Source organism: Argopecten irradians, chromosome 10 (assembly GCF_041381155.1).
Source record: "Argopecten irradians isolate NY chromosome 10, Ai_NY, whole genome shotgun sequence".
In the NCBI taxonomy this organism is placed as follows: Eukaryota; Metazoa; Mollusca; class Bivalvia; order Pectinida; family Pectinidae; genus Argopecten; species Argopecten irradians.
The window spans coordinates 17,869,860-18,384,821 of record NC_091143.1 but is presented as its reverse complement, the minus strand read 5'-3'; the positions used below and the strand labels follow the sequence as shown (position 1 = coordinate 18,384,821).

At 34.9% G+C, this 514,962-nt stretch overlaps 14 protein-coding genes and 1 long non-coding RNA gene across 24 annotated transcripts; 7 read left to right on the top strand and 8 right to left on the bottom strand.

Annotated features, from left to right (window-relative positions):
- Window positions 1-20,562: 20,562 nt before the first annotated feature.
- LOC138333313 (WD repeat-containing protein 41-like) lies at window positions 20,563-32,399 on the bottom strand. Its single transcript, XM_069281609.1, has 14 exons — window positions 32,263-32,399; window positions 31,458-31,570; window positions 30,656-30,704; window positions 30,058-30,189; window positions 29,635-29,697; window positions 28,418-28,532; window positions 27,879-27,947; window positions 27,158-27,274; window positions 26,035-26,189; window positions 24,129-24,253; window positions 22,680-22,811; window positions 22,360-22,444; window positions 21,662-21,730; window positions 20,563-21,184 (listed from the first exon to the last, which is right to left on the bottom strand). Exons 1-14 carry the CDS (start codon window positions 32,320-32,322, stop codon window positions 21,110-21,112), a joined length of 1,359 nt encoding a protein of 452 aa, XP_069137710.1. The 5' UTR covers window positions 32,323-32,399; the 3' UTR covers window positions 20,563-21,109.
- A 1,485-nt stretch (window positions 32,400-33,884) lies between these two features.
- Window positions 33,885-46,230, top strand: LOC138333312 (fructose-1,6-bisphosphatase 1-like). Of its 2 annotated transcripts, XM_069281607.1 has the most exons (8): window positions 33,885-34,201; window positions 37,480-37,642; window positions 38,580-38,672; window positions 40,216-40,230; window positions 42,249-42,392; window positions 42,908-43,045; window positions 43,397-43,513; window positions 44,089-46,230. In XM_069281607.1, exons 1-8 carry the CDS (start codon window positions 34,029-34,031, stop codon window positions 44,272-44,274), a joined length of 1,029 nt encoding a protein of 342 aa, XP_069137708.1. In that variant the 5' UTR covers window positions 33,885-34,028; the 3' UTR covers window positions 44,275-46,230. The 2 variants fall into 2 exon arrangements, with proteins under 2 accessions (XP_069137708.1, XP_069137709.1); XM_069281608.1 differs by lacking the exon at window positions 40,216-40,230.
- A 23,491-nt stretch (window positions 46,231-69,721) lies between these two features.
- LOC138333310 (uncharacterized) lies at window positions 69,722-86,654 on the bottom strand. Of its 2 annotated transcripts, none has more exons than XM_069281603.1 (10): window positions 86,347-86,654; window positions 84,510-84,578; window positions 83,894-84,028; window positions 79,953-80,116; window positions 79,503-79,599; window positions 76,618-76,750; window positions 75,801-75,892; window positions 75,395-75,466; window positions 73,968-74,167; window positions 69,722-71,204 (listed from the first exon to the last, which is right to left on the bottom strand). In XM_069281603.1, the coding sequence occupies exons 1-10, from the start codon at window positions 86,398-86,400 to the stop codon at window positions 70,916-70,918; spliced, it is 1,305 nt and encodes a 434-aa protein (XP_069137704.1). In that variant the 5' UTR covers window positions 86,401-86,654; the 3' UTR covers window positions 69,722-70,915. The 2 variants fall into 2 exon arrangements, with proteins under 2 accessions (XP_069137704.1, XP_069137705.1); XM_069281604.1 differs by lacking the exon at window positions 86,347-86,654 and adding an exon at window positions 86,156-86,254.
- Window positions 86,655-86,715: 61 nt separating this feature from the next.
- On the top strand, window positions 86,716-118,184 carry LOC138333308 (rRNA N6-adenosine-methyltransferase ZCCHC4-like). The gene is made up of 12 exons (XM_069281602.1): window positions 86,716-87,179; window positions 94,218-94,416; window positions 97,247-97,430; window positions 99,459-99,550; window positions 101,531-101,603; window positions 102,148-102,364; window positions 104,393-104,493; window positions 105,491-105,609; window positions 110,476-110,551; window positions 112,354-112,477; window positions 113,050-113,122; window positions 118,090-118,184. The coding sequence occupies exons 1-12, from the start codon at window positions 87,104-87,106 to the stop codon at window positions 118,142-118,144; spliced, it is 1,389 nt and encodes a 462-aa protein (XP_069137703.1). The 5' UTR covers window positions 86,716-87,103; the 3' UTR covers window positions 118,145-118,184.
- An 842-nt stretch (window positions 118,185-119,026) lies between these two features.
- Window positions 119,027-171,740, bottom strand: LOC138333311 (uncharacterized). The gene is given in 26 exon segments (XM_069281605.1): window positions 119,027-124,107; window positions 125,626-125,805; window positions 126,128-126,200; window positions 126,522-126,788; window positions 127,113-127,168; window positions 127,170-127,361; window positions 127,689-127,775; window positions 128,163-128,257; window positions 128,627-128,792; window positions 129,076-129,260; window positions 129,760-129,857; window positions 130,371-130,425; window positions 131,162-131,360; window positions 131,638-131,802; window positions 132,077-132,185; window positions 132,694-132,892; window positions 133,895-134,161; window positions 140,769-140,817; window positions 147,316-147,361; window positions 163,819-163,935; window positions 164,186-164,444; window positions 164,447-164,525; window positions 164,607-165,169; window positions 165,408-168,951; window positions 169,521-169,931; window positions 171,619-171,740. Coding segments are annotated over 25 exon segments (7,512 nt in total). The 5' UTR covers window positions 169,845-169,931; window positions 171,619-171,740; the 3' UTR covers window positions 119,027-123,969.
- A 400-nt stretch (window positions 171,741-172,140) lies between these two features.
- LOC138333307 (small ribosomal subunit protein mS29-like) lies at window positions 172,141-181,825 on the top strand. Its single transcript, XM_069281601.1, has 13 exons — window positions 172,141-172,323; window positions 172,859-173,118; window positions 173,560-173,661; window positions 174,019-174,127; window positions 174,804-174,896; window positions 176,935-177,071; window positions 177,508-177,582; window positions 177,826-177,905; window positions 178,445-178,529; window positions 178,947-179,006; window positions 180,290-180,382; window positions 180,789-180,903; window positions 181,569-181,825. Exons 1-13 carry the CDS (start codon window positions 172,266-172,268, stop codon window positions 181,652-181,654), a joined length of 1,353 nt encoding a protein of 450 aa, XP_069137702.1. The 5' UTR covers window positions 172,141-172,265; the 3' UTR covers window positions 181,655-181,825.
- Window positions 181,826-190,074: 8,249 nt separating this feature from the next.
- On the top strand, window positions 190,075-191,272 carry LOC138332757 (uncharacterized). Its single transcript, XR_011209864.1, has 2 exons — window positions 190,075-190,125; window positions 190,404-191,272. It is a non-coding gene; the product is annotated as an uncharacterized lncRNA (long non-coding RNA).
- Window positions 191,273-199,192: 7,920 nt separating this feature from the next.
- On the top strand, window positions 199,193-226,084 carry LOC138333305 (uncharacterized). 3 transcript variants are annotated; one of them, XM_069281598.1, is made up of 39 exons: window positions 199,193-199,378; window positions 200,368-200,552; window positions 201,330-201,461; window positions 202,141-202,233; window positions 202,987-203,047; window positions 203,460-203,494; window positions 203,854-204,225; window positions 204,665-204,817; window positions 205,232-205,362; window positions 205,920-206,094; window positions 206,397-206,633; window positions 207,114-207,204; window positions 207,523-207,665; window positions 208,032-208,148; window positions 208,407-208,526; window positions 208,920-209,066; window positions 209,556-209,734; window positions 210,145-210,299; window positions 211,977-212,101; window positions 212,511-212,588; window positions 212,853-213,077; window positions 213,206-213,310; window positions 213,450-213,587; window positions 213,921-214,082; window positions 214,515-214,535; window positions 215,136-215,300; window positions 215,960-216,091; window positions 217,146-217,319; window positions 218,510-218,608; window positions 218,808-218,942; window positions 219,408-219,571; window positions 219,868-219,961; window positions 221,273-221,408; window positions 221,846-221,937; window positions 222,183-222,251; window positions 222,538-222,740; window positions 223,870-223,948; window positions 224,401-224,471; window positions 224,518-226,084. In XM_069281598.1, the coding sequence occupies exons 2-38, from the start codon at window positions 200,481-200,483 to the stop codon at window positions 224,446-224,448; spliced, it is 4,857 nt and encodes a 1,618-aa protein (XP_069137699.1). In that variant the 5' UTR covers window positions 199,193-199,378; window positions 200,368-200,480; the 3' UTR covers window positions 224,449-224,471; window positions 224,518-226,084. The 3 variants fall into 3 exon arrangements, with proteins under 3 accessions (XP_069137699.1, XP_069137698.1, XP_069137700.1); XM_069281597.1 differs by having other exon boundaries at window positions 199,194-199,378; window positions 224,401-226,084; XM_069281599.1 differs by lacking the exons at window positions 199,193-199,378; window positions 200,368-200,552; window positions 201,330-201,461; window positions 202,141-202,233 and adding an exon at window positions 202,701-202,723 and having other exon boundaries at window positions 224,401-226,084.
- Window positions 226,085-226,632: 548 nt separating this feature from the next.
- Window positions 226,633-233,767, bottom strand: LOC138333306 (programmed cell death protein 7-like). The gene is made up of 9 exons (XM_069281600.1): window positions 232,849-233,767; window positions 232,350-232,487; window positions 231,824-231,913; window positions 230,614-230,745; window positions 229,851-229,989; window positions 228,912-229,024; window positions 228,473-228,596; window positions 228,000-228,087; window positions 226,633-226,794 (listed from the first exon to the last, which is right to left on the bottom strand). The coding sequence occupies exons 1-9, from the start codon at window positions 233,650-233,652 to the stop codon at window positions 226,671-226,673; spliced, it is 1,752 nt and encodes a 583-aa protein (XP_069137701.1). The 5' UTR covers window positions 233,653-233,767; the 3' UTR covers window positions 226,633-226,670.
- Window positions 233,768-233,932: 165 nt separating this feature from the next.
- On the top strand, window positions 233,933-243,361 carry LOC138333304 (protein prenyltransferase alpha subunit repeat-containing protein 1-like). Its single transcript, XM_069281596.1, has 7 exons — window positions 233,933-234,009; window positions 235,524-235,693; window positions 236,068-236,143; window positions 236,555-236,659; window positions 237,281-237,590; window positions 238,269-238,495; window positions 239,193-243,361. The coding sequence occupies exons 1-7, from the start codon at window positions 233,939-233,941 to the stop codon at window positions 239,452-239,454; spliced, it is 1,221 nt and encodes a 406-aa protein (XP_069137697.1). The 5' UTR covers window positions 233,933-233,938; the 3' UTR covers window positions 239,455-243,361.
- A 12,847-nt stretch (window positions 243,362-256,208) lies between these two features.
- Window positions 256,209-323,015, bottom strand: LOC138333303 (neuronal acetylcholine receptor subunit alpha-9-like). Of its 3 annotated transcripts, none has more exons than XM_069281594.1 (7): window positions 322,656-323,015; window positions 279,806-279,945; window positions 264,225-264,388; window positions 263,784-263,828; window positions 263,523-263,632; window positions 261,483-262,018; window positions 256,209-259,220 (listed from the first exon to the last, which is right to left on the bottom strand). In XM_069281594.1, exons 2-7 carry the CDS (start codon window positions 279,873-279,875, stop codon window positions 258,658-258,660), a joined length of 1,488 nt encoding a protein of 495 aa, XP_069137695.1. In that variant the 5' UTR covers window positions 279,876-279,945; window positions 322,656-323,015; the 3' UTR covers window positions 256,209-258,657. The 3 variants fall into 3 exon arrangements, with proteins under 3 accessions (XP_069137695.1, XP_069137694.1, XP_069137696.1); XM_069281593.1 differs by lacking the exon at window positions 322,656-323,015 and adding an exon at window positions 298,562-299,216; XM_069281595.1 differs by lacking the exon at window positions 322,656-323,015 and adding an exon at window positions 273,373-273,444 and having other exon boundaries at window positions 279,806-279,939.
- A 7,660-nt stretch (window positions 323,016-330,675) lies between these two features.
- Window positions 330,676-413,934, top strand: LOC138333300 (neuronal acetylcholine receptor subunit alpha-9-like). 3 transcript variants are annotated; one of them, XM_069281590.1, is made up of 7 exons: window positions 330,676-330,879; window positions 396,092-396,299; window positions 399,232-399,413; window positions 403,795-403,839; window positions 404,444-404,553; window positions 407,716-408,251; window positions 411,469-413,934. In XM_069281590.1, exons 2-7 carry the CDS (start codon window positions 396,233-396,235, stop codon window positions 412,110-412,112), a joined length of 1,584 nt encoding a protein of 527 aa, XP_069137691.1. In that variant the 5' UTR covers window positions 330,676-330,879; window positions 396,092-396,232; the 3' UTR covers window positions 412,113-413,934. The 3 variants fall into 3 exon arrangements, with proteins under 3 accessions (XP_069137691.1, XP_069137690.1, XP_069137689.1); XM_069281589.1 differs by lacking the exon at window positions 330,676-330,879 and adding an exon at window positions 362,845-363,183; XM_069281588.1 differs by lacking the exon at window positions 330,676-330,879 and adding an exon at window positions 379,675-379,841.
- A 1,873-nt stretch (window positions 413,935-415,807) lies between these two features.
- Window positions 415,808-428,537, bottom strand: LOC138333302 (uncharacterized). Of its 2 annotated transcripts, none has more exons than XM_069281592.1 (4): window positions 427,536-428,537; window positions 426,074-426,153; window positions 417,509-417,710; window positions 415,808-416,113 (listed from the first exon to the last, which is right to left on the bottom strand). In XM_069281592.1, exons 1-4 carry the CDS (start codon window positions 427,600-427,602, stop codon window positions 415,827-415,829), a joined length of 636 nt encoding a protein of 211 aa, XP_069137693.1. In that variant the 5' UTR covers window positions 427,603-428,537; the 3' UTR covers window positions 415,808-415,826. The 2 variants fall into 2 exon arrangements, with proteins under 2 accessions (XP_069137693.1, XP_069137692.1); XM_069281591.1 differs by having other exon boundaries at window positions 426,074-426,156; window positions 427,536-428,536.
- Window positions 428,538-436,485: 7,948 nt separating this feature from the next.
- Window positions 436,486-438,402, bottom strand: LOC138332577 (endoglucanase-like). The gene is made up of 3 exons (XM_069280580.1): window positions 438,088-438,402; window positions 437,222-437,419; window positions 436,486-436,580 (listed from the first exon to the last, which is right to left on the bottom strand). Exons 1-3 carry the CDS (start codon window positions 438,299-438,301, stop codon window positions 436,486-436,488), a joined length of 507 nt encoding a protein of 168 aa, XP_069136681.1. The 5' UTR covers window positions 438,302-438,402.
- Window positions 438,403-445,383: 6,981 nt separating this feature from the next.
- On the bottom strand, window positions 445,384-514,659 carry LOC138333299 (hemicentin-1-like). Its single transcript, XM_069281587.1, has 18 exons — window positions 514,429-514,659; window positions 512,278-512,387; window positions 506,098-506,311; window positions 504,177-504,305; window positions 503,594-503,728; window positions 501,864-502,151; window positions 498,327-498,452; window positions 497,609-497,731; window positions 455,537-455,634; window positions 453,623-453,827; window positions 453,144-453,302; window positions 450,878-451,006; window positions 450,324-450,620; window positions 449,955-450,089; window positions 449,361-449,480; window positions 448,705-448,971; window positions 447,844-448,035; window positions 445,384-447,280 (listed from the first exon to the last, which is right to left on the bottom strand). Exons 1-18 carry the CDS (start codon window positions 514,574-514,576, stop codon window positions 447,186-447,188), a joined length of 2,970 nt encoding a protein of 989 aa, XP_069137688.1. The 5' UTR covers window positions 514,577-514,659; the 3' UTR covers window positions 445,384-447,185.
- Between the last annotated feature and the right edge of the window lie 303 nt (window positions 514,660-514,962).

Below are 514,962 nucleotides of genomic sequence, written 5' to 3'. Positions count from 1 at the left end.
ATCGATTCATGTATGGTTGAAATTCTATCGTTATTGCAAAATGCAATATTCTCCTTTCTCTTCTCCTTTCTATATATATTTACACCTTATGCAGATAACCGAGATGTATGCAATAATAAGATGTTTGTATGAAGTTAATTCGAAAGTATTTCCAGCAAAAGCCATCTGTATTAATGTTTTTGGTTTTTTTACCGAGGCTATGGAAAAATAAAATTAAAGCTTTCGAATGAAATATGATTGTTATGGTGGCATATTTCTGCCATCGATTTGCCGACTTACGACTTAATAATGTCGACATCGTTAAGGCATTAAGTCGAAATCATATCGGAATATGTCGACATAAACAGAAGAATATGTCGACTTACCACATGTACATGCCCACATAATGAATCCAAGATATTTATGTAGACAGTCGGTAACTCGGCGATTAATGTTATGGTGGCATATTTCTGCCATCGATTTGCCGACTTACTGTACGACTTAATAATGTCGACATCGTTAAGGCATTAAGTCGAAATCATATCGGAATATGTCGACATAAACAGAAGAATATGTCGACTTACCACATGTACATGCCCACATAATGAATCCAAGATATTTATGTAGACAGTCGGTAACTCGGCGATTAATGTGTTTATGCTCGGGTGTGACACCGACTTGTCAGTTATTGATGTCGACATCTAAACTAAAAGATGTCGACATCTGGTCTTGAAAGTGGAAATCAAAGGCCACCCTTTCATAGAGCACTGTGTATATGCAGCAATCGACGTTCATTTGATTTTAAAAAAAATGTGATCCTGCACATCCCGGCCATGAAACTGTAGCCTGCGTGTACGTAGCTGTTAGCCCGAGCTAAGGAAGTGTACAACGAATTATTAATATATATAACCGTGGGTTGAAAATTCGTTTCAAAGCTGTGTGTGTGTTTTGTTGATTGGCATTCGTACCAAGTCCATGTAGTACATACCGTACTATACTATATTAAAAGAATGAATGAAAATAAAAATAAAAAAATAAAATAAAAAAAGATTTTTTTATGTTGTATTTTCTTGTGAATCCCGAAAAAACCCAGTTACGTTCATTTGATTAAAAAAAAATGTGATCCTGCACATCCCGGCCATGAAACTGTAGCCTGCGTGTACGTAGCTGTTAGCCCGAGCTAAGCAAGTGTACAACGAATTATTAATATATATAACCGTGGGTTGAAAATTCGTTTCAAAGCTGTGTGTGTGTTTTGTTGATTGGCATTCGTACCAAGTCCATGTAGTACATACCGTACTATACTATATTAAAAGAATGAATGAAAATAAAAATAAAAAAATAAAATAAAAAAAGATTTTTTTATGTTGTATTTTCTTGTGAATCCCGAATCCCGAAAAAACCCAGTTACGTAATTTAAAAGCCATAAAGGTCACAGTACAGGTACACAATACACATTGGGAAATCAGCTTTACTTGTTAGCTTGGCCTACATAAGTATTTACATCCCTCGATCAGAGATTTAAATGTAAATCTCTGCCTCGATACACTTATATAAAGGCACAACGAATTTTTGTTACGGTCTTAATGGTCAGATTCAAACTTTGGGCTAAAAATCCTCCAGGGACGCGGTTTTAAACTCCCAACTCGCGATACATCTGCATCTATTTTTCGTAGTAAAAACATGCGTTCTTTGTAGTCAAACGTAGTAAAAAAAAGTCACGTGCTTATACCTCATTCATGCCATTGGCCGTAATATAAAATTGTATTATGGGTAACTAGTGATCACGTGATTTTGTGTTTACTTCCAAATATGGTGATAGTTTGCTTGCCATTTCTTCGGAGAAATTGATTTATTTGAAAATATTTAGACTCCAAAATATTATTAATATTGCATGCTTATCATTTGACTTGCACATATGCACTGTTTTACTACAAATAATGAACTGAAATGAGTTGTAAAGCTGCCATTTTCACGTTTTGTAAATAAATGATATAATACGAATTGACCAATTCAATAGGTCTAACCGTCTAATCTAAAATCAGCGAAGATCGGCTACTCCCGGCTAAATTCGTAGAATTCTAAATTTATATTTATATATATTATTACCTGCTTTAGGGCTCAGAACATATACATATAACACAGAGAAAATAAGGACAAAGTATGTATAAATACCAGGTCAGAGAAATCACTCTATTTGGAAGTAAACACACACTCATGTGACCACTAGTTACCCACTAATACAATTCCATATTTATTTCGGCCAATGGCATGAATGAGGTATAATCACGTGACTTGTTTTACTACGTTTTACTACAAAGAACGCGTCTTTTGTACAATTATGGGGGAAATCCTCCGCGGATCGTGGTTTCATTTCCACCATTTGAAATTGTTAGCAATACTATCATATCATAGTTTATTTTCCATATTATTTCCAAACAAATAGTTATAAGCTTCCGCATAGCCCACTTAGCTTTTTGGGAATCTAATACATATGTACACATATAGTAAGAAACACGGGCTTATGTGCTTACATGGCAGGTCTCAAGGCCCTCTACCAATATTGTGAATTTCATGGCCCTGGGGTCTCGGAATTTTCCCCAGGGGATAGGGTCTTTACCATAGTTTATATAGGAGACATATTTATTTGTTTGTTTAAAAGCAAAACATTATTCATAACTGTGCATATCGGAATTCAGGTGACTGTTAGACATTCTCAACTCTCATCCATTTGTAAAAAATTCAAATTTTAACAAACTTCTTCTCCACAACACGGTTTTTCTCATTTTACAGCAAGTACAAAAACAACAACAATCAAATTACAATCATGAATATTTTGTATTGATATTATTTTTTTTGCAAATTTTCAGCAAAACAAACATGTTTCAAATTAAATTAATACACATATTTGATTAATATATTTGATCTGCATTCATTATTGAATTTAAAAAAAAAATATAAAAAAAAAATTATAACATAGCAAAGGTACATGGTTTGTCATTTTAATCAAGGGAGATAAATCCGATTTGAAGGATTTTCCACAAAGTGGAAAAGTTAAAGCCGCATAATCCGTATCTTTCAGGGTCCGTAAATCAACAAAAGAAAATTAGGGTACATATATTATAAAAAGTTATCAACTTTCCCCTAATTACATACCCAAAAAGTCCCGAGTTCAAAAGAAATTAATGATTAAAAATTCGATATCCAGAGTGTTTGAATAATTCACTTTCCATGCATTATTCAACCAAAATTTAGACTGGTTCATTTCCTGGTCAACATCAATTATAATTTCAACACAAATTTATTAGATGATGTTTCAAGTAATTGTCGAGTATATATACATGAACTTTGACATCTGCCATGGCACAACATGTAATCTTCAATTTATCAATGTTTCACAATCAAAGTCTACTCTAAGCCTTCTGTTTCAAATGGTGGAAATGAAACCACGATCCGCGGGGAATTTTCCCAATAATGGCACAAAACATGCGTTCTTTGTAGTCAAACGTAGTAAAACAAGTCACGTGATTATACCTCATTCATGCCATTGGCCGAAATAAATATGGAATTGTATTAGTGGGTAACTAGTGGTCACATGAGTGTGTGTTTACTTCCAAATAGAGTGATTTCTCTGACCTGGTATTTATACATAATTAGGCCTTTTGAAGAAGATCTTATTTTCTCTGTGTTATATGTACATGTATATGTTCTGAAACCTAAAGCAGGTAATAATATATATAAATATAAATTTAGAATTCTACGAATTTAGCCGGGAGTAGCCGATCTTCGCTGATCCTAGATTAGACGGTTAGACCTATTGAATTGGTCAATTCGCATTATATCATTTATTTACAAAACGTGAAAATGACAGTTTTATAACTCATTTCAGATCATTATTTATAGTAAAATAATACATATGTGCAAGTCAAAATGATATGCATGCAATATTAATAACATTTTGGAGTCTAAATATTTTCAAATAAATCAATTTCTCCGAAGAAATGGCAAGCAAACTATCACCATATTTGGAAGTAAACACACAATCACGTGATCACTAGTTACCCATAATACAATTGTATATTCCGGCCAATGGCATGAATGAGGTATAAGCACGTGACATTTTTTACTACGTTTTTACTACAAAAAATAGATGCAGATATATCCCGAGTTTGGGGCTAAAACCGCGTCCCGCGGGAGGATTTTTATCCCAACGGTTGAATCTGGCCATTAAGACCGTAACAAAAATTCGTTGTGCCTTTATATAAGTGTATCGAGGGATGTAAATATTTATGTATATATATGGACAGGGCAAGCTAACAAGTAAAGCTGGTTTCCAAATGGGTATTGCGTATCTTATGGTGGCATATTTCTGCCACCGTGTTATTTTAGGTCGAGTTACGTAACGTAACTTTGTCGAGATAATTATGTCGACCTGTCGAATTATCTCATGACTTGTTGAGATATCTATGTCGGCAAGTCGACTTACATCACGGAAAGTCGACTTACTTCCTGGAAAATTGACTTGCCTTATTACAACAAGATAACTCGACTTTCCAATATGATTATGTGGATTTGTCGTGTTAAAGCTCATCTTACCGACATACATATCTCAACAAGTCATGTTATAACTCGACTGGCTGACAAAACTATCTGGTAAAAGTCGAGTTACCATAAGTCGACCTGAATTAACTCGATGGCAGAAATATGCCACCATAGATTGTGTCTATGACCCACAGTCCGTTCTTAGTCTCCGTGATAAACACGTATATTTCATTGACTATATTAAAAGACTAAATGTACATCGCTAGAACCGTGACCAATTTCACGGCTATTTGCGTCCAATTTGATCATTCGTTGATCTAATAATAAAATATCAGAAACAAAAGTATCCATAATTTAACATTTATTCTGCCAAAGAAATGTTTTACAGAGGTGTATAATTTACAATGTAGTGTTGTTAGAATAAATAGTTTCCAATTTGAAAAAAATACGTTGTACAAAAGAAAGAACAAAACACAGCAGGAAAACCTATCAAAGATATTAAACACTTTCACTGTAACAAGCATTGTAGAATATCTAGGCATAAATTCTACATGTATAATGAAATGATTAGTTACAAATTAGTGCCGTCAAGGATTTATATGTCTCATATACGTCCTTGGTGCCGTGTTTCGTATTTTTCTATCATTATAATGTACAAGACAATATATAAATTCTTATAAATAAAATAAACAAAATCAACGCTGAATATAAGCTGAAATAAACATGTGTTCCTTTTTTAAACATTTTTTGTAACGGGGCCGTTTTGACTGGGGCCGTTTTAACAGTGGGGCCGTTTTAACTGGGATTCGTTCCGAATAAACGAAAACGGCCCAGCAGTAATACGACTGAAGGTAAGGCCATAAAGGGCGCAGCCAGATGTTTCAGTAACCATTAATTTATTTCGCTAAACCTGCCTATATTATTAGGCTTTTTTTATTTTTTTATTTTTTTTTCCTATTGGAAGTTAGTCTATCACTTGAACGCTTGCAAATAAAGAGAAATAGCACTGAGCTTCTGCCAGATGAAGATTACGTTTGTCGGATCATTAAAGCGTTTTAACTGCTTGATTATATAATGAGCTGACTTCAAAGCATCGCATTCACGCTGATGGGATTTTTTACAGTGGGAAAAATGGAGGCCGCAAACTGAAGTTGTCAGTGTGTAGGATTGAATTTGAAAAATTGTGTTTTTTCTTATATTTTCATGTATGTGTTACCTTAAAAGTGCTTTGCACTTCGTGCCTTTATAGGCCCCACAATGATTTTTCTAAAGGCCCGCTATCTTTCCTAAACGACTTGTAATTTTCAAATGACAATTGAAAATGAGATTGATAATTTTCCAGAATCGCAAATGTATCACCTTACAGTTATTGTTACATTTACCTTTTTAACGATTGAATGAAAATAAATTAAATTGTAATGTGTATTTGATATCGGACCAAAGGGACGTAGCTCAAATAGTAGTACTTACTTGGGCATAGGTGCCCCTTTGGGGGATCAGCGTCCATGTGCGCCTAGAGTTGTACAACTGACAACGTGAGAGTGTTTACATATTGGAGTTAGGGGTTTTATGATAAATGATTAATTAATAAGTGCTGTGTTGGTTTATTGATTATCTTGATGAATAGTGTGCCAAATTCGAATTATAGGGTACCCAAATTGTGTCAATAGCGTACCCAAAATGTGCCAACAGGGTACCCAAACTCCTTTAAATTAGGAGTTTGTTAGGGATGTTTTCTGTTTTCGCGAGAACCTTAAAATGATGAGTGGTATAAAAGAGAGTGCGTATGAGAGGCTGAAGACCGAGTCCGACGCGAAACCGAGTCTGGATGAGAGGCTGGATGTGATACCTCTGAATTCTGTACATGTTTATATTCTGTTTGGATTTTAATACTCTATTGGAACTTACAACTGTGCTGTTTCCTCACTCAAGTGGTTACCCAGCACAAGACGACCCTATGACAAGCCAAATTAACATTTATTGAAGGAGCAAGGTCTATCCCGTATTGAATCGAATTAATAATATGAGATATATTATATATATGAGATATCATATCTATATAAGATAACATAAATATATATATATCTTATAAAGTATATAAGACATCTTATATATTATAGAAGATATCTTATATAATTATATAAGATATCTCATATAGAAATTAAATAAGATATCTTATATATAGATATATGATATCTCATATAGCATATAAGATATCTTATTTCATTTTCTATATAAGATATCTTATATCGTATATAAGATATTTTATATCGTATATAAGATATCTTAATTAATATATAAGATATCTTATATAATTGAAATCTCGTGGCTACATAAGATATCTTATATATAATGAGATTTCGTAGCATTTAAAACCAGAAACTAATTTCTCCCTCGACCATCATTCGGAGCACTTCGGAACACATCTTAGAATCGTTCGCAATGACAGATATGGCAGTAAAAGGGAGAATCAACCGCTGTTTGGTTGCATTCAACGATGTATTGAAAACACAGAAGCAGTTAGTCCCCATCACTTAAGTTGTCAATTCGATATAATGGTGACTTATCTATACGTGCTTACTTTTGTCTCGTTCAACCAAACGCTTGATACTGGTGAAGCCAACAAGAGTCTGGCTGAACGAGTAGTAATATACTGTACAGTCCCTATGACTTCCGGGTAGGAGACTGGACTTTTGTTGAAATCTCGTTCCTTTATTAGATATCTTATATACGATATAAGATATCTTATATAGGATTAATTAATATATATATATGAGATATCTCATACATTATATAAGATATCTTTTATAGTATATAAGATATCTTATATATTAAATAAAATATCTTATATATTATATGAGATATCTCATAATCTCATATTCTATATGAGATATCTTATTTATCCCATAACTATGCATGTTTCATAATGGAAAAACCATGTGATAAATTCCATAGCAGTTGGTTATTATTTATGTGTAAACACCTATGGCGCCTCTGATTGGTCAATTTCAAGATCTCTCGATTCCGATTTGCTTTCAACTTCAGGCTACTTTCCATAGCACATTTTCTTTAAAATTACATTGTTTTTACTGTGTAATAGGTAGATGCTTATTCAAAGTATTAAACAATAGAATATTGGTTCTCTATTGAGGGACTATATTTTATGGCGAAAAGATATCATTACACATTGTTTTGTTTACAGTTTCCCTGAATGAAGACGAGAAAATGGTCACCACGGTATAAATATATCTTAGAGTTAAAGTTATGGGATAAATAAGTTTCCCAACGCGTGACTGTTGTTTATCATGCTTATCTAAACTCTCGTTAATTAATTTTCAAATTTTCAAATGACACTCGCTAAAGCTCGTGTCTTTTCAAAATTTGAAAATTAACTAACTCCAGTTTGCCAGATAAACATGATAAACAACAGTCACTTGTTGGGGAACCTCTATATCTCAATCAAGATATCTTATATATATGCAGTGAAATTAAGGATCGACATTGCTCTTTGAATAATGTCATGTTGGCTTGCCATACTTCCCCGATCTATTTATCCGTTTTATGTGACGTGACGGACGACAGCCATCATACTGTAGGAACTCAGTGATTTGAGAGAAAACACAAGTTAAACGGAGTCTGATCAACTTCTTGTAGTCTAATTTATCAATGTGTTGATTATCATCTTGTTTCCCGTCAGGTCGCTAGTTCCGGGCCAACAGTTTGTATTGGCATATACCATTGTAAAGTATTATTACGATCGGCAACTATCAAACGCGTACAATCGTACGGACTCACAGGGACTTGTAACGTAGGTTGTGAGAAAGTCTGCTGTGTATACATGTGTACTATATACTGTATACACAGCAGACTTTCTCACAACCTACGTTACAAGTCCCTGTGTACGGACTACACAACGAAAATCGTCGCAAAATGTTAATTTTCAAATACACGGGTCGTCTTATGTTTGGTTAAAACAATATTTTCCTATTCAATTCAATTTATTTCATAAAAGGTTGGATACAGAAACAAGTATCATGTACTTGTATTAATCCGCCTTCATATAACTATAGCAATAGGACAGTACTGATTAATTATACCGTGCTTTGGTAGGAAAAAGGAAGGGTGCAGGGACGGGTAAAGAAAAAAGTGTTTATTTTTCAACCATACAAAACCAGAGATTTGTTTAGAAATCAGTCATAGTTTGATCATAAGAAAAACTAACACGGGATAAGATTAATTTGAGATAAACAGTAAAGTAGTACTGATGGATACATGTGTATTTATATCTACTTGAAATGGTTCGAGCGACTTAAAAAAAATTTGGACTGTATCAAAATATTTACATTGAACTGATCGGGCTATCCGCTAAACGACTATATTATTAAAATTTTTTTATTTTTTTTTTGGCCTAATATATTAGGCAAAAAAAAAAAAAAAAAAAAGCCTAATAATATAGGCAGGTTTAGCGGACTAGCCCGAGATACTCTGGCCTGAATTAACCAGACTTAGACATTATGAAAGATAGATGTCTGGTGTTGTTCATTCGTTGAAAAGACTAAGTTAAGTGACGCTAGCCTTCTCTGTGGTAATGTTTTGTAAACAGTCTCAATTGGAGATGACCTGGCGCAATATAAACAGTGTCGTCGAGTTCCATCTTTTGATATAGCACTGCGCTCTGGCCCCACACCAGACATATATCTGTCATAATGTTTAAATCTGATGTCAGGGCAAGAGTTAGTCCGCTAAACCTGCCTATATTATTAGGCTTTTTCTATTTTTATTTTTTTGCCTAATATATATTAGACAAAAAAAAGCCTAATAATATAGGCAGGTTTAGCGGACTAGGCAGGAGTATCATGGACTAAGCCTCTCGCGGCCGCCATATTGGTTTTCAAAATGGTCGCAAAAACCACCTTCCTCGACCCATATCTCACGTTGTATGCCAGCTAGACCCAAACTTTAAACGTCTATACCCATAGTATTGATACTTAGGAACATTCTGGTAGTGTTAAACTTCATATTGAAGGACCGCCATTTTGTATTTCAAAATGGAATGGCTGCTAACTTTGCGAGCTTTATCTGTGTATAATACATCTAATTGGCTAAGCTGACTTTAAAGATGCTCCGACAGAGCATAAATGATATTCAACATTTGAACAATAATTGGTGTTTAATCGTGTATATGTATGTCTAATTCACACACAAAATAATTTGTATTTAATAAGAGATAAATCACAGTTTGTTCTGAGAAATCTTCTGTATAATCTAATTGGAAATAACCTATCCTGAAGGATAAAACACAATGACCTTTTAGTATACCTTACACTGTCTGCAAATACAAGATGTACTCAAACATTATAAAAGATACTCATAAATGTCATTTGGAAGAAAGGTAGGATATCGGATAAATTGTTGAGAGCAGAGGAGGTGTTTCCGAAAGATACAAATTGTAAACAAAAACCAATTTAGGATCATCTCCGTTTTGAATGTGGAATGGAAGATGATATTTGCCAGAAGAATGGGAATCTACATGACGGCTAACAATATATTTTTGCTTGAGCAAGAAGGCATTCAAGGCTTCAAATGGTTTATTATGACTGCAATAATATGGGTGTACACGTTTAAAGTTTGGGTTTAGGTGGTATAGAACGTGAGATATGGGTCACAGAAGGTGGTATTTGGCGGCCATTTTGAAAAACAATATGGCGGCCGCCAGAGGCCGTGCTTTTTTGTTGGTCAATTTTTTTCCTGAAACCTTATGTCCTAAAGAAGGCACATGCAATATTTCATGTTTTCCTCAAACTTTGAACGATTTTGTCGAAAAATCTACTTTAGCCGATCCACTATTAGGAATATCGTTGCATCCAATCAGATTAGGTAAGTTCCATCAATGGATTCGAACATGTAGCCAGATGTCCAGATGTAACAAACTGACCGGAGCATGATGAGATCATGTATTCTGATTCACAACCGCATTCCTGGAATGCTTCAGAGGCGCTTATGGTAGCTAGCGACCTGCTACTTTGATCGTCTATAAAACATATAGGAGGATGTGGCGCTCTGGAGATTCTTTGGGGGTAAACTCTGGCAAGAACGGTCTTTGCGCATAATTTTCCGTTTTTTGTTTGTTTTTTACCGCTTTTGCTTTTTTGTGCTAGTAGAGCTAGAAACGTATAGTGTAGTACAGTGCGAAGTACTTGTCTTTGCAATCTTTCGCAATATGTCTATTTGCCTTGCAACACCGAAAGCAGATACATTTTTCCTTCATAAACTGGCGCCTTTCTGCAATTGGCTTTTGTTGGAAGGCTAGAGGTATTCATTGAGGGTATGTCTGGTATTATGAAGGGGACACATGTTCTCGTGTTGAGCAGAAGGTTGTGAATTATTATCACTCTCGGAGGGAATGTCCGTTTTCCCTGCAGATATGTCAGCAATAGTCGATTTCTTGCCTTTCTCAGTGTGTACCTAAGTTTTGTTTTCATTTTTGTAGATTAGGCTGGGATCGTTGGCACGACTACTAAATTCGCGCATGAAGCTGCAGAAAACATTGAATGGCGGGAATCCCACAAGGTTGTCCTTCTTATAGCACGCCGCGCGATCTGTCCACTTGGATTGCATGTAGGGGGGGGAGAGTTTCTCAACAATAGGAATTACGCCGACTGATGAATCGTATCGTAGTATGCCATGATGGAACGGTGGTTCTCTCGCTCCTTTATTGATTCAATCTCTGATAGGATATCCACTAGGTCGTATAGGCGGTTCGTGTCTTTATTATTAAGTTTGGGAAAGTTCGTGAGCTTTTCACGCATTGAAGCCTCAACAAGTTCTGGAGCACCATATCTCTCGTCGAGTCGTTGCCAAACCCTGATGTGTCCGGCCGATGGGTTGGCGGCATTAGAAGATCTCTAAGGCTCTCAGCGTGTCGTTTTGATTCGTAACCAAGATATTTTACGAGAAGTTCTATTTCCTCAACTTGGGTCACTTCCAGGTCAGAGACAACTGATTTAAAGCCACCCTTCCATGCTGAATAGTGTTCTGGCTTATCATTATAGGCTGTTAGCCTGTGAAGGATATCATTTTTCATTATATATTTAGTGATTTCCCGCATGCAAGAGGAAGTGGCTGTATCTGTGGGGTTTGACTCCTGGGCCCGGCACCATAAAACTATTCTCAGACAGATTTTTTTACTCAAGTATATGATTTTCCATAGGCTTGAGTAAAACATTTGTCTGAGAAAGTTTTATGGTGCCGGACCCTGTTTGCGATTTAAGTCCATTCGCTCGGTCTCGACTGGCCTGGGTATATGTAGGTCGAGAGGGCCATCATGGCAGATGGTGGGCATGGTAACAACTCTTGGGTGTACGATGGGTTTTGCAGACAATGAGGTGCAATGGTAGAGGGGAGTAGTGGCGACGCATAGGTGTGAGAGGTACATGTTGGGGGATCAGCCTCGGGTTCGTGGCTCGATGCCGGAGTATAGGGAGGCAGCTCCGTTAGTTTCCAACATGGTTGCTTAGGGGGACTGAACTCCTGAGCCGTAGCGCGTAGTTCAATGATAGGGTGCGAAACGTTTTCTGGACCATTAGATTTAGGATTTGAATCAGGTATGGGCTTGATGTGTGAGGGTCGGTCCTTGTGTAAACCCACGTTACAGACAGACTGTCCATTAAAATGTTCCTGTATATGTTGTTCAGTTCGTTTTATCGAGTCACGTTCTGGCACGGAGCTCAATCTGGTACTGCTCTCGCTTTCAGAATCTTCTTCATAGGCTCTTAGTTTTACTTCGGCAGCTGCGACCTCCTTTTTTCTGATTTAAGAGATGAATGTCTGCAGTGAATTGTGCATTCTTTGTGTCAGATGTAGCTTTATGTTTTATTGTTTCCTCCTCCAGATTAGCTCCCTGAAACTTTAGCTTTTGTTTAAGTTTTTCGAAGTCTAAGCGAGATTTAGCTTCCAAGGCTTTGGCTCTGGATCTTACTTTGTATGCTGCTACCAGTATTACTACTTCTTTCAGGTGCCTCCTGTATTACACTGTGAGCTTTATGGTTGTAATTGAGGGGGTCTGTCCACTGAGCCCTTAATGCTAGAACGAATGTGATCCATCTTATCTAAAACTGTAGACACCTTAGCTTCTATACTACTGTGTATCATCTGTTGTGACGTGTATTCCAGTCTGTTTTGTTATGTAATTTTTCTCTCCATGAATTCCATAAAACAGTGTACATGAGGACTTAAGCATAGATCTTGGCTATGTGAAGAAGGTTTTTACGGTGTTGAAGCAAAAGCCTTGTGTCAGTTTTTGGGCAGGTGGCATAGTTCAGGATTACACTTTCTAAGTCATTGCGAATAGATCTTACTTTAACGGTATATTTTTTCTGTACTTCATGTTCGTATATATCTTGAGCTTTTTCTGTATGTTTAATGACTGTACGACTCTCATGGTTGACATGAGGGGGCTCAAATACCTTGCTGATTTCGTAGTTTTACTTCGTTTTATTATGTGAGGGTTCAGCACTGAGCTGGTTTTGAGAATCAGTATGATCATGTTTGGGGCAAGATTACTCGGGGGTCCTACGTTCGTAAGATTTTTTACTATGCTGACAAAGTCTGGGTTCTATGCTTTCTAATCTTTTATTCAATTTCTCTTAAATTGTCAGCAACTCTGTCTAACTCTGTCCTGAGACAAAGAAAAAAAACTTTAGACTACAAACCTGACTCCGCAATGGGTATTCCGGAATTTAAATTATCTACGTTAGGGTGAGACACGACAAGTATAGAAATAACGGTAAGCTAATAACTTTTGGTGCCCTACAAAATTATCAAATTAGTTTTAAAATTACATTTTGAAAATGAAAAGCCGTTGTTTCGGTTAAGGTACATGCATGTATCTTTAAAATGGAAAATTTTTATAGCTTGGTATACTAACAAAGAAGTGTTCCGTTGCTACCTGGACTCTCTATTTTTCAAGACACCCAAAATTGTTTTCTCGGATTTTGATTTTCGAAACTAATTTCTACTTCGACAGAAAATGAGAGTATGGTTTTTTTTGCAAACAATGCATAAAGTTCTGCATTCATCACATAATCATGAGATGTGAATATATATAAAGTACTTTCCTTACTTACCTTTCACTCTGCCATTCTTTCATACATCAGTATAATTACTCCTGAGAGTATTTTAGGATATAAAGTACATTGACTAATTTTATTGCATGAAAATATTAATAAAAAGTCGTGTGAGTGTAAATTATAGGGATTGGATTTCGTTTTTTATGTTAAACCATGCTTGTATGGAGCAATTCCTCTAAGAATATATATTCAATATGGGGGCGCTAACGCGCCCCATAGAATATATTCTTAGAGGAATTGCTCCATATAGGGATTGGATTTCGTTTTTATGTTAACCATGCTTGTATGGAGCAATTCCTTTAAGAATATATTCTATGGGGGCGCGTTAGCGCCCCATATTGAATATATTCTTAGAGGAATTGCTCCATACAAGCATGGTTAACATAAAAAAGAAATCCAATCCCTATATTTACACTCACACGACTTTTTATTTATATTTTATGCAATAAAATCGTCATTTGAAAGTGACGTAATTATTCAATAAAAGTCGGTTAAAAGTGGGAGGAGCTTACTCAATTGAACAGCGAATGATGACGCTGCACGTAAGTAGAATTATTCATCCGCGACGACAAAAAAGTTCAATATTTTAGTGTAAAATAAACATGACAAACAAAGTAAATTTCAGAGATAATTTTATTTAATCAGATCAGAACTTTAAGTAGGTATTAAATTTTGCAAAAGTTCATATATAGCGTATATAACATAAGTATTTTATTCTCGGCCACATGTGTGAACTCGGTGACCGTTATTGTGCAGCGAGGCGAGGCTGGACGCACGCTTACACACTTTTAGTTTGCCGAAGTTGGGCAAAACACCGATTTTCAAGTAGTAGCTCAATGTTTTTGAGGATGTCGTCTGACTTGACGGTATTACATCCTTGGGAGCCATGTGATTATATAATCTACGCTTAGATCCATATCGCCATCGATAGATGAAACAAATTCACTTGTGTTCGAGGGATTCAATGCCTATTTGTGTGTAGGACGCGGAACTGTCAACACGTGGATTATTAGCGGCGCATGTTTTTATAATACACATGATTAAAATACTCAAAGAACAAAGACAAGAGGATATGTTTATAACTGACCTCTATCAGAGGGTCTCACACCCGTCCACCCCAAAGGCTCGATCGTAGGACGAACATAGGCACAGAGGTAATGTTTACATTTGACACCCATCATTTTTAACAAAAATGAAAGCATGTCGCCCCGGTCGGGATATTTTTCCGTTTTTCTTTTATACAATTGTTAATTTAAAAATTGTTTGAATCATATATAAATATAAAACATGTATATATTGTTTACATTTTTCCAAAATTATATGAAAAACAACAATATACACGTAAGCCATGTGTTGCTTTTTTAAAAAAAAGTAGTCCTTTTTACGTTGCACAGAACATTTCCTTACGCAAGTTCAAAGTTCAATGTTACCATGCAGTTATGGTAAACAAAATCGGCTAGTATTAGCGTATAGTGACCAAGCCTAGCAAGTGTAAATATACAAGCATGGTTAACATAAAAACGAAATCCAAATCCCTATATGGTGCTCATTAAAAATACGTCACCATATCATTTTTCATTCTTGAACAGTTGAAGATAGTTCACTGAAATATCATAAAAAACATTTTCAGTTACTGTAAGGGTACCAGTAACATTTAACACGATTATGGATTATTCTTTCTCATGTAACCCAACATAGTTTTCCTAGTTGTTATTTGTATTCATGTTTAAACAGTTTTACACTTTTTTCGTTACTATTTTTACAAATATTTTTCTCATATATGCGATTGACTTTTCTGTATTGAAAAGATATAGAGCTTTTTGATATTCTATAATTACTGTATTATGTTTCACAGGCTTCATTAATCCGTGGCTTATTTTCAACATGCACTGATTTTTTATGGAAATAATAACTTTAAGAATTTATCGGTAATAATAGCTTAACAATAAAAGTAAATTTTTAAACATTTCAACACTCTTATCAATATTAACTTGAGTAAGTTCTTATTTGATAGAACATGAATTTAATGAATTTCCATGACTTTGGATCTAAAAAATGTTTTGTCATCTAAGCATTTTAATCTACCTTAATGATAGGAATTGTCAAACCCAAAACCATGTTTCATGCATTCAGTACACAAATTTTATTTTTCAGATATAACAAACACATGTAATTCTATTTTACTGTTGTCTATTATGGATTTGATATGGTTGAATAATATTTGTAACGTTACCTGGTCTGATAGACAAATACAAAAATCTGGAGTTATATTGAAAATAATAACATTAATACAAAGAATGTCCAAGTTTAAACGTTTTAAGTTAGAGATAAGCCTCAAACTGTACAATATGTGGAAGATCTCAGCCCTGACGGGCCTTGGTATTGTTTCTCTCTCCAATATATTGGAAAGTTTTCGGCCTAACCACGGTATTCCTGAAACCCAAAGGTAGAAGGTAAGAGTTGATAAAGTTTAGTTTGTTGTGGAGGCTTCAAGGAATCTATATGGGATGTGTGACTCATATTAGTCTTCGAGTGTTGTGCAATGTACTGCTGCTATACCAGTAATAAGTTCCATTGTATGTTATATGTGGAAAGAAGGAGTATTTATATGTGTCGTTGGTAGCAGGTATGTATCAATATGTGTGTGTGGGTGTGTGTGTTGTAGTTATGCACACAGGGTGCCAACTCAATGAAAATGGATATTGTCATACATTCTTTGTATTTGGTGGATGGGCTGATGAGTATATATGACAGTCATGTAACTTTTTTTCAAAAAAAATATGGAAAAAATATTTTAAAAATCAGGATATTTACTCTCTGTTTTAACAACATGGACATATCTTCACTTCGGGTGAAGCGTAGATCACCACACTATCATGTTATAATGGTTACTAGAAGTAGGTAGTAGAAAGATTTGTTTTACCGATTTAGCTGTTATTACAAAGTATGTTTTTATAGCTTGAATTAAACATTGAATTTTGACCCCCCTCCCATCCCACACAAGTTATCGGCAATGTCCTTTGAATGCTGAGCTGATCATTAAGTTAACATTGTATGCCACATCATTAAAGTATGTACTAGTATCGATCTAAAACGATCCTCACTGACGATCGCTTTAGCTTTACGATAGCTCCCAAAATAAATCTGCAAAAAGCTGAAGTGTCATCATTATACAGGAAAAAATGCTTAAAATATACCAAATCTATTATATATATTTATATTATTAAGCACAAATAATCTGCAGTGTGAAAGATATTTGGTATTACCTGTACCTGATATCTGACTTTGATCATTATTAAATGTTGATTAGCTTTAAGCCTTGCGTTTAATAAAGTACAAGAACACAATATTCAAACAATTTCAAAAATCTTCTTTTAAATTCACAGATTTGATGGAACCAGATATTCTTCATACATTGAAAGGTTTTTATAGGCTCTTTATAAGAAATGTGAATTTCATGGCCTTGGAATCTGAGATGTTCTCCTGGGGAGGAGGTCAAATTTACTAAGGTTCATATAGGAAAAACACATTTATGAACATTAGTTCATTAGTTTTCATATGAAGTGAGTCAAACTGGGTTAAAATTATTAGCCTGAAATAGCATTTAAACATCTTATCAATATTGGTCCAAGCTGACCCCAAGGGGCCAGAGGGGCGGGGCTAAAAGAGGTCAAAATGGCTGAAATTTCAAAAATCTTTCTTCTGAATTCACAAATTTGATGGAACCAAATAATCTTCATAGATTAAAAAGTCAAATTAATAAAATCACTGACTTGGCCAATATAAAGTGTTTATGTGTCTTTGTTTCATTCTGTATCCGAACTCAGGTGACCGTTAAGGCCCATGGGCCTCTTGTTCTAGTTTGGAGTTAACTTTTTCGAGTTTTGAGTTAAATTTTCCGAACTTTGAGTAACAAGATAGTATTTCTTAAATTTGGATCATCAACATATAATCTGTCACTCGAAATCTTGAAAATTTAACTCGAAACTCGAAAACGTTGACTCAAAAACTCGAAAAAGTTGACTCGAAACTCGACAATGTTGACTCGAAAGTCGAAAAAAGTTGACTCGAAAGTCGGAAAAGTTCACTCGAAACTCGAAAAATGTTGACTCAAAACTCGAAAAGTTTACTCGAAACTCGACAATGTTGACTCGAAACTAAAATCAATCTCTTTCTCTTTGGATCATACTCTAGACTATTATTTAGATTAAAAACATTGAATCACTCATTATTTTAACATCTGGTTTTTTTCCAGGGTTGATTTTTTTCGCAGAATATTGCTACGGTCACAAAAAAAAATTATCATTATATATCTACAATAAGATTGTAGTCAAAATAGATGGCATCCAAGATGCCATCTATTTGTACAACACCAAACGCTCTATCGATACCGCTGTGTGCAGGGCTCAATGCAGGAGAACTTCAAGATTTTTTTTAGAAACAAGTCTGACAGTTTTGAAAGGTAAGTTTTATTCCATATACTAAAGCAAGATTACTTAAATAAAATGCAATCATATGGAACACGAGTAATCATTGTGTATGAATTACGGGTATTATGAAGTACTATTTATGTTTGATTTACAGGTATTATGAAGCACTATTTGTGTATGAATTACGGGTATTATGAAGAACTATTTATGTTTGATTTACAGGTATTATGAAGCACTATTTGTGTATGAATTACGAGTTTTATGAAGCACTACACTTTATTTATGTATGAAATACGGTTTTATGAAGAACTATCTATGTATGAATTACGGGTATTATGAAGCACTATTTATGTATGAATTACAGCTATTATCTAGCACTGTTTGTGTTTGAATTAACAGATATCATTATAGCACTATTTTTGTATGAATTACAGCTATCATCTAGCACTATTTGTGTATGAATTTACAGATAGATATTATCTAGCACTATTTGTGTTTTGAATTACATATATTATCTAGCACTATTTATGTATGAATTACAAGTATTATCAAGCAATCTAGCACTATTCTCTGATTGTGCACATCCGAAGGGTATCAGTGTAGGTGCGGCCTGCCAGTCTATGGACCCCCGTTGAAAACTAACCTCGGGTCAATTTTTCAACGTTGAAAAATGACCCCGAAACCGTTGAAAACTTAACTTAAGCGCAAATTTTACACCGACCCGTTGAAAATAGATCCCGTTGAAAAAGTGATCCCATAAGAACTCGTTCATACACAACAACACAGCATCAACACAGCACATCATGCACACCAGCAACACAAGAACACAAACACAACACCCGACAACAACACAACATCACACAACATAACGCAACAACATATCACAAATAACATCACACAACAACACATTACAAAAACACGGAACAACAACACAACAACACAACACAAACACAGCCACACATCATACAACAACACACAACACAACACCACACAAATAACACACAAACACAATAACATTACACAACCACACATAACAACACAACAAAACACACAAAAAACACACATCGCAACATCACACAAACAACAACAAACAACACACAACCACAAAACAACACAACACCACAACAACCATACGCAAAACACAACAAAACTGATCCATACGCAGATACATAATACATGTATTCTTGTATTGCAGAATGAATATATATTAACAATTACTGAATACCTAACAAACGTAAAATCGTCGAAAACATAATCATAAAAAATCATTAAGAAACAAATTAATAATATTACATAATTATAGTTTTGTAACACTATCCACTGGTACTCGGAAGTGAACACCACATAGTACAAACTTTTTACTAATAAAAGACCTTCCGTTGATAGTTTGCCAAGGTCATTTTTTAACAGACCTGCTGTTGAGAATTGACCCTAGACACTGTCAATTTTCAACGTAGGTCCATTTTCAACGTTACACCGGAACGCTGTAACACTTTGATAGAAAATATTTGTCGTTATTGTATACTTTTTAAAATTTTATGGCTCCACATTAACCGTGGGAATAATGAAATTTGTATGTTTTTTCGTGACGGTTATTTAAACATTTCCGTAGCCATAATTAAAATGCGTTTAATCGTTGCCAGAAAAATCTATAGGTTGTGCATACCTCCATACAAACAATACAATGTATCGCTCACACTGGTGTAATGCCAATAATGTTTCTGAATAAGTTCATTGTTCTTTCTGATAATATTAACCTCTAAATCCCCTATGGGGCCCTCCTCCCCGCCCCCAGGGGTCATTATACAAGTGTTCCCCCAAGGATGTTTATGGACATTCCATGCAGAACTTATGAACGTTTGACACTCTATTTTTGTCTCCTAGCCCCCGGGGTCAGAGCAAATGTCGTTGCAGATGCTTGTGGCCAAAAATTATCAGAAACTGGTGTTTAAAGAGGATTTACTATACCGAAACTGGCACAAAAATTATCATTCTGTCCCCTTCCCCAAAGGATTCAATTTGATCACTGACTACAAATTTAATTAAATCTCTTGAAGCATTCATTGATTGCAGCATACACGAAACAAAATTACAAACCATCAAACGAAAAAAGGCATTAGAAATATTCACGCGAACGATGCAATATGAATATGAATTTTTTCAACTCTGTTCAACATGTATAGTAGCTAAAATGACCTTCTAGAACAAACAAATTTAACACAAGTTTACAGCTTATTCTATATTCAATGCGTATTTATTAAAAACTTGAATTATGGAAAAATTATCATATTTGTAAATAAACATCAACTAATTTTTCATTAAAGAAATTCATTATATTCATTTCGCATGCCTTGTTCAGACGACATGTATATTGCATGTCCTTAGCAATTGTAAACAAAAGGAAAAACTTAACAAAACAACAATATTTATAAAACTTAACTGGCTATGTTAATACCATGGTAACATGTACATCATCCAATAAATTGATTCAACTTGAAGCAGTGTTTTTATTTAATTTTTGATTTCGAGAAGTGACTAGATTTGAATGATATAATCAGATATTGTCATGACAACGACAGACGTTGTGGCGACATTTCTTGTTGAGGTTGTCGTTCATATGGTGATGAAATGTAAATAATTCTAACGACACTGACAAAATGACACGTCCAGATATTGTCAGATATTATAACGACATCACTGTAACATTATGTTGAGACATCATGATGACATTTTCTGACTGTTCTACTTACGTCCGGTAAACAGAGTCCTATACTTTTTCTGACACCTTGACGCTCATTGGCTCTGTAGTTTTATTTGATAATAAATCATTATGACACTTTTTAGCTTTACATTGTCAGAGATCAACAACATTATTAATTTGTTAAACGTCGTGAAGTCGTTTTCAGATATCTAAATGACATTGTCCACATCAAGTTTGTTGGATATTATGATGGCGTCGACAGATATTGTATGATATGATCTAGCCCATATGGTGTTGTCAATAACTGGTGAAGTGGTATAATCCTGTTGTTACACTATGCCACTTGGGTTTAGAAATTGTTCCTGTATCATCTGGTTCCTCTTCATTGATTGTAACTCAGCATTCTACAAAATAAAACACCACCAAATATGATCCTAAATTTCTACTTGTAGTTGAGCATTACACAAAATCTGTCTCTTAAGATCTCTGGTCAAATCTTTTATATCATACTTACCTCAAAACTTTGGACAAAGTCTCAACGGTAAGTAAAATCATTCTACATAGCAGTTATGTTCACATGTCAAAATGTCGCGAAGTTTGAAACAGAAAACAATTTTGTACAACATGTAGTCTTAAAATGACTATGAATGGTTTGGGCCCAAATCTGTTATTTAGTGATTAATTTGTTGTATTTTAAATATCTAGTACATCTCTGATTCATCTATAATGACTGTTTTCTAAGCTTGCAGCTGTAGGTTCCATGGTAACTATCGAAAAATATGCATGAATTATAAATTAACCTTGTTGACGGAAGAATATGAATATGATATAAGATAAACATTTTTACATACATAAAACTAATGCACACAGTCAGTACTGACCTTCCAGGCAATGACTAATCCATCGACACCACATGACAGCATACCCTCTAACCCACAGTCTACCACCATCTGTAACATGTATAGTAAATATCTGATGTTAAAATACTATACAAAAACAAAGGCCTAATGGGCCTGAATTGCTCATCTGCTACTTGGTTATCATGGTGAATTTTATAGGTGCAAGGCAGTAAACTTCAAGACTTTTCCATGCTTTACTAAAGTAACTTTAAATGAAGGTCAAGGTCAAGAAAGACCTTCATCCATTCCAAGCATGCCACAGTAACAATATCAGCTCCCCAGGCCTGTTTGTTATTAACAAGAAATTGCTGAAATCTTCTAGCCTATTTGAACCCTGTGACCTTGAATGAAGGTAAAGATAGCTCTATATCACTTACAGGCAGGTTAGCTGAAATGGAAAGTAAACTTCTGTTTTGTCAAAGCCTTTCTGGTAGTACCAAAAAATTGCTGATTTCATTCTCATTTCATAAACAAAACATCCAGCGCATACAAACCGAAGTCCACGGAGCCTTAGCGGCCACCTGGGTATTGACTCTTTGTATCAATTTATTCATTATGGCCCTTACCCTTGATTTCAACAAAGTATTATTATAATAAAACAGCTGTCCTGAAAATATTTATCATGAAAAAGAGTTGAGCCTTCACCAATGATGACACAGGTACAAACAGGAAATCCTTACCTGTACAGCTCCTGAGTGAGCAAGACATTCACCTATAAGGGCTGGCTCAGGTAATATATCTTTGCACTGTCTAAGTTGGTCACAGCTGCAACAGATATAGATATAACCATAAGTTACCATGGTAACTGTTTTTCAATAATATCAAGGTTTTGTTACAATAAGAATGATGAAAGTTAGCAAAATATTGTACCAAGTGACAGTCAAACACAGTTATAGAAGTAAGGGAGAGCCTGGGCAATGAGGAAACTAAAATAGAGTTGATATTGACCTCCATGTGATCATATAATAGCCAATGAGAATAGTGGAAACAGAAAGTATACCTAATATCCAGGAACCTTTCAATTGGTCGGAGATCCATGTCTGACTTATCCTCTGGACCTGAACCATTGAGGTGAGGGGAGTAGCCCCAAAGACGTATACTGCCATCTTCAGAACATGTGGCTAAATATGCCCTACCAGACAAAATAATCAAACTCAATCACCCCTGTATTGTTATAATGAACTGTTCCAGGTTTTGAATTACAGAAAATAATTCAGGGGTATTATCCTAGATATTGCAAATGTTTAGTATATTTATTTTATAAGTAATTTATTCAGCAATATCTATGTTACAGCGTTCGGAAAACAGTTCTTATATATTGAAGCTTGTACGGTGGCTGATTTGCGCCATTTTCGTTTTTTCGTCTTTTCGTCTTTTCGGGGCGAAAAGACGGGGCGAAAAGACGAGAATTAAAAAAACCTTAATTTTCGTCTTTTCGTCTTTTCGCCCCGAAAAGACGAAATTTAACAACTTTAAATTTCGTCTTTTTCGCCGCGAAAAGACGAAAAGTCAAACAACACGAAAAGACGAAAGTGATACACGCTAATTAGCGACTTTGATTCTCGTCTTTTCGCCTTCAAAATTCTCTAACCTTTAAATTTAACTAACCTTAATTTTCGTCTTTTCGTCTTTTCGCCTGGAAAAGACGAAAATTAACAAACCTTAAATTTCGTCTTTTCGTCTTTTCGCCCCGAAAAGACGAAATTTAACAAACCTTAATTTTCGTGTTTTCGTCTTTTCGCCTGGAAAAAAGACGAAAATTAACAAACCTTAAATTTCGTCTTTTTCGTCTTTTCGCCTGGAAAAGACGAAAATTAACAAACCTTAAATTTCGTCTTTTCGTCTTTTCGCCTTTCTGTCTGGTGTGGAAGTCATTTTGAAATCTTGTTATCTTAATATTGACTTAATTGTTCAATATAGAAGCATCAAAGTAGTTTATGATAACAATCGATTTATTAAATTGATAGTATTACAAGTATCTTCATCAATATAACTAAGATTAGAAGTTTTTAAAACAGAAGTCAACATGTTTGTTTTACAGTAGTTACGTAGATTTCTCACGTGGCATATGCCACGTGCACTAACAGATTTATTTCTGCAAATCCTTTGGCGTGATTGATACATTTTTTTAAAATTCATTAATATCTTATTTTTTGTGTTCTAATCGCCCTCTTTAGCAATTACGCTTATCAAAACATTGCCGTGTATATGTAAGGACCATAATGAACTTAAGATGCTAAACATAGCACTACAGGAGTTGCCTCCCCTACACAACTTGAAAAAAAAGTTGTCGCTTATGTTTATTAAATCTCATGATAAACAGTTAAAAAAGCTTTTTTGTACTTGAAGTTGAATTTTTTACGGATATATAATTTTGTAGATTTAATCGCCCCCAAAATCATGAAAATTTATTATACATGAAAACATATCATGCTTATGATATACTCACCCGTCACAAACAAAAGTCATGTGTAGGATTTTAGAGAAATGGGCGCTGACTTTCTCACATAATAGTTTCTTTGAGGAGATATCAAACAGACCAAATCCAGAGCCAATTGCTGCCAACAGGAATCGCTGAAACAAAGATTGTAAATCTGAAACCTTGGGCCTACTATTACATGTTCTTTCAAATGTGGGGAGGGGGTGGTAATGTAAGTGGTAATGAAAACTATTTCTGGAAAATCTGTGTATACCCACATCAAAATAAAGTACAGAAAAGTATACTTTTATGCTACGTTTTTTGTACTTTTTTTTGTGCTATTTACAAAAAGCTCAAAAAAAGTATACTTTTTTTTGTACTTTTCTGTAATAAAAGTATACTTTTTTGTACTTTTCTTGACTAAAAGTATACTTTTTTGTACTTTTTCTGGATTTTTAGCTTCCCTTGTCAAAACTATGCTTTTTTTGTACTTTTTCTGGACTTAGAATTTTTCAGCTATTTTTGTTGTACTTTTTTGTAATGAAATCTTTCTTTTTTCTAACTTTACCTTGCACATTTCATGTCAAATTAAGCTTTCTATATTTTTCATAATTGGGTTATATTGAAATAGTGAACTAATAAAAACAAAACCAATTTTGTCCATTTCAAGTGTTTCATTTACTACATGTATATCGTTCAGTATACCATTATGTGAAGTAAACAGACTTTTTTTTTTAAACAGTACCTCACTACTTCCCTGTGACAGATGTTGAGACATTGACAGAAGTCTCTGGTACACACACACAGCAAAAGCAATCTGCAATTCAATATTTTGGGTTCCATGAAATAATCGCCGGAGCTGTCCAATAAAGTCCTCAAATAAAAACATGATGAACACCAGAGTGGATCAAGTAGTTGGACTTTGTCTGTCAGGTGGAGGAGGAGCTGAACATTGGATGTTGAACATCTTTCATCATACATTGTTGGTAAATTTAAATCACACTCTATCAGCATGTTCTTACATCTTACAATGTCCTTGGTTGTAATTCTTTCTTTAAACAAATTGTAGATAGAATAGACAAGGAGAAACAGGTGATCATACTAGTCACTTGGTAATATACCATACACACAGGGCAAGCTGTAGTACAATAAAAAGTTCTGAAGTCCTGCAGCCTTGAAATGGTTTAAATCATTCAGTGACCTTGGCAGTCTATCAATGAAGTTTGGTGGTTAATTTGGCCATTAGACGTTTATCCACTTCAGCAAGTATGGTTGGAATACTGAATACTTCAAGTCTATGTGTTTTATCAAACCCAAAGATTTAACAATATATTCACAACACCTAGAAGTACACAGTGCATGTAGTCAATGGACACTCCTTGAACAATGTCAAAGTATGGCAAAAAGCTAAACCAGTTTAGTCCTTTAACACCAAGCATATTTGTGTTACAGGAAGCTCCATTTATCTTTCGCTGTTCAGCTTCTTCTCCATTTTTTGTCAAAGATTCAAGAGTCCGTTCTTTACCATATCCACGTGGGCCGTTCATGTTGAAAGGGTATGATAGTGTATGACCTCTGTGGGGAGGGGTTGGTAATGATCGAGTGGTAATGAAAACTATTGTTAGAAAACCTGTGTATATAGTGACCTGGTTACCATGGCAACCAAAATTTTGGCAATAATGTTCCCCATCATAGTATCCAAAGTTTCATTGACCCAGTAGTAGGATGGACAGACAGACAGAGACAAACAAATTCCATTAGACCCCCTAACTTCATTGTGTGGTGGGTGTTTATAATCAAGATGGGGTTGGTTGGTTATTATAATCATGATGGAGCTTGATGGAACAGAACGGATATGAGTGACACTACAGGCACCATATTCCATGGTGATAAAAAACTGATACTACATGTGTAGGTACCAGACTATGATACGTACCTCCTCCAGACAAAGAACATGTTGTATACTGTAGGGATAGAGGTGGTCCTTTCCCTGGTAACAGTCAACAGTGTTTAATTTACACGTCGGCAGGAACGTCTGTGATGACCATATCACTATTGTACCGTCTAGAGATCCACTTGCAAAGCACTGATCTGTCATACAAAACTTTTCATTATAATATACAGTCATGTTCAGAGATCTATAAATCGCAAAATAATGCTGATAAGTATCATTCAATTTTAATAACGACATCAACAGATGAGTAAGACCATATTTTTAAACAGATACCTGTGCTAGGAGAAACATGATACATTAAACCAGAATCTTAGTTGCATACATTAGACCCTGTTAGGATCAATACCTTCTTATAAAACTGGAATCCCAGTCATTCTTTACATACTTTAAAATTTGAATATTTGCATATCTATATATAGTCTTACTGGAAATGAGAATGGATTATTAAGTCCATGGTGGTTGTGCAATTATATAGAGCTATAACAGTCTGTGACTTTAAGCACTAGGCCCAAGTCTAGTAATTTTACGGCCAGACTAGTGCCAATTATAATGAACTAGTTTGATTGGACACTGGCTTTTTGCCCAAATAAAATCAGTATAAAATTCTGAATGCATCATTTTGTGAGAATTTGCGTTCATTAACGCATCTATTCAGACTGTAATTTGGGTCAAAACTCGTAAAGTGATGATGACTGAGTGCTGAAGCAAAATGACTGTGCACAGTCTACAGTTTTGAAAAAAAAAAAAGTTGCTTGATCCAATCAATATCATACTTATTATTCTATTCACATTACATAAGCTTACAAAGTCCATTACTTTTCCAAAAAGAACCAGATGGAATACTTTAAACAGAGTACAGTAAATACACTTATTTTAGTACAGTCAAATTTTAGCACAAACAAGGAAAACTTTAAATTATATTTTATTAGCGCAGATATGAATTAGTACAATTCGATGGTTCAATACTAGAAATACCCTTCCACAAAATTTAGTGTTGTACATGCATAAGTGTTTCGTTAACATCGAGAAAAGCATTAAAATATATCTATCACTAAAATCAGTATGCTAACAGTATATCTTAATTCACACATAGCAGAGGGCATACCTGAGAGATTGGTGAGGCTTCGGATAGCTTCTAGGTGAGATGGTAAATTCTTTAAAAATGTTACCTCTCCTGTTTCTATCACATTGTCAGCTGTTCTTGTATTCACCTGGTAAACACCTGGAACAATCAATGTGTTAAATTAAGTATATAAATAATATAATACTTTTTCATATGTGGATATGAAGGATAGAGATATTCTACCTGAGGGTCACAAAATGTAGTAAAACCCGAGGCTTGCCGATGGTTTTACAACATTTTGTGATCCCGAGGTTATAATATCCATATCCTTCATATCTATATACATGAAAAAGAATTTTTCTCTTATACCTCAACAATTTTTCACCATTTTAAAATAAATTTGAAAAAAATATGATTGCAAGTTAATTCTCCAAACATGCAAATTGCATGATATTTCAATGCAAAACCCATTGTTTGTATCTTTTAAAGTTAACCCTGTCTAGTTAATGAAAAACAAGAGGCCCAAGGGCCTTAATGGTCATCAGGGTCATTCCAGGAAAGTTTCGGCCAAATCGCACTGGTAGAACTTGTGAAGTTCAAAATGTGTTTTCGGACGAATAACAACACTTTGTTGGGACAATGTCATTTTAATTTCAGGCAAGTTCCAGCAAAATTGCCAAAGAAAGTTGCTTTACAATATATGGTATTCTATAGAAAATTATAGTACATGATATGTTATTTTCCTGTTCTTCTGACAACTTACCTAGCTGTTTCCCTGAGGCAGCCACCACTCTGTCTTTTTGTCCACATACATGGACCAGTAAGTATATATCTGACAAAATATTGCATACACTTTTCAGTTATGTCCATATTTTGTTTGCTTTTGAGTAACATCCAATCAACAGTCAGGGTAATTTACGGAAATGGATTATTTAGGAGGTGGAGGAAAGCCAGAGTAACTGGAGAAAAACCATTGGCCTACAGTGCCAATGAAATTCAAACTTGAAAGCCAGAGGTGGAGGGTCGGTAATATTGACCACAGTGATTAAACGTGTAATGTAAACCCTCATATTCTGTACAAACTGCTTTGAAAAGTGGCAAATAAAATTGACAGCATATGTAATAGAGTTCATATATGCATATAATTTCAATATATATATACTACTGTACATTAAAAAGAATTTGTTTATCTTATATCTTGAGTACATTAAGTAAGACTGGGAAATCTTACATGAAGTCTACACCTCGAACCATACTATAAGTCTCTACATTATAATAATACCTAGATAAATGTATGTATACCTTCTATTTCCTTTTCTGTACGATGATAACAGTCCAGAAGTTTTCCGGCACCAGACCACAGATGAAGACTTTGTCCCGCCGACAGGAATACATCATCATTAATCGAGAGGAGACACTGGAAATTGTAAAGGGAGACAATTCATATGGATAATGACAAATATTATACATGTAATCCATGTAAGACTTCATAATGTTCATAAGGGAAAATAACGGGTACAAAAAATGTAATCCATCCATAATATTAGCAGACCATTAACTGTACATCATTTAATGAGAAGAACTACTACAGATTGTAATGGGAGACAATTCAAATAGAAGATGGCATAAAATCATACAAGACTTCATTATACTTATAAGGGGAAATAACTTATCCAGAAAATGTAATCCATCGATGATATTACTAATAATTAGTGGACCATTAACTGTACATGTCCTTAGGGGACAAGGTTTCTCTGACTCTCGGGATGAAAGGATCTCCATATGGGGGTTTGATGAATGCATAGTCTTTCAAAATTGGTACCGGTAGACTACTGTCTTTTTTAACAAAACGATCAGGAATCAGAATGAGGAGACTGAAATTGATAACTTACCCTGGAAAGTTGGCAAGCATGCGATATGAATACTTCAAAATGTTTCTAAGGGGAGATAACTCAAACAAAAAAAGTAGAAAATCATCCAACTCAAATTAAGCATTGTTAGTAATGTAAATAACACAATCAATGATTTATCTACATGTGTCTCAGAACTAAATCAGATTACTGGAAGTATAGAGTGAGTAACCCTGTGCAATGTGAAAGGTTCCAACTCTAAACAAAACTTGGCCTAACTACTGTAATTTTGTTTTCTCATATATTACAGAAGTGCCAGATATTGTTGACTCATTTTTCAAGCATTTTGCATGCTTAGTATGAGTAAATCTAACTTGGGTTGTAAATAGTTGCAGATTTGGCATCTAAGACTTATTGGGAAAGGAGCAAGGCTCCGGGACTGGATTTTTTTTATGTTGATCATGCATCAATAACCAGGTAGGTCATTGGATAGAGTAGGTGTTATGGGGCTTTTAGAGAAACTTAGATAAATGTAGCAATTGCCATATATCTGTAAGTAATTGGGATAGGTTCATATGGTAACATGACCCAGCTAGCATGTCCCTAAAGGAGGCATACAAATTTCTGAATCTTCTTCATACATGTTGATCCACGATTAACATTACTTACCTTTACAGAGGCTCCATGCTCTGTTAGAGTTTGTAGACATTTACCTGTGTCAAGGTCCCATACCTGTTGATTAGAGTTTGAAATGAATAATGGCAGAATCCTAAAATATGTCTAACATAAAACAAAAACTCATCACAAACTCTGCTTATCAAGGGCGATAACTCTTTCAATGAAAAGGATATACCAGTAGATTATTTATACAAATTATAGCATATAACATATGTAAAGTTTTAATGAAAAAAAATAAAATAAATACCAACATCAATTCATATAGCAGCAAAGATGAAACATAATTAAGCAATATCCTCAATAGCATTAAAGATTTTAACATACTTTATATTGACATTTTTTTTCTAACACTTCAAGAAACAACAAACAGAATAACATCATCATATAAATGTCTTTTGTATCAAGTAAGTTTACCTTGAGAGATTTGTCAGATGATCCGGTCAGCAGCCAATCAGAATCACCAGAATAACTAGCACTTGACCTCAGCAGAAGCAATGATGTGATTGGTCGAGTGTGACCACTTAGCACAAATAATTTCACACAGAGCTAAAAAAAAATCAGATTTATCATTATCATTTTTTTTACACTGAATTGCATGATTTGACAAAAATATTATGATATATTTCATAATTATTTTAAGAGGTTATGCTATTGTGAGAATTTCGTAAATTGTGTGACTACGAGGAGAGTGCTATCAACTAAACTATGATCACCCTCGATACTCCAGAGGTTACTATTATTGAAATTTGGACTAGCCTTTTATACAGTTATTGTACAAAGTAAGTCATAAATCTGATAATCAATTTGAACAAATTATCAAGTCAAGTAACCTACATAAGTTTTCATATTAATGAAATTGAGGTCTCAAAACGGAGAGGGTGCTTATAGGGATGTCAAAGAAGGATGGTGTACAGCATGCAGCTGAAATTTATTTCAATCGCCACACTTTCATGATATTAGAAGCAGATTTCAGTAAATCATTGGAAATGATAAATAATAAAGGTGTGTGTACCTGTATGTCCCATACCACTGCTAAGTTGTCATCTCCTATAGATACACACCTGTCAGTAAAACAAAGATAAATCATGGCAACAAAGGTCATTTGACTATTCAAAAAATGAAGGCATATTTTCATATATCATTACAACAATGATTAGGTGATCAATAACTGTGTTGAAATAACCAAGAAAAATGATATTCTCCACTTCTACTTCATTGTAACAGGGCGAGAGAAGTGTGCCACCAGCCGGGCTCAAACCCGCAACCCTGGACTTACTGGTCCGCCACTCTACTGACTGAGCTAAAGGAAAATTCCCCCTGGCACAAAGCTAAAAGGCAACCGTATCACTATGTACATATAAACCTGCTACATAATTATTTATTGTTGACTCTGTCAATATTGACAATTACATCAAAACAAAGATCTCAACATAAATCAAATCAATTTATATTTAGTCTTTACACTGCCCAAGAATCCTAGTTGTGGCCTAATTTTCACCAGACTTTAAAAAGTCATTGTTATGTATTGTTAACATTTAAATTATACTGGTATCACTTTTTCCAAATACATTTGTGTATTGATTGTACTCCAGATTTAATTTATGGGTAATTATAAGCAAGTTCTTTTTAAAAATGGTATTTTTTCAAAAATGTGTAAAAAATACATGTATAAAAGGGTAGTACTAGTTTTGCAAGTGACAAGCTTAAGGTTTAATGTACACTTACAGTGGGTAAGTGTACTTTAAGTGTACAAGCTGCAGGTAAATTTAGGTTAACAAATAACATAGTACACTGTATAGATAAATGAGTATAACCTTTTGTCGTCTACTGGGTGAAGCTGTCGGATAATGTCACTGTGCTGCTGTAGTATTAGTACTTCTGTAAATGGATTCAGTGGCTGGTCTCCTTCTATCTCTTCTACCTTGACCTGTTCATCAAGATACAATGTACAGTATTATAGTTTTCTTGCAATTTATCAGAAACCTATATACACATATTCATGTTAATATGCATATGGTTTCTTTACATATGAAAAGCTGTCTCATCTACAAAGATTGTACAGGAATATTAATCACAACCAATATTACAAAAGGAAACAAGTCATGCATGAAATCCCAACGGGATCGTGACATCCGCCATGATCTACAGTGTCAGTCAAAGGAAAGGGGGATCTTTTCTCAAATCACTTTTTGATATTGGATACTAATGGAGACCATGCACCTGATGTATTTTAATTTCAATGGTTCCGATGTTATACCAGAGATTTAAATTAAACCATCTATGTCTCAGCTGGTTATTGCATACTGGCTGTATTTACACATGTGGCAAGATCGTCAGAAATTTCAGACTATTTTATTACAGTGCATGAGTGCATGTACATCAGTACATGCACAGGGCCATGTAGGCTATATGAAACAATAGCCAGAAATACATTTTATATGTATTTCTGGCTAATTTTTTATATATAAACTATACATGGCCCTGTGGTACATGTAACAACTACACACGAGTGTCATACTGCACAACATTACTTGGTTTTAAACAGTTAACACAACACCAGGGACTTAGATTTAACACAGATTTAAATAGTATCTAAATCTCTGATAACACATACATCACCTTTGTACTTTTTGTGGTTGATTCAATGTTTGATCGCCACAACTTCTGAAATACTGACATCCTCAGTTGTATGGTTTCATTTCCGGGAAATCCTCGGGAAACACTGCTAGAAATAAAATGACGTCATAGATCGAAAAAGAGATTTCCCGCGAAATTACGAAAAAAGTGCTTTATGGAGACACGTGCTTCGAGATTCCATGGACGTCCTTGCAGATGGCAAGGTTGGTTTTTTCTAGAAAAAATGACATTATTGGGATTTGTAAATATCTGTTAGAGTAGTTTTTGTCTTTTTTCCCCATTGAAATAGAAATTTTGGGCGTTTCCGTTAGAAACGACGCCATTGAACCTATCGTGGATGTGGCGCTGCGGGTACATGTATGTAATTTTGGTATACATTGTACACACTATTTATCGATTCTATCGCAATTGCATATCTATTTTGGGTATTTATTTGATTACACGCATTTTCGTGATTTTCACAAATTCGATATTTTTAGAAGAGAATAAAAAAACAACGGTAAGTGTGGTGTACATGTACATAGTATTCTCTGATAAAATATTACAATGTATTTCCAAGACACACTGTCAGAAATGATCGGATTAACTTGTACATGTACATTGTACCACCCTCGGATTAACGTGTACACATGTACATAATGTACATTGTACCACACTCGGATTAACACATGAGAACCGACTTGGATTACCGATTTAGTAGAGGCATATAGTGAGAAAAATACAGGTAAGTTGATTACTACCGACACAGCACATTTACGATCTCTACACCCCTGGACTATCTCATAGTAAAACTGGAGGCAACAGAACAGAACAGGTAATTTAGTCATTTAATGTACATCAAAAGAGCCGTATAACGGTACACTGTGGTTGACCGTGTGGCTTTGATGTTAGGCGTCGCTCTCTCTGTAGTCTTCATAGGAAATCTTTGCTGGCCTTTGATTGGTCAAATATTTTCCGCTGAACTGCCTTCAATTTCACTATGAGATACTGTAGTCCAGGGGTGTAGAGATCGTAAGTGATCGGAACCCCTGGAATATCGAGGATGCCGACACAGAAATGTCAGCGAAAATTGGAAAAGGAAATAATCCCATCGCCATTTTAGTGTATGACATTTAAGGATCGGTCCGAAAATAAGGAAGAAATCATTAATTAAAAATTTACACTGTACAGTAATACAAAGCCAAACCACCAAAGTTAGACCACCAGTGGGCGGAGCTTAACTGGCCATTGTGACGTCACTAATTACTGTTAATATCTTTAAAATACATTGTGTACATGAACATTGTTTTACGTGTTGCATTTTAAAGAAAGAAATCACAACGCGAGTATGACAATTTTCTACAGCTATGTATTTTTATTGATTGATTTAATTATTAATGTTTTCGAGTCTATCGGCACCAGGGCACGTCTCTAGGTCATCGCAATAGGAACTCCATCGGGCATTCTATGAAGAATACATATTTTCTCGTTTACGGAAAGTGCCGAAGGTTCCCGATTGTAGGTCATCGTAGACCTTTTCCAAAACAACTTTGTTTACAGCAAAGGTTACGCGTGAAATGCAACGTGGAGGTGTGTTTCTCTCGACCAATCAAAAACCTCCAAACAAAATATAGTTCAAGGCCGGAAGACCTCAACACGAACACGGCAACAGATAAGAGAAGCACTGACGCTGTGCATGATTATTTATCCCAAAAAGTCGGCGTAGTCCGTGAACTAGCGTTTTAAAGTTAACTTTTATAACCCGTAAAATGAGTGGAGAGGCTCCAATAGATACAGAACCGGTCACATTGACACGATATGTGCTAGCGGAACAGAAGAAACACCCTCAGGCTACCGGAGACTTCTCTCAGCTGATCAACTTTCTACAGACGGCCGTGAAAGCTGTGTCATCAGCCGTGAGGAAAGCCGGTATCCACAAACTGTAAGTGTGTCAGTGATAAACTAGAGTCAACATTAAGTATTAGTTCTCAACTAAATCGATCGTGACTTTGCAATATGTAAAGAGTTATAGCCACTGGATCAATTAATCAGTTAATTACAACTTGGCACAGGGGTTTGAGAAGTTCATAAGACATCTACAATATAATTAGGCCTAGGTCCTACTAACGTTATAGGCTACAGTATTACTATTGAACAAAAGCTTTTAAGCTCACCTGGACCGTAGGACCAAGGTGAGCTTATGCGATACCCTGGCTTCCGGCGTCCGGTGTACGTTCGTCCGTCAACAATCGACTTCTTCTCCATAACTGCTGGTTTTGGAATTCAACAAAATTTGACTGGAAGCATCCTCATGGGTTACTGACTGAAAATTGTACAAATGATGGGAATGACCCCCAGGGGACTGAGGAGCAGGGTCAAAAGGGGTCAATTTGGCTATTTCCATATTTATAAACAACTTCTCTGAAACTACAAATGTAAGCATGGATATAGCACCCATAATGCAATGGTAGCATCTCTAAAGGGTGGGGATTCAAAATTGTACAATTCAATAATAGCGCTGACCCACCGGGCCTGAGGGGCCAGGTCAAAAGGGGTCAATTTGGCTATTTCTGTATAAATGACTTCTTCTATGAAACAAGCATGGGATACATAGTACTCATAATGCAATTGTAGCAATGAATTGGTGGGGATTCATAATTGTATAAATGATGGGGCTGGACCCCCTCCGGGGGCCTGAGGGGCGGGGTCAAGAGGGGTTAATTTGGCAATTTCCATAAAAACAACTTCTTCTCACAAAATAAGCATGGGAGAGCACTCATAATTGCAATGGTAGTATCCTATAGGATGGGGATCCAAAATTGTACAAATGATGGGGATGACCACCTAGGGCTTTAGGCACGGGGCAAAAAAAGATTCAATTAGGCTACTATTTGGATAATTTTCATATAAATTACTTCCTCTCTGAAACTATGTATTGAATAGATAAATTAAACCAATTGTGGGGTCAATTTTTGCTAACTTTTCGAAATGTAAGAGTCTTTGTGATAATTACTAAAAAAACAAACCAGATGAGCAATACAGGCCCTCTGGACCTCTTGTTTAAATCAAACTTATTGAGACCAAAACAACTGGACATTCTGTCTGCAATGCACACATACAGTATATAGAAAAACTCCTGATATATGCTTTGGATCAAGACAATACACTAAACATCATTAAATTACTATTTTTCCTAGTGCATCATTTTGTAGAAATTTGCTTGAAATTATCCTGACATGGTCCAGACAAAGTACTGTTGTTTTTTGCGTCGATCAATATTGAATTTTTTTATGGCCACCACAGCTGCCATCTGGAAAACACATTTTGAACTTCTCAAGTTCTACCAATGCCATTTGGCTGAAACTTGCTTGAAATGGTCGTGATGTGGTCCCAACAAAATGTTGTTATTTTTCGGGTCGATTGAAATTCAAAATGGCCACCATAACTGCCAACTTCCTCTCAAGTTCTACCAGTGCAATTTGGCTGAAATAGGCAGAACTATATCAGTATAAACCCTTACTAAATTTTCTAATCCCTGTGTTTGATATATCTGTCAATGTACAATATATATGATATACCTAAACGTGTTGTGTGTATCACCGAACAGGATCCTATGAGTAAGTCATGCATCAAATACTGTAAGGTAAATGTACTTAGGGATGAAACCTTTAATAGGATGTGAATTAAGTACTGTAAGTGGTTTTAACTATAAATAGATTCATAAAGTGGTCAAAATAAATCCATGTACACCTATACTACAGTATCACCTATACTACAGTATACCTAATTACCTATAACCAAATAGATACAGTGTATTTAATTAATGAAATTCAATCAAAGTAAGTTAGGCAGTATCCCAATTGTGAAATCAATTTTCACTCAATTTTCAAACAATTTTAGTTAGGGGAAATACACTCCATGGAGTCAGGTTGTTCATCTGTAGACACATTCAACCGACAACTCCTCCTTAACCTGGTAACAATTTTTACAACCGACAACTCCTCCTTAACCTGGTAACAATTTTTACATAAAGGTGTGTGTATTCCCCACCCCCCTTCCTCTTTTCAGAGTACTACATGTAGTTATGCCACTTTTTTCAAAGTTATCGACCAGTTTTCTTTTGTCGTTTTGGATTAAAAATCTGAAATCATTGACATGTTTGCAGGGGTGGGGGAGGGGGGATATAATGGTGGCCTCCTGGATGACAGTTGAAGGTTGCTGCAGGTTTAAGCAAGGTGTAACATATTGACAAATGTAAAACTGATAAAACCTCTAAGCCATGCCAACTTAACCGGAGTTGTGACCTCCTTTCTGTACAAGTCGACTAGCAAATATTTAACCTCTGTCTGCTTGGTGTGGAGATAAAGATTGAATAAGAAATCTATCATAATAAAAGATTTCTTGTTCAATCTTAGTATCTATCATTTTTGACATCATTCCTATAAAAAATAAAGTTAGTAAATTAGATATTAGTGATATTAATTGACATCACATTAGTTTTACCTGGGTTATCTAATATAAGTCCACTGATGCAAACAAACATGAATTGTGGTGATCGAACTGCATCATAGTGCAACCTCACTGAAGTGTACCGTGGCTACCAAAGATACCAAGCAGCCCACCCCATCCAATCATCCAGTCTCTTTCTCTATTTGCTGAACACTATCAAGGAACAAAACATAGACTGTAGTGTACAAAAAATTGCTTATGCCTTTCCTGAAGGGCATAGACTACATACATTTGATTGCTTACACCTTTCCTGAAGGGCATAGACTACATACATTTGATTGCTTACACCCTTTCCTACAGGGCAAAGACTGTATATATAATTGCTTACGCCTTTCCTGAAGGGCATAGACTGTACATGTATATGCATTGCATGTCAATACTACATGTTATTCCATGATGCCTATGGTATACCTACCGGTATTATAATAATATTTTTTTTGTGACAAAACAAAATTAAGTGCAGCAGGACTGGACTAAAGGTTGATCATTGGAGACCAGGTAACTCAATTGGTAGATTATCTGGCTATCGTTGAAGGTCATGGGTTCAAGTGCTACATTTTCTCCTCTCCAGTTATATTATAAGCTGCAAGTTATATGTACATTAATATTCTGGAATAATTTTTTTTTCTTTTCTTCAGCTTTCTAATAAAATTTCTTCATCTCATTTAACTTTTGATGCATTTTGGATTTATTGTTTTTTGTATATGACAGATATGGAATCTCAGGAGCAACCAATGTCACAGGAGATGAGGTTAAAAAGCTGGATGTGTTGTCAAACGACTTATTTATCAACATGCTTAAATCCTCATTCCTCACATGTCTGTTGGTATCAGAGGAGAATGACAAAGCTATCATTGTGGAAACAGAAAAACAGGTACAATGTAACTGTAGTGAACTATCATGTGGCAATGTAACTGTAGTGTATCATGTGACAATGTAACTGTTGTGTATCATGTGACAATGTAACTGTTGTGTATCATGTGACAATGTAACTGTAGTGTATCATGTGACAATGTAACTGCAGTGTATCACGTGACAATGTAACTGTAGTGTATCATGTGACAATGTAACTGTAGTGTATCATGTGACAATGTAATTGTAGTGTATTATGTGACAATGTATCTAGTGTATCATGTGACAATGTAACTGTAGTGTATCATGTGACAATTAATGTAACTGCAGTGTATCATGTGACAATGTAACTGTAGTGTATCATGTGACAATGTAACTGCAGTGTATCATGTGACAATGTAACTGTAGTGTATCATGTGACAATGTAAATATAGTGTATTATGTGACAAAGTTCTTTGTTAATCAATATCATATCCTGTTTCAAAGAAATGAAAGTTCGAAATTTGGATGATACTGATAGATTAGTGTGGTCACATCATGTGGTTGGGATTCATTTCCCATCCCCAGTACAGATCTGAAAAGATTAGTAGTTACCAGCCCAATCACATGGGTTTTCTCCATTGGGATACATACTCCAGTTTCCAATGAATAAGAATCAGTTAAAAAAAACTTGTTTTGCAATCTAATTAAATAAAGTTTATATTTACTCTAGACATGCTGGCATGCTATCTGTAATTTCGACCGGATAAAATTTATTCATCGTATAACTGTACTAGCATTGCTTTTTTTCTTTCTAAGTGTTATATGAACAGTGATACATTTTGAAAGTAAGACAAAATCTGTTTGACTGTAATTCAGTGATTTTTTGTGGAAGGAAGTACATATATTCATACATGAATATTTTTTACTTTCAGTAAAGTATTACATTTATTTTTATGAAATGATTTGTCCATTTCCAGGGAAAGTATATTGTAGCCTTCGACCCCTTAGATGGCTCCTCTAACATCGACTGTTTAGTGTCCATTGGATCAATCTTCTCCATTTACAGAAAGGTAAACTTTTAAAACAACTTTTAATTCAATTAGACGAATGAAATTAAATGGTACTTGAGTCATGGTGGCTGCTGGGGTTTAGGGTTTATTTTCTACTGTAGCTACAACTGTAAATCAGCATTCTTTCACAGCTTCTAAATTACATGATTTTAATATCAAAACAAGTTTTGGAAGATTAACATACACAAATTTGATATTTTAAAGTGAACAGTTGGGCAAGGATGGCTAAAGTCGGTAAAAATGGTGTGAATGTATCCAGTAAATTTCTTATGAAATAGAAAAATAAAATTCTCGCCAAAATCTGTCTGCGTAAAGAAATTAATTTAAAGTACACCTAAAACGTCTCCCGGCTGATATTCCGTGGTTACATTTATCGCTTTCAATGCTTTCAACTTTCTTTACTTTAATGGTCCGAACTGGGAAACATAAGCAGAACTTGGCCGTCGTATTAATATGTGAGAACATTTGGAAGGCCAATGAACGCATTTAGACTGGTTTTCTTTGCCCGACTATTCACTTTAATGATATGTGTTATGTCTACATTCACATATACAGAGGTAAACTTTCGCAATTTTACTTTAATATTTTTGAAGTAAATTGCATATGAAAGAAAGTTGGTATACAGTAAACATTTCATGTTTGACAGTTGTATGGTGTATGGATGTAGGTTGATCATTTTACTCTGGGTACTTAAGTTTTTCTCTAACACCAAATTTCGAACTTAGTGAATGGATCAGACTGAGTGTTACCACATGTTTGACAACAAATTAGACCATATCAAGTTAATTACCACTGGTGTGTTGGAAACAGCCTATAAATACCTATCTACTCATGTGAATAAACCACTCAGATTTGGGGTAGTTTAATTTGTTTACTACAGATAATGGTTAATGTAATGTAATATAGAAGGAACACTAATCATACACAAGTCAGAGGCTCACGTGCTTGAGTTGTTAAATCTAGATTTGTTCATCGACCCTCGTAATTTGATATTGCAACAATATATGAGTGGGAGGAAATTACATTGTATACACGTATATATATGTGTACATGTATATATTATAAGTAAATTAGATGCATGATCTTTTAAAATGCACTGGTTTCGTATCAAAGAAAATTTTGGAAAAAAAACACATTTCATCATGATCATTTACAGTTTGTAAGGTAGTGATATTTTTACGTCAAACAAATGTTATGTGTGACGATGAAAAGACCTTATTTGACCCAATAAGCGCAGGGGCGCTAAAAAGTAAGTAATAAATCATTTTGCAAAAGAAGTCAATAAAGAAATTCAGTTTTCAAATTTTCAGCCTGAATGTAATTAATTCAAGGTAAATGAAATTGGAGCCGTAAAAAGGGGAGGGGTACTTATAGGGAGGGGGTACTTATTGGGTCGAATACGGTAATAACCTTCTACTTGATGGCAAAGTTGTAAAGTTTCTTTAAAGAAAAAAAACATGAATGAAATTTATCATTTGAAACTAAATGAAATTAATCATTTAAAACTATTAACTTGTAATATATTTTATTTCAATGTTTTCAGCCTAATAAATCTAATGTAAGTGCATGGTCTGGATAGAACCCTGAGTATTTAGTCCTTTACATACACGAGAGTGAAACCTGTCTATTCTGACTTTTGCATGGTCTGGATAGAACCCTGAGTATTTAGTCCTTTACATACACGAGAGTGAAACCTGTCTATTCTGACTTTTACATATTCTAACATCATTTTGTTTTATTTTCCTAATGAAAAACTCATTTCCTCTTTAAAAGCACCACCCCACACACCTCTTTAAAAGCACCACCCCACACACCTACACCCAAAGTCAGATGAGAGAGGGGGAAAAAACGTAGAATATGTACCTAGGATTTTTATATTTTCTTAATTATGTTAAACATTGGTAAATTGGTACTGCAGTTAGATATTTTGGTAGACCAGTTTCACTGTACTGAACATTTTGATCAGCCTTTCTTTACCTTTAAATGTTATACAAGGGTGTTCCAAAAATGTCATCTACGCTTTATTTCACTAAAATTTTGCTACTGCCTCAGGCCAATAAAATGACCATTGGAGTACAATACAATTTTGATCATATCACTTTAAAATGTAGCAATTTTCTTTGACAACAAGAGCATGGTTTGCTTTAGTAACAGTTGCCTTCCAAAAGCAGGAATGGGGTACGTCTAGCTTATGCATATCCCACCCATAAGGCACAACTTGATATATTGGAGTCAGAAAAGTTGGCAAACTTTCCTTCCCCATCCTGTGATTATTTTCCGATACTGAAATTTGAACGGTCAGAAAAATAGATAAACTAAAATTGGACTGTGTCTTTTGTGTGCCAAGGTGAAGACTATCAACAGTGCATCAGAAATTGGATTGACACTCGGAAAATACAAATAATGAGCGTTTTGAAGGGCAGAGACTGATAAACTCACTTACAATTTTGATGAAAAAAAGGCAAATGACAATATTTGTGGAACACTTGTGGTATTGTTGTTAATTTTATATTATTTTAAAAATGCAAAAATATCAACTTAAATATACACACAACATTACTTTTTAAGCTAATCACGAGTGGCTATTTTTCATCTTGGTCACTTAAATGTTTGACACTAGGTGGTGTGACTATATGTCACTAGTAGAAGTGACACATAATTACCACGCAGCCTTACAAGTCATATAATAATTGTTTTCGTTACATTTTAGTTTATATTCAATTTGATTTAATTTATTTGTTTATGGCATGTTATTTGTTTGTTTTCAGTCAAAGTGTGAAGTTGCTTCCTTTTACCATTAAAATATAGTTCTTTTACAGACAATATGCCACTGCTTTTGATTTTAAAGCTTAATTATTATAAGTATATATATGTATATGTAATGCAATATCGTGTAGCATTTGTAATAGGATTCAGTGTAGAGTATTTCAGTACTGCCAAAAAAAATGCTTTCATAAAGTGTGTGTGAATAGAATTCACCATATTTTCTTCCTCTTTTGTTATCTTGGCTTTGTTGTAAATGTTAGTCTTCATGCATGTACCATATTTTTTCCTGCAATAAGCTTTAGATATGCAAATTACTATGTATAATACAGATGTATTGATAAGGAGTTTCAACCATATTAGGTTTCTTAAAAATGTCTGTAGTTTAAAAATAAAATCATAAACATGAAAGCATTATGCACTTATATTGAGAAAGACTTTAATTAAAACATTGAATTTTGATGTAAAGGTACATTGATAAAACTGGTTAAGAAACTTTTCTTCCTATTTTATACTTTTGAACTCTATGTTCAACATACAGTTTGTTGTCATTATAGTCGATTTTAATTGTACATAGAGAGAATTCCTTTAGCTCAGTAAACCAGTCAGTCGAGAGGACACGGGTTTGAGCCCAGCTGGTGGCACACTGTTTTCACTCTGTTTCATTTAGTGTTGTGACCAGGATTCAAACCTGGGTTGTTGTGGTTGTACAATTAAAATCTGCTACATCGTAATGAAATTATCCCTACTTCATTTTGAAATTTTACACTGGAATTTGTTCTCGGTGTAATAAAAGCCTTTCATGTGTCACAGGCGGATGATTCTCCTGTAACAGAAGCCGATGCCTTACAACCAGGAAACCAACTCGTTGCCGCGGGATACGCTCTGTACGGTAGCGCCACCATGATCGTTCTCTCCATAGGAAATGACTGTGTCAATGGATTTATGTTGGATCCAGTATGTTCAAATTCTTATCTACTCTTTATCTACTTACATTTAACGTTAAACTCAAATTATGAAATCAAAGTAATTAACAGAACATAGTCAGCTGTGTTCAATATGAGAATCTATTTTTCACATAACTGTCCCGTTCAGCCATGTCATAAATATCGTAAAACATGCACGTAATAATACTATTGTGACATCACAGGTAGTATAATAATGTCTTAATCAAAATATCATGACGCATGATTGTCTCGGTTAACAAAAATATCAAATTTAGATCTGAGTCTAATTTCGCTATTCTTACATGCATTTTACATATGAAATTAAAAGTTTTGTCTCTATTCTTGTGACTACATTATGTAATTGATTAAACTTGTTGAATAAGTTGATATGCTAATCAAGGCTCATATGGCATATAAAATTATTCAACTCATTTAATAAATTTCATATTATGTATCCACTTATATACGATCATCTATATCTTACTATATAAGATGATAACAGGTAGTCATTATTTACCACTACAGGCCATAGGAGAGTTCATTCTGACCAACCCTAACATCACAATCAAGCCAAGAGGGAAGATCTTCTCCATCAATGAAGGCTATGCCAAGTTTTGGGACAAGGCTACAGCTGAGTATGTCAAGAGGAAGAAGTTTCCAGAGGTGATTTTAATTTTCTACTGATTGAGTCAAAGTAAAACTTTGTCCACTTTATTTTGTCTGTGGCCCTCATGATGTTAGCTAATTAATGAACTGTACCCTTGATGATAGGAATGGACATGTTCAGAATTTTGCCCTTGCATGGTTGAGATGAATCTTTTGAAATTAATTTGCTGATGTTACCTATGCTTTAATGGACCCTTGATGATCTTCATGGACATTTCCACAATCCTGCTCTTTGTTGAGATGTATCTTATGTGATTAATTTTCTATAAAATTTGAAAAAGAAAGATTTTCTACCTCTGTCACTGTCATACTGGTAGTTGTGATCGTTTAAGTTATTTTATGTTTCAGACTGGTAAACCTTACGGAGCCCGTTATATTGGATCTATGGTAGCCGATGTTCACAGAACACTAGTGTATGGTGGGATATTTATGTACCCAGCAACCTCTGAGGCTCCTAAGGGGAAGGTGAGGCTTTAGAAGAATTCAAAATCTGTTGGTCGTAGATCATGCAATATTGTTTTAATATTCTTATTCCTTCAAACTATTGTCCATATGTACTAATTTTTGAATTACCGTATTTGCCATAACAATTTTTATTAGTGAACCAAAATGTACCGTAAGCTTTGAAAGAAAAAAGTCAGCCATATTTTCAGCCATATGTTCAGCCATATCTTAACTCTTTCTGAACTGATGACACAGTAAACATGCATACCGTATGGCATATAACCATGAGACACATTATTATGTCGTGATTCACTATGAATCTCATGTAAAAGACTTGTAAGTGCATTTGATATGGGATACAATGCTGATGTTGCAAAACATCATTAAATTCATGGGATGAAGGCTTTTGAACAATTTCAATTCCTTCACTAAGGGGAAGGGCACTTATAAGTGGAGGGGCGCTAATTACAGCAAATATAGTAAGTATTAATACAACTTTTAAGACTTTTATCTCATTATACTTTATATAAAGACGGGGAAGTAAATTGCTACGAAAACAAGTTGGTTTACAAAACGTTTATATTTTCTATTTCCAGCTGCGTTTACTGTATGAGAGTAACCCCATGGCCTTTATCATAGAACAGGCCGGTGGAATGGCCATTACTGGAACCGAGAGGATACTGGACATCCAACCGACCTCGATTCACGTGAGATGTCCGGTATTCATGGGATCTAAGGAAGATGTCCAGGAAGTAGCTGATCTCTATAAACAATTCTCCTAAGATACCGTTAACCACGTTATTTTTGTGATATACATATTTTTGTATAATTTCGTGAGAGCTGAGTTGTATCGAGGATGTAAAAATCTTTGATCGCACATTTATACATTTGTGAATATGTTGAAATAAATGAAGATGTAAAAATTTAGCATATGTGAAAATAAAGTTGTTTTATTAGAAAAAAAAGATTATCTGAGACAAACTATAGATAAATCCTTATTACCTATTTATCTTTTTGATTTTTAAGGACACAATGGAAGTTCTGTGTAAAAAATTAATATCTTTCAAAAAAACTCATGACAATAAAATGTGGAATCAAATAATCTCATTAAAATAATTTTTTACATATTTTTATTCTCGTAAATTATTAACAACAGGGATTGGACACAAGTTTTCCCGAATTAGTGACGTCCTCTTTCTCATTAAATGTAAGCTGTGAAACCAAGAAAAATGAATTGTAAGAAAATTATGTTGACTACAATACAATTAAGTGGTCAGTCACAAGCTGTAAAATGGAACTATGATAAACTGATCATGATCATGCATACTTATTATGCAAACTTTTTCTTAGATGAAAGAAAAGGAGAGTGAAAGAGTGGGAATTGATTTAGGTGTAAGTTCAGTAGAATGGAACTTTTTTTCATGTAAACATGTCTATTGTTGACCTTAAGATCTCTTTAAAAATATTTCACTGGTTTAACAAGTGAATTGAATTATTATCATAGTTGGTGTAGTTCTGAACTTATAGTTTAGTAGCAAAATTACTTTTTGAGGGATTTTTCATTTTATAGACTAGGAAATAATGTATTAATATTAAATGCTAAAATAACATGTTTAGTTGACATCTGTAAAATGTTTATTCTGTCTTTGCATATTACAGAGTTAGCTCCCTTATGGGTAGGTATCCATGGTGACATCAGTATTTTGTAGTGAATTTTTGAGGTAAAGCAGGAAGAACTAAAAAGCAACACCATCATACACATTTGGTGAAAAAAGTTGATAAAATGTGCCATATTGTTTTGATATACAGATAATCTTTGTGTGATTGAGCCTCTTTGGTACAAAATACCAAAAGGTAGATGCACTTGACTAAATGTGTTTATTAGTGAAAAATGTATTGTATGGCTTTACAAATGACATTGTTTTGATATCCAGTGTTGTGACCACCACCTACATCAAACAGGCTTAGAGAAATTGTATGTGCATAGTGTGTGATAGCAAGAATATTTCTGGTAAGACAAGCTCACATTTCTCCTATCCTACAACGAAAGTTCTACGATCTCTGTCATTTGTTCTAAATATTGACTTTCTATCATTAAATGTTATTTGATGTAGTGTCAATTGTCTTGTTTCTGAATTAGAAAGTTTTCAGAATTTTGACAAAATGAGCATTTAAAACTTTGATATCACATCAGGCAATTACTGATTGATAAAAACATATCGATCTTTATTTCCATTATTGAGAGTTCTTCCTTGTTTATAATTGATATTGTTTTACCAAACAAAAAAGAATTATACATAGAATGTGAAATAAATACAATTTTTAATACAATACATATATAATATGTATATTGTTTACCTCGTTATGTTTTTTTGTCTTTAATGCTTATTGGTGTGTTCGAAATCCAAGTGTTCCAAATAACATTGCAATATATATTACTACAACAAAAAATTACGTGTTTACCATTTATTTTTGTATAAGTATAAGAATACTGCATAGTACTTAGCCTCTTAAGAAAGGTATTCAGGATGACTGAAAGATTATTCATTGTATATAATGGACTGTTCTCGCAATTTTTCCGCCATTTTAAGAATGTGATGCGAGAATGTTTGTAATAAAAGTGTGATAAAAGAATATATTGAGGGATTTTTATATAGGCTTTTCTAAAGGTCGCTCTTTAGATGTAATTATTCAAGACTATTTCCTTTATTTTCAATAAAAATATAGATAGAAAAAAATATCTTTCTTTGTTTTTATATCTTGATTTGTTTTCATATCAACATTAATGTATTCTTTATATTAAACAGACTTTACATACACGATGCTGAAGATAGTCTAGCATGACTATTTGTCATCATTGTAGTGTGTAGCACATTTAAAAAAAATATTTTGCTGTTTTCTTTAAGGAGCATGTTTGCAGAGATTAATTAGGGCCCCGCATCCTACATGTTTGTAGTTGAAAATTGTTATCTTTATTTCACAGAAAGTACTGAAGGAATCTGTCTCAAATTTCATAGATAGGTTTCCCCTAGGAACAAGATTGCCATCAGGCAGCCATTGGATTTTGATATTTAAAGCCTAAAAAACAAAAAAAATATCTCCTTTCCATTGTCAGACATAGAGCATTCTTTGGTGGGTGCCAAGATCCCACTAGGATCTCTTGTACTATACTGTAGTCATTTTGTAATCGTAAAGGCCCATTGAGCAGGACCATTTCTGACATGTCAGTTTTCTAGTTATGCCGCTCACTAATTCCTATTGTTCTTCAGCACATCAGTAAATTTCTGTATATTTTGCTGGTGTATAGAATTCATGGATAAACCAATTTCATTAAAAGTGCAAATCCATGTACAGCGAAAATAAACCAAAAAGTTTGATCCCTATGCAGTATAACATTATCTTTATGTAGTTTTAGAGTCACTGTTGCCATGACATATTGCTGTATCCCATGTCGAGTGTAGTTGTCGGGTACTGACCATTGGGCAGTGGGTTTTTTTCACTGAATACTCCAGCTTTCCTCCACCTCCTTAATCTGGTACTTTCTTAAATGACTCTGACTGTTAACTAGGCAAATTAATTTGCATTCCTTATAAAGGTAAATGCAATGTGTTATGGAGATTAACTTTGTAAGCCATTCTGATTTTGTCTGGATATATGTACTTCCTGACATTTTCTCTTCAGTTCAATTTGAACATTAGTAAGAGATAAGAGATGAAGACCTAATGGTTTGGTTTTATTAGTTGAATGTCCTATTAACAGCCAGGTTTGTTGGTAGAGGAAAGTCGGAGTACCCGGAGAAAAACCACTGACAAGCGGTCCATACCTGGCAACTGCCCCACTTGGGATTCGACCTCGCGACCCAGAGGTGGAGGGCTTGTGGCAATATGTCGAGACATCTTAGCCACTCGGTCCTAATGGTCTCAAGAAAATTTGATAAAAACACATCACAAAAATTGTTGGATTGTTCTTTATTAGAATCTGTATATATATACATGACATACATTTTTATTGGAATGTTTTGTAAAAGAGTTCGTAATTAATGGTTATCACAAATGTACATGTACATAATGAAATTAGAAAATAAGTAATGTGTAAGAGATGACAAATGTTTCAAAATAACATTTATGACATTTTTAAACCAACAATCATATCCAAATATGTACATCTGTTCAACACGTTATCACATCAGTTTGTTATTCACTTACAATTGTGTTAAACCCAGGGTCCAGTAATGATAGTACAAAATTCTTTTGTGGCATATGGACCAAACCGTTACACGGGAGCATAGAGGTATTGTCTGCGAGATCTGTGACCAATGGTACTATATTGATTGCCAAAACACTCACAGTAAATCATATCAAGAACTAGAAGACAGTATGATAAGTTGATATTGTCTCATATGTAATCGGCCCAATTATAGTACTGTCACATTTGACCTTCAAGGTATTAATAAGCACCTCAAATCAAAGCTTATCTCTATCTGGTCTCTGTCCAAGTGGAGACTACAACTTACTGTACCCACCACCCCAAATCAAACCAAACCTCTTCATTCATCAACACAAATACGTAGAGGAAGGTGTAGTCCAGAACCCAGAGATAAACCCCTCATAATAATAAATGTAAATATTCAATCTATGAAAAACAAAACAACATCTTGTAAACAACCTCATAGAGAGTACCCTTCCCGATATCATAATTGGAACTGACACATGGCTCAAACAAGGTATTTCCAGTAATGAAGTCCTTATCTAACTTCAAGGGCTATAGAAAAGATAGACTTACAAGTGAGGGAGGAGGTGTCATAATAGCTATCAAAGATAATTATATAAGTGACTCTGTTGACAATCTAACTCCCCCCCTGAAGATTGTGAAATTATCTGGGCAAAAATCCAAGTAGTCGGAAGCAAATTCCTTTATATCAGTTCTTACTACAATCTAACAACAGACAACGAAACTAGTGTGGAGATGTGCGATATATCCCTACGTAGAGCTAGCCAGATCCCAAACTCGTCACTTTTCATTGGAGGTGACTTTAATCTTCCAGGTTGGAACTGGGACAAAAATATAGTAAAACCACATACTACCCATTCCAAATTACACATAATGTTTGGCAAATTTCTTGATGACACTGGGATGACCCAACTTGTGAAATTCCCAACTAGAAAAAACAACACTCTAGAGCTTGTGCTCACAAACAATTCCAGCCTAGTCACCAGACTTGAGCCATTACCAGGCGTTTCGGACCATGACATTGTCTTTGAAAATTTTAATTTGTCCCACAAAAATTGACACAGAAACCCCGACTCATTTCCTTTTACAGAAATGCAAACTGGGACATTATGAGAAACGAGCTCCAGGAATTCCATCTTGAACTCTCCAGTAATAGGGTCCTAACGATAGAAGGGCTATGGGTAACCTTCAAACACTTCATCAATAATTTGGGTAGGAAACATATACCACACAAAAAGGCTAGAAAAAAGGATGGGATTCCGTGGGTAACACACGAAATTAGAAAACTAATAAACAAAAGAACCCGTCTATATAAGAAAGCTAAAAAAATTCTGGAAATCTGTCCATCAAAGAGAAATTTAGATCACTCAAACACCACATCCAAAAACTTCTGAGACAAGCCTATTGGAAATGTATTGAAGATGTGGTCACCCCAAACTCAGACACAAATCCAAATTTACAAGATTACCAACCAATGGAAAAATTTTGGACCTACATTAAACACAAAAAAATCGGATTACAATGGAATAGGCGCACATAAAAGTAATGGCAAACTACATACAGATCCTGTAGAAAAAGCTAACATCCTAAGTGAACAATTTCAATCTGTCTTCTCCAGCACTGATAGTTCAAAAGCTCTTCCTGTAAGTAACAACACTCGAAACAAATATCCTAAAATGCCCGATTTTCAAATAACATCTAATGGTATCTGTAAACTACTTCAAAATCTTGACGCATCTAAAGCTGCTGGGCCTGACCAAATCAAACCCAAAGTACTTAACGAGTTAGCTGTTGATATTTCCCCCGTTCTCTGTTTCATCTCCCAAAGATCACTAGACACAGGTCATGTACCTTCAGACTGGAGAAGAGCCTACATAGCCCCTGTATTTAAAAAAAAGTTCAGAAATTCAATGCAGAAAAATTACCGTCCAATTTCTCTCCTTGTACATGTTGCAAATTACTCGAACATGTCATAGTGAGTAACATTATGAACCACGCTGACAAAAGCAACATCTTATCTCCCTTGCAACACGGTTTTAAGCAGTCTAGATCATATGAGAGCCAGCTCATTGAATTCATAGATGATATTACAACAAATCTAGAACATAGTAAACAAACAGACATTCTAATCATGGATTTAAGTAAGGCATTTGATAAGGTGAGTCACGACCTACTTATTCATAAATTGGAAGGCTATGGTGGTACAGGAAAAATTAACACCTAGATACAAAATTTCCTTAATAATAGATCCCAACGTGTCATTGTCGAGGGGGAAATGTCCAACTCTGTCCCAGTAAGATCCGAGGTCCCCCAGGGCTCGGTCCTCGGTCCGAGTCTTTTTCTTTATTATATCAATGACATTGTAGATGGCATCTCTTCCTCCATTAGGCTCTTTGCAGATGATACCATTATGTATTTAGCAGTTGCATCCACAGAGGATGCCACATACCTGCAAAGAGACCAAGTTGGCCCAATGGGAGGAAAAATGGAAAATGGCTTTCTATCCTGGGAAATGCCAAGTCCTCACTTTCACTAAAACACCAAACCCACCATCAACCCATATGCATTTCATGGTCAAGAACTAGAACATGTGACTGAGGCGAAATACTTTGGCGTCACCATTAATTCAAATCTAAAATGGGACATCCATATTAACAACATCAGTAAAAAACCTAATTCCACCCGTGGCTTCCTGAGACGGAACCTCAAAGTATCATTGTGTTTCATCAAAGAAAAGGCCTATAAGTCCCTGGTCCGCCCTCAGGTTAAATATGCTAGCGCAGTATGGGACCCCTATTTAAAGAAATATATAGATAAGGTGGAAATGGTAGTGCGCCGAGCTGCCCGTCCACCAGAAGGTCGCTATTACAACAATGCACCTCATTCCAAGCAAAAGACCCACAAGACACAACCACCACTTATCATTCCAATTAACATAATGCAGAACAAATTCCAGAAAAGAATATTTTTTCCAAAGAACAATAAAAGAATGGAACCACCTCTCTACACAAATTATATCTTCTGAAACTGTACCCTCATTCAAATCCGCAATCTCAAAACACAAATATTAATTTCCAATTTCCAATTCCCATATTTCATGCTCCCCAACCACTCGACATAATCCTCACCATGTTGAAGTAGGTCGATAACCGGTAGAAGTAGAAGTATTTTTATAGATATTATGAAAACTAGCCTCGGGATCATGAAACAGTCTTAAAAGATTTGGCCAGTCATTTTTTAATATTACGTCAGGATATTGCTTTAGTAGAATGAAAAATCGAGGTCCCATCCAACGAATAGCCTAGCTTTTAACACTATCGGTTGATTTTGCAGTTTTAATTTTCAGTTTGACAATTTCGGAAACCCAGTGTCTAAACTCCACTACGCATAGGCTGATTAACGTAGGTAACCGACGATGGGGTAAGTGTATCTTAGACAAGATATGTTTATAATGTGTCAAGTCCCGTGCTTTATATAGGGGGTTGGCCTGTGAAGGTAACTAAGCAGAGCAAAAGCAAAATGGCTTCCACTTCCTTAGATATGAGATGTCTCAGAAACAATGTTGTGAAAAAAAAATCCTCATATTTTTTTCATTTCAAATGCATATTTTATTAACTTGCGTTGTAAGCTTGAAGTCTAAGATTCGTTTATGATAATTCCATGCAATATTCGACAAAAGGGAATTGAAAGGAATTGCCTCTATTTGATTTTGGAAATTTTGGTCCATAAAGGTCAGAATCACGAGTCATACTATCGGTATTTCATTTTGACTTTTCTCCACAGGATGATACAAAATGATTTAGTACAAATGTATTTAGTATTTATGATTAGTAGCGATTTACATGACATACGTGTACGTCGTTTTGTTTGTGACTCCGCCCCTTTTGTCCCTAGGTGTCTAGATATAGTTATATCAAACCAACCTTCATCCTCTGATTCAAAATCGTTACCTATCGTATCTGCATTGCAAATTATTTAAGATTACTATCAGATGAGTTTGTTTGTTTAATGAAACACCTTTCACTGTAAAATTTCAAGATACGATTATTACACGAAAAGCTCAGAGTGATAAACATTCCCTGTAGGCTTGATGTGTTCTCAAAAATTATCAGAAGGAATTCAGACTGGAAAAATACAGCTACTATTCCAATAATCCAACTAACACCTATCACTGAAGAAATTCTGATTGAAAGAATTAATGCTGATTTGGCATTAGAGTTGATTGATATTGAGGTAGTGCGAACATAATAAATTATTGAAATAAACAATATCACATTTCCAAACAGAAATGATGATAAAGGGAGTATAAATGTATACAACAAGACATTAACATTAGAAATGAAGCAATTGTTTCCACCATACCAGGTTTCCTCCGGTGCAAACGACCAATTCGAAATTTTCGTACTCAACAAGATACAGATGTTTGATATGAAGCCAATCAATATATATCTTACAGTGTTTGTAAGCCTTTCTGATTTGGTTTGAGTCCCGAGACTTCTGATGTCAGAGTTCAGACGGAAACAACAAAGAAACATAAAGATAAATGATCCAACCCAAGTAAAATGATGAAGCATCCCGATCCATTCACACAAATCACTTTTGATGGTAACATGAGAGAATATCAAGAAAATGGTTTCGGCTAACAGTAAATACAACATCAACACAAACAAGAGCTCTAACTTACCCTGTCGCAAAAATGGTATACCACAATATTGTACTAAAGAGTAGATCAGGGATAGAATAGATAAACATATACAGACAATATTAACAACATATCTATAGTAGGCCTTGTTCTCGTCACTATCAAAAGTGTCCTGGTACCGAGACAAAAATGTGTCAACACAAAGAAAATAGTTTCCAAATTTGAATAAAACATCTTTCGGTTCGATGACAATGTTACCTAAAAAGAAGTACCTTTCGTATGGTGTTTCATTTAGAAAACTATTATTGTTATTTGTAAATAAATTGTTCTCATTTGTGTCCAAGAAGTTGTCATGAAAGCTTACCATCACTGCCGGACATGGTAACGTCACTTCAGATAAAGCCATACTGTACACATAACGTGGACTGGTAATTCTAAAAAATGAGTGCTTACAAAAAGCATCGTTTATGTCATCTACATGTTTTACGAAGAGATCTTTCGAGATATTGTGTCGATAATTCGAAAGAAAGTTCCTGATCACAGATCTCATATAATTCAAAGTTGCAAAACTTTCAGTATTAAGCTGTACGGAATATTCCACTTTCAGGAATGTACAAGGCTGTCCGGTAGACACGTATCTTCCGGTATGAGATATTACAACATTTGCAAGCAATTCAGTGACGTCTACAATATCCAAATCGAATATACCAATTGTTTCCTTTGCTAGTCTTTCAAGCATGGTTGTAACGAAGGCAAGGTGTTTGGTTTTAATTTCAAAGTTTGCTTCAAATAAAAGATCTAACAATGCTTCTCTCATTTTGTAATTTACAGAAACACATATTTCTCCCTTGGGTTCCATTTTGACAGGACAGAACAGGGTCTTACAGCCAATCTGACAAAGAAATAAGAGTGAAAAGGACATGATCAAAATGATTATATGTTTATTATCAAAATGATTATATGTTTATTATAAAACTACACAGATTTACATGCACATTTCAACGCAAAATTAACATGGTAACATGACTGCTTTATATCGTAAATATATATCTTTGTAATATTTAAGAAAATTTAAAGCATAAATGATACGTAATAATGAATCTCATCTAAACATTTTAGATTCTTAATACATGCATGGCATCTATCTCCATGGTATGTAGAATCGTTTCTTACCTGATCAGATAGAAGGATTTCTGTTTCATTGCATCTTCCAGTACTATCGTCTTTTAGAAACAATGTTGAAAAATCTATAAGACTGCTTAGTGTCGGGACCGTCTTCGAAAAGGATAGACGATCATCGGAGGTATCAGTTAAGCATTTATATTCCCCATCATTTATGTATATGCTGTTAAATTCATCGAGCATACAATTCATATTCCTATAAAAGCCGACAAATGTGGTGCTTCGATCAATGAACAATAGCGGACTCAATATACGATTTTCACAAGGTGTATCTATCAACCCTTTCAAGTCTGTCTTTAATTTATACGTGAGCTTATTAAAACAGTACCTCGGACTGATACCTTTCGGTGCTTGAAATCTGTAGCTACAAAGAGGATGTTTTAATCTCCGCATGATGGTATCTTTAAGCGTGATAGTTTCTGAATCGTGGTTTATTCCATCCAAATCAACTTTGCATGTTACTTTTAACAGCCACGGTATATAATTCTGTACGTCATGGCAAAATGCACAATGTTTATTCTTGAAAGTTACCTGTGTGGCGAAGTTGGAAACGGGAAATAAGTCAAGGAGTTCTATGTTTGCGGCCGATTCACATTTATACTTGATATCATCGTTTCCATTGCATGACTCTGGACAAGCAGTTACCATAAATGCCCCGCGTCTTACGTCTTCAAATCCCTTAAAGGACGTAAATCCACAGGTTGTGTTCTCAAATAACGATATTTGTGACTCATCCATTTTCATATTTTCGTCACTTTTCTGGTCTGCATCAAAACAACAGTCATCGTAATGTCGGCAGAGGTAGTCACAGCGACAGATCGTATTGTCAGGAGTTGAACACGAATGGTAATAAGCATGACAGGAATCCTGGAGAGGCGAAATAGAGTTTTCACTTGAAGCTGTATGCAACATTGCTATTGCACACAACACAAAATTTAAAAACATCATCTTCTTGAGTTGTCTTCTTAGTAACATATCTTACATTATCAAATCAACAAGGTATTGTTTAATATAACAAAACGTCAGGAATCCTCGTTTATGTTTGGTGTTTTCAGAATATATATAGACGTGTCAATTATAATGAATTTGTTTATGATCTCTGAGCCTATCACATTTGGACATGTAAACTATACTATCAACAACTTGTTTTTCTGCATATTGTTTTTCATATCACGAACCCTGAAGGGTTATTCACTAACACGTGAATAATCAAATACTTTTTATTTTCGGGCAATGATTATTGTATCTATTTGTATAACGATATAGCTTTTTGATGGCTATTTATTATTAGACATTATTCACAGTAGGCGAATTCCACTGTATAAATACCGGACGTTGCTACCGCCGAAGCGAGCGATTAAAAAACACATTGGCGGTACTGATATTCAATGTGTGTTTTATTCATTCTAAGGACTTTATATATCGTTTTATATATCAAAATAGATTGAGCGATTGTTTATTGAACTTTTGCAATCGGTATAAGTATATGTACATTGATAACCACTTCAGAATCGTTCATAATCAACCATTAATCAACAACACCAGCATTCGAACCGACCTAATTTCTGCAATTCTAATAACAAATTGGACGAATTACTGAATGATTCATATTATATGATGAACAAATTTTGTATGGAGAGACATCCTAACAATGTATGTGAAAAAATATTATTTAGAATGTCCACAATCATGTCTTTAATTTATTCGGGGGCTACTATATGGCTTGTCGCTGGTCATGACGGAACTGACTGTATGGTTCGTAGTGATTATACTGTCGATTCCTAGAGATTTGCTGTATGTGTCTCTTCGAACTTTTAATCGTATTAGATACATATACCAGTGTTGTGTGTATTATATCAAGACACATTTAATTAATGAAACTATGCAATTTAGATTTGATTTCATTTTAAATCTTAATCACATGTATAACGAATACAAAATAACAACAAACGTATACACGGGAACATATCTAGAGTCTTTACGACGTTATTGATAATTATTGATGTAGGATGTGTCTCAAGGTACTAAATAATGTGTATTTAGCCATATGTTCATCATTTCAATTTTAGCTTGTATGTAATTCGAAGCTTCTACTTGTACATGTTTATATTTTAGAACTGTGGATGAATTGCAATGCCAGGGTGGTGGGTATAGTGAGTAAGATATATCTTATTATAATGTCACACATTTAAAACAAAATGCTACATTACGCCACATTTGTACATATAAAATAAATAAAAACTTCCAGCCTAAAAAGACTTACACGAAATGCTAATTTAAAATGGTACATTAAATAAGACAATATGTTATTTTCAATATTACCATGAGCATCAGTGTTATCATAAAATGGAACCGTCAGTAGAATATGGTTACATATAATCCAATATTATCATAGGATCGAATTTCAGAGTTATACTGTATACCAATTGATAAGATAATGCCTTTCTGCGACTGAACATATCAATAATAACTGAAGATAAAAGTCCTTGTCAGTTATCAGGCATCGTCGGTCCTTAAGTAATTAGCCTGGCCCTGCGTGTAGGGTGTTATAATTGCTCTTGCTCTCCCTATTGCATAATCGTAAAAGGCGACTAAATTAAGTTTCTTTTTATTTATTTCTACCTAGCCTTCTTCTTAACCGTGAGTGACTTGGTAGAATCTGCGTCGTTTTCACGACGAAAGTCTCTTCGAAAATTCCGACCAATCAGAAGAAAGCTTTCATGGCGTTTTGGGAGAAGAAACATAATCAAGGTGTTCATGAACTATGATGTTGAAACTTTCTTAAAAACTGAAGCTATTTTGTTACAATAATATACCGTATTAATATAGAAGGTACATCTAAATTAATGTTTCAGTTTTCATTTTAATTGAAACACATCGATAAAAAATGACAACAACAAAAAACTCTTTGCGCGCATCGAACAACTAATCATGGGATCATAGATACATCACTTTATCCACTACACTACTTCTATAATATCAAATAATCAAGTCAATAGAGATGCTTTTGTTGGGAATTCCTTTTTCAAGTTCTCTGGCTTCTGATTTGTCAACATTCAGATAGTGTCTGTTTTCAGTGAAAATTGCATTGGTACATTGGAGGTTTGAGGGATGCCGAACCAAGTACATGTATGTGTACACGAACACCACGGTTTTCATCATACAAGACTTTATGCTTTCCCTGAAGGCTTATTTCTTTTGGAATTATATAAAAACGCTTTTATTTTTTCACTGCTCTTCCTAAAGATGTAATTTAAAAAAATGCAATTTTAAGAACAGTACTCATGTATACAGTGGTTAATGATGTCATCAAAATCTTTGTAACTCTCTAGGCAATAACTCCGTTATCCAGGTTATCCATCAGTGTGAAAAGGGTCTTAATTCACTAACAGAAAAATTGATTAATATAACAATGCATACAGTCATATGAAACCAAAATCGCTATCAAGATACAGTCTTCTTGCTACAAACCATACAGTACCGTGTCCAAGGGTGCTGTTTGTAATCGGTGTTAAATTTATTTTCTAAATTTCGAATGCGTTCTATGCGTTAAATTAAAGCATAATCAAATGGAGAAAAAGTTCGTAAACTGTAAGTGAAAGATGATCTACGAGTTAATTATTCAAACAATTTGCGAGACTATCTGCCACAGAGAGTACTACTGGCACTGATTCGATCTATTTCAGGTAATTCTATGTGTCATTTTCGAAGAAGTACAAATTAGTATCAAAGGTTAGTGTATATATATATTACATATTTTGCGACATCCTTCGTAATCGTGCGAAAGTATCGAAAACTTGACCTTTGTCACATGCATTCTGTGTTTTCAAAACAAATCTCTCGCTTCGGCGGTCACAACATCCGGTATTCATACAGTATAGAGTTCGCCTACTGTGTTAGTTGTCGTGACTGATTCAAATGCAAAACAAAAGTATTAATTTTCGGTTAATGAATCAGTTACTTATACTTATTCTCCGATATGAATTAATAAGTTTATTTTGTTTAGAATTTTTTGAATGATATATGTTTGTGTCTGATACCTCGACCCTACCTGTATCTTAAACTTTTTATTGGAAATAAAAAGTATCAAGCAAGATTTTTAAAAACATGAAAAATTGCGCTACATACTTGAATTGGAAAGGGGAAAATAACATATGTTTTTAGAAATAAAGACAACTTATCAAACATTCTTTAAAACAAATACACTCCATTCAATTGTACTCAAATAATGAATAATATCCTATATAATTTTTAAAACATTGCAAGAAAGTTTTGAAAACATAAATCATTTGAATAATCAGGCAATATCTAAATATCACAATCATACGCCTCCATTATGTGTCCGTGTTAACAGTTGTGATATGTCAACTTATAGACATCAGTAAATTACGTCAAAGAGTAAACAGAGAGTACCTGGCAACTGCCCCACATGGGATTCGAACTCGCGACCCAGAGGTGGAGGGCATGTGGTGATATGTCGGTACATCTTAACCACTCGGCCACCGCGGCCCTTTTGTCGGACTTGTTACATTGGCTATTTTGCAAACCCTGTGTATAGGTTCTTGTCACCATATGGAAACCGTCGCACGCAAGAACACAAAATTTAAAAACGACATGTTTTATAGTTTTGTACTTTGTTACATATCTTGTATTCACAAATCAACCAGGTATTGTTTAGTATAAAACAAAACTATAACAAAACGTCAGGATTCTTTATTTTTGTTGGTGCTTTTTCAGAATATATAGACGTGGTAAAGTATGATGAATTTGATTACGATTTCTGAGCCTATCATATTTGGACATGTAAACTTTAGTATAAACACCTTGTTTTTCTGCATATTGTATTTCATATCACGAGCCCTGTTGTATTCGTATTACAAGTGAACCCTGATTTTTTTTGAATTTATTTTACGGCGGAAACAAACGAGTATAACATGACTGTTAAGTATGGTTTTATGAAGGGCTATTTACAAACAAAAAGGAGTTCATATGTGAAATAAAATACTTTTTATTTCGGCCAATGATTATTGTATCTTTTTGTATCAAGATATAGTTTTTTGATGACCATTAATTATGAGACATTATTTGTCGTGACTGATTCAAATGAAAAACAGAAGTATTAATTTTCGGTTAATGAATAAGTTATTAGATCCTTTTCCGATATGAATTAATAGGTTTATTTTGTTTAGTATTTTTAATGATATATTTTTAATGATATATGTTTGTGTCTGATCCATCGACCCTACCGGTATCTTAAATTTTTTATTTTTTATTTAAAGAGTATCGAGTATTTTTTATAAACATGGAAATTTGCAATACCTCTGAATTGGAAAGCCAAATAATGGTTATTTTTAGAAATAAGGACTAATATTTCAATCATTGTTGAGAACAAAACACACACTTAATTAAATTGTACTCAAATAATGAATAAACTTCGATATAATTTTGTAAATCATTGCAACAAAGGGTGTGATCTCCATTTGCCCACTTCTTAAAGAACAAAGAAAAGCGTTGGTATAGGAGAACAATGGAAAACCAATTATAGGACTACATGTAGTTTCTTATTACTTATTACCTATAATTTGTCAAAAGTGGGGAAATAGAGCTGTACCGATGTCCCAAAACACCCCAGTAACTAAAAAGTAACAAAAATACACATGACAGCTATTGAGAAAATCCAGTAGTTTATTTTATGGAGATAAGCCGAAAATTGTACAATAAGTGGGAGAGAGAACTGTACCGCCAGAGCCGAGATCTGTTCTCTCTCCCACATATTGTACAGTTTGAGGCTTATCTCTAACTTAAAACATATAAAGTCTTTGTGTTAATAAAGTACACTTTTATTTCTAATATAAGTCAGTTTTTTTGCCTTTGTCTATGAGCTCAAGTAATTCTACCAATGTGCATTCAACCTTGACAAATCCGATATAGACAATAGCAACATAGAATTACCTTTTTCTGTGTTATATGTAATGAATAGTATTCATGAACGGAATGTATGAAGCATGCTTTTGGGTTGGACAACTATCTGTTAATTTATTTTCACCATGTCCACCAAAAGTGATGGAGGGATATTACTTTCTCAATTTAAGCGATACATGTTGCTTTTGTGACTTTTATTACTAAAGGGACATTTATTTCAATGTCTGTAGTGGTAAAGAAATGACATATGAAACTAGACTTACAATTTAGGCGTTTGATTCAAAGCGTCTTGCTAAAATGATCGCAAATAAAAGTGATTTCCAGATAAGTTCAAAACAGTCGGTGTCCCCAGAACTTTATTGAATTAAGAGGAGTTAAAATTTCGATCTCTCTAGGGACAATCTTTGATTTATTTATACCATGTGCAATTTCATTCAACAAGCCAATGGGATTAAGGTGAAAGTTTGAAATATTGTTGAAACAATATCACAATATGTGTAAAACTACAGTGTAGATGATTTGGAAATTTAAAATCAAAAGTGGTGTAAAAAAAACAGGTTTCAGAAAGCGGGAATTGGAGTTAATGCTGTAGATAAGTGTTGAATGGTGAATTCCTAATAAGGAGGAAAACTCGATCTGAGATATTTACAGAAATAATGTGGATGTGTTTAATTCCGCATCGATAGAGGATTAAATTCTCTTCATATTCATTGTGTTGATTTTTTTCGTAATTTGGATTAAAAAATAATGGAATATTCTGGTAGGTTGTATGTTGTGTGTTCACATAACTATGGGATTATGCCCGGAGACATATTGTGACAAAATATCATTAAAGTAATGGTAATTAATATCAATTAAGTTTATTGGATGGGTGTTGGTAGATTTCTTTGTATCATGTAATACACTGTATATATAATATTCCTTAGGTTATAGTACTAGCTAGAGTTCGTGTCAGTAGAGAGAATGCATTTTATTTCAATACAACAATGTTCTAAAATGTCATCGTATTAAATTCCAATTATGGGATTTAGGAATGGGCCGCCGAGGTTCATTTATCTCAATTGATATGAGAGCTAGTTGACAGTTAATGTGTATTTAATCGTACTTCAAGTAGTCACTGGAGACAATGTAATGTTTCAAACATTGATATTGATGGAGATATTATTCATGTTTCAAGTCCATGCGAAAGTTAATAATATATAATATACAAATGTAGTTGTAATTGCGTTAATTGATCACAAATTGATCACTAAGTGAAGTACTTGCAACAATTAGCCATATGTTTCTCTCTGGTCACACAGGGGTTTAAAGTATACAGGAAGGTAGATGTAGCTACTGAGGGAGAGCGAGAACGAGACCGGGCTAGAGACACGGAGAGGCTAGAGATAGGGAGATAGACAGGATGGGGAAGGAACGTCGACAGGACTAAGATTGGATACAGAGGCTAGACCAGACTAGAGACTGGGCGAGAGAAATGGGAGATGGAACTGTGACAGAAAGTAGAGTTTGAATGCTGGCTTTGGCTAAGCACGTTACCCGAGTGACAGGGTGTGGCTGTTGTTAAAGGAATCGCCGTTGATGTACCAAGTATGAATTGGACAAAATAAAAACACTATACGATCATAAACTTTGACTTCCATGTTTATGTTATGTAACATGGACGTCTAATTGGTGCTGTGACCAGGATCCAGAACGGGATAAAACATGAAGATGTGAATGACAATGTCAAATGAAGAAACAACAAAGTTGATTGTGAAGAAGATCAGAAAAGAACAAAACAACAAGGAGAAGAATAACAGGCCACAACAAAAAAAGTTCTACTACGTACGTAGCAACATGGGTTTTTTAGCATTGTTACTATTAGTTGTAGGCTTGACCAAGGCAATAGAAATAGAAGAAAGTGTTATATTTCAAAAGATTGTTGACTTAACCACCACATGGAGCAGATGGATGGTGTCTTTTTCGATTGACCATAAACCTTACATGACCATAAACCTTATGTAAGGTTTATGTCGAGTCTAACAGATGATATTATGGCTACATGTAAGGTAGTTCGAAGAGTAAAACAACGTTACAAAGGGTCTAATAATGTAGGTTATGTTAATGTAGTTGATGGGTTGAAGCAGATGTTAAAGGATATAAAAAGAACTCATAGAACTATATTAGAAAGTTTCTTAAATTATGCATTATTAGGAGAAAACACAAGAGTGGGTAATTTTGGAATAATTAAGCAAAACGATAGGTCCAAAAGGTCATTGCTTCCATTTGTAGGATCTGCATTGTCTTTTTTTGTTTGGAACGGTTTTCGATTCAGATTTAGGGTCAATTAGACATAATGTCAATGTTATAGCGAAGAATCAAAAGGATATTACACATGTTCTAAAAGATAGTTTATCGATATTAAATGTTACAAGGGTTGAAGTGAAGGAAAATAGGAACACAATAAATGAGTTAATAAACAGTGTAGATGATTTAGAAGTAGAATACTACTGAATTAGGTGGTCAATTACAAGATATGAATGATTTCGTACAAATAATTGCACAATAAGATCGTACCGTAGATAACATTAAACTAATGTCTCAAAGAGCAATGTTCTATTTGAAAAAAATAAAGTTACAAATTAATATGTTGTCTTTAGGTCACTTATCACCCAGTACTGTTTCCCCGGACAATTTGTTGTAGTTATTGTCTGATATAGAACAATATTTACCTTACGCGGTAAGACTGCCTCATGACCCGGAAAAACATTTATGGGATTATTATAGATATTTGACTTGTACGACTGTGTTGGTTCACGAACAGATTTTGGTGGTTATTTCAATTCCACTTTTGGACGTAAATGGACGATTATACAAAATTCATAGTTTGCCAGTTCCGAGAGTCTCTCCTAATATTTCCAGTAATTTGATTGGAATGACAGCTCAATATCAAATTGAATCTAAATATATTGCAGTCAACGCAGAAAGAATACAGTATGTGTTACTGTCAGAAACGGAAGGTGAAATATGTTCTAATTCCTTTGTAAAATTGAAAATACTATTTATCCAATTAATTTAGCTAACCTTTTTGTTCATCATTGTTTTTAAAGAGACGCGATCTTATAAAAGTGAATTGTCAGGCTACTGCGAGACCACATTTAGTGTTACCAATTGTGGAATATGTTACAGATTGAAAGTGGGTAGTTGCTACCCAGCATGATTAAACATTTACGGTTGTAAATATTTGGAAACTTTTTCAATTGGTACTACCTAATTTTTCTATTTTAAACCTTATAAAAGAGCTATGTTCCGATGAATAATCTTATTGATAAATCAAATAATCTTAGCGATATCGATGCAGATGTTTAAGGGTGGGTATATATTATCATAGCGATAATTATACTGATAGTATTGGGTATAATTTTATAATGTTATTTCAAATGCAAATGTTCAAAATTAAGTTTAAAACCCTGGTCAGTCGACAAGCGAATTAGTGATGAAAATGCTAGGGCTGTTCCAAGTTATGAAATGACCTTGTTGTCTACAAACGAAAACACTCATGGTGGTGGAGAGGATGATCATTCAGCGATGACCCCAGTAATGCCGACCGCCCCATCTTCAAATGAACAACGGACAGTTGTTGGTAGTTTGTATCCAACAAGATTACAGCTAAATGCCGAGGGACTGGGTAGATTGTAACTAACTGGGAACATTTGATTGTCGGAGGCAGAGCTGTAATTGGTGGAAAGGTACTAGCGGAGATGTCTCACGGATACTCAAAACAATTCCTGTGTGATGATTGTGTCGAACGAGGCATGATTTATTGAAATGGGTACCTAAGATTCCTGTGTGGAAAGATAACTGATATAATACAATTATGCGTTAATTGTATTGGATTAAATTGCACATTTGATATTACAAATCTCATTTTGATATATTTTCTGAAATGTGCTTGGACGCTTTGCAGATTATCAACGGAATGCTGAACATTATGTTAGACATAGTTACCAGTTAATTCCTGATGGAGGTGTATATAATTGATACTATTAATATGATTTGTGACATTCTGGTGATGGTCATATGGATGTTAATACGGAACTGTGTTTCAATGTAGTGTTAACATACAAATAGGACATTTCAGTGATGGACACTTGAAATGAAATGTGACTGTGCTAAAAATAATTGTGAATTTTATATTTTATTTTCAGAATTTTGTCATTTTTGATTTAATTTTAGAAAACAGTTTGTCTTCCTAAGTGGGGAAGAAATGTGACAAAACAGCATTATATTAATGGTAATTAATATCAATTAAGCATTAATTAAGTAATTAATTGATATATTGATGAAGTATATTGGATGGGTGTTGGTAGATATATTTGTATCATGTATTCATACACTGTATATAATATTCCTTAGGTTATAGTACTAGTTATAATAGAGAGTTCGTGTGAGTAGAGAGAAGGCATTTTATTTCAATACAACAATGTTCTAAATTGTCATCGTATTAAATTCCAATTATGGGATTTAGGAATGGGCCACCGAGGTTCATTTATCTCAATTGATATGGGAGCAGGTTGACAGTTAATTCTAGCATGTGTATTTAATCGTACTTCCAGTGGTCACCGGAGACAATGTAATGATTCCAATATTGATATTGATGGATATATTATTCATGTTTCACGTCCGTGTGGAAGTTAATAATATATAATATAGTTGTAATTGCGTTTTAAAATTGATCACTAAGTGAAAAATTTACAACAATTAGCCATATGTTTCTTTAACTTAAGAGGATATGTCATAGCCCGATAGTCTGCCATGAATAACTGAAAATTCAGCTCCTGTATCTAAAAGAGCTCTTTCCACATTTTACTAGAATTAAGTTAGGGTTACCTATATTATTAATTACAAACGGTTTCTTCTTCTTTTGATTAATTACTTTACTTCTATCGTCGGTTTCTTTTCGACAGGAGTTTCTTAGTTTCCCTGATTCCCATTCTATAATTGAGGGTATTCTCACGCGCTATATGGCCCTTTCTATAACACTTAAATCAACGTTTGGATCGAAAATGATCTACGTCCATGGGCTATTCTTTTCTATCATGACCAGAACTTCCATAGGATCCTAATTTAAATGCCTTTCTTAAATTCTGTTCATCTCTAGCAACATCAATAACCCTCTCTATTGTTTTAGGTTTTTGTCTCATTATAAGTAGTCGAGATTGTCATGATAAAGTCCGTCCGAAAAATAACCAATAAGTTGCTTGTTTGCCACGCCGTCAGTTATATCCGCTTCCTCATACGCGTGTCCTGTGCCAGCTCATGGAGTCTTACTCCATATATTTCCACATTTTCATGCTGTTTTTGTCTGATTTTCCGCAACAACGATAAAGCATGTTGCTCGTCCGCAATTTCCCTAAATTTCGTAATCAATTGAGTTCTGACATCCTCCCAACCCGTATCTGGATGTTCTTTGATATAGCGTGATAGAAAATCTGCCACAACCCCCTTACTAGTAGACACGGCTACCGTTGCTAATTGTTCCCTAGGAAAGTCAAAATTAACGCAAGGATATCGTTCAATTTCTTTGATCTAAGGTTTACATTTTTTTTCATCTATTCCATCAAAAAGTGGATACATGTTGTACAATACTTTGTAAATTTAATGAGTTTGATAAAGTTTATTGCAAACCTTTCATAGGGTTATTAACCTTGGTATTAAAAACATCCAATTTCCCCGATAACCCTTGCATAATTGCGACAACAGCATTTACCATTTCTAACATACCCTCTTCAGCCATAGCGAACCAATACAAAAAATACCAAAGACTACTCACTTGTTTTGTTGTGGCCTGTTATTCTTCTCTTTGTCGTTTTCTTCTTTTCTGTTTTTCTTCACAATAAACATGGAAGTCAAAGTTTGTGATCGTATAGTGTTTTTATTTTGTCCAATTCATAATTAGTACATGAGAGGCGATTCTTTTAACAACAGTCACACCCTGTGTCACTCGGGTAACGTGCTTGGCCAAAGCCAGTATTCAAACTCTACTTCCTGTCACAGTTCCATCTCCCATTTCTCTCGCCCAGTCTCTAGTCTGGTCTAGCCTCTGTATCCAACCTTAGTCCTGTCGATGTTCTTTCCCCATTTTGTCTATCTCCCTCTCTCTAGCCTCTCCGTGTCTCTGCTTCATAGTTCTAGACTGACATGTAACACAACTTTCCACATTTTCATCAAGTTGTTTGTATAAATTTATGATCTATCTATACCCATATGACCATTATCTTCATGATACTGCTGTACCACTAAATACCTTATGTTCGGGAACATAAAGCCTTAGAGTTGGCTCATCATCAGGATTTGACACATAGTACAATACACTATAAAACAATATATAATATTTATACATTACACTTGTACCACTACCCTGAGCCAACTTAACTTTTATTTCACTCAGGTCTTTGTCTTTTGCCTGTTTTTGTACCATATGAAAACCATCTATTACAGGTTTTCTCTCTTGTCCAGATTCATCTTTTAACACATTGTCAGTTTTTTCAATATCAAATACCTTTTACGTACTCAATCTGACAATTGTACCCTTTAATACCTAATGCCTAAAGTTGATTTTTTATTTAATTTTGCATTAGTGCTTCTAACAAATATTTCAAAGGCTGGTGATCTGTTTTGATTGTAAATTGAGCATTATGCAAATAATGATCTAATTTTTACGAGCACAATGTATAGCAAATGTTTCCTTTTCAACCGTTGACCACCTTTTCTGCGTATCACTTAAAGTGTGAGACAAGAAATAAACGGGGTTTTCCTCTCCATCCACTTCCTGAGCCAGACATGCCTCAATACATGTGTCACTAGCATCAGTATGGAGAACATAAAATTTGTTAGGATCTGGGTATGAAAACATGGGCACAACGGTTAAGCTTTGTTTTAGAAAATTAAAACTGGTCTGACAATCATCTGCTACTTAAATTTTACATATTTCTTGGTCTAATTGATAAATGGTTCTGCAATCTTTCCAAAATTTGGTATAAATCTTCTGTAATAGCTTGCCATACCGATGAACCCTCTAACCTCTCGTACATTTTTTGGTGCGGGTACAGACCTCATAGCCTGAACTTTATCTTGATTCGGTTTTACACCATCTTTACTGACATTGAATCCTAGATAACCAGTTTCATCTTGCATAAAAGAACATTTCTTTAGTTTTAAGTTAAGCCCATTTTCTCTCACTCTATCAAGGACCTGCTGGATATGTAACAAGTGTTCTTCAAATGTCTCTGAGAAAATCAAACTGTCATCAATGTAAGCCAAGGAATAATCTTCCATACCTTGCAAAACTCTGCATAGTAAAGACTGAAACACTGTATGAGCATTTTGTAACCCAATTGGCATTACATTAAAGTGAATAGTCGGGCAAAGAAAACCAGTCTAAATGCGTTCATTGGCCTTCCAAAAGTTCTCACATTAAACTCAAATAATCCCTTATGACATATAAATGCCGTCTTTATCATCCATTGCTACCTGCCAATTAGCCACTCTTAAGATCAAGAGTTGAAGAATACTTTGCTTTATTAAGCACACACAGTATATCATCAATCAAAGGTAAGGGGTAATTGTTCACTTTTGTCACTTTGTTCAGACCTCTGAAATCGACACAAAATCTTTTAGTGCCATCTTTTTTATCTACAATTACTACCGGAAAACTCCACGGAGACTGATCACACCTACCTGAAGTATATCCTTAACAGCCTGATCTATCACCTTTCACTTATTCAATGGTGTTCTATAGGGTCTTATTCTAATTGGTTGATGGTTACCGGTATCGATTTTCATCGTCACCGTTTCAGTTCTTCCCAATTCATAATCAGCTTTAGTCATTAAATCCGAATTTTGCTTTACTTGGTTCGTAATAACCTCTCTACGTTCTTCAAATACTTTCATATTTTCCAAATCAGACTTATCAACACTATTGATGACTTTTAAATCTGAGTTATCTTTTATTTCCCCTGTTAATGGAGATCTAATATTTTGACCTTTGATCACTTCAACCTTACCTACAGTGCACCTTTTTCTTATCTCTATAATTTTATTGGTGTAATTAACATTCATTACTGGAGTTCATATCAGACAAGGTTGCTACTCATTTCCCCTTTTATTTCAATGTACATGTACAACCACATTCAGGCGGCGATATAAGAACGTTCCACCACATGGAAATAGCTTACATTTGGTACACATAGGAAGCAAGCAAAGTTCTATCCTAATGAGGTAAAAACGGTATAAAGCTAGTATATGAATAATCCGTAATAAAAGGCCAAACTAAATTCAAAATAAAATCAAAATCATTTCTATGGAATATATATCTTCAGCCACTATAGTGCTTTCTTCATTCCAAAAACCTCTATCCGATTTTCTGATGGAAATTTTGCATCAAAAACTATATAACGGGAGAAAATTGTAATTTCATGGCATTTCTCTTCATAATTGTGTCTTTGCAAGTGCTTTTCATCCGAGAATTTTTGTTTGTTTGTTTTATGAATTACCACGATGTTTTGGAAATATTTATCAAAAGAAATTTATACTATGTTGCTAATTACAATTTCGAGATAACCTTCTTTATTTACGACCAAATGTCTTTGATGCTCAAATTGACAACTTTATAAAAATACATTTTCACTGAAATTATGAAATCTGGGTGTCGGAAAGGTGTAAAATTATTCTTCGAAAAAGAAAAAAACTGTGGTTGAGCTAGATAAGAAATCATACGGGGGCAGGCTCCTATGGAGAATGAACATTACTGGAAACAGGCCATTTGCGTTTTCAGAATATTTGTTTCCATGTCTGAGCAGAATATTTGTTTCCATGTCTGAGCCTGTCACATTTGGACATGTACACTACTATGAGATAACTTGTTTTTCAGCATATTTTACTTCATACCATGAACTCTTTTATGTGCATTTTTTATTAGAATGGGTATAAAATGACCGTTAGGTATGCTTTTATAGCTTTTATGCTATTAACAAAAAAAAGTTCACGTGAAAAGTCAAATACACTGTAGGCCTACTTCTTATTTTCAGCCAAGGATTATTCATTTTTCTTATGATAAGTTTTGATGGTTATTAAGAACTAGATATCCTCAATCGTGACTGGCACAAATGAAATACGTGTAATTGTCAGAGAGAGTAACTATCTTAATCTCTGATATTATCCAATTATGGTCCTCTGTGAAGGGATATAATGTACATCAAGAAATTCTCCCTGGAAATTAACTACACAGCTTGTCATGTAGGGCGTTCTGCTTTAAAATACTTTGATATCCCGAATGGTATATAGCTTTCAATGTCAAAAGCACACCCTCGGAAACCCAATGTCTAAACTCCACTGCGTTCGGTTTAACTAGGGTAACCGACGATGCCGAAAGTATGGCAGCAGGATAACATTTTAATCTATATATAATAAAGAATAAAAAACCAGCGAAACTTAACCGCTGTACAGTATAATAATGTCTTTATGCAGGTTCTGGAGTCATGGTATCAATCATGTGGTTGAGATGTCCAGACCTATTCAAAAGATATTGCTGTACACTTACATGTAGACCGTTTTTGTTTCAAGTATAAATCCTGACGGCTTTGTCAAGGCTCGTCTGAAAACAATATAAAATCATCAAATCCCTCTTTTATTCATAAACGAACAACTAGGTTCAACCAGTCAGACCGTTATTCCTCTGGTGTGTTTAAATCCCAGTACTGATTACTGACCAGTGGTTTTTTCTCAGAGCACTCCAGATTTACTTCACCCCCTAAACTTATCACATCCTTAAATGACCCGTTAATGCAACATTAAACCAAACCAACTATTTGTCACAAGCCTTCCACCTCTGTGTTTCAATGTCAACTTCTGGGAGCACTTGCCAGAGACTGGCCATTGATTGGTGTTTTTTCTCCGGGTACTCCGGCTTTCATCTACCTCCTTATCCTGGCACATTTTAAACGACCCTGGCTTTAAATACCTGACAAATAAAATATGTTATGGAAGAAAACTTTGTATGCCATTCTGACGCATTGTTTCATTCAAACTGTTGTACTCTGACATCAAATTAATAGTCAGACTAATTTTTGTCTGGATATATGTACTTTGACATTTTCACTTCAGTTCAATTTGAACAAAGGTAAAAGTTGAGAGATGAAGACCTAATGGTCCCAAGAAAATATTATAAAAACACCACACACAAAATTACAAAATGTATATATATGTACATGAAATACATTTTTATTGGAATGTTATGAAAATGTAAAAAAAATATAGCAATATGTATAAAAGAGCAAAATTATGAGTATATTATGATCAGCATTTCAAAATAATATCCAATACAGTTTTAAAACAGCAATGATTTGCACCAACAAGTAATTATCACATAAGTTTGTTAAGCAATAAACTTTGTTTACAAAATCTTCATACAGGTTAAAATTATTATGTAAAAAACACCTGAATCTTCAGATATTTTCTAACTTCATTATCCACATTGGCTTTGGGAAAAACCTGATGGAATAGCCTTAGGTTGAAAACAACCAATTACAACAGGCACTCACATTTGTAATATGAAAAATATAATAAGCTCTACTTTCTAAAGTTCATTATAAAAAATGAAAGATACAAAATCCCTGTCTTATCATATGAGCAACTCACAATGAATCATATATTGACATATTGTTTGATTGTATTTTTGGTTGTTTGAAGTCTTTTTACATGCAAATGGTATGATACAAAGTGCAGTACTGACTTCAAGTCAATGCTCATAGTATGATACTATAAGTACATACAGTAATTAGGCCAAACAATTATGATGCTTGAAAATTTATACCCTCCAAGGAATTTAAAAATTAATGTCTTGCCCTTTCTAAGAAAGACAGTCTTTCAACATTACAAAATTATAATATACCCTGTATTAAAATGACAGAATTAATCTGGTAGCAAATAACTGAAAGTACCAGGTGAGCTAATACCAGAACAGATAATATTGATTAAAAAGTCCCATTATTAGTTATACAGAATTATGTTAGAAATACTTGACATTAATAAAGATACGAGGTAATGTGATAAATGATGAGGAATAGACTGTACCATAAATATATGTATGTGTATAAAATAATTAATTTAAAACATGTTTGATTGTACAGCTGTCTGTTGTAATTTGTGTAGTTACAGTAGCATTTATATTTAAATTGTTATTTTTCTAGTGATTGTCCAAAAGCATACATGAGTACTGCAATTGTTTCACATCTTTTGTGTTAACAACATCTTGAGGTAGACTGTTGCTTTTGTCATTTAGATTAAAACCATACCTTCGAAATATCTAGGCCTTGCACTCCCAATATATACCTAGGTATGATACCACTTTGAATGGTAAAATATTGGTCAGCCTGATTTCCTAACTTGCATATTATCACAATGACAGGTTATTCTGTGTTCTTGACATTTTCTTTCTCCTCTGACCCTTCTTTATTCTTCTCTTCTAGCTCTTTTTCTCCTTCCTCCTCCTTTTCTTTTCCTTTTTCTTTCTCCTCTTCCGTCTTTGTTTCATCCTCCATTCTATCTTCCTTCTTTTCTTCATCCTCCTTCTTTTCTTTTTCCTTTTCTTCCTTCTTTGTTTCTTTCTCCTTTCTTCCATCCTTCTTTTCTTCCTCCTTCTTGATCACAACATTCTTGGATACCTCCCTGGTGATCATCTTAAATTTTGAGGCAAACCTGTAAAACATTCATTGTTAATGTACTATTACCAATCTTTCTTTCTCTGATATTTTTTGTTTCATTTTGGAAAGAATTCCAAAGCAATATCAAATGATAAGCAAATAACTGACAGTGTATGAAATCATTGAGTTTATTCATTTATACTTAATAATTGTTAGTATAACCACGTGACATTTCAAACAGTATAACAACAGTAATATTACCACTCCTCTAAATTAGTTTTATCATATTTTATGAAACAGTTAGTTATTAGGTCATCTGACCAGAACTTGACCTTCATTCAAGTTCAAAGGGGTCAAAAAATGTTAAATTTTTTAAACGATTTCTTCTCAAGAACCCAAAGGCCCAGGGTACTCATTTTGTGCCTGCGGCATGCTGGGACGAAGGGTTACCAAGTTTGTTCAAATGAATGGCTTTGACCTTCATTCAAGATCACAGGTGTCAAAAAGGCTAAAATCTTAAAACGACATCATCAAGAACCAAAAGGCCCAGGGTACTCATATTGGGCCTGTGGCTACTGGGATGAATGGCTACCAAGTTTGTTCAAATGAATGACTTTGAACTTCATTCAAGGTCACAGGGGTCAAATAGGCTAAAATCTTTAAAAAAACTTCTGGTGGATAACTTAGAGGCCTATAGATACCTAATATTGGGCCTGTGGCATTCTGGGATAAAGGACTATCAAGTATGGTTCAGATGAAGGACCTTGACCTTCAATCAAGGTCACAGGGGTCAAATAGGCTAAAATCTTTAAATGACTTCTTGTAAATAGCTAAGAAGCCTATAGACTTAATATTGGGCCTGTAGCAAGGTGGGAATCAAGAGACCTTCATTGATGGTCATATTCATCAAAGATTATTAGAACCAGATATTTTTCTATTAGAAAAGTTCTTTTGTATTGCCTTGATTGCTTGTCACTACTATATTCTTTGAGGTGTTGCATTGTGCCAATAGTCAGATGACCATTATGGCCCATGGGCCTCTTGTTTTAAGATATGTTAACTTTTCTGACTAATATCTATTAGTGCTGAAAATGAATTGTTTATTGATATTGTTCCGCTCCTTTGTTGAGTTTAAATTCGCAAAATAAAAAGGGCATCAGAACGCTTGTTTTCCATGGTAATGAACACCATATTGATAAAGATCTTCCAAGTATGGCAACAGTGAATATTTACTACGGGGGAACACGGAGACGAAAGTTGATTTTCTCCAAAAATAGGTGAGTTATGATATATTAACTTTGCTGGAACACTAAAAAAAATATTCTGATTTCAGAACAGTTGGAATTATGAAGATACCTTTAACAGTATTTTTATTATCATTAATGGATATCATGTAAATGTAATATATATGTAGCAGAGTTTTAATTAAAATATTAATTAAATGTTGTTTTATTTTAACTTTGTATGCGTGTGATATAGCGCGCCACGCATGCGATGTTCTTATTCTGTGTTCGTCTATAAGTATTGTTAGCTTGTCGTATACACGTTTGTACTATGTCCGTGAGAGAGAGTTTACCTGTATAGTAACATCTGTCACGTGTTCATTATATATATTGATATGTCACGTGATATACAAGTAAGTAAGTATGGGATATGTATGGATGCCTCGTTTTTGGGTTGTGTGCTTTGTCTTTGACGTTTTACCGCCTTTTTAATATATAGCCACTAGACTTTTGACATTGACGGCGACGGACGTACTCTGTCCACTCCGTGCATATAACGAATCGTCCGGAGACTGCCTATTTGGTATGTATTATTGTACTATTATTATTTATTTACTACTGTAAGAATAACAATTCCTATCGTTATATTTATATTTACTTAAGTCGGTATAGACGCGTTTTTGTCTCTATCGTGATTCTCTTTCTACTTGTAAGATCACACTCTTACCTATTTAATCGAAACATATCTTCATTTTACAGAGTATATATCTATATTGCTACACCTGTAATGCAAGGCTGAAAGCATATAGTGCCCTTAACCCATTGTTAGGGTAGGTACAGTTGTAAATGTTTGACTTATATGCGTAATTACCATGAATCTGTTTTAATACGTATATCTTGTACATGAAGAACCATTATCTTGTAAATATAAAGCAAATTGTATCTATTATTATAGTTTGTAGTGAGATACAGTGTATATGAAGTATCTCAAAGGGATCGTATTATTATATAATGATGTATAACGCTATTGTGAGTAGTTGTCAGGGTAAAAGTCTATAAGTGTCTATGTAACGTTTGGTAGATTCTATATGTATTGTCCATATGAAGTTATCTTATATGTTATTATTTTATTGTAGGGTACAGTTAAACATGTAACTGGATGTGTATGAATTCAGAATAAAGGAATTTGAAAAGGCACAAAAACCGACTTTGTTACATATATATAATATATTACCACTTCCCAAATGGTTATTTTAAGATATGTTTTCAGCTAATCAGACGCATTGACAGTGATGAATTGCTCACCTAATACCTGACGGGAGAGGATACAATGTGTAATGGTAATCCCTTGTGGCGATATCCTGTTAACCAACTTACATCCGCGGCTATTAAATTACATGATTTCCATTTCAAAACAAGTTCATGAAGATTAACATTCACGGATTTAACAATTAACTGAATGATAATTTCTATCAATATAGTTGATGTAGATTTTAATTTGCAGAGATAAACTTTCATCAATTTACTTGGATCCCGAAATTTGGGAAAGTAAATTGCACGGAATAAAAGATGGTTTACAGTACACATGTACTTACAACAGCGCACGAATAGTGTCTTCCTGTTCAAAGTCACTCGGGGAGATGTTTGTAAAGAGAAGAGTTTTAGCATTGCCTCCGAGACAGTCCTGCAGTAAGTGGGTGAGTACATTATTTCTGTAAGGGACAAAGGTTCCTTTAGCAAGTGCAACAACCACCTCATCTAAGGCCGCCAAGGAGCTGTTGATTAACATCATCTCCTAGTCATGAACAAAACAAACAAATAGAGGCCAAAGACTAAATGACCACTTACAATAAACAGGATTTTATACAACCTATTAAAAATTTAGTAAAATCCACTTTTGAAGCTCAACCCCTCAGTCCCCAGGAGTAGAACCTGAAACATTTATATGAAACATGATTGTCCCCTCAAAATGATTTTCACACCACATTTGGTTGTAATCTATATATGCAAGCACTGAGTAGTAGGACTGTCCTCTCTAACTGATCTGTATAAGGATGAGTAGACTTAAATTACACACAAACACAGCGGACAGAAATTCAATTTGATGTTTGTAAGAGTTAAAAATATAGTCTCACTTGTACTCATGATCATACCTGGTATTCAGATTACTTATGATTGCACATACCTGGTAATTTTAAAGAACTGTCATCCAGGAGGCAAACTTATACACACTAGCCCCCCCCCCATCATCCCCCCACCCCCCACCCCCACTGCTTTGTAACAAAGAGGCACAACTCTAAGACACAAAGGTAGAGGTATTGTCTTCTGATAGAGATTTTACACATACCTGGTAACTTAAAAGAACTGTCATCTAGGAGGCAAACTTATACACACTAGCCCCCCCCATCATCCCCCCACCCCCACTGCTTTGTAACAAAGAGGCACAACTCTAAGACACAAAGGTAGAGGTATTGTCTTCTGATAGAGATTTTACACATACCTGGTAACTTAAAAGAACTGTCATCTAGGAGGCAAACTTATACACACTAGCGCCCCCCCATCCCCCCACCCCCACTGCTTTGTAACAAAGAGGCACAACTCTAAGACACAAAGGTAGAGGTATTGTCTTCTGATAGAGATTTTACACATACCTGGTAACTTAAAAGAACTGTCATCCAGTAGACCAACTTATACACCCCTCACCATCCCACACCACCATCCCCCACCCCTAGTTAATTAAGCTCACATAAGACAGAGAGCCATAGATACAGGGGGTCCCTCAGACAGTCTCACATCTACCATTGTTTGTTGTATGATCAGCGAAAGATATTTTGCTAAAAGCAATTTGAGATATTGAAAGTAGAATATTTTAACGATTATGGCATATGTACATGAAGAATACATTCATGCTTATTTATGCAAAAGAAAAGTTCTTATTTCTTATTGATTAGCTGAAGTGCAGTCATTATGTGGTAACATCATTAGTTGAAATATTTTGCAGAGAAAATTTATATAGTCTTACCCTGACTAGGTTCTGTGTGCCATCAGTTACATGCTGCATAGGATATCTGGAAGCCAAGTCCACAATGCTGAGCTATAATTCAAACATAAAATCATCTGAAATATAGGCAGTGTGATACACTTTTCATCACTACGGAAAGCAACAAATGGTTCATTATCTTATTTCACATTAGTGCAGTTTGTAAAATATATATATGTCATGGTTAAACGCATCCTCGATTGAATATAAATTGATTTGCATAAGTTGCATAAGTTGTATAACTTGTTTCGCAATCGATGTAAAACAAATAAAGTTTAATATTAACATTCAGTTAAATTTTGTTTAATGTTAATTCCTTTTTGACATCATATGACCCTTTCTTCTATACCCACCCAATGTAAGCTTGTGAAGACTTCACTGCCCTTACCTTTCCTTTGAGCACCTGTCCTGTTTCTTTACAGGTACTCTCTATCATGATTCCAATAATGAGATGGCCGCTGTATGATACACTATTCATCACTACAGAAAGGGTGTTTCATTATCTTATTTCAAATTGGTATATCATAAAATGGTTTAACACATCCTCGATTTAACATAACACTTTTTTCACAAGTGATGTGCTATAGTATTAAAGAAAATAAATTGCACTATAATTTCTCCTCGGCAAGTATATATAGAGGTTTTAAACAGATAATTATGAAATTAAATCACTGTGGAAAAGTCATTACAGTAAAGCATTTATAAACATGAAGTTAAATCACCAAGAAAATTAGTTAGTTTACAGTAAATAGCCTATCAAACAAGAATTACAGTTTTGTGTACAGATGATATTGCTGTAATTATACAATCACATCTTTGATATTCCAGGAGTTACTATCACTGTCGTCACATCCTCCCATGAATTATGTCATAGTAAAACTGAAGACTCAGTGTTCAACAACTTGTGTTTAAAATGAGGCATCATGGTTGTTTAGTCTCTTGATGTACATCAAAAGAAATCTGTTGATCAAATAACAGTACACCGTATGGATTATAAAGTTGGGCTTTAATCCAATGTAAGAAGAAGTCTCTCTAAGACTGTTATCTGGTGAATATAACAACAGTGATAGTAATCTGTGGAATATCAAGTATCTACAATCATCATTTCACTGCAACCACGAAAAATAAGGAACATTTCTACATGACAAATATTTCTTGTTAAATGGTGTAATGAAAGATGGCTAGTTTAAATTGATTCCACTTACTGGTACTGAAACTATATCTGTTTTGTTTGCCAGCATAGATTAAAGTAAAGAGGCCTTCTGCATCCTGTACATTGACCATTTCTATGCCTTCTATAAATACCATCCCATTCTCATCCTTCTTGACCTTCAGCTGCTGCTCAAGGGAAATTAAAACAATTAAGAGATGGTTAAAAAGGTCAAGGTCAATCGTAAAAGAAAAAAAAATCAGTAACAACTCTATCAAGGTCAATCACAATTAGTTCAGTTAAGGTAAAAAAGAAAGAAATCAAAAAGAAAAAATTCAGTCAAGGTCAAACAAACAATTCAGTCAAAGTCAAACAGAAACAATTCAGTCAAGGTCAAACAGAAACAGTGCTGTCAAGGTCAAACAGAAACAATTCAGTCAAGGTCATTAACAGAGAAAGAGCAAAGAGTGTGTATATGTGGGGAAGGCTAAAAGGGGAGGGGTACTTTTAGCAAAGGGTTTTATAGGGGAAGAGTGATTGTAGGGAATGATGCCTATATTGGGAGGGTTGCTCAGAGGGAAGGAATGTGTATAAAGTAGGAGGATTGCTTGTATAGGGAAATGGGGCTTATGGGGGAGTGGTAATAGTACGTAGGGGAATGAAACTTGTCAGGGAAAGAGGTGGGTATAGGGAGGAACAGTTATAGGGCGAGGGTGGCTTAAAGGAGGAGAGATGCTTAAAGTAATATTCTTATGGGGGAGGAGCACTCAAAGGAGGATAGGTGCTTAAAGTAAGATTGGGATGCTTTATGGGGGCGGGGCACTAAAGGGGAAGGTGGCTTAAAGGAGGAGAAGTGCTTATGGGAGTGTGGCTTTTAAAGGGGGAGGATGGCTAAAGGAGGAGAAGGGCACTTAAGAGGGAGGTAGCCTAACGAAGAGGGGTGCTTATAGAGGGTGATTCTGGGAGAGTGGATTAAAAGAGAAGTGCTTATAGTGAGGTACTTAAGGGAAATTGGAACTTAAATGGAGAAGATGACCTGAAGGTGGAGGAATACATCTGAGAAAGGGACACTTACAGGGTAAGGGTGGCTTAAGTTAGGAGGAGTGTTTATAGAGGGAAGCTAATAGGAGAGGGGCACTTAAAGGGAAAATATGGCAAAAATGAGGAAAAGTGCATATTGGAGAGGGGCACTTAAAGGGTAAGGATGGCTTAAGTTAGGAGGAGTGTTTATAAAGGGATGCTAATTGGAGAGGGGCACTTTTAGGGTAAGGGTGTCTTAAGTTAGGAGGGTTTTTATAGAGGGATGCAAATGGGAGAGTGGCACTTACAGGGTTAGGGTGGCTTAAGTTAGAATGAGTTTTAATAGAGGGATGCTAATGGGAGAGGGGCACTTACAGGGTAAGGGTGGCTTAAGTTAGGAGGGTGTTTATAGAGGGATGCTAATGGGAGAGGGGCACTTATATTGTAAAGGTTGCCTAAGTTAGAAGGAGTGTTTATAGAGGGATGCTAATGGGAGAGGGGCACTTATAGGGTAAGGGTGGCTTAAGTTAGGAGGGTGTTTTATAGAGGAATGCTAATGGAAGAGGGGCACTTATAGGGTAAGGTTGACTTAAGTTAGGAGGGTGTTTATAGAGGGATGCTAATGGGAGAGGGGCACTTATAGGGTAAGGGTGGCTTAAGTTAGGAGGGTGTTTATAGAGGGATGCTAATGGGAGAGGGGCACTTATAGGGTAAGGGTGGCTTAAGTTAGAAGGAGTGTTTATAGAGGGATGCTAATGGGAGAGGGGCACTTACAGGGTAAGGGTTGCCTTAGTTAGGAGGGTGTTTATAGAGGGATGCTAATGGGAGAGGGGCACTTATAGGGTAAGGGTGAGCTTAAGTTAGGAGGAGTGTTTATAGAGGGATGCTAATGGGGAGAGGGGCACTTATAAGGTGGTAAGGGAGGTTTTAATTAGTTAGGAGGGTTTGTAGTTTAGTTAGGAGTATAGAGGGATGCTAATGGGAGAGGGGAACTTATAGGGTAAGGGTGGCTTAAGTTAGGAGGGTGTTTATAGAGGGATGCTAATGGGAGAGGGGCACTTATCGGGTAAGGGTGGCTTAAGTTAGGAGGGTGTTTATAGAGGGATGCTAATGGGAGAGGGGCACTTATAGGGTAAGGGTGGTTAAGTTAGGAGGAGTGTTTATAGAGGGATGCTAATGGGAGAGGGGCACTTATAGGGTAAGGGTGGCTTAAGTTAGGAGGGTGTTTATAGAGGGATGCTAATGGGAGAGGGGCACTTATAGGGTAAGGGTGGTTAAGTTAGGAGGAGTGTTTATAGAGGGATGCTAATGGGAGAGGGGCAATTATAGGGTAAGGGTGACTTAAGTTAGGAGGAGTGTTTATAGAGGGATGCTAATGGGAGAGTGGCACTTAAAGGGGAAATATGGTGAAAAGGAGGAAAAGTGCATATTGGAGAGGGGCAATTACAGGGTAAGGGTAGCTTAAGTTAGGAGGGGTGTTTATAGAGGAATACATATGGGAAAGGGACACTTACAGGGTAAGTGTAGCTTAAGTTAGGAGGGTGTTTATAGAGGGATGCTAATGGGAGAGGGGCACTTACAGGGTAAGGGTGGCTTAAGTTAGGAGGGTGTTTATAGAGGGATGCTAATGGGAGAGGGGCACTTACAGGGTAAGTTTGGTTTAAGTTAGGAGGGTGTTTATAGAGGGATGCTAATGGGAGAGGGGCATTTATAGGGTAAGGGTGGCTTAAGTTAGAAGGAGTGTTTATAGAGGGAGACTAATGGGAGAGGGGCACTTACAGGGTAAGGGTGGCTTAAGTTAGGAGGGTGTTTATAGAGGGATGCTAATGGGAGAGGGGCACTTAAAGGGGAAGTATGGCGAAAAGGAGGAAAAGTGCATATAGGAGAAGGGTAAATAAGGGAAAAAGTATCTTTGCTTACCTTTCTGTCTTGTCCTGATGTCATAGAAAGCAAGTCAACAAGCTTGCCATAGTAAATATCTATCATATAGACAGATACAGAAATGGTGAACTTTGACCTGTATAACATGTCATAAAAAACAATTGACTACCAAGCAATCACAATTAATTATAATTACAAGACAACATACTATAGGTTGTAGGAAGTTGTGACTCAGGAATGAGGACAGAGTACAGTACACCACTTCATTCCCATGTATATCCAGTAACAAGTTCTCATCATTGTTACTTGTGAATTCATAAATTCAAGATCAATTAGGCCTCTTACTTAAAATTATACATTAATTTTACATTCTATATGATTATTTGAGATATACTTGAATTCGTTATCTCCCGCACAAAATTACGCGAAAATTTTAATCCCATGAAAATAAGACTGATTTTCTACTCTAAATGCTGTTTAAATGTTTACCTGAGTTTTTCTTCCAATTCAAATATTCTATTACATGCTCTTGGAACAATTCCTTCAAACTCTCCAGCTGGATCACCTAACAAAGTGAACGATTTTCCAGAACGAGATGTTCCAGTGGCAAAAATACACACATTAAATCCATCCACTGCAGACTGGATCAAATCCTGTAAAAATCAATTTTTTTTTCTCTTTCAAATTTTTTTATTCTCCAAAAACATCAATTTAGAAAACAATACACAAATTTAACAGTGAAGAAAACATATGATTGATTGATGGAATGTACAAACAGTCATTTCATAAAAGATATTATAATTATATATTCTTTATGAAAAAAACCCAAATTGTTGAGTTATAAAGGAGAAAATATAAAATCTGAATGTACATTATTCACTCACACTTCCACACATGAGCTGCATCGAATTAAAAGTGCTATGATAGTCATGAAATAAGTAATTTTAAGTGTTCCCACCTTTATTTGAAACATTTAGAGTTAGATTTTTTTTATTGTATACTCATCTAACCTGAAATAATATTCAAGATCTCTTTTAAAACTTATGACAGATGGGGGATCATTAGTATATTTGAGCTTATATATATGAAATTTGGCTAAAAGAACTAAAAAATTTACATTTGTAAATTTGTGACTTTGAAAACCCAATATTATTCCGATATTGGTAAGTCCTAAAGCAATTCCTGTCTTGGTCTCAACCCACAAGGAAAAATCTTCCCAAAAATTTGAGACAATACGGCATTCACAAAAAAGATGCATTAAAGTTTCAGAAATTCCTTTGCAGAAGGAACAAAGAGGAGAGTTTATTATTATTTTATTGTATATAAATATTTATTTGTAGATATTATTCTATGTACAATTCGGTATTGAAACCACCGAAGTTTAGAATCAGAGGAAGATTTAAGTAAAATGGAGCATGCCTTCTTCCACCAGGAATGATCCGCCTGAAGATCAAGATCATATGACCATTTTTCTTGATAATTCTTTTTAACAGCTAACTTTTTAATAAAAAATGTCATACACTGAAATACCACGTGTTTTATTTGTTAAAACCTTATGCATATGAGGGGGACAGTGTGGAAGAGTTATATCAGTTCTATGATTCTTAAGAAAAAACCATTTTGACAAAATAGCATTTCTTACACCATAGAAATTGGTGATCATTGGTTGAAAAGAGAATTTATCACAAAATTCCTCGTAATTTTATATCAACTCTCCTTGCTCATTACACATGTCATAAACAAAATTTAATTCCATTTTTTGACCATTGATCGAAAAAAACTGACTTGTTCTGAATTTTATATTTGGATTGAACCACAAGGGCTCATAAAAAGGATTTTCTTCTCTATTTAGATTATAGAATGAAAGAAGGTCAGCCAATACTTCTTTCCAAAACAAATTACTTATATTATTTGATTTAATTTTTAGAAAATCAGAACCAAATATGAATAGTGATGTTTTACTTTTATCCAGAATTGTTTCAAAAATAATATTGCAAGTGTTATTGTTGGTTATCAATCTCTTTATCCAGGCTATTTTCATAGACTTGATAAAAATATCAACATTTATCATCTTAAGACCACCTTCACTATAGTTTTGAACAATTTGGTTTCTAGAGACTCTGTCTCTTTTACCATTCCATATAAAATTGTACAAAAGCTGTTCTAAGGACTTTACAATTTCCTTGTTTGGTTTAGGAAGGCTGATAAATAAATGAGTTAGCTTTGATAGTATAATTGTTTTGACAACAGTAATTCTACCAATAGTACTAAGATGTCTTCTTGACCAACAATGAATAATTGCTTTGATTTCTTTCATTTTACTCTCAAAGTTAATTTTAGTAATATCACTTATGTTGAGACTGAATTTAACTCCCAGGAAAGTAAAAGGTTTATCAGTCCAATTAAGTGACCTCTCAATGCACAACCTCTCAACACTATGCCTCTTACTACCAAACCATATACATTTAGTTTTTTCGATATTGGGTTTTAGTCCAGAGTACTTAATTGGCATATTGATCAAGAAGATCAAGCGTCTTCTTTAAACTCTTTTCTGAACCATCAAGGGTAAGACTTGTATCATCTGCATATTGAGATAATTTTAATTCCTTCGACCCGATTGAAAAGCCCTTGATCTCATTATTATTTCTAATCAGTATCCCCAAAATTTCAACACAGATTATGAAAAGATAGGGCGATATTGGATCTCCCTGTCTGCAGCCTCGGCCGATATGGAAAAATTCAGAAAAAAAGCCATGTTGAGTAACAGTCAGAGAGGCATTGCTTGTTAGTGTAAATATTGCTTTTTTGATAAAATCACCAAAATTAAAAAAAGTAAGGACCTTGTCAAGGAAGCTCCAAGATATAGAATCGAAGGCCTTTTCAAAGTCAACCAGCAGAAGAAGACCAGGAGTATTTTTCTCCTCTGCAAATTGCAACAAGTCATACAGCTGTCTGATATTTTCGCCGATAAAACGGCCTTTTAAAAAACCCTTTTGATTTTTTCGTGAATTATGTTGTCAAGAACAGATTTAATACGTTTTGCAAGCACATTAGATAATATTTTATAACAGACATTCAAAAGTGAAATTGGTCTCCAGTTTTTGATAAATTCTCTAGGTCTGTCACCTTTAGGAAAAATGGATATGACACCTTGTTTCTGAGTGTGAGACAATTCACCTCTTTGTATTCCTAATAACAAGGATTTTGTTATAAAAAAGCGAAGGTCTGGCCAGAAAAATTTGAAGAATTCAACAGTGTAGCCGTCAGGACCTGGACTTTTTCCATTTTTTAGACTTTTAACAGATTTTGCAATCTCATCAAGTGTAATTTCCTGATCCAATATATTTTTACAATTATTACTTTGTTTAGGGACATCGTAAGATTTTAGTAATTCACCTAGATCAACATCTTCAATACATCATCTTTATTCTGATAAAAGATTCTGATAAAAGACCTTTATTTCATTTAATATCTCTTTTTGATCATCAATGAGCGAACCGTCCGCTTTAACAATCTTAGTAACCTTTTCTTGTTAATATAATTTCTTTTTTTCTAAGTTACAAAAAATTACTTGTTGGTTTTTCGCCTAACTCTACCCATTGGGCCCTAGATCGAGTTATTAAACCATTCATGTATTCACTTCTAAGTTCCTCTAACTCGGGACTTCAAATCAGACAGAACTTCTTCAAATACATTATTGGACTCGGAGCAATCCATAGCTACCTCACTTGCAGCTTTTTATAAGATTTTCAAGTTCGACATACCTGTCTTGTAAAAATCAATTTTGATAGTCATAATGCAAACTGAAAATTAATACAACCAATATGAAATTTTATTTCTTTTCTCTTTCACATTATGTTTGAAATTAAAGTGACATACAACAATGTGCATAAACAGACCTGTCTATAAAGACGACCTGTCTATAAAGACCACTAAAGGGACTAAGTGGGATTGATTTTAAGAATAGCCAAATGGTCTTTATACACAGGTCATATTGTGTGGAAGTTGGTCATTACCGTAAGAAAGTGGTCTTATTTAGACAGGTGGTCTCTATACAGAGGTGTTTGCTAAGACAGGTTTGGCTGTACTTTCCTTTAATCTTAAAAAAATTAGTTGACTATCAATACACTACACACAATTGATTTGGTTTGTTTAATCTAACGTCCTATCAACAGCCAAGGTCATATAAGGATGTTTCTAGTTTGATGGTGAAGGAAAACTGGAGTATCCCGAGAAAAACCACTGACCAGCGGTCAGGATCTGGCAACTGCCCACATGAAATTTGAACGGCTTGTGGTAATCTTTTGGGACATATTAACCACTCGGCCACCATGGCCCACAGGAAAGCAGAGAATTCTTGCATATCAATTAAAGATGACATGCACTGAAAGTATCCATTATTCAGATCAAACTAACAAATATCTACATACTTCAGTGTCTTTAAAGATTTCCTCCTGGGTAGCAGACTCCATATAGACCTTGTCAAATTGAAACTCCTGTGTACCATTTGGACAGTCCACAGTAATGGTGCGACCATCAGGAGAATTTAGGACCGATACATAATTCTAGATTAGAAAATAAAAATGATTATAAAAATAAAAACTTACTTGTTTTAACCATGTCATACAGCCAAGCCATAAATATTGTTAGATAAATGACTTGTGTAATTTTTGACCCTATTATGACTATGACATCACAGGTAATTGTCGTCATAAGCGAATTATGATATATAATTCAAATATTGTCTCTGTAGATGGAATTTTGTCATTCCTTTACAACAATAACTAGAAAATTTTGTCCACATATTATCATAAATATGTACTGTATGACAGTATGTGATAAATAGAATCTTACATTTGTGCCTTAGAATCTTGCACTTGTGCCTATATATGATCAAAATCAAACCTTATGCTTACTGAACTAGATTAATGTACTAAGAGCATTATATTTCTACTGTGATTTATTTTCATGATTTCTGACCATCTGCTAAATTTAGTTCCACATGATGTGAAAATAAGTTGGTGTATACATGTATAGTATACTTACTCTTTCCAACTCACTGAAGCTTAAAGGTCTAGCCCTACAGTAGACACGAATACTTCCTTTATTGGGATCCTAGAACAAAATAAATGTATCATGAAATGAGTATTAATCCTGTTATATTTCATGCTAAGATGTGCTGCATGATTTTTCTTAGGTTTCATATAAGAGCTATCTTTGATCAGAAATTGGAAAACAATTTGTAAGCTGATAAGGGTGTTTTAACTTCTATTGCTCCAAAACATTACATATGTACAGTATACCTCATATATACAAACAGATGTTTGCATGCATATTGCAAAATTATGACTTTATATACATACAGAAGAAGGTGAAAATACATATTCCAGTTGAGAACATGTACATGTCTAGATATCAAACTTAGGTATCTGATAATTAAAATGAGGCCTATAAGTGCCTTAACAGTCTTTGACTACCTTTGAAACAGTCGCATAGGAAATTAATTTGATATGGTGTCATGGCGGCCATCATAAATTTGGGATCAACCTTCAGCATTTTGTCGAGATCATGTTATAATCATTTTTAATTCTGGTAAATTTCAGCCAATTCGCACAAGTGGAACTAGAACGAATACATCCCCTGCCTATAGCTACTACATATGTATATATAACAAGCAAATTCATGGAATTTCCATCCCCCGCTTTCAGGATATATTGTCCAGGCCAGGCACTTAAGGCATATAACCTTGTTACCAAGTTTGAAGAAAATCGGTTAATATTTATTAGTTATTGTACAGAAGTGGCAGGAACAGAATTTTTTTTTATTTAAGCAAAGGGCCATAACTCCCCTAAATATGGTCCGTTGAAAGTCACGATCGAACTTGGCCGTGTCCTCAAAGCATTAAACTTTGTTACTAAGTTTGAAGAAAATCAGTTTACATTTGTTACACTTATTGCACGGAAATGTCAGAAAATGATGTTTTTAGTAATTCAAAGGGCCATAACTCCACTAAATAAGGTCAATCTACAGTCGCGATCGAACTTGGCCAAGCCCTTAAGGCATTTATATAACCTTTTGTCACCAAGTTAAAAGAAAATTGGTTTACATTTGTTACAGTTATTGCACGGAAACGAAGTGTTACAGATGGACAGACAGACGGGTGAACCCAAATTAATATCCCTCGTTTCGGAGAAAGCGGGGGATAAAAAAAACGACCCCAGTTTCTGTCTAAAAGTCTTTTGAGCTATAATATTGCAGCAATAGTGGAACTTGAGAAGAAGCTCAAAATGTGTTTTCAAGATGGTGGCAGTGGTGGCCATCTTGAACTTCGGATCAACTCGAAAAGTAACAACACTTTGTCGGGACCATGTCAGGATAATTTCAGGCAAGTTTCAGCCAAATTGCACCAATAGAACTTGAGTAACTCTTGGGTCGCGGGTTCATGTGGTATCGGTAACTAATGTGGTAGCGGAAAAGATATATACCGTATTCGACCCAATAAGCGCCCAGGGCGTATACAAATTGAAAAGAATGAAAAGGTGCTAATAGGACGAAATTGTATTGGAAATCTATACATTTTTGTGTAGTTTTCGTCTTTATTTATTCCTGGGCAATTGAAATCGAGGCCTCGAAAATGGGGAGGGGCGCTTAAAGGGACATGGGCGCTTATTAGGTCGAACACGGTATATCACCTTTATCAGTCAGATGGTGATATCTTTTCCAGTCAGTCAGATAGTGATATCTTTTCCAGTCAGCCAGAAGGTAATATCTTTTTCGCTACAACATGCTATGTTGCTACTGGATGGCGCGGCACACTACTCTTGAACTGTCAGTTTGTGTAATTCAAATCTTCACAACCTTTAACTTATCCAGTTTCCTTTACCTTGCTATCACACTCCCCGATCACAACAGCGTTGCCAGAGGCACAGTTCCCCATGACTAATGGCAATGTGATCAGTTGAAACTGGCTGAAATGCCGCTGGAAATTTTCAATAAAATTACTGGAGAAAATAACATGTCACGTAGAAACGGATTGTTATGTGCATTGTTATTACCGGAGATACAAGAAAACTTAAAATAAAAATTGAAATGGTCGTTCATATCCCAATTCACTCAAAAAAACACGGTGTTAGGCCTAATGCCTAAAAGTTTACATTTTGTTTACATTGACAATCACAATCAGATCGACGCTTGATGCGTCGTCAGCTGAACGTTTTTATTTATGGACGCGTTCGGTGAGGGTACAGAACTTCACTTGACCAAAGTTTTCCAGATGGGATTATGACTGTGTAAGAGGCCATTCTGAGACCATTTAAATTTGCTTTGCATTTAATAATTAAAACACATGCTAACTACAATGTATATCCGTATGATCATCGCCTGGACTTTAGTGTTACCATCGAAAATTGTAAACACGGTACTCGAACTCGCCGGCTGCACACACGTGTGACATGTGATAGACAGAAGTCAGAAGTTTAGAGTATTTTGGGAGAAATATAGTACCTGAATGTTTTGCACTGATAACAATGGAATACTACATAGGTATTCAGTAGATCTGTCACTATAATACGCCTTCTATTGTGATAGAAATTTCTGCCATAAACGGCAGGATCTGCAGATGCAGTGTCTACAGTAAGATTATGGCAGCCAACACTTCTGCAAATGTCGACGTGATCATCGACACTGGGGATCGAGAAATTCCCGAATGTCCACACGGTTAGTAATTCATAGTAATTAATCAGCTACATCAGCGAAGGAAGTGTAAAAGTAAAGAAGTATTTAAGTGATGAATATCAGTTAATTGACAGCGATAAAATTATGAATATCAGTAAATTAGTTAATTGACAGTGTTAAACTGATAAATGTCGGTTAATTGACAGTGTTTAACTGATAAATGTCGGTTAATTGACAGTGTTAAACTGATAAATGTCGGTTAATTGACAGTGTTAAACTGATAAATGTCAGTTAATTGACAGTGTTTATGTGATGCTTGTCGATTAATTGACAGTGTTAAGTTAATGAATGTCGGTTAATTAACAGTGTTAAAGTGATGAATGTCGATTAATGATGTTAAAGATGAATTGACAGTGTTGTCAAAGTGATGAATGTCGAGTTAATTGACAGTGTTATTATGAATGTTGGTAAATTGACAGTGTTAAAGTGATGAATGTCAGTTAATTGACAGTGTACAGTGTTTTAACTTAAAGTGAATGTTGGTTTAATTGACAGTGTTAAAGTGATGAATGTCGGTTAATTGACAGTGTTAAAGTGATGAATGTCGGTTAATTGACTAGTGTTAAAGTGATGAATGTGGTTATTGACAGTGTTAAAGTGATGAATGTCGGTTTATTGACAGTGTTAAAGTGATGAATTTATGTTGTTAAGTGATGATGTTGGTTAATTGACAGTGTTAAAAGTGATGGATGTTGGTTAATTGACAGTGTTAAAGTGATGAATGTCAGTTAATTGACAGTGTTAAAGTGATGAATGTTGGTTAATTGACAGTGTTAAAGTGATGAATGTCGGTTTATTGACGTGTTAAAGTGATGAATGTCGGTTAATTGACAGTGTTAAAGTGATGAATGTTGGTTAATTGACAGTGTTAAAGTGATGAATGTTAGTTAATTGACAGTGTTAAAGTGATGAATGTCGGTTAATTGACTAGTGTTAAAGTGATGAATGTTGGTTTAATTGACAGTGTTAAAGTGATGAATGTCGGTTTATTGACAGTGTTAAAGTGATGAATGTGTTTATTGACAGTGTTAAAGTGATGAATGTCGGTAATTGACAGTGTTAAAGTGATGATGTCGGTTTATTGACAGTGTTAAAGTGATGAATGTTGGTTAATTGACAGTGTTAAAGTGATGAATGTCGATTAATTGACAGTGTTAAAGTGATGAATGTTGGTTAATTGACAGTGTTAAAGTGATGAATGTCGGTTAATTGACAGTGTTAAAGTGATGAATGTCGGTTAATTGACAGTGTTAAAGTGATGAATGTTGGTTAATTGACAGTGTTAAAGTGATGAATGTTGGTTAATTGACAGTGTTAAAGTGATGAATGTTGGTTAATTGACAGTGTTAAAGTGATGAATGTCGGTTAATTGACAGTGTTAAAGTGATGAATGTCAGTTAATTGACTATGTTAAAGTGATGAATGTTGGTTTATTGACAGTGTTAAAGTGATGAATGTTGGTTAATTGACAGTGTTTTAAAGTGATGAATGGAATGACATTTAAAGTTAATTGACTGATGTGTCAGTTTATTGACTATGTAAAGTGATGAATGTTGGTTATTGACAGTGTTAAAGTGATGGAATGTTGGTTAATTGACAGTGTTTAAAGTGATGAATGTCGATTAAAATGACTAGTGTTAAAGTGATGAATGTTCGGTTAATTGACAGTGTTAAAGTGATGAATGTTGGTTAATTGACAGTGTTAAAGTGATGAATGTGCCTCAGTGTTTTAAAGTTCGGAATGTTGATTTGACAGTGTTAAAGTGATGAATGTCGATTAATTGACCGTGTTAAAGTGATGAATGTTGGTTAATTGACAGTGTTAAAGTGATGAATGTTGGTTAATTGACAGTGTTAAAGTGATGAATGTTGGTTAATTGACAGTGTTAAAGTGATGAATGTCGATTAATTGACAGTGTTAAAGTGATGAATGTCGATTAATTGACCGTGTTAAAGTGATGAATGTTGGTTAATTGACAGTGTTAAAGTGATGAATGTTGGTTTATTGACAGTGTTAAAGTGATGAATGTCGATTAATTGACAGTGTTAAAGTGATGAATGTTGGTTAATTGACAGTGTTTAAAAGTGATGAATGTTGGTTAATTGACCGTGTAAACTGATGACATGTACTGTTTATTGATATGTTTAAAGTGATGAATGTAAATGTCGGTTTAATTGACAGTGTTAAAGTGATGAATGTCGGTTAATTGACTGTGTTAAAGTGATGAATGTTGGTTAATTGACAGTGTTAAAGTGATGAATGTCCAGTGTTAATTGACATGTGTTAAAAAGTGATGAATGTCGGTTAATTGACAGTGTTTAAGTGATGAATGTTGGTTAATTGACAGTGTTAAAGTGATGAATGTTGGTTAATTGACAGTGTTAAAGTGATGAATGTCGATTAATTGACAGTGTTAAAGTGATGAATGTCGGTTAATTGACAGTGTTAAAGTGATGAATGTTGGTTAATTGACAGTGTTTAAAGTGATGAATGTTGGTTAATTGACAGTGTTAAAGTGATGAATGTCGGTTTATTGACAGTGTTAAAGTGATGAATGTTCGGTTAATTGACAGTGTTAAAGTGATGAATGTCGGTTTATTGACAGTCTGTGTTAAAGTGATGAATGTTGGTTAATTGACAGTGTTAAAGTGATGAATGTCGGTTAATTGACAGTGTTAAAGTGATGAATGTCGGTTTATTGACAGTGTTAAAGTGATGAATGTTGGTTAATTGACAGTGTTAAAGTGATGAATGTTGGTTAATTGACAGTGTTAAAAACTGATGTAATGTCTGTTAATTTAGACAGTGTTAATGATTGATGTCGGTTAATTGACAGAAGTTAAAAGTGATGAATGTCGGTTAATTGACAGTGTTAAAGTGATGAATGTTGGTTTATTGACAGTGTTAAAGTGATGAATGTCGGTTTATTGACAGTGTTAAAGTGATGAATGTCGGTTAATTGACAGTGTTAAAGTGATGAATGTTGGTTAATTGACAGTGTTAAAGTGATGAATGTCGGTTAATTGACAGTGTTAAAGTGATGAATGTTGGTTAATTGACAGTGTTAAAGTGATGAATGTCGGTTAATTGACAGTGTTAAAGTGATGAATGTTGGTTAATTGACAGTGTTAAAGTGATGAATGTCGATTAATTGACAGTGTTAAAGTGATGAATGTCAGGTTAATTGACAGTGTTAAAGTGATGAATGTTGGTTAATTACAGTGTTAAAGTGACTATTGGACTTTGTTAAAGTGATGAATGTTGGTTAATTGACAGTGTTAAAGTGATGAATGTTGGTTAATTGACAGTGTTAGAGTGATTCATGTTGGTTAATTTGACAGTGTTAAAGTGATGAATGTCGGTTTAATTGACTATGTTAAAGTGATGAATGTTGGTTAATTGACAGTGTTAAAGTGATGAATGTTGGTTAATTGACAGTGTTTAAGTGAGTGATGATGGATGTCGGTTAATTGACAGTGTTAAAGTGATGAATGTCGGTTAATTGACAGTGTTAAAGTGATGAATGTCGGTTAATTGACAGTGTTAAAGTGATGAATGTCGGTTAATTGACAGTGTTAAAGTGATGAATGTTGGTTAATTGACAGTGTTAAAGTGATGAATGTCGGTTAATTGACAGTGTTAAAGTGATGAATGTTGGTTAATTGACAGTGTTAAAGTGATGAATGTCGGTTAATTGACAGTGTTAAAGTGATGAATGTTATGGTTAATTAACCAGTTTAAAGTGATGAATGTTGATTAATTGACAAGTGTTAAAGTGATGTGTCGATTAATTGACAGTGTTAAGTGATGAATTTGGTTAATTGACAATGTTAAAGTGATTTGTCGGTTAATTGACAGTGTTAAAGTGATGAATGTCGGTTAATTGACAGTGTTAAAGTGATGAATGTCGAATTAATTGACCGTGTTAAAGTGATGAATGTTGGCATATTGACAGTGTTAAAGTGAGAATGTGTTGGTTAATTTGACAGTGTTAAAAAAGTGATGAATGTTGGTTAATTGACAGTGTTAAAGTGATGAATGTCGGTTAATTGACAGTGTTAAAGTGATGAATGTCGATTAATTGACAGTGTTAAAAGTGATGAATGTTGGTTAATTGACAGTGTTAAAGTGATGAATGTTGGTTAATTGACAGTGTTAAAGTGATGAATGTCGGTTAATTGACAGTGTTAAAAGTGATGAATGTCGATTAATTGACAGTGTTAAAGTGATGAATGTCGAATTAATTGACAGTGTTAAAGTGATGAATGTTGGTTTATTGACAGTGTTAAGTGATGAATGTTGGTTAATTGACAGTGTTAAAGTGATGAATGTCGGTTAATTGACAGTGTTAAAGTGATGAATTGTTGGTTTATTGACAGTGTTAAAGTGATGAATGTTGGTTAATTGACATGTGTTAAAGTTGATTGTTTGGTTAATTGACAGTGTTAAAGTGATGAATGTTGGTTAATTGACAGTGTTAAAGTGATGAATGTCCGAGGTTTATTGACTGTGTTAAAGTGATGAATGTTGGTTTATTGACAGTGTTAAAGTGATGAATGTTGGTTTATTGACAGTGTTAAAGTGATGAATGTTGGTTAATTGACAGTGTTAAAGTGATGAATGTCCGTTTTATTGACTGTGTTAAAGTGATGAATGTCGGTTAATTGACAGTGTTAAAGTGATGAATGTTGGTTAATTGACAGTGTTAAAGTGATGAATGTTGGTTAATTGACAGTGTTAAAGTGATGAATGGTCGATTAATTGACAGTGTTAAATAGTGATGAATGTTTGGTTAATTGACAGTGTTAAAGTGATGAATGTCTGTTAATAATTGACAATTGTGTTTAAAGTGATGGATGTGGGTTAATTGACAGTGTTAAAGTGATGAATGTGGTGGTTAATTGACAGTGTTTAAAGTGAGGTTACTGGGATGTTATTGACATTGATATATTGACTTGACAGTGTTAAAGTGATGAATGTTGGTTAATTTACAGTGTTTTAAGTGATGAATGTTGGTTAATTGACAGTGTTAAAGTGAATGAATGTTGATTAATTAACAGTGTTTAAAGTGATGATTTTGAATGTTGTGTTAATTGATGACAGTGTTAAAGAGATGAATGTCTGTTAATTGACTGTGTAAAGTGATGAATGTTGTTTAATTGACAGTGTTAAAGTGATGAATGTCGGTTAATTGACAGTGTTAAAGTGATGGATGTCCATTAATTGACAGTGTTCAAGTGATGAATATTGGTTAATTGACAGTGTTAAAGTGATGGATGTCGGTTAATTGACAGTGTTTAAGTGATGGATGTCGGTTAATTGACAGTGTTAAAGTGATGAATGTCAATTGAATTGAAGTGTTAAAGTGATGGATGTTCGGTTAATTGACAGTGTTAAACCTGATGAATGTCAGTTTAATTGACTAGTGTTAAAGTGATGAATGTTGGTTTATTGACAGTGTTAAAGTGATGAATGTCGTTAATGACATGTTAGTGATGACAGTGTTAAAGTGATGAATGTCAGTTTATTGACAGTGTTAAAGTGATGAATGTTGGTTTATTGACAGTGTTAAAGTGATGAATGTTGGTTAATTGACAGTGTTAAAGTGATGAATGTTGAATTAATTGACAGTGTTAAAGTGATGAATGTTGGTTAATTGACAGTGTTAAAGTGATGAAATGTTGGTTAATTGACAGTGTTAAAGTGATGAATGTCGATTAATTGACAGTGTTAAAGTGATGAATGTTGGATTATTGACAGTGTTAAAGTGATGAATGTTGGTTAATTGAAGTGTTAAAGTGATGAATGTTGGTTAATTGACAGTTGTTAAAGTGATGAATGTTGGTTAATTGACAGTGTTAAAGTGATGAATGTCGATTAATTGACAGTGTTAAAGTGATGAATGTTGGTTTATTGACAGTGTTAAAGTGATGAATGTTGGTTAATTGACAGTGTTAAAGTGATGAATGTTGGTTAAATTGACAGTGTTAAAGTGATGAATGTCGATTAATTGACAGTGTTAAAGTGATGAATGTTGGTTTATTGACAGTGTTAAAGTGATGAATGTTGGTTAATTGACAGTGTAAATGTAAAGAAGTTCATTAACAATATACCATTAGTTAATTGACATTGTAAAAGTGAAGAACTATCAGTTAAAAAGTGTAAAAGTGAAGAACACTAGTTAATTGAGTGTAAAAGTGAAAAATGTCAGTTAACTGACAGTGTGAAAATTAAGAACATCAGTTAATTGACAGTGTAAAAGTAAATTAACATCAGTAGTTGAGGTTAAAGATGCTCCACTGCTGACAAATAGTTGTTTTTTTCACTATTAAAAACAGGAGCAGACGATTTAGTGTTTTTGTTTAGTTACAAAAGTTACTTAGTTTGCACTATTACCACCATTGAAATGTTTGAACTTCTAATTTTACTTCAAGTTAAAAATATAAAAAATAATTAATTGCATCCAGAAAAAATTCTGTGGCACTATATCCCATAAATAATTTTATATTATTTTTTGTGTTAATTAGACATATATATACACGATTAAACACCAATTATTATTCTAATGATGAATTTCATTTATGCTCTGTTGGCGATAGAGTAACTTTTAATATGAAGAATGTCGGTAAATTGACAGTGTAAAAGTTCAGAAAATCAGGTGATTGACAGTATAAAAGTTAAGAACATCATTTAATTTGACAGTAATCAATATAAGAATTAACTCTGTGTATCAAGCAACAAGTTGTACTGTACAAGGAACTGAATGTATTAAATTGAAAACCACAAGTAAACTGATGGTGTAAATGCTGAGATTTCACTATTTGTTGTTTTAAACCACCAAACTTTGTTTATAGGGCAATACGTTCAAAGTTTGGCTGAGACAGCATTTTTGTGAAAATTCATGTTTTGTTGGGATTTATTAATTTGCTTATTCATTAATGTTTTCAGGTCCAACCATGTGTTTGTGCAATATGAAAGAGGGAGCAATTGCTAATTTGTTTATTCTTTAATGTTTTCAGGTCCAACCTTGTTGTTTGTGCGGTATGAAAGAGGGAGTTCTTCCAGTAAGTTCTTTGCCTGTTCAGCTTTCAGAGATAGGAAGGAGTGCAGTTTCTTCCAATGGGAAAGTGAAAAGCCTTTAGAAGAAAAAAAGAAAATTCGCCAAGATATAAATTCAAAGCAACAGTTGAAGTTTTCACATCAGGAAGCTCACAATAGGTAAATGCCGACATCTGACTGTGTCTATATACGACCCTCATTTAATTTTTGTAATGAAATTACTAAAGTATCTCTTGTGCTGTATAATTTTTCAGGGCTTCTATTATTTTCATATAAAAAAATAAAGTACCTGTAAAATTGTTTTCTACTTCTGCCATGATAATAAAACTTTATTTTGTTATTACTGCTAATTAATTTCAAAATATACACTAATTTCTAGATATAACAAAAGCTCTTTTGATTAAGACAAAGATAATTGTTACCACAACAAAATTAAATGCTGAGTTATTTTATGTAACAAACCTATATTTACACTTGCTAGGCTTGGTCACTATACGCTAATACTAGCCGATTTTGTTTACCATAACTGCATGGTAACATTGAACTTTGAACTTGCGTAAGGAAATGTTCTGTGCAACGTAAAAGGACTACTTTTTTTAAAAAGAAACACATGGCTTTGTTTACATTTTGACGCAACATTACGTGTATATTGTTGTTTTTCATAGAATTTTGGAAAAATGTAAACAATATATACATGTTTTATATTTATATATGATTCAAACAATTTTTAAATTAACAATTGTATAAAGAAACGGAAAAATATCCCGACCGGGGCGACGTGCTTTCATTTTTGTTAAAAATGATGGGTGTCAAATGTAAACATTACCTCTGTGCCTATGTTCGTCCTACGATCGAGCCTTTGGGGTGGACGGGTGTGAGACCCTCTGATAGAGGTCAGTTATAAACATATCCTCTTGTCTTTGTTCTTTGAGTATTTAATCATGTGTATTATAAAACATGCACCGCTAATAATCCACGTGTTGACAGTTCCGCGTCACCACAAATACATTGTATCCATCGAACACAAGTGAATTTGTTTCATCTATCGATGGCGATATGGATCTAAGCGTAGATTATATAATCACATGGCTCCCAAGGATGTAATACCGTCAAGTCAGACGACATATCAAACACATTGAGCTACTTGAAAATCGGTGTTTTGCCAACTTCGGCAAAATAAAGTGTGTAAGCGTGCGTCAGCTTCGCCTCGCTGCACAATAACGGTCACCGAGTTCACACATGTGGCCGTGTACAAATTCTTTGTTATTACGCTATATATTAACTTTTAGCAAAATTGAATATATATTTATTTAAAATTCTGATCTGATCTCTGAAATTTACTTTGTTTGTCATGTTTATTTTACACTAAAATATTGAACTTTTTTGTCGTTGCGGATGAATAATTCTACCTTACGTGAAGCGTCACCATTCGCTGTTCAAATGAGTAAGCTCCTCCCACTTTTGACCGACTTTTATTGAATAATTACGTCACTTTCAAATGACGATTTTATTGCATAAAATATAAATAAAAAGTCGTGTGAGTGTAAATATAGGGATTGGATTTCGTTTTTATGTTAACCATACTTGTATGGAGCAATTCCTCTAAGAATATATTCAATATGGGGCGCTAACGCCCCATAGAATATATTCTTAGAGGAATTGCTCCATACAAGCATGGTTAACATAAAAACGAAATCCAATCCCTATATATGAGGTGCATTAAAGATGCTCCACCGCCGACAGAGCATAAATGATGTTAATCATTTGAACAATAATTGGTGTTTAATCGTGTATATATATGTCTAATTAACACAAAAAATAATATAAAATAATTTATTTCGGCTTTGGTGCATGCGCAATCAGTACTTTATTCCATACAGGATATAGTGTCACGGAATTTTTTCGGGATGCAATTAATTATTTTTCATATTTTTAACTTGTAGTAAAAATTATAAGCTCAAACTTTTCAATGGTGGGAATGGTGTAAAGTAAGTAACTTTTGTAACTGGAGAAAAAATACTAAATCGTCTACTCCTGTTTTTTATAGTGAAAAAATACCATTTGTCAGCGGTGGAGCATCTTCAAATAAGAATGAAAAATTTTGAAAAGTTCTTTAACAATAAGAATAATAACAATAACAATGGTTTATTTACACAAAAAGGCCTCCAGCCCAAAGTAGCACTTAACAATAAATTGACATCAATATAAACAAATGTAAATAAGGAATGTTTATTATATATAGACATCTAGTTTGGTCTATGAACCATAATATTATGTATATAACATGATTTCTGACCTCACTTCATTTGCCTTTTTAATAAAGATTGCAATATTTTTTGTGTATTGAGATAATTAGACCTTAGGAGTCTAGCTAGCTTATCCATTGTAGGATGTGTGAAGCATCATCTAGGTAAAAAGTAAGATTTTAGAAGGAAATGGAACTCATCCTCCACCTTGTTGTAATTGCAAATTTGACATTTTGATATCGTTGTAAGGGATGTTTGTTTTACATCTAACCTCTAGCCTGTGTGTGGAGCACCAGTAGTTAAGAAAAGCAAATCTGAATGTAAACGATGTCATTTAGAAATGGCTCTGCAGTAAGACTAGACTTGATTTTGTGTAAAACACACACTTTGTAAGCTGTTAATATACTCTGACCACTTCTGTTGGTTAATATCACAGAGGCGTTGTTTAAATACCTTCATAAATACAGTAAGTTTTTTATCTCTCATGCCTTGAAATGGCTAGACGTCCTCAGAACCATTGTTTAAAAGATTAGGACTCGTTTAACTTCAGTAGACCATGTTGATTTACCATGTTGGGGCAAATTACATGCATTTTGAAGCACTGTTTCGGGAGTCGATTATCCTCCATGTAATTGAAAAGTTCTTTGGAAATCATTGAAACGTCATTGAACAGCTTTCCTATATTGAGATGTTTTACAGATATTTCTGGTTTCTATTATTATTGTGCATATGCATTTTTTCAGGTTTTCTAAATTCAAAGATCTATGCAGCTCCAATCGTCAATTCTGTCAGACATGTGGGCTGTTCTTGTTGCCAGGGGAACTAGAAGGTCACAAAGATCACAGAATCAAGTCTCCAATTACAGAAGAGATGATGGAGAGACCTACCCGATTATTTTCACCTTTAGACAATAATAAAACATTTGCGGTAAGTGGAGATAGGTTGAAATAAGGGGACTTAAAGTAAAACTTGAGTTGAAATAAGGGGACTTAAAGTAAAACTTAAATATAACTTGGCTAGAGCTAATCTTCATGTAGCAGAATATAACTCGGCTAGAGCTAATCTTCATGTATCAAAATATAACTCGGCTAGAGCTAATCTTCATGTAGCAGAATATAACTCGGCTAGAGCTAATCTTCATGTAGCAGAATAGAACTCGGCTAGAGCTAATCTTCATGTAGCAGAATATAACTCGGCTAGAGCTAATCTTCATGTATCAAAATATAACTCGGCTAGAGCTAATCTTCATGTAGCAGAATATAACTCGGCTAGAGCTAATCTTCATGTATCAGAATATAACTCGGCTAGAGCTAATCTTCATGTAGCAGAATATAACTCGGCTAGAGCTAATCTTCATGTATCAGAATATAACTCGGCTAGAGCTAATCTTCATGTAGCAGAATATAACTCGGCTAGAGCTAATCTTCATGTATCAGAATATAACTCGGCTAGAGCTAATCTTCATGTAGCAGAATATAACTCGGCTAGAGCTAATCTTCATGTAGCAGAATAGAACTCGGCTAGAGCTAATCTTCATGTAGCAGAATAGAACTGGGCTAGAGCTAATCTTCATGTAGCAGAATAGAACTCGGCTAGAGCTAATCTTCATGTAGCAGAATATAACTCGGCTAGAGCTAATCTTCATGTAGCAGAATATAACTCGGCTAGAGCTAATCTTCATGTAGCAGAATAGAACTCGGCTAGAGCTAATCTTCATGTAGCAGAATATAACTCGGCTAGAGCTAATCTTCATGTAGCAGAATAAAACCATTCCCCTACTGCAGCACTACAATTTTAGTAATTATTCTGTCTTTAGATATTACAGAGTTATCTCCCTTGTGGATATGACAATGAAAATGATTTTATTCTCATAAACGTAAAGTATGAAAAGTATAAAGTAGAGAATTACATGCAGACAGGACATACATATAAACATAGACATTTCATAAACAAGGGAAATACTTAAATGGAATTGAGCCGAATATCTATCTGTTTGATCAATAGGTTGTCTACAACAGAATTGAAAAGAGCATTGAATTTAAAAGTGCTGGGTCTTTCGTATTAGTATCGAGATAGCAATTTCTTTCTGCTAATTAATATTTGACTGTCACTACAATTGAATAAATAATGAAATTCATCTCCAATAGTCGTGGAGGGAGATACATTTCTAATATTAGGTCGTGTTTATAAATTCTGCAGTTGGTCCCTTTTGATGAGTTAAAAACATCACTTTTCCAATTATATACAAATAAGTTTTTAAGTGTATGGAAAAAGGTACTTTTCAACCATTGTGCACTAGCAAATTGTTGCATCAAAAATACTTTTTATATAATTCGACCATAGTGTATTACAGTTTCTGGATATCTGAAACAGTTTGTCACTCTTATTATTATTGTCTGATAGTACTAATTTGGCCCAGTAGCTAACCATGCACGCTTTTATATTTAGATTTAATGGAAATCTTCCAAATTCTCCATATGCATTTGTACCATAAAGTTGGGTGTGGAGTTTTTCAATATAAGAATATGTTTGCAAAATTTAAGATGGAGACGTTTTATATTTTTAATGTTAAAAAATTCTCAGACCTCACAGCCATATGAAATAATTTTGATGTCATTATTTTATTGGCAAAACTAACATTGTTTCTCTGAATAGTATGAAGTAACGCTCGTAAACACACATGGAATCACAATCAACACCTACCTGCAAGATAGATAATTTTGTAATATGCAAATACAGAATAACCATTTTTATGACAAATCTTATGTGTAAGTTTTTGTGTATAGCAAATTCATTCTTGCATCTGTTCATTTCATTTTCTTTGTGATTTTACTCTCAAATAGCAGATTGCCAATCATACATAACTATCTGAACGTTTTTAGGAAAGAGAAAGCTTGATGATGTGGCTGATACTTGTGTTACAAACTATAGTAGTATCTTTTTTGTTCTTTACAGCAATACCTGTTTTCAGCCTCTGCTGTTGATTTTACTATCAGAACCCTTGAGGATTTATCTTTTACTCATATCATTTGTGTAGGGGCACCAAGGTAAGTAAGCATTCACTTAACATATGATATTTCAGTATGGAAATAAATCTATCATATTTAAATAAACACATACAAATATATGATTACCAGTTCTTGTTTTTTTTTTTTATTTTAAAGATGCTCCACTGCCGACAGAGCATAAATGATATTCATCATTCGAACAATAATTTGTGTTTAATTGTGTATATATATGCCTAATTAACATAAAAAATAATATAAAATAATTTATTTCGCCTTTGGTGCATGCGCAATCAGTACTTCATTTCATATAGAATATAGTGCCACGGAATTTTTTCTGGATGCAATTAATTATTTTGCATATTTTTAACTTGAAGTAAAATTACCAGAAGCTCAAACTTTTCAATGGTGGTAATGGTGTCAAGTAAGTAACTTTTGTAACAGATGAAAAATACTAAATCGTCTGCTCCTGTTTTTGATAGTGAAAAAATACCATTTGTCAGCGATGGAGCATCTTTAAAGGAGGCAATATTGTGAACATTTATATATGATGATTTATAATTTTTCTGCTTGTGTGGAGCTCTCAAGTCAAACATTTATAACAATGTTTTTAAGTCAAAATATATGTTGTAGCTCATATTCAACATGACATTGTATGTTTAAAGCTTTAGTCTGTTATACATTGCACAGTAAGAACTTGTGCAATACAACACAAAGGGGGGGGTGTGTGTGTGTGTCTTTTTTTTGGCAGTTTAGACAGGTTGTTCAAAAGTCAGGCATTGTTGTTTGATCTTGACAGGTATTGAGAAAAGTTAGGTGTCACATTAGACAGGTAACACTATATATCTATTTTATTTTATTGTCGTGTCGGTCTAACCGTTGACAAAATCAATGATGTAATACCTCGGTATGTTGAGCGACAGTATTATCAACTGGTCGAGTGGTTCTGTCAATTGTCTGGAGGGGCGGAGTTTAGATAGCCTACCCGACGTCAGGCGATAGAGCGAGTGGGCGGAGTTTATCTGACAATGTTCTAGAGTTTGAAAGGCAATATGACTGCGCCTGGTAAAAAAACGTGTGTGGAAGATCTTATGCTAACGGGGTACTGACGGACGGTAAACTTCGTAGTGAATTACTTGATCTTCATTATAAACTAAAGGATTATCTTTTTCATGACATTAGTAAAAAAAACAACTGATGTTACGTACGAGAGGAGGTTGTCACAAGATTATAAAGAATGTGACTGCACGTGGGACATTTAACCCAGCTACCTGTTTATCGGAACCCAAGCAAAATTTCCAACGAAGTCTTAAGTTTATAGAATAAATAAAATCCGTAGTGAATTAAAAGTACTTTGATATTTAAGAAGTTGATTGATAAAGAAACAAACAGAGGTAAACTTACCGCGAGGCGGGCCTCACGGCAGCCATTACGTTGTTCTCGAAGTAGCCTAACAGGTTAGCTAACGTTTGTGACGCACATTCCCTACCGTGAATTATGCTAGCGATGACGCAAAAAGTTATCCAGTCTATCCCGGCTGAAACACGGACAGCAGCTCTTGAAAACCGCGTTATCGCATTTAATGCCAGAGATTTCTTTGAAGAAACGTCTGTTGTAAAAACTGCAGGTAGGCCTAATAGAAAGTATGGACACATCCTGCAGTTCTTTTGGATAGGGTAATACCCGATGAGTTCAGGATAGATCTAGTTCTTATGAGTACGGTAATACCCGATGAGTTCAGGATAGATCTATCACACGAGGGTCACACATATCACACTATATAAGCCACGCCCACCAACCAATCAACTCGCGTTTAGCATTATATTGTAACCCAGTATGCAATAGTATTGTGCAAGTTGCGCGGCGAGTACATCACTGTCATCGTCAACGGTTAGACCGACACGACAGTAAGAAATGTATACATTTGTATGTATATCAATGTTTAATGTGTCAACTAAATTTAAGACATCTCTTAAGTGTCTTGTGCTTCTATTGAAAGAATTTGTTTACTTGTTATTTCAGAATTTTTGAAGCTATAGAGTTAAAGAAAGATTCTACTGTTAAAGGGTTGCTCCTGGATCTGGATCACAGATATGTATGTTATCATTTACTCAATGTCTTATTTTCCATGGAGAAGTGGTGTAGCTGTCAGACAGTCTACCATTAAACATTTGAGACTTAAATTAGCCAATCAATGAAGATTCTGTGAAAAGTTGTTTAAAGGACATGTCAGGATTAAGTGGTGATGAAACTCTGAATTCCCAGTGAGAAATTATCTACCAATAGCTTATACCTGACACCTGCTCCATATGAAAAGTTGCTTCATTTTTGTTTGGCTGGGCAAACACTTAGGTCTATTAAGATTGTTTCATGCTCCTGGAGCCTTTTAAGGACATGACAGGATTTGGTGGCGTAGGAAAACCTGAGATCCCTGAGAAAAATCATTTACGGTACCTATGGCTAATGTTTTCCACCTACTTCAGATCTAGTCTTCAAGATTACTGCCAAATTAGCAGAATAGAAAGTCTAGTCTGATGCCTGACCCACTTTTCTACTTGAACTCTTCCATCAAATTAATCTTATTGTGCTCAGTCTCACCAGCGATCCAAACTTACCAAGTTAACCTTTCTTTACTTCAGCAACAGATATATCCACCTGATAAGTTTTGTCGCTACAACATGTTCAACCACCATTTCTTTGATGGTCACACAAGTGAGGAAGTCTTTAAACAGTTTATGTCGGAAGAGGAGGGCAAGCGCATTGCCATGGTGATGGACCCTCCGTTTGGTGGTATGGTGGAGGCACTCGCAGCAACTTATAACAAAATCAGTCAGCAGTGGAGAACACTTTCAGGCAGTAAGGAAAATATATATAGGGTCTTCAATGAGTTTTCATTTCATATGAGACTATGAAATGGGTCTAAGAAACTTTCATTTTTGCATACCTTTGTGAGTTTTATAAAATCTCATGAAATTTACACAAAGACATTTTATCACATTACTACAAGAACCTATATTTTCAAGACATTTGACGTAAAAATGTGTTTCAAAATTCAGCAGAAGCCGCCATATTATCACGACGTCCTCAAATCCAGACATCAAGACATTAGTGATGTCATGTCATGACGTTACAATAAATTTCCAGCACTTCAGATTATATTACACTAGTAACATATGCAAAAATATTACACGGGGGGAAATCACTGTATGTCGGGTGGATTTTATAATGAAACAGTATACTGTACATTATTTAAGCAATAAACTGTTACCAGATTGGACATACAGTTGATATGAAGCCCATCCGTCTGAAAGATAAATATTCATGGCGCCCTAACGGGCGCCATTCTATTTATCTTCCTTCCGGATGGGCTTCATATCAACTGTATGTCTAATCTGGTAACAGTTTATTACTTATATTTCCATTACGATCATTCGAATTCAAAACTACACACGTATATCCTTTAAATTTCCCGCTTGCGCTAGTGTTGACGTCACCAAGTTCAATAGACGGAACAGCAATATCATCAACTTCTGAATAGTGTTCAACACAAAACGGTTTGAAACAAGCGAACAAATGAAAATTATGCGATGACGTTTTTTTAATACAAGTGATTTTGTCAACACGATAATACTATTAGATTTCATAGACAACTAGTGGTGCGCGGTATTATCGGTATACCGATATATCCAGGTTCAATTTGAAAACGATACGTATCGCGGTACGATTTAGTCGTATCGGTTCACTCGGAATCATTCGGGGATTTTCCGTATATTTCCGTGAAATTTTCGTTTTTCACAGGACATATTTTTAAAATGACCATTTTTATAAAAATTAAAACTAAAATATATGTTTTAACAACATTTCAGCCAACTGTATAGGTTTAAATGGATTTTTGGGATGTTATTATACGTAGATTACGATCGATCTTGTGCTTAGTAACATTTCAAAATGGCGGCCTTCATAGGCAAGGATGATAACCTCGTAAAAAATCCCGAAGCAAAAGCGGCTGTATGACAGCATTTTGGTCTTATAGTACATAAAGGGGAACTAAATAGCGAGGAAAACATCGCTAGTGTCGTTTGTGTAGGGCAATCGTTAAATGTAGTGGCGGGACAACGAACCTGACGACTCACTTGCAGCTAGCGTCCCGTCAGGTAGTAAGTGTGTGCAAAACATCGAGCGGAAGTAACACAGACATTATCTCGCATTTTACAGATAGAAACAAGAATAAAAGTGATAAATTGACAAATTTATTCCATACTCTTTTGAGGTGATTGACAGAAAAAACCATGCAATTCTTATTGTACAAAATAATACCAAAATATCATGATACGTATCATAATACATTTATGATGTATCGTGATATATCGCGATACAAAATTTTTCGCGATACCCATCCCTATAGACAACACAACTTTAAAACCACTTTTGAAATTATTTGACCGTTATGTATAGGCGCAAGTATACATTGAATACATTGTCAGTGACGCGGCGGAAACGTTAGATATTCATACGCTTGACCAGATTGGAGTTCATAGCCAGATATTGCCCATCTGGTTTAACATAGATTAAACGGGAAACTGAAAGTAGAATGGAAATATACATATGTGGCCAAGTTTTTTTTAAAATTGTATTAGGCCAAATTTTGTGGCAAACCTTTCTGTAAACCATCAGATTCTACGACTAAGTCTTCTAGCCTTAATTTGTTGTCAATTGAAAGTATTTCTACGCAGAGTTTATAATATTTACAATGACTACCGGGTAATTAATTCGCTGGCAAATTTTTTTGTCCACATTGATATCATGCAAAATTGTGAAATTATCATCTTCATGAAAATTGACCTACTACACAGTATAATGATGCCTATGTGTATCTTTCTACAGAAACCAACACTACTGATCTGCCAATTTTGTGGTTTTTCCCGTACTTTATGGAGAAGAGGATTAAAGAATGTCTCCCTAACACACAAATGTTAGACTATAAGGTAAATCAATGGGACTAAGCCAAGTACCACGTAATACCCAATATCGTTTGTGTGGGACTAGTATCTCCCTGGTGATGAAGCCTAACTCTTTCTTATCTTCCCGCTGAAATGACGTTAGCACAGGATATCATGTTTTGGCATCATTCCATCACCAATAGAAACAATAGTCCCTCATAAACGTTATCAGGTATCGCTTAGTATGTGAATTAGTCCCATTTTTAGAACTTTTTAATTTTGAATTTCTCCAGGAGTCTCCCAGAATTTCCTACCACTCCACGGAATCTCCAACACTTGGTAAATCTCATGGAATCTTCTGTTTCTAACAGATTATCACTAGTGACCAAGTGTCTGGATAAAACTATCAAGATTCTGACTGGAGTTCAGTCTCAGTTTCAAAACTTGGTTTCTCTGCTACACACTCACCTTTCACAGCTACAAACTTTTCTTTTGTTTCTCTTTGAATTTTGATGTATACAGGTACTCCTTTAATCGTTTGTCATTTTTTAAATTGAATCCTGAGTATACATATGTATATAATGTAAATTCTAGGTCTATATATATGTTGAACCCTGTTGAAACCTGTGTTGATAATATGAGGTGGTGACCAAGTGGTTAAGCTTCCTAAAATTATAATAAAAGTTCTCCAGGTCAAGGTTATGCAATAGGGGCAGTTTCCATGTACAGATTGTAGGGTAGTGGTACTTTCTGTTGGTAGTCTTAACCATCTCTCACAGCAAAAATCTGTCTGTATATGACCCATGGTGCTAAATGATGTTTAACAGAAATATAACTCAAGCAGTTATTGTTGTTTAGTTAAAATATGTGTAACACATTTAAATATGAAATGCTTTAAAAAGAAATTAAAAAAAAGAATAGATGATTCGTCCGTAGATCACTATTATGGTTGAAAGTAGAGTAATAATGTAATAATACATATATTTATGTTTTCCATTCATACAATAGTCCTATTTTACGTCTTTAACTGTCTGGTTTGAAGGTGGATTACGATAACCATATGTTGTTCCGCGGAGATGTAAAGAAGCAGGGCTCCCCTGTAAGGATATTCACAAATTTATCTCCCGAGTCTGTGGTACTACCTTCTTCAGAAGGTTACTGGTAAGTCTAGTAATTTATCTCCTGAGTCTGTCGTACTACCTTTTTCAGAAGGTTACTGGTAAGTCTAGTAATTTATCTCCTGAGTCTGTCGTACTACCTACTTCAGAAGGTTACTTGTAAGTCTAGTAATTTATCTCCTGAGTCTGTCGTACTACCTTTTTCAGAAGGTTACTGGTAAGTTAGTAATTTATCTCCTGAGTCTGTCGTACTACCTACTTCAGAAGGTTACTGGTAAGTCTAGTAATTCATCTCCTGAGTCTGTGGTACTACCTACTCAGAAGGTTACTGGTAAGTCTAATAATTTATCTCCTGAGTCTGTCGTACTACCTTCTTCAGATGTTACTGGTAAGTCTAATAATTGATCTCCCAAGTCTGTCATACTACCTACTTCAGAAGGTTACTGGTAAGTCTAGTAATTTATCTCCTGAGTCTGTCGTACTACCTACTTCAGAAGGTTACTGGTAAGTCTAGTAATTTATCTCCCGAGTCTGTGGTACTACCTACTTCAGAAGGTTACTGGTAAGTCTAATAATTGATCTCCCAAGTCTGTCGTACTACCTACTTCAGAAGGTTACTGGTAAGTCTAATAATTTATCTCCTGAGTCTGTCGTACTACCTTCTTCAGATGTTACTGGTAAGTCTAATAATTGATCTCCCAAGTCTGTCATACTACCTACTTCAGAAGGTTACTGGTAAGTCTAATAATTGATCTCCTGAGTCTGTCGTACTACCCTTTTTCAGAAGGTTACTGGTAAGTCTAGTAATTTATCTCCTGAGTCTGTCGTACTACCTACTTCAGATGTTACTGGTAAGTCTAATTAATTTATCTCCCGAGTCTGATGTACTAACCTTTTCAGAAGGTTACTGTAAGTCTAGTAATTTATCTCCTGAGTCTGTCGTACTAACCTACTTCAGAAGGTTACTGGTAAGTCTAATAATTTATCTCCTGAGTCTGTCGTACTACCTTCTTCAGATGTTACTGGTAAGTCTAATAATTGATCTCCCAAGTCTGTCATACTACCTACTTCAGAAGGTTACTGGTAAGTCTAATAATTGATCTCCCAAGTCTGTCGTACTACCTAGGTACATCAGAAGGTTACTGGTAAGTCTAGTAATTTATCTCCCAAGTCTGTCGTACTACCTACTTCAGAAGGTTACTGGTAAGTCTAGTAATTTATCTCCTGAGTCTGTCGTACTACCTACATCAGAAGGTTACTGGTAAGTCTAGTAATTTATCTCCTGAGTCTGTCGTACTACCTACTTCAGAAGGTTACTGGTAAGTCTAGTAATTTATCTCCTGAGTCTGTCGTACTACCTACTTCAGATCGGTTACTGGTAAGTCTAGTAATTGATACTCCCTGAGTCATCGTATACTACCTACTTCAGAAGGTTACTGGTAAGTTCTAGTAATTTATCTCCTGAGTCTGTCGTACTACCTACTTCAGAAGGTTACTGGTAAGTCTAATAATTTATCTCCTGAGTCAGTCGTACTACCTACATCAGAAGGTTACTGGTAAGTCTACGTAATTGTAATTGATCTCCTAGTCAATCGTACTACCTACTTCAGAAGGTTACTGGTAAGTCTACTCCTGAGTCTGTCGTACTAGTACTTCAGATGTAATTGATTCGTAATCTACTACATCAGAAGGTCCAGTAATTGTAAGTCCTACCTACTTCAGAAGGTTACTAAGTCAGTAATTGATTTCCTAAGTCTCTACCTACTTCAGAAGGTTACTGGTAAGTCTAGTAATTTATCTCCTGAGTCTGTCGTACTACCTACATCAGAAGGTTACTGGTAAGTCTAGATAATTGATTTCCTAAGTCCATTGTACTACCTACTTCAGAAGGTTACTGTAAGTCTACTCCCAAGTCCGTACTACCTTTCAGAAGGTTACTGGTAAGTCTAGTAATTGATCTCCTAAGTCCATCGTACTACCTACTTCAGAAGGTTACTGGTAAGTCTAGTAATTTATCTCCTGAGTCTGTCGTACTACCTACTTCAGAAGGTTACTGGTAAGTCTAATAATTGATTTCCTAAGTCCATCGTACTACCTACTTCAGAAGGTTACTGGTAAGTCTAATAATTGATTTCCTAAGTCCATCGTACTACCTACTTCAGAAGGTTACTGGTAAGTCTAGTAATTTATCTCCTGAGTCTGTCGTACTACCTACATCAGAAGGTTACTGGTAAGTCTAATAATTGATTTCCTAAGTCCATCGTACTACCTACTTCAGAAGGTTACTGGTAAGTCTAGTAATTGATTTCCTAAGTCCATCGTACTACCTACTTCAGAAGGTTACTGGTAAGTCTAGTAATTGATTTCCTAAGTCCATCGTACTACCTACTTCAGAAGGTTACTGGTAAGTCTAGTAATTGATCTCCTGAGTCTGTCGTACTACCTACTTCAGAAGGTTACTGGTAAGTCTAGTAATTGATTTCCTAGTCCATCGTCCAGAGGTTACGGTAAGTCTACCTACTCGTACTAGAAGGTTACTGGTAAGTCTAGTAATTGATTTCCTAAGTCCATCGTACTACCTACTTCAGAAGGTTACTGGTAAGTCTAATAATTGATCTCCCTAAGTCTGTCGTACTACCTACTTCAGAAGGTTACTGGTAAGTTTATATAATTGATCTCCTAGTCTGTCGTACTACCTACTTCAGATTTACTGTAAGTTGAGCAGATGACTCATATTATCAAAGGGTGCAGATACTGAGTAATAAGAAGTCTGACATATTATAAGTGCTGTTGCTATAGTGTACTAGTAATAAGAGAGTTTGAAGTTAGGTACTGTTTATGGGTGTTCTGCCACCACCACTTTTTCACTGCTGTAATTTTACAATTTATCATAAGGTTTCTACTGTACCTAAGCCTGACACTTTTTCACTGCGATGTAATTTGACAATTTATCATAAGGTTCTACTGTACCTAAGCCTGACACTTTTTTCACTGCGATGTAATTTGACAATTTATCATAAGGTTCTACTGTACCTAAGCCTGACACTTTTTCACTGCTTAATTTGACAATTTATCATAAGGTTCTACTGTACCTAAGTCTGACACTTTTTCACTGCGATGTAATTTGACAATTTATCATAAGGTTCTACTGTACCTAAGCCTGACACTTTTTCACTGCGATGTAATTTGACAATTTATCATAAGGTTCTACTGTACCTAAGCCTGACACTTTTTTCACTGAGATGTAATTTGACAATTTATCATAAGGTTCTACTGTACCTAAGTCTGACACTTTTTCACTGTGATGTAATTTGACTATTTATCATAAGGTTCTACTGTACCTAAGTCTGACACTTTTTCACTGTGATGTAATTTGACAATTTATCATAAGGTTCTACTGTACCTAAGCCTGACACTTTTTCACTGCGATGTAATTTGACAATTTATCATAAGGTTCTACTGTACCTAAGCCTGACACTTTTTCACTGCGATGTAATTTGACGATTTATCATAAGGTTCTACTGTACCTAAGCCTGACACTTTTTCACTGCGATGTAATTTGACAATTTATCATAAGGTTCTACTGTACCTAAGCCTGACACTTTTTCACTGCGATGTAATTTGACAATTTATCATAAGGTTCTACTGTACCTAAGCCTGACACTTTTTTCACTGCGATGTAATTTGACGATTTATCGTAAGGTTCTACTGTACCTTAGCCTGACACTTTTTCACTGTGATGTAATTTGACAATTTATCATAAGGTTCTACTGTACCTAAGCCTGACACTTTTTCACTGTGATGTAATTTGACAATTTATCATAAGGTTCTACTGTACCTAAGCCTGACACTTTTTCACTGTGATGTAATTTGACAATTTATCATAAGGTTCTACTGTACCTTAGCCTGACACTTTTTCACTGCGATGTAATTTGACAATTTATCATAAGGTTCTACTGTACCTTAGCCTGACACTTTTTCACTGCGATGTAATTTGACGATTTATCATAAGGTTCTACTGTACCTAAGCCTGACACTTTTTCACTGCGATGTAATTTGACGATTTATCGTAAGGTTCTACTGTACCTAAGCCTGACACTTTTTCACTGTGATGTAATTTGACAATTTATCATAAGGTTCTACTGTACCTAAGACCTGTACATTTATCATAAGGTTCTACTGTACCTAAGCCTGACACTTTTTCACTGCGATGTAATTTGACAATTTATCATAAGGTTCTACTGTACCTAAGCTACACTTTTTCACTGCGATGTAATTTGACAATTTATCATAAGGTTCTACTGTACCTAAGTCTGACACTTTTTCACTGTGATGTAATTTGACAATTTATCATAAGGTTCTACTGTACCTAAGCCTGACACTTTTTCACTGTGATGTAATTTGACTATTTATCATAAGGTTCTACTGTACCTAAGCCTGACACTTTTTCACTGCGATGTAATTTGACAATTTATCATAAGGTTCTACTGTACCTAAGCCTGACACTTTTTCACTGTGATGTAATTTGACAATTTATCATAAGGTTCTACTGTACCTAAGCCTGACACTTTTTCACTGCAATTTATATTTGCGATATCTACTTTCCTTCAGAATATTGCATTAGAAAAATAAAATTGCTCATTTCTTTCTTATTTTTATGCTTGTCGCCATGAAATTGGTGAGGGAGCAAGAAATAGCATATCTGTCCTATCTTGCCCTGCTTCAATATATGAAAGAGTTACAGACAAACTAAAATTAATTAACGACTACAGCCAATGGAAGTGAAAGAAATGAGATAAATATACATATTTGGTGCATGAAGTAAGATATGTGAACTAAGTAAGGTCATAGTACATGTACAATTTATAATGATATTAGAAATTATATATTTTATGTATTTTCTTTGAAGGTTTTGTAAGGTGTGTTCGAGATATTCTGCTAAAGAAAACCTCCACTGTGATGTTTGTGACTGCTGTCCTTCAAAGGTAAATTGGCATCAAGCATCTCCCTGCCAAGAAAATAGGGAAGAGGCTTATACTGGGTACATACTGTATAGTTGTTGAATTTCACTGGTTTAAAATTTCGAAATTTACTATTTGGAACTAATTTGCGAAATCATCTTTTGAAAGTGTTTGAATTTACATGATAGGTTATGATATTGAAACCTTGATTTTGATAACTTTCACAAGGTTTTAAATTTTGAGAATTTGGATGAATCCGCGAATTTAGCGAAATCTTCACGAATATTAGCAACTATACCCATGTCAGTCTCACCCTTCCTTAATAAAATGAGATCTTACAGATATGAAAGAGGGGAGGTATATAGACACATCCTTAATTGGTAGAGTTTCAGGCTAGAGTTTGGAGGTCTCTAGTTCAAACCCCGGTGGTGCTAACTCTTATTATGTGATCCAACACATGGAGGATACTCAGTGCCTCCATAATTTTCCAGGAGAATATATGTTTGCTAAAATTAATTTTAAAACAATTCTTTAAGTTCACTTATATTTTCAAAATACGACAAAACCTGCCAAAGCTACCACCACAGTAAAAAGACTACCTGCTTTAATGATAAGACCACTTTTTCTAGGGTACTAAATGGCCTGCAATTTCAACACAATTCAACCTGTAAATTAAAACCACCTGGCTATAAAATATTTTCGCCTCTGTTGAGTGGTCTGTCATAGTGTTTTCCATTTTTAGGGCGAGCGTATTCTCGCCCTATTGTTTTCCTTGTCAGGTGTGGACATCCGCTATGCGCAGGTTCCAACTGCGCACGTGATACCGGAAGTCACTGTCTTATACCGTTTAATAGATTTCGCCGTGATTTAGTGACACCAACCTTTCAAAAATAAGAGATATCTAGCAGTGATGTTCTTCTGTAAATTAACAACAGTGAAATTAAGCAGTGCTAAACACATTCGTTTTGTGTAAACTTCAAGCGGCGTATCATACAAACTCTTGCATTGGTCACGATATTCTAAGCATCTGATCGACTTTGGAAACGTCCAGAACAATATAATGCGAATAAGGTTTATGTAGTCAATAAAAGAAAGTGACGAAAAGGATAACTTTTAGTACCGGCCAAAGACATTTACAGTGTTACTCAACAGATTATATTTAATTATTTCACATCATCCTAGGTATACATATAAGTTGTACTATCGCTTACTAACCCCAGTGACTATAGACCATATTTGTTACGGTTCTAATAAATATTTATAAAATCTGGACTGGACATGCTGTAGCAGACGACTATTTTGAACAGTGAAACAAGTCTATCGTATCAATATCAATTAGATAACAAATAAACTTCTATGTAACAAAGAACACAATTAACAAAGTTCAAAGTTATTACACATTTACAGTTTTGATAACGTAATTTGAAGAAAATTATTTATTACAATACATAAAGGACATAAACCATCTCCCAAGGATAATGAGCGATAGTGCTACGTACATACATCTGTACATCTGTTGCCGAGGATGATTTCATATAGGCTTGTGAGTATATATGTAAATCTGCAGGTTATTTATAAATTTGGTGTTACAGTTTTGTACATGCAAAATATCTCACCGCAGAAGCCTTATGCATGTAGATGCATGTCGTTCTGGAAATTAAGGTTTACGGAAGTAGTTAGCGAGCACTAAATGTCTAACAGACATATTTCTAGTTAGTTTTGGCACTAGTTAATAAATAACAACATGAGTCCTGAATTCGACAATGTGATACCAATGTGATACATACCTATGTGATACCAGTGTGATTTACATCTGTTTCCTACAGGACGGGAGGACATACAAGCACTGCTTTAAGTGCGACAGATGTGTGAAGCCGTCCAAACAACACTGTGATACATGTAAGATATGCCAGCTGCAGGACCACAGATGTGGCAAGCCTTTGTCCAATGGTTAGTTTTGTCTTTGATATTCAATGTCTTTTATACAGTTTATAATCTATGGAATATAATCAAGCGGTCATTACAATAAGTTACCATGGTATACATATCGTAAACCAACTTTATGTTGTGGCTACATAATTTCACAGGTTCCTTGCCAAAACAGGTTCACAAAGATTAAAATTTGTAGATTTCAAAAATTGAATAGTAATTTCTATCAGTGATGTAGGCATTATTGGTAGAGATAAACTTTTGTTCGATCATGAATTTTGTGAAGATTAATCAATACAAAAATATTTCATTTAGCAGCTGCCACTTAAATATATGACGGCAGTTAAATAATCTATCTAGCGGCTGAAAAATAAAATATTTTTGTTATCCTAAAAAATGTTTTCCAATGTGAGCCTAATACACTTTCGTATGAAATGGTTCCTGAGTAAGATTCTCATATGAATGACTTGTTATGATCCTCTAGACTTGTACATTGTTCTAGTGACACCTCAGTATGGACCTATGGTCTGTTGTTGATTGGATGATAATTCAAATGTTAGAGTTGTTCTACTGTACTACAATTTGTTTTACAGGATGTCACATATGTGGAGCACTAGATCACAAAAGGAGAAACTGTCCAAAACAGGGAACAAATTCAGCAAAAAGGTTGGTTAACAGAATACCTAATTCAGTTGTATTGTGTTAATTCGGATGCAGGATTCAACAAGAGCCCAATGGGCTTGAATTGCTCATCTGCTTCCTGATGTTCCTATAGTGCTTACTACAAGCCCAAGATTGAACAATCTCTCCATGTTATATCCACCCCTGCATTATAGTAAAGTGAAACTGAACGTAGTTCAGGAGAAAAGAAAACCTGACCAATCACAGGCCTGCAGCAGTTTCCTTTGAAGAGTACAGAAAGAGCAACATCCAATGCCACTGTGACTTCAAAGCCCCACAGTCGACCACAGTGTAACAATATTAAATCCTTTTGATGTAAATCAAAGGACGAAAATACCTGCTCATCTGCAGGCCTGTGATTATTTCTCCTGAACTGCCTTCATTTTCACTAGTGAAGGTAGTGCAGGGGTGGATATCACAACAGTGAAAGTAACCCCTAGAGTATAGAGGATGCTTGGTATTCAGTTAAAGTTCCTGATGCAATTAAGCACATGTACCTGATCCTGGTGACGTTGAATGAATAATATTCATTTGAATAAAGTTGGTACCTTATCCTAGTGTGGATCCAATATTTTGTTAGCTCACCATCATCAGATGGTGGGCTATTCAAATCGCCCTGCGTCCGCCGTCCGTCGTCCGTCGTCCGTCCGTAAACAATGCTTGTTATCACTATTTCTTAAAAACTACTGCAGGGATTTTGTTCAAACTTCACATGGAGGGTCCCCTTGGTCTATAGTTGTGCCATACAGATTTTGTGGCTGATCGGAAAAACAAGATGGCGCCAGCAGCCATCTTTGATTTTGGCAGTTGAAGTTTGTTATGGATCTGAAACTATGATATTTTGTTGAGAACTTCACATGGAAGGTCCCTTTTTGTGCCATAAGATTTGAGCAAACTTCACATGAAGGTGTTTCGATATTTCTTGGAATCCAGGGATATTGTTCAAACTTCACATGAAGGTCTCTGGTCCATACAGATTTTGAGGCTGATCGGAAAAACAAGATGGCCGCCATGCAGCCATCTTTGATTTTGGCAGTTGAAGTCTGTTATCGATATTTCTTGAGAACTACTGAAGGGATTTTGTTCAAACTTCACATGGAGGGTACCCTTGGTCCCTAGTTGTGCCATACAGATTTTGTGGCTGATCCGAAAAACAAGATGGCCACCAGGCAGCCATCTTTGATTTTGGCAGTTGAAGTCTGTTATCAATATTTCTTGAAAACTACTCAAGGGATTTTGTTCAAACTTCACAAAAAGAATCCCTTTGGTCCCTTGTGCTATACAGATTTTGAGATTGATCGAAAAAACAAAATGACCAACAGGCAGCCATCTTGGATTTTGGCAGATGAACTTGGTTATCACTATTTCTTAGAACTCCTGTTGGGATTTGTTTTAAACTTCACATGTAGAGTCCCTTTAGTCCCTTCTTGTGCCATACAGATTTTGAGGCTGATAGATAAAAAAGATGAGCGCTAGCCATCTTGGATTTTGGCAGTTGAAGTTTGTTATCGCTATTTCTTGAGATTTACTTAAGGGATTTTGTTCAAACTTTACATGTAGGGTCCTCTTGATCCCTAGTTGTGTAATACAGATTTTGAGGCTGATCGGAAAAACAAGACGGCCGCCATGCAGCCATCTTTGATTTTGGCTGTTGAAGTTTGTTATCGATATTTCTTGAGAATTACGGAAGGGATTTTGTTCAAATTTCACATGGAGGATCCCATTGGTCCCTAGTTGTGCCATACAAATTTTGATGCTGATCGGAAAAGCAGGATGGCTGCCAGGCAGCTATCTTGGATTTTGATAGTTAGATATTGGTACCGCTATTTCTCAGAAAGTACTGAAGGGATCTGTCTCAAATTTCATATGTAGGTTCCCCTAAGGCCCTAGTTTTGCATTTTGCATTTGGTAACTGATTAGTCAACAAGATGGCCGACCGGCCGCCATCTTGGATTTTGATAGTTATCGCTATTTGTCAGAAATTACTGAGGGGATATCTCTCGAATTCCATGCATAGTACCTTTGGCACTGATCGGTCAACAAGATGGCCAACCGGCCGCTATCTTGGATTTCACTGCTGTTTCTCAGAAAGTAATGAAGCGATCTGTCTTAAATTTTGTTTTTAGTATGTTTGAAAAAGTTTGAAAAGCAGGGATAAGACCCCTCTTTCCATTGTCAGACATAGATCATTCTTTGGTGGGCGCCAAGATCCCTCTGGTTTTTAATGCCTACTAGTATTTGACAGAAAGTGGGTTTTTTTTATTGGTGGCCTCAGTGACCTTAAACATGGGTCAAGGTCGTTCATTTGGGCAGACTCTGTACCTCAAAGATCCTCATTCCAGCATGCTACTGGTGCAATATTTGCTACCATCCCAGGATGATAGCTTTTATAATTGGTCACTTTGCCTGCTATATTGTTTGGATTTCACATGGTTATAAATAATCTGTTCACTTTGATTGGCTGGCTAAAACGATTTACATGTGTTGATTGGTTACTTGTTGTTGGAGATTTCATTTGTGTAAGGGGTACCAGTGAGGAAATTAATGCAAACAAATTATCATTAGATAAACCCAGAGAAGTCTGAATGCTTTTTCTGGTTGTCGGACATTCTTATCAGAAATCACACAAGGCACTACATGTACTGAATGGAATATAAGGGTTAAGTCTAGAGAGGTTTCAAATGTTCGATGATTTGCCATAGTATTGGGAGCGTGTGGAGCACCTATATATAGCCTAACTGGTACTGTTAGCTAAGTGATCATGACCTACTTGTAAACACTGCCCATACATGGAAGATGCTGAAACAAAATGTTAGGCTATACTTAGGGGATATTTGTGGAACTGAATGCGCTAAAGTAAAGTACAATTTTAACCAAAATTTTATGCTTGTTTATATGCTTATAGTATGTATTTTACCATTTTTTCAAGCTCATGTACATGCATATCAATCAGTAAATTGTATATTAGATGGAAAACTTGTTAGTATTAGGAAAAGGTCCACTATACACCTTCTGAACAACTTTATTAAACTAAACAAAACCGTTAACAATTCTTGTTACCACTATTTTTCAGAAATGTACTGAAGGGATGTTTCTCAAATTTCATATGTTGGTTCCCCTAGGGTCCTTAGTTGTGCATATTGTATTTTGGGACCAATCGTGAACAAAATGGCCGCAAGGCAGCCATCTTGGATTTTGAAAGTTAAAGGTTGTTACTGCTATTTCTCTCAGAATGTACTGGAAGGGATTTTTTCTCAAATTTCACATGTAAGTTCCCCTATGTGCCCTAGTTGTGCATATTGCATTTTGGGACCAATCGGTTAACAAGATGGCCGACAGGCTGCCATGGGCTAGTTACGTTAGGCTAGTTGACTATCACCGTGCCAGACTGCAAAACTTAAACTTGTTTGGTGTTTGTTACCTCATCTTTTGCCTTCGTTATCAATTATATTATTAGCTCACTGCTTATGTCATGGCGGGGCGTCTGTCGTCCATATACATTTCCTTTAAATCGCTACTAGTCATAGAGTTCTGCATGGATTGTAACCAAATTTAGCCATAAACATCCTTGGGGGAAGGGGAACAGAACTTGTACAAATTTTGGCTCTGACCCCGCGGGCAGAAGGGGCGGGGCCCAATAGGGGAAATAGAGGTAAATCCTATAAATCGCTACTTGTCCTAGAGTTCTGCATGGATTGTAACCAAATTTGGTCATAAACATCCTTGGGAGAAGGGGAACAGAACTTGTATGAATTTTAGCTCTGACTTCCCAGGGGCAGGAATGGCAGGGCCCAATATGGGAAATAGAGGTAAATCCTATAAATCGCTACTTGTCCTAGAGTTCTGCATGGATTGTGACCAAATTTGGCCACAAACCTCCTTGGGGGAAAGGGAATAGAACTTGTATAAATTTTGGCTCTGACCCCCCCCCCCGGGGGGCAGGAGGGGCGGGGCCCAATAGGGGAATTAGAGATAAATATTCAAATTCCTTCAGAACAGAAACAATGAACCTGTATTCACAACAGTACTTGGCATTACAAACCAGGTGAGCGATACAGGCCCTCTGGGCCTCTTGTGTTATAATTGTTTTATTTAAGAGACTTTTTTTTGTAAAGGTAGCCTAGTGGCCCTTTCATTAATATCATCAAGTTAATTATCTTTTACATTGAATGTGAAAGCATTTAAATTATCATTTTTCAAAAATGAATTGTCATAAGAACTATGCCAGCTAACTGTGAACAGAACAATTCGTCAAACTTTCCTATAATTGTTTCCTAATAAATAATGCTGTATGGTAGCCTTCTTAGCTTTTTGGGAAGCTAATACTTGTTGGGCCTTATTGACAAATTTTTACCCTGTTACCTTGAATGAAGTTCATTTATCTAAACAAACTTGGTAACTCCTCATTCCAGCATGATATTTGCCAATCCTTGTCTCCTAGTTATTGACAAGAATTCCATTAGGCGTTTTACTTTGTACACATTACACATTGTTGTCGGATGTCTTTGTTAACCCCTTGCCGGTGGAGTAAAGCAGTGTCTAGAACTACTCAAATCGTTCTGACAATACTGTTTACCTTATTAGGTGCATACTCTTGCAATTTTATCATCTCCCAGGTGGTAATGTATTGCCCTTGTTTAATTTACGTGACATTAGTTGGGGTATGGGCAGTGCACATATTGTACCTGCTTAGTCCTATTGCTATAATTTGAAATTTCAATGGTATCAATTAAAATACCTAACAATGTCATGAAATATGTCAATACTTTTTGTTATATACGTTTCATAAAGAACGGAGAAAAATACATTTGTCATAATTTTCTTCATGGTTATGTTGCAGAATGTTGCCTCACTGAATTGTCATTTTAAGACATTCTAAAATCTATCGACATATATTAAGGAGCAATATTCAGCTATAAAATCAGTTTATATTCTCTTTTTTCCTATTTCAGAGGAGCACCAGAGTATGGCACGTCAAACAAATGGAAACGAAAGAGAACAAAGTGATGATAGTCTCAGTATGTAGATAAATTAGTATGAAAAAGAATTAATTTTTGGTTGTCTTTTTACTCAAATATTTCCAATGGTATCCTTTTCAGATTCTCAAGTAACCTGTTGTTATCGTCTTTTGTCCATCGTTGTATACCAAGATATGTCACGAAGTTTGGGCTGGTTTATTATACTTGAGTCCTATTAACAGCCAGGGTCATTTAAGGATGGTCTCCCTTGCGTATGTGAAGTGCAAGGTGCGTGTTTTGAGAGTTTAGTATGTTTGTGTTGTTTATTGCCCACCATCTGATGATAGTGGGGTATTCAAATCACTGTTTGTCTGTGGTCCATCCATTTGTTCATAATTCTTGTTACCACGTTTTCTCAGAAAATTTTGAAGGGATCTGTCTCAAATTTCACATGCAGATTCCCCTAGGGCCCTAGTTGTGCTTAGTGCATTTTTGGACGGATCGCTGAACAAGATGGCCGGCAGGCCGCCAATTTAGAATCTTAATAAATGAAGTTTGTTTCCGCTATATCTCAGAAACTACTGAAGCGATTTGTCTCAAATTTTATATGCAAGATGTAGTCAAAGTTTGAATAGCAGAGAAATGATCTCTCTTTTCATTGGGTGCCAAGATCCCTCAGGGATCACTTGTCTTGTATAGTTGAACTCTTGCCCTTTTTAAAGTACTATATCATAGAAAAATGCCACCGAAGTCACTAAGCAACACAACCCACCTGGTCACATTATATATACTGACAATGGGCAAACTAGTCATCCCACTCCAATTATGCTGACCGCTAAGCAGGAGCAGAAGTTAAATGATTTGGTTGTTCCGATGGGTACAGCCTTGTCGCAATTAAAGAGTAAAAATAAAAGATAAAATAACAAAAGGATTAAGGTTTGATTTTTTATTGTCACATCCTTGTCAATGTTTCGGGTATGTGACTTAAATATAAGCAACAGTAACGGACCATGTGAAGTCATACTTGGGATATAACATGTAATTTTATATAACTGGGAGTACAAGTATGTGGACTCACATACAACTCTTATGTAAGTTCTGGGGACAAACAAAAATACAGATTTCATTTTCAAATATGGAACATGATCAAAAATTTGATGCTTGTACAAATTTCATTCAGAGAATTTTTCGACAAAATTTCAATATTGAAGCAAGTGATTTTTTAAATTTTGTCACAAAAAGCAAGCAAAGAACAATATTTCACGACTTAAACATGATTGGCCAAACCAAAACACACACGTTACTATTGAGAACAAGCATTAACATGACATGGATTCAATGGAGATGACAAACGCACTTTGTTCAAAAAGGGAGATAATGTAAAATGAAGAACCAGTATATAATAAAATTGATCAAATGTAAAAATATGTCGGAAACAAATGGGAAAAGACTTATAAAATGATTCTACCCAGCAAGTGGTTATAAATAGTGATCAAAACAACCTATGGTGAAAAAATGTATACGAACGACATTTGTATAATCTGACAAATGGCAGCCATATTCATACAGTTTTAATAATATTTACAGGAATACATTAAATTAGATTTATTTTCTACATGACATACACATTAGAAACACAATAAAGTACACATTGCCAATCCATTTCCTATAAATGAGAGAACCACAAATGAATGCTGCTGCAATTAGAACAAGATAATTAAACAATTAAAACCATATTTACATATATACACGGAATGGGGTCTGAATATGTACACAGAATGTCGCCCCATCAAGAGTATTTGATACTCAAACATGAATGTGAAATTTACACCAACAAAAGAGTTATTACAACATTTATACATCATAAGGATGAAACGTTTGATTCAGCAATCATGTCGCCATGGTCTGGTATATAAATAAGTATACAGATATATGCTGCCTATTTATGTACAGGGCAAAACTACAGGGATGACGTCGGTTATTATGTAACAGGTTTATACAATAACATATCTACAAACACTTGAGTACACTGACTGGTGTTATTTTAATATCCAATCTGGCGCAGTGAATAACAATATATACACATAACTATGAAGTCCAAAGCTGTATCGTCAAGGCTTCACTGATATTGATTATCACCAAGGAAACAAGAGAAACAATGATATTTGCATAGATGAACTACTGATGGTTTTGTAACTGATGTATTTTGATCAACTTTACAATTCCTATAGTTCTTTGTATAGACTTACAGCAAAACAAAATTCTAAACATTTTCTTCACCAAATTGGCAGTCTCCATAACTTTATCATCCAACATTTTTTTCTTTCGTTTTCAAAAATAACATCTTTAGAATATGTGTTCATCAGAATATACTTTATTCTGTCTTTCCATATTACAGAGTTAGCTCCCTTGCAGGTAGGTATCTATTGTGATGTCATTATCTTGTGGGCGCAATTCATCTGGTTTTCTTCGAAAAGTATGACATTACACTCGCAAACACTTGACGTCACAATCAATACCTACCCCCAAGGGCATAAACTCTGTAACATGCAAATACAGAATATTCAAATTCTGTTACTAAGCAACCAGTGAATCATTATCTTTATCAAAACTAATGATTTAGTGTAAAGATTGCTTGGGAGCAAGAAATCAATTTGTGAATAAATGTAAAAATGGACTGTATACTTTCTGCATATTATCATATTTATCCAAGATACAATGTATATTGAGATTTAAGTACACATACATGTAGTTACATACAAATGCACTTGTGTATAATTACGTAAACACTGATTTTAAGTAGAATTTATAAATTATTTTGGATCTGCTATTGTCTTAAAGACTTTACCTTACAACATAATGAAACTTTACTGTCTGAAATTAAAGTTTCATAGATTATTAACTATACACCAATTCCAAAAATAACTGTAAACAGACAAGAACGTAAATGATCTAGTTCAATCTTCATAATTGAAGTGATGGAAACTCTTAAACAAGGAAAACAAAAACATTGCATATCTTCTTACATATATCACAAATCTATCTACAGTTTTATGGGTTTTTTTCAGACATTGAATGTTACATGTAAATCTTTGAGACTTAAGTCTTGTTCCAGGAACATAGATTTTAAAAATTAAAAGTTTTTCTTTGTATGGATTTTTGTTACTACCAGGTATTTGTGGAAGTTATTATTAAACTATAATTTTAACCTCTATCATTTTATGTAAAATCTGAGAATGATTCAAGTCCTACCAATGCCAAATGCTGTTACTTTTATATCACAAAATATAAACCTGAGTATGAAATTGAAGGTTTTCGTAAAATAATATATCATCTTTGGTATGTTAGCTTTTAAATTTTAAATGCAGAAAAAAAAAGTTAAAGGTATATAATTTAGAAATGCTCAGATGACAAAGAAAACAAAGGTTTCCGATTCATTTCATACATATTCAACTTTATGAAAACTGTTGTGTCTTTACATAAAAAAGGTTTGGGCAAGAATGATATTCTACATAGCTGACTTAAATTTTATGAAATACCTACGGATCCTTTTTCTGGTAACCCCAAAGCTAAATCTATGCCATTTAAATACACGAAAAAAGTTCTCAAATCACCTGTTTATGACAAATTAATTAAAATTTCAATTAATGTCTATGTCATTACATACATTTTATCAATACTTTTTAGATAAATGAGAATCTCAAGAATAAATTTCCTATCTGTCATATTATACCTCGATCCCCATATCTTTTTCATAATGTTGTTACTTTTTATTCTATTGTAATTTGAATTCTATTGTTATCAGTTATTGCTTTTATTCTATTTTGTTCTGAGTTCTATTGTGAGCAGTTACTGTTTTGTTAGTTTGCCAGAGAAAATGACGCTATTATCTATTAGTGACATGACCCTCGCAATCAAATGGCGTAACTTCTCACAAGAGTGGATAACTCTATGAACCAAAATGGCAGGGCTACCACCAATTGTCCAAATTTAAGCTATGGTAAATAATATATGATATAGTGTATAAATGTCTGTACAAATGTCATGTACTTGATTATATTAATTAGCTGCCTCCGTTTACCACAACCGATGCCATATTTGGTTAATTAGGAAGTACCTGTATAGAGTGGGGTTACTATATTACACAGCAATTCGTTATTACAACTGGGTATGTACTATATAGTTTAAATACATTAATATGTATGTTTTAATTCTAAGTGAGATTCTTTCTTGGCCATAACTTCAAGACTACTTTATCTTGTTTTTTCCCCCCTCCATTATACGTTCTCTGAAATTGCATCAATGTTCTAAATTCAAACAAAACAAAAAAATAAGTTGATATACAATGATCTGCCATGTAGCTGATGAAAACCATTTGTTTTACAAATTTTCTGAAAGACCAGCTATTAAACAACCTTCTATTTTATAGATTTCCATTAGAAACAACAATATTGCCGGTCTTAAAAAGACAACTGTGATTTAAAATGTAAAAAACTTTTCCTTCTCAACATTGAGAATGGTGACTACAACTAAAACATGTAAGTTACTTACTTAAAAGAAATGAAAGCATGGATTACATAAAAATGATTAAAACATTAAAAGATAACACTTGACTTAAAACAAGTTTATACCCATTCAAAAAGATTTTTTGGATACAATTTTTTAAAACATTTGTTTCCGACTTACATTTCCTAACTGTAGTTGTTTTAAAAGTTATTTGGCTAAAACACATAATGTATACATGATTGTTAAAATACAGAATCAGGGATGCTATTACCTCTTTGGGATTTAAATCCAGCCATTGAAAAATCACTAAAAAGATTATGAACACATATCAACTCATTGCATACTTTCTATTCCATTTTTCTAGCAAACAAACAAATTACACTCTTTCTTAAACAGTAATACTGAAATTTGTGCCATTTTTGGAAAATTCTATATTTTCAATTTAAGAAATTGTTCAATTCCTTGTAGAGCTCAAGATCCTCCATGACCTTTAAATCATGATGACCTTGAGATCTCGGATGACCTTGGGTGAAGTCCTCAGTAACTTTGGAATCTCCTATGTCCTTTAAGACCCTGATGACCTTGACACTTCCCTAAAAACTCGAGAGTTGTTGAGATCCCTAGTTATTTTGAGATCAGCCAAACACCTCAGATCCAAATAAAATATTATGCCATAACAGAAGATGTCGACCATAGTCTCTTCATTAAATCCACCTCTATATTATCACAGTTTTCAAAATCAACGTTGATGCGTAGCTGAATATTGCATTTGTAAAGCAGAGACTTGCACGCATACTGTACTCTGCTCCAGAATCACCCTACATCTACAAGTTTATGGCACGAGTATATATATACATTGTGGTAAGCACAGCACCGCTGATGATATGGCTATAGACATTATTGCCTAATTTCAAATTACATTATTCATGTTAGAACACTTTAATTGATCAAATCTGAATAACTAATAATCTTTTCTCTTCGTGGTATTTCTCATCGTATAACGACACTGAATTTAGTCCAGTGAAAGATCTTACAACAAACAAGAACAAACCTTTCATGCTTGACATGTTCAGTCTCTTAACACTATCATCATAATCAATATGACAACAACTATGCAACTTAACTATTCATCTGAATCAATGTTTACATCAACAAATGCTGTAAAAGTTTGATTTTCAATCTAAAGTAACAATTTAACTATTTGTGTTAAATCTTACTTAAATCCTCTGACTTCAATCATAAACTGCCTCAGCTAGTTACAACCTTATTCTGAATTTAATGATATCATGCTAATCTTTGATAGGACGTTCATCTCTCCAGATGAAGTAATGTAACGTCAGGTGTAACCTAATGACATGAAGCACCTATTCACACGTCGTGCATTTGTGGTTTCTTGCGATGTCTCTTCTCCTCCAGGAGGTATGACAAGTCCAGTCGTTGTTTGGCAGGTACAGCCGACAGAAGCTTTAACATCACTTTGTTCAGTCTCTCTTTCTGTTCTTTTTTCTACAAAATTGAAGATATCTTAGAATATTTCATCAGACAACTTCTACCAAGAATTTGGGCAATTTTGTATATAAAGGATCTTACATGAGTGACCATCTGATATGAAATTTATCAAATAAGTTCAACAATTTGATATCCCATGAGCCTTTAAGCGACTGGCATATATATCAAATTATTTAACAAGTTTGATAAATTTTATATCCCATAGCCACGAGTGTAAGATTCTATTTATCACATAACTTTAAATAATACAAATATAAGTAAAACTTCAGCTTTCGTTACTATATAAAACAGTAGAAATCCGGCTCAGATATGACATTGGACATGGCTGGATAGGCTAGTTATGTGATAAAAATAGATATCATGTTTTTGCAAACTTCACTATTTTTGTTGTTGTTGTTGTTGTAATCAATTGTTGTAATTCAAAACAAAACTGCTATTAAAATTCTCAATCTGACAACTAGATGTATCTTTTACTTAATTCAAAGTGATGTTTTTACAAGCACAATTTACACCATTTGAAATATGATGCAGTTCGAATTCCCAGTAATGTTGATATGTTAGCTGTATACCTGGTTTTTTCTATTATATTTAAATATTTCCAGTAATAGCTTTCTATAGTGTATAATTGCTGTTCTGCGACAGTGTTGTTACTGCCAATCACTCCAAATTTGCAAAGAAAAGTAACCAGTGGCTCAATGAACTTAAAAAAATAATTAAAGGTATTGGCTAAATCCTTTAGAATTGGTTTCTAACAATTGGAATGTCTTGATGAAACAAAAAATCTGAAGTTAGCATGGACCCTAGATATGGCCATGAATCTTGTCATTTAATCATCTTACTATCACAAAGAAGGCTGATTGAGTAATGAAGCAATGGTGATTGAACAATGGGACTAATTCATGTACCATCTGATACCTTATAACATTTTTGCGGTACTATTGTTTCTTTTGGAGATGGAATGAAGTTAAAGATGATATCTGGCGCGGATGTCATTTCAACAGGAAAATTCCAAAGAGTTATTTCAATCACAACCGAGATACTATTCCTGCACAAATACTTTCAGGTATCACATGGTACATGAATTATTCCATAGTGATGGAGCAATGGAGTGATGATGCATAGTATCTAAAAGAACAATGAAGATGTGTGACAATAATGCAATAGTGACAGTGGTTAATGCTCTATCGCCATCGCAGTATTTTCACCAATAATCAATGTATAATCGCACCCTCCTTTCTGTATGTCCTGGTCATCTATCTTATTGTTTCCATCATTTCAATTCCACCGCCTTCAACTAACTGAACCATAGACGTTAATAATGGGACGGTGAGATACATGGCCCTAAAATGATTCCATGGTAACTCGTTAGGAAATTTACAGGAGTGATTGGCAGCGTCTGTGTGTGTGCAGTATACCTTCAGGTAACCATGCAAACGAGTCCAGACGGATCACAACTTGTCCAGATATGTTAGTCTATATTCCGGTGTTAGTGAAAAATAAAAAAGCGTTACATACATCTTTGATCTCTACCTTTTGAGCCTGGATACGGATCAGTAGCTTCTCTTCGTCATCGTCTGTCGACTTCAGGCATGGGCGTCGGGCTCGTCGTTTCTTTGGAGCCTCTGATCCATTCATATCTAGTCCTTTGTTTTCTCCAGGTCCTCGTCTTTTATAGGCCTGGGGAACCTCATGCGGCTACAGATGAAAATTAAGAAATTTTATATCATTTTAATCATGTTAGAAGTCTTCTCAACCCAAGTCTAGGCTTAATGCAGATGTCCATTATATCTAAAGACCAGAAATCTGTCTAAGCTTACATAAATGCCCCTGTGTCTAGCTTTATTCAAATCTAATTAAATGCAAAGTTATAGTCATTAAATACTAAGTTTCAGAAAAGCGCAACAGATGTAGACAATGTTGAATATCAACATTATATCACCCTTTCTCTTTTTAGCCTATTTCAGATTCTCAATTCCTACTTTTATGGGTATATATTTTCACATTAATTATCACTTACAGAATAATTCCTCTTTGGCACCAGTCTTTTCTCATACTTGTCAAAGCAATAGGATTTGGTGTTGATAGGGTACCTGTAATAGAAATGATATCAGTATTCTAAATCTGGAACAGTCCTCTATTTGAACTTAAAACTCAACTGATAAATGCAAGATAGTATCTGTAAATGAAGAAAAAACATGTTCATAACAAATCATCAATGAAATATTTTACAGCATTTTTTGGGTACATAAAAACAACAAAACCTTGAAATAGGTTTTGGAAATTGTTTCATCAATGTACTTCTAGGGCTTTCAAATATAAATGGCCCCTCATTCAGAATATTACACTGAATGAAAACAAGACATGATTCCACTATGGCCTGACATAGACAATATTTTGGGTAGTCAACTTACGGGTGTTTGGATATTTTGTAGAAAAGATGGGCGGTTTTGTCAAGTCTGTATTCACAGATGTAGATATCCTGATCACGAACGCCCTTGGGACGACCTTTACAGAAGGTGTTTAGATCCACAACACAGCAACCTCCAACAATGCTGCCAAAGGCTACAATCTCATAGATGGGCACACGGAACACCTCGTTAGAGAAGAACTTTCTTGATGGTTCATGGAATGTCTCATATGGATGGTAGTAATGGTGTCCAAAGGCAAACTTGTCACCTCTGTAAATAAAGACCAGTTCAGAGCACATTAAGATTCATCACACTCATTAGTTTGTGAGTTTTTCTTAATTTCAAACACCAGACCAACATGCACATGGTATAATGGCTCTAAGAGACATTTTACTGTATTAAGAACCAGGCACTTAATGTAGTAAAGTGTCTAGATTATTTTAGGAAATGCTAATTTCAGTACAGGAAATGAACAGAATGATATTACAGCTATGGTGCATTTTGAGAAACTAAATCTTCCATTGACAAATAATAGCTTAAACCTTTAGTTAAGCATTTACTAGAGATCACAAAGTATATTGTCTACAGTCTTACTTTTCATCTTTCCAGAGTCTTTCAATGCGGAATATATCCAGCTTGTATATCCAGCTTGTCCTTGCCGATTTCTGACACCAGTTTCTGTGAGGTTTTTACCGAGTCAATTTCTACCCCGACTTTTTCTGGCAAGTCTCGTATCACATAGACACAGTCACCTACACGGATCTGGAGCTCATCTCTCATCAGCGTCATATAATACACCCAACCTGGGGTAGCATCGTCCGGCTGGGGGTCGGCTAGGATTTCCTGTTCATACAACAAATATTATTTAGTTACATTATAATACATATCCTACAAAGTCATATAATGCAATTGTTTATAATCTATTGGTATTTTATTAATCACGCTGTACACTAGCTGAACTGTTCAATATACATATACTTCTTCAAAAGCTTTCAAAAAAGGAATTTCACTCATAATAAGATGGATTTCTGTAACACAGAATAGACACTAACATCTAAAGTGTTATATTTTTGTTATGTATTGAATAATCCAGGCAATATTTTTCCACAAGATGTTTTGAGGAGCATGTGCTATGAAGCCTGAACAGTGTCCTACTTTTGATGTTCTCACCTTTTCCACTGGCCTGACATTACAGAGTTCACACAGATAGTTTTCCACGTCTCCAGCTACCTTCATGCAGTCACAGTGTTGCCATATCTGCAATTTACCACAACCTCTTTCATTCATCACCAGACATTGGCATGGGAATTCAGAAAAGGAGACACAGCATTCAAAGTGAACTACTGACCACATAATGAAGCCTTATTTAAGTTGAAATCAAGTCAACAGCAATTTTTTTCAAAAGACTTTAAAATCTGAAACTGACGAAGGCAAGCTTTATCTAAAGATAATGGAAAATGTTGCCACACTGCAAAAATGTACAGTGAAATAAAGAATGAACTTTTGAAAAGTTAAAATAAATACCTACAAATAATTTGAGCTAGAGTAGAATTTGAGTAAGAAAATTAATTCTAAGTAAAATAAATCAATGCAACAATGATAGGATTATAAAAGAATGTGATCTTGAAAGAACTGTTCACTTACAAAGCATTTTTCACACTGGATCATGAGGCCCTCGTCTCTGTAGATTCCACAGATACATCTGATCACCTCTTCTTCTTCCTCCTCCTCCATGGAATCTGAACATTAATATTCATAAGTTTTACCCCATGGAAGATCAAGATAAATAAATCATATATTTTAAATACAATTATTTATCTTTTAAGGTTATCGTATCCTTTTCAATGTGATGCAGACAATTTCGAAACCTTTCTCATTTCTATTATTTTAAGGCAAGGAACTAGTACATATGTGAAGAATTCTAATTCAAACACTTGTTAACTTGAAATTTTGTCAAGGTCTTGTCAAGTTCGAGTGAACACATTCACCCCTGAAATTTCACAATGGACTGGTCTAGTCTGTGATTTAGAAGTGCCTATATGTGTCTTCAGGGGTGGATGAGTTAAACAAGTTCCACTGTACTTTCTTAGAAGCCATGGAGCACCTACCCATGTTGTCTGTACCCTCGGTATTCTCCGCCTCTGTTAATGCCAGGACATTGCCTTCACCCAGTACATCCTCCAGTAGGGGTAATGCCTCAGCCTTGGCCTTCAGGTACACCTTTCTTAGCTTCAGTACCAGCAAGCCCATCCACGAAGATCGGCCACAGTATCTCTGAAAACAGGATCACATATTACAAACAAACCTCAAATAGGTTTTTTTCAAGTGAAATGACTGAAAAATAAATCTATCATGTATAATGTTGCAAAATCCCATCACCATATATCTTTTCCATAGCATTTTTTTGCTATCAAATTCCAAGAAAGAAGAGTTTTGAATCTTAAAGACTTCTATCTGACATATAACAAGAAATATTAATGAACTTTTCGGCTTTCGTTTTATAAAGCACATTTATATTTCTAGGTTCCTTAGCTTTATAGATTTATATTGCCTCTACCTCAGCGTTTCTGAAGAGTCGGTTCATATCCTTATCAAAGGCCTCCAGTGAGTTGTACTGTCCACTACAGATGTTTCGTTCAATCATATGGAAGTCTATGGGGCTCTCAATGACATTGTAATATTCTGGATGTTTCTTCTTTGAAGGCAGACTCAGCTGGGCAGACAACTCTTTGGCATCTTCATCTGTAATCATCACATTAAATGTATCTTATTACACATTATCGATGATGTTATAGAAGAATTACACCAGCATCAATCTGCTGATGTCACATCTATTATGCATATTCAATTTGCAATTTAGTATTCAATAAGATTGCAATCCTGTCCCACTAAATCCATGTAATTTCATTGTGCAATTTTTGATTATAAATATTAACAAAAATTTAAATATTTGAAATATGATATTTCATCCCTTGACTATCACTGAAATTTTGTTTGAAATACTGTTTCAGATTTCACTTCGGAAATACAACGAAAGTATTAAACCTTTACTTACTGTAACCCAAATGTAATATTTTCATGGCTCTTCTACAGATGTACTTTACCTACATTTCTATAGATATCTTTTTTTTTTTATTTAATATTGCATACGGAAATTACTTGTTTTTTAGTATTAAAACATTAAATCTTTGTTTTTATTGATACACTTATGCCTAGGCTAGCCATTTTATACAATATTTACCTCGGTAACCAACGACAGCTTTCCTGATGTTGTTAAATACTTGAGCCAGTTTTGCTGTTTGGGTCAGTTCACTGTTCTCCTCTGCTAGGGCTAGACGTCTGAAATTATTGAAAATCATTTTTCTATGTTATAATGCATAAAACAGGAGATACGTATCATAACGCTTAAGAACAAATTTAATTACTTTGTGTGCAATGATTGAGAGATAATCGACAAAAATTGAGCAAATTTATGAACCTCATATATGTCCCCGCGTCCATATATCATAGCAGAATGGGTCTAGGACATGATGTGGGGCATCGCACTTTATGTCCCTGTCTTCCACATTTCATGACAGGAGCATGGTAATTGCAGAAAAATTGAAATTTGTAACCCTATCTTGTGGACCGATAAGAGGACAAAACAGTCTTGTCACCAATTTAACTCATTCATCCCTAAAATTTCATAATGGACTGGTCTTGTCTTTGATTTAACAGAACCTAAATGTGTCTGCAGGGATGAATGAGTTAAAGACAGTGCTGGAGAAGATTCTTGCTTCCTTCCAGTAAAGAGAAATTGAACTCTCTCTGTCTCCTCCTTTCCAATATTTGTCATCTCTGTGTATTACTTACCTTGTTCTTACAGACCGTGATGTCTTCAATGCCGTCAGTTGTGTTATAAAAACATCTAAAACAGAGGAAATTAATGATAACAATACAACACTAAATCTGGTAACATTCATCCTAAATTTTGACTTGATATGAAATAGATGTGTTATCAAATTGATATATGGTAGATTATCTAAATAATTAAATAGTGAGGTATTCAATGTTGTGTCCAGGCACATATCCTACAGTTGCCTTCTTTACCCTTTTTATGGTAATGTCACAAATCTCGACACAGTTACACAGGTCCTCTGATTTTATTATGATAAATCCAAATCAGGTTTCAAATCAGTCTATTTCACTGTTCTCTATAATATCTAATTCACTTTAGCATTAAATCTTTGCTAGCTGATATCCTTATTATCCAAACTTAGATAGAGAATGCGCGTCTACCTATCTTAGAGACTGGACCTAAATGTCATAAACCTCTACTTGAAAATGAGGGAGAGGGATTTAGATACAGAAGCTCGGGGGGTACTTAGATACAGTTTAGGAACTCTACAATACTTATAATTAAGGTATCAAAACTTAAATGGAGTCAGAACGAACATGATGTGATGCCTATTAAGGTTTGTGCAGGACTAATGTTTCTATGGGTGATGAAATGACGCTAAAAGATGATATCTGAAGCTAGTGGGAACATTAGGAAGATTTATGTTTCATCACCACTGGAGATACCAGTACCACACAAATGTTACTGGGTAGCACATGGTACATGAATTAGTCCCATTGTTAGAAAAGTGATAAGACATACATACCTGTCTTGCTGAAACCCACAGACTTGGTAAATTCTCCATCCTTGTTGAGAGAGCTGGACACTCTACTACGAAGCTGCCGTACCCTGTCGATATTCCGAACAAGAAAAATACTATGTTTCCGAGCTTTACACCTCTCTGCATGGGACATTGGTTTGATGGTTGGGAAGATGGTAGCACTTTGTTCCTGCGCCAGTCGTTGCTGTAATAAAACATATTGATTGTGCTATTTCTATCTACATGGTACAGACAATACTGAATGCATATATCAGCAGTATAATAGAGTATATACAGTGAAACCTGTCGTAGCGACCACCTCTGTATATAGACCACCTGCTATATAGACCATATTTCCCTTGTCCTAGGGTGGTCTTTAAAGACAGGTTTAACTGTATCATCAATTAAGATTGTCTCAACAATCTTACTTTAGAAAAATCTCCTCCTCTTACACATCATCATATTACGTATTAAGTTCTTACCTTTTCTTTAAATTTCTTGAGTCTATTTTTAGACTTGCGTTTATCTTTAGGGGGACGACCGACAGGTCGCTGGGGTGTGGCCTTTTCTTTACTTTGTCCATTGAGTCTCTGAGTTTTACCACCAATTACTCCACGGCAATTATCACTCCCACATTTACAGATTTGCTGTAAGAAGAAAAATATCCTGATTTAAGATGCTGTTTCATTTAAATAACATTTCTTTGCAATGATTTACACAGGTTATTTTTAATTAAATCTAATGTAATTTTTGACAGAAGACACCAATACCAATACCTCATACTGATTGATATTGAGCAGCAAAATTTTTAGTATATAAATATATTTTTTTCTCCTTTACAGAAATATAACAATAGAATAGAATATCTTCATAGTATTGAACTTCGAAATGAAATCCATGCTCAATAGAATCACCACTAACTTGAGAATCCATATTGAAGGAATGGAAGTTGTAGTCATAGCTGAGTTCGGTTCCATCTGGTATGTCCTTCAAGGCAAACAAAGCCATTCGATAGTACCCATTCACATTCCTGAAACAAACCAACAGTTATAAATTATCTAAACACATATTATGCTACTTCAAATTATTACTTCTGTATTACAGCTAGCAGATATATGCTATATCAATGATCAAAGACCTATCATAAAGTTTGTTGGACCTTAACATGTTGTAAGTTTAAATATCTGAAAAAACAAGTTACTTCTTGAAGACAACTCTACTTTTATTTTCCCAACACACTCTCTGGGAAGAGGTGGCTATATAATTTATCTATTTTATAATAATCTCTATTTTCTATAAACTTGATTATTTCCCCTTACTTAGAAACCTGCAACCAGAACTCACTATGTTGTGTCTAACCTGAACTAATTTTGAGTCCTCAGAACTTTAGCTTGGGCTTTTCTTCTCTTAGAATCAAAGGAATTCAAATATATAGCGAGTATGAGTGAATGAGTGCAATTCAAAATTATATCAATGTTTTCATGGAACTTTGACACCTAGGAAACCCATTCACAATACACAGACTTTGCTTCACTTACCACTTCTGCATCTCACAATTGGGTTCACAGGAGTGGTTGACGAAGCGTCCAATGTTACCCATCCTGTAACCATCAATGAGAGCTCCACTGTCGAGGTTTAGACAGTAGTGGTGGCGTTCCTGGGAGTAGTTCTCCGTCATACGGCGTCGAAACTCCTGCTCGCTCACAACCTCGCCAAGGTACTCCAGGATAAACTGACCTGTAGAAAGAATTGTAATGGTAAAATGAACAAGACTGAATGATGTACTGGTTTAATAGATAACATAGGATCACATATTATACTATGAGCTAATGTTGTTATTTTTTCTCTTAAATAATGAAACAAGTTTATAACGAACATACTTATATAAGAATTCATGGTTATGAAGTTGTAATTCTCATACCCTGTTGATGTTCCTATCAGATATCAGTATAAAATGAACTATGCTAATAGTATTTGGAAAAGTGATTTTGTTGGTCCCTAGAGGGTATGTTATAACAATGTTTATTGTATTTAGGAGAGCATATCTATTTTGATGACCTACCTGTATGTATTGTATTAGGATGACCTACATCCTTGTATTGTATTACACATCTTACCTGTATGTATTGTATTTAGGACATCTTACCTGTATGTATTGTATTTAGGAGACCTACCTCCTTGTATTGTATTTAGGACATCCTTCCTGTATGTATTGTATTTAGGACATCTTACCTGTATGTGTTGTATTTAGGAGGACCTACCTCCTTGTATTGTATTTAGGACATCCTACCTGTATGTATTGTATTTAGGACATTCTACCTGTATGTAATTTACCTGTATGTATTTTATATAGGACATCCTACCTGTACGTATTATATCAAGGACATCCTACCTGTATGTAATTTACCTGAATGTATTATATTTAGAATGACTTACTTGTATGTATTGTATTTAGTACATCCTACCTGAATGTATTATATTAAGGACGACTTAAATGTATGTACGGTATTTAGGACATCCTACCTGCAGGGGTTTCATTATCGTTCAGGAGAGGCGGTACAATTGCAATTTCAGGGGTACTTTTCTATACCATCTGTATGCTATATAATGTAATTTAACCAAAATCAGGCGGTACCACAGCCAAGTTCAACCGGCAAAAAGTACTGGGTACCGCCTGATATTGAAACCCCTGTACCTGTATGTAATTTACCTGAATGAATTATATTTAGGATGACCTACCTGTATGTATTGGTTCAACTGTCTTCACCCCACATCCCCTATCCTCCGTGGTGAATTTCTTGAGGCCAGGCACCCATTCATGTTTCTGGATCTTCTGATTGGAACATCGTTCCCCAGAGGGACAGGTGAGGGGGTTACATTCTGTGTAGATCAGTCTATTTAGGCAATCATCTCCACAGCCTAGTACCTCCTCGTCATTAGGAGGACACTTACAGTTGCATGCGTGGGTCTCATACGGGCACACCGGCTTTATGTCGTCATGTACATCTGAGGAAGACAAGACAATTGAAGTCATTAAAGATTTTAGTTTCATATTATTTTGCTGAACATTTTTTGCTGACAGTAACAGTCATGGAGGATTGCCTCCCTAGTCTGAGCCACGCAGACTCATATATGAGGTAAATGTATATACACATTTAGAAGACACAAAATACATGTATGTTAAATGCCTTATGTTTTATCTTGATAGAAATGCCAGTCTACTAAAAGTCATCTGCAAACAAAATTAATGATAGACTGAAACATGTAACTATGGCATCAACTGAATAGATAATTCATAGACAGCTGACTTATTGACAAAATATCCAAAATAAACAGGGGAGGGAAATTTGACTGTATTACATAGAAATAACAGTATTTTAAGGAAGCTACCTAGACCTTTAACCTTTGAGTTTCAAACCAAGAAAAAAGAAGCGCTTTCAACAACACAAAAAAGTTCTTGTATTTTTACTTATTTCATTTGAGGTTTTATGGGAAAATTCTAATTTTGCTTGATGAAAGTTGTATGAAGAGCATTAATTAAAGATGCAGCAGTATATCTAGTGTAGCCATACCCCAAATATTCCAAAGATTTATAAAATCTACATGATTGATGGAAGCCCCATTACTAACTTTTTTGTTCAGCCATGAGCAGCATCAACAGGATCAACACATAACATGATAAATCCTTCATGAAAGACAACTTTCAATTAGCCAATTTCTCTACACGTGCAGCAAATGTACAACTAATCTGCTAATCATTAACTTGAAGATATATCATACATTGATATAGGTGGAGAAATATGATTGAGCCAATCCAATTAGTCGAGCCTTTTTTATACAAATGTATTACAGCATCTCCACATGTACTTTCTTCCCTCAGGTCAAATACCGGGAGTCTGCAGGGAAAAGAATAAGTGTGGGGAGTGAGAGCCAAGACGGACTGGGATCGTGCCAGCTCTCCTCATTCTCACTGCATTAATTGTGAAATGTAGACACACCTCATCCACAAATGCTACTTGTATAATGGCATTTTAAATGATCTGCAAATATGATAAACTTTTTTTTGCTGCACAAAAATTTCAAGAGATGTTTTCTTTGCTGTCTAGACATGAAATGTTACTGCTATAAACAAAAGTTGAATTTTCTATTTCTTTTTTACTGTTTTGTTTCAGGTACATTAAAATAATCATTTTCCCCCATTATCAAAACTGCTATGTAAACCCATGTTACATCATTTTATATAACCAGATTCTGTAGATATAGCCCTCACCCTTAACACATTTTGCCTTAATACCCACTGGCAAAAAGTACTATTCAAAATTTATCCTAGTTTTTATGTGGTACAACCTGACAAGTTGCAAGAACAAGCTGTGTTTAAAAATGGTTTTTGTTAGCTAACTAATGGTGTCTCAGGTATTGGTATGGTTAATTTAAGGTCAAGGTCATTTAAGGACGTTTCAGGCTAAGGAGATGATTGACAAATAGAGTACCCGGAGAAAAACTACCAACCAGCAGTCAGTACCTGGAAACTGCCCCACATGGGATTCAAACTCATGACCCAGAGGTGGAGGGCTTTTGATAATATGTCATGGCATATCTTAACCACTTGGCTAGAGTGGCTTTTGTTCATAAGATTTTATTTCTCAGAAATGATTCTTTTTTAATCTTCTTTTTCTAATAAACTTTTTTTTTAATATAGAAGGATCTTCAATCACTGCCAGGAACATGTAAACACTTAAAACTGCCAGTTTACTGTATAAATGGATTTTATCAGTAATTGTGATGTTTCTGCTGCTTTGCCAAGTACACAGTATCATTATGGACCATTTCTATTTTTGATTTCTAGACCACACATGTATATTGCTGCATGTTTATGTGTTCCCATGCCTAGAGATAAGGCTAATTACCAACTGGATGAGGACGTCACATATTTCTGGATAAAAAAACGACTAACACAACTCCTTGATGTAAACCAAAACGATGTTCATTACAACTAACATACATTATTACGGACATAATGTATGAATCACAGACACCTTTTTTTTTTTTTAACAATTTTAAATGGCGACAATATATCATTAAATCTGGCAATCATCAAGCTCTACTTTATCACATCAGAATAGAAAGTCATAATGTTGAAGCATACACTGTTTGTGTATCAACATATGTTAATTGAAATTTCAACCACCAATAATAATTCAATGTATATTTACGAACTCATTCACTCCTGAACTTTCATAATGGACTGGTCTACTCTTTGATTCAGAAGAGCTTAAATGTGTCCTAGTGATGAATTGGTTAATCCAAGAATTTGGTGATACGAATATATGTCAATACATGATCATAATAGGAAGTTCTAAACATTATGTCACTGCTTTTCACAGTAAATAAAATTCAATTAGCCAACACTTTTAAGCATGTGCTACATACAAAACACTGTTCCCTGCCTTACTTTAATGACTCCTTTGCTAGACGTTCGCCCATAAAACCGTTACACACAGTGCAAAATATTCAATGTCCTGTAATATGATATTGGATGTGTTACAACTGATTATAAAGATGATTTTTTTTTCTTTCTATTTTTTCGATGATCCTATACACAGCACATATGACTCACGAGCTATAGGAATCATAATGAGTCACTTAACATGTAATGACGGTAGTAATGACCACATATAACCCATTTCAACACCTCCGCAAAAACAAATATCCTAAATTGTTATCATACATACGATCAAACACTAGGAATCTAAACCCGTGTGTGTGTATTCAAACTGACTGTTAATATAAACACGAATAGTCTTCATTTAATCTTATGTTTTAACTCGACCACAATGAAAATGATGAAAGATTTTCATTAATGTTCGGCTAAACTAAATTTAACGAAATATAAGACTGATGTGTTTGTTTGCCATTATTCCTATCTAAGAATGAGTAAACTAGAAAAAACGACTTCCTTTACTGTATGAACTAAGCTGTCTATTACATCCATAAATTATTTTAATATTTCCATCAACTTTAAACAAGCAGATCAGCTAACAAAACCATGTGGGAGGTGACATGTGATACCTATAATGGACCTAACACACTCAATGACAGGCTAACACTCAGTCATATTGTGTACACATATATATAATCAATATCATGCATGGAATTAGACACGCAGAACAAAAACCATTATGTTAACTTTTTTACTGTTTACTTTCTAGAATTATGTTATTGAACTTGTTAAACTCTAATAACTGGTGTTTTGATACTACAGCACATGAACCATTCTTCATCTTTTTCACTAGCTGTTTACTTTCTAAAATCATGTTATTGAACTTAACATATCGGAGACCAATGTCATGAAATGTATTTCTACCAGTAATTAATGTTTGAAGGCCCATTACCTTTCCGAAACGAAAATTATAAGTTTCTTAAAAACAATAGAAACGTAAGAAAATATATGATGGTCTAAGATGAATTTACAACCCCAAACAAATGCGAGATTTCCTGTGTAATATAGTTTAACAGTGATGATTCATTTCACAGTTTTGTCGTATGGTGCAGTAATAGTCAAATAATGTGCAGTATTTAGGACCACAATGGGAAACATAAGACGACCCACGTTATGAAAATTAACATTTCATTTATTTTCATTAAATTGTTATGAAGGTGTTAATAAGTGTAGACATTGACGGTAAGTTGAAAACTTTTGCAACTCTACAAAATTATCGATCTAGTTTTACCTTCCATTTTAAAAATTGAAAATATTTTTGGAAAGGTAGTGGGCCTTTAAGGTATTGTATCATAACTCTCAAACTCTAATATTATGGAAATGTATTTTTCTACCAGTGACCAATATTTAAGGAATCGTATCATAACGTATATCTTTCGAACTCTAAAAGCTGGTGTTATGATACTAACACACATGCCAATACATCATGGGACAGACATTTAGTCTTGTTTCTGTCTCTGCTGTAGTGTTTTACGTCCCAGTAATGAACACCACATGTACTGTCGTAACAATACTGGGTGTACTTTTACTATACGCCTGCTCATGGTCCCCATGGCCAATCGGTCTGCTCAAAGCTTTATGTCTAGATCTGATAATGCTGATGTCATTTCTATCCTAACTAGAACATGTAGAACGGCTGTGACTATTGCTGGTAAATGGAACCCAGGATACTTAACAATCCACCATATTTTACCCAGTAAGCATCCCCCCTCCTTCCCAACCCTCCCCACCATCCGCGTCCCCCTTTTTGTCTATCTATTTTCAGCTTCTTTCCATTTCCAATCCTTTTTGAATGCTTCTTTCCATTTCCAATCCTTTTTGAATTTACTCTTAAGCCTCCATTTCCAATCCTTTTTGAATGTCTTGACTGAGTTTACTCTAAAGTATCTTTTCAAGCTTAATTAACAAACATGAATATTCATTGGACAAATTAACTGTACATTTTAATCACCTGTCTATAAAGACGCCTCAATGGACACAGGAAAATTAACTATTATATAGCTAGGTGATATTTATACACAAGTTAAATTTTGTTAAAATCAATCAATATTGGTTCTAGAAATTAGAAAAGAGGTCTTATTAAGCAGGTGGTATTTATACAGAGGTGGTCACTACTGTGCTTAGTAAAGCATGAGATGTATCGTTTAGAATATCATCAAATCACCTATGGATTAACAGCTAGATTTATATAATCAAAGACAATTATAGAACAAAAAGGCACACCTTAACAAGAGGAAATCCTACCCATACCCATCACATTAACGCCTGCTGAAATTTACAAAATAAAAACCGATTCTGAGTAAAATGCCAATAATTCCCCTGACATAACCATTAGGTTGTAATCTTGCATTTAAATGTATCATCACACTGTACTTTTGAGTTGTCGATTTCTGGTAGGGAGTGGCAGAGTGAGTTATCATATCCTTCAGTCCTTCTACCATTTCTCAAGGGAAACATACTTACATAGTACTTACTTTTAAAGCATGCTAGTGTCAGAATATCTAAATTAATCTAGAACTTACATTTATGTAGCAAACTACAGTAGTCAGAATATCCTGTTAATCTAAATTTTATCTATACAATTGTCAAATACACTCCCCAATAGATATATTTGTAAATCAGAGGCCTCTGTACAATATAACAAGTGTACATAAACTTCATATTTGATGAAACTGATGCTTGGTAATAATTTTATTAATGACCTCCGAGTGACATTTACATTGCTGAGGGTTGTTAACAAAAAATAATTACCAAGATAGAATCAATGCTGTTCTTTGTACTACAATGTGATGATATTGACGATGTTTCCTCTAGACTTAAGTTAGCATGAACAGACTATGACCTCAAACACAAATGAACAAAGGGCCACAACTCTATTTATTCTGCAATGTAATGTGGTATCTCTACTGCAGGTTGTAAATAATAATCATCTACCACTAATATCATTTTTACATTCTTATTTTCATATTTTGATTTTTTTTCTTCTTCTGAAATTTGTTTTAAACGATGTTGATGGTAACTTGATTATAACTTGAATACTTTTGTATTAAATAATTCAAATAAAACGAATGTGGTTTTCATCTGAAATATCTGAAATTATAATTTAACCAATTCAAACTTGGCAAGGCATTTCATTATTAGGATTAGAATATACGATCGCGTTAAGAGGAAGGGATAACTGTGTGTGTGCATAAACATAATTATATAGATGTCAGTGACTAGGGCTACCTACAGCCATTCCAGAGCCATGCTGGAATGGTATTATGTAACACACACAGGAAGTGGTATATGTTCAAGATCTGGAAGCCTCGGGTGAAAACGTACTCAAGCTCTCCAAGGACACAGACAGTCAGACATAATTACCCAGTTCCCTTTCTAAGGCAGGCTCTATCTCTAAACAGGATTAATTTTTTGGGGCATTAAGTTTCAATAAACTTCCGTGTTATGTTTTGATTGAAGGTCTACCCCCACCGGTTGATGTTGAAGGTCAGTCCCGGAGGTGAAAAGGTGGGTTATTGTACAGATAAGATAGAGCACAGTATCAACACTTCAGTGTCATCACTATACTAAAATGTAAATACTACATGGTCCTATTATAGAAAATTACAACACAATCGTCACAACCTGATGCTTTTTCTGGTAACCTTCCAGTTGTTGCATCCACCAATAGCTCTATTGAAATATGATATTTTCTCATCATCAGACTATAAAATTTTTTAAGTCTTGTGGGTGGGCATATAAAACTTTTGATGTTTTACAGAAATTACTTTACATTAAATTTCAACTAGCTTCTATTAATTCAAAGATGAAAACCCTTCAATCATGCACTTCAGGACATCACTAACATATTGGTTTTAATATTCTACCTATCAAACTCACATTCAGGAAATTATCCAAGACCATACACTATCAAAAGTTTTCTTTCCTACTTCTTAAACTAACATTCAGGAAATTATTCAATCAAAATTGTACTCTAATTATGGAATATCCAATTATGGAATATCCATTAACTTGGTGAACTCATACACCCCTAAAGACACATTTAGACTCTTTTAAATCAAAGACTAGACCAGTCTATTATGAAATTTCAAGAGTGACATAATAGAAACTTACTGTTTCTGATTTTCTTGTACTTGGTCACTGGTTCTTCTTTCTTGGAAAGCTGTAAACATATAAATGATCATCTTTAACTCAGAACTCATGCATGACTAAATTTAGTAATATTAACCAATTTGATCGATTCATAATATAATACATGTACTTATTCCAGAAATGTTCTATTTAGAATTTTCAAGTAATGATTAGGTAAATATTGTACTATTTGAGGGAAACTTAAAAAGAGGAGAAAGCATTTAAAGGAAACTTATAAGAGAAAGCATTTGAGGGAAACTTAAAAAGAGGAGAAAGCATTTGAGGGAAACTTAAAAAGAGGAGAAAGCATTTAAAGGAAACTTATAAGAGAAAGCATTTGAGGGAAACTTAAAAAGAGGAGAAAGCATTTGAGGGAAACTTAAAAAGAGGAGAAAGCATTTAAAGGAAACTTATAAGAGAAAGCATTTGAGGGAAACTTAAAAGATGAGAAAGCATTTGAGGGAAACTTAAAAGATGAGAAAGCATTTGAGGGAAACTTAAAAGAGAAAGCATTTGAGGGAAACTTAAAAAGATGAGAAAGCATTTGAGGGAAACTTAAAAAGAGGAGAAAGCATTTGAAGGAAACTTATAAGAGAAAGCATTTGAGGGAAACTTAAAAGATGAGAAAGCATTTGAAGGAAACTTATAAGAGAAAGCATTTGAAGGAAACTTAAAAGAGAGAAAGCATTTGAAGGAAACTTATAAGAGAAAGCATTTGAAGGAAACTTAAAAAGAGGAGAAAGCATTTGAAGGAAACTTATAAGAGAAAGCATTTGAGGGAAACTTAAAAGATGAGAAAGCATTTGAGGGAAACTTATAAGAGAAAGCATTTGAAGGAAACTTATAAGAGAAAGCATTTGAGGGAAACTTAAAAGATGAGAAAGCATTTGAGGGAAACTTATAGGAGAAAGCATTTGAAGGAAACTTATAAGAGAAAGCATTTGAAGGAAACTTATAAGAGAAAGCATTATAGGGAAACTTAAAAGATGAGAAAGCATTTGAGGGAAACTTATAAGAGAAAGCATTATAGGGAAACTTAAAAGATGAGAAAGCATTTGAGGGAAACTTAAAAGATGAGAATGCAATCTTCTATATTACATTTACAGATCAACTCTTTGACATGAAAAGCATTTATGTTTAAGTAAAACATGACAATGATCTTGAAAACCCTTTTGCTTGTTCTTGTATAAATATAATTTGGTTTTAAGGGCTGTTAGGGGGTGTGGGGTATGGGGAAGAACGACAACCTTTGGCCAGTAACTTTGAAAGTTTGAGCTAATAAAATTTTGTTTTGCATTCAAATAAACCTAGTTACTGTATGTATCTTTCATTATTGATATGACAAAACTAATCATTGATTTTATTATCATCGAGAGCAGCTCAAACAGAATCCTAGAACAACCATCTTCATATAACAAAGAGGGTAAAATAACACTTGTATCAACCAGGTATGATTTTACCAAAGACAGACATGGCGAGGAAAGTTGTCAACGAGGTAATGGCGAGGAAAGTTGTCTATAGAGTAATGAAGACTATGAGGCCATGAATAAATGAGAGCTACAGTAGAGTTACTGAATAATGGAATATAGAGATGGAGAATCTATTTCTATACTGCTATGAATATTTTTAGCAATGAAATTAAAAATTCAAATGTCTTTTTTATCTAGGCCAATCAATACTCTGTTCTGTTCTAAGTGTACAATTTCTCTCTATATATAGGCTCCCTGTATCATTAACCATTTTATATGGGAGGTTTTCTTTCTATGCATTCTCATTGCAGATAATGGGATAATAACCCAAAGCTTATTATCAAAATGAAAGGAAGGTGCATTGTTTATTCCAGATCATTTGTTAAATTGGATATTGGACTGCAACATGCAATTTCTTTTTTTCTTTTTGACTTTTGTTTAATGTCCCCTGGCTTAATAAGCTAGCTGGGTCGTTGATGCATGTGCATGTTGCCTGCTGCGCGATCCTAAATTCAATCTTTTCGATTTAATAAAATATTTTGAAATGAAAATGAAATGTGCAGCGAGGTTTAAGAAGTCTAAATAATACTCTCTTTCTCTTTTTTTTTTAATAAAAACCTGAAAACCCTGAGAAAGATAACTGACCTGTGGTGGTCAGTATTCAGCTAATGCCCTACATGGGTTTTAAACTCACAGAAGAGATGGAGGCCATAATATGAGTGGCAGAATATCGAAACACCTCACTAGTACAATCAACGTTTGCTTAGCTCATTGGCATAATAAAACCAATATCACATTGGGTGAGCAATTATACATTTTAAGCTTGAGTTTACAGTACATGTATAATCATTCCTCTGCTTTGTACTGGTGCATGACTGCATCTTATCAAGAAAGTGTCAAAGCATTTCTGAGAAATTAAAGCAAAGGAGAGGTTAGAAGCCCCTAAAATGAGTAAAAAGCAAGTTTAATGGTGATTGTGTGCCAGCATTGTTTCATAAACCGAGGCTTTACGCCGGGAGAGGTTGAAGATTTTAGTATTAAAAGTCAATTTATGTCTTGCTATCCACTCCGCTGTCAAGTCAACCCATACAAAAACTGGTGCTTAGCAGCAGAAACTGCACATATACCGAAACAGAAGCTCCATAAACCCAACCAAGGACTTTCCCTGTGATATAGATCTAGGTTAGTTACACAGCAGTGCAATTATAAAGGATATATGCATGGAACCTGATAAACTTTTGCACTTTTCCAAAATCAATTTACGTCCCTTAAAAGCCATCCATTTGAGAACAAAGGGGCCATGATGATTTCTCATATATCTTGTTTAAAGACCAAAATTGGAAAAGGAAAAAGGTCAATATTCTTAGCTGTCAAGAAAATTACCTTCAATATGCATGGAGAAGCAAGCCCATGGGCATATAAACCCAATCTAAGGACATGTCTTTATCTCATTAACGAACAGAATCACTCATTAACATCTGATTTGTCTTACAACAGTTGATACAACGATAGCCTAACAAGACATCATTCTCAACCAATTTTCAGTCTTTTAGTAAAAACATAAACAGGGTATTAGTGAAAACAATTAAACTTCTTCTGGTACAAGAAAACTTAAGTTGCTTCCTTTTAATTTGACAAAGGGGCTGCTTTCTACCAGTTTGAAGTATGGTAGCAGATTTTTACGCAGATTACTAATCAGCTTAGTAAAGTCTAAAGTAAAGGGAATTTAGAAGGCAGTAACTTCAATCAATCCACTGTCAAGGTATGAACTTGATAATGAATTCTATGTAATAATGATAAAAATTTCATAGTATTATACAGAAGTTAAAATAAAAAAAGCTTTCGATATATAAAGTATCAAATTTTGCATGCAAAAAACGACTGGCCAAATATTTCACTTAGAAGGTTTATATAAATAAAGCTGTAACATTTTTATGTGCGACAGATTCCAATTTTTTTTGTATACATGTGGTGATAATTATCGACTGTTAACTGTTAAGGCTGTTACAGCTTATTATCAGGATATAAATCAATTTGGAGGTTTTTTTCCTGTGACATGAAACTTGCACCAGATCTATAACACTGGACATACCAGGGAAACCTGCTGAACAAACAAATTACAAACAGCTGTTACTTAGTACAAAGACATGACTATTACAACAGTCCCAACACTGTGGGGAAAAAGAGCTTCTACACTGAGACTGAAGTGAAAACAACTCAGTAGCTCTACTTGTCTTTCAGCTGGCCGACCAGGGTTCGATTCTGAGTACAACTAGTACTTGAAAAGGTCAAGGGTCACCTGTCAGATCATGTGGGTTTTCTCTGAACAGTCCGGCTTCCTCCCACTCTCAGACCCCTCGAAGACTTACATACAGGCCATCAATGTTATATAACTTGTTTTGCAATCAATGTAAACCGAATAAGTTTATAGTTTTAAAGACAAGTACAGAGCAAACCTTTCAATATCATCCTGTCAATAAGAGACAAAGAAATCTACTGTTCAACCCAATATAAGGGAGGGGTGGTGAAGTTTGTGTTGATAGATCTAGACATGGTGTCTTATACAGCTGCTGTATTCATTGTATTTGACTACTCAATTCATAAAAAATGTTTAAGGATTGCATTGATTGACAACCTACAGCCAATTTCAGGCATTTAGGGTGAAATCGTGAGTCTTTGATTATGTGATTAATGTTTAAGTATTTTTCACTTTTAGATATAATAAATCATTGACAAAAAATTATAAGTTAAGATTGAGATCATGAGCTTAAGTGAGTGAATTATAAGGGTTTTCTATATTTTGGGACAGAAACTATGTGATAGAGTGCTTACAATCTCCTACCTCAAGCACTCGACTGTTATGAAATATAACAGGTTAACAAAATTGAGGTGATAAAAGAAGTGAACATTATATCCTTGAAAATTACTGTTTACCATTTATAAGAGAAATGTATGCATATAATACACTTTAGAAATGGCTTGCCCCAGCTTGAGCAGAATCATCCAAAAACATTACATATACAACAATATGGCTCAATGGGACTTCTAAACCATTTAATTACACTTCAAGATCTCGGCCCCTACATCTATATGTATGGAAATTGATCAATGTCCTTCAAATTTTAAATCCCAAGCTACTATTGTGAAATCTTAAAGTATGCACATAACTGAATTTTAAATTCTAGCATAAAGAATTTAACACATTACAAACTCTAGCATAGAGAACTTCATATATCACAAACTGCTTACGTGAATTATAAATGGAAATTAATTCTAGCAGGGGATTTTAAATTCCAATCAATCAACAGTTTTTCACAGTGAATTAAGCTAATAGAATTTAGTTTTTTAAAACTAACCAAGCAATCAATTTAGACAACACTTCTCCTTAACTTAAGTACGATAGAGATTATGATCCAAGGTACTTAGTTTGATTACCTGTGCGGATTATATTTCTCAGACAGCTGAGAAACAGCATGGTCTTTACTGATGTAGTTGTGTCTTTAATTGTTACTTTTGGTAGATTATCATTTTTGTCTTTCATCAATTATCTATTTTATTTTGTATATGCAATATTTCTTCGAATTGATTTTGATTGAATATACAAAGTACTATATGTTAGTGAAGTAAATAAAATGGGTTACATGTTTCCTATCATGTAAACCACAAACTAATGAAAACCTGATTCCAATTACGTGAGATATGATCTACAGAGAAATTGTTACACATTATTACTGCATTTCAAGGTTTGCAATATGTGGGTTTATTTCCTGAAATAAAATATCAATCACAAGATAAAAGAATTGAAGCTTGATTTTTTTTAAATATGTAATTGCATCCCTTTTTTCTTAATTAGTTCAGATTCAAAGGAAGTGTCAAACAACATCATTAAAACTTCACTAATTAAGCTGTTTGCATTGAACTGTTACGTATCTTGTTCTGCTCTGCCACAGAAATTGAATATAAAATTGATTTTTCTGTCAGATATCACCACTTTTATGGCTACTCTTATTGTGATTAAATAACAGGTGCTTGTAATGGCAAGGTTGCAAGCTATAAGGAAATGTTGAACAGTTTCTAGGTAATGAATGTTTTTAAAGTACATGTTTTGTGATCCATGTTACATCAATTGTTAGCTATGATGAAAATGTTGCAGATTGAATGGAAAAAATTCAGAGACAAGTGTATTTATATATATTTGTTTTCAATAACAGCAGGTATTTTTCTTTAGCTCAAATGTAAAAGGACTTTGACTTTTCATCGTTCGAAGGTAGGAAAGGACAGATATGTAACACCTAAGGGTAGGACAAAGTGGCAATGGATAACACTTAACCTCCTTCATTTAATGGTAGGGCCTAACAATTACGGTAAGATGAAATGTTTCTAGTAAAGCTATTTATGTCAGGCCATACACTGCAATAAGTTTACTATTGATGCTATCAGCTTTCAGTATATATGATATTTATCCTTGAAGATCCTTCTACAAATGGATAGACCTTCTGAGCGTGGTTTTAAATCAGGATTTGTGTTAACTATGATTTTGCAAAGTTACTGGTCCATGTTTTAGACATTGGGAGGCTGGATATGATGAGATGGAAACAAATGAGCAGCAGGAGAATTTGTTTGGACAATGACTATCACGAAGAGGGAAGGTCATACTGTTGTATCCTAAGGTCATTGTCAGAAGCAAGACTGACACACAGCTACGAAACAATCAGCATTTATAAGAGTGACCAGCACATGCTTATAAATATACAGCCACCATTTTGTCTTTGTATATACACAGAGTTATCTGCCCTTGTGGGTAGGTATTGGATTGTGTTGTTATGTATTTGCAAGCATGACCTCATAATTTACTGAGAAAACGACACAAGTTTCATTCTCAAATATATACTTTGATACGTTTTGGTAAGGGAGATAACTTTGTAATATACAAAGGCAAAATATCTTGGGGGAGATACAATCAGAGAGAGTGTGTTGTAGACAATGGCCCCATGTGGAGGAGCCAATATCAGATAGGGTATATAACTCATGATCAAAGACTTTATATATATATACAACACCTTTTCTTTGGTCCTTGAGGATGGCTCCACCGCTTTCTTCTTCGGACTGAAAAATAAAAAATTGATTTTTATTAAAACCAAGATATACACAAAACATAAGTGTTAAGTCTTACAACTGTTTCTGAATTTCTTACAATTCCACTCAAGGTTTATCAAAGGCTCTGAAAATCACTTTAATTTTTAATCCCTGAAAATTTAAATATATACTCTTTATTATTTTTTCATAGGTGATAAAAGTAAAGTAACAAGTACTTTGTAAATCATTGCTAGCATTTTAAAACCTGGAAGAAACTTTTAACATATATCGCAGGTGGTTTTTCTGTACAGCTGTAACTATAACAAGATATACATGTACTCCTATAGCTACATTAAATAGCATGTAAATAGCACAGTTGGAATTCACAGGTAAAATCCAATAACACACAGGTAGATTTCAGATTCTCAAATTTATCTACCCTTTAAGAAATTATACCAGTAAACTCAAAATATTTAAATTTTCTGCTTTTCAGTGATAACAAAAGATCCTTTTTGTACATGTTTTCAGCACAAAGTCTATAGATATATAACTGCCCAAGGTGATATATGACTGTGTCAATACCACACCTGATATGAATACAAATTACCCCATATTAAATGAAAAAGGTGTAAATGTCCTGAAATCTTACTATTTATGACTCCCTATTTAGATTAAATCTTGCATTCTTTATGCATCATAATCTCTTTTACAGTAACTGTGTTCTCCGTATTAATGTGTTTAAAATATAATGATTATTTATTGAATAACTTTGCTGTGTATTAGAGAATCTTGATAAATTTATAGTACATTGTAATTTCATTGCATTATTTAATTGTAGAATACATTATGCTACTCAGAATGTTAAGACATCTACCGTAGCAGGCAAAGTCAAATTAAGTTGGGAGGATTCTTTTCAAGCAATTGATTAAATCGTGTACCTAGAATTGGTTCTACTCAAATTAATGTTTGAGTTCAAAGGGAAGAATAAAGATCTAACCCGCCCCTATTCACCACCAAACACCTAACCAACCGGATTTCTAAACATCATCGAGTAGATATCCTCCATGACCTTGGCAGCCAGAGGAGTCTATCACCTATAATCTGTAAGAGTACTTCATCTGTGACTTCAATATAACTCGTGGTAATTCACAAATGCCTTTATCAAAAGATTTCCAAACAGTAGTGTTATTGACAGACAAATAACATGAAAGTCAATAACACATTCAGAAGAGAGGAGATGAAACCTGAAACCCTCAGTAACTAAAGCAATTTAATGTAGGGTTGTGTAACTGATAACAACACATTTATACCCCTGCCAAGAACTGCAGCAATGCTATATGGCACTTAATCAAATGGCTGTTGTTTATTTACATGTGTGGACTGCACTACAATATATGCTTGTAAGAGGAAGTAATCAGAAAATATCACAGGACACCTCTCACTCTTCCTTCTTCATTATGACACTAGGAGGATTACACACTGTCCACCATTCTAATCAGTTGGAGTTCATTTCCTTGTTGAGCTAAGCTGCCTTATAGCCCTGGAGTGAAGTTAATGTTTGTATGATAACATCAAGTAATTCCTTCCACCAACAGCTTGACAGACCATTGACAATATCTTATATATATTTTCTTCTTCCTTCTTCTTCCTTTTCTATGAGTTCCCATTCAAATTTCGAAAATCCATGCTATTGATGATTTTTCAAACCAAACATATCTTAAAATTTAAGCTATTAACAGTAAATACTTTTTTAAATATTTGTTTACATTGAAAGATTGCAAGCTAACCATACTTTTATTAGTCAAGGCTATCAGGTATATACACACAGAAAGATACTTCAGCAGTTATCATTGCGCAGTACTAGAGTGTGGACAAATGTAATTTGAACCAATCAATCAATAACGATAATGTATTTACAGTGCGATCTTCCTCACTGATAAGCATCTCTGCCATAGAAATCCTCCACAATGTGATGAAAATGGGAGGAGAAAAATCAATTTGTTAATATAACTTCCCACTCGTATTTCAAACATTACGATGATCATGGTAATGACAATATCAAAATCGTTTTTCTGTCACTGCTGAAAATAGATCAGCGGATGGAGACCGACTGTCTGTTAGCGGCAGGGAAAACCATACAAACACCATCGACTTGTAATTTGACAATGATTTGTGCAGATATTTTACTCTGCAACAAGAGGTTGTAAAAAGACATGTTGGAATCAAATGAAAATAATTACAGCCGCGATACATTATCTGAAATCACAGAAAATGACAGATCCATTTCCACATGTAGCAGACTCATATTGATACCTGTAACCAGTAATGGCGTTTGATTGGTTGATTAGTATAAACGTCCTATTAACAGCTGAGGTTATGTAAGGTCAGCCTTCCCTGTATGTATGTTTTGGGAGGCTGCAGTATACTTGTGTGGTGTCTCCTGGAACTCTTTCCCTTTTTGTAGTGCTATCTCACTGAAGCATTCTACCAAGAGCACATCCCGCGTGGCAGCAGGTACAAACAAACGAGCTTGAGAGCACTGGTGCACATTTGAACCCTTAATAACCCTGTACATTGATACAAAAACTATACAAAAGGTACATTTAAGCCCAGACTTTTACAATTGAGCATTACTTGAGCCCTGACACCACCGAGTCCTTTTGGTGAGCTACTGTACCTCAACCATTACAACAGCCAGATGTATCTCATCAATTTACCAATGGACTGAATACAGCATAAAACCTGGGGTCCTAATCCTAGATTAACATGTAATTAATCATGAGAAACAATTTACAGTGATAACTGACTATACAGATACCTGTGGTCTCAAAGGAAACGGATACCAGGATGTGGTTATGGTGTACTTGTCATTTGCATGACAACATGACTGATAATTGTATGTATGACGTTGACCTTGAAAGTTAAAAACAAAAACAAAATATATTATGTGCACATGCATTATAAAGAAATCTGAGTAATCTGTGAACTCAATACAAATTTAAGTAAAAGTTAACCACTTATCATATACACTTTTTAGTCCTTTTACTGGAGTAGATTATGATTCAGCATTCCTAGTCTCATGTAGCGGTTATTTCAAAATACATTCATGCATTTATGATTTAATGACCTATCCAGAATACTAACATTTATCTGACTCAAAATAATAGACATCAGATAAAATTCACAATCACCATAGCAACAAGATTTTATTTCACTTGATTTAAAACAAAGGCTCCCATCTTTGGGACAGTTTGATGACATTATACAACTGAGAAACCTAGCAGTAGAGGTTTAAAAGAGTTCATCAGCTCTGTAATATATATATCGGTATACAAACAAGGAGCCATTACATTTATTCTACAATCAAATGGGTATACAAATGTAGTTGCTTACCAAGACACAAATTAGACTACATTTTTTATTGTCACTAACTTATAAAAGACTTGCATCTGAAATCATTCTCTAAATCCTTTCAGCATGTAAGAATCTTGACACACTTAACTGTTGTATAATTCTCATACAAGATTTCTGGCTTCAGAATAGAATGGAATTTGAATTTACATTTAATTGCATCAAGCGAGATGGATAATTCTATCTTCTTTCAACTGTTCTGTAAAACCAAGATAAAAAGGTCAAATGCCAAAAGCTGCTTACTGAATGTTAAGTGAAACAAATATCTATAGAAATAGTGGAGTGTTTTACACTATAGCAACATAAATTTGACAAACAGTAGGCAGAAAATGAGAGTAGTGAAATCTCCCGGAATTTACTGTCACCTTTAATCAAACATCAACCGCACTGTTATCTCCACCCAAGAAACAAAATCTCAGATTTACATGCAAAGCCTTTTAACTTTCATGTGCAGGAAAATAACATTAGGTTGTGCCAGAATGTAATTTGAATGAAAAATGGTCTCCCCGGGGTGATAAATGGATTAGGACCGTTTCACACTGTTAAATCAAACAGCCAGCATGTACACTTGGATAAGATAGGGAGGGTTCTGTATCTTTATAGCGGTACATGTCCCTGTTAGTGGTCCAGGCAGGGTAAACAGTTCTCTCCATACCCCCTTATCAGGCTGGTGGGATAATGATATGTCATAATAGCCTGTGTTCAGGCATACCATATCACCTAACTGTCCAATTATTTGTATTGTGGAAGCCATTAACCTCGGGTTTGCAGGGTTAGTGAGAGCCAGGCTAGAGAAATTTATGACCCAGTGGCCTGTCAAAATAGGTAAACAACATCATTCTCAATTGGTATAACTCTGTGTTAACATTCAGCAGAGAGGAACAGCAGCCTTAGTCTAGCCTGCCTACCCCTGTGTGTAGTCAGACGAGACACACATTTATATGTGGAAAACTGTTAAAGGCATTTTTGATACAGCTAACAGGCTCCCTGCCTGTTAATACAAGTGTAATGCAGCGGAGCTATGTAACCTGATCCATCTGCGATTCTTAGGAGTAGATCAACAAGTAGCAGGAACTGGCTATACTACCATTGGTATATATGTAAGGGTGATGGATTATACCTACTCGCCCACAAATGATTACAGCTTGTGTTAGTGGGACTTGTGGTTTTCTAGCCACATACCACCTCTTTTAAATTTAATTTGCCAAGTTAAATGGCTTTTTATTGCGATCATTTAAATACTTCAACTAAAATCTTAATGCTTCTAAATACACTCCCTGAAAACTTTCATAATAAGAATTTTTCCATCAATATATATAGTTCATTTAATAACACACCCTAAAGGTCCTGCTGTACAATCATCAATGAACAGGAATGTGGGCCATACACACAACATAAGCCACTGCACTTAAACTAACAAACAAAAAAACAATGTTCCTTCCCAAGTCAACTATAGCAGTGATATTTCTTTCTTTCCGTGAGAGCTTGAATGATAAAAAGATTTTATTATCTCGGGACTTGAAGCAGACAAAAGCTATAAACAGCCTGAGAACTGCTTCACTCTTCAACACCCTATAAAGGTGTTCACTCAAGCGCGGAGCTAAATGGCCCGCCTAACACCCCACACAGCCTTGCTTCTCCCATCCAAGTCACCACCTTTTCACCTGTGCTTATTGTGCTAGCTACTCTTCCAACATTTTTAACTTCTAATTAGAAACATGTAGGGCATTCACTGCTATAAATATCATATCAGTAAACACATTTAGTTGATGCGCAAGTTAGTCATCTAATTGTTGATGACTACAGCTTTTGTTCGCCTTATAAAAAATTCACAAGACTGATCCGGCTAATACTGATAAATTGGCTGTTCATATTACAATTCCCCTGCTTTTCAATACATTGATGGGCTTTTAAAGCCAAAAGTTAAAATGACTTTTTTTCTACACTTCAATTACAAGGTAAAGCACTCCTTCATGGTAAAGTCTACATCATCATTACTTACCCGTAGTTAACAAGATATAAAAAAGACATTTACATTGTCGGCTTTATCATCATTACTACAAGTGCACAATAACACCTTTAGGTGTTATAATCTTTAATATGTAAAACGATGTTCAGTGATACATTTTATCTTTTACCATAAATCAATTACATGTACATAATTGTTACTTTCAATTTTACATTATTTCCCCATTTTTCCACTTTCAAATCAGAGTTTTATCAACTGATTTATATAATTTTTGGTTGGAATAATAAGTGCAAGCATGTGAAATATGTACATTATCTTTTTGTTTATTTCAGAAAAAGAATTAAGTCTCAAACTCTGAAATCATTAATTTAATATTTTTGTTTCTTTTCAATTGATTGCCTCTAATGAAATGTACCACCGAAAACAGAATGATTGGGAATTAAAACACACCAGTTGGTAAATACTACAGCTTCTGTATTGATTAATGAATCGTGTTTAGCCAGTAAGTTGTAAATTATGCATGTATTTTGATTTCACTGTAACTATGTGGGTCAACAATAGTTTGTGTGCTTATATACAATAGGTGCTGCATTAGTATACCTACATAAGTATCACATATTATTGTCCTACATCAGAAACTTGAACAAGTCGGACATTCACCATCTTGTCAAGGTCTTACTCGGCCTGACAAAATCATTATACTGCTATAGGATCTGTTCATCTGCTGTAGTTGGAGCTTGTTTACCGATCATTTACATGGGTCATGAAAAAAGGGCACACAGCGACATGCCTACGTTATTGATAAAACATTCCCTGGTTGTCTATTAGACTGATATAGGCATTCTGTATTCCTGCTAGCAGGCCTTATTGATCTGTTAGCAGTAATAACGCGGTAGACTTTCCCCTGATGGATGCGTTCAATACAAATCAACTCGGGGCATTAAACCATATTATACCAGTAACAGATTCAAATCTCTAGACGCTGGCTACCATTTCCGACCATGTGTTTTCTCCTCTCTGTAAACGCTGTTTAGTCTATTATCTCTCTGCTAGCAATCACAATAAACATTTTTAAACCACTCTTCAGCTTGTTTATGCGAAACAGATCAATTTTGAGAGCACTGTTATTCCTGCCAAGCGTATATATACCTAGATATCAAAGAGGCGATTAGCAATGAGAACTAACATCAATCCACTGTTTCGGATTGCTGTAGCGGCATCAGTTTCTCAAGATCAGTGCCACCAAGAGGCTCAGTGAAGACACGAGCAGTAAGCACATCATTAATTATATAAGGCAGACACAACATTCGTCTACATGCACAGCTAACTTTGCAGGGAGACATAAATAACATTCATCTGTCAGAGCATCAGGTATCTTTGTAGAAATCAGAACAAGGACTTTTTTCCGATTCTCGTTGCACGTCAATCTCTTATGATTATAAAGTGGTAGTTCAGGATGAACCCATTAGATAGACTGAACAATTGTTTTATACGGCAATGTATAATAGTCACGATGTGCCATTAAACACAGGGAAAGGACACCTGCTGTTGGTGTCAAACTCTAGCACTTATAAATAAAATACATAACAACATCTCCTTCTTATTGATTTTACCACGCATGACACATTTTATTAGGCCAAGTTTGCTGGAACAATAAATAAGAAAAAAGTTTAGGGGAAGAATCCAATCTCAGACCCATGCAATTTTCATGAACCTTGTAATTTCCCGTGTACCTACAGAAGAAATTTAATTGTCTGGCTTAATAAATGTTATCTCTCTCGGAGACTTGACAACGCTGAAAAGTCATTAGTGTTTGCAGAAAATTTACACCTGAAAGGCCATTTAACAGTGTTTGCAAATCAGAAAGGGATTAGCATACGGCTACTTTGGTCGGCCATTAAATTTGGTCGATAATGAAATAATTGTTAACAGCTTAAAAGTATCAAATACATAGAACCAATCAATAGTTTAATTTATAGCATCTGATCCTGTGATGGAGTTTCAACTAATATGCCTGCGTCTATTGATCTACTGTAGTGAGCTTTCTATCTGAGATATATATATATATGTGTATGTTTCTCTTCTTCACATAATTCAATTTGAGCACTTGCTATTTTCAGTTATCTCTGTAACCTCTGGCTACTTTAATTTGAAATTATTGATTTTGACCCACTGAAGTCATCATGTGATCCTGTGAAGCTGTTAAGCATCCCATTGTGAGAGTGTACACAATCGGGATAGGCACCACTATCACAAGCAGACCTATAGCGTTAAAACCTACCAACAACACTACCACTACACATATACTGTATAAAGAGCTTTAAATTCCTGCGGTCAATATTTCACGGTTTTCTATGCATGGTAAATTCACAGGGGTTAAATTTAACGATCTACCGATTCTAGGAATACTTCTAACTATTGTTCTAATTCGGTATATCAATGAGCTTCGGAATATTTTGCTGAAGATAAAAATTCACAGAATTCCTCGAAAACAGGAATATTGCAAAAAATATTTGGTACTGGTAGAATATGGGACATATCATCCCCAGTCCATTCAACAAATTATCCAAAATTTACTATTGATTAGTTTGCAGTTGCAATTACTCCTAATCAGTTTCTACATATGTTCCCTGAGATTTAGAAAAACAGAAAAGTGTTCAACACCTCTCCTAAGAAGTACCTGGTTAATTTATTTGAAAAGTACCTGATAATAGCTCTACTATCAACTTTATCCGAATATTTTTCTATTTGCGTACAACAGGTGTAAAGTTTTCATAGGTAGCTTTGATATGCAAACTAAGAGTACAGGTGTAGCTTTCACACTGCTGCAGCCGATAGGTATAAAAATAGACTACACCTGTACAGGTAGAAAACTTCATTACCAGTAAATACCTTCAGGACAAAACTACACTGGGAGAAGGTGAAAGTATGGTTAGGCTTCATGTGTTTTCTTTGTAGGTACAAAAATTTGAATCTAATGACAAAATAATTCATCCTTAAATAAAGAGTATCAGCATCTCAACCGATAACAGTTTCATCCACTTAGTGGAGACTATCTGTCAAAGAAAATGTTTATCAACTAGGGTGTCTTACCCAAGGACAGACAATGCAATAGTCTATAGCAGTTTAACCAGTTTTAATCTTTAAATAATCATATGGTTTCTTTAATGATAGGCAATGAAATGGTTTGATTGGTTTAACATAATGCTGGAACGGTTAGTAAAAATGCCAACCTGTTAACCAGATTGGATTAACCGAAACCGTAACCGGATAACCGTACAATTTTGTAGATGTTTAAGTAAAGTTACAGTCGTACATCGATGCCATGAATTTGACATACTTAGTCTGGATTCCATATGATTGTTCATATATTTCAGGAAACACTCATTTAACACAAAGAATTATTACTTTGAATTAAATTTATTTTGTTTGTTTTTAATAAAAACATGACGATAAATGGAAATCAGTGTAAACACTTAAAATGTCAAAGTAGACCTACTTCCTGCATGCGGTTTCTTTTGCACACGGCACTTGTGCACATCACACTCAATGGAACTTTTGCATAGAAGCCAAGTGACAACTCTAAGCGTTTTAGTGACGACCTAAGTTTCCGATAACAACACTGTTGTTGAAACACTTAATTTCATTACAAAATTGCCCTTTTAAAAGCATATTTTCTTTATACTATAGGTGAAGACGATCGTTAGTACAGGAATTTCAATACTTCGAGGAGTATTTTTGCCGTACGAAATGCATATGGCGGTTATCGGATAGCTAAAATGCTAAAAGCGGAAACCGAACCGTGAACTTGTTATCCGGTTACCCGTTCTAGCACTAGTTTAACAACCTGTTAAGAACCAGGTTAATTAATAAGGACATGTTAGGTGTAAATGGTAAAGGAAATCCAGAGTTCCTAGAGAAAATCCACCGACTATGGTCAGAATCTGGCACCTGCCCCACATGGGACTCTTACTCACAACCCAGATATGGAGGGCTTGTGGTAATATGCCTGGGCATTTTCACCTCTCGACCATTGCCGTCCCTAGCCGAAATGGAGCTTAACTGTCAACTTTATTCTATAATTTAAGTATCAAGAAATGAATCACAATACAAATCATGGAATTTGAATTTTCACCATTTTATCAGAAATTGATTAAACATTTGATTAAACATTAACCAGGGAGTTTTATTACCCCACAGAAACAGGTGCCCTCTACGTAATTAACTTATGTTTTGAACTATGACTCATTACCATTAATCTGAATTAATGTAATGTCCTGTTCCGATTACCTCTCCCATGGGGGCCCTAACAACGCTAACCAGCCCCAGCCAAGCTCTCGTTTTACACCAATATATAGAATACCTGTGGAAACAACATGACCATAAAAAGTCCTCAAGCTGGCTATATTCAATGTTATAAATTAATTAGGACAAAGCTTTCGGCCGGGGCATCGCATGATGTGTATCTACTACATCCTATCTGATCAATAAATGACAGCCCACCAATCAAACGACATGTTATGACTGTGAACATGCCTACACACAGGTATATTGTGTAGCTGACAAGGCAATACAACACTCCAGTTTCCTTGTTTTGTCACCTTTCATAATCAACGCATCACATCGGATTTCAACCATTTCATGAGTTAATACTGGTAACTAACTCCCAGAAGTCTATATTGCTAATTAATTCATAAATGATCATTATCAATTTCATACAATTTGCAACAAGGCCCTGGCTTACAAATCTATATAATAAGCACCTACAAAAATCTCTTCTTTTTTTCATTTGGGAATTATTTTTATCTTTGTCCTATAATTGATGGCTTCAGCAGCCTGAGGGAAATGCATGTGTGTGTTCTAATTAAAACTGTGCAATATTCTCTTGATTATAACTCAACACTAATTTCAGATTTAATCAGACATTCCTGGACCACATGCTTTGAAAGAAATTATTTAATGTTGTCTATGTAATTGTATATCTTAATTCTTTCAACATATTTCTAACTTTTATCAAATACAATATTTTACATGCTGTTGTTGACAATATTTCCCCATTTTAGGGGCTGCAGTGGCTGAGTGGATAAAATGTTCTAACATAAATTACATAATACTACCAGTCCTACCCCTCTGGATTGTAAGTTCAAAACCCATGTGGGGAAGTTGCCAGGTACGTACTGACAGCAGGTTATTCATTTTTCTTGGAGTACTGCGACTTTCCTCCGCCTCCTAAATCTTGCAAAACCTTGCACATCCTTAAAAGACCCTGGCTGCAATTACGAAGGTTACCAAAAAAAACCTAAGGCTAATCTATAGACAGCCTTCCTAAGAGCTCATTGATCAAGGTTTTAAGCCAATGTGGTTCAGTGGTTAAGGTGTCTGGCATTATAAGTCCTCCGCTGGCTCTGAATTTTGAGGTCCTTGAAGTTGCAATATATATCAATCAACATCCACAGTTCTTTTATCCTTTTTAAAATTTCTTTCACCTCACAAACCAGCTTAGATAACCAAAAGTTAAGTTTTCTTTTAAGTCAATAACATCATATCATGTATAATAATAAAACGAAATAGGCAGAACAAATAAGTATCACCTTTGCTTGAACATTATATAACATGTAAACATATGCATCTTGGCATTTAAATTTTTTTTTTTAAATGTTCAAGGTCATATCATCAGTATCACAATAAAGATCACTTGTTGCAGCAACAAGGTGAACAGATGTTGATCTGTATCATTTTTTATGGTAATGGTAAAAGGATTTCTATTGAGAAGATTGTACCAGTTTTGTTGTACTGCCTCTGGCTGTACATGATAGCACCAGAAAACGAATGACCCTATTTCCTTGACAAGTCTCCATTGTGACTTGTGAAGTAATATAATACTAAAATGGTGAACCATCTGTCAGTGAATGCAGGTGTTTCACAAATCCTTGTGCGCAATGTATAAGTTGGAAAATTTTACATTTCTCAGAAATACATGTGATGGATTTCGTCAACAACAGCAGTCATATCCTTATGTAATCTCTAAAGAGTTTCTTCTCCAAAGTTCAAAACTTGGTTTGTGCATTTACAAGTTTTATATCATTATGACTGTTTACAAATTATTATTAAAATGATCATATGCTTTCCACTAAACCTCACAGAACATATCTTTTGTGTGTGTGCAAAATCAGTTTGTTTGTTCTTTTTTTTAGCTAAGGTGTTTACTTTTCTCATTTAATGCTCATTTTAATTGACAAACAATTTTCTTATCAAATCTGGGTGGTTTTTCATTGACTGTACATTTCAGTCAACAGAGTATCATGCTTAGAAAGGATGGACTAGCTTAGTGCATTTTAAAATCCTTATTCTGAAAATTAATCTCAGAAACCAACAAAAATGGATGCTCTGTTGTGGTTATGGTGTTGTGGTCTGTAGTGATTTGGTTAGAGCTGTCATCATTACAAACAATAACGATGTATTGACGATTATCGATTCCTATTTTCTGAAATTGATACAATGATCGAAATTGTACTCGATGACCTTCCTATGACCTAGTAACGTTGGAATTTCAAATAGACGATCGCAAATTATGTATAATTTTTCACAGTATACCAACTGTATATATTGTAAGGTTCCTTATCATTTTAACACAATGAATTTTTTCACAATTAACACAAATTACTTATGAAATACTAAGCAATAGTTCTTGAGTGACATGTGTTGTTTTTGTTGATAGAACCAATAATGAAGTACACAAAACGACAGTTTCAGATTTCATCTTTTTCTCAACAACACCATTGTTACGATATATATTGATACATTGTGATATTTTCCTTTCGATATATCGATACTTAACATTTATATGACAGCTGTGTTGTGGTGTGTACTGTTGTGGTGTGTACTGTTGTGGTGTGTACTGTTGTGGTAATGTACTGTTGTGGTGTGTACTGTTGTGGTGTGTACTGTTGTGGTGTGTGTTGTTGTGGTGTGTACTGTTGTGGTGTGTACTGTTGTGGTGTGTGTACTGTTGTGGTGTGTACTGTTGTGGTGTTGTTGGGGTACTGTTGTGTGTGTGTTGTTGTGGTGTGTACTGTTGTGGTGTGTATGTTGTGGTGTGTACTGTTGTGGTGTGTTGTTGTGGTGTGTACTGTTGTGGTGTTGTGTTGTGTGTGTTGTTGTTGTGGTGTGTTGTGGTTGTATGTTGTGGTTGTATGTGTGGTTTGTTGTTGTGGTGTGTACTGTTGTGGTGTGTATGTTGTGGTGTGTATGTTGTGTTGTGGTGTGTATGTTTGTGTTTTTTGTGTGTGTACTGTTGTGGTGTGTGTTGTTGTGGTAGTGTTGTGTGTGGTTTGTTGTTGTGGTGTGTACTGTTGTGGTTATGTTGTTGTGGTGTGTACTGTTGGGTTGTATGGTGTGTATGTGTGTGTACTGTTGTGGTGTTGTTTTGTGGTGTGTACTGTTGTGGTATGTTGTATGTGTGTGTTATTGTGTTGTGTGTTGTGTGTACTGTTGTGTGTGTGTACTGTTGTGGTGTGTACTGTTGTGGTGTATGTTGTTGTGTGTGTACTGTTGTGGTTATGTTGTTGTGGTGTGTACTGTTGTGGTGTGTGTTGTTGTGGGTGTGTACTGTTGTGGTGTGTATGTTGGTGTGTATGTTGTGGTTGTTGTTGTTGTGTTATTGTGTGGTGTGTACTGTTGTGGTTGTATGTTGTGGGTGTGTACTGTTGTGGTTGTACTGTTGTGGTGTGTACTGTTGTGGTGTGTTGTGTGTGTGTGTGTTACTGTTGTGGTGTTGTTGTGTGTGTACTGTTGTGGTGTGTATGTTGTGGTGTGTACTGTTGGTGTGTATGTGTGTGTTGTGTGTGTGTACTGTAGTGGTGTGTATGTTGTGGTGTGTACTGTTGTGGTGTTATGTTGTTGTGGTGTGTACTGTTGTGGTTTATGTTGTTGTGGTGTGTACTGTTGTGGTATGTTGTTGTGTGTGTGTACTGTTGTGGTATGTTGTTGTGGTGTGTACTGTTGTGTTGTTGTGTGTGGTGTGTGTTGTGTTGTATGTTGTGGTGTGTATGTTGTGTGTGTACTGTTTGTGGTGTGTACTGTTGTTGTGTGTGTGTGTACTGTTGGTGTATGTTGTTGTGTGGTGTGTACTGTTGTGGTTATGTTGTTGTGGTGTGTACTGTTGTGGTGTATGTTGTTGTGGTGTGTACTGTTGTGGTTATGTTGTGTGGTGTGTACTGTTGTGGTTATGTTGTTGTGGTGTGTACTGTTGTGTTATGTTGTTGTGGTGTGTATGTTGTGGTGTGTACTGTTGTGGTGTGTACTGTGTGTTATGTTGTGGTGTGTATGTGTGGTGTGTATGTGTGGTGTGTAGTATGTTGTGTGGTGTGTACTGTTGTGTGTTATGTTGTGTGTGTACTGTTGTGTTAGTTGTTGTGGTGTGTACTGTGTGGTTGTATGTTGTGTGTGTTGTATGTTGTGTTATGTGTTGTGGTGTGTACTGTTGTGGTTATGTTGTTGTGTGTGTGTACTGTTGTGGTTATGTTGTTGTGGTGTGTACTGTTGTGGTATGTTGTTGTGGTGTGTACTGTTGTGGTTAGTTGTTGTGTGTGTGTACTGTTGTGTTGTGTTGTTGTGGTGTGTACTGTTGTGGTTATGTTGTTGTGGTGTGTACTGTTGTGGTTATGTTGTTGTGGTGTGTACTGTTGTGGTTATGTTGTGTGGTATGTGTATGTTGTTGTGTGTGTATGTGGTGTGTGTACTGTTGTGGTTATGTTGTTGTGGTGTGTACTGTTGTGGTTATGTTGTTGTGGTGTGTTACTGTTGTGGTTATTGTTGTGGTGTGTACTGTTGTGGTTATGTTGTTGTGGTGTGTACTGTTGTGGTTTGTTGTTGTGGTGTGTACTGTTGTTGTGTGTGTTGTTGTGGTACTGTTGTGTGTGTTGTGTGTACTGTTGTGTGTATGTTGTTGTGTGTGTGTACTGTTGTGGTTGTATGTGTGTGTGTGTATGTTGTGTGTGTGTACTGTTGTGGTATGTTTGTTGTGGTGTGTACTGTTGTGTTGTTGTTGTGGTTGTACTGTTGTGTTATGTGTTGTGGTTGTACTGTGTGTTGTTGTTGTGGTGTGTACTGTTGTGTTGTTGTTGTGTGTGTATGTTGTATGTTGTTGTGTTGTGTACTGTTGTAGTTTGTTGTTGTGTGTGTGTGTGTTATGTTGTGTGATGTTGTATGTTGTGGTTGTACTGTTGTGTTTGTTGTTGTGGTGTGTACTGTTGTGTGTGTTTTACGTTATGTTGTGTTGGTTGTAGTGTGTTATTTGTGTGTGTTGTTGTGTTTGTTGTTGTGGTTGTACTGTTGTGTTATGTTGTTGTGTGGTGTGTACTGTTGTGGTTTTGTGTGTTGTGGTGTGTACTGTTGTAGTTTGTTGGTGGTGTGTACTGTTGTGGTTATGTTGTTGTGTTGTACTGTTGTGTATGTTGTGTGTTACTGTTGTGTTATGTTGTTGTGTTTACTGTTGTGTTGTGTTGTGTGTGTACTGTTGTGGTATGTTGTTGTGTGTACTGTTGTGGTTATGTGTTGTGGTTGTACTGTTGTTTGTGTGTGTCTGTACTGTTGTGGTTATGTTGTTGTGGTGTGTTACTGTTGTGTTATGTTGTTGTGGTGTTACTGTTGTGTTATGTTGTTGTGTGTGTACTGTTGTGTTATGTTGTTGTGGTGTGTACTGTTGTGTTATGTTGTTGTGGTTGTACTGTTGTGTTGTTGTGTGTTGACTGTTGTGGTTATGTTGTTGTGGTGTGTACTGTTGTGGTTATGTTGTTGTGGTGTGTACTGTTGTAGTTATGTTGTTGTGGTGATGTTGTGTTATGTTGTGTGTTGTACTGTTGTGTTATGTTGTTGTGTTGTACTGTTGTGTTGTTGTGTTGTACTGTTGTGGTTGTTGTTGGGTGTGTACTGTTGTGTATGTGTTGTGTGTTGTATGTTGTGTTATGTTGTTGTGGTGTGTACTGTTGTAGTTATGTTGTTGTGGTGTGTACTGTTGTGTTATGTTGTTGTGTGTGTACTGTTGTAGTTATGTTGTTGTGGTGGTGTACTGTTGTGGTTATGGTTATGTTGTGTTGTGTGTGTTGGTTATGTTGTGGTGTTATGTTGTGGTGTTATGTTGTGTTATGTTGTTGTGGTGTGTACTGTTGTGGTTATGTGTTGTTGTATGGTGTGTACTGTTGGTGTGTACTGTTGTGTTATGTTGTTGTGGTCTGTACTGTTGTAGTTATGTTGTTGTGGTCTGTACTGTTGTGTTTTGTTGTTGTGGTCTGTACTGTTGTAGTTATGTTGTTGTGTGTCTGTACTGTTTGTAGTGTGTGTTGTTGTGTTATGTTGTTGTGTTGTACTGTTGTAGTTATGTTTTGTGGTGTGGTTGTATGTTGTGTTGTGTTGTTGTGGTTGTACTGTTGTAGTTATGTTGTTGTGGTCTGTACTGTTGTGGTTATGTTGTTGTGGTCTGTACTGTTGTAGTTATGTTGTTGTGGTCTGTATTGTGGTCTGTACTGTTGTAGTTATGTTGTTGTGGTCTGTACTGTTGTAGTTATGTTGTTGTGGTCTGTACTGTTGTAGTTATGTTGTTGTGGTCTGTACTGTTGTAGTTATGTTGTTGTGGTCTGTACTGTTGTAGTTATGTTGTTGTGGTCTGTACTGTTGTAGTTATGTTGTTGTGGTCTGTACTGTTGTAGTTATGTTGTTGTGGTCTGTACTGTTGTAGTTATGTTGTTGTGGTCCGTCATGTTGTAGTTATGTTGTTGTGGTCTGAACTGTTGTAGTTATGTTGTTGTGGTCTGAACTGTTGTAGTTATGTTGTTGTGGTCTGTACTGTGTTCTTTGGTAAGAATGATAATCATTCAGTTTATCAAGGCAGCCATTGTTGAAATACCATGGTTGAAATCTCCGTTGAAAAATAAAAAGGCATGGGGCCAGTTGTGCTCATGGCACTCAAGATTTACTCATTTGATATACTCTATCCCCTCTGTTGTTGCACAGTCTCTGTACATCTCTGTAGCAGCGTAAATATACCAATTGTCAATACCCTCTCCTTTCTCTCAAAACATCTATTCCCAAACTCATCTTGTGTACTTACTCTTCTTCCTGATCAGATAACACTCCAGCTTTCTGGTATTTTTTCTTTGGCAATTGAGGACATTCTTTTTTCTTCCCTGCAGGCCCGTCCACTGGTATTTCAGAGTCAGACACATTCCTAAAATTGAAATATATAAATTTCAACATCATCGATACAAATAAATTTTAATTAAATGACTCTTTATCTAATCAATTATAATTATTAATCGGGTATCTAGAAAATGCATATGTAAACACGTTTTAAAATATCAGGTGAAAATGTACCCATCAACTGTTTTTGTCCATATTATCAATTTTGAATAAAATAACTTTTTCAATTAACAAAAATTTGAAATAAACTTTTGTTTACACTTATGAGAATGCCTTACCCAACTTCCTCTTTTTGCAATCCACGCCTCTTCTTTCCCCTTCTCTTTGGTTCCTTGAAACCTTCTGTGCTATCTGCTGCATCATCTTGAGGCTGATCGTTTTGGGAGGGTAGTGGGTCGTACTCCGAACTCACAGACTTTATCACAGAATCTATCGTAGCCTCTATAGTGTCCACAGATTTGCACCCATTGTCCTCCTGAGAATTAGCACTTCCTAACTCCTTATCCAAAAGAGAGACACTTTCACTACTATCCTTTAACGAGAATGAGATTTTTTTCTGTGTACAATTTTTGTAAAATGTCAACCACGCTTTTTCTTCTTTCCCCTTCTCTTTGGTTCCTTGAAACCTTCTGTGCTATCTGCTGCATCATCTTGAGGCTGATCGTTTTGGGAGGGTAGTGGGTCGTACTCCGAACTCACAGACTTTATCACAGAATCTATCGTAGCCTCTATAGTGTCCACAATGCGCCTGCCTTTCTGAAGTAAAATTTTCTTTATTCTTCCTGCCACAGAAGAATTAGTAGAAAACTTTGCAGTGGCAGCTGCAATACTGTTATTGGGACTAGAATTTGATTCTACACGGGCATATTTTGGTTTGCGGCCCCGTCGTTTTGGCTGCGACACAGTAGCCTGTAACTGACTACATTGGGTGCATGATGAATCCTTACCCGTATCATTATCACAACTAGACGAATCTCCAAAATGTGTAGGTTGATCTCGCGAATCAGATGGCTTTAAATTTTGTTCGGATATGTTTTTTGGTTCAACACAACTTTCCTCTGTTACCTGATTCGTAAAGCTTGTACTACAAACCTCTAAATTCACACTTGTACCACTTTGCTGTACTATAGGTGATTTTGCAGCGTTGGCAAGTCGCATGGCTTCAATTACTGCTTTTGGCTTCCTACCACGCTTTGCACCAGTTATTACACTCTGCTTGCCAGGCATTGCGCGATGATCCAGTGTTTTCTTCTGATAACCATCTGTATGATAGGAAAATAACATATCATGTATTTCATTAAATTCTTTTTTTAATTTTTTTTTTTTTTACACAACTGTAAAATGAAATGGAATTCACATATGATTTTACTTACAATAGAAAAATTTTGGTAACAAAAATATTGCAGTATGTTAACACAAATATAATTAAAATTTTAACTCATGAATTATTCAATTATTTCTCATTATCAGCCACATTTAAAAATATGTAAAATACAACACCTGTTGTTACTGGAACAGGAGGCAAAGGATTTTTTCTTGGTCTGCCTGGCTTTCGCTTTTCTGGGGGTTTAAGGGTGTTTGGGGTCTCCAAATCAACCGTCTGCTTTTGGATAGAGATTTGGTGCTGCATGATTGCACTGGTCTGAGTTGCCGAGAACAGTTTGTGTCGCTTCTTCGGAGGCAAACATTGCTGATTGTTGATGTTGATGTCTGTAGGCGATGGAAGTTTATCATCCAGTGAAAAACTTTTCTTTCTCACATTTTTCAGCTTTTCTTTAGCAAGCCATTTCTCAATGAATTCAAATTCTTTTCTGCTTTTCAGCTTTTTGGGTTTTTCACGTTCCATTTCCACTACACCTCCTAGTAATCTTTGGTCTTTTTTCTTGGGTTTAACATTAATTTTTGTGAGTTTGAATATGCTTGGTAATGGTACTTCTCCCGGTTTTACGCGGATGAAGGTTTCTTCACGATCCGATATGGCTAAGCAATGGAAATTGTTAACAACATACTCCAAATCTGACAAAAACATTGGATCGACAATATTCTTGTGTTTTGACTTGAAGAAAAGGATCTTTTTCCTTCTTTGTTTAGCTTGAAATCTGATTTTCCTCAAATAATCTCTACATGGTGATGTTGGTCCACTCTGAACACTGCCACTGGTATTGGAGTCTAGCGAACTCCTTGATGTAAACATCTGATTGCTTTTGTCTACAAAACCTAGGGCTGTCTTTGCACTGGCAAGTTTGAATTTGGAGCCTAAAGCCGAAAATCTACTACCGAAATCAGTCGCATTGTTCGGCACAACTGGTTTGTGCTTTTTCCTTCCACGTTTTTTGTGCTTCCGCATCATCACATGGAGTTTTGGTTTCCGTATTTTCGGAACAATCTTTGGAGATCGGTTTGGTACAGGTGATAATGATATAGGTGCCAGTGTTGGTTCTATCGTTTCCAAATCATCTTCGATCTTTTCTTGAATATCCTGATCAACCTGTGGTGAGAATTGTGACTTTATGGAGTCTTGAACACTTTGAATAAGCGTATCAAACTCGTAATCATCAGCTTTCCCTGTTGCAGATTTTACACTTGCTGATGGTTTTACATTTTTGTCTAAATCAAGTAAAGGACGTTTTCGAGGTCGACCTCTTGGCCGCTTCACAGATTCACTTGAGGACGACTTTGCTGGTGAGATGTCTAATAACTTTGGAGGCGACATGTCAGATAATTTGGAAGGGGACACAGCAGAAATGTCAGATAATTTACTGGGTGAAAAGTCTGAAAGTTTTGATGGTGAAATGTTGGACAAATCAAGCTCTAATGCTGCATCGGAGAGAGGGAGATCTTCAGGTATATCTAATTCAGGTAGTTTTAACCACTCTTGAGGAACAGAGTTCTGATTTGATACATTTAGTAATGAATGACTCGTAGCTGCCGATGCCTGTTGATAATTATTTTGAACTTCTGTAGACTTAAAACTCAACACATTGGTGTTGACTGCTTTTTTCTTGATGTTCTTTGAGCCCTTCGGCCGACCAGGACTTCGCTTTAGAACAAGGTGTCCATTACCATCCTTGACTTTTGGTGGTCGCCCTGGGCCACGTTTCACCTTTACAATTGGCCTTCCTGTCCCAGGGGGTCGTCCAGGACCGCGTTTTTTGATAGTTGTACTTGTTACATGCAGGTTTTTATTTAGGGGCGGTTTTCCAGGGGATCTGCCTGGTGGTCTACCTGGACCCCTTTTCTTTTTAATCTCAGTATTTGCAGGTATTGTTTCTTTGCTTGAACTTTTCTTTAATCTCTTTTTCACTAATTTTGTAGGATTGTCTAATTTGATCTTTTTCCGTGCAGAAAGACCAGGATTCTCTGGAGAAATATCCAAATTAGTCACGTCATACACAGATGCTGCCGATGAGCCCAGCCTTCCATCAAAATCTAGGATTTGTGACGAAGGACTAGAGTTCTCAATTTGAGTCGGCATTTGACCAGTTTTTAAAAGATTGCTGCTTTTGTGTTTCCTTAAAAACTCATGCTTCTTGGGAAGTCTACCTACCCTCTGCTTTTTCTTGCCAGGTGAGGGAGAAGACGAAGAATGACTGGGACTATATGTACTGAAAACATGAACATCACTAAAAACATGAGTGTCACTTGTTTCACTGTCACAGCCACTTGTGTCCATCACCTTAGTTGCATCGAACATCTGATGTGGTTGTGACGGCGACAAGGATTTATGGCTTACAGCGATACCTAATGTATTTCCTAAATTTGGGGATTTCGATTGCAATGATGAGTGTACACTTTCAGTCCTATGCAATGATAATGAGTCACTCCCGCACGTTAAACCTTTGGAAGACTGAACTTCAGATATTGTAGATGATGCGGACGACATACCCGTGGACATGATCACTGATGTTGGAATACACAAAGGTTCTTGCAACACAGGCTGGTTGTTATGGGAACCCGTATCTGATAACGTCCCTGGCGATTCATTCCCCACTGGAGATCCTGCAATGGACTGGTCATGAATTCCACTGTCTGGTGAAACATTTGACGCCATATTGTCCAGTCTTAACAAGTTATCACTGACATCTGAAGCACAAGGTCGAGATCCCACTAAATGAGATTCATAATCATCCATATTGCACCTACTTTCTTTGTCCTCAGACTCACTACAGTTTGTTTTGTCATTGTATTGAGAAGGCACAACTTGAGTAGTTCTATCATTGTTTGTTAAGGTCTGGGACTTATTTTTAGGAGGTCGACCTGGACGGCCAGGTTTGACTCTCTTTTTGATTGGCTTTGATGTTTCACTTTTGTTACCAAGGTTACCTGCCTCACTGGTGGGTAGACCTGCATATGCTGTCATTCTTTCGAATATGTTATCATGCAGTTTATTGTCAAGACCATCCCTTTCTGAGGAATCGTCAGCACTGTTAGCCACATGTACAGCTGAATTGCTTGTTTCTGATGAAGTCATGTCACTTCTGATTTCACTATTTTGAGAAACCTTATCACAGGAACTGGAATCAGCTTTTCCAGCAGATTCATTTTTGTCACAACTTTTTGTTTTTTCTACATCCGTTTCGCCCATACTTCCCTTTTCTGTTGGTGTTGACACTCTGTTTTGTATGTCTGTTTCCTTAGTCGCCATTTGCTCAGTCAAAGTTTTCTTCAACTGAGCAAAATCTGCTGTGCTACACTTCGATGATTTCTTATTCAAAGATTTTGAGTTTGATTTTTTACTCTGATCCGTCAATGAAGGTGGCTTTCCTTTGGTAGCTTTGCCACCAGGAATTACCGTTCCCTCAGCTTTGGCTGCTTGACTCAGTGAAGTACTTGGATGGTTATCTTTTTCATGGCTACTTGTTTTCTTTTTCACTCCAGAATTTGGATTTTTATCTTGAAATGACTTGGATCCTGAGATATCTATCTGCTTCCCTGGATCCTTCTTGTGGAATACATCATCATTTTCTGTGTTTGCAGACAAGGCAGAAGTCTTTGGACACCGGCTTTTCCTGACATACTGCACATTTGCGGTTCTCGACGCTTGCTGAAAATAAATTTGAAAAGAATTATTAGATACATATAATTTGCCCTTGATTAGAATAAGCAAAATTTAAGAGGCGCAATACAGAATTTGAATTGTAAATCAAATTGCCATAAAAATGTTACTAAAAGCGTGAAATAAGATCACCACAAAATGTTGATTCAAGATTTCAAGAAAAGTCCACTCCAATCAGTGATATTTTCCATGTGATCATTTCAGGAGCCTTTACCTATTAATTTGGGAAAATACTACATTTTCCTTCCTTGAAATGCATATCTTAAGCAGAGTGTCTTTCTTTATTTGGGAAAATATTTACATGAAATTATAAAAATAAAGCTAAATTTCTGTAGGGAAAGGGGCAAAAGGAATCACTGCCTACCCATTAATTATTAAATATATAGTCACTGGACCTTGATCTCCTAATTTATACCATTCTATGACATCTATTTTTTGTTTAGCCAAAACAATGGATAATGTAAGATATGTACACAACAACCTAATCTCTATTTTCTTAATTTATTAAGAACTTAAATAATGCTTCAATAGTGGTGATGGTTACTGAAAATATGCACCTCAGTATCTCGACTTGGCAACTCAGAATCCTCCTCAGAACTATCACTTAGTTCTGTTGATAGGATGTTATCTTCGTCGTCATCTGCTGACAAAGACGTAGGTGATGCTGAACTTTTCCTTCGAGTTGAAATCTTCAGCTTTAACTGTCCTTTTGTATAGTTTGTTTCCTGAATGGAGAATTCTTTATCAGATGAACTGTATTCACTGTCTGATGATCCTGACGTTGAATCAGTACTGCTTGAACTGGAGTTTGAATCAAGGGTGTGGTTGGTATCTTCCTTGGAACTTCGACCCGCACAGGCTCCTGGCCCTGCCCCATTCATGTCTTCCCCACACAACCCCAGGCCACAGCCTTAGTCTTAGTCATATGGTTGACCGACAAGACCCTCTTTTTTACAGTGTAGAACAACCTGCAAGGGAAAAAATAACCAAATTAAATTTAGAATTCATACATAGAGAGATGATTAAAGGGAGTTAACCCAAGTCGGTAAATCTTCAAGTTATTTTCATGTGATGATGCTTAACTTTTTTATACAAAATGAGGTTCCCCCTTCCCACAAAACAAGACCAATTTGCAGCCAGATAATTGAAAACCAAACTTCATAATGCATCAATCCAGTTAAAAAATGGAGATATCATTGTGTAGTTCGCTAAACGTGTACACATTTAGATTTTTCAGGTGTTTATATTATCTATAGTTATTTATTGCTAGCAATCGTCTACAAACAGCTTTCACAAGAGTAACATTAACATATGTTTTCAACCCTGTCATTATATGTACATGCTTTAATTTAATTGTGTAATGAAGATATATGCAGGTTTTTATTTTTTTCTATACTGTTTTGCAGACATTTGTGAATATAATATTGGCCTGATCTACCCATTCCTTACTTCTTACAATTACGTATACCTAGGCTGGTAGTGGTGACTATAAGAAAAGACATGCAAATTCAGCTTTTGAATTGATACATGAAAATTTCCTATTCAATTCAAACAGACTTCATTGTTTTTAACGAATTTCTAGTGTATTTTTTTTGTCTAGATAGCAAGCATATTGATTGCGCATGCGGCGTTCCTATAAAGAACAATTGTACATTCATAAAAGGATAAAGTGGACCCTTGATAATCCAAACAAATGTGTCCTCAGCCCAAACTGTGTGGACTGTGAGGCAATTATCAAATGTTTCCAGGTGTTTTATACAGATAGTGATAATGAGATAACTGTACTAACATAGCCTGGATTATCGTGGGATCATTATTGATATTATTCTGTATCATGGACAAGACTCATAATCAGTGTTATGACTATAATTATTATACAACATTAGGCTTTTATGTGTAAGAGACAATGTCGGTATATAATACATAATCAATTTAATTTTTTGAGATATAATATTGGATGTCTTAACTGATATTGAATAAGTTTAATTCATGTCCTCACTTTTCTTGCACATGTGTATCATTTATGGGTATCGCATGGTAGCCATCCAAGCACATGGTGACAAGAAAGGAGCTAGCTAAGTACAACTAATGGGACATTAACAAAAGAAATCATGTGCTACCCTCTACTACTGATAATTAGGTCAGTGCACTGTACTACACACAAACACGATTTTATATCGAAATCAACATGTAAACACTCGTTGAAGATGTATTGTAAACCCTGTGTTACAAATCCATCAATCACCAATGCTTATGAATCAATACATTGGCTGACAATAGGTAAATATGATTGGAGTTTTGTGTACTACACACACACAGTTGATTCACACAGGTAAATCACATTGACAATGTTGTTTACAAGTCCTGCAACATTACCACAGTTCGAAGATCCGTTTTACGTTTGTAATTTTCCTTTTGCGTATGTTTGTAGGTGTACGTTGATACGTTTAACACAACATATGATGTTATTGCACACAATCACACCTTTTTGCAATGGTTCACTTCAAAATCAATCACAGAAGAGAGAAGCCAAGGAAATCCAAACACGCATCCTCACTGTCTTACCCGCCAAAACCATGAGACGTTCCAACAATGGAAGACATTATCAACATTAAATTCATAAACACATATATTGGAGATCCATATAGGTCTTACCTGTTATGTATTGAAGGTGATTAGAACGCCAAACGGTATAATCACAGATTTCCAATTCAAAACACCGATCCACTACGCCATAATCTATTATGACCAATATGGCGTTTGTGGTCGGGACGCGAAGGGGCACAGATTTTCTCGTTTCCGAAAAACAATTGAATTGTTTAATTTTACAACTCTTACCACCAATTCGCGTATTTTTATGCATGAAATCAAATTAACGATAAGTTAAATTCAAATGTTTTGTTTTTGGGAATTGTTCAGATATATGAGCACTATATTTAATGTGAAGGTCGTTTTAGAAACTGTGGCGTGTCAGCCCGGATGAATTTCAGAGTTGTTTTGGTGCAATTCATATGCAAATGACTTGAAACGTTAATATACTATCCCATTATTGATCAGCATTACATATTCATTCCGTTATTAATAAATGAGAATACATAATATTACGTAATTTGCTTCACAAAGTGTATAATTTATCAAATTGTTGTCGAATGTAACGGAAAAGGACAGGTGCCCGTTTTATAACCCACAATGCATCAATGCATATGTCAGCCTACAGTTAGAAAAACATGAATGCATGCAGAAAGGTTAGAGATGAAATGGAGGGTTAATGTGAACTTGTTTTCCTGAACAATAACCTGAAAATGAATAGCAGCGTTAAAGTTGCAATAGCATCATTGCTATCTCGACGACTTTTCACTCGTAAGTGATAATTTAGCCTGCTGATAAATGAAAGTTTCTGGAACCGCATGATAACCTGAAAGACATTGACAGAGGCAAAGTAGAAGGCTTCTGTTGCCAAGAGACCTTTTACTTTGCAGGTGAAAAATTGAAATAAACATCAAATAGGGTTTCACAAGGTGTTGAAACTGATAGTTTCTAAACTACCGATAACATTAAATGGGTATAATTTTCTTTCTATTTCAAAATCCAGAAATGAGTAATTCTAGTTCCAAATGCTAAAAAGTTTAACAAAATGTAACATACAAATGGCTAATATAAGAGTCCATGCAGTGGCTATGTGCATGCATGCATTTTGTTCATCCCGATCCACACATTTACACTAATGTACAATATATGTATGTACATAATGTTCTTGTATATTGATTGAAGTGTGAAAATTAAATAAGATTTTTAAAGTGAATACTCAGGCAAAGGAAGGCTAATTACATTTAAAATGGTGTTAAGATATCTAGTTAGAAATATTTCCCATTTCTCAGATATGTTAATGTTCCAGGTCCTGTATGTTGTGTTCACAAAGTTCCAAGACTATTTTTAAGTGATGGCCCTTCTGATGCATCATCTGACTCTAAAAGACGAACAATATCATTTAGTGAAAGCTTGAGAAAAGTTAAAGACAGTGCTCCTGTAGCTTCTTCATTGTCGGACAGCTCAAGCTCCGACTCCAGCGACTCATCAGATGAAGAAATATCAAGACATAGTAAATCAAAACATGGTGACACATTGCTCGGTTATAAGACCACAGAGTCAGATCCAGTATGTATACATATATAAATTTATATACAAATGTGTCTAACCTTTATTTGTATCTATTTTCAATGCATAAATCACTTTATTAAAATAATTTAATATATATCACATGATTTATTTTAATAAGTTTTAGCCAAGACATATGATAATGTTTGGAAAGTCTTGATGAACATATTATCATTTGTACAATTTGAAAAATTTCAATTATCAGGTTTTTGCTAGATATTCATGTTAGTGATTTCATTAATGAGAGAGTATAATCCTTAATTTAGACAACTTCCTACATACATGTACATTAAAATTGATTATTATTTGAACCACAATATTGCTGTTGAATTTATATTAAGGCAAGAGGCAATTTTTCCTGTTGATTTTTGTTTAGCAAGAGTTCAAGCCATCTTTAAAGATTAAAATGCATTATGAAAATATTGCATTTGTGTTTAACAGACAAATCATACCATGGACCATGAGGGAGTATACTACACAATTAACCCTGAAGACCAAAAGTTGTACTTCCCAAATCTTATAAATCCAATGATTAAAGAACAGGTATGTAGAATTTGATGGTCATAATCAATATTAAGGTATTATATTAAATGTATTCCCCTACCAAAAAATGTCCAAAATTAACCGAAATCTGGACTAGGACGAGTGTGTATGTCTTCATATACAAGGCTTTGAAGCTTCTGTTCTTATCAAAGTTTTGAAATTAGCTCACTATTAAACCCCTTTAAATACCAGTATGACTTTCACAGAAGTTATCTCCCTTTGGTTAAATTCCTGATAGAATTATGCTCATGCATTCTTGTTTTTACTAATGATTCACATTTTTTTTAATGATATAAATGAATATCAACGAGAGTTGATTCGCATTCACACTTTAAGAATTCATTTTGATTTTCACAGGCGAATGCATTTGGAGAATTGCCTTTGATGATCCGTAAGCCAGCTTTAGAAATAATCAACGTTATGAAGAACAGCAACTACAATTGTCCTTTACCAAAATTTATTATCTGTATCCTTAACAATGAGTTTCAAAGATTACAGTTATTCATGGTGCGCATTACCTTTGTAAAAACCAAATTAGAAAATTTGATTTTCATAGTCTAGATGTTAAGGTAACTGATATTCTGCTACTATAGCTGTCATTTCAGCTTTGGGTTAAGGGTTGAAGGCAAGGATGAAGTAATGGCTAAGTCTCAGAATTTTCTCCACCACCTTAACATGGCTTGTTCATATCATTTATAAATAAAACCCAGTAACTTTAAAATAAGAGAAATAGCAAGAAGCCAAATATTTGAAAATGTGATTTTGACACAGGTGTAATGAAATAATATTCACTGATATATAATTCATCAACATTCAGTTATGGCCAGCAGTTTGATGGAATGTTCAAGTAATTTTTTTAGAATAAATTAAGTAACTGTTGTCCTAATCTCTTATTGTTAAAGAAAACTTATATATCTATCTGTGCTCTTCATTCAAGGATATTTGATTTTCTATCATCTCCTTTGATGCTACCTGTATGTATAGTCTACCTCACTTTTGACCTTTGGATGAGTGTCAGTGTTATTATCAATTAAGTGTGTTACCATTTTTGGTGTCTTGTTGGATGTGTTGACTAGTAATTCAGTGAGATAGCACTATAAGATTTCCCATGAAAACCATTTGTTACCCTTGACCTTTGATAGACGGTCAGAGAGGAGCCGGGAAAACCTGCACACTTAATCATGTGATGCATTATTGTGCCAAACAAAATCACATGCTTCTTCATATTCCGTGGGGTAAGGCTTATTGAAATAAAGCTTTCAAAGAAAACTGAATACAATTTACATGTACACCAATGTGTTCATTTTGCTTTATAACAATGAAAGTACAAAGAAGGACAGAAAAATACAGAAATCAATTAATATGTTGTGTTTTTAGGACACCTGAGACAAAGTCTCAAGGTGATCCATTCTAATCGCTTTTTGTCCGTCGTTGTCCATCGTCCGTCCTCCGTCGTGCGGCGATAAACAATTTGCATTTTCGACTTCTTCTCCAAAACCACTGAAGCAATTTCAATGAAATTTTGCATAAACCTTCTAAGGCATAAGGCCAATCAAAATTGTGAATTATGTGACCCCCACCCCTCAGGGGGCTGTACGTGTGGGAGGGGCCAAAAGGGGTAAAATTGACTAAAATTTCAAAAATTTTCTTCTCCACTCACAGATGTGGTAGAAACAAATACTCTTCATGGATAGAAAGGTCTCAAGGCCCTCTACAAAAGTTGTGAATTATATGACCCTGGGGTCTGGTGTTCCTGAGGAGGGGGTTAAGTTTACTATAGTGTATATAGGGAAAACACATTTTTGAGCATTATTTGGTCATTTTAATAGGAAATTAGTCAAACGTTGTCAGAATTATCCCTATGAAATGGCCATTGAATCCTATTAACAAATTTTCCATGACTGACCCCTAGGGGCCTTAGGGCAGGGCCAAAAGGGGTCAAATAACTAAAACTTCAAAAATCTTCTGAAATTCTGGAACAGGTAGAATCAAATACTCTTCATAGATGGAAAGTTCTTTACAAAAAGTGTGAATTATATGACCCTGGGGTCTCAAGTTTCTCCCTGGGGAGGAGGTGAAGTTTACTATAGTTTATATAAGAAAAACACATTTATGAACATTGTTTGCTTAGTTTTTCATAGGAAATTAGTGAAACTGGGTTAGAATTATTAACCTTAAATAGCATTTTAAAGTAATATCCATAATGGTCCTGGACAAGACCCAGGGGCCAGAGGGGCAGGGCCAAAAGGGGTCAAAATGGCTAAAATTTCAAAATTCTTTCTTCTGAATTCACAGATTTTAAATTTCATTTCTATCGGATCATGCATTTCATTTTTATATCCTTTTATCATTCTTACTTCTCCTTTTGGGGCTTTCTCATGCTGTGCATGTTCATTTTGGACCTTCTGCCCCAAATCATATAATCATACATCTATTATACTTAGTTCAGGACCATTTCTCGCCTGGTTCTTCAGCAGAATTCAGGGCTCGCCTGGCTATGTATTATTCATATTTGTATGTACTCTTTGCCTGGTCCTCCTTCCATCATTTTTGGCTGATATTGTCTTAAAACACAAATTTACTGGTTCTTCATGCAGCAGCTCAAACAGCCCTAAAGGCAAATTATTTTTGTTGTTTATTATGTTGTTTTTTTGTACTGATTTGCTAAGTATATTTTTTATTGAGATATCAATATTTGTTTTTGGTTGAATGTATACTGGTAAATATGTTTTTTGGTTTTCATATAATACAATTTTGCAGTTTATCAAATGTGTTTGTTGTTTATAAATTCTGAATTCACAGATTTTATGAAACCAAATTATCTTCTTAGATTAAAAAGTCAAATTTATAAAAAAAAAACCTGACTGACTTCAAGTGCCTGATGGGTCAATATGTACTGTTTATATGTCTTTGTTTCATTCTGTATCTGAACTCAGGTGACCGTTAAGGCCCATGGGCCTCTTGTTGTGTATTCAGAGTTATCTGCACTTGCAGGAAAACATAGCTTGTGTTCACAAAGTAATGGCATCACGATTGATAATTGTCCATAGGGAGATAACTTGGTAATACTCAATAACCAAATATAGCATGTGTAATTCAAATATTACTTTACAGTGTGCAGTATATTAAATAACAAAATAAAGAAATACTTTATATATATGCCAACTGTAAAAGTGTGAGATGCTGAGTGTCTTATGAGGTAAAATATATAATATTTAGGTCTATGAATGATCAGTCATTAAAATGATTTGATTCAACAATCTCTCTTTTCAGTGAATGATTGGATACGATATCACACATCCTCAACACCCTCCTTGTCTAGAGCTGGCTTTACAAACATCCCAGAACAGGCCAATACTTGGATCGCATATTTCGCTGCCATCAATGCTCCATTGATCAAAGACATGAAGGTATGAAGAAAAAGGCAATGAAAAGATTTTTCAAATGAATCATAAAAATATCACCTATTTAAGGAAAAGACAAGTTTTTGTAGAAAAAACTATCAACCCATCCACTCGCAGCCCTTAATTGTATATAAAGCATCTGCTCGACTTGGCAACCATACTTTTGAGGACTACAGCTGTAGATTGTTGAAAAACTGTGCTATTCAGTCCATAGGTGAAGAGTAAGTGGTCGAATATTGTATACTTAAACCATGTGTATAACTGTGTGTTAATCTGTATAAAGTTTTCATCATGGTTGGTAATTTTCTGCTTCAATTTTAAAAGAAGAGTTTGACCACCTGAGATAATTGCACAGGTATAAAGTAATTAGTTAAATTATGAGTAGTAATGTTACGTTGTCAATATGTATTTTTGATTCTGAAGATATTTGGTACCATTATAGGTAACAAAGGATATTGAATGGACAAAGAAAGAAGTTACTGAAGCAGGAAGTCCACTGAAGTCGTTGATAGACTTTGTAAGTACTTTGATAAATATGAAGTAATTGTGAAAAATTGCTTCTATCGGAACAAAGAATAAAGATGAGACTGTATTAACCTTTATATTATGTGAATATGAAAGATTTATCATGGCTATTCCAGTATTCCACTTGGTACATATCACATAGTAATATAATGTGTTGTGGGGTCTGTTTCTATCAAATAAAAGCATGGTTATTGAAATCAGTATACAACAAGATATTTAATATTGTCTATTACAGGGTTTGCTGAGACAGAAATATGCGGATGATGTGGTGGATGCGTTGCTGAATGAAGTGATAACACACGCTTCAAACAATAAGTGAGTCTTATTATTTAATTTAATTGTGTTCTATCAAAATGATTTTTTTTAAATATCCATTGTCAGCCTGTCTATTGGGATGTCCATTGCAGATCTACATTTGCTTTAAATTGCTCCTTGTCATAAAGCTCTGCATGGATTGTAACCAAATTTTAACAGAAATATTCTGTAAGGAAGGGAAATAAATTTTGTATAAATCTTGACTTTGTCAGCTCTGGTGCTGGATGGTTTGAACCCTATAAATGAAATTATGTAGTGGTGATTTTGTAAAATCCTTAAGGAAATAAACATTTAAGCTGTACTCGTAACATTTCTTTGCGGAACAATTCAGATGAGTGATGCAGGCCTTGTGGGCCTCTTGTTTTTGTTCTATATGAACTATTAACAGTAAACAGTACACCTTAAATAACTTTTGATAACTCAAATTTTATCTTGATCCCACAGATAAGGTATTTCATCATACACATTTGAATGGATTGTATTTATAGAAATGATTAACAAAATTGATTTCAATAATACAGAACCTTTTTCTTCCTCAGGTTTAAAGTGCTCGTTGCCATTGATGGCTTAAATGGATTTTACAGACCAACAACACTGAGAGAGCCTTTAGAAAAAAGACTATTTGTAAGCAATAATTTATGTTTTAGACTTTGTATCAAAAGTATCACCGTGTGCAAATTTTGGTTGCTATTATATCAATTTTGTAATCTTGAGTATTTTAAAATGTTTGTCTGTTTACAATCTATAAGTATTAATTGAGAACTTAAGAACTAAAGAAAGACTTAGCGGGGAAAAAAATTTAGCAGTTATAAATTTTTGCATTCTGGCTTTAGGGGTATACATGTATATGATTCATCCATTCCTTAATATTTAGTTAATCAGATTCCCTGCAAAAATACCCACTATACAGTATACCTTTCTCTTCAAATATTTCAATATTTTATAAATATTTGATAAAGCCAGATCATAATTATGTAACTTACCTCCACACTTTGATGATGATAGCTGGCATCTGATGAGGTTTATGTATTTTTCTTTCAGATCCAAGCTAAAGATTTGTGCCTGGTCGACAGCTTCAGACGTCTTCTTAGTTCTGGCAATGTAAGTTCAAGCTCTGGAAATATTATTGTGCAACCCTCTCTCATACACCCTCAAAAATAAATTAATGTACATGCATTGTCTGGAAGGTGGGGAAAAAAGAGGAAGAAATGGACTGATGGCACACTTTGATATACAAATGGGTTCCGAAGTTTGATATACAAATGGGTTCCGTCCGTCCGTCTGTCCGTCCGTCTGTCCGTCCGTACGAATGGTTTCCGGAACATAACTCTAAAACCAGTAGAGATATTTCCACGAAACTTCATACACACATTGGTCTTATGGTCTAGTAGTGCCTTTTGCTATTTTTAGGTTTTCATTTTTTGCATTTTTTCCGTAACCATGGAAACATTGCTGAAAATATCATATTTTTGTACCAGGTTCGTTTCCGCAGCATAACTGGAAAACCAGTTGAGATATATGCACGGAACTCCATAGGCACATTGGTCTTATGGTCTAGTAGTGCCTTTTGCTATTTTAAGGTTTTCACTTTTTGTACTTTTTTCTGTAACCATGGAAACATTGCTGAAAATGGCAGATTTTTGTGTAAGAATCGTTTCCGGAGCACAACTCTAAAACCAGCAGAGATATTTCCATGAAACTTCATAGACACATTTTATGTAGGACTTCTAATTTTGTATTATGCTTTACTTTTTATTTAATATGCATGCAGTAAAACTCAGATATATCAAACTCAATTACTATGAACATTCACTTAATTCCTATGTAACTCGTCGCTGTTTAAAACAAATCAAAAATCGCACTGTTAGCTGCTGAACTTTGTTAAAGCTAAGATCAATTCTGGTATTTTTCAAAGAAGCAAATGTTTTCAAAGTTGGTTTCACTTTGTTAAAAAAAACATAAATATGTTTTGTATATATTCTTCAATTGCAGTTGGGTTTTAAAATACTTTCCCTATACTCTTACTAGCATATAAAATTAATGCATTAATTGATTTAGCTCTCCATTGGCGGGGGATCTGAATGACTATGTCCTTGTTTGATATTAGTTGGTATTCATGTAGCCCAAATTCTGGTCTGGCTGTTTAGTTTTCTCCTTTTACACTATCATACAATATATTTCCAAAGTGCTTATGCTTAATGGAGAAAGGGTTAATCTTGATAAAGATTATCATAATATAATTTAATAGTATAGTAGTGTCGTTTTGCTATTATTATCTTCCGAACGATGATATGTACTTCAGGCTGTAATTGTGTGTTTGAAAAAAGATCAATCGAAAGCATGTACATGTATTATGTATTTATAAAAAAAAATTGAAATTGCAGAAAAACATTATGGCTGTTTGCACTGTATCAGAAGAGATCAACCCTAGTAATGAAAGAGAGAAATTTACACCTTTTTATTTACTTGGAAAAGAAGTGAGTAACAAACAGCAGAATATAGAGACTTAGTTAAATGATCTGTCAATAATTAATTGAAGCAGAAGCAATGAGTTCTGAAATTTAATGAAAATATATTGATTTGCGATAAATGCACAAATTGTATATTTGTTACAAGATTTCTGGTTTAATTTTTTGAATAATGCTTAAATGTCTTCTAAATAAATGACTGTGATAAAATTTCATTCTGTTTATATAATGATTACTACATTGAAAAAAAAGTCTTTAAAAGTATTATACAGAGATATCAATATAAATACCTAATTTCAAATACTTGTGTTGTCACATTCGTATGTTTTCCTGCCCTTTTAGGCTTTTCATAAATAGGAATCTATAAATCTTATTTTATCTTGCTGATTTTCATAATTTGTGAATGCTTTTTCAGGCTTTTCAAGAGCTGGAACCTTTCATCCCGATTCATGTAGATAATTACACAGAAAAAGAAGTCAATAATTGTCTACACCTGTATGAGAATAAACAATGGCTCCAGAATCCAGCAGGTAAAATTACATATGCAATGTAATTAATGTTGGTTAAGACTGTTCCAGTGGTCTTATTACCGACAGAACATAACATGTTGACACTAACTTTTCACCTCTGGGTTTAAATTTTGAATCCCATGTAGGGCAGTTTTCAGATACTTCCACCTCCTAATCTAGGTACATTTTTAGATGACCAGATTGTTACATGTAATAGGATGTAATACAACAAACAGTACAAGTTCATCCATCCTCAGTATGCATGAGGTTTAAATCACATTTTTCTCTGGGACAGCATGTGCTTTATTAATATTAGATAGGTAAAATCATCATGGATTTGGGTAGAATTAAGGTACAATAATTAATACTGTAAATGTACAAATCTTTAAGCCATTTTACATTTTTAGCACTTTTTGCACAAGAAAATATGACCTAAAATTACGATTGTGCTTTAAATTTTCTATGCTATTTATAAACCAGTAGTTAATATTAAAAATAATTGAAATTGGGCTAACATATATTGAATATTAATTTTCTACTATTAAAAGTGATTTTTCCAAAATACACAAGTTCATATTTTTTAAAGTAAAAAAACAGTGATTTATGTGAAAGCATGTGAAGTATACTGTATGTGTCTTATCATATCTTAAAAAGTATGATTTATTTTTGTTGTGATTTTATTGTAGCGAGAACAGAAGCAGGACATCAACAAATCAAATTCCTAACCAACAACAACCCGTTTGCTGTTTCCAGACTGTGTGCATCAAACTGAGGAATAGAACTTTTTATGAAATAATTTGTTAGTGCTCTCAGATGAATCATTGAGTGAACTGTTTTCATAATTTTATTCACAGGGATGTGAAACTGGTCAACAATTGAAGAGAATTTGTACAGATTTAGAGTATGAGTGTATATTAAAAGTAATAAATGCCTATAAATGTCATTTGTTTTGTTTAGGTGCATATTTAATAACTAATTGTAAATTTGAGACATGTATCTTACTCCAAGGGGGGGCGGACCCGGCGTACGCCCCCCCCTAAAATAGGAGAGAGAGAAAAAAGAAAAAGGAAAAAGAAGGGAAAAAGAAAGAGGGGAAGGAAGGAAAAGAAGGAAGAAAGAAAAAAAAAGAGGGAGAAAGGGAAAAAATTAAGGAATTAGATAAAGAGTGAGAATTAGACAGAAAGCTCCATTTCCTACCTTTACCGTTTGATGTTATCATTTTAAAATCTAAACGTATTCGACTTTGTGGTGCATACATGCATGAACATACTTGTATCCAGGCGCAATGGAATAATTATATATTTTTTTTCGTGTAAGTTAAGGTTTTATCTCCATCGCTTAAAAGGTACAATGTAAATCCCTTCAAGTATTTACTTTTTCCAAAAAAAAAAACCCGATAAAATCCCAATATATTAGATAATTTATTGTCATTAATATTCAATATTGACAGGTTATATCTCGATATCCTTAGCAATAAAAGAAAAGGGGGGGGGGGGTGGGTGGAAGGAATTGTAGCTGGCCATGAGTCTTCGCTGGTTGACTATATGTCATGCCCTTCGTTTTCTGGTTGTAAATGATATATTACACATTTTTGAATCAGCATTAAAGTCCTGTATTAAATCCGACTATCAATTCACAAATGTGTGCGTACTTTCAAAACGCCAGTTACAAGATCACTACTGACGCCGAATGCTTCTAGAAGCCTTATATTTGTCCTAAGAAAATGTGTGTAAAGAAAAAAGTGGAATGCGACAGAAAATGAGAGCTTCTAGGGTCTGGGTGCACCCCATGGCCAGATGCCTTCCTTTTTTGTTTCAATAAAAACATATCTTAACGATAATGTTATAAGATAGGCAAACGATGTTAAAAAATTAATGCACATGACAAAAGGCTCCCTATTAGAAAACAGGATGATAGCAATGATTCCTGGCACCGTATGGCCATAGACAAGACCACTAACCTTCTTTTCTTTCATTGTCCAATACACGAATTATGAAGATTGTGTAAGTTAGGGAAAATGAATTATCTAATCTGACAGATAATGTATAAAAGTAAAAGCTTATATCGTTAAAAAAGTTCACATACACTTTCATTAGTCCTATAAAAAACCTTCAATAGGCGACCCCTAGCTGCAATATTGTAGCTCAAAAGACTTTTAGACTGAAAATGGTGTCTTCTTTAGAGCTACAATTGTTCCCTATTACTTCAAAACCTTCAAAAAAGTATGAAAAACTGTGCGACAGTGCCCGAGTGATTTTCGGAGGCAGTGCTACACTACGATACATAGGGACCAATTCGTACCCGGCCTAAAGGCATAGTAGGCCGGGTACGTATATTCGTTCTAGGCGGCCCCTAGACCCCCATCCTTTTCTTTGCTTCGTGCCTCTATGAATAGATATTCAGATTTTAGGCAGTGCAATTCTGTAACTTTATATTCAAAATATGACATTAGACATCAAAAATAATAAACGAACATTTTTACATGGCTTCAATTATTTTTTGGAAAAAGTGTACATTTATTCGAGGGCTTATGGGGGGGGGGGCGGCCCCCAGACCCCCGCCCTTCTTCGCTTTATGTCCATATACATATTAAGATTTTGATATTGCAATTCTGTAAGTAAAAAAAATTAAATCAAACTTCAAATAAAAAATATGACATTTGACACGAAAACCTTAAATAAACATCCTTAAATGGCTTCAATTATTTTCTGGAAAATGTGTTCATGAAATCCTCAGAATGCAGGATTTTGCACCATTTATTCGAGAGCTTTCTGGGGGCCTAGGCGGCCCCCAGACCCCTCGCCTGATTTGCTATGTCCCACGCCCCCATATCTAACCTCAAAACCTAAATCCGCATTTGGATTTTACCTTACAGTCAAGCACAAAGACGATCCAGATCACCTGCTCGGCCCAATCGGAACACCTCGCCTTTTTTTGACAAACTGTTTTGAGATCCGCAGGACAACGGCCAAATTACCAACTACCTGTAGGACTACATGTATACATGTATCACAGGGGGTTACCTCCCTTGTAAAACAAAAAGCCTTATTCTTGTCCATTTCATAGCTCTACATTTTTTCTACATGTGCATTGTAGATCTACATGTAAGTAAATTAATGACAAGAACAACTTCCCTGTTATACTATCTAAATTTGTGTTTTAGAAGGTGTGTTTGTGATTTATTTATTTAAAGCAACACAAATGCTTGAACAAGAATCATCAGAAGATTTTTTTTTTTAGCTGTGATTTTTTTCAGAGAAATTCAATCCAACGATAACCTTTTAAGAATGGAATATATAACTTAACACATTACACATTTTTTGAAGATTGTGTATACTGTAATGTCATTGTACCCCAGTTTGTGCGTTATTAAACCGTTAATTTTTTACCAAAATATCAGTGTAATTTTGTGTGATGATCGTCCGATATTGGAACCCTTAAGGCCGGATACATATGATACATGTCGTTGTGTATACACCGGTAAGTTTTTGTTTATATAGTAAGAAAACTATATAGACGTTTATATCTAATTTGGCTTCAGTCCGTGATTTTGGTTGCGCGGCATCATCAGTTCAATCAATATATCATAGGAAATGTATTCTACAGAAAATAATTTATAAATACAATGTATATATATACATAAATATATACAATTAAGGAAACATTATCGTAAATATTACAAACGCCTCTTCTAATTATAGGTGAGGGTTGGTACCAGTTAGGTGACTTACCGGACTGGTAGATTGAATTTTTATTGATTTAATTGGCTTATAGATATAATAATATGCATTTTTATTGGTCAAACTTTCACTCCAAAATTCTATCTTTGAAGACCTTTCCTTTGTCTGTGGGCAGTTCACAGAAAGAAGAGTGAAGATATAAGATTCATGTTATAAAACGTTCATTTTCAACAAAATTGTTGATGTCATTAAAACCAAGGACGTATATTTATAAATCCTTGTTAAAACATACGGTCCATTATCGCTGTCTAAAATACCTATAAGTACAGTATCGCTTTAAAATACAAAAACTTGAGCGGGACGTGTGGCAGAACGGACTTGTAAAAAAGAAAGAAACAAACAAAAACTTAAAACATCCCTCAAGCAAAAAGGTTATTTTATGTGTTAAAGACGCACAAGGTCAATTGCATTTTTAAAAGGATTTTACAAATATACCTTTCTTATTTTGCAAGAACAGTGACAGTGGCGTAGGAAGATGAAACGTAATGGGAGAAGGTAGGGAAAGGCCCTCAATATTTTGTAACCCCCCCAAGCGCCCCGCACCCACATGGATACTTTATAAAAAAAATTTTCATATATCATTACATATAACCCTTGTACACATCTATAGACAGTAGCGTCGCTAACAGGAAATTAATGAATACACAAAGTAGCGTGCGAGCGCCAAAGTCTCGAGATTTTGAATGTTTGGGGGTCTGGGGGTATCCCCCGGAGAAAATATTAAGATTCAGAATGACTGAGATAAGTTTAAAGATGTATTTTGATGATTTTGGAGCGCTGAAGGCGCGAGATTTTGTTGTTTGGAAGGTCGAGGGGTCTCCGAAAAAAATATTACGATTTAGAATGGCTGAGATGAGTTTTACGATGATATTGCGAGCGCCGAAGGCGCGAGATTTTGTTGTTTGTGGGGTCCAGGGGTGTCCCCCGGGAAAAAAATATTACGATTTAGAATGACTGAGATGAGTTTTACAATGTATTTTGTTGATTTAAAAGCGTTCCTAACACGGTAATTTTTCGATTTAAAGTACCTGCATTTAGAAATGATAATTGTGAATGTCGTCATACCATTATGCAACCCTGCTCGATCTGAACCACAAGGACCTGGCACGAAAATTTTTAACCAATAGTATAACATATATATATTATAGTATCGATACTATAATATATATATGTATACTATTGGTTAAAAATTTTCGTGCCAGGTCCCTGTGATCTGAACATGTACATGTGTACCAAATTCACACCATCGGCACATTGTTGTGTATCTCAAAAAATAATAATGAATTAATTGTCTTGCTAAAACATATAACAAACGAATCTTTTAAGAAACATTTTTTGAAACACTATTATCTCTTGATGGACATTTTAGTCTAGTTTGAGTATATCTAGTTATCATTATTACAAGGTTTGAACATTACATGCTTGAAAGTTTTGGGAAACACGCCGCGCAGCGGAAAATTTTCTAAAAATGAAGTACGAAAAATGTGCAGGATGACACTTTTTTCTTTCAATGTGCATTCAATGTGCATTTTTTAGAACATCACATTTGGCGTAAATGGGGGGACATGTTTGCAATGTCGCCCCCGCCTCCTACGCCCCTGAGTGTTAATGACTGTATATCTGTACAGATTGAAGAACTAAAATGCCGCGGTACCACAAGAAATTTGAAGACAACAACTATCGGACATCAGTTTCATAATAGAGATACGCAATTAAAAAAACACTTTATATTTGACCCATATTTTCCACATTTTCTCTATCTACTGACTGCAAGGAAGGATTTTTTAGAGAGACGAGCGAAATTTTGGCCGAACTTGTTCACTTGATACCTTCGAATCAGCCAAAATGTGATAAATATATTTATGCTTATAATTATTACTACAGAAGCAATAAAAAATCAATTCTAGACATTAAGATAAATTAAGTATTTTAAGACAATTATATGAAAAAAAGAAAGATGAAAAACACGATAAACATTAATTGATCGTTTTACTTTCTATTGTTTTATTTACATGTACATGTACTTTCATACCACAATACTTTGAACTACAGTTGGGAGCAAACTAAACTTGGTATCTAGTGCACTTTGTAGTGCACACGTAGTGAACAACGTAGTGCACTAGACTAAACATTGTAGTGCACTAGAGTGCACTACGATGTGAACTCCAGTTCACTACAGTGTTAACTCTAGTGCACTACAATGTTAACTCTAGTGCACTACAATGTTAACTCTAGTGCACTACGTAGTGCACTTCAGTTTTACAGTGCCTGTACGTGATACACACATGTTCCAGTATAACCTTACAAATACAAGTATATATTCAAATTTGTGGTATAACTTATATTCATTTTGAAATAAATAAATGAATGAATTTTCCGGATACCATATGGATCCTTACAATTACTAACATTGAATTGTAATATGGAGGATGAAAGTAATCCCAACAGTGTGTATGGACAATTAAAATTGTCAATTAAATAACTTGTATTTTTAGATACAGTGTTCATGAAGCTACATTTGTTCTAGCTAGATTATAGGTTTTACCAGAAATTTATACAATATATTATCTAAATATCTGATTTTACACGTTCATTCACGTAATCACATCCTTTTCTTGGACTAGTATGTATGATGGTCGTATGTATACCTGAGCCAGCATGTTAGTTAAATTTCAGGTAAAACAATTCATGTCCAGAGGGCAGAATAAGTGTCAGAGTGGCGAAATACACATACAATATACATGTAGCTAGGTAGGTTTGGGGTGGGGATGGGGTATAAAGGAGCCCAAGGGGTATTGTCTCGAAGCATGTTTGGAATACACATATACCGGGGGTATATACATGTACACGTACAATTACATGTCCATGTACACATGTCCATGTGTAGTATGAATTTAACTATATAGTACATAATTAATAAACCCCTCTCCATCTCCTCAAAAAATATAAATAAAATATAAAACAAGATACAAAACAATGTGAATACATTATCTTCATTTTGAAGGGAAAAAACAATATTATAACAATTATTCTCAATTGAAAGAATAGGCGTATTTTGATAAAAAGTAGCATTAAGTTTATTATTATATGAAACAAAACCACATGGGGTCAAGTAGACAGTTGACTTTACTAAACTAATCAGGTACAGAAGCTGTCACAGCATGCTATATATCTATTGAATTGAATGCTATAATGGACCCCCTGGGGTTAAAGAAAATAGGTATACCTTACCTGTGACGCCTGACTGATCATCTCAGGTAAGGTGTCACCTCAGGTGGTGGGATGGGGAAATAGGGAGAAAAGGGTCCTACGCCTAGTGACCATAACGACAGGCCTGTGTGCCAAGAGTTTACAGTATAGGAGATTTCAGAAAAGATGGCGTGACGTCACAGAAAGTTTACATCCGGGTCCTCAAAGGTACAAACACAGTATGGCGACTAATAAAAACAATAACAGATACGTACATCGCTGCTAATAAAAACAATAACAAGATACGGTAACAATCGAATACTCGATACTTGACAAAGTATACTCATTCATACTTGCAAATTCCTCAATTTTAAAATTGTTTCTTATTGTTTCAGAGGTTACAGATCATTTATATATTTGTATTTACAATTGTTATTGCTGAATATATCTAATTTGTGTGTAGATAGAGTGTTGAAGCCAGCTTGCCAAGGCGGGATGTCGGGCCGTCACAGTACCCGTTTTTTCTTCACAGGTAGAAATCCTGTTGTGAAAAGTTATGAATAGATCATTGATTTTATTGTGTAACGTTTCTGTTATACATGAAAAACTTGTTTCACAATACTATTAAATATAACGAAATCGTGAACCACATTTGCCATGACACAGCGGCCGCTTATGGTGCATGGAGCCTTCTAGCTAGCGAAGATTTGATCACCTCAGGACAGACAGCCCATAGTTGGGAGAATTTAATAATATAAAATACGTAAGAGAGTTACACCAACATCATATCTCGAATAAGAGACTGTAAAATTATATATATTTACGTTCTTTTCCGTGTATATCTTCCTTTTAAAGGAATGCTATAAACCACTGTGTTACACTATTATATGCAAGATCTTCGCAATTGATACATGTTTACGTAAACGTAAGGCTGCCGGAGATCTCGAGAAATTAAAATGGTGAAATCGTTCAGTTTTAATGCTGTAGAGTTTATTTTTTAATGTCAGTCGCTTTTATTCCATGGACTGCTAGTGAAGTCTCAAATTGAAGTGATATTACTTTAAAATAATTTGAATGCATGTTAGATAGACTACATTTAGATTTTATGAATACAGATCGTAATACTGTAAATGCCGACCAGGACACATTGCGCACGGCTTCGAAAATCCTAAAATACTAAAAGTTTGTTTAAAAATACGATAAAAAGTAACTATAAACTGACTCATTTGTCCAAAATCCAAAATTTCTGACGAACAAATTATCTAGAATACGTAATTTTGTGACTCTAAAAAAGGGCGAAATTCGAGATCTCGGCAGTACTGTACGTAATGGCTGCCGTGCGCTTGGGGTGATCTACGAAAGCAAACTTTAATTTGGTGACAATCACACATCTTAAGGTGTTTTACAAAGTAAGACTAAGAAAACAGTGATCGCTTATTAAAATTTCAGTACTATATTTGCGGAACTTGGAATTTAATTTGTAATTTCAAGCTGATATTTGCAATATTCTGTCAAGGTTTACACATAATGGCGATCGTGTTTTTCCTCGTGGCGGCCGAAAATGGAGTATAAACATCGTAAAATATATGAATACCATATATTTATATCTGTATATTATTGTTACATATTTTTATTTACACCTTTTGAAATTAAGATAAAGTAACAATTCTCGGATGGTCGTACTATTTATTACAATAAAATGTAAACAAAAATCGAAGCGGCTGTGTTCTACGGAGCCCGCGAAGGGACATGGAAATATATTTATTAATCCGTGCAATCCGTCCGCACGGATTACTAATCCGTGCAGACGGTTTGTGAATCCGTGCAGACGGTTTGTGAATCCGTGCACACGGTTTACCAATCCGTGCACACGGTTTGTCAATCCGTTCGCACGGATTACTAATCCGTGCACACGGTTTGTCAATCTGTACACACGGTTTACCAATCCGTGCACACGGTTTGCCAATCCGTGCACACGGTTTGCCAATCCGTGCACACGGTTTGTGAATCCGTGCACACGGTTTACTAATCCGTGCACACGGTTTGTCAATCCGTGCACATGGTTTACCAATCCGTGCACACGGTTTGTCAATCGGTTCGCACGGATTACTAATCCGTGCACACGGTTTGTCAATCTGTACACACGGTTTACTAATCCGTTCGCACGGTTTGTCAATCCGTTCGCACGGTTTACTAATCCGTGCACACGGTTTGTCTATTTGATATATTATTAAACCGTGACGTGTACATTGAACATTGAACCATCGACTACCTTCGAGTCAATTGATTATAGAGGGCATGGCGGCAACATGAGGTAAGGAAATCTAGGTTTAATTAATGGATAATACAATGGAGACCTATAAACATGTATCTTACAAAACGTTTAATGTGTTTTTTTAATGGATGCCTACAGATTATTTATTATTTTCAATTTGTAAGTATGAAGTAAACGACATGTTATAAGTATGCTTAGAAGTCGATGTTAACATTTTAAATAATTAGATCACAGAGTAAAGAGTAATATTAAAAAATATACACAATGCATGTATATATGTACTTCATCTAATAGACAATTTCTTCTTTATATTCCAGTTGACGGCAATTCAAAAAACAATGACACGTGCTTCCATTACGGGAAAAGTAGTCAAATATTATTGTGTAACTCAACGGAGAGACGACATACGGTGGTAAAACGATACCAAAGTTTTTAAGAAGAATACCGGTTGCCTGTGTTTCAATGTGATGCTAAAATGGCTCTATCTAAAATCTGACATTGATTAGTTAACCATATTATTAATTGTCCTTAAAATAATGTCACGCTCGTCTGGTGATCAAGGATAAGATCAGACAGGGCTATAAAAGGACGAGTCTTATCGAGAGAAAAAATAAAGACAGAGTACGTATTGGGAGAAAACCATCGATATGTTTCAAAATCCTGACAACTGCCCCACTCCACATAGGTTTCGAACTCAAAAGTGAAAGACATCGCGCGACTGTCACTAATTTGACCAAAGACCAATAAACACTGCCATTAAAAAAAAAAGTTTCTTTAAAACTACATGTGAAGAAAATATTCATTGAGCTGTTTTTTTCGTCTGACACAGTGATAGTCAACTAACGCACGATGATTTACAACGAGGCGGAAAGCATAAGACGACCCGCGTTATGAAGGTGAACATTTTATTTAAATTGTTCAGAAGATGATGATAAGTATAGTGTTAATTAACTTTTGCAACTCTACAAAATTATCAGTCTCGTTTTATATTCCTATTTTTTAAAATAAAAGGTGTTTCGAAAAGGTACATGTTTTGGGGTTTTATGTCAAACGGGATATTTTCCATGGATTTATTGTTGACTTTAATAAAAAAAACATGTATATACGCTGACTGATACACAAATGTATCTCATTATTTTACAAATGATAGTTGATTGATTGTCACAATAAATCGATTTGTTTTGGCTACGTTTTCACATTTTTTTGTTACATGTATAATCAGTGTATGTATGCTGACCTGTACATATGAAAATATTTACATTAGCAATATTTAAATGAGTTGTAACATGGTCCGTCTTCATATAGTGGTGAAATACATGTGCAATAATCTAGTATTAAATGGACACAATATATTGTTTGTTTCTTAACATCAACCTGTACATGGATTCGTTCACTTTTAAAATTGTACAGTTGTCCTCGTCCGAATGTTGGAGCTCAAAGGCATCTGCAAATTAATTAGTTTATAGACATGTATAACCATTTTCAGTCGTTGTATAGATTTATATAATAAATCGGCTGGAATCATACTCTACATGGTGTACATGTATAAGACAAATGTAAGATTTAGACCTTTAAAACGTATTGTGGTAGACACAGGTCATACAATGTTTTCCATACTCGAGTTCAAGCTCGTAACTTTTAACAAGTAACTCACCCTGTGGAATATATTCTGTATGCAACAACAACGACGACTCTTGTAACCTGTATTTCTATAAACTGTAACTAATTATCAGATCCCTGTGTTGGGCTTACTGACGACTGGGAACCAATCTGACAATGTGACGTCTAAAGACGATATCAAGTTTGGTAATATGACCGAAGGCTTCAGTAAGCATAAATTATGCAATGTTAAAAAGTTCAATTTATGGAAATAACGGAGCCGAATTTTTTGTTTATTTTTTATCCATATATATTCACACACTATCCTTGTCCCAAAATCCCATTTGAGAAGGAAACCCAATATAAGAGAAGAAAGAAACTTTTATTTCCGTAACAGATATGCCGTTTTTGGTCAGGTGATTATATTGGACGTTAGGATATCACTTGAACGCTTGCAAATAAAGAGCAACAGCACTGAGCTTCTGTCGGATGAAGATCACGTTCGTCGGATCTTAAAAGGCTTTGAATCGCTTGATTATATAATGAGCTGACTTCAAACATCGCATTCCCGCTGATGAGATTTTTTTACAGTGGATAAAAAAATGGCGGCCGCAAATTGAAGCTGTCAGTGTGTAGGATTAAATTTTGAAGAGTGTGTTTTTTCTTTATTTTCATGTACGAAGGGCTGCGACCTTATAAAGACAGTTCGGACTAGCTTCAATGTTATTTTTGTAATATTCTTTGAACTTTTTCGGCTGAGCGTTGTAACAAATTTCGAAACATGAGGTGCGTGTACTTTCAAGTAGGAGTGGATAACATTGGCGAATACAGAGGAGATGTGGCCTGAAAATCCAAGCACTGTGTTATTCTTTATATACAGGCACATATGACTTAATTAACACAGAAAGGCACAAATATATGTGTTTTTTTTTTGTTTATTTTTTTTAAATATATACATGTACCATACACATCGTTGTGTGCAGCAATGTTTTACAGAATTTGGTAAAACACCATAGAGTATTTAGGTACACATTCCTTGTTTTGTGGAATCGCCTTGGCGTCGGCGTCAGATTTGGTTTTGGTTTGTTAGCCGTTGTAAATGACATTGCTTTCTACATTATTATATGGTCATTATTGCTGTATATGCAAAACATTTAAAGGGAGAAAATGTAAGATTTTGAGAATTCCAAGAACCTCAATTTACCTGCATGGTTCAGCGCAAAAAAAAAGGATGCCCAGTGAGGGGCGGTCATCCTTGATACTCCATGGGTTGCTATCACTGACGATATATCCACGGTCGATATAAAAACAGTCATATTAACCACTGGGTTATCGAGGATGAGTAAAGATTAATAAGTTATCTTGTAGAAATTATGATGTGCTTTGTTAAAGATAGGATATTGACTGAATAATGGGAAAACATGAAACTCGTGCTTGTATTTCGTCAATCTATAATATGAAGTGATTCTTCGCAGCCTCCTATCTATACACCACACACTACAGCGATTTCTCTTGTACACGATGTGAACCACAGTAGGGAACAACCAACAAAATGAGAAAAAGACCTTCGAAATGGCCCCTGTGTATACGAGCCCAGGATAAAATTTAACCCGGCCGCTGATTGGCTGGCTAATTATGAATTTCAAAAGTAAAAATGTTTTCTGACAGGTATTTATTCCTAGATAACCATGAATTTGGAAGTTCATATTTAGATTTAAGTTCAAAATATCAATTTTGATAATGAATAGGTAAAAATATTAGAATTTCAGGATTTTTTAGTGCAAAATGCGCCTGATTTCAATAAAGCTACCCTGGGTGGAGTTTGAGCAGAAGGACCCATTTTTGTTCTATCTAGTGTTATATGAGAACCTAGACTTTAATTATAGAACTCAATAGATAACTAATATTCCTCTGTTTTAATAATACAGTACAGTTGGTTGTTTTCTATAAGGACGCAATCCTTGATCACAGGGACTTGATGGTCCATATGTGTACTTAAACTCGTAATATTGGACATACATGTACACTGTCCTCCAAAAGTTTTGTTACACATGGATTTTTGTCAAAACTATTTTATACAGAATCTAGACACTTGTAACAGACCTTTTGGATGGCAATGCATATTATATGTTTTAAGGGTCTAGATTAAAATCGGTAAAAATCATACCTCTTTGTACTGTATACAGTTGTATACATAGGGAAGAAAGTTTTGAACTCGCGATCCAGAGGTTTGTGGTAATATGTCAGGACATCTGAACCACTTGGCAACTCTCCTTTAACTAATTCTTAGGCTTCTATATTGTGCACGCGTTTAGAAATGATATGATAGCTACGGCAACTTTAGAATTAATTATAGGTATTGATATTACATATGTAGCATTCTTGAATAATGACAACATAAAGAGTAGGGCTCCAATCGGTCAGACAACCGAGTAATGTCCCGACAAGCAAGGTAGCCCGAGTTACTAAGACACTGATACCAAACTATAGAGTATGATTTTTTACCTATTTTTTATCTAGCCTCTAAAACATCTAAAATGGTCTGTGGGCACTCTGGTGTGTCCATGGTTATATAAAGTGTAACTAATTCTCATATCCCTGTGAATCAGGCGTAAGCTGGCATGCTGCCCCTAATTATATAAATTGCCAGTTCGAAACTGTCTTTTCGATGGCTATGGCATAATAAGGCACTACTCATATATCGAAGGTACACAGTTTTCCCCGACTGTCACGTCACATTCTAAGACGTTGTTCCATCTATTTAAAACGATGTCTTATATTCACTTGAATTTACACAAAATTTCAGGATTACTTTAAATTTAAATACGTCGCATTTTAATTAATTTAAGTTTATCCGTGAAGACAGTCCCTTCATTGGTCAGGAACTAAGATCATTCATTATTTCTGACAATTATCTGCACTGTACTTAACAGTTTATTAAGCCCGTTGTATCACCGTGGATAATATCTATAGGGGTATTTTAAGCTTGCAGAAACTTTGGGTTGCTAAAAGGACTTAAAGGATTTATCCCAATGACCAATGTACATATTCCACATCAAAACTAAAGTTATGATTTTTAATCAAGCGATTCAATGGATATATTTGACGAAATATCGCTTGTCCAATGGCATACATGTACATCCGTCACCCATACCTGTAACAGAAAAAATACAATATTTTGCATAAACTTCAGACAGTACACTGTAATACCACATTTTATCATATGTATCCCAAAATCTGGATTTAATTATAAGCCATTATCTTCTAACAATATTGTATAAGAACGTCGTATAAACTCGAAGAAAAACGTGACAATTGTACACCTGGTATGTTTTCTCACATCATTTTGATGACATTAACACGAAGTAAGAAGTAGAATACAGCTATTCTCCCTAACAAAATAATACAAAGAATTGACCAAAAAGGTTAAATAAGAGAAAGTAGCATGTCCTTACCTTATATAACCGTGTAATCCTTAATACAAGTCCGTGTAAACCCTAAGTATTGAATTGAACCCTTGTCCAGTGAAGATAGTAATCCCAGTGCATAGATATAGTCTAATTATAGGCGGATTGGTAAACCGTGCGGACAGATTGTCAAACCGTGTGCACGGATTAGTAAACCGTGCGGACGGATTGACAAACCGTGTGCACGGATTGACAAACCGTGTGCACGGATTGGTAAACCGTGTGCACGGATTGACAAACCGTGTGCACGGATTGACAAACCGTGTGCACGGATTCACAAACCGTGTGCACGGATTGACAAACCGTGTGCACGGATTAGTAATCCGTGCGAACGGATTGACAAACCGTGTGCACGGAATGGCAAACCGTGTGCACGGATTAGTAAGCCGTGCGCACGGATTGACAAACCGTGCGGACAGATTGGCAAACCGTGTGCATGGATTAGTAATCCGTGCGAACGGATTGACAAACCGTGCGGACGGATTCACAAACCGTGTGCACGGATTAATAAATATATTTCCATGTCCCTTCGCGGGCTCCGTAGAATAATGTTATGCTAATAAGTCTCATCAATATTTTCCTTCTAATGTGCTTAAATAAGCCAAAATGTGTATGTTTACAGAAAATTAAGCTAGCAAAAAATTATTTGCTAGAAAATATCAATGACTTATTGTTTTCCGATTTCTTCCTAAATGTACAACTATGGACTAAGGAGATTGGTGAAAGTTGGGTAACAAACTTTAATTGTCAAAATTGCCAAAATGTCTGTGTGTCAGCCATTTTGTTTTCCAATTGCTGGCAAATGAAATATGCAATACGATGAATCAAGGGGAACCTAGCTATTTTGCAACTAACTTAAATTGTCAAAGTCAAAGATGGCTGTCTGTCAGCCATCTTGTTTTCCAATCCCCCTTATATGGAATATGAATAACAAGGTACAGACAGAAACCTACATATGGAGTTTTTAAAAGATTCCTACTTTCTGAGAAATAGTGATAACAAGAATTATTTTAAAGGACAGACAAAGGCAATTGGATAATCCATCATCTGACGCTGCATCCTGGGCTCTTGAAAAGGTGATCGGGTAAATTACATTTAAAGATAATTTTTAAACGCTTATATGACATAAAATAATTCCAATAGAAATAAGATATTTACACAGGTAATTAACTAATCACCTTTTTAATAACTGGGCATTGTTGAACATCAAATAATTTGCTGTTCAGCAATTTGTTTCATTCAATGCCAAAACAAAAGTTTGAAACTACTGTTAAAATGATAATGATTTATTTCCTCTATACATTAAATACATCTTACAGATATCAAATCTGTACATCAATACATGCAATGGAGAACCACTGAACACGAATATCTAACCTTAATCATACCACACATTCAAGCCCTTATACTTTCTCCTCCGTAAACATTGCAAGTCTGTATCTGTACCTTATAAATGTATTAACTGTTGAGACAACCCCTTCGTACATATAACATAATATCACATATTACAGTAAAACAATTGTAAGAATATAGTTCACAAGTCCTTGGTTCTAATTTCAAATCGAGAACTGAAAATACTAATTTTTATGAACATTTACAATTAACACAGAAAAGTCTATAATTTACCTTGCATACAGTAGACTGATTTATAAACATTTCTTACGGAAGGGTTTCACACCTGTAGTAGTTAAAAAGTATACAATCACTCACAATAAAAAATCATTTAAGGCCATTAGTACTTGTTTCTACAAATTTTCTTGTCTTGCTGGGCAAGTAATGCAAATTCAGTTTTTCATGATTCATACATGATTCCATCTGATTTCATTTACTGGAATTGATATCTGCTTTACAGGAGTCTCTTGTTTCTATTGAGAATACTGAATAGGACGCAAGTAAACATGTGTGCTACCCCAACTGAGAACGATTCGTGTATATAAACCCCTACCGCTCTACCGCTGACTTGTACCGATGTATCGAATGAGTGTTACTGTAGCCGTGCTATTTATAGACTCGAGTACTGTCGCCAAACCCACAGGTAAATCGCGGATTGAAACTGGCTACACTTAGCTGTACCAACCGCTTGAAGTGTCGAGCATGTGTATATTTCTAAAAAAACAATCGTAATTGTTACAAATATTTGGAATCTGTTATTCAAATAATATCTTATACATTCTAATATTGGATTTTATATATCAATATAAATACGTGTGTGTAAACCATAACCTTTTATTCGTACCTGTATATCTGAAATCAGAAGCTACACATAGCCACACAAAGTATAAAAATTTCTCAGTTCGCTCTGTGGAATATCCCCTAAAGCTGTGAGAACAGCCAATTCTGTGTAGTTCTCGGTAAATTCTGTATCGTTTCGGAGACGGTGTCGCATAGCATGAAATACACTAGTGAATATAAAACTCTGAATTTCCTCGTTTTTGGGTAGTTTTAAGCAACAACTCTGAGTTTTTCAGCGTGTCACGATTATATTCAGTGTGGTCAGGTTATATTCAGAATTAAAACCGAAAACTCAGCGTGTTACATTATATTCAGAGTGAAGACCGAAAACTCAAGAGTGTACTATTAAACTCAGCGTGTCAGATTAAACTCTGCATGTTCGGTTATATTCAGAGTGAAGACCGAAAACTCAGCATGCCCGATTATATTCAGCGTGTCAGATTAAACTCAGCATGTTCGGTTATATTCAGAGTGAAGACCGAAAACTCGGACTGGAAGATTATATTCAGCGTGTTAGATTAAACTCAGCATGTTCGGTTATATTCAGAGTGAAGACCGAAAACTCGGCATGTCCGATTATATTCAGCGTGTCAGATTAAACTCAGCATGTTCGGTTATATTCAGAGTGAAGACCGAAAACTCAGCGTGTCCGATTATATTCAGCGTGTCAGAGTAAACTCAGCATGTTCGGTTATATTCAGAGTGAAGACCGAAAACTCGGACTGGAAGATTATATTCAGCGTGTTAGATTAAACTCAGCATGTTCGGTTATTTTCAGAGTGAAGACCGAAAACTCAGCATGTCCGATTAAATTCAGCGTGTCATATTAAACTCAGCATGTTCGGTTATATTCAGAGTGAAGACCGAAAACTCAGCGTGCCCGATTATATTCAGCGTGTTCTTTTAAATTCAGAGTTTAGTGTCAATCAAACTTGCGCAGAGCGGGGACCCCTGGTCAGTCCTACCTAGCCACGGGGGGCATCACACCTCGTGTGCTACTGCGTAGTTGAGCTGTCAATCACCGGCCCGGTACAGGCACTGTTCCTCAGAAAAGATAGCGTGAGGTCAAAGAATGTTTACAACCGGGTCCTCAAATGTATACGTACTAGATATAGCCGCTAAACAATTGATGATTCTTTAATTTAATTTTATAGTGAATGTATAATTTTCAGCAACGGGATCTAGTAATCAGTCTAATATTATAGAGAACGGCCAAATGAAGAAACTTGGTTTTCATACTTAATTTGACTTTCTGAATTAGCCATATTTTTTTTCCATACCTCTATAAAAATCTCTGAGAATGGCACAGAAAACAGGCATTATTATTATGTCATAATATAGAGATATTGACTTTACAAATTGATACGGAAAATACTAACATAGTAAATCAATGTTTTTGTACAATAAAATGTATTTTATCCTGTCAAGTAGCCTGAAAAAAAATAATTATAAAACATAGATGTAATTATTTTTATTTTTCAAATTGTGAAATGCAAAAGAAAACAAAATTTGGTCTAGTGAAAATGAATACCAATTCATGTAGTTCACCAGCTTTGTAATTCTGTGTTTGTGGATAGATAATCATATTAATATTACAGTAGTCTTACAATACACATGACCATTTGTACTTCAGAAATGCACAATAATTTAGTAAATTAATATTTCCAAATTCTAATCTTCATCATTAAACTTTCTGTTTGTGTTTGATCATTTGTTCTAATTATGGTGTTTTATAAATATTTTACTTTTAACTCATTCACCCCTGTGTTAACATTTGAACTATCCTAATTCTTTGAGTGGAACAATCTATTATAAAATCTTAGGGGTGAATGAGTTCATATCTGCTTTTCAATCTTGTTGTGTACTAAATCTCTGAAGCTTTCATTCTAACATTCTGTGCTTAGTTTTCACCATTGGAGACAAGTCGACCAGTGTAGTTAATATTAAAGACCCTGGCAGGATAAACGGGGCTCATAAATCCGTGAGACCCAAAGGTATTGGTGCCTGTTCCTAGACAATGCTAGTCTATTGTAATTCACCTCATCCGGATGTAAACATATTGAAGCTGTGTATGCATGTTTTCACCATATGGAAGCTGGCTCAATCATTTCCAAGCTCACATGAACAATAAGGAGGATATATTTGATTATAAATCCTTATAGGCATCCAAGTGATAGTTGGTAGACTGTAAGCTAGTTATATTTTATTTAAGTCCCCTCTTATTATTCTCAATGTAACCATATTGTTTGCATGTTTGTTTTCACCATTTTGCAGATAGCTCAATTATTGCCAAGCTCACAATAAACTGGATATATATTAAGTAAATCCTTATAAGATCTCCAAGTGACAGTTAGTAGACTGTAAACTACCAATATCCCGAGTCCCCTCATATTATACTTTATGTAGTAACCATATTGTTTGCATGTTTTCACCACATTGAAGTTTGTGTATTGATTGTCAAGTTCACATGAACAATAAATAGGGTACAGCTAGCATATGTAACCACCATATTCACATGTAAGTACTTTGCATATTGGACCTCTGCATGTTCCCATATGAACAACCCACTTTATTACCAAAGCCTATTGGGAGGGTATATGGCTTGCTTTCAACTTAAACAGCTAGAATAATAAAAATTTTAAAAAAAATCATCACTCCATGTTGAATCTTGTCGGTGTAAGTAATTACATTTCATAATGAACCTCCATAAGCAGGTTGGTTCTAATGACTTATTGAATTTTAATGTGAAGACTCAATTGGTATTAACCTGCAATTTTGATTGTAAACAGAAATTTCAATTCAAATTTATTAAAATATTGGGATCTGGTTAAATTACATGATTTACTAATCACTTATAACAGTTTAAATTTTCGTGACCATAACAATGTACAGAAAAATTGTGAACATATACTCTTAGTAAAAATTACCAGAGTGTTGATGGTATTTTGAATCACACCACACCGCGGTATGTTTTTAATTACAGGTCTAGATAGAACCAGTTTGGGCAGTAAAGAAGAAGAAATTTCCCAGAATGCGTATATCCCGTACCTCTACGCTAGGCGGTGCATTGCTAAGGTGGTGGATGACCTTAAAAACATGAAACATAACCACATCAGGATTGTCGGGGACATACAGACCCAGTATAAAGAGATTGAAGATGAAACACAGGTACCAATTGTAAAAAGGACTTTCTTTGGGCTTTGTGGATTCAAATGGGACAACCACAATATGTTATTCATATACATTGTATCATTGTGTGAGAATCTTACAAGGGGCAATAAAACCAATAATAAAAATACAATGTTACTGACATTCTCAGAAGCATCATTCCATTAACATGCATACTTACTCAAAACTGTAAAAAGAATGTATTTGCAAAATATTATGCATATTTGAAAGTAATATAATTAAAGATGCTCCACTGCTGACAAATGGTATTTTTTCGCTTTAAAAAACAGGAGTAGACGATTTAGTATTTTTCTTCATTTGCAAAAGTTACTTTCTTTACACCATTACCACAATTGAAAAGTTTGAGCTTCTAATTTTACTTTAAGTTAAAAATATGAAAAGTAATTAATTGCATCCAGAAAAAATTCCGTGTCACTATATCCTACATGGAATGAAGAACTAATGGCGCATGCACCAATGGCGAAATAAATTATTTTATATTATTTTTTATGTTAATTAGACATATATATACACGATTAAACACCAAGTATTGTTCTAATGATGAATGCCATTTATGCTCTGTCGGCGGTGGAGCATCTTTAAGAAAAATGATAAATCAAAGAAAATCTGAACATGTAGATTAGCCATCCTTAAATGACTCTTGTCGTTAATAGAATATCAAACAACCTGCCAACCAACATTTAGATTTCACTTTCATTAGTTTTTCTTTCAAATTGATATTGTTACAATATATGACTTTTTTTCTTTTCTTTACAGTCCCAGTTCAATATCTTCGTCTTTGCACTTAGACAACAGTACTCGGACAAAGTTCATACATTCAAACACGTGATAGACATTCATCGGCATGACCTTCAGAGTAAAGAAGTCTACTGGAATGAAATGTTAGCTGTAAGTAATAAGATCTATAATAAATACCGTTAACACACAAAAAATGATTTTTGATGGTGATGAATCAATTCACGCATTTATAATCATGGCTGTATTTACGATGTGCAGAATCAGCATAATAATATTTCAGTCCAAAGTTTCTTGCGGGAAAAGAACGAAGATATGATTACCACTAAAATATGTACCTTTACAGAGGTCCTCCATCACTACTTAAGCTGCATTCTTTGAAAATAAATCTTTCAAGACACCTTGTCATAGCTCCTGTGATATGTTTTCATTTCTGTTGATATAAAAAGTAGGAACAGGAATATTCAATTTAATTGAAATTTAATAATTAGATAGAATTCACTCACTTTCAATATGTCTTTATATATGCTATACATTTACTATAGACTGTTTTTAAAAAAAGGTACCAATAGTAAATTAGGTAACCATAAAGTTTTACACACAAAAAATCTAACATATTTAACGGCGAATTATCAGATATAGCTTTTCACCTTTTAATCTCAGTTGAAGAATGCATTAATTTCTGTGTCAGAGACTATACCACTATCTCTCTGCCTGTTTTATCACGAACTCTCAATCTTCGGCATAGGTATGGATAGTTTTCTTTATAGTAGGTTTGTGATTTTTTTCTCATGACACTTTTAACCTCGGCTATGTGTTTTCTCTTTGACAGAGTTTGGCTGAAAGAAACAATAGACTTTTGAAAGACAAGAAAGTACTCCTCATACAGAACAAAGTGGAGATAGAGAGATTGGAGAAGGAAAAGGTAAGTGTCTCACAAAGGGAAAGGGATTGAGAGATTGGAAAAGGAACAGGTCAGTCTCTCACCAAGGGTAGGGGGTTGAGAGATTGGAAAAGGAACAGGTAAGTGTCTCAACAAGGGTAGGGGATTGAGAGATTGGAAAAGGAACAGGTAAGTGTCTCAACAAGGGTAGGGGATTGAGAGATTGGAAAAGGAACAGGTAAGTGTCTCAACAAGGGTAGGGGATTGAGAGATTGGAAAAGGAACAGGTAAGTGTCTCAACAAGGGTAGGGGATAGAGAGATTGGAAAAGGAACAGGTAAGTGTCTCACCAGGGGTTGGAGATTGAGAGATTGGAAAAGGAACAGATAAGTCTCTCACCAGGGGTTGGGGATAGAGAGATTGGAAAAGGAACAGGTAAGTGTCTCACCAGGGGTTGGAGATAGAGAGATTGGAGAAGGAAAAGGTAAGTCTCTCACCAGGGGTTGGAGATAGAGAGATTGGAGAAGGAAAAGGTAAGTCTTTCACCAGGGGTTGAATTAATTGTTACCATTCTAATTGTGGAATTTGTATTTCATGCATTCGATTGACACATTTTTCTACTTCTGTAAGGCCTTCTGAGCCTACCTCACGAGAGACATATACTAGTTGACATTCCGATAATAGTCTGTCCATTTTCTGATATTCTTATGTAAACAGTTATAATTTTGAGGTTAAAAATATTCCTGTCCTTCATATTATTTACTGGTAGATCATCATATTTTATTTCCATTTTTAGATGGAAATGCAAACTGAGCTTACTCAACAACTGGATAAGTCTAATGCAGCCTTGGTGGCAGGTTTGTAAACAATTGGATTGAAATTATATTAGTAATATAATTATACTATTTTTCCTTCCCCTAAAGCTGTTTGCAAAGTTCCCGCTTTGTGTAAGAACTTTGTGTCTCCTATAATAGTTTGGATATGGTAAATCAACTTTCTTTCACGTCTACAAAATTGCCTGATTTCCATCTCAAAATAAGTTTGCGAAGATTAGCATTCGCGGGTTTAAAACTTGAATAGAAACTCCTATCAAATATGTGATTTAGATATTAATTTGAGTAGATAAACTTTGAACATAAAAAAATCGCAAAAGTGAATCACACACAATAGAATCTTGGTTTACAGTATAGGTACCTTTCACTGTCCGAAGCATGTTTCCCAAATATAGAACATGTTAAACTCTAAGGTTTGAATTGTCTTTTGTTTCAGCTGAGAGAGACACTGGTACTGCTGATGAATTGAAGGTAGGCTTGAAGTTTACTGGATAAAACTTTTAAAATAGAACTCATTGGACTTCTAATACAGTGTTAGAAAATTATAAGTATCTGCCCTAAATACACACTTCCTGAAAATTGACAAAGTCATATGCCTCATCATGTAACGACCCATGCTCTTCTTGCCTTATAGCATCTGTTAAATGAATTCAGAAGAAGTTTCTGTCATGAAGAGATTCAATCTTTGTCTGCACCTTTTTCTCATTACACAAGTTATGTATGTAATGTGTATATTAAAATCTTGAAATATCATTAATCTAACAAAAATGACTGTTCTCTGTGTTAGATAAGACACTCATGTTAGATTGTATTTGTGGTGATTATTGAAGGCTGTGGTTGCCCAACTTGATGCTCAGAATGCTGAAGTTGCAAGACTTAAAGCGGAGCTGGCTGCCAGAACGACTGTGGGTGCAACTGCAGTGACTGCTGCCGCTGTCGTGGCAACCAAAGACACGGAATCTGACAAACAGGAGCAGAAGGAGGTTGCCAAGACAACGACACCATTAATGGCTGCCGCTGTGATAAGTGATAATGAGAAATCAAAGATTGCCAATGAGAGGGATCAGATGGAAGAAGAACGACAGAAATACGATGATGAAAGGAGGATGATGGAAGAAGACAGAATGGGGTTCGATCATCAGCGTCAAGAATGGCTAGCTGAAATTAAAACCTTACAACTTGCAATTGCTGTCAACGCCAAAGTAAGCAAATTTGAATATATTTATAACTTTAAAATCCTTTTCACTTCTATGATGTCAGTAATATCAACATTTGATTACATTAATTGTGTAATGGTCCATATGAAGCAGTGTGACTACATATTGACAGTTCATTCATGTGAAATTACATAATGTGAAATCATTATTTTTCATGAGGGTTTAATTTTTGTATATTTCGTTTTTTGACTAAAATTAGGTTATTTAGATATCCACGTAAACTTTTCTTTTTAATGAATATATGCAAATGCCAGGTAACTTGATGTGTTCATTTGATAATTGGTACCCTCTGCATACAAACTATTGCAAGGAGTATGTTGCAAAGAAAAGTCTTCGATACAAATTTAAAATTGTAAATTGTATTGAGCCCAACGAAAATAAATGATTTCACAGTATTTTGAATATCATCAATGATTATTTTCAGGAAAGTGCTGAATGGAAAGCCAAGTATACTGGGATGAAGGGACAGCTGGAGGACAGTGCTACATTGCATGCTAAGTACAAGGCTTTGGAGGACCAGTATAATGCTATGGCAGCTATTGTCGCAGCCTCCGATTCCTCCAAGAAACTTGCTGAGGTAACAACCTATACTCAACCTTCAATCTACAGATATTTTTATGGGACTTTTCCATCTGTATTGCCAAACACGAGGGTGTCAAAGTATTAAAGTGACCTGTTTCCAGACATTCTATGGGGTCATTTGAAAATTTTATGGGCAAAGAACTCGGGATGCATACATAGATTTATCACAGCAGTATATGTTGTTCACTGTCTCATTTCATAGAGTACTGCAAGTGAAAATTACAGAGTTATGTGTAAAAATAAAAAATCTACCAAAATGAATAATAAATTTACAGTACATTGACCTTGGGGTATCAGTATTAAATTAATAAGTCTTCAGACATCATGGAAAAAGACCTGATATTTTCTGTAATTTTCAATTTTTTCTATAAAACATAGTATAATATATATTGCCTGGTACCTGTTTTAGGAGAATGCCAAGAAGACTAAAGAAGAGAAGAACATGATGGTGGTGGAACAGGACCGGACCGATAAGGAAATTCAACAGTGGGAGGAAGAGTTCGTTCAGAAAAATGGCCGACCTGCTACAGAGGATGATAAGTAGGTGTAAAACAACTGAGAATGGCTGATATTCAAAATTAATGATTTAGGAACATTTAATGATTGAATGTGAAAAGGTTTCTAGGATGAAATTTAGTGAAAATTTGTTTCATTATGAAGGACTTTCATGAAATTAGAGGTGAGTGTACCAATAGTGTTACATTTGCCTCATCTTGTTTTGTCTCATTTCACCATTCACTTCTCAAATCCTGTCCAGATTTCATATTTCATATGGAGCCAAGGTCATTTTTGTTCTTACAATTTGAAGAAGTCGATAAAAAATTGCTTAAACTTAATTTGGTGTATTTTGCAATTGAGTTGGAATCACAAAAATTTATATCCACAAAAATGTTTCAAAAATACACACTACACAAATAAATAAGTTTCTAAAGCAAAATTTAATTGTGGTTAAAAACTTATTAGGCACAAGAACGCAAAATATTAAGTTGTAAAAACATGTTGGTTTGCAGTAATTTAGAAACAATACTTTAATACCAAGAAAGTAGTTTCTTGATGATTTCTTTGCATGTATATCTATGTTTTATGTTTTAACCCAGGCCAGATTCTGTAAAAGAGCTGTATGTACAGAAGGAAGAATTAGATACCATGGTGACATCACTCGACAAGAAGCTTGATACATTTGAGAAAGTAGAGAAGGGCAGAATTCCAGATCCACCTGATGTGCCTCCAGTCCCTGTCGTTGTCAAGGACCCAGAAGTACAGACAATTGAGGTGAGATGTCAAGGTCATTGTGGACTTGTTTTGGTTGTTTATAACTTTAATAGGATGTTATCGCAGAAATTTAATTTTGTGATCTAGACTTCTAGAGTTCTACTTAACTTGTATTTAAAACAGTTCGCAGAGATTTTTTGCTGTGATTTCTTATCACCTGAGAAATTTGACAAATTTAATCACAAATGAAAATATGTCAGTTTACAGTAATATATTATATTGTTTGTGATGGAGAAAGTATATTATATTAATGTACCTATAAATAAAATTGTTATTTGAAATATTTTATTCTTCAATAAAAGGTCAAGGTACCAGACCCAGCTATTGTAGCACAGTGTGATGCAGCATACGAGGAAATCCGAAATTTGCGAGAACAGCTCTCAGAACTTCAGCAGGAAAACCTGACACAGAGCTCTCATATTTCTCAGCAGAATGAGGAACTCTCCAAACAGAGAGACCGTATTACGGAGCTGGAACAGGAGGTCGCAGCATTGAAGGCTGCTGCTGTAGCTACAGCGGCAGCTGGGGCAAACAGCGCTGTAAGTAAATAAGTCTAAAGGTCTCATCATTGGGAATAATACATGTTATTAGCTCAAATACAGGATAACAGTTTTAGAGATGAGCACTTTTGTTGCAGAAAAAATCGATGCTCTTTCATATACTGGGAACAAACTTATTTTTGCATTCAATTAAATTGTATAGTTATTTGGAAGCAGAAATTGCAAAAATAAACCACTGTGAAAAAGCATCAAAGTGTTGGTATCATACAACAATATGACTCGAATTCAAAAAATTAAATTGTTGCATAGTTTAAAGAAGTTGTTAGAATAAAGCATGGGTTGAAAATTTTTGTATAAATTTCATGGCCTTTGTAAATATGGAAGGTTCAATTAATTATGATTTTTTAATGATTTCTTTTTATTTAATTTTCATCATAATGAAAAAACTCTAAATTAGATGCAAAAATAGAAATTACATCAAGATGATACAAGAATTGTATATTCTTATCTTATTGATAGGAATTGGATGAACTGAAGAAAGAAAACAGAGACATGAAGAAGGATATGAAAAAACTGCTTAAAAAACTGGAAAAGAGTAAACCAGAAACTGGTATGTAACATTGATGCAGTGTTTATTTTCTACTCCTGTTGGAAATATTCTTTTTAAAATACAACATAGAATTAACTCAGATTAAACTCCAGTCACACTGGTTATTTGATAAAAAAAAAACTATTAATTTCCAGCCTCTGGTTATTTCAAACTCAGGTTCCGATTCTGGTAATTTCCAACTGATAAAAAACAAATTCCAGCCTTACAAAACACTTCTATTTAAGTTGTTTAGATTTGTAATCATTTCTGAGTATTTTGTTGGGTCATGGCCAGCTTTAGAATTCACTAAAATTAATGGTGTTTTGTATTTTACACTAGACCCTGCATTAGCTGACTCCCCAGAACAGAAGATCTCGACCTTGGAGGACAAGGTCATTGACCTAGAGTCTAAGACTGAGGGTTTGATGGAGGACAAGAATAAACTGACCAACGAGAGAGATAATTTGTTAGAACAGATGACGGTCAGTTTGTGTTTGAGTTATTTTCTGACCTGCATGTAGTGTACTGATCAAATAGAAGAATATTTCAATGAATATCTTTAAATTTTAAGGCCCACTACGATTACTGAAACAAAAGTTAAACGTTTCTTAAAAACAAAAACAAAAACAAAAAAATAAACAGGAAAATGTATATTGATGGCCTCAAATCAGGTTACAACACCAAATAAATGCAAGATTCCTTTCATAATCAATGTTAACTGTAAAAATTCATCTCTCGCTGTTGTGCTGTCTGTCGCAGTGATTGAGATGATGGCGAGAAACATGACAACCCAACTTCTGTAGCAATTGAAATCATTTAAATACTCATTGTCCTTGATTTATTTCTAGGCCTTACAGCTACAGCTAGCAACGGCAGAAACGGCTGCTCATGTAGGCACAAGTGAACCAGGCGTTGTAGTACCTGTGGCAGCACCGGTACCTGTACAGTCAAGTCGTGGAGGACAGGTAAGAATTATGTAGAAAATGTAGTGAACCAGCTAGCATAGTTATTGCAGCACCTGTGCCTGTACAGACAAGTCATGAGGGGCAGGTAAGAATTATGTAGAAAATGTAGTGAACCAGCTGGCCTAGAATCTTTGGCACCGGTACAGACAGAAAAGTAGGTGACACCAGCTGTCTGTATTAAATACTAAAATGTTTAAATGTTGTAGTTTAGCATGTGAAGCCTATGTTTGGTACTTATAGCAGTGATATTATTGACAGGAGTGTTCAGTAGCTGGTCATGCTGATCTGGTGGAACAGGTAGAGAAGAAAACACAGGAGATAGCTGAGAAAGATATGAGGATTCAGGACCAGGAACAACGCATCTCAGACAAGATTCAGGTAGGGACTTAACGAAGAATTTGATATATTACAAAATATGGTTAATAATTATAAGGAATATGCCTCTGCAATTATATACAGGTATTAATTAAAATGAAAAATATAATTGTCTCTGTAATTAAAAACATAATTCAATTTGTGAAGTTTTGAATCATTAACAACTTATGAGTTGTGAAGTAAGTAAATAAAATGACAAAATTAGACAAACTGCAAGCCAACAATTTTTAAGTATGTACCAGTTCTGTAAACCAATCTTTTGTTTGTAACTTAATTTGAATTTGCATTTTTTGCAATCAATCAAAGTGCATGGTTTCATGAAATGCTGTCTTCATGAGTTATCTTAGTACATTAAATTGAAAGGTGATTCTATTGATGTTCATTTATTCATTCTAGGAAATTGAGAAGGCCAAGGATGAGCTGAAGGACATGAGGAAAGATATGCTGAAAATGGCTAAACAACACAGCAAACTCCAGCTGAAGCTCAAAGACCTGGCCGAGTTTGAGAAAACCAAGAAGCTGCTGGCAGCTGTGGCTAGATATGTACGTAATTACGCAGACTGCTTTACTGACTGTAAATGTGGGGTTTTACACAAGGGAGGAAGAAGGGGGACCGAGTTGATATTTCTTTAAAGATTCAAAATACTAGACGACCACTAAAATTTCCATCTGGCATGTTGTTTTGTTTTGCTTGCTGGAATTAAGAAATGTATACAAAACAAAGAGTGAGAAAATCCAGAAGCATGTTCATGGTGAAATATGTATCCAAAAATTGTTTATGATCTTCCTCGCAATCAGTCTTAAAATATCTCAAATATTCTTTTGATTCTAAACATGTTTTTTTCCTTGCAAATTCAAACCCTTATTTGAAAATCAATAATCAATGGGTTTTTGTTTTAGGTCATATGTTTGACTGCTAAATACAACTTGCTCATTTTCATATCATTACTATAGATATCCTAACAGATCTGATATGTTATTGTAAGAACACATCATACAAGATTTTTCAACCCATCGTACAACACATTGTAGGTACATGAGATTCACGGAGAGGTGACTGATGCTGCTAATGGTGTGGTTACTAAGCTGACTGTGGCAACTGCTGATGTAGCTACAGCCAGAACTCCCTACGATCAGAGTCAGAAAGCTGTGGATACATGGGAGGAAAAATACAAGAAAAAGAATGGCAAATCACCTAGTGAAAAAGACAGGTAATACTATCATAACCCAAATCCACTCCCCATCACCTCCTTCTGCCTCTCCATCAGATCCAGCACCATTTCATTTCTCGTCCTTTGGCCCCCTCACCAATACAACTACTCCTCCACACACCTGACACCTCTCTTCTTTCTCTCCTCAAAACCCAACACAACTCCCATCCCCTGCCCCTCATCCCTTCCCCAACACAATATAGCCTCCACACTCCTCTCCTTTCCGCTCCTCTTCTCAAAACCCAATACAACTCCCATCCCTTATCTATCTTCTTCATTCCTCCCATACCCTCCCTAAGACAACCCATACCCCCTTCTCCTACCCTTTACCTCTTATCTGACCCTTTCCATTTCTCCTCATACCAAATTGTACTGATGATAATAGTAAACAATATTCACTGATTTATCAGAGATGCAGAAGGAAAAAAGTTGTATGCTGCGATGGAGGAGAAGAAGGCAGCCCTAGACGATAACAAGATAAATGTGGAGGCCCTTCAGATAATAAGGACTGGAGACTATGTCGCTCCAGTGTCTCGTCAAGTGTCATCTGTACAGGACATCAAAGGTAGATAACTCAAATCTCTCAAAAGAATTGTTCATTTGCTTAATTCTCAACTGTTTATCAGTTTGTACTCAATCTATTTGGGATTTAGGTCTGTAAATATTAATAAAGTGGACCTGCAATAATCTGGATGCAGATAAACCAGAAATCTCCTAATCCAGACAGAAAGGCCGTGAAACAGATTTTATTATTGACTTAGTGCATTGAATTAAATTTGGCAGTCTGGAAAATTAGCGATTTTGGACAGTGTCTAGATTATCGATGGTTCGCTGTATATAGGATTGTGATGTAGAATTTAATTGACAATTTCTGAATATTTAGCTTTACATGATACACTCCAAAATAGTCCAATTAGTTTTTAGGTCATCTGACCCGAAGGTCATCATGCACCGTCTATCGTCGTGCGCCGTGCGTAAACTTTTCATTCAAATGACTTCTTCTCAATAACTGAAAGGCCCAGGGTACTGATATTTGGTCTGTACGATGCTGGGATGAAGGCCTACAAAGTTTGTTCAAATGAATGACCTTGACCTTCATTCAAGGTCACAGAGGTCAAAAAGGCTAAAATCTTTAAACGACTTCTTCTCACGACCCAGAAGGCCCAGGGTACTGATATTTGGCCTGTAGCATGCTTGGATGAAGGGCTACCAAGTGTGTTCAAAGGAATGACCTTGACCTTCATTGAAGGTCACAGGGGTCAAATAGGCTAAAAATCATTTAAACAACTTCTTGTGAGTAACTAAGAGGCCTAGAGACCTGATATTGGACCCGTAACATGGTTGGATGAAGGGCTATGAAGTTTGTTCAAATGAATTACCTTGATCTTCATTCAAGGTCACAGGGGTCAAAAAGGCTAAAATCTGTTAACAACTTCTTCTCAAGAACCAGAAGGCCTAGGGTACTGATATTGGGCTTGCAGCATGCTGGGATAAAGGGCTACCAAGTTTGTTCAAATGAATGACCTTGACCTTCATTCAAGGTCACAGGGGTCAAATTGGCTAAAATATTTCAAACGACTTCTTGAGAATAACTAGGAGGCCTAAAGACGTGATATTGGGCCTGTGACATGCTGGGATGAAGGGCATCCAAGTTTGTTCAAATGAATGACCTTGATTTTCATTCAAGGTCACAGAGGTCAAATAGGCAAAAATCTTTAAACGACTTCTTCTCAAGAACTGAAATGCCCGGGATACTCATATTGGGCCTGCAGCATGCTGAGATGAAGGGCTACCAAGTTTGTTCAAATGAATGACCTTGACCTTCATTCAAGGTAACCGGGGTCAAATAGGTTGAAATCTTTTAATGACTTCTTGAGAATAACTAGGAGGCCTAGAGACCTGATATTGTGCCTGTGACATGCTGGGATGAAGGGCTACCAAGTTTGTTCAAATGAATTACCTTGATCTTCATTCAAGGTCACAGAGGTCAAGTATGCTTAAATCTTTGAACGACTACATTGTATTGTGCTAATAGTCAGATGACTGTTAAGGCCCACGGGCCTCTTGTTTATTAAAAATCCTCTGTTTTCGTGATTTCTTGTTCTTTCATCAAACTTGATTATTTGAGTTTGTTTTATAGTGTTGGAGAAATGGAAATATAATCAATCAATGGTTAAGATTATACAAAAAGTCATGTTTTGAACTTATTTGAAGCCCTAAGATTGTAACATTTCCATAACAGAGGAGAGAGCCATGGTGGAACAAATTGAACACCAGATGTCGGCCATGGACAACAAAGTGTCTGATCTGGAGACGGAAAATGACGAACTGAAGAAAGAGCGCAGCCAAATGGCCGCCAAGTTGATGGTAAGATAACAAGGCTGCATAGATGGATATTGAGAGATTTCAATTTCAGCGCTACATTATTATAAAAAACATAATTATGAAATATCATTATAACAGTAAAACATGGTTATAGCAAACCTCTGAGGACCATGCAAATTACTTTGTTACGAGACCAGTTTGTTATACATGCTGTTCACATATAATAAACATGTTATAGGTTCCTGGACAGGGAGTGAAAAAAAAATGTGTTAAAACCATGACTTTGTTTTAAGCTTGTTCATTATTAGCATGTTTTACTGTAAAGTTTCTCTATTGAAAATGCTGATTTTTGTTTGGTCTCAAAAGCCTACAAAGAACACACATTATAATACAATGTACACATACTATTGATACTGAAGTTCATAAGTGAAATATGTTTCATTTGTAACAGGACATGGAAAACAAATTAGAGGAAGCCAAGAATCAGGCAGAACTCCAGGCCAGTCTAGCCATGGGTACCAACACTGAGGTAAGTGTTTAAAACACATAGGATGCTGATAAGGCAATTGTAACCTAATATACATAATATAAAATGTTATATTCACTGTATACAGTAAAACCTTACATAGCAACCACCTCTGTATAAAGACCACCTGTTTAATAAGGCTATTTTCTATGGGTTCAGATGACCAATTTCAACACAATTCAAATTGTGTAAAAAGATCATTTTTCATCTGTCCAGGTTTGACTACATTTCTTTGTGGCTGTATGTCTGTATTGATTTGATTGACAGGAATTATCGGAACAGATCAGTCGTCTTCAGGCCCAGGTGACAAGTTTGGACACAACCTTATCCCAGGAGAAGGCTGCTCACAGCAACACTAAAGACGAGCTGGAAAACCTTCATAAACAGATGGCCATCCTTCGAGAGGAAACCAACAATGAGAAGACAGATATTAAAGCTAAACTGGACAGTAACAACAAGACCTCCAAGGCCATCATGAAAGCCATGGAACAGGTAGGTTTGGTGATGAATAGTCGTTAGTTGAGAATGATATTTTCCAAATTCTTTTGAAAATATTTTCAAAACATTTTTGAAGCTTTTTCACTGCAGTATGAGAAATTGATGAAAATATCCTGTTTCAGGAACTAGACAAATCTAAGGGTCGCATTGATGAGTTGGAGAAAGAGAGACTTGCCAATGTTCCAATGGATACGGCTAAGGAAATAAAGAATCTACAAACCAAGATCGTAAGTTAACAACACAGTGTTTCTTTCACTTTAAAAGTCATTTCATAGGCTTTGTGTGTGAATCAAAATCCACAACCAGCATGTTTTGTTACTAACCATGTATATACCATTAATAATAAACTTCTCCATTAATTCCTAGGCCGCACTAGAGAAAGAGAAGGCTACATCTGGTACTGCGGCCGCTGGTCTGACTGGTCAGCTGTCGGAACTACAGACTAAGCTGGACAGTGCTAACAAAAACCTGGAGACTCAGCGATCAGCTAACAGGGACCTAGAGGTAAACAACTAGACTATTCCATGTTTTGATGTCCCTCTCATAAATTGTGTGAGGGGTCATTTTGTGGGATTCATGTTTGTCCTATCCCATCCGGTTGTGTCACGTGGCATTACATTCCAATTTTATGTGGAACATTTATGTCTTACAGACTGAGACATATCTAGTAGCTTATGATTCCTGAGAATTACCTTAACATGGTGAAAAATTCAGAATACTTATGTAAAATATTTACTTATGCAAATTGCGGAATTAAACACTCTAGACCACATCCACATTTACAGCCTAGGCCAGTATGTACCGAGTAAGCATGGAATTATGTTGTGTTTGATACAGGCTAAGTTCAAGGGTGCTAGAAATGAAAAAGATAAAGCGGTGAGGGATGCAGTGTCCACACAGGAGAAGAAGGATCAGGCCAGGATGAAGGATGACAAAAATAGGATAGCTGCTCTGGAGAAACGCATTAAAGAGTTAGAGTCAGCTGGCATGAAACCAGGTGTAAGTACAGGAACAACTAACTCTTCTTTTCAAACTCTTTAAAATTCTAGAAAAGACAATTTGGAAAAAAACCCAGATCTAAATGGTCATAGTCTCTTCAAAAAATGAAGTTTTTTCTACTTTCCACGAATATAATATAGCATTCTGAAGCAAGGCATTTTGAAACACATTTACTTCTCAGCATAAAAAGTGAATTTAATATTAAATATAAGAAACTCTTTAATATATAAATATATTGGTTGTATATCTGCTTAATATTTTAAAAAATTTACATATTGTATAATAAATACAAAATGTTAATAAATAGGTTTCCTACCATTGTAGAATATGTTACTAAGTAGTCATTTTGGTTACATCTGCCATATATAGGAATGTTATAGGAATATCCTATACCAGATAAGTCTAATCTAGGTTTGTTTATATGTTGAACAGGTCGCTGCTGTAGTAGCAGGGGTGAGTAAATGTTATTTTATTGTATCATTTAATTTGAAAGATATACTGCCCTCCAAAAGTTCTGTAACATGTGTTGAAATTTGCTGACAATTTGTTTATAAGAAAATTCTCAAAAATGCAATTAATATGTTAGAGAGCATACATAAGCTGATAAATAATATATACTGATACCTGTTATAACAATGTTTACATTTTTCTGTACTTAATGTATATTTTTAAAAAAGCATGTGTAACAGAACTTTTGGAGGGCAGTGTATATGCTACATTTTATTCATAGTATTATTGAGAATTATGTCCCTTGAAAAAAACACCTAAAAATTATTTGAACAAATTGCAGACTAATCATTTTTATATATGATTGTTAAGATCCAGAGCGTGAAAAACCTTCAAGACTTTTTAAATATAATCAAAAATAAACCTTCAAGATTTTTTAAACATAATTAAAGATAAACATTCAAGATTTAAAAAATAATTCAAAAAATATTATTAGTATACTTGATATCAAAACTATTATTTTTTTTAAATATTAAAACTGATTAAGTAATTGCCTTCTGGTACATAGTACATATAAACATTCTACTAAGTTTTGTGTACCTCTAGGGTAAGGGTGGTACCTCAGATGCAGCAGTAAAAACGATGCGTGAACAAATGACTAAAATCAAACAAGAGAACAATGAACTGAACACACGCCTCAAACAACTGGAGATGGATATGAAGCGTGGTGGACGTCCTGGTACTGCTGCTGCTGGAGGGACAGCAGAAGATGTGAGTGGTGTCTCTCTTATACATTTACGATAAAAATGGTAGAACACCCAAAATGGTGATTTACACATTAAGTACATGGTGCTAATGATTTACCCCACAGAGAATTAAGTAGGGTAGACTGGATTCAGGGTATCCAACACAACGTTTGACTTACTTCTCACAGGAGATTTCATTGAAACTTGATTTCAATAATCATTGTAAAAGGAGTGGGTCGGTGTGGTTTGTACATATTATTATATAGGTGTCTCTCACTCAACTGATGGAGCATGCTTCTTTGGCTCAGTCGGTAGAGCAGCAGTTTTTCACACTGGCGACCTGGATTCAATTCCTGGTCGGGGCATTTGACAATAATTATGTGTGTATTTTTCCTGTTCTTATACATTCTTATACAATGTGGTTGTGGGTGATTGATATTGCAACATGATACCGTCACCTTTTTCAGAGTTATGCCATTTGTTATAAAACAATTAAACAGCTACTCCTTAACTATTGGAGGGATTTCAGCGAAACGTGGTGGCAATAATTCTTTTACAATGGAGTTGTGTGTAAGTTTATATTGAAACTGCAGTATTTGTGTTGCTTACTGGATAGCCATTTAGACGTTGTATCTGCTTTTACTTGACGAATGAATGTTTAATGAAGGTTTTATTCTACTTCAGAAAAACGCACAAAAGAGGAATGAAAAAATCCTGAAAGAACTTGAAAAGAAAATTGAAATCGAGAAGAATAAAACGTCAAAACTGGATGAAAATCTTAAATCCACTGAAGAAGAACTGAAAGTCACAAAGAAGGTAATTATTACATACTTGATAAAATTCATTCCTGCTTATGTAAGGAATTAATTTATAAATGACAAGAAATTTTTTAGAATGACAAGGATTACTTTGAAATGGAAAAAAAAATATTGTTACTTTTTTAAAAGGCTCACTACCTTTCCGAAGCAAACATAAAGGTTTCTTATTAACCTTAATAACATCAGAAAATATATACTGATGGCCTAAGATGAGGTTAAAACACCAAACATATGCAAGATTTCCTGTGTGAAATATGATAACAGTGAGAGTCATTTTACTGTTGTGCCGTCTGATGCAATGAGACTCAACTACCGTGCAGCATTAAGGACGACAGCGGGAAACATAAGACGAGCTGCATTATGAAAATTAGTATTTTATTTATTTTAATCAAACTGTTCAGAATGTGATTAAATGTGTAGTATTAACAGTAAGTTAACAACTTTTGTGATTCTACAAAATTATCAATCTCGTTCAACATTCCGATTTTAAAAATTAAAAGCCGTTCCAGAAATGTAGTGGGCCTTTAATAAATACCTGGCTTCATGTTATACTTGTCTTATGAAGAAATATTTATCACATTCATATCTCCGATTCAGACCAAAATGAGAGAGTAATGTGTTTTACAAACTGGACCTAGGTTCATCACAAGATTAACAATTATATTCAAATCAAGATAAAATTAATTCTTTTGAAGTTAACGTGACAAAATTTGATTTAATTCTGAAGTATTCCAGTCTTTATCTACTCGCCAACTTTGGGAAAGATGTTATCACATGTTTTGCAGTAAACCAGAAATAATTTTTTTATTAATCATATGATTAAGCTAACCATCATTTGAATGACTGGGTCCTGTAGGACACATATTTGAATGGATCAGTAGTTGGAAAGAGAAAAAAACACTCTAAAGAGTAGGTGGTAGAATGGTCTTAAATCTTAAAAGTAGTAAATTGGTAGAGTTAACATGTATGAAGTAGCATGTAGGCAAAGCAGGTCCATTAGACTGTTGTGTACTGAGAGTGTTACTAGGTTACCCTATCTGTTGTTGCTATAGGAACGTGACAACAGTGTCAATGAACTGAAGAAGGTCAAGGTTGAACTGGACGCCTTAGGAATGGCTGCTAAGGAGGGTGTAGAGGCAGCTACCAAGGTCAAAAACTTGGAAAAAGAAAACAAGAAACTTGGCGAAGAAAACAAGACTCTCACAGAAAACTATAACAGTGAAAGAGTAAGTCAATTCTTACATGTGTGCACCCAACATGGGTTTCTGTCACAGAGCATCCGGAGGGTTAGAATGTCAGACACCTTAATCACTTAGCTATGGCAGTCCAGAAATAGTGAACATTTAGTAGCTATGGCAGTCCAAAGATAGTGAACATTTAGTAGCTATGGCAGCCTAGAGATAGTGAACATTTAGTAGCTATGGCAGCCTAGAGATAGTGAACATTTAGTAGCTATGGCAGCCCAGAAATAGTGAACATTTAGTAGCTATGGCAGTCCAGAAATAGTGAACATTTAGTAGCTATGGCAGTTCAGAAATAGTGAACATTTAGTAGCTATGGCAGCCCAGAAATAGTGAACATTTAGTAGCTATGGCAGCCCAGAAATAGTGAACATTTAGTAGCTATGGCAGTTCAGAAATAGTGAACATTTAGTAGCTATGGCAGTTCAGAAATAGTGAACATTTAGTAGCTATGGCAGCCCAGAGATAGTGAACATTTAGTAGCTATGGCAGCCCAGAGATAGTGAACATTTAGTAGCTATGGCAGTTCAGAAATAGTGAACATTTAGTAGCTATGGCAGTTCAGAAATAGTGAACATTTAGTAGCTATGGCAGCCCAGAGATAGTGAACATTTAGTAGCTATGGCAGCCCAGAGATAGTGAACATTTAGTAGCTATGGCAGCCCAGAAATAGTGAACATTTAGTAGCTATGGCAGCCCAGAGATAGTGAACATTTAGTAGCTATGGCAGCCCAGAGATAGTGAACATTTAGTAGCTATGGCAGCCCAGAGATAGTGAACATTTAGTAGCTATGGCAGCCCAGAGATAGGGAACATTTAGTAGCTATGGCAGCCCAGAGATAGTGAACATTTAGTAGCTATGGCAGCCCAGAGATAGGGAACATTTAGTAGCTATGGCAGTCCAGAGATAGTGAACATTTAGTAGCTATGGCAGTCCAGAGATAGTGAACATTTAGTAGCTATGGCAGCCCAGAGATAGTAGTGTAATTTTACTGGACACCAGACCATAGAAAACTTTATAATATCAGTCTGCATTTAAGCTTGGTAAATGTTAATTGTGTATATGTAGGCACCCAAGACCACTTTACTCAGTATCCGTGAAGTGACTTTCTAGTCATAAAATATTACCCATTTAGCTGTCTCTGCACCAGAAGTAATTTTTTTTATTATTCCAGGTTCTCCGCAGAAAATATTACAATATGGTTGAGGACATGAAAGGAAAGATCCGTGTCTACTGTAGGGCTAGACCATTGAGTGGAAGTGAGAAGGAGAGGGTTCGTATTTTGAAAATAGCCTCAACATGAGGATTTTGGAAATCAATCCAATTTTTATCAAAATTAAAAAAATATATACAGTCGTGTATTAGATTGTAACAAAAGGTTTTAGTCTAATACTCAAATAATTACTTCCTTTGAATTCAGAAAGAGGCTGTGAAAAGTTGTGAGGTCTCTATAAATGCTTCCTTTGTTACAGGGTAATGTGTCGGTGCTGAAGTCTCCAGATGAGTACTCTATCTCTGTGGAGTCATCTCGTGGGCCAAAGGAATTCACATTCGACCAGATCTTTATGGAGAGTTCCACACAAGAGAAAATATTTGAAGATACCAATGTTTGTATGAAAGAGGATATAGAGACAAAGTCAAGCCTGCCTTAGTGACCACTTATTTATAAAAACCACCTGCTTAATAAGACCACTTTCTCAGGGTCCCAACTGGTCCTGTGTGTAAAGAAAACTTCACTATTTGGCTTTAAAGACAATTTTTTTGTCTTTTGGGTGGTCTCTATAGACAGGTTTGACTGTAGTTCAACTGAAAGATAAGGCTAAATACTTTCAATTATTATCCAATTTTATAGAAATATTTTATATTAGATGTGATTGACACCCTCCTGATTGTAAGATATAGAAATACTACATTTAGGATGACTCGTGTAATGATGATCAATACCTCAGAAAATATACAGCTTTTGTCTATTACAAAAAATCTCAAATAAGATAGATCACCTGTATATTTTGTTTATTATTTTCATTACAAATTGCTGGCATTAATTGCTAAGGACATATTTGATTTTGCAGAATCTGATCCAGTCTGCCGTTGATGGTTTCAATGTGTGTATCTTCGCCTACGGACAAACAGGCTCTGGAAAAACTTTCACCATGATTGGTGACAAAGCCCAGCAATTCCCGGGTATTGCACCCAGAGCGTTTGAAAGGATCTTTCAATTGATACAAGAGCTCAGGTAGACTGTAGACAGTTTTCAAATTTGTTTTGTGATGATTAAGGTACTGGTTTACTCTAGACTTAATTTCAAATAAAGAAAGAATTTACCATTATCTTACTGACCAGCAATTAGTTAATAAAAAGCGATTAATAATTCCTTAGATTAGAAAGACCCTCAAACAATAATATAATATGTTTATTCAACAAAGATTATCTGCTTTTTTTTTAGAAAAATCTAAGTTGGAACAACAAGAAATATTGAAAACTTTGTTTTGACTTTTGACTCATTATTTATATAAATTATAATTGATACAGGTCAAAGTTCACCATCACCGTGACTGCCTACATGATGGAGCTGTACAATGACAAACTCATTGATCTGTTTGCCAAGCCAGGGGCATCTGATGATGTAAGTTGGTCATAGTTGATGGATTTAGCGTCTGAATGACCTAGGCCGTTTTTGTTTATTCGGAACAACCGGTTCGACCATTGGTTAAAGTCATTATTTCAAGTATAAATTTTGACGGACCTGTAGTTTTTGATACAGGCCTGTGAGGGCTTTGCTTAGGCTCGTCTGAAAACAATGTAAAATCCACAGGTCCGTCTTTAATTAATAAATGAACAACTAGGTCCAACCAGTCAAACCGTATAATCGAAAATGGCCCTTGATGTTGACCTTTTTTGAATCACCTAAACTGATTGTGTATTGATGGCTCTTTTTTGATGTAAGTGATCTTTTCTTGTTTGTTTGTGAATTATCTTCACTTATTAGCACACCTGGCCCAAAGGGCTGGTGAGCTTATGTTATGGCGCAGCGTCCGTCGTCCATCCGTCCATCAACATTTCCTTTAAATCGCTACTTGTCATAGAGTTCTGCATAGATTGTAACAAAATTTTGTCCTTGAAGGTAGGGGAACAGAGTTTGTATAAATTTTGGCTCTGACCCCCTGGGGGCAGGAGGGGTGGGGCCCAATAGGGGAAATAGGGGTAAATTCTTTAAATCGCTACTAGTCATAGAGTTTGGCATAGATTGTATCCAAATTTTACTAGAAACATCCTTGGGGGAAAGGGAACAGAGTTTGTATAAATTTTGACTCTGACCCCCTCAGCGCAGGAGGGGCGGGGTCCAATAGTGGAAATAGGGGTAAATTCTTTAAATCGCTACTAGTCATAAAGTTTTGTATGTATTGTAACCAAAATGGGTCAGAAACATCCTTGTGTGAAGGGGAACAGTGTTTATATAAATTTTGGCTCTGACCCCCTTGGGGCAGGAAGGGCAGGGTCCAATGGCGAAAATAGGTGTAAATTCTTTAAATCGCTTCTAGTCATTGAGGTCTGCATGGATTATTACCAAATTTGGTCATCCCGTTGCGAAGAGTAACAGGATTTGCATAAAGTTTGGCTTTGACCCCGTGGAGCAGAAAGAGTAGAGCCCAATAGGTATATTAGAGGTTAAATTTCTTGAGAAAAGAAAAAATGAATCTTTATTCAGAACATTACGTACTTAACATTACAAACCAGGCAAGCTATACAGGCCCTCTGGGCCTCTTGTTCTTTGTTATTGACCTAATGAGTATGACTTTGACCTGCTTGTGAATGACCTTGACTAGAGCTTGCATCAGTTTCCTTGCCTGTTTTGTGTTGGTTTTAGTTTTGAAAGTTATTTATGATGTTGATGTCGAACATCTTGCTATTGACCATATTTATTTCTACTTCACAGGACAAGATGGAGATCAAGAAGGACAAGAAGGGGATGGTCTATATACAAGGATCCTGTGTGAAGGAAGCAAACAACGCCAAAGAACTTGGTGCTCTGTTTGATGAGGGTAGCAAGAACAGACACACTGCTTCCACAAGTAAGTTAGATAATCTGAATACACGTATTGGTATCATCCACCTAGAGTTTGATAGTTATGTCTTCCATTCAAATGACAGGGAACATATTGACTCTGACTTTTGTTTTTAAATGATGTGAATGTACCTGCATGTACTTATTTTGGTGTCATCAAATTTAAGTGCAAAATAAATTTTGAACAAGTTAGTGTGATGATGAGATAGTAAAATCGCCAATAATGACTCCATGCCACAATATCCATATAAATACAAATATATATGTAGTGTATTGCTGTGGTCACCCAGTGTCCTGTGGTCACTGATCTTGACCCAGTGTCCTTGACTTCAAGGTCAAAATTTAACTAAAACATGCCGCCTTCTAGTGGATGTCATTTACACTAAAATCACAGATTTCGTTACTGATCATGTGATTTGCCATTTTTTCTTTTTTGATTAACAGAGATGAATGCTGAAAGTTCTCGCTCCCATCTCATTATTGGGATCATGATGGAGAGTACCAACAAAGCTACTGGACAAGTGCTCAAAGGAAAGGTAAGGGATCGGTTAATATAAACAGTACAAAGATGTAGGATAATGCTGTTATTCAGCTCACACCAGTCTTTAACAGTGGATCTTTTCATCATTCCTTCTGCATCTCTAATACTAATTTTGATTTTTAAACCATCCTTCAATCACACGGCAACCTAGGTAAGGTTAATGTATTATGAAAAAATGGAAAGAACTCTGTGTCGTGGTTTCTGTTTAGAAAAAAAAAATACATATACTTTATATTACAGCTGAGCTTGGTTGATTTGGCTGGTAGTGAGCGTGTGGCGAAAACTGGGGCTGGAGCAGAACAGCTCAAAGTAAGATCTTTATGTATTTCATAGGAAATAGCAGTTTCAGAATGGCCATGTGACATAACATTCTGTTTACATTTGATTTGAGACAAAAGAATTTATCTTACTGAATTCTATCACAATTAAGCATAAAAATGTAAAGCTTACAATTATCCCTTGACAGGTGGAAAAACACAAGGGTGTTATTTGTTTAAAATATCAATTGAATAAGGATTTGGTTTCAGAGATTCCAATTCTTTAATTATAAAACCCTAGCCATGACTCACTTTGCTTCCATGTTTGCCGTTTATAGGAGGCTATGTCCATCAACAAGTCCTTATCTGCCCTGGGAGATGTGATTTCGGCTCTGAGCAGCGACCAGCAGTTCATCCCCTATAGAAACAACAAACTCACCATGTTGATGCAGGACTCCCTCGGAGGAAACGCTAAAACTCTCATGTTTGTCAACATCTCACCGGCCGACTACAACCAGGATGAAACCATCATCTCTCTTATGTAAGTAATGATACTATTCACTATTCTCATGTAAGTCAGGATTCTGTCTCTTTCTTTTCAACGCTCTTATATTCAGTCTTTATTCTTCAATTCCTCTCCTTATTTTGGCATTTCAACCCCCCCCCCCCCCCAATCCATCTACTAATTAAGTCCATTCACCAAGTTAATCTGCTAGTTACAAGATCATTCTTCTACTCTCCAATATAACATTTTCCACTATTCATTCTGTGACTGATAATTGAAACTTTTCTGGTTAGTTCTCACAAATGCAGCCTTCTGCCATGTATTTGGTCACCTCACCACTTTTGGTCTTTTGGTTCTAAATGTCACATCACTGTAAAAGGTGGCAAAATCATAGCAAACAAGTGGTTTTGATAAAGGACAAGATATGGTAATGGCTCTTTTTCAAAACTTAATCATATTTTTGTTCAAATTAAGTATTTAGAAATTAAGTTGCTGCTTTTGAAAGATATGGTAATGGCTCTTTTTCAAAACTTAATCATATTTTTGTTGACAAAAAGTATGTTTATGCTATATAACCATGGTAACTTTGCATAAATTATGCTACTCTCATAAATTATGCATATTTGAAAATTTGGTCAATTTTGGCATATTTTTTGGCAGTTTTTCTTTTAAAAGCAATAGAGCACAACCTAGAACAAAAATTATATATTTCAAGGAAATTAGCAGACATGAAGAATACACTTGTACATCATTTTGAGAAATATAAAGTTTGTTCTAGAATGCTCTCTATGTTAACTAGATGAAAAACTTCATAAAAAAGGCCAATTTTGATGAAATTTTCACATTTCGCATAATTAATGAATAATAAAAAATGGTTGCCATGGCAACTAGAATTGCTATATTTCCTAATAGCACTATCAAATATGTCAGGTATGTAGTTAATATTTGAAATGCAAGATTCACATCTTAAAACAACAGACTTTGAAAAATAGCGGATTTGGGGCCACAAAAGACATTATCATACCTAGTGTTTTCCAATCAAATATTCCATCCAGTTTCTCACATAAACAGTTATTCATTGCCCTGAATGATCATTCAATAACTCTGATCGCCATGCTTGTTGTTACGAAGTTCATATATGATGTTCTTTTGTATGATTTAATAGGTATGCCTCTCGTGTTAAACTGATCACTAACGATGCATCTAAGAATGCTGACAACAAAGAAATCGCCAAGTTGAAGAACGTAAGTAAAGTAGCATACCATTGTATTGTCCTGCTCTCTGTAAATTTATATATCATATTTCCATGTGTTGATACTTTTGTTAAGTCAGCTTTTGAACTGTTGACAAGTGTGCTAATATATGCGCAATACATCTATGGTCCAAATATTTACATTTCAACATTAAAACTTGTTGATATGTTTGTGCTTGTATATATTTGTGGAGATATATTGAAAGCATAGAAAGGTAACACAATATATCTATAAAATAATGAAATACTTCAATTTCATATGCATGGTACAATTGGTTTTCTGAACTTCATATATGTAGATTATATGCAGACTTTATTTTCATTTCCTGTTGGAAATATGCAAATGAAACTTTTTAAATATTTGAGTTGGAAACTTATTCCTCAACGTTATATACTCTGTCCCTAGTTACTCTTTATTTTAAACCACGATTAATTTCTTTTTAGATCATCGCAAAGATGAAGAAAGGAGAAGAAGTCGACGACATTGAATAAAGATGTCTACATTCATGATACATATTTTTAATCAAGGACATCCAAGTATATCGGGTATGGCGGGGGCATGGTATTCAATCAGAAGTCTGTGGTCTGATTTTGCGATCAGTTTTTTCTTGTTTATTTACACTATTGCTGAAAAGACAGTCCCTGTATTTAATTTGGGACAATCATTTGTTTAACTTCAACATGCATGATATAACAATTTATATGAAACAAAGTATACTTTTATACGCTAAACAGAATTTTGTTGCTTTGATGTTTAAGGAATTAAGATTGACTGGGTTTATTTTTCAATAATATTTTGCTGAGTGACATAAGTGACGCAACAAGTATATGCTCTAAATTGATAGATGGAATTTCAGATTTTCATTGTAAAGAACATGTATTTTGAAACTAACAATATCAAATACAAGCATCTGTGATTTTTCGTTAACAAACAATTAATATATATATATTTATATTGTGATTTTATGGCTATTTTTATATACTTTAATGTTAAATGTATTCTATATATGGTTCCGTCCATTATTACATTCCATTTTTTAATTAGCTTTTATATCTGTAATAATTGTCTTGGCTGTACGTCAATGTGTCAAGCTGGACATATTTGAATTCTGTAAATAAATATGAAATGATGAAATTTCATTTTCTGAAAACGCTGACATGTACACAAGTTTACCTATTTCAATATTGATATTTCAGAAATATGATGTTTAGAATTTTCAGAAGATTAAGATAAATTCCACACTTTCTGTGTTATACCATCAAATAATGTGGTCAAAATAAATGCATTTAGATAAGACTGTTCCAGAATCATCTGTGTGGTAGAGATATGGAACTTTATGTATTGGATTTTGATAGATGATGAGTGCTTATCCACTTTTATTAGGATATTTCTATGCAAAACAATGTTAATTTCTGAGTGTTTTAAAATATTGGCTCTTACCTCACATAGATGGAGTGTTAAGAAAATGTTCCAATTCAGATGTGTTGGTTTCATTTTAGAGTAGAAAGATTTGTAGATCATTGCTTGATGATACTTATACTTGTATTTTGTGCTTTCGCATGATGAGATATATTAAAATTATGTTTATGACTTGATGTTATATTTACCCGAAGGCTGGTCCTTAATAATGATTAAGATACTTTGATTGAATTTTGTAATTAATATACACAAAAATATATAACATGTCAACTCTTCTTGTATGGTAAATATGAATTAAAACAAAACATTATTTCAGGATGGGAAAGTGAATTTGAAAATATTGATAATAATTATTGTTTACTTAAAGCTGTGAATAATAAGGGTATGTTTGGTTGTTTTTTTATGTGAGACAACCAGTTAAAGTCAATATTTCAAGCATAAATCCTGTACATTTTCATAAATACAGGTCTTTGTAAAGGTGTTTCAGATAAAAAATCACCAGTCTAACAACTACATGATGTATGGTTGAACCATATAAAGAAAACGGCCTAATATACCAGTATATATAAGAAGGGTTGACCGATATCTCCGTCCACTACTTGATAGCCAGTCCCCTGTGTGACCCATTGCTGGTCATGTGGTCAATGTTGTTTAACAAATTAATGTAGATTTTCTCTAATCTTTTCTAATAAAGTGCAATCTATAGAATTTTGAGTTTGTTCTTTTTTAAACTTCATCACCAGTTATGTAATGTCTGATGCTTTATGGTACTTCCAAATAAAGTTGACAAAATATTGAGGATATCTGAAACAACTTTACAAGAAAATGAAAGACAGCAAGGTCTATTAAGCTCTATTGCCTGAAAGGCAAGTGAACTTATGATGTTGGCCATCTGTCAATAACTAAGAAGTCTCAAGACCTAATGATGGGTTAGTAGCATAAGATAAATGACCCTGACCTTCATACAAGGTAAGAGATTTCACAAAGGCTACTAAGAACTTAACTAGTAAACGACTTCTTGGTATATGCCTAGAGACCTGGCTCGAGGATCACGAAAGAATTTTAGACTTAAGTTTGGACTTAGCCAATCATTAATGACATAACTGGTAACATTTTGTACCATATTCTTTGATTGGTCAAGTCTTAACTTTCGGACCGAAGATTGTTTCATGATCATGAGGCCAGATGTTGGGTCGAAATATTGTCGTTGGTTCTCAGACGTTTGTTATAAATTTGTTTTACTGTATAAGAGATCAACAATTTTACTAAGTTTATTCAGTTTATTTTTACATTTTTATTCGTCCTTGAGTGCAGTTGCCCATGCATCACTGGAAGGTTCCGAGGGTAGGACAAACCCATCTGGTATCCTACTGCCACCCGGGGTCCCTTCTGGTACCAAAAACATGTCCCAGTCTCTCCTGGAAAATACAACCAATGTAGTCATTTATCAGCAATGTTTATCATAATTACATTTGTGAAACATGTACAGGGTTGTCATATCTCATTAGTAATCAATTAAAATTACATTTGTGTAACATGTACAGGGTATTTAACTAATGGAATGTTTAAACAATCAGTCTATACATATGACAAGAGATCCCAGATAGATCTTGGTCCCCACCACAGAATGATCTATGAAAATTCATTTACAGAGGGATATTTTCTCTTCTAAATCTTTCTCTTATTACTTTGAAATTAAATTGAATACAAAAAAGGAAACTTCAAATTAAGTCTGCTAATTAGAGCAAACACAGCTCAATTGTCAAACACGGCCATCGTTCGTCATGTTGTGCTTTGCGATTTGTTCCAAAATAGATATGCAGAACTTAGGACCAAGATGACCCTACAAGTTTGATATGAGCTAGACCTCTTCAGTACTTTCTGAGAAAGTGACAACATCCTGACATAGCGGTTTATCATGCAGTCACATTGCTTCCTAGTTTTTATTCACAAAATGAATCCATAATCTATAGGGACAAAGAATGAAATTTCAGAGATCCCTTTAGCCGTTTCTTAGAAATAGCAGTTACAAACTTCACTATCAAAATCCAAGATAACTGCATGTTGGTCAACTTTTATCTGAGAGTTCAAATATTCAAATAAACACCTGGTCCACAAGAGACCAACAAATGAAATTTCAGACAGATCCCTCCTGGACTTTCTGAGAAATAGAGATAACAAACTTCAATTATCAAGATCCAAGATGGCGGTTTGTAGTCCATCTTGATGAACACTCCATCTCCACTTGCAAATGGCATAACTACAGCCAAAAGGGAACAAACTGGTATATATAATATGACACACATCCCTTCAGTACTTTCTGAGAATAGTGGTAATAAACTTCAATTATCAAAATCCAAGATGGCGGCTACTAGTCAGCCATCTTGCTGTTCAATTGGTGCCAAATGACAATATGAACAGCTAGGATGAAAGAGCAACCTACATATAAGAGCTTTACAGTTTATAGTATGGAAACGAACAAAACTGATGCCTTTGTTTTGTAAATAAGGAGCACAAATCCATCAAATATGCCAGTCGAATTCAATCAAGCCTTCTGACAAAGTTTCAGCAAAAAAGAAATCTAAAAACATTTTAGCCAACAATATTTACAATTGTTCAATACCTTATCTGAATGAAAGCTTCAAAAGTCTGGTTAGCTTGATCATAATACTGGAAATAAGGAAATACGGGGTCATCTTCCTCCATAGGTTCTGAAATGGAATAAATTTGAAGTTATACATTTGTATGTAAAAATCATTAATCATCTAAAGAATTTTGTTATATACAGCCCAGTGCTGCTATATTCTAAAGCTGTAGAAACTATTATTAATAGTAAACCTGAACCAACAATTCTTTCAGAGAACTATCACCATTTTGAATGCACTCAGATTGAAGCTTGGAAACAGCATCCTTCCAATTTCTGGCCAAAAGGTTACTAATACTATGATTTCATGAAAACAGCAACTGTATGTCAAATGTACAAAAATCTTACCCATTTGGGCAAGTATCTCTGCCAGTTTATATATCACTTTGGAAGACATTGATTTATAACAAAACATTAACATTTAGTGCTGAAATTTCAGATTATTTACTCACCACTTGGTCCAAACATTCTGGTATTCATTTTTCGTTCTTCCCTTTCGGCTTTTTGTTTCTTTATTTTAAGAAGAAGCTCCCTCTCTTTTTCCTTTGTCTCTTCTTGTTCCACCTCCAGCATTACCTGTAATATTTATGTACATTGAACTACAGGTATTGAATTTTTACTTAAACAGTGGGCTAGTTTCATAAACTTCAATAAACTTCCTTTAGTCACGTGAAAGTGGTTTGGTTTAGTATTATATGCATCCTATTATCAGCCAGGGCCAGTTTCATTTAAGGAAGTGCCAGGATGGAGTAACTGGAGAAACCACTGACCAGTGGTCAGTACCTGGCACTCAAATTTCCCAGAAGAGAAGGCTTTTGATAATAAGTTGGGACTTGACAATGCTTAAGTTCTTACCATGTTGGAGTTATTTTATTAATGAAACCTTTTTACCTTAAGAGTTTTTTCTTCAGCAAGATAAACTTCTTTTTGTGACTGCATTATTTTGATCTGCTCCGAAATCTGCTCCTCAAACTTTGTGTCACTACCAGTGGGAACAGTAATGCCTGTAATTTTGATGGTATCAAATAAAATTTTAGCTGACAGTTATTACTGTTTGCTATGAATAGTTGAATTCTCTATTAGCATATTACAGAGTTATCTGCCCTTGCGTGTAGATATTGATTGTGACGTCATGTGTTTGCAAACGTATACATAACGTCATACAGTCAAACCTGCAATAGCGGACACCTCAATATGGCGGACACCTGCCCAAAACGGACAATGCTAGGAATCCCCAACAAAAATCACTATATAAATGTCATGTACAGTACTTTTCGGAGAAAACAATGTGAATTGTGCCCACAAAATAATGACATCACAATGGATACCTACCCACAAGGGAGCTAACACTGTAATATAAAGATACAGAATAGTAAATGCTTATTCATGGTAATTCCCAAGTTTGTAGTCTAACATTAGTTGGAAATCAAGATTACCCTGAAAATGAATACCTATGATCAATAGTTAGACACTGCCTCATGATCACTTCCTGGAGACCCAAAGGTGGAGGTGATAAACAATTTGATGATTATAAAAGGGAAACCATAGTGACTTCCAAGACAATAAGGAATCCACAACAGAATCATGGTCAAATAGTTGAACTAGTCCAAATTATTTTTTTGTTCTATTAACTTTAAGAGGTCTGAGCCGATGAATGTCAGAACTCTGTCCCTATATAAATGATAGAACGGCAATATAGATATGAAGATATATTCTGTACTTTTCCTTTTTTAGAAAAAGAAAATAAAATGCCAAGTATAGACATGAAATGGCTTTCTCCAAATTTGGATAATACTTCTTTCTTTCCTTAGTCCCATACTTATTCATCACCTTGTCGCGACAATCTGTCCTTTCGCAGTTTTCGTAGTTTTTGTAAACTCTTCAGTAGATCTATAGCCTTAACAGCATCAGCAATTTTCTTCCTGACCTCACTTAGTATCGAGTCTGCTGCAGCTTTCAGATCTTTCTCCTGGAAGACAACAAATAGCAAATGATCACAATGGTACACAGTACACACTTTCATCTTCTATCGTCCAAGTATTACCTCAGTATGACTTCTTTTTCAACATTTTAGTGTGGTTGCAGTCTTTTCAGACCAATCAATTAGTCTAACTCTTTCGTCTTAGTCCTGGGTGTTCTGTTTTGACAATATGCAGGAATATTAGTCGACCTCATCAGACAGATTACTTTGCCATTTAACCACTGGTAATGAAAACAGTTATTTTCCCTAACCTATGAATGCACTAAGCCAGAATTTCAATAAGTCCAACAGTACAGAGATATTGGTAAATCCACAACAAGTCTATAACAGCACAGAGAAATTGGCGAGTTCATCACATTTAAATGAATCCTAACAATAAATAGCTCATTACTATACACTGATATTGCAGAGATAATGCTCCCTGGCAAATGGACCCTAACAACAGATTTCTAGGCTATGTAATTTCCTTTTAACTTTGCACCCTCATATACCCTCCGCGATCAAAAAGTAAAGTAAGACAATAAACAGCTTTGTTATCTTCCCAAAATTCCCCTGAACTTGGCAGCGGCGATATAACGAGGATGGACTGTATTGTTATTAATGCAATATCACCTGTTTTTTGTTCACTTCTTCCTTCTGTAATCTGGCCTGACAGTTGTCAATCATCTGATGAAGCTCCTCCCTTTCAGCCATCTGTCTTTGTTTGTCTTCATATCTCTCTCTCCTCATCTCTTTCTGTCTCAGCTGTTAATACATTGGCAGTAAACAAATAATATATTATACTAAAAGAATCACGCTGAAAAAAATAATTAAGGGAGGCTATATACCTACCGTAATATATCATACATGGCTTAGTGTAGACTGTAGCTTTTTCAATACCGTATTTTTGCGCGTATAGTGCGCACCCGCGTATAGTGCGCAGGTACGTTTTTGCTTTTTCAATATTTTAAAAACAATTAACATGGTAGTTATACTTCAAGTCATAATTTAGTTTAATAAATCTTTCTAGTTAAATGGAATCATTTTTTTTAACTTAATTTTTGAGAAAACCAGAGAATCCACGGAAAACAACCTTGGTCAAGTAACCATAAGGCCAAAAAGAGACACTTTGGTGAGAAAATGTGTTGAACATCACTACATCACCATATTTTGACCAATATGCATAACTCATCTTCGCTAGCAAAGGACATTCAGTACAATATTTGGTAGGGAGAATTTCATACTGAATACCCTACAAAAGTTGCATAACCCTATGCCCATAATGTTTTTTTGAAGTTTCGATAATATTTAGAAAAGACTGAGAGTTTATTTATCAACTGCACTGAATAACTTTATATTTGAAGAATTCTAAAGCATTTTTTTTCCTTCTTGAATATAGATTTGAAGAAGTTATGAAAGATTTTTTTCTTCTAATCACTAAGAAATCACACATAACAGATTGTGTATAAAGGTCACATTTTGATGCTGTGACATAAAGGATATAATATTAGGTGAACAGGATATGTCAGCTCTGGGCTGTAACAACCTCAGTCATAAAGTAGACTTTGGTCTGAAAGGCTTACTGAAAATAAGAGAAATCATGTTACTAATGTCTTTCATTTTAGTTGTTGAATTTTGACGAGAATGATTAATTCTAAAACTGTGTACGTCTATTTGACAATTTATTGCATTTTAAAGATATCTTTCTTTTTCATCTAAAATATCTAGTATTTAACAACATTTAAAATCAGATACAAAGACAATGTTATACGGTAATTGTTATACATATAAAATCAAATCATTACATCTTTATGAGAATTATCTGATGTAAAGAATAACTAACCCTTTTCTTCCTTCTTTTGGCAACTCTCCGTTGTAGGTCACTTAACAATGTTTTATCTGTCATGACCTCTTGATGCTGTTTCAATTCAATCTGAAAATATGCAAGTACCATTATTTTCAAAAATGCTCTCTTTCATTTCTTCAACTTCACTTACACAAATTCAGTTTGTATGTGTAATGTCATATACGAAATATTTCTAAGAAAGATTTTCAGTTATTTGATTTATGGAAATATCCCCCTAATTTCTTCTGGGCTTCATGATTTTATTTGATTATGTATATTTCAAATTGATTTAAAATTATAATTTGTGTGTGATAACAAAAGAATATTTTACAAAGTTAAAGTGTTCAATATATAGCTCATGCCATTTAATAAAAATATCATTTCTTCTACAGATGATACTATCAGATATTGCATCAAAGTACAAAGGATATGAAAAACAGAATTTATTAAAACTGTTGATGATGAGGAAAGAATTTTCAGACTTGTCAATAAATTTGGATGATGTGTCTCAAGAAAATATTACCTGAACTTGTTTGGCTTTCTCCGCATGTGTTTTCCATTCTTCACTACCATATGTAAGCGACTCTAAATATGCTGTTTCTTGTTTTAACTTTGCTAAAAGGAAAAACATCTGCTTGACACGTTCTTGGGCCTCACAAATCTGGAAATAGTATCAAGTCATATCATATTCTACTTAACATGGCTAGCGATTATAATGTATGTTGAATAAAATTAATCAAGAATATGGATAAAACCAGACAATATTATCAACATTTCCATAATGTTTTCCGTATTCGACCCAATCAGCGCCTTTCCCCTATTTGAGGCCTCATTTCAAAAGCCCAGGGATCAGACTAACACTATAAAAATTTATTGGTAAATGCAATGCTGGTGTAATTTCGTCTGATTAAGCCTTCTAATTTTTTGTTGTAGAATCCAGTATTTGAATTTTATGCTATAATTTCTTTTGCGCTATTATTTGATATTTATTTTCACATCTGGCGTATTGAATATAAACTAACTTTTAAAGTCCTACTAGATGCAGACACCAATGTTGATTTGGTTTGTTGCTCTGCAGGTGACTTTCCTATCTGTCTAAGCCATCTGTTGACCCATTCCTGGCTTTCATCTTTTGTTCTGTTAAGCTTTTTGCTTTGATCTTTGTTCATACCCCTGTTCATTTGGCTTTCATTAGAAGTTCCCGAGTTGAACATCGTTTGATTTTTCAAATTGTCATCAGGGTAATTGCAGGGAAACTGTATGCCGTCTTGAAATCTACTCCCTGAAAATTTTGCAGGTGGGAAGATCATTTCTGTATTTGGATGCTGCATTTCTGATTTGATTTCTTCAACAGGCTGAGTCCATTTCAAATTTCCAATCTGACTGGGTGGCATTTTCAGAAATTCAGGGGTATTCATACCTGGTGAAATATTTGGCATTCCTTGGTGCTGTAATGTGGTGTTCCCTGTATAACTGCCAGGGGCTTGTTGCATAGTATGATTTGAAGGGTGAAATTGTATATTTTCCATCATTTGTGGTGGAGGAATGTGTGGATTCATCACTGGGAAATTATAGCAGTTACTAAACTGTGGATTCTGACGATTATTATTTTGTTGCTGTTGTGTCTGGCTTCCTGAGCCCATGTTTTGAAATTGTGAGACAGTTGGGCTGAACATCCGGGACTGATCTTGTGGAAATCTTGGGGGTTCTCGGTTTCCAAACCTTGCTCTTGGTGAATTGTGAAAATCATTTTCTGGCGTCGATGGTCGCAAATCTTGATTTGGGGACCCAAATCTATTGCTATGGTGAGGGAATCTCCCGTACATCGTATACTAGTTTGTTTGGTTACTTACCAAATATCACTAAATTGCTTAACTTAAACTAAAACATCATCATTTGACAAATGAAGCTGCATGGACCATATTAGTCGGCCATGACAGATCTCACGTGAAATTGCGAGATTTGTTTTATTGATATTTTTATTAATCATATTTTAGCTATGTATTACAATAAACCACGTGTATTTCGCAAGAAAGAAATTTCAAATTCTTTTTAAATATTATTTTATTGAAGTTTAAAAATAAATAATCAAGTCACGTGATACAAACAAAGATGGCGACTGACAGCCGAGGGTCTCGTCTACTTTCGGATTTAAATTCTGCCTTTCGGCGAGATCCTGACATGTAGGTTGTTAAATGATAACTTTTAATTTGGTTCTTCGTTTAAGGAAATCAAAGTGATTATTTCTATACATTTAGATATTTGTTTGTCGTGTATTTCAATTTATTCCACACATCCATTTCAGTGATGCGTCACTTGCCTGGTTTGTACGCGTTAAAATCGATGTTACTACGTAAATATAGAAACAAAAACTAGAGTCTGTGCATTTGAAGATATGTAATAGGCCTACATCAAATATGTTGACGAGTTAATCATATTTCAGGATGATAAAGTAATGGTTTGTGAATCATGTAAAAATAAACAGCATATTTTTATATTACACAAAATTAAACAGGTGCCCTTTAACAGCTGATTGTCAAAACATAAAGGCCTAGACCAAGGTCGTTTTCGATTATACGGTTTGACTGGTTGGACCAAGTTATTGGTTTATTAATTAAAGACGGACTTGGTGATTTTATATTGTTTTCAGACGAGCCTTGACAAAGCCCTCACAGGCCTGTATAAAAAAATGCAGGTCCGTCAGTATTTATACTTGAAATAATGAGTTTAACCAACGGTCGAACTGGTTGTTCCGAATAAACGAAAACGTCCCAACACATCTATATGACTTCAAAGTGTTTTATACAAAGATCAAAAGAAATCATGACTGTTTATAATTTACATATACACATATATAGGCTGTCAGTATTGTATAATATTGGAAAAACCATGCCACAAAATTTTTACCATCAACCTAGGAACAACAGTATATTATCCACAAACCTAGGACATACTATTAAGGATTTTAAGCAATCACTTTAAGTATTTTACCATTATTGTATTCACTTTATATCTCGATCTACAAGCCTTTTTTGGCTTTCCAATGATGTTGGACTGATGAGAAACTGATGAGAAAGATATCATTAAAATATAGAAATATTTGTGTAGCAGGATTGGATTGAGTAGATCATCGGTGACCAGGTAGCTCATTCGGTGGAGCACTCGGCTAGAGTTCGGAGGGTCCTGGGTTCGAATCCTGGTCTGGCTGCTACATTTTCTCCTCTCCTGTTACAGAATTGGCGCCCAACTAAAATAACCCACGGTGGTGGTGTTTGGAAGGGTCTTTTGTATATATATATATATATGTCTTCAGGGGCAAAGACTTTGAGAAAGGAGGGAGGAGTGTAATGGGATTGGACTGGGTCGATCATCGGTGACCAGGTAGCTCAGTCGGTAGAGCACTCGGCTAGTGTTCAGAGGGTCCCGATTCGAATCTCTCTTCTGGATCTTTATACAATTTGTAAAGGATAACTATGTGACCAGGTAAGCAATAGTGATACAGGGCAACCTTCATATAGTATATTGAACCAGACTGTCAAAGTCAATGATTTGATGGTTGTTTGAGGGGAAAGAAATTATTTAACATATGCATACACATGTACATGTAGTTATGCTGGAATCCCTAACATAATTAAAAGTGACTTGTTTGGAAATTCACAACTGTTTTTGTGTTGATGATTATGCAATTATTTTTCAGAGATGAATATGATTTCCTACCAGTTCTTGAACCTAAGCACAACAGAAGTCCCCTTATTCTCCAGGAACATAAACTTGGACTTGAACTGTGGAGTGTCAAAATTCTCTATGATCATGCCTATAATACTCTTATGGCTTGGCGCCAAAAAGAAGCACATGCCAAATTTCTCGGTACATTATATATTTTCTATATACTAGTATGTCTGACATAATGATTATTGAAATAATGACATACCTTGAAGAAAGTATGTTTAAGAGGATGCATTTATTAAAAGCGCAGAAAGGTTTAATTTTGCTAGGATGTAGGCTTATCATGTAATTTGAAGCTCATTGTTTTATAGTTAAATGTATTATAATTAAGTAATGTTGATCAAAGCAAAATTGGTTTATAAGAAATGCTATGATCATCCATTGGCATAAATTTTATTATTACCAAGTACTTGTTAACAAATATTTTGGAACTTGTAATTATAATATTGCATTGATAACCAGTAATTATAATATTGCATTGATAACCATATTTATAAAACTTGTTGATTTTCCAGATCCCATTGAACTGATAAGTTTAAGCAGAGCTGTACTTTTGGTGAATGCTGATTGTCTAACAGCCTGGAATATAAGGTACAAAATCCCGTTCAATATTTCAGATAATAAAGACAATAACCCTTTTTAACACATTTGTTAGTTATGAGGATAAGAAATGTCATTTAGATGTTAAATGTTTTACTGCAACGGTTGAATTTTGTAATTACTTATTTCAACCTGTGTGTAAAGACCACCTAGCTCTAAAGACTATTTTTCCTTTGTCTCTTGAGTGGGCTTTATCTTTAAACAGGTTTAAAAAATATTTTCATTTCGTGATTTATCATTCTTGGTATTTCAATGTTTCTTATAAATATTCCTCCAAGAAGAAGTACAAATGTGACTTCAGGGGATTAATTTGTTAATAAATACTAGACACAATTCTAATGTATTACATGTGTTGCATTGATATATATTTTTCATGTAGACAATAACTGTATTTTCTCACAGAAAAGAGCTTGTGGAATCTTCAGACCTGAGTATTATAGATGACCTAAAAATTGGTGCCCTAGTACTGTCTCGACATCCTAAAAGTCCGGAAACATTTTGCCACAGGTAAGTTATTTCCAGTGATATTTATATATTATCTACGTATACCTGTATGAAGCTGCTATGTTTACAGACAGGATATCTGTGATATACATACTGGAACATAGCCATGATCAGTTGCCAGACACTAACAGAACTTAGGTCCATTGTAATCTTGTGGATTTCTGGATTTCCTTTGCCATATAAAATCTTGCACATTCTTTAAAGGGACAATTCAGTGAGGCTAATTCTGTTACATAACCACGAAGCAAAATATGACATAAGTGTATTGTTCTACCTTTCTTATGAAACATATAATAAACAATATTAACAAACTTCACGACTTTGTTAGGTATTTTGAGTGATTCCGTTGAAATTCCAAATTGTTGATTAATACAATTAAGCAGGTACAAAAAGTACACTGTGCCCATACCCTAGCCAAATTAAGTCGCGCTCATTAAACAAATGCAATACATAACCACTGAGGAGTTGATGGAATTATTTTTAGAGATAAGACTTGATAACAGACAAGTCAGATTATTTGTACAATGTACTGTATGTTCATTTATATTTTAGTGCTCTATTTTATTAACAAGTAAATTTTCTGAATGGTATGTATATGTTAGCTATAAGTATTGTTGGTTGTAGGAAGTGGCTTCTCAGGCGTTACATCGACTGCTGTCTTAGCTCTAGTAACGGCAGCACTACTAGTACTGGCAGTTTATACAACGACTTTGTCAACATGGACGCCATAGACTTTGACCTGGAGGCAGAGGCTAATAACTTCCTCTTGATGGACAATAACTTACACGGTATGAACCAGCAGCCAGACTTCCATGAAATAATGCGCCGAGAGATAAATGTCTGCCGCAGGGCTGCAGAGAAGTATCCATGTAACTATAATGCATGGAGTCACCGCACCTGGGTCATACAGAACTGCTACAATTGTACCTTACAGGTAATTATTAGAATGCCTCTTAAATAGAGGAAAATGTATTGTATCTATTTAGTGCATCTTCCTCTTTTTACTGTCAATTTAACTCGTTCACCACTGAAAACACATTTAGACTCTTCTAAATCATAGATTAGACCAGTCCATTATAAAATTTCAGGGGTGAATGAGTGAAGGAGACCCCAATTCAAAACAATATATTTTATGAAAGAACAGTATTAGTTTTAGGCTTATGTCAATAAAACTAGACAAGATTATGAAATTGTCTGAAGCTTAAAACAGTCTAAGTTTAGACTTAGCCAATCGCAGGTGATGTTACAAAAAAGTAATGTCATCAGTGATTGACTAAGCAAAAATTTTGGCATTGGTTCATGATCCTGGAACCAAAACTGATTAAAATAAATTGTTATAATGTTACTGATGTAAAATATATATGTCAATCTTTTTGTAACATTGACTTCAAATGTTTAAAATTATGAAAGATTAAATGCAAGTTGCTTAAATGAATTATCATGAAATGCATTGATGGAATCGAGGAGAAAAGAAAATTTAGTTAATACATAATTGTATATTTGAAGAGAGAACTGACTTCAAAGATTGTCTTTAATTTTCAATCAAACTGTTTGTTTATTCAGAAATACATATACCCTGGTAAACCCTGATATTTTTTTCTGTTCTGGTCAGGTGTTAGTTGGAGAGCTACACACCACTGAACCATGGGTGAGACAACATGTTTCGGACCATAGTGGATTTCACTACCGCCAATATCTGCTCACAAACATACAGAAACAAGCTGACTCATTAAAGGAGCAGTTCTCGCTCAACTACAGAAATCTCGTCCACAAGGAAATGCAAATTGTGATGGACTTACTCAAGTTATATACTGGTCACGAGGCAATATGGTACCACAGGTATGACTAAAACACCCAGAAATAGTTTTATACTGGTCACGAGGCAATATGGTACCACAGGTATGACTAAAACACCCAGAAATAGTTTTATACTTGTCACGAGGCAATATGGTACCACAGTGACAGGTATGACTAAAACACCCAGAAATAGTTTAATACTGGTCATGAGGCAATATGGTACCACAGGTATGACTAAAACACCTAGAAATAATTTTATACTGTTCATGAGGCAATATCGTACCACAGGTACGACTTAACACCTAGAAATAGTTTCATACTGGTCATGAGGCAATATCGTACAACTGGTATGACTAAACACCTAGAAATAGTTTCATACTGGTCATGAGGCAATATCGTACCACTGGTATGACTAAACACACAGAAATAGTTTTATTGAACTGTTTAAAAGTATACACAAGTGCAAGTCTTTTTTTTATGTGTGTTTTATTTTCATAAAAATAATTTGTTTACTTTTTCATAAATTAAGGAATAAAATGAGTTCTGTCTTTTCAAAGAGTAAAGATGGATTCATTATCTAATCACCTAGATGTTCAAAGGCAAATGGAATCAACTGTCCATTCCTCATGTAGATGGGGAAAAAAATTGTGAAATTTTGATGTCTTTGACAGACAGAAAAAAGATTTGGATTAAAAATGATGTGGCCTACCCTCTCACATAACTTGACGTTATTTTACAGGAGGTATGTGTTCCAAGCTCTCTGTAAGGTCTGTGATACAGAAACTATGGCCGTAGAGATGATATCCTTACAAGACGGATACGATCAAGATCTTCCAATCAAAACAAGTCAAAAGAAAACCAAGCTTGAGAATGAGCGACAGGTCCTCTTGTTGAAGGAAGTGGACTTGGTGTCTAGAAACCATTTGACAAAAAAAGACACTTTTGATAAAGGTCTGGCCCAAAAATATCTGGACTGGATACAGAAGTCATGTCGAAGCTGATACAAGTGCATTTTTAGACATGTTGTAGATATTCATCTTTTAAAACCTGTCACCTCTTTACCACAGTGGTCCACTTTAGGATGATTGACCTCTAACCTAGATTTTAATGACCAGTGGTCAGCTTGACGGATTGTAAACTCCTGACCCTAGACTTCCATGAAAGTAGTCAAAATGAGGATATTTGAAATCTGACCATTGATTTCCTAACCAGTGGTCAGCTTGAGGATGTTTGACCTACGACCTTAGAATTCCTGACCAGCTGGAGGATATTTGACCTATGACTCTAAACTTCCTGACCTTGATGATGTTTGATCTATGATTCCAGACTTCTGTACCAGTGGTCAGCTTGAGGATGTTTGGTCTGTGAGTCGAGACTTCTTGACCAATGGTCAGCTTTAGGATGGTTGACCTATGACTCTAGATATCTTGATTAGTGGCCAGCTTGGGGATGATTATGACCCTAGGCATTCTGACTAGTGGTCAGTTTGAGAGGATGTTTGACCTATGACGCTAGACATCCTGACCAGTGGTCAGCTTGAGGATGCTTGATCCTTGACCTTACACTTCCAGGCAAGGAGGAGTCAGCTTGAAGATATATAACCCTGACCACAGACTTCCAGGCAAATAGTCAACTAAGACAGTTTTTACACATTTTAAATGCATAGTTTTAGGCTTTGATTAAGTTCTTTGCAGAAGTTTTTACAGCATTATCTATGTTATACTGGGTCTAAAGGTTCCTATATATTACAGCTTGCATTTATTATTTTATTTTGTCAAATAAATTTTTAGAGTACAGTGGTATTAAGATTTTTTTTGACAGCTATCATAATGTAGTATGCTCAATTTTATTGAATATGTAGTATGTAAATGTCTTTCAGTTTAGCAATTATGCTCATGTATATGCTTTTCTGTGTTGATCCAAGGTTAATAGTAACATATCAATTTAACATAGGAATAACAGAAGCTCAAGTCCAGGTTTATATCACAAATATCGAAATCCTAGATAAAGATTCATGAATATTGATTAATACGTTTATTTACTGTTGTAATAACGGGGATGAAAAAGCTAAGTTAACAAGTGATAATGTCATTGCTTGTATTGTCCTAGCTGTTGGTTGGTGACTATAATTACTTAATTACAAAATATGTAAAATTTAATCACACACAAAATAAATTAGTTTGCAATGTTATAATGAAGTATAATGCATAAATTCTAGATGCAAATATATTTAAAGGAATCAAGGCAACTTACGTTATATGAATGACTGATATAGTTTTAATATCTAGGAACAGAAGTGAGGATGATCGAGATGCTAATAATTAGGGTTAAATATGAAATGTCATGTCCAAATTGTGTATAATTGAGTTTGATTGGTTTGCTATTTTATCTGTTCTTTTCTGGTTTTAAATGCCTAGCAATGTTATAATTAATTGTATATGTACATGTATAAAGCATTTAGTATGACAGACTTTAATATAATATAAAGATTTGTGAACTCAATTTTCATTACACATTACAGAGTTATCTGCCCTTGCAGATATATGTATCGATCGTGAACATCTTTGATTTGTGAAAATCATATCGTTTTTACTAAAAAGTGACATTATGCTCACAAATACTTAACAAAACAATGACTACCTATGAGGGCAGATAACTCTGTAATATACAAAGTGTATGTATAGTGAGCCTAATGAAAAAGATCACAGAAAATATCTATGTAATCACCATTAGTGTATTACTGAATCTGTCATATATTCAGGACTGTCAATCATAGTGTGTTAATACTGATTATCCAGCTGTGAATGTCCTAATCACCTTTATAAATAACTAGGCTCTGTGTATTAGACATGGTGATGACTTCTCCCATAACATGAGTTGACTGGTCAGCTGTTTTCCTATTGAACAGCATGGTCAGCTGTTTTCTTATTGAACATCACTTTGCTGATTGTTAGACACAAAGTACTGTTTCTAAAGTGTCTTTACCTCTAACATCATTGGCATATACGTAGGTGATAACAAGCAAAGATTTGGTATACATACATAAAATAACGAGTCACCAGAAATTTGTGTATTTACAGTTGTATGTGTTCATGAATGGAAATCTAATACAGAAAAGAGAGTTGTTGAAAGCATTTAGTCAGTGGTATTGGTTTATATGGGGGATTGGAAATCTTTTAGCGGTTGTGTACATGTTTTATTTGTTGTTGATTTCTAATTATAACAGAAAGAGCTATACCGGTGATATGAAATAACTTTGTTTATCTTTGCTGATAATGACAAGATTAAATGAAATTGCCAAGGCAAAACTATGTTTTATTATCTCGTTAGTCTGTGATTTGTATTGATCATTGTTAATTCTATCTGTTAAGCATGAAATATTCTTTGTAAAGATACTTTTATTTTATTTCTTATCATTGCCATGGAACCACGACATACAAACATTGGAATTTGTCTTCTGTATTATTATTTTTTATTGTTTTGCTATCAAGTTTCTAAACAACACATGTATAAATTTCCCCAAGGAAAATATTTCTGTTAACTGTGTGTTTTTGTTCAGAAATTAATTATCATTCAGAGGAATTTACCAAATAGCTTTTATTTTTGCGGAGATAATATTTTCATGATTTTGAGACATAAATATGATTTGGAACCTTTGATCCGCTCAATTCAAAATGCAAAAAAAATTGACCATTGTAAATATTCAGCTATATGGTAATAGTAAGGGGAAGTGGGGATGAAAAACTTCTGAGTGAAAGTACATGGTTTTCTGGAACCGAACATACTACTGGAAACTGTTTGTTTTGTTTCTAAAGTCTTCACATTATTTTTGTTCAGTCAAAAGTTGTTGTCGTCCAAATTGATATTTTAAAGATGAAATCTAGATGTGCCAAATAGGTTCACAGAGATTAATACTCACCATTATGTTATACTGTTTACATGTAAATGTTATGGCAATTTAACTAATTACCTCATTCTGTTTTAACATTTGCACAGGTTTATCCCATAACTATGCATGCTTCACAATGGAAAAATTGTATAATAGGCTTCATAGCTACATTGTGTATATATTATGTATTGCAGTTGTTTATTGTTTATGTTTATACACTCGAGTGTAAACATCTACAGCACCTCCCCAACCTCTCTTGATTACCATATGTGGTATATACACATTTATGGCTTTAGACATCAGACTACTTTTCATTGCACAATTTCTTTTAACTCATTCACCCCTGAAATTTCATAATTATCTGGTCTAGTCTTTGATTTAGAAGAGTCTAAATGCTTCATCTGGGGTGAATAGGTAAGATTATTTGAAGTGTAAAGAACAGAACATTAATTTTCTGTTTAGCATTATATTTAATTGGCAGAAGATATGTATGATGCTGTATGCGGTGGGTAGGTTAATTGAATGTAGACAACTAAGCATAAAAATAGAGTTAGAGTTAAGGGATAAACAAGTTCCCCAACAAGTGACTGTTATTTATTATAGCATATCTAAACTACCTTATTAAAAAGTTAATATTCAAATTTTAAAAAGACACCCACTAAACCTCATGTCTTTTAATGATTTGAAAATTAATTAAATACAGTTTTACAAATCATGATAAACAAGTCACTAGATGGAGAACCTCTATATACACATGTATGTCTATTGCCATAACCTATTACATTGTATGAAAAATTTATAATTTTACTTTCTGATGGAACAATGTAATGTATATATGGTATAGGTGGTTGTTTGTACACATATTGTACTGAATGCATATATTTCATGCACAATATGCTGACATGTCCATTTTTGTACATTTTCTGATCGAGCTGTATGTTATTTATTCAGTTAATATCACTGGGAATGTATGTCTTATGTATGAAAACAAATGTGTCTATAAAGTCGTTTTCACGTTTCATTTTGAAAATTGTTATTATTTTAATAACTGCATGTGATTTGTGGTCATGAGAAAATTTTCGTCAATACTTCTATGGTTTTTACCCGTGGTAGCCGAGTGGTTTAGATGTCCCGACATATACCACAAGCCTTCAACCTTTAGGTCACGAGTTCGAATCCCATGTGGGGCAGCTGCCAGCTACTGACCACTGGTCAGTGGGTTTTCTTCAGGTACTCTGTTTTTTCTCCACCATGAAACCTGGTACATTTTTACACGACTATAGCTGTTAATTGCACGTAAAAATAAGAAAATCAAACCTTTACCCCTTGAGTTGAAGGAACAGTACCATGTGAAATTACAGAGATGACATTGTCCAAGACCCACAATCATGCATCTGCACTATGTAAGTGTAGCTTAGCCTACTTGTAGCTTGTACAAACAAGACTGGGTCTCCGACAATGCAGGGATGAATAAACAAATTGACTAACCGTCTTCAACCCAAGCACCCAAGGCACTTCAAAATGGAAAAAGTGGGGTTTAAAAGAAATAAAGTTGGAATACGATTTCAGAAAATTATTGCACAGAGGCAGTAATTAATCATTTTGCAAAAGAAATCAAATAGGTGTTACACTTACAGCTGACCTAATGATACAACATCTTTCTGGCATTCCTGTAGTTCAGATACCTGTTTTTTTGCTGCTCTCCATCTATCCTCAGATGTTTCAACCCTAAACCACGACATCCTCCAGTTGGTAGGTCAGTAGTGGTTGCCAATCTAATACTAGATGGATGCTGACTTCCATTCCAAGTCGTCCCGACCAGCAAGATGCTTTCTCAGTTTTACCAATTCTCCTCAAAGCTGATGACATTGCCTTCTCCCGTACTTCTAAATGTTGCATGATTCTGTTTGTTAATGAGCTTGGAACCTTCTGCATCCAACCTCGACTGCGAACAGCCACGCCTTCCATTCTTTCTCTTTGTAGTCTGCTATTAGATCCGCATACTTCAAGCTCTTTCTTTCATAGGCTCCTTCGCAATATTCTTACCAAGGTACTCTGAGTTCCACTACAATGGTAGTTCTGGACTGGTTCAGGCTGGTTTAACGTAGTCTCCACTATGGGTGAGGGTGAGAAACAAGCCTTCCATCCGAGGTCCACTCCGAGGTCCCAATCCTTTCCTTTATCCAGCAATGGTGTTGTTGCTGATATGACATTATCGTGACGCCATCTGTAACGCCCCTGTGACAATATCTGACATCCTGACAAGATGTGGGCCATGATTACTGGCTCCCACAGAGCTGACATGATGGGTCATCCGTAAGTCTCCACTGGTGAAGATTTGAAGGGGACGGCAGTGTGTCGTATACCACTCTTAACATACTTCTGATCAAGATAGTCCCACTTCATCCACATCCATTGCTTTCCTAGTTCAACAGCTTTTGTGTTCCTCTACCCGCCTGACCTTACTTTGAACCACCCTGTGCTTCTCTGGCATTGATGTATTCTTCAACTGTTGAAAGTGCTGCAAACCTAGTCCTTGCCTTCCGCTGTGCGTGTTTCCATCCACATACCTTAGTTCCTGCATACTTTCAGCCTGGTCTACAGATGTCGATGCTGACCATTTTCTTCCTGTACTTATCTGGGCATCTGCTCCACCGACTTACCTTTAATGAGTCACGCAAGGTCATGACTAGACAACACTTTGATACCTTTAACTCCTCTACTATGGATGAAAGCAGTAATTGTAGCTGGTTGGATTTCCCATACAACCTTATGGAAGCAAATCCTGGTGGGACTTCAAACCATCGCTTCAGATAATTGCCAACTTCTCTCTCCAACCCCTAAATTTTCGTCATTGGGACCTCGTAGATCAGCAGCAGCCACATCAGCCTTGGCAAAAACCCATGTTGGTAGTTCAAGCTATGTACTTCCCGCTTGTAGTCCGCTTCCACCCACCTTTTTCATCCATGAGCTTGCCTGTGCTTGAATCATCTTTATCGAGTTTTTATCTGACAGCAATTCATCAAACAACTTCTCTTAGCATATGATTGGACTGTTGTATAGTGTGTTGGGATATCTTCGTCCTGCACTTTCAACTTCATCTGGCAAAAGCGTCCCTTTTTTAAGACAAGGTTTCGTGACTTGCGAGGTTTGAAGTTCATGCGATCCCATGATACCTTCTTCTCCAATTATTGGGATACATGTATTCCAAAGCCTATCCCCGGACCTCTTGCTTCCAGGTCTAACCAGGTCTAACCAAAACATCACACCAAGTTCTTTTTCCCCGTCTTTGCTTCTTCGATTAGCTGACTAAGGTCGCTGACGTGTTCTAGCCAGAGAATCCAGAAAAAATGACTTCTTTCTGCACGTCAATAGTTATTGTCGACCAGGTAACCTACACATTTGTTATTAAATAATTACTTACGGAATGATTTTTATTGTTTGTTGTTTACTGGTATGTAAACTGCCTCTTTTTGTACAGATATTTTAAATGACGCGCGTTATTTAATTTTCGATCAACCATTTCATTAAAAATTAAGTGTTAAAATAAAATAAAACTCTGTTTTTTCAATGTAATACGATTGTTGGAACAGATGGTCAATTGATGGAATCCCGCAACAGCTGGCTTCAATTTTGCGGGAAATGTTGTAAAATTCAGAAAGAACACAAAATACAGTTCCATGGTAACTTTTTATTTTTTTTCATCCCATTTATACAATATTTGTTAGATATAATCAAAGATTTACAAATACATTCATACATGCAGTATATTGAAGATTTGTCAAACGGATACAATAGGCCTAATCGGATGCGCATTCACACTACTTGCGGAAGTCAGTGTTCCGGTGTTTGTATTCTTGCGCGTCAACGACTGCGTTTACGCAAGTGTAAACGATTTCGCAGTTGGTAAGGTTACATCGCAAAGAGAAAGCGGAAATGTAAATATAACTGAATAGTACCTCATTCATAATACGGCAACACAAAGATATTGATTTTTGATTTTGTTGATTTTAAATATATGCACCCTCTTTGGTTAATAATATCTGACAAGTGTAGATCATACCATGTGTAGAAGAATTGATGCAGGATATCATTTCAAATATATTTTATTGTATTTGAAATATCCAACTGGATTATGAACACATTTCAAACTTATATTAGCCCCTCTCAATACAAATTATTACATTTCATTAGATAAACATGGTGTTAATATATTTACAAATTACAAAATCATTAACGAGAAGGAGCGGGAGGGTATACATAGATATAATAACATCATGATTTCCGATCCCGACAGAAGACAAATAAATAAACCACTTTCCAAAGCTTTCTACTATTGCAGATTTTCATTTCACTCCATGTATAGGATATTTCCATTCACTCCTTAGTCCTGAACACACATTTCTTTTTTGTTGTCAGCATCGGACAGACACCAGTATTTCTGATTTACGTGACGCACATTTCTGATTTACTTTACGTACATTTCTGATTTACTTTACGTACATTTCTTATATACGTGACGCACCTTTCTGATTTACATGGCGTACATTTCTTATATACGTGACGCACATTTCCGATTTATATCACGCACGTTTCTTATTTACATGACACACATTTCTGTTTTACATGACGCACATTTTCTATTTACGGGACGCACATTTCTGATTAATATGACGTACATTTCTAATTTACATGACGCATGTTTCTGTTTTACATGACGCACATTTTTTATTTACGGGACGCACATTTCTGATTCACATGACGCACATTTCTGATTTACATGACACAAATTTCTAATTTATTTGACGCACATTTCTGATTTACTATGATTTACATGACGCGCGTTTCTGATTTACTTAACTATTAAAGAATTGTTAGATTGCATATATTTGAGAGATAAATGCAATCTGGGTGGCAGATAAATAGAATAGCGCCCGTTAGGGCTATTATGATTTACATAACGCGCATTTCTGATTTACATGACGCACATTTCTGATTTACATGACGCGCATTTCTGATTTATGTGACGTACATTTCTTATTTATTTACACGACGCACATTTCTGATTTACTATGATTTACATGGCGCACATTTCTGATTTACATGACGCATATTTCTGATTTACGTGACGCACATTTCTGGTTTATACGACGCACATTTCTGATTTACTATGATTTACATGACGCATATTTCTGATTTACGTGACGCACATTTCTGATTTACTGTAATTTAAATGACGCACATATCTGATTAACTTGACGCGCATTTCTGATTTACGTAGCGCACATTTCTGATTTACACGATGCACATTACTGATTTACATGACGCACATTTCTGGTTTACTATGATTGACATGACGCACATTCATGATTTACATGACGCACATTTCTGGTTTACTATGATTTACATGACGCACATTTCTGATTTACACGACGCATTTTTCTGATTTACACGACGCATATTTCTGATTTACATGACGCATATTTCTGATTTACATGACGCACATTTCTGATTTACACGTCGCACGTTTCTGATTTACTATGATTTACATAACGCACATTTCTCATTTACACGACGCATATTTCTGATTTACACGTCGCACATTTCTGATTTACTTAACGCATATTTCTGATTTACATGACCCACATTTCTGATTTACATGACGCACAACAGAACAGAGAGTGTGACCTGTTGCCCATTTGCCATTTTTTTCGAGAAAAAAACCTATTGTTGTTCAATTCAATGTCAAAGATTATCTTCTCGTATAAAGCTCTAAATATGTATCCAATGCAATGAAGGACGGTTGAGTCGAACATCGGATACTCGTCGAATACTTTACGTGGTTCTGTTGACTTCATATTTTCCATTATAAGGTCCATATTCCATTGAAGATATTTTCAAAGGATGGTTGTACACGTATACTTTGAAAGTAGACTATTTGTGTTATCAAATCAATTAGCATATCGCATTAGAGACGTATTCAAAATGTCCTTCATTCTCGATGTAAAATCGCAGAATAAATGGAAGGCAGCCTTTGATACACGAGTTGTCGCTCTTTGTACACATGTAGTAAAAGTAATGCTGCTTTTTTTTTTTTTTTTTTTTGATTACTCAATAATAACACATAAACGATAATTGTTTTAGCGCTGATGATACCCGTATGGTGATTCTAAAAGGACGTATTTATTGTGGTTTAAATAATTCGAATCATTTCTAAGGTTTCAAAAAACAACATCTATATGTCACCATTATTACTTGATAAAAGCTGAAAATACAAATTAAAAAATAACAACATACAAGTGAAGATACCGTCTGGGATATGGCCTTTTACACTGTCATATCTGGGGGTGTCTCAGAAAAGATTGTTTCATAAAATCATATTTTCTAATCTCAAATGTGTTTGTGCTTTAACAAACACGTATATGTTGAAGATACATTACAGGAACCCGCAGTGGTATTAGTCAAAAAATTGTCGTTATGTACACGATAAAAGAACGGAGGGAGATTAATGTAGAAGATAGAGCATGTAATCTGAGAGTACTGCTGAAACAATACATGTCCCCTGACGGTCCCAACAAGTTACCACGTTGTCCTTATCATATATTTAGTAATGTTTTATTTGTAGTTACCTTTAGACCCCAATATCAACCCCAAACTATGTTACCATTTCATGAAAATCCATCAATCATTCCATAAGTTATCGTCAGGAAACCAACAACGCCAAAACGTTGTAGAAATATTCATCCTAAGCATTGCGTTTACCGTTGTAATATCCACCCTGGACTAGTAAAACTGAAGGCTCTCTCTGTAACAACACGTGAGTAGATAGTCTTTTGATATGGAATAACGGTACATTGTGGCTGATTTTGTGACTATGAAGGCGGGAGTCGCTCATTGTAATCTTCAAAGAAACTTTCTGCTGGCCTGTGATTTGTCAGGTCTTTTTTACCCCTAAACTACCTTCAGTTTTACTATGAGATAGTCCAGGAGTGGATAACGACAGTGAAAGTAACCCCTGAAGTATCGAGAATGGTAAAAGTTCTATTGACGATGTACATGTATAACGAGTGTGTAGGCCAAGTGATGTAATTGTGATTCATCCTTCCTCTCTCAGCAGTTTACTGCCGACGGATTGTGCGATGCAGTTAAAGAGTACATATGGCCATACTTTCCTTGCTCCCAGTTGGATTTCCAAGAGTTTATCTTCCTCTCCGGGGGGATTCTGGTAAATCTGTCAGCCATTTGCTATGTCCGTCCATTATTAAATAAGCGCGACCTGTGGGCTGAGTTGTCTGTCTGGGGCGACTGTCGAGGATTTTCTCCAAATCTTATTACCACAATGGTTAATGTTGGACTTCTACAGAGTTGTTTTATTTCTTCTCTGCTTTATCGACTTTCTATTTGAACTACTACCTCGCTTTTAGTATAAAGAGTTAATATGTAGAGCATTTCAGATGTGAGAGCTGAGTGTTCTATAATAATCAACCACAGGCTTTTGACTCATTTTATGTACTTCTCTCTATATGATACTGTGTCACACACATATATAAATATTACTATCTATAGAGTCAAAAGACTGTGAATCAGCACAGGGGACCAACTCAATGTAAATGGATGTTGTCATACATTTTTTGTATTCGGTGGATGGACTGATGAATATATATAACAGTCATATGGTTTTTTTTCAGAAAATACGAGATTTGAATTTTTTTTTTAAAATCGGGATATTTACTATAAAACAGTAAATATCCAGATTTTTTAATAATTTTTCAAATTCCATATTTTCCTATAAAAATCACATGACTGTCATATATACTCATCAGTCCATCCACCAAATACCAAAAATGTATGACAATATCCATTTTCATTGAGTTGGCCCCCTGTGTGAATCAGCTGTCTTTGAATTACTGTAAACTAACTTATTTTCGCGTACGATTTATTTTCTCATACTTCATCGGCGAATATATTTCGTGTAAATAAATCATCGTGAAGTAGATTTTAAACTTATATAACTACACTGTAAAATATCACATTTTAGCTGTTAATTTCGTAATTAAATTGCCATGAAAGTATATTTCAGTACATGTGTATTCGGCAAATATTGATACTGAATATGTTTGATACATAATCTATTACATTTTTATGGTAATAATGTGTAAGGCACATTTTGTGACCAAATTAAGTTTCTTATACATATAAACATAATCCACAGAATTAGTGTTGTTAGCCTTCATTAAATTGGTATTCTTAAAGATGCTCTCCGCCAACAGAACATCAATGATATTCTTTATTGGAACAATAATTTGTGTTTAATCGTATATATATATATATATATATATGTATATATCTAATTAGCACAAAGAATTATATAAAATAATTTATTTTGCCTTTAGTGCATGTGCAATCAGTACTTCATTCCATATAGGATATAGTACCATGCATTTTTTTTAATTTGAAGTAAAATTGGAGGCTCAAACTTTTCAGTGGCGGTAATGGTGTAAAGTAAGTAACTTTTGTAACTGAAGAAAAATACTAAATCGTCTACTACTGTCTTTGATAGCAATGGGGCATCTTTAAGTAACAAGTTGTGTAAGTTCGTTATAAATTAACGCTTTGAGGTTTTGATTGACAATTGATACTACAGTGAGATCCAATTATATCGAAGTCCTTGGGGAAGAGAAAATCCCTTTAAATTATCCAGATTTCAATAAAACAAAGGTAAAAGACAATAAAATACATTTAAACATGATTCACATTTCATTCCAGATCAAACAGCTTTACTAGTTTTTCAATATAAATCCGATTTCAAATATGGCAGGTTCCATTTCAATTTATTTGCATCCATCGGGGCTTAAATAAGCTCCGAGGAATACAAATTTTGATGATGTTGGTATTAGGGCTCTCGCGTATCATTGTTTATCACACGTAATACAGTATACACGTAATCTGTACTGTATTATATAATTCCATGTACATCAATGTTATGACACTAAATCATCCTCATTGTCAATGCCTGTAGGTGTCTTACTTACTCATGCTTGGACTGATGTTGTTTGGGTGTCATTTTAACCTTGAGTATACAATACATACCTTTAAAGAAACATTCCACGCATGAGTACAATTCCTAGTTCTACCCATCCCGATACCCCAGGGGATACTGTCACTGTTGTTATATACCAGGTATCCATATAGACAGTGATAATAACCCCTGGGGTACTATAAACCAACTTCCTTTCGCGGCTACTAAATCGCGATTTCCATTTTAAAACAAGCTCGCGAAAATGATCACTGTCGGATTGAATGGAATTTTTTATCAACATAAATGATGTAGATATTAATTCGAGGAGACATACTTTCGAAATTCGTGTAAGTAAATCGCACGTGAAAGAAAGGTGAATTAAACTATATCGAGTATGAGCCTGATAACTGTATAGACAGTTAGTTATTTAACCGAGAAATTGTTTAATCATATACAAGTATACCCTTAAAAATATCGTGAAACTTATCTCAATTTTCGTTAAAATCGTGAAAAACATTTATCCTATACTGGGTAGAGAGTTGTTGAACAAGCAAATGTGAGATGACCTTTCGTATGACTCATGTACTTTAAACCAAATTATCTTTGAAATCCCTAGAGTTTAGATAAATATAGTAAAAACGATCCGGAGAAACCAACATCATCCCGCAACACAGCGAAACCATCTTTTATTTAGAGGTTGTTTTTTTGTAATCCATACAATGCAGCTCCTATGAATACTCTATAGATTCCTAAGTCATTAGCATTATAGCGGAACTGTCTTATACTAATCATCGACACACCAGGGGTTACTGTCACTGTTGTGATATCCGTCCCTGGAATATGTCATAGCAAAAGGCAGTTCAGGAGGGAAATAACAACTGACCAATCACAGCCCTGCACACACTTCACGTGAAGATTTACAGAGAGCGACGATCAACTTCAAAGCCATAAAATGTACTGTTATTCGATTCAAAGGTACAAACTACCTACTCATCCATTGTTGCGCACGGAACCATCAGATTAGCTATGACATATTCCAAGGTAATTGAAGTTCCTTTTCAACGCAACTTTTAAATGCTATGAAACAAAAGGAACACTTTTATAAGTTTCCATATACCGATAGCAGATAATTTGCGCGAGTCAGGCTAACAGATTAAATATGATTTAACATGTCCTGAATTTTTCGCGGATTATTTACGTGGTCATAGTAATGACTATACCATTAGCAGTTTCTTCACATTCCTAGCGTTATGTGGAACGACTGGTTTGCTCGTTGTAACGATATTATTTCGATGTCTTTAACTGTATGTTCCAGTGGTACTAGAAACAATCGACCAACGGAAAGAACCTGCAGCAGCTACCAACCGTAGTCGTTGTTCTATGTATCTAGAAGTGAAAGACAAATAATAAAAGCTTAAAAAACACGTAAACAACTGGCAATGTTTTAATTCTGTATACCTATATAATATAACCCTATAATTATATTGATAACTTAAAATGCACATTTCAAAGTAAACAATGCATCCTTTGACTAGAAGACATTTGTCCTCATATGTGTCATACCAGGAAGGATGCAATTGATAATCCCATTCGTCTTACATCCTCGATACTCGGTAATATCAATGTCGTTATATCAATCCCTGGAGTATGTTATAACAAACATGAAGGCTCTGTATGCGACAACAAATGTGACAGATAGTTTAGTCCTCTTAAAAACTGCTTAGCGCTCAGCATACAGGGAGTGGGACGACTGATTCGCCCGTTGTCAGTATAATGTGACCGGGTGAGGTGTGTTGCTTGGTGTCTTCGGCAGCATGCTTCAGTGATATAGCACTATAAAAAGGGCAACAGTTCCACTATACAAGAAGACACAACATACACCGCAGTCTCCCAACATACACGCAACACACTGCATACATGGGAGGCCTTCCTTACATGACCATAGCTGTTAATAGGACGTAAATTAATCAAACAAACAAACAAAATACAACAAAATAATCAAATAGCAGTTTATTGTATGTTTTTGTAGGGCGTTACTCGCTGTAACCTTCAAAAGAAGTATCTATATACATGTATCTGTGATTAGATAGTTTAATACGCATGGAATGCCTCCAGTTTTACTATGACATAGCTGAGGCGTGGATAGTGATAGTAACAAAAGTGATAGCAATCCTTTGATAATCGAAAGTGTTCTCACTCATTTTACCCAACTATCGATCTTCTTCGTTTGTTTTTATAGTGTTTTTCTAGACATCCGTCTTTAAAAGCTTTAAATGACACTCATCACTTGTCTGAATGTCGGAGTATGTCTTAAACAGATACTTATTATCTGACTGTTGGCGTCCCTTAGACACACGTCTTCACATGCCACCTAGACACATAAAGTACTATGTACTTTAATGGTTTGAATAGGGTATTGTTTTTAGTTTTTGCAGTTGAACGCACCCCTTTTCGATCGTAAATTCCACTCTATAGAAATATTAATTTTTCTATTGCACATATACATCACGTGATACTTATGGAAAACATGGAATCAAGTACAAAAGTGCTGAATTTGAACACTTTCCCTTCAGATATAGCAAGTTTTGCAAATATAATTAAAGGAAAAGTCTGCCTACATAAATGAAGTATGAGGGATGTACTAAAGTTGATAGAAGCGTACACTCTTACTAGGTAATCAAACTGACGCGTTTAGTTAAAACATTGCTGTGTTGCCCTGCAGGTCAGTCTCTCATGAAGGTCGTCAGCTTAAAGTAAATGAATAATGCTCATGGACAATTTTATTGAAGTTTACAACACCGTCCATTATTTTAATCGCATTTTCTATACTAAAGGGGAATGAAAGGAAAACACAAACAATATAGTATTACATAATTAGTTTACTGATCGATACGGTCTGGTGATTTGGCAATACGTGACGGATACCCTCCAGGTACCTATGTGGTCACGTGAAATGGAATCGTTCGATATTTATACACTGAGGTCATTGTGAAATAAAAATTCGCTACCAATTCAAAGTAAAAAATGACGACGATTCAAATTTTTAACCAGAAATTAAAAACAATTTTCTGAGGGGGAGATGGCGGTTTCAAAAATTCTCATGAATGAAGAATGAAGAATTTCAAAAGCTGAGATCGGCTATTTGACTATTGTATGCGCTAATTCATAACGAAATTAAATGAAAAATAACGAATACAAATTTGATAGTATAGTTCTTGAAAAGGAAATTGCAGTTCAAATTCCATCAAATGAATGCAAATTTGATAGTATAGTTCTTGAAAAGGAAATTACAGCTCAAATTCCATCAAATGAATACAAATGTGACAGTATAGTTATTGAAAAGGAAATTACAGCTCAAATTCCATCAAATGAATGCACATTTGATAGTATATTTCTTCTTGAAAAGGAAATTACAGCTCAAATTCCATCGAATGAATACAAATTTGATAGTATAGTTCTTGAAAAGGAAATTACAGCTCAAATTCCATCGAATGAATACAAATTTGATAGTATAGTTCTTGAAAAGGAAATTGCAGTTCAATTTCCATCAAATGAATGCACATTTGATAGTATAGTTCTTGAAAAGGAAATAACAGCTCAAATTCCATCGAATGAATACAAATTTGATAGTATAGTTCTTGAAAAGGAAATTACAGCTCAAATTCCATTAAATGAATACAAATTTGATAGTATAGTTCTTGAAAAGGAAATTACAGCTCAAATTCCATCAAATGAATACAAATTTGATAGTATAGTTCTTGAAAAGGAAATTACAGCTCAAATTCCATCGAATGAATACAAATTTGATAGTATAGTTCTTGAAAAGGAAATTACAGCTCAAATTCCATCGAATGAATACAAATTTGATAGTATAGTTCTTGAAAAGGAAATTACAGCTCAAATTCCATCGAATGAATACAAATTTGATAGTATAGTTCTTGAAAAGGAAATTACAGCTCAAATTCCATCAAATGAATACAAATGTGACAGTATAGTTATTGAAAAGGAAATTACAGCTCAAATTCCATCAAATGAATACAAATTTGATAGTATAGTTCTTGAAAAGGAAATTACAGCTCAAATTCCATCGAATGAATACAAATTTGATAGTATAGTTCTTGAAAAGGAAATTACAGCTCAAATTCCATCGAATGAATACAAATTTGATAGTATAGTTCTTGAAAAGGAAATTACAGCTCATATTCCATCAAATGGATCTCTAACTTAACTCCTTTTGGACATTCCCATGTGATATAACAAGGGGAATCAACTCTTGTGAGATCTGACCAGTCAAACTATCACATCTTTATTACACTAGCCACAACGAAAGACAGATGTTAAACATCAAATATCCCTGTGTACGTTGTCGAAAGTCATGGGTTACTATCACTATCGTCATATCAACCCCTGGACTATACCTTAGCAAACTGAACGCATCTCAGAAGGGGAAAAACACTAAAAAATCACAGGTGTACAGATACTTCCTTTGAAGATTACAGACACAGTGACACCGAACTTTAAAACTTCCAAGCTACCCAGTGTAACGTAATTCCATTATTTCGATGTACCTATATATCTGCCTCATCTGCTGGTGCACAAAAACTAAAAACTTAAGGATTTTAACAGATATACATACCGCCCAGTCAGTGACAGTAAAAACAAACAAATAAGTAAAGTTAAAAATGATGAACAGGATAGAAATTTCAGGACAGTGAAAACACTTTTAGTTGCGAAATTATTCAGAGTACTTGTCGTCTATTGTGCATTCATGATCAGAAACATCAACATGCCTCCCATCCTGCTCACTCCCTCCCCCCCCCCCATCCCCCCACCCCAAAAAAAAAATATTTATACAAACAATGATCTTAACCGTTCCATGTTGATTAGAATAGTAAATCATACTGCCATAATCCATTGAAGGTATCATCACACCTTTCACACCTATTTATTTTTGGCAGCATTTATACTTCGTTACATTCCAGCAGTCTACCACAGTAGAAATTAAACATTCAATCTCGTATAATATTCAATAACTACAGATATAAAACTATATGAATATGTTAAATACATCATCAGTGATTATTGACTCTCATATTCCGATACGGAATACTTCTTCATTAAAATTACCAATGAAGCAAAATGCTGGTCATTATAAAGAAACATTAAAATAAACAAAAATAATATATTCATTGAATAAAATGATCATTTATTGACTAATAAGTGTATCTAATTTGGTTTCACATAATGTGATTAATATGTACATGTATATGATTCCTCACATAAAAATGTGACTTGTATTTATAAGATTCCTATCAATAACAACCCATCGACCCATTCATTAACGATATGTTTTACTCTTACGAATACTTCGCTTCAAATTTAATATCAAACTCAGATTCTTTTAATTGGTCGGTTCAAACAGAGGAAAAATATAAATCAAAGCATTTTTCCTGAGAATGCCAGTAGTTCAGGAAATTGAAACCAAATATGGACGTAAATCTAATTGCAATTTTGTAATCAGAATCTTTTCTTTTTAAAATATATGGAGGACAATCCAAGATTTACAATGCTTGCCACTGGATGAAGTTTCCGGTGTTATTGAGATGAAACCGTATTGTTTCCAAATAGAAGCTTTCCATATGCAAAAGAATAATCGAGCAAATCAACATACAATTTTGCTTTGAATACATCCAATTTATCAATGCCATGGTGACTACTTCATCGCGATAAACAATGCTTGAGAAACCGAAAAACGGATAAGAGTTATTATAGTGACAAATGGAGATTCCGAAATCTTCAGAAGTTAACATTCAAATTGCACCATTGTTTTCAGCATTTCTAAGCATTTTGCATTCCTCTATTGAACATTATTATCAAGACAAACGACGCGGGCGTTTATTGCAATGCAATGCAGATTCGATGTCATGAATACATGATAAGCAAAAATGGAAATTGCATCAGCGTCAACAGCGGAAGTGGTACCGGCCTTTAACCAATTGATTTATTGATTGATTGTTGTGGTGTCAACAAAAAAACGGTGCAAGTCAGTGATATAACACAGGAAACATGTACCCGAGCATATTTCGATAATCAAGATTGATATGAATTGGAAAATTGAAAAAAAAGAAACAGAAAAAGAAAAAAGCTGAATCGCAGTATTGTTTGCGTATGTTCTAAATTGACATTCAGGAAGCCATTCCAATATTGACCGTAACGCAACAAGCGTTCCATCATCGTGTTCGAAGATCGGCTGTACTTGACAAACATGTAGTACCATTGGTATAACGGATGGTATCACCATATAACTAAGATCCAAAATGGCGGGCCATTGGTCCATTATATCTATTAAATGGAAACATCCATTATAATTAACAAACTGGAAAAAGTATCAATTTTCGATGAAAAATGTGGAGTTATTACAGAATCTTTGATGGGAATCGAATGGTATGGTATCTGAAGTATTTATTTTTGTTGTGTAAAAATCAATGTTGTTTGTGGGTTTGAAACATCACCGTAGATGTTGACTAACTATGGGAGCACGTTATTCAACATATTCATTGGATATTTAATTCATTCAATCCAGCAGAAACGATAATCAGCAATTCAATATAAAACAAATGACATTTACACTGTTATGGTAGAGTGTTCTTGGAGAGGTGTAAGCATGTAAAACGTACCTAGGCATTGACAAATCACTCATCATTTCTTTGTTTGATTTATATCAATAAACAAATATGAAATATTGATAATTATGGACAACAAAAATGATATGGATACAAATAAAATCGATAATAATATTTGTTATGCTTATTTTCGGTAATATATTCAAGCGTATTTAGAAAACTGACCATTTTATGATAGCTTATATATTTCGAACACTTCTGCAAGCATATGATGATTTCAAACTACGTAGTGAATTCGCCATTTTGGATGTCGCATGCTATTCGATGTAATACATTTCAACCTTTGGCAAACCGCCATTTTCTCTGAAAATATTTTCAATACGAACGTGTTTGGTACATTTGGAGGTGTCGAGAATCCATCTGACGAAAAGTCTCACATTACATTGATACTTTCAGTTTTGAAAGTTTCGCTGTACTCGAATGGTAGCAAACCGACGCGATATGATAATTCGCAGTGGAAACTGCCCACTCGTAAGAGTTACACAAAACTCCATTTCGAATCTAATACAAACTTTGAGAGTATCATAAATACTCTTGTGTCACATAAGCAAACACGCGTATAACAAACGCCGGGAAGACGTGGGATTTTGCACAATGACGTCATTTGTCGTCCTCAGCTGTCTAATGATACTCTTTTAATAGTTGGGTATATCATCAGCAAAAATACAGATGAAATCACAGTCCCTAGCACAAATAACCAAAACAGAAACCGATCTATTACTTCAGAAGCTTCCATCCAACGTTTCGCTAACATGTCCGACTTTTCTTTCTCTTCTTCCTTTTGAATAAGAATTTGTAGACGATTTAAAATTTCTTGGAGCTCCCAATTTCGATCCCCCTGATTAATCCTTGCGTTGGCGTTGCCTGATGCCCGAGGCTCGCCATTTTCATATTCTATCAAATTGCAGCCTGAATCGTTGGAAAACGTAGTTTTCATGTGACGTGTATAACTATCACGCATTCCGTTTCGGATCTGTTCTAACTTCATCTCATCCAAATTGTCGTTGTTGATATGCGCTAGTCTCATGCACATCATTTTGCTGAGAAAAATAACGAATCCTCTGAAGAATGACGGAAGATCTGTTTCCTTGAATCCTCGCTGGTTAATGTTTGAGGTCACAACTGCTAGGATCACAGACATTGAGGTAAGGGCCATTACTGTGGTCAAGTAAATACCTGGAAGTGCAAATATGGTAAAGTAGGGTAAAACATATAGGGTAAATATAGTAAATGTCAAATATAATATGGGGCAAAAAGGTAAGGTCTAATACCATATCAGACAAATACGGTAAATGTCAAATATAATCTAGGGCAAACACGGTTAAGGTCAAATGCAATATAGAACAAATACAGTAAAGGTAAAAAACGATCTAGGGCAAATACGATAGAGGTCAAATACAATATAGGGAAAATACAGTAAAGGGCAAATAGAGTAAAGGTCAAATAAAATATAGGGCAATTACGGTAAAGGTCAAATACATTATAAGACAAATACGGTACAGGTCAAATACAAACTAGGACAAATATATAAAGGTCAAATACAATATAGACAAATACGGTAAAGGTCAAATACAAAATAGAAAAAATACGGTAAAGGTCAAATACGGTAGAGAGCAAATACAATATAAGATAAATACGTAAAGGTCAAATATAATCTAGGGCAAATATGGTTAAGGTCAAGTACAATATAGAACAAATACGGTAAATGTCAAATACAACGTAATATATGGTAACTTACAATACTTTATATCTACAGGTATGCAATAGTGTGACAAGAACATTTTATTGTCGTTTCCACGGTTTAACAAGAGCTAAACGTACTCCATTACAATGCTGTAACACATTTCACTGATATCGTCAACCTTGCAAATCCCAACCTAAGCTATCAAAACTGTCTATACATGACTTACAGAGATGAGTTATTCCAGGCATGAAGGGTTAACTCGCACACCAAATCATAGAAAGAAGCAACCTTTAATATCATTTCTACTGTCTGTAAACCAAGTTGTTTTCGCGCGATTTATTTCGCGTATGTCCAAAATGATTAAAGTTCACGACATTAAATCGTCGAGAAAACGTTTCAACTACAGGTACATTATAACTTTAAAACTGCAAATCGTGAAATTAAATCACCGTAAAAAAGTCCATTAGGTATGAAAACGCGAAAACAAGTGGCCGCGAAGACTATTTGGTTTACAGCAATTGAAAATTTTATTGTTATTATCAGCATTGTATTACTGTTATTTAATCTATCAATCACTCAGGTCAATCTCCGAGGTCCCCTGCTATTATAACAAAAATTTCAATTAAACATCGATGGCACGATGACTAAGCAAGCACTGCACCAAGCGGTTTAACAGCCTCTGTGTTGCTCTGTAAACATGACATAGTCGTAAAACGCGACACTGCAATATCACCTTCAATGTTACGGACTAAATGCAAGCAGAAGTCAGGAGTACCTTAGGGAATTCAAAATCCCGAAAAAAACCTGTTGATTTGTTTTTCTGTCTACTGCTTGAAGGCTTATCAATAATATATACATGTATATATGTAGGGTTGATATTACAACCGTACAGAAAAATCATTTACCTCCGGGCAGTTTTACTCCGTAAGTTTTCAGAGTCTGATTTGAAAATGCACGTGCTTGCTAAAAGCATCATTGCTTGATTCAGTTTTGATGAATATCTTTATGATAGTAACAATACAAATGTCATATCTCACATTCTTTTAAGCATTTCAATGAAATAAAAGGAATAGTTAAAGGATCGACGTATGCTTAGAACATGTTGTAATACACTTCTAAACGCAAGCTTGGCAACACAGTTAATGACACATTCTGTATATCTAATGCCTTTCTTTTTATTTGAATTTTAATCTGGTATGACCTTGCATGATTATCATGTTGGATATGATATGATGTGATGGATAAAGAAATAAATGTTAACCATTAATGATTTAGTTATATAGAAATATGTTTAATATTTTCAGTTTTAAAGAAAACTAAAAACGGTGTTCATTGTCTTATTATTAAATTCGCGTATTTTATGATAAAAGACCAACAATCTTTTCAGGCAATTACTTGTAAAGAGCAGGTTTGGGCCAAAGATAAAGTTTTGCATCAGCTAAATAACCTGCATCTAAACACACAGAGACATATTTTTTATCCATTGAGCCTTATTTCCGCATATCTTCTCTAAATGTGACAAACAGGTATAGAAGAGAAAATTTTGTTTAGAAAGTTTATCTTCATAAGAAGAAAAAATGTTGCTAAACTGTGATTAGTGTTATCACCATTTGAACAATTAGGCGCACTTCTCCAAATTGATACGTGCCATTTCAACCATATCATTTATAATTTATAAGAAATTCCTTTGTTTCAAAAAAACTGTCAGTGCAAATTTTTTTCTAAATTATATTTGATAATTTATATATACCCACCTATGAGTGGAACAAAACTTGACGTGGCAGGCATATTTTCTGCAATCAGCAACATGAACACCGAAAAGGCCAACAAGACGGTTAACCCCAGCGTCACTTTCTCACCACTGTCGGGTCTCATCCAGAATCCGAGCAACGTCAGCACAGACAACATTACACAAGGAATGATGACGTTGTACGTATAATATAACGTCCTCCTGCTGATGTGTAAGGTAAACGTCACATCCGGAAATGACTCAGGACAACACTGGTATTTCACCACATTTCGAACTGCCTTCACACCAATCAGTTCCCACTCGCCATTGCTGACGAAGTTGGACAAGTCAATGCTATTTGATCTATTGAATACATCCACTTGGAAACCATCATATGCCCATGATCCAACCTTCATCTTGCATATTTGATCATCAAATGGGAAAAATGTTATGTCTATTGCGCATGTGCTTCGAAGTTTGACAATAGGTGGCCAGAAGACATTTCCGTTACTTGAAACCATTGCAAGAGCCTCCATGAAACCTTGCGTATAGTCCTCGGCGCTACAATATAGACAACAACAATAGGTCATATTTAGACAAGAAATCCCCATTGTTTGGTAAATGATATACCTACATTAATGCTACTGATAAGCAAATGCTAAGACTTACTGCAGAGGATGTTGTGTAAAGCTAAACATTCTACTTCAGGTATCATGCTATCCTCGAATAGGCAGCACAATGCTGACGAGTTTAACATATTGCCTAAATGAGACGATTGTGTAAAGCAGTCAAAGTGGATGGATATCGCCCCAAATATGATTTTTATAACTGCTGTGAACTCAGTGTTGTTTGTTTGAAGTAACTGGAAATGTTTCAGCCATTTATTTTGGATTTGTGTAATATTTGCAGGTTGGAAATATCCCATTTATCGTATCTAGTAGAAACCACGGTCATTGTAAAAAAGTGCATGCGAAAAACAAACTTCCTATTGTTTCTATGATGCCATAATAAGGTTATGGTGATAATTTACTGACCTCTTGCAGACCTGTTGTGACCCATATAGTCTGTTCGGTCAGATGCTTTAACCGATGGAATGTTGGCCTCGGTTACTGATTAACTCTCGGTATTTTTGCTATGATAGGTATTTTTTGTGAGTAAAGTTGACACGGGCATAAACGTAAATCCGTTAAAAAAATCCATTGCTCCGATGCTGGAGTGTCACACTACCCACAATGCGTCATTAAACAGCTGACAAGCGCCGCCGTAGGGGTCATCTCGATCAGTAACGCTCTTTAGTCAAGCGCCCTTCCGAGTCAGATCGAAATCTAAATGATGAATGATAGGGTCTACAACAGCGATATTTATTCCTATGCAACGTGGTCGATTTAGGAGATTATTCTGGGTCCTTCGGATCACGGAAAAATTGATTTCGGAATCACAAAATGTTAGTTAGTGAATAATAACCCTCACGGTCAAAGCAATGCTGTGGTATAATGACTCGCTTTATTAACCTCCGTCATGATCGAGGATGACACACAACTTAGTGTACCGTGAAACTATTTTTGGGACTAACTACAAACATGTAAAAACGTTACATGATTCCAGATTATTTTCAGCAAGTTGCTGTATATTTGTCTGGAAGAATATCTCGTCTTTAATACTTATTCCCGGAGTGGAATGTTCCTGCACTTGTCAATTTCTCTAACAGTGATAAGCCATATCAATTATCTTTGTTGTCATTCTGTCCTTTTTATTAGTTGGATTTAAATTCGCGAAAGTTAACCCGATCTTGGATATAGGGAAATTTAACCATTCGCGAATAAACACACCTATACAGTATACACACGTATCAATAATCAATTGTTTTTTACACCTCTACTTCCATGAACTTATCGCATATTCTTTTTTTCAGTGATTATTTAAAATCTGCATTAACATTTCCATATTCATCTAATTTTAACATTTTCTCATATCTCAATGTTTAAAGCGTTAAAGCCTTTTTGAGATTGTCGAAAATGAAAGTATATGTATATGTTTGTAGTATTTTGGAAACCCCCGTACGCACCTGTTATATAGGACGATATCTGGGAGCCATAGACTTTTACACGGGACCCTGAGGACGGAAAGACCATTATACTGGGCAGGATCCCATGTCAACTTTTCATCCTTCCATTCCTGAAACAGATTCAATCACATAAGACATACAGATTTGCATTTGCTAATGCGATTTCGTAATTTGGGTGAAAAGTCAAAGGTTTTGATACAGATGAAGTTTCAGACCGATCAAATAAATAATGCCAAAACAACATACGTCTATTCAACTTACCTGGTCAAGCCAGATGTTTGTTGTTATAACCTGATTTTTCTCGTCCTAATTAAGTAAACAGAAAGAGAGTTAGCTGAATGGACGTCAACATGTCCGACACATACATACTAAAATGCATTAAAATATAAGGAAGTTCTCAAGCAAAAACATTTAGCCAACTGAATCATAGTGTACTTTACCGATTCTGTCAACCAATGAGAGGCAAGATATGTAACAATACGTCCTGATCTTCTTCAAATTATAAATGTAAAACATTTATTTCGTTGAGGTTTTCTAAGCATGCTCGATGATACAAGGTATCATCGGGTAAATCGAAGACTACTACACATCGTAAGTAAATTTTACATAAGGGTCAAATTAGAAATTCAATATGACAGTCATATTACTTGAAATAAATTGCAGTTGTATATATGGCAACTGAGACAGTTTTGATAGACTTACCACATCAAATATCTGTGTTAAGGTGATACCGACAGAAACATTAACGGGGTGTGAGGCGTTAAATACAGGGCGAGTGTTCCGATCGTAGTCTTTCATCAGGACAGTATATAGCCGCTGTTCATCTGTCATCACAGGGGTGCTCTTGTTGATACAAATCTGGTATTCTAAAACAAGACATCAAGGTTCTATATGATACTATATCTGTCACGTAGGGTGATTCCGATCTACCAGAAAACGAAAGGAAGTAACTCTTTTTGATCAGAGAGCACACATATGATTTAATATCTTCATTGAGTATAGCTTGTCAAAACCAGTCTGGATCCCTGTTTGTTCCTACCTAATTGGATAGCATTTTCCTTCTTAACCTATTATAATAAAAAAAACTATGATCTGGAAGCCTGGCTATATATGCCAAATATGATGTTCCCAGTGGCGTCTGGTTTAGACAAGATACACTATACTCGGTATATTTAATTTTTACGTGATACTACACGTGTACTTGACTTAATCAGTATATGTTTGTTTGTTTGTTTGTTTGATTAATTAACGTCCTACTAACAGCTATGGTCATGTAAGGACGGCCTCCCATGTATGCGGTGTGTTGCATGTATGTTGTGCGAGGTGCGTGTTTTGGGAGACTGCGGTAAATTCATGTTATGTCTTCTTGTATAGTGGAACTATTGCCCTTTTTATAGTGCTATATCACTGAAGCATGCCGCCGAAGACACCAAGCAACACACCCCACCCGGTCACATTATACTGACAACGGGCGAACCAGTCGTCCCACTCCCCGTTTGCTGAGCGCTAAGCAGGAGCAGAAACTACCACTTTTATAGACTTTGGTGTGTCTCGGCCAGGGGACAGAACCCAGAGCCTTCCTCACAGGGGCGAATCAGTATATGATACCATGTTATCTATAAAGTGATTTATAGTCAACAAATTCAATGTCAGTCTCGATACTCCAGGGGTTACAATCACATTCGTTATATCCACCCTAGACTATGTCATGGCGAATCGGAAAGCTTGGTGAGTGAATGTCTGTGCTCAGATAATTTTATTTTTCATCATTTGTTGTATTGTATCACTATTTTATTTATTTTTAGCTCTGTCTTATTCGACGGCGTAGATACATGATTTTGCTTCATTTTGTATTTAGCTTCAAAGTTTGCCCAGCAAGAGATTCCTTTTGGAATTAAAAATCCTTTCACAAATTTGCGTTCTCTGTATATTTTCTGATAAAACACAAAACCCAATAACTAAATTCTGTATGTAATCAATGGGATGGGGAATGGCGCGCTCTATGTTTAATGAACTATAGGTACACTAGAATCATATGTTTTTACTATGGAATTCAGTCACCGTGACAAAAACATGTTCCACATGATAATCTAAGCTTTATTTTAAAGATTCGCTCGTAATGTTATGGTTTATAAGACAATGACATGGTATTCGTTTCGTCGAGACTGATGTATTGATACTTGTAATGATCGAAGATGTAGAAGCTTTTAAAAGAGAAGTTATGAACCTTGATAACCCTAATGCTGCATGGCATTGAAATATTATGCTTGCGTTTGTAATGCACAGCTGCTGCGATGTAACGCTTGCCATAAAGCAGTATTTTTAAAAAGCAAGAAAATATCATCCAGTGAAGACATTTTAACCTTTAAAATACACGTGAGGCTTTCATCATATAATAAAACATGCACGATGTGCATAACATATAATCTGATCATGCACGCGCTATTTGCCAGCCAGAATGTTGCTGTTGGATCGTTTATATCAACGAAATGTCAGCAAGAACAGCCGTCAGGGACATCGATGTTACAATGCATTGTTAGCTTAGCGTTACCATGACAATAACGTAATCATACATGTCACGTTGTCAGGGACTTCAATGTTATAGAGTATCATGTCACGTTGTCAGGGACTTCAATGTTATAGAGTATTGTTAGCTTGGTGTTACCATGACGACAACATAATTATTCATGTTGTCAGGGTCATCAATGTTAGCTTGGCGTTACCATGACGAGAACATAATTATTCATGTTGTCAGGGTCATCAATGTTAGCTTGGCGTTACCATGACGAGAACATAATTATTCATGTTGTCAGGGTCATCAATGTTATAATGCAATGTTAGCTTGGCGTTACCATGACGACAACATAATTTTTTATGTTACATATTCAACATGAAATTTTAGAAGACACCAACGGTGTTATAAAGCCATCGATTAAAAAAGTGTGGTCGTTGAAGTTATTTTTAAATGCGTGTAAGGAAAAAGACGTCAAGGTAGTGGCTTTAAAGCATTGCTTTATGTGAACAAACAAAAAGGAAAAATTTGTCGACAACGTGTTTGATCATAACCAGTATACGAGGTTATCCGAGAGCACGACTCCTATATCAAATCACTGGTACGGAGGTAGTTACTGAAGGAAAGCATTACGATAGGATCAGCTATTTTTGGAATAGTCAGTAACCTTTGTTTTATAATGTTAAACTTATTTTTGTTCGCTACATTAACTTAAATTACAACCTGTATTTCTACGATAATTCATTTTACACAACAAGATTTATATTGTGTTTAATTCACATTTCACTGCAGACAAATGTTTTTTCGCGTGCGATTTGCTTTCGCAACGTTCGCGATCAAGGTAAATTCGTAGAAATTTTTTCCTCCTTAGTTAAGTTGGAGGATAATTAAATCCAGTCACCGTAGCCACAACAGTTTACCTCCGCGAACATAATTTGAAACAGTTATCGAATTTTTGAAGCCGCCAAAAAGTTAGTAGGAGAAATACAGTGCTGTCATTGGCTAAGTGCACCCACGTGATACTCTGCTGATTACGCCGACAAAATACTGGCTTCAGTCGGTGAGACAAAATCTAGCGAAAGACTGAATCATGTGGGCAATAAACCAGTATCTTACTTATAACCAGATTACATTAGAGACTCTCCATAAACACAATGATATGACCATGTTACCCAAGACTTGCACTATCCCTAGTGTGTTGTTAAAGCTGGTAGAATCCATTCTTTGTTTCACGCACGTTTGATTTGGCGTTTTAATTTAATACGTAATCACGGATGAATTATGAAAGTATTACTTCCATAAACAGTAAAATTATTATTCAACGGTATCAATCGATGGATTGTTAGTGTAACAGGCATGTGCAATTTAATCATACAAAATCCTCAAGAAAAAGTATTGAAGAAATCGGTACTATAGTTTTAATGAGCATGTAATTGATATATTTTTGAATCTTGAATGACCTGCTGTGAAAAAGATTGGAAAACGTCAATTGCTTACGCACGAACGCAGTGTCTAAAATACACTCGGAAGTAAGATGAGAGAAGGCAATGACGCGCGAGCAGAATCTGTTAGTAACCTTTAATTCCAGATTGGTTCATTAAAGGTTAGTAACAGACAACAACATGGTATCGGTACCATAAATACCAGTGGGTTACTCAGAATCCGGACAATTAGATAATTAACAAAGTGGGACAGAGATAACGATACACGTATGGTAATTAAAGTGAAATATTCCTTATTCTACCATAAAGCCTTATTAAATTGCAATGGCGAATGAATTATTTAGAATTAAATCTTAATTTGAATATAAAAGGACACTTGAATATGAGTTATTGAAATGCGTCGAAATATTGATTTGGGTTTGTGCAATAAATTCTCACTTCATGACTTGGAATTGTAAAGTTCCAGTTTGGCTCTGTTGCCTTGACAACAAGCACAAATGTAGTTTGTTTCATGTACACTGCATTGTAACCCAAAGTGTAAAACTATGGTAATATGGAGCTCTTTATTTAAATGTATCCCCATTTTGATGATGTGACAAACTACTTTGCAGTAAAGCTGGCGTTAACGAAATTTTCAGCTCTCTCTACAGTGGTTTAGTAAGCTATTGATGAACCCATCCTCTTCATATAGAGGACGATTGACGAACAGACAAGTACCCTTAATCATCGCCGATACGCTTTATGGTAATATTTTATTTATGTGGCTGCACACAAGTGTCATATAAGGGCTGCACTAGACAACCGAGTGCTAAGATATATTACAAAACCATTGCTGGACTTATTAGAATATATCATCTTCATATTTTATTTTTAGGAATACATAAAAGGAGTTAAGCTCTAATTCAATTGGCTGATGTATGTACACTGGTTCACATTGCTTCTATGACGTTGATGGAAAGGGTTTCACTCACCCTGGTCATCCTTGAAAGTTTATTTCAACGGGTCTAAGTTATATTTATGTTCGAATAAACAAATACATATGAATCATGATAAAAAATCAAATGCAATACCAATAGTGATTATAATTTACGAATGATGAGTTTTAGTCTTAAAACTAGTTTGATTGTGTGCTTAATTGTATGATACAGTTAGGACCAATTGTGGTGTGTGAAGTACGTGGTTCCTCTTTAATTGCGATATATTCGTGTTGTATCTTCTTGTAATAGAGGAATTCTTGCTATTTTTATAGTGTTATCCCACTGAAGCATGCCATCGAAGACACCAAGTAACGCATCCCACCCGGTCACATCATACTGAAACGGAGAAATCCTTTTAGGAAGAAGAGAAAAAATAATAACTTAAATTTAGTCGCCTTTTATAATCATGCAATAGGGGCAGCAGCTACAATCCTATCGCCGTAAACAAAAAGAGATTTTATTTTTTATTTAAAGCAATATAGCCATGGTGAACTATTCGCTTTTCTGGAGAGTTGTAATAATAACTTCATTCTTGATTCCAGCAAACAATTATAGTGAATGCTCATATGTAAACTATGATAATTGTTTATATGCCGCGGTGCTAACAGTTAAAGATGCTCCACCGCTGACAAATGTTATTTTTACACTATCAAAAACAGGAGCAGACGATTTTGTATTTTTCTTCAGTTAAAAAAGTTACTTACTTTACACCATTACCACCATTGAAAAGTTTGAGCTTCTAATTTTACTTCAAGTTAAAAATATGAAAAATAATTAATTGCATCCCGAAAAAATTCCGTGGCACTATATCTTATATAGAATGAAGTAATGATTACGCATGCACCAAAGGCAAAACAAATTATTTCATGTTAGTTTTTGTGTTAATTAGGCATATATATACACGATTAAACACCAATTATTGTTCATATGATGAATATCATTTATGCTCTGTCGGCGGTGGAGCATCTTTAAAGTACAGAATAATTTAGACAGTTACATAATGTGTCATTTCATTTATTTCAATGGCATCTTATATTATTATTCGAAAAATCATACTGAAAGGTCAGTTATAGTACTTTACTATGTTACTTTACGTGATAACTGCGGAATTATTTTAACATAAGGCATAGGTCAAACTAATGGCATTCCATTAAACCCAGTGGGAGTCTTAAACAAGCTACAGTGTCAGTGTTTGGTCTCTGGGCCTAAACTGCGCTCTTACAAATGATCAAAGTGCTTTATGTCTGATTCAAGTTGATAAAAAACCATAAACCGTCGGATTAATTCTTCTACACAATAAACTGAAAGTTTTATGTTAAAGGTCAATTTAGTATCATATCAGGGTTCTAAGAGCTTAAGCTGCAATGCCTTATGTTATATTGTCATACAACATAACAATGAAGTAACAGGTGTTTACGCACATGACCTTTACATTCCAATAACGAGGCGAAAAAGGCATGCAACATTTCTAAAAATCACGGATCGATGATTCACATATCTTTATGTCATAATAATGATAAATGTAGGCGTATATCAAGCAAATTCAATAATGCACATACGAAATAAAGTACTGAATATGATTATGTTTGTTTGTTTGATTAATTAACGTCCTATTAACAGCTATGGTCATGTAAGGACGGCCTCCCATGTATGCGGTGTGTTGCGTGTATGTTATGCAAGGTGCATGTACTCTTATGAGTATAAAGTTAACACATCATTAAACATACGCGAATCAAGCTTCCCCGGGACCTAGCTTATGTAATGTCAGACGGATTACTATCCCCAGTAACCCGTTAACACTCCATATGTAGACATACAAGCCTAAATTGTTCTTTATGAACGTTCACAGCTTAACGATTGATATTGTTAAGGTATGAACGTGGCCTCCAAGGGCAGACCAGAAGGCACCGTGGTATCGTCGACGCCATTTGCTGAAGTGAGATATTGACCAATGGACGATTGTAACGTGGTTAATGGTCGTACGATATAATGATATCAAACAACATGACATCTAACCCGCGATCACGACCACCGGAATCATTAAACCGGAAATTAGCGTCAGTTAGGTGGAAACGAAACCGGAAGTGGGAGTCTCTCGAACAGTCTAATATTCTGAGCCAAATATATTCCCTGTTTTATCCGGATTAGTGAATTGTTTGATAAATGGTTCTTTTTCTCACCCGACGTGACTCGTGCACAAAAATGTCCAGTTTCAGGGACAACCGACTCTGACCAAGGTATAATTTGATATTCAGATCCGTACGACTGAACTAAAGATGATATGGTCAAATATGGCAGTACAGTGATGGTTTAAGGTGTCATACAACATGGAATAAAGAAAATGATGCAGAACTGCTTGGTCATTTATCTAGTCTGTGTATGTCAATACCAAGTGCTGTCGAATGGTCGAACCTCGATCTTCCTAGTACACGGCAATAAAGGACCGAGATTTTCAGTGATATATAAAAGACACATTTTGTAAACAATTCTAATACATGTAGTTGTTTCCCATTTCACTTCAGCATATTCGTTAAGGCTCCCCATTGAGCTATAGATAAAATATGTGTACGATGCAGTCTGAACTCTTAGTAATGTACGAATCGACACCAAGATGGCTGAAAAACAATTGGTTTATTGGCGGGAGTCGTTTACAGCATTTACAATACAAACCCATTCATGTCGTTTAGGCAATTACAAAATTGCACGTATATTGCAGTCTTAACTTTGTGCATTCAACAATCGTTATCAGTTTTGAATGTGTAAATAAATTTCCAAATATTCCCGAATGTTAGTCAGAGCTATTTATTACTTTCGATAGCATCCATTTTGTATTAAAAGAACATGTAACGTGTATATCGGAACTGTTCAAATCAAAACAAGTACATATCCTGCACGTGTAAGTAATATACAATATGTTTGATTTTGGAACATTACCGCAGTATTGAAGTGGCTGCAGGTGTTGACGTTCTCTGTACAATTATGTTTATGTCACTGTACTTTCGATGTTCCTTACATTGATGGATAGCTCAACACTCCTTGTTTCGTTTTAAAACAATAATGACGTCACTAAATCTGATGAAAAAGTGATATTATGAACTACATTGTACTATTTATTTAAACATAAATTCCCGCGTATTTCTGCCCAATTTGAATTCACCACAACATTTTCCCTTTTTTATTATTCTTAGGGGTTGTGTAACCTTTCCGTTAATACAAAAGTAATTCAGAAAAAAAAACCACTCTTTTTTTCAGAATGATTTCGAGCCCTAAATAAGATAAATAACAGTTAAAGACTGGTAAAATAATAACGCTGGAACCCAACTTAAAAAAAACCCATTCGTTTGGCCCTGATCTGATAGTTTTATCTTTGTTTTAATGCACGTACCTGCAGATGGTACAGACCACCTGCTAATGTAAACATAACATTTACACGTGATGTAGAAACTGCATGTTATCAATGATTCACATCTTATTTAGGCGTTTTATGTCGTGATACAAACAAGATAGTGAGAATCTGAAATATATCATAGAGCCAGCATTGAATTTGAGATTTTCCAGTGTCATACATAATGTTTTACACTATATCTATAGATTTAATGCACCATGATGGTATAGAGTGTTTTAGTAAAACGGCATGTGTAATATTATGGTTGTATTACAAAATCTCAAAAGGGGGCCCCCATTTCCTCCGAAAAAACATTTTACCGATCTAATGCTCACTATTTAAGTCATAACTATGAAAGAGAAGCTTAAAAGGTGCAATCTGGATCGATGGATTATCTCCGAAACCCATGGCTTGTCTTTGCAATCCAAACACGACAGTCCTTTGACCAATGAAGTCGTGTTGGACGTTATCTAATGCCATTCTATTGTTATATTTCTTTTTTATGAAGCTCGAAATCGAGAAAATGATGAGATCGAATTAATAAATGAAATTAAATCATATCCACAAAGGCAACTTTTATTCAATGCATTTTTAAAATTTTTATAGGATGCTCAAGAACTTGTAGTGAAACATTAGAGCTAACATGAAGCCAAAATCTATACCACTCCGACAATGGTGACGAAATCTTACCAACTCTAATCTCGTCATCTCCAGCATTGCCTTGTCAATGTAATTGACTCCAAGTGGATGTATTTGACTTTCTCTCAATGCACAAGTCTCAATGTGAAGTGCATAATTCAGTGATATTCATTTCAATGGTTCAAAAATACCTTTGGAATAGTTTTTGTAGTCCTAGCATATTACAAAAAGTCTACAGCTTTCGACTTCATCTTAAACCCCATTTTATTAAGAAGAATACTTAAGAATTCTATTACATTACAAGAGAAGCTACTAATTGGTTCGGTTTAGAAGATGCATGTGCAGCAAGAATAAATGAACATTTCTATGACTAATTCATCTCTGACAGTTGTCATTGATACATCTAAATTATTCAAAAGCGCAACATCGACAACATCTTGAAGATACAGACTGAAACAGACATGCTTGTTCCCCAACACTTGATCTTCAAATAGTTTTTATATTGCCAGCCATTTACAAGACAGTTCAAATGTGCTGATATATAACGCACAGTTTCCCCATTATATCAGGATCATTGGGTCGCTTTGAATGGCAGAAAACAACTCTCTGACAAGGTAAACACTTGTTCAGTGAGTGAATGATATTAAAATATTTGGCGGGATAATAGCAGTTTTGTTTAATAAGCATGTTAAGCACATTATAATGCCTGTTTTTTTTTAAAGAAAGATGTTTCCTTATTCATGTTTCAGAATTTTAAAATTTTTACCGGAATATTGGGCCGTGATAGTCGAGTGGTTAATGCTCATGTTAAACAAAATAATTTTTTGAGAAAAAGACGACCTAACTAGCAATCTTTGTCTGTTGTTAGAATTCCATATAGCGAGTTGCCATGTACCTGTGTGTTTTGTCTCCGGGCACTCCGGCTTTCCTCCACCTATATATCAGTAGGTCCGTACATGACTGTGGACTGTTATGAAACAAGACATTTAACCAATCAAAACAAACCATGCGATATACCATGTGATGAATGTTCTTCTAAAAAATACAAAAGAAAAATCTATATTAGGTCTTACATCTTATTTTTTTTACTGATTTACGACTGTTAAGCGTCTAGAAATGTCTTTATATTGGAATGTTTCCTTAGTGATATTGTCCTTACCTTTTTTGAAGCAAACTCATATTATAGACTACCCGGAAGTGTATTGACGTTTCCGTAATTTTTATTATAAAGTTATTACAGAGAAAAATAGTCTGACCAGACTAAGTGTGGGCTTATGTTATATCGCTGTTTACATGTTAAAAAAGGGGAAAAATACAATATTACGCCATAATAGACAGGGTTCCGGATTCAACAATGATCAGTTTGGACAGGTTACACAATAATAAGATAATTTAAACACTCGAATTGTACCTGCTGCCCCTATTGCATTACCGTAAAAGGCGACTAAATTTAGAATCTAATCTTTTCTCTTCTTTCTAACTGACTTTATCTTACCTAATGCCTCCCTTGGCACTGCCTCACATTTGGCATTGAGTTGAGCGTTCGCCACTGTGAGGAAGGCTCTGGGTACTTTTCCCTGGCCGAGACAAACCAAAGTCTATAAAAGTGGTAGTTTCTGTTCCTTCTTGGCGCTAAGCATACATAGAGTGGGACGACTGGCTCGCCCGTTGTCAGTATAATGTGACAAGAATATACAATATACAAGAAGACACAGCACGAACATACCGCAGTCTCCCAAAACACGCACCTCACACTTCACACACTGCATACATGGGAGGCCGTCCTTACATGACCCAGGCTGTTAATAGGACGTTAAAATTAAAAAAAAAAAACAATCAATAGATGTTTAAAAGAAAACGGTGTTTTACAAATTGTTGGCCATGTTAAAGTGTAGACATATTTCAAAGTTTCGACTTTATTGTCATATAACTACTATTTCGTGTGATTTGGTTAGTGTAACTTCATATTTATAACCAATGTCAATACTTTAATGACGTGCTTGAATTTGAAAGTGGATAAAAGCTGGAATACCCGGAGAAAAACTGCCGACCTGCGTTTAATACCTGACCACTGCCTTACATAACATTTAATCTCGAGACCAAGAGGTGAAGGGCTTGTGGTAATATGTCGTGATTTTTTACCCACTCGGCCATCGCAGCCCTTCTACTAAACTGTTGCACTGTTTTATGTCGGATAGAGACGCATGGTAAAGTGTCATATTAACATTACTACATATAGAAAGTCGAAAAAAAGTGTATGCTTTTCTCATTGCGCTGTACCTACACCCATATTGCATGATCGTAGAAGGCGACTAAATTTAGGATCTTATACGTTCTTTCTTGCTAACTTACTTTATTCTTACTAACGTCTCCCTAACACCACCTCACTTTTGACCGTTGTTTGAGCGCTCGCCCCTGTGAGGAAGGCTCTAGATTCTGTCCCCTGGCCGGGACACACGAAAGTCTATAAAAGTGGTTGTTTCTGCTCCTGCTTAGCGCTTAGACGACGAGGAGGACGACTGGTTCGCCCGTTGTCATCATAACGTAACCGGCTTGGGTATGCTACTTGGTGTCTTGCTTTAGTGATAAAGCACTATAAAAAGGGGAAGAGTTCCACTATTCAAGATGACACAACACGAACATATCGCAGTCTTCCAAGACACGCATCTCGTACTACACACACGCTACACGCGGTATGCATTGGAGGCCTTCCTTACTTGACCCTAGCTTTTAATAGGACGTAAATTAATCAATCAAACAAACAAACAATCCTATTGCACTAATTATAAAAATTGTAATAAAACTGGTACTTGCACTACATGAGTAGGATCTGTTGGCGACGAAAATATATTGATATTCTTTCAGGAATATAAAAAAAGAAAAGGTGTTTTCTCTATGAAATCCAGACTTCGAGTATCAAATTTTATCTCAAACCACATTAGATTAATTTCTCCTCCGACCGATGGCATGGAGATCATAATTAAAGGAACAAACTGTAGAATACAGAACCAGCAGATGTTATTTAACGTAGTAAAATAAAGTTTCCATCACTCATCATGAACGATAGATGTTGAGTATCCAATTAAGAGATGGACAGCGATTTAGGACATGAAAAATGTTTATTATGATTATTATTGTTTACAAAATCATACGAATGAAATATACCCTCATCATATTCATTCTAAAATATTTGGAAAATCCTAACAATAATTATATAATGATTACTTCGCCTCGAAGTATTGGTCGATACACGCGGCATTGGTTATCTAGCAAGTCAAGACATTTTAGGCAGCATATCTATCAAAAAGATAATGAAATAACAATAATTATGATGCGTCTGATGACTAATAAACAACTGAAATATATAAACAATCAATCTTGGGCTCCATTTGTGCTCCTGACCTTAAAATATTTGATGGGAACTCAATGACCGTTTTGAACGCATTTCAATAAAACCAGTCTCATTGCACTATCTATTGTTTACTGACCGTAACATTGTTCCCCTGGGACAGCGATATCGAACTCGACTCCAAAACAAAAGAAGCTTGATAAACAGGTCGCTACGGTGATTAAGCATTTCTGATACCAAAACGAGCTCTAACATTGTTTAGGAGGAGACGGAAGACTAGAATAGACGTTCTGGCTGTTGTTTTTAATGCAGGCTCTTTCTCTGACGCACTAGCACTTTATCAATATAATGTCGATTGCTTTCTTTGTATCAGATGTCTTGTTTGGCGATGTAGTTGTCGATGAGGTCCGGCTTGATGGACATATCAGTAGTCAGCCTGTCACAGACAACACGCCCAATGTAACACAGGATACTTTAAGTAGTAGTTTGGATTGATTTCCCCTCAAAATTCTGTTTCGATTCACTTTCTCTTTTGATGCAGCCGTATAATATTCATGCGCCATAATGACCTTTATTACGCAAGGTCAGATCTATTCTTCTAAGAATCGCCAAGTTTTTTTTATTTTTTTGTTTTTTTTTTATTTTTCTTACACGAATGTCTCAAGTGACCTATTCTAATCGCCTTTTGTCCGTCGTCGTCCGTCGTCCGTCGTGCGTCGTGCGTCGTGCGTCGTCCGTCGTATGTCCGTAAACAATTTACATTTTCAACTTCTTCTCCAAAACTGCTGAAGCAATTTCAATGAAATTTTGCACAAACCTTCTAAGGCATAAGGCCAATCAAAATTGTGAATTATATGATCCTCACCCCCCAGGGAGCTATGGGAGGGGCCAAAAGGGGTAAAATTGACTAAAATTTCAAAAATCTTCTTCTCCACTCACAGATGTGATGGAATTAAATACTCTTCATAGATAGAAAGGTCCTAAGGTCCTTTACAAAAATTGTGAATTATATGACCCTGGGGTCTCAGGTTTCCCCCTGGGGAGGGGGTTAAGTTTACTATAGTTTATATAGGGAAAACACATTTTTGAGTATTATTTGATCATTTGTAATAGGAAATGAGTCAAATATTGTCAGAATTATCAGTATGAGATGGCTATTGAATCCTATTAACCAGTTTTCCATGACTGACCCCCAGGGGCCTTAGGGGCGGGGTCAAAAGGGGTCAAATAGGCTCAAACTTTAAAAATCTTCTTCTTAAATACTGGAAATGGTAGAATCACATACTCTTCATAGATGGACAGGTCTTAAGGTGTTTTATGAAAATTGTGAATTATATGACCCTGGGGTCTCACGTTTCCCCCTGGGGAGGGGGTCAAGTTTACTATAGTTTATATAGGGAAAACACATTTATGAGCATATTTTGCTCAATTTTCATAGAAAATGTGTGAAACTTGTTTAGAATTATTAGCCTGAGATAACATTTTATTATCATATATCTATATTGGTCCTGGTCAACCCCCTCGGCGCAGAGGGGTGGGGCCAAAAGGGGCAAATAGGCTCAAACTTTAAAAATCTTCTTCTTAAATACTGGAAATGGTAGAATCTAATACTCTTCATAGATGGACAGGTCTTAAGGTGTTTTATGAAAATTGTGAATTATATGACCCTTGGGTCTCATGTTTCCCCCTGGGGAGGGGGTTAAGTTTACTTTAGTTTATATAGGAAAAACACATTTATGAACATTATTTAGTCATTAAAATAGGAAATTAGTCAATTGTTGTCAGAATTATCCCTATGTGATGGCCATTGAATCTTATCAACAAATTTTCCATGACTGATCCCCAGCGGCCTTAGGGATGGGGCCAAAACGGGTCAAATAGGCTAAAACTTTAAAAATCTTCTTCTGAAATACTGGAACTGGTTGAATCAAATACTCTGTATAGATGGAAAGGTCTTAAAGTCCTTTACAAAAATTGTGAATTATATGACCCTGGGGTCTCAGATTTTCCCCTGGGGAGGGGGTCAAATTTACTATAGTTTTTAAAGGAAAAACACATTTATGAACATTATTTGCCTATTTTTCATAGGAAATTAGTCAATCTGGGTTAGAATTATTAGCCTGAGATAGCATTTTAACATCATATCCATATTGGTCTTGGCCGACCCCCAGGGACCAGAGGGGCGGGGCCAAAAGGGGTCAAAATGGATAACATTTCAAAAATCTTTCTTCTGAATTCACATAATCTTCATAGATTAAAAAGTCAAATTTATAAAATCACTGACTGACTTCAAGGGCCTGATGGGCCAATATATAGTGTTTATATGCATGTCTTTGTTTCATTCTGTATCTGAAATCAGGTGACCGTTAAGGCCCATGGGCCTCTTGTTTTATTTTGTTTTTGTTTTACATTTATGTTCATATAACCTGGACTATATTTTTCAGACATTCAATTTAAAAATTACTATTTGTTATCTTGTCAAAACCATATTAAATTTTTGCCCTATATGGAGCGAACTATAATTTCCATATTGAGCCGATATTGGTCCTTTCCATCATAAAAAACGCAGCTTTCTAGTGATCATATTTTTTTAATCTACTAACGTCTTAATGTGTTTTAAGTAAAACTATTGTTGTTTCGCATGTTTTATTATAATATCACGTAATCATAAGATTGCAGCTTTACACTATAAATAATGCATTTATTGTCTTCATTTATATACTATGTTAGTTTTAAAAGAATATGACTCTTTCATATGTACATATGTAGGATAGAACTATTCCACCCGAGGGTACAGAATTTTGGGTCAGAACCGAGGCTTGCCGAGGTTTCTGACCAAAAATTCTGTACCCGAGGGTGGAATAATTCTATCCTACATAATTTACATATGAAAGAGTTATTTTCTCACATTGCTTGTCGAGTTACTTGCACGAAAGGTGAGGCAGCCATTTTGTGACAAAATCTTAACTTCTTAAATAATTGATCGATTTTAAAAATAAGAACGCCAATCGAAAGAGCTCATCAAAGTTTGGTTTATATTAATAAATATAAACAAGAAATCTTAGGTGAAACGGTTTGAAATGCAAATTAAACAAATGAAATGGTAAATAAATCCCGCAAATCAATCGAAATAGAAGAAAAATGACGTCAACTATGGCTGATAATACGTCATCTGATTGTTCGGCAATTGTGACGTCACAGCTATGTAAGATAGATTTATCTTACATAGCTGTCTTTCATGGGACAACTCTATCTTATATGGCTAGCTATGTGAGAAATAATCATCCACAAAGGAAATATAAATGAAGAAAGCATTTGGTTGAATGCATGTACTTTAAACAATGGTTCATGGGTTGTTGATTACTTTTCACTCTTGTCTTGTTTAGACGCTTTCAATCATATTGATTTTAAAAATGAAAAATAATTTTAGTGATTGGATTTTAAAGACAATCATTTTAAACAGTAGTGAAATTTATTTAAATTATCATGAAAAAAAGTCTTTTTAATTGTTGAAAAAAAAAACTATTTTCGAAAATCATATGATAAAAACAACACGACTGATCAAGCACCAGGAAATACTAACATACACACTGTATATGTTGTGTGTTTCCGGAGCCTTTAATGATTTTTTTGGCGTTGTGCCCCTTGTTAAATGTCTATGAGGAAATGGACCAGCTTCTATGTTGTAATGCTTTTATTTTGTTAGCAGCACAAATTGACCCCGATAACTATCTTATCACAAACAACACAGGGGGCAATCTAAATAGGATATCTTTAAGTTGTTTTCAATGATGTTACAACATTTTAATCGATATTTTGTTCAAAATTAACTTAATGCATACGGTTCCCCAAAGGGAAGATTTCGCTAGTTAAGATCAGAGTCATTCATGTGTTTATGCTTTCCTGAAGCGTTAACTGAATGTTAAAAGTGATCTCGGAAATTTTTCAAAGCCATTTGACAAAAAAGTGTGTGACTTACCGGAAGTGACCTTGAGCGGAACGCACAATAGAAATACACCAATGAAAGCCAAAGTAACGTATAACAGCATCTCCGATAGGTCCGAACGATAAATGACGTCACACTTCTCTCAGCTTGACAACGGAAATTAGCCTGGTTGCCTGAAATATATATAAATTCCATGAGACATTCATTTAACCGAAAAAAATATTTGAGTGAAGTGTAATAGAACAATGTGAATAAGCATTGTAAATTCCATCACATGCACAATTCGACAAGGACATCCATAATGGTACTAACTGTTGTTCTTAATTGAATCACCCTTATACTACCTTGTTGTAAAAATCGCTTTGAATTAACCACACGGTATAGGTATTTCTGGTCTTTCCCAAGTCTCGCCAATAATGTAGAAGGCAAAAGTCATTGCTCCCTTATGGTGACTTAATGGAAAGCCTTTCTAGGGAATTTACTTCGAAATCACTTCGGCTGCGAAAGACCGGGTATTCTTTTTATACATATCACTCGGGAAATAAAGTTGATGTTAATCAGTGTACATGAGTAACTTTCGTGCTAACAATAAATACTAACCGACAAACACCAAATTAAACCCTATTACGATAATTAGAGAACGTCTTTGTAACTATCGGTGTTGTATTCCTTTTGGAGTGGTGTAATGAACATTACTGTTTACTCTATTGCCAACCGTGATCGGAACGAATGATGGGAGAGTATCGGGTCATAGATTTCAGGGCAATGATACAGACTTCACGTGTGGCTAAACAAAGCTACGTAATAATACTCATTAGAATACCAATGTGTAATGATACACCTAACGTTTACTTTCTGCGACTACACATTAGTCTTAACGTTGAGTTCCAGATAAGGTTATACTTAAAACCCCATTACAAAACCAAATCCGTCTGTATTGCCTGTCAGCCGACAAATACTGGTAATATGCAGGTACACAATAACAGACGCATTTGTCACTGGAGAATGAACTGTATAGAAATACCAGTATGGATCTAAATACGTATATGGGTTATTATCGTTCCGATCTTTCAGAGTTACCTCCCTTTGTTTCAGAAAGGGAGGTAACTCTGATAGACCAGAATGGGTTATTATACTCGTATTATTGTATCACTACAGTACTCTTGTTGGATTATAATTAATCATAATGCAGAACATCACCTCAAGGCCTTTTCTGATTTGGAATAAGAATAAATAAGATTGCGGACAAAAAATGTCATTGTAGTCAAGTACACAAGTTCGCAATTTAAACAGCCACCGGCAAGACTTGATGCAAAGGAAAGGAATAAGGACTTGCGTGATGCTACCACAGCCATCCGATATTCCGGCTTAACATTTTACACTGGAATCTAATTACTGTAGTTAGCTTGATTTCACGTCCTCATACCTTATCTTATACTCAGCGCTTGTGCTTGATACAGTTTCGTGGTGATTTATCTTCGCGATTTCCTATAACGAACATTGCGAAATAGCACGCGAAAAAACATGGTTTACTGGAACCCTCTCAAGTCAAAGAGCTTAAGGTATACCAATTTTGACTTAATAGTTCAGAAATGCAAGCTAAACGTGGTACTCTGAAAGGTCTAATTGCTTTATAGTATTAGCAAAGTCCAGTAGGACGTTCACAATAGGACGAGGACGGGAACAGTATTAGTTTTATAGTGCTTACACAGTTCGGATCATTCAACACAGCACCTTTCAATGTCAAACAACACCATCTTAATGTTAACGCAAGTCATGTAATCTAGCGAGATGTGACACTCTGGAAGATTGTAACAATCTACTTGTGCAAGCACATTCTTAAGATCAATGATTATGTGGCACTTAGGACAAATTTAAAACAAAATTTAAAAAGCTAAATCATTCCAGAACAAAAAGAAGAATGTGTTTCCGTGGAATAGTTCCATTTTGTCAAAATTACGTGTAGCTAGTTATTTTCCGATTCAGACTAGGAATGAGAAAATTAAGGTTTAGCGAGTTTAAAATATCGCGATTTGATTATAATGGGATATATAATACATTAATTTTTTATTTTTTTTTGTGGATAAACTTTTCACGACAAAAGCAACATCAAGTTAAATCGTGAAAATATCAATCGTGCAAAAAAAAAAAAAAAAAAAAAAAAAAAAAAAACAACTGTATCGTAATTACCATCAATGAAATATAAAACCCATCCCCCATCCAACAATAATTATTAATTGCAGACGTAAATAAAAATTTCTTTTTAATTTAATGCTAAACCAGCAATTTTCATTTTAGTATAAATTAAACGAAGAAGATATTATGGCCATATCTGATTAGTTTTATGTTATATATATTGGATTGTGGTGGTTATTTCAAGTTCCTAAAGTAAAGCAGCACATACATTTTCCCTGCTCGGAACACCTTATCTTATTAAAAATGACAAATGTATACAAACTCTATTCATTTTATTAACATGACTTTTTTGGCGGGCTCTCATAGCATTTTCGAATTAATTGATTCACATTGTTGAATGCAAAGATGTTATACATTATTACGTTGTTCTTTATCACAGCATTTTGTTTATCTTGCATGCCAAATTTGGATTATATAACGTTTTCTAAATATGCTTTGCAGTAAGGACATTTATAAATTGCCACACAACATTCATACATCAATGCAAAAACTGCAAAGCGCTGGTGAATGAATAGATCTTGCACAGATAATTCATCTGAGCATTGTGTTTTTATGTTACTGTTTTGTTAAATGGTATGACTAACATATTCTTTTTTACATTAAATAGAACTATTTCAAATGAATGTGCTATCCTGAGCGAATTACAAATGCAAGACTTTTTGTGCACATTTTGTTGTTGCGCAACGCAGGAGAGGGGGCTTATGGTTATATGCCGGGACATCTTAACCACTCGGCGACTGCAGTTATGTCAGTACATCTTACATGTATGTTTCATGAGGGAATTTGCATACATACATATTAAAGGCTAATACAGTCTACGTTTTTGAAATTCTGAACACAGTGAATCAAAATGCTATAAAAGATAATAAAACATGACAACACTAATATATTTCCGATATCCCAATGTGTTTACATATTCAGCAAAAAAAGGTCGCTGTTCAGTTTCAAGGAATTATCTGAAGACAAAGTATTGGTAACAGTGAAGCTGATGTGGCAGCCATTACTTCATTTCCTAAGAACTTCAAAGGCGAACAGAACAATCGGCTACCTATTAAACAAACCATAGAGGTTGTTTTCGGCCAAGATAACCTTCTAGAGAGAGGTCTGTACCTTGAAGTTAATTGGAACAGAAACCAATAAGCGCCAAATAATTAAACAGTTCCATTGTATTTGTTAACTATTCTGCACCACCTGATCCCGAACCCCTAACAGTGGGAACTATGTGTTTCGGGTTCTCAATTACTGTATAGGTCTTTATATAAATCAATCACAACGTGTGAAAAAGGTAAACAATCACATTAAATGTATTTCGCACCAAGTTATATAATGATTTAGGATTGAATTATATTTGCTTTATGTAATTGTAACGTATTAGAATTATGCCATTATATAGAGTCTGAAGAATAATGCATATGAAGTAAAGCTCGTTGATACGGTCACAACCGTATATCTGGTTAAAGGGAGATTTAAAGAAATAACATCTTGAAATCAATGGATGCGGTATTGGTATAAGTACATCAAAGAATAAAAGAAATTCCAATAAAATCGAATAATAAAAAGTTTTAAAGATTTTCAATGCAATGATATATATAAACAGCACATAAAAACCTTCATCAGCATTCTGATATGTCAATCAGTACACAAATTTATATACAGATCTTTAAACACGAAGTTCATAGATATGATTGATTGCTTAATGTGATTAAACTTGTTAAACGTCTTCTACATGGTCATCAAGATTAATTTAAGGGTTAAATCAGCATGGGTAAGGTAAGTAATTTAAATCCTGGCGAATTTTTTACAGTTGGTAAAAACGTTCCTTTGTTGTGTGATGTGATTTACCTGCAAAATATACCTTTGATTATAACAGGGATCATAGCCAAGGCCAGGTAGATAAAACAAGCAATATATCTGTTTAAATCTACACAATTCCTACTCTGCTCAATACAAGTAAATTAGAATCGTGATTGATAACTTCGACAGATATTTAACAAAATAGGTTGCACGTTTTGTACAGCATTTATGTATTTGTGTCGCATTAATTTGTGTGAAAAGGTTGATAATGTGCTGTGGTGAATTGTGGCGGTTTACCTGGTAAAGATTAAAATCTATTTATAGTTTGTTTGGACAAAAACATTAAGACAGACGCAATAATCGTCATATAACTGTTGGTATAGGCAAGTGAGAGTGTGTGACAACCAAATACTTAATTTATTTCTTGGAAATGTTGACGTAAGGAAATAAATATGTATTAAATTCTAAATAAAAATGATAAGAATTTATCAGTGGTATAAGCATATCGGAAGTTATTGAAGTGATCTACTTTTAAATCTAAGGAAGGGCATGACTTTGGGATAAGTGATATGTGTTACCCCTCCTTTCTAAATATCAACGTCGTCATCGAATTCATTAAGTTCCAATATTATAAACGCAACTATATGCAAGAGGTTAGAATAAAATATCATTTGTAGATGTTTCTAAAATGTCCATGATGCCTTCATTTAGTGTGGTCGCCGTTGAAGTCATGATTGTTACCAAACGCCAGACAAAGTTCATGACATATTATCATAGGAGTTCGGAAAAACTAGACAAATCACATGGATTTTTTTAGACGTCAGAATGAAATTAGATTTATTTTGTTAAGAACATCAGACCCACCCATGTTATTTTAATTTTTTAAAAACTCTTTTCAATTAAAAGCCCATCTTGATGCCGGGGTTAAATAAAATTTACACGGGCTCCATTCTCATTATTCCGTCTTAACATCAACAAAATAAAAATACATTCCTTATATTTATAGTTTTGCAAACAAATGAATATTATTTTTTCTCTCTCGTCATCGTCAACGAATTCGATTGAACAGCTGATTGTAATCGAGTCATTCATATTTTCCCACCAAAAGTTGGTCATGACTCCACGTTTCCCGCCGCATTGATACGTCAGCGGCTATCCCCGTAACAACAGAATTGCCGCAGGTGTTGTACTATCATTATACACTGATATTGATCATACTAGAATGCATAGTTATGGAGTCCATATCAGTGCAAACTGTAAATATTTCGGGATAAGTGATACGTGATACCCTTCCTTTCTAAATATCAATGTCGTCATCGAATTCATTGAAGTTTCAATATCATTTACGCAATTATATACAAAAGATTAAGATCAAATATCACATATTACCATAATATTATTTGTAGATGCAGTTATAATGAACTTGATGTTTGTAAACATGCCTTCATTTTAGAGTGGTCGCCGTTGAAGTTATGAGTGATACTGAAAGCCAGACGGAAATTCATGACCTGTTCTCGTAAGAGTTCGGAAAAACAAGACTAATCACGTGTTTTTTTAGGCAAAGACGTCAGAATGTCAATTAGCTTTGGTTCGTTAAGACCATCAGACCCATCTATGTTATTTCCATTTTTAAACCTCTTTTCAATTAAAAGCCCATCTTGACGTCAATGTACATGCATTTACATACATGATTTATGCATGATTTACAACAGGACACCCTCCAAAAATGTTTCTAAATCATGAAACATTTCAGGCAGAATGATGTATACATTTTAACTTTAATTCTTTGATTATCATTTACTTCTACTTGAAATAGATAAAACCATCATGCAACTATCGGAAGCAATAAGTCTATCTTAAAAACATTACTTTGAGGAATTTGATCTTTTTTATATCGTCATTTTGCGTTATTTAAAATTCAAACGGATTATAATCAGGCTTTCCTGGCCTCTGGTGAATTGAACAGGGATATCAATGGTATTGTTAGTTATCGGAAAGCTAAGATATTTCTGTTAAACGATAAGTAACAACAATTGTTAGTGGAAGAGTAGGAAAGATATAGACCCAATGTTCTGATTATCTTACGTTACTTTTATACAGCAAACGATTCCTTCTACGTATTTCTAATCATATCACACAGAAATCTCCAATTCGTATGATAAATACTGGGGGGCGTTCTAATCGAATGGGGCTGGGGAATTAGTCGCTAGAGAAAATTTTGAGACGATCATGTTAAGCAAATACCACTTTGGTAGACGAATGATTTACAAATAGAAAGAATATTTAAATATCATCCGTGGTGATAAATATCATAAGGAATGGAATGAATCGAAGGAGAAATATATGAGGAATATGCAGTAACGAACATTAGATATGTGAAGGTTCAGAAAATAGGATAGATTTGTACTGAGTTATTGGTCATCAGGTTTAGATGGCCTTTAATGGTCATTGACGGCGAGTGTCTACAATACAGTCAACCAAAGCCTATCCTTTAGTCGTTTGATCTACCTTAACAGCTGAAGTAATACTCTACCCTGTAGGGCATTAGACTTGTACATGCTGTCCCCATCGGATTGTTCGAAAAAAGCAACTATTTGGGGTATGATTTTTTTCCATTCTTCCTTATTGACTCTTCTTCCTAATGTCTCCCCTGACGAGCGTTCGTCCCCCTGAGGAACGATGTGGGCTCTGTCCCATGGCCGAAACACACCATATTCTATAAAAGTGGTGGTTTCTGCTCCTCCTTAGCTCCCAGCAAAAAGCGAGACGGACGGCTGGTTTGCCTGTGTGCCTTATTTGTTTCTCTGGTGGCATGCTTCAGTGATATAGTAAACGTTTCATTATTACACAATATTCACAAAACCAACGTACTGTAGTCTCTCAAAACATACATGTACTTCACACACGCAATAACATAAAGCGGATGCCGTCCATAAATTGCACTGGTTGTCATTGGGAGGGTTATCTAATTGACCTTATACCTACCAACCAACATTACGATATTCTTCGTTATGACTGAAAAACTGTATGAAGACATGAATCATGCATTTTGATGGCTACCAATATGAAAATATCCACGGGCAAGCTGTTTTATCAAATACGTTTTTTTTTGTTAATGATTATGCTCTCTCTCTGGTATTAATCTAATAAATGGTGTATAAATCGATTTCTCTGTAGGAAACCTAATTTGAATGTTAACTATAATATCATAATTACGGAATTTACAAAAACTCATAATTACATGCAGCTCATGGCAATAAGGGGAGGTAATTTCAGATATTAAAACGGAAAACTTCATACGAGAAGTGTAAAATGAATTTATTTTTCTAATTTAGTTTCCTAAAAATGCTATTAATTTTATATGAACGGGAAAAAACTTAAGTTACATACTAATTTATGGGACCATGCCTTAGCTGAAAAAATATGATATATGGTATAAAAACGTATAGCTTTGTACATTTTAAACACATTATTTATACAAAATATCACAAATAAAATAAGTTCCTAATGAAACAAAAAAAAAAAAAAAAAAAAAAAAAAAACCAACAAGTTGTTATTTTGAAGATCCTTTCAAATTGCATGTTTTTATTTTTCGTATTCAATGTAGACTTGACTGTGGGACTGATTCAAAGGACCGGAAGCTACTTCGACAACGCTCTTAATTTCTTACACAACGATGATCAATGATGACGTGACACCTGATACTTAGTGGCGCCCGCGATACCTCGTGTCGATGGTACCGAACACGAATACATTTTTCTTTATCATTGGCGGACAGTTTTCGATAAGGTAATGGTATGATTGGATAAATATCGGTTAATAAGCCTTTCTGGATAGAAAAACCAACTCTGCAATTGGCATTAACTATTAAACATATCTTAGAGATATTTGCTAATGGAATTCGGGCGTTTTAATACACAGTTAGATATAGATCTTGTACAGCAAACGGAAGGCTAATGTCACGAACGAGAAGAACAACTATGAATCAAAAAACGAAAACAGTTTATCATCAATAATTATTTGTAAATTGACAAATGAATATAACGCAAAAAGGCTGAACACCGGATATGGCCAGCGAGGAGCTGGTAACTTAAGTGTATGTAGAAAAGAGTTTGTTGGTACAAAGGCTATCACGCAATGCTGAATAAGCAACAATTATAGAAAATGAGTTTATAACGAACATAAATATGAATATGAAAACAGTGTTAAATGTTAATCCATATGAGGTCCTTGACGTCACTCGAATTGACATACAATACCCAGAGGTCCCTTACAGGGCTATTGTCCTATATAATTCTGAATGGAATTTAAACTTAAATACATTTATTGAATACATTTGATTTCTCAATTGAACCTTGCATGTACCAAAAACGTGTATATCAGAAAATTTGAATCCTACAATGTAAACAGGAGATATCTTAATTGTTGGTAATTACAAAACGTTTTAAACTCACGATATACCGTCTAAATAAGATATTACAGATTGTGTTTTAAATATAACACCCACGGTGCTTTGCTAAAGAAAAGCTTTCAAATAAATTACCAAATAAACGAGGTATTCTTTGTATTGATACCTTAATAACACTCAAATTAAATATATTTATCACGCGTGGAGTTGTTGAACATTAGGAAAATAATTTGGTTGTTTGTAAAAGTAAAAATAATTATAAACTCTACATTGATACCTGAACTATTTTAATTGTCCATACATTCTCGTATTAAAAATAATGAGTTTGCTGTAAGTTATTTATCAATTAAAGATGCTCCACCGCCGACAGAGCATAACTGATATTCATCTTTTGAACAATAATTTGTGTTTAATCGTGTATATATATGCATAATTAACACAAAAAATAACATAAAATAATTTATTTCGCCTTTGGTGCATGCGCAATCATTACTTCATTCTATATAAGATATAGTGCCAAGGAATTTTTTCGGGATGCAATTATTTATTTTTCATATTTTCAACTTGAAGTAAAATTAGAAGCTCAAATTTTACAATGGTGGTAATGGTGTAAAATAAGTAACTTTTGTTACTGAAGAAAAATACTAAATCGTCTGCTCCTGTTTTTGATAGTGAAAAAATACCATTTGTCAACGGTGGAGCATCTTTAATGTTTCATGCCAAAGAACGACTTTTCAAAATGCTACAGTTTGTTAAATTTGAAATACCATATTCAATAGGAAACAAGCAGATTAAGTCACTTCCGTGCAAACCAAATATCCACATGTCATTGCAAAATATATACATATATTCATTATTTCATTTCTTCAATAGGCTTAAACGCCTATGTGGAAATCAAATGTGTATACAAAACAGATATTTTAAGAAATATGGAATTAACTTTAATAATTTTTTTACATTACATTATAAAGCTCAAAGAATTGATAACAAAAATTAAAATCAGCGAAAGGATACACGAATTAAAATATATCAATTATCAAACAATATTGAAATTATTATTTCATTAGCTCTGTGAACAAATATGTAATTAATATACTAGTATTTGTCATAAGTGCATTTTTTCTATTAATTAAAGTAAGCAAACTCAGCACTCTTTCGCACGAACAAATATAATATACCTTTGATATAATCTAAAGCAATGTTATCTTTAATTCAGTGTGTTTGCACCAAAAACAAGTGTAGAAAGCAATTGAAAGCAATTTCGAATGTGAATGGCTCCAAATTTGAAATCGTACAAAAGGTACAAGCTAATGTCAAGGTTAGTTTTAAATCAAATCGTCAAAACTAATCACGTTCCATTCAGCGGAATAATGGATTATGTGGGGGTTTTCTGACGATCCCATGCCAATTGAATTAACACAGATCAGATTAAACCTTAAATCTATTCTTAATATACCTCAAGTAAATGATACTGGGGTTCATCAAAAAGATAATTCGCCAGTCCTTCCAGTACAAAAAATTGTATCTCTAGATCAAAACTATCAGTTACCAGCCGGGATTTAAAAAATAAGTTTAATGCAGGTAAATGGTGATGATTTGTCCTTCATTATAGGTAATTGCAATGCCATCTCTGATTTTTCCATTAGCCTATAAATTCAGGTATATGTAAACTGAAGAATTGTGTATTACAAGGTTTAAGGTCATTTGTTGTCTTGTCCTATACTTTAGCAGATATCTTAGTCGATACTATCTTAAATGTTTTGATCTTGTATTTTAAAAGAAGATTAAGAGACCACTGAATGGTTGATATCAACTTAATCTCAACCACGTCACTACATACATCTGGCGCCGATAAAAACGCTGATCATGCCTACCTTTGCTTGCCTTTTATTAAGATAGATAAATAAACACATTTAAGAAATAGAAACATTGACGTTAAAACCAGTGATTTTTCAGGAATTACATTGCTACATCAATCAATATTGAAAAAAATCTACCATTATCGCTGGTTAAAAAGACAACCCTTGATTGTCATGAGAGAAGTAAGGGTTGTTGTTACATTAATTACACCACCATACATCGTATTTGCGTATCACTAGCACAGGTAAAAATAACGATAAAACACATAAATTATAACAGATATACCACTTTGATAATCCTTAGTAACCATTTATGTCATATTTGACTTATTATTCGTAAGTGATAGTTATTTTGATGAGGTAACATGTGTCATATACATGTACATTTTCCTTCATCTCGGAATTCGTCAAGGTGTTAAAATGGCCATACATATATACACCATGTCATTTTAGGACTGCTAAATTTAAGTTAACCTCACAGACGATGACGTTTATGAAGCAAACAGTACCAAAAAGTGATGAGCGAACAGTGTTGATGACAGTATTGAAGGAAGCTTCAAACATGTTACTGGTAATAAGGATGTTAAAACAAAATTTTTTTGACAAACGTAACCATCTCTAAAATATCTCGTTTATTATCACAGATTAAATTACACGTATACTGTTAGAAATTAAACAACCATAGTGTATCTAATGTACTGTATACTGTATCGGTATCAATGATGTAAATGTTAATACGCGAAGATACTGAAACTTTCGCGAAAATACTTTGATCGCGAAATTCGCGAAAGTAAATCGCACGCGAAAGACAGTTGGTTTACAGTAATTTGTCAATAATCAGATCCGTTTCCTGATGTTTTTTTGTCCGAATTATGAGGTTCCTAGGCTATCGTGGCGGGGTTATCGTGGGACCACTTTATATCTATATATCCTTTGTTTTCTTGGGCACAGCATACATGCGTAAATGTAGTATGATGCTTCCTGGAAAGGTTCCCTGCTATTGTGTCTGGTACGTATATATTAACAATAAACATGTGGCGATTAAACAAACGTTTAGGCTTTCTAATGTGTTTTACCCTTATCTGAACTTTAACCCAGGAACGATCTACCATGACTCTCATGGGACCCTTTGATCCGAATATAGGCTTTCACCAATGTATCTTCCCTGTTGTTTCGAAAGCTCCATAAATCGTCGATTTCAAAACAACAACGTGTTGTTGATACTGGAATGCATTGCCTGAACACACTTTGCTAGCGCTGTCATGTTTTGATCTTCAACTTTGTGTATTTGCCAGCCCATCGCTTTCTACGCCAGAAACATAACAGTTTTATCATACTTTCTACTTTGGAACTTACTTTTAAAAGAGGTTTTAAAAGAATTCCATTATTTAATACAGTGGACATCAGTGGAGTATAATAGACTATAATTATCTATACAGTTTTTTACTTTCGCAAGTAAACAAAGGTCTGAATTTCTCGCGCAAAAATTGTCCGCGCACTGCCAATACCTAAAAGCATATAACATTTTCTTTCTCATAATTTGTTTCATTTTATTCGCGGGTATTTTAAATACACGGACAACACCCTGACCGCGGATGAAGTAAAATTGAATCCTCAACGAAAAATAAAAGAATACATGTTTGGTACATTTCGAGTTTAACATAACTGGTAAGGATCTAAATTATAAATAGAATCATGGTGAGCTAAATCTAATCTTTCTTGACAAGTACATGCTAGAGAGAATACGATATGAATTTCTCTTAAAAAATAATAACGTCACACTGGATACCTACCAGTAAGGAAGGTTACTCTGTAATATGCAGAGACGGAAATGTTATAAGCGAACAGTTTCCACCAGAGCATTTTATTTTCATCGCTGTATAAGACTAGTAATTATTTCGATCTAATGACTATTATAGATTATTGTTCTGCACCCGCAAACAAACATGTTATCGTCCCTTCATGTCTGTCTATTGTTCTTTTCTATAAACACATTGTTTTGTGTCAGTTCGCCCATCGACATGCCTCATTACTGGATATTTAATATCTAAGATACAGTATTTAAATGTACTAGAACCTAAAATCGTTATATTTAAAGACTACTCTGACACACCTGATTTACGACCGTCTTGTTTTTTGTCATCAATACTCCACAATAAAGGATATCAATACCTTTTCATTTAAGTGTTTTTGAGTCCTTGGTATATTTTTCGTAGTTTTTTTTAATTTTTTTTTAAACTTTCCCTATGTTTTTTGAGGGATTTTTCCGGCAATGTTATTAAAGTACATACTGTACTTTTTTCTGACAGAAATATGTGATCTTGGAGGAGTATACATTTCATATGAGATATCATGAAACGATGATTAGAAGTTTTTAATTCTGGGAGCTTTGACGAATGTCACAAAATTTCATATGAAATTAACACAAATTAAATATATTTTTCCATTTCTTAAACAATCTCCAATCCGGTTAGGGCGTTAGAATTGTACCTGCTGCCCCTATTGCATGATCGTAAAAGGCGACTAAGTTTAGGATCTTATCTTTTCTCTTCTTCCTAACTGACTTGATCTTTCCTAATGCCTCCGTTGGCACCGCCTCACTTTTGGCCTTAAGTTGAGCGTTATGAAGACATTTCTCTTTCATTACACAAACAAACAAAGAATGCATCTCTGTCTCTTGTAGACTTCATTCTACAGTAAAGTTGTTAATATTTTCATTTGTTCATTGAAGCATTCAGTTAAAACAATGATTGTCATATGCAGAAGGGCTATTACACACGTGTTCCATATTAGAAACAGTTTGAAATAGCCACATACCAATTATCATTTTTCATTACCAATTCACATATGTAAAGACAAATTTTGGTCTAAAATACCGACATTTACGATAATCCAGGAATCCCTATAACTATCGTTATATCCACCCCTGTGATATGTCAAATGCATGCAGAGACTTCCTTTGAAGGTTACAGAGTTAAGTTATACAGTATACCGTTTTTTGATACATTTGATGTAACATCAAAGGACCAAACTACCTGTCTTATCTGTAGTAGTACAAAAAACTAACATTTTGTTATGGCATAGTCCAGAGGTGGATGTAATGACAGTGCTATGGATTACCGTGGATGGGATTCAGAATTGTCATATCGGATATAACATGCACTATAGTGTTAATCGATACAACACATGTTGCCTTGATCGTAACCTACACGTAACGGCATCATGCTTATTTGACGGCAATTGTAACAAACTCACTCACAATCAATATTCATTCTCTTCTTATGTTACAAGTTCGACCCCACTATTGACGGACTTTAAGCTGTTAGATAACGTGATTGATACTTCATTCTTATCGTCACAATCATCAATACAAAACATTATTCAATAAAGTTTTATTTCGTTTGGACTGAATCTCATTGATGGTGGTCGTTGAATGCGTACCTAATACCACCATTCCCTCCACAATAGGCGATAATGAGGCATATGTCGGTCGATATAGGGGTACGTTAACCGTCACAGTTATTAACATCTGTTATCTTTGATCGTCTTAGGCGTTCGATGGCATGTAAAGCGCACGTGTGCCCTATTTTCCGGTACAAAAAAGTTAACGAAAAGAACCTAATAAAAACACGGAGTTCATGAAGAATATATGTTGTTAATACAATGCGTTAGATAGTCGAGCATATTTTAATTTCATGTAGCAAACATACTTTTTGTTTTGGTTTCACGAGAACATTAGTGAAATATCGTCACTAACATCGGATCGTACATGATATGTATTAATGACAGAGGAAGTTGCTGCTGTGTTGAAGCAATCCGTCCAGCCTAAGAGTACACCAGCCCTATCTACTCAGTCAGATTATCATACACTCTTAGTCAGTGTTAAAGGTATCACAGACATATCTCAACACAGGCTTCTATATCATTAACAGATGCAGATGCATTTCTCAGTCTTTTTAGTTGAATTGTCCCTGTAGATTTAGGTAGTATTATAACAGGCGTATAAAATAAACTAACTTTCTTTCGCGTGAGATTTACTTTCGCGATTTTCGCGATGCAAACAAAGTCGTGAATTTATCTCCACGAATTAATAATTACATCTCTTAATTTTTTAAATCCGCGAATGTTAATCTTCGCGAACCTATTTTGAAATGGAAATAGCGAAATTTTGTAGCCGCTAATGAAATTTTATAGAAAATGGTAGCATGTTTATAAGACCTATTGGCGCTAGATCTTCCCAAATGTACCCATACATATGCTTTAAAGATGCTCCAACGTTGTCAAATAATGTTTTTTTCTCTATCGAAAACAAGATAGAAATATTAAAAATAATTAATTGTATCCCGAAAATAATCCCTGGCACTATGTCCTATATGGAATGAAGTAATGATTGTGCATGCACCAAACGCAAAATAAGTTATTTTATATCATTTTCTGTGTTTATTAGACATATATACACAGGATTAAACACAAATTATTATTAATGTCAAAGGTATTGTTTATGGTCTGTCAGCGGTGGAGCATCTTTAATTAAAGAGCGTAACTGACTAAGAAAAATAGTAAAGAGTTTAACAGTTTATGTTAGATAAGTCTAAAACGTCAACTTTCGTTATTGCAGACATCAGTTGTTCGTATCCACAGGTACTTCATGTTTTAATTAATGCAGCTACCAAACACTTACGCGCGGAGGAAATTAATTAATCCATACACTCTCTATATAACAAATCCTAGACTGGTTATCAGTCTCTAGAATATCAAACAAATTACTAAAATTTGGCTTCTCTACTACATCCCTGATTTTTAAGTGCCTAAGTTTTAAACTAGGGGGAGATAATCTAGTAAAGAACTCTGCTGAGAACGTCTTATCGGCATCGTAGGGTCTGGTGGCCAGTCTAACCAAATCCCAAAACCTGACCCTGCTGGTGTGACTGCTAGTCGCGCTGTCTAATACACACCGAAGTTAAGGATCTATTTGATACTATAGCAAACCTCGTTCTGAAAGTTTCATTATCGCTCTCACTGTCTTGCAAAAATAGGAAGTTATTACTGTAGCTGCTTCAAACATTGTTTAATTGTAAAAGGCATTGTTTCCTTTCTTGCTAACGGACTACATAATATATCCCGTGCCACCATTACCAGTTTGCCCTCCATTGTTGAGCGTTTGTTGGGAAGGGTCCGGATTCTGTAGCCTAATCAAAACACAATTGTTGCATTTAGTCTTTTGAAATGGTATTCTGCTATGGTTTTCCGCTGAGTAAAAATAAAATGGCCTATCTGTTTGTCGGCTGACGTTACTAGGGTAAACGAGTCATTTGTTGCATTTGGCGTCTTAATTTGGTAGCATGCTTCGGTGAGATATCATTTTAAAGTGGTGAAGCTTTTCCGATCTGTTAAGGGGACACAACATGGACATACCACAGTCTCCCAAAACACACACTCACTCATCAAACGTAACACGTGACGTACAGGGACACCGTCCAGAAATAATCTTATCTTTTGATAACGCAAGGTTAAACCAAACTAAAATGATGCAAACAATGGGACGCGGTCATGTTATCACCATAATTAAGTTGCTTCCAACGACTTGGCAATGAGCATAGACGTTGTGTACGTCACTTAGTCCTTTTTGACACCGGTGGTGGAAAGAGGAAATCAAAATTACCTTCCGACGAAGATTAAAGTACGAAAACACAAAACAAAGGGATATCAAGATCACATTTCAGTAACTAGATAATGACCAAACTGGTGGGATGTAGCTCATTACTGTCACACATGTAAGAGTCGTAATCACCACTTAATGATGCTAGGTTCTAAAGGTGTCCCTGGATCAGAAATTACGATACGAAAAACAACGTAACGGTAATATCCTTGGGTATCTGAATAGATCAGATTTCTTATTTCACTTTTGTCTTATTTAAAGTCCTAGGCATTCTATTACGTTTTTGCATGTAGGAGAGTTACCTTCCTTGCAGGTTTGTATCCGTTGTTACGTCATTATTTTGTAAGCGAAATTCGGGTCATTTTCTCTGAAAAGTATGACGTTACGCTCCCAGAAACACGACGTCACATTCAGTACCTACACACATGCACAGATAGCTCTGTAATACGCAAATACATCTAATCAATGTACTTATTTTAAATCTATGCATTCCCTCGAATAATTCATATTCCGGAAATGTACATTACGAACCCATGTCGATTGTTATTGTTGGAAACATTCAAACTCTGAAGTAATTTGAATCATGATTTTTATTTCATAAATATACAACTGAGACATTTTTATAATATGAAATAAGCTACGAGGTATTAAAGAAATTTACAGTTCGAAATTCATATGCAATTATTTGAATTCCTGCTGATATAAGAATTAGCCTTGCGCAACATTTTAAGCTGTAGAGGCAATTAAAATTATGTTTTTTTCTTTATCTAAGTCGGATATAAGGCGAAGACCCGTGGTAATTGAGTTCATGTCTCCGCCGTGTCTTCGTAAACTTACATAACCATATAATCAGAACCGGCAATTAATGCAACTTCTCTCGTACAGATCGATTTGTGAAAACACTAGAGAGTTCCACTGTTACACATGCCTGTGAATTTCCGGTGTCAAGGAAGCGTGTTGGGTTGGCATACAGAAGCCACAATCAGCGTGGAATAAAGATCGGAGGTTCTACCAATGTAATTCCCCACTCACCAGGATAACTCGACGGTTCCTTTAAGATCACAGTCAAAACTTCATATTTCGTTATCTCAAAATCATCCACTTGGGACGACATAGCATGGGATAACATTCCCAATTTTCTCTTACATATTTAATTACATTAACAAACTTCATTCCATCACGTTCTGCTTTTGAATTATTTGATATCCCTTACCGTACATATGGAAGTTTATAATGTAAATATCAAATCAGTCAAAGAATTCGCAGTTAATTTGTATTTGTGCAATAGTATTTTTCGGTCAGAAGTGTTTAAGCTTTAATTGTCGAAATTCTGCAGCAAACATCAGTTTGATGCAAAACTCATTGTTCAAACAAATATAGAAATTGGCTTATGTTGCCACTTAACCAACATACCATTCAAGTTCGAACTAAATAATATGACGTTTTGAATGTCTGAATTGAGGAACTGACCTGATTGCAAAGACACGACTACAAAACAGTACGAACATGATATAGTTAAGATAGACAACAATAGTGTCGAAATAAAGAAAACATCATCACCACTTTATCTGTAACATCTTAATGAAAATGATATAAGTCTGATGTAATATGGAAGTTAATTATTTCTAAAATTGTGTCATAAGTAATATTTAGGTTCCTCTTTTACACTATGGTTAGTAGCTTTTTCATATGACCTAAATAGGACACAAAAATATTACAAAAGTACAAAAATCAGCCGTTTGTAATGTCGTTATGTAGATAGTCCCTTTAACGTGATAATCTCTAATCTCTTTATCAAATTAATTCAGGTCCTGGACCCATAAACATCAATAAGTTCTGATCCCTAAAGGCGTAACGTTTGTAGATACATATATATTGTCCCCCGAGGGTTTCCGAACGTACGTTTTGATCGTCATTAGCCTGTTTTGTATATTTGAAGCTTTGCAGGGACCAAGATCATTGATAAACTCTGAATCTGTATCAAACATTGATGCGACTATTCATGTAATGTCTTTAGTTAATCATGTAAAAGAGTTTTGTTGGTCTTCAAGATTACCTCGTTTGAGTGTGTTCAGATACTCATCAATGTCGTTGCATTCACAAGCATATGACGGGACATATCATAGCATCGAAATGATAAGCAATCTCTATATGTCCGTCAAATGGCCAGTGACATGAAGAAGTGATTTTCAACGAATGATTGGTTGATGGCCAACTATGTTTAATTAATCGTTTTTGCAATCAAGGAAATACTAAAATTGCGTTATGGGAATAGCGTACATAAAATATAATTCAATAAGTGGAGTTCTTATGGAATGTTAATATTTGGGTAGTTATTTTGTGTTTGAAAATAAAACTTTGCAGACAACTGATATAGGTAAATCTTTGAATATATGCTTAAAAGTATACCGCTATTCAATACAACATAGTGTTATACACATAGAAGATACAGGAAGATAACTGGTAAAATTGTTTTAACTATAAAACATGTTTGCTGAGAAGATATGATGTGACTTAGAATATGAAGCAACAATATGGTACTATTACAATACATTAAGATACTGTATTGTCACAATTGTAATCCAAATCTAACCGGGAAAGGTGTTGCACAGATATACGATAACTACAATGATTTGCAATCATAAGGTGTTTCAACATGTAGCACAATTGATTTTGTAGAGACCTAACGAAATTTATGTTGCGACAATATATTGATTGATTTATGTCCTAATATATTGATCTGTTAAGATAGACGGGAGGAAAACACTGATTTGTTAAGAAAACAATATAAAAATACCCTGATAATTACACTTTGAAACTCCAAATAGATACAATTTAACTTCAGAATGTTCATAAAAACAAAATATACTTACAGTTAGAAGTGGGGTTCCCAAAACAAAATGTGTAAACAAAAAAGTTATAAATTTTCCTCGTTAATCAACAAAAAACTCTTGTTAGCGGTAATTAAATCCAGAATGACACAGTGTTTGCACTTTAAGACTTAAATCCGCTACTCCAGACACAGTCGGGTGCATACGAGAAAATAGGCGTTCTCTCCGGCTGTCCAAGATACTCGTGTTTACGTGTAAGTAATGCTAGCCACACGCACAAATAGACACACACATGTACGAGTATATACAGACATATCCACTAGTATACTTATACCTTAGTACATGTGGTGGCGAAGTCTTCAAATACCCACTCGGCCGCTTTAAAAGCTGTTGAAAAGACAACAATACTTGTCTACGGTGATTTCCTATTGATTAAATCTATAATAACACACTGCGCCTATATAACCTTAAATTAATGCCACAGTTACATGTCAGGTATACGGATTTAAACTTCCAAATAGGATATGTGCTTTTTTTATGAAAGAATCGACGAACTCTTTGAAGAGCAAAATTACAGTAGTGTAAATATAGATTCACGTCATATTCGCGTAGAAATATAATTAACATTGCTGTGTATTGTGTTGAAGTGTACATTTCAAATCGTGAAATGAACATCTCTATTTCATACCACTTAAGCGCTTCACAATTAACGGGCACTTGTCAAACTATACAGTAGACATATACTTACCTACGTAACTGTTCACACAAAAACTACACAACATTAGGTCCTTGGGTATTCGCGCACCACAGGTAGGATAATAACACGACAGTACAATAGCTTAACGAAATCAGAAATGTAATTACTCGTAGTTAACATATACTATGAATGAAGCATAATTAAAATTTTCTTTATAGATCGAGTTCAGTTCTCTCTTGTCACAATGGAATGATTAAACTCAAATATATAGCTAGTGCATTACATAGCAGACTTTGATTACATGTAATATCAGCCGTTAGCGAATACCTGAATTTATGACCTAGATTATAAAACACATCCCCCCCCCCCCCCCCAATTTTCGCTCTTTGTAAAATGCTTTGGGAATTTGTAACACAGTCTTCACCATATTCTGTACTAAAGGTTAATTGATATCATAGTGTAAAAGAATGCATTTTTAAATGACAGTAACAATTAGCCTTTTTATATGGAGAAAAGATAGTAAAATGTATCTAAAAGGACAAAAGACATTAACAATTTTCTTACTACCAGGACAAAAGACAGTAACAATTTGCTTACTACCAGGACAAAAGACAGTAACAATTTTCTTACTACCAGGACAAAAGACATTAACAATTTTCTTACTACCAGGACAAAAGACATTAACAATTTTCTTACTACCAGGACAAAAGACAGTAACAATTTTCTTACTACCAGGACAAAAGACATTAACAATTTTCTTACTACCAGGACAAAAGACAGTAACAATTTGCTTACTACCAGGACAAAAGACAGTAACAGTTTGCTTACTACCAGGACAAAAGACAGTAACAATTTTCTTACTACCAGGACAAAAGACAGTAACAATTTTCTTACTACCAGGACAAAAGACATTAACAATTTTCTTACTACCAGGACAAAAGACAGTAACAATTTTCTTACTACCAGGACAAAAGACATTAACAATTTTCTTACTACCAGGACAAAAGACAGTAACAATTTGCTTACTACCAGGACAAAAGACAGTAACAGTTTTCTTACTACCAGGACAAAAGACATTAACAATTTTCTTACTACCAGGACAAAAGACATTAACAATTTTCTTACTACCAGGACAAAAGACAGTAACAATTTTCTTACTACCAGGACAAAAGACAGTAACAATTTTCTTACTACCAGGACAAAAGACATTAACAATTTTCTTACTACCAGGACAAAAGACAGTAACAATTTTCTTACTACCAGGACAAAAGACATTAACAATTTTCTTACTACCAGGACAAAAGACAGTAACAATTTGCTTACTACCAGGACAAAAGACAGTAACAGTTTTCTTACTACCAGGACAAAAGACATTAACAATTTTCTTACTACCAGGACAAAAGACATTAACAATTTTCTTACTACCAGGACAAAAGACAGTAACAATTTTCTTACTACCAGGACAAAAGACAGTAACAGTTTTCTTACTACCAGGACAAAAGACATTAACAATTTTCTTACTACCAGGACAAAAGACATTAACAATTTTCTTACTACCAGGACAAAAGACAGTAACAATTTTCTTACTACCAGGACAAAAGACAGTAACAATTTTCTTACTACCAGGACAAAAGACAGTAACAATTTTCTTACTACCAGGACAAAAGACAGTAACAATTTTCTTACTACCAGGACAAAAGACAGTAACAATTTGCTTACTACCAGGACAAAAGACAGTAACAATTTGCTTACTACCAGGACAAAAGATACACGAAATTATCTAATCCACCCAGAATGGTAAAATTTATATACGTTGTGTTGTTGATACTCCCTCAACGCCGGTGTAACGTTGAAATTGGACCCCCGTTGAAAACTGACCTCGGATCGTCAACGTTGAAAAATGACCCCAAAACCGCACTTTTCACACCGACCGGTTGAAAATGGACCCCGTTGAAAGGTGTCCCAATAAGAACTCGTTTTTTTGTTACGTAACCCAACTTTCCCGATGACTGGTCTCAGTCGACTCTATCTATCTCACTTTGGAAAAAATAAATGCCAAAATTCAAGGTATTTATTTTTATCAAAAGCCAATTTTTTTTTCGTACATTTTTATCGATTTTTCTTTATGATATTATGAAGAAAATAAGTGCTGAAATTAGCAAAAAGTTGTCGGACAAATGCATTAGTTAGTTCGGTTTGGTTTATTTTTGTTTTACGTCCTATAAAAAGTCAGGGTCATTTCAGGACGTACCAGGTTCAGGAGGTAGTGGAAAGCAAGAGTACCTAGAGAAAAACCACACCACACCACACACCACACAACATAACACAACAACACCATACGACAACACAACAATACAAAACAACACTACAAAACAACATAACACACAACATCACCATAACACATAACAACACACAACATCACACACAGCAAAATAAAATACACAACCGCACAACAACACACAACATACAACACCACACAATAACACAACACACAACAGCACCACAACACACAACAACACCACACGACAACACAACACCATACGACAACAGAACACACAACAACAACACAAAAACACCACACGACAAACACAAAACATCAACACATAACACATAACATCAAAACAACAACACATCCACACGACACACAACAACACCATACGACGAATCAACACACAACAAAGCATAACACAACAACATAACACAACCTCACACAACAACACAACTCAACATCACACAACACAACAAAACACCACGACGAGGATATTCGTATGGAGCAAGGCCATGTCCAGGACATCTCTGCGAAGTCGTACACTGATGTTCCATACAAAATTAAGGGAACGGAGCAATGGATGCGAATGTGTTTAACCTTCTATGTGACACCGAGAATTTCGCTGAGAAAGTTTTTGTTAAGTTGAAATACTTGTAAGTTGCATGTACATATTTATACACAACAGTCATTTTTCAGATAATCAAAGGACTTCTATCAAAATATTGTGTGAATTTGAGTCTCAGAAAAAGATATTTGTGGTGAACGTCGATATAGCTTTAAGTACATATTCAAAGAGATACGTGCATGCGCATTTGTCACGAAAAAATATATTAAAATTTCAACACCTGAGTGGTATTGTTGGTCTTGTTATGTTTATATATATTAAACATCTCCTGTGCGAACGCGCTAGAGATTGCAAACTTGTTTTGACTTTTTTTTTAATTTCCTACAAGTTGTGTTCCTGTACGCAACCTATTTCAGTTGTTTGTCAAATATAATTTGTGACGTAAAATAAATCGACGTCGAAAAATAATCATAGTTTTGTAACACTATCCACTGTTACTCAGAAGTGAACATCACATGCAGTATATAACAACATTCCTTTTTATTTACTGTGTTACCTCAGTGTTATATAGCAATTCCTCAGTTTGAGAACACTTAGCAGTATCTACACGGACGGACGGCCAAAATGACTATAGAAAAATGAAAGTTTTGAAGTGTCGTATTCTTCATTATAAACACATAAGCACCTAAAATATTTAAATGAGGTATTTGTTACGATGATAACAATACAAAATTTCAATTCAAATCGTTGTGATTACTTAGTTTAAATACCAACACAGAAAGGGCGCTTATATTAGGAATGGCGATAACAGAATTCGAGAATTATGTTTATACAACAGCTATATATGTGTATGTACTGAAGTCATTTTTCAATAGACCTTAACTTTGTTCTATTCTTGTTACAAATGTCGTGGGTTCTGCTACCTTCTTGAGACAATGAAGAGTCTATAAATAAAGTATGCTTAGCACTTGGCATGCAACGAGTGAGACAATATTTGACTCATTTAATTGTGTTTATTGGATTAACATAATAGTAATAACAATGATCATTTAATTTTGTTGGACACATACGATGTAAAATGAGAACTAAATTTATATATGTAATCTGATGAACATTCACTAATTTTATACAAAAAGACACATGCCCTCTTCTATCGTACTGACACGCGAAGATACATCGCAGCACGTGCTCAAAAGTAAATATCGTCTAAACACGTGTTAATCAGCATGTTACAGTTTGTACATATTTACGTTACACTAGCTGTCATTAATAAAGACACAACACACCCGATACGGGCGAAACAGATTGTCATTGATTTCAGTTTACAAATCGCTACAAAGTCTATTGTCATGTAAAATATTGACCTGCATTGTACTTCAGGTGAGTGTTATACTCCAATTATCTTTGTTAGGCAAATTACTAAGGAGATTTTTTCAAATGTTCTTTTCAGGGCAGACCCTGAGTTTTTATTTTTAATGTCCTTTAACGATTCCGAGGTGTAAGACATATAGATACCATTATGTAAGGTTAATGTAATTCCAATACCAACTGACAACGATGAACAACTTGACCTTGTGTTAAAATGCATTGCTTTAATAATATAATTATAATAATATAATTATGTGGATTATTCAAGACTATCCATTTCGTTTTGAATATGAAAATGGCAATAATTGTTTAAGAATTTACTTAAATATGTAAACACATTTGCATTTAGCTTTATGTCACATTCTGAAATTCATAGAGAATTTATATAAATAGTTCCACAGATTAAATTTTTATCCAACTAATATTTGGATGATATCTAGATTCCCTTTCAGGAAATTGAAGTTCAACTCCTTGTGGTCCGAGATTAAAAGATACTCAGCGCGATAATCAAAGATAATGACATCAGATAATTTACTTCGTTTCAGTTAGGATACATCATCAACATCATCATCATCATCATCATCATCTTTGCTTTTTCTTCGTCATCGTCGTCTTCATAATCACAACTATTATCATAAGCAACAGCAGCGTCGTCGACAGCGAAGATGCTGACGTTGTTTTCTCATTATCACTTTCATTATCATCGTCGATATCGTCGTCTATGGATGAAGGCCTTTCTCGAATGTTTATTTGCAATCTGATCGTTGGTGGGTGATATGTACACTGAATAGGAAACCACCCAGCTCATTTGCCTATGGACACATGTAGCGAATATTATCTGTACCAAGGCTTTCGTCGAGGAGATTAAACATTCTCCTCTAATGATATCACTCAAACTATCATACAGGGTCAATTTCACCACAAACTTTCATGATGATAGATCCTCAAGGGAAATCGGTTGTTTACACAAACATAACATGTTTCAGATGGTTTTGCCTGTGGTGCAGATAACTTACAAACATGTTTATATTGAACTTAATCTATACGGGATGGGCTTAACTGTCGAAATTAATGTTTATGATATAAATACCTGGAGGAGAAGCTGTTAGGAAGCTGTCGGCAATTTACATATTGAGTAATTCATCACAAAGCATCGTAAAAATATGTTTATACGAAAATAGGAACTTTAGTCCAAATTACAGACGAGAACTTTTCAATTTCTGAATGTCCGTTGATTAGGTCAAAGCTATGTCCTTTGTGTCTGTGTAGACTGAGCATGAACACCACACCATGGACCAAGGTAAGGTTTCAATATACAATAGCAGGTGAAATAGTTGTTGGTGCGCAACAAATAAAAGCTTCAACATTTAGGAACGAGGATGCAACTGCCGTATCAATCAGTTTCAAGGTTTTCTTTGTCTCTGTACGTTAGCGTTCATTATCAAAATGTCATATGTATTTGTGTGTTTTTTTTATTTTTATTTTTTTGTTAAATAAAAAAAGATTTAGCTTGCATCCGGCAGTAGGCAAAGCCTTAATACCACCTCTATGGTGCCTTCATATGACAGCACACAAAAGAAATACCTCGACAGTTTATTGTAAACCGCAAAACGTTTCCATATCTGCTTTTATGAATTCAAATGGAGACATAATAACCAAAATATAATGGCGCCTGTAACTGTAAATTCGGTTTTACATTTTGTGTAGCGTGGGCATCAGACTAGCTATTTTGAGTTTTGGACAGTATGCTTAAATGAGATAACACTAAACATTATACTAAAGTCCCAACTCTCACAATTAAAAACGTCATTAATACACTGCATACATTCATTCAATATGAAGAAATCATTGATTCATCCTCTACAATAATTAAATAAATATTTTTGCGGAGATTGGTCTGTCTTATATATTTAATTTTAATGAGACTTGCGGCCTTGGTTTATATATATTGTTGCCGGATCAATATTTTGGCACTTCTTAACAGCTTAGCATTTACTTCATTATTATGGCATGGGATAAATGCACACGTGTCATGTTCGTATCTTTATTACCAAGGCAATTACGCCAACATTTAATGAAACTTTAAAGGAAGTCCCTGTAGGCCTGTGATTGGGAAGTTTTTTCTCCTGATCAGCCTCTAGGTTTACTAGGAGAAAGTCCATGGGTGTATATAACGCCAGTGATAGTAACTCCTTGAATATCGAGGATGTGACGGAGTGAAACGAAAAGATAGATAGATCAGGATGGTCTTCATCGGACTGGTTACGTACACTCAGCCCCCTCTTACTTTCACCCAGGAACTCCATAGGCCTATGTCACTGAACTAGTTATAAAACTATCAAGTATTGGAGAACACCAATATGCAGGATACTCTAGTTGTGTAGCACAAAAATATAATATATTGTATAAAACGCTTCAAAATTAGATTTATAGTATTTTTTTGTTATATCAGTAGAACTATTGCGTGATCAAAGTTTTTTTAATGAGTTATCGACACTAGATGTGCTCCCCATGGAATTTTTCATGATATTAACCTTGGATACGGGCTTGGATATTGGATAGCATTAACAATAGAAAAAAATTGAATCCAATGCAGTGTTTTCTACACAAATACTTGGGATTTAGAGAGCTTTATATTTAACGTTTTGATTCCATTAGAATTAAAAATTGGTTCCATTGACACAAAGACTTAAATACTATTAACAATAGTAGATCTAACCCATCATTAAGCAAACATCTTGTCTAAGTATGAGAACGTGGTACGGATCCGTTTATGCAGATCCTCCAGACTATGCACTATATAGTAAACTGATTCCCATGATATTGAACAATTGTCAGCGAAATTCAGAGAAAGTATAGTCTAGACCGTCTGGTATGAGTTTATTACTTGGCGTAGCTTATACACGCCTTATCTAACCAAATATAACAGAATTGTCAATTTTGTCAATCTGGGAAAACAAGGAAAGTGGGCGAAAAAGTCTGGCTTGACAGGCCTTGACAAAGCAAAACAAAACCTATGTGAGCGACCTCATGGCCTTAATTGAATTAAAATGCCACATATAGGATATTGATGAAGACGGAGATAGGGGTCAACCGATATGTAGCTACTTTATTGGATTGTAACACAATAAATAGACACTAAAGGATATTGGCATTTTTGACAAAATATGTTATTTATCTCACAATCATTTTCCTCACATATCTAGTTATTGTTTTTGTTTTCATTGTCTTCATACAAGTGATACTTTTTTGGGGCTTTTGTTTTTATCTATTAAGTTTTCTTGATTAAATTGAAATGTCATTATTGAGTGTCCATATTGGACACTGATGAAGGCCGAGATTCAAACAAAATGAAGGGCATACTGATGTGGCTATTTTACTGGATTATACTTCAACTTTGCTTGTAACGAGCATTTTCATTGGCTGAAGAATTTATTTTATTAGTCCGTAAAGGAAATAAAATGGCGTTGCCTTTTATAACGTCGTTTCTGATTGACTGATACATGTATAACGGCGTAATTATTTTATAGAAAAATGGTTCCAATATGACTTTTAAATTCTGAGGAGATTATCAATAGTAGATTAAATAATAAGGATTAATTTTAATAGATTTTTATGTTATGGATATATAACACAAAAATCTGAATGTTCTCTCATCATAAACCGTGAAAGTATACTCTGCTATATTCAGTTTAATCCTTAAGTAATTGTCACAAGGTTAGACCGTGTCTCTAAGATCACGTGACACAAATGGCTACAATTGTTATCTCACGTTTTTTGTTGTTTGCCTAATGTTAAGAAACCTGCGTTTGGTTTCATAAAGTAGACAGATACAATCGTTCTCAACCTATTTATTTCTTGAAACTTATTATCTATATTACACATAAAAGGCAAATATCAATTCGAGCTGTGGCCATTTATGAAGATACTCACAAACATTCTCTATGACTTACCAAGGCTTTCAGGCACAAGCTGTCGAGGTATCTCTAGTCATATTAATAATTAAATGAAAGATTAGAACGGAATGTAGACTTAGAATGTTATTTTCTTCTTTCGTCAGTATATTGCTTTTAAATAGCAGTGTAAACTCTATGTTTTTTTATATCTGTAGAGAGCATTTTTTATTGTGTAAATAAAAAATGCACATTTCTCAAAAATGCATTTCGTGATAAACTTACCGCTTCTGATTGGTCGATATAAAAATGATATCACCAGATTTCTGGAAAAGGAATAATGATAGCTTGTAATAGCGCTGACATTTTTATATCTTCATAAAACAATCGACCTAGTTCTTTAATGGGTCTCCAGCTTTGTCGGCCATTAGAGGTGATGGTGTGAGCTTAAATCCATCCAACAAAGCCAATATATTATTTTATATACTTAGTTACTTAGATGTTACTTAGTTTTCCTTATTCACCGATTGACAATGGCGTTTTAGGTCCAATATGTCACCAAACATCGTGTCCAGAATGACACAACTAGGTTAACACCAGTTCAAAAAAAGTAATATCTTTAGTTCAGAAATAGTATACTTAGTCGTTTGGGCAAATGCTTTGTTAATAATGTTTTACTTACCCATGTCCCACTATGGATAACTTATTTCAAACTTTTAAAAGTTTTATTCTGAATCTGAGAATTTTTCTTCTTTTTGAATTCAGCTTACCTTGTTCGATTTCGTGTGTTGTTTTTGTCTTAAAAGATTAACAGAAATTAACAATATAAGTACTTTGTTTTGAACTATTTACAGACAATATAGTGCCAAGTATACTATTTGTTATGATAATAAACAAGTAAAACGTAATTATAAATCATTAGATACTTCCATCAACACCTGCATTATATGATGATCAACAGCAGCCCAATAAAATTTCTTAAGGTACCATTTTTCTTCTCAGTGGGTAGTCTAGTTTACGTTTTGTACAGGCCATATGTTGCAAGTTGAATTTCCAAAACTGAAACATTTCCCATGTAATCAGCCACTAGACTTCATTAGTGCTCTATATTTAGCTTAATGAATTAACTAAGTAACATTTTCTGGTGTGTGTTTTTGTATTTTCGGCGAATCCTGAGTACATCTATTGTAAATGTGATTATTATTATCGCGTGATGTAGGCAATATTTATTTAAATGTTTTTGTCTTGTTAACAAACGTGTCTCCAGAAGATATTTGATTTGTGTTAACGAGTGGATTATCACACTTCAAATAAAGAAACGAAATTCTATCTTCTAATTAAGATAAGTGAAATAAGTTATCACACAAAGTAGAACACTTATTTACATGTACGTATTTCATTTCGTACATGTAGTTCACATTAACGGTCGAAGTTATCTCCAAGTAGACAAGAGTTCCAGTTCCTAAAGTCACGTGACCCACATCAGGCTATCTACTTCCCATCGAGTATGATACCACTCAAACTCGATCTTTGTCGAAATTTGATAAATGGAAAACATGTAACTATTCCATATGATGTCTACCATCTCTCCGACCTTTCAACCACGCTATTTGTACACGTTAAATAGCTATCACGGTAAATGGCTGACGAGTGTTTATTTATCTTAACACACACCAGCGAACGAACAGGCGGCCGAACATGTTGTTCGGGAGTATCAGGAGTAGCATATATATCCGGCCGATGAAACATAATAAATATATTTTTGAACATGTAAGTGACCATCGCTACCACAAGGGGGCAGAGTAGTCGGAGCAATCTACACAAAGTTAGATAAATAATGATTCGGTAGCCTATATTCTATTTAAACATCCTCGAATTAAGACATTAAGTGGACGGAAATGATATCATAAGGGAACAATTTGTAATATTTCTGTTTTGTCAATTTAGGTGAGGAAAGTGATGGTGAGAAAACTATACTTTATGATGGACAATATTGTGATGTGGAACTTGGTCAGTATAAACGCTGGTTATACACATGTAACAAAGATGTACTATTCAATTCAACAGAAATTGTGAAAACGGTTTTTGGAGGTTATAGAAATTATTTGGCAAAAACAGCCAAAACGAGACAGATTTGATGGTAAGATTAAACAGGGAATCTGCAAATTTCTAATGCAAAATTACACAACCTACCTAAGACTTACAAAAATTTAAATGTAAGTTTAACAATGAGAATAAATTCTTGATGGTTACATGTGATTCCATGTAAATGACCTATAACCAAATGCGTCAGAAATAATCGAATTAAAAGTGAATATATCAAGGCCTAGAGATATAAAGGAAAATATGCATTAAATGCAACCAAAAAAAAAAAAAAAATGAATATGCTTTTAAAACAATCCTTTATAAGCAAGAATACATGACTCCAAAACACCGCTGATGATTTTGTTTTAGCAAAGCTTGACCAGAAGTTTTTGTTTAGCCAACCAAAAATAACGTAACTGTTTATAACGTTATCAAAGATTGGCTAAGTCAAAAGTAATCAGGCATATGACTTTTTGTGATCTTGATGGCAGAGATTGCCGACTTATCTCTAACACAACTATATAACATGGTGATAAAAGCAGATACAAATGGTATGGACGTTACATATAGTATGACCCACACTACAGTCAGACCTCGATGCACGAAACACGGAGTCGGCTTGACCATGAACATTTCGTATTACTGTAAATTCATCACATTTTGTGCAAACCTGATTGGGTATGCTGTATAACATTAGTATAGTGATCATTATAAATGCGCAAACTCACTTCGCTGACCTGTTCAATATCATTTAAGTGCAAAATGTTTCAAATACAAATTAAGAAGAAGAATGGAAGTCATGAAATCACAGTGAAAAAGCCCGTGAACATTAAAACGCGAAATCAAGTCACCGCAGAAATAAAGTGGATTACAGTAACTTAAATATATAACAAAAGAAGTTAATTTAGGTCCAACAAAATCTTTCAATTAAACAAGCATTTCGAGATAAAGGAGATCAAGTATAACATATCCGTCAAAATCCTCCATTTTTAATCCTAGAAATGAATAAATGAATTTGATGAATTATAATGACAACGAATAAACACCCACAGCCTGACTTTCGGAATACATCATCATCTGTCCAGACGTGTTTAGATCTACAGAACTAAAACGAACGCTACTTCAGTAATCCCTTACCACCCCCTTGAACTCTCTGCACTGAATGTAGAGGAGTTTCGGGATATTAAAGTACAACGTACGTTGATCAATTTTTATAAAGTGTAATGGACCGAATAATTAAATCTTCCCCACTACAAACAAATCATCACTTGGTGCTATATTGTAATACTATGATGATTGTATTAAAATCTTCCAAATTTTGGCTAACAGCCATAGGGTTTCAAATGCTTGTATATACTGCAATCTAATTTGACAACGGAAATTCTTCGTATACTTAATTTTATACTACCAAAAATATTTTAAAAACGTTTATTGCATTATCCTTTTTCTGCTTGAGGAAAGATGATCATATTAGAAACATGTTGAGATAAAAAAAAGTACAAAAATTCTACATGCATGTCAAGATAAACCGATTTGTATATTGATTTTCCACTGTATATTTCAAAGATTTATCTCACGTAAGTCTGAAATTCGATTCTGATGAAATCAACATTAATGAAATATAAAAAAAAAAATGCATATAAAATTCTTCTTTTGTCATTGTCCTCTGCATGTTTACGTACTTCTTTAGATAAATAAAACTATTTTTAGTTTTTCTTAGGAACGGTGAAAGTGAAATGTCATCATTGTCATTGTCATTGTCTTTTGATGATACATTTTCATTCAGCGATTAAACGAGACATTGCTGTGATGGCGAAAATTCCATCCTTGAAATAGAGCAAAACGAGTGAATCATATCAACATCATAAAAATAAAAATCGCCGCTAGAATTCAACTGTCTATATTTTTTGTGTGTGTTGTATTCGCGAAAAATTGGACCCAAGTAAAACTAATATGACACAGAACACGTATGGAATAATTACAAAAAACATTTTGTAAACACAGTAGACAAAAACTCAATAGTGATACGAAAATTTTCCCGTCATTTGTTAAAGTCTAGAAACTGTTTAAAAGAAATTTCAACCTCCGCGAAATGAAAATACTGATGTAGCACAGCGCAGGTTGCTTCTTCTGAATCGCAGTATTCATATGAAAATAATACAGACTACGTGCGTTGGTTAAATTTGGTTTGTTGTTGTCAAATTAATTAAATTAATGCAGAAAATTGCGTTATAAATACAGTTGTTTCGGAATCGGCCTTAAACATACATCTGGTTGGATAGTTCCTCCTTCAAGGAAATGGTTAAAGCGAATAGTCGGACAAACAAAGGCTAAAGTCGGTAAAAATGGTGTTAATACATAGTATAATTTCTTATGAAATGGAAAAATAAAATCTCCCATCGACACCGCTGTGTATGCGAAGAAATTAATATATATTATAGGAATCCTAATACGTCTTCCCAAACGGCTACCAGTGTAGTTCACTCTTAGCGCATGCGCAACACCACCAGTTCTCCGTTGTAAACAAAACATGGCTACCTTAGTTTTGAACCAAAAGGTTTTCGCCAAAACAACCAACTGACTACCCTAAAATGCGAAAGGAAAGGCAATGGGGCAACGACAATCCCAACATATGACTCGAGAAACATTACGACGCATGGAGAGTGTTAATACAACTTGTTATAGTGAAGAGAACAGTTCAAACGAGCACGCAGCTCCGGACCGTACTGTACATATACATGTACGTACCCGGTAATCACTGCTCAGCTGATTGTGAGTGAGTCTTCGTATTTTGATCATTATGTAATTAGTCGCTAGCATTATTTTTTCATGAATGATTGGTCACATATGGTCACATATTTCATACATGTTCAACAATCGTGTAAAATAGCGGTTCATTCGTGCTTTTATCGAAAAATGATTAAAAACATTGTCATTAATGTAAGAATACTTCATTTGCATCAAATGTATCATCTCAAAACAACAGTTTACATACCGCATTAGTGGTTTATCACACGAAACGAAACTAACACGACTTAGCCTAAACACGTGCCCGTGTTGACATTTCCACGTAGCCTCGTTTTCAAACAGTTAGGCGAAATTATATTTAGAACTGTGCTAAATTTACAAGGGGCTTCCGGATAACTTCAATGGTCAAAACTGGACACCGTAAGCAGAACTTGACTATCATTATGGTATGCAATGACCTTTGGAAGGCCAATGACCGCATTTAGACTAGTTTTCTTTGCCCGACTATTCACTTTAAAGGATATTTACCTATTTGTATAATCTCTAAAGTACAAGTATTCTTACTGACTGAATTTGTTTGTGACGAAACCAAGAAAACCATAACAATTTTAATAGTATATTAAATTAAAAGGAAATTAACGAAGAAATTAAAATTTATTTCAAAGTATTTCATTGGTAATACAATACATATAAACAAAATTATAATATAGATCATAAATATAATAAAGAACAATGTACATGTATTAACAATTTGATTAGAGCCTTTCCAAAAACTTAAATGCAAACATATGAAAAATAGACACTTGAGTTAGGGCGCTGCTGGGACGTAATATCTTACGGAACGAAACTCCCAGTAAACAATAAAAAAAATCTGACTGCAATCATAAAAAACTATGCAACTATAAAATGTACATCTGGTCAGTGTTGACGCTTTTAACTAACTACAGGGACTCGTTTGTTTGCAAACGTTTACGACGGCAATACAAATAGACTGGCAGATTCTAACAGAGTTTGCAGCACTCTGTATTGACTTCATCCATTTTCATAACACAGATGGGCACTGTATATATCATAAGGCCGCCGGTAAGTATGATAAATTATCATAAACGCCAAACGTCAGACGGATTCAGATGGTCAATATTTCTTTCGATCCGCTCCGTCGACACTTGAGATTGAATAAACTAAAAACCTCTTTATTTTCGTGGGATGCAAATTTTCGCGAATTTTCGTGATCGTGGGAGCTTGGTGGCGAATTCAAGTGTTTTGTGATTGATTGTATAAAGCATCAAATGAATGCACGATTGTCACAAAATAGTTCTTGGTCGTGATGTTATGTATTCACGAAGATTTTGAATATGTCTGTCTGAGAAAACTGTTCATTGCACATTCATATACTGTTTGGCTAAAGGAAAAACATTGGTGATAACAGTTTACTCCTATGATACTATATACGCTGTTTCTTAATGCTGCGATTGTTTTCTTCATTCATTTATTACCTATATTGCTGATATATATCAAAGAATGTGTAATACTACACTCCATATTTGAAATGTACCGGGTGAGGTGTTCTTCATGGTGTTTCTGACTGTGTACTTCACTAACATAGCACTACAAAATAGGCAAAAATTTCCAATATTGCACAGAGACACAACACAAATATACCGCAGCCTCCCAAAGCATGCGTATATCACAACCGCAGCACACTGTATACAGCGGAAACCATCCTAAAATGAGAATGGCTGTTAATAGGCCGTAAAACCAACCATCCAATCAACTATCCAATTAACCAAGCAATCAACCAACAAACTTAACAACAAACCAATTAATCAACCATCCAATCAACCAACGCCATCAGCTTTCACGCAAAGACACGTAATAAACAAATGTTTGCAGTAATTAAAGTATCAACAATTATGGAAACCACAGGGAAATATATTGTTCCAGAGTTGTGACGTGCATGAAGTGTTCCATTTGACCCTGAGCGATGTAGAGGTAATATAACATGATGTAAGTTAAAGGTTGTGCATGTAACATGTGGCTTAACACCTTACATGTCAACATGATGCCGACTGTTACCTTCCATCGTAGACTAGCCAGTAATGGCATTGGCGACAGTTATATTCAGAATCTGATACTGTTGGAAAGAATCTTCAATAACATGGGTGGACATGTGTAAACGGCAAAACAAAAAGTGTGCGGGTTTTCTTTCTATCGTGTTATTAAAATGAAATTTGAACAATCGAACAAAACCAATATTTTTTTACGAACCATATAACACGTTGTTAAATAAAACCTTGACAAACACATTACAGGTTGGTTAGGTTTAATAGATTAACGTCCTATTAACAAAGATGGTCTATATTTAATGCATTGTAATTGTGAATGTTTAGGATTTGGGAGGCTGCGGTATATAAGTGTCTCTTTTACGATAGTGGAAACTCTTGCCAATTTTACACAGGTTAGACATTCATACAAAGAAATAAACCCGATCCATCCGTTACATACTGGCCCAACGTTATTTCCTTTCATCATCTTTGCATAGAAGTAAGAATAAAAGATGATATTTTCCAAACTATCGCACATAGTGACCTAATTCGATGATCTTAAATATACTGTGATTTTCCAGTGATCATATTGGATAATACTGTACATAGTCATATGGGGACTCTATATTGTGACGTCACAATGCCAAAACGTTGAATTTCTCCGAGTTGAGTTTCCTCAAGACCTTCACCCTTCTTTTCAATAACATGCATATTAAATAATGTTTTGATTCCATATTAAAAAAAATATTTCGGTGAATATTTAATTCAGCCAGGGTGATTAAACACCATATTGACCTCGACAAAGGTCTTTAATTAATAATAAATATAGCCTCTTATTGTGTTTTGTGTTCTGTCGTGTGCTGCAAACGTTTCTGCAGAGCAAACCTTGAAGAATACATAATGTACGTCGATGATAATAAGGAATATATTAACCTAAAGTATTATACGGAAATTACGAAAAATACATCGACGTAGAAAACCGATTTTTGATTGATTTCTATAAATATTTCTATACGTGTCATTGAATGGTATGTAGATATTTTATTTGGTGCACAAATTGCTATTAGAATAGAAAATTGAGGTTTATGTTTACTTTGGCATTGCATGAGGATGTTTCAGACCTAAATACATAAAAATTCGTCTTCATTACAAGTTTTGTCTACCACACGTACTTCACTTCCAAATCGTATTGACACGCTGCACGTATAACGATCGTACTTTTATTACTTCACGTGCAAATTAGATATTCGCTTCAAACAAACATGATGCAATTCTTAAAAGGTTTATAGTGAAATGTATTTCCACTAAGGCATAATAACACTCCATTATCAGCCCATAATAGTCTCAGGGGGCACACAAGCCTATATACCGCCGTAATCGCTTTATTTGAGGTCCTATTTGGAACAAAGATGGACCTAGATGATGCGTAATCTATATCGATTTTGCTTCATTGCAGAAGTGAAGAATGTTTACAATTGTAAGAAGAAATGTTAAAAAAATTGTTAAATACAGAACATTAACAAACAAATTGGAAATAAAACCCATGATCTATCAGCCTGGGAGACACAATAGTTAAAGAACCATTTAGCAACTTTTTGTGAACATATTTACTTTGTTTCTATACGAAAATGAAGCATTGTGTTTAACTTCTTAGAAGGAATTTACATTTATATTACATTATGAAATAAATAAAAATCATCTAAACCCTTTCCCATCACATTCAGTAAAAAAACACAAACCATGTATATCTTTTATAGCATTGGTTATGAAATACTTTACCGGTAATGTTGTGCATGTCTGCTGACTTTTTCACTGCTGACCTCTGTCACCAAACTATCTAAGCACTCGGCAGATGTAACAACCAAAGGGTCTTGGTGAGAAAATAATAGCAACTACATCTTCCCATAGTGGCGAACTCAGAGCTACAGGCAAAGAGAAACAAACACATGTTTGTCGAAAAAATATGGAATGTGGAATCCCAAATGTCGCCTCTCATATACGTCTATGTCGAATTTGGACTTACAATATATATGTATATATGGTATAATATTGCAGTATGCTACGTGAAACCCTGGGAAATATGTTCGCAATTGACAATTTTTAACAGCATCAAGTAATATAGGTTATCTAACCTTTCAATATTTACATTTCATTTGCAGGTAAATAATTTCACTGAAATCAATTTGACAGCGAAAATATCGAAATTTACTTCAACTCTATGCGAATGAATGTAAATATACAGTAATTGAACTGGTGCACAGCCTTAAACATAAATATAGGACTGTATGGAGAACAATGAAATTTTATAATCTACATTTTTTATTTACTCATACGATTAAGATCAAATACAATACTTTCGGGAAGTTGGATAATACAAAATCATTATTTCCGTTTTCCATATATATATTGTTTAAACAAAAGTAAAAGCTAATTTAAAGACATTTAGTCTAAATGCCGGTTTTCACGGAAATTCAATAAAGCATAGGCGGTGCATTACTATATACAAATATATCATATTTCATGTTTTTATAGATCCGGATTCCATTACGATTGATCGAGAACTCTTTGGTCTCCATGTGCAAACAAAGAAAGAGCAAAGTTTATCAAATATGAAGATGGAAATAGACGACAAACATTTCCAAGACATGAAGATAGCCAGTCTGCGTTAAAAACGCGCTTTGTATATAGCTCGTGGCAGATTGTCCAAATAGGGAATGTATTCTGGTTTATATCCAAATAATTGTATATGTGTATAGTTATTATTCCTTAAACATGTCTGATATATGGTAATAAAGCGTCTGGTTTTGTATTAATATCAACAACGAGGCTTCTTACGGACTAAGGACACACTCGCCACAGAAAGTACCATCCGGTAGGTCCGTTTGATTATACCAAAACCAAGGACCCCATTTTTCCTCCAAGGACTAACCTGCTTTAAGTATTGATTTTTAACGACACAGTGGGGAAAGATTCAGATCAAATGATTGCCCTTAACGCTTTGCTAAATGGAGTGTCTAAAAACATTTGTGGTTTGATAAAACAAAAACCATAGTACACAACATTCAAATCGGAAAGATACATCTCATTCATCCTTTAAAGGGGCAATAAATAATTGAAGATGGGTTTAATCTATATTTTTGAAATCAGATACGTATATGAATCATTTCTGTTTTACAGTTCCCATTAGGCAGTGATATTTAATGTCACATTCAGTTATACAATTATATTTACCGTAAGTTCCATATCCAATGACGTTTGCGATGGATTTGTGTGGGTTGTTTTTGTTTTCTCTTGTAACAGACATATGATCGAAGTAACTCTAATCGTGAATTATCAGTTTTGTAATCTTTCACAAAGGAATGAATACAAATCGCAATCCTAATAAAACCAAGTGTGTTTATCCTCATTTCTTTATTTTCAGCAAAAATGATCTTCTGATTCATACTAAAGCCCCACATTCCTCCTTGACATTATAACCTCTTAACGATGCTGGTAAAACATCAATTTGAAATTCTTATGTTTAATCGGTGGTTGGTAAGGTGAAAAATTCGACACATGATGTATAGATTTTGATTGGATTAAAAAAAATCATAAGTAAGGCATTATTTAGTAATTGGAATATCGATGTTCTATCATTCGATTGGGCTAAAACACTGATTGGGTCATCTGCCCATCCAAGTTGGATTTGCCAAGAGGTATCACCTCGCTGTAAACATGTTACGATTTTCCGCTTTTCTCATTGGCTTATACACTGTCACTTGGAGGTTAATATTTAGCATATCAACTCGCTGTTCCGAATTTGGGAAACATCACGTCAAACTCCCTAATATGTAACGTTATGATTGGGTCGATATTCCGACTGTGACCTCATAATATCCCAACGTTGAGTTCTGGCCATTCTGAATGTACAAATGTATTTCTTAGATGTTTAGTATCGCAAAAAAGAAGCAGAATTTTTTAAATACAATTACCATATCTTATATCTACGCCTCGATCATTATTAAATTCTACCAGTGCAGTACAACAGCATATGCACCGCAACAAATGCCCGTAATTGTTAATGTTATATACTTTAGTAAATACTGTGATAATTAAGTCAGGAAGTCAACATATAGAAAACTGATTGTAGTAGGTAGTAGTACTGATGTTAATGTACCTATTTAAAGGAAATGTGGCTTGGTGATACGAAGTTACCCTATTTGTCGAGGGCATTGGACTCTCAATCAGTGAATTCTATCACTTCATCAGCTTCATCCGACTGGGCATTTGATTACACACCCGCATACCATAGAACTGTAATATGGTCATTTGGTTTTCGAAATGCTTTAGGTTTTAGCTTACTGACTGGGAAATAATTTCAGCTCAAATGCACAATATGGAGAAAATGAGACTTTCTACTTGGAAATTGACATTATTTTCTCTAGCAAAAAGACACAGCATGTCCCTCAAAATTATAGCTTTGAGTTGTAGGAATACTGACAAGACGACATCTCTGGTAGAATTGGTGGTTTGAGTTAAAGAACCGGAAATATGCCAGTCATCAACGTCTGGTGACGTAGATAGACAACGCCTACATATTAGTAATTTTATATCAAGCAATGTCCATCATCACGTGTCTTATCATAAATAATAAATTAATTAACTGTAAATCAGCGTGTTCAAGGCGACAGAATCACATGATTTTATACCTATCAACCCGTGTCCTATGAATTAATGTCGCGATATAGACAAGTGTCAAACCAAATGACATTACATTTGAGTCGAATTATTATCGTTGAAGCTAGAGATAGGGAGTTTCGACTGTAGTTCAATTGTAGCTGTGCTTAAAATCGTTTGGCGGCGATTTTGAAACTCTAGCGAAATGCGCGAGATTTAATCATGAAAATAAGTTGGTTTACAGTTTGCAAACAAGATTTCTTTCTGCATCTAATTAAAGACTATAATCACAAACGTTATTTTCGAGACGGCAGTCTGGAAAGGCATCCTACAATGCAAACCGCAACCTTTCATAAGCTTCTGGCCAGTCTGCTCACAGAGTTGATTAGAGTTAGTTATTTATAAGAAGCATTCAGCGTCCTACTAATAATTGTTTAACGTGTTGGCGCAAGTGATACTATGCCCTTTTATTTCGTTAAATTCTAAAGTAATAAAATAAGGCCAGACTCTTAATCACCAAATTAAACTGTCGCGAAAAAGTACCAGGCACTGGTACATAATATGTACTTATAACTCTATCCATTTATAATAATTATATTAATATAATTATTTTATTTGACACATTTGCACAATAACTGATATATATTACTGAGTAAGGTATCTGACACCCCTAAGATATATGTTTTGTACTCAAATGTACATGGTTTATTTACTAGGTTCATGTCCCTTTAAAGCAAATATAATTGTCCGCAAAAATAAGTTGTATTACAGTAAACAAATTATTAATTATATTTTGTCGGAAATTTCTTCAAAAACGCTAGTAATTTTGGTACATATAACTCATTTGTCTTTATTCGTGTAATTTTGCATACAATAACAATATAATATCGTGTAGTTGCACGAAGATTCATATCATAATGTACAACTGTCAGAATCAAAGGAAAATTGAAGCTATCGATAAACATTTGCCAAAACGAGTTGCAATTACTTGTAAATTATACATTCCCAGCTTGTAATACGGATGATAATAATAATTAAATTCGCGATAAGTTATTTCACAAAACAACAACACATGTAATAGTATCATTATTAAAAGCAGAGAACTACTGATATTTTAGTCTTAAACTCAAAATTGAATTTTCAGAATAAAAATAACTATTTTCTAGCATAACCATTTTTGATTTAAATCGAAATCATAATTGAATGAGAAGATACAAAATCAGAATCGAACAAAGACTCAGGGGGCATGTATAAAAAAAACCCGAAACCCAGGTGCATCAAAAGAAAAGCTTTTTCAAACCTGGATTTTACTTACTCTGTTTAAGGCCAGATCGGGATCAGGTTAAATATTAGGGCTGGATCAATATATCGATATACCGATACGTATCGATTTCAGAAGCGTATCAAATATCGATACCCAAAAATGCTGTATATCGCTGTATCCTTTTAACAACTCAACCTACTGTTTTTATTATAGAAAGAGAAACAAACAAAAGTTATTCTTAAACATCATTCAAGTAAGAACATTTCAATCAAAAGGAAGTGTTTAAAGCATCTGTGTCACCTAGATTGATAAGAAATGTCTTTTCATAGCTAAGAATACTAATTGACAGAAATAAATCAACACAGATGGTGAACCAAATCAAATGTTTGGTAGGTTTTTGCCAAGTTATAGAATGTTTTATCAAAATTGTCTTTTATCGTCACAATATTCAAAACACAATGGTCAACTGAATTTGAAAAAAGAGGTCCAGTTTATCGTCAATACGTATCGTGTATTGTTTCAGTGTATTGTCAATACGTATCGTATCGTTTTAGACCTTCCGATACACAGCCCTATTAAATATCAAAGAGTTATCTGCTTGCGATAACCTGAAGGAATATCAACAAAGTCTGACTGTAAATTGCGAAGATAGACACCATTTCGAAATAAAAAAAAACTATGTAACTAGATTTTTGCTAATTTTTCTCAAACATCGGATACGATTACATGCAATTGAGTGATATGGATTTACCTCCTATAACAAATAGGTAACAAGTACCAAATCACGTTTCAATGGGAATAACATAGAAAGGACATTTAATTAAAAAAAACAACCTGTGCATCAACAACCAGTGCATCTGATATCGAAAAAAGATAAATATCTTATCCTGTAACAGGGTCTATGACGTCATAATAAACCTTGACCTTGAGGTCAATATTTACGTGAAGTCCATCGATTGTATATAAAACAATGATAAGGCCCTAGACCCGTTATCTACACGTGTAGGGAGCACGGTTTCTTTATTTATCCGAACACCACTGATGAACATATGGATATACCCATGGTATCACTCTAACACAAGAGAGTAACGTAATTAGGTGCATTCCGATTGCTCCATTTACTATTATTGATTGTTCCAACGTTGCATGAAAGTTAAATGTATCATCAGATATCAAAAACATGAAAGTGATTGCAGAACTATTACCATTACAAGTTGAAACATTTTGAAAACTAAAATCCAAATTATTGGAATGATAATTGTTTTTTTTATTCCCTTGATCATGTCCTATCAGATATTTTGTTGGTTGTATTGGCTTGGCGTCTTATTGACAACCATGTTCAATTATCAACATGTCAGATTCACAGTTGGTGGAAATGTGGAGTATCCTGAGAAAAAAAACCATCTACCAGTGATCAGTACATGGCTACTGTCATGTACCTGAAATTTCTAAATCAATGCTTTATAGTGCAATATGAGTCTGATACATTTTAGCTTTGCACAACAGAGATGATACAAAAATAAAATAGTAAAGATCCCTTTGATCCAATAAAATATTTTGGTTGGCAAATGGAAAACGTGCTTTAAGATATTGATTATTTCATTATTACCTTTTAAGGTAATAATTATTTTAACCTTGTTCATCGTTGAAAAGTTTTAATGTTTTCTAGCATCCATGTACTATATATTGTTATTGGTTTAGGACACAGATCGTGTATACAAATCAACAAATGGCCAATAACCAAGGTAAAGAAACAAAAATGAGCAATCAATTTCATAAATTAACATTTGCTTTTATTCTTTGTTATCCTTCTTTCTCACTCTTTTTCTCTATTCCAAGTATAGTCAGTGTTTATACCAAACTAAAATTTCTACAAGATAAGCATGCTCTAAAACACTTTTAACATTGCTTGTGTTTACGTTTGCTTTTTAACATCAAGTTCCATAGAAAACAATAAAAATGATGTATGAAATTCAGGAATTTGGGCACATATAATGCATTGATTTACGCGTTCTTTGCTCCTTGTTAAATCTGATTTTAGATCACTGCTTAAACGAATCTTAACAGTAGGTTTTACCTCTACCAAATTTCTTTCTATACAAATGTAACGTGAGCAGGATGAATGAAGATAGACCAAAAAACTAACAACTTCCGTCAAATAAGTATAATTTCTTTTGAATAATTAGAATTATATTAATACCAAATGTCAATGGATATATTCATCATTAACCGACAGAGGGTATATGTAATTAGTACAAAATTTTAATTGGATATACTACATGGCCGTATTAGGATGTTACATTCAAGGCATGGTAGATGTACAATAATTAAATAAATCACAAAAACTGGTCTGCATAATCATCTAATAATCATATTGAATTACATACGGGATACCAAATAAAGCCACCTATGAAGGCTCAAAGGCCTTGCGGTTAAGCCACCGATTTTACTATTTGTAACCTAATGTTACCTTTTAAGAAATCATTACTCCAATTACATATTTATATACATATAGCGTTAAATATTGAATAAAACACTTAACTTACCTTCAATAAGAAAACTTGTGTTTCATATCCACTAATGAAGCAAAATAAAACTTGTTGCTTCAAAATACAAACAACACTGGTTTAGCATTACGTAGTCATTCGTACGGCTGTAACACAATAAATAAGATCACAGATGCATATTTCTAGACTATTCAGAACGGTGACTAACAATTCCGGACTAAAGAACCGATATCCGAGTCATGACTTAGAAACGACCTTCCGGCACATCGTGGTGTTGGCGAAAACTACGTTAGGCGAGTGTATTGATAAGTGACCGAAAACCGTGTAAAACGGCTACTAGCCCGCACTACAATGTCTAGTTAACGGCCAACGTGCTAGCCTAGGTGGTGTGCAATTAGTTCTTCCAAAGATCAGTTTCACAGTTGTTTGAGATAATTCTATAGGAACAGTAGTGTTAACACAAACCGTGGAGTCCTATATCTTGTGAACCGAGGACGACAGTGATACAGATATGTAGTCCAGTCATCCATTGAATAATCGGAAAACTATGATTTGTAATGTCAAACCGCAATGGCTTTATGCATCAGATGTAAATGGGTTAAATATACGACACTGATGAGGATTTGGTACTTCTTGTTTTGTCTGGAGTAGATACTATTGCTAAATATAACTACAGTCAAGCTTTTTAACCTCATTTTATTAAAACCCTATATGCTGCTATAATTTAACTAAGAATTCAATACACTCATTTAAATTTCACTCTAAATAATTATGTAACCGATACTCCATTACTACAGAAAAGAGCCGACTTCATTTGAAAATCACATATTGTTAAATTTTGTAGGTGGATTTTTTTCGCTGCACTAGCGTTTTCACTGTAATCCATGAATTTGAAACATTAAAAATATGTAGATATCCATTGACGTTACAAGTTAGTTCAAAGAGTTATAGGAACTAGTGAACCGCGAACTTTAACCTCCTATATTTGTGTATTGATCCAAATCAATAAATACACTCTGTAACCGTGTATTTGATAAGTTTGTTTGAGCAGATTATGTCGGGAAATAAATCATATTATTCCGTCTCTAGTACACTGATGCTATAACCACAATAGTAAAAGAAAAGTTCCTGATTTATCACTTATTAGTTTTTCATTTTGTTTGAAACCAAGCTAATTACTTTTTTCAAAATGTCTCTGAAGCATGCGTTGTTTTGGAAGCGATTGCTTGCGTAGCAGGACACATATTGGGTAGTCAATTGACTGTTTTAGGTTCAGATGTGTGAATTTTTACTGCAGTGAACTAAACTGTTGACGTTTACAATTTCATTTACACTTATGTTTCTGGTGTAGGACAATCAGGATATCAAATTTCGCCGTCATCGTTGTACGTCTCCTCCTCCCTCCTCCTCATCATTATCATTATCATCACCATCTTCTTCTTTTTCTTCGCCATCACCATTATCACCACCATCATCATTATGCTTATCATGTTTCCACTAAAACAAATGCAACATGTTTTTATGTTACCTATCCAGCCTATCAAGGCTATATATTTACGGATCCTGTAACCTATTCATTTCATGTCAATGGAAACCTAACGAAGAAGCTAATTTCATTATAGTCACATTTTATAAAAAAAATCTACAACATGCAAAAAGTGCGCTCAAAAGAAAAATACAATCTGAATTAAAGATTTGTTTGGGGTTTCGGGATTCCAGTATTGTTGCACAGCTTCAATACATAATTGGTTACACGATATAATCCATATAACATATTTCTTTGAGCCATAGATGGGGTTTTCTGTCACAAAATAAATAGAATATATCGATGGCGGCTTTCACTTTCTGTAATCCTACATCAATGCTATATTTGTTCGCACATTTCAGTCAATTTATGATGTATAATTCTATATACAAGGGACGAAACATTTGACTGTTAACACCAATTGTGCCCAATGGTAATTACTAAATATACTATCACCAGGTGTGTATAAGAGCTTTGAACAATGCATACCAAAGTTTGGTAATAATTGATTTATACCATGCTCACACTGTACGTTCCATAGTACTTTCTTTCAATATTTTTTTTCTATAGAGCGAAATAAACACTCGTCAATATTCAATATGTATAAAATTATGCGACTTATATATATGACACAGTAACTTGTATCTGTATTTTTCAATGAGACGTATATTTCATAATGTCATCTCTCAAAAATTTGTTCGTTGGAACATCTGGAGGATCCGTATGATCAATTCGACCTTGATTTAAGAAGTCACGTGATTTTGAAAAACGCGTTCAAATTACGTTAACCTTTTCTCGTAAACGTTGCCTTTTAATCCAAGCTAAAATAGATTTGTTTTAATCTTTACAAGTTTAAGCTGTGTAGTTGACTGCACTTCCTGTGCTTTACAATCTGCTGTAATTGTCCTGTAATCTAGGTCATGTTTGAAAATGCCTGAATGTGTCACTGACAAATCCTCATACTGTTACATTGTGTGAATAGTGATACTGTCTGGGAGTACTATTTTACATCGTCAGCTATGATCGCTAACCAAGGCATCGCTACAACAGAAGCTTTACTGGGACTAGACCTAGTGGAACGTCACTGGCCTTGGCGCATGGATACCGTTACATATAACACCTAAAGTACTATACTCCAGCGGTCAAGATGATCAGATATATTGTTCATCCGTACGCTGATATCAAACTAATGGCGAATTGCTTTTAAGGGCCGTAAAATATGATATATAACAAAACAGTTCTTGACACGTGCAGTTGGCGTGAAACTGTCGTCATAAGGTCGCGTCGCCTTGGTTACGCGTAGGCTTAAGTGTTATAGTGTCAATTCAACTTCCGGTTAATCATCTAATAAATAATAACTATTAAATTAATTCATATTCCGGTATTGACATATATATCAGTAAACAAAATAAACAAGTCTGTCATGTATCATTTAAGGAATCATTCTGTTATGATTTCATCTTTTTTCTGTCTTAAACTCAGTTATTTACTCATTGATGCAGTAATATGTATTGATAAGCAGATATCAAAATAAATTCAAAATACATCAAGTGTCTGTTAGAAGATGGCTACTGAGAGATCTTTGGCATCCATGGCGATATTGCATGATATAGATTTTCTACTAGCCCTGAACTATAAGTTGAAAGACAGATATAAACTAATAAATTAGTAGTTTTTTTTGAACGTCCCGACTTTCCTTCTAATTCCAATGTGGTCAGATATAGGTCCTGGAGTGACCATCGATGTCCGTGAAACACCCATACATACAGCCATACAAAAAGAAAAGCTAATAAAGATGGATTGTAAACCATTCTGATTTTTTCTCTTGTTCCCAGATTTGAGTTCGAAACTTGACGAAGTATATTGCTTTGACTTGGAACTCCGCATTGCCTCCATCAAATCATGGTTATGAATTGAACAGAAAACAAAAAGAACAAATTGAATCATTCAACGGGACTGAAGTAATTGAAGTAATTTCAGTCATACTGTGGCATGTTTGGATGCTCCACCTTTTTGGTTATATAATCATTAAGATATATTACAAATGTTGTATACGTGTTTATGCAGCATGACTGACGCTGTTGTTACCATGTCTGCAATGTTACTTGTCATTTATTAAAAATGACATTAACTGGACATTTTCATTCTATGTTGCAATTCATATTATATATTATATACCCAATAAATTAGCTTCAGTTGTGTCGTTTAGTGATGTAGATCTTAAACATGTAAATTTAAATAGCAAGATCAATCCTTTCAAACGAAATATCAAATCCTTACTCCTGTCTTGCGATATCGCATGTTTTAATAGGCAAACGTAGAGGTAAGTCATTAGTTAAAAACAATACTTTCAAATGAAATGTCAAAACCTTACAGCTGTCTAACGATATAAAACATTTGTAACAAAAAGAACATGTTTATGACAAACCATTATTTGATACAAATGATGAACAACAGGCTAATCTACAGAAGGCGTTCAAGAACAGGCGTTCGAAAGGCAAACACGAAAAACCTCACGTTGTCCCGTCATAAATCTGTCAAATTTGCAAAGTACGCTAGATTGAAGCTTTTCTCATTAACTGCTATAGACTGTGATGGCAGCATTAATGAATCTGGTTGTCATTTGCTATTGTTAACGACTATGTAATATAATGGGAAAGTAATATCAACGGAGCTGTTATTGGTTGAATATCATCGTCGGGTTTAATTACGTAAGAGACATACAGCCTTGTATATCATGTCACAGCTATACGTTAGATACGAACGTAAGCGGGCATCTTATAGTACACATCCGGGACTATTTTCCGCTACTCCTAATCCATTTCAGTACATATTGGTACAAGACACCTGAGTCTGGAAATGTCAAACCAACAATGTTGATAATATATCGTTCCTGTACTTGTCTATCTCACGTACTTAAGGTGACTGAAAGGCCATCATTACATGTGGCAATTGTAAACTGAATAGATTTAACACATCCAGAAATTCTCGTACGTTCTTTTATGATAGCAGGCAGGCATGCTTAAGATTATAACCGTGATTACAGTATTTAACGGAACGTCTAAGAAAAAGAATTTCGCCTAGTGATTTTTTTTATTTGCGAAAAAGATATAGATCATTTTTCAGCGATTAAGATTTTTTATAACAGAAAAAAATTGGTGTTATGCCAGCATATTTCCTATAATTGTCTGTTTTTGTGCTTTTTATGCCTATAATGTCAGCTGTCATCTCAATACCATCAAAACTGAAATTTGTCTTATGCCAATTTGAAAAATACAAAAATGCAAATAAATATTTATATTTGTGCCGCGGTGGCCGAACTGTTGCTTTTTCACCTCTGCCTTTCGAGTTAGAGTCTCATTTAGGGTAGTTATCAGGTACTGGTCGAAGTTATTATGGTTGATGTTGATGCTGAAGTTTATTTTCCACATATCGTGCATGTTATCTAAAATCGTCTCTGTGATTAAATAACGCTTGTAAAATACGATGATAGGCGGTTAACGAAGTGGATGAAAGCCAGTTTACCCGGAGAAAAAACATACGCCACGTGGTCACTACCTGGCCATTACTCCACATTGGATTCGAACTCTCGACCTAGAGATAGAGAGTTTGTGGTAATATGTTGGGACATCTTAACCACTCTTCCACCGCCATGATAACATGTGAAATGTCGGTGTGTGGAATGTGATGTGCTATTGATTTCCATTCGGTTCTAACTTGTACTTTAGCGACGTTCGTGTTAGCTGCAACCCTAAACCTACTTTAGTGTCAGTGATTTAGAGAAACAAAACAGTAAGATTTCATGAGTTAAATCAAGTCTCAAATCAAACCACAATTACTCCACAAGTTAATTCCTCCGAAACGCAAAACAATCTCGATAAAGATCGATAATTTTATGCTACTCTTGAAATGATTACTTTCGCAAACAGTTGTTGCCATTTGCAATAATACTGGGATCAGATAACAGAAGATACTTGTAAAGTAACGCACAGGGATGACTTGGCTTAAAGTTGTATTTCTGGTAATTTTCACTGTAACGATATATTGCTTAAACATTTGATATTTGAACATGCACATGTAACTTATTGATTAAGCTGCCCAAAAGAATATGTCGGCCTATAAGAGCGTCGAAATCTATGGATCATATATTCCTGGTTTTGAATACAGCGCCTTCAATCACCGCCATGTTCAGTACCTTCGGCTTTTGTCGGCATTCCGAATCGTACCACGTGATTTATGTCCACACGTCCTGCACGTGGTGATCCAGGTAACTAGCGTAAGCGCACATGTGTTTGTTTACGTTTTCCTTCTGGCTGATATGAGCAAATCGTGCTGGTATATGTCCACAGAGCGAGTATTTGAAACATCTAATTCACACATTGCCGTAATTCAATATTGTGTGTATCAAATACTGTAATGTGCAAGCATTATTTTCTTTGTAGATCCAGTCTGCTGAAGTCGACTGCATGTTATGTTTATGAAAAAAATTGTTGACATTTGGTTTCACAACTCTCGTGTTACTTCGAGATTGTCGCGACGATGTTCGGAAGAGTTCGGAATGATTCGGCATATTTCGAGCTTATTTTTGACGTGTACACGTTAAAAAGATTTTTTAATTCTATAATTAAAGATACTTCCAGTGCTGCAACTTTATAAAAAGTGGTAAATGTAGAAAGTTTAAACCTCGGACAGACGGGGAAAAATGTGTATAACACTTAAACAGTTTTCACTATGATAAAAAGAGCGAAAGTGATAGACCATACAACTTTAAACAAGTATCAACACTTTAAAAAATATATATAAAATAATTAATAATGATTGATTGTTGTTCTATATAATCGGTGATGATCTGTAACTGTTATAAATTGAGAGACTTTTTATTCAAATATCTGATAATGATGACTGTCCCCACCATGTGCAAAACAGAAGGTAGTTTTCGTTTGACAGCAGAGGAGTTTTGATTAGGACCCGATACATTACACAGACGTTTCAGCTTGTAAGATTAAGAGAAATGACACAAACCGAAAACTACTTATCGAATAAAGTGTTCGACATACTAAAGGGGTAATTGATAAACGCGCACTCTTACACACTTGGCTCCTAAAACATAAAAGAGGTTATCAAAACATAAATTGTCTTATTTGAATTACTTAAGGATCCGCAGCTCCGAGGTTTCAGCCTTGTTGAAGTCTTGTTTCGACCTAAATCATAGAGTTTTTGAGATTATCAAATACAATTGATCATTATCTGTAGCGTAATGTCATTTTCTTATATTTTCAAAAAATTAGGCCTTCATAAGTTTGTATTTTTTTTATTAAGGGATTTTAAGAAATGGCACATTTGACTACTGTCTTGAAAATGTGTATTCTTTCGTTTTGTGTAGAGCCAAACTTATACCCCTTTTCTTTAAATATTTTACCTTAATCATCACTGTGACAGTACTTTTGGCTGTATCGAGCTAATTTTGCTGTAAATCTTTACTTGGTTCATGGTTATTGAAATATAAAGCAATAATGTGGGAAATGATACACATTTATCACTTTAAGTTTACGTTTTAAAGTAATTTGAACATTTTCATTTTTTACTATTTTTTAATATTGAAAAATAACAAATATTCAAATGGGCAAAAAAGTAAGCACATGGAACACCCCTCATATGTCTGACTGAATTAAAAAGAGCAACCGTTCCCTCGTTGATATGCAAAATATTTGCAAAAGTTTGATACTGGAACGTTTTCTATAAATGGTTAAATCTGGCAAAATGGTGCATTTTGTAACTCACAATTAAGGGTTGCTATTCTGAGAAAAGATATGTGTCTTATTAAACTAAGTGCTATATTTAAAGAAGACCACTGTAAAATGAAGTCTGCTAACATCTATATTTATGAAACTACTCATTAGGAAATTATAGCTTAAATTATCGGACATGTTTTATCTTCCTTTTCGTTTAATACAGTTAAAAATTGACTTCTCAGAGGTGTGCATCCTTAATATAACCCGATCTAAATACTGCTACCATATGCCACTTGCAATTCACCTCTATTGTATTCCCCAACCAGTTAATATGAAAATGGACATCCAGGTATATTAGGCGTGATGAACCCTTAAAACAAAAATTAACTGATATCACGTCTATTATCTCGTAGGGCGCTGACGGATAGAAAACACTGGAAAGAGTACTATGGTGTCAACACGTGCATTACACGTACTTAAGACATATTGTCTCTGTTGACAGTGTATTTTATTGAAATAAATGTTATTTTGACACGGATGATTGGTAGGTGGTAGGAAACACTATTAGGCAAAGTGCATTACAGTCCAACTTACATTTGTTTATGTAACTGTGCGCAGTGAGGTGTAAAACATGCACTCTAGTGAAAGGTTGAACGCTTTCCTTTTTCCTGTAACGTAAATGAAAAGCTCGTTTGTGTTTGAAATGTGAGGCTGCAAAAAATGCAGACCGAAGCTGATACTTTACTAGGTTTCTTAAACAAAACAGAAAAATAGTGTTGTCGGTTTAATCCCAGAACATGATAAAATAAATATACTGCTCGCTTTTACTCAAACGTTGGTGATGTCATTGCGAAAACGCAACAAATTTATGTATACAATAATACTGAACTTCGGAGCGAGCTAGAGTGAAAAGATTGAAAAAAGGAAATGATAATATCCATGCGAACTATGACGAGCTACATATTGCCATGATTGCCTTTTGTAAGAAGATAATTGGCAAGGCAAGGTAAGAGGCATTTTTATTGTACAATCTATACTAATATTATTTGTCCTATAATTTAACTTACACTGTCTTCAGACCTATTTGGCCGGTAGACCTAGCAAATATAATAATGAACTGCTTCTTAACCAGCTCCAGTCCAATACAACAGCTGTGTGATAGAGAGGCATTTCCCGGATGGGATTTCATGCAATGGCCTCACATCTCATGACATCTCGTTACAGTTACTATGCATGTGGATGATTAAATAAAGCAACTTATCTTAGACATACAGGTCATTGGGGATAACGGGAATTAATTCCATTTATGTCACTGATTTCTACTGCTGGAAATATTCCCACATAACTTTCCCCAAAGGACTGTGCGTAGACACACTTTTTTCTTGGTTCTTTCAAGACATATTCACGTTAAACGAAAGATTGGAATGAAATCGAATCAAGGATACAGTTAGAATTCGATATACTGGGTTTTGTGCAATGTGTGATTTAAAATCGTAGTTTTAACGTTTCGTTGATTTACCGCATACGCTTTAAAGACGTAATTATACTCGCCTAGATCATAGATTACAGCACTGTATTATTAAATTTTAGAGGTAAATGAGTGAATAGCTTTTAATTTCAGCAATATAATATTGACATCAAATTGGTGTATGATGTCGCATTTGGCCTTGTGTTTATTTTTTTGTTTTTGTTTTGACATCTATTGTAGATGACCTATATTTATATTAATTCATTTGTAAAATAAACACTGCTTAATTCTGCATGATGTAAAATGGTTTGACCATTCCTTACTGTGAAACCATTATATTTCGATGAGTTAAATTTTCGTGGTTTTCGTCTAAGACTACGTCCCCACGAAATTTGATCTGTTTAAAACGCCGGAGACATGACATGATTGTACCTTACAAAACTGTGGTTACAGTATTAGGTTTTAGTTTTTCGTCATATAAACAGTCAAAGTCATCAGGTTTGATAATGTAGGAAAACCGAAGAACCAGGAGAAGAACCACCGCGTAGCGGTCAGTATCGGGAAACTGCTTTACATGACATTCGAACTCGCGACTCAGAGGTGGAGGGCCTGTGGTAATATGTCGGGACATCTTAACCACTTGGTCACCGCGGCCCCAGTATTATTTTCAAACCATTTTTGTTTTTGTTGATTCATTCTTTTTTTATTTAAAGAGGATTGCATACAGTCTACAGGCTACTCGATTCTCTCATCAAAATGAAACAAACAAACACACACACCTATATATATATATATATACACGCAGTAACAGACAAAACATTTACAAACATACACGCACACTCACACACAACTCTCTCCACAAAATAAAACTCAACGGAATTGTAAAAAAGTTGGTCCCTCACGAAAACTGACCCCAACGAAAATAAATGGTGGTACAGTATGATGTATTTGTTTGTTGCTTGGTAATTATTTATCTGAATTGTTTAGCTTCCGCTTCATTTAAAGCTGACCTGATTCGGTCAATAATAATAGCTTTTCTATAACGGTTGTGGTAATTGTGTGCTACTCTACGGTTTTATTCCTATCTCAGTCCAGGAAGTGAGTTATGACGAGCTGGATAAGACACTCTGTCCCTTTTTGGGCGCGACGTGACAGTGTCAATGGAATATGTCAAAGGGTTCGCCCGGTAAATGATGCAAAAGTGGAAATTGTGTTATGTCTCTAATAGAACAATCTACGATAAAATATGTGGCTCTGACTTCACTGTCCTTGGTTTCTGGGTAAAGAGGTGTCAATAATGTATTTCCGTCCGACTATCATTCTACTATCGACCTATATATCATACTAGACTGGGAAGGACAATCAGTGTGTTATATAGTGAAAGAGGTTTTCGCCAACAGTATGATATTCGATTAGCCAATATTTGTCGAAACGTTACCATGACACTTTGAAAAGTGATATTAAAAAGCCATGTAATTGGTGTCCTTTCGAATTCTATGTAACATGTTGTTGTCATAAAGCTATAATAAATATTTTTTTTATTGAAATGAGGAATATTGACACTACAAGACTGTATTTCAATGTCTGAAGTAAACGCCAGACATAAAGTGTTCTTCAATCTCTGTAAAAATGATCAAGACACATTTCCAAATGACAATGGAATGACCACAACAATGATATAATTGTCACCCCTCGATGTTGAGACAAGCCCATTTCAACCCAAGAGGTAAGATTCTTAAGTTCACAAACACGATGCTTGCCGAGTATTTGACAGCTTAAGAATCTTACCATGTTTTTCTTTTAACCCTGAACTCGTTCGTTTTCTTATTTGTTTAAAGTTGATATTGCATAATTTCATGACAACGTTGACCTGATTTACCGTAGTCAGCGCAAGCAGGTTATATAATACTGATCTTCAAATGAGTAAGATAAATATAATTTTTCCTTCCCTAAAACATGGAATTCCTAACCTGGTAGGTAAGATATTTTAGCTGTCCAATACGAGTCTTGTCGAGCTTCATAATCTTGTCCCGAGGGTTGATATTTACCTTACCTCACACTCAAGGGTGTGGATCATTATTTTCTCTCTCTTTACCTGCGTACTTTTTTGTTGTTTATTTAGTGTTGACAATGCATATATGCAGAATAATGTTGACTTGATGCATTTTTTTCTTTTAAGATAGTTCATATTGCATTCCTGTATTTGAACAAAGCTATTCAATATAAAGAACTACAAGTGACAAATTTTCAATGCAATAATGGTTGGATCACAAAACAGATGGTAAAATGAAAAAAAAAAAAAAATGATGAAAAATAAGAAAAAATAAAATGAATTAACTAAAAATATGAAATAAAATTAGCAACTACGTTAGAATCATTGGAATGATATTGTCCTTTGTGATGTCAATAACATAAGGTGTGGATATCCATGTCCAGTGAAAAGTTTATTTTATGATTTAATGATATTTTAATAAGAGTGCAGCTCTTTGCGTAGAGGGAAGCTCCACTAACCATAACACGTGTGTTAGCATATAGATTTGAATACATTCCAGTACCCCCTGAATTTGGAATCTTGTCCCTGCGGGAAAGGTCTCGTGCTTCCATGTAGGCAACCATGTTTCAATTCTCGTTATTAACATGCATGATAGGTTATTTTCCGAAACGTGTCATTGAGATACGCTTTGAAATTACTGTATTGTAGTTTTAGATAACCATATATAGACAAGAACGACACAAAAACGTACTTGCCAAAAAATATATACGTCATGAAGCAGGATGCCAAAGATGACGATACAAATCCCGCGCAATTTAAAATATTCCGCCTTGATAGAAACAAGATTGAACTGTTCAAGATGAATAAATTTCTTTCACCGCGTCTATCACACTATGACCGACCGATTATCGATATCTTGTCGAGGAAATATGTATATAATAGAACTTCAAAACATCCGTGAATAGTACATTTAAAGTGCGACGAAAATTCAATGATCGGACCTATATTTTCATGTTGCTTCGCTCTTCCGAGGCTTCGCCTTCAATTCATATCAACAACTTGTATATGTATTTCACAATGAAAAAAGTAAAAAAAAAATATTATAATTTCATTGTGCTACATACAATTGGATATAAAAAACTAAATAACAAATGAAGTCAAAAGATGATTTACGACTAGTCAGTGGCCTTGTGGTACAGTTTCTCATGATATATGTAATGAATTTAGTCGATGAAGTGTTTCATAGTGCAAAGGGGTTCCATTGGTGTCAAACATACAGGAAACTCCTATACAATGTCACAGCTTCCTGATCTTGTAAGCGTTTGTAGCATGTCCAACTCAGAAAGATAATCAAACTTCTCCATCAACACAAAGACAAAATATAACGACAAGGATAGAATATGGATTTTGTTTCTTCCAATTCTTATTTTTCATGCCTTTTTATTTCTTAACAATACATGAACACATAATGTAAAATACTATATCAATTTAGTTAGAGTTACTATAGAACAACAAGATTCACAATATAATTAATTTTACCTCGTCGCTTGAAAATTGATTTAAAAAGTATTTTCAACAACTTGGGATAAAACGTCATTTCAAAAATAGAACAAGGTTACAAACATAATGATAATGTAATGTGAAATTCACTTTCATGTCACATGCATTACGATTAACCTTTCTATCCGTCGGTATAACATTGACAAAGAAGGGTGGTGCAAATAATTCGACCACATCAGGAGATCCTTGCCATATAGTACTGATGTGTCCGTATTAGACATAGATGTTGGTGAAGAGAAACATAACATAACCTCCTTCATTAGGTTGAGATCTTATCCCCCTGTTTTACCATCTGAAGCTGAAAACCATTAGCAAAAACATCTTGTTTGACGTCTGAAAAATATCTAACCTCTGAAGGTGAAATTCTCTTGTCAGAACCTGAGGAATCTGAAACAATCTTTTAGTTTAATAGGTATCAGAGTTATTAACAGAATTCATGAATTGTTTTTTTTTATTAGTTTTTTTTTCTGTTTAGTTTCAAAGTTTGTAATGTAAGATGTGAAATCAAATGACATACTGTAATTAGCAAGAAACTGTTACAAAACACCGTCATAGGCCCATCCATCAGATCATCAAATGCGTATTTCTAGTTTAAAAAAAGAAGGTGTCTTGAACGTTTGGTACCGTTGGCGATTGATTTGTTACTTGCCGTTTCTGTACTGTCGTCTCCGCCGGCCGTGCCTATCAATTAACAATCGCATTCCTCCCGACTGAGTCCAAACCACTTCATCATCCCATTGATTCTGGAGTTAATTAATCTGCAAATGTTGACATGTATTGAGGGCAGACCCCAACCTCAGGCCACTCCTAGGTGGCGTGTAACCGGACCAGGCCCGGGAGCACACCCAGTGATACTCAGGGATGGATTGTTTGGTTTACGTCATCAGTTTAAGGTCCGCCGAAGATGACCTTTAACCTCTGATAAAGAATAGAGCCTAATACATTGCGAAGGTGTGTGTTTAGGGACACTGGGGTATATTCCCACTGTGCCACCTTGCATTGGTGATTCGGGGATGGCGAGTTGAGGGTTGGGATGAGTTGTAGGTGGTGGGAGTGGGTCAGTATTTGTCCAGAGTCGTTTACATTTTGGTAAAAGATGAAACGTGCTATGTTAAAGGTAAACTTTATTTCAATGTGAGTTTTAAACGGATATTAACATCGTGTCCAATTTGTGAATATATCCTATTGTTGATTTAATTGGTATATTGACATAGTTGGTAATACATATGAACGTAAGCTTCTCCAATACTAACCTTGGTGTCGTTTTGATATAATTGATCCCTTTATTATGAATACATTCTTTATACACGACTTTAAACGATTGTACGATAACATCATTGTATTAAATGCAAGTCGGATATTAAGCATATATTGTTTAGGTACAAATTATATCAACTCTATTTTATGCATATAAGTGTCGGTATTTATGTTTGCATGACCCTGATCAGAAAATGCAGCTCGTTTGCTTCTTTTAACTTACCGCATTCAAAGACATAAACAAAGTTGAAATGGTCATTTATTAATGACGTAATTATAATATCCAAATATTGGTTGTTATACAAGTATCGGATTTGCTGAACATTTCTATTCGGCATTATAAGTAATAAGCAGCAAAGACGGGGTATAAATCTTGCCACAGATGGTATGAGCCTACCGACCTCTAGCAATTGACATCCCCTATATTTTTATAAGTTTGGTTGCAAGAAGTTATCAAAACATCTACTGTATAACATGAAAAGAATCGTAGGAATTTGTTTTTCGTGGTCTAAAGCTTTTATGTTTTTTCATTGGTAGAAATAACCGTGGCTAGTGTTTGTAACCGTTATTGTAGTTTTGTAACGAACCATTTTCGTTGTTTTTCATAGCTATTGTAATGAAGAAAATTTTAAGATTTATGTAAACAATTAGCGTTAGTGTTTCTACCAGAAACGGTAAAAATGGATAATGATACAAATGGTGAAAAATAGTCCACATCTTTTATATTACAATTGTTCTATCCTTTTATGGCTAGTTAATGGAATATGTATTTCTTATTATAAAATCAGTCCTTCAGTATGACCCAAATAATCCCTAACTTAAGTTTTTACAACATGCATGAAATGTTTAACTAAAACACTTAATATTCTTCTTTACAAACACATTTGATGAAAAAATAGGCCACACATGGCTGGTTAATAAAAGATGTATTTTATTCTATAAAATCAGTTTTTCAGTATGACCCAAATAATCTTCCTACAGGGAAAATTGATGTTCTCCTATCGACTTTTAGCTGTAAGTTTCTATAAAATTGAATGGTGTTTATCGAGTCATGCTGTCCCTCTAGGCCGGGGTAGCCTTATACTAGGTTTTTACTACCTTGGCTCGTGTTGCACGTCCATATGAACCTAACTAGTACGGTTTCGTCCCCAGCTGACGATCTATCCCTGTGTGTGAAGGTTCCTGTCTCTCATTCAATCAAACCCTAACGTAGTTCTCGTATCGATCGTCTGCACTGGAGGGAAAGATGTCCCTAAAGATATTAGTCACGTGACTCTGATTTTTCTGTGAGTTATAGTTCTTAAACTTCTGAGACCATACATCGCAACTTCCTTGTGTATAAAAGTGAACAGAACTTGTGATACTCTAAAGCCTGCTTTGATTACCAACGATTCGTGTTTTCTTCAAGACACAAAATCTCTATTTAGCTATATTGTTGATTTTAAACACATACTGGTGAATTCACTTCTTCCTCAAGGGAGCTTACTCAAATCTCGTTTGTGTTACATTTGCTCTCTCTAATACACTCCAATATTAACGTACTCTATAACTTTGAGTGTACAATTAACCGTATTGCTACGATGGTTCATCAACAAGGTTATGTAATACACCATAAGCTACAACTGCGATTAAAGATTAAACTAGTCGTACCTTCCTTCAACAAACACACTATTCATCAATTAACTCTCCGATGACCGACTTCCTATATCGAATTTATCAACTTAAAAACATAACTATGCATGAATTGTTTGTGTGCCCATTTCACATTAGTGGTTACTTGTTTTCCCCAGTGCCCATCATATATCGACCAAAGCAAGTAATATATGTATATACAAGATTAGAATTGCATAACTCTAGGATTCTTATACTCGGTCTGCATTTTAATTGCGGGAGATAACATTGTTGATGAACAGTAGATTTTGAATTCCTAGGATAAGCCCGTTGGCTCACAGTAGACATTTGCTATCTTACACGTTCCCGCCTAGAGGCAGGTGTGTTTGATTATTTAGTAAATTAGTTACTGGTTTGTCGCCTACATGATGTTGTCTAATCTGTTTCGAGTTAGGTTGCTTCTGATGATCATTTGTGCCCTAGAATATATTTTGACGAAACGTTTTTGTGATGTAGCTCTGTTCTTCTGTTCATTACAACTGATCAAACGCTATGAAATATTTTCATATGCATTTTTTGTCATTCTTGTAGAAACTATTGCGTCAAACCAATTATAACCCTGTATCTTATTTCGGCCTCCTACGAATCGAAAATGTATGACGTATGTCGCACTTGATGACGATATTCTTTAAATATGAATTTCTATTTCTGACAACCAGATTCGCGTTTTAAATATGTTCAATACCTTTTGAAACTAAACGATTTGAAGGCAAATAATGCCCTTTGGATAACAATTTACACGCTTTGACGACGTTTCTTTGAGGACGATATACTTAAATTACCTTTTGGAATTGTTTTATGTTTTATGCGTTTTATACAGCTAAAGAAAGAACTCCAACGCAAATGTTTCACGCATAATTGTAAAAATGTACGTTTAATCGCGAATATAATGAAAATAATTATAACGGGAAGTATTACACATATGCACGCAAAAACCCCGTGGCTTACAGTATTTTGTCAGCTGTATAGATTGTAAAGATATAAAAAGGATCTTTGGAATTTGGGATTGGTACTTTACCCGTCCAATACAGCTATAAAACCATATTCATACAGATGAGTGTAAATAAACATTTTTGTGGGAATCTTTAATCATTTTAGTTGTAATCATATTATGTTAGTTGTAATCCCATTCTTTTAGCGATGATCTTATTATTTTAGCGATAATCTTATCAATTTATAAGTAGTTTTGTTATTGTAGCGGTAATCTTATTATTTTATCGGTAATCCAATTATTTTAGCAATAAATTTATTATTTTATCGGTAAACTTATTATTGTATCTTGCTATTGTAGCGATAATCTTATTACTTTATCGGTAATCTTATTATTGTAGCGATAATCTGATTATTGTATCGGTAATTTTATTATTATAGTGATAATCTTATCATTTTATCGGTAGTTTTATCATTGTAGCGGTAATCTTATTATTTTATCGGTAATCCAATTATTTTAGCAATAATCTTATTATTTCATCGGTTAACTTATTATTGTAGCTTACTATTGTAGCGATAATCTTATTTTATCGGTAATCCCATTATTTTAGCGATGATCTTTTTGTTTTCCAGTAAACTTATTAATGTAGCGGTAATCTTATTTTTTAGCGAAAATGTTATCATTGTAGCGGTAATTTTATGATTTTAGCGATAATCTAATTATTCTGGCGATAATCTTATTATTGTAGCGGAAATCTTATAATTGTATCGATAATTCCATTATTAAGCGATAATCCTATTATTTTATTGGTGAACGTATATTGCAGCGGTAATTTTATTATTGTAGCATCAATCTTATTTTCGCGATAATCTTATTATTTCATCGATAATCTTATTATTTTAGTGATAATCTAATAATTCTATCGGCAATCCCATTATTATAACGATAATCTTATCGGTAATCTTATTATTGTAGTGGCAATCTAATTTAGCGTTCTTTGCGGTTATCACTCGCATTGTAATAATAGCCCTAATTACCTTTCCAGTATGCCGTCGATATAGTATTTACTGTGAATGCGAGAATTCATCATTGCGTTAACTTCAAAATACGTTTTTTGATAAAACATGATCGTGCCAGAATAAGCATTCTTGCAGTATATATTCTCTTTTAATTTTCACTTATTATTCAGGAGGATAATTGTTGCTCTTAAACATACCTGAATTAGGTAAATATTCAATGCCTTAAAACAAAAACTAGTCAAGGATACGTTCGCATTTTACATTATGATAATATTAACATACAGATAACAGTAAAACCTGTGTTAGTGATCATATTCTTATAAAGACCACCTGTTTGATGAGAACGCTTTATCTGTCTTCAAAATGACTCATTTTAAAACAATTTGACTTTGCATCAAGATCACTTGTCTAAAGAAGATTTTGGAGAAGTTTGTACATGATCCATAACATTCTCATGTAAGAAAAATTAAACTTTGCATGCAAAATGGTGACCGCTTATAGATGTTCCAAGCTATCCCGGTATTAGAAATGCATGCGATATGGTTTGTGTCATGGCATTGCTGACGCTGTGTGTATATATTGTATCTGGCAATATCTTCGGTATGTCTTGAAGTTCGATTTAATATATTTCTGTGCATGCACATCTATCACGGATGTATGCTTGTCTGTTGATATGTGGCTTCAAAATAAGAAAATAACACAGCAAATTAAGATAAAACGATATAAAAAGATAATTTAAACGGTAACTCGGCGAGTGTGATCCATCAAATAAGACATTTTCGATGAATTTATTGACAAGCTTATCTGTAGAAATTGCGATCAACCCAGAAACAACAAATGGTTTTCACATCGTTGAGTCTCGCCGCACTATGTCAGTCAAACTTCCTTCTTCATGTTAAAAAGATCCGTAAACACCCATGAAGCACGAAACTTGACTTTATTAACTTAGCGGTGGTATTGTGTAAATATTATCCCTAGCTGACGCTCTCGACCGAGATGATATGATAAGTCATTACTGTTAATGCGCTTGTGAACGTCGTCTTTCGACTCAAAAAAGGAGAAGAGTATGTTTCCAGTTCCTTATCTAAAGATATTTTACCTTGACATTGGGTTTTGTTTTATCATGACGTTACGCCTTATATATTTAGTATCTTCCATTTTTTATGCTTGATTTACAATATGTCGCACACAGTAAGCCAGTTCTGACTACCAATGATTGTGTTGATTGAAAATACACTCAACTTGAATACAAGAAATATGTGGAGAAATAAGTTGAAATATACTTCATCGCAGATATGTATGTATGCAATTTATTGATTTAACAGATGTCTGAATGGGTGTCTCTAGAAATTGTGACATTTTGATACTGCTGATGTTGATGATACCAGATAAGATGTGAATTTCCACAAATGGGTGGAAAAATATAATAAAATGACATTTGATAAGGTCAGGCCAAATAAGCTTTATTCTGGTGGTTCAGCACTATTTGTATTCCACTCGACCACACTTACGGGTGTATCAGGGCGAGGTTAGTGTGTAGCCAGCCGGGCTCGAACCCGCAATCCCGGGCTTATTACTGGTCCATCGCTTTACCGGCTGAGCTAAAGGGAAATTCCCCGTAACGCGAACATGCAATGTAGAAGACGACCAATCACCATGTACATTTGAAACCTACAACACAGTTAAAACATAGTAAGAATGCATCAAACAATATACATTGTCTAGGTTTACGATTTAAGATATTATTATTGACGTTTTATAATAAATAAAAAATTGTGTCGAACTTCTTAAACGATTAGTTAATTGCTGATACTGCATGTTCTAATAGTTCTTTCAAAGTCATTTTAACTTGAATAGAAAAAGGGCTATTTCTGAATATGATATTGTTACCTTTTATGGAATACTTTCTCGACGTATAACTCTAAAAGAATTAAAACATGTAATGAGTTACTTTTGGTGTAGTGGTGACTCTTTATATTGGGATACGTGAATTCCCGATAAAACAAAGAAACTTGCATTCCGCCTCTTAATGAAAATTTGTCCTTTTAATGACAAATATCTTGTCTTTCGTATTGAATTGTGAAGTGTGTGGTGGAGGATAACGCGGTATATTCGTGTTGTGTCTTCTTCTATAGCGTGACACTTTTTATAGTGCTATATCACTGAAGCATGCTGCTGAAGACACCAAGCAACACACCCCACCCGGTCACATTATACTGACAACGCGAAAACCAGTCGTCCTACTTCCTGTATGCGAGCGCTAAGCAGGAGCAGAAAATACCACTTTTATAGACTATGGTGTGTCTCTGCCAGGGGACAGAACCCAGAGCTTACCTCACAGGGTCAGGCGCTCAACAGACAGCCAATAGTGAGACGGTGTCAAGAGAGACGTTTGGAAGAACAAATATAGTTAGGAAGAAGATAAAATATAAGACCTAAATTTAGTCGCCTTTTATGATCATGAAATAAGAACAGCAAGTATAATTCTAACGCACTCGAAAATTTCTATTGTAATCTGACAAGTGAGATGTCTGGTGAATGGAGTTAAATGTTAATAGATTCTCTTTATTTCTCTTATTTTACAATCACATCAAAAAAAGCGTTGTTCAGTTCATAATATCTAAACCAAATTTTCAAAGTAAAGTGTCTATTTGTATAATCAGACAAGAAAAAAGTGTCTATTTGTATAATCAGACAAAACAAAAGTGTATATTTGTATAATCAGACAAGACAAAAGTGTATATTTGTATAATCAGACAAAATTAAAGTGTCTATTTGTATAATCAGACAAAATTAAAGTGTCTATTTGTATAATCAGACAAGACAAAAGTGTATATTTGTATAATCAGTGTATATTTGTATAATCAGACAAGACAAAAGTGTCTATTTGTATAATCAGACAAGATTAAAGTGTCTATTTGTATAATCAGACAAGACTAAAGTGTCTATTTGTATAATCAGACAAGACTAAAGTGTCTATTTGTATAATCAGACAAAATTAAAGTGTCTATTTGTATAATCAGACAAATTAAAGTGTATATTTTATAATCAGAAGACAAACAAAGTGTCTATTTGTATAATCAGACAATAAGTGTTATTATCCTAAAGTGTTATTTTTAATCAGACAAATAAAGTGTCTATTTGTATAATCAGACAAGACTAAAGTGTCTATTTGTATAATCAGACAAGACTAAGGTCATTTATATCAGCAAGACTAAGTCATATATACTTTTTTTCAATTTCAGCTCTTCTTTGCATACATACACTATTTTATCTCAAGCACTACCTATAACAATATGATTTTGTTTTGTTTCTTTGATAAAGTAATCAGTAGAGAATAGCATAGATTTGAGCAATGCATTTTTGAAAGCACTGAAAGTTATGTTAGAAATCAAAACTCGAACAATTGCTCAGTACCAATGGCTGTGAGCCAAGTCTAAACCACAATCTATTATCTAGAGTTGTTTAACAACTTTAAAGTGTAAAATTGGTCACATGACACAGTCATTACTGTAAATATATATTTATGAACGACAGAAGTCCACACAGTAAAGTAGGTATGTAGTATTTTGACATTTCCACAGTGAGGTATCGCTTTGCTAATGTGTTGATGTATAGCATATGCCACTATAAAATATAACTTTAGCAGACGTTTTGTTTCAAATGATAGATGTTCACGACCTGTTTTTTTTAAATGCAGTTAAATGTCAAGGTTAATAAGTCGTTTCAGTGTCAGATAAAATTCTCGATATTTTGATGAAATTTGCTATTTAAATTTAGCTTTACATCCTATTTCTGAAAATAGTTATATTAGAACGGGACATACCGAATATCAGACAAAGACAGTGACACATGGTAAGCGTCCCCTTAAAATCAGTACCCATAGCTGGCCTAATATCCACAACATATGACGTAGCGTGATGTCGGTCGCCATAGGAAAAAGAATTTTTCACGACTTCAAAATAATCCTTCCACTAGAGACGTTTCCATTCGTTTAAAACCAAATAAACAAAAGAGGTGTGAACACTCCTTGACCAACACACCAGCAGACTGGGGCTATTTCATTAATTATTTTCACAACAAATGACATAAGCCATTACAAATTCTTCATTTGTAAATACTACTTGGATGATTGCCTATTTATTTTAGTAGACTACTGCATTCAGATCTTTGCAATCCAGAATATCCTTAACATATGATAAATGACAAGGTGGTTGTCTTGAAATAGGACAAAGATTAAAAATGTATAAGCTTGTTAAATGTTCATAGACGAAGTAATGTGTTATTTACTGCGTCCACACACGACAAAGTATAATTTATGAGTGGATAAATGTACAGAATCATGTGTTATAGTTTCATTTTGCCTTAATTCAAACAGTGGAGGTCTATAGTAAGCTTTTTTTATCAAATCTAAAATAATCACATAATGGTAGCTCATTGCACGGGTTAGTTATCCATATAATTTGATATTAGAGAGACGATTAGGAGACGAATGTTGATTTTGTTCGGACAATTTACCCATTCAAACGAACATATTTGAACACTTGTGTTATATAATTAAATGATCAGATATCATGTTGTATACGATCATGGCTAGTTTATGACAATTACCCGACGCATTATAGGATATAATCGGCAAAAATAAATAGTAATGTCCTAAGGATTGTGATTTTAATAGAAAATGTCGTACATTGAATGTAGACTAAAACATATATTAATATTGATTCAAAATGATTAAATTACAAATTGTTATTTAATTTAGTGACTATTTGTGAGTGTCACGATCTTTGTATAGTAGAATGTTTTTTTTCTGCTTTGCTTGGAGATTCTTTCTTGATTGTTGTTTAACTGAGAATATAACAATGTCCAATGTAAGATAGTGACTTCCATTGTCATTACAATATTGAAATAACAACATTTGTATTCTGCAGTGCTGAATTCATTTAGCATTGATCGCCTTTCAGTTATGGGTGGATAAATGACAACTGGACAACGACAAATGACTATGGCTTCGTTGTCCGTTTGGCATTAATTCTCTCATAATTGACAGCTAAAAGCAGTTAAATGCTTATATTTACAATTCACATATGATGCACAAAGTCATTATTACATTACTGTCAAGGACGGGAGGACCATTTCAACAGCCACCTCTTGTGATCTATGACACGACAATTGTGACGTCACGTCATACCGATAATGACATCAAATTATTAGTGATATCCGCATGGCTAGGTTATATAAAGCTGTTACCATGAAAATGTAAATATAATCCAATGGATACACAGCTGTCTGAATCGACTTCGATATTTTGATAACAACATAGTTGGTACAATTTTACATTCTTATTCAGATGTTTTAATCCATTTTTATAACAATCAAAGCACTGCTGATATGAATATGTAATACTAGATAATAAACAGCCTATTCATGCTTGATCTAACAACCAGTGATAATTTATGCATTCCAAAAACCTTAATCTCCAATGTAATATCAAAGATGTAGATCACATGGTCTAACAAATTTATTGAACCGATTAAATATATGAGGATTAACTTACAATGAATATAAAATATATGTAGAAAATAAGTTTCTGATAAAACATTTAGTTTCGGGGGGTATTACATCATATCTATTTTAGGTTTTACTTGAGTAGACATCTACTTAAGACTTGAATATCGTACCCATTGTGTTTTCTCTAACAAGTACTCTCCTTTTCGTCTGTAAATGATATATAACAGTATCTAAATACAACGGGGATTAAGGCAGTTCACACGCAATGCTTTTCTTACGAAAATTTATCAAGCCGCTATGAAATAAAAAAAGAAATAATACCACCAATTCTTAATTATGTACATGACTAAGACACAATGTTTATCATAAATACTAAGATCATGGTTCTAAGTAACAAATCAAAAACACCACAGTTGTACGTTATTCTTAATGCGCTCAGCAGATGCAAGTTGCAGAAAAAATGCATAGAAAATTCGGTATAAGAACACATACATAGTTTACGTGAATGCATCATTCTGATGTCCCCGGAAACCATTAACTGTAGTTCAGTGACACTCTCGTGATGATCTTCAGTACATTTTAACAATATGTCCACCATCTCCCAAACACAACCCATAAACAACCCTAGCCCCAAGGACGGAGAGACATGCAGAATATCAATCCGTTTAAAGCAGAAAATATCCAAATAGTGCTCGTGTGATGTTTGATTGGTTAATGGCTTTGCCAAATCCAAATGCGAAAAACTCAGTACACCACAAAGTTAACAAAATGATTTTCCCGAGGACAAACCTTTTTTCTGGTCCTGAATCATGAGATAACATGTTTCTGAGATAGAGAGAATTACGTATCTAATATGAGACTCATCACTATAAAGCAGTTTATTATTTTTCTGGATTTTTTGTCACTTCTCATTAGTCAAAAACACGCCACGTGATCACCGATAAAAACTATATTGCACGATTTTTCCGGAAGTATATTGCACGGTTATATTTAGATAACATTATTGTCTACGTAACCAAAACACTCCGTTTTCCTGGCGCTTTGAAACAAACGCTTTGATGACCTGAGTTTGAAGCGTAACACAAAATGTGACAGATGACGTTGATTGTTTCAAAGATGATGATGACTTCCAACTTATGACTACAGTTTAAGCTTTTAAAGTTTCAATATAAACACGGTAGGAGAGTAGGAAATATTCGAATAACATTCATTAAGCGTCTGGAGCCATTGAATAGTGAATACGTTTGATGTTTATTTTTAAAATTCCACCTACACTGTAGGCTAGTTAAAACATTAGGCCTAGGCTAATTCTACTGTATGTATACGATTGTTATTTTACGGAATGGAGTACTAAGCATAAGAGAATGTATCTTAATGTCAATCTGAATCTGTTAATATATGTTTGACGTCGAAGTGGATTATTTCAAAGGAGAACAAACTATACATTTCATTGACTGTGTCCTTATGACATGGAGCTACAGGTATAAACATGTACATGTTTGCAATTTACAAACACGTATGCACCGGGTTAATGTAATAAAAGCTTGAAGTGCATTAATTGATATTGTTTTCATATGTTGTTTTTAAATTAAACTTGTTACAAAATTATAAGATTGTAACTATCACGAAGCAGAATTTACAATGCGATGCTTATTTAGCTTCACACCCATTTCAAAATGTTAAAATTTCCAGAAAAATAATAAAACAATTATAGCATTTGATTTCGGTAAATACATGGTTATATCGACCTCATTTAAAATGCTATATTTGTATAATGTCACAAGTTAAAAGTACGTAGTTAGATATGCTAAATGTCCTCATACTTATGTAAACTTATGTGATGACAGAGAAATCAGGCGATGGACTTGGTATAATATATACGAGGATCAACATAATATAAATACATCACATGATCATCACAAAAGGGAAAATCTATAAAAAAAAATATCAATGATACGGTAGGACATGCATCACATGATCAACGCCACAGAAAGACATAGGTCGTATAGTTAATACAATATACAGATATATATCGCATTATCAACACAATGTACACATGCATATTTATTGTTCAATGCATCTGACAGACGTTTTCCTCAGGACAAAGTTAATGGAATAACATACATCACACAATCACAACCAGGAACAGACATAAAAAGAATATCAAGGACTCATAAATAAAAAATAATCAAAATCAGGGAAAAATACATAAAAATTCATTACATCATATGACTAAACATAAAACAGAGTATCAACACAACGGACATATACATACAAGAACATCAGCTTCAACAAACATTAGAGAATATCATCATTATGGGCATTAGGTCTACACCATGGATAGACATATGAATAATATCAACACCATGAATGGACATAAAATAATATCAACACCATGGATAACACACACACAATAACCCCAACATCGTGTTCATACATATACATAGAAATAGACAGATATACAAGTATACAAGACCAATGACATAACGGACAGACATATAAAAATGTCAACATCATTGACAGGCATATACATGTACATGAGTAGTAACATCATGGACACTGATATACAAGTATATCACCATGAATGACATATGATATACAGAAATGTTATAACATGGCCTTGCAGATACAAACATGTCAACATCTTGTCATGCAACACAAGAACACTACGAAGAACCATAGAATGCACTAATATAAATTGCAATAAACTTGAAGAAGACTTGAAAAGAGTAAAAATAATAGACTTGAATAACGAAATGAAGAAGCTGAGCATGTACAAAGATCAACATACGGCAAAGATAGAACACTACATCAACATCCTCAACAACAATATAGACGTTTGTCTTTCAAATCAATTTCCGCCTCCATTACTATCCTTTTATCAGTCAAATAAAAATTTGAACTGGCCAAAAATAGAAGTGATGACGTCAGTGGTATGCAACGTGTTTTTAATTTTCAAGTTTTTGTAAATTTGGAAAATAAACACAAACCACAAGACAAGTTGAAACAAAAATGTGTGGGTGCGTAGCATCAGTGAAAACTAAATCATTTGAGATAGTATTTTCTGTATAACGAGGCGCCATCAAAGATACAGAAAGCACAAGGAGATCTAACTATGTATTGAACATTGAAAATGGAAATGTGTTTCCTTATGTATAACAAATATTATTATTGCATTGGATATGTATAATAATGTGATCCCTGACTAAATATTATGTTCAGCTATTTTATGTCAACAAAGGTAGAGCATGTTCAGTGTGGTTGGTTATTACAAAATACGAAGAATGAATAATTCAAGGATGAACAGTATACAGTGTAACATTCCAATGATCGTTTGTACGGAAACACTTATAAGCTCCAGCGTTCAGTAAAACACAATAGGGGTTAGATACAGAAAAAAAACTATATCAGGGATACCAACATATTTCAATGTCTGTTACCGTTAATTGAATCTGTATATAACGGTATCAACTAAATGACCTATTGCATCATATTATGAGTTAGCACAGCCTCATGTTACCACGATCTCACCATAACTAGATAAAATAGGGATCGATGCATACATTGATATTAGTGTAATGATTAGTAAATACGGTTACTATTATAAGGAACATGTATAGGTTTTTTTTAGGTGTTGCCAAATTGACATTGTCGGAAACATCTGGATAATAAAAATATAGCGACGTGATATTCCGTCTTTGCATATTACAGAGTTGTCTCCCTTGCGGGTTGGTTATTTTTTGTGACGTCATAATCTTGTGTGCAAAATTTTCGTCGTTTTCTCTGAAAAGTGTGACGTTACACCCGTAAACATATGACGTCACAATGAGTTAATACCTACCTGAAGGGCAGATAACTGTATAATAATATCGGGTTTTGATAACATAAGTCATTCATGCTTAGTGTTAAAAGCAATAATGACAGGCCGTAACAAAACACAAACAATGGATAGTAATGCTTTATTGAGAAAATATGGAATATACTTAAAGGTGAATCCCACTAGCCATTGCTGAATAATCAAAAACTTACTGGATAAACCTGACTCTTTTCCATCATTTGCACATAAACATATTGCACTAAAGACCAATGACGTCAAAAATGTCTAAAATGAAATATTTAAAATGATTTTGGAGAGCAGTGGCCGGTTGCTCGAACATTAATTAAAGCAGCATTAAGTATTAATTATCCATTACATAACTAGTGACAATGAGTTAATCTACCATTAAAACAGCGTTGTTTAAAACGTCATTTAAATGATCATTAACAAATGAAGTTGTTATTATGGTTATTAAGCAATTAGTGCTTCATTCTCCCCATAATGCTGGTTTTTATTCTAGGTTTATTAAATGTAAATGTTTAGAGCAAGAAAATATTCACTCCAGTCGAAAATATTTCGTTAGAACGGAACTATATTAAAGTCAATGTATGCTAAATTCTAAAAAGGGACAATCTGAAGTGCACACAAACAAATATAGTCGCTGACACATTTCTTGTATTTCCCAGACGTGTGATTTTGCCGAAATGACAATGCCATAAATTAAGCCAGCTGTCGCTAATTAGTAAGACGCCCTTAAAAGGTAGCCGGAATTAGCTATTATTGCACATCTTAAAGACGGAACAGATTGGAAAATGTGTTCCTGTTCAAAACACCGCTTCAATTTAATCATATTAGACACGTACAAAATTAACTTTTGCACTTTTTACCAGTGAAACTTTATCATATTGTGATTGCGAAAATAACAAAATATTTAAGTATATGGATAAATGAATTAACAGTTTTTTTTAATTACCAACAATACTAATTAGCAGTGGTATTTGGGTTAAATTATGATAATAAATAATCACTTATATGTGCAAAAAGGCTAACAGTTGTAAAACAGAAACCTTAACTCAAAGGATGGGTATTTATCTGGGCCATTCTGCAGTAACTCTATTAAAAGCAAATTAATTGGCATAAAGATACATATTGAAATGTTTTCTGTTCTTATGGGGACGATAAAAAGGTAAAAACCAAAAGTTTGAAATTAAAATTTTCATTGTTGAAAGTCTACAAAAATTATATACTGGAGTAATATATATGTATTGTTTTTGAAGTTTCTGTTTGCGAAGTATAGATTTGTGAATTTCAGTTCAGAAATCAACTTAAAATAAGATAAGTTCGTCACAGTGACATAGGTTAGCATATGCACTATTTTGGCATCAACAGCTTAAATAATTTTTTAAGAATTCGTACATGTGTATACATTTTCCAAAAAAGGTTTACTTCAAAGGATAACCATCTTTGGTCATACGGGCCTCGTGTTAAGGACTAATTATGTAATATTGAAATGATTATAAAAGTGTCTGGTACGATACTCTATTTGGAATGGTAAACAGGTTTAAAAGTATGTTTTGATATTTTTAGACCATATCGAATCAAGTAACATACGCGTCATTCAAATGTGAAATACAATTTTCTTTTTTATATTTGGCAAATATAATTTTATAGTAGGAGGTTATTTACAAATAAATGTTACCTGCTTTATTCTAGGCGAAAAGTTTTGCAAAACGACACAGCATTGTTGCCTAAAGTCTAAGACAAAATTCTCATATACTGAGCGCCGATGAAATCGCAACACTTTTTAATTGAATATTTTTCAATTAATTTTTTTGTTCATATCAATCAAATTAATAATGTAAAACTTTGAGCACCTTTCCTATGTATACAATAATGATTCGCATGACTGAACTTGCTCTCGGGCCGTGAAGCGGTCGATTGTTGAAAACGTACCTACAATTGTATCTGCACGTGCACTCGGTATCAATGCGCACTTGGTCTACCCATTACACGTGTACAGTCCTTGTAGATAGGAAGACTGTTTTTCACATTCAGATTTTGAAAACACCGTTTAGTTTGGAAACCGATGCCACGACTTCCGGATACCCAGCGTCACGAAGTTAAGGGCATGTTGGCAGGCTTGAGACTTCATCAGCGGTAGTTCAAACGGGTTCTCTGAATTATAGTGATAGAACGTGCCCTGGAAGGCAATGAGTGACGTCGGATCGCCAGGAACGTTACATCCGGGTCACCTACCTCCGTGACCGCTTCCAAACTGCCTCCCAGACGGCCAGAACAACGTTAGGTATCAATAGAAGACGAGTTTCGGTGGGAACTTATTGACACAACGTCAACGTCAACATCGCCTGGTGTGGACCCAGAGGCATCGACGTTGGCTCATGCGCCAATCGAGACGCGTACTGTTCACAGATGAATCCCGCTTCGTAATAGTGACGGTATAATTCGCGTGTGGAGACGACGGGGAGAGCGTTACGTCGATTCGTGCGTCCGCGAATGTGACCGTTGGGGTGGGGAGAGATATCCTTCGACCGCACGACGCCCCTTGATATCGTGGACGGTAATCTGACGACACGGCGTTACATCGACGAAGTCCTACAAACTACCGTTGTACTGTTTTTTCGTAATCATCCAGACGTCGACATTCTACAGCAGGATAATGCTCGTGCACACTTAGCAAGGTTGACTTCCTTAATCAACAGAACATTCAAATACTGCCCTTGGCCTGCCTTCTTCCCTGACCACAGTCCGATTGAACACTTGTGGGACCAGTTAGGCCAAGCTGTGAAACGACGTCAGCCACAACCGCAAAATCGACGTGAACTTGAAATTGCCCTTCAGGAGGAGTGGAGGAACATTCAGCCAGTTAGATTTCAGCGTCTGGTTCGGTCCATGCCACGTAGGTGTCGTGCTTGTGTGGAGGCAAATCATCCAATTTACGGGCAATCTTTGACTAACTCACTGGTAGGAAACTACTCTCGAAACCTATACCTTTGTAATGAAATAAAGATTTTTTTTCTGTAAAAATTGTTTTACCGTTAAATTTTGCTTATTATAACAGTGTTGCGTTTTCATCGACGCTCAGTATATATTCAACATTTCATGAAATCTAAGCTATGCTTTCCATTGCACAAGACAAAAATCAAATCTATTCTTGGAAGAGCCACCATCGATTACATACATTTGATTTCGTTCTAAATGGTTTATCATATCTATGTCCTTTTAACAGCCAGGGACGGCTTCCGTGTATGCCTTGTCTTGCCTGTGTGAAGTTAGAGGTACGGGTTTTTGGCAACTGTGGTATATTCGCATGGTGTCTTCTAGTATAGTGAAATTCTTAACTTTTATAGCGCTATATAACTGAAGGCTAAGCATGCCACCGAAGACACCAAGCAACACACCCCATCCGTTCACATTATTCTGACAACGAGCGAAATAGTCCCACTCCCTTAATGCTGAGTGCTAAGCAGGAACCGAAACTACCACTTTTATAGACTATTGTGTCTAATCAAGGAGACAGAACTCAGAGCCGACCTAAGAGAGGCGAGCGCTCAACCGAAGGCCAATAGTGAAGTGGTGTCAAGGGAAGAAGAGAGTTACTTAATAGGGAGAAAGAAATACGAAGATCCTATATTTAGTCGCCTTTTCCAACAGGTCATAGTGGCAACAGGTACAATTCGCCTTATCTATAGGGCAGCGATTACATAAAAGTAACTATTTCCTCAAAATGACATTGATGTTTCTTAGTGGCCTCCTCGTATGAAATGTTCTGCATATCAATTTTGCTTTTGTATTTTGGGAAACTGCTGTAAGTTCATCGTGTGTATCCTTGAAATAGTGGGATCACTTCCCGGCCTGATAGTTCGCATCATCCAGTCACATTGTCCGTATACAGGGAAACCCAGTCTTCTCTTTTTAAAGCTAAATGTTTAACAATGGCAGGATATACCATTATACAAATATCGGTGAGTCCAGACCAGGAAAAGGGCCCAAATCAATCTCACGTAAAAGAATGCTCATCTCGAAACCGGCATTAAATATGAGGCAATGTCGATGGAGATTATGGAGAAGAGGAACGCTAGCAAGGAAATACAATTTCAAATTTAGTCGCCTTTCCGACCCACAGCATTTTCCTACAAACATAACGTAAAATTCTGTTTTAAACATTGAAGAACTAGAAAATGACCTAATTAATCTCCATCATCAAGCTAAGGTGACGACCATAGAATGTAATCAGCTTCAGCAGAAAATACAATGTGAAATAATAACAACGAGGGTACTTGTCCTTCATACTTGCGAAAATGGAGGTCTATATTATGGTTTGTTTGTTTGTTTGTTTGATTAATTAACGTCCTATTAACAGCTATGGTCATGTAAGGACGGCCTCCCATGCATGCGGTGTGTTGCGTGTATGTTGTGCGAGGTGCGTGTTTTGGGAGACTGCGGTATATTTATGTTGTGTCTTCTTGTATAGTGGAACTGTTGCCCTTTTTATAGTGCTATATCACTGAAGCATGCCGCCGAAAACACCAAGCAACACACTCCACCCGGTCACATTATACTGACAACGGGCGAACCAGTCGTCCCACTCCCTGTGTGCTGAGCGCTAAGCAGGAGCAGAAACTACCACTTTTATAGACTTTGGTGTGTCTCGGCCAGGGGACAGAACCCAGAGCCTTCCTCACAGGGGCGAACGCTCAACTCAAGGCCAAAGGTGAGGCGGTGCCAAGAGAGGCATTAGGAAAGATAAAGTCAGTAAGGAAGAAGAGAAAAGATAAGATCCTAAATTTAGTCGCCTTTTACGATCATGCAATAGGGGCAGCAGGTACAATTCTAACGCCCTACCTGCAGGGCAGGATTGCCAGGTACGTATTACTAGTCACGTAGGGACAGCCTAACAGGACTACATTCACGATCTTTAGACTATCCTGTATATAATAGTAAAATTCAAATACATAAGTTTTTCTATGTTAATCTTTTTTTTTGCGCTATTCTTACATAATCTGCCTGATAGCCAGTCACCTTGACCGTGTAATATTTTCACTTATGCGATTATTATCAAATACATGTAACCTATAGCATTGTCCATAAGCTGACATCAATGGTGACGTCATGACAAAACAGTGAGGTGATACAAAGAAACAAAAGAGGAATTATCCGGATTAAGAAACGGCGTTACATAGGCCCAATGGCCGCCCCTACTTTTCGAAGCACATTTTGACGTCAAAACGTAGGATTTTGTTGTTGTGTAATAATTATGAAAGCCTTTATGAAAATCGACAAGAAGTTTTTAATTTTTGCTCGTCCAGATTTAATAAAACTTCTAAATGTCATTCTCGCACTTTGCAAAGATAACCTCAAGTATAATATTGGCATGAAGCATGCAAATAATCAAAATTAATCGGTAATTAAAGCCGGGAGCTAGAGAAAACTGTCAAGTGTTAAAAAATAAATGTTTTCTTATGTAGATTATCTCTTATCAAATATTAATCTAACATGGAATTTATTTTGCCTTATCCATTTTGCGAACAAAATGATATTGATGTTCAATTTGTATTTTGCATTAAAATAGTTAAAAATTGTGGATGTTTTTATCCTCAAAATAGAGAATTTAAGTTAATTTAGAATGTGTGTTTTATTGGTTTAATGGTCTTAAATTGCTCCTTTTATTTCATTTGTTACATGTCTTCCTATTGGTTGCCGATGCGGCTTTAAGTGTTTGGTTACGCTAGCGAAACAAAAACATAAAATTAATTGCATAGGAAGAAATATGCAATTCTCCATATAAATCACCAAACTTTGAACATCATAAGGCGGCAGCATGGAAAGACGGCCGGCTTTAAGATGTGTTATATCTAGTTATAATTGGTATTACAGCTCTAAAATCTCCTTGTCACATGTTATATTAATTAATTAGTAGTAGGTTAGTTGTGTGATGTGTATCTTTGTATAATAACAACAAAACAAATACGAGTTATGTATTGTAGTTAGCATTAAGACTACATAACACATACAACCTTTGTATGATAATGTTAGGACTATACTGGCAATATCTGGAAAAGCCAGGATCATGCAGCAACTTTATGATAAAATCAAGACCATATAGTAAAAACTGCTTATGCATGCTCAAGTTACGAACACTTACCATACGATTTTATTCTTTTACTTTTTTTAGAAAGATGTTCATGTGATGAAAACATCACGACTCAGGTAATAGGTCTTAGATAGAACACTCTAGTTCAATTGGATTGTGTGTGGTAAAAGGTAGTCTATTAGTTTATATAAGAAAGTAATTTCTTATATCTGAAAGGTACGGCGAAAGACATTCATATTGAGATGATATGTGTGCGGTTAATGATTACTCGAAAGTCACAGCCTTACTGCAAGAACATCTGTATAAGCGTAGGTCAATGTATAAACAAACAAATGCTATTTGCTTCTTCAGACGTCTGAAAAGCACTCATATTCAGTCAGGTAACGTAAGCATGCTCGTCTGAAGCAATGCTTTATTTCTATCGCCTGGCTCTGTTCATCAGTGTGACACGTGTAACTAAAACAGACACACCAGGTTTTATTTCATAGAAAACTCATTACGTACTTACGTCATTCCACACGTCACGTGACCGATACAGGGCTATATCGGGACGATCTGTCATTAGCTGGATGCCTGTCTGTTAGAAGCGTCTCGGAGGAGAATCCTATAGGTATCGTAAAACAGCACAGGTCAGTCATGTTCCGACATACATACGTGATCCTGTTGTCCGAGACATATAAGCAGTATACGTGCTTCATACGATTGCATAACGCAATAAAATGTGAAGCGCGTGTCTAGACCATTCGATTAGATTACGTAACGTCAAATAAAGCATTAATGTTTAATTCGTGTCAGCTTCGAGAATATTGTTTCTAATGTTAATCACATGTATCATATAAGAATTGAGAGGTCAAGTCTTATTTTGTGTAACACTAGCCGTCGTCGACCATTTACAAGCATCATAATATGACTTGTAATTCATTTAAGTTTAAATTGCGTGAACGCAAAGCAAATCATTAGGATAGTTGAACGACTGGTTTGCCCGTTGTCAGTGTGATGTGATCAAGGGGTATGGTGTTTGGCGTCTTTGGTAGGATACTTCAGTAAATATCATTATGAAAAAAGACCTGTGTGAAAACCTCTATTTTTAAAAGACAACACAAGTATAATAAAACCTCTCAAAGCATACGCAACATACAAATGTAGAATATATACTTCAGGGAAGGCCGTCCTTAAATGATCTATAGGCTGTTAGTAGGAGGTTAAGTCAAACAAACCAAACAAAATGCAAACCACACTTACTGCCTAGAAAGTCATAGTTCTTACTACGATAGACTTGAATACAACAACTTACCAAACACAACGTGAGTAAGTATATCGTGTTGTGGCAGGTATGATATATTTACTATACAGATCGCACAATTATACGATTATAGAATCTGTGAAAGACGCAAAAACACGTACTTGTTTTTCCTATTCTGTCCTTTGTCTGTCGTTTGGGAAGAATGACATATCGATTATACATAGAGGTTGTTTTTGTTACACAAGTGTCCTTATATAGTATTACATGTACATATGGAGGTGTCCTTGCGCATACCTTTACTTCCTGTTCTTTGCATCAAATGAAAATGAATATCTACATAACAAGGACTACTTGTTTTGGGCTATATTCTTTTTATACATTATACAGTCACCTTTGTCTAACGTAATTGATAGGTTATGTTGGTGAATGTCTTCATTTCATCGATTGGCTTCACACTAAGATAGTATTGGTATTGCGAGTTTACCATCTACTTGACATTGCAGGAAAAGTTCTTTATTGTCCAACTGGTTATAGGGCGATTGAAATAAAGTACACCTGTACGTTAGTCTAATTTATCTACACGTATATATAGGCGAGTATATAAATCTGTAAACATGGGATCTTAACCTCTTAGTGACAAGTGTGCAGTCATAGATATGTTTTTACAATTATTCCTAAAACATTTGAACCGCGTTAGAAATCGCTCGCGTAATTACGAAAAAACTCGTCGAAAATAAATTTGTTTACAAGATTGTGTTCATAGTCACATCAACACGTACTGATATATCCATCAAGTAGCCGTGGAATACTGAAGCACAGTAGCGCAGTTTAGAAAGTGCCTTTCATATTTCCCCCCGACTTAATACACATCCCCCATCGGCTGTGCTATCGCTGCCCCTTTAATAGAACATAGCAAACAGTAAAACCAGATATCCTTGTTAAAAAGTGACATAAAGTAAAATACTTTCAGCTGTTTACTTTACCGCCTTGTCATCAAAATGGAGAATCCCTGTTCAAAAACGATTTGTTACAAGAATCACCTGTCAAAACGCCTATCCCTAACGTTTAACACACTCTTCATTACGGCTATGGCATGAGAAATACACTGTAAGTTAAAAAATAAAAGTACAAAGAGTGGTGTAAGACGTGGAACAGCTGATGATGCTTACATATCATCGTTTTATTTATAGCTAAAACGCATTGCTTATAAATCATATTATTTTTTAAAAAGATGTTACGTCAAGAATTTTACTGTAAAGCTAGTTAACATAGTTCGGAATTAATTGCTCTACAGAAAACGTATGGAATGCTACATTTTATTATCATAACACGAGGGTTAAATATATTAACAATATTAATAACGAATTTAATCACAGCTAATTAAGTAATTTCCTGTAAACAAAGGGCCAACAAAGCTGTATTTTATGTACATTTGTACCACATTTGCCAAGTAATTATTTACTCTCAGAAAGTTCACAAACATATGTATTAACAGTTTTGTTCCCCCGGTTATTATGCTGTATGCCAAGTCTGGATATAAGTGCAGTGAATATAAGTTTGATGTTACGTAGAAGGCCTCTTCAGTAAGGTTAAATCATTGAAAGCTTTTGGATGGATAATGTTTAATCAATCATTTTTTTTTTTATTAAAAAGCAGTTTGATTAGCAGTACTTCATTCTTCCTATGATTGGAATCATTGTACATATACCAAGGGGAGGTTTTTATTTTGCAAATGTCGTTTCGGTACAGAATTCAGAAAATGGCGCAATATTGATTCAGATCGCAAAAAAAAAAAAAAAAAAAAAAACACACAAAAAAACACGTCACTATATTTTTACAAATAAATGTTTTATTAAGCCTAAGCTCAAAACAGTGAGAGGTAACCTAAGGCGTAGCTTTCCTCTTGCCTGTTTATATATCATGCCAAACCTCCTATCCCTAAACAAGACTTGCACCCTCAGGGTTTTAAGTCTTTCGTCCAAGAATTTTGCCAAAACGTCCCTCCCAAAACCAGCAAGAGTTGTTTCTCAATGATAATATAACTCCACACCAATAAGAGGTGCTCCCTTAGGCTTAACTGTCCTCCAGCCTAGTATTATGTCAGACCCCCCTTCAGTAGAAAGAGCCTGGCCCGTTTATTTCCTCACTCGTGCTGACATGACTTTATAGTGCCGTAGACGTATCACCCACGGAACAATAAAGACACACATTTCTACATTTCACAGCGGTGAACATTCGAATATCAACTAGTTTTATCGCCAGCATCACCCACGAAAACATTCCCTCTGAAGCAATTTCAATCGACACCTGTCGAAATTTAACTGCAATTTATCTAAGAACCTAACAGTTTTTATTCGATTCCTCACTTTCTCGCTGTCTTGTTCTAAAACATTGGCCAGTGTATAAACGTAACACTAGAAAACTTGGAGAATGATAACACTAGAAAACTTGGAGAATGATCTCTGGTGTAGCTCTCGCCCGAATTCGTACCATTTAGCTGTGGCGTTGCTGAGTACCTTGATTGCAATATGGTCATATACAAAACAACTTCATCCTTGCTGAAACAGGAGTTTAAAGTTTATCAATAAAAATTTAACGCCATATTGTTGGCCTTAGATGAAGTTACCCCAAGCACAATGTAAATGTTTGTTATTTGCAATAAAGATTAATTTTGCTTGTTTGATGCATTGTGTAATTAACCACAGTGCAGTTATTAGGACTACCGTAGTAAACTTAAAACGACCTCACTGATAAAAGGTAATTCTGGTTTGATTTTTTTATTTTCATTTTCTTTGACCATGAAGTTGTGATAAATGTATAATTAACAGTATGCTAATACACGCAGCTAATATCTTTGGGGGCATAACAAAATCATCATTCTTTTTCATGTACAATTTAAACACAAATGAAAGCTATTTCGGTCTATACACCTTTACGTTACTAGATAACGTTCTTAGAATATTATGAAATGAACAATAATTAAAAGATTACCAGTGGGCTAATTGTCAATATGACTAAAAAAGATCCTTATTATCACAACGTTTGATAAGAGGATCTGGCAACATCCCTTTAGGGGTCATGTCAAGATGACCTTTGGAAATGACCAATCAAATTGCCACTGCAAGCATCTTGACCAAGGACGATATTGTTTGAAAAAACTGTCCGAATTATTTTCGTGTATGTGATAATCTCGCCAAAAGTACACAACAAAGCGAAATGTACATGAATATTGTTACGAAATGGCTTTATAAATTGGCGTAGCAATGTGTAGAAGATGTATTTGATCAGAAATACACGTGATAAAAGGTCATCCGAACATGACCCCTTATGGGATGTTGTCAGATCCTCTATTGAACGGAGTGGTTATAAGGATCTGTATTTTAATCAGATTGGCTAATTGTGGACTTTATACCACTGATACATGGACTACTAAATTAATTATGATTAAAGGGGGTATTGGATGGTATTTTATATCGCCTAATAATTGCGTAGACGTTCAAAGAAATATAATTTTGCTTTGATTATTTCCATACTTGTTTCACTACTAGAAAAGCCATTTTTGTATATCTAAGCAAAACTTTTTGTGTTGTATAAAAGCAAAAACAAAAGCAGTTTTAGATCAATTTAGTACCGAATATCAAACTCTTTTGTTATAAAAAGACATTAATGTAGAAGGGATATTGTCCGTCCGCAAATGTTGTCATTGAAATCATTTATTAAGAATATATAACTTCAAAGCTTTTTCTATCCACAGTTACTACTTTTTCTTTTTTGTTCTGTTGTTTGTATTATTTTCTGATTAGAAAACTTATACTGTCAGTACTGGATGCTACTATTGACCAGATTTTATTATTTTTTATTTTATACATTATTCTACTTTCTAACGAAACTTGACAGTTTAAATCATCACCTGTCGAATCATTGAAAAATGTAATCGATTTGCATTGTTTCTTCTATGAATACAAATGTTCTTCCTGAAACATTGGACTGAAATGTCATTTATCATAAATGCAAAGGTCCAAAATTTACTGTCAGATATCATAATGTCAATATAAAAATCTGCAAAGGCATTTCACACGTTACTGATTTGGTGGTTTCGACCCAATACCACCATGAAAGAATCTGACAACTGAAAATCGTCTTCGTAGTTTTAAACATACTTGAGAACACATAAATTCATTATCAAGGCTTTTACTGCCAAAATTAAATCTCGTCAAATTAAAGTGGTTAACTTATATACACTAAACGCTTATCACGCTGTGTGGAAATCCTGACATATTAACAGTTAAAATTTATTTGAAATCGGTACAGAATGTGTCTCAATATGCATCTTCTACAAATTCGAAAATACGTCACATGATATCAAGACATTTGTGGCACATCATGTATGTTGCGGTATATTCCTTGATCTTCTTTCATTAATTGTTTTGCTCCTTACCAAAAGTTTGTTATACCACCATCTTGTGTAGTCTATCTTAAGTGTGTTAGGTATCTTATGTCATTTACAATTCTTTTTATTCTGATATTAAAAAAATAAAACATTGAGGGATGTTATTGTTCACGAATGACGTAAAAAATCAATATGGATGAAATACTTTATATATATTGATGAAAGAAATCCGTGCGTTTCGTCAGTTTCGAACTTAGGTATAGGCTATATTTGTACGACATGCGTTTCTGACAGGGTTAATTCCCCTGAGGCCTCATTTTCAGTTCCCTTTCCGGTGCAGCTGAGTTAGTTATTTACTTACGTTATTAACAATAGAAATACCTTCTAGGGATTCCGGCATCTCAAACAAGTATGGTTAGCTTAACGAAAAAACAAAACTTAATTTAGATAATGTCACCATCTGTAACATTAATATCGCATTTTTACATAACAACAAAACATGTATTTTACGGATTCCATTGTGATGATAACAACAAGAAGACTGTTGTAACTAATCAGAAGTAATTCATGACAGATATGAACTCCATATGTGCTTGTAAGTTTCATATGTATCTATAATGGTATTAATTACAAGAGTCCGACAACATGCTGAGGGCATTGTCCGCTTCCGTTAATAATAATGGTCCAATTAGTTTAAATAACAAGGCTGCTCATTAGGGTAAGTACTGGACACTGATCAAATTACTCAGTGCTGATTTACAAATATAGGGGACGGAAACATTGAAAGATAACGAATACGCTAAAACAATTAGTAAATATGAGAGATAACATTCAAAATGAAATATGTCTAACTAAACAGAGAAGATGCAAAAATGAAAATTAATCCCAAACTAAACTAAACTAAACTAGACGAAGACACAAGCCAGCACATGTTGAAAACAACCCTGGAAATAAAGCAAACGTAAATGAACTAGAAAGATACAAAAACGGAAATTACTCCAAACTGAAAGACAAAGGACAAAGTAAATTGAAATATAACTGAACAAACTTCAGAAGTACATTTTGTAAAGAAATGAATATTACAAAAGTGATGGAAAGAGACAGACAATACAAAAACGGAGAAACAAATACATATATATGTAACCGAGATAATACGAACGCATTTATATAAGAGAGGCACAAAAGAAGTTAAAAAGCGGATAAAAGAACGTTTAAAGTAATTGAGATGCATAAATTATGAGACCCAAATGATCGTTTCGAAAACATGGAATGAATCGCGGCGTACTGGGTACTAATCAAATACTATCAAACCGAAAAGAAGACCTCCTGTTGTGGCTATTGGTACAGGTAATATGTTTCCCATTCTTAGGAATTCGTAAGATTCAAAACGTCAAATTATATGAATATAGTGCATAACCATTTGTTAATTGATAACATTTAACTAGTCAATGGATATTTACCACAAAGGTTTGTACAGATATGGAACAGACATATATCAATGCACTCTTTATGTTTCTATCAAATGCCATTAGGTTTGCCTATTCACGAATTCGACAAATACGTATACTTTTTATTTCTCTTCATCGATTCAATTGATTTTTCTCTTTTTTCATCTGTATACGTAATTACGTATCAAATTAGAAATTTTGTAAATCATGTCTTTTGAAATCAAATATTATTGACGAAAGGATATTAAAAAAGCAATATGATATTGTTTACTTTTGCAGTCGGGGTGGCCGTCGTAGTTACTAATTTGAAACATAGAATATTTTGGTATTTTTGAACCTTCAATACATAGAATAAATAAGTAGGTATAAAAAGAAACCTCATACACTCCGTACCCTCACGCAGAACAATTAACAGAACCGACTGACACCAGCATGACGCTACTTAATTGGCCCAAAAGAGAGAGCTTTTAACGTACAGGGGCACGTAATTATATACAACATTGTGAGTAGAATCACAACCATTGGTAATGGCCTTCCTTTCTGTTCGTACACTTAAAAGGCCGCGGGAAATTTCATAAATATATATACTTCTGCAAAACAATGATTAACCCCCGCCACTCCACAAATACACACATTACTGTCCTGTTTTCATAAAACCTTAATTGTAAGATAAAGATGGCGAGGAGTCCGTCCGACACGAACCAATAAACCAGGCCTACTTCAAGAGATCCCTAACAAGCGTAATGTTATTGGATTACCAATGGAATTCAGCAGAGTTGTGTCATGCGTGACTTCGAGGGTGCAATAAGTTCGATATGTTTATCGATACTTTTTACTGCCTTCGATTACAGATGTTCTGAAGATGTTATTTACCAAAGTAACTTGAAAAGGTAAGTGGGTAGCAGGCATAGTCAAACATTTTTATTTTTAGATTTTGTTTAAGTTACTTTGATGTACAATCAATATGGAATCGTCTCATATGAATATTACAATAGATACTGTATGACGATTATTTAAATTCTCGGTCAGTGCCCATATTTCGTGGTTTCGTAAACGGAATCTATTTGTGTGGGTTTAGTTTCGTGATACACCGTTTCCTCTAAAGTTTTATGGCGTCAAAGTTATTGATATTTACTTCTATTTTTATTTTGAATATAATCGTTTGTGAGAGGTGTTATTTTGGATAGAGTACACAGTGAATAAAGGCCTAAGGATTGTAAGATAACGTAGCAATACTTCGTTAGTGTTTTGAATTCATGGATTTGAATCAAACCGCAAATATAGTAAAAATTAACAACACACAACATTTACTCGGTGTATATTAATATGTCTTAACTATTAATATTATTCATATTGATTATCAAGATACGTTTTCATACCAGTTCTTAAATAAATTAATGGAAATAATAAAACGTTTAAATATGTCATCACTGAATGATCATCGTAATAGCACATCATGTCGTTGAAATAATGTTGACCTGCGATAATCCGGACGACGAAAAAGTCAAAGAAACTATTTCATTATTGACTTCGAAGCCGATATTTGGGAAATATTTGGTCCGGTTTTATCGAGGGTTCACTGTATATCAGAGCTATATGTTGTGTTATTTTATAACCTTATATATGAATGTAACAATACAATCATCGTCTTAGATTTATTGGACTATAATATATAACTCTTTCATACGTGGATATGAAGGATAGGGATATTCTACCCGAGGGTTACAAAATGTTGTAAAACCCGAGGCTTGCCGAGGGTTTTTACAACATTTTGTGATTCCGAGGTGATACCCCGACGCCTTCTTGCAATTTGACTTCTATTAAATTCCGCCATTTTGAAATAAAATCGAAAAGAAACCGCGACTGCAAGTCAATACACATTGCACTGCACAGCACTCAAAAGCTATCGCTGGCAAAGATAGCAAAGAATCGCTGATTCATGCTGGAAATCATATGCGATACGACTATTATCATCCACATTATGAACCCCCCCCCCCCCCCCCCACCATGAAGTCAAAGTTAACCATATTTTGCGTTACAAATACTGTCAGGATAAGCCTTTTGTAAAATTAAAACGTGATAATTATAGATTCTTCATGAAGAATTTAAATCTACACTCCATTTTGTAAATATTTCTTAAAACATTATCTTAGATAAAGGAATTTCAAAAATATATAATTGACACTTTTATTAAATTGTCAAGATAGTACTTATAATGACCATTTTGTCACTTCGTCACGTGATACATGCGTGCTAAATCCGTTGTACTGTGTGTTCCAATGGTCAGACTTCACACAGTTTTAAGTTACCATGGGTATGCTTTCTGTGTTTCTCCATAGCAGCGAACAATAACGCGTGGATAGGGTCGTTTCTGTCTCACTTTAATAAAAACGGTAAATCTAATTTGCATATAGTTGATAAATGATACTTAGTCCTGCCATTATATTTATTTCAATAGGAATGTTGTAGGTTTACCGGTCCAGACGACACGTGTCTTCTCAGCGTTTCTAGGAATTATCCAATCGGATATGCTTTTCTGTAGCTAAAATGTCGAATGTATTTTAGATCAAAGGAAATAGAGCAGGGAATGTAATAGTTAAATAAAGGAAGACCAATTTTCATATTTTGTCGTTTACCTTCCAAGGACTGTTTTGAGAAAATTGGAACGAATATCTCAATTATATGAAATAGATATATCTACAGTTCAACAAAATACGTTTGCCTCAACTCGATTGTCCAGTGAATTTATTTTTCAACGTAAAATTATTAGATTAACTGCAACAGAAACTTTTTTTATTTAGATTTGGACTAAATTAGTAATTGTTACAATATTTTAAAATTCATCAAGGGAAACGGTTAATTTCAAATATTAAGAGGTTTGGGGACAATACATTTAGTAATTGTTTAATGTATGGCGTATAAAACGTGAAGTTAAGAAGCATTTCATAAATTCTGTATTACTTTTATATGGGGATTTTTTAGTTAAGGAATTCCTCAAAGTTATGAAATGTTCATGGAACCGGGCCCGTAAGAAGTAAACATATAATAATACAATCATTCTGTTAAAAGCAACAAGCACTGAGAGTTAGTTGCTTTATGACAACTTTCTGTCTACACTTGCTGTACCGGAAATAGTATGATTATTTTGTTGATGTCCGGGTCTATGACATATTACCACCACGGCTACAGTTCAGGCCTTGGTGGATTCTGACAGGTTAGAATTCTCCTGATTAATTAGCCTCCTGATCAGACGACTACTACACCAATCAATTATCCCCGGAGCCTCTACACCCTGTCATTCCTCTAACAAAACTGCACTAAAATCATACGACACGCCATAGGTCGAGTGGTGCACTTTACTCCACAATTCTGATACAAGATGCCATGATTCATAATCTCACTTGTTACGTTTTGAAAATGACCTGATTGAACGATCTGAATGTATTTGTATACAGATCAAACAGCGTGATTTGGTATTGATATTTGGGATCACTTCCTCAGCTGTGAAATATAGATCACTACATGTCTATCAACAGGCTAGACTGAAAGATGGTAAACAACCTTATAGAGATTAGTGCGAAACCTACAAACCATAATAAAAAAACAAATTAAATATTGTCTTAAAAATGTAAATATAAATGAGATATAACTTTGCATGTTTATTCTTGGTTGTGGTATATTTAGACAGCCATATTAGTGGGATGTGCTGACCGATGTCTCAGGCAGTATGCTTCAATGACAGCACTATAAAAAGGGTAAGGGTTTCACCATTGTAGAGAGACAACATGACAATACCAGTCTCCCAAAATAAACAGACATTCACATATACACATCGCATACAGGGTAGACCGTTTTTAATGACCCTGGCTATTGATAGAAAACATAAAAACAAACAACCTTCCAAAACAATGTGTGATGAATGTATAGCTAGCCATCCATATTAGTGGTGACAGGATACTGAGACAACTAGATTGTTCTCAAGAAATCTTAGTGGTGAAAGGAAACTGAGAAACCAGTTTGTTTACAAGAAATCTACAAAAAAGAACAGATTGTTTCTTCCACAAACCCCGGGAGAGAAAACCCCAAATGACGTACATCAGCCCGGTATGATAACTCATATCGGTCCTTTTGATATCAATTAATGACGCCATCATTTTATACTAGTCTGGACTTTGTCACGACAGCGTGGACAGTACTAGTACCACATGGACAAAATGTTCATTATCAAGGGCAATAGTGTGAATATACATCTTATTTGAGTCGTATCATATTGTGCATGTAATTTCGGTTGATTGATTCATTTCAGACCCTATTTGTTATTATTCATTTTATAACAAATATGTTCTATCCGGAACGAGGACAGATTGACAGTGTCACTTAATTGACCTTGACCTTATCAACGTCCTTGACATTCTTATACGTAACGGTTCGGTCAGGGTGATTTCCGGCTCTTAATGAACGATGTATTTACTACGAGAATGTGACAAATCAGTGCTGGAATGAAGATCGCAAACACAACATAGGGACAAAGATGTTCTACTTTGTGGCGACTTTGTTTTTATTTAATCAGAGAAACAATAAAGAGATTCTATGGCTTTTAATGGATGACAGGGTTGTATGCAAAATTGGCCGTTCAAGGTCTACGAAGCTCTTCACGACAAAGGCCCTCAGATGAACGAACAATAGGAGATCGTTAAAGCTTCCAAGTTCTAATGGATTGATATGTGGCCTTGTAGTAAACCTATTACTGAACCGACATTGGGAATGTTTCTCTCTTATTTACAGAAGAAATGTCTGAATTAAGAATCCTGATGTAGTTAGGCAAATATCTGGTCAAACGATAATTACACTGGGTCGTATATCACTACATAAACGAATCGTTTTGTTGAACTTTATATCATTATCATGTATATGATTCAGCGACCGAAAGGTTTCTATTACATGTATATTTGTTTGTAATGCATATTTACATGTTACATATCCAAACTTCCTCGTATTACAAATCACCCATATAGAGTCTTGAAGAATCTGCTATTGACATATTCAAGGGAACGCATTCTCAGAAAATATAATTTTAGTTAATAGCTTTAAATGCTCATAAGGCGGAATAATTCCATAAAGTGTGCATTGATGTTCTGTACTGGAATACTACTCCAGTTGTTGATCCAGATACCGACTTGTAGCATCGATTTCCATTGGCTTAAAATCCTCGATTGGATCCAATAACAAATCAGAACCGATGCCGTTTGTAACATCGATTCTAATTAGCAGATATAATAATAGGGTAAAACAAGTATTTTACGGACCCATTCGATACGAAAACCCGCTTGATCACCGCAGGTTATACTGTATCAGGATTTAGCTAGGGAAAAACGTCCATAACTAGATATTGAATGTTATTGGATTGCTTATAGATTATTAATTAAAAGAAGTTAATCAATAAAAAAAGTATTTTAGTTTTCATTCGTGAACCCTGTCGTCGTGAATTAGTATATCATTGGTTAACCCTGCTCTACATGAGATAGTGTGACAATGTCCTTACAAGAAGGACACAATAGTGATTTTTTTTTTCTAAATCAAAAGAACACCTTAATTCATTAATATTTAGATTGATTCTTACTCCGAAAGCTGTAATCTGCAGAATTAAAAAAAAATATTGAACAGATTGATTCATCAAGGTTAAATAGTCTTAGAGATATCGCATTTGCATTTCTGCAAGAAAACAGCGGATGTCTCCCTTCTCAAACTTGGTATGATTGATTTTTTAACTAAATAGATAAAACGCATATATTTTGAACACATTTATAACACAGGTGATTAAGCTTTGTTACTGCAACACTGATCTAGGAACATCTCTTATCAATATGCTTTTTATCATTTATATCCAACAATACTTCGAATAAATCTATCTTCAATGTGTTCAATAAGGCCCATCAACCATAACCGCTACAATGGGTTTTTAATAACTTAAGAAACCATTAATTCTTTACTTTTTGAGTTACAGTGTAACCATGAAATGAGAGTAAATTACATTATTCAATGTTATCCCATTTAAGCATAAAAACGATAATACCTTGAACTGCAATGAATCACCCTTCTCATTAACGAGACTAACGTAATCTTCTCCATGTATGCTAATTATGCCACAACCGGCTTTTTTTCTATTTCATGTTATTTTATTTGCAACTTGATAATTTATCATGGGAAGACACGACTAGCGGATTTGTTCAGCGGTTTTTGATTAATTTTATTTCCCACAGCGACTTGACAATCGATGGATATTTCTATTTTTCCCGCCGATTTGTCGGGCAGACGACAATTTGGGTTTAAGATGAATTTAGCTTTGTTACTCAGTGACGGAAATCACACGAATATGCTGCAGTCCGTGATATTGGTTCTGTTTGCATTTTATTTCACATGTCTATGAGTAAAAAGTGCCCGAAAGCATTGGCAATGAGAATGCACTTTTTGTAACATATACGATACACGAATATGAAGACATCATGGCGAGCGTGGTATACCTTACTATATAAAACATGTAACCATTTTTAGAACCCAGATTTTTTTGTTTGTATTTTGTTTATCAGTATGATTTGTTTCTTATTTTGCTATTTTGACTTAATTTTCGCGGGACAGTATTGTAGGGCTTGTGGTAATATTTCGGGACATCTTAACCGCTCGGTCATCGCGGCCCCTCAACACACATATTTGTTTTAATGATAACAAAATAATGAATCAACATTCAGCAGTAGGAGCTACAGACGAAAGAATGAAGCAGGTACTGTATCGCTGTTAAAGTTCGCGGATTTTTTCCCACTATATTCGTGATTTTTACAGAAATCTAGGAGCAGGACATCCAGTTGGTTGACCCTTGACTTTGAGCAGTATCAAGAGTCAAAATGACAGTTTCTCAGAAACCTGAATAATCAAAACATGTGTGTTTCAAACTCAAGAGTTAAATAAGAGGTTTTTTTGGGTCAAAGCTTACTTTCAAGGGTTTAATGGATATCCTGATAAATCAGAAACAACAGTGACTATAGACATAGTTAAGAACAATAGTATTATAAAGTACCGCATTGTAAGATAAATCGAACCGCGAAATTTCATCTCTATGAATACGCCACGTAAAAGAACACGCAAAAAAGTGAACCCATGAGTTTGAAGCGCTCTGCAGTATTGCATTATATATAAATGATGGTCATGATACAAAAGTAATAATGTGCTAATAATACGCGTCATTTAAATATACACCGATTATGACAAAATGAACTGAAAAATAGCGTCCCCAAACCCCAAGAATTGAAAATGATTGAGAAATATATTTATTTTAGGGATAACAAAATAATGATCCAATACTCAGCAGTAGAATCTATAAATGCATGATAGAAACATGCATTGCATAACAGAAGCATGATGATCACAGCTATACTATGACGTAAGTAATAGTAGTAATATGCGACATGTTCTGCCAATGCCTCTGTGGCCAAAATCAAAATACACTCATATAAAACATAGTCTATGTGCTATATTAATTAATCTCCCTTTGGTGTATGGAAGAGACTGTTTGTTCAAGACCAAGTTTAGATACAGCTTTGACCTCCCCATGTGCAGGCGGGATTCACGTGTAAATACTGACACCGCCATCCAATGTTTACAACATGTTTACATGCCTGAGGAGCGTGAAAGCTGATGAACACGTGCTTGGTTCAATAAGCTACAACTTTTTAAATTGCAACAATATGTTCTCGACCATATAGATAGCGAGATATCAAAGCTATAGTTGATCATTGCGTTTGGCTGTTGATGACATTAAGAAGATAATAAGAATCAAAGAAGATGAGTTATAGAAAAAGGAAAGAAGGAAAAAATTCATCCTTTGGTTCTGACGTATTTTTACTTTCTTCACTAAAGAAAAAATTGGAAGCTGATGTATCTTCAATGACTACAGGTTACAATCCACCCACTGCTCTTAGAAATAGATTGGATGGATATGTAACCCTTGGCTAAAGAAGATTATGTTGATTCATCCCACATTGTACACATATTTAGTATATTATGAATGTACGATATTGCATTACAACGATAACAACATTGGTTGTAATATATGTCCCATGAATTATGTACTCGTTATTCCAAGGGTTACTATCACTGTCATTTAATCCACTTCTGGAATTCGTGTTCACCTAATGAAGACTCTGTGTGCGACAACAGATGGGACAGGTAATAGTTTGGTCCTATTGTGTACATCAAGATAATCGAATAATTATACACTATATGGCTTTGAAATTGGTTATCACTCTATGTAATCTTCAAAGGAAGCCTCTGTAGGTCTGAAATATAAATGCTTTCAGTTTTGCTATGACAATAACCAGGATTGTATATGATGACAGTGATAGTAACCATTGGAATATCCAAGATGCTTTTATCACAACCTTCAATAGTAATCCTGAAACTCGCACAGAAGTTACTCAAGTGTTTAGAATAGCAATTGTAACCTTGACCTTTCTAAAACATGAATTTTGAATGTTTTTTCTTAAATGTATGTTACTGTCAGAACTCTGACAACATTTCTATCAATATCAACACAGATCTAGATATCTATCGGAGAACCATATTTTTTCCCCAAATGACGGGTATCAGAAAACTCGATATCGCAAATTAAGGGGCCATCATTCTAGAATGTTTGAACGTCCTTATATAACACGATTGATTTGTCTCATCCTTACAAGGGATCCCTGTTTTATTTTTGGCATCCATAATGAAATGGAAAGCTTAAATATTAAACAACTGACACTTTAACATTTTTTTAAAACTACCGTACGTTGAATACATATGGTCTATTTAGAGAGAAAATTTTGGACATAATTCTTCGTAGGAAATTGGAACGAATGATGCGTTTCTTTTTTACTGACTGCTGTAGCGTGAATAAATCAAATTAATTAAACGCATGTGTTGAGTACATTGATGAAGATTACACAATGACAAATCCAATGATAAATGTCGTGTTGCCGGGGACAGTACAAGTGAAAAATGTCCATAAGTCGATAATGCAGTTGTTGCATCGAAGGTATTATAACATGTGTTGCAATGTACATATGTATCGATAGAAATAATTCACGGCCCGATGACTAAGTGCTATACGTTATGAATCATAATCAACCGTAAGTAAACATAACATGTCAATAAAACAGGAAAAGATTAATAAACTGATACCGTCTAGACCCAAGAGAGTGAACATTTGACGGTAATCTTGCCAACACGTGTCATCATAATACAGACTCATTTGGACGTTATAACAATGACATTAACAGCTGTTACACGCCTGGCCAACTAATGAACAATGATTTATTTGTCAGAATTCCCATTCACAATACACTCAGGTATTAGTAAAATGTTTATTTTGTTTCCACGGCCAAAGAGTGTGTCAAGGGACGCAACCCGTACAGAACACATCGATTTCGTGTTTCACTTCTGAATAAATACAAAGACAAATACATGTGTGGAAACATATATGATATAAAATTAGCTATTATTATTTTTTTATCAATTATTACCACGGCATAGATTGTTATATACGGCTATTCCACTATCTACATTTGTAGGTGTAAACATTTATCTGTAGTTAGAACATTAATGATCACTTGTTATCTTTAGCATGCGGTATAGCAAAAACATTTCCTCATCATCAGTCTGTGCATCATATTTCTTTAATAAAGACACAGTTTATTATGTACTTACACCATGAATACAATAAATACCATATACTCTCATATTCTTTATTACTAAACTATAACGGAAAATGTCTATTTACAAATCAGTTACCAAAAAGTTACATTCATTGCATAGCTGTTTGATTTCGGGAGGAGGGGACTCAGCGAACACTTCGCGATCTTCTCTTTATTTCTAGTTAGTATGGAAAAAATCCAACATTGGTCAACATATATAAGCTATACAGGTACTCTCTTTTTCCGGAAACTAACTTGACCCTAATAAAGCGAAATCTAGTCACACACGAATGAAAACAACTACTGTATGTAACAAAATTGGTCACATAATTACTGATTAATTATAATTTGTTCATCTTCATTTTTTCTACTTAATTATAATTACATACAGAACTTTCGTTGATGGATTCGATAAACGTCCTTTTAATAGCTAGAGTCATTTAAGGTCGGCCTCCCGTATATGCAGTGTACAGCGTATGTGAGGTGTGTGCATGTTTTGGAAGACCCTTTTTATAATGTTATCTTTCTGAAACGTATCATCAGAGACAAGGAACAACAACAACCCATCCCCTCACATCAAACAGCTGACAACTGATAAACCAGTCGTCCCACCCTGCTTCCTTCATGCTGAGTGCTTAACAGGAGGATCAACCTACAGAGCGATAATGCTGATACCTTTATGTCAACTTTTATATCATCCACCGGAGGTATATTAATACTTCGTCATTTACCCAGAAAAATACATTCCTAATTAAGATATTATAAGACTGTATAAGTTTCACTTACACTATGACAATAAGGGTCAACTGAATACTAAACACCAAAATTTAATAAATGCATTGAAACTATGGGTCTTACCACAACCAAAATATCAATAATTGCAACATATAGTTTATACATGTACGTGATAGTTACTATCATTTACGGGGAATTAAACATAGAATATATATTTGCATCCAATTAGATTACCGCGAACTTATTTACCCGCAAATTAAGTTAAAAGAATGAAACAAAACAATTTCGTTCATACCAACGGTTGTAATACTGCCTAGTCTAGGGCAACACACTCATGTCGCCTGAGACTGTATTGCATGTCTACCTATGCAAAAAAAGCCTCGTGACGTTACGGCGTCAACAAAATCTCTATTTCCTTGGTAAAATTTTAACATTTTTTTCACAAATATGACTGGTTTTACTATAAAAGATGCAAACAACGGAATTTGTGTTGAAAATATCACGTAATTTTTCATGTATGGAAAAAAGACTTCCAGTCGTGGATTTCTTCGAATTTATTTCAAAATGGCGGGGTATTATAGTTGTAAAGTTATAAATAAAACGTCGAGGTATGAAAGAAAAATACCCTTTCTTAAACGTCGAGGTATGAAAGAAAAATACCCTTTCTTAAGTGGATATGAAGGATAGTGATAGTCTACCCTCGGGATCACAAAATGTTGCAAAACCCTCGGCAAGCCTCGGGTGTTACTACATTGTTTGACCCTCAGGTAGAATATCCCTATCCTTCATATCCCCATATGAAAGAGTCTTATAATATTACATCATTGCGGTGGCTGATTTGTGTCATTTCGTCTTTTCGTATTTTCGTCTTTTCGCCCCGAAAAGACGAAAATTAGCAAACCTTAAATTTCGTCTTTTCGTCTTCCGGTCCGATGTGGAAGCCATTTGATTTTTTTTATCTTATTGACTTAATTGTTCAATATGGAAGCATCAAAGTAGTTTATGACAACAATCGATTTACTAAATTGATAAGTATTACCAGGTACTTCATCAATAACTAAGATTAGTAGTATCAAATCAGGAGTAAACATGTATGTTTACAGCGGTTATGTAGAACACGTAGCACGTGCCACTAACAGATTCATCATTCCGCAAACCTTTAAGACTAATTGATACATTTTTTTTTAAAATTCATTAATATCTAATTTTCTGTGTTCTAATCGCCCTATTTAGTAATTACGCTTATCAAAACATTGCCGTGTATATGTTAGGTACATAATAAACTTAAAATGCTAAACATAGCACTTATAGGAGTGGCCTCCCATACACAAATTGAAAAAAAAAATTGTCCGCGGGTAATATTTGAAAGCGTTTGAACCACGGATCAACTTGTTAACAAAATAATAATGAAAGACAACTCGCGAAGACTTTAACTTTAAAGGAAGAACTTGTACCAAGACATTGCTCAAATACAGTTAATTACAACAGTCAATCAGTAGGTACCATGCACTGTATATTATTTGAAAAGACATTTTGACTACACATATTGTACATGATATGGTCTTCATCATAATTGTACATTAGAAATTACATTATAATCTCCGTCGTATATGAAAGATGATAAAGTATATCTGTAATTTGTAATTTTTCGGGGTGAAAAGACGAAAAGACGAAAATTAAGGTTTGTTAATTTTCGTCTTTTCGGGGCGAAAAGACGAAATTTAAGGTTTGTTAAATCTCGTCTTTTCGCCCCAAAAAGACGAGATTTTTGAAGGCGAAAAGACGAAAATTAAAGGCGCTAATTAGCTTGCATCATTTTCGTCTTTTCGTGTTTGAAAAGACGAAATTGCATAAATCAGCCACCATACATCATATCTTACTACTAGTGCTTTACAAATGCACTATATTTACTCTTCACTAATTAGTTTCGAAGAGGATAATATTGTCCAGTAACTATTCACTAATTAGTTTCGAAGAGGATAATATTGTCCAGTAATATATATATATATATGAGCAAATGTACATGATATTCATTAATCAAAACTGTCGATTAGCATGTTATTTTAGAATTAATTACCTCTGGTAATAAGTCAAAATATTTTCGCTTTACATTCATTATTTCAGTCATGGTGTTATGATCATCAGATGTTCAACCGGTTGTTAATCAAGTTTCTTCATTGTTACTGCAAACAAAAGACGTATATCCTTGATAAACGATTACTTTTATCTTTTCCATTTGATAATCAGTTGTTACTTTATATATTTAATGTAGGTAAATTCTTTCGTTTTTTCTTATTGTTTTCATCTATAATGTTAAACATAAATGGGTAGAAAACAATATAAAAATGTTGCAGCGTTATTGACCTATCAGTAGAAAATGTTGTTAAGTAATCAATCTACCAATGTTCTCTCCTTTCTCCTAACATAATTTTAAGCAAGATGAAGAAAGGTTATCCCTGGATATTTCGTTTTACAATAAAAATTGACCTAAATGTATACCAGTAAAATAATAAATAAAAACAAGAAAGTGTTACATATAAGACATAACACGTGTATCACATTGTTATTGCAATACTTTAACCTAAGCCTTAAACCTTAAATCTTCATTTTGAATAATATTTAGGTTAGTCATCACTGAACATGCATTTTTAGTATTGGTCTTGTTATTGAGAAATCATATATGAACTTCAATAAGAGTTGAGTTGGTTCTTGAACAGCTTTGTGTTTCACTTTAGCAAATCAAGTCAGATTGTTTAGTGACTTAATGATGGAGTTCCAAACCAGGATATATACATGTAGTAAAGTGAAATTCTTATAAAAAAAGCATAGTCAACCAGACATCCGAACTCAAAATTAAAAGAGTTCAATATAATAATAGAAATAGATCATAATGAGTAATATCAATATATTTTAATGAAGACATGAATATATTAACATTTAGTATACTGGTCATATTACGAAAAACAGAATCATTCAGCCAGAAATTTAACATTATTAAGCGTCGTGTTGGTAACTTTATGAAGCAAACAAAACCCACACTAGTTTCTTTACAGAGAAACTTTTGGGGAACTTTTCAGTTTTAAAGAATCTAATGTACATTGCTTTATAGAATAATGCACATCTCTAGTCTACTATATGCTTAAACGGTTTCATTGGTGTAATAACGAATCGATAATAATCAATTTTGTATTTGTTATTAAACGAACTCTGATTAGATATCCCTTTTCAGTCCCTTTTATTTAGAAAAGGCGATAGTTTAACGTAATATGATAAAACAGGTTTATAAACTTATTTGCCAAGCTATATTCTTTCGAATATTTAATATTAATTCAGAATACAAGCGTAACGTAACGCTACCCATATTGGTACGCTACACAAATTGGTACACATTAATATATATGAAGCAGACTTTTCAGTTTACAATCTAAACTGACAATAACTGTAACGAACAAAAATTGAGATGCTTAGCAGTAACTGTGACAATTTTCATATGTCATATTCTTTCCTGTTGCTTATTATCTCTATTAAACACGAAAATAATGAAATTGTGAAAGAATCCGGGAAAAGACGTCGTGCGACAGCCCTAAACACACCTTATATGTTAAAACGCTAAAAACAATTGCTGAATGGGATATATTTGACAGATATGTGGCTTAAATCAACTAAAAATGTTTGAACTTCCGTTAAATGATTCAAACATTTTTATCTTATCTGACATTCATTTATCAAATCAAATTTAGGAGATGTACCATTTTGGGTACTCAAACCTGCTGAAACACAAGGCTTAACGGGGCATGCTTTAAAGCTCTCTATTTATAAATATATGCATTGTTGACAAGTAAATAAAACACGAAGTTAAAACAGGAGACATCTATTTGTGGAATGTTTAAAGAAAAATCTGGATTGAAGCATATGTTAGAAAATTTTAACATTTTTTCTTTTCAAAAAGGTTACCAATTTGGGTAGCGTCACGTTCCGCATATAATTTAAACATTATTTACAAATGTATAGAGAAATTGTCTTTTATCAATTTAATTGCTTGGCGCTTTCCCATCCATATCAGACATTGTGTCATCATTTAGAGTTATTTTTTTGTAGTTTTGGCTGCAAAACTTCAATGATAATTCCCTGGAGGACACAACAGCAGAATGATGTCGTTCATGTTTTAAAGTTGTTAAATATTTCATGTAAAATGTACACCATCGCTTTAGAAGTTTTCATATCGAAATCAGAATATATGTGAATAATGCTTAAAACGGCGTCATTCATCGATAGGACAATAAAACGTTTTGGGTGTTATATTAAAAGGGTTAATCCATTACTCCGTTTGATGTTTGATCCATAGAATGGAAAGCTGTAGCACATATGTATATTAATCATTGTTATGTGTCAAAGACAAGAAGTATTAAAAGTAGTGTTATCATGGTACTACCATCACCAACATTTTTTGCGTATTCAACATATTTATGTTATCAAAGTTGCGATCATTGGTTCTAACTTTCAATCGTGTATTCATTAAAATGTTTTGCAGTTCAATAACCATTGGTACTCGTATATTCATTCAAACGTTTCGTAGTTCAATAACCATTGGTATTCGTGTATTCATTCAAACGTTTCGCAGTTTAATAACCATTGGTATTCGTGTATTCATTCAAACGTTTTTCAGTCCAATTACCATTGGTATTCGTGTATTCATTCAAACGTTTTGCAGTTCAATAACCATTGGTATTCGTGTATTCATTCAAACGTTTCGCAGTCCTATAACCATTGGTATTCGTGTATTCATTCAAACGTTTCGCAGTTCAATAACCATTGGTATTCGTGTATTCATTCAAACGTTTTTCAGTCCAATTACCATTGGTATTCGTGTATTCATTCAAACGTTTCGCAGTTCAATAACCATTGGTATTCGTGTATTCATTCAAACGTTTTTCAGTCCAATTACCATTGGTATTCGTGTATTTATTCAAACGTTTCGCAGTTCAATAACCATTGGTATTCGTGTATTCATTTAAACGTTTCTCAGTTCAATAACCATTTGCATTCATGTATTCATTCAAACGTTTTCCAGTTCAATAACTATTGGTATTCGTGTATTCATTCAAACGTTTCGCAGTCCTATAACCATTGGTATTCGTGTATTCATTCAAACGTTTCGCAGTTCAATAACCATTGGTATTCGTGTATTCATTCAAACGTTTCTCAGTTCAATAACCATTGGTATTCGTGTATTTATTCAAACGTTTCGCAGTTCAATAACCATTGGTATTCGTGTATTCATTCAAACGTTTTTCAGTCCAATTACCATTGGTATTCGTGTATTCATTCAAACGTTTCGCAGTTCAATAACCATTGGTATTCGTGTATTCATTCAAACGTTATTCAGTCCAATTACCATTGGTATTCGTGTATCATTCAAACGTTTTGCAGTTCACTAACCATTTGTATTCATGTATTCATTCAAACGTTTTGCAGTTCAATAACTATTGGTATTCGTGTATTCATTCAAACGTTTCGCAGTCCTATAACCATTGGTATTCGTGTATTCATTCAAACGTTTCGCAGTTCAATAACCATTGGTATTCGTGTATTTATTCAAACGTTTCTCAGTTCAATAACCATTTGTATTCGTGTATTTATTCAAACGGTTTGCAGTTCAATAACCATTGGTATTCATGTATTCATTTAAACGTTTCGCAGTTCAATAACCATTGGTATTCGTGTATTCATTCAAACGTTTCGCAGTCCTATAACCATTGGTATTCGTGTATTCATTCAAACATTTCGCAGTCCTATAACCATTGGTATTCGTGTATTCATTCAAACGTTTCGCAGTTCAATAACCATTGGTATTCGTGTATTCATTCAAACGTTTTTCAGTCCAATTACCATTGGTATTCGTGTATTCATTCAAACGTTTTGCAGTTCAATAACCATTTGTATTCATGTATTCAGTCAAACGTTTTGCAGTTCAATAACCATTGGTATTCGTGTATTCATTCAAACGTTTTGCAGTTCAATAACTATTGGTATTCGTGTATTCATTCAAACGTTTCGCAGTCCTATAACCATTGGTATTCGTGTATTTATTCAAACGTTTCGCAGTTCAATAACCATTGGTATTCGTGTATTCATTCAAACGTTTCTCAGTTCAATAACCATTGGTATTCGTGTATTTATTCAAACGGTTTGCAGTTCAATAACCATTGGTATTCATGTATTCATTTAAACGTTTCGAAGTTCAATAACCATTGGTATTCGTGTATTCATTCAAACGTTTTGCAGTTCAATAACCATTGGCATTCGTATTAGAGGCATCTCGCGAAGATTCAGTGACATATTCCAGTGATGAACATAAAGAGAGTGATAGTAACCCCGGGGATGTCGAGTATGATGATTATCACCTTATTAAAGTTGTAGAACTAGAGTTGGCGCATTCTAGAAAAGTCTATCGCATTGTTTACACATTTGGCATGACCGACCTATGACCAAATGCATTTGGATCGAGTTACTCAAAGAAATGCCATAAAGAAATACAATTTTATTCATTTATTTTCTTTGTAATTTATCTTGCAACCTTTAATTCTGAATAAAGTATCATATAATAAACGTTTAGATTGTTCGTGGTGATCATGTCTAGAACGATTATTATTACGGTTAAAATTTTGCTGCTTATAATGATTTTACAACAATTGTTACATAAAAAGTAAAAAAATAACAAGATAAACACATGTGTGTATATATGTCGATAAATATGTACGTACAGCAATAAAAAGTGGAACGAACAACACAACATTTGTTATAAGCGACATAAAATCATTAATTCCTTTTCACCGGCATGTTGATTTGTTCAATGGCCAAGCTACACCCTCTCGTGTAAAGAAATCGATAGTGTGCATATTCCCGTCAGTGACGGCGTCTAATGGTTTGGATTACTGTTGACGTGATGTCACATGAGACCATACATTATTTACTGGGCCGTACGTATTCGGAATCGGTACAATATTACCACCGTGTGGAAGACGAAGATTTCAATAACAGATCATTACTGGATTCAAGGTTTCATGAAAGAACGTCATGTTTGCAAGGTAAGCGGTGTTGCATGTTTCGATAGAGGGCTTACATTGTCTTAGTCTGATTCTTTCTGGATAGAAAGTTAGCGGCTGTTATTTTGATAGTCACTGGAATCTCGAGAGTAGACCTTTTATTGTTTTTACTTGAACTGCTTTTTAGCTGAAGCCGTCAATCAAGGAAAAACTTGCTTAATGCTAAATATGTATCCAGACCAATAGAGTATCATTAGTATGCTTGTTATCGGTACACAGAAGGTTCGATGTCCGCATGAAGCAGCACTTCATTAAGAAATCTTAGTTCTTCGTATCAATAAACGTCAATCACAATTTGTGAACATGAGAAGAAGATATCATTATTTCTTCAGATCATCATCGAGTTAAGACCAAAGACGTTGTCAGGTCAATAATGCAATGATAATCATCGCTGTATTCACGTCCCCCCTTTATGATCATCGCACGTCATCTAATGAACATTCGTTGCATTCTAAAATTACACATAAAAACTTCTCCGAGATCAATCAAGGAGTAGATATATTTGATGGTGACGTCAGACGTATTATCTGAAACTGCTTGTATACATATTAACGACTTAGTACATTATATATATGTCGCCTCAACACCGATTAATTGAAAACTTAATATATGTGTCACGTTGTAATGGTTTTTGTCAAACTAAACACAAAGATGCTAATGTACTTTTATTTCAACTTATAAGTTATTATTCAGTCATTGACCCGAGAGAAAATTAGGTAAAAGGAATGTCAGGCAGATGAAGTGATGTTTAACATCATGTGATGTTATCAATAGTATTTGGTAATATACAATATAAATTCTATTATACAAGTGATGTGATGTAATAAACGTGATGTGATATTATACACGTTAGGTGATGTTGACCATGGTAGGTGATGATATACAACTGATGTGATGTTATACACATGAGGTGATATATTACACATGAGGTGATGCTGACCATGTACATGTGAAGGGATGTTAAACACGTGAGATGATGTTATACACGTGAGATGATGTTATACACGTGAGGTGATGTTATACACATGAGGTGATATATTACACATGAGGTGATGCTGACCATGTACATGTGAAGGGATGTTATACACGTGAGATGATGTTATACACGTGAGATGATGTTATACACGTGAGGTGATGTTATACACGTGAGATGATGTTATACACGTGAGATGATGTTATACACGTGAAGTGATGTTATACACGTGAAGTGATGTTATACACGTGAAGTGATGTTATACACGTGAAGTGATGTTATACAAATTAGGTGATGTTATACATATGAGGAGATGTTATACATATGAGGCGATGTAATAAACTTGACATGTTGTTATACACGTGAGGTTACGTTATACAATTGAAATGGTGTTATACACGTGATGTGATGTTATACACTTGAGGTTATGTTATACACGTGAGTTGATATTATACATGTGAGATGATGGTATACAGGTGAGGTGATGTTATACACGTAAGGTGATGTTATACACGTGATATTCTGTTATATACCTGACGCGATGTCATACACGTGAGGTGTTATAAATGTGAGTTGTTGTTATACACGAGATGTGATGTTATGCATGTGAAGTGATATTATACACTCGTTGTTGTTATACACATGAAATGATGCTATACACGTGAGGTGACGTTATACACGTGTGGTGATCCTATACAAGTGAATTGTTGTTATGCATATGATGTGATTTTATACACGTGAGGTTACGTTAAACACGTGATGTGATGTTTTACACGTGAGGTGATGTTATTCACGTAAGGTGATGTTATACACTTGAACTGATGTTATACATTTGAGGTGATGTAATACACGTGGGATGCTTTTATATACCTGAGGCGATGTAATACAGGTGGTGTGCTGTATTACATGTGAGTTGCTGTTATACACGTGATGTGATGTTATACATGTGAAGTAATCATATACACATGCGTTGTTGTTATACACATGAGGTAATGTTATACACGTGAGATGATGGTTAACACGTGAGGTGACGTTATAAACGTGAGGTGATGGTAAACACATGAGGTAATGGTATACACGTGAGGTGATGGTATACAAGTGAGGTGATGTTATACATGTATATTTACATTTTCACTAAGCTCCGCCTCAATGAAACTAGTAAACTCCGATCACTTCATTTCCCAATGAAGATGCTTGGTCACGCGCTGACCTCTGACCGGCGTGAGAATACATTTTGACATTGTTTACATTTTGACCTACATTGTAGTTTTACGCCGCTTCAGTTTTGAACGAACTTTCTGCGATGTGGCCTATCGTTGTACATTTAGAAACACAGACAGGAATGCTTGATAAAGTGATATTAGAAATTGTCAGTAATATAATATTATAGTCGCCTAGAGATATTTTACACGTATTTTGATGAAACACTGAATTAGGCTCAAGCCCAGGTAAAAAAATGCTGAGCATAGCCTGAACCGGGGATGCTTCAAAGCTCTCTATTTATTAGGCCTAAATATATGCACTGCTGACAAGTAAACAAAGCATGAAATTAAAACTAAAAGCATCTATTTGTTTAATGTTTAGAGAAATATCTTAATTCAAGCACACGTAAGAAAAGTCTAATTTGGGTAGCGTCACGTTAGGACCGAACGCAGTGAGGTTCACCACTCATCGCATAGCCTAGTAGGCATAATCGAACGCAAATAGTTTAATGTGTACAATATATGTGAAAATACGCTCAAATAGCAAACAGGCTAATTTCAGTGACATTAAGCCTAACGAAACGATTCTGTGAGTGTCAAAATCCACGGCATTGGAGGGTCGTTGGAAACCGCCAACATTTCAAATCGATGTTTCTCTACTTACTTTATACCGAATATTAATCCTCAAACTCCAGTAGACAGAGAAGTTATCACATTTCAAGAATAACACAGAAGTCTTCCAGTGATCTGCGACTAAGTCCCGCATTTTAACACGTTTTATTGAGCCCCGGAAGCATGGTTATTGGACTGCATCACATACCATAGACACAGGGGTTGGATTTCACAACATGTTTAGTTAATACATATTTAAATGTCAGCTACAAATAATTATCAGACGGGAATACAGCATTCAGTTAATTCCATAACAATTATAATTGAGTTTTAAAAGGTTTGATTATGTTTAGATACCAACTATTCAGCATTTTCACCACAATCGTCATTTTCTTCGAAACCGGACCCCTGCTCCATCGAGCGACCGGATTACACATTGACTGCACTGCTAGTACTGCGCAGCAATTTTTTGTATTTGAAGCTACATAATAATGTTTTATGATAAAATTTAAGCCAATAATTCTTGAACATAAAAACAATATGTCAAAATCGCCCTTTTTATCATGACAACGCACAAATAATGAAGTTATTTTCGGAACTACATTTTGTGTTGCCTTGGTGACAAGAAGAACTGACTGGCAGCTGTTCCGTAGCTGTACATACATGTACGATAACTGGTACAATGTTGCAAAATTGTATAATAATCTTATACCGAACACATATAATTTGACTTTTTTCAACAGCGGAATTTTCAAATTGGTTAATGTAAATATAAGGATTGATTATCAATTTTGTTGCTTGCATTGACTGATGAAGAAAGTTAATCTCGTGCAAATGTTACATGAACTGCTTCGCAGTTCACTTCATTTGCACGAGATTAACTTTCTTCATCAGTCAATGCAAGCAACAAAATTGACAATCAATCCTTAAGTGATGATTGTATAAACATGAAACGATGTTGTTCACTTGAGATCATGTTATACACGTGACGTAAGTTTATACATATGAAGTGATGTTATACCTGTGAGGTGATGTTATACACGTGAGGTGTGGATATACACATGATGGGATATTATATACATGTGAGTTGATGTTATACACGTGAGTTAATGTTACACATGTGAGGTGATGGTATACACGTGAGGTGATGTAATACACGTGAGGTGATGCTATTAACGTGAGGTGAAATTATACATGTGAGGTGCTGTTATACACGTGATGTACTTTAAGAGACGTGATGTGCTGTTAGAGACGTAAGAGGATGTTACACGTGAGGGGATGTTACACGTGAGCTGATGTTATATATGTGAGTTGATGTTATACACGTGAGCTAATGTTATACACGTGAGCTGATGTTATACACGTGAGGTGATTTATACATGTGAGGTGCTGCTATACACGTGATGTACTGTAAGAGACGTGATGTGCTGTTATACACGTGATGTTCTGTTATAGACGGTAGGGAATGTTACACGTGAGGTGATGTTATATATGTGAGTTTATGTTATACACGTGAGGTGATGTTATATATGTGAGTTGATGTTATACACGTGAGCTGATGTTATACACGTGAGCTGATGTTATACATGTGAGGTGCTGCTATACACGTGATGTACTGTAAGAGACGTGATGTGCTGTTATACACGTGATGTTCTGTTATAGACGGTAGGGAATGTTACACGTGAGGTGATGTTATATATGTGAGTTTATGTTATACACGTGAGGTGATGTTATATATGTGAGTTGATGTTATACACGTGAGATGATGTTATACACGTGAGGTGCTGTTGTACATGTGAGGTGCTGTTATACACGTGATGTGCTGTTAGAGACGTGAGGGGAAGTTACACGTGAGGCGATATTATACACGTGAGGCGATGTTATACATGTGAGGTGATGTTATGCACATCAGTTCATGTTATATACTTGATGCCTGCAGTCCCGTTCTATATTATACCACTACAGAAGGGTATTAATTTTTGTGTGTTTTTGGTATTTTTTTAACCTACCATAAAATACAACGTTCATAGTTGTTGATAGTGACACAAGTGACGATAATACACGTGTAGATTCATTGAGTAGCCAATCAAAATCGCCTACAGAACAGTTTCTCGTGATATTCGATGATGCTATGGTATAAAGTTAGTTGTATCATTATCATCAAATTTTTATTCTACATGCTTTGGTCATATAACACAGAGGAGGTCTTTGCAAGTGTTTATGAGATGCAGTATATTGATACTGTTCATATGTGGCACTTCATGCGAATTGCTGAAACCAAAGTGGATTGGAAGTATCAAATTGTGCCTTGTTACTCCCACAGGTCTTCAAATTGGAAGCGATGATAAAAGGAAAAATCATTTCGTGTTTTAAAGAGGTCACTTAAATCAAGATAATGTAATACTGGAAGAAAGAGAGTAGTCTCCAGAATGCACTGAAAATGTATTCTTACGTTTATTTTCTCTTTCCCGTTTGCTAGGTTCTTTCTATAACGGAACGTTTCCTGAATCCCTCAATCGATACTTAACGAGATAAATCCGTTCATAAACAGTTTGAGGCATTTGGGAAAGTTTTCAAACGTAAATTGGAAAGCATTAAACTCCAGTCAAGATGAAAACTACGCATATTTTACTCATATTGGAGGGTTTCCAATTTGCATCAATACATGTACATGTAAAGGCAGTTCGACGCTTATTTGTAAATGTTTGCATTCACTTAAAATAAGGGAATTAGTAAGAAGACATCAGATAATATAACTTTGAGTAACCATGAATTACTTTCACATTACATATACGATTTAATGTTTCATCATTAATACGTCATTGTAAAAGGCGACTAAATTGGAGGTGTTGCATGGCCGTCCAAGATAAATTTTTAATTCTTTGGTGCAAATGCATCAATCGGCACATAATACGTATCGGAACAGTACATATTCCATGAATATATGAATCTTGCGACTACAGCGCCACCTTTTATAAGTTTTTCGTCCGATTCCTACTTGTGCGCCTTTAATATATCATATTAAAGCATACAAAAGCCAAAGATAAATTATTATGTTGTAATAACATAGCATTTCGTATTATCTTTTTAACGATATACAATACTTTATCATATCAATTGGGGTTTTCTTGCAATTTCCAGTTTTGCTCTTAATTTTTCATGAAAATAGAGCAATTTTATTTTATTAATCTTTAATTAATTCCTAACAATGACCAACCCCTAGTACCCAAAAATTTTAGCTATCAAAAATATCTTCATATGTCATTTATTGACTCATGAAAATAATATTGTGTCGATGAATCTCTGGATATGCCGACTTTTTAGCACTTTTTTACGTCTACCCCCTTTATGTCTTACCCAAAATCAAAGTACTGAGAGTACTGTGAGTAAAAATGTTACACAAAAAATGTCTTTCTCTCGGCTCTAGCATGTATCATAAACCGATTTAGAGACGGCATACTTAAGTTAAACGTATTCCATGTGAGTTTGCGTACCAAAGTTCGGTAAAACTGACTTACATATTGACCTTTGATCTATATCTAAATAAAGACTTGTTATTTTGCCTTTATATCTGTAGTACTTTTCACAAAATGTTAACTTTAGGGTCATAGATTGAACGAGACAATATGTTGTGTCATCAAGCAAAAATAAGGTCAATATGACCCATATTTCCTACACCAGTCGTCAGAAATCTTTCCTTTTTGTGTCATCATAGGTTTATTTACCTATTGATAAGCAAATGTTCCATACAGTAAAACGTATATTGGTGTAACTTATATATTGACCTTATATATTTCTGAAAGAATATACTGTTGTTTTGATGTCATAAACATGTCATTATAAATAACAATTCACATCATAAAACATACAGTATATAACAATCTATACAGTTGTGAAAAAAGAATTAAGCGGACTGAAATTGCTTACCTTTTAGGGCCAACAAATAAGATATTGCACGGTAGGAGCTCTTCAATAGATGTTTTTGGTGTCTAATATATTTAAAAAAAATGTTACCACGAACGTTGGTCAAGGAAACATGGGGAATATTACAGACCCACTATCTGAGTTCTTTAGATCTTTCACATATTAAAAAGCTGATTGAATATTTTCATATATTTGACCTATCCGAAGTCCTTCATTCTAGCATACTGCAATGCGTATTAGTTTAAATTGTCAAAAGTCGTTTATGTTTGCCAATTTGAAACTTGTGTCAATCAATTAACGTCAAGGTCATTCATTTAACAAACAACTTTGTAGCCCTTTATTCAAGAATACGCTTGGTCTAACATCATGTTTCGATGCCTTTCACTTAAGAAGTGGTTTTAATGAAAAGTGTATGAACGATGGTCGGCGCAAGAAGTACGATCACTATAGGTCACCTTGACCCATCGTGCAAGATGATTTAACAAGAAGCCCATGGCTCTTAACGGTCATCTGACTATTGGCACAAAACTGTCAAAGAGTAGTGTCAAACAATTAAGGCAGTACAAGGAACTCTCTAGCTTAAGTAGAAGGAAATTCTGGTGTATTTGATGAATTTGACCGTAAATGAAGTTCAATGTCATTGATTTTGACACACATACATGTTTGTCCTTCATACCAACATGCTACATGAACGATATCAGGTCTCTAAGTCCTCTTAGTTATTCACAAGAAATCGTTTTCAGATTTAAGCCTATTTGACTCATGTGACCATGAAGGTAGGTGAATGTCATTCATTTGAAAAAACTTGGTAGTCCTTATATATAATCTTTATTTATTTTACATCGATTGAGAAACAAGTTACACAACTTATATAAATCACTCTCGATGGCCCGGATTTAAGCGCGCGAGGGGTCTTAGTGTGGGAGGAAACCGGAGTGCCCGGAAAAAACTCACGTGATCGGGCAGATGAACCCTGACCTTTTCACGTCCATGCCGGGGATCGAACCCCGGCCGGCTAGGTGAATGGCGAGCGGCTTAACCACTACACCACCCGAAGGTAGTCCTTGATGTTAGCATGCTACAGTCCCAATATCATATCCCAATGCCTCTTAGTTATTTACAATAAGTCTTTTATGGTTTTTAGCCTATTTGAACCTTGTTCAAATAGGTTGTTTGTAACCTTTAATGAACTTGGTAGCCATTCATGCCAACACACTACTGACCTTGTATCTAGGCATCCTAGTTTTTCATAAAAAAAATCGTTAAAAAATTTAGCATTTTTTGACTTCTGTGACCTTGAATGAAGGTCAAAGTAATTCATTTCCACAAACTTGGTAGTCCATCATTCAATCATTCCACATGCCTAATATCAGTATCCTTGGCCTTTCGGATATTGAGAAGAGGTCGTTTGAATGTAGTTTACGGTTTACTGTGCCAATAGGCCATCCTGACCCTTCGGCTAGATGACCTTCTGACATTAAATGCCCTGCAGGTAAGGCGTAAGAATTGTACCTGCTGCCCGATTGTATAATCATAAAAGGCGACTAAATTTAGGATCTTATTTTAGCATCTTTTTCTTCCTAACATACTCTCTACCTCACGTTTTGCCATCGGTCGAGCGCTCACCCCTGTGAGGTAGGATCTTGGTTCTGTTACCTGGCCGAGACACACCAAAGTCTATAAAAGTGGCAGTTTCTGCTCCTGCTTAGCACTCAACATTAAGGGAGTAGGACGACTGGTTCTCTTGTTGTCAGTATAGTGAGACTGGGTGGGATGTGTTGCTTGGTATAGCACTATGAAATGGGCAAGATTTCCACTATAGAAGAAGACAAAACATGATTATACCGCAGTCTCCCATATCACGTCCCTCGCTTTTCATACACGCAGGACATTGCATACATAGGAGGCCGTACATGACCCTGGCTGTTAATAGGACGTTGATTTAATCAGACAAATAATGAAAACGATTTATAGAGTCACGAATGCAGGAATTGGTCTACCGCGAAAGTAAATTGGTTAATTTGCTGATTTTTACTGACGTACTACTACAGCAATAGTCGTTTAAGTACGGCATCCCGTGTATGCCATTTCATATATTAACAATGGTATTTTTTGAAAATAGTAATAGTAACATTTACCAACTAATTCTAATTTAAACTAATTGATATAGATATTTCGGTCTCCTTTTGTTCGAAGAAGTAAGACCAAAATATCTAGCAAAATGAAGCTGCTAGAAAGCAATGACCAATGAAGGATGCATTTTCATGAAGGATGTTGAATGAGAACTTATTTAATCAGTACCTTGCAAAATCTTTGGTGGTATTTTTTCGCGATCCCTAGGTTACTAAAGGTACAATGAGACATATAGCGCCTCGTCTGATTGACGCCAGCAGAAAAAGGCACCAAATTCAGTCGCCTTCTACGATCATGCAATGGGTATAGCAGGTGCAATTCTAACGCACTACCTGAGACGACTGTCGTATTTGTTCTTTATTACCTTTATGCTGATACAGTTTTTGGAATGAAATATGGCTTTGTGTATATGTTAAATCACAATAATCAGCATTATGTGCCGCATTCTTTCAAAATAAATAAGTAGAATTTCCGAAAAATATCATAAACATGAGTTTATTGTAATTTAAAGGTTTGGTCGAAATACGCATCTCATCATCACATCCTTCTCTAACAGTAACCTCGGTAATGACTGACAGAGTACTCTCAGTACTTTGATAGTATGGAAAAACAGGGGGTAGACGAAATTAACATAAAAAACGTGGCATATCCAGTGATTCATCAACTTGAACTGTTTGTGGTGAAACGATAATACCTGAATATAATTTTAAACATCAAAAATTTCGGGTACTCGATTAGTGTCTTACTAATTCTATTGCTCAAACGAAAAATTAAAAATTTGAAAAAGTCGCATTTGCTGTCAAATTTGATATTTATGTTTGATTTTTGATATAATGATATTGAATACAGGCAAGTGTGATGTGTCGTTAAACGGCATCTTAATGTGGTATTTTCAGTCACAGCATAAACGCGATTGGAGTGTTTTAAATATGACCTATGCTAGGTAAAAGGCCCAAGAGGCTTTTAATTTACCAGTGTTAATGTAGGGGGCGCTGTAGTCATAATAATCGTCCCATCGGATTTTAAGAATTATAGACATATGTATATTAATGCAATTAACTTGTTTAAATAAAAAAAAAATAAAAAAATATCGTGGGCTGATTTTCACCCTATATGCAACACCTTCAAATTTGGGATATTATCCTTTCTGTTTTCTTAACTTAACGTTTTTCTCACAACGTCTCATTGGACTGCTTGCGTCTATGATGAAGGATCTGGGTTATGTCCCCTGTCCGTCCGAGACTCACCATATTCTATTAAAGTGGTATTGTTTGTTTCTGTTTTGTATAGCATTCAATATAAAGGTAGTGAGACGACTGGTTAGTTAACATGAGTGTCACATAGTAAGATATTATTCTGTACCCTGGCATCACGCTTCAGTGAAATGGCACCAGGCCTAAAGAAATTCTAAAGGCCTTCAGAATAACTATGACATCATGTCTTAAAGCACGTCAATTGGGTATCAAGTCCTAATAAAAACAAACCAAGAAAAATTGATTTTGTCTACCAAAGCAAATATGCTATATCATAACGCAACTTGCATTACCTAACACGTTCGTCAAAACTGTCCCGATTTACAAAGATCAAATAGTTAATACAATTTTTCCAAAAGGAAATAAATTGAAGCTGTGATAATGAAGACTTATAGTTGGTAATAAAACACAATAGCATTAAACATAAAACGTAGAAAGTGATTTATACGCATCAACATACCACTTACTACGAATTAGTATTGGTAACATAAAGCCTTCTGAACAAACCAAATAGATTTAAACTTTAATCAAAAGGATCGTAATCCTTGAGGATTGGATCTATCAGACTTCGTTCCCTCAGTCTTTGTTCCCTATATCTTACCATTTGTACATCAATCAGAAATTAAGTGCTCCTTCTTTAGAACGCAGACAGCAGAACTTAATATACATAGGTTTCATTTCACTTTCTATTCATTCTTATCCAAACGGCTCGTGCAAGTATATTATTTGTTATATACTTTGTATCTTTTTATATATTAACGTACTTAATGCCTGATCTTTGTAAATGATTTATACATTGCATTCCGTGATTAAGTTCTCGGTGTAAACAATGAAGTTGTGATGCATGCCCCGTAGTAGAAATAAATTCTAGTTGTTTTTTCTCCGATATTAAAGGCAGGCAATTATTCCGTGTAATCCCAAACTAGAAATAAAGCATATCTATCCATGACTTGTTGACATGTTATGTATATATTTTATTGGCCTGAAGACTATGGAAACAGTTACAGAAACCTCTCTTCCGATTTGCTGTATCGGGTTCAGTGTATGTTACATGTCGTGTGCATACGCAGTGATACTAGCTTCAGTATTAGGTGCCATTTTAAACGATTGACTGTTGATAATCAATTTAAGATTTTATAAAAAAAATGACAAGATCAGTCAAAATTAGACGTGTAATACCGTTTCACTTACGATACACTGCGTTAATCTCCTATGCAAAACCTTAAGGTAGAGCACTGTAATGGAACGGAAGAATATGTCAAATTTCAATAAGATTGGGACGAGAATTAAACTTAACAGATATATGATTTAATACAAGTAACTACATCTAGTCTTTTTGTAAAGGTTTCCAGCCGATATATGATGAACATGACGATCGTCTCAAGGCCTTAAGGTCATGAAAGGACGTTAGAACGGCAGACTATTTCGGACAAAATTACATCTAGGTCGAAATGTATACATCGTAATTGATTTCATATACATATGTAACGTGCTTCCTGGCTATGGAATATATCTTACACCATTATTCATCAGGATAAAGACTATGTATCATATCTCCGAGAGGAAGCAATTTGTCCGGTTGTAGCTACCTGTTCTAATAATTCTTTAGAATAACAAGCTTCACACAATTGTGAACAGACAACACATAACAATTACCGGTCTTTTTTATAAACATGTAGTTATCAATATTTATTTTAGATATATTTGTCAACAAATCAATATTTAGGTAACAGATACCAGATATATATTAACGTTTCGTTCCCTCACACCATCTCAAATAACCCTTGTTGGTTTTTTTCGTCTTCTTCTTGTATACGGATGTTTTACTGTCCTACTAGAGACAAAGTAATCAATCGTTCTGTTTGTGTTGATGGGAATATGAAAGCTCGAACATGCATGCCAGAAAATCTTAAGTACAAAATGTCATGACAACAAAATTGTACGAAACATGATAGCTATATATATATAATTTTCAAAGTTTATATGGAGAATGTAAAATGAGGAAATTTGAACTGACATTCTAAAACACTAAATGAACCTAAAGCAATGAAACATAATTGACAAATTTGCTTTTCGCAAAACGTTGGACATTTTAGGTAACCAAAAATCAAGTATACATAATCAGTATAACACATAAAATAATGGAAAGAAGGGTTCGCTACCATGGTGACAAAGTTTAAATTAATCTGCAAATGTCCAATGAAATTGATTTGGTCATTGCTATTTTAATTGTGGTGAGTATCGCTATATTCATTCTTGAATACGTTGTGATACCAACTTTGGATGATAATGTGCGGCTACCTTAGCTTTGTTTATTTCATATTGACACTGTTCTAGGAAAACTAAATTATATGTTTATTTATTTTTTTAAATTTGATTTGTTGTCAATCAAGAACACAATATAGCAATATCTCGATCTATGAGATCACACCCAGCTTATTTGTATACATATATGTAGTTACTAATTTAATAAAAAGGAAAAAAGTTTGTTTCTTAAAATTTTCCGCCTGGGAAAAGCCTGAGTTTTAAGATGAAATGACTTCAAAATGGCTCTACGATTTTGTTATATATTCTGTGCTGAATTAGCATTAAAATACATTCTAGAGCTATTGTGAAGCACAGATAACCAAATTCCATAGAAAATCAAATAAAAGCATCCTAAATGTGCTGAAAATCTTACAAAACCAAAACTTCGATATGCTCCCACTGTTACATCCATACGTAAATACCTATGTTTCCGACGAAGGGATCGATTTGAACAGTCAGAGTTGCCTTAGTCACACACAATGTGTTGGAAGATGCAGATACAGCCACGAATACGATGTGCCAAGGTGGGAATGTCGTTTGAAATAACATAACATATTTCGTCGGGCTATTATAAAACAGTAACACCCCCTCTGGATAGATAGAGCAACGCTCATATCCTTGTAATGCCAAATGTCTCACATTATCGATCGATGATTGTCCAGAGAGCCAAAGACGTTGGTTCTAATTCGCTTTTGTGGACACTTCCACGATAATCCTTTTGCTATCACGCGATTCAGCATTATAACGCTGAATGATACATGTTTACTAAAGATTGTAAAGGATTAATCGTCGATCCTTAATTTATTAAGCAATAAGAAAAGCCTTAGGATCTTTTGAAGGTTGGTTTGTAAATTACAAAAAACATCACCAAAATAATCACTCGAAAGAAAATATCGAGAGTGATTTTGGGGCATACGTTTATTTTCACAATTCAAAACTGATTTAATAGTAACACCATTTCAAAAACGTAACATGAGAGATATAAAGTGATCCCGGAAAAGGAATGGAACCAGAAGTTCTGAACGAATACCCGTCCTCTTTTTCAATGACATCTAGTCAAACCTGGGCTAGATATAGATATCATTCGACAATCTTTAATTAATCTAGATCAGTTTTGGGGAGCTGAAAATACATGATCCTTTCAAGTGAATGATCTGTCTTAGGATTGATGGTACTAGATCCTCGTGATTTTCCATACTGTATCTTATTGCATTCTTCTCAACATTTGTTTTTTTCTATTAGTTTAACGTCCTAATAATAACAAGGGATATTTAAGTACGTGGCAGGTTTGTTGGTGCAGCTTACATGTCTTCATCGTGTTGTATTTGTATTTTTGAAAGATTCCATGTCTACATGGTTTTGTATTTTATGAAAGATTCCATATCTACATGATTTTGTATTTTTGAAAGATTCCATATCTACATAGTTTTGTTTTAACGAAAGATTCCATAACTACATGGCTTTGTATATTTTGAAAGATTCCATATCTACATGGTTTTGTTTTAACGAAAGATTCCATATCTACATGGCTTTGTAAATGTCCATGTCTACGTGAGTTCTGTTATTTCAGCTCATATTTTTCGATCACCGTATCGTTATTGATAGGTTTAATGTTCGATTAACCACCATGGCTTCGCTATATTTTTATTTTGTCAAACAATACAAATAGGTTGAATTTTTTTTTTTTTTGTGCAAATATCAACACAGGTTTATGATAGTTATTTCTATGAAAAGGCCATTACTTATTTTAGGTTGCTTGCATTATAGATTAAGTTCGACTGTCTGGTTTCGTAAAAGTGTAATACATTGTACTCTTATTGAACAAACAATAAATTTACACCATGATTCTATATCATGCTATCCATTACGCATGGGTCGGAAACTAATTTTGATGTCAACTTAATGACTACCAATTATTCAAGTCGAAGCATTTGAATAATGATCGATGTTGAATAATTTACATTCAGTTTGGGACAATTAACAGCTACTAAAATACACAAACCCATTTTTGCTAGTCGACATTTCTTTTCTGCTCTGTGTAACGACCTTACAAACAAAGTAGATATCAATATTGCGTTATTGGGCTTTCTACAAGATAAATTGTCTTGGGGAGTATGCGATACATATAAACTCAAATTTGTCTTGCACACATTCGTAAAATCAATAAGTAATTTTTGAGAAAGAAGTTCTTTATGACTCTTGAGAAGCACAAGAGCATTATTAAACGATTTCTTTCTCGGAAAGTGAATGCCTTAATAGTAATAAAAATATTATGATCTAAACTTTTCATTAAGACAAATGATTGAAAAAGTTATCAAAACTGTTTTTTTTTTTTTTTTTTTTTTTTTTTTTTTCAAAACATTTTACGTATCGTGTTCTTCGATAAAAAAAACAACAAAAAAAAAAACAAATTGACAAGAAAACAATAGTGTATATTTGATATCAAAATATAAAATTGCGAAAAATATGGAAATCTAACGGAACTCCAATAAAGAGGATGAATATAAGGTTTTATCAACGTGAGCAAAAAAAATAATGTCCTAGAAAATGTTTTGATAAAGAAAAGAAAAAATACACATATATCAAACCGATCTTTCTGAGGAAAACAATCTGCCCTCTGTGTACACAACACAGTGGCGCGTCCCTGTATGGTACGCTAACCTCCATCATTTATCCGTTAATGATTTGTGATTCGGCGAACCTGTCGAGGTATCGTGTCCCCGTTTGTGGAGATGGCGGATTGATATCTTGATCCTAGATCAGCATGACTAGCGGCGCGTGCTGCCGTTCGAACAAACTTCGCTATGACTCTGGCTAATGATTCAATGCAAGCTTTATAATACAGTATGACGTTTATTGGGAAATTCGATGTTTATATAGGTCTTTTCAGCAGTTGGATTTGGGGATTCCTCATGTTTTTTCTTTCAATCTATATTCTGAAAGTGTTTTGCGCGCGGTTTCGTCTGAGTGTTTCAGTCTGTGACTCTCAAACGTTTTACGAACCCATTCCCAAGTGTGTTTGAAAGCTGCTTTTAACATTCGATTTTGTTCATGTTCTCGTTTTATAGTTGCTATCGTTTTTAATTAACGTTGAATTAGCTACGGAATGAGGAACACTCACCAATGTACGTTTTTTATGCCAAAAACATAAAACATTTTGGATCATTTTGCACATATCGTGGCCTATCTTTCGTCTAGCTGAAGTGGAGCAACACTCACCACTATACAAATTATATCATAACTAGTTTGTATGGTGGTATCAATTAGACCTGCCGTAATCAGTATATAGACTTGGCCTCACGTACTAAGTTCGCTGATCGCAGTCCATACAATGTTGCCGAGAGGTGTGGGCAGGAAAGAGATGTGCACGACTGCGGAGGCTAAATTATTTTTATATCTTGGCACTTCCATCGCAGTGAAATGAATCTTGATGGGTTTCCATATCATTTTAATTACATTACATTAAATGCGGTTAAATGTATCTTCTCAACCTTCTTTGGCTTTTCCATTTTTGATTTTAAATATGTTTGAAGATGATTTAGCAACGCTGATTAAATACTTAGCGTGAACTTTCATAAAGATGTATTGTTAGAAAAGAAGCGCAAACTTTATATCAAACTACAGCGCATGGTAACCCTTGACTTGTGTGGGGAAACTCTACTGATCAGCGATCGTTTGTCTACACAGAAACTACATGCGGAGCAACAAACAGCAAAGTCTATTGTATTTACTTGCGCTACAAAATTCAAAGACAGTGTCTGATCTTGAGAAATCTATTTATTATATACTTTTTGTTGAACGTATTGTTTTGATTTTCATATCTTAAAGGATGATGTTATGGAAAACGTGCAGATTGAGTTGTGAGCCGTCCATTTGAATGACCGGAAGTGATTTGATCGAAAACAGAACGGCATCAGTGCATAATGGTTATAATGCGGAAGTGACGTAGGCGATAAGGCCGGTGTGGACATGATGATACACACAAAACGGCAGGTGCCATTGATTGTTATCGTGTGTTTACTTGCTGCCAAGTTAGGTAAGTTATATTATATTGTAATGATTAATTTTTAACTGTAGCGAACAATTGCATTGGCTAAAAAATTACTTTATCAGAGCATAAAAGGTAAAATGACATCGCCATTTGTAACGTCGCTTCTGATTGGCTGATAGAACGGCGTGAAAATTTCATAGAAATTATAACCAAAAATTAATTTGGAATTTTCAAGAGAAATATCTATAGTAGATTGATTTATAAGTGATAATTTTTTGATATTATAATTATATTATAATGTTTTGATATTTTTAACTTTTTTATTCATTTAAAAAAATCATTTTATTCCTTTTAAAATCTGTTTATCAAATAATGAGCCCCCTAGCTAATGCATGCATACGAATACAGATAAAGATTATCATAATCCGAGTTACAAATCATGTACTTTATTTGTCTCATTTTTTTATTAATCAGAAGTGTGAATATTGTCAAATTACTGATTTGAATAATGAGAAGATTAGGAAATGAAATTGTTCATTGCTAAGGATATGATTTTGATGCGTAAATCACCTGGATCCATTTTGAATTAATTGCCTTGTGTATTGTGTCAATTGTCCTTACTGTTTTCCATGTAGGCGATCCTTAATCATTCAATTCCTGTAATTATCTGTCTCTTCTATCTTTCAATAATATTGTTCAAGATTTGTGTTAACATGTAATATAACATTATAATTTGTTCAAGTCATTGTTTTGGTATAGTATATCTTAGATCAGGAAACTGTACCAGAAAAAGATATATGTCTGCAGCGTTTAATAGAAATTAAGTTTATTATTGTTGCGGAAACCAAAGCCAGATATCTAGAGAAGAGAAAGACTGGGTAGAAATTACAGTCATGCATTAACGATTGAAGAACGAGTTATAATCTTGGTCATTTTCCGCGTGTTTTGGTCTCCATGGCGACCAGATCTTGTCTGTATCAAATCATTAAATGACTCGGTATGCCAGGGGTGTGAAGAACATGAGTCGTCGTCACATCGATAGCCTTGTAGAATTACCGTATAACCGGTTGTTTACGCGGGTCAAAAGACAATTCAATTATAGTGGTTTTTAATTTTCGCGATATGGCGTTCAGTGTATGTTTGAGTGAATCGATTCTCAATATTTCGCGGATCAATGTTTCGCGATATGGCGTTCAGGGTACATTTGAGTGAATCATTTCTCAATACTGCGCGGTTCAAATTTTCACGATCTGGCGGCGTTAACGTTACATAACCATTTATTAATATTTCGCGAATCGAATTTTCGCGATCATGGCATTGTCCCCCGAAAATAGCGACGGTATCACCTCCGCAGAAATAATAAGCTATACGGCATTTGTGATCGTGACAAATAAATGTACGTGACATTTGTATGAATATTATAAAAATAAATTGAAAGATTCGACACACTGGTCATGCGATTTATAAATAGGTCGATCTTAAGACTCTAAATATTTCAAAAATGTGTACTATCATTGAGTAATTATAATTTGCTTTTGAATTAAAATGTAAAATCTTCTATCGACACTTCGTTCATGTCATCAAAGTCAAAATGGTGCTTAAAGTTATATTGCTGCTAATTTCACTGTAACGATATGTAACTTAAACAACTTGATGACTTAGCTCACCAAAAGCATATGTCGGCCTATAGGAGAGCCGAAATCTAGGTATCATACAGCTGTATATTCCTGGTTTTCAATAAAGCGTCTTCAATAACTGCCATGTTCAGTGACTTCGGGTTTTGTCGGATTCCGAATCGTATCACGCGGCTGACGTTCGACACGACCTGCACGCGGTGAGCCAGGTAACTTGCGTAAGCGCACACGTGTTTGTTTAAGTTTTCCTACTGATTATTATGAGCAAATTATGCTGGTATATGTCCACAGATTGAGTATTTGAAACATCCATTATACGCATTGCCGTAAAATAGTGTGTGTATCAAATATTGTAGTGTGCGAGCATTATTCTCTTTGTAGATAGGGTCTGCTGAGGTCGACCACATGATTTGTTTATGAAAAATTGTTGACATTTTCTCTTGGTTTCACAACTCTCGTTTTACTTCGAGATTGTCGCGACGATGTTCGGAAGAATGATCGAATGATTCGGCATCTTTCGAGCCTATTTTTCATTTTTCATGTGTACACGTTAAAAAAGATTTTTTACTTTTATAATAAAAATACTTCCAGTGCTGCAACTTTATAAAAAGTGGTAAAATTAGAAAGTTTAAAACTCAGACAGACGGAGAAAAATATGTATAACACTTGAAAAATTTTTCACTATGAAAAAAAGAGCGAAAGGTATAGACCATACAACTTTAAATATAATTGTACCAAAAAATGCGATATACTATCTTTTTGAACCAACTTCAATCTGTTGACAGTATCTTACTATATTTCACCAAGTGTAGGCATTGCATATTATGTCTACCTCGATTCTGCATTTGATACCAGTCACTTGGGTTTTCTGTTGAATAGACATTATGGAACGCATTATTTTCACAATTAATATACACTGGTACGTGTAATCGATAATATTAATCATGAAAAAGACATAACTCCTCCGCCAATGCAAACCATCCACAATCTTATTTATTATTTACTATTTATTTGAAAATATGAGTTCGTGGGTATGTAATCGACAATTATTGTCTTGTTGCAATGCTGCAAAAATTGTCAGACTATTTCTGACAGGTCTTGTTGATTTATAAATCGTTTATTAGCTATACGGCGAAGCAGATGATGCATGATTTCTTGATTTATAGAATCCTTAATTCAATATCGACCAAAGAGAAAATTCGAAAATTCATTTTGGTTGTCGCCTAATGAGATTTACAACCAAACGGCATCTCGCAAACATTATAATGGACATTTATGACCTAGAGGCGTTCGCGTTGTTTGACTTATTTATCGGTAAACACATGCTTTCGTTTTATTTCCAGTTCACACTAACAGTGAGTCCATCGACTCGTGTCTGAGGGACACGAACCCACGCCTAACTGACGAACAGCGTCTGTTGATGATCCTGATGCGGTCCTACAATAACAAAACGAGGCCGGTCTACAATGCGTCACATCCGGTCAATGTGAAAATCGGACTGAGTATCACACAGATATTCGATGTTGTAAGTTATTTGTAATATAAGTACATACAATTAATGACGATACATACTCTTACAATGTTAAATGACACATAAAGTATGAATTTAACGCTATTCTACTAAAAAGGCAAGTATTTCTACCAGATCCGGGTCCAGTTTTAATATCATCCCTTAAATTGATAAAACTCCAATACTTTATTTTTCAATAAGGAAAAATTACAGAAAATAAGGAAATCATATGAAGATTTCCTTTCCACTTAAACAATACTTTCCTATCAATAGTTCTAAAATAATGAATTTTCCTAGGTTAAGGCATGCTTGTGGGACCAGCTCCATTCTTTAACTTTTAAGTGATTCCCTAACTATATTCCATAGGAAAGCATTATAGAAACTGAGGATAATTCCTTAACTAAAGATTGTTTTCATCACTTTCTGTGAAAAGTTTGTGAAACTAGTATCTAAGAAAGGATATTGGTAGGTTTGTTTAGCTAAAATATGCGCAATCACAGAAAATTAGAATAAAATAAACGGAATTTATTGTATCTAAGCAGCATGAAAACGCAATGAAATGGATCAGTGGTATATCTCAATAACATAATGGATTATGATATTAATAGTACAATTAAAACGATAACAATCTCATTCCCTATTGCTTATACAATTATTTCTTATCAGCTGTGTCAATTCACGCGCGGATATTTTCCAAACATTTCGGACCATTTTAACTTTTATTTTTATTGTTGCCTTCATTTGAGTACGACCTTACTAGATTCCACCTTCGTTAGTGCGTTACATTGTTAATTGGGTTACACTTCAATGTTAAGGGCGGACATTTTATTGTCCAGACGGTTAGGATTATTACTCCTATACATATTCTATAGCCCATCTGTTTCCAATCGAAACATTTAGGAGATACTTGCCAAAGAAATCAAATCAACAAAACAACAATTGTATTTACTTTTGTCTATTTTGCTGGTCTTAATGTACCTAAATGACCTTTAAAAATGATGCATGTTGATTTCCGCTCATGCAAAGTGCAAAGGCTGCATAATTCAATTTAATTTTTAAGTCAATTTAATACCGGTTTTCAACATGGAAATCATGAAAAAATTAAAACAAAAACTATTCAATGGATTTGATTTAACTTATCAAAAATGTAACGTAGTATTAATTAGATTTCAGACAGACCTTCGACAGTGGTTACCATAAACTAATTCACTTTCGTACAAAATTGGACAGAGTTGCCCTAGGAAGTCGCAACCTAGAATGATGCATGAAACATTAATACAATCATTCTGCAGACCTGGATTTTATCAAAAGCACCATTATTCGTGGATTTAAGAATTTAAGAATCGCTTTATTATTCCATTCTGTATGCATGTTTGATCAGTGATTATACTGAAAGTCTTCAAGGCTATATCACGTTTTACTCGAGTACAGCCATAAAATGGTCATCAAGGGCGCTACATTTGAAAGGAGCGTATTACTGACTGGGAGTGAAAGCAATCGGCGTACAAATATCAGATTTGCATGAACATTTATAATGATATTTTCATGACATTTTAACATTTGTGTTTGGTCCGAATTATTTAGTCAGTCGAAAGCTTGCGTCTTCTCTTTAAAGACCACTATGGAGTAAGTTCCTAGAGCGGTTGATGCACTTTTCTCCTAAAACAGGAGGAGGTCAAATCAACATTTATATTAGGTATCAGTGTATTTTTCTTATGTTTTTCATCTGGCTGACCCACTTTTTGAGTCATGATACGTCAGGCTTATCAGGCATTTCTGTTATTTTTTCCTATCTGGACCTGTCAAATCAATGTATTAAATTTCCTAACATCCTTAGATTCCTACCGATCACAGATTATTTATGTATTGAAATCACTTTCAGCCGAATATTTGGATTGTTTTTGCCTTTGCTTAACATCAAGTAAAATAAAGGCTACTAGAGTTTTCGTGTTGTGAATCATTACAAATAGTGTTATACAATACATATACTGTGACTGTGAATCGACATTCCCAACATCATCATATTAATAAAAGCATAATATTTGCTTGAATGTGCCTTGGAATCAAATGAATATTGTATACTTTTCAAGTATTTGCATTCTACACTAGGCGCACGTAATAATAGGGATCAAAGGTCAACCATCTGCATCTGTGATATTTTGAGGCCTATCTTAAGTCTACATTTGTATGTACATGTTGTAAAGTTAGCTGTATTCCTGTCGACAGTGATGAAACGTAGGCTAATTAGTTAAAAAAAACTCTTTTTTACGTCATGAAGTTCTTCTTACGTTTTTTGGCTAATTTGTGTTTGCTGTTATTGTATAAGCTAACTCTAACAGCGTTTTTACAGATTACCGAGTTCACTTTGACAACATGGCTACATGTACATGTGAGTTGGCAAGTCCTTAAATATACACTTATAATGAAATATGAAAGAAAATATTAAATCTTTAATAAAAGTAAAATATGTTTATTAATTGTAATAAATACCTTGATTGAATTTCAGAGAAAAGTGGTCTTTATAGGTATGTGGTCGTACTCACATGGCAAGTTGACGTATAAATACCTATTTGGGGTTCTAAGAAAGTTATCTTATAAAGCGATTGGTCTTCATACAGGATAGTTGCTAAGGGTTTCACTTTTTAAGCTTCTTTTATATTACACATTGTATTTCAGAATAATAACAGGTTTCCCATGTCAGTTTATACAAATTTAACCCCAGGTTCCATTTCGTGACAGCACCAACTTACCATCACAGTATTTACAGTATAAAATCAAATTCTGAAGCAGCTAACGGATTTACAGCCGACATCCTTAGTGGGATAACTCATTTATTTGCAGATTAATTCCCAAAACTAAGTATTTATCATTGCACCGCACGTGCATTTCATCTAAATACATCATACTTTAATTTATTTTACACTTAAGATGAGTGCTAGGTTGTCGTTAGAATTATTACTGTCTTAATTGACTCGCGAGTCTGTAGTGTGATTTAATGTTGCGTAACCATTGGAGATAATTAGCGGAATCAGAACATGCTGTCAGTTCCCACTTCTCTAAGACATCTTTAATGCCAGCTTGTCAGATAGCATCAGAACTAACAACTACCCAGCCTAATCAATAAAACACATGTTTAATGCCAAACCTCTTAGCACTATGTTGATAATGTGGACACTTTTGTTGTAATTGATGTTATGGGTATCTTATGATATCAAATAAAATGATGTTACTGGGTGTTTATGGCGTACATACTATATTGATCATAAACACTTATATAACATCATACGTTAAAACATTCATTAAGCTAAATCATTATTTTCATAACGCATGTTTTGGTTTTTATTTTGTTTGTATACTAACAAAATAGTACCTGATGCACCAGTCGCTTAATATGGGATGGCTTAATGTATGTTTTTCTAATATTGGTAAGTTTATCAAACCATAAGCCAAAAACGCTTACTACGTCAGGGTTACCATTACATAGAGCGTACACGTGAATCCTAAAATATCGAACCAGGTGGTCCAACAGGAGTAGCGTCTTCACTTCATCGACAATTAATTCACCTACACAGTCGCAGCAGAAAGATACGACCCGCGCAGCTGAAGATCATCCAAAGAAATTAGAAAAAAAGAAATAAAAATGGTGTTACCTTTTTCCAGTTTTTATCAAATAAAAATATCAGAAACGCGTTTTAGTGATTTTATTTACGTCCAAATAGCATGTTCATACATTAAACAATAACATTTACTAGTCAGTTATCAAAGGACACTGATGATATTTTCTTTCCAAAAATATTTTGCTTCATGAAACATTACAAATGTACTGCATACATAAAGTCAACACGCAGGAAAACCTACGGCACATCTCTCTGTCACATCAAAGGATATGAACCTCCTCATTACGTGACGCTACGTTATATTTTAGATCTGTGGTGTGGGTTGTAATTACACAGCAACTCTCGGCTGATTCATTAGCAGGATAGTTTGTTACACCTTCGGAGCTGGATAAATAAAAACGTGTTTTAGCTAAAAAAATTAATTTATTTTATTTGTTCTGCTCATTAGATCAGTTTTGCTATAAAGGTAATTGAGTTCATTTTTACTGAGAACTAATAATGCTTCAGCAGATTTTTGTTTTGTTTTGGTAAAACTGCAATTTTGTAATTGAATGGTAACCAACGCTCCATATGTGTCATGTAATGTTATATTTTGTGAGAAACAGATACAAATTCCATATCGCAACTAACTGGTCATAACATTTTTTGTTAATTGCAATTAATTCTACGTTTGTATTTACTTTCCCATTATATTTACGTTATATTCCTTCATTTGTATTTACTTTCCCGTTATATTAACGTAATATTCCTACATTTTGAACTTCTCATTTACTTTACAGGATGAACGAAACCAAGTCCTGACCATCAATGTGTGGCTCGACCAGGTGAGATTAGGGTTTTTGCGATTTGCACATTTTCGAGTTATTTCGTCGAGGAATTAAAATATTTCGTGATGAATTGTGTATAACGTAATGATAACCATTGGTATCGATTATATACATTCGTGAAATTAACGAAGGCGCGAAGTAAAGTATAACGTAGAAAAAAGTAGTTCACAGATTTTTTAATGTAGTATATGTGTAATATTTTACAAATTTTGTATTTTTATACTATAATCTCAAAATTGGTTACCTTTGTCATAAACTTATCAAAAAAGAAAAAGAAAAGAAAAATAAAGAAAAAATGTATAATTAAAGTTAAAGAATCTATATGTAAATACAATACTGTAAAATGATATGTATAAATGTATTCACCACTTTGATACCTCCGTAACAGTGATTACATTATCAAAGTCCATCCTACTTGAAAATGTCTTTGATGATTTAGTACAAAACTTAGCAAATCACTTTTTATGTCATATTCTTAAACGTTACATCAACAGTATTTTCATCGATACCTTAATCCGATTTTCTCCTCTTTTGAAAAGATGTTATATTTACTGCAGCTTCATTTTCCGTATGACGTAACTTCCGGTTCTGTCTATTACAGGAATGGCACGACGAGAAACTGTCCTGGGATCCAGCTGATTATAATGGACTAGAAGTATTGAGAATCCCATGTACGAAACTATGGCTGCCCGATATCGTCCTCTACAACAGGTAAATACAGAGGTTGACACGCGTTTCTTCAAAAAGGATCCGTGACTTATTTGATTTTAAAAACCATATTTGGACGGATCTTAATTACAAGATAATCAGATGCCTTTTTAAATAAACTAAAATTTGATAAACATCATAAATATTACCTCACAAGAAGTAGAAGGCGAGTTCTATGTCACGATAAGTTGGCCCCAATCCACTGATCAGATTCCTTTTTGATCCTTGTCGAATGCGACAATCTATAATTCTAATCATACAAAAAATGCACTATAATTGGATCTATTTTAGGTATCGAGTTTAGTTTCTGCGTTACGAGCGACGGAGATAAATGGAGTTGAAAATAGAAGAGGCATTTTAAATGAAGCCTTATTTCATTATCCCGCTACAGGCAATAGTCCTGTACTGTTCTTCGTTAAAATGAGGTAACAACATATCTAGGATATGTCCGCGTCATGCTTTTAGACTGTGATATAAGGCACAATGTAAGAAGTTTTTGATAAGGCGAAAATAGTCTCGTATTAGGTAGGTAGGTTTCATATTAGCTTTCTAGTTTGTAAGTATGCCATGCAAGATAAAACTGTCACAGCTGAAACAATTGTTTATTTTAATTATCCAAATCCCTCGCCATCAATGTTTTCGACGTAATAATCTTGCAACATGGTTCGGCCTATAAGTGACTTAATAATTAGATTACTATATAGATATTTTGCATTTCAATCATCAGGTATACTTAAACATAACTAAGTTGAAAAAATTGTGTATGCATCAGGCCTTAAATAAGGTATAACTATTGAGCCGTAGACTGTTGTTTTATTTGTACAGTTTGGTTTTATATCGAAAGAAAGGTGTCGGTCCTATCAGCGAATACATGTTTCTAAGCTCTCAGTGATCAGGCATCTGCTATTCGATATCAACAATTCCGTTCTATTATCTCCCTCTTGCAAAATCCTCACTGTAAAAAAGTTTAAATAACAATTAACTGTAATTAAAAAAAACTATATCAAATATACTATTTCATATAATTAAAGAAGTATGTCCATTACAAGGAATTACAATAACATGGATATACGTTGTTTCAAAAGGTATGGACTTTCGTTAAATAAAATGTTATCGTCGATGAATACGTATATTTTGTACAACTTTGGTCTTAGCTTGTATGCGTAGGCTACCAAGCTCGTATGCGTAGGTTACCACATAATCGCTGATTTAGCAGTACGGATTTTTTTGTATTGTATTCGAGTTCGAATTGTTTCAGATAACTAAAATCCAGTTGCTTTACAGCTGTCTATTCTACTTAGGTTCGACAATATCTCTTCTGGGCGTCCACTAACCCTATAATTTATATCTCTTGGCTTCCCTTAATTTCGTTTCCACGGTAACCTGTTCGGTTCTACCCAGAGTTGCGATGGTTTTATTCTGCAATAATCGCATTAAGGTGATCGTATTGCATGTGTCTTTCCTTTTAAAGATTCCTTTATTTATGGCTGCTGCCACGTGTACTTATACACCTTTAGGCACAGCGATTCTCAGACATATCCGTAACAGTACTTGAATACCGAGTTAAGATAAAAAACCAATTGATTACGAAATCACATTCAAATTTTAAAAATCTACTGAAAGTAACAATAAGCATAACTATAGATACTCAGAAAATGTTCATATAAGAGAAGAAGAAAAAAATGAACATAGGCCAAAATGCTTCTCAAGATGGAACACTTTGCGCTATGTCGAGTTGGACCAAAACCAAAATCAAAAGTAGATCATCATTATATTAGACTTTACATGAAGGGCAAAAAAATTAAAAAAAAAAATACAAACAAGCAAGCTAAAAACAACACGATAATCTTCTTTTTACTTCCATGAAGAATTGCAAAATACAAACAAACAAGCAAAAAACAACACGATAATCTTTTTACTTCCATGAATAATTGCAGAATACACAATTTTCGTAGTATCAAGTATCAGAATCTAATTTATTAATATGGAGCATGTGTGAAACCTTCAATGTTTAATAAGATATTTCACATAATAATGATTAAATAATAAATGGCGGAAAAATCTACTACAAAAGATATCGAAAGATAACTGTTGATGAAGTCTGTTAAAGTGTTTTACAATCGATATCATAATTTGTTCATGAAGTTATGTATTTCTTTTGCTGTTTCTAACACTAACTTGTCTCATAGTTCCACTGTCATACATTAATTTTCATTTCGGATTTTAACTTGAACTGATACTAAGAAACCTCTTGCTTTATTTCATCTATTCTCTTTTTGATTAACTGTACGGAAGTCCCCATTCAAAGTTATTTCATTTTGTAGTTACAAATGTAGCTGTGGGAGTTTTTAATGTCAACTTTTATTTTTTTATATCAGAGTTACTTTGCTTTGATAAAATGTTGTTGTTTTTTAAACAAAGTGCTCCTTCATATTCACAGACGAAACCATTTCGATACCTGTGTAACATTTTCAAATATCTGCTATTCCGTCTGACTTCAACTACTAATCATTCCGCCTAATCATGAAGTTTGTTTTACGTTAGAACAATTTCGTTCAAACAACTCTATATAATTCTCATCTACAGTCATTCGATCCGAAAAATCATCAAAGCATAGGACTGTTTGTTACAAAAATAGCTAATGACGATTACGCTCGGCACTCTTCAGCTGATAGGTTTGTCATTTAAGACGAGCGCTAAGATGTGTATCATACAGATTATTAAAATCGTGCTGTAGTAATTCCTTTGGAATCAAACGATTTACCGAGAGTAATGAACAACATACCATGTTGAGTCAGAAAGATTGTTTGATCTGTTATTTGCTTCAGCAAGCTCATTCCGTAGTAAACACATTTGATTTAGTTCTGTTAACGAACAGTGTCTATTTTTAGTTTCTCCTTCATTTCAGAATGTCTAACAAACATTCCTTAACTTAAAGGAATTCTACAACTTAAAATTCTTCACAGGAAAGCTTCACACCAATTCTCAGTTAAAGAACTTTCCTTAACTTCTGTAATGCTTTCCATTGAAAACTTTAAGTTAAGGAATTCCTTAAAGTTAAGGAATGTTGATGAAACTGGGACCATAGCTTAGTAAATTTCTCTAATACATAAAATGTCATACTAAAGATATTTTTGCTTGTCAAATGATGATTTTTTTTCACAGTGCCTCAAACTACAACGAAAAGTATATGGAGGCCTTGGCAATGGTTTCCTACACGGGCCGTGTGTTCTGGCCACCAATTGTCAAACTTAAAAGCTCCTGTGAAATGGACATCACCTTCTTTCCGTTTGACGACCAAATTTGTAAACTTAAAATGGGATCTTGGGCATATGATGGATTTCAAGTCGACATATTCAACCGATCGACACCCATAGACCTTTCAAACTTCGTCGGACATGGCGAATGGGAATTAATAGACACAAAGGCTGTTCGAAACGTGGTTGTCTACCCATGTTGTAAGGAACCGTTCCCAGATGTCACTTTCACAGTTCACATCCGGCGACGCACGACGTACTACCTATACAACGTCATAATTCCGTCTGTAATGCTATCGTCACTGGCTCTTCTAGGCTTCTGGTTACACCCCGATGGAGGGGAGAAGGTGACCCTGGGGCTGACTGTATTATTGTCTTTATCCGTCTTCATGTTGCTGATAGCAGAAAATACACCGGCGACATCGTTCTACATACCACTTTTAGGTAAGGAGGAATCTCTCTTTGATATCATATTTAGTTTGATAATGTCATACTATACAAATCCAAACAAATTAACTTTAACAAAATCTAACAAAATTAACTGGGTTTTATTAATATTCTTGTAAACAAGGTGTGGGAAAAAGAATCAACCCTTATTTTAAATGATAATTTCTATCGTACTTAAGTAAGACTTGATGGCAAATAAACCAAACCGTCTGATTGGTCGAAATTCATCCTTTCCATATCATCGAGTTACCTGCCTTTGTAGGTATCTATTGTGTCTCATTATTTTCTGGTCGAAGCTCTCGTCGTTTTTTCTGAAAATTATGACGCTTACAATCACAATCCAATGTTATCCCAAGCGTTGTCCTTTTAGCATGATGTATGGATTTTATTTGTAGCAGGATAATACAAAAGCCATAATATTGTTTCATGCTCTCAAAAAGTCATATTCCAAAATTGTATTTATATAAACGCTAAGAATGGTCTTGAAAACATGTCTAAATCATGACAGATGCTTTATGAATTACTTACTCATTACTTAATTTTCTCTTTCACTTTTCTGAGATACATGTAATTATCAAAGGTTCGTCGCATTTGAACACGGAGTAGTTTTACCGACAAAACTAGGACTTTTTCCACTTTAACCTTTGTTGTTTGTAAGTAACCATGACTGTCTGACAATCGTGAAAAACAATTAAACCCATCTTCTATTAATAGCTGGACATACAATTGATAGAGAAAGGAAATGTGCCAACAGTGAAATAATAGTCGTGTGTTCAGTGGAGACATAATCTATTAGTTAGGGGACAACACGCTGTGAATCTCAAGTCCACAACAGATCGAACAAGACCATTAATCAGGACTCTGGTTTACAAAAGTCATTCAGAAACGGCGTTGTATAGTGTTCCATTAGGCTCTTAGCATAGGACCATGTTGATACGAAAACCAGTCAGCCAAACTGTAATATAAATAAATCGACAAAATTTCTAGGGTTCCCAGTGCCGATATTTTTTTCTTCACGCACACTTTTGCTGAATCCACAGGACTGGGGGCCACGCGCTAATTAAGTACCGGTATACTTGTAATTGGGAGGACAAGAAGCGATCATCAGATCGATAAAATGAATCTCCTCGTATATCATTATATCTGATAGTCGACTGTCTTTTGTTTTATATCTTTTGTCTTTTTCGTGCTTTAGTGCGTGATCTAGAGTTTCCTTTGTTTCATAAAGGAGTCAGACTTTATTTCCGCAAAAAAAACATGGGTGAATTCCTAATGTCTAGTTAACTTACATATTATTTGCAGCTGGTGTAAGTGATTTGAATTGAAAAGAAAAATAAATAAATGGATAAAGGAACAAGAATTAAATTTATATTTTGCATTAAGGCTGGTAGTAAATCATATTGCGTTTAATCTATGGAAAAAACGATTCTAAAAGAGAGATGAAGTTGTTTTTGTCCTTCTTGAATTTCCAAATAAGATGATGCGGAAAATACAGCTTATAAATTAAGTTTCAATAACAAAATGTGAGTGTTAACTTTAATTAATTAGTTAATTAATTATTTTATTTATTTATTTATTGCATTTAGAGTTTATTTATTTATTTATTTATTTGTCAATTTATTTCTTAATTCATCATCCAATTTTATTTATAGTTTTTCTTTTTCTTCTTTTTTTTCATTGGTGTTATCAATATAGTTTTTATTCTGTCTATGTTAAACTAACTATACAATAACTAGTAGTCTAGGCCAAAGAGCGCGCTGTTAAAACAGTTGTACGTATCTAATTGCCAACAAAGAGATATGATCGGGGCCGACTACTAATATTCGTGAAATTGTATTCCATTTATCATGCGAGCACGTCTTGGACCGACTTTATCGATCTGTTCTAGTAGAGACAGATATCTAATCGCACCAGTATACAATTGATAAATAATAAGCATTAAAACATGTACATAAAATCATCATACGGGATAGATTTCGGAAAAAAGTGTCACGCTCCGATGATTTTATGATAACAGGTTCTTAGTCGGGGTTTGTGTTTTGTGTTTTGAGACATGAAAGACAATCATTATTGCAGTGTTGTTTGAAAAACTAGTTTTTAGGGCAAGGTCGTTGTTTAAAGACAGTCGTCTATTTTCGGTAATTGTCTATTCAATACCACAGCAATAGGAAAATAGTTCATGTGAATTGTTCCAAACGTGGAATACAGTATACTAAAATGGACATTTTACTTCAAAAATGGAAACCAATCGATGGATCATTATTTTAGAGTTTTAGTCATAACGTTCCCTTGGCTTATTTATTGGTTTGTAATCTATTTCGATCAATTACAAAATACGAAACCCACATTATGTCAGCAATAGTGCAACATATTGTGGATTTAGCATAAAAATCAAATAGTTACAGCAATCAAAAGGATAAATTCAATAAAAAATGAACAAACTTTTTGTGCAGAATTTGTCGAATATTAATATTCACATACAAACAAGAAAGACAATTAACATTTAGTTTTTGTAGAATATTTAAAAATGTAAAGCAGGAGAAAATATGTTTAAAGTAGTATTTACAAACTTAGGTTATTTACTTATATTAATTCGAAATCAACTTATTTCCTGACAGAGAGCAAAGAGATAAAAATAAAGAAATACTTTTTTTTGTGGTCCAATGGAAAAGTATACATAAGTGATTCAGCTGTTTCAAGCTACATATTAAGTCTGAAAATCAAAAAGAAAAAGTGCATTACCTTTGTATAACTAATGATTCTGACGTCATTGTGGTAAACGAGTAAGATCAATAGAGGCAATAAAAGATATATTTATAAATACATTTCTTTCAGCAAATCCAAGAATTTAGTAAAAATTGTTTGCTCGTTGTTTACATCGTTTTCAGTATAACGTAACGGGGTTGGGGTGCTGTCTGGTGTCTTCGGTGGCATGCTTTAGTGAAACATCACTATAAAAAGAAAAAGAGTTATACTATTTCAAGAACACAACATGAATACCGTAGCCTCCAAATTATAAAGAAATATGCATTGTATATAGGGGAGGCCGTCCTTAAATCACTTAATTTGTTATTAGAATACTAAGCACAATAAACCGAAGCAAGCATTGAAGCGCCGAGTTCAGTTGAATATAAACAGTTTTATCCTCATTGTAATGAATGTTAAAATTATACTGATAGAATTGTTATAAGAAATGTTTCTTTCTTATTTGCAGGAATTTACTTGATAACAACGATGTCCTTTACCTCTGGTTCCGTCGTTGTGGCAGTAAGTGTATCTAGTATCCACGCACGTGGTTCCTATAATAAAAAGGTTCCATCGGGACTCAGGAAATTCATCATATGGCTTTCAAAGGGTATATGTATGGAAACGAAATACATAAACAAACGTTACCATGACGACGAACTTCCAGTCGTACAAATCATATCTAAACCAATGAATGGCGAACTCAATGGAAACATTCAACATACCGTGTGTCAGGAAGAAAGGCGTAAAATCATGGAAGGGTATGATGAACAGGTTATCGCCCCTTCTGCTATTCAATCGTCTAAAGATGAAGAAAGGCATCGCCGATCTCATCCGGGCTCTTTGAAAAAGAGTCACGAAACCAAGTGTTGTGAACCCACCGTTGACAAACCCGATGTGTACAACGGAGCTATTCTTGAGACTTTAAAGTGCCTTCTAGACCAAAATAACGCCAGGCAACGAGAGGAAGAGTTGAAAAAACAATGGGAGGAGGTTGCTATGGTGATTGACAGGTTCCTGTTCTGGCTTTTTCTGTTTGGGAACATTATTTCGTCGCTGTATCTCCTGGTATTGTGTCCTAATGTGATGCAGAATAAGTCGATTGATGATTGATGACCATTTCTATACCATATCTAAGTGCAACTTCATACTATATCGTGTTTTATAAAACAAAATGAGCTGCTCTTCATATCGTCAGGCTGACGTATATTTTATATGTAATGTTTCTTGGATTCATCCTATTTTCATAATGGTAAAAGATATGTGTATGTCCTGTACGTTGTAGATTGTTCTTTGCATCAAGAGAGCTACCCATACCATGTTATCATATTCATGCATTCTGCAACCATCCTGCTAGCAATCTATTTGAAAAAACTCGCATCAAACGACAGAATTAACATCAAGCTCGAGGATTTCGAAGCAAACTTGAGTGAAAGGTAACATTATTGGTTTGCATATTCAATTTGAAAAACTGTCGTTCATTGTGTCATCTCGCCTACGTGCGCTCTTTCTATTGAAATGTCACCACTATAGAATGAAGTACTGATTGCGCATGTACTACAAGCAAAATTAACTAGTTAAAATTATTTTTGTGTTAATTATACACGGTTAGTTCAAATGATTGGTATCGTTTATGCTCTGTCGGGTGTGGAGCTTATTTAATGTATAATGATACGTTATATGTAACATTTTTCTACATATTCATGAAAATTTATTACATCCCGGAGAAGGATATTTTATACTTTTACTTGCCCCAAGGCTTATTTGACCATATGTGTATGAGTTATTCTATGGGATTCGTACAGCAATTTGTCCGATTTGTGCACTTTTTGATAGAAAAAGAACAAAACCAAAGAAGCTTTTAAGGACTCAGGGCATTTTAAAAAATGAGCTATAGCCTATTCGTAGTTAACTCCAATATCTCGTACATCTGATCATAGTCATCACAAATAATTCATATTTAAGACAAAAATAATAAAGCATTAGTTACTTTTTTATTTATAAAAATGATCTATGATGGAAGTATGTATTTATTCTGAAAATAGTCTTTGACAAATATCTCGCACAATACATTTTATCAGAAAGTGCATGTTTTATAACTATCGCTGGTCTAAGGTGGATGTATTTAGGCGTTCTTTATTGTTGTTTGGCAATTGTTATGTTTGATGTTGTAGTCAAGAGAATTGCGTATTTACAACTTAAATAGTTACATCAAGGATTCGAAGAACCCGCTATGAAGTATAATTTCCTTGTTCAGCATCTTTATCACCACTGCTTATAGCACTTACTTCTGACCACACAAACACGTCTTTGAAATAATAAAGACTACATTGCAATCACACTAACTTTATCATCAAACTTTCTAAGAGTTATCTTTCCTGTATAATTAAATTTGTTTTCATTGACGCTTTAGTTGTTGAACTCGTTCCGTGAAACAAAAATTTAGCATTTGAACTCAAAATTCGAATTTGATTCACGGTTCACAATTTCAATTTGTTTTAAATGCTTAAATAGCTTGACAAACTTTTTTGTATATATTTCTACTCATATATCTATATATGAACATTTTTGTTTCAAAATGTTTTCCACAATGCGAATAATATGTAACTTGTGAATTGCATTATCATAATTGATACATAAAAAAGTACATCATATTTCGCTGATAGAACAGTTAGGCATTTCAAAAAATATTGTTCAACATATAAATATGGTAAAGACATCTTTAATACGTTACCTGTATAGTGTTTATACCAGTTTGCTATTTATTTCACGAAACTGTTGTATAATACATGTATGTTAGATTCTTAATCAGGAGTTGTTCACTCGTTTCATCGAAGCTTTTGTTCAGCTTGAACAATAAGTTACTGATGCTGACTTTCAGTACGTCGTCAAGTTGTGAAATTTAAAAATGTTGAATAAAATTGATTTCTATGTTTGGCTCATCGTTTTAAGTTAGTTTACAATTTATGTTCGGAGTCATCCTCGGGATAGCATATCAGGAGAAAAGAATCACTAAAGTACAGGTCAAATAATATTCCGTCCAGTAAATATTATAATACAACTGCATGAGACAGACAGACAGACATTCCTAATAGAGATTTAATTGTCTTGTCGTTTTCAACATTTTCACAACTTAACATAATAATGATTACATATATACAATATTAATTCAATCTCACGAGGCACTTAGCTTGCATTTTGTATAATGACGTTCATTTCTGTGAACATTTCTCAGAGTTTGTTACTTATAGCAACCATCATGTTCTCCTATTCTTTATCTTCTAAGACATTATCGTTTCCCCCACACCCTGCACACTTATTGCAAACTGTTCCATATCATTATATGAAAAGGCATATTGAAACCAGTGCTGGTGCATTCTGCAGTCCCCATGATCTGCCATAAAATGACCCAAGTTAAATCGGTGATTCTTAACTTTCTATAGATGAGCATCACAGACATTGAATCAAATTTAATGAACTAGCCTCTAATATTTCCCCATAGAAAATTGAAAGTTCAGGAAATCATTTAAGTTCAGGAAAGTTGTTGAAATTGCCTGTCCAAAGAACGTCCATTCAAAGGGTAACAATGTTCATAACATAAATGCCATCATCCAATTATAAGGAATCATTGTACGATTATTACTATTTTAATTTGGAAAACGGGAACTCGAGTCGGTGTTTAATGCACTTTGACTGTTCTCCTTAAAAACAAACTCTAACGTTATTTCTAAAATAAACATTTTGCATATTACACAATCTGTAGTGTAATGGGGTAGCCCTCCGCTATCTGTAAATGACCCCTACCTTAAATAACCTTGGTGTTTTCTGTTGATATGGCGATATCTTCAACAGCCAAATGAAGCTGTATCAAGGTTATGCTGGTTGAAAAAGATGATGATCATCCTTTGTTCTGCAAAATATATTGCTAGCGTTATCTATTGCCATCATCAACTTCACCTGTGAAATACAATCATTATTTCTTGAATATTTTAATATTTCGAAATATAATATAGAGTCTCCACTCCGGCGTTTGCGCCGTCCGTCACAACGTCAACAATTTAAAAATGCTGGTCGTTAAGTTAGCATGATTTTTCAAATTGCTTAAAGAAAAAGAAAACATTCATTTGGCAAATACAAAATGCGAGTTTTTTGTAGTTTAACAACGTGTAAACAGTATCCTGATAGCTCCACAAAGGGAATATGGCGAAAATGCATAGCTAAATACGTAGTTGGAAGCTACGGTTTCAAATCAAAATCATTCTTTAAAACATCATACCGCATGTGAAAATTGATAATTGTATGCTTATAACATATATATAACAAATCATACACTATATACACATGTTCAGATGAAGTACTCGACTTGATAAAACGAAAACTTTCAAATGTTTTTCCACACATTCCTGATGTTTATATTTATATGCATGTTTCCCGATAATCACAACGGTTGTTGCATTAGCTATATTTACGACTGCTTCACTTCCTCTTCCAATTGAAACTTTTAGTATATTAAACTAAACATGTACACTAGAATTATTTGATTTTCAAAGTGCATACCAATATAAAATGCGCAATGTACTTAATTTCAATGAAATAGATAAGGAAACAGATAGGGACTGTTTCAAGTTTTAAGTATTTCGCTTTTGTTTCAATTTCCTCATTTTTAAAGGCACACAAACAATGTAAGGCAAATAGGGTATATCAATGAAAGTGCTAGAGGGAAAAATGGAGAAAGGGAAAATTTGATATATATAATCTTTACCATTAAGATTAGATATCTCTTTCAATGACAAAAACAAAGACATAGGTTTGTAACATACATTTAATCTAAAATATCATAAGAATACCAAAACTCATAACAGTTAGTAGCACCATAAGGTCATAACCGATACGACCTCCCTTTCCTTCTTTCCCCGCAAATTTCTCCTCAACGCCATTTTTACCCGTTGGAAAAGCAGAAGTTGGTTTAACTTCAGCGGAAGTTGGTTTAACTTCCGTCAAAGTCCGGCCAGGACTTGTTTCCTTTTCTGTCGTCAACGTGTTGTCATGCGTATCCGTGGTAACCTCTAGCGTTTCCTCTGTAGTCGTAACCTGGACTCGGAGCTTCTGTTTTGCTGTTTAATCAAGAACAATAAAAAGGTACTGTTTTATTATATACACTTGTATGAGAGAGATCAGAAATTCATCATCTGATCTGAAAGCAGAGATACTTCGGTTGTTATTTTTTTTCTTGTCTAACTTCTTTTAAGTGTATTTGTAATATACGGGTTGACTTTGCCAGCTTCGCCGAAATGCTTTGATATACACTTTTTTCAATAATGGAAATAAGCGGTCATCACAAATCGAAAGCACACATTTTTTCATCAATATATCAATAAAACTTATTGGTTTCATACGCTTTGTCTACATCATATCGGCTATATCTGACTTTTTTTCATTACAAAGTACCCTCCTGTATTTAACTAATAGAGAGCGCAGCGAACGGTTCGCGAAGCGAACTCTTGTGATAGAGGTGTCTCGGTAACGTTATTCTATGTAAATCATCCACTATAAGTAGAGTTGGAAAACTTTCTAATAAACCGGAAACAGGAAGTCAACACAAGATCCAACATTGCACAAGACAGTATTCAAAGTCACACTCTCGTGTGATTACAAAATCACACTCTCGTGTGATTACAAAAAAGTTATACTTGAAAAAAATAAAAATGAAAACATTAGTGAAATATGAACCTCCCAATTTATTGTTGTCTGAATCTAACAATTAAATTTTGTTCTGAATGTTAACTTAAAAGCCGTTTTATGTGAGCAGTTGTTCGGATATTCCGCCTGGCAACGGAGAATGACGTTGAGATATATTTTGTAGCCGCAGTCACGAATTTTTGCAGAAAGTGAAAGTAGAAGAATCCTGTGTTCAATATTGTTTTTCTTGTTATAAAATCAATACCAGTAAAACCATGATTCTAATAATAATTATATAAATGGTTTCTAGCAGTACAGTTAGTCAGCGCACTCAATAAGCAATATAACAAAACACATGTCAACATCAATGATGGGTCAGGGGAGATTACTCTTTTGCCATTGGAAATCCTTTATTTACCTACATATTTCTACTTAGTAACACAGTTAAAAAACAACAAACGAAAGAATTGATTAACTGCTGCGCTCTCAGATAGGTTTTGCCTAAAATTATATTATTAAGGGTCTATAGAGAAAACACTGGATACATAATTGTAAAAATGGTGGAGTTGTCAATCTCTTTTGAATATAATGATAATTGGGTTGCTGTAACATTCAGTTCCGATTGCCGACGTCATTTTCCCCTATATACATGTAGATAGATATATGTATCAAAAGACACAGTTGTTATCGTCGGCTGTAAAGTTTTAGTTATTAGGCCTACAGTGCTGTAACTATCAAGAATAGAAAACGAAGCGTATTCTAATAGAAGAACCTAAGATACATAGAATGTCGAGTAACTCACATCGAGGCAACTAAGTTGACTTACTTACCTAGAACTGTGAGGTTGTAGACTACTATAGGCCCTGGCCGAGAGTCTGCTAGACATTCATATGAACCGGCGTCCGACATTCTGACATCCTCTATGCGGAGGTGACGTTCTCGTGGATAATCATTCATTAGCGATATCCTACTACCTCCAACGGTTCTCGGGCCTATAACTAAGGGTGTCCGTCTGTTCTTCGTCCAAACTATCTGCTCAAACAGAAATGGTCATTATTTATAATCATATTAGTACCAGGATAAAAACAAATATTTTGATTGCCACTGCACAGTACCTATATGATAATAAGTCCAATGTTTGTTATTTTCCAATATCAACATTGTCCGTTAGACTGTGGCGTACTAATACCATAATCAGAGTTCAAAAGGTCACGAAAACACTGGGTTTAAGTCAGTGCGTGAATTCACTAATAAAAATATTAATATTCTTACAACTGATCAATTTGAAAATATATTCTAATTCAAAGAAGTGAAATGGAATGAAGTGTTGTTTTTATCTTTGTATACATGTATCTGGTAGGACTATTTCGTTTACGGCTATTGCTTAGTCGGTTGTGACCACAAATCGAAGGTCAATGACTCCCAGTATTCACGTATCATAGGCTGTATCGACTATATTTATCTATGCATGCGTATTTTTAGTTTTATTTCCATTCTTTTTTTTTCTATTTTCTTTTTTAAACGATGTTGACTACTTTAAATGTAAATATAAGCATTGGTTGTCATATTTTGACATGCATTTGTGTGTAACATACATTGGGTGTTCTAGCATATCTGTCATTGTTAACTAACGCGCACCATTGCCTATGCTAGAACACCCAATGTATGTTATACGCCATTGGGGGTGATGGAGGACTCGCATAATTAGGACAGTGACTCCGTAACTATTAAGACTTGATCGGCGAATCAGGGCCTGATCGTATTGGTGAGAAGCAAGTGAGTTGTGTACTAATCTGCCAAAACACCAACTCTATATCTTCTACATTTGCCTTCGTATATGTTGATATTATCTACCGAACGAAAGATGCATTATTTCTATATAGATATAAATCAGATTCGAGACTAGCCTTTCTCCCTAAAATACACCAAGGCATCCTAGCTAATAGCACACACAAAACTTGGAGCGTCAGTGCCAATCCATGATAGAAGATGCTATGGATTGAGAATATAGTGCATTGTATCTATACTGAGAATTGTTTACTACAGTAGCCGTGAAGGGACACAACTTAGAAGTAAAAAGTAAAACAAATCACAAATGTACCTACATAGTCTCCGTAAAGTACGAATAAAGCGAAGAGTTTATTAAAACATTCCCTTACTTCTTTTGTAACGAGGGGAAATCATAAAAAATAAACCATATTGCATTCCTGGAAATATTGTGACATACCAACTGCAATATTTAAACGTCTAACCTGTGTCAAGGCTACAGAAGCCGGGATTATATGATAATGTAATAATATATATCCAATAAATCTTAATGAATACACTGTACAATACATCTGAGGAATAAATCCTTTATCTCTGTAATATATATATAATTAACCATTGAATAATTATCATATTGAACTATACATGTGTGTATTAAAAAAACCTATTATTAACCATTGAATAATTATTATATAGAATTATAGATGTGTGTATTAAAAATCTGTGTTTCGTAAATTGTTTAATAAGGTCAACAATATATTGTACAGCAATACATTGTATAACTGTACAGAGCATCTGAGGAATAAACCGTTTATCTTAATAAATATGCAAAAATCTGTCGGTGTGTTTTGCAGAGGATTTATCTATAGACAATATATCATCTCTACAAGGATCACACATCAACTCCATGTATTTCTGGGAACAACAACCATCATAAGTAAATACAGAAGAAAAAAAGTTTCAGTTAGCAACTATAAAGGTCTGCCTTTGGGTTATTGCCAAGGTATTCAATGGTATGAAGGTGTATGTGATGTATCACTAAAATTATCAATTATTATTTCAAAGTTAAATCCTTTATTATTAAATAGTCACATTAAGCAAATCTCGATATCTCGATAGCAAGTCAACTCAAATGAAAATAAATGGGCCCATTTTTTGCGCTAAGACATCTCTAAATACAAACCATTTTCTTTCATGTGCAGGAAACACGCGGCCTTACTACAGTATTAGACAGGCGTTTTGTTTTCAAATAAAACACATTAGTCAGTGGCGGATCCAGAGGGTTTTTCAGGCTTCAGAAAACCAACCCCATTCAATTCTCCTAATTTCCTTCTGGCATTTTCACCATTTTCTTTAATTTTACACGAATGACCCAACCCCCTAGAAATTTAGAACCCCCGCATCAGACAGCTGTCTGGATCCGACACCATACATCACCAGTGCGGAAGCTCAAACTAAGCCAAGGCTATGACCATTAATTTGTAAATTGATTCTTATTTAATGGACCAATCTTATTACATTATGTACTCAGATGAAGAACTTCCTTAAGCAATGTTAATGTTTATTTTAAAAGCCACGAACCATTTTCGGTTTATTAAGGATAATAGAAATATAACACAAAGGTCTGATACTCTCTTTCAAAGTTCATTCTATGAAAATATTACACCACTGCATTAGCCAATCAGAAGCTACATTACAAACTGCAACGTTATTTTGTTTCCTTTATGAGCTGATCAAAAGTTAAAAGTCAATGAAAATGCTCGTTGCAATCAGAATGAATTTTCAAAAAAATAAAAATAAAGCTTTATGCAAGTCAGTGTACCTAAAGTTCATTTTGACTAAGTGGCATTAAGTACTGTCCAATGTCCTGTATCCGGTACGAAAATAAATACCATATCCTTCCGTCAAGTCAAATTGTAGGTTTCTTTGTCAGAAACTCCGGAGACATATATTTCCATGTCTTCGTTAATAAGCCAAGTGGGCATGCGTGTACGTTGATAATGCTGTTAATATGTCTACAGTTGTCACCGTTACTGTATATAATGAGTGGTAACATAATATCGATGGATGAATGATATTTGGTAACATAATATCGATGGATGAATGATATTTGGTAACATAATATCGATGGATGAATGATATTTGGTAACATAATATCGATGGATGAATGATATTTGGTAACATAATATCGATGGATGAATGATATTTGGTAACATAATATCGATGGATGAATGATATTTGGTAACATAATATCGATGGATGAATGATATTTGGTAACATAATATCGATGGATGAATGATATTTTTCAAATGCATAATTAGAAATACCAGGCAAAGCTATATTTTCTGTGATGGATTTGCTGTTTAATTACATTATCATATCACAGTTTCTTGTCTATTTTCATTAGGTTTTAACTTCAGATAAAATGGGGTTATCGGTTCCAAATGAAACATTCTAGATATGTAGTAATATCAATATAGCGTAACACGGTTGTAACGATAAATCATCACCCGAACCCATCCTATCTAGTATACCAGATGTTATTACTCTCGATTTGTTTCAACATCTAAAGACCCCTCCTCCCATTTAATTACCCAAACCAATTTTCCCTCTTATCATTCATATCAACCTCCCGTCCCCAAACGTACTTCTTATCAAGAACTCGTTCCCATCGTCTTGTCATTTTCGACCCAGCCGATGCCCTCCCTGAAACCACTTCTATTATTTTGACATTGCTCTGTTTAAATAACTATGTCCCTCCCTATCCCAAGTCCATCATCCATTCCTCATTTAAACGTTACGACCATGTAAACATGCAAACCATTAAAGGTCTTTTGCTAACTTCTCTCTTCCTCCATGCCCTCAATCCTACCTGAACTTTAACCATCAAATTGCATCCCCCATCGCTTGCCAGAATTATTAACCAATCCAATCAACCCTACCTTAACTCTAATCGTCCATCTCTCGCATACCTTCTCAATTTCTCACCCTATCCTTCAACTTTACCTTAACTCTAATCCGCAACCTCTCATAATTATAATACCTCATCCATGCCTCCATTCTCACCTCTATAATACCTCGTCCACGTCCCTAATCTCACTTCTATAACACCTAATCCATGTCCCCAATTTCATTTCTATGACACCTCGTCCATGTCCCCATTCTCACCTCTATGACACCTCGTCCATGTCCCCATTCTCACCTTTATACCACCTCGTCAATGTCCCCATTCTCACCTCTATACCACCTCGTCCATGTCCCCATTCTCACTTCTATAACACCTCGTCCATGTCCCTATTCTCACCTCTATGACACCTCGTCTATTTCCCTATTCTCACCTCTATAACACCTCGTCCATGTCCCCATTCTCACCTCTTTGACACCTCGCCCCTGTCCCATTCTCACCTCTATAACACCTCGTCCATGTCACCATTCTCACCTCTTTGACACCTCGCCCCTGTCCCATTCTCACCTCTTTGACACCTCGTCCATGTCCCCATTCTCACCTCTATGACACCTCGTCCATGTCCCCATTCTCACCTCTATACCACCTCGTCCATGTCCCCTTTCTCACCTCTATACCACCTCGTCAATGTCCCCATTCTCACCTCTTTGACACCTCGCCCTGTCCCCATTCTCACACTTTGACTTGACACCTCGTTCATTTCCCTATTCTCACCTCTATACCACCTCGCCCATGTCCCCATTCTCACCTCTTTGATACCTCGCCCATGTCCCTATTCTCACCTCTTTGACACCTCGTTCATTTCCCTATTCTCACCTCTATACCACCTCGCCCATGTCCCCATTCTCACCTCTTTGACACCTCGTCCATGTCCCTAATCTCACCTCTATACCACCTCGTCCATTTCCCTATTCTCACCTATATACCACCTCGCCCATGTCCCTATTCTCACCTCTTTGACACTTCGTTCATGTCCCCATTCTCACCTCTATGACACCTCGTCCATGTCCCTATTCTCACCTCTATACCACCTCGTCCATTTCCCTATTCTCACCTCTATACCACCTCGTCCATGTCCCCATTCTCACCTCTTTGACACCTCGTCCATGTCCCTATTCCTACCTCTATAGCACCTTGTCCATGTCCCCATTCTCACCTCTTTGACACCTCGTCCATGTCCTTATTCTCACCTCTTTAACACCTTGCCCATGTCCTCATTCTCACCTCTATGACACATCGTCCATATCCCTATTCTCACCTCTATAACACCTCGTCCATGTCCCCATTCTCACCTCTATACCACCTCGTCCATGTCCCCATTCTCACCTCTATAACACCTCGTCCATGTCCCCATTCTCACCTCTTTGGCACCTCGTTCATGTTCCCATTATCACCTCTATAACACCTCGTCCATGTCCCCATTCTCACCTCTATAACACCTCGTCCATGTCCCTATTCTCACCTCTATAACACCTCGTCCATGTCCCCATTCTCACCTCTATAACACCTCGTCCATGTCCCCATTCTCACCTCTATAACACCTCGTCCATGTCCCCATTCTCACCTCTATAACACCTCGTCCATGTCCCCATTCTCACCTCTATGACACCTCGTCCATGTCCCCATTCTCACCTCTATAACACCTCGTCCATGTCCCCATTTTCACCTCTATAACACCTCGTCCATGTCCCCATTCTCACCTCTATGACACCTCGTCCATGTCCCCATTCTCACCTTTATACCACCTCGTCAATGTCCCCTTTCTCACCTCTATACCACCTCGTCCATGTCCCCATTCTCACTTCTATAACACCTCGTCCATGTCCCTATTCCCACCTCTATGACACCTCGTCTATTTCCCTATTCTCACCTCTATAACACCTCGTCCATGTCCCCATTCTCACCTCTTTGACACCTCGCCCCTGTCCCATTCTCACCTCTATAACACCTCGTCCATGTCCCCATTCTCACCTCTTTGACACCTCGCCCCTGTCCCATTCTCACCTCTTTGACACCTCGTCCATGTCCCCATTCTCACCTCTATGACACCTCGTCCATGTCCCCATTCTCACCTTTATACCACCTCATCAATGTCCCCTTTCTCACCTCTATACCACCTCGTCAATGTCCCCATTCTCACCTCTTTGACACCTCGCCCATGTCCCCATTCTCACCACTTTGACACCTTGTTCATTTCCCTATTCTAACCTCTATACCACCTCGCCCATGTCCCCATTCTCACCTCTTTGATACCTCGCCCATGTCCCTATTCTCACCTCTTTGACACCTCGTTCATTTCCCTATTCTCACCTCTATACCACCTCGCCCATGTCCCCATTCTCACCTCTTTGACACCTCGTCCATGTCCCTAATCTCACCTCTATACCACCTCGTCCATTTCCCTATTCTCACCTATATACCACCTCGCCCATGTCCAAATTCTCACCTCTTTGACACTTCGTTCATGTCCCCATTCTCACCTCTATGACACCTCGTCCATGTCCCTATTCTCACCTCTATACCACCTCGTCCATTTCCCTATTCTCACCTCTATACCACCTCGTCCATATCCCCATTCTCACCTCTTTGACACCTCGTCCATGTCCCTATTCCTACCTCTATAGCACCTTGTCCATGTCCCCATTCTCACCTCTTTGACACCTCGTCCATGTCCTTATTCTCACCTCTTTAACACCTTGCCCATGTCCTCATTCTCACCTCTATGACACATCGTCCATATCCCTATTCTCACCTCTATAACACCTCGTCCATGTCCCCATTCTCACCTCTATACCACCTCGTCCATGTCCCCATTCTCACCTCTATAACACCTCGTCCATGTCCCCACTCTCACCTCTATAACACCTCGTCCATGTCCCCATTCTCACCTCTATAACACCTCGTCCATGTCCCCATTCTCACCTCTATAACACCTCGTCCATGTCCCCATTCTCACCTCTATAACACCTCGTCCATGTCCCCATTCTCACCTCTATAACACCTCGTCCATGTCCCCATTCTCACCTCTATAACACCTCGTCCATGTCCCCATTCTCACCTCTATAACACCTCGTCCATGTCCCCATTCTCACCTCTATGACACCTCGTCCATGTCCCCATTCTCACCTCTATAACACCTCGTCCATGTTCCCATTTTCACCTTTATAACATCTCGTCCATGTCCCCATTCTCACCTCTATAGCACCTCGTCCATGTTCCATTCTCATCTCTAAAACATTTGTTAGTGCCGATAAAGTCAGCGTGTCTTTCTAGCGACTTTTTAAAGCTATTTTAATGACCTGAAATGTAATTGCATGCAAATTATATCTAGTATATAGATATCCCTTCAACACTACGACAACCCTAATCCTTAATATCCCAACCCCTCCTCTCCACCTCGTAAATATACTTACCATCAAACGTATTCCCCTAAATCCTATACCTTAATCCGAATTCACAGCCAATCACCTCCCTCTCTCTGCCTCATTTATGTCCTTATTACCAGTTATGCCCCGATCCATAAATCCTACCTAAACCCGAATTCACAACATATCACCACTCCCTTACCACTTCGTTCATCCCTCTATCACCAGACTTATTCCCTTATCCCTTCAATCCTTTCTTAGTCCTAATTCTCAAGCTCTCATTTTCCTCTCCACCTTGTTCATATCCCTGTTAACATACCTACTCCCCTATCCTCTAAATCCTACCATCAGCCCTAATTCACAACCTCTCACTTCCCTCTCCACCTCACCATGTCCCAGTTACCAGACTTATTCCAACTTAATCCCTTACACTCACACACATCTTTAATCCTTATCCCATCGTCTCACTCAATTCCACACCCATTGTTTAGCCCTGTGGGGAAGGCTCGGCGTTTTGTCCTCTGGTCAACCAACACCATAGTCTATACAAATGGTAGTTTCTCAGCCTCGTTATCGTTAAGCATAAAGAGTGGGACGACTGATTTGATCGTTGTCAGTATAGCGTGTCCTGATATAGGATGTGTTGTTCGGTGTCTCAGGTTATAGGGTCCAGTGTGATAACACTATCTAAGGATTAACAGAATTGTTCACCCCCTTTTAGGTGAGACAGGAGAATCGCAAACAGAGGGGTAAGAAGATTATTAAGTAGTCAAACACGATGCTTTGCCGAGTGTTTGACAGCTTAAGAATTTAATCCCGAGTGTTGAGATCTATGGTCTCACCCTTAAGAGGGTGAATGATTCTTTTTATCTTACCCGGTGCACCACTTTGTATCTTTTATAAACATATCACTTACGTAAGCAATGATTATGTAACCTCAATGAATTGTCGTCGTCTCCGTCGATGTGACGTCATTTAATTGTTGTCGTGACGTTATAATACTTTTACTCGCGTAGCTTGTCTTTACCCTAGGGCGAGAAAAAAATCTCACACCGGTAAACTGAATATCCCTGTCTACGGTAAGAGATAAAGGTTTCCACTATTGCAAAAACGACCTGAGTGCCACAGCCTCCTAAATCATATACATTCACACAGGCAACATAATGCATACGGGAAGATCCGTCTGAACGTAAAACCAATCATTGACTACGTATACCTGGACCTTTAATCCTCAACCTCTTGCCTTCCTCGCTCCCTCGTCCATGACCTCATACTCTTTTCGCCAAATAACTACTTACATGTAAGGTTTCATCATCTACGAAGCATTCCAATCCGACGGTGGCAGCTAAATCGACACTTCGGTATATAATGTTGTCCACTGCTGTGCAAAAAGATAAAGTTATACCTAGATGTTCAGTGAAATATTGTATACATATATATGCATGTAGACGCTTTATACCGCCTCTCAGGCGCCGTAACATATTGCTTAATATAATTCCAGTGAAAATGACATCCATCAATTTTTTTTTTCGTTTTCCAATGTTGTAAAGTTGATATATAAAAAAAGATATTTGCATCCCGAAAAAATTCTGTGGCACTGTATCCTATATGTAATGAAGTATTGATTGCGTTCGCACCAAAAGCGAAATAAATTATTTTATATTATTGTTTGTGTTTATTAGACATATATATACATGATCAAACACAAATTATTGTTCAAATGATGAATATCATTTATGCTCTGTCGGCGGTGGAGCATCTTTAAACCTGATGAGTTTTTATAGTTTCTTTAGCATAGATAATACTTTGACCACAGTTAATGGGACAGAGTGAAAGCGGCAGTCATATAATCATTTACCACTGTTATTGGGGAAGTAGCAAGATAAACTATATGGGTCCAGTAATATGAAAAGAGCGTTTCATACATATATCCTTTCAATGTGTTAGATGTTTATACTTATATAATCATTTACCACTGTTATAGGGGAAGCAGCAAGATAAACTATATGGGTCCAGTAATATAAGTTCTAAATGGGATGTGCAAGTGACCTTGACCGTATGATGGGAGTTAAAAGAAGGTTTATGGGTCTTATATTGTCTAGTGGCGATATGTATGTGTACGAAGGCAATATAAACATGTTTAAGACCCATAAACCTTCTTTTAACTCCCATCATACGGTCAAGGTCACTTGCACATCCCATTTAGAACTTATATTACTGGACCCATATAGTTTATCTTGCTACTTCCCCAATTGATCCGTTAAATCAATATAAGTATAAACATCTAACACATTGAAAGAATATATGTATGAAACGCTCTTTACACAATGACCTCTCTTTCCTTTGAAATTACAAAACTGCATCACATTTTTTTTAATTTGAACCGTTCATCAGCTCTTTGCCCAGTCAACAAGTATGGTCGGTCATTAAAGGATGGTCTCGTGCTGCTCACGATGGGAATCAATACGAGATATAACAAGATACTTATGTTCATTTTCACTGTGATATACTGGTTAGTACAGAGAAGGTATAGTAAAACTACTAGTAACTGACTACATGTATTGGTCGATTAATTATATTTTTCTTTCTTTCCAAAATAAAAAGAAATACATAATGATAGACACAAATTGGATATACTTTAGTATACGTCATCCATGCCTTGTATGATATGGGGTAACTATTTATCTTCATTTCAACCAGAATTCAAAAAAATCATAATCAACGTTTGGATGCGTCAAACAGGCAAAGAATATTTCTTACCTGTCGATGAGGTGAATTCGACACTTAAAAGGACAAAGAAAAGCACACTTCCCAAATCTGTCACCATTTTCGTCAGTAAAACTTCCAATTGTAGAGTAAGGTCCACCAGTTAAACTTTCAATCACAAGGCCACTTAAACGTCAAACGCTCTGGCGACCTCTAATGGGCCTGGAAATAGGTCTTTATAAGGTCGATTTAAATCCTATGAACAGTTGTATTTCCTTTCGTTGTTTAATGCACGCTGCACACAATATGTCATTTACGATATGACAGGCGAAGGTGTCAGTCCCCGACTCGTGTTCTAAGAGTGCAACATGAACGGTATTAGAAGAGGGTAATTGAAAAGCTGCCTTGTTAGGCCAGGCCGTGTACAGAAACTCCACACTTCTCAATCCTTCAGCTAGAGGATGTGAACAGAAAAACTCACCGCAAATATGACACAGCTTGAGTGTTTTTCAACATCATAACGAGTAATGTATCATACAATTTATATACACGCCTTCCACATCCAATAGCATTAATACAATAGCAAAACGGGAAGATGAATATCCAACACGTTTACACAGTTCACTCGTAAAAAGACTTTGACGCGCGTTTTTTTTTATCGCCAGTTCTGCTCCCGTAAAAAGACGGTATAGCTTGTGTTAAAGTGGTAATGACTTTCACAGATCGCTTCCCAAAATATCCTTTTCATAGGTATCAAAATCATAATCCTCTACGGCCGTTGGCCCCGATTTCGTGAATTTGATGTCAGTGTTACAAAATTAAGTATCTCCTTTCTGACATTGCATTAGCCTGCTCGTTGATCTATTTGGGGAGTCTAATATTCCAGCACCTGTTTGTCTAAGAACTGTGATCATACGATAAAACTTATAATGCTACACCCTAGACGAGACATAAGGTTTTTGTTCAACATTCTGGAGATAAATATTAGCTCATGACGAAACCAACCTTTGGTGCGATATAGATAATATGTAAACTAGATGAACTCTCGTGCCACGAGATTACAATCCACGACTGTAACTTCCGGTACCGAGACCCAGCTAGCACTATAATATCAGAAGCGTCAGAACCTAACTCTGGATGGTGTAGCGTTATTCGTCACACGCTGTAAAGTTCCATCAGTATGCCGACAATTGTGTCGATAAACTTGTCTACTTACATTGGTATGAATTTGACGTGTATGTTATGGCCAAATAAAACGAACAATGTTTAAATAATTACCATACGACCCCCAAGCAAATGTCCTTCAGCACAAAACAAATTTCACTTGATTGTAATATGATTCAATTTATAATTAACTTCTGTGTAACTACACACCTACTTTGCTTTAAGATGTTTTGCTACTGTGCCACAAGATACGAACGAAGGGGGTCTCAACAATGCTTTTCCTATTCAAATATCAATGGTCTATTTTGGTTCTTCCTAAGAAGTAGAGATCATTGTTAGTATTGAATTGCAAATTCAAATCTAGTCTCGACTTTACTTATATGTAGGCAGTTAATTGGTCTGATATTCGAGTTTTCTATTATCTTCGTAAGATATGAAATAAAAACGAATATATGTTTAAAATAATCAAAACAACAACAACGTCTATCAATTTCACAAGAAAATTAAATTAACTATATATATAGATATTACTAGTCTGATGAGCTCAAATACATTTGCTAATCTTAAACAAACCACACGAGTTGCATGTTTCAGATTCAATTTTCCCTTTGTTACATGTATTGGATTTTATTCGATGTTGCTCTTCAAAAACGAAAAAAAGAATAGAAAACGGATGAACGGATGTTATGGTAGCGGGCGTTACGTAAAAACTTATCATAGTGGCGCCATCTGCTGCGTCGACAGTGTGAACTGTAAAATAATCATAATAAAGAATGTGGTATATATATACAACGTATAGATATGCATGCCTACAGATTACAGACATATATACAAAAACCTGACTTACCGTGTAGCAAGTGCATTTCCCTCAGTATCGTAACGGAGCCAAAACGCAAGTTCGGGCGGTAGGGCGGGCAATGATGGGGTGTAAATGTAGATAAAAAGTTTTGTTAACATAAATATATATATGTTTATATACTACCATGCTGCAAAGCTTAAAACGCATACTCATTCAGCTTCAAGAAATAAAAATTTCTTTTTATCTTAATGTCTATAAAGCAATGACTGTAAATGGTCTATTTACTTAACCAGTGCATGTAATTCATAATAAGTATGTTGTATACCGTAATTAGGTATACCATAGGAGCGTTGTCATCTCACATGTAAAATATCTCTTAAAATGATTAAGCTAACAATACTTTGGAAGAGTGCAGGACAACTGCGAATCGCCAAGATTCATCTTCTGATTTCAAAACCACTGACTAAATGAATTAACTTCATTTACCCTCCAAGGCATTTAACATTGAGTTAATTTCAAAACAACTTTATTTTATCAAGTTTTCACATTCATGTCATCTTCCAGCATTGGTAATTCCTGTGTGCATGTGTACCGTTTTCAATACTGTCTATCTAAAATGTGGCGTGGCATCTATTCATTTGGTTGCCATGGTTACATTTTACCTCCAGTAGCTCCTGTACGTCCTCGCCATTACTCACATGTTCTATAAAAGTGAAAGTGTGTACTCCTGCTTGGCGTTCAGCATTAAGGGATTGGGACAGTTGGTTTGCCCGTTGCCCGGGTGGGATGTGTTGTTTGGTGTCCTCAGCGGCGTGTTTCAGGGAGATAACACTATAAAAAGGGCGACAGCTCCACAATTACAATGATGTTACAAAATGTTAATATACCACAGCCTTCCAAAACATTCATACATCAGTCGTCTGTAGATGACTCTGACTGTTAATGGGACGTCAAGCCTAATCTAACAATTGACCAAGCACTCTTAACATGATAGAGTGTGTTGCTAAGTAATAATTTGTATGTCGAATGGGTAGTTATATCATTTCCGTTGCCAAAATAAAATTCGATTCGACGTTTAGACACTTTAAAAAAACATATTCTCTTGAGAGCATTATATGTGTAGTCTAGACAGCACGACAGACATATTTATTAGACAAAGCCATGGGTTTTACCTAATTTATTGACACTTCGAGTGGAATATTTCTATTTTTGAAATCGTCAAATGGAAGACTAATACATTTTAGTTAACTTTAAGGTTTTACGGTGAAAATAGTTGTGGTATTTTTCACATGAGAGAAAATATCACTTGATAACTTGATATTTTGACTCAATATTAACCAATCAAAACACAGCATTTAAAGTGAATATGTCATTTTTGGATATAAAATCAAAAATTTAATATTGCGTGCATATTTCCTATCAATCTATCATTTTAACTGTTTGAGCAAAAATGCATCTTATCTTATTTTCCCTCGAAATTTATGGCTCATATATGGAACTAAATTAATAAGCAGTAATGTAAAGCAGTGAGGTAATTGTGTGTGTTTAAAAGTAAGATAATCAATTATGAGAGCCCTTCTGCGAAATTATATGTATTGTTATTTACATTTGAATTACTGAATAATTTTTAAAAAAATCCTAGCATAGTGAATGTTCATTAATCAAAGTTAAAAACAATTAGGCAGGAACTTCATATATATATTAGACAGAGGCGTAAACATGTAACAAATAGTATAGATCTGGCTTCTTGATGTAAAACAGTTACAATTGTATATTTCATCACGCGAGACTTTGAATTTTTTCACTTTGTCTAGCTACCAATTTTATGTTGCCGAGGTACAATGTCTAGGTAACATTTTTTTCAAAGTTGGCACCGCAGGTAGGGTGTAAGAATTGCAAATGCTACCCCGATCGCATGATTTCGAAAAGGGCGACTTATTCACTTTTCTTTGCGTTTCCCTTGACACTGTCCCACTTTTGCCCTTCAGTTGAGCGTTTGCCTCTGTTCTGTCCCCCTGTCCAAAATACAGCACAGTCTATAAAAGTGGTAGTTTTTTGCTCCTTTTTAACGCTCAGCATAAAGGGATTGGGACGACTGGTTTGCTTATAGTCAGTTTAATGTGACCGGTTTAGATGAACTTGTACGGCGTCCTCGTCGGCACGCTTCAGTGGGATAGCACTATAACAAGGGCAAGGGGTCCTCTATTACAAAAAGACACCACTAATGTATCGTTGTCACCCAAACCATGCACCATGCACTTGACACACACAACACGCTGCATACATGCGATATCGTCTTTAAAAGACCCTCATTGTTTATAGGACTTTAATTAATCAAACAAACAGATTTATTTAGATATGATGTCTAGGTATCAGTATACATGCTGTCTAGTTAAAAGTCTGTATATTTTCTTGGTATAGGTTTGTATGTCTTCAACTTTAGAACAAGAAATTACAAATGGTATATATTCTAGTTGATTAGCTATATTTTGCCTGATTAGCTTATGCTTTGGTCAATGTAACGATTTGTATAATTAGATTTTGCGTGTTGCCATTGAAAAACTTTGTTGGAACCACTTCGGCTGCTTTCAGATTAACCCTTTGTAGTATAGGCAGTAGTTGACATATTGTCAATGTATCATGTATAAATAGCTACTTAAAGATATCACATGTTCGATTGCCACTGGTCCCTACTTGTATATATCCCATTTAGTATCCGGTCTGAATAGAACACTGCTAACAGGTTGAAATATTTAAACAGTATTTCTACTATTCAAAAAAACAAAGGCTTATTTCTTGTATGATATTTGCATGGCCCCTACTTTTTCCTTAGTCGAACACTAACGGCGCGATAAAAGTAAATGACTGAAAGACAGCATATTGGATGTTAACGCTTGGGCTTTATTGCTGCTAAGAATACATGATCACACCGTGTACATCAAATGTTTAAAACAAAGGGAGAGTGAAAGAAGGATAAATAACAAAGGAGAAAAATACTCTTTCTTTTCCTTTGACTGACAAAGTCCAGTAGTAGTGCTTAGATCCGTGTGATGTCTTGCTCATTTCCATTTACTTTATCGCAGTATACGGTGTGTACAAGAGCAAAGGTAAAGATAGACAAGAATGCCAAATGACTTTGTTACTTAACCTTGCTGTATACAAGTCACTTTTCATTTTACGATTTCCGGGGTTCATTCCAGCTTTTATGATCTTCATTTTAACGAACAGGAGAATGAACACGTCTGATACAGCTGAAGGCTAGACAGTTGTTACAGTTGACAGTGTAATCATGTGTCTACTTTCCATTCTATAGGAAACTAGACTTGTGCATGACCAAGTTTCATGAACATTCCTTAATTTAACTTAAAATTTCCCATAGGAAAGCATTACAGATGTTCAGGAAGGCTCCTTAGCTTAAAGAGTATTTCCTTAATTTCTACAGTGCTTTCCTATGGGGGATTTTAAGTTCATGAATTCTTTAAAGTTAAGGAATGTTCATGTAAACTGGACCCAGAACTTCAACCTACGACATAATTGTTGAATAATTATTAACAGTCAATGTGATTAAAACCGCCCCCACCCCCCCTGGGTTTTTATCTTCCTGGACAATGGCATAGCAAAATAACGGACTAATTACAGGCCTGCAGTGACCCTGCAGTTAGGGCGTTAGAATCGACATGCTACCCCTATTGCATGATCGTTAAAAGCGACTAAATTTGGGATCTTATCTTTCCTCTTCTGCCTAACTAACTTTGTTTTTCCTAACGTCTCCCTTGACACCGCCTCACTTCTGACCTTCGGTTGCCCTCTCGCCCCTGTAAGGTAGCCATTGGGGTCTGTAAGACTTGCCGAGAAACAACATAGTTTCTAGTATCCTAACATGGGAACATTTTAACAAGAATAAATACATGCAAATAATTTCACGACAGTTGCACAGTACAAATAAAGACAGAATGTGAAAGCGGCTCTCTAAGCGAGACACAATATAAGCGAAAATAGCCATGTTTCGATATTGTTGACCTAATGTACTGGCGATAGGGATTTGTCTTGGTTGTTATTAAAGTTGTTGATGTTTTGCTTTTCCTGTTGTCATGGTTGTCGTTAGAAGAAATAGAGAACAGAGAAAACATTTTGTAAAATAAGTTTTTATTCTCTTCATGTATTCATTCATCTCGCATACATAGACAAAAAGTCAAAAACTGTTAAAATATAAACATGTTAGAAAGGCATCAGTGTTTTAATTACATAAATTACGTTGTTCTTTTCATAATCAGTTTGTTACATATTCTGACTGAACACGGTTACAGATAAATATACTCCTTTTGACTGAACATAGCATGATCTCGGTTCTAATGTTTCCAATGAATGTAACACATATATTTTAAAAGATTAAAAACTCCATAGAATTATACATTAAGGTTATTATCGAGGGACAAAAGATGAATCATACAACTCTGAAAGCAAGAACGCGAAGATTGAAAACCACTATAAAATTTGATATAAAACATATATATCACACAGGGTCAAAGATGAAATAAGTAATAATGTGCTAATAAACGATTGCATCAGTAGTTATATTCAAGTTAAAAAAACACACTTATATTTATACTGTAATATGACGATAGGTACATTTTGTACCTTCATTATGCTGATGAATTTTAATTTAAGGAAAAATTATGTTTACTATGATAAACAATAATTCTACGTTACAAGATATTTAAGCTTCCTAAATTGTGTTTTCAATTGGTATTATTTCACTCAGCGCATGTAATGCATCGGCATTGCATACTATTCTGTTCCATAATATAAGTACAGTGTACTAGGTTGTAGACGGAGAATATGGTTTGATATCTATACCTGTAAAGATTTCATATTGCCCGAAGGTGAGGGAGATATAAAAACCAGACCGGTGACCCGAGACCATTTTACCTGTGTTATCATATATACATATGTAGAAATGAATTTGTCACAGTCTCTCAAAGATAATCAATGCGAGGGTTTCGAGATCCCAAATCGACGTGGGTAAAGTACAATTAACCGTTGACTAGGCCTACCATCCGGTGATTATTACGTCATCATTTAAAGCTGGGACTAATCAACGGTAAATCGTCTATCTAGAAACTCCGTATTAGAGCCGCTAATACATATTTTAGTATGTCAAATAGCAATATTTATATATGATAGTTTCTAAAATAAACTTGGAGAGATTATGGATAGGTAATTAACAAAGAGGACTTTAAAATGAAATTATAAATCAGGCAACTAATATATCGTGCTAAACTGAGATCGTATTTCCTTAACGACCGACCAATCAATGTTAATAAACGTATAAAAAAAAAACAAAAAAAAAGTTTCTGGAGCGAAAGTTAAGCTACAATACTGAATTCTACAAAAACTTAGACATGCATTTATTCAAAAACCTTTATTTTATTCTATATATGATAATACAGCTTCTCTACATTTGATCTTTCATTCTACGTCAATTAAACATCCATTCAGTACAACAATATAATTTGCCATCTTCTTTACATCCACTAATAATCATTCAGACGCTTCAATCATAACAGTCATCTTTCACACAATTACACTTGGATCCTACACTTCCGTATACACTTGTACACATTCTTCTCTACAGCCTGTAACGGAAGCCAGCGTTAAATTACAACCATACTACATCTACTAACTATTTACAAGTAGCGGGTAAATCTATATAATACGAGGGCGATCACAAACAAAGGTCAAAGGGCAATTGAGCTAAATAATGATGTCGTTCTGTCCTGTGACGCTATCAACAGAGTTACTCGTCAAATGTTCTGTATTAAGCCAACAATCTGTAATTATAATTTTCTCTGGAAATATAACTTTAAACTGGCGTAAAAGGTCAGTTGTGTGTATTTCAATACCAAAGAACGTCACTCACCGAAGCAAATTTTCATTCAATTCGTATTTCAAAAAACAAAAATCCTTTTAACGCACTTTTCTCGAGTCGAACGTTGAGTCAGTTTCTTAAACGACAATTGGCGTAATCAAAGTCTGAAACGTTAAGACTCCAAATCAAACAAAAAGTCAATCTCTCCCAGAGTTCATTTGGGCACCAAGATGTTTTGAATGTGGGGATCGCAATGAATCCTGGATTAGATTGCCAAATATAGAAGGCACTTCTCTTTACATCAACCAATGAAAAGCAGCGTTACAAAAGGCCACGTCATCGGATGATAATGCAAATGTTCAAACCAAAGAAAATGCTCGTTGCAGGCAAGATTATTTTTTAAATAACAGGGAAAATACTATTATTTTTATCATATACATATTTCTGACCTAAATATAAATGTACGCAAACATATCTACGTAAGCATTTCAACATAGTTAGCTTTATTGAAGCTGATACAATGACACGGATAAATTTGCAGCATTGACGGGCATCCGGAATGTGAAATGTTCATTGCATAAGATTCCGGAAAAGTGATCTTCCTTCTAACTGATATTCGAAATTATACGTTTGTATATATATATTTTATTTTATTTTAATAGTTTAACAATACTTTACAGAACGTTTGCCTTTGTATACAGTTTTGGCTCACTTTTCAATCAATTACTTGAAGTGGACGGACATAAGAAGAGTATTAAAGATTAGGAAAATGAGTAGCTTTTTCAACAGTAATATTTTTGCGGATGCTGCTGAAATCCAACAGGGCGACATTCTTACCTCGACGTTGTTTTTTTATATTACAGAAAATTAAATTTTACTGGACCAAAGCTGTATGTCATATTAGTAGACTCTCGCAATAAAATAAGTATATTTATTGTGTACAAGGATTTGTTTAATCATCATGATATCAATTTCATAAGAGTGTGACTCGAATTTCCATTTAAATGTCTGCCCTTTATACCGTTCATGTGACATGTTTTAAAATGACTCTGTGTGAAGAAGATTAAACAAAAGAGCTAAATTAAATTTTAAAAAGTTCTCTTGACACATTTGAGAAAGGTTGGATTTCATAAATACTTAATTTAAAACTAGATTTAACAGCGTAAGACGGCTCACAAAAAGAATACTATGGTAACAAATATTAGTATAACTGGCGTCAATGTTGCTCTCAGTGATGTTGACGAATTGGGATCTTTCAACGGAGAATCTGAAAATAAAAGAAACAACATTCTTATATAGATGATATGAAAACGCTTAGAAATGGCTACAAAAAGAGAATCATGATCGTATTCACCGAAACATTCATTTCAGAACCGAATGGAATGCAATAATAGACTAACCATCAAGCAGCTCAATATTATCAAAGTACACCGACAAGTACCCCTAGGTATATTTGTTTCAATATACACGTACCTCTCGACATGAGGCAACTTATCATTGGTTCAATAGATTGAACGAGACCAGTAAGCACGTAGGGGTCCCCGAGTCCGATCAGTAGCGGAGGCAGTGATTTGATTTATATAAAATAATTTGCTGTGTTCCAGCAGAGACTTTGGTAGTAGTATCTAATTATCATGTTACAGAAACATACAATGAACTGTCTTAAAGTATTTTCTGAAAATATGATACCTCAATCATAAATGTTATAAAAACAAGTGGTATCAAAGCTAATAAGTAATAGGTAAGTTTTCTGATATCTTAAAGATAATGTTAATGATAATTTAAAGGGACAATTCATTCTACGAGAACATTAAAATTTGTATATATATCGGAAAACCCCAGTTCAGGAAATTAAAGAATTCGTTTTGAATGTCAACTCATCGTTCAGTAATTGATCTGTATCTATACACCCTGTTCCTTGGTTGTTGGATTTTGGAGTTGTCGCCTTTATCTCCTCTGCCGGATTATGTACATTATCTTCTTTCATCGTCGTTGTCGGTTCTGTTGTTGTCGTCGTCGTTGGTTTAGGGTTTGTCGTTGGTGACATCGTCGTCGTTGTCGTTGGCGCCTCTGTCGGTGGGTCCGTCACCACGATTTCTGTTATTTCTGTTAAATAAGATATTTGACGATTTATGGACATTGTAACTTAGAAGTAAAATGAATATGGAAGCAACCGTTTTGCTAAAACATCTCCATCGCTGTCTTTATCCATTAATAGCATAGATGCAAAACGAGAACCTTGCCTGACACGGAATATGCTGATGTAATTTTTCACTATTTTGTCTCCTGTTTTAATTAAACATGATACTATGACAAGGACACCTGCTATAACATCGCATTTTGTGTATAAAGTATAAGGAAGTCTAAGTGTATCATGTATTTAGGCCACTGATTCTTCTATTGCATGAACCCTTAATTACCTTAATGAAGGTAGACCAATACGCATAGTGACTGGCACATAACACAAAATACACATGTATTTGTTAACATTTGTTAAGTATAATTAGACATTTTACTGCAGGGTAGAAGTAAGTAGCTTGATTTTGGCAATACTATTGCGATGCATTTTGCCCTATCATAAGATCTATGCATGTAAACCTTGAGATTTGCAAACCGATTTGGTGGAGAATAAAACATTTGAAAGTCTTCTTGGTTCATAATTATGAAAAGTACCGCATACGGTATATAACTTTAAACATTATAATCATGCACTACGATGACAGATTTGTTTTGGTGAAAAACCGAGGTTGGATAATTAAGTCTACCATACTTACGGACTGAGCTTGAACTGCTATTTGCCGAGTTGACTGCCTCACACAGATAGATGCCGAAATCTTCCGAAGTGATACTGTCTATTCGTAGCGCCATTATCCAGGTGCTTTCGTCCACCTCTAAGATGTCGACATCTGAGTTTTCTGATGAGTCCTCTTTTCGCCATAACATCTGTGGCTGAGGGTGACCCCGCACTGTACAGTTGATTGTGGCCATCTCTCCTACTTTATACTGGTATTTCTTGTGGCAATACAAATACCGTAGGTGGGTCTAAAAGCAAAACAAGTCGAGAATATACTGTGCAGGCTGCGTCTAAAGCAGAAATTGTGGGTATGCCTATTTTTTTTTTTTTTTTTTTTTTTTTTTTTTTTGTAAAATGGTAAAAAAAATCTCATAACATACTTTCAGTTTTAAAAGAAACGTAATATTTCCCCCAAAAATTACAAATCGATCTCCAAGGAAAACTTACAAAACTTACACAGAATTACTTGACAAAAGCAATATAAATATATATCTTATGATACGTTTTACTGTTTGCTTGCGTTATTATTGTGTTTGTTTGATTTGTTTGTGACAATTTTTATTATTTCATAATAATATAATCTTTTTTTCTACTTTTTCAAGAATGTTTTTGAAAATGCTATGGAGTTAATGCTGATGTCCACAACATGAGATTCTACTCACATTCGACGTCTATCTTTATAGAGAGTGTGTCGGATCCGAGAGGGTTTTCAGCGAAGCATGTGTACATGCCAGCGATCACTGGCCTTGGATATTGGTAATGTAGTCACATTGGCCTGTCCAATCTACTGTAAACATATAAATGGAGATCATTACTTTTATTAACGTAACATTATAACATCAATGACAATGGGATGCCTTTCAAATGCATCATTGTATTATTTTTCATTGTGTAAAAGGTTATTGCAAAGAATAAAAATGCGCAGGCTCCAGTCAACCAATGCCAATGACATCAGTAGCTGAAACAGTGCCGACGATTATGTATGTTGTATGTTTTGTTTTATTAGCAAATAGATATCATATAGAATTGCATGTGCATTTATAGCAGAATCGCAGCAAATATGCAACACAGTGTTTGTTTGTTTGTTTGATTAAATTTAACGTCCTATTAACAGCCAGGGTCACAAGGATAATCTTCCGAAGAACGCGAGGTGAGTTTGCGAGATTAAGTAGATGGCGGGCGTTGTTTTCGGAGCGAGAGGTAAATTTTTGTGTTGTGGTTTTCCTTGTATAAGGGAAATCTTTGCCCATTATTTACAAAGCTATAGTCATCTGAAAGCAACCAGCGAAGACTCCAAGCAAGAATCACCCCACCCGTCACAATATACTGACATCCGTGCAACCAGTTCCCCATGAGAAAATAACCACAGTTGCTAATTTGCAACCTGTAACCGAAGATTAGACAGCATGTTTGTTATATCACACACCTGTCTGTCCATCGTCTTTACTCCACGTCACTGATGGTAATGGCGTTCCGGAGGCGAAACATTCTAAGTCTACTTCCGTGCCTTCTCGTACTATTATATTACGACTGGACTGATCTATAATCACTTCGGGAGCGCCTGGAGAAAGTAAGAAAAAACAGTTTGTAACAAATACGTACTCTCACTATGATATACACATGAAACTTGCAGAAGAATGATGCAAACAGTTAATTCCGTGTGTTTGTTCTCTTCATTCCGAATTAAGCTATATATATAACAAAAGCTAGAAAAATTGTCTGTCCGACATTTTATGCAATGTAAATTAACGCCACAATTTTAAAATAGGAAGCAGTATAAAACAGACCTAAAGCAAAGACCGTGATGTTATGCTCAGCCGTGCCGTGGTGCATTTTCTATGTAATAATTTGTATTGTCGAATGGGTAGTTATAAACATTTCCCGTTGCCAAAATAAAATTTCGATTCGACGTTTAGACACTTTAAAAAAACATATTCTCTTGAGAGCATTATATGATTAGATCCTAGACAGCACGACACGACATAAATTTATAAGAACAAAGCTAGGTGTTTTGTACTATTTAAAAATTGAAAAAAATAAATATAAACCTAAACAATTGATATATATAATTTAAATTATCATAGACATAACTAACCCTAATATAAATTACACTTTCGAGTTGAATATTTCTAATTTTTTTTGAAAGTCGTCAAATGGTAAGACAAATACATTTTATGTTAAACAATAAAAAAAGGTTTACACGGTGTGAAATAGATGTTTGGGTATTTTTCCACATGAATGAATAGAAATATATCACTTAGATAAATTGATAGTTTATACTCAATATTAACCAAATCAAAACACAAGCAATTTAAAGTGAATATAGGTCATTTTTTTTGATATAAAATCAAAAATTTTTAATATTGCGTGTGCGGGGGGGGGGTTATATTTCCTATCAATCTATCATTTTAATAAACTGTTTGGTTTGAGCAAAAAAAATGTGTCTTATCTTATTTTCCCTCGAAATTTATGGCCCATGTATGGAACTAAATTAATAAGCAGTAATGTAAAGCAGTGATGTAATTGTGTGTGTTTAAAAGTAAGATAATCAATTATGAGAGCCCTTCTGGCTTCTGCGAAATTATATGTATTGTTATTATTACATTTGAAATTACTGAATAATTTTTTATAAAAAAAAATCCTAGCATAGTGAATGTTCATTAATCAAAGTTAAAAACAATTAGGCAGGAACTTCATATATATATTAGACAGAGGGCGTAAACATGTAAACAAATAGTATAGATTCTGGCTTCTTGATGTAAAACAGTTACAATGGTATATTTTCATCAACGCGAGCGAGACTTTGAATTTTTTTTCACTTTTGTCTAGCTACCAATTTTATGTTGCCCGAGGTAGCAATGTCTAGGTTAACATTTTTTTCAAAGTTGGCACCGGCAGTAGGGTGGTAAGGAATTGCAAATGCTACCCCGATCGCATGATTTCGAAAAGGGCGACTTATTTACTTTCTTTGCGTTTCCCATTGACTACCTGTCCCACTTTTTGCCCTTCAGTTTGAGCGTTTGCCACTGTTCTGTCCCCCTTCCAAAATACAGCACAGTCTATAAAAGTGAGTAGTTTTTTTGCTCCTTTTTAACGGCTCAGCATAAAGGATTGGGACGACGGTTTTGCTTATATCATTTAATGTGACCGGTTTAGATGAGCTTGTACGGCGTCCTCGTCGCGCATGCTTCTGTGGATAGCACTATAAAAAGGGCAAGGGGTCCTCTATTACAAAAAGACACCACTAAGCTGTATCGTTGTCACCCAAACCCATAGACCTTATTTATTGACACTTCGAGTGGAATATTTCTATTTTTGAAATCGTCAAATGGAAGACTAATACATTTTAGTTAACTTTAAGGTTTAACGGTGGAAATAGTTGTGGTATTTTTTTTCACATGAGAGAAAATATCACTTGATAACTTGATATTTTGACTCAATATTAACCAATCAAAACACAGCATTTAAAGTGAATATGTCATTTTTGGATATAAAATCAAAAATTTAATATTGCGTGCATATTTCCTATCAATCTATCATTTTAACTGTTTTGAGCAAAAATGTGTCTTATCTTATTTTCCCTCGAAATTTATGGCTCATGTATGGAAACTAAATTAATAAGCAGTAATGTAAAGCAGTGATGTAATTGTGTGTGTTTAAAAGTAAGATAATCAATTATGAGAGCCCTTCTGCGAAATTATATGTATTGTTATTTACATTTGAATTACTGAATAATTTTTAAAAAAAATCCTAGCATAGTGAATGTTCATTAATCAAAGTTAAAAACAATTAGGCAGGAACTTCATATATATATTATCGACAGAGAGCGTAAACATGTAACAAATAGTATAGATCTGGCTTCTTGATGTAAAACAGTTACAATTGTATATTTCATCACGCGAGACTTTGAATTTTTTCACTTTGTCTAGCTACCAATTTTATGTTGCCGAGGTACAATGTCTAGGTAACATTTTTTTCAAAGTTGGCACCGCAGGTAGGGTGTAAGAATTGCAAATGCTACCCCGATCGCATGATTTCGAAAAGGGCGACTTATTTTACTTTTCTTTGCGTTTCCCTTGACACTGTCCCACTTTTGCCCTTCAGTTGAGCGTTTGCCTCTGTTCTGTCCCCCTGTCCAAAATACAGCACAGTCTATAAAAGTGGTAGTTTTTTTGCTCCTTTTTAACGCTCAGCATAAAGGGATTTGGACGACTATGGTTTGCTTATAGTCAGTTTAATGTGACCGGTTTTAGATGAGCTTGTACGGCGTCCTCGTCGGCATGCTTCTGTGGGATAGCACTAATAAAAAGGGCAAGGGGTCCTCCGTTACAAGAAGACACCACTAAATGTATCGTTGTCACCCAAACCATGCACCACGCACTTTGACACACACAACACGCTGCATACATGCGATATCGTCTTTAAAAGACCCTCATTGTTTATAGGACTTTAATTAATCAAACAAACAGATTTATTTAGATATGATGTCTAGGTATCAGTATACATGCATGTCTAGTTAAAAGTCTGTATATTTTTGGTATAGGTTGTATGTCTTCAACTTTAGAACAAGAAATTACAAATGGTATATATTCTAGTTGATTAGCTATATTTTGCCTGATTAGCTTATGCTTTGGTCAATGTAACGATTTGTATAATTAGATTTTGCGTGTTACCATTGAAAAACTTTGTTGGAACCACTTCGGCTGCTTTCAGATTAACCCTTTGTAGTATAGGCAGTAGTTGACATATTGTCAATGTATCATGTATAAAATAGCTAGCTTACTTAAGATATCACATGTTCGATTGCCACTGGTCCCTACTTGTATATATCCCATTTAGTATCCGGTCTGAATAGAACACTGCTAACAGGTTGAAATATTTAAACAGTATTTCTACTATTCAAAAAAACAAAGGCTTATTTCTTGTATGATATTTGCATGGCCCATACTTTTTCCTTAGTCGAACACTAACGGCGCGATAAAAGTAAATGACTGAAAGACAGCATATTGGATGTTAACGCTTGGGCTTTATTGCTGCTAAGAATACATGATCACACCGTGTACATCAAATGTTTAAAACAAAGGGAGAGTGAAAGAAGGATAAATAACAAAGGAGAAAAATACTCTTTCTTTTCCTTTGACTGACAAAGTCCAGTAGTAGTGCTTAGATCCGTGTGATGTCTTGCTCATTTCCATTTACTTTATCGCAGTATACGGTGTGTACAAGAGCAAAGGTAAAGATAGACAAGAATGCCAAATGACTTTGTTACTTAACCTTGCTGTATACAAGTCACTTTTCATTTTACGATTTCCGGGGTTCATTCCAGCTTTTATGATCTTCATTTTAACGAACAGGAGAATGAACACGTCTGATACAGCTGAAGACTAGACAGTTGTTACAGTTGACAGTGTAATCATGTGTCTACTTTCCATTCTATAGGAAACTAGACTTGTGCATGACCAAGTTTCATGAACATTCCTTAATTTAACTTAAAATTTCTCATAGGAAAGCATTACAGATGTTCAGGAAGGCTCCTTAGCTTAAAGAGTATTTCCTTAATTTCTACAGTGCTTTCCTATGGGGGATTTTAAGTTCATGAATTCCTTAAAGTTAAGGAATGTTCATGTAAACTGGACCCAGAACTTCAACCTACGACATAATTGTTGAATAATTATTAACAGTCAATGTGATTAAAACCGCCCCCCCCCCCCCTGGATGGTTTGTGTGTCTTTGTAATAGTTAGGAATATCACCATCGAATTTACTATCAGTCTTTTTATCTTTCCTGGACAATGGCATAGCAAAATAACGGACTAATCACAGGCCTCACCTGCAGTGACCCTCTCGCCCCTGTAAGGTAGGCATTGGGGTCTGTAAGACTTGCCGAGAAACAACATAGTTTCTAGTATCCTAACATGGGAACATTTTAACAAGAATACATACATGCAAATACTTTCACGATGGTTGCACAGTACAAATAAAGACAGAATGTGAAAGCGGCTCTCTAAGCGAGACACAATATAAGCGAAAATAGCCATGTTTCGATATTGTTGACCTAATGTACTGGCGATAGGGATTTGTCTTGGTTGTTATTAAAGTTGTTGATGTTTTGCTTTTCCTGTTGTCATGGTTGTCGTTAGAAGAAATAGAGAACAGAGAAAACATTTTGTAAAATAAGTTTTTATTCTCTTCATGTATTCATTCATCTCGCATACATAGACAAAAAGTCAAAAACTGTTAAAATATAAACATGTTAGAAAGGCATCAGTGTTTTAATTACATAAATTACGTTGTTCTTTTCATAATCAGTTTGTTACATATTCTGATTGAACACGGTTACAGAAAAATATACTCCTTTTGATTGAACATAGCATGATCTCGGTTCTAATGTTTTCCAATGAATGTAACACATATATTTTAAAAGATTAATAACTCCATAGAATTATACATTTAGGTTATTATCGAGGGACAAAGGATGAATCATACAACTCTGAAAGCAAGAACGCGAAGATTGAAAACCACTATAAAATTTGATATAAAACATAGATATCACACAGGGTCAAAGATGAAATAAGTAATAATGTGCTAATAAACGATTGCATCAGTAGTTATATTCAAGTTAAAAAAAACACACTTATATTTATACTGTAATATGACGATAGGTACATTTTGTACCTTCATTATGCTGATGAATTTTAATTTAAGGAAAAATTATGTTTACTATGATAAACAATAATTCTACGTTACAAGATATTTAAGCTTCCTAAATTGTGTTTTCAATTGGTATTATTTCACTCAGCGCATGTAATGCATCGGCATTGCATACTATTCTGTTCCATAATATAAGTACAGTGTACTAGGTTGTAGACGGAGAATATGGTTTGATATCTATACCTGTAAAGATTTCATATTGCCAGAAGGTGAGGGAGATATAAAAACCAGACCGGTGACCCGAGACCATTTTACCTGTGTTATCATATATACATATGTAGAAATGGATTTGTCACAGTCTCTCAAAGATAATCAATGCGAGGGTTTCGAGATCCCAAATCGACGTGGGTAAAGTACAATTAACCGTTGACTAGGCCTACCATCCGGTGATTATTACGTCATCATTTAAAGCTGGGACTAATCAACGGTAAATCGTCTATCTAGAAACTCCGTATTGGAGCCGCTAATACATATTTTAGTATGTCAAATAGCATTACTTATATATGATTGTTTCTAAAATAAACTTGGAGAGATTATGGATATGATAATTCTAAAATAGGACTTGGAGAATGAAATTATAAATCAGGCAACTAATATATCGTGCTAAACTGAGATCGTATTTCCTTAACGAACGACCAATCAATGTTAATAAACGTATAAAGAACACAAAAAAAAGTTTCTGGAGCGAAAGTTAAGCTACAATACTGAATTCTACAAAAACTTAGACATGCATTTATTCAAAAACCTTTATTTTATTCTATATATGATAATACAGCTTCTCTACATTTGATCTTTCATTCTACGTCAATTAAACATCCATTCATTACAACAATATAATTTGCCATCTTCTTTACATCCACTAATAATCATTCAGACGCTTCAATCATAACAGTCATCTTTCACACAATTACACTTGGATCCTACACTTCCGTATACACTTGTACACATTCTTCTCTACAGCCTGTAACGGAAGCCAGCGTTAAATTACAACCATACTACATCTACTAACTATTTACAAGTAGCGGGTAAATCTATATAATACGAGGGCGATCACAAACAAAGGTCAAAGGGCAATTGAGCTAAATAATGATGTCGTTCTGTCCTGTGACGCTATCAACAGAGTTACTCGTCAAATGTTCTGTATTAAGCCAACAATCTGTAATTATAATTTTCTCTGGAAATATAACTTTAAACTGGCGTAAAAGGTCAGTTGTGTGTATTTCAATACCAAAGAACGTCACTCACCGAAGCAAATTTTCATTCAATTCGTATTTCAAAAAAACAAAAATCCTTTTAACGCACTTTTCTCGAGTCGAACGTTGAGTCAGTTTCTTAAACGACAATTGGCGTAATCAAAGTCTGAAACGTTAAGACTCCAAATCAAACAAAAAGTCAATCTCTCCCAGAGTTCATTTGGGCACAAAGATGTTTTGAATGTGGGGATCGCAATGAATCCTGGATTAGATTGCCAAATATAGAAGGCACTTCTCTTTACATCAACCAATGAAAAGCAGCGTTACAAAAGGCCACGTCATCGGATGATAATGCAAATGTTCAAACCAAAGAAAATGCTCGTTGCAGGCAAGATTATTTTTTAAAATAACAGGGAAAATACTATTATTTTTATCATATACATATTTCTGACCTAAATATAAATGTACGCAAACATATCTACGTAAGCATTTCAACATAGTTAGCTTTATTGAAGCTGATACAATGACACGGATAAATTTGCAGCATTGACGTGCATTCCGGAATGTGAAATGTTCATTGCATAAGATTCCGGAAAAGTGATCTTCCTTCTAACTGATATTCGAAATTATACGTTTGTATATATATATTTTATTTTATTTTAATAGTTTAACAATACTTTACAGAACGTTTGCCTTTGTATACAGTTTTGGCTCACTTTTCAATCAATTACTTGAAGTGGACGGACATAAGAAGAGTATTAAAGATTAGGAAAATGAGTAGCTTTTTCAACAGTAATATTTTTGCGGATGCTGCTGAAATCCAACAGGGCGACATTCTTACCTCGACGTTGTTTTTTTATATTACAGAAAATTCAATTTTACTGGACCAAAGCTGTATGTCATATTAATAGACTCTCGCAATAAAATAAGTATATTTATTGTGTACAAGGATTTGTTTAATCATCATGATATCAATTTCATAAGAGTGGCGACTCGAATTTCCATTTAAATATCTGCCCTATACCGTTCATGTGACATGTTTTAAAATGACTCTGTGTGAAGAAGATTAAACAAAAGAGCTAAATTAAATTTTAAAAAGTTCTCTTGACACATTTGAGAAAGGTTGGATTTTATAAATACTTAATTTAAAACTAGATTTAACAGCGTAAGACGGCTCACAAAAAGAATACTATGGTAACAAATATTAGTATAACTGGCGTCAATGTTGCTCTCAGTGATGTTGACGAATTGGGATCTTTCAACGGAGAATCTGAAAATAAAAGAAACAACATTCTTATATAGATGATATGAAAACGCTTAGAAATGGCTACAAAAAGAGAATCATGATCGTATTCACCGAAACATTCATTTCAGAACCGAATGAAATGCAATAATAGACTAACCATCAAGCAGCTCAATATTATCAAAGTACATCGACAAGTACCCCTAGGTATATTTGTTTCAATATACACGTACCTCTCGACATGAGGCAACTTATCATTGGTTCAATAGATTGAACGAGACCAGTAAGCACGTAGGGGTCCCCGAGTCCGATCAGTAGCGGAGGCAGTGATTTGATTTATATAAAATAATTTGCTGTGTTCCAGCAGAGACTTTGGTAGTAGTATCTAATTATCTTGTTACAGAAACATACAATGAACTAAAAAGTATTTTCTACAAAATATAATGATACCATCAATCATAAATGTTATAAAAAACAAGTGGGTAATCAAAGCTAATAAGTAAATAGGTAAGTTTTCTGATATCTTAAAGATAATTTTAATAATTTAAAGAATTCGTTTGAATGGTTCAGTAATTGATCTGTATCTATACCTGTTCCTTGGTTGTTGGATTTTGGAGTTGTCGCCTTTATCTCCTCTGCCGGATTATGTACATTATCTTCTTTCATCGTCGTTGTCGGTTCTGTTGTTGTCGTCGTCGTTGGTTTAGGGGTCGTTGGTGACATCGTCGTCGTTGTCGTTGGCGCCTCTGTCGGTGGGTCCGTCACCACGATTTCTGTTATTTCTGTTAAATAAGATATTTGACGATTTATGGACATTGTAACTTAGAAGTAAAATGAATATGGAAGCAACCGTTTTGCTAAAACATCTCCATCGCTGTCTTTATCCATTAATAGCATAGATGCAAAACGAGAACCTTGCCTGACACGGAATATGCTGATGTAATTTTTCACTATTTTGTCTCCTGTTTTAATTAAACATGATACTAAGACAAGGACACCTGCTATAACATCGCATTTTGTGTATAAAGTATTAAGGGAGTCTAAGTGCATCATGTATAAAGGCCACTGATTCTTCTATTGCATGAACCCTTAATGACCTTGATGAAGGTAGACCAATACGCATAGTGACTGGCACATAACACAAAATACACATGTATTTGTTAACATTTGTTAACTATAATTAGACATTTTACTGCAGGGTAGAAGTAAGTAGCTTGATTTTGGCAATACTATTGCGATGCACTTTGCCCTATCATAAGATCTATGCATGTAAACCTTGAGATTTGCAAACCGATTTGGTTGAGAATAAAACATTTGAACGTCTTCTTGGTTCATAATTATGAAAAGTACCGCATACGGTATATAACTTTAAACATTATAATCATGCACTACGATGACAGATTTGTTTTGGTGAAAAACCGAGGTTGGATAATTAAGTCTACCATACTTACGGACTGAGCTTGAACTGCTATTTGCCGAGTTGACTGCCTCACACAGATAGATGCCGAAATCTTCCGAAGTGATACTGTCTATTCGTAGCGCCATTATCCAGGTGCTTTCGTCCACCTCTAAGATGTCGACATCTGAGTTTTCTGATGAGTCCTCTTTTCGCCATAACATCTGTGGCTGAGGGTGACCCCGCACTGTACAGTTGATTGTGACCATCTCTCCTACTTTATACTGGTATTCTTGTGGCAATACAGATACCGTAGGTGGGTCTAAAAGCAAAACAAGGCGAGAATATAATGTGCGGGCTGCGTCTAAAGCAAAATTGTGGGTATGCGTATCTTTTTCATTTTTTTTTTCTGTAAAATTATAAAAAGTAAATCCCATAACATATTTCTTTTAAAAGAAAAGTGATATTTCCCCAAAAAATTACAATCTCTCCAAGGAAAACTTACAAGGAAATACTTGACAAAATGCAATATACATACATACATACATACAGTATGTCCGATACGTTTTACTGCTTGTTTGCATTATTATTGTTTTTGATTGTTTTGTGATAATTTTTATTGTTTTATGATAATATGACTTTTTTCTACTTTATCAAAAAAATGAAACTGCTATGAAGTTAATGCTGGTGTCCACAACATGAGATACTCACATTCGACGTCTATCTGTATAGAGAGTGTGTCGGAACCGAGCGGGTTTTCAGCAAAACATGTGTACATGCCGGCATCACTGCCTTGTATATTGGTAAGAGTAACAGTTCCTGGTCCAATCTCTGTAAACAAATAATGGAATCATTACTTTTATTATCGTAACATGATGACCTAAGTGACTATGGGTTGCTTTTCATATGCACCATTGTATAATTTTCCATTCTGCAAAAGGTTGGTACAAAGAATAAAAAGCGCAGTTTTTTAGGCTCCAGTCAATCATCGCCAATGACACCAGTAACTGAAACAGTGCCGACGCTTAGGTATGTTGTATGTTTTATTTTAATAGCATATCGATATCATATAGAATTGCGTGTGAATGCAATTTTCCAAACCTTATGGGTATTTATAGGAGAATCGTAGCAAATATGCAGCACTATGTTTATTTGTTTGTTTGATTAATTTAACAGCCATGGTCATAAGGACGAACTCCCATGAATGCGGCGTGTTGCGTGTATGAAGTGCACTCTCCATGGGTAAATAAACGACAGTGTGATTTGCAGCTGTAACCTAAACACCTTGTTTGTTATATCACAAACCTGTCTGTCCGTCGTCTTTACTCCACGTCACTGATGGTAATGGTGTTCCGGAGGCGAAACATTCTAAATCTACTTCCGTACCTTCTCGAACTATCATATTACGGCTGGACTGATCTATAATCACTTCGGGAGCGCCTGGAGAAAGTAAGAAAAAACAGTTTATACAGCATACGTTCTCTTACTATGACATGTACATAATACTTGCAGACCAATGATGCAAACAGTTCATCACGTGTGTTTGTTGTCTCCATTGCGAACTAAGCTATGTATATAACTAAAACTAGAAAAACTGTCTGTCCGACATCTTTATGCACTGTAAAAGGTAAATTTACGCCACAATTTTAAAATAAGAAGCCGTATAAAACAGACCTAAAGCAAAGACCGTGATGTTATGCTCAGCCGTGCCGTGTGCATTTTCCGCCTCGCATGTGTAGACCCGATAGTCCATGCGGTCTATATTCCGGATAAGGAGGGCGGAAGTGACGACACCGTCAAGTGGCTCCACGTAGTTTGTAACTTTAAATTTCCAGCTGTCCGCTATCCGCTGACCATTGATGTACCATTTCATGTCCGGAGTTGGACTGCCCTCTGCTGTACACTCCAGAGTAGAGTCCCGCCCAATGTACTGACCCATATTTCTCATCATTGTTTCTATCTCTGGGGCATCTAATAATTATAAAAAAATATATTTATCAAACTTCACTTTATCTTCTTTTAGAATGATTTCCATATTAATGCCAGATTTTTAACATTGATTATTTTGAATAAAGAAACATCAAAATTATAGGAATCTGTAAATATTTTTATATAAAAACAACGACAGATTACTATTACTATTACTAACACAAACATTCGTGTCATCAAGTTTATCAACTAAGATTTGTCCTTTCTAGTTTTAATGTACTATGATCTCTATTACGTACATAGCACGTCCACGGTGATGTTCTTTGAGGCGCTCGGTTCGATACCATTTGAAGCATGACATATGTACTCGCCGGCGGAATGACGAGTTATTTGAGGAATGTTGAGAATGTTGCCAGTGTGTTGTAATCCTGAAAATATAACAAACATAAAATAAATAATCACAAAGATATAAGAATAAAAACAGGATGAGAAATAGAACAATGATCACAAATCTATGATGAATATGAGAACCAAGGAGAAAACAGTCAGGGCTAGCTTCCCGAGATGTAGGATACCAAGACGGTATTATGATGCTTCTTAAATAGCAAATATCGTTTCAAACTTTTAATTCTAAATATGACAAAATAGATAATGATATATGTGCGATCGTTTTATGTTCTGTTTGATCAGTTACAGCAATCAAAGAATAAAGGAGGGGTATCATTTTGTCCGTTTTACGGCCACTCAGTGATAAGCAAAATGCTTTGCATGACGATACCATAGGATCCTCTACATTGTGTATGCGATTCAGAACATCCGAATGTTTCCGGGCTCAACGTTATTTCATGGGTAAAGATCAAAGAATGATTATCGTTTGTTTTATTAAATTAACGTCCTTATCCCAGGGCTATGTAAGGACGGCCTCCCATGTATGAGGTGTGGTGAACATTTTTAAATCCTCATTAAATATTAGGAATTAAATTTTTGCATTTTTTTCTGCCAACAAATCACGGGTTTGTGCATTTTAGTTCAGAAAACAGATGAAAAATGAAAAAAGTGATATTGCATCCTAGGTTACATGGGTTGGGTGACAGGACACATTAGGTCATATTCTATGAATAGAATGATGTTATCTGTCGACTTAACATATTTGGTTTTTAAGATATTATTTTTGTTTTATGAGGGAATCTGCAAGTAGGATATTACAATTGTGTCTGCTGCGAAGAGTGCTGCCCTATTTCATCGTAAAAGGCGACTAAATCTGAGATTTTTATCTCGTAGCTATAGCAAAAAATATCATGTATTCAACATTTAGTGTATATTGTGAAAGTGTATTTATTTGAAAATTACTGTTACGGTTTGCAGTTAAAGAACAGTATTGCTACGAAAAAACGTATTTACATGTATAATAAATAAAAATATTGTAACTTGTTTTAAATATAGAAAAACCAGAAGATGTTTCGTTGTTACTATTTGTTGAATATGATATATTTTTTTCTTTTTTTTTTTCTGAACTGAAATTTATAAACCTATAACATGTAGGCAAAAAAAGCAAACAATGCTATCTCTACTCCGATATATAATTGGACTTAAATCAATAAAAAAAACGTAAAGCATCACCTTTTAATCTTTAGACCTCTATAAACTTACCATGAGCTCAGCTAAAACGGATGTTTGGAATAGCATACAATAAGCAGCTGAATGATCCTAATGTATCTTCATGCAAAAACATTTGATTATCGCTGAGTGGCCATAAAACGACCCAAATTGATACCCCTCCTTTCAGTTGGGGTTGAAAGCCAGAGTTCCATGAGAAAATACGACACAAACAACAGTCAGTTCTGGTGTGTTAATAAATATAGACATAATAACAACATTGGATGTCTCGGAGTACGGTAGATTATTTAAATTCATTTATTTTGTGAAAGGACTAGGTATGGTAAGGGTCATTTCTGGCCCCTAAATTCGCTATTTTTCAAAGTCTGTTATTTTAAGATGTGAATCTTGCATTTCAAATATTAACTACATACCTGACATATTTGATAGTGCTATTAGGTAATATAGCAGTTCTAGTTGCCATGGCAACCATTTATATTTATACATAAATTATGCAAAATGTAAATATTTCATCGAAATAGCCTTTTTTATGCAGATTTTCATCTGGTTAACATAGAGCGCATTCTAGAACAAACTTTATATTTCTCAAAATGATGTATTCTTTGTGTCTGCTAATTCCCTTAAAATATAAAGTTTGTTCTAGGTTGCGCTCTATTACTTTTAAAAGAAAAACTATCAAAAAAATATGCCAAAATTGACCAAATTTTCAAATTTGCATAATTTATGCAAAGTTACCATGGTTACATAGCAAAAACAAACTTTCTGTCAACAAAAATATCATAAAGTTTTTGTCAGGGGCATATTCAATATTTCAAACGCAGCAACTTAATTTCTAAATACTTAATTTGAAATTTGGTAGATTGAGGGGCCAAAAAGAGCCATTACCATATCTAGTCCTTTGTTGAGGCCACGTGACGTACGTGTATTCTTGTAAACGTTTCTACTTACTCTCTCGGGCTAGAGACTGGTGATCTGAACCGGTGACACGGCGGTACCACGTGATTTCCGGAGTGGGATTACCGCTAACGTGACATCTAAGTGTGACATCATCAAATTCAGAAACCGCCATATTGTTACTCGTCATCTGGTTGTCTATTGTAGGGGAAACTATAAAACAGATCACGTTGACATTTTAACTCCAGAGTTATAAATAAACATTAAAAATATAGTTTCTTGAATGAAAAAAGCAACAAAGCAAATGTTCACTGTACTGTTTAAGAGTTATGGGTAATGTATTGTCTTTTCTTTTTTAACCACGGTTATAATTATGAAATTTATTCCTCAAAATTGAATTATTCTTTAGTTGTTGTGAAGATGCAATGTGTATTTACAAAGCTTGAAGGTTAGCATAGAAGTAAGTGTGTCAAGAAGGACAACTCTTGATGATGTTGAACTGAAATGAATTGTAACGAGTTATCACTCCTTACCCAGAACAATAAGGCTCACTTCTTTTTCCAGGATAGGATACGAGGATACGACACATTTGTACACGCCCTCGTCCGTAGACTTGACGTTATTTATAACCAGTCCCCAATCCTTTTCGTATTCACGGGCTATGCTGTATCGGCTATCGGGCAGGATGATCCGATCGTCTAATGTAATGGCTACGTTATACTGAGACATCCACATCACCTGTTTGATGGGGAAACACAATTTAATATTGGTCCACATGCAACAAAGAATCTTGACAAAATCATACTTCATGGCCCAATTTCACGCGCATTCCTTTTATTTAAGGAATCCCTTAAAGTTATATGTGCCGTAACTGGGCGATATTTTTGACATGCCATGTTTTTAATCATTAATTTATAAAAACCATAAGGTTTGATGAATAAAGCTGTAAAAATCATTCAAATGACTTCAGATGACTTATAAAACGTTAGTTATAACACAGAAATTTTGTACCGTAAAATTGTTGTTTTTATGCCTTAAATATGAGCTGAAAATGATTTTAGAGTACATACAGTGAGACCAATTTGGCTTCATGGTCTCACCGTATGTACTTTAAAATCATTTTCAGCTCTTATTTGTACATGTAAAATTAAAACCTATGCATTGAAAGCACTGTAATTTTCAAAAAGTTGGTAATTTTTGGTGCTGAATAACATATTAAAAGCTCATCTTAATTCGTGAGTATGAAAAATACGGCACATATAACTTTAACTTAAACTGGTTGGACTAAATTTAATTAATAGTTGTAATATTGAAAATATATTGAATTGGACAGCATTTGGGTATACAACTTTTTCTGTTATTGGATTATTTGAATACTTCTATATGGAAGTTTTCGGCTGAATATATCACGGAAGTATTAACCAGTAACAAAGAATAGTCATCTAAACATAGAAAAGAAAGAATAAACCGTTTAATAACTTCGTATTCATGTCAAAGCTTACTGGTTTGAGAAGGGTTAGTGCTAAGTTTGTAATTATAGCCGATGTGCTCGCATGACAAAGACAATTTCTTGGTAACCTTACCATGTGTTTACCCCGCTTACCAATATACATTGTACTCGCATGACAAAAACAAGTTTCCTTATCTCGACTTTCCATGTGTTCGACTGTTAAAAGTTTCTTTGTAACCCTATCTAATATACTGTACTTGCCCTGTAATCACCCAACGCCTTCTTCACATGGCCGAACAAGCTGAGCCAACTCATCGCCGAAAGTAGATATTATTCCTTTAGTCGCCTTTTACAAGTCTTACTGGTAAAGCTAGATTATTAATTATTACTAGTAATACTCATCACCTGTACACGAAGTTATAGAAAGGTACACTTGTATCAGTTTGCCTGTCTGGACTGGCCGTCTGTCTGTCCGGAGTGACTGTCTGTTTGTCTGCCTGTCTAGACTGATCGTCCGTTTGTCTTGTCTGTCTGTCCGGGCTGATCGTATGTTTGTCTGTATGTCCGGATTGACCGTCTGTTTGTCTGCCTGTCCGGACTGACCGTCTGTTTGTCTGCCTGTCCGGATTGACCGTCTGTCTGTCTGCCTTTCCGGACTGACCGTCTGTATGTCCCGACTGATCATCTGTCTATTTCTCAATAGGATAAATTTGACAGTTCATCCTAAACTACTGGATCTGTTTCAACGGAACCTGGATCAATGTTGGGGACCACTTGTAGAGACTCTCGAGGGCCATTCGGTAGGGCGTTAGAATTGAACCTGCTGCTCCTATTGCATGATCGTAAAAGGCGACTAAATTTATGATTTTATCTTTTCTACTCTTCCCAACTAAATTTCTTTTTCCTAACGTCTTCCTTTACATCGTTTTACTTTTGGCCTTCTGTTGAGCGACCACTCAAACAAACAAATGATTCTCCCAGTTCTAGGTAAACTTACCCGTGTGGTTCCAAGATTCTGGATACTACATGGAAGCGTCACGGAGAAACCTCTCTTAGCTGTGATTTTGATTGGAGTGGTGTCGAGGACTGGCCGGGCTGGTGTAAAGAAAAGTCAAAGATAAGTCAGAGTACGCATCTTATTGTTTTTTTTTATAGTATTCGCCAAAAGTATAACATGTGTGTGCTGATGCTGTAAGAAAAGCTGTAATCACGTTGTAGTGTGAGAAAAAATAAAGTTAAACTCGTCAGTTATGATAAGTGATATCCTTAACAGTCAATGGATTGTAGAATATGTAATTCCATACACTTCATGCATCTTCATATCATGAGAACAAGCATATATACGATTAAATAAAAACTTGCCATCTTGTATTAGACTAGATAATACATTACAGAAATAAGTTTGGAGATATATTACATTTACATTACTTTTGATACAATCTAACTGTATTTAATACTGAGCAAATTTATGAAACTATCGTAATTATTATGTATTTGTGGTAATGTTAATAGAATGACTGAAACCATGCTTAAATCCAACAAGAGGCCCATTGTTTCTTTTCTGAAAGAATGTTAATATTAACCTCTAAGTCCCCTATTGGGCCCCACCCCTCCTGCCCCCAGGGGGTCAGAGCCAAAGTTCTGTTCTCCTTCTCCCAAGGATGTTTATGGCCAAATTTGGTCACAATCCAAGCAAAACTCTAGGACAAGTAGCGATTTATAGAATTTACCTTTATTTCCCGTATTGGGCCACACCCGTCCTGCCTCCGGGGGGCCAGAGCCAAAATTTATACAAGTTCTGTTCCCCTTCCCCCAAGGATGTTTGTGGCCAAATTTGGTTACATTCCATGCAGAAATCTATGACTAGTAGCAATTTAAATGATTTACCTCTATTTCCTCTATTGGGCCCACCTCTCCTGCCCCCAGGGTGTCAGAGCAAAAATTTATACAAGTTCTGTTCCCCTTCCACACAGGGTGTTTGTGGCCAAATTTGGTTACAATACGTGCAGATCTCTATGACAAGTAGCGATTTAAAGGATTTACCTCTATTTCCCCTATTGGGCCCCGCCACTCCTGTCCCCGGGGATCAGAGCCAAAATTTATACAAGTTCTGTTTCCCTTCCCCCAAGGATGTTTGTGGCCAAATTTGGTCACAATACGTGCAGAACTCTATGACTAGAAGCGATTTAAAGGATTTACCTCTATTTCCCCTATTGGGCCCCGCCCCTCCTCCCCCCGGGGGGTCAGAGCCAAAATTTATACAAGTTCTGTTTCCCTTCCCCAAAGGATGTTTGTGGCCAAATTTAGTTTACAATCCATGCAGAACTCTAGGACAAGTAGCGATTAATAGAATTTACCTCTATTTTCCTTATTGGGCCCCCGCCCCTCCTGCCCCCGGGGGACCAGAGCCAAAATTTATACAAGTTCTGATCCCCTTCCCCAAGGATGTTTGTGGCCAAATTTGGTTACATTCCATTCAGAACTCTATGACTAGTAGCAATTTAAAGAATTTACCTCTATTTCCCCTATTGAGCCCCGCCCCTCCTGCCCCCGGGGGGTCAGAGCCAAAATTTATACAAGTTATGTTCCGCTTCCAAAAAGGATGTTTGTGGCCAAATTTGGTTACAATTCATGTAGAACTCTATGACTAGTAGCGATTTAAAGATTTACCTCTATTTCCCCTATTGGGCCCCGCCCCTCCTGCCCCCGGGGGACCAGAGCCAAAATTTATACGAGTTTTGATCCCCTTCCCCCAAGGATGTTTGTGGCCAAATTTGGTAACATTCCATTCAGAACTCTATGACTAGTAGCGATTTAAAGGATTTACCTCTATTTCCCCTATTGGGCCCCGCCCCTCCTGCCCCCAGGGGGTCAGAGCCAAAATTTATACAAGTTCTGTTCTCCCTTCCCCCAAGGATGTTTGTGGCTAATTTTGGTTACAATCTATGCAGAACTCTAGGACAAGTAGCGATTTAATGAATTTACCTCTATTTTCCCTATTAGGCCCCGCCTCTCCTGCCCCCAGGGGGTCAGAGCCAAAATTTATACAAGTTTGTTCCCCCTCCCCCAAGAATATTTGTGGCTAATTTTGGTTACAATCCATGCAGAACTCTAGGACAAGTAGCGATTTAAAGAATTTACCTCTATTTCCCCTATTTGGCCCCGCCCCTCCTGCCCCTGGGGGATCAGAGCCAAAATTTATACAAGTTCTGTTTCCCATCCCCCAAGGATGTTTGTGGCTAATTTTGGTTACAATCCATGCAGAACTCTAGGACAAATAGCGATTTAAAGAATTTACCTCTATTTCCCCTATTGGGCCCCGCCCCTCCTGCCCCGGGGGGGGGGGGGGGGGGGGGGGGGCAGAGCCAAAATTTATACAAGTTATGTTCCGCTTCCAAAAAGGATGTTTGTGGCCAAATTTGGTTACAATTCATGTAGAACTCTATGACAAGAAGCGATTTAAAGGATTTACTTCTATTTCCCCTATTGGGCCCCGCCCCTCCTCCTGCCCCCGGGGGACAGAGCCAAAATTTATACAAGTTCTGATCCCATTCCCCCAAGGATGTTTGTGGCCAAATTTGGTAACATTCCATTCAGAACTCTAGGACAAGTAGCGATTTAAAGAATTTACCTCTATTTCCCCTATTTGGCCCCGCCCCTCCTGCCCCTGGGGGATCAGAGCCAAAATTTATACAAGTTCTGTTTCCCATCCCCCAAGGATGTTTGTGGCTAATTTTGGTTACAATCCATGCAGAACTCTAGGACAAATAGCGATTTAAAGAATTTACCTCTATTTCCCCTATTGGGCCCCGCCCCTCCTGCCCCGGGGGGGGGGGGGGGGGGGGGGGGGGGGGGGGGGGGGGGGGGGGGGGGGCAGAGCCAAAATTTATACAAGTTATGTTCCGCTTCCAAAAAGGATGTTTGTGGCCAAATTTGGTTACAATTCATGTAGAACTCTATGGCAAGAAGCGATTTAAAGGATTTACTTCTATTTCCCCTATTGGGCCCCGCCCCTCCTGCCCCCGGGGACCAGAGCCAAAATTTATACAAGTTCTGATTCCATTCCCCCAAGGATGTTTGTGGCCAAATTTGGTAACATTCCATTCAGAACTCTATGACTAGTAGCGATTTAAAGGATTTACCTCTATTTCCCCTATTGGGCCCCGCCCCTCCTGCCCCCAGGGGGTCAGAGCCAAAATTTATACAAGTTCTGTTCCCCTTCCCCCAAGGATGATTGTGGCTAATTTTGGTTACAATCTATGCAGAACTCTAGGACAAGTAGCGATTTAATGAATTTTCCTCTATTTTCCCTATTGGGCCCCGCCCCTCCTGCCCCGGGGGGTTAGAGCCAAAATTTATACAAGTTCAGTTTCCCCTCCCCTAAGGATGCTTGTGGTCAAATTTGGTTACAATCCATGCAGAACTCTATGACTAGTAGCGATTTAAAGGAAATGTTGACGGACGGATGGACGGACGGACGACGGACGCCGCGCCATGACATAAGCTCACCGGCCCTTCGGGCCAGGTGAGCTAAAAATGTAAACAATCCTATTACAAGAATTCATTGACACGTATATATAAACAAATCGGTAACAATCCGATGATTAAGTGGCGTTATAGACCCCAGAAGTGACCCATGTCATTAAAAACAAGGGCAACAACTCTTTTAATTCTAGTCCGTGTAATAGGACAGCAAAACATTAAAACACAACCATTTCTGTAACGCTATGAACATGTAGTAATATTCGTCTGTAAGTTATCATTGCCTGCCAACAGTGTTCGCCATTATAAGTTAGGCCCTGATCGTGGTCACGTGGATGCCCATGTAATATTATTTATATTTACATATTTTTACTTTTAGAAACAAAGAATTTATTCCCACGACCTCCATTTTCCAAACGTTGGAGTTCTTCAAGGTGGCGTAATATGGTCATCATTTTTTCTTGTTATTAACATTCGTTTAAATTTGTTAAAAACAACTACCATGTTATATAGAAATAAGGATATTTGATTTGGCCAATACCGGAAATGATAATTTTAGATTTTGCCAGGACGGTATACAGTCGACCGCAACAAAGAGCCATATACATTGCAAATGGATGGTAATCAATTAACTTTACTCGGAAAACCCTAATAGACTGTCTATACATATAATTTGTTTTTATATGTTTTAGAGTTTGGTCCTAATAAATCATTCTGTATGACTGTATGCATCTTATATCAACATATACATGTATGTGTATTGTGGTTTTAAGTTCTTTCATGAGTGTGACACGAAAAATGTAAACAGTGATCAGAAAATGATAATCATGTTGGGGGACATATTGTTTTTGCTCCGTTTCTCTTCTTATTAATTTTTCATTCTTATTTCTTCCACTTTCTTCCACCGCACGGGTTTCCGCAGCTTTTCTCAGAAACTACTAGGCCGATTATCACGAAACTTCACTTACATGCTCATTAGGGTGTGGGATTGTGCTTAAAGGTTTTTTTCCCAATCAGAAGTCCAAGATGGCCGCCAGAGCTCATTTCCGGTTTTGAGATTTTGGAGTTGGATTTCGATGAAAGTTAGCATATAGTGGTTATTTGGGACACCGAATAACATAGCAGCATTTTCGAAAAGTCATGGTTACCTAATGGGGGCCTCTGATTGGTTGAAATTTACATTTTGTCCGATTAAGCTGAAAATGAGTACACGGGGGTTAAAGGGTATACCGAATAACTTTTTAACGTTTTCGAAAAGTTCAGTTGCCAGTGTAACGAAAAAAAGGTCTCTGATTGGTCGAAATTTAGATGTTGTCAGAATAAGCTGAAAATTGGTACATTGGGGTTTTGAGGTATACTTATCAACATGGATTCAGTTTTGAAAAGCTGTGCTTTCATGGTTACCTAATGGAGGCATCAGGATGCGACACATTTCATGATGACTACCAAATTAATTTCATCTAAGGCTGCCTCAATTTAGGTACGTATTGCTATTGATTTAATAAAGGATCCTCAATACTTACTTTATATGTCATTATTTTACGTTGTATCTATATGTCTTCATTTTGCAAGGCTGTGGTTCATCGCGGTCATGCTTTTAAGTTGTTCACTTCAATGATAATTAGCAAGAAGATTCTTTATTACTATTTGAAGAGAGTATTACCCATGTTCTAACTGATGAAACTCTTGAGAGAGGTAAGTGCCGACAGTATACGGTTAAAGATTACATGGCTGCTGGATTAGAGAAAGAGACATTAATATAATTGTATAGGTTTTCTATGTAGCCTATCAAGTGTAATAACTATAGCAAATAGGTAAGGAGGATGAGCAAAAGAAGGAAGAGCAAGAAGAGTATAATAACTATAGCAAATAGGTAGGGAGGATGAGCAAAAGAAGGAAGTGCAAGAAGAGTGTAATAACTATAGCAAATAGGTAGGAGGATGAGCAAAAGAAGGAAGTGCAAGAAGAGTGTAATAACTATAGCAAATAGGTAGAGAGGATGAGCAAAAGAAGGAAACAGCAATCCTCCATAATATTATAATACGTGTGTTAATGTTTTGCGTCATATCTATAGCATGGGTAAGATAAGGACATCCTTACTTTAGACAATTTCAAATTGAGATCCGTACAGGGGTGACAGAACAGTGGCAAGTTTGTTTGTTTGTTTTGATTAATTAACGTCCTATTAACAGCTATGGTCATGTAAGGACGGCCTCCCATGTATGCGGTGTGTTGCGTGTATGCCGTGCGATGTGCGTGTTTTGGGAGACTGCGGTATATTCGTGTTGTGTCTTCTTGTATACTGGAACTATTGCCCTTTTTATAGTGCTATATCACTGAAGCATGCCGCCGAAGACACCAAGCAACACACACCCCCACCCGGTCACATTATACTGACAACGGGCGAACCAGTCGTCCCACTCCCCGTTTGCTGAGCGCTAAGCAGGAGCAGAAACTACCACTTTTATAGACTTTGGTGTGTCTCGGCAAGGGGACAGAACCCAGAGCCTTCCTCACAGGGGCGAACGCTCAACGCAAGGCCAAAAGTGAGGCGGTGCCAAGGAAGGCATTAGGAAAGATAAAGTCAGTTAGGAAGAAAAGAAAAGATAAGATCCTAAATTTAGTCGCCTTTTACGATCATGCAATAGGGGCAGCAGGTACAATTCTAACGTCCTACCTGCAGGGCTACAGTGGCAAGTAAATGATGGGTAAACAAATTGTTAGAAAAAATGTTATAAATCATAATGCATAAAAAATCATCCTTTCTTCTCCATTCGAGTACAAAATGTAGTCGGTACGTGTAATGTGTAGGCCTATGTCTGAACATATTTCTATCAAACTGAGGTACGTATACACATGTGTATGCACTGAACATATCCCTATCGAACCCAGTCACTGTACTTGTACAGAGTAGTATTGAGTATTTATAGCAGCAGGAAACACATACCTGACATGCATCTATAATACAGAACGAGTTATTATTATGTATACAATGTAAACCATATAATTATACCCTGATATCGTGAATGTGTATTCATACTCTAGTCTGAAAATCCGATATTGTAAAGACACGTGCTTGTGACAAATACTGTACAAAATGTGATTAATCTGTAAAATATTAGCAGGAATTTAAACAATGTATTTTCCGATACATTACTTATCAACCTATAAAAATATAGCCCCTGTACTGTACTGTTTGACTTTAACTATATTTTATTGTAAGCACAAAAGAATCAGACACAATTTATTTCGTCTTTTAAAAAAGCCATCTCCAAACATTATGATACAATTAACACATTCATGATGTATTAGACACGAATATAGATTAAGCCATTCAATACATTTTACTTTATTATACTGTTGATTCTTTTTTTGCAATTCTTATCAGTATAGTATTGTAATAGAAGGTGTGGGTTTAGTTCTTAGAATAATATAAAGAGAAAAAGTTGAAACTTGTGTGGTAAAACTCTTATAAATACGACACCGATACCTCAAGGGTACCTTGCCATACTCACGTGCAGTACATTTGGGGCCATGTGTTAAACGTCAGAGCGCGTGTCTGACATTCAAGGGAGGTAATCGATATTTAATTGATGTTGTCCTCTAAATGATTGCACTGATCTATGGTATAGCACACTGATCAAATTTCACAACATAAACACTAATTGGTAGTGTCAGCATGTTCCAGGAGTACTTATAGTGTCAGCTGTGGAATTGGTATATGTGACATAATCTTACTTAGTGTTGTGTAATATTCAGATCACAAGCAATATGAAAAACGTGACATGTTATTGGATATACATCGATGTGTAATTTGATCAAATTTCCACACGGCTCCTGCAAATGAAACTTGTCGAATTGTGTTTACATTTGTAATATATTGATGTTGTTGTACTTGTAGAATATCTAAGCTCGAAGATTCCATTGTCTTATGGAAGTCAGAAATGAAAGTAGAATGCATTAAAACAAATATGTCACTAACTGACATGTCGAGAACAGAATTTTGTTTAGTTTGTTTGTTTTTTGTTTGCTAGTTTGTTTGTTTTTTTGTTTGCTAGTTTGTTTGTTTTTTTGTTTGCTAGTTTGTTTGTTTTTTGTTTGCTAGTTTGTTTGTTTTTTGTTTGCTAGTTTGTTTGTTTTTTGTTTGCTAGTTTGTTTGTTTTTTGTTTGCTAGTTTGTTTGTTTTTTTGTTTGCTAGTTTGTTTGTTTTTTTGTTTGCTAGTTTGTTTGTTTTTTGTTTGCTAGTTTGTTTGTTTTTTTGTTTGCTAGTTTGTTTGTTTTTTGTTTGCTAGTTTGTTTGTTTTTTGTTTGCTAGTTTGTTTGTTTTTTGTTTGCTAGTTTGTTTGTTTTTTGTTTGCTAGTTTGTTTGTTTTTTGTTTGCTAGTTTGTTTGTGTTTCTTAATGTTCTGTTCTACCTTATCAGGTAGATTTCCATCCTGGATACTCCAGGGGTTCCGATCACTTACGATCTCTACACCCCTGGACTATCTCATCGTAAAACTGGAGGCAACAGAATAGAACAGGTAACTTAGTCATTTGATGTACATCAAAAGAGCCGTATAACGGTACACTGTGGTTGACTCTGTGGCTTTGATGTTAGGCGTCGCTCTCTCTGTAGTCTTCAAATGAAATATTTGCTAGCCCGTGATTGGTCAAATGTTTTCCGCTGAGCTGCCTTCAATTTCACTATGAGATAGTCCAGGGGTGTAGAGATCGTAAGTGATCGGAAGCCCTGTTCTACCTTATCAGGTAGATTTCATGAGAGACATTATATTGTTCTAACATTCATTGAAAACCATTTGTGTCTGCCATATTCCATGTCATTTCTAATTCATGAATTCGTAGCAGTCGTGACAACAAATCCAAGCACTTGACAAATACAAATGTTTACAGAAGATTACAACTAATTCAATAATGTTTATTCGAACCATTTACATAAACGTATCTGGTCCCTTTTTGTTTTGCTTCTTTATCTCTGTATTTGCATCAATTTTACAAAAAAAGAAAGAAATACTAACATAATCGCCCTACAGATAATTTTACCGTTTGTCGTTTGCAATGTCGTTTTCATCAAAGGATGAAATAACGGCATTAACTGACTAAATGAGTCGGCAAGTTCCATTGGTATACTATACTACAATGGTATCTAGGTCACCCTATTGGGGAAATGGATCGACGTTAATTAGTGTCAATTACAGCCAATTAATATGTACTCATTTACATATACGACTCTGTCAGTGAGACCAATACATACGAGAAGGTTTCCTGTACCAATGGGTGTATACATCACCATTGATATCATACAGAATGTAAATGTGTCTCTAACACAGGGACCTGACACTATCTTATTGGTCTAATGTCTCTTTTGTGTCATACACACTTCATTGCAATGTGTATGAATGCATCAGTAACTTGATGATTCATTGCACTATTCGCGAAACTTCCTCTCCACGAATATGCTTTGAAATTGAAATCGGGAAATTTAGTAAAAAGGAAAGAAAGTTAACAGTCAGATACACACATAACCTTTGAGAATGGTAAAACTAACAAAATATATAAAAAATCTAAATTTTCGTTTAATTTGCAAGCGAATTTTCGTTACATGTGTTATTAAAGTATTTTCCATATTGTCAGTTTGAATGTCCATTTTAAGTATAACTATATTACGAATAAAAATTCTTCCAAAAATGTGTATTAAATATAACATTGATATGGAAGGTATTTCTGTCTGAGTAATCATTCGTTAATGTCAAACCATTGGGATACACATTATATAACTGTATGATCATAATCTTGGGTTACCAAATTGAATTTCTTTAACGCTTCCGTATATTTGCAACGTTTATTTCTGTCAATCAAAATAGTCTAATATTAGTAAGCCTTGCAAAACGCTTTTTAACCAACTAAAATACATTTTTATTTGCTGATACAGGAAGTACCCACGGCGACCACCTGGACCATTATCAAGGGAACTGACCGGTCATTAAGACTCCCCGCCGGACAGTTGTAACTGACCCATGTCCTGACATGGCCTTTTACTGGCCCTAATGCGAAAATCGTCGACACTTACTAAATGGTAAGTATTTTTTGATGAGGTTGATGACCATGTGCGCTCCTTTTCAAAACCAGAATACCTAACCATCATCTACGTCTATAGATTTGCTCAAGGTGCCGTTTTATATCCAGTTGATTTTTTTATATTGCTAACTTAATAATAGAATAAAGTTTTAAATCCTACTGTATACATGTATGTACTTTTTCAATTTGTCGAATTGTCAAGTAGCTTTAACACATGTGAACACATGTTCCTCAGGCAACCTTCAAATCGACATGGAATCAAAGAATTTTCGATGTTATTACAATATGTAGTAAATGTGAGTGGAATTCATGAAAACTAAAACAAAATATCACTTTACAGATCTAGAGAGCAGAACAAACAAAAAACTATGGGTCGGTTAATCTAACTTATAGAAATTTGACATCTTGACCGAATTAATATTGGTTTTACCACTGACTGAGTCAGAAAATATCCTAACCGAGATAAGGAATTTTACTGTATATCGAAAAGTAACATTATGTAAACTATCCCCCTCACTCCGTGTCCATACCCCTGACTGTTCTGTGACTAGGCAGCCGCATTTTTAAACTTTATTTCTAACCAATTATAAGATTTAAACTTGCTACATGCGTGAGAAAGCATTGCAAGTATGGCATAACTCTATGATGTTTTATAGAGACCGTTATTCGCCACCAACCGGGCACCTTGGGAAAATCCGAAAAAATCAAGCGTCCCAGCGTCCCAGATGTCAACTGTGCACATTGGAATTCTTATATGCAATACGTTGTAACGAACACCAGATGTTCCGGAATTAATGGCAGTCTTTTCTTAGATCAGTTAAAACTTGTGTATGGTATGCTTTGAGTTGAAAGATTATGTTCCTTTGAGACGTCCGGAATGTAGAGCGGTATATATTCGACATGTATGGATAATACAGTAAATATCACCAGTCTTAGGGCATGTCAGAATGACAATTTGTTGCTGCATTCCTACTAGTTATCGAGGCTATGGACATGCCAGCTACAATTTTTATAGCTTTACCAGGGTACTATGTCTAGAACAGAGCTTTCCTATGCTTTACAAAAGAAATAGGGTTTCTCTAGTTTACTTTGCTATATTGCCATACATTTTCATTTAAACCTAGCCATAGTATCATTCAATCTTCCCATATGTTCAACAGTGTCCAAAACACCTTGCCATATTGTCACCAATGTTCAATAAATCCTTGCCATATTGTTAACTATTTCCATTTAAATCTTGCCATATAATCGTCAATTTCCAATAAAACCCTTGCCACATTGTTACCAATGTCCGATAAGACATTGCCATATTTTCAACAATACCCAATTAACCTTGCCATATTATCACCGATTTCAAATAAAACCTTATCATATTGCCAATACCCTGTGAAACATTGCATAATTGCTGTTGTATTTTAGTAAAAACTGAATCGAAATCTAATGTTGCCTACTAAAGTTTTGGCCACCAATATCCAGTGAAACATTCCATTGTAGCCACAATTGTCCATATAAACATGTTATATTTCCACCTCTGCTTAGTTAGACCTTAGCCATGCTACACTGTATATTACCACTTGATATCCTCAAATCACGTTGAAATACATTGAAATGCGTCGTTTTAACATTATCATATTCCAAATAGTTTACTTTTCTTAAGGCGCTGGCAATGAGAGCATGTGTATTATTCTGTATACGGTGAACCAGGCAGGTTGCTTCCTTTCAGAAATGTAAGGCATAGCTGGACGATTTGTCCGCAAGCTTTTGAAATATGCAACCACATGCTAATCAAGAATGAATTTCTGTTCTTCGAGGTCAAGCACGAGTCAGTGTTATCCTGACACCATGGTTACACACACCTTTACCACATCAATGGTACCGGGATCACGAAAGATTGTAAACTATATGAATTTATGAGACCAAATCTTGTGAATGATACAATCCAAACTTGTTTGTGTAATTTTAAGAAGAAATACAGTATAGTTACTGTGCTGATAGAATTTCTCACATTCCGATCTTGGTGAACTGTAAACAAATTACTCCAACTTCAGGAATTTCAGCAGTAATAGCTAGATATCCATAGGTTCTCGTTCAAAACAACCGACATAAATTCAGACACGTGTTATTAAATTAACCACTATAGTATTCCATTCTGTAACATACTAACAAACTTTTTATACAGATGAACACATGCAAAACACAAAATGGAATTTTATTATATTGAATTTCGGCATTCGCGGTAGTGTGGAAAGATTGCATCGTATATCAAAAACGACTTAGGAACATGCAAACATTTTTCAAGTAATTTTGTTTAACGATGGATTTGCTTCAGTTTTGCTGAAAAACAAAACGTTAGATATTTACAGATGGAAAAAACTATTTATAAACCTAAGGCTTATGTTTTATACATATTGTTAGTATCTTTAAAACCATCCTAATATCTAGACCGCACACTTTTATATCCAAACCACACCATAGTCATTGTTACGAGAAATTAATGGATGTCTAGGAAATTTTGGGAAACTGGTCTACCGCAGGGTGGAAAAGTTGTATATATATTTCAAGACATTAGGCCATAGACGACAGTTTGAGACTACAACACGCCCAGATATTTACGCGGCTGAAGTGGCAGTTACTTCTGTAAGTTTACGTATTGTTCATGTCACAGAAGCCGCCATGTGTGTGGCGAAACGCAACACAAATAACCGGGAACTGCAGTTCTAAACGTCAAACGAGCCAATCAGATAATCCGTTACATCAGTTTATCTCAGTGGTGACGACTTGAACCATCACATACGTGCTATAGGATGCGATGATTACAACTGACTTTAAAGCAACTCTTTAACTCATAAGCATTATGGGATCTGAATTCGACCAATGGAAACATACGTTGCATGAGAGAAGCCTCATAAATGAGAATTAACATCCCACCACCATCCCGCTGGAATCAATTTCTCAATCTGGATGTAATTCATTGGTCATTTAGGGTTTTTGTACAATTTTTAAACGAATAGTGTTGTAATTCAAATTATGAGAGTTAGCAAAGCTAAATGCTACCAATAGCTATACAATATCAACAGAAGCTTTTGATGTTCGGAAGAAACCAGTAAAAATCAGACCGCTAGGAAATGATATAGTTCACATTTAAGACTAGGTGTTATTGATTGAAAACGATGTTAAATTAATGGTAGTTTCAATTCAAACCACTGACAACGATTTTGACCTACATAGATTTTTTTTGACAAAACAAAAATATTTCTTTATAATTGCACAATTCGCACCATGAAAATCACCCAATCAGTGAATCCGTTATTTCTTAATCACGTCAGTAACCATCGGTTTGATTGGTTAAAAGAAACCATTACGTTCTAAAGTGACATTTACGATCACTGGCTTTTCTCACTGGCATGTCTGGACTTTCTAGAAAATACAAACAATTGTTCCATTATTCTGCTTGTTTAAAGTTTACACTCGATGTATTGGTACCAAGCTCTTGTTAAAGATAGCAACATTTCCCTGAACGAAATTTATGCATTTTAGGTCGAACTACGTCACTGCGCAGATGTCGGGCCGTTAGTGAGATCAAAGATGACCGGCTATTTACGAGTGTTATCGCCACCCCTGAAAACACTTGTGGTGTTACATATATCACACTTAGAGAGCTGCTCGTCTTATCAGTTGGACTACTTGAACAGGTAGAAAGTGATATACCTAGCAGTAAATAATAGTTTTTTCTACTGTTGCCTTGCACACGCCAAGGAAATAGAACGCTTCTGACAAAAAGATGGTTAGCTATAAACTCCCGTTTTACAGAAACGAAGAAAGTATAACTTTAAATGATTTAATCAAATATAAATGCAGTTTCGGTAAAGACTGTTTTTTAATCAGACACATCAGATGTTTATTGAACTTAAGGTTGGATGTCATTTTTATCATTGAGTAAATTTCATTTGTATCCCTTTTGAAAACAATACTCTTTTCATATTTTACGTTTCAAAACACATCAGACATCTGGACCAATTTACATTTATGATTAAATGTTATCAATATATACATGTAGTTCCTATTGTCATTTCAAATTTAGAGTCCACTTCGATTAGAATTGTCACATCTAGATCAAAATCACATTTAAATTTCATTCCTGTTGAAGTTTTCATGACACTGATTCACCTCATATACTCAAATATCCCTTACCATTTCCCATTCATCATCCGTCCCAATTCTTTTTCATGCATAATACACGGTTTTCTGCGTTAAATTTTCTTACATAAGAATTAGTGCATCCATGTTCATGGCCGAGACACACCAAAGTCTATAAAAGTGGTAGTTTCTGCTCCTGCTTAGCGTTCAACATACAGGGAGAAGACGATTGGTTAGCCCGTTGTGAGTATAATGTGACCGAGTGGGGTGTGTTGCTTGGTGTTTTCGGCGGCATGCTTCAGTGTTATTGCACTATAAAAAGCAACAGTTCCACTATACAAGAAGGCACAGCACGAACATACCGGAGTCTTCCAAAACACGCACTTCGCACTTCAGACTGTCTTTACATGACTTTGGATATTAATAGGACGTTTAAATAATAAAACAATCAATCAAAAGCGTTCATAACATCTCTAAATATGCAAAGAGGCGATTGCTTACATGTTCAGTCTGATGTACATTGTATTACTACATTTATTGTACGATGTTATGCTCTTCAGGCTGAAAAATAAGCTATTGCCTCCTTGTATATTCAACGCGTGTTTGAACACGGATGCACTGCAATTCTCATATAGGACCATTAACATAGAAAATCGGGTATTAACTTTGATCTTATGTAGATAAAATAGCTCCTTGTTATATCTTAACCTCTTGTAGTTATACATGTAATACACCCTTACCACTTGATGGTGTATCAGCGAGTCTCAATTGTTTTAAAGTCAGGCTCAGCGATGTATTCCTGTGTATTTAACGCTAATCTATTAAAACCAATTTGATATGATGGAGTATAGTTAAAACTACAAAATAATGTAAAGTATGATACAATCAAACTTCATAACTGGAGTCAATCAATCAAATCTTTTTTGTTTCCAAGTAAAACAAAGCAGTCAAAACAAATGAATGAGTGAGTTATATCACTAACTGTATAAACATACAAACATTGTGGAGAGAGAAAAAAATGCAATAAAAATCAGAGTCGACTGGATTAGACAAGGAGGGCAACTATAAAATAGGACTTATAGGGTTCTAATAATGTAATGGTGTTGCGGTTAGTGGAAAACTACGAAAAAAATCTTTCGGCATTTTTATGTCCTTATCATACTAGAATCTGTGCGTTATTAGTCATCGGTCGGGTGGTCTTGTATCACAAATGAACACCACAATTAAAACAGAGATGGGATACTTTAGAGAGCTATATCAGCTCAGAACAGCTGCCGGTTTTTTTCTCGATATAAGAATCTGATCTATTTACTTATTATTATTTCTGGACTTCAGAAATTTTAAGGATGTTATCATATATGTCTTCTTTAGAGAGTTAAAATCCAGATCCGAGAATAAACGATAAAAAATGTCGACATTTTAGTTTTATGGGTTGTAATTTAAGATAAGAAAATTATCATGAGAGTTCTTACTTTCTTAAATTAAGAACCAGCACCTGCTACTGAAAAACAACACAAAGAACTCGAAACCAACAGCAGACTAGTATATTATGAAGTAATGTGTACGTTTAAACAAGAACTGGAACGGTCATTCTCAAATTACAGTAAATAAAGGAAATAGCATATTTTAAAAGTAATTTGTGAAAGTGAAGTCTGGAACTATTTAGAAAAAATAGGCTGCAAAGTTTTAACTTAATATCTTTATGAATTACGAAACATGTAAAAAGCATTATATTACTTATACATAATTGTAGATTTATGCAAAGGTCAATTGCGCCGGAAAAATTTAGATATATAAGACACAGACTGGCTCTTAAAATAATTTATTAAAAATAATAGGAGGAATGATGCATTTTTGGGGTGAAATTTTGTAAAGCAGAATTTAAACTATCCCAAATGGCACCAGGTGCATTTCCACATGCGAAACCTGCCAGGAAGCTTACAACTTTTCTGAAGATAAACAGGGATTCCCACTGTTTCGGTTTCCGCGCATTCACCGTCATACACATGCTATGTAATAATATACAGAAAAAAGACTAAACCACGTCTGTGGCATGTATATATTTTAAATAAACCATCCGCATTTAGAGAGACTTTCTGATGAGAAACCAGGTCAAAGACGAGCTCGAATTAAATGATTTGCCACTGCATTTTCTCTCTTTAAAAACATCTTTAGCGAAGAACTTCCATTGCTATAAAACCTTATCCTCGAATATAATGTTTAATTTTACATGTGCATGAAAAATGGTTGTAATAAAGGTTAAAGTTGTGACAAAAACGTTCTAACGCTTTAAATACCTGGTGCTGAGCGGTAAACTGTATTTTTCAATGGTAAATTTCAAATATATATGAGCTGTGTCGATCAATCTTTGACACAAAGAATGATCGGGTCAGTATTGCAGTATATGCATATTGCACTTTCAACGACCTCTCTCGTGGTGTCTGCATCAGATATATATCCGTTCACCTATCGGCATCGATCATAGTCGTATAACCACTGAAACCTATATAAATGATATAAATGGGCGTGTTTATGAAGCCTCGCCGGCGAAAATCTTGGCCGTCACGATATCGTGTGTCCAAATTCGACAAAGACAGCTGTTTGTCAGTGTAGAAGATAAGTATCAGTGACAAGAAGATCCGGATTTCAGCACCGACGTTTGTTTCGTCAATTATACCGCCAGATCCGTTCCTTCGTGATGATTAAAACACAGTTGTACTGTTGTGTTTCATTGAAGAAGCCGACAAGTTGGGATTTATGAATGGATTAAGCAGTTAAAACAAATTAATTTCAAAATACAAAGAACAGGGATCACTCCCTGTGGTACACCCTTAAAGGGAGATAATCTGTCTTTTGTTATCATAATCTAATATTTGTTTTCTATGCGACACGAGAGGGCGCTGTATGTCACGAACGTGACTACCGATAAATATTATCTGAACGAAAATCACCATGACGATGAGTTAATAAAATGGCATTCATTCAGCTTTTCATTCATTCTTAAAACATAAGCATGACACATCTATAGAAATCCATTTAAGTGAGGCTACAATGTAGAGGTATACGTTTATAAGTTTTATACATGCGTTTAACGAACAAAAGCTGTCCAAACAAATCCCACCCCGGAAGGATATAAACAAATCCATTATAAGAGCTGGCCGATAAACAGTTCAGAAAGAAGACTTTGACAAAAAAAATAGCTAAACTGGCACCTTTGGCCCCTTGGCCACTTCCTCGGATCCCTGGAATTCATCCTGACTATTTGTAAAATTGTTTACTGCAAGCCATAAAAGATGACATGTACCAATGCAATGTGAGTGTTATCCAATTAGTAGTTTTTGAGAAGATGCTGTTGATATTTAAATAGCCGAATTGACCAATTTTGACCGGTAAGGACCTAAGGTCGATGATATTTTTCAAGGCATCCCAGACATTCTTCGTCAGGCATGTCCTCCAGTAGCCCAGGCTGTTAAATTGTTATTTATTAAACCGGAACTCTATCTTATATTTAAAGTAGTTGCTAATAACTGCATTCTTAGTATTAACTAGGTCTAAACTGGACAAAAAATTACAGTAGTTGGTTATGGTGATTCGTGCTGACTTCATTTAACCATTTTTGATTACACGCATTAATACACTATTGGTCTATTAACACGCCAATGGTAGTATTAATCAAATATTAGCATATCACATGATGTATGATAATTATAGAAAACTGTTTAACCTTTGTTTTATGTTGCCAAATCTGACAAACTTCCACAAACAACATTTTCACATACCGATGTTTGGTGATTTTATACGGAGTGTTTTTGACATTCTGACAAGCTTATTCAAACACCATTTTCACATATACATTCTGTATATAAAGAGTTGTGGTATCAGCATAGTGTACTAGTAGTGTCAAATTCATCACTCACGCTGACACAAATTGTGAGAAACAGCTCATTACATTGCACAAGATAAGCAGCCACTAGAATTATATCATAAATGACATTTCAGACAGTCTAGTATATATGTACAAATAACATTACAAAGCTTATAACTATATATTACTGAAATAGCACCCAAATTACAGCAAAAAATCCTATCTCAGACATTAAGTAAGGATAAGTATACAGTAATTACCGAAGTCAGTTAATGTCGTGTTTGCGGAAAAAACGCCAAGAAAAATAGTGGTTACATACCAGTTCCAAACCGCAAGCAATTATACGAGCTTCATCCTAAATAGAGTTCAAACCAATATCACTGTTTTGTCATTCTAATATAAATTGGATATTACCTTTTGTTATGATAGGAGGGTGTGACAACAAGTATTATTTGTGTTTCACCATAACACTGGATGTTTATTCAGGTAAATACCATTAATAATACTCTCGGTATAATCTACTGAAAATCACATACTTTTCGCGCACACAATATTTCACGTGTTCGTTATTTTCAACGTATCCACGAATACAATCTGATATTCATATATATATACATCTTATAGAATAATTCGCGATACATTTGAATTCGCGATCATGTGTTGATAAGTTAGTGTTATTTACATTTTATAATTACGTTTTATAGAATAATTCGAGAAACATTTGAATTCGCGTTACAGCTCTCTCGCGAAATAACGCTAAAATTTGAATCCCATGAACACTAAGTGGTTTACAGTATAATATGTGTCTTAAAGTTTCATTTACGTCATATCAGCATTCAAGTAATATCATGCATTAACCACGCATGCTTTACACATCTCAGTTGTGTAGTCAATTATCATTTCAGTCGTTTTACAAATATCAGGCCAAGACAAAACCAGACAGTTCTACCTGGATTGTCACTTATCCTCACTACATAAACACCAAAGGAACAGCATCACAAGCCGGTATGCATCAATATGTTCTGGCATGTTACGGTTCCTTGCATAGATAAACAAGGTCTAAGCAACCCTAATTCAAATGACATTTTTATTTCTTTAAGCCCGAAGAATAAACACATCAACCACAAAAGGGCGGAACTCTTTCGTCAGTATGAATTTGTTTATTGATGATGTACGACTGTGTATAATAACGTAACCTTAGAAGAAAGGGGAACATATGAAAGGGCGTGGTATAGGGTACTGCATCCGTAAGTTCTGAATCATGTTCGTTATCATTCAGGCGCCTCCCCCATTCTCCTTCCCTCAACAAGCACACAGATAAACATACAACCACAGTAAAAAAACAAGGTATCCGTTTGTCTTGGCATCCATTTGTATGGTGTCAACAGGTACCTGAACCTGAGACAGACGACATCTGGAATGTCGTTTACACGTGGAAGTACAAGTACCACTGAACTACCAGTCACCGTTTGATTACGATTGCATTAGTCGTAGAAAGCGAGGAACAGGTTCAATTAGCAGAATATGCGCCCGACAGATATGCAGACAATTATGAAAAGTATGAACTTGGCAAAACACTAATCCTGCCTGATGGAAATGTGACACGTAAAAACAACCTGTTATAGAATGTTGGATACCTCGTGAACACATCTGGATATGCTTAGAACAAACGTTAATTACAATGGTTTATTATTATCAATGGACATCCGGGGAAGTTGCCGTCAATTGATGACAGGAAGTTAGAGCAAATAAAAAGCCAAAACAAATGAAACAATGAAGTGTACGTTGTCAAGGCCAGGCAAAGCCTAGTAACAGGTAGAGTCATGAAGGCGGTAGACCAGTAACTTACCAACTAATGACCAGGCCAGACGTATTCACGAACTCCTCATCTCCATCCTCTCAGTACAATCTCATTATACCGAGGAAACAAACATGTGTATATTGTTCTCTTGTGTATAACCTGTACGGACAAATGCATGTCTGTTTCACATAATCAAAGAGGATTGTTTACCTTCTCATACAGACACGTGTCGATAGACGGGGAAGAATTAGAGATGTTCAACCGGGGAGGTATTCTCAACGTTAACTTCAGTACCAAGACAATACGAGGACGGGGAATTGCATGAAATCAGACAAAATAAAACTAAAGAATGGTATATAGTTCTTCACGTAGAATGTTCACATGTAAATATAGCATACACATTACTACTGTCAGATACAATCGACAACTGTAAAATTGATAGACATTCTTATCGTTCGTAAGAAATGGACAGAAGCCAAAATATGCAAATGGCGATTCAAACATGACAGCAGTGAAGTATGGGCAAGAACTCGAGCCTAGTAAGCTGTCCACGGTAATGATGGCGGATTTCAGTTTTTACTTATGTTTACTGCCAATATACCTGTTTGTGGCGTAAAGTTGGTCAGAATGACGATTCACCTGTCAGCGGGTTGTTGTTATGAGCTGTTTTGTAAGTTTTCGGATTAATTACGATCGACGCTGAGAACTTTCAGGACATATCGTATTTGACAAGAGAAGAAAGCTGATATTTTGACGCTTTGCGCTTGTATATACAATCATACAACCGCAGAACTCTTGCCAGTCCATGTTATAATTGACCGCAAAAAGGCGTTTGTTTCTTTATGCACTATGTATTGGTAACATTTCTAGAACTTATATTTTGCCTATACAAGATAAAACCTTTGCGAAACCACAAATAACATCAAAGTTGATTGATGTCTTGTACTTTAACATGTACTTTAAGTATAGTACATTTCTCTTGTAAGTGACAGTGTCATTTTCAGTTTGGTTTGGTTTTATTTTGATAACCATTCTAGCAGCAGTCATGTAATTTGAGAACAGCGTCTCTTGCACACATACGCATGTGTTACGTTTGATTCTGTATATGGCCCATCTAGTTTTTAGGGTTTATTTATATTGCTACTCCGGCCCATCGTAGCAAGCATTCGCAGTAACCACCGCCATCCGGTATAACATGTTAGTTACTGCAGGCTCAACAGACACAAATATAGGTTTGCAAAAGATAATTCCCCTTCTCTTGCCTTTTTGAAGTGCTATCACACTGAAGCATACAGCCAAACATCTGACAACACACCCATCCGGTCACATACATGTAATACTGACACCAGGTAAACAAGTCGTCCCACTCCATTTTTATAAAACATGGTGTGTCTCGGCCATGAGAGACCGACCTGCTGTTTGGTAAAGCACTTCACAGAAAATTATATATTTAATCTTCCGCTACCATAGTACTAATACTTATCAGATATTCAGTCGTAAAACAAAACGCTGTGAATTATAGGTGTTACTTGTAGACTTGATAACGTTATTATCTCGGCCACAGTATGATATGTAACGTGGCCAGCGTTACTGTGGAGGGGTACTATTAAATTGTACACCACACTAAGAGTGTGAAGTATTTATGAGAAATACTGTAATACTATCCGAATTAACCAACATAAAGAAATTTGCTGGTGCCATGTCTGTTTCTCGATAACATCATTCATATCTCTACAGTGCTATTATATTTCAGCCAGATTTCAGACATACGTTGTATAATGGGATTTTTTTTATATTTCTGTCTTGACGGCATCAACCAAGAATTTGTTTCAACCAAACACTACTATTAAGTACATGGCTGGGAAATAAAATTCTTTTGGTTTTTAATTCGAAAAAAGGAGGACGGTTAAATTCAGATTACGTCCGATATCGTACTGAATATTACCACCTTGTTTGATAAGTAAACATCATGTTTTATCATAGTTATCTGAACAGTAGTCAGGCACTGGCTGTTTTATTGATGACACGACTGTTTGTTTTTGTTTTTTATCTCGTGACAAACAAAGTTATTTCGGGACGCGCCAGGAGAAGAGTGGAGAGAAGCCGGAGTACGCTTGAGAAAATACACCAACCTTCGTTCAATATGACCTACGTCCGTGTCTTTCAGTACTGAACGTAGATTTTGTTTTGACCCACCTTGGCACTTTACTATCAAAATCTTGATGAATAGGGCTTAAGTTCACATGTTGGAACACTGAACTGCTCGCCTAAGGTGGCTCAACACTACTGATGGTATAAACGTCCAGATATAAAGAAATCTTGGTTGATGGTATTAGAGTCAAATGAAAAGTAAATACGAACACCAACGAAAAGAAAAAAGAAAATTTAACTTTGAGATCGTTGGCAAAGTAACTACCATTACTGCCAGAAAATATACCCTCATGAACCACACATAAAGAGTTAGCGGGGTGTGTCGGTGACACACGATGGTTTCTTCGTAATTAACCGATATCTGCCACACAATTAAATATTGCCAATACAATTATGAAAAAAAGTATCAAAATGTTTGCTTTCCTATTAAACATTAAGATCTTTCCTGAGATTTTGATAGCGATGGCAGTAACTGGCGGACCGTGCCATTATATTCAAACATCCATCAAATTCTTGAATGTTTTTTACAGGTGAAATCGAAATAAATCTGCGTTGATGGACGTTGTATGACCCTTTGAGCCAGTTTTCCCGTTAGTCGTCATGTCTGAAACGGTTTCAAAGACGCGAGGTTTTATTTAGGCTATCCAAGTAGCATGTCTGGTGCGTACATTCTGATTTTGATTGACTGTTATAACGCTCTTAGCAATAACGTTTTTTGGTGTAATACTACCGTCACCAGAATTTGCAATAACTTATATTTGAAGATGCTTCGTATATACTGAATTTTCTTTAACGTAGAAACCTAAAATAAACTTTATTTTCTCTACAAAGCGTTTGAGGGTTTTCATGTCTAGTAAGGTTCCCATCAATACCATAGTATATAATACAAATATTCAACCATGTCCTGTAAGTCCTTTAATCATTGGTTAGGAATGACTTTAAAATGTGAGTCACTCTGTTGGCGCACGTGCACGTAAAACACGCGCACATTACGTCAGGATGACGCCCCGTGGTACTTATCTTGTGATTTTTTCCGACACAGGTTAGTAAAGCAACCATCTGTTCTCAGATACATCATCTCTCATCGTTTGATACCATGGACATTTGTTTATATTGTACTGAAATATATACCCTACAGAGACCGTTACTCTTATTGCAGAGCTTCCGTTTTGAACGTTTTCCAATAAGACTATGATGAAAAAAAATCTTGTTAAGCCATCTTTTCTATTTCCTAATGCTCTCAAGCGAGGAGATATAGTATTCATCATCGCGGAAGTAATTCCGACATCTCTTAAGTCATTAATAAAGGCCGACACCACATCATATATTACGGAAGCGCTTACCAACGTCTTGCAAAGATATGGTTAAGTAGTATAGGTAACAGTAACTCGACTACCTAGACGTTCTAAGGGAAAAAGGTAAAGCTATTTCTAGATTTTTTATCTACTATTACGTCAAAGATACCGCTACATAAACAAAACATACCTAAACGTTTAAGACAAACATAGAACATGCGTTTGCTATTTTTAGGAGCATATCCCTTCCACGACGATATTCGAAGCTATCTTAATTTTGATACAATGAATGCGATTTTTGATAACGATTTTTGTCGAAAGTACATTTTGATGCTATTTCTATATTGAAAAAAAACAGAAGTCACGAAAACAAGCAAAACTTTCACCAAAATTTACCACGCACGTGTAATCGGAGGAAGGAACTTGCGCGTCGGACTATTTTGTTTCCTTTTTCCATACCCTTTCCCTCCAAGTTGAGATGTATGTGTCTAAATAAGAATCTCACAGTGAGATGTACTGGGCATATGTAAACATGTTTAGAGGTGACTTGTGATGTCACTCATGCAAGTATCGATATTGACAGACCGTATAACACTGATACTGTTTTGAGGCTTTAGAGGGACGTATCAACATGAGGAAATTAATAATTATGCAATAAAATGATTGGCCGCCAATAGAATATACATGAACTGTTCCTTCAGTATGAACTTGCGGAATGGTCATGAGCAATTTGTTTGTTTGATTAATTATCGTGTATAAACAACCAGAGTCATGTAAAGATGACCTCCCGTGTATGCGATGTGTAACGTGTGTGAATGATGCTAGGTTTTATTTAATTTGCACTAGTTAAGCTTATCTTGTTTTATAAATAGATAGAAGATGTGGTATTTAAGCTAGTCACATATATTCCTGGCAGTATGCATTTATGTTGTTTGCCAAGCTTAGGATCTCATATTTTCTATTCCTAACTAACATTCATCTTCCTAACGTCTCCCTTTACACCGTTTGACGTTTGACCTTCGGTTGAGGCAAGAATTATACCGCACTCTCCCAAAACACGCACCACGTATTTAATACACGCAACACACCGCATACATGGGAGTCCGTCTATACCTGAATCTGGCTGTTATAAAGACGTTGATATAGTCATACAAACAAACAAAATAAAATCCTTTAAACTTATCTGATTAAAACGAACAAAAAATGATTTGTTTTCAAAGTAAGAAATTCATTGACGTAAAATTAAACAATGCAAAGTCTTTTGAAAAAAATAAGATCGCAATAACTATCAATGTTTTATCGCTAACATATTGAATATTGAAGCGTATCTATCCAAATTGTACCGAATGTGAACAACCCCTAGGCCCGTATACGTGACGGCCTTAATAAACAGAGATCCTCCTCCTCACTTCCGGTGCTTAACAGTCACTGTCTAATGTGGGGTTATACCGTACAAAGCACATATAGAAAACAGCTGATGTTTTACTTACTTCAGTCCGCAACCTGGCTTTTATTTTGAGAAAATGTATCAGTAAGTACACTGCTCTTACCTGTCTCAAGAACACATAAATTAAATTTGAATGTTTCAGATTTGTTAAGATCAAATGTGAAAGTTTATGGAATTTGATGGAATACTTAACCATTTTGAAACGATACTAGTAGAATAATGGTTATATTATAGCTCTCTAAAGAGTTCTAAAAAGATAATGATGTCGACCAAAAAGTATAGTAGGCCGGTCATTATTTTTTGCAAGCGCATTGATTTATTTACTATTCTCAAAAGAAATAAGTGTTATCGTCCCGTAAAATGACTTAAACTAATGAAAAAAATCATCATGGACCGAGACATCATTTGCTATAAAGCATATCTTCTGTTTCCTGTTGTCACATTATCACGACGCGTATTCGCAAATGTGTTGTCAAAGATACTCGACTGTCGGGATTATCTATGCCATGTTACAGCTATCATGCCTTGAACAACAATAGGTGAAATGAAAAGTTTATTCCACGGACCAAACAAGCAATGCTGTATTTGTTGATATGGCATATAGTCAATTTGTTATATCTTATATTTATTTAAAGAGCTTTAAATTGTCACGACTTTCACTAAAAACAAATTGATTCAATTTTAGTGATTTTAAATGTTAGCGGTCTAGCCAAATTATTCAAGTATTTCACCACATTACACGTATCAAATTTTCGATACTAAAGCGATGTGCTGCAAACTCGCAAAATACTATCCCTGCAAAAAATATCAGCTCAACGGCATTTATCTATGTTCTTATTATTGTTAGGTCATCTGAATCGAAGGGCCAGGATGACCTTTAGTCGTCATATTTCGTCCGCCGTCGTGCACCGTCCGCCGTGCGCCGTGCGTTTACTTTTCACACTTTGAACTTCTTCTCAAGTTCTACCAGTGCGTTTTGGCTGAAACCTGCATAAAATGATCCTGACATGGTCCCGACAAATTGTTGTTACTTTTCGGGTCGATCCGAAATCCAAGATGGCGGCAACAGCCGCCTTCTTGAAAACACATTTTGAACTTCTTCTCAAGTTCTACCGGTGTGATTTGGCTGAAACTTGCATGAAATGGTCCTGACTTGGTCCCGACAAATTGTTGTTATTTTTCGGGTGGATCCGAAATCCAAGATGGTCGCCACAGCCGCCATCTTGAAAAAACCATTTTGAACTTCATCTTAAGTTCTACCGTTGTGATTTGGCTGAACCTTGCATAAAATGATGCTGACATGGTCCCGACAAAGTGTTATTACATCTCTGGTTGATCCTAAATCGTAGATGGCTACCATGACACTATATCTAATTAATTTCCTATATGATTAATGCCAAGGTAGTCAGATGACCGTTAAGACCCTTGGACCTCTTGTTTCTTGATGTACTCCTAAATCATTCATATACAAGTGTAGTATGCCTTTGCCATACCATAACTCATTAGCTTGTACCGATTAACCCTACAGACCAAGCTACCGTAGAATGTGAAAACACTTTGCTCTTTGATCGTCCGAAAAGTTCTAACAGTCACAGTTTCTGCCTATTTAGAACTTCCACGGGCAGTGTTTTCTCGTGTGCCCGGTTTAAAGGAGTAGGTACATAGTTATATAGGTGTTTATAACATAAACATCCTGAACGCATACTTGCTCCTCAGGTGACCATTACAACAGAATAGCTATAGGCACGGAGTGGAGATGTGTCAAAGGGAAATAATATGAATATTAAAATGAGTTCATCTGAACTACACTACAACTGCGCGTTTGTCGGAGAGCAAACCCAAAATACGAACAAAATATGTTGAAAATGATTAATGCTCAAAAGACATTAACAATGCAAATAAGATACGAAATTATAATCATGATAATTGTTAGTAATTGACTCTGACACATCGTAAATAAGAAACTATGTAATAGTTATTTTGGCTATTCTACAGTGTTGAGAAATTTCTTTGTACAATATGATTTTGAACGGACATTCCAAAACTCCATATACTTATCAACTACTGGTGTATTTCGATTGTATTACCCTCGAAATGTTTCATTCATTTGTCTCACTGATCTGACTTACATCATGTGTGTTTCACAGATACTATGCTACTACCGTTCATTCAATATGTCTATTTGAGCTGTAGCTTTTATCAGAACTATATCCAGGGGAATTTTGGAAATATAGGTATCATACTAAGCCAGCTTTCCTTCAGAGAACACGGGCTCGGAGATACTCATATGCTCAAATACTGTTCGCATAACCCTCTGATACATAGATACAGAAAATTATGTTCTGTACCATCAAAATACTTCATAACCTCCAATTATATGTTAGATAAGAGAGTTTGCATCCGTTTAGCATTGGACCGGATTCCATAAATCACTGATACAACTAAAATTATGTAACTGAATACAAACATGGGAGATTGTACAGATGATAATACAGACAAAGTTATACACAACAGAAATTAATGCATACGATGATCCCCGATCTTTGGTTAAGCGTTTTTATCGCAGTAATATACCTCATGTATTATCAAAGTAGGAGGAAATCCTCTGATATCTTGTATATACTGGATTTTGTGTTGTTTTTTTACACTCATATTTGCGGATAAGTTGGCATCTAAACCATTCATAGTAAACACCGCTATTTTAAGATATATAACTTTATAGCATGTAATCTATTATACTATTATAGTACAAGCAGAAATTAAAGTAAAAACACTAGGGAATGCATTCAGATGCGAGCTTAATAATTTACCAATATAAAACCATTCGTCTGACTGACCATAGTCAATGATACATATTGTTATAATGATACAAAACAGAAGAAAAAAACCAGCATTTATCATAATGATGCCTTAGCTGTATCATTAATCTTCGACAGAGATGTACTAAATATAGGAATCTCATACTTGTTTTCCAACTTCTGAATTTTTCAAAATAGGAGATTATCAGACTTGAACCCCTAATTACGATTATGGGCATGCATTTATGTTGATTTAACACGTAATTGATTACACATTTCGTGGTAATTGGCTCCACGTGTTAGGACATTTTATACGTGTAACTACTGACCAATAGGGAAGGATACACCACGTGACCTCACAGCAGAACAGTATGATAAGCTAATGACCGGTTGTTCGGTCTACGCAAAGTAAACAAGAAGCTTAGAAATTCATACTTTCCATCATACCATCGTTTGTTGTGATGGAGCTGGTGTTCTCTTTCTGACGGAATTCGAGTAGCAACCGACAGATAAGTACAAAAAACCAACAAACAACAAACAACAGTACCAAAATGTTAATAGTAAAGGGCTTAGTAAAACACCATCAATACCGTTAGACAGTACAACATGTAATTATCCCAACATTGAATCGGTTAAACAAAGAGTTGTTCCAAACTCGAAGAAAATAACACATATACTGAACCATAAGTTCCAGTAGAGTGAGCACGCGTCCTATTCTATCCAATACTGTAATACACTTGTTATACAGATCTTAGTTAAAGTCACAATTTCAGGTTAAAATAGGGCTGTTGATTTCAACTATTTGAGAATTGTTACTATCAAGTATGATTTTTAATTCAATTTACTACTATAAATATTTTAAATAAGCTGTATCATTTTAGGTAGGTTTGCTAATCATCAGTCTTTGTGTTTATCTGACAATGTTGTAATTAAAAAAAGTTCTGAAACTCGTATAACCACTGATGCTACCCAATACAACATAACCAAAGCAGCTTGAAACGTACACTTATTCATGTTATTGATATCAAAAGCTAATCACAATATTTAGGAATTTGTAATCCGATTTCCACTGAACGATATTAAAAAAACAAGTCCATAAGTAAAACTTATGGTGATGGGATAATTACAGATTTTCAAACAAAATGACATCTTCAATTGATAATACGAAGCAGTTTTTTTCAGATACCTAATAAGCTTGCATATGAATACTAAGTTGCGCTTCCAGGAATAAAATGAATGTATTTTGTTAATTTCCTAAATACTGGTTACATAACAGTAAACAATCCCAGTGAAAAAAGATAAGTACATTTTGGGTAACCCAATCAAGATTTGTGGTGCCGTATGAGCTAATGTACTCGTTAAGTAGACAGAGAATTATTAAAGTCGTAAAATTCATGTTGATTATCAGCATTTGTTGGTTCTAAAAGACGGGCGTCTACAGAACTAAATTTATCAATTTGAATGTTTTTGCTTATTTTTCCAATGAGTCATACGTTTATGAGCTCTCCATTTCGGTTGCAATGTTACTTTATGTACAAATCGCATAATGTGAACCAAAAAGGAGAATATAAGTTTTGGTAAAATTATGAAAAATCTTTTCCCAGGCGGATAAAATTTGCTAAAGCCTTATCTTAAATGTGTCTGGCTGTCTGTGCCTGTTTTTTCATATAGAGAAATGCTGGGAACCCTTGTCTGGTAAACTGTATCAACTCATAATCTTAAAAACCTTTTTTGATGAAAAGAACAAAACTCCTGCAATGGTTCCAAACATGTCCTTAATCATACTGCTTCCATTTTCCGTTAATAAACGACTTTTAAAATGATAAACATTAGTTTTAGAGTAAATGTAGATTAAAATATCAGCAGTACATTTGATCTTTATTTTCCTGATTTGACCACTACGTTATTTCAAGCTCTCACCATTTACATTTTGATATTGAATAGATATCATGAGACAATACTTATTTGGGCGGTAGTTCGCTATTGCCGGGCAATATACAAATCAGACTAATAAGTCTAACAACTAAATGTACAAATGTCTGTATAACTTCGGATGAGGGGTCATTTATTTTAGTTATATACAAAGAAGTATATATTTAATTGCAAACATTAGTAATATTCACAATATGGCTAATGATGATTTAATCACTACTTAGTTACGATAAATATTCATATTGAATCTAGGTCACGGAAACGTTTGACTTGTGAGAAATATTACCATCAGATATATTCGTCAGATTTTAGAGCATAGTTATGGTAGGGTGACATAATGACCGTCTTATCTTAGATACTTAACAACCCAGCGTGGCACACAAACGTTAGATCACATACAGAGCTAACGTCCTTGTGGGGAACAGACTGGGTAAAGTGCCGTGTGTACCAGTCAGTAGAGTGATACGCCATCCCTCTCAGAGGCCTGCAACATTAACGACAAGTGTTATTTCCCCTTTTTATGACACACACCAATACACAGAGAAATGAAGTAGGGAGAATCATTCAGATTTATCTAAACCACTTGTAGTCATTCGAGAAGCTGACTTTTGTACAAGTTTATATGTAAATATTTAGATAATATAAATATACCAACAAAACATGTCTTTCTATATGTCAAAGCAAAGCATGTTCACTGTTTACACGATTGCATTACTAATTATTATATAATTACAGAACTATGAACTGCCATCAAGAACGTAATAAGGACATCTGTTGTATATTTATTTTATCCCCAAACCGCCTTTGGGCTATGATTACAGTAATGTCTATTTCTGTCTCTCCTTGTCATTCTGAATGCCATCTAAATGCTCTTACACTCATTGGTACTGATAACTCGATCCATCCACGCAGTGGTGTAAACATTGTAATAGATTCAGGATTCTAAAATGGATCCCCAAGAAAAATATAGCATCGGACATCACAGATGCGTTCTCTAAATTGTTTACTTGAGAAAGGTGTATTTTGTCATCTCATCTGTTCGGCTAATAGATATACTAAATGCCAAGTAATACAATGTCGTAGAGTCTTGTGATATTTGGCATTACATGTGCTCCACCTTGATCTCTAGTGTGCTCAGATAATAAGCGACTAATTACATACATGTATATGTTAATAGTTATTTGGTATGTCTCACCAACTATTTATAATTGTCTTCGTCACAAAAGGGCGAACTGGAAGAAAACATGACCATATTGTTATTATGGAAGACAAAAATAATCGAAAAATAATAATTTGTTGAAAACGTTCAATCAAGTGAGAGTTATAAACGTTAGAGTTAGGGAGATTCATTTGTTAACTACACATGCACACTATAGGAAACATACAATAACAAAGTAACTTTGGCACTATATAACTCACAATGAAACAGCGGTATCTCAATATTCCTACGCGAGCAACAGTACACTGTAATATGTTAAGCCATTAATGAATGACGACTGGGTCTTAATATGTTCGAAAGAAATGGTCTTCATTTAGCGATAATTATGATAAATGTATGGTGAATGGCTGGAAATTGGTTCATCAAATTAGTTCCGTATACTTCAAGGCTCATGCCATTGAGTGATTTAATTACATTAAGAGCTGATAATATCGTTTATTTCACCGGTCCCAGAATCGCCTGTTCTAAATGTTGGTACCATATGCACCCATGGTGTTTTGTTCCAAGGAAGTAATGACGTACTCAGTATTTAGTTCCGTTTGGTTTAATTTGTTTAACGTCCTATAAACAGCCAAGGTCATTCAAGAGCTTGCCAAATGTAGAAAAAAGTGGAAAACCGGAGTATCCTGATAAAAATCATCAAGCAGCAGTTAGTATCTGGCAATTTCCCAAAAAAGTACTTCAAATGAATAGTAAACAAATAAGCTCATGAAAAATGTTGAAATGATGAGAGAATAACAAGAACTTGTGTGAGCAGCACTTGATATGACGTCTCATTATGAAACATTACCAAAACAAGGACCACATGTTCCACAAGGATAAGAGGTATGCGGGTTGTTCGTGTGGTGTTAGCATAACAGTTCAGTCTGATCCCTGTTACTGGACGAGTGTTCATGTAACGTGGGACGTTCACCAAAAGCGCAAATAAATTGGAATGGGTTTCGCATACTGTAATTAACTTTACTTTCGTGTATACAATATTTTTTGTCTTTTGTAACATTCAGTACATTCGCGAATATCGCATTCCAGGTTTTTAAAGTTTTCTTACTGACAATCATTCATTCATACGTGTTAGGCGCTCTCACAAAACTGAACGAAAATTGTATTTGTCTTTCACGAAAATAAAGTGTAGCGTTTTAATAACTCGATGTCTGACTCACTATTATGTTCTAAATGTATTAAAGCAACATTTAAAAAAATTGCTTCAGATGAATAAAAACAAAAACAAACAAAAAAGTCCGTTCAGTATCATTATCTGTAATGAACAGTTTGTAGTTCATTGAAGTATAAATTGCATTATTAGTTATATACAATCGAAGTATATCAGACAATTAGTTATACACAATCGAAGTATCAGAAAAACTTGTCATCATGCATATTCCTGGCACTGTTTGAACGCAAAACAATCTAGCATATAGTTGCTTCATAATGCATATACACAATCGTTTTGAATAACTCTTGGTTGAACACCAGGTATCAGAAGAAAAATAACAAGTCATCGTGCATATTCCTGGCAGTGGTTGGACATGTAACCACCTATTCCCCGTGATCTTTATGGTACAGTTATGTGACTTACAACCCCGTCAGAGTAAACACCTAACCCCTAAGTACCATGCATTCCTTTGCACGTGTAATCAAAAGCCACTGAATACCATGTTACGTTGCGCTGTAGCGTTACGTACCTGTTGCAGCCTTTGCTATACGTTCAACATCTGGATTTTATTTATCTAATTACCATCGACAAATCAATACCTGATTTACTATTGTAAGATGTAGGTTTAGCGTGATATTGTAGAAACAAAAGGGAACTTTTCATCTATGAAAGGGTTTAGTTTGTTATTGAAGAGTTCTCGGAGGGAGGTAAGAATATGCATGAAAAATGCACGCCACATACGTATTTACATTTTATAAACTTATTACTGTATGGTAGATTTAATTCATGGGGGATTGGATTTTACAATGTTCATGGTAAAGCTAATTTCCGTGCAATTAAAGACCTTACCTATAAATTAAATGGGACATAATAAGATAACCTATTTATTACTGTTAGGGACACACAAATACGTGAGCAAGTATTTCTCCCTGCAAATTAGTATCAAAGCGGTGATCACGATTTTTTTTTCTTTTATTTTCTCTTCGCGAATTAAATACGTATACATCTACAGCTGGATGTTTGAAGAAAAAATAAATCTATTTATAATCTCATAAATTCGATGATTTCTTTCTTGTAAATCATTAAAAACCAGATATAACACACTTATTATCATAGTAAGTTTCCATTGTTTCTGAATATTAAAAAATAATTACATCCTCATGAAACTTGTACCGAGCCATATGCCCGGAAAACTGAATCAAAACTTAAACTAAGCCGAGATGAGTGTGTGAGATATAGTATATGGGAAAAACAGGTTTATAGAAGGAAAACTCACCTGTCACTGTCAGAACGTACACAGCCAGGAATGGCACTACAGATAGCTGTCGTTTTTTCCAGGACATTTTAAAAGTTCATTCAATAAATCCCAAATAACTCCAGACGGTAAACTCCCAGAATTAGCTCTAAAACCTAGCCCACATTGAGGAATGCTCTAATATATACACGTGTAATGCACGTCCGAACACCGGAAAGTCTGAAATTGATATAGTTCGTCCTGTGTAACTTTCCTTTAACCACCAGACTTACTCCTCAACAGCTTGACAATATTTCCTGACAGTGGGATACAGTTATTTTCTGGCAAGTCCCGAAGCAGCGGGATAGAGAGATATAATATTAGCTCTAGCACTGAATGGGGAAACGCGCCCGCGGTTTTTTGGGGAATACCCAGTTAACTTATTACTAGTATGGATTTGACTGGAGTGACCTGTGGAGCTCGGCGTCGATAGGTACACCTCACTCCCAGCCACTGTAGCCCGTGGAGGCGGTTCAGGGGATAATCGTGTCTGTCTGGTGTCAGTATTTGTCAGTGTGTCAAAGCGTCCGCCTGCTGAGCATCAATTGGAGAAATTGATCTGTGCGGGCATCGCGTTATGTACTTAGTGAAATTAAAACTTCCTTTTTTCACATATGCCAATGTCTAAACATCTCCGATTGTCATATCAATTGAATTACAATACAGCGTTTTAAGTATTAGGTATTTAGACCGCGAATATGATTTAAAACTCACACTTTATGCTGACTCTGTGTACGCAATAGGGTAAAATTGTATCATCAGAATTAGTAATAAATTCAATTAATGCCTTCAATTTAACGAGACTTTTAGATACAGCAGGATGGTAAACTGTATATCTGAAACAACTTAAGAAAGTACATAAACTACTTCAGTTAGGAATATACGTTCTCATCCTTATCTAAGAACATACTTATTCAAAAGAGTTTACATAAAACTAAACAGCGCCAGAAAAATGTGTCCCATTCCTTGCTACGTGTCAAATTCCATGCTACATGTAGTTGAACTTTTAAAATTTTGTACAAAAATCATGCCGAAATATCCAGCTGTTCCGTCAGGGAGATATCATTGGTACAAACTAAAGGAAAATCTACTGATTCTACGAGACCGTGAAAAAAAACCCTGGATTAAACAAATGCGAAATGTTTCGATAAAGTAAACACAAAATACCTAAATCTTTAAACTGAAAAGTAGTTTTGCGCTCGGTTTATACTATCAATCAGGTTCATACAACAATGAATTAACCTTCATCAAAGTCAATAATTTATCATAGAATTGATATTTGTCATATGTCTGAACCATGAAAACCTAAATAACATGTTAGTATTCGCTAGGCTCTGTGACTTACTATGCATCTATCACGAATTCGTTTACTTTCATGTTTTTGCTGAAATACATCTTTGGCACATACTATACCATTTCTCGTAATCAGCAGTTCGTTTTAGCAGCTAGGCAAGTCGCTGCACACTAAGCTGTGCCAGTATAATCAGGCGTTTAGAGAATGTTTTGATATCTCTGTAACCCTATATCGTCGTCTACACTTAAAAGATAATGTTAAAAGAGTAATGGGCCTATTTATTGGAGCAGTTTTCAAATTTTGGTAATTCAATACCGACGCTACTTTTTTCAAAAAATAGAAAATTTCATAAATGTTGTGAGTAGCTTAAAAATTACATAAGCACAGAGAAAATTTTAGATAGTCAAAGGAAATTAAATAGTGATATAGTGATATACTGATATATACCATTACTATTGTCTACGTGTTTAAATTTTGGGCGCAATATTGTAAATCAAAACCCCTTTCAAAATTTGCTTTTAGTTTATATGTAAACATGTTTATATATCAAGATAATTGCACTTATGCTTGCTTTTCTTCATTTCATTTTCTTTTTCGGGTTATACATACTAAACGAAGTGAGGATATCTACATATTGATGGTGACATGTCGAGAGTAAACGAAGAAAAAAGAAAGGAGGGGGCATTTTATACACAGCAGCTGCCAAAACACCATTTGATAAGCCAACCAGCACTATATCTGAAAAACTCGTTATTCTAATACATAAAATGCACATGGTATGCTTTGAAAATGACAACTTTATTACTTTACGTTTTGCCAACGGAAAATACAAGGATAGTTATGTGGTTACATCTAAAACAAGCGAATCCGACTGAACCAGTCTTTAGTTCATTAATACATCAAAAAGTATTTACATCAACGCATTAATAAGTATACAGTAAATTAATGCATCAAAAAGTCTTTAAAATAACGCATTTATAAGTCTTTAGTTCATTTATGATTCAATAAGTCTTTACATCAACGCGTTCATATGTCTTGAGTTTATAAATGCATCAATTAGTCTTCTCATCAACGCATTATTAAGTCTTTAGTTCATTAATGCATCAAAAAGTCCTTACTTCAACACATTAACAAATCTTTAGTTCATTAATGAATCACAAAGTCTGAAGTTAATTAATGCATGAATAGGTCTTTTGTCCATTTAGTCCAACGCATTAATAAGTCTTTAGTTAATTTATGCATCAAAAAATCTTTACATCAACGCGTTCATAATTTTTAAGTTCATTCATGCATCAATAAGTCTTTACATCAACGCAATAACAAGTCTTTAGTTCATTAATGCATCAAAAAGTCTTTACATCAACGCAATAACAAGTCTTTAGTTCATTAATGCATCAAAAAGTCTTTACATCAACGCAATAACAAGTCTTTAGTTCATTAATGCATTAAAAAGGCTTTACATCAACGCATTATTAAGTCTTTAGTTCATTAATGCATCAAAAAGTCTTTACATCAACGCAATAACAAGTCTTTAGTTCATTAATGCATTAGAAAGTCTTTACATCAACGCATTATTAAGTCTTTAGTTCATTAATGCATCAAAAAGTCTTTACTTCAACGCATAAACAAGTCTTTAGTTCATTAATGAATCACAAAGTCTGAAGTTAATTAATGCATGAATAAGTCTTTCGTCCATTTAGTCCAACGCATTATTAAGTCTTAAGTTTATAAATGAATCAAAAAGTCCTTACATCATCGAATTAATAAGTCTTCAGTTCATTTATGCATCAATAAGTCTTTACATCAACGCATTAACAAGTCTGTAGCTCATTAATGCATTAAAAAGTCTTAAGTTGATAAATGCATGAATAATTCTTTAGTCCATTTAGTCAACGCATGAATAATTCTTTAGTCCATTTAGTCAACGCATGAATAATTCTTTAGTCCATTTATTCAACGCATGAATAAGTCTTTAGTCCATTTAGTCCAACGCATGAATAAGTCTTTAGTTCATTAATGCATAAAAAGTCCTTATTTCAACGCATTAACAAATCTTTTATTCATTAATGCATCAAAAAGTCCTAAGTTAATGAATGCATGATTAAGTCTTTAGTTCATTTAGTCAACGTATTGATAAGTCTAAAGTTCATAAATGCATCAAAAAGTCCTTAAAACACCGCATCAAGAAGTATTTGGTTCATGAATAAGTCTTAAGTTCATTAATGCGTGTATACGTCTATAGTTCATTAGTGTGCCAATAAGATTACAGTACATCAACACACCAATAAGTACTTGACGTACGCTGTATCTATGCATCAATAAGCCGTGATACTGTGTTCTAAGTACATAGCGTCCTCATTATATTAAGTATGTTCGCGAATACATAGAGTCGCTATTAATGGCTTTAATAAATATACAAATAAATATGACTAAAAAGTATCTGTCAATAATGCGTCAATAATATTACTCTGATAATATGCTAGCGCATTATGAGATGATTGTCTGCAAACTTCTGGCATTTATACAGACCATAGATGCCATAGGAAGATAGTTTGATGCTTATCTTTACCTTATCAACTCATTTAAGGGTCTCTGCATTAATATTGTTTAAGCTACACCAGGAAAACCGTTTATCAACGACAATTTAATCCACAAGATAGAACAGTCATCTTGACGGTGATCAGTTGACATCACCACGTCAACATTAGTGACGTCATAATGGTCACGTTTTGGGTGTCAGTTATACCGTCATATACTTCACTCTGCCTTAGTTAGTTTATATAGAAGAAGTGACAAGTAAATGTAAATATATGCCTATATCATACTTAGCATGGGAGTAGTGGATACTGGTATAATCTAGTCGTATAGGTTTCCTGGTGTATGTGACCATTGGTAGTAGTCCTACATGTACAATGTACAGCATGTCCTGGTGTATATTGGTAGTGGGCTTCGTCTAGTTATATGTCCTGATATCACCCCCTTATTGGATCAATTTAATCTCCCCACAATGTAATAAACTGAAGCAGCAGGAGTAGTAATTAGGTTAATAAGGTGCTACTTCGGGTCGTCATAGCGGTGATAGCCCGAACAACGCCGTGTGCTCCTATACGTCCAAGATGGCTAGTCACCACGTAAATTGTATGCAGAATCGACAGGGGGTACAACTCTTCTATCTCAGCATGTGTTAAGTATTAGACTATTCAGTGACCGTAAGGAAAGTTCACAATGTAATCAAGAAGTATTTATCCTCTCAACAGGGGTGAGAAACCAAGTGACCTGTGACCTTTAAATAATCATACACATCCTTTAACCCCTCCCCCTCCAAATACACCCCTCCCATCTAATGCGCGCTACCCGCGGCAGTCAATTTAGGTGATTACTCTTGGGAATATGCTTGTCTTCAAATCTTTGTGTAAATAGATGGGCGTCAGTGCCCCGGGGTCACAGACAAACATATTTACGAGCTCGCGTGAACTACATCCGTTTGCGTATTAAGTATATACACTGTAGTCAATTGTAATACAAGTCTTCCCCCAGCAAATCACTTCCTATATTCAATAATACATACCATTAATTTTGTATGAACAAAAGTCTGTATGGTAATGAAATTGGGGCTGAGATAGTAATATGCATTTTATTCTTCAAGTGGAAATTATTTTAGATATACTACATGTATTAAAAAACCTGAATGAACACTGTCTTTAATCGAAAACTACTGGTTAAAGAACATGTATACGATGCCGCCAGATGATCTTGCACACCGAAGAGTTTTATAGCCGATAGATAATTCATTAAATACTGTTTTTTTCTTATATCATTGTGAGAATAACGAACCAACATTTGTTTTTCAGTTTCTTCCAAAAATAAATGGTATTTTTTAAGTTAACCAAAACAAAACGAAAAACTTTAACCTTACCTCATGTCTGAACGGGACGTAAACACGGCACATGATAGCAGTACACTATAATCCAATTTATTCAGCTGTCCATTTAAATTTAAATTGAATTATGAATCAACTTGCAATTTTTAAAGATGTCAAATAAAAAAAAATGTTGGCGACCTTTTAAATCAGACGACACTTTCCGCTTTTCCTCCACTATCGCCCCATTATAACTCGGTACATCTGCATACAAGACTAAAAACTGTAATTGTATTAGAATTTACATTGCCATTCTATGCTTTCTTATGTCTGAATAAGTTTGACTTTATTAAAATAAGCATTTAATGCATTATTTACTTTGTATCAGATTGACTGTGTGATAAATCTGTATAAAGGGTAATAAAGAGGTATAACATAAAATGTTCAATACTTTTAATATTCCTTCTCATGTGTTAATTTCAGAGACGGAATTTCATTAAAATGATATAAAAACGCATCGGTACTTTATTAATGTATGTTTTGATTTTTACATGAAATATTTGCTCGTTTCTCTTAGCTGTTAACGACGGTAGGGGTTACTTCCCTTTCATTCTCTGTCGATTGTTGTTGAAGAGATAGCACATTCAGTTTCATTTAATCAATCCATATATATCTAACACAAAGAACCCAAAAACCGAAAACAACAATTTACAACATAATGTGCTCTGAAAGTTAAATTAGGATAAACTTATATATAGTTTTGATGTAGGTTTAAAGATGGATTTCATTGAAGTTCGTATAATAGTACCTTATCGACTCAAACACTACTCTGTGAAGATTGTTCCGTCAAAGGATATGACACGTGCCTTAAAATTTCTGGTTTGTATTGACAACATATTCTGTATCTAAGAATTCGTATAAATAAGTACAAAACTTGGGCAGATGATAAGTGGACATAACGTTTCAGTCTATCTATATACGTGTTAGCTCTGAAGTTTTTGTTTTCGATAAAATAAAATAAAAATCTGCACAATTATATACAATGTCATGTTTATTATTGTTTTTGATGCCTGCCTTTCAGAGTGTGATGATTGGTTATCTGTATTGACGTCAGAGTTGATAACATGTCATTATCAGTTGATTATATGTCGTCTTAAAAAGTGGCAAAACCAAGTAGGTGTAGATTTCAAAGATCTGACAGTTGGTTTCAAAGAACAACCGTATAAATTATATTAGGGTCTGGATACTGTACAATGTACACAAATTCATTTTCTCGAGTTAAATTTTTCGCGTTATTTCGCGAGAAAGCTTTAACGCGAATATAAATATTTCACTAATAATTGTACAAAATGTAATTATTGCAAAAAGTAAATCTATGTATTCACGAATATGTTGACATTAACGAAGACACGAAATACAGTTTGAGTTAATACAAATTGGTATACAGTAAACAAAATATAGGGAACTATAGCAGGTTACAGTCCATCGTTGACCTTCCAGTAGTGTTTACATGAGGATTACATATTAAAATATACTGTATAGTTGCATTTATTCGCGGGATCAAATTTTACTGTATCCACTATTGAGTGAATTTCCGCGAGTTTATCAAGTATTCTTAAGATTTTTTTCATGACTAATATCACTTTTAGAGCTCTTAAAGAGCTCAGTGTTTAGGATTTGCGATAAAATATATCTTGTGTCATATCTATGTGATATACAACCATTTACAGCCGCCTTTTGCATGATACCATCAGACAGAACTTGATGCATATGCTTTTGTAAAGTCGAATCATGTCGTACAAACATTCCCTGTATCTCCTATAGACACTTATATACATAATGACATGGTTATCAACTTATTATTGGCGAGAGAAATATGTTCCGAATCTTGTGGACTTTTTCCTGAAATGTACATTTTTGGCATTTTTTGCAAACATTTACACAATAATTTACGACTGAGTAGCATTTCCCTTATGTTAGCCTCAATACATGAACACTACGATTTAGTTTATTAGGTTCATTCAAGTACACATAAGAAGTAATAAATACAAATTAAATTATCACGTGCTTGCACAGGTTCTATTACCATAAGACATATTATTAGATAGAACAATAAATCAATTCAAGATATCGAATCCATTATAGACTGGTTTCGAACATGAATATTCATCAGGTCATTCATCATAATCAATTAGCATAAATTATTATTAAGAATATATATAAGATGTGTGTTCGTAAATCAACAGTAAAGACAATTCATTCGTCAAATGGCAATTGAAGACATACCAGAAATGGTCAGATAAAATTACTTGTCAAGGACGGTCACAAAACATTAACATATTGATATGAACAATATCCTAGGTATGTATTTCAATTCATTTTCCTATTATTTCCGTAAGTTTACATACAGTGTATATCAGTTTTGCACGGTCGCATTTAATTACGACAGTCGAAGATATGTATAGTTTATTATAGACAAAACCTGAAATTTTAGATAGATTTTTCTTTTTACATTTTGTAATGTAGATATACATACGCTATTCAAGCAATAGAAGCATCCACATGGAACAGTACAGCCGGCGTGATAAACATGGGAGATCAAACTGCGATAGACATGTGTATTATGATTATACAATATAAAATATATAAAAAAAATAACAGTCACAATAAATATTCAATTTGCAGGCAACAAGGACGTTTCAACAAACATTAATAAGCATTTACCTCTAAATATATATATTCATACACATTTAAAGTTATATGTGCCGTAACTGGTCGAAAATTTGGACATGTTATTTTTTCTTCAATTATCTATTTAAAACCATAAGTTTTAAAGCTGTGAAAATCATTCAAATGGACAGACAAACATATATAATGCCTTAAAAACGTTAGTTATAATACATAGGTTATGCACTATGATTTTTTGTTATGCTTTATACATGTTTAGATGGAAACATACCTTCAGAAATCATTTTACAATTACTGATAATACTGTAAAAATGTGAAATGAAATTGTGGACAACAATATGGCTTCATGGTGTGACCGTATGAACTCATTTCACTACACTGAAGATGTTAATATAATGATATTTGGCAGTACTGCCAAAAATCGTTTTCAGCTCTTATTTGTACTTGTAAAGTTTAAACCTATACATTGAAAGTATTGTTATTCTCAAAATTTTGGTAACTTTTGGAGTTGAATAACATATTAAAAGTTCTTCTAGATTCGTGACTATGACAACACATATAACTTTAAAACTGACAATGTAAGTTAAAACATTCTGATTACGTTCATAAAATCAAATGGTTTGCAGATAGCCCGTGTATATCGCCCATCACTTGTACATGTCGCTAGGAGCTCTTAAAGAAAAATGGTCGTCAACTTTCTAACAAACGATGGCCAAGATACAGGGAGCATCTCTAAACCACTTGAAAGGTTGTTTTATCTCAAACTGAATGTTTTAACTGACATTGTCAGCTTTAGCTATTTTCATTCATAATCCACATGCAATTTCTGATAAGAAATTACAGACACGTGTATGTTTATTGCTGATGGACAACTCACCTTAAGAAACAGGATCGAGTAGAAAATGCGCGATATTGCTTAATTACACGACACTGTATGTAAGTGTTTCGCCGTTTTGTTGTTCGCGAATTCAGTTGAAATACTAGTACATGTAGTGTTAGTTCATTTTAATACAAACACAACGCATTAGATTATTCAATTGTCATAATATATCCAATGTATTTATTGGCAGCTTAATAAAAATTTGAATATTTATTCATTTGCCCTTATGGTTTAGATTTCAACATCGACATATAAATATATAAAAAGTTATGATCACTTAGGTTTTTAATAACAATTAATTACTTAAGTAATAATCTAAAATTAATATTTTATAACAAACATATGCAGCATATTTTATCTATTTTAGCCCGATAATGCCATTTGAATAATAACTATTTTAATAACCATTTTTAAATGTTGAAGGCACATTATCCTTTCAGAATTTTCTATTATATGTCTCTATTGGAAAACGTTATATTATCAATATTCCTAACATTGGCGGGTTTCAGAGAAGTGCTGCAATGCACTTCATAAAATAGCCTATACAGATTGGGCTGATTATTCAATTTCGACAAAAAAAAACATTTGTTCCAGGCTATAGAATATTTTAGTCTACCATACACATGTCAATATATCGTTACGTGTAACATAGATGCATTTGAACGTGCACAGTCACCATTATACGTGCAATCTTACCTTGAACTGTGATTGTGATATGATGAGTCGTCCATCCTATGCTATTTCCGGTCATACAGAAATATTGTCCGGCATCCGAAGCTTTCATAGACGGAAAATATAAAGTATTTCCAGACGCTACCTCTGAAAGATTTGTTTTAATTGTTTAATAACAATGCATGAATACCAAGTAGACAGAATATTCCACTTTTATAAAAGTTTAGATCATTTTAGCAATAGAAAAATAGGGAATTTGTTAAATGTAATATCTCGTACTGTAAACAAACTATCTTATGTGGCTACTTAATTTCGTGATTTTTAAAACAAGTTAGCATTCACTTTAAAACTTGAATGAAATTTTTTATCAATACATATGGTGTAGAGATAAACTTTCGCGAATTTACTTGGATAGTGTAGGTAAGTCGCACACGAATAGGAGTTGGATTACAGTATATATTGCTAATTTGGATTATATATATATATATTTTTTAAGTCGAGATCAAGAAAATGTTGACAACAAAAAGACCCGGTTATTCTATATCACATGTCTCTATTGTTTCAATGTCATATTTGACTAGCTGCATTGATATGTATTTTAAATAGTATTGTACATTGTCTTGTACACGTCAATTTCGACCATATAGTAACAATTACTAGGCATAAAACCAGCCGACGCTCACCAACCGTTCAGGTGTCGCACACCTTTGGATAGAATAACGCTGAAATAATAGATACTTACTTCGGCCAGCGTAGTACCAACTAAACATGGCGTCCTCTGATGAGCTATAACATGATACATTCAGAGAGTCTCCAAGGTAGACAGTCTGGTTTCCACTGGAACGCGTGAGGTCAATATCTGGTGCAGCTGGAGAAAATAAAAATGACATGTAACATTCGAAATAAACTGTTTTTCGTTTTAATCTAACAGAGTTACTTCCCTTTGTTTGATTCCCTACTGACAAGGGGAAGTAACTGTGTTAGATAAGAATGGGATTTCCAGGCGAAGTGTACGAGTATATTACAATGCACTAAGATTGTGATATATATCTAGTAAACGTTGAGTCGAGGATGAGAATGGATGCAAATAGGAACTTTACAAGCAATGACACCCATTAAAACCTAAAATCTAACAGATCTTCGATACACATTAGGAACGACTTAACCAAATGTGAAAAATGCGAGAAAGAGAAAATATACTCAAAGAAGCAAAGGAAAAGCAAGACGGGGAAGAAGGCGATTTTAGATACCGAGTCCGCGGGCTACAATTGGATAGGAGGGTCATCTGTCAAGAGAGAAGGAATGACAAAATATAATAATCACAGAAACGAATCAAGATACAATCTACAACTTTAAACAGTGTATCGACCATTATATTCAAGATATCGACATTTAGGCAACTCTGTATGCGTCCAGCAGCTAACTATATAACTAAATATATTAACGATATCGAATAAAAAAAATAAGGTTATAGAGGGAACTAAGTCTGCGTCCAGCAACTAACTATATAACTATATATTATTAACGATATCGAATCAAGAAATAAGGTTACGGGATCTAATAAAACTTTACCATAAATGTTTATTTATTTGAATGAGGAAGATTAATACATCACCTGCTTCTTGTATTGGCGGCATAACCAATAATTTAGGCTACATTTGTGCAAAACAGGACGTCTCTTTGTATTTTAAATTATGTTGAGACATTTTGAAATAAAAACCATGAAAAAGGTTCAATTACATGTGAAAATATATTCGCCATCAGAAAGGAAACAGATAAGAGAATGTAAAGTATTATGAATTATCAAAAGCATTAATTTATCACATAATTCGTCTGATATCCAGTGACTTCGCCGATGTGAATTTTTTGCATTTGCCACTGATGTAATATCACCTGGAATGATTTCATTATGTGTTTTTTTTTAAATTAAATAACTCCTAATTACAGATTGTCATGTAAGGACGGCCTCTCATGTATGCGGTGTGTTGCGTTTATCTAGCGCGGATATGTGTTATGGAAAGCAGCGATTTATTCGAGTTGCCCTTTTTATAGTACTATATCACTGAAGCATGCCGCCGAAGTCACCAATCAACAACACAACCCACCCAGTCACAGTATACAGAAAACGGGTGAACCAGTCGTCCCACTCCCGGTATGCTGAACGTTAAGCAGGGGCAGATTGTCCGGGCAAGGTGACAGAACTCAGAGCCTCCTCACAGGGGCGAGCCCTCAACCGAAGTCTAAAAATGAGGTGGTGTCAAGGGAGACGTTAGGAAGAACAAACTTGGTTAGGAAGATAGAAAAGGTTTTAAATTTTGACGCCTTTTACAATCATGCAATAGGGGCAGCAGGCACAATTCTAACGCTCTACCTGCAGGGTACTGTCAGTCTTTCAGCGCAATAAATTTGACCTATACTATGTTATTATGAAGATTTACTACTGTACAAAGACATCACTACACCAGAATAACGCTGACTCACAAGAGAACATCAAATCAGGAAAGCGAACTAAAACTCCTTCTCCATTACAATTATGCCAGATATTGTTTAGAGGATATCATGTGTCATCGTTATATCGTTCCTTTCCGCTTAATATGACCTAGTGAAATATGTAAAAGCGTTACAATGAAGAAAAATACTAAATCGTCTGCTCCTGTTTTTGATAGTGAAAAAATACCATTTGTCAGCGGTGGAGCATCTTTAAATTAAATTAACGTCCTAATTACAGCCATTGTCATGTAAGGACGGCCTCTCATGTATGCGGTGTGTTGCGTTTATCTAGCGCGGATATGTGTTATGGAAAGCAGCGATTTATTCGAGTTGCCCTTTTTATAGTACTATATCACTGAAGCATGCCGCCGAAGTCACCAATCAACAAACACAACCCACCCAGTCACAGTATACAGAAAAAAGGGCGTGAACAAGTCGTCCCACTCCAATCCGGTATGCTGCAAACGTTTAAGCCGGGATGGCAGATTGTACGGGCAAGGTGACAGAACTCAGAGGCACTCCTCACAGGGGCGAGCACGCTCAACCGAAGGCTAAATAATGAGGTGTGGTGTCTAAGGGAGGACGTTTGTATAAGAACAAACTTGGGTTAGGAAGATTAGAAAATATTCAAAATTCAGACGCTAACTCTTTTACAATCATGCAATTTAGGGGCAGCAGGCACAATTCATTCAACGCTCTTACCTGACAGGGGTACTGGCAATCTTATAAGCAATGCAGTTGACCGGTATATAATCCATGTTATTATTAAGATTTTACTACTGTACAAAGGACATCACTACACCCAGAATGACGCTGACTGAGAACATCAAATCAGGAAAGCGAACTAAAACTCCTTCTCCATTACAATTATACCAGATATTGTATAGAGGATATCATGTGTCATCGTTATATCGCTCCTATCCGCTTATATGACCTTGTGAAATATGTAAAAGCGCTACTTTAGTGATCAATTTTATCGGATTGTAAATGTCTATTGGAAAATTGCTAAATTACAAAGGTGACTGTGACCTCATTCTCGGTCCAAGGTGTAGGTCGCACTATCACTTACTTACCGCTAAGACCGGTCTCAGGTGTAAGTCGCAGTATCGCTTACTTACCGCTGGGACTGGTCTCAGGTGTAACTCGCACGATTACTTACTTACCACTGGGACCGGTCTCAGGTGTAACTCGCACCATCACTTACCTTCCACTGGGACCGGTCCAAGGTATAAGTCGCACTATCGCTTACTTATCGCTGGAACCGGTCCAAGGTGAAAGTCGCAGTATCGCTTACTTACCGCTTGGACCGGTCTCAGGTGCAAGTCGCACTATCACTTACTTACCGCTAGGACGGTCTCAGGTGTAAGTCGCACTATCGCTTACTTACTGTGATATCACGAACAATGTATTACTCAGATCCCCCTTATTCGATTGGATCTGGCGGATCCGTCTCAAAACATACTCCGGATATAATTTGGTACCCTTTGATAAAATATTGCAAGGACGTTGGTGATATACAAAAGAAAAATTGTAACCTGTTTTATCACATCGTGACCTTTGATCTTTAAGATCACCCTGAGCTCGGTAAGAAAATCAGAAATGATATCTTAGTGCAAATGAACACTTATCACTGAATGGCTGATGATTTATGATGTGTTATGGTTTTTTGTTTTTTTTTTGTTTTTTTTTTTTTCATTTCATTTTTCTTTTAATATGCATAAACTTCTTATCGAAGTTTTACATCAGCATGAAATCCATATTATGAAAGTATTTGCTTTAATTCCCTTACTTAGCTTTTTCACTTGGAAAACGGCGCTAGCGGTGTTATAGATATTGGTACATTCAACTGTGTAAAATCCAAAATTTTCTTCAGTCATTCCGGTTATTGTGAGGGAGTAGATGCTTCCTCCTTGAGAGTCGATTTTATATCTACTGTCGAATTCGTTGAGTTGGTTGCCATTAAAAAACCAAATTACAATTGGAGGTGGGTTTGCTGTGCAGCGGAGTGAAAGTATGGCGTCACTTCCGGGGGTAACAGCTGTGTTGCTTCGTGAAATGAGTTGCAGGTTCGGAGAAACTGAGCATGAAAAAGAAAACATTAATATTTATTAACAGGTATAATTCAACTTTGTTTGAAACGAGCAATGTTATTTACCTAAATAATTACTGTGTCACCTACTAAAGGAAAAGTGACGTCGCCATTTGTAGTGTCGCTTTTGGCGTAATGATTTCATAGACAAAAAAAGTCCTAAAGTGACTCATGAATCTTGAAGATAATATCTACAGTTGTCTTATTTATTAGTATTAGTTTGAATATATTTTATGTTATGGAGATACAACACAAAAATATAGTCAGTTTACTTATCTTGCTATATCCCTTAAGCATATCTTTTGTTACATCAGAAGTGACCGTTTCAAAAGTTGAAAAAAAATTGATCAATCGAATCCTAATGTCATTTTTCAAACAACAACACGAGTTTAGACCGCAAAATTTGCTGTGGAACTCTTCATTCGGTAATCAGGAAAGGATTGGAATTTCATTAACATAATTTCTCAAAGTTGACATTGCCTATCGTGAAGATTACCAAATGATATAAAAAAAAACATCCGAGGATATCGTTTATAGTTTATATGGTTTTATTGCTTTCTGACATTTTTTTTTTTTTTTTTTGCGTTAATCAAATATTCGTATCGTTATCCTCAAATTATTTTAAATGAAGGGCGTGCCTTAAACATGCACTGTTTGGTACCAAATCAATTAACATAACTTTTAGGAATATATTTACTTAAAGTTATATGTGCCGTAACTGGGCGAAAATTTTGACATGTTATTTTCTCTTCATTAAACTTTTGAAACCCATAAAGTTTGATGAATTAAGCTGTGAAAATCCTTCAAATGGCTTCAGATGCCTTATAAAGTTGTTAGTTACAACATAAAAGCTATGAACTGTAAATATGTGTTTTTTATGCCTTATGGATGTTTAGATAGAAACATGCGAGCAGAAATCACTTTTCAATAACTCTGTTAAAATGTTAAAGCCATTTGTAGACCTTACTTTGGCTTGATTATCTGATCGTAATATAGACGAAATTATAATGATCTTTGGCAGTACTGAGTAAAAACTTTTTCAGCTCTTATTTGTTTTTGTAAAATCCAAAGTATATGCATTGAAAGTACTGTAATTCTCAAAATGCTGGTAAATTTTGACGATTAATAAATTATAAAAGGCTCATTTTGATGTGTGAGTATGAAAAATACGGCATATATCGCTTTCAAATTTTCCATGCTAAAGGATTACTTTTTTAAGGACACATAAAAAATTCCTTAGAGTTACGGTATATCATCATTCTGAACTTATATATAATGTATATGAACTATACTATAAATAAATTTAAAGTTAGATACGAGAAAACAACATCGTTTACGGAAATAGCCGAATGTTTCCGATTGTCCGTTACCACTTGCATGGCGAAACGAGGGGAAATAACTCAGAATGCGCATTATGATAAAATACTTACACAATATATTCACTCGGAAATGTTTGATAGCCACAGGCGGTGCTCCATTGTCCAATATACATTGGAACTCCCGGTAAACTTTACCATCCAATGGCACAGTGATGTTTGGAATTAATAGTGTGTCGCTTGTACCAACTTCGATGTAAAAAATAAAAGTTTCAAAAATATTTGAACATTTGTTTCGGCTAAAATTTGTTGATACGACTTCATTTGTAAAAAAAGTTGCACATACATAAGGAACAATAAGTATTGTCCCGTGATGAATGTATTTAATCGCCTGTCTATTCCCTACAGACATGTCAGAAACATACAAAACCTCAGCAGATCATGCTCCCATAATTCTCGGTATAAAAGTTTGTACTAGGTGCGATTTCATTTCTTATAGTTTTTTTTTGTCACACAACATCTATTGATATATATTGAGGCGTCATGTAATGATGATAATGAAAAGTTCATGCTTCGGTTCAAAACTGTGCTATAACATGATCGGTTTAGACAAAACACAGGAGGTACACACAGAATGAGCGTCAAAAATGTTTATGTACAAATGTGTAAATGTAAATTCAATAAACCTTTGACTTACCATTACGGCCGCCATCGTACCACGTCACTGTCGGTTGCGGGTTCCCCTCGCCATTACATGATAACTCGACTGCAGCTCCTTCAGTAACAGTATCTGTCTGATTCGCTGAGCCCGTTATTTTAGGCGGAACTGTAATCAGTACAATGCTTATATATTACAGTGGAATATGTCTAAACGGGATGTCACATGGACCAGACCATCTGGTCGGTATAGTCAGGTTTTCGGTTTAAACCGGTTTTATCATTGCCATATAATTATGCCGGATTACACATTAATCCGGATTAGGCCGGCTTATACTGCCTTTAATAACGATAGACTGCTTCCTCATTCACGTGGTTTTTATATTGTCATCAAAGTAAAATGTCATAGATTCCCTGAACTATCGTGTTAACAATGTTAAAATTGTATTGCTATAAGCATAACTGGTAACAAAACCAAACAATCATGATGTAATAGTATCGGTGTTGGGGTGAAATACATACTTTATTTCAAGCTGACAATGCAAGTATTACTAAACATTAGTGTTGATATGAAACTTTGCATACATATGTCATCTGCAAACATTTTTATCTCGACTGAAATTGCTTTGTCAATTTTAAGCAAGAGCAAAGGTATTTGCTGTTCTGGAAAGATGGATTTCTCAGATGATAAAAACCGATTTACGGTAAGGTAGAACAATTGCAAAGTACATTCGTGAGAAGGATTATTTTGTATTTACTTGATTTAAAGTGGATGCTCCAGGATATTTAAACATTATATTGACCTTGGTTAGATTTTGCTCTACGGGATCTTTAAGCATTTGACCTTAAAAATTGACCATATCAATCCAAACAAGATGTGCGTTTTTTGAAGTGGTGATAGAATTATTTCTTTATTTTAAACAAAATAACTCAATAAACTCAACAATGCTGTTTTATATTAATAAGTTAAAATTGTTATTCAAGTTTTTATTTGGATCGATAATCCGATAAAATAAGTAAAATAATTAAATAAGATGATTCTGTGGATGATCTCTTGATGACTCCCTACTTTGCCCTTTATTATTTTGACATAACGCTTAATCAATGCCCATCTTTCTATGCACTATACATCAATAATGTATCGATAAAACATCAAGGTGATACATTTACGTTGATGTCTTCTTTCTGTTTTCTTTCATATCAATTGTAATTATATTTTGAATTCAAATAAAGAATGTTTAAATCCATAATCATAAGGTCTAGATTATAGCGAAATAAACGGAATCCATGGTGTAAAAACCATCACCATACTTCAGTTTGGCCTAGTTCACTTAACAAGTTTACTGGATGTAAAGACGTTGATATCGGGACATATTTGAAAAAACTTTGGAAACTTTGCAATAAAGATGTATCCTAACATTATTACGTAATTCAATAATTAAAAAGGTTGGGCAGGATGATCAGACTATCCCCTTAAAACCTACTTTTGGGAAACATTAGAAAGTCAAAAATGTATTCTTCTCCATATAATGGTAGATTTAGTAATGGGGAAAAACTAAAAGAATCAAACTTGGGTGTGTTGACAGAAATACCTAAACTCGGGTGTGGCATTTTGGTAAGCCAAAATCTTACACGAGGGTTGAGATATCCCTATCTACCGTACTAGATAGTAAATATTAAAGATAATTGCTTAATTTTATTAAGTGATGATTATTTCTTCAACAACAAAATGCAAAGCACTTGGGCCAAGTTAAAGAGCATTCCTTACCTTATGGAAATTGCTCTCAGAGAAAAAGCATTACAGAAGTTAAGGAAAGTTCATTAAAAGACGGATTTTTTTTTTAACTTCTGTCACAATGCCTTCCCATGGAAATGTTCTGTTAGGGAATGTTTGTGAAACTATGGCCGAAAATGGCTGGATTAGATTTGAAATGTTTTAAGTAATGTAATTAAGAACATACTTAGTACAATTAGGTTGATGTCTCGGTGGAGTTTTGGCGTTGTACTGACCATACATCGGAAGATACCCTGGTCAGTTGGTCGAACGTCCATTAGTAAGACAGTCCAATCATTTTCTGACGAAGAGGAGGCTAATGTAAATCGCTTATCATTGGTAAATATCATACGGCCTACCGAGTATGGCACAGAAGTCTTCAGATTGACCCATATTACTGTCTGTAAAAATAACAAAATATATTTCTTTCTGAATGTTAATTTGTTACATTTTTTGTATCTATAATAGCACAAATCCTAACATTAAAATCATAGATATATGTATGAGGACAACAAATACTGCACTATCACAGATAGGGAATCAGGAAAATGATAAAATAACATTGGCGCGAAACAGTGTAATCAATCGTTTTCTACTTTTTTTCTAATTTAAAGCCATTCCAAGTTAAGAAGGTAGAGGGATACCGGGGTACCTGCCACAACACCGACGGTGGGTCCTTATCAATCCAATTGCCTTGGCATTATTTGCTCCCAGAAGTGCAGGGTTTGTGGTGATATTTCGAGACATTCGGTTAACGTGGGTACTCTAGGCTTAAAACAGGTTAAACGGCAATGAGGAAGGAATATGTATGATATTGGCCCTTAATTGTGGTAAATAATCAAGGTTGCTTTATTTGAAATATTTAGGACATCTCTGATATATCTATGATGTAACCATCCGATATATACATAAATTAATTGAAAATATTGTCATTTGGACCCATTTTTATAGGGGTGTTTTTTCTGCAAGAAACGATATTGCGAAAATAGCAAATAGTGATAGTAATTGGGTGCATATATATAAATATATTGACCATGTTTCATAGTAGATAAAATACAGAATATATTGAGAATAGAGTTTCTTGTTTACATAGTTCGAACAACATAGTTTATGTTCCAAACATAAAACCTTGAACACGAAATGTACGGGATGCACCTTAAATGAGATTTTAAGTTGATTTCAGCAAATCACTGTTTAACATGGCATCCCGTTACTGCCTGTTTACCGTGCACTGATAAAGTTATATTGCTTGATTAATGATTATGGGAGCCTTGGTGGCCGAGTGGTTAACCTATCTCGACATATGTCACGCCTTTCACTCTGGCCGTGAGTTCGAATCCCATATATAATCACATGGTGGTGATGTTTCTCCAGGTTCTCAAACTCTTCAACCCAGCAAGTCAATTTAAAAATGACCATTGCAGTTAATATTACGTGCGTTAAAGCAAACAAACGAAATGGTTGTGTAACGAAGATCTGCCGTTGAATGTAACGTAATGTGTTGGTGAGCGTAACTTCATATATTTTGGAGAAAATTGCTCACACCATAATGACGTCACAACCGATACCTTCCTGCAAGGGAGATACCTCTGTAATAGGAACATTGATATCAAATATAATGTCTAAATTACAATATAAAGCTATCCAGCGGAGGAGTAGATGTTATCGTAATGCTGAAATAAGATTGACACTATGTTAAACTGACCTTTTGATCCTATTCTGAATACTGATCAAGACCATTCGTGTCTGTTTCTATTTATAGCATATCTTAAAACTTTCGTCTGATGTTATCCTGATATATAGTACACTAGTATCTCTTCAGCGTAGTTTGAGTTTGAAAGGAACGTTAGATAAACAGTTATCCCTAAAACTAACATAATTAGGGGAGAAGGCATTTCTGGGGAAAGTACACCGACAACAAAGTACCGAAGAACACCACGTATAGACTATACATTTGAATGGGGAATGACTAAGGTGGAGACAGGGATAATGTAATGTTAAGAAATAAAATAGAATGAAAATCAAACTGTAAATTAAATAAAGAAACACGGACCAGAAGCCTCGGACGAAAACGCATCTTCATTATCATTACATGCCATACAAAAATAGGGAAACACTCAAATCAAGATCCACGGAGGGTGACAAAGAAATAAAATTGCATATTAGAAAACATGGACTATAGATAAAATATTGCAAAGAAAAAATATTTCGTATATAACACCGGTACCGATACTTTCAACATTGACCATGATTCAGCTGATATGAAACATAGCAATGCAAGATGTGTGTTTCTGTGTTCAACTGATTGTGTTGTGTTTACATAGATTATGCTATTCAGACAGATGTTCTTTTATACAGCCGCCAAGTGTGAAAAAAACGAAAACTACGTATACGCATCAAAGGTCTATACTGAGTGAAACGAGAGACGGAGCCTAATCTGTTTGGCATTATACTGTGAATAGTGACGACATAACTGAAGTATATACTCGAAACAAAACGCCCAATTCATATATCAAATACTGCTATAATAATAACTATTTATAAGAATGTGTGTTTTTTGTTCACACAGTTACTTTTGCGTTCTGTGGAACAGTTGAAATTACTAACTAATCAAAAGAAACGATTCACTTATTATTTTTAAACTTTCTTCTCAAAGGGTGAGTTGAGGTTACACAAATTAAGCTGTAAATAGTTGGTATTAAAACTTAACAGAACAATTTAATATCCAAGCTTTGATATGTTATATCCCACTACGCCCCATCCTTGACACTCCGATGATTAATATCACTGTTCACTGTTGTTATATCAACCCGATCCTCGATACTACAGGGGTTACTATCTTTACAGTTATACCCATCCCATCCTCGATACTTCAGGGATTAATGTCGCTGTTTGTTATCCTCACTCCATCCTCGATACACCAGGAGTTACAATCACTGTCGTATTATACACACCCGAAATATTGTATAGCAATGCTGAAGGCTCTGTGGCCGACACCAGATTAAACAGGTAGTTTTGTCCTTTGATTTAAAAATCAAAATAATCTACCAACGGCACAATGTAGTTGACTTCCTCTGTAATCTTCAAAGGAAGTCTTTGCAGGCCTATGACTGGTCAGTTTTTAGATGACCTATTGCCATCATGCATAGTTCGTCGTCGTGCGCCGTGCGCCGTGCGCCGTGCGCCGTATGTAAACTTTCTATTCAAACGACTTCTTAAACGACTCAATAACCGAAAGGCCTATAGCATGCTAGGATGAATTGCTACCAAGTTTGTTTGAATGAATGACTTTGACCTTTATTCATGGTCACAGGAGTAAAATAGTTTAAAATCTTTAAAAAAAACTTCTTGTAAATAACTAAGAGGCCTAGAGACCTGATATTGGGCCTGTGGCATGCTGGGATGAACGGCTACTAAATTTGTTCAAATGAATGACCTTGACCTTCATTCAAGGTTACAAGCGTCATATAGGCTAAAAAAATTTCACAACTCCTCCTCAAGAACCAAAAGGCTCAGTGTTCTCATATTGGGCCTGCGGCATGCTGGGATGAATAGCTATCATGTTTGTTCAAATGAATGACCTAGATATTCATTCAAGGTCACAAGGATCAAATAGGCTATAACGACATCTTGTAAATAACTAAGAAGCCTAGAGTCTGGATATTGGACTTGCAGCATGGTGGGGAACAAGGGACCTTCCTAAATTCATCAAATATAGCAGAGCCTGAGCTTCTTTTATTAGAAAAATATGATCAAAAAGTAAATGAAAAAATTGTAATGGAAAGATGATCGTAATGACGTGAGTATGGTTCTTCCCGAGGTTACCGATGTAATGAAGTTGATCTCTCTGTATATGAGATAGGGAAGTAAACTGGCGTCAACATGTAGTATATTGTCTATATCAATTTAATATAGTTTATCATGGTGATTATTCAAAACACACATACAAACACCCTACCACTCTCAAACTAAACAAAATGGAAACTAAAACACTACAGGAAGTTGCTTTATGGAAATAATATGTAAAATGTCTGGCCCGACCGTTCCAAGTCCTGTGTAAAGCGCTCTAAAAACTTTAGTAAAGGGATATTACTGAAACTACTCTTTATTATAAATGCATCTTGAACAACTGTCGACGTGCCGTATTTATGTAAGGTAAACAATCATAAACAATTATGGGAAGGAAGTTTCTATAAGATCCATTTGTGACAGACAATGCTAACCAGACTTTGACCGACAGATTCTTTCTGGTTATGTTCGTTCACTCGCTACTGGCAAGTGTCTACCAGACCATTTAAACTGTCCAATTCGCCCTGAAAAAATGTTTATGTTTATCTTAAATTTCTGGATCTGATGTTCTGTGAAGTGTGGCGTCGATAACTCTGAGATAATTTATAACTTGAATCTGATTCTCCAGAAGTTAGCTCGTTTTGCGATTTCAATGGGAATATTTTTTTCCTTATTAAAATAATTTTAGAATAATCACACATAAAAAAAGCATAACTGCATGTATATATTTTATGAATGTCTTTCTTTCTCCGTGGCAAGTTTTAAATTCAAAGTTTGGTTTATGTTTTTTATTTCGTGTTTTTGCTGGCATCATAGTTTGTCAAATATAATACCGTAAATTGGAATATTTCAGTGGATTTTGGTCTAAGATAAAGTGTTGTTATTTTTAAGTGTTCAAATTTGACAATTATTTGCGCCTGCGTTTTGATGCACATTAAATATAACGTTGAGTACCTTCTTGCAAAAATCAACAGTTCAAATATCCGTAATTCCCTTGTTAGACGCCGTTTTGCAGGCCTGGATTTACAAACGTATGCCATCCCTATTTAATCAAAAACGACACATGCCTCTTAGACTTAAGTTAACATTGCTGGTCTTATTCTTAGCTTATATTTGGCGTTTTGATTTATGTTCTCAGTGCCAAATAAGCCCAACTATAACCACATTGAAAGATTCCCAATCTACGGTTTGCTTACTACACCTACCATACACATCCTAAATAGATTTAACAGTAAAAACATAGTAAGTCATTTCTCATTATAATAAAACATATACTCATGAAAATGAAATTACACATTCTGCATTTTGCTCCAGTTAACGGCAGATTTGTGAAATGACATCAACATCAACTGAAACGAAAAAAGGATTTGCAGTACGAGTGTTTGGTAATGGGGGATCTCTATGGAATTTTGGTGAAATTGAAAAAGCCTTGGCTACCCAGCGGGTGTTGATAGGGGAATGAGTAATGCCGTCAGAGTCCGTACTAAAATCTTATTCATAGAATGATAAGGGAGAAGAATAGTGAAGGGTAGAGAATAGGAGATAAGATAGAGGGATTTACAGGTAACATATGACATCCTACATCTCTATAGAGTGGTGTAGATATTGGTAATATTGTAGAATACTGACAGTATTTGTCCATGTGGTAAGTCGTAAAAAGCTTTCTTCTGGATAACTTTGAGTGAGTTTCATACTACACTTATTATGTATTTCCTTTAATATGTCTATAAGGGGTTTTTTTCAAATGAGTTTACTCTTCCATAAATTTGCTATTAAGGAATAATCTGATTGATTTCCAGGCGAGCAGAAATCGCGAAAAAGTCACAAGAATGTGTAAAACAGACCCACGTGACTTTAATTCGCGAAATTAAATCGCAGCAAAAACCAAGTTATACTTTTATACTTTTACATTTTACTACTCTTATACTTATACACTTATACTTTAACACTTTATACCTTTCCGAGTCATTGAAGGAATACATTTGGCTATTTATATTTTAGTCTTCACAAAGGCTATGATAATGATAGATTTCAGATGTTTTATGTGCATCATGCACTACACTTTCAAATATAATAATAAAATGATACTCATTCAAATGTTTTCATTTGACTGTATATACTGTGTCAGAGGGCCTGTTTTGATTTGAAACGACATAAAATGGCGATAGTCTTGTAAGAAGAAATATGTTGGATGTTAAGGTCATTTGGATTGGTTTAGTCAAATGCAGCGTTCGCAATTTATCTACCAAAATAATGATTCACATGTAATATGGAATGAGAGAAATACTTCTATATAACACCTCTATGTCATGTAACTTTGGTTACAAAATCGATTCTCCACTTAAATATCTTTTCGGAATAACACAAAAAGTTTATTCACTATTTTCCAAACTTAATTTACAACGAATCCAAAACGTCATATCTTGTAGAGTTCATACCGTTTAATTAAATGTTTACCAGTTTCATTCACCTTTTTCAAACTTACCAATGGGTTCTTACTAATAATACCTCTTTATTGTAGATTTCGTATTGTATTTTTCATGCATTAATTGCATGTATATTTTACATGTACACTTACATTCGTGCCTAAGCCGTTGACAATACACGGAAGAACAGCTGTGTTTCCAACGGCAACGCTCACATTGGTCGCAGTGTCCCCAAAAGTCACATCCGCTTTGACTCGAAAATCTACAATATCAAAATTATTTCATATAGATTATCATTTGTTTGCCATTATACTTTTTAAAACTAAACATATCCCTTCTGCTGTCACTGCCTGTGACTCAAATCAATTATTACTACATAGTGTTGGTAAAAAGGATTAGGAATATGCTTTGCTTTTTTTAAATAAATGTCTTTCGCCGTCATTATGCCAAAATAAAAAATAGCAAAAATTAAAAGAAATTTAAAAAGAAATCTATACAATTGGAATTATTTCTAATGCCATTTTTACTTTTTTTTTTATATTAGAGATTACTGTAAAAAATAAAAGCAAACGTATATCATTTTTGTAGCTGACTTTATGTTAGCTTAAGGTTACTTTTACAGAATTGTACTGAAAGGTAAGTCATGGTAAAAGAGGTTCCAAGAGGTCAAAAGCTATTATCCAAACGAAATAGTGATTCACGAACTAAGTGAACTCTAGCTAAAACAGGTACTTAAAATGGGAAAATGTTCATTAAATATCTGTAAATGAACGATCAATATTAAAACCGAAAGGCTGTAGAAAAGTGTATATTTACGTCATCTCATCAGCAGATAGCGATTTCCTGGCACTGCTAAATGTATATCAGACATGAGTGAATATGAATCATCTTTACATTGGATAAGATAAAGTTAAGTCTAAAACTTAGTTAATGGTATTCTTGATTAGATGCTGTGGCGGATACTAATTGATATCTCGATATAACGTCTTGTCTTATCTATAATCGACAGATGTATGTCTGGTGTGCGCACGACTCTGTCACTAAGGTTCCCTTTATAGAAGCCTTGCAGCTAACGTACACATAGCCTTTCGGCTTCATCGTCTTAGAATCCGTGTGAATGCCTCGCTCTGTTTCAAACTAAGCGATTTTGCCTCAGACTGTTACTCTGTGCCCATGAATATCAGTTACAGTTTTAACACATTTAAATTTCTTACTTGTCCCAATTTTGAAATTAATGTAGAAAAGTCCTTTTTAATCTGTCTTGTATTTTTAGTTATCATCACAAAAACTTACTGTCCCTTAATTGTATGCAAGATCAGATGAATCAATACTCATATTCATTAGCGTTACATTTATGCTTCAGTATCAAAACAAAATGTTTTAATTACATATAAGATAATTAGGACAATTGATTAACGTCATTATAAGCATCTAATTAAACTAATGTGGGAGAGGGATTTATATAAGTTTGAAACATGTTCAATCCTAATGTATCTATTAGATATGATCAAAAATATGTTTAGCTCAAAATGTTTTCAAGAGTTAGGACACAAGTTGGAAGAAAGAAACAAAAAACAAAAACAAACAAACAAAACAAACAACAAAAACGTGAGGATACAGAGATACAGTTTAAAAAAAATACTCAAAGACAAAATAAATATATGCGAAAGGAAGAAAGCAATAATAACCTGAATTTTACAACGACACATTTCAATGTATATATGTGGATGTTCACAACAAAGTGAACAAGCATTAAACCGGAAGTGTCATTTAGAGTATCTAAGCTGTCTTGAATAGTTGACAGGAAGTTGCGGTCAGCTATAGTATTAACGAAGTGTAACTATGACTTATTTTAAGTACTATGATACGTTTGATACTGACAACAAAAATATAAATATATTTTACACTAAAATCAGTAACATTTTGTAGATTATAATTCAACTCTATATTACGATGTTCTGTGCTAAGCATGAAGGAAAGCGTTTCTTGAAAATCTTTTGCGATTTCTTAAAAGATCAGGGCCCGGCACCATAAAACTTACTCAGACAAATTTTTTACTCAAGCCTATGGAAAATCATATACTTCAGTAAAAAATCTGTCTGAGAATAGTTTTATGGTGCCGGGCCCAGTTCATTTTAACTAAATAGGATAGTCATGAGCAATTAATGTCAACAGCGATATCTTACGATTAATCATTTATGCATATGTACCATGAATTAAGTGTTGATTATGATATCTAAACATTCCATTATAATGAATAATAATAATAAATAAATATATATGAAAAAGTGTTCAATACATACCCGCAAGTGTTAATGTCAAGTAAAGTACGACAACTGCATATAGGTCCCTTATAGCCATTGTAAAATCCAATCTTTTGCTTTCAGTGTTTACTTTAAAATATAATAAAAAAAAAACTTTCGAAGTACCTAGAAATTCCCATACACACATATATATTACATAGGGACATAAAATACACTGCTACACCAGTACAGTACAACACAACAGCTGCTCTCAGGGCGAGCTAAGGCAACCTTGACCTTAAGGGGATTTTCGCGCGGTTTTAGACTTGTATAAAACAGCGGGCGATGTAGCACCAAACTTTATTATAAACAATTTTCCCGCTATGTCAGGGGCTGCTGCTGCGGAGGCTGAAATCTGACGGGAGACATGTTGCTTCTGTATAAAGATCTCATTAAGGGCGAAAGTGGAATCTTATTTTGTGAAATATAAGCCGGCTGGTATCGTTGTTGTGAGAAGCGATTTCAAATACTTTGTCATTACCGGCGCGGAAACGTTTATCGTCTGTCGTCAGCGACAAATTGCCTTTTATGAAA

Bases quoted from the DNA above. Each gene is read 5' to 3' on its own strand.
- LOC138333313 (XM_069281609.1), bottom strand. From the start codon at position 32,322: ATGTCAGTATTTCAGAAGTTGTGGCGATCAAACATTGAATCAACCACA. The intron at 27,948-28,417 runs GTATACATACAT...ATATTTTGTCAG, and splicing joins TACAGAAAAGGAAATAGAAG to ATATATACTTACTGGTCCAT. The intron at 24,254-26,034 runs GTACGTATCATA...TCTTTGTTTCAG, and splicing joins ATGTTCTTTGTCTGGAGGAG to CGATTCCTGTTGGCAGCAAT.
- LOC138333312 (XM_069281607.1), top strand. From the start codon at position 34,029: ATGAGTGGAGAGGCTCCAATAGATACAGAACCGGTCACATTGACACGA. The intron at 43,046-43,396 runs GTGATTTTAATT...TTTATGTTTCAG, and splicing joins AGAGGAAGAAGTTTCCAGAG to ACTGGTAAACCTTACGGAGC. The intron at 43,514-44,088 runs GTGAGGCTTTAG...TTCTATTTCCAG, and splicing joins CTGAGGCTCCTAAGGGGAAG to CTGCGTTTACTGTATGAGAG.
- LOC138333310 (XM_069281603.1), bottom strand. From the start codon at position 86,400: ATGGGGAACTGTGCCTCTGGCAACGCTGTTGTGATCGGGGAGTGTGAT. The intron at 84,579-86,346 runs GTAAAGGAAACT...ATTTTGTTCTAG, and splicing joins TCGGGGAGTGTGATAGCAAG to GATCCCAATAAAGGAAGTAT. The intron at 71,205-73,967 runs GTAAGTACATGT...AATGTTTTACAG, and splicing joins GACACTATTCGTGCGCTGTT to GTTTGCCTCAAAATTTAAGA.
- LOC138333308 (XM_069281602.1), top strand. From the start codon at position 87,104: ATGGCAGCCAACACTTCTGCAAATGTCGACGTGATCATCGACACTGGG. The intron at 99,551-101,530 runs GTAAGTAAGCAT...TTGTTATTTCAG, and splicing joins ATTTGTGTAGGGGCACCAAG to AATTTTTGAAGCTATAGAGT. The intron at 105,610-110,475 runs GTAAGTCTAGTA...TTTTCTTTGAAG, and splicing joins CCTTCTTCAGAAGGTTACTG to GTTTTGTAAGGTGTGTTCGA.
- LOC138333307 (XM_069281601.1), top strand. From the start codon at position 172,266: ATGAATAGCAGCGTTAAAGTTGCAATAGCATCATTGCTATCTCGACGA. The intron at 177,583-177,825 runs GTAAGTACTTTG...TGTCTATTACAG, and splicing joins TGAAGTCGTTGATAGACTTT to GGTTTGCTGAGACAGAAATA. The intron at 178,530-178,946 runs GTAAGCAATAAT...TTTTTCTTTCAG, and splicing joins CTTTAGAAAAAAGACTATTT to ATCCAAGCTAAAGATTTGTG.
- LOC138333305 (XM_069281598.1), top strand. From the start codon at position 200,481: ATGAAACATAACCACATCAGGATTGTCGGGGACATACAGACCCAGTAT. The intron at 214,083-214,514 runs GTAAGTACAGGA...TATGTTGAACAG, and splicing joins CAGCTGGCATGAAACCAGGT to GTCGCTGCTGTAGTAGCAGG. The intron at 219,962-221,272 runs GTAAGTTGGTCA...TCTACTTCACAG, and splicing joins AGCCAGGGGCATCTGATGAT to GACAAGATGGAGATCAAGAA.
- LOC138333306 (XM_069281600.1), bottom strand. From the start codon at position 233,652: ATGTACGGGAGATTCCCTCACCATAGCAATAGATTTGGGTCCCCAAAT. The intron at 229,990-230,613 runs GTGATATTGCAT...GTTGTCTTCCAG, and splicing joins AAGAAGTGAACAAAAAACAG to GAGAAAGATCTGAAAGCTGC. The intron at 229,025-229,850 runs GTGATGAATAAG...TCAAAATTACAG, and splicing joins GGACAGATTGTCGCGACAAG to GCATTACTGTTCCCACTGGT.
- LOC138333304 (XM_069281596.1), top strand. From the start codon at position 233,939: ATGGCGACTGACAGCCGAGGGTCTCGTCTACTTTCGGATTTAAATTCT. The intron at 236,660-237,280 runs GTAAGTTATTTC...TGTTGGTTGTAG, and splicing joins CCGGAAACATTTTGCCACAG to GAAGTGGCTTCTCAGGCGTT. The intron at 237,591-238,268 runs GTAATTATTAGA...TGTTCTGGTCAG, and splicing joins GCTACAATTGTACCTTACAG to GTGTTAGTTGGAGAGCTACA.
- LOC138333303 (XM_069281594.1), bottom strand. From the start codon at position 279,875: ATGCTGTTATACGTTACTTTGGCTTTCATTGGTGTATTTCTATTGTGC. The intron at 263,633-263,783 runs GTAAGTTGAATA...AATCTGTTTCAG, and splicing joins CAAACATCTGGCTTGACCAG to GAATGGAAGGATGAAAAGTT. The intron at 262,019-263,522 runs GTGCGTACGGGG...TCTATATTGTAG, and splicing joins GATATCGTCCTATATAACAG to CGCCGAGGACTATACGCAAG.
- LOC138333300 (XM_069281590.1), top strand. From the start codon at position 396,233: ATGATGATACACACAAAACGGCAGGTGCCATTGATTGTTATCGTGTGT. The intron at 399,414-403,794 runs GTAAGTTATTTG...TTTACTTTACAG, and splicing joins TCACACAGATATTCGATGTT to GATGAACGAAACCAAGTCCT. The intron at 404,554-407,715 runs GTAAATACAGAG...TTTTTTTCACAG, and splicing joins GATATCGTCCTCTACAACAG to TGCCTCAAACTACAACGAAA.
- LOC138333302 (XM_069281591.1), bottom strand. From the start codon at position 427,602: ATGGTGACAGATTTGGGAAGTGTGCTTTTCTTTGTCCTTTTAAGTGTC. The intron at 426,157-427,535 runs GTAAGAAATATT...CTTTTTGCACAG, and splicing joins CGAATTCACCTCATCGACAG to CAGTGGACAACATTATATAC. The intron at 416,114-417,508 runs GTAAGTAAGTCA...TTGATTAAACAG, and splicing joins CTACAACCTCACAGTTCTAG to CAAAACAGAAGCTCCGAGTC.
- LOC138332577 (XM_069280580.1), bottom strand. From the start codon at position 438,301: ATGGCCACAATCAACTGTACAGTGCGGGGTCACCCTCAGCCACAGATG. The intron at 437,420-438,087 runs GTAAGTATGGTA...CTTATTTAACAG, and splicing joins TAGCAGTTCAAGCTCAGTCC to AAATAACAGAAATCGTGGTG. The intron at 436,581-437,221 runs GTATAGATACAG...TTTTATTTTCAG, and splicing joins CAACAACCAAGGAACAGGGT to ATTCTCCGTTGAAAGATCCC.
- LOC138333299 (XM_069281587.1), bottom strand. From the start codon at position 514,576: ATGTGTGTATGGGAATTTCTAGGTACTTCGAAAGTTTTTTTTTTATTA. The intron at 506,312-512,277 runs GTAAGTGTACAT...TTATTTTTACAG, and splicing joins TCAACGGCTTAGGCACGAAT to ACAGTAATATGGGTCAATCT. The intron at 447,281-447,843 runs GTATAGATACAG...TTTTATTTTCAG, and splicing joins ATCCAACAACCAAGGAACAG to ATTCTCCGTTGAAAGATCCC.